This window comes from Geotrypetes seraphini, chromosome 14, assembly GCF_902459505.1.
Source record: "Geotrypetes seraphini chromosome 14, aGeoSer1.1, whole genome shotgun sequence".
NCBI lineage: Eukaryota > Metazoa > Chordata > Amphibia > Gymnophiona > Dermophiidae > Geotrypetes > Geotrypetes seraphini.
The window spans coordinates 53,323,552-53,812,355 of record NC_047097.1 but is presented as its reverse complement, the minus strand read 5'-3'; the positions used below and the strand labels follow the sequence as shown (position 1 = coordinate 53,812,355).

Genomic DNA, 488,804 nt, shown 5'->3' with positions numbered 1-488,804 from the left:
TAGGCCTTTATTAAGATGGCTTGGGGAAATCCACTGCTTATTCCTAGGATAAGCAGCATAAAATCTGTTTTACTACTTGGGATCTAGCTAGGTACTCGGGACCTGGGTTGGCCACTGTTGGAAACAGGACACCTGGCTTGATGGCCCTTTGGTCTGTCCCCAGTATTGCAACTCTTATGTTCTTAACTATAGTACAATCAAGCCATTGTGACATCACTGATGAGTTGGCTCTTAGGCATTGGTGGAATGAGACATTATGACATCACAATCACAGCTCTGGAATGTTACTATTTGGTTTTCTGTCAAGTATTTGGGACCTGGGTTGGTCACTGTTGGAAACAGGACACCTGGCTTGATGGCCCTTTGGTCTGTCCCCAGTATTGCAACTCTTATGTTCTTAACTATAGGACAATCAAGCCATTGTGACATCACTGATGAGTTGGCTCTTAGGCATTGGTGGAATGAGACATTATGACATCACAATCACAGCTTTGGAATGTTACTATTTGGTTTTCTGTCAAGTATTTGGGACCTGGGTTGGTCACTGTTGGAAACAGGACACCTGGCTTGATGGCCCTTTGGTTTGTCCCCAGTATTGCAACTCTTAAGTTCTTAACTATAGGACAATCAAGCCATTGTGACATCACTGATGAGTTGGCTCTTAGGCATTGGTGGAATGAGACATTATGACATCACAATCACAGCTCTGGAATGTTACTATTTGGTTTTCTGTCAAGTATTTGGGACCTGGGTTGGCCACTGTTGGAAACAGGATACTAGGCTTAATGGACCTTGGGTCTGTCCCAGACGGCATCAGCGCATGCACAGACACGACACAATGGCATCACCGCATTGCATCCACGCATGCCCCCCTCCCGACCCGATTTTCTTAGGAAGCCGGATTTTGAATAGCCATCTCACAGAATCGCATCTTGATCTAAATTTCTTCACAAAGTTGTCACTGGATGACAAAGCATCTCTGGAATATATATCTAGAATCCGTTTTAAACACCCTTGCTCTCATACAACCTAACCACACTAGCTATAATCATAGGAAAAAAGAACCCTGGTACATTACTGATCTATTAGACCACAAACAATTTAGATAAACAGAACGCAAGTGGAGGCGTACTCCCAACCTTTCTACTAAAATGACTTTCCTACAGACAGCGTCGTCCTACAAATTGGCCATTACAACTGAAAAAAAATATATACTGTATATATCTATATACTACTCTCATAAGATTGCTAAGGCACCAACAGCATCAACGCTAAGGACCTATTTTACAAAGCCGCGCAGCAACAGCCCCGAAGCCCTTTAAATCTCTATGGGCTTCGGGGCCGTTACCGTGGCTTTGTAAAACAGGCCCTAAATCTCTCACCACACCACCCATTCATCACACCAATGATCTTTCTCTGCCCAGACATTGGCAGATCATTTCAAAAATAAAATCAGCATCATTCAGACTAACCTTCCAGCCTTGTTGGTAATACATAATTCAAGCAACAGCAGTCCTAATATCTTACACTGTAACATCTCAACTACTTTCCAATGCTCTTACTTCCACCACGCACAAAACACTTACTAGTTCTACGACGCTTGCACAGCTCCAAATGATCCTGTTCCTTCAAGTATACTGAAATGAAGCATCTTGCATTTCCTAAAACAGTGTGTGTGATTTTGGAACATGTTTTGTTTAAAGAATATGTGAAGATTTGAATGCTGAAATCTTGGGGCATAGTAACGTATTTAACTCGGTGTGGGGCCCATTGGCATCTTTTATTGCTTCTATACAGTTGTCATTTCTCTTTAATTTTTGTCTGATTTCCTTACACATCCAGGGTGGGAATGTATTACTACTTTAAATAAGAGTGGGTTATTGGAAGGATAATTGCATTTACACTTCTCCCTCGTCATTCACGGGGGATACGGGCAGAGCTGGACCGCGAATGCCGAAAAACCGTGATTGTCCGGCTCTGACCCACCCCCACCTCCCTGCCGCCTTCCCGGCCTTACCTGGTGGTCTAGAGGGCTTTCGGGGCAGGAGCGATCTTCCTACGCTCCTGCCCCGTGCAGATTGCCATCAGGAAATGGTTGTAAGGAGTTCCCGACGTAGTCTCAAGAGACTACGGGAACTCCCAGCAGCCATTTCCTCATGGCGATCTGCACAGGGCAGGAGCATAGGAAGATCGCTCCTGCCCCGAAAGCCCTCTAGACCACCAGGTAAGGCCGGGAAGGCGGCAGGGAGGAAAAAAATAAGGATTTTTTTACATTAAGACTGTTTTTTAAAAATTTTCCCCCTCCTCAGAAAAAATTGCGATTATATGAAACCGCGAGTGCAGAATCGCGAATGGGGAGGGGGAAGTGTATATTATTAAGTAAAGGGGGTGGGGGAAAAGATTACTTTCAAATATTTGTAAGTTCAAAGTGCTTTTCTTGATTTGTTATAAGTTCAGATTCATACGTATTGCACTGTTACTACTTGAAAATCAATAAAGATTTATAAAATAATAATATATGAAGATTTGAGTGAAGGGGTTTTTTTTAATGCCTGTCTGAGGCTTTTTTCCTTCACCTAACTGATGTTTTGGTTGCCAGGTATCTTTAGTATTGCTGGAGAGTATTATATTTTAGAAATCCATTGTGCAACATATCTTTTTTGAGTTCCTTGCAAATGTGCTATGCATCTTTATACATTTTATAAAAACGGGTGCCTTCCTGCCCTATTAACCTAGGCACCCTGTTGTAAAGTTGCCCTCATAATGAATGGCCCTTGCTCCTTCGAGCCAAGCCACAGAAAACGCAGAGGTTTGGAGTTAAGACAGAAAGATCATGACTAAGGAGGTTTTAAGTAGGTGATTTTCGGTGGGGGTTCAATGGAGGATTTTCACGAGGAATCAACACAAAGTACTCTGGGCATGTATCTTGTTATTAATCAACCCATTCTTAACTCCTTGGTGGGTCACATACGAAATTGTCAAGAAAGGGGCATGTTTAGAAAATTAATCAGTCCAAGTCCTTAGGCGACACTCTTATAGTCATTTCTTTTGTTTAAATATGAATAAATAAATAATCAATCTTCTAATATCATTCCAATGCAGCTTCATTTGTCTTTAAATACTTTCATAATCAGAAATCATTTCAGCAACTTCATACATAATGACCTCAGTGGCTACTCAAACCGTCTCTTTCATGTAAGGTTTGAGTAAATGTAGCCAGCCTCCTCATTGGTCAATGAAATAAGTATGAACCAATGAGGAGGCTGGCTACATTTACTCAAACCTTACTAAACTAAACTAAACTAAGCCTTAGGTTTATATACCGCATCATCTCCACGGAAGTGGAGCTCGACAGGGTTTACAAAGCATAAAGATAAAAATTAGGAAGAGAGAGGGGAAGGATATACAAAGCATGTAAAAAGAGGGATGTAAGCAGGGGAAGAGAAGTTATATGCTAGAGAAAGAGACGGTTTGAGTAGCCACTGAGGTCATTATGTATGAAGTTGCTGAAATGATTTCTGATTATGAAAGTATTTAAAGACAAATGAAGCTGCATTGGAATGATATTAGAAGATTGATTATTTATTTATTCATATTTAAACAAAAGAAATGACTATAAGAGTGTCGCCTAAGGACTTGGGCTGATTTACTTAACTGCTTCACTCGTAAGTTGCTATTTACTGATTATTTACTACTGGCCTTTGAATGCGAGATAGAAAATTACTTAAGACGCAGTTATTTGTCGATGCCTTTCTCTAGCCAATAATTTTTCTCTCTGGCAGAGTTGATGAACTACTCACGATCGTTATGATGCAAAGCTATTGTATTATTTTATCCCGTTTTAGTTTTAAAATTATGTATGTAAATTATGTAAACCTTTTAGTTTTTAAATGGTAAAGAAAGTTTTTAAATAAATAAATATTGGATATTTACCTCAGGATCACACCAACAATCATGAGTAACGGATACCTAGCAAACACAAATGGGTTTTCTCAAGTACCGGTATTCTTCCATGGAAACCACCTACTCACCAGTAGGAAGGAACTAAAGTAACAGAGTAATACGCTAAACAATCAACCAGTTTATCTAATTGGTGACTTATCCAAAAGAAACCTTTGTTTCAGCAGCTTATGTAAAAACAATGCTTAATGGGAAAAAAGTCATTGTGAATTGTCTGCACATCTTGTTTCTTTGGCACTTCTCACAATGGTAGAATTAGTTTATAGCTTCTTTATTTTTTGTAACTCTTTACACACAGATCCAACAACCTCTTACAGTTTTAGTTCCTTCTTGAACTTCCTTTATACAATTTTCATCATTACTTGGTTAACCCCAAGTTCTTGCAAAAAAAATACATCCCTTAAAGGCAACTGTATAGAAATCTGAAACCTTTGAACGATATTTTTTCCCCCCAGTTGTAACAGCTTTTATTAACCTGCAATATCCCCCCTGAACTTTCTTTGCTCTCTTTATGGTGAATTTCTCCTGATATAGCTCTATTTAAAACTCCTTCTGGTTGTTATTCAAACAGCGACAGTCAGGGTTTTGTTTTGTTTTTTTACGCTGACCGTTGCAAACAGAATTCACTTCAGATATTCAGGCACCAGCACTGAATATCTGAGGCTAATTCAAATTACACTGGTCACCGGAGTTTATGAAGATTCCAGTCAATATTCAGCCGAGACCTACATAAATAAAAGTAAACAAACGCATAAAAGAAAACTCGGTCAGGCAGGCTCTGTTCCAATTCCCCCCAATCACCCAGCCCCCAGGCAATAAAGGGCTGCTCCAACCCCCCTTCTCCCCCTACATGCCTCCATAGGTAACTCCCAAGTCAACCTGAAGAATTCCCTGGCGATATAGAGGGAATGTCTAAAATGGCTGTTGTGAACTCAAGCAGCAGCCTCGTAGTTCTTCAAGTATTGTGCAGCTGTTGCTAGAGGTCATGGCAGCCATTTTAGACTGCAGCAGGCTTAATGATAAGGGGCTTTTTAGTCTAAGGCAAAGCAAATGTTGGGATGTATCAATAGAAGCTTCGTCAGCCGCAAACCTGAAGTCATAATGCCACTTTACAGAACCATGGCGAGACCTCACCTGGAATACTGTGTGCAATTCTGGAGGCCACAATACCGTAAAGATGTGCTTCGAGCTGAGTCGGTCCAGCGGATGGCCACTAGGATGGTCTCCGGACTCAAGGGTCTCTCATATGAAGAAAGACTGGGCAAATTACAGCTCTACGCTCTAGAGGAGCGCAGGGAAAGGGGAGACATGATTGAGACATTTAAGTACATCACAGGTCGTGTCGAGGTGGAAAACGACATATTCTTTCCCAAGGGACCCTCGATCACAAGGGGGCACCCGCTCAAACTCAGAGGAGGGAAATTTAATGGTGACACCAGGAAGTATTTCTTCACAGAAAGGGTGGTAGATCACTGGAACAAACTTCCGGTGCAGGTGGTCAAGGCCACCAGCGTTCTCGACTTTAAGAATAAATGGGACATCCACGTGGGGTCCCTACGAGGGTCAAGTTAAGATACTAGGTCATTAGCACTCAGACCTAATGGGGTGGGTCAGTAGAGTGGGCAGACTTGATGGGCTGTGGCCCTTTTCTGCCGTCATCTTTCTGTTTCTATTGAGGAGTTGTGCTTCCGCATTAACCCTGCATTATCCAATTAGTGCATGCTAATCAAAACATACATACTTAGAAACATATATGAAGACTAACTAACACTGAATGAAACATTTCAATCCTCTGAAGCAACCCGCTCTACTCTGAAACACCTCTGGACATGTCCAGAAATCCTCTTCTGTAATCCGCCTTGAACCGCAAGGTAATGACGGAATAAAAATCACTAATGTAATATAAAGTAATGTATATATGTATCATTATCTATTATTTTCAATTTTAATTACCCTTGTTCTGCTCCCACATTCTGGGAGCAGGCTGCTTATACTGAAGTGTGTATATGACATTGCTTAAATATGTAAATAGTGTTGGTACCTGTAACACAGGCTCCCAGTGTTCATTGCTGTATGCATACTGGGCTGACCCCCTACCCCCCTCCTTTCTGTTTCTCTCCTGCTCTGTCTGCCTGAGCTCTGGGTACAGACTCCTTATTAGTCAATCACATGGCCATAGGAAAAGTATTTATTATCCATCTGGCTTTATACCTTAGGAGCTGGTAGTCTCAGCTTAGTATTGCTAATTTCTGAAGTACAATATCTTCAACAAGTGGGTTGAATAAATTCCCAGCTTTCCCAATTTCTGGGATGAGCTGGTAGAGTGTGGACTTTGCAGAAGACAAGATTCCTTTAGAGCAGTGGTCTCAAATTTGCGGTCCGGGGGCCACATGCGGCCCAGCAGGTACTATTTTGAGGCCCTCAGTATTATAAAGAATGATTCTTTATGGAAAACTTGTGCCTTAAGTGTCCGGTGGTCACGTTCTGGAACATTGCCCGCTTCACTGCTGTAACCTCACACAAGCGCTTTCCTGCATCTGTACGTGATTGTCCTCTCCTCTCCACCTCACAATCACGTACAGACGCAGGAAAGTGCTTGCGTGAGGTTACAGCAGTGAGGCGGGCAATGTTCCAGAACGTAAGATAACCACTGGAGGCAGTGCAGCTTGTGTGTGTGTCCGGTGCTGGAGAAGGTGAGAGCTGAAGGCGGTTGTGGATGCGACCACCGGACACTTAAGGCACAAGTTTTCCATAAAGAATCATTCTTTCTAATACCGAGGGCCTCAAAATAGTTGGTCCAAAATCTTGTCTCTTGCAGTTGATACTTTGATAGTTTTTCACTTTCTGCATGTTGCACTGCTTTCAGCTGAAATTTTCAGAAGCAATTAAGGAAAGATTTATAAACTATAAAGAGTTTTACCTCATTCAAAGTTGTCATTTCTTTAATAAGACATTATTTTTTTCTGCGGCCCTCCAAGTACCTATAAATCCAAAATGTGGCTCTGCGAAGGGTTTGAGTTTGAGACCACTGCTTTAGAGCAACTGAATTGTAAGGTTTTTTTTCTTTATTACGAGTTTTGTATTAAAGAAATATTTACTTAAGGAATTCAGAGTCCAGTCTGAGATTACAGATCCAATGAGTTTATGTTGACTGGGATCATTTGGGAAAGCCAGAATGATCCTCCTGCACTTGTCATCCTGTCCTCTGATATGCTGAAGCTTTTTCTGCATAATTCCTTACAGTTCTGCCTCAATTTATCGTCTCCCACTCCTCCGAGTTATCACTCCTCGCTATAGCATTGATATTGTTTGATGTGGCCAATAATGCCCTGAGGTATCGGGGGAGAAGCATAAGGTGAAACCAAAAATGTTCCTGGAAATAGGCAGGGAGGTGGAGTTCCAGTACAGCAAATGAAGTTAAAGATACTGGTTTCACGGAGGGGGCCAGCTCTGTGGGTGCTTCAGCATGCCCAACATTGAACAAAAACTCTCTGTGTCCAGGGAGAGGTCATCTCCACTGAGTTTAGCACCCCCAATAATTTCAAAAAGATGGCTTGACACAGCTGCAAGGGTTGGAAATTGGCAAAACAACAGCCAGTTAATTATATTCTCACTTTTGGTGAACTTTCCTGTTAGTAACAAAAAACTAAAAAGTAAATAGTTTTACATAAAAGCCATTTAATGTTGAATAAATAGACACCCTTCTCATTTTCTTCTGTTGGCATTTTGACTATTCCTTCATCTTCAGAAACTGGTTGCTCCCAGCTGTTCAAAAAATGCCAGATATAAGAGGTTCAGTATAGCTTTAATTACACATAGTTACTAGCAGCACTAGACACAAATATATATATATATATACACACACACACACGGTTATATAATGAGAAGAAATAAGATCCAACATACAAGAATCTATGCTTTACTTCAGATGGACCTGCACAGTGCATACACTTATAAGTAAAGGCCTGATTTTATTACAATCCTGAAATACCAGTACAAAGCACAAAAAGTAAGGTATCCTAAAATGAAAGCTTTCTTCCACCAATTCTGCTCCCAGGTGCCAAGTCTCCTAGATTTGCCTCTCCTTATCGGGCAAGAGGACAGCATGCTTACTCGTGTCCATCTCCTCCACCAATTAGCTTCAGTCTGCAGTCTAGACTAGTGCGGGATCAACGGCACCGACTTTAAACAGTAGAGGGAACTGGCTAATGAAGAAGACAGGTGTGGCCGAGTGCAGTCCTCCTGCCGTTCGAAAGGAGGGGGAGAGAGGGGTCACCATTGGGTTTAGAGGAACAGAACCAACAAATAAAAAAAAAAAAACCAACAACAACAAAACAGACCCTTTCTTCATTGAAATTTCCAGAAAGGATCTATGATGGAACTGAATCCCTGACAGCACAGGCTTCAAAAACACTATTCCACATCACAGTGGGGAACCTGGTCATACTAGTTGCCATGGAAAGCTTTTTCAGTAGTATATGAAAATGTACTTGTATTCATTGTTTTCTCTTAATGTTCAGGGGGGGGAAGGGGAGGGAGGTGACCTATTGTTATAAAACTATATTTATAATTTCTTACATTGACAATTGTTTTTATGGAGTTATTGCTCTGCTGCTGTGTTCAATAATCAGCTTTGTACTTCTATCACAAACAGCTTCTTAAACAGCAGAATCCTAGACATATGGGAAGGAACGATTAAGAGAAAATCACTATTTTTTAAGATTTATTTTTCGTATTTCTATCATTCCCCTCTGCATCTCATCCTTCTAGTCCGATGCTCTGTTTTCACAACTCCTAAACTAAACTAAACCTTAAGTTTATATACCGCATCATCTCCACGGATGTGGAGCTCGGCACGGTTTACAAGAACTTAAAATATAGGAAGAGAAGGAAAAAAAAAAAACCAAAAACAAAACTCCTCCACAAGTTTCTCTCTCACTCCCCTCCCGCTTGCCTCCATAAGTGCCTCTTTTTCGAAAGAGCTTTTACTTCCCCCTCCTCTTCTCTCGGAAGTATTTTTAGCTGCTCAGAATTATCCGCACTATGCAACATAAGGCTCCCTAACGAACACTGTGGGTACAGCTGGGGCTTCTATGCAACCTAAAGAGAACTGAGGTACGGGGTGAAATGCTTATGAATCTGCATGACTGCTAATAAAGCTGTTTTGAAATCACATTTTCAAACAGGAGACATTGTGAAAGTATGAGGGTAATTATGCACAATAGTTTTTATTATTATTATTGATATACATTACATACACCACCTCAGGACTATTTATTCAGAGGTGTAAGGGTAATTTAGGTAGCTCCACCGGCAAATATGAGCTCCAGAGCAGCCTGGATGTCCCCTCCAGTGGCTTGCAGTGCTCGTAGGCTCAGCTCATCATCCTGGATGCCCATATCTCGCAGCTGCTGCAGCTGGGGTTGCCACTGGCTCTGAAAGAACAGGAGGCAAGGTTGACTTTCTGTCTGATAGATTGTATGTTTAAATGATTTTTATTGAGCCAAGATAGATATACAAATCAACCAATCTTTCTGATAAACAGAGCTCAAACAATTTTCAAATATACAAACACCCCCCCACCCGTCCAGAGTCCACAAATAAAATAACAAAGAACCAAACAATGTACTTAACAGTAAAACAAAGGGGAAGCACTAATAGGGAGAACCACCCAATCAGCAATTCAAAATTCGACTCCTGGCCACAGGAGTCATAGTGTTTCAGAAGGGTTCCCAGGTAGCCGTAAAGCAAAAACCACAGGCAAAAGAGAGGTCCAGGACACTCCAACGTTCCCAAGCAAGCAAAGTAATCATCTGGATCCTCCACAAGGAAAGCATAGGAGCTTCAGGCTCCAACCATTGTAGTAGAATATATTTGAGAGCAGACAGAATGAACCACAGCAGGAAAGCCCTCGTGCCAGGCTCATAAAGGGTGAAGGGGAGGAAAGACTCCAAAAAGAAGTTCAGGTGAAAGATGGATGGTTCTGATAGATTGTATAAAAGAGATACATGAGAGTTCTGTGCTGCCTCAGGAACCCAAAAACACTCACCTGTAGACTGGGCTGGCTGGATGCTTGTAGGGCATGCTGCAGAGCCTGACTGAAAAGGTCATTGGTGATGGGAGTGCCAGACTGGACACTGGAGGACATTGGAGAGGTGCCTGAGGAGTGGCCCTAATAAAGGCAAAATGATAAAGGTTTACTACAGTGCCCATGTGTCATTTCTGTCTCACCAAAAGACAAAAGTTCACTGCCAGCCTGTGTCACGACCCCATAGAGCAATCTAGCATGCTGAAAAGGGTAGTAGATCCATAGTCACCCAGTGGGGCAAAAATAGTACGAGTTCAAGAGAACATAGGATAAAATCCTTAAGTGTGAACAAGCAGGGTGGATTTGATTTAAATCAAATCAAGTTAAATCACTATTTAAGTCATGATTTAAAATCATGGTTTCCTACAGATTCGTTGTTACTTGTATAATCTTAATATTTACAAAGAGATGTCATCAGAATAGGCCAGTTCTTGATATACTGCTCAAAATACACACACTACAGAGTTCCATCTAATATCTTGCGGGTGTGTTAGCTTGGTTGCACCCATTCTTTTCAGAGCTGCTGCTGCTGCAAAATGATAATGTTATGGAAGTACTGAGCAATTTCAAGAAAAAAAATAGGTTCCTACCGTGGTAATCTTTCTAGTAATCAGACACTTTATTCCTGAACCTTCGGGTAGTCAACCCCTTCTCTTGAGAATTCTTGTAGACAGCCTCATTAGCATGTTTTTGTTCTGCCTCCCATCCCTTTCAGCTGTCCTCCAATTCCTCAGTTTGTATCAAAGCAAATGGTCAGCCCTGGAGAAGAAATAGACTAGGGAGGGGTATGGGGATGCTCCCAGAGAAAAACATATCTGCTTTGCTCATATCATTAACATACAACATATAACAAGTGAATGAAAAACTTTAACTTTTTTGCAATACATAACAAGGTGAAAGCAAACAATCTGAGTCCAATTAGCTCAGTTTCCTGTTTTCAACAGTGGCAGAAACCCAAATAACAATCACATTAAATGCTACCAATCAAGGGCAAACAGTGGCTTTCCCCATGTCTGTCTCAATAACAGACAGACTTTTCCTCCAGGAATTTGTCCAAACCTTTGTAAACCCAGCTATGCTGACTGCTGTTACCCCATCCTCTGGCAACGAGTTCCAGAGCTAATTATTGATTGAATTAAAAAATATTTTGTCCTATTTGTTTGACCCACCTCTCTGATATAATTTCCTGTGGGTAGGTCATGGCAGAGGCAAGGCCCCACTGGACAGAGTGCAGCCTTCAGTGCTGCCTCTAGAGCAGCTGTACAGAAGAAAACAGAGGCTGGACCCACACTGGCAGGGGGGTGGAGTGGAGAGATGCTGGACCTGAACAGAGGAATGAGGGTAGAGGAGAGGAAGGAAAGGTAGATTTTTGGGCAGCCCCTACCATTGGACATTTTGTCAGGCTCACTCAATTTTAGCTATGCCACTGGCCTTCATAGCTGGCATATCTGATACAGTGGCATAGCCACAGATGGGCTGCCCACCCAGTGGTAGTGCACATGGAAGGTGTAGCCTTTGTCCTGCTATACCGCACAACAAATATAAAGTTCAATTCTATCAGGATAAGTTCCAGTTAAACTAACTCAGTACATCACCAGATGTCATTGAACTTTTGACTTGCATTTCAAGGAGAACCTTGCAACTCTAGTGAAGGCTGGCCATTACTTCTGTAACTTCTGGTTTCCAATAACCCAAACAATTCACATAAAACCATGTCCTAAAATAAACTTTCTTCTTGCTATAGTCACACAGAATCATAAAGCATTGTTTAGTTCATAGCAAACATTCCCCACTATAATATTTCCTTGAAACAGCACTCGTGGTACCTGAGTCCCAGGAGTGGGTGTATGGGAGCTGCTCTCAGGTGTGCTGGCTAAGGCAAGTGCAGTTGCCAGTTCACTCTGTGTGATTGGTCGAGGGCCTGCAGCTCCGGTGTAGCCAAGTGATGCAGGGCGAGACCCAGAAGCACTACTAGAAGGGGTGGATCTTGTACTCTAGAAGGAAAAAAAACCTAAATGTAGTTAAGCATAGACCCGAGTTTCTGTAAAGACAGAAGAATGTGAATGTACTTGGATAAGGATTGAGTCACATTAGAACAGAAGGTAATGTTATAACAAGCCTCCTAAGGCAATGTGGCAGATAAGGGCCTATGGTACACTTTTTTTTTTTAAAGGAAAGCAACACATACTTTCCCTTATGAAACAGACTTAAAGAACATAAATCTCCCAAAGCTAAGACATACATATTTCTGCCTCCTTCAATATAAGTGTAAATATGTGCAAATATGCCTGCCAGGTTTTATATTATATACGCTATAAAAATAAAAAAATCCATACTTAAAAATGCATCTTCCAGACTCCACCCCCTGGAACACCTACTTTCAACAATGCATAAAAGTTTGCCTAAGTTCGACTTACGCAAACCTATGCTTTTTTTTTTTTTTAATTCTTTATTCATTTTTGCATATACAACAAGTGTATTAGATAAAATCATTTAAACTTATAAATACACACTTGATTAACTCTCATATACACATTAAATATAACATTTCATTACATATTTATATTCTATAATATCTTGAATATTATGTATTACACTTGATATATAAACAATTCTTATTAAATAGAAACCCTCCCATCCCCTCCCCTCCCGTAACAGAATTTCATACAAATACATTGAGACTATTAACCTATTCATATGCATTATGAGATAAATAAAAATAATACCCACCCTTTCCCCTTCTATCAAATATCTTACCTTGGGAAAATGTTATCATTCATTACAAAGTCTGTTAATGGTCTCCATATTTTCTGAAATTAACCTATGCTTTATGAAACTTGTACACCCATGTGTACAGCCTGGGTAATTTTATAAATGCCTGTTTCTTCCCTTAGAATGTTGTTTTCAGTGCAGAAAGCCATATAATCAGCCTTTTGGAGGGCATTTCTACAAAGGGGTATCTACTTTCCTTTATAAAATACTAATAAACACACGTATAATTTAGCCGTGCCAAGAGAACAGGAGAAATCAACTTCCCAATATTTGGAAAGCGGTAAACAAACGGCGAAGGAAACTTCTTGATGTTCAATGCCTTTTATTATATCACAAGACTTGACACGATCGTGTTTCGGCCCAAGAGGGCCTGCCTCAGGAGTCTAAACAAGCAATCATGTATGAATAATAGTTACAGATAAAAAACATAAGCATGCATATGACATAAAACATGGTCCAATAACTTTTGTTTACACCTTTATCATCGTTTTTAGTATATTCATAACATTAACATTATTGTCCAGTTTTTTATGCTAGGCATGTTTTATTTATGTCATATGTATGCTTATGTTTTTTATCTATAACTATTATTCATACATGATTGTTTGTTTAGACTCCTGAGGCAGGCCCTGTTGGGCCGAAACACGATCGTATCGAGTCTTGTGATATAATAAAAGGCATTGAACACCAAGAAATCTCCTTCACTGTTTGTTTTCCGCTTCATTTAACTGTGACCATATATATCGGCTATAAAGAACACGAGTAAATTATAGTATTCTATCATTTATGTGCAGAATTGTGCGCTCCATGCAGACTATGCCCACCTTCACATTTAGATGCCATGTTATAGAACAGTGTAGTTCTGGTCATTGACAAATATTCTTGGTATTTAAGTGTTTGTGCCTTCTTTAAAGGATTAGCTCATTATTGTCTGTTCACAAGACCTCCAAATAAAAGACAGAAAACTAAAGACTCTTTATCAGGTCACACAGTGGGAAGGCAAAGCCAACAAATAAACTCTGGCTCCAGAGAATCCTTTGAATTTCATTCATTGAAATCCACGTTTAGTGCTCTTCTTCTCTCCATATTTTCTTTCTTACCTATTACAGATAAAATACAACAATGACCTTACCTGATGAAAATCATCCTCTTCATCAGAGAGGCCTTCAAACAGGAACCCACCTGCAGCAGAGTGAGAACAATGGGCTCACCAAATTATAGTAAACTAGTCTTTAAGCCCGTTACATTAACGGGTGCTAGAATATATGTCTGTCTGTCTTTCTTTCTGTCTCTCTCTCTCTCCCGCTGTCTCTCTCTCTCTCTCCTTGGCTCCCTTTTTCTGTCTGTCTTTCTGTCCCTTTCCCTGCCCCTGTGTCTTTCTTCCTTTCTGTCTGTCTCCCTCCCTCCTGCTGTCTGTCTGTCATTCTTTCCCTCCATTTCCCTGTGCAGTAGTATTTCTACCCCACTTCCCTGCAACAGCATTTCCCTCCCCCCCCCCCCGACTTCCCTGTGCAGCAGCAGCGGTATTTGTCTTCCCCTCCAGGTCCCTGTGCAGCAGTTGCAGCATTTCCCCCACCCCTTCCCTTCTCTTACCGCGATCTTGCCTCCTCCGTTCAGCCTCTCCCCCGCGTTCTGGCCTGCTGCGATCTGGCTGCTCCATTCGGCTCCTCGCGGCTGGAGTCCTCTTCTTTGTAGGCCCCCCTTCCCTTCCCTTCCCTTGGTCTTGAACTTCGGTCTGGTCTGGCCTGCTCGCCTTGCCATATTTTTTTTTTTAGTTGAAAGACATGGCGGTGGCTCCTCTCATGATCCCCACCTGCGTCAGAAGTCCAACGCAGGCGGGGATCGTGAGAGGAGCCACTGCTGCGTCTTTCAATTGAAAAATGCAATACGGCAGGGAGCAGGCCAGACTGAAAAACAGAACCGTAAAGCCGCGCATGCGCACTTCCTATGGGTCGCTACAGATCACGGAAAACCGGTGCACGCATAGGAAGTGCGCATGCGTGGCTTACCATTTTATTATATTAGATACACACAGTAGATCTATGGACAGTTAGAAGCCACATGTTGGGGTGGGTTTTTTTTTTTTTTTTAAAGCTTTGGAGGAAAAACCCAGCTAAATGAACTGATGCCATGGCTTGGTGGCTGCAAAGCTGAGGCCTCCCATAGAGTAAAATAGCAAAGTTCAGGCACATTGCACAAAATATGCGTATGGTGGGCTGTAAAGGCTGGGAGGGGGAGGAGAGTGAGGGGGTGAAGGATATGTATATGCCTTATTTTGCCAACCCATGGTGGCGGATGAAGGCACCGAAGCAAAGATGTAAAGATGATTTCCTTCTAATGCTTGCCATCAGGAGGCACTCAATTTATCTAGCATACTCTGCCACAGCTGAAGGCAAGAGAAAAAGGCAAGAACAAATTAACCTTTCCTCTTTTGACAAATTGCTGCTATAGAAAACCTATTTACTAATCAGATTTATTAGTCCCAAAAGTTCAAAGCAGCTTCATTAATAGAATACAAGCAAAATAACAACCAAAATGATATGCCTCTTGACCATGGGAACTCACGGCAGCCATTTTTGTTCATGGATCTGCATGGGGCGAGTCCCGCGAGAACTGATGGAAGCCATTCAGGGAGCGGCACGGGGCCAGGCAAGAGCGCGAAAAGCTCGCTCCTGCCTTGTGCACCGCTGGCCATAAGAGATGAGGAGACAGTCATCTAGTGTAGTGAGGGAGGGGTAGAAGCACGGAAAGCTCCTGCCGAAACAGCGCTGGACCACCAGATTTAAAAAAAGGTACCGGGGGGGGGGGGGGGGGTGTTTAAAAAAATTGTTATATTTGCTCCATGAGACGCACAGACATTTCCACCCACTTTTTTTGGGGGGGGTGTGCGTCTTATGGAGCGAAAAATATGGTAATTGCTTGACATATAATTCTTATACATGTTAAATTGTGAGTCTATTACTTTTCTTTTTTTCTTTATTGAAAAATTTTTCAGAATCAACATAGAAATACAAGTACAGTACATCACAAAATAGTTGTAACATGACTCTCTGAAACAAGGCAACCAGCTCTGCAATATAAAGTACTAGAATCTCACCATACCTTCCCCCTTCCCACCCACCCCCTGAGGTTCTGGTTATATCATGACTAACCTGTAGGTGCCCCTATATACAAAGCCCCCTTCATTCACACCAGGTGATATATGGTTTCCACCGTAGCACAAACCGTCCCATTCTATGATGCTTGAGTCTCATAGTAACATAGTACATGACAGTCCATCCAGTCTGCCCAACCATACATGCTCCATAAATTAATTTAATTGGTCTTTTTTCTTAGATATTTCTGGGCCAGAAACCCCCTGCCCGGTATTGTTCTTAGGTTCTATCTACTGGAGTCTCCATCAAAGCTCACTCAAGCTCATCTTAACCATCCCAATACACCCTTACCATTGTGTACAGAAGGTAGTGAATTAAAAGCAAATAAACACTAATGAACAACAAGATATTGTTCCACTTAAAGGTCAATTAATTTTATTTTTTTGTCTATCCTAATGTTATTGTGGGGCACTTTGAGGTTTTACCGAAAAGCAAGATAGCACATTTTAACAAACTAAGCTAATAAGACCACATCTTAAATCTCAAAATATAAAACAATAAGTAAACTAGAGAGAAAGACTTCCCCTCTCTTTTACGAAACTGCAATAGCAGTTTCTAGCACGGGGAGCTGCACTGAATGGCCTTGTGCTGCTCCCGATGCTCATAGGAACTCAATGCGCGTTGGGAGCAGATCAGGCCATTCAGCGCGGCTCCCCGCACTAGAAACTGCTATCGCAGTTTCATAAAAGGAGGCTTTAGTCGTGACCCAGATAAAGATTGAGCTACCCCCCTGCCTGACATTCTAGTTTTCATCTATGCAAAACTGGACAGATTTCTGACTGAATTCACATCCATGTATACGAGTTTGAGGGCCTCACCTTGTTTCATGAGGCTTTGGAACAGATTCTATACCATACATACCTTCCAGTGCTTATGAAGGCCCCAGAACGTAATATCTGCTTTCCTTTAACTAAGGACTGGGAAGGATTTCTAAACAATAACCTGGATCTCACACTATCAGTTTGAGAATGAAGCTTCACAGCTTCTCTAATTCACAGAACAATGTTGCCATCCTGTGGGCAAAGCTTAAAATAAATATGATCATACTTTAATCAAGACTGACTCATTTCACTTTTTTGTGAAACTAAACTGCTGTTTTCAGCATAATCTTCCACCTACACCTCTAAAGACAAGCCCCCCCCTACCCTCCCGAAACTGGAGTCATCGTAGCCTATAAAACAAACTTTGAGGTCATCAAATATGCAACAGTTTGTTCCAGTCCAAAAAGCTTGTGCATTTGACTTAATCTCTCCCAGTAAGGCCTCTCAATCCTCCTTGGAGTTAACAAAAGGATTTTCAGGTCAAATTTTGTATATTGTTTTGTTGACAGCTTTCATGTTCACTGTGCTCAATGTGTGATATGCGACAGGCAGTCCTTCACCACTACACACTCTAGCAATTGGTCCAGAACACTGCTGCTAAATTGATTTTCGGGAAGCATAAGTTCGATCATGTGACACCATTGCTTCATAATCTCTATTGGCTCTCTGTTTATTTAAGAGTCCAGTTCAAATGTGCTTGTGTCATCTTTAAAATTATTCATGGCATTTTCACTCCCCTAGTCCTTTTATCTTGGAATCTTTATAGATTCTCTTTTGCAAGGGGCGACCAACAACTCAAACTATCCTGTCCTTCTAGTAAAGGTATCAAAGGTGCTAAGATCTTTGGTCACACTTTGTTTTTTAAGTTTCCTCAACTCTGGAATAATCTCCCACTCTTTTTAAGAAGTTCCATCTCCCTTTCTTTTTTTTTTTTGTAAGTCTTTGAAAACTATCCTGTTCACTAAGCATTTTGGTAACTAACTCCTTTTCGATTTCCCTTCTCTTAGTCCTTTTTAGCCTAAACTAATTATTGTAAACCAAGACGAGCTTTCCAGGATTGAAGTCTCGGTATACAAAGCCAAGCATTAGATTAGATTAGATATCAGTGTAGACTAGAGCAGTTTTATAGGGCAGGAAGATCAACTTTAATTTTTAATCTATGTAGTCTTTCACTATCTGGCACTGCTGTTGAATGAACAATGCAGTGACGCTCAGAATACAGGAATATCTCTATTAAAAAAAAATCAAGTAACAGTACACTTGCATACAGGGTGAGAATTTTTTTTTTTTTAAGACCTTTTATCCATGTAAATAGATTTTTGCAAAATCCCTTAGTATTTTACACATGCTCAACATTATAACAAGTAACTCAAAAGTAACCTCAATGAAAACACACGGATCTTTGAGCTTTTAGTTACTGGAGGTGGCAATGCGTCTGAATATGTGCCAGTTGTCTCCATTATTAGAGGTGGTAACATGTCTGAAGATCCTCTGGTTATCTGTTTACTTATTGGGTTATACTAGACGACACATTTCACCAGAGAAGTCCAAAGTGAGTTACAATAAAATCAGTTTCCTATAATAAAAGTGTGACATCTGAACTATCCCCCCAATAAATAATGAGGCCCTAATTTATAATCAAATTCATTTCATATAAAACACTATCATAACTATAGCATCCTCCACCCATTCCATCCACCTGGAAACCCATCTATACACCACTGCAAGAAATCAAATAGATAACTTAAAGGCCCTTTTACTAAAGAATGCTAAGAGGTTAACGAGCAAATTAGTATGCACTGTTACCCTGCTGGCATGACATTAAGGAAGCAATTCTGTAACAGAGAATCTTCAATTAGGCAGCTGGAAGGTGTTTGGTAGCGGCCGGTTCTATAAAAGGAAAATAAATACTTTTAGAATTCTAGATACAAAGTTATTCAGAGTAGTGAAGACACAGGAGGATTGCGAAGACCTGCAATGGGACATAAACACGCTCGAGAAATGGGCCGCGACATGGCAAAAGAGGTTTAACGTGGATAAGTAAGTGTAAGGTGATGCATGTCAGTAACAAAAATCTTATACATGATACAGAATGTCTGGTGCAGTACTTGCAGAAACCCCCTAGGAAAGAGACTTAGGAGTACTGGTTGACAAGTCAATGAAGCTGTCCGCGCAATGTGCGGCAGCGGCAAAAAGGGTGAACAGAATGCTAGGAATGATTAAGAAGGGGATCACGAACAGATCAGAGAACGTTATCATGCTGCTGTACCGGGCCATGGTACGCCCCCACCTGGAATACTGCGTCCAGCACTGGTCGCCATACATGAAGAAGGACACAGTACTACTCGAAAGGGTCCAGAGAAGAGCGACTAAAATGGTTGAGGGGCTGGAGGAATTACCATACAGTGAGAGATTAGAGAAACTGGGCCTCTTCTCCCTTGAAAAGAAGAGACTGAGAGGGGACATGATTGAAACATTCAAGATAATGAAGGGAATAGACTTAATGGATAAAGACAGGTTGCTCACCTTCTCCAAGGTAGAGAGAACGAGAGGGCATTTTCTAAAGTTAAAAGGGGAAAGATTCCGTACAAACGTAAGGAATTTCTTTTTCACCCAGAGAGTGGTAGAAAACTGGAATGCTCTTCCGGAGCCTGTTTTTTTTTTTTTTTTTTTGTTTAAGTTTTATTATTGAATTTTTTTTCCATTTAACAACAAGTGTCATAAATTTTCATACAATTATCTTAACAATACACTTGATATTTTTATAATATATTTTATATATAACATTTCTTGTCTTATTTTTCTTATGGTTTTATATATCATATAATTGTAATTATTTTTCTTATAAAGTTATACAATATATATATTGTAATGATTTTATCAATTATTATTTAAATATGAACCTTTTCCCCCTCCCTTTATTACGTTATTTTCATGTAAGAATATCATCTATTATAATATTTTAGGGGAAAACACCCTCCAGGGATTCAAGACGAAGTTAGACAAGTTCCTGCTGAACCAGAACGTACGTCGGTAAGGCTAGACTGGTCTCTGACCTAAGGGCGGCCACAAGAGCGGACTGCTGGACATGATGGACCTCTGGTCTGACCCAGCAGCGGCAATTCTTATGTTCTTAGTATACCTGGGTGTACACATGCTTAGCATTTAGGCACAAACACTTATGCCATCCATACAGCTAGTGTGTTATTACCTAAGTGCTGCATTTAGCAGGTAACTTACAGTGCCTAGTACAGTAAAATTTCAGCATCCATGGGGATTGGTGGATGCCAGATAACTGTTTTCCCAGTTGATTGAGAGTGCAGTGTTGGAACACAGATCTCAATCCTCCTCTCTCTCCCGCCCCAAAGCACCAGTGGTCATGAGCTGCAAAGCCCTCCTCCTCCCTCAAGCCCAGAAGTGGCAGAAACAGGTGGTGGTCCTAAGCTGCAAATCCCCTCGCTCCCTTCCCTCCCTTACTCGAAGCACAGCTGGTCAGCAGGAGGCAGCTTCAAAACAGGCTGCTCGCTGCAAGCCCCAACAGAGACTTTCCTCCGATACTGTATGGCAGGCCAGAGGGATGTCTACACCATCTAGCCGGCAGGCCCACCTCTTCACAATACACTGGGATGCACCGGGGAGGGGCCTTAGGCGCCTAGGCCAACCGAAGTCTTAGGCCTCCTTCCCAGTGCATTCTGGGATGTCCTAGGAGTGGCCTAAGACTCTGATTAGCTAGGTAACTAAGGCCGCTCCCATGGGAGGGACCTTAGGCCCCTGGGCCAATCAGGTCCTTAGGCCCCTCCCCGGTGCATCCCATGATGCACCAGGAAGGAGAAGGTCTGCCATTGTGAAGAGGCGGGCCTGCTGGCCACAGGGTGTAGGCATCCCTCCGGCTGGCCTTACAGCAAAAGGTACGTGGGGGCTGGGGGAAGTGTTTGGAGCTTGGGGGGTATTGAGAAAATCGGCGATTGGGGAAGTCATGTATTTCAGGGGGGGATTGGGGGTTGTTAGGGGTTCCGGCAGGAGGGAGTGAGCATCCCTCCTGCTGCTGTCAGGAGTCCCCTGCCGTAGCCACTCAGCTGATAGCGGCAGAGTTATTTCCCCTCCAATCATCTGAGCCAGCAGGACTCCCTGAAGCTGCGGCTTCGGGGAGCACTGCCGGCTCAGCTGATCAGGGATATCTTCCCCTGCCGCGATCAGTTTATGGCTACTGCAGCCTGAATTTAGGATCCCATGGTGGCATCGATAACTGAAATGAGGGCCAGGTTTTCCGGGCCAACATTTCAGTCACCTACCTTGCCATGAATTGCAGCTAGGTAGCTGCTTTAGCCTGCCTATCGCCACTTTTGACGTTGGTTGGCATTCCGTAGCCTAAAGCGCCTACCTAGCGATGCCAGCCGCATTTTATTTAGGCGTCGGTAGGCGTTTCAACACTGCTGGTTTTTGCCATTTCTGATTGCATTTTTCAATTAACAGGCATCGGCACTGACGCCTAAGTTTAGGCACTGGTTATAGAATTTCCCTGTTAATGCCTACAAGAGACAGTATTAAATGTACATACACTAATTTTGAATAATCATAGCACATGGTAAATAAATTTTCAGTAAGGTAACTACAAAGGACACACTAGGAACTCACCAGGCATCTGAAGACCAGAAGGCATGCTGCGTGAGGTGGTATCTGTAGGTGGTAGAGCAGTGTTTCCTGCGACAGAATGTAAAACCAATATAATGGCATTTACCAATGCAGGGTGGGCAGGAACTAACCTAAGAGAAGTATACCAAGGAATGTCAGCAGTAGCAACCCAGTACAGATATACTATTTAGTAAAACCTGCAGATTTAAAAACTACACACCCAATTTATCCAGCCTTTCTTCAATACTTGCTTCATCCAACACTGAATCTGTATGTCTAACTCTCTCTGCACTACAATCAATCACCACTCCATAAAGACAATTCCAGCATTCAACTGATTTTAGATGAGAAAATTTCCGAGCGCCAACAAAAAAGAGCTAACAGCTTTGAAGGGCTGTGGAATCGGTAGCCATTTTGGGTGACGTTGGAGTCAATAAAAATGAACCAACTCCAGTTCCAAAATAAAAACTTGTAACATTAAAATATCTGGCAAATTTATCATTTTATACTTATATTTAGCAGTACTTTAGATCCAAATCAGATACAGTATATAAGTATCAGTACTTTAGATTCAGAGTCAAAGGTTTAGTGTACCACCATTACCAGGCAAGACCTTATTAGGTCACTAGGTACAATTTACATTAAATCTGTTCATCATGAGATTGCTAAAATCTTGCTCGCTTTCTCGAGTGACACAGAGTTGCTGAGCTTCTCTTGCACGTAAGCCAGAAGATGAAGCCTCTCAGTCTAGTCCTAGTGACTAACTTTATTCTATTCCTTGCTCAGTCACAGGCCTAATGAAGATCAAATCTATCATTTCTCTACAAAGCAGGCCTTACGTGTCAAGCATGCTGGGGTCAGCAAATACTGTGAAAAGATCTTTGTCCTGGAGGACCCCTGTCAGAGAGACAGAAAAGAGGACATTTAGAAAAGAAGGGTAGGAAAAAAATGTGACTGGATACATCAGCAAGTGAAAGAAAAACATTTTTCCCCCTTTTTGTCAAATCTGTACAGATTTAGATCTCAGAAGCTGATATACTTTACTCCTATATACTCTTACACCTTTTTGTGAGAAAATGTGCCCAGTTTTTAATGTGGTCACACTATTTTTTAGACTCTGCTTCTACACATGCATTCTTTCCTCTGTCCTGATAAAATTCATAATTAAAACTAACTTATTAGGCTCTTCTTTGATCCTTACACAGACTCTGTGGTAATAAAAGTAACCATGTAATAGACATTTCCAAGTTGCTTTATGTGGGACCATTGTACCCCTCCCATGTTTACCTGCTCAACAATGGTTAATCAGTTTAACTAGTTCATTTACTTATATACAGCCTCTCAAAATGATCTAAGTGGCTGCTTGTGGCATTTTCTGTAGTGGGGGCGTTTGCAGGCGGGGGGTGCGATGCCAGTTTGGGTGGGGGGCTGATGGAGCAGCGCTGGTAGCCTCGGGGGAAGGGGGAAGAGGTGGAACGAATCAAAGCGAGTTTCCCTTACTTCCTATGGGGAAACTCGCTTTGATATACGAGTCATTTGGTTTACGAGCATGCTTCTGGAACAAATTATGCTCGTAAACCAAGGTTCCACTGTACTTTGAAAATTATTTAAATAAAGTAAGAAAAATTGATGAATGCTTAAACTTAGCTCTAGTCACCAATTAATGGGTTCCAAGATTAAACTTAAAGGAATAAAGAAAAGTTAATAATGAATACAAAGGCTGACTTGGCTGAGATCAAGTTGACCTATTCACCTCATTACTATTTCAAATATTGGGCTTTTAGATCTTATCTTTTTCCTTCTCCAGTCGCGACAGCGATAGGAAAGTTGTCAATTGAGCAGGTTAAAAAAAAACCCATACTTTTGAGAAGAGTAACGCACCACACATTTGGTTTGGAGAGTCTCAAGGACTGGGTTAAGAACCCCTACACTTACCCAATGCTAAGGGGTCACAGCTAAGGCCCGGCGTGGCCACAATGATCTGGTCTAGTGATTCTTTATTTCCCAGCATCTTGAAGACCTAGCACAGCAATCACAAAAAGCATGTCATGATGTGAGAGTTTCTTGTGCTGATGGATATTCAGGAGTGTTACATCTTCCCTAAGCCCAGAGCCCAAGTCGTAAAGTTAAATTCCTGCAACTCCCCAACAGCAGAAATTACTACACAGGGAGAGAGATTTCCACAAACCTCAATACCATATACTCTCAGATAGGTGACACAAGACTGAGAAAAGAATGTAGCATGGTATGAGGAAAATGAAAATGCAAAATAAAGGAGTACAGAAGATGACTGAATAATTGTGTAAAAATATCTGAAATCAATGATTGTTAGAAATTGCTGAAGAAGTTTTTGCTCATGGTTTTCTTTTTCAGCCATTTTTTTTCTGATCCAGGTATTGCACTGTTATTGTAGTTTATCATGATTGTTCTGTTATTTGTTTTGTTTTTCCTAAAAATTCCTTTAATAAAGAATATTTGAACAACAAAAAAAAGAAATTGCTGAAGAAATCTCATCCCCCACTTTTCATATACAGACTGGCACACGTTGGTTCTTTCAGTTTTAGGTGTGCTGTATTTGAAATCCTGCATTGTGCTATTTCTAAGTAATTGAATGGTTTTAATAGTATGGGTTTATTGGGATAAGAGACATGTTTGTAGAAACCCCTTTTTGGCATATATGAATTAATGATACATTTGACCATATATGACTGTTCTATTTTGTTTTGATAGATTGTAAGGACATTTTATTATAGCAGTGCTAAGGAGTTGGAAGCAATTTTGGGCTGAGTCAGGGTCATTAAAAATGTACTAACTCCAACTTCAAAATTAAAAAAACCCAAAAACGTACATTATAATATATGGTAAATTTACCATTTTATACTTAGATTATTTTTTTGTCTTAGATATAAGTACAGATAAAAATGTTTTATTTTATAGTACTTTAACCCCCACCCCCTCCTTTTACAAAACCGTAGTGCAATTTTTAGCACCGGCTGCGGCAATAACAGCTCGGAACTGTTATCGCCGTGGCTGGCACTACGGTTTGGTTCTAAGACTAATATCAGTAGGAGGAGTCAGAGTTGGAAAGTACAAAAATAGAGGGGCTGGAGTTGAAGGTTTGGTGTTATCGACTCCACGGCCCTGCAATATATCTGTTGGGGGTCGTATTTTCTATTTTTCATTTCCAATCAATTTACTTTTATTCTTATTTTGGATTTTTGCCTTTATTCTATCATTGTGATCTGTGTCTGACCTCTGTTTTTGTTCTCTCTCTATAATAATAATTTATTTCTTGTGTACCGCCCTGCCAGTAGTTCTAGGCGGTTCACAACAGTGTAATTAAAAATATTTCAGTTAATAAATACAATCACATACACACTTCTATGAGCAAATTTATACATCATGGTTAAAATACAATTTCAAACATACAGCTATTATCTCAATTACACCTAGTTAGAGGAAAAGGTTACAAGTACAACCTAATAAAAAATATCTTTAAAAACTTATAATAAAAATCAACATTCTTGTTTATCGAATAAATGAGTTTTTAATAATTTCCTAAATATAGGGTAAGAATGAGCCTGAGCAATCAGCGGGCTTAGCCAGGAATTCACTTTCCCCACCTGATATTCTAGTGTCCAGGTGATTTATTTGTTGGGCCCCAGTTGGTCAGACTGAATCACAGTCATTATTGCTCCTGATGCAGGCTTAACACAAACATGTTGGGTTACATGACGAAAAATTAGGTTCTTACCTTTGCTAATCTTATTTCTTGGAAATCCATACTTTATTCCAGGACCAGTGGGCTATTTCCGTCTAACCGCCAGGACTTTGGAGGAAGCTTCAAATTTCAGAGACTTAAACTCCTCTCCCTCATACCTCATCACTGTGCCAGTGCCTCAGTCAGTCTAAAAGCAGCCAGAAACATCAGTAAAGGACAAAAACAAGAGAGGGGAATGGGGAAAACTTCCTGACAAGTAAATCAATTCTGCTCATATCAACAAATGCCAATTAGCAACAATGAAAAACAAGAGAACAGGTTAGGAAACATTAGAAACCTGAATGACAAAACAGTGCTATAGGGAGACACAGCCTGCACTGTCAGAAGAGGGCCTCTGAAATAGGGACCCTCCCAAACAAAGTGCTAAACCCATTCTGATGGCACTCTTATAAAAGCTGGTCAGAAAACAGAAATCCAGCTTATCGGTACTTGTAAAGGCAGACGATCGGCGAAACAGCAAAGAATAGGGTGGGTTCCCGGAATAAAGTATGCATTTGCAAGAAAGAAGATTAGCAAAGGTAAGAACCTAATTTTTCATTCTTGTACAATCCCACTTTATTCCGGGACCAGTGGGACGTAACAGAGCAATCCCGAAAATTCAGGGTGCGACTGCCCACTGCCAATACAGAGGAACCAAAAGCAGCATCCTGCTTTGCCACCACATCGATCCTGTAGAACTTGGTGAATGTATGCAAGGAGGACCAGGTAGTGGCCCTGCAAATCTCATCCAGAGAAACAGCCGACGATTCCATCCAAGAGGACGAAACACCTCTGGTAGAATAAGCCCCCACCGCAAGGGGGGTCTTCTTTCTGGCTGCCACATAAGCTGCAGAAATGGCCATGTGAATCCAGCCTTAGAAGCCAGCCTACCTATGCGGACAGGACCCACCAAAACAAACAGGTGGCCACAGAGGTGTAACTTACTGGTGATCTCCATATACCATAATGGAAAGTGGAAACCACTTTCAGAAGAAAAGGAGGAACAGAACTCAGCATCACAGCGTAATCCATAATACGCAGAAAAGGATCACTGCAGGAGAGGGCCTGAAGCTCTGAAACCCTGCGCCCCAACGCCATTTTCACGGGAGTTGGGACAGAAGGCGCTAGAAGACCCTCCATGGAGGTCGAAGGCACCAAATCCAGGCAAGAAAATGAGCCACATCTGGATAAACTGCATAGTGGGATCCTCCCCCAAATCAGGGGCTCCACAGTGATTTGGATCCTGGAGAACCGCAAGATCTGCCACAGCTGCAGCCATCACGGTGCCCTCCTGCAAAAGCAGAGGTATGGAAAGCGAATTTGGCGCAACCGCAGGCACTATCTGCATACCTGCTGGCACCCCCTAGAGGAGGCAAGAGAAAAGACCCTGGATCACAGTTGCAGGGGTCCCTGAACCCGGCATGGATGCTGGCGAAAGAGAGACAGGAGAAACTTTTTATTCCAATTATGTCTGACAATGCATGCAAATAAAATCCAGGGAAAATTCATCCTCCGTGGTAGGAGCTGACCCCTAAGCTCCAGTTGGGGACTGTTTGGGGGGATTTACCAGGTTTATCCCCCGAGATGCGCTTGCATTTCACCATAGTATCACCTGTGCATTCCCTAGTGCCCCCCAACACCATTTTCACAGGAGTCAGGACAGAAGGCTCCAGAAGACCCTCTATGGAGGTCAAAGGCACCGAATCAGGGCAAGAAAACGAGCCACATCTGGATGTGTTCGACTCACTACTGGACGAACCTGGGGTGAGCTAGCTCCCAAGGGAACACTCCCTGAGCCCTGATCTGATGTGCAAGCTGTCCAGAGGGCTTACTGACAGGCAGGAAACCCTCCAGAAACAGACTTTTCCCAAAGGCCTGCGATCTCCAGCAGTCGAAGCTGACCCCGCAGGGAACCTCTGCAGCACGAGGGTAAAAACCGCAAATGCAAAGACTGAAATTACATGAAATAAAACATGTGCAAAAAAGACAAGCTCCTACAGCCTGGCTTGTAGGAATAAAGACTAAGGAATTGAGGCACTGGCACAGTGAAGATGTATGAGGGTAGGGGGTTTAAGTCTCTGAAATTTGAGGCTTCTTACAAAGTCCTGGCGGGTAGACGGAAATCACCCACTGGTCCCAGAATAAAGTGGGATTGTACAAGAACCTTGTTATAAGGTTTCTACCAAACAGAAACACCACCTCTGGTACCATTTCATGTTTCTAGGTACATTTATTTAAATAAACTACAACTAACATATTGACAACATGCTTCAGAAGGACAGAGCGCTCTATGTGGCTCAACAGATACCTCCAGTAGATGAGATAACTAAGGACAGCAGATTATAAAAACAGAAGAGGGAAAGAGAACAAATCTGTCAAGCATATCTTAACACAAATCTCTAACAATACAGTTCCTACACTGTGAGCAGTCTGTGTAGGCAGGTATATCTGCAATTGATGAGGTTGCTGGGGTGTAAGAGACTAGGGATAACTGCAGTAGTTGACAAGAAGACCAGGGAACAAATGCAGAGGTAGAAAAGAGGGACAGTCAAGGTCTGAGAGCTAAGATGGAGATGCTACGCTGGCCTGCCAGATTCAATGAGCACTTTTTGTTAGCAATAATTTTTATTTCTGCTCAGATCTTCCTATGTTTGATGCACAAGGCGAATGACACCACTAAAGAAGCACCTGAGATGTACTGGAACAATGTAGATCATGCCCTTCATCCTCTACACTCATATGGGTCACAAGACCATTAGAAGGGATGGACCAGTCACTTCTATGACTATAAAAAACAAACCACTTACTGCATCCCGATAGCTAGCACTGGTGTGAAGTGCTGTATGCAGGACTCGAAATTCTCGTGCTGCTGCAACTCTGTCAACAGGCTCTGGAAGTGCATACAAAACATAGTTGAAGAGTAGCACAATTTGAATTTTCCTTTTTATCCCTATTCACTACATATCACCAGCAAGTGACATCAAATAGATTATCGAGTTTACAGTGCAAACATTTGCGATGCTGCTCAAGTGACTACAGAAACAAAAGTGACATGCCCTTGTAGGCTAGTCTCTCTCAAGCCATTCCTGGCCCATCCTTCTGCCCAGGGACAGGTAATTCCAATCCTGGAATATCACAAGTCCGGCCAGTTTTCATTCTATCTACATATGCCGGGTTTCTAATGTATGCAAACCCTTCTCTCATGCATATTCTGGAACTCTGGCTGGCTTTAGAAACACTGCTCCAGGCCATGGTTCTTCTATCCTTTAAAGAAAAGCCTACTGAAGACCTGGTTATTTCAGCAGACCTAAATTAATCAGCTATATGGCAGCATCACTTCTCATTCTTACTTTATTCCCCTATTACTACTAATCATTTCTGTAGCGCTGCTATAGAAATGATTGTTATTAGTAGTTAGGATTATCATATGGCTCTAGAAAAAGGAGGGTGGATTGAGGCATCTTGGTTTTACTTTACAGTAGTCGTTTCTACTTTTCCATTTCTGACAAATTTACTTTTAGACTTCCTCTTATTTTCTTTGTAGAAAATACTGTGTTCTCTTCTGCCCTGTTTCCCCTACTTTCTTTCAATACTGTATTTCTTCTTGAGGACTAGTGTGTGATTAAGTTAGGATGTATATTTTCTTTATTATTTTGAATTGCTTTCAGGTTTGAGAGTAAATAATATTATTATGTTTTCTTGATCTCACTTTCTGTACAAGATGATATGCTTGATAATAAATGTGTAAATTTTATAAATTTAAAAAAAAATTAAAAAATACTGTATTTCTTTTTTTCCCAACTCAGTTTTATATTGTAAATCGCTAACAGCACTTTGTGCAATGGGTGGTTTATCAAGAAAACGCAAATAAATAAAAATGGAAAAGTATAGTATCTGAAGTGAGAGAGATTAATGCTGCAAACATCATCTATCATTCCAAGATAGCTACTTGCCACTTTTCTCTAGCCTTTGTAATAAGTTTGTCAAAATTATCCAACATGTTGTGACAAAAAAATTAAGAAAATTTACATTATGGGCCCAAATATCCAGTTTCTGAATGACTCGATGAAACAATCCCTGGGTTCTGAGAACTCATTTGTCAGCACTCACCAGGTTTTTGGTCTGGTTCTGGCCAAGATTTACGTAGCACATGGACAGTGGAGCCTGGCTGGATGCCATAGAAATCCAGAGTTTGATCATCCTTCAACTTCCGACCGCAGTATATGAGATCTGAAACACAGCAGAGTCAAATGACAAGATAATTTCTTTATACATATTAAAAGATTTCTATATTACACTTACAAATTTAATCTTTTCAAAGCAGCTCACAACAGCTATCATCTAATATTATACAGTATAACCAAACAATTATAAAATTCATACTCTCCAGGGTAATCAAATCATATCTCTTCTTCCCATCTATCAGAGGCTACCAATGTTATTTGAATCACAGAGAGGTATTGGAATGGAGGAAAACTTGTGCAAGGATGAATAAATCCATTTCATCTGATGGAAATGTTCACTAACTTTTCACCTCTGAGACAGCTATGTATGCTCAAGAGGTCTAGTAAAGCATTAGAAAAATTACGATAAAAGTGGGCCAGTAGAATTTCCACACCAAAAAGAGCAAGGGTAGACAAGTCAGGATAGGAATAAACAGTGTGATACAGTTTTACAAATTACTTTCCCTTCCAAATCAAGCAGATGAAAAACGATCAGATAGGGCCTTCTCACCTATGAGCTCAGGATCCAGGACACACTCTTGCAGTTTCGCAGTGATCAACTGCTTCAGGGCAGAAATACTGTACCCTCCCAGTGGGCATTCTCCTTTTTCTGCTTCTGGAAGTGTAAGGATAGTTTTGGGTGCCAAAGGTTTGTCTGCCAACTTCACTGCAATATGCCATTCTGTTAGAGGCATTTTTCTCTTACACCTGAGGACACAATATTATAATTTGTGATGGTAGAAAAAGATAAAGTAGAGCATCCAGTCTACCAAGCTATCTCTTTGCATACAGCAGGAGGTCTATCCCAGCTGCCAGCAGTATGCAGAAGCACTTGTAAGTTATCTCTACTTATCATATTGACAGTTTCTGTTAAAACCTTTGGAATAATCTAAATAACTACCAATATGTTCCCTAAACTTAAAGCCTCCTAGGTCTCCTGCATGGCCTCCCAGACAGATCAAGCTATGTATGCACATGCCTCTGTTTTTGCTAAGAATTCTAGTTATCACTTTACTTCTATCAGTATACCATAATCTACATAACTACCTATGCTAACATGGATGCTACTGGAAAAACTGGCCTCTGAAGTCTCCTTTTCAAATGATCATAGTGAAGGAAAACTGAAAATGATACCGATCATAAAAGCGGAGAATGATTCTAATGATATTTTCCTATAAGGTTCAGTGTTTTCCCCAGAAAATGTTGCCAGCTGGGTGGCATGAAGTAGTAGCCAGGTGGTAGTGCATAGCTATTATAAAATTTTCTGTTGTTGGCAAGGTGTTCATAGAAATAAGTCATTTGGCACACCAATTCAAAAGGTCTTCAGGAGAACACCAAGATTAAGCATCTTGTCCTCTCACCTTCACAGAGTCAGCATGAGAAGCAGCAGTTTCACTTTTGCCTCACTTTTAGAGTGGTTCATAAGGATCTTTACCTTCTCTGCCTTTTTGGCCTATATCAAGCTACAGAACTGCCCCCCCCCCCCCCCTCTCTCACTGTGTGCTTGAGGGAGGGCAGCACCAAGAACGAATGAACAGATGGTGCCATTTACCATCCTGCTCACCCTACTCCAAAGCTGGCTCCGATATAGACCAAAGTTTTTAAAGATGCCAAGGCACAACAATTCAATACCACTTTTAATAAAAGACTAGATCTACTGTGTTTGCACTACCATCCTGGCATGTGCTAATGCAGTTAAAGTGTATTTTTAATAAACTAATCCATCAAATAAAACTGAACTTACTATAAATATAAATGGTAGTGCCTTTTAAAAAAAATCGAGCTAAATAACAGACCTATTAAACTCTAATGCACAAAAATAAAGGAAATAAAATGGTGCCTTTTAACTAGACCAGTGATTCCCAACCCTGTCCTGGAGGAACACCAGGCCAATCGGGTTTTCAGGCTAGCCCTAATGAATATGCATGAGAGAGATTTGCATATGATGGAAGTGATAGGCATGCAAATTTGCTTCATGCATATTCATTAGGGCTAGCCTGAAAACCCAATTCGCCTGGTGTTCCTCCAGGACAGGGTTGGGAACCACTGAACTAGACTACCTCAATACCTTTCTGGCCTAGATAACAGGAGCTGGCACTGCTTCCCTCAGGTCAAAGAGGTAGTCGATGCTTGTAATGTGCTCCCGAGGGAGGTGGTGGAGAGGAAAACGGTAACAGAATTAAAAAAAATAAAAAAGGTGTGGGATGAACACAGAGGATCTCAAATCAGGAAATAATGGTAAATATTGAAGAACTAAGACCAGTACTGGGCAGACTTGCATGGGGTATGTCTGTATATGACCATTTGGTTGAGGATGGGCTGGGGAGGGCTTCGATGGCTGGGATGGTTTAGATGGGTCGGAGTGAGCTTTGACGGAGACTTCAGTAGATGGAACCTAAGCACAGTACCGGGCAGAGCTTTGGGTTCTGGCCCAGAAAGAGCTAAGAAAGGAAAGTTTAAATTAAATCAGTAATTTAATGAGAGGGTAAGGTTGGGCAGACTTGATGGGCCATTCGGGTCTTTATCTGCCGTCATCTACTATGCTACTATTATAAAGATGCACAAAATTACATGTAGTGGTGGTATGTCAAATTAGACAGGAACCCAAAGTTATTCAGATGGGAAAGACATTCAACACAGGGTGACCCTAGGCATGATTCTCCACTAATGTAGCACGAGGATAAGAAGGGGGGAGAACAGCCGGGTCCTACCCACAAAAACTAAGCAACAGTTATGATACTGCACAGAATACACTGCCGCGTTGATGGGCTGTAGCCCTTTTCTGTCGTCATCTTCTATGTTAATACCTGCTCTTCGGCGCTGAGCTTTCGAGTCTGACTGCCACTGCCGCGTTAACCTGAGAATACAACAGCGTTACCAAAAGAGCGGCAGCCCAACCAAATTAGGCTCCTTTCTTCGTTTTTGGTTTAACTTTGGAGCTGGGAATCCCAATCTGCCACAAAGTAACAGAAGCGGGGAACGTGCAGCTAAGTCCTGAACTCTTCTGCACATGCGCCCCAGCCCAGGTCACTAAAGGTAAACAAACACCTGCTTCCGGTTCCGCAGTCACGCTCCATAGGGGCAGTGCTGCCAAATTAAGCTAATTTTGAAGCCAGCTGCGAGATAGTTTTTGCGGTTGTGGATTATAGGGCTTACTTTTCTTGCAGTGTGAGTGTGTGAGGAGGGGGGGGGGGGAGGTTAAGGGGAAGAGGCGCTTCAGGATTCAGTCTAGTGTTCCCTTCGTCTCGCGGTATATCCAAGCCTCATTCTGGTGCTTCACGAGGTTCTCTGACTGCGTTCCAAAATAGTGCTACGCTCTCAGAAAATTCCAAGCCTCATTCTGGTGATTCAATACCTCTCACCCTAGTGTCATCACCTACTTTTTCCTGAGTCTGACCTGTCTCTTTTCTTTTTATATTTCTCTCCCCACCAGCCTGGCCTATAATGCTATTTTATTATTGGTTTTCTGTATCAGTCTGGAATATGTCTTTTCTTTTTTCTAGAATTTAGTTACTGGAGTTCTCTTTCTGTGATGTGGTTTATGAAATATAGAATACTAGTATTTTAGCCCGTTACATTAACGGGTGCTAGAATATATGTCTATCTGTCTGTCTTTCTTTCTTTCTTTATTTCTTTATTTATTTCTCTCTCTCCCTCCCACTGTCTTTCTTTCTGTCTGTCTCTCTCCCTGGCCCCCTTTGTCTGTCTGTCTGTCTGTCTTTCTGTCTCTCTCCCTGCCCCTGTGTCTTTCTTCTTTTCTTTCTGTCTCCCTTCCTCCCACTGTCTTTCTTTCTTTCTATCTATCTATCTGTTTGTCTGTCTGTCTCTCTCTCTCCCTGCCTCCTATGCAGCAGCAGCATTTATCTCCCCCCACTTCCCTGTGCAGCAGCCACAGCAGCATTCCCTCCCCCTCCATTTCCCTCCCCCCACACTACTTCCCTGTGCAGCAGCAGCGTTTCCCCTACCCCCCCTTTCCCTGCCTGCGGTCTACCTGGCTCCCTTAGTCCCTTTCCGCCCACCCCCCTTCCCATGGTCCCGACAAACCTGTGACTCCAGCAGCGTCTGCAGCACTCTACACACGCTGCTTTGGGGCCTTCTACTGCCTGGATTTCCTCTGCCGCATCTCTGATGATGTCATCAGGGATGTGCCAGAATAAATCAGGGCAGTAGAAGGCCCCGAAGCAGCATGTGTAGAGTGCTGCAGACGCTGCTGGAGTTGCAGGTTTGTCGGGACTGCGGGAAGGGAAGGGGGGGGAGAAGGGACTAAGGGAGCCGGTTGGATCGCGAGAAGGGAAGGGGGGTGGTGCAGGAAGAGACTAAGGGAGCTGGTTGGATCGTGGGAAGGGAGGGGGGTGCAGGAAGGGACTAAGTGAGCCGGTCGGATCGCGGGAAGGGAAAGTGGGGGGGCGGCAAGGGATTAAGTGAGCCTGAAGCCGAGCTGTGAGTGTGGGGCCGTTTCTGCAGCGGCGCGAGGTGGAGAGCAGGGAGGCTTGTCTGGCGCACATGCGCACTCCTATCGCCACAGCCCGACAGATCAGGGAAGCATGTGGTAAGAGTGCGCATGTGCGCTTAGCATTTTATTATTATAGATACAGTACATACTTGTGACGGGTTTTTCCTCCGAGTTGGCAAGCCTAGTGTGGATAGTTGGCTGTAGAGCAGTGGTCTCAAACTCAAAGCCTTTGCAGGGCCACATTTTGGATTTGCAGGTACTTGGAGGGCCGCAGAAATAAATAGTTAATGTCTTATTAAAGAAATGACAATTTTGCATGAGGTAAAACTCTTCATAGGTTCTAAATCTAAGTCTTAATAATAATATTGTCATTTATAGCTAAAGAGACACATGATCAAGAAACTGCTTGATTTTGTTTTTGTGATTATGATAAACATACCGAGGGCCTCAAAATAGTACTTGGTGGGCTGCATGTAGTCCCCAGGCTGCGAATTTAAGACCACTGCTGTAGAGGATCAGGGAAGGCGAAGCGTGGAACAGTAGGTGTGGCAAAGGAAGTGATGGAGCAGGGCACGGAGTACAGCAGCACTATCTACACGAGAAAAGGGAATAGCTAAAAAACAAACAAAAAGGAAACAGAATACGAAGGGAACATAAGAATTGCCGCTGTTAGGTCAGACTAGTGGTCCATCGTGCCCAGCAGTCTGCTCACGAGGCAGCCCCCAGGTCAAAGACCAGTACTCTAACTGAGACTAGCCCTACCAGCGCACTTCTTGTTCAGCAGGAACCTGTCCAACCCTGTCTTGAATCCCTGGAGGGTGCTCTCCCCTACGACAGACTCTGGAAGAGCGTTCCAGCTTTCCACCACTCCCTGGGTGAAGAAGAACTTCCTTACGTTCGTACGGAATCTATTCCCTTTCAACTTTAGAGAGTGCCCTCTCATTCTCCCTACCTTGGAGAGGGTGAACAATCTATCCTTATCTAACTGACAAGGAAAGAAAAAACACCCACCATAATTCTGGGGGACATAGGCAGCAGAGTGCTTTTTTGTTGGGGGGGGGGGGCAAAAGCTCCACCTCAAACCCCACCCCCATAATAGTACTATCGTAATACCATTTTTTCCATACACACGATATAATCTTATTAACAATACAGGGCTAGATGCACTAAGCCCACTGATCAAGTCCTGACCAATTAGCAACCCCTTTGCGATCCAATTTCCCTCCAACCCAATTCACTAACCTCTGTCCCGATCATCCTCCAATCCACGCATGCAAATGAGGGGGGAAGGCATTCAAATGTATGCATGCAGCGATTCCCTAAAAAAAAAAAAAAGAGGGACACCGACTGTGTTGACCAATCAAAAAATAAGCAACTGCTGAGGACCAGTCACTCAGGTCCTTTCCTGACTGCCCTGCCTTCTGCTGCCCTGCTCTCTGCCCCAATCTCCTGCTTCTCTGCCAGCCCCTCCTGCCCTTCCTCGCAGTGCAAGCCCGTGGTTTTAACCCGTAGGTTTAAAGTGGGTTAAAACCACGGGCTTGTGAAGTAAAAAAAAAAAGTAAAGTTCCTCCCGACTCAAAAAAAAAAGTTTAAAGCTAGGTGAGAATGCACAGACCATCTACAGGCAAAGTAGATGGTCTGCGCATGCGTTGGGATCACTGGAGAGCAATCCAGGCGGTCGGTTGGGGGTGTGATTCTGAACACCCTCATTTGCATGAGGACACTTTGTGAATCAGTCCCCTGGCCATGGATTGGATCGCTCACGGATGGAATCCGATCCATGGCTTTAGTGAATCTAGCCCATAATGTTTAACCACAAAATTAAATTACACAAAGCACACTGTATGCTTCTCAATATTCATTCCCACCAGAACACCTGGCCTTGGTCATACATGCAAAACACAGATAACCCCTATGCAAATACAGGACCACAAACTAAAAGTTTTAATATATACAAACTAAACCCTAAGATGTAAGACTGCATGCAGTACAACTCCCCCTGCCCCCATTTTTTTTTTAAAGTTTCAAGTTTATTTATAGCTTGAAGCTTGATATACCAACCATCACAAGTATCTGGTCGGTTTACAATAATAAAAATTAAAATATTTAAAATAGCTTAAAAAATAAATTGAAATAAAAATAAGGGGGATTGAAGCCAGGACAATGACAAAATTAAGACAGGTTAGAGACGAGAGGCGCAGGGGGAGGAGGGAGATTTTAATTACATTGTGTAAATAAAAATAAAAGGAAGGGAAGAGGGAGAGGATAAAACAGGAGGAAAAAGGGGATGTCGCTTTCTGAAAGCATTTCTCTATTTATTAGTTTTTATTTTCCCTTTATTGGGTCCTTAATTGCAATTTTGATGTGCGTCTTTGAATAGAAATGTTTTAAGGTTTGTTCTAAATTTATTTAGAGAATTTTCACTGCGGAGGTGTGGTGGCATTGCATTCCGAAGCGAAGGCGCGATTGCAGGGGACTGTCAGTAAATTCTGATTAGTGGGGAAAAAAATACCACAATAGTGGTTTTTAGTGCAGGCGGTGCTGAATGCTCTGGCACATTTCAATCACTAAACTGATAATAACATTTCCCCTACCTTTGTTGTCTGGTGATTTTATTTTTCTAACCATCTTTTTCCAGTTTCTGGTTACACTTCCTTCTGTCAGTGCTCTTTTGTATCCAGGGCCTTTTATCCATTTGCTGTTTTTCTCTCCTTTACTTTCTGCCCTACATCCATCCTTAGCATTAACTTTAACATTAAACTTTCTTCCATTTTTTATTCTTTCTTCTCAAAATCTACTTTTCCATGTTTTCCCTTCCTATCTATCCATGTGTACATCTCCTCCCTCTTTCCATTTATCCATAACAAGCATTTCTTCTTATCTCTTTCCTGCCACACCCATTGCTGTGCACCATCACCTACCTCTGTCTCCCTTTCCTCTCCATCCCTTGCACCATCTCATCCCTCTCTCTTCCTCTCCTGTGGTTAGACATCTATGTCTTCTCTCCTCCCCATAGCCTGGAATCTCTCTCCTCTCCCCATGGTTTGGCATCTTTCTTCTTCCCTCCCTCCCTTTTCCTGTAGTCTAACATCTCTCTCCTCTCCTTCCTTCAGTTTGGCATCTCTCCTCTCTCCTTCCATTCCCTAGTCTGGCATCTCTCTCCTTCCCATTCTCTTCTCTCCTTCCATCACCCTTCTCCAGAATATGACATATCTTCCTTCTTTAAGTCATCTCTCATCCCTCCCTCCTCCCACCACTATCATGTCCAACAGTTCCCTCTTTCTTCCTTTCCCCATGTATACCATCTCTCTTTCCCTCCCATACCACACATCTATATCCAACAATTATTTTTCTCTTTCCTCACTCACCAACAGCATCTGTTTCCCTCCCTTCACACCAATGCATCTCTCCCTCCCTTCCTAATACCCAGCCTGGGTAGCATCTGTCCTTCCCAACCCCCTCCCAGCCAGTGTAATATCTGTCCTTCCTTGCCTTCCCAAACCCTTTCCAGTCCATGCAATATCTGTCCTTTTTGCTTTTCCAGGGCTTTCTGTTTCTCCTCATATGTCTTATGGTGCAAACCTCCTACCATTTTCGTCGCCTTTCTCTGGACCGCTTCAAGTCTTCTTATGTCCTTAGCCAGATACAGTCTCCAAAACTGAACACAATACTCCAAGTGGGGCCTCACCAATCACCTGTACAGGGGCATCAACACCTTCTTTCTTCTACTGGTTATGCCTCTATATTTCCTAGCATCCTTCTGGCAATAGCCACCGCCTTGTCACACTGTTTCTTTGCCTTTCACCTCCCAGCACATAAGTCTCCTTCCGCTTTCAAATTCCCAAATGCATTACACTTCTCTCTCCATATGTGTGGGGGTTAGGGGCAGAGCCAGCCTGCAAATATGGGAAATCACAGATAACCTTTAGGGCTGACTGACCCACCCCCGCCTCCCTCCAGACCTTCCCAGACCTTAACTGGTGGACCACGGGAACTCACGGCATCCATTTTTGATGACGGCTTTGCATAGGGCAGGAGCGTAGGAAGATTGTTCGTGCCCCGCGTCACTGCTAGACCACCAGGTAAGGTGTGGGGAGGTCTGGGACACAGTGATTCTGCCATAAAAACAAAGGGGAGGTTCTGGGGGGAAAATGCAAATAACCAAATCCGATTCGGAGGGAGAAGTGTACTCTGCACTTCTTTGCATTGAATTATAGTTGCCAGATACCATGTTTCCCTGAAAATAAGACCTACCCCAAAAATAAGTAATAGAATTTGGGAACATACAGGATTGAAATAGATGATTTCTAGGTACAAAGATTATTATTATTATTATTATTAGGATTTTATATACCGCCTATCAAGGTTATCTAAGCGGTTTTACAATCAGATGTGAAGTGAATGCCAAATATCACCTGCTGTTGGCACTAGGAATGAAATTTGGATGACTAGATGTCATCTGTATCATCATCAGCCTTTCTAGAACCAGTCTGAACTTTTATGGACCCTGCAAAATGAACTCGGACAAATGAGTTGATGTTTGCTTATTAATGTAGTTACACTTAAAAGCTTTATTAAATTTGGGGTATTTGCCTGTTCAGTTAAAATAGGTCAATTTATATGACAGAATTGTTTGGTATTTTTTTTAGCCCATCTCCTTTGGGAGCAGGAGTGAATTTGAGCAAGTGCACTAGTGACTACTGGGCTTGATCTGGGTGCCTATGTTGCCTTTATAAAATAGGGACCTTCTTACCTAGGCACCGTTCTGAAAACAAGCCCATGTTGCACCCTAGGGAAGTATGCACAAAATAAATAAAGCTGTGCAAAAATTACCTTTATTTTCTAGTATAATACAATACAGAGACAAGTATTATGGAACACTGCAACAATTTTGATGGTGCTGCAGTGAAGCTATACCAGGGGTAGGCAATTCCGGTCCTCGAGAGCCGGAGCCAGATATGTATGAGATGGATTTCCATGCACTGCCTCCTTGAGATGCAAATCTTATCTCATGCATATTTATTGTGGATATCCTGAAAACCTGAACTAGCTCTGGCTCGCAAGGACTGGAATTGCCTAATGAGGAATTATGATTATGCATACACTCAGTTGTGCAGAAATTGTGTAATCATTTAATGCATTAGCGTGTCCCATACATTTGAAAACATGTAATACAAATCCAAAGTTAGAAAGAGAATGTTTATTGTATTTTTGGATGTTAATGTAATTAAATGTATTTGGGGCCCCCTTTTATCAAGCTGCGTTAGGGGTTTTTTTTTTTTAATTGCCGGCTGCTGCGGTAAAACTCCAATGCTCATAGGAATTTTATGAGTGTCAGGAGCTTTTACCGCAACGGACGGTGCTAAAAAACAAACAAACAAAAAAACTCTAACGCAGCTTGATAAATGGGGACCTTGATTACTTTGTAAACTGCTGTAGGTCAAAATTGGATTCCAGGCAGGAAGTACAGCATTACAAAATAGTGTCTTACACGAAAACATTCTGCAAGAGTTAAAAGAGCAAACTCTGTCTTCATATTTAAATGTTTTATTTTCTTTTAAATCTCAAAATGGTCACAAAATAATCCTGGAGCAGATTCTGCAATAATACATTCAATACACAGATCATAAAACAAAGGGACCGACTGCAGCCGGATACAATTCATAGAATATAGCAATGTTTAGTGAAATTTAAAGTCAGCCCTTCTGCTGAATCAGTGAAATCATTTCCCTTACAGAAGGGGAAAAATGTTAATATACTCAGATACAAGTCAGTAAACTGGATTAAAAAACAAACAAACAAAAAAACACTTCTGGGGAGAAGCAAACACATTTAAGATGCCTCTGTTGTGTGCCTTATATTTAAAATTAGGTCCAAAGTTGATAAAGTCCTGAACAGAGAAAGACACAGGGACAAATTTTTCCCCATCCTTGCAGGGGTTCTTTTCCTGTCCCATTCCTGCAAGTGCCATCCTCATCTGCACAAGCCTCAAACACTTTAAAATCATAAGTGTTTGAGGCTTGTGTGGTTAGGCAGAGCTTACAGGAATGGGGGAGGGACAAGGACAGCAAAAAAAAAAAAAAATTCACGGGGATGGGACGGGGAAATTGAATTCCTGTGGGGACGGGGGACAAATTTGTTCCCGTGTCATTCTCTAGTTCTGAATTCTTCTTGTCTATTATGAAAGCTAACAGCTTCCATGATGGCTCTTTATTAAACTAGCATTTTTCATAAAGTTGCTTACCATTGGTAAAAGTCTTATGAAGTTAAAATATATTTTATGTTGTAATTGTGGTTAGAAAATTATAACTTTTGTGCTATTGTACTTTAGATAGTTTAAAACAGGCCAATTAAGACTATTTCTGCTACATATAACTACTGTTTTCTTAAAAGGCCAAAAAATTATTTTCAGTCCTGTGAATACATAGGACTGAATTGACATCCAAAAGAAGTCACATGTTTGATCTTCTGTAACTTTTTAAATTTTTTTGCACTGGTGAAGATTTAGAGGTACAGGGGGGAATGGAAAGCGTGAGTGTGGGGTGCAGAAGGAGCAGGGACACGACCTCCCTGGGCGTCTCCTACCTTTACTATGCCACTTGTAAGCACCTAATGTGTAGGAACAACCTACTGTGTGACCGCATTAAAGGGTTTTTGGTAGTTGCCTCCTTTTGCGCATTAAACCGCATGGCTTAATGTTTTTGCAAATTTTCTGTCAGGGGCGTGGCATGGGCAGCGAACAGGTACGGAAGCATTAGCCAGAGAGTGCATGCTAACTGCCTAATGGAGAATCAACATGGGACCACTTACCGCCTCTTAACATGATGCGCTAAGTCCATTACCTGGGAGCAGGTACCACGTGTTAAATCTGAAATCTAACACACAACCTGCAGTGATGCAGTGTAATTGCACGAAACAAGAGAATCAAATTGGCTAGATTAGTAAACCAATAATGTGAAAATTAACATCGGCCTCAGTTTAAAATTGTCACCCTGGTGGCTCAGGGGCAGTAGTATATGACGATTTAGATTTTATTCCCACCCTCTAGCATCTGCTTCTTCTATCTCAACTATTGGACAAGGTCAACACTCTGCAGTGCCTGGGCTAAGGAGATGAATCAAAATGGGGGATAATCCCATCTAATTCCAAATGAAGACTCAGGGTGCCCCTAGCCCAGAAGAGACCATTTCCAACTGAGATGGACAATCAAAAGAGCATAATGAAAGCTGCTATGCCAAAATAAGATAAAACTTCAGACAAACGTAAGGCACTCTTACTTTAATAAATTGTACATGTGCACAGAAAAAGGGAGGGGGGACGCCAGGGGTTAGGCCTTATATTAATATAATTCATTTCTGTTTTATTATTTTCTAAATACTTTAAACTTTTGCAGATCCATGTTTTGCATAGATAATACTATACAGCAAAGTAAATTCCATTTAAGCACATTGTTTTAGAGTTTAACATTTAAAGCTCCAGTTTCAAATTTTAAATCCAGCATACTTCAGACTAGCCTGGTGCTAAACTTAGCTCTCTGTAGGATAAAGCACTATCCAGTTGCTTTTAAGTGATTTGCAGGGGAGGAAGAATGTGCATTTTCCTTTCCTCTCCTAACACAACGGTTAGGAAGAGAAGCCCCAACACTGATGTCACAATAGTAAACTAGCAAAAATATACTGATTAGAGGGCAAATGACTAGAATAAAAGATGAGAACTGACCACAGATTCTGGCTTAAGATTGATGAAAAGGCGAATGAACCATTCACAACCAGCCATGTTCTAAGGAGAAACCTGTGTGGCACAATTGTGCACTAATAAGACACAACGGATTATAAATCTAGGACATCATTTGCCTCTCTGGAGAAAGAGCATCTGTTGCAGATTTGCAATGTTGCAGGGATCCCATGCATTCAAAATTCAAAAGCAGAGTTTAAAATTCTACACATACCTCTCCTTGTTTCTACCACGTCTCATGTTCCAATCCAAATTTACCACTTTTCTACCTAATGTCTACTATGGAGAGGTATATCTCATGAAACCAAGAATGCAGAGCAAGTTTAATGTCTTTGTTATCCGTGCCTTTCTGCGTGAAAAGTGCTGATTCCTGACAAAGAAGTTAGTTCCATTCTGTGATGAACACTAGGGGCTCCTTTTACAAAGGTGAGCTAGCGTTTTTAGCGCACGCACCGGATTAGCGCGCTCTATAGCGCACGCTACCCGAAAAACTAATGCCTGCTCAAGAGGCGGTAGTAGTAGCTAGCGCGCACGGCTTTTTAGCGTGCGCTATTCTGCGCGTTAAGGCCCTAACGCACCTCTGTAAAAGGAGCCCTAGGTTTCAATTTCTTATTAGTCACAGAGCAGTACTGTTTGTTAACTGTAGCCATTCTTGATCATTTCACTCATACGTTCATATTCTTTCTGGAATTACTAACTTCATATTAATTTTTTTAAGAGTATGATAAAAAAAAATTTGCATTATAAAAGAAAATAACCATTAAAGAACATTTACAAATATGTATTTACACAATACTGACATTCTGATTTCATCTCAGTATTTTTTTTTTTTTGTGATTTATTTAAAAAGTGCATGGGTGTATCACAAAAATGTCAAAATACAGAGCTGTGTGATGTATGCTTAACTGCTGCTTTCTTTCTTTGTCTTATAACAATTAGTTGAGGGCTTCAGGTTTTGTAAATTATAGCAGTGGTACAAAGCCCATCATTTTAAGTTCTCTCCTATTCAGGATTACATTCATAAATGAGGCTACTTCTGCTTGACGCTCTTGGTTGATACTCTAGAGCAGGCTAGTCCAACCTATAGTCCTGGGGCCAGAACCAGGCTCTCCATGTGCTTTTTTCTGACACTCAGAAGCTTGGTAATTCATGTGGTGCTTACAGCAAGATTCCCTCTTCCTCACCATGACTCAAATCTCTGTTAGTTTGATTTGGGAAATGCCAGAAGTTGGTCTCAGTTTCAAGTCTCATGAGATTTGAAACCATGAGACCAACCTGAACTTCCAGCACCAGGCAGCTCAGATTTACACAGAGCTGAGTCATGGTAGGGAAGCAGGAAGCCCATTGTTTGCTCTGCAACTGAAGCCAGGTAAGGGGAAAGAGAATGGGTAAAATCTGGGGGGGGGGGGGTGTGTGGGGGGTGACATGAGAGAGATCAAGTAGACTGGATGAAGGCTGTAGGTAGATGAGAGACTGGCTGGTAGGGGACAACACACACACTGTTGTATTTTACCACTATTTGACAAAATACAAAGATGTGTGTTTTAGCCCTCCAAATGTTACAAAATATAAAATGTGACCCCCCTGATAGAAAAAGATTGGATAAGCCTGCTCTAGGGCATCTATTCAGACTTGTGAAAACATAAAAAATCTTAAGAGGAAAAACAGCATGTATGCTGAACACTGTGCTTGTTCATGTGGGAGATCAGTGCATTCATTAAAAGAGGGTTATCGTAAACTGCAGGTATGCTCAAAGGATACAACAGCTGCTAGATGGCACCTGATTTTGGCATCTACTGCTATGGCAGAGTACAGGACATCAAGTCTTAACTGGCAACATTTTCAGGTGATATATGTATGTAACAATAATCCTGGTAACACCACAAGTAAAGTGTCATCCCTTAAGGTTCTTGGATCCCTTGGTGATCAGGCCTCAGAATATGGTCATGTGCTAGGGTAGTGAGGTCTGGGAGAGGACACAACAGGTAATTCTACTGTATAGGGTTAAAGTGGCCACCATAGTGTTTGTTTTACTAAAAAGAGATTAGGTTCTTATCTTGATATTATCTTTTCCAGTAGATAGGGGTGGTAGACTGAACTACTGCAGATATCAATCACAGCCTTTCAACTCCTCCTCCTTCTCCCTGTGTTTTGATGTCCCCTTCAGTTTGTACTAAAGCCAGCGACAACCCTATATAAGAAGACAGGAGAAGGAAGAATACAGGAAATTCCATGAAATCAGGCATCTGATCTGCTCTGCTGAATTTTAAAACAGTTACTGAATGAACAGTAATTTAGTTAAAACATTAACAAGCCTCTGAGAGGAACAATGAATGTAAGAAAATACAACATTTCTGGAGCTCAACCATTCTTTCCTTGTAATCTTATACACAGACTCTTCCATAATCCAGTAGTCTGACTGACAGAGAAATCCTAGCTATGGAGCTGACCATTAAGCCTGAGTCAGAAAGCAGGCATATTAGATAAATTGCTGGGTGGTGGTTTCAGCATACAATTCCTATCTTCTGGAGAAGTTATCAAGGTAAGAACCTAATCTCTTTATTCAATGCAATAGGGATGGTATGCTGAACCATAGGGACGTACCTAAGCAGTCCTCGAAGTCTAGGGTGGGAGAGATGAGTTTGCATGTAGAACATAAGAACATCTGCTGCTGGGTCAGACCAGTGGTCCATCGTGCCCAGCAGTCCGCTCATGCGACGGCCCTCAGGTCAAAGACCAGTGCCCTGCACTTCTGGGTTCCTATTTTTGGCTGAAGAACTGATTCACCTTTTTTTCCTTTGCAGTCACCATAAGGTCAAATTTTGGATTACCCCCATCTTCTCACAATTTCCTAGAACACTTTCAGAGACAACGAACACTCTCCCTGGTCTAATGTCTGTCTTCTGAGATAATCTGCTTGAACATTATCCATCTGGGCCATGGGTGCCACCGAGATCGCCTGCAGGTGTGTTTCTGCCCAACAAAACAATGCTTTCACCTCCTGCTGGAGCAAAGCATTTCTGCTGCCTTCCCTGTCTGCTGACATAGGCCACTGCAGTAGCATTATTGGCGAAGACTCTGCTTTACCATTCAGCAAAGACTACAGTCGGAGCAGCGCCAGATGAACTGCTAACAGTTCCAGCCTGTTGATAGATGATTTCTGCTGTGATCGAGTGACCTTGAACTGGGTGACCATTGAAATGAGTCTCCCAGCTGAATAAGCTGGCATCCGCCATCAAGATGACCCATGAATTGATCCAAAGCAGGATTCCCTTTGCTAGAGATTGTGGGCATGCTGTGTTTGGCTGCCACTGTCCAGTTGAGCAGAATTTGTAGGGAGTCTCTCTGAGGCAACCAGTGAGACAACAAAGCATACTGGAGGGGGCATATTTGCCCAAGGCACTACCTCTATCGTGGCCACCACTGACACAAGGTCTTGAAGGTAATGCCACATAGTAGGCTCTGGCTTGGTCAATAGGTCTGTAATCTGACCACAAAGCTTCTGTTTGTATGCTTCTGGAAGAAAGACTGGTTAGAGCTACAGCCACAGCACTCTGAGGTTGTGGATTCAAACCCTTTGCTGCTACTTGTGACCCTGGGCGAGTCACTTAATCCTTCATCCAGGTATATTAGATCCACCATGAGCCCACTGGGACAGATAGGGAAAAATATTTGAGTACCTGATTTGTAACCCATTCTGAGCTCTTCTGGGAAGACACGTAAAAAAATAATAATAATCAAATAAATAAGTAGTGATTCTCCAACACATGGAATTTGAGGAACTTCCTATGTTCCAGGAAGATGGGGATGTGAAGGTAAGCATCTGTCAAATCTAGGGTGGCCAGAAACTCTCCTGGCTCCACCACTGCGACAACGGACCGAACGGTCTCCATCCGGAACCGAGTAACTCTTAGGGCCACATTGACATGTTTGAGATCCAGGATGGGCCTTCAGTTCCATATATGACAAAGTATATGGAGTTTCTGCCGGAGCCCGAGTCTTCTGGAGGGCTGGTTCTATGGCTTGAATATCTAGTAACCTTTGTAATGTTACTTGGACCCTGTTTGACTTCTCTGGTGGCAAATTTTATCTTGTAATGCTCTCTGATAATCTTCAGGACCCAGTGGTCAGATGTTATCCGTTTCCAAGCTTCCAGGTAGTCTGAGAGCCGACCTCCAATCTTCAGAAGAGCAGCTTGAGGGCTGGTGTTATTGTAGCTTTTTGGCTGGGACTGCAGAGCGGGAACCTGAACCTTGGTTCCTCTGATTCCAAGACAATTTCTGTCTGGAACCTTGAAAGGCTCTCTGGGTAGAGGTTCCTGTGGAATACTAGCGATAGCATCAGGACCCATGAAAGTACGCTTTAATTTAGATTACCGAGTGTTGTGTAGTAAGCCAGATTACATCACTCAAAATTGATTTATTCAATAAAGGCTCCTGAGGCAGCCATAGGCCGAAACATGTGTGTGTCAAGCCATCGCACAAGATTTTGTGATTTGTTGAATAAAATTGCACTCCAAAATCTTCTCCTTTGTGTTGGTTTGTTGGATTTGGATTGTGGGTTTTTTCTCTTGGTCTTTGTTTGCTCTACCCATCGCATCACAAACTCAGTGTCACTTTAGAGGTTGAATTACCTGCCTATTGCCTGATTTAAAGCATACAATGGGCAGAGTGAAAATGCTGAGACTTTTCCCATGACTCTGATTATATTATAAAGTACATCTGCTACATAGTCTGTTCCTGTCAACACAAGCTGAAGCTGAGGCAGAGGCTCAGACTCAGAGTCCACCAGGTTCTGATTTTGTAGTGAAGAAGACTGCGGCTGCAGCCTTAGCCCCTAAGGTTAAAGCCTCAAACTGCCTCAATTCAGTCCACTCTGTGGTCCTGTGGACCCTTTAAAACCAAACCTCCCTTGCTTGGCAGGGAAGTGCATTTTGTCACCAGGGCTGCCAGAAATTTCACCTTTGGCATAGCAAACATTTTCTGGAATTCCTTGATCCATGGGATACAGTTTAGCCATCCTCAGGGAGCCTTTCGGGGGTGAGGGGCGTCTCCCTGACTAGGATCCTCATGTCCAGGTGTCGTGAAAAAGATACGAGTTGAGCCCAGATCCTGCTCAGAAGAGAACACCGGAAGGATGGGGTTTGCAGAGGGTCTATCTGCAGCTCTCAGAGGGACTCAGTAATGATCTCCAGTAAAGCAAAGTTGGTGAACCGAGGGATCCTCTCCCTGGTCTATGGCTGACACTGCCTCCAGGTCCTCTAGATGGAAGGCTGCTTCTCCCATTAGAGAAGTTTCCATGTTTTATTAAAATTTGAAATACCGCCTAAAAAAACTGTCAAAGTGGTTATCAATCAATCATATTACAAAATTTTAAAATTTAGGGGGAACATAATTAAGACCGCTTCACTTTGGGACAGTAAATGGATCAAATCAATCCCTCATCCTCAGAGCCCCTGTGTGATGGACCGTTATAGTCCAGAATAGCCTCAACTCTCAGAGAAGAAGCGCTCTGAATCTCCAGAGAGGCCTGTGTTGCTGGTCTGCTTGCCCGTGTACCGGACTGGCAGATTTCTGCCTTGTGAATAAGCATGCCAGAGGAGATTAATGAAGGCCTGAGAGGCCGACTCTCTCTGCCCCTTAGGTTGTAGCAAACACCTTTTCTTGGGCTACAAAGCATCTATGCCTTTACAATGTGAAGGGCTGCTGTCCCAGGGCTCCAGAAGGTGTTTCATTCTCCACAACAGGACCATCTGCTGTTCTCCAGCCCTAGAGGCATGTGTTGGGGCTAAGCCTGAAACTCTTCAGCTGCCCATCCAGTGAAAATAAGGTATGACATAGGGGTACTAGGGTCTGAGGACTCTATCCCTAACAGGTTTGAAGCAAAATGAGGTGCTTTGAAGAAGTTTGAGAACTTAGAAAAAAAATAAATAAATCTGGAAACCCAAGATGGCCACCTCAGCAGTGTTTTGCTTAAAACTCTTCAAGGCTGACCACAAACTTAAAAAAATAGGATTTTAGAGGTGGGGGTGAACCAAAGACCTAACTGCAGAAAGAGTTAAAACACAATTTTCAAGACACTTCTCCCCCTTCTCCCTGATTTTCCCCATAGGCTATCACAGCCTGTACTCACAGACCAAGTGCTGGGGAAATGGTGCTGCAGCCTGCTTCAGCTCCTTTAAAATGTAGCTGGATCTGGAGGGATTCTCTGCCTCAAGCTGCCGGTCAGCTGCCATGCCGAGATCTCCGTGCTGCCAGTCAAACTGAACCTCTATGTCCCTGGACTGCGATGGATGCAGAAAAGAGGAAGGGGAAGGCAAAACTGCAGTTGGCACCCTGAGCACCCGGAGGGATGCTATTGATGCCTAAAAGCCTGTGCTCAAGCTCCTAACCAAGTCAAGGAAGCAAACAAGTGCTGAGGGCCCGGAAACCAGAGCTCCAAAAATCTTCAGCAGTCTGGCTGCACAGATCCATGAAGGATATACTTGCCAGCTGAAGACTAAAGTCTGCTCCTGTCCAAGCAGCACAGCAGTCCCTTGAGCCTCGTAAAAATCACAAACAAAATCAAAATGCAAAATAAAGAAAGAAAGAAATGGAGCAGATCAGAATGACACCTTCATGCTCACCTGCACAAGGAAGAACTGAAAGGGGCAACAGAAACTAGGGAGGAGGAGGAGGAGTTGAAAAGCTGTGACTGACATCTGCAGTATGCTCGTGAGCATGCATGGACAACCCTATGGTTCAGCATACCATTGCTATTGCACTGGAAGTATACATATAGGTTTACTAAAACCACTGTTATTCAGAAGATGAACAAAATCTTATAATTCATATAGGATAAAAGTTTGGTCCAACTGGTTAAAAATGTATCTTCTGTCTGAATTCATAGATAAAATTGTCTTCAGAACCTGTTCACTTAAGAGTCATACTCTATAAATGGTGCCTACAAAAGGGGGCCCTAATTGCAGCTGCCTAACTAAAAAAAAAAAAAATTGGCTTAATCAGCGTGGTAATTGACTGTGCCAGTTTTCAGACAATCAAAAGAAAAATTAATTAAACAATTTAAGAGTTTGGTGCCAAACTCTTAGCATCGCCTAAGTGGAGGTGCCCTGCCTCACCTAACGACACCTATCTCAAACATTAGGCTTAGTTATGGGGTGGAGAATAGATGTGGTCGAGTTAGGTGTCCGACATAGGCGCCGCCAAATTAGATGTGTATAAAGTTGGCCTAATGAAGCGGCGCTTACGTCTAGGATGCCTAAGTCCGCTTAGATGCCTTTAGGCGTGATTCTATAAATGGCGCCTAGCAGCTGATTGACAACTGAGCCGAGTGGAATCTACAATATAGGTGCCACTTATAGAATCTGAGCCTTAAAGTCTGCTTGAACCAAAAATTATCTTCACAGTGGATTTTGAAACAGGGCTAAATGAATATTACTTGCAAATCTATGACAAATTACGCACGGTTGACTTCTGAGATATGGGGCTATAAATGTTTCTATAAATCAAGGGGGGTTGGGTCATTAGAGTGGGCAGACTTGATGGGCTATGGCCCTTTTCTGCCGTCATCTTCTATGTTTCTGTTTCTATAACGGCAAACCAACCTGCCCTTGCCTGGCCCCATCCCCCACATGCATTTTTCTCCACCCTGCCCTTCACACTCCAGTGTGATATTTTCCTCCCCTTCCCTTACAGCAGAGCTGTGTATCTTGTTGGTCTCTTCTGCTGTCTGTGATTTGATGTCTGAACTAGAGGTCTGCATGGGAACAGGGATCGCGGGGGTCCCGCAGGAATCCCTCCCAACCCACAGGACTCCCACGGGGACCCCACTCTGGCCCACGGGACTCCCACGGGGACCCCCCTCTAGCCAACGGGACTCCCACGAGGATGGAAGGCTTTGAAAGCAGGGTTCGTTCATATAATATAATGGACACGTCAGCCTTAGTAAAAGAGGGGGTTTATAAGTTAATTACCTGAACAGAAAACAAAATAAGGGTTCCACCTAATGGATTCCACAAGGAAAACAGCAGCGCAAACACCAAAGAAACTGTGGAATTGATGATCCTGTCAGAAGTAATTGCTGCTTTTTATGGGGGACGGGCGGGGATGGGTAGGGACGGAGAGGATCCTGACGGGGACGGGTGGGGATGGAGAGGATCTGGGCGGGGACAGAGAGGATCCTAGTGGGGACGGGCGGGGACAGAGAGGATCCTGACAGGGACGGGCGGGATTTCTGTCCCCGTGCAACTCTCTAGTCTGAACACACTGTGCAAGTCCCTTATGACTATGGGACCTGCGGGATCAGGATGGATGAAACAGCTGATGCACGGGATCTCATACAATTATTGCCTACCTGCCTCCCCCCCCCCCCCAGATGGCCCTAGCTGTAAGAACATAAAAATAGACTAGACAAGTGAATAGTGAAAAGGCTAATGAGTAACTAAACTGTACTAAGGGCTTAAAGTCACCAGTTTCTTTTCCATTAACTCAGAGAATGGATGAAAAATATTAGTATACTGTCCCTAAGTACGTCAAATGTTGAAATTCTGCAGGTAAGCATGGCCAGGATCATGAAGAAGAAAGCAAGAATGGCCTTTACATGTATGTCAGTGGGAAAATATTAGGGTAGGAGTAGGCAGTTCTGGGGTGGGGAGTTGTTTTCTAATCTGAAGCATAGGGTATATAGTGTCAGGGAACCAAATACCACAGGATTAAGGCAGCACCCTTTCCCTTAATGTTTTAGTCAATCAAATAATCTGCAGAACTCCAAAGAACACAATTTACTCCTTTGCAGTGTTTCACGTGTTTGCAGGATGAGCTCATCCTGGATAAAGCTGATTTTTTTGGTACATTTCATGCATCTGATCATTACATTCTTTGTCCAGGCTTTCAGGGAAGCTGCCATGTTGGAAGTAGCCTTACAAAAGGCACTTTCTAAAACAGCACATTAATGACATTCTTGGTAGCAAGAATGAGTGTAATGCGCTCCACATTTAGTAAAAATTTACTAATAGTACAAATACTTTTTGATTCACTTATAAGCTACTTTGCATGCCAGGGTCTCCACAGCAATCCTGTCATGTGTTTAGGGTCTGCACAGTAAATATGAACTAGAAATTTACGGATTCTAGGGTCCACCTTGAGGGTCTGCGCTTATGAAAAAAGATCTGGGTGTTACGTGCACAATACGCTGAATCCTTCCGCGGCGGCCAAGAAAGCAAACAAGATGCTAGGAATTATTAGAAAAGGGATGGTTAACAAGACCAAGAACGTTAGAATGCCTCTGTATCGCTCCACGGTGCGACCTCACCTTGAGTATTGCATTCAGTTCTGGTCTCCTTATCTCCAAAAAAGTTAATAGTGGCACTAGAAAAGGTTCAAAGAAGAGCGACCAAGATGACAAAGGGGATGCAGCTCCTCTCGTATGAGGAAAGACTAAAACGGTGAGGGCTCTTCAGCTTGGAAAAGAGACGGCCGGGGGGGGGGGGGAGAGATGACTGAAGTCTACAAAATCCTGAGTGGTGTAGAATGGGTACAAGTGGATCGATTTTTTTACTGCATCAAGATTTATAAAGACTAGGGGACACTTAAAGTTACAAAGTAATACTTTTAAAACCAATTTCACTCAGAGAATAGTTAAGCCAGAGGATGTGGTGAGAGCAGTTAATATAGCTGGTTTTAAAAAAGGTTTGGCCAAGTTCCTGGAGGAAAAGTCCATAGTCTGCTGTTGAGACAGAAATGGGGGAAGCCACTGCTTGCCCTGGATCGGTGGCATGGAATCCTGCTACTATTTGGGTTTTTGTCAGGTACTTGTGACTTGGCTTGGCCTGGCCTCCGTGAAGACGGGATACAGGGCTAGATAGACCTTTGGTCTGACCCAGTAAGGCTATTCTTATCCATATTCATAGTGGATACTCTGGTTGTGAAGTCTCCAGGAGAGATCTGGAATGCCCTGATGTGTGCATGTTCTCTGGTATTACACAGCTGCATTTCACAGAGTCAGTGCAAACACCTGCTGCCTTCCTGCAGAAACAAAGCTCTACTATCAGCAGTAAGTGTAATGCATGGACTCTTCCCTGAAAGTAAAATAGTGATGAAATATTAAGCAACCAACCTCTTAATGGTGGGGGCAGCTGTATTATGGCAAAGGATAATAGCTACCACTATGGAATTAATTTTCGTTGCAGCCTGCCACCAAGACAGTCAATTATTTAAAAGCAAAGCCTACATTTGAACATTACTGGTTCAGCATTATATTCACATTAAGGCACTCAGATGGGGACTGCACAATACCACCTCATTTACACTTTATACAGATTTACTTTGCAGTCAGAGGTATGGTTGTGGTGAAACCTCACTGCACACTAATTCAGAGAAAAACAGCAACACCCGTGTTACGGTCCATCAGCTCCCTCTGGGTTTTCCCTTTTCCTTTACAGATATATTCTATACTATAAACTTCTCATAATGCTATCTTCCCGTGAGGCTCCTGAGTAAGCGGCAAATACATTTCAAAAAAATGAAATATATATTTTTTAAAAGGCCATGTCTATCTTCTATCTATCTAGATTTTTAAAATTACTGCACAGTTAACACTATGATATCTATTTGAAGGGAAGGACCTTAGTGTTTATAACACTGTTATGCTGGCGTGTGTTCTGGCTGTTTCAGTGTCTATAGGGGATGACTACGTTTCCTCACATTGCTGGGTCCTGTAAGCATTCACTGCAGATTTAAAACAAAAAAGTGGTGATTTTTCTTTCAATACTCAATGTAAACCTATTTCTCACATGTCTCACAATACAACAAAATATTGAAAATTTTACTGAATGAGCACATGAATCAATGTGCATTTATGTGCCAAACTGGGAGGGGGGGGAAAAAATATCAAGATTTGCAGGCCTAGCTTTAGGTTAAAATATTTCACGTTAACTTTAAACACTATAATAGACATGGGTTTGTTTTTTTTTTTAAATGAATAAAAATACAAAACAACACAAGAATTGCACATATATCCACAAGAGTGAAGGCTCAATGATGAAGGCTGCTGGCGTTCCTGAACACCCAAGTTTCATCTTCTGTCCGTGGATTTAAGAACGATTCAAAGCAGTGCCAAACAAAACAAAGATGCCTTCTTTTTGATTATAAGTCAGTCTCCATGACACATTCCTTTTCCTTCTCCGTCCTGCTTCAACAGCCAATGCATGCTCCCAAAAAAGATGAGGAAAAGGGTACTTGGCGTCTCTCTGAAACGCATTCAAACATGTCAGCAGGGTTGGGAAATATCCAATGGAAACCAAAGTCTCACCCCAATGTTGCTTATTTCTCCAAGGTATGGGCCCAGCTGGATAGGGCTTGTGGAACTTACATAAAGTGAGAGGGTGGGACTAAAAATCTCATCTGCCACATGGGTAAATTATGATGTGAGAGTTGGCAAAAAAAGAGGGCACTGCAAAATTGAGCCCATTCACATCACAACTTTTAACCTGTATTACCACCTTGCACCAAGAAAATGTTTTCTGTACCCATGACAAAAATATTCCCAGAACATAATTACCCCACTAGAATGCCTGCTCTGAAACTGGAATATTTCAGGCACATATCCCAGGTTGCCAATTCAAGGAGACATTTTATTAGTTAAAAAAAAAAAAAAACAAACCCCCTCAAAGAATTAATCTCTTCTTTCATTCTTTTCGGCATTTCTTCTGACAGAACTTTGAAAAGGGGGCAAAGGGAAGACATATGGGGAAAATAAAGTAGCTAGAACTTTGCCAACATGGCTTAACGCTGCTGCATAATTCTCACAATGCGATTGAGCAAGTCTGGAGTGGCAAATGCCAGATACTGCGAGCACAGCCAGTCTTCTAGGCTGATCCCATTCTCCCTGTCCAAGGATCGCTCGGCAAATTTGATCATCAGTAGCGTCCGTTTGATGTCCAACCAGTTCTGGAGCATGGCATCCTTTTGCTCAGGGGTGGACGCTGAAATCAGAGTCTGGAACAAATCCTCACGTGGACCCCAGAGCAAACAGCGCAAGATTCCTTTGGCGTCTGAGATCAAGATGCGTTCTGAGGGATTGGGGTTCAGGAGGCAGTTGGCCAGCAGCTGGAGCCCTTGAGAGTAAAGCGAGCGATTGGGGAGGGGTGGCAGGTCAGCCCAGGTGTATTCTTTCTCTTTCAGATCTGGATTCTCCTCAAATGGGTTGGGTAAGTGCAACATTTCATAAATGAGGATACCTGTCTGGAATTCATCACATTTCTTGTACTGAGTGGCAGTGATGATCTCTGGCGCCAAGCGTGACTGGTCACGTAGGACCTCCGGATCTACCATGTGGCTCTTCTGCTTGGCTTGGGAGAAATTGCTTACTATCAGCCTAGCTGGACAAGGTGTACTGGGGTTGGGTTCTATGGGCTCGAAGTTCAGAAGTCCAGTTCGAAGCTGGCAGTGAACTAACAAAAGGTTCTCTAAGCGCAGGTCACAGTGCGTCACATGATATGGTTTCAAGTGTTCCAATCCCGAGCACAACTGCAGCAGGAGGAGACACACCTGCCTCTCATACAAATCTGGGTTCTTGGTGTGCCGGTTTATCGAGCCTTGCACAAAATCATCCACTGTTTGGTAAGGGACCTCTCTTGTAATGACCACAACACGACTGCGCTGCTTGCTCATGGTCCCCTGGCTGCTGGTAGTGTCTTTGCTTGCAGCCTCCTTGTTGGGTAGTACTGCTTTGCTTTTTTCCTTGTGCGATGCTTCTTTTGCTTCGTCTCCATCTTCTTCTTCTTCCTCCTCCTCCTCCTCCACACTGGGATCCTCCCAAGGAAGCAAGCGAACAGGCACATCAGCTAGGAAGTGCCCGCAGTCCTGCTGGATGTTAAAATTTACTGCCAGACTCTGTCGTACTGCCAGGCTGTGGTAATACTGCCGCTGGGATTCCTTTGCTTTACTTTTACATATCTGAAAAATATAAAAGATTCAAATAAATACATTTAATTTGTAATACATGCTCACTGTAAAATAAGTCTACCATTAATTTTCTGTTATTGTAGGGTAAAGTATTATTTTTTTGATTCTGGAAACCAAGGCTTATTTTCACTATAAGTTCTAAATGAAACTGTGTGAACCTCCTGCTAACTGATCTGGCTTTCAGGAAATCCACAATGAATATATGCACGATAGATTTTTGCATGCATTCCTGACCTGGTGTATGTAAATCTCTCTTATGCACACACTCATTGTGGATTTCTTGTGAACTAGATTGGTTAGGAATGCCCCCAACAATGGGCTTGAATTTAGTGACAGGGGGTAAGAGCTGAATATTAAGAAGATATTATCTATTCTAGGTAATATCAATCACTAACAACTGTGTGGACTAAGAAGTCCAAACGGACAGATGACTTGCCTATATGCCTTTGAGTGTCCGTGGCAAAACAAGTGCTCGGTTGCTGATGCATATTTCTTTAAGAACACAGGTATATATTTATCAAATAAAGAGTGATGATAGTAGTATGCAAAATAAAACCTTTAATTATCAATGGAAACTACTCATCTGCTCCCTGCCACTTCTTTTACAGCAACAGAAGAAATGTTCAGGCTATGCATAGAAAATTAAGGATTTCTATGACACCATTTCTGGACAACAGACGAAAAGCAATTCAAGCTCCAATACCCTAAAGTAAAGATTTAAAAAGTTTGGTGGGGTGGGGGGAGGGATATTCTGAACATAACTTGTGTATGAATTCAAGTGCTAATTGCCACAAACTTCTGCATACTGGAGAGATTAGTACTGAAACTCTCTCTCCCCCCCAAAACCCCCCCCACACAAAAACAAACCTTTTACAGTCATTCATATGCAAGGGGGAATCACAGAAAAGCAGAGGAGCCAAATACTGTAAAGTGGAGCATTTCAGGGACAAACAAACTACATTTTTGTTTTAGTCTTTGCAACATACTGAAAGATTGGAAAAGGGAGGCCACAAGAATAACAAACTTGCATTTTACACAAAGCATCTGAAACATTATTTAGATACTAGCTCTTTAAGCCCGTTACTAGCTCTTTAAGCTTCCTCCCTTTCCCCTTGCATTTCCCTTTGCACGGTCTCCCTCGTGATCAGGACGGGGTGGAGGGGGCTGCCGGCCGGGGCCGGCGGAGAGGAGCTAGGCGGCTGGAGGAGTAGCTGCAGTCGCTGCCGATCGCAGCCTCCGTCCTACCTGTATTTGCTTTTTTTTTCTGCATCGGGAAAGTGGAGAGCGGCCTGCGAGGTTCGCTACGGCGGCTGGCGAACCTCAGCAGGCCGCTTTGAAGAGCAGCGGCAGCGGGAGGGAGGAGTCTCTGGAACACGCGCCTCCAGCTAGCGCAGGCGCCGTGAGGTGTGACACAGAAGCACACCTCACGCCACCAGGAATCACGATCTTTGAAAAGTGCATGTGCGCTTAGCCTTTTATTATTATGGATACTTGGTAAACGGTATGTTGGTATTCAGAGACACCACAAAGGAGTTGGGTGCTTTGGTGATGTCTTCAGCTTTACACCTTTCCTTAACTAACTTTCAGGTACCCCCCCCTCCAAAGATTTAGATCAGTAGTTCCCAACCCTGTCCTGGAAGAGCACGAGCCAGTCAGGTTTTGAGGATAACCCTAATGAATATGCATGGAGCAGATTTGCATGCTTGTCACCTCCATTATATGCAAATCTCTTTTATGTATATTTATTAGGGATATTCCAAAAACCCCAGGACAGGGTTGGGGTTTAGATGATTAAATTCAATAATCATGATGATCACACAAACTCCCAATAAAACTGCAGGATACATAGGTGCTGATGGCTTTTTGTTTTGCCTGCTGCTGCCCTAGTCCTTCCTTATGGTTGGGTCGGTCCTGTTGGCATTTGTGTGCATGTTTTGCTTTCGAAAGGGGAGGGAAAGAGGACACAAAACTCATTCCTCTCAGGATAAGAAGTCACTATTTTATGTACTCAGTTTCTTTCGGCACACTTCCCTCTCCTACAAAGGCAGGCGGGCAAAGCTGCGGGTGGTCTCTTAGCAACGGAGGTTTCAGGGCTTCGACAACCTTTCACTCTTCACCCATCAGATGAGTCAAAAGAGTTCTGCGTTTACAACAGTGTATACAAACTCTAGAGTTAAGGATTTAATAATACTGTACACACCCTGATTTAATAATATTGTACACACCCTGTAAACACCCAACAATATAACTGCTGGTGCCACGGAATAACTGGTCTGACCTGCTGTGCCCACTGAAGCTGAGACAGGCTGCAACAAGACCTGGATTACCCTTGGCCTTTTAATTAGCAGCACCACCACCACTTCATCTCAGTTCTCTTCTGACTGTACCCCCATATCTTGTTCATAGCTCTGCTGTGGTGACACTGCGCTCTTGGGGAGGGGGAGAGAACCCGTGGCGCTACCACCATTGTGACCCCCAAGGAATCACTGCGACCACTGTAATTTAAGTATGCTTTGTACACCATACTTATAAATTCTGGAGTAAAAGCCAGACCAGGATGCCCAGAGAGCCCGGAAGGCACTCCTGTGTTCCACTCTGGGGTTTAATGGCAGATGTGAGGCTGTGCTTCACTGGGGACATACTTTCACTATTTCCCAGATCCTGTCAGGATTTTTGACCTGGAACTTGAATCATCTAGGACAGTGTTCTTCAACCACCGGTCCATGGACCAGTGCCGGTCTACAGAAATTTCCTGCTGGTCCACAGGGCCAGCACGTGCATCAGCCCCAAAACAATGTTCTTCAACCACTGGTCCACGGTGCGATCGATGCGGCGTTATCTTCGAGCCAACTCCCTCTTCCTAACTGATTCAGTGCACAAAGCCACGGGCAGTGGCACCTACGGGCATCCTGCGCCTGAACCGGAAGCCTTCTCTCTGACGTTGCAATGTCAGAGGGAAGGCTTCCAGATGAGGCACGGGACATGCAAGGTGCAATTAGTACTATTATGGGGGCGAGGTCTGGGGTGGAGATTGGGTAGAGATGGGCGGGTCTGGCCCACGACTTCAACCGCCAGTCCACGGACCGATGCTGGTCCACAGAATAATTCTTTTATTTCTGCCGGTCCACAGGTGTAAAAAAGTTGAAAAACACTGATCTAGGACCCCATACCACCAGAGGGAATAAGGAGGCGAAGCCAGTGGCTCCTGCCCCCCCTCCCCCCAATGTGCAGCGTGGCAAGTGGAACACAGACGGTCTTCAGCCAGCCATCCAACACAAATCTGCCATGAATCCTGGGTATCCTGGTCTGAGAAGTCCATCTAAGGTGATTTTGAACCAAATTAAGTTTCTTTGATGCAGATAAATTCAAGATGGCCGCGGCGGCAGCGATTTTAGTGTCAAAAATGTCATGTGGGATTTAAATAAGGGGTCAAAAATTTGGGGGAATAGGATTTTAGAGGTGGGAGACCCTGTCTCTAGCCCAAGAAACTTTTAAAAACCACTAATCAACTGCAGTCCTATAGAAAGGTGACTGGGAATTATAAAGCTACTTTTATTGTTTATTTCAGTCTATTGCATATCTCTTCCCTCCTGGAATGATTGTCAGCCAAAGAAGAATAGCAGGTCGATTATCTGTTCAGCTTACATAATAATCACAAAACATAAATCATTGCAAATGCTACTTTATTGACTAGATAATGGAGTCATGCAATAACACTTCACCGTCCTTCATGCTGTATGATATGTCATTAACATTCCTTTCATTCTTTGCTAAAGGTAACGCTGTCATTCCCTGGGGGGCATAGCATTTTTGAAGAACAGTGGGAGACCTAGGTAGACGCACAGATTTAATTAATATGATATTTGTTTTCTAAATGTCAATCAGAGAATATATTTATTTCCTTCTGCAACTCTATCAGACCCTACACCCTGACTTTGCATGAGACGTGACTTTTCTTAAGAGGACAAAATGGACTCAGTCATGGATGTAGCGATTCAGAGGAACTGCAGAGGGGATGAACCATACTTTATAGGTCTCTTCTCATCATTTCTCCTTAACACCTTCCTCCCCCTCCGTCCCTTCAAGAGAACAGGAGTGGAAAGAGTGATACAGGAGTGGACAAAGCTACACTGCTTGGTAATCTAGCTTCTCCTCTTCAGGCATTCCCCAATAAAGGTGCTGACTAGGAAAGATGCCAACTAATTGAACATTTAAGATAGTAAAGTGACAGATAACAGGATCATGGATTTATTTATTTATTTACATGAAGAGTGCTTCACTACTACAGCTGGCTAACCCCCTCCTTTACAAAGCCACGCTAGCATTTTTAGCGCCGGCTGTGGCGATAAACATAAGAACTGCCGCTACTGGGTCAGACCAGCGGTCCATCATGCCCAGCAGTCCGCTCACGCGGCGGCGCTCTGGTCAAAGACCAGCGCCCTGACTAAGACTATCCCTATCAGCGTACGTCCTTGTTCAGCAGGAACTTGTCTAACTTTGTCTTGAATCCCTGGAGGGTGTTTTCCCCTATGACAGACTCCGGAAGAGCGTTCCAGTTTTCCACCACTCTCTGGGTGAAGAAGAACTTCCTTACGTTTGTACGGAATCTATCCCCTTCTAACTTTAGAGAGTGCCCTCTCGTTCTCCCCACCTTGGAGAGGGTGAACAACCTATCTTTATCTACTAAGTCTATCCCCTTCAGTACCTTGAATGTTTCAATCATGTCCCCTCTCAATCTCCTCTGTTCGAGGGAGAAGAGGCCCAGTTTCTCTAATCTTTCGCTGTATGGCAGCTCCTCCAACCCCTTAACCATCTTAGTCACTCTTCTCTGGACCCTTTTGAGTAGTACCATGTCCTTATTCATGTACAGCGACCAGTGAGGGTGCACCATTGCCTAGTATAGCGGCATGATAACCCTCTCCGATCTGTTTGTGATCCCCTTTTTTATCATTCCTAGCATTCTGTTTGCACTTTTGTGATTATAGTTCTTGAAACGGAGTTTTTCTCAGACTGAGGATGCATTTCTCTGTGGCCACTGAATACTTGCCATAGAAAGTTTCCTGGGTATGCTCCTGGGAAACACTGAGGTCTTTTCTCCATATTAGATTGGAAACGTGCTATATAGAATCTCTGATGTTTATTTATCTTATGAATATTTTTTTTGTGGTTATATATTTATTAGAATATTCAGCTTATTTTTGTCAATGGATAATATCAACCATTTCAGAACCTAATTCTGAAAAGCATCATTAAATAGAAAAGTTTTAAGGACAATTTTAAATTTAGCTAACTGTTTTTCTTCTCTTAAAAAAAAGATGGAAGACGATGCCAAATTTGTGGGGCTGTTATGGAGAAAATCTCCGCTAGTCTTTATTTATAAAAACAAATTCTGGTGCAACCTAAATGCAAATTGTTATAATTAGACAACTCTTATTTACCTTAACAGCGTAGTTGTTAAATGGATCCTTTGCATAGGACGCTGTATAGTAGATGGCGTCACCTGCCTCACAGCATGGCTTGTCACTGGTTAGCCGGAAGTCAGACCAGCTGTCCACTCCAAAACGAAGCTGATCCTTTTGCCCGGCCATGAACACATCTTCACACTTGATGGCCAGCTTCTTCAGAGAGTCCGTGTGGAGCATTCGGATTTTAGCTACTACTTCTTCTCTGTTCTCAATACCTCGGTACAAGGCGTGCCTCTGAGGTTTTTGAATGTTTCTGCTCTGTTTCCCATGGGTAAGGTTCCTCCTCGACAGAGATTCCATGCTATTGGAGACCCTCTCTTTCATAATGTTAGCAGTCAAGCTAGAACTGCTGTTGCCAACAGATGCACTTGCTCGTCCTTTGCCCAGAGGTCTATCCAGAGAATCACTGGACTCGTTGTCTAATACCTTGGCATCTGAACTTACAGAAGAACAGGCACTGCCTGTGTCCCAGTTGGTGTCAATGTCATAGGTGGGATTGGCCACACACAGTTTGTTCTCTGGGGACCTCTTATCACCGTTTGGCAGGAAGTCCTTGGGGGTTGGCTCAGTGTTGGCTCTCACAATGGTTTTCTTTGGCAATGGAGGTGGAGTAGGTTGAGACTCGCACAACACCTCTGCTTCTGCCAGTTCTCCAAAGGCGATGGCATCATCTGAAGCACCTTTTACCTGTCGTGGCTGCTTGGGAGGTATTATGTTTGCTCTGGACTGTCCTGAATCACAAAGAGAGAGAATAAAGTTTTAAAACATCTCCAACCTTAGTGCTCTAGTACCTTCAAAGCTTTATATTACAGATATCCTAAAACCCAAAGTCAAGTTAATCTTGGATGTTCTTTCTTGGTCAAAAGCATGCAAAACAAAACAAACACTTCTTTTAATATAAAGCAGTGATGTAGTACTTAAGTCAGGGGTGGGAAATTTCATGGTGACACCAGAAAATATTTCTTCACCGAAAGGGTGGTTGATCGCTGGAATAATCTTCCACAACAGGTAATTGAGGCAAACAGCGTGCCAGATTTTAAGAAAAGATGGGATTGGCATGTGGGATCTCTTCATGGAGGTAGTTACGGGGTGGGCCATTAGTGTGGGCAGACTGGATGGGCCGTGGCCCTTTTCTGCCGTCATGTTCTATGTTTCTAAGTCAAAGAACTATGGGGTGGTAAGCATAAGAACATAAGAATTGCCATACTGAGACAGATCAAAGGTCCATCAAGCCCAGTATCCTGTTTCTAACAGTGGCCAATCCAGGTCCCAAGTACCTGACAGAAATCCAAATAGTAGAAACATTCCAGAGCTGTGATTGTGATGTCATAATGCCTCATTCCACCAATGCCTAAGAGCCAACTCATCAGTGATGTCACAATGGCTTGAATGTCTTATACTTAAGAACATAAGAGTTGCCATACTGGGGATAGACCGCCCCAGTATCCTGTTTCCAACAATGGCCAATCCAGGTCCCAGGTATATAGCTAGATCTTAAGTAGTAAAACAAATTTTATGCTGCTTATCCTAGGAATAAGCACATGCTTACCACAGGATGCTTCCAGGTATCCTGCAGTAATTTCATAATTGGGGTTTGCTAAAAATTTTATTTATTTATTTTTTGGCAGGAGCCATGTATTGAGGGAAGGGATGAGAGCAGAGAATACGTGTTTTGAACTAACCAGTTAGCAAGTCTGCATTACCGTGCACTAACTGGTCTGCATTACTGGTCAGTGATGGATTACCCCAGAACTAGAAAAAGTTGCCTGGACGCCTGACAGAGCACCGTAAAAAGGACATGTCCGAGGAAACTTGGACCAATGGTAGCCCTAGGAAGAGGCTGCTTGCCATTAAAAAAAAAAAGGGGAAAAAATGAAGACCTGTCGGTAACACAGTTACTAGCTAGGCCTGTTGTTTTTTTTGGGTCGGTAGGAGCGTTTACTATTTTTTATGTGAGGTCTAAGGCAGTGTAGAGGGGTTGGTAGAGAGTAGGGGGTATCTACCAGCACCCGCTTCTCCCCACAACCCATCTACCATGCCCTGGATATCAGCTATCGCCCCCCATCCCCCCCACCAGTAGTATAAGGTCCCTCCTACCTATACTTCCAACATTTCCCAAACCTCAAATAAGGCAGAAGTGAAATCCACTCCTACTGCGAGTGCTGCCGAATGCAAGAATAGAGTTAACTAATTCCCCAGCTTTGGTGCTAGACGCGAGAAAGCTATGTCACAGGAAGACTGCAGATGAACAACTCTACGTGTTGGAACAGCCAAAAGATGCGCAGTCAAATGTGGACCATCTGGTAACAGATGATGTTAATTTGACATAGTTTTTAGAAGATTCTCAAGATGTTATTCAGACTCGGTCCACACTGATTCTAACATGTATGAGTGAGACAGATAAAATGTTGTTAATGAAACTTTACTTTAAAAATAGACTGACCAAGTTCTGTGGGGATTTGGTTAGTATATTTCCAGATGTCTCAAGAGCTACTCAGTTTAGAAGAAAAGAATTTTTGAAATTGAGAACTAGAGTATGGGCACTTGAGGCATCATTTTTCTTGAAGTTTCCTTGTAAATGTCTGGTTAAGATACAAGATACTGAATTTATCTTTTGGGACCCCATTCAATTGCAACAATTTTTGGTAGCTCGTGAACAGAAGTGAGATCTCTTTTCTTTTTCTTTTTATTTATTGATGAGGAATTAGGGTAGGAATGTCAAAATGTCCTAAATTTAGTTGGGAATGATTTGAGTTCATTGGAACTCAACCATTTCTTTGTTTTCCTTTAAAACTTATTTGAAATAAGCAATATGTCTCCCTTTTTTAGTGGGCTTGTAAAGGATTGGTTTTTTTTGTATTATTTCTTGAATTGAAAATTTGTATGGAAACCTTTTTTTCCTTGATATCTTTATGATATTGTAAAAGTATTAAACTAAAAAAAAAAAAAGATGCGCAGTCAAAGAGCAGAGACCCCTAGGTGGGCAATCATATAACTGCGCCAAAATAGTCAATACCATTCCTTGGATGATAAACAGCATGGATTTTACTGTGGTTATGGGACTGAGACCTTACTGGTCTCTACTAATCTCTAGTGCTGCATAAAATAACCTGGCACTCCAGTCATAATGATCTTTCTGAATTTATAATCTGCTTTTGACTCTGACCCAATAGTTATTGTTACATTGCCTGTATAATACAGGGATAACTGGTTTTAGACACATTTGATTACTCTTACTCATCGGGTGTGGAAAGTATCAGCAATCTAGGAGATATCAGATAAAGCAGGGTGTTCGATAAGGCTCTGCCCTTTCCGTTCCATTGTTTAACTTGTATAGTCAATCTCTGTGATATTACAATTTGGGATCCAATACCATGTTTATGCTGGTGACAGCATGACATGATGTATACATCATTTGAAATAGCCAAGATTTGATCATGTAGCATCATATTTGATCCATTTATACTGGCTGCCTGTTAAATGCTATGTCCATGAACAATTTTGTTTTTTTAGTTCAGGCAAAAAAGTGTTAGCTATTTGCTTATTCATCTTGCTACAATGATTTACCACTATCCAATTAGAACATACCGTCAGAAATTGCTTGCGATTCCTCCTTTAAGGATGGGTAGATTTTAAATTACTTGTTCTAGAGCATACTCTCTACAATTATGCAATGTTTTATCAGACGAGTTGAGGGCTGTAGTTGATGTTTATGAATTTTAATAGATGATGGAAGGCTCATTTGCTCAAGAATGCATTTGGGTTATAATAATGTTTTTCTGAACTGAATTCTGTTTTATCTGTATTGCTTGCTATGGTTAATATTATTAAATTTGTTTAACATATTCTACCTTCAACTGTGGTGATTAGGTGGATTAGAAATACAGTCAAACCTCGGTTTACGAGTACCGCGGTTTACGAGTGTTTTGCAAGACGAGCAAAACATTTGTAAAATTTGTGACTCGTAAACCGAGCTTGACTCGCTATACGAGCATGTCCCAAAGTAAAACATCCCGCATCCCCCTCTCCATACCTTGCAATGCACGCTTTCTGATTCTCTTTCACTTCAGTTTTGCCTTTTAGGGTGTCCAACCTGCTGCCCCGTACGGCCCGCTCGAGGGCAATGCGTTTGTTCCATCTGCCGCCCCTGGATGATTGCCTTCTTGCCGGCTCCCTCCCCCTTGCTGTGTTTGCTCTGGGCCGCGGCAGCAGCTCCTGCATGCCTCCTGCGGCTGGCCATGAGACGTTCTCTCTGACGTTGCGACATCAGAGGGAGGGCTTCCGGGTCGGCTGCGGGGGGCACATGGAAACTGCTGCCCGCCGCTTTGAACGAGCACTGCGGCAAGAAGGAGAAAGCCGGCATGAAGGTAGGCACCGCAGCACAGGGAGGGCTTCCGGGTCGGCCGTGGGGGGAACATGGGAACTGTTGCCCACAGCTTGGAATGAGCACTGCGGCATGAAGGTAGGCACCGCAGCACAGGGAGGGCATCCGGGTCGGCTGCGGGGGGCACGTGGAAACTGCTGCCCGCCGCTTTGAACGAGCACTGCGGCAAGAAGGAGAAAGCCGGCATGAAGGTAGGCACCGCAGCACAGGGAGGGCTTCCGGGTCGGCCGTGGGGGGAACATGGGAACTGTTGCCCGCAGCTTGGAATGAGCACTGCGGCATGAAGGTAGGCACCGCAGCAAGGGAGGGCTTCCGGGTCGGCCGTGGGGGGAACATGGGAACTGTTGCCCACAGCTTGGAATGAGCACTGCGGCATGAAGGTAGGCACCGCAGCACAGGGAGGGCATCCGGGTCGGCTGCGGGGGGCACGTGGAAACTGCTGCCCGCCGCTTTGAACGAGCACTGCGGCAAGAAGGAGAAAGCCGGCATGAAGGTAGGCACCGCAGCACAGGGAGGGCTTCCGGGTCGGCCGTGGGGGGAACATGGGAACTGTTGCCCGCAGCTTGGAATGAGCACTGCGGCATGAAGGTAGGCACCGCAGCAAGGGAGGGCTTCCGGGTCGGCCGTGGGGGGAACATGGGAACTGTTGCCCACAGCTTGGAATGAGCACTGCGGCATGAAGGTAGGCACCGCAGCACAGGGAGGGCATCCGGGTCGGCTGCGGGGGGCACGTGGAAACTGCTGCCCGCCGCTTTGAACGAGCACTGCGGCAAGAAGGAGAAAGCCGGCATGAAGGTAGGCACCGCAGCACAGGGAGGGCTTCCGGGTCGGCCGTGGGGGGAACATGGGAACTGTTGCCCGCAGCTTGGAATGAGCACTGCGGCATGAAGGTAGGCACCGCAGCAAGGGAGGGCTTCCGGGTCGGCCGTGGGGGGAACATGGGAACTGTTGCCTACAGCTTGGAATGAGCACTGCGGCATGAAGGTAGGCACCGCAGCACAGGGAGGGCTTCCGGGTCGGCCGTGGGGGGAACATGGGAACTGTTGCCCACAGCTTGGAATGAGCACTGCGGCATGAAGGTAGGCACCGCAGCATTGTGAGGGCTTCCGGGTCGGCCATGGGGGGAACATGGGAACTGTTGCCCGCAGCTTGGAATAAGCACTGCGGCATGAAGGTAGGCACCGCATACATAGGAGGATGGGGAAATACATGGAAGGACAAGAAGCTATATTGCACTGATGGGCTACATATTACTACAGCAGGAAAAAGAAACCTTGCAGAGAAATTTAGACAATATTTTTCTAGGCATTTAAACTAGAAGGTGGGGGTGGTGTATGTATGAAGGACAATTATAGAGACCACCCCCGGCAAAAGAAAAGATGTGATAGTAGTAAAGGCTGCAACATAAGCAATATCAGCAACTCATTTCTTAGTATTGCAACGGAAAGTGAAACGACACAAAAATCCATACAAAAAAAGGAGATTATCGCAGAATGGTCATATCAAAGCCATAGGCACAAGGCATTTGCTTTACCAATACAGTCCGTTCCCGTTATTCGTGGTAGTATGGTTTCAGAAAATGTTTGTGAACTGCAAAATTGTGAATAATGGAAAATATGGGAAAACAGAGATTAGGTTCCAGCGGTATAAGTTGTGCCTCAAAAACCACATAAAGTGAACAATGGATACCATTGGGAAAACAGGGTTAGGTTCATTCATGGGACAGCACTTGGAGTACCAGTAGATGCTTGTAATTCACTGTCTGAATGCCTGAGGGCCATATCTGGAAGCAAAGGCCTGATTGTGAGATGAAAGTGAAAGCAAAGAAAGCTGTTTTTTAAAAAGCCGGTCTGCAAAATATGCAAACACAGTGGCATGAACGGGGAATACACTTCTCCCTCCATATTCGCTGTGATAGGGGATTAACAGAACCGCAAATACAGAAAAACCGCAAATAACTTTTTCATATGTTATTTGCAGTTTTCTATTAAAAACCATTGTTGAATATGGTGAAACCATGAATAACACGGTGGGAGACCTGGCCTATTCCTGAAGGAGAGGCAAAACACAGTGAAGAAAGCGCCGGGATTCGGTGATTTTCTCTGTAAACGCTTGGAATCAGCGATTTCTCTATGCAAGCTGATTTAATTGGGGGGGGGGGGGGGGGGGAAGGAGCCAGCAAGCTAAAAACCATGAATAATCGAAACCACGATTGCTGAAACCGCGAATACGGAGGGAGAAGTGAATTGGTCAAACTGATGCAACCGTGGATACGCAAAACAGTGCATTGGGAATGCGTGATAACGAGAATGTATTGTATTACCACCCTAAAATCTCAATAGCTGATCTTTGGAGAACATACAACTTCAGTTAGGACAGGCCACAAGAAGCAGATACTTTTCTATTAGGGACAAAAAACAGTTGGCAGAGCCAACAATCAAATCATGAAATAATGCAACTGAAGAAAACAGGAAATTTCAAAAGAAACTAACCCCCCTCCTTTACAAAGTTGCAGTAGTGTTTTTAGCGCCGGCCAAGGCATTAAGAACTCCGACGCTCATAGAATTCCTACGAGCGTCGGAGGTCTTACTGCCGCAGCCGGCACTGAAAACGCTAGCGAGGCTTTGTAAAGAATGGCCACAATAAGAGATAATGAGATCATGATATAGAAAATAAAAATAGGAAACTTTTATCAGTAAAAGAAGACACCAACATCAATTAAGGCCATGGCTACATAACAATACTGCCCAACCATCTACAGGAAAGACATGTCATGTCTGTAATTTTAACTCTTCTTTAGACATCACAAATAGAGAATGACACGGTGGCAAAATTCATCACCGTCCCCGTCCCCGCGGATAACCGCGGGAAATAATCCCATGTCATTTTCTAGTGTCTATTTCAACCTCAGTCCTTGTACACCAGCATTCTTCAAAGCAAAGCTTGCGGGTCAGTGGCTGTGCTTATGTGAGCCAAGGATAATGAAGCCATTGTGACATCACTGATGTGATTGGCTCTTAGGCACTTTTGGAATGAGGCATTATGACATCACAATATCTGCTCTGGATACCAGAGACTGTCATTCTCAACCTCAGTCCTTCTACATCAGCATTCTTCAAAGCAAAGCTTGCGGGTCAGTGGTTGTGGTCATTCGTACTCTGATTCTTCCCTCTCTCCTTAAAGAACGACATGAAGATGGTTTCCCACGGTTATCCGTGGGGACGGGAACGGTGATTAATTCTGTCACCGTGTCATTCTCTAATCACAAATTCTAAAAGTTGCTTGGGATCATTAAAGACATACAAATTATTCTGATATGATAGACCTCAAACGCAAAGAAAATGAAGCAAAAAATTCATGCCTACAGCCTGTGTATGAGGGTGCAGGGTCAAACATTTTTGGCGCTGTCAGGTCAAGGAAAAATGCTGATCTTAGAAACCAAGAACTCATGGCCCATAGAGTGGAAATACAATTTTAGAAGAGTGTCTTATCAGGTTCTAATGCAAATGTCGCCTAGCGTGTAGTCCTTGAGTTATAAGGTCCAATGAAGAAGAATCTAAGAAATCTGTTAAATTTGTCTCTCGGAGACCAGTTCTAGATGCAAACTGACCTCATGCATATTCATCGTGTACATCCTAAAATCTTAACTGGCTGGGGTTTCCACAGGACAGGTTTGGAAATCACTGGTCTATAATTTGTTTATAAACGTTCAATTGCTATTAAAATTGTAAGAAATTTTGCTGCAACCAGACTGAATCCTGAAAGTGCAAAAGGCTTCTTCTTGCTTTCAAACCCTGGCTGTATTAAGTGGTATATTAAATTAATAAATCAAATCCGCTTTAGTCATTCGTTACATTTTAGGCACGGTCAAGAATCTTACCTATACAGCAGCAGCACTTACCCAAGTTGCTGTAAGTAGCACTGCAAGGACTGACGTCCGAGGAATTGGAAAGCTCCTCCTTTTCTTCTTGGTTCTTGGCGCCATCCAGAGACGACGCTGGAGTGGGAAGGGTGGGGCTGCCACTACCCACACTGCCCTGCTTCACTGGCTCTGTCCATGCCACTTGAGCAACCCGAGAGGAGGTATTCTCCGTCGTTGCTTCATCTGGCACTTGACTGAAAATAAAAGAGAACAGTAACAAACGGGAACTGTTCTATTGCGATTGTTCACCTGGCCAGTTTCATTCTTATTTCAGTATTCTGGCACTTTTTGACTAAAGTCAATACGTAGAGTCTAGACTCGAAATGTGGTTGTGAAGGAGTCTGGGACGGGTTTTCCTAAGTGTTGAACTAAGTTTTCTCTTTAATAAAATGCTGAATTATGTTTAGCTGCAGACCTAACTTATCTGATGTTCTAGCCTGCCTGCACTGGGTGTTAGCTTGGACATTCAAACTTCTTATGGCTATCTCAGCATAAACGACATGTAACAGAAAGACTGCAGGGCTTAGATAAGTGACCTGCTAATGACCTGCTAGTGTGAGCACCAATGATTGTTAAGAAAAGTAACACGTGAAAAGTTTTTTCTAGAATTCAGTTGTATAGCCAGAAGAATGTATAAATATCTCTGTAACTTCCTGGTTTCGGGACTTCTGAAGCCAGCTTGGCGCTCAGGAGTCGCATAATAATAATAATAATAATAATTTTATTCTTATATACCGCCATGCTCATCGAGTTCTAGGCGGTTCACAATAATTACATTAGGATCCGCATTGACATGCCGATTTACAAACAATGTTTTGGGTTTACAGGCAATGTATTGGGTATACAAACAATGTATTGGATTTAGAACACCTTCTGCCGAACATGGCTGAAGAAGAGGGAGTGGGAAGTAGAGCAGGAGGAAAGCGGTCAATAAAGGGGGGGGGGAAGGGCCGAACGGGCCGATTTACCATGATTTATTGGATTTACAACAACTTTAGTCGAACTTGGCTGATGAAGAAGGAGGAGGGTAAGTGAGCTGGAAGACAGCGATCAATGAAGGGGGAAAGGGATGGTTTATTAGCATACGTATGCTAATAAACCATCTGTGCTTTCTTCAAGTCTCTAGGTTTTTGGCTGCCCAAAGTGACCTTTCAGTTAGAACTTCTAAGTCTTTAGGCAGAAATTACAAATGTGTACCACAAGGGAGGTTAAAACACTGCAAACCTGATCCCACTGAGGAGATTACTTTACCACCATTGTACCAAAGAAAACCATCACATCAGTGCAATTCTTCTTCTCCAATTGTTTTAGTACAAGATGATGTTTTGATTCTATTATACCACATTATCAGTGGCATAGTAAGGGGGTGGGTGAGGGGGGTGGACCACCTCGGGAGCAGTCTCTGCTCCCCCCCCTCCCCCAACGCCACACTCACACCTTCCCTTCTCCCATACCTGTTTAAATCTTCGCCAGAGCAAGCAACTTCTCTGCCCTGCTGTTCGCGCCTGCCTGGCTTCCTTATGAGATCACTTCTTGGTTGCGGGGCCAGGAAGTGACGTCAGAGGGAAAGCCAACCCCGGCATGAACAGCAGGCCGTAGAAGTTGTTTGCACTGGCGAAAATTTAAAGAAGTACAGAAGGGAGGGCGCGAGTGTGGCTGGGGGGTAGGGAAGGAGCAGTGAGCACACCTCTTACCCTCGCTACACCACTGCACATTATATCTTGTAAATCTAGTTATGGGAAGGGCTACGTTAAGGCCATTCCGGCGGGTTAAACAGCATTTTATCTCAGAAATGGACAAAGGTTGAGTCAAGATAAAAAAACAAACAAACCTAGATAGAATGGACTGTGGGAGGCAAAAGCAGGAAAAGAGAACGAAAGAGGAGCAGAGGAACTTGAAGAGGGAGTTTAGGAGGGTTACCTTATGGTTCCAGAAAAAGGAGGATGGATTGATATATCTGGATTTAACTTCCATTGCTTTTAAAGGAAGTAAAACCCGGTGTCTCAATCCATCTTCTCTTTTCTGGAGCTATATGGTAATCCTAAGTTTAAGGGCAAGAGAGAAGAAAGGAAAGGGCAGAGAGGAATAAAGAACTGGGGTCAAGATGATAAGGGAGTAGAGGAGGAAAAGAAGGAAAGGTGAGTGAGAGGGCAGAGAGGGGGAAGTCTGGGGGGGCATGAAGGATAGAGAAATGGGATGGGGCAGACAGCAGTGTGAGATGGGGGTTCAGGATAGGAAGCGAGAGAAATGACAGAGTTGGGCATGGATGAAAGAGTGGGAAGAAACAGCACAGGAGTTGCGAGGGGTGAAGGAGATGATGTTGGGTGTGATGGGAAGGGATAGCAGAAGTGTTTTTGAGGGTAGAAAATGCTAGTTTCTGTAGAGATACGAAGTATTATGCTAGGGCTTCCAAGCTTGCTTTTTGTCCATGTGAAGGTTTAAAGAGTTAAGTAGGGGTTGCAGAACCCTTCCTCTTGTTTCTGTGGAGGGTGAGATGTGCTATATTAAGGCCGCAGAATTCCCTTTTGTTGATCAAATCCCTTACTAGAAATGTCACCACGTGTACTGGCAGAATACACCGTCTCACGATCAGCACAGTTCATAGACAAAACCGCCGAAGACAAAGGCGCGCGCCGACAACTGAGCGCAAGACGGAAGCGCGCGCTGAAGAAAAAGAGTGTTTTTAGGGGCTCTGACGGGGGGTTTTGTTGGGGAACCCCCCCCCCCACTTTACTTAATATAGATTGCGGCGGCGTTGTGAGGAGTTTGGGGGTTGTAACCGCCCTCATTATACTGGAAACTTAACTGTTTCCCTGTTTTTTTAGGGGAAAAGTGAACTTTTCAGTAAAATGTGGGGGGTTACAACCCCCCAAGCCCCCCACAACGCCCCCACAGCGTGGCGCGATCTGTATAAAGTAAAGTGGGGGGATTCCCCACACACACATCCCGTCGGAGCCCTTTAAAAGTTATTTTCTTCGGCGCACGCCTTTGTCCCGGCGCGCTTTTGACCTGACACCGATCAGCACAGCAGCTCCATAGCAGTTTGCACTTGTATTTCTGTGTGTGTGTGTCTGTGTTTTAAAGACAAGAGTATTGTCACTTTGCAATAATGGTCATTTATCTCTCCTTTGATTAGATTTCCTTACACATCCGGGGGGGGGGGGGAGGGGGTGAGAGGGGACGGAAATGTATTTTGAGTATAAAATTACTTTATTATAATTATATTCACATAATAGTTCTTCTTGTATTAATAATTGGGAGGGGGGAATGATTGTTTCATGTATTAATTGTGTATTTCATAGTGCATTTTATGCAGTGTTTATGTTTAATTAATTGTTTTGCACTGTCAAAGTTTGAAATTCAATAAAGATTTATTAAAAAAAAAAAAGAGAGAGATTGAGAGTCTGCAAACATGTTTACCCAAAAGCATACTTCTGCTAGATAAATAAAAAGGTGCACTTTAGCCTTCTTGTCTTGGATTACAAGTGCTTTCTGATCCACAGCAGGGCCAAACTGAAGCATCCTTCAGACAACGAAGTGCTCTCCAGTTGGACCTTGCTGAGAAAAGGCAAGAAACAGAAAACCTAAGGCTTATGTTTATGAAATAACTGTTTAACTAGAAAAACTACAGCCCCACTTAGCTGAGTAAGGTCAAAAGCGCTCACTCAGAGTTTTCATTCAACACAACATACGAGGCATCTTCAAAAGGTTTCTGCACTTTTATTTTTTTAAACACTATTTATTAAATAGCTCAAAAGCCAACTAAATCACTTTGCCACATAATCACCCTGCTTTGCAATACGTTTCCCAGCATCCTACTAACGCGACGCCCTCTTACCACTTCCTGTGAAAATATGAACGTGCAGAAACCTTTTGAAGAACCCTGGTACAAGGATTTCAAGCCTCAGCAAATGAAAACAAGCAAATGGTTCAGCAAACTTAATTTGACAGATACAATTTTGAAAAGCCACTCAGGTTTAGTAAAAGGAAACAAAAATCTAAACTAATACATGCTGACAGATACAGACTTTTACAACATCATATATTACCCCCTATATATCATATTCTAACTAATCGATCCTCAGCTGGCTCTCAATGACTTTCATGTGCTTAACACATCTGCCATTTTCATCATCACTTCTTCACTGAAGAACTTCGGAAAGATCTGGTGGCTCCGCTGGCTGACCTTTTCAATACTTCTCTAGAATCGGGTATGGTACTGGAGGACTGGAGAAGAGCAGATGTGGTCCCAAAGTGGAAATAGGTGTCAGGACAAAGGCGCGCCCAGACAATTGAGCGCAGTGTGGAGGCGCGCGCCACTCTAAATTACTGTTTTTAGGGCTCCGACGGGGAGGGCATGCACATCGTGCCGCATTGTGGGGGGTGTGGGGGGTTGTAACCCCCCACATTTTACTGAAAACTTCACTTTTTCCCTGTTTTTAGGGAAAAAGTTCAGTTTACAGTAAAATGTGGAGGGTTACAACCCCCCAAACCCCCCATAACGCCGGCGCCATGTCTATTAAGTAAACTGGGGGGGTTCCCCAACAAAACCCCCCGTCGGAGCCCCTAAAAACTGTAATTTTGTGCGGCACGCGCCTCCGCGCTGCGCTCAATTGTCGGCGCGCGCTTTTGTCTTTTGTGCCGCTGTTTATGAACCGTGGAAATAAGGAAGAAGTAGGGAACTACAGGCCAGTAAGTCTAACTATTGTGGTAAATAAATTAATGGAAACGCTTTAAAAACAGAGAATAATGATGTTTCTGCAATCCAGTGGATTACAGGACCCAAGGCAACATGGATTCACTAAAGGCAGGTCTTGTCAGACATATCTGATCAATTTCTTTGACTGAGTGACCAGAGAATTGGATAAAGGGAGTGCACTAGATGTGGCATATTTAGATTTTAGCAAAGACTTTGACTATTCCACAAAGGTATCTAATAAATAAACTGAGTGCCCTCAGTATAGGTCCCAAACTGACAGACTGAGTCAGGAACTGGTTGAGTGGAAGGTGACACAGAGTAATGGTCAATGGAGATCTCTCTGAGGAAAGGGATGTTACCAGTGGTGTGCCTCAAGGTTTGGTTCTTCGGCCTGCTTTTTTAAAACATTTTTATAAGCGATATTGCTGAAGGGCTGTCACGTAAAATATGCCTCTTTGCGGATGATACCAAAATCTGCAATAGAGCCGACATCCCTGATAGTGTGAATAATATAAGGAAGGACCTGGCGAAGCTTGAAGAATGCTCTGAAATTTGGCAGTTAAGATATGCAGGGTCATTCATTTGGACTGCAAAAATCTGAGGGAACAGTACAGTTTAGGGGGTGAAGAGCTTTTGTGCACAAAAGAGGAGCGGGACTTAGGTGTGATAGTATGTGATGGTCTTAAGGTGGCCAAACAGGTTGAAAAGGCGACAATGAAAGCTAGAAGGATGCTAGGGTGCATAGGGAAAGGTATGGTCAGTAGGAAAAAGGAGGTATTGATGCCCCTGTATGACTCTGGTGAGACCTCATTTAGAATATTGTGTACAATTCTGGAGACCACACCTTCAAAAAGATATAAACCGGATGGTGTTGGTCCAGGGGAAGGCTACTAAAATGGTCTTTGTCATAAGATGTATGGGGACAGACTTAAAGATCTCAATATGTATACTTTGGAGGAAAGGGGAGATATGATAAGAGATGTTTAAATGCCTATGTGGTGCAAATATGCATGAGGCAAATCTCTTTCATTTGAAAGGAAGCTCTAGAATGAGAGGGCATAAGATGAAGTTAAGAGGTGATAGGCTCAGGAGAAATCTAAGGAAATACAGTGGTACCTTGGATTACGAGCATAATCCGTTCCAGGAGCATGCTCGTAATCCAAAATGCTTGTTTATCAAAGCGAGTTTCCCCATAGGAAATAATGGAAACTCGCTTTGATACGTTCCCCCCCCCCATGAGAACCGGCATTGCTCCCCCACGAAGGCCCCCCCCTGCGATCCGGCACCCTCCCCCCCCGCGATCCGGCACCCCTCCTCGATTCAACTGGGCACCCCCCCGCCGCTTCTTACCGTCATCTGGGCACCGGCATGTCCTGTGCGTTGGTGCCGGTGCTTGCAGATGGGTCTCCTCTTCTGCTGGGCCTTGAGCATCTGCGCATGCTCAAGGCCTGTGAGTTCACGTTCAATCCGAGATAGAACGTGAACTCGCAGGCCTTGAGCATGCGCAGATGCTCAAGGCCCAGCAGAAGAGGAGGCCCATCTTCGGGCACCGGCACCAATGCACAGGACATGCCGGTGACAGGACATGCCCAGATGACGGTAAGAAGAGGCGGGGGTGTGCCACATCACGGCGGGGGGTGCCGGATCGTGGCGAGGGGGGTGCCGGATCGCGGGGGAGAGGGTGCCGGATTGCGCAGGGGGGGGCGCTCGTAAATCGAGCCACGCTCGGTTTCCGAGGCGCAGATTTTGCGAATGTTTTGCTCGTCTTGCAAAACACTCGCAAACCGATGCACTCGTAAACCGAGGTACTATTGTACTTTTTTTTTTACAGAAAAGGTTGTAGATGCGTGGAAGTGTCTCCTGGTAGAAGTGGTGGAAACGTCTCCTGGTAGAAGTGGTGGAGACAAAGTGTGTCTAAATTCAAGAAAGCATGGGACAGGCATGTGGGATCTCTTAGGGAGAGGAGAAGATAGTGGATGCTGCGGATGGGCAGACTGGATGGACCATTTAGCCTTTATCTGCCTTCATATTTCTATATTTAGTGCTAGGCTCAAATTCAAATTAACAAAGGCAAATAAAACTGAACACAACAGGATCACTTTGGCTGGTGATATTTCTTTTATCTCTGTTGAATTGTGATCCTTCTGTTATCTATTCTATCCAGTGGTTCTTAAACCTGTCCTGGGGGACCCCCCAGCCAGTTAGGTTTTCAAGATATCCCTAATGAATATGCATGAAGCAGGTTTGCATATTATAGAGGCAACAGGCATACAAATCTGCCTCATGCATATTCATTAAGGATGTCTTGAAAAACCGACTGACTGAGGGTCTCCTAAGACAGGTTTATGAACCACAGATTATGCTATTTACATATTGTAATGTCTTCTATTAAAATTATGATTGTAAACTGTTTTGCTATTCTTTTTAGCCTTGGGAGCAGTATATCTAGAAAAAAAAATAATTTTAATTGACACATGAATTAAAAATATTATTTGCTAGCACAGCTGCTTTAAACTCTTCCATTTTTTGCCAATGTAGTGAACTAGGAAATAATTCTGAAAATTGACTACAGACCGCGACTCTACATACTGAAAATGAACACAATCTGAAACAGAAACTCCAGAAAGAGAACCATTTAAATTATTTTTGAGTTTCTAGGCACTACTGGTTGCTTATTTAAGAAGCAGAGAAACCCAAACAGACACAAACATTGCATAATACAGAAACAATCACCCCCTGAGGCACAAGCATTTCAAATTATTTGGCTTCCTTTTTCAAGAACATGCAAAAACAGATAAGCAAAGGCCAAGGTCATTCAGATTCCAGAAAAATATTAGGTATTATAAAGCCACACAACTTGGCTCCGTCATCTATCCCCAGAGCAAAGTAGGAGAGGTGTACGGGGGAACATGAGAAAGGGTGTGTTAAATTTAGACATGTAAACAGAGGAAGCATTGCAGAGATTAAACATGGCAGATATATAAAGAAAGAGGTCAGCAGGTCACTAACGTGGTGAATTTTTAAAAAATGTCAGAATCTGAATATTTACCTTGTGTAGTAGTCAAGGGCAACTAGCACCATTTACAGGCAAGACCACTAGATTTGGGCCCAGAAAGGACCTTGCAATTTTGAACAGCAAGTAAATTGGAAATTATGTTTTCTGTTGGCTGGAAGCAGACAGCAGTCAGGCAGTGTTACTAGCATTTTTATGTAGAATGGCATTATTTGCTCACACAAGGCTAGATCCTTCAAATTATATCTGCCATTCAAATTCTTGTTTTGTAATGTGCACACGCTGGTACAGAATTGCAAAGTGCAACAAAGGGAAAAGGAAAACAGGCAAGGTTTCAGCCTCACAGGGACAAAAGCACTGAAGCACAAATGAGGCGTTGAAAATTGTCGACCAGAAAAACTTTAAAGTCAGAACAAAGAAAGCTGCGGTTCGAAAAAGAGCAAGAACTGAAAAGGACTCACCTACTGTACTCACTCACACAGCTCCCCATGAAAGGAAACTCTCTGAGAGCCTTCTTGAGTCTGTTAATCATGGTTCAAAAGTCTGGTAAGCCATTTATCCAAGGTTTGCAAGGAAGTACAGTATGAGCAACCTGTCTGAACTCTGTTCCCTGAGCTCAGCAACTGCACCTTTTCTGTCAACATTTACCTTGGGGGATGGGCTGGGGGATGGATCATGCCCATTTGCAAAAACCTCTGCAAAGACAAGGTCCGTCTTAACTCTCTCAGCGCCGTGGTAAACTCAAACTGCTGTTTATATTCCTTCCTGCCTGAGCTTCCCTTTCCTTTTGCTCTTCTCAAATTACTACTCCGCTGGCAAAGGCTGGAAAAACAGTTATGGAGGAAACAGCATTTGCTCACTTTTTACATGCATGCCAGGTAGCTTTTTGCTTGCATGATTCCATTCAGTCAGAGAGTATATTATAGTAGACAGATATTGAAGCCAGATTCAGGAATCAAATCCAAGAATTTGTTCACAGCAAATAAAAGTACCTGGATTTTAATTCACTAGGTTGGCCTGAAAATGATGTTTCAGATTATGTATGCCGTTGAAAACTATTTTGTTTTCTGACCTTATATGTTTAAGGATTTTTTTTTTTTTTTTTAAATAGTGCAACCAGCACAGAAGTTGTCTCTTGCTGTAAATATTTCCATTGGCTGTAAAATCAGAGGAACTATCAAGGTTGCCTGCTTCTTACTGCTGGTCAATCAACCTTAATTTCTCCCCATACTGCCCTTTGACCCCCTTTCATAGGCTTGCCCTCATCTTTCTTATATTTGCTTTGCTGCTGCTGGAAGCTGCAGTGTTTAATTATCTTCAGATCATCCTCAAAAGACCAATAGTTGCTTATGTCCATTGCCCACTTATGACACTTATGGGTTGATGCAGAAAATCATGCAAAAAAGCTGCTGATTGCAAGATTTCTAAGGTGAGCTTTCCACAAAAATGTACCACGGAGATACAATAATTGATGAGCATGCAAATTACTGCTACAATACAAAGTGTATGCTGTCAGAAAAACAAACAGTGCACACTATAACGGTAGTCTGTAGTTCATTGTAAAATAATCCCTTCCTGTCAATGTGTGAGCTGGCTTGATCGTGCACTGACAGGAAGGAAGATGTTAAACAATGCCCCCCCCCCCAACCATGCTGCTGCATGAGGAGTCACCTCTTCCCCCTAATTCAGAATTTGTGTACTCATCTGCCTGTCTGGGTCTGTAGAGTTCAAGTCTCAAATGTGGGCAGACTGTATGGACTGCTTGGGCCTCTCTTTATCATGTTTATTGTGTTACTATATACCAGTAGTCTCCAACTCAAACCCTTTGCAGGGCCACATTTTGGATTTGGAGGGCCTCAGAAAAACAAACAAACAGTTAATGTCTTATTAAAGAAATGACAATTTTGCATGAGGCAAAAAAAAAAACACAACTCTTTATAGTTTATAAATCTTTCCTTTTGGCTAAGTCTTAATAATAATATTGAAATTTATAGCTAGAGAGACATACGATCAAGAAACTGTTTTATTTTACTTTTGTGATTATTATAAACATACCGAGGGCCTCAAAATAGGACCTGGCGGGCCGCATGTGGCCCCTGGGCCGCAAGTTTGAGACCACTGCTCTATACTGTATTATTTCACTCAGAGTTCGATTTATCAAACTACACATTTAAATTCAGTTTTAAGGCACATATTAGCAACATAGATAACACAGGGATTAACAAGCATAACATATTAGCAATACAGCTAACGAAGAATGTAAAGCTTATTGTTAACCACTTCTGTGTCTTGAAAAATGCCTCATGTTAACTGCACATTCGGGGCAATTTTCACAAACACGTTTATTTACAAAGTCGAAAAAGGTACTTTAACTTGCAGATACTGAACCACTTCTCAAAGGGGAAGTAAAGGAGTACTTTCCCTTTGAAAGCTGCCTAGGAAAAAAGTGGTCACAATGATTTGCAACCTGCTTTTATATAAGTAAGCTTTCCCTTCATTTATTGCTAAGGAGGTCATTGTTGGCCGAACGGAGGAGGAAGCATTCTTATTGAGGTGGGTCCCGGGTCAGCATATAAGAGAGCCAGTCAAGTTGGTTTAGGGTTAGCAGTTCTTAACCCTTTCAGGACCATAAGGATCGTAGGCCAATTTTTGTGGTTTTGCCGACATTTTTATGGTAAAAAGGGCTTGCAAATGCCAAAAAATTGATTTTTTTTTGTGAAATATTATTTTTATTTAAAAAAATCACACTTCTGGCTTATGGACAGTGTGGCAAGTGAATCTTCTCGTCAATCTGGCAACAACGCTAATGAATGAATGTCGGAACCAGTTTGTTTACATAAAGGCAGTATCATATGGAATCCGTACATATCAAATTTAGAACTGTAGACTATCCCAATCAAAATTGATAGGATTTTAAAGTTATGGGACAAATATGTCCCTTGGTCCTGAAAGGGTTAAAGAGACTTGCATGGGTGAATAGGTGGGTTTTTACCGCTTTCCTAACGTTTAATAATCCTGTCAGTGATCTGCTGGTTGACGGAATCTCATTCCATAGTAGAGAATGACACGGAGACAAAATTTTCCCCATCCTTGCGGAAACTCAATTTCTCCGTCCCCACACGTTTTGTCCCTGTTCCTGTCCTATTCCTGTAAGCTCAGCCTTAACCACACGAACCTTGAACACTTATGATTTTAAAGTGTTTGAGACTTGTGCAGATAAAGGACAAAGCTTGCAGGAAGGGGGCAGGGACAGGAAAAAAAAAACTCGCCGGGTCGGGAAAATGAGTTCCTGCGGGAACGGGGAAAAATTTGTCCCCGTGTCATTCTCTATTCCATAGTTTGGGGTAAGAAGTGGGAATAGGTGCATTTGCAGGAGTTTTCACACTCGTAGAAGACTTTAAATAGAGGTGCCTTGTTATACAATTACCTCCAGCATTAATACAGGCATGTAACAAACAAATACACGAAGGCTGTTCACTAAACAGGTTCCTTATAAATATGATAACCTTAACACACAATCAATCACTAGTGCTTAGAATCTTAAGCGAAAACTGAAGATAAGCGCACTTATATGAGATATTTTCTAAAAGTATCCAAATACTTCAGGGCATGTTAAACTAAACTAAACTAAACCTTAAGTTTGTATACCGCATCATCTTCATAGAAGTAGAGCTCGACACGGTTTACAGGAGTTGGTATAGAAAGGAACTACAATGAAAAGTAGAAGGACTTAGAGAGAGAAGTTTAGAGGGACTTCGTATATCGATGAGGGAGGGGTCATTGCATTTTAGAGAAAAGCCAAGTTTTCAAATGTTTTCGGAAGAGTTGGAGGGAGGTCAGGCTTCGAAGCGGGGTAGTAAAGCTGTTCCAGAGTTCGGTGATCCTGAAGGAGAGGGAAGTCCCTAGTTTTCCTGCATGGGATATGCCTTTTAATGAGGGGAAGGATAGTTTGAATTTTTGAGTGGATCTGGTGGTGTTGGGATTAGAGGAGTTCCAGGATAGTGGAAAAAGGGGAGGCAGGATACCGTGTAGAGACTTGAAGGTTAGGCAGGCGCATTTGTAGTGAACCCTAAAGATTACTGGGAGCCAGTGAAGCTTAGACAGAAGTGGGGAGACTTGGTCAAATTTGCTTTTTGCGAAGATTAGTTTAGCCGCAGTGTTCTGGATCCGCTGGAGTCTATGAAGGCTTTTCTTTGTCAGGCTTATGTAGATGGAGTTACATGTTGATTTATTACATCCTTATATAGCAGTGTATCTCAAACTGTGTGCCTCCCCAGTGTGCTGCGGTACATTGGGGAGGAGGAGAGGCGCCAGTGCCAGCTGACTGCCTACAAGACGTGCGTTCGTCTGGTGGCGAGAGGCATGTCCTGTAGGCCATCAGTGGGCGCCAGCACCTATCCTTCTCTCTGGCCCTCTTTAACTTCTAGCACCCCCCGGTGGCGTCTCAGAGCCCGCCTGGAGGGCCTTCACACACGTGCGGACATCGACATGATGATGTCACGCGTGCACGTGATGTCATCACGGCGATATCCGCGCACTTCTAGGTGCCTCGAGCCACGGCCACTACCTTTAGTGTGCCGCAGCTTGAGAAAGTTTGCGGGACACTGTTATATAGGACGACTGAAAAGTGTTCAACCTTTGACCAAACGCCTCCTATCACACCCAAGTTATGACGACAGTCAACATTTTTAGTGTATCCAGCCATGTGTCATTTATGTTCAAATTCATTTCCAGTGCTTTCACCCTTACTTCCACAAGGGGGCTCTGTAAAGTATATATGAAAATAATAAACAGCTAGTCAGATATTTCTGTACTAGACTAGATATTGGATTGCATTGCTGCTGGGTGAGTTTTCTTACATTACACAATCCAGTTCAACTATTTTATTAACCTCCCCTTTTACTTTTTAGCTCAGGGAGCCATGCTGACTGCTCCCGATGCACATAGAGTTCCTACGAGCGTTGGGAGCAGCGTGCAGCATTCAGCCCTAGAGGTTAGGGCAGCCGTCTTGGGCCCTGCTGATCTGGGTTCAAAACTGGATTGAATCAAGCTAAAATACATTTAGGGGAGAGAGTGTGGCGCGGTGGTTAAAGTTACAGCCTCAGCACCCTGGGGTTGTAGGTTCACACCCATCCTGATCCTTGTGACCCTGGGCAAAAGTCACTTAAACCCCCCATTGCCCCAGGTACATTAGCAGCACTATAGAGATAGTGCCAGGGAAGATTAAATCTAGAGCTTGGGCATTTTTCCTAACTCTATAGGTAGCTGCTATCCATACACTATACAAATAAATTTATACCAACATAAAGGCTGATGTAAATTAGTTACAAGGATAACAGCTGAATATCACTGGCTATCCAGCTCCACTATTTTTATAGATAGGAGCACTAAATATACATAAAATATTTAAATGCCACAGCTGGCATTAAAAAAAATGCTGACTGTGGTGTTTGAATATTGACTCATCAAAAGAGATTCCATCCTAGAGAAACATTTTATTATGTCTCTGCTAACCTCATAATAAAAGGACATAATTCAAAGTATAATGCACTTTGTCATAGCTTTACTGTTATACTTTGAAAATTACTGTGGCTGGATTAAAATCAGTTTGTCCCAGGTGGATAATACAGCTGCATCTGTACTCATGTAGCATTACCGATTTACAGCTCAAGTTATGGTTAGAAGCTTATATTATCCAAATTCTATCCAATTTATATTGAACTATTATATTAAAAATACTGCAAGATCTTATTCTAAATTTAGCATGGGCACTAAACTCCAAGGTGGACCGCTAGCATCTGGTAACTGTGATTTGGGTTATTTTTCCCAATGTGTGTCACTTCACATTTGTCCACATTAAATTTCATCTGCCACTTGGATGCGTTTTAAACAACTTTGAACAGTTTAGTGTCATCTGCTAATTTAATCACCTCACTCGTCATTCCAATTTCCAGATCATTTATAAATACCATATATACTCGAATATGACTAGTTTTTGGGCCAAAAACATGGCCCAAAATGGGGGTCTTGTCTTATATTCGGGTTAGTGCCCACCCGCCCCCCTCCTGGACTTGTTGCAGGCCTCCGCTGGCCTTCCGTATGACCTGGTGGGCTGGGACAAAAGGGATCCCTCCCGTCTCCTATCCTTGCAAACTCTGTCAATTTTTTACCTCCCACCTACCTCCCTCGCATACCTTTTGGAATCCCTGGTTGTCCAGCGGTGTATCGAGTAGGAGTGAGCTTTCCGTGCTGAGCTCCTCCCTGAATGGCTGCCTCGAGTTCTCACCTCCCCAGCAGTGTACCAGGCAGGAATGAGCATTTTGCACTCCTGCCCGGCCCTGAGCCGAGCTCTGAATGGCTGCCACCAGTTCTCACAGGACTCATGAGAACTGGTGGCAGGAGCATGCTCGGTACACCGCTGGGCCGCGAGAACTCAAGGCAGCCATTCTGGGAGGGGCTCAGCACGGGGCAGGAGTATGGAAAGATCTCTCCTGCCCATTACACCGATTGACCACCAGGGATTCAAAAAGATACACAGGGGAGATGGGAGGCAGCACCTCTCCCAACAGGTCCAGCACATCTCTACCTTCCTTCCAGCAGCCCCCCTCCACAGGTGCAACTCTCCCCCTTCCCTCCAGCTCCCCCTCCTGCATGTCCTGTAGTTCTCTCCCATACCTTCAGCTCCAGCCCCCCTTTTGTACCTTTCCCTCCAGCCCCAGCTCCCCCTCCTGTGCCCTTTCTTCTGCTCAACCCTTTGCTTGTGACTTTTTCCTCCCTTTCCCAGCATCTGTTTTGCCGATGGCTCTAGCTACTCCCCTCGTGGGTCTGGTGGATCCAGCCCCCTCTCCCTCACAGGTCCAGTGGGTCTGGCTTCCTTCCCTCCCTGCTTCTGGCATATAACTAGAGTGAGTGAGAAGAGTGAGTCGATCGAGGGTGCTCGCAGTCGCAGTCTTCCCTCTGCTGGGCACCTCCTTATTACACAAGTTCCTCTTTTCTCAAAGATTAAACCCGGGAAATGGGCACTGTGTCATTCTCTAATATACACAATGAATATGCATGTGAGAGATCTGTATGTAAATCTCTCTCATGCATATTCATTGTGGATATCCTGAAAACCTAACGGGCTTGGTGTGTCCCAAAGGCTGAAAACTGGTGTAAATCCTAGTGCGTAAGTTGGGCACAAATCCCTAATATTTAGTAATACTGAACACATCTTTAGTGAATACCTGACCCAGTAGGAAGGGCTGTGGCTCACTGGTGGAACTGCAGCCTCTGCACCCAGAGGTTGTGAGATCAAATCCCAGTGCTGCTCCTTGTGATCCTGGGCAAGACACTCAATCCTCCAGTGCCCACCGCTTTAAATACTAAAGCCACAAAAAGGTGATATACAAATCCCCATTCCCTTGTCTTATGCCCCTCCCACGGCCATATTCCCCATGAGTTGCGCACTATAAAATTTGCAGGTTGATCTTTCTAGAAAGATACTTAGCAAGATATCTAATCTAATCTAATCCTTAGGTTTGTATACCGCATCATCTCCACGTTCGTAGAGCTCGACGCGGTTTACAGTAGGAGAAATAGGAAGGAACTACAACAGAGGGTTAGAGGTAACATAGAAACATAGAAATAGACGGCAGATAAGGGCCAAGGCCCATCTAGTCTGCCCACCCTAATGTCCCTCCCCTACATTCGCCCTGTGAATAGATCCCTCCCCTACCTTCGCCCTTTGAATAGATCCCATGTGACAATCCCATCTGGCCTTAAAATCAGGCACGCTGCTGGCCTCGATCACATGCAGTGGAAAACTATTCCAGCGATCAACCACCCTTTCTGTGAAAAAGAATTTCCTAGTGTCAGCTCGTAGTTTCCCTCCCCTAATTTTCCACGGATGCCCTCTTGTTGTCGTGGGACCCTTGAAAAGGAAGATATCTTCCTCCGTCTCTATGCGGCCCGAGAGATATTTGAACGTCTCGATCATGTCCCCCCTCTCTCTGCGCTCCTCGAGTGAGTATAGCTGCAATTTGTTTAGCCGTTCCTCGTATGGGAGATCCTTGAGTCCTGAGACCATCCGGGTGGCCATTCTCTGAACCGACTCCAGTCTCAGCACATCCTAGCGATAATGCGGCCTCCAGAATTGTACACAGTATTCCAGATGGGGCCTCACCATGGATCTATACAATGGCATAATGACTTCTGGCTTTCGGCTGATGAAACCCCTGTGTATGCAACCTATGACTTGTCTTGCTTTGGATGAAGCTTGCTCCACTTGATTGGCAGCCTTCATGTCCTCACTGACGATCACCCCTAGGTCACGTTCTGCTTCAGTTCTTGTTAGGATCTCGCCATTTAGGGTGTAAGTCTTGCATGGATTTTGGCTGCCCAGGTGCATAACTTTGCATTTTTTGGCATTGAAGCTGAGTTGCCAGGACTTAGACCAGCGCTCCAGTAGGAGTAGGTCGTGCATCATGTTGTCGGGCATTGAAACATCATCTATTGTGCATTTGCCCACTACATTACTTAGTTTGGCGTCATCGGCGAATAATGTTATTTTACCCCGAAGCCCTTCTGCCAAGTCCCTTATAAAGATGTTGAATAGGATTGGGCCCAAGACCGAGCCCTGTGGCACTCCACTGATCACCTCCGTCATTTCAGAGGGTGTGCCGTTCACCACCACCCTTTGAAGCCTACCTCCAAGCCAGTTCCCAACCCATTTCGTCAATGTGTCACCTAATCCTATAGAACTCATCTTGCTCAGCAACCTGCGGTGTGGTACGCTATCGAATGCTTTGCTAAAGTCCAGGTACACGATGTCCAGGGACTCCCCAATATCTAGCTTCCCCGTCACCCAGTCAAAGAAGCTGATCAGGTTGGATTGGCACGATCTCCCTTTTGTAAATCCATGTTAACGGGGATCCCGTAGATCGGGGGTCGGCAACCTGCGGCTCTTTTCCACCTTTGCTGCGGCTCCGGTAGTGTGTCACGCAGGCATGCAGTTTACAAGTCCGGCGTCGCGGCGGGAAATAGCCATGCTGAGCAGTGAGCTCAGCACATACACAGATGAAAGCCTTGCTTGCTGATTGGTCCGGCGGCCCCGCCCCGCCGTGCCGCCGGACCAATCAGCAAGCAAGGCTTTCATCTGTGTAGTGCTGAGCTCACTGCTCAGCATGGCTATTTCCCGCCGCGACGCTGGACTTGTAAGGTGCACACCTGAAAAAGAAATCATCCTGGCCGGGGTCGGTGTCATGCTCCGGAGATCTACAGCCTTCCTATCTCCCTCTCCCTTCTACCTGCTTCCGGCCACACCCCCTGCTCCGCGGCTCTCTTCGGCAACTCAGCAGCAGCGATCGACACAAGCTTCTGACATCGGGGCCTACCCTCTGCGAGTCCCGCTTGTTTCAACTTCCTTTTTCCACAAAGGCGGGACTCGTAGAGGGAAGGCCTCGATGTCGGCAGCTTGTCTTGATCACTGCTGCTGACGAGTTGCTGAAGAGAGCCGCGGAGCAGGGGGGTGTTGCCAGGTGCAGGTAGAAGGGAGAGGGCCAGATGCAGGACTCGTGGGTGAGGGAGGAGAAGAGAGAGAGAAAGAGAGAGGGGAGGGAAACAAAAGGAAATATTTCATACTGGGCTGGGCCGGAGTGGAGGGAGGGTGGAAAGATTCTAGCTAGAGGGTGCAGTAACAAAGGAAAAGGGGGGAAAGCTGAAAATGGAGATAGTGACACAAAGAAGAGAAAGGGTAAGCAGGACCTACTGAATAAGGATAGAGATACAGAGGGGACATGAAGAGGAGGTGAAATAGAGACATAGAAGTAATGCTGAAAAAGTGTGGGGGGGGAGATAAAGACATTGAAAGGGCAAATGGTGAACATGGCGTAAAGATAAGGACAGAGACAAATGAAGATTCTGAAAAAGTGGTGAGATAGGGATATAGGTGAGAAGGACATAAAGAAGGGTGATGCTGGAAAATAGGTGGAATGGTAATTCTGACAGACACAGAAGGGAAATGCTGGATCAAGGAGAGATGGGGCTCAGGCTGGATGGAATGAGGAGAAATGCCTTGTTGGCCCGGAACTTCCTCTCCTACGTCAGAATTGACGTCAGGGAGCGGAATGCTGGTCAGCGCAACACTTCTGCAGGGAAAGCTTGGGACGGCGGTGGCTTGGGGGCTGTTCCCCGATTGCGGTGGCAGCAAACCGAGTGGCTTGGGGGACGGCATGGAGACAGAAAGAAGGGGGAACAGGGAGACAGAAAGAAAAAGTTGGGGGAGAGAATGAGGTCTGGAGGAGAGGAAACATACAGGAGGCTGAAAGAAAGGAAGAAAGATTGGATGCACAGTCAGAAGAAGAAAGTGCAACCAGAGACTCATGAAATCACCAAATAGCAAAGGTAGGAAAAATGATTTTATTTTCAATTTAGTGATCCTGTATATAGCATTAAGATAAGAAACAATATATGCAGTGTTAGATTTGTTTTATAATGGTTTTGCGGCTCCAAGTTTTTTTTTCTTTTCGAAAACGGGTCCAAGTGGCTCTTTATGTCTTAAATGGTTGCAGACCCCTGCCGTAGATTCTCCTCATCCAGGATCTTATCCAATTGGTGTTTTATTAGAGTTTCCATTAGTTTGCTCACTATCGATGTTAGACTCACTGGTCTGTAGTTTGCTGTCTCCATCTTGGAGCCTTTCTTGTGGAGTGGAATGACGTTAGCCGTCCTCCAGTCTGACGGGATGCTGCCTTTCCTAAGGGAGAGGTTGAAGAGCTTGGACAGTGGCTCCGTCAGGACATCACACAGCTCCCTTAGCACCTTGGGGTGTAGGTTGTCAGGCCCCATTGCCTTGTTAACCTTGAGCCTTGATAGCTCACTGTAGACACTGCTGGGAGTAAACTCGAAGTTACTGAACGGGTCAACTGAGTCAACCCTTGTCTGTAGCTGAGGGCCAAGCCCTGGCGCTTCTCGGGTGAAGACTGAGCTGAAGTATTCATTTAATAGTTGGGCTTTTTCTGAATCCTTTTCCACATAGTCTCCGTCTGGTTTCCTAAGACGTACAATCCCGCCTGAGTTTTTACTTCTGTCACTGATCTACCTAAAGAAGGATTTATCTCCCTTCTTGATGTTTTTTGCCAGAGACTCCTCCATGTGAAACTTAGCCTCCCTGACTGCCGTTTTGACGGCTTTTGATTTGGTCAAGTAGCCTGCTCTAGAGACCTGTTTCCCTGATTGTTTGTAAGAGATGAATGCTTTTTTCTTCTCCTTGATAAGGGCCGAGATCTCCGCAGTGAACCACTTCGGCTTATTGTTCCTTCGCCGTTTACTTACTAATTTAACATAGCGGTTTGTCGCTTCCTGTATGGTGGTTTTCAAAGTCGACCACATTTCTTCCACGCTATCGGTTTCTGCTTGTCCTTGTAGCGCCTGGTGAACGAAGTCTCCCATTTCTTTGAAGTTTGTGTCCTTGAATTTGAGGACCTTGGTCAGTGTGGTAGATTTAGTGAAACCTTTCCTAAGATTGAACCATACCATGTTGTGGTCACTGGAGGCCAATGTGTCGCCCACCAAGACCTCTGTGACACTTTCTCCATTGGTAAGTAATAGGTCCAGTATTGCCTGATCCCTTGTTGGGTCCAATACCAGTTGCTTGAGACCAGCTCCCTTCATAGAGTTTAATAGCCTCCTGCTGCTGCCGGAAGCAGAGGTAAGTTTATCCCAATCCACATCAGGCATGTTGAAGTCACCTAACACTACTGTGTCCCCACGCAAGGTGATATTTTCTATATCACTGATTATTTCCATATCCAGGTCATCATGTTGTCTTGGGGGTCTGTAAATTACGCCAAGATACAAGCATTTGTCCTTCCCTCTGGCCAAATTAACCCAAAGGGATTCCCCAGTGTACTGGACATCTGAGATTCTTGTGACCATAATGTCATCTTTAGTATATAATGCTACACCTCCCCCTACTCTGCCCTCCCTGTCCCGGCGAAGCAAGTTGTAACCCGGTAAGACCATGTCCCACCCGTGGGAGTCTGTGAGCCAGGTCTCAGATATTGCCACCACATCCAGGTCGGCATTCCTTATTTCCATTTCTAATTCCAGGATCTTGTTTCCCAAACTGTGTGCGTTGACGTACATAGCCCTCCATGTTGTAGAAGTGTGAAGAAAATTTAGAGGACTTAGGATGCCAAGATATAAGAGTTTCCTTGATTCCTAAGTTGGAGGGAGACTTACATTTTATGTGCACAAATCCAAATTATTGTCAATTTTGAAACAGTTGGAACTTGAAGTCTTATCTTGGTTTTTATATGGGCCAGTTAGCGCCAATAATTGGTTGCTAATAATCTACCTTCACACCGGTGAACAGCGAATACAACAACAAAGGTGACCAATTGTTTATTGTAATGGACTCGACACAATCATGTTTCGACTCACAAGGGCCTGCCTCAGGAGTCTATAACATATAAACCAAAATCACTTGGGTACGGATTCTATAAAAAGCGCCGTTGTTGGCAGCTGCCGATCATGTGTCAATTATGCGATGGTACCGTGTATAGAATCATGGCTTCAGGAAATGTAGGCCAAGGCTTCCAAGGCCTACATTTTTAGCACCTAGCTTTTACATGAATCATGCCTACGGAGGTGATTTATGATGCTTAACCCAACTTCCGGTGTTAGCCCAGCCTACAATGGTGCTAGACATTGTAAAGTGCCTCCGTAGGCATGATTCCAGATGCTGATAGGTGCCTTGAAATTTGTTTTAAAAGTGCTTTTAAATAGCATTTGGTACTTAACTTAGGTGCCTACCGGCATGTAAGTTAAGATTCTGTTTATAGAATATGGACCTTAGTATTTAAGTGTGAGGGGGTGCAAACATGGGTGGGTCATGGGCATGTCTCCGATAGACACAAGTAACTTAAAGAATACCGTAAGTTAAGTGAACTTAATGGCACAACTGGACGTCAACTGTTGACCTATGCTAGTATTTTATAATGGAATCTCGGTACCACGATGCCGTTATAGAACTGGTGCCAAGCCCATGTTATTGAGGTGCCAATTTATAGAACTGATATCTTACACCTCTTTATGTAGGCATATAATTGACATTAATTTATTATATATTAATCTATTATACTGCATTATACTATATAAATAAGGCCAAGGGTGGCTTAGCTTGGTGGTGGTGGAGAGTGAGTATATATGTATTTTTATATATATATTTTTGTTATGACCATTGGGATGATTTTGTGACAATCAGGATATTAATTAAATCAAATCTCAGCCTTTAATCATAAAATCTCAATTAAAACAACAAGAAAATCTAACATTAAATCAAGAATATAACTAAAATCAGTGTTCTCTACAAGGCTGTACTCTTTACTATTCCAAAAAAATTTACATTTAGGGCATCTGTATTTCATTAAAGTTGTAAAAAATCTGAAAGATAAATATCCTCAAGGAAAGAATCTGGGGAATCCAGAATTTCCAGTCAGATATTTACTGGTACACAACACAGTTTTCTAAGAGGAATGTGACCCCTGATAAAAGCTTCTCTATTATTTGCCATACCCCTACACAAACAATGCTGGATGAATAGCTAAGAAGCCATGAAAGGCCATCCTGAAGAAAATAAAGTCAAATAATAATAATAAATTTATTCTTTTATACCGCCATTAACCAAGAGTTCTAGGCGGTTTACAGCTTAAGAAACTGAACAATCAGCGAAGTACATACATATCATAAGATTTTTTTTTAAAAAAGCAAGATTAAAAATAGTAAAATAATTACAATGTTAAGAAGGCCTAATTATGTGATCAATTTGTCAAACAAAGCAGACTTTACAAATTTTCGAAAAGAACAGTAAGACAGGGCTTGATGAAGACATTCACCGAGCCAACATTGACGTTTGCCTGCCAGAAAAGGTCTTATATCTAACACCATTTGGCTTGGGATAGGTAAATAAGTTAGAGCTTCTCGTAATCCTTGATGGTCTAAATTCAAAGTGAGGGAACAAATAAATTGGAGACTCTCCTGAAATCATCTTAAAACAAATACAAGAAAACTTAAATAGTATTCTTGCTTCCAACGCTAGCCAATGCAATAATCGATAATATGGACTAATGAGGTTGTTTTTCTTCAGACTGAGAGTGCAGGTTTCTTACTAAGCAGCTTACAGACCATGAAGTAAAGCTTATCCTTTTGTCTAGCAGCCCAGAACAACATTCCAAGACTGAGTGAAAAAGTCTGCACGCTAGCAAACTGAACGGCCCTATACAGATGACCTGCAGAACATCAGTACTACATGAATAAGAAATGCTGATATCCATAACGGAGGTATATTGGTATAAATACATGAATGAGATGCTTTCATAATGCATCCATTCCACCTTCTTAAATTTTGCACGTTCAGTACTTAATGTAACCCAGTGATTATAACATTGGGATCTGCTAAACAAATTCTACAATTCCCATATATAGTACACGCCACTCCCACTCTCTCAAGTCAAATGAAAAACATGTCAGAGAAAACCCCAATGTATCATTGATTTAAAACAGCATTATATATGTTCTCATCGTGTACATTTGTCTATTGCTTGCTTTTTCTACTTCTATCTTAATTACTTTTCTCCCTTTTTGCTTAAAATTAGATGTATACATTTTCAAATGTGGTCATATGGTGTTAGACGCCCAAAGTCAGAAGTGGGAAAATGTCCATTCTCAAAATATATGTCTAATATATATATATATATATATTTTTTGAACATAGTCTATCTGGACATCCAGGCCATTGATTGTCCATACCACCAACACGTCTATCTTTCTATCACATTTTCAATCAAAAATTTGTCTCAAATACCCAGAACAAGACCTTTTGGTTGTAGGAGGGGCCAGCATTGTGATGGACTGGGCAACAGAGCAGTGGGGCACCTTACAGGGCCCTGCTGTGAACTTCACAAAAAGGGTGCCACATAAACATCTCACCAGAACTCCCTTGGTAAGCCCCCCAAACCCACTATACCCACCTATCTACAACCCCAATAGCCCTTATAGCTGCAGGTGCCACCTATATGGCAGTACAGTAGGGTTTGTTTGTTTTTTGGTGGGCTCACATTTTCCCCCATTAATGTAGTGGTTAGAGTGGCTTATGGGTCTGGGTCCTCCTCTCTATGATTCAATAGCACCCCCCCCAGGCTATTTAAGAGACCTATGTGCAGCTCTACTAGGCTTTCCTATACTAGGTGCTGATGTTCTGGAGACAGGTGTGCACGTTTTTATTCCAATCTTTGTGGCGGTGCGAGGGTAGGGGGGTCAATGAACACTGGGGGAGTGTGTGTGGGCCTTTACTTTGTCTCTGCAGTGGTTATCTGGCCACTTCGAATATCTTTTTGGCACTTATACCTGTTTTTACTATACTTCACTATATATTTTACATACTGATGTATTCAGAGTAGTGAATATACGAAGGATTTTGAAGATCTGCAACGCGACAAACACGCTCGAGAAACGGGCCGCGACATGGCAAATGAGGTTTAACGTGGATAAAGTGTAAGGTGATGCATGTCGGTGACAAAAATCTTATACATGAATACAGGATGTCCGGTGCGGTACTCGGAGAGACCCCCCCCAGGAAAGAGACTTGGGAGTACCGGTCGCCAAGTCAATGAAGCCATCTGTGCGATGTGCGGCGGCGGCAAAAAGGGCGAACAGAATGCTAGGAATGATTAAGAAGGGGATGACGAACAGATCGGAGAAGGTTATCATGCGTGCTAGCCATTTTAGAAAGCTAAATATTAGCGTGCGCTAAACACTATCGCGTCCATAGACTATAATGGATGCGTTAGCGTTGAGCGCGTGCTAAAACGGCTAGTGCGCCTTAGGCCCTCTTTTCCTAAGGTGCGCTAATCGATGAGCGCACTGTAAATCGATTTAGCACGCACTAAACCCTAACGCGTGCATGTTAGTCTATGGATGCGTTAGTGTTTAGCGTGCGCTAATCGGTTAGCGCACCTTAGTAAAAGAGGGGTTTAGTAAAAGTAATTTGATTTATATCCCATCCTCCCCAATGAGCCCAGAACGGGTTACATGATAACATACATAATAGTTAGCAAACAAGGCACAGAAGACTAAGGCATTATGGGTACAGTGAGATGCGTCTAGGTCAGGGGTAGGCAATTCCGGTCCTCATGAGCCGGAGCCAGGTCAGGTTTTCAGGATCTCCACAATCAATGAATATGTATGAGATGGATTTGCATGCACTGCCTCCTTGAGATGCAAATCTATCTCATGCATATTTATTGTGGATATCCTGAAAACCTGACCTGGCTCTGGCTCTCGAGGACCGGAGTTGCCTACCCCTGGTCCAGTTAAATTGTTCTGAATTAGCAGACACTTGGAGCCTGACGCATGCATAGGGAGAGAGTCAGTTGAACATCTTTTAAGAGAACGGTGGTTTGGGAATAACAGTCTGAATGCTAGTTTGTCCTGAGGAGTCAGCGGGGCAGAGAGATTTCCTGTGGCTAAACAGCTGTCTACCCACAGGAAAAGCCCTTAAACACTGTCCTTTTTGTTATGGATAGGATTAATCATTTTGTTTCGAACCTACCAAATGATATATTGATGCAAGTTTTAAAAATCCCTTTGCAAAATCAGGAAAGATAAAAACGGCAAAGACAATAAACAAGATCATTAGCAGAGTATTGAAAACCAGAAAACCGACAAAGCGACTTACCTCATCATTTTCTTGGGAGTCAGAGGTGGTGACTGGCTTACGTTCTGTTGCTCCAACTCTTCTTCAGATTTTAGGTTAGTTACTGCTTTTGCCAGCACTTTTTCAACCAGAGCATCACTACCAGCTTTGCTAGAGTCTCCACTTGGTTCGGCCACTGCAGACTCGCATCGGTACATGAACACAATGGACGGTTTCTCGCTGGCTTCTGTTTTGGTTTCACTGAACCAGTGGTGACGTTGTACTGGGGGTGGAGGAAGCATATGGATCACAGTCCCATCTAGCCCTACCAGTTTACCCTTTTCTCGCGCTCTGTCCCTTTCTTCATCATCCTCGGTCTTCCTGCGGCGAAAGAAACTCTTGAAGGATATCCAGCGTTTTGGTTTAGCATCGGTCACCCGCCGGGTTTCCGAATGCAGGACAGACTCTGCCTCGGTTGACCGAGTGAAATTGGTAGGTTTTGCCCAATTGCTAAAATGCTTTTGCAATAGGTTACTGGCATGGTATGGTGAGGATGTAGAACGAGGAGGGGGAAAAGGAGGTGCCTGTTCAGATTTTGGGCTTGTGGTAGAAATGCAGATGCCTGTCTCTGGCTTTGAAGAGTGAATAGTAACTGTTTTTGATGGAAACGGCTCCTGTGCATTAGTAGTACATACTATGGGTTTTTGAGTCTCTGTTCCCCCAACAGACTGTGATGTAAAGAGAGATTTGGGACGTATCAGAGTACTCTTAGTGGTATCTATGTCTGGGGGTAGGGAATACAGTTCCTCTACACTGCAGGATTTGGTACTAGACTTAGGAGTTGTTGGAGGAGACTGTGGAGGTTGGATTGAAGCCACTATTTGAGAAAGCACTGTATGTGCATTTTCCCTATTGCTACTACATGAAGTTGAAGATTCTTTTGCATCGTCTACCTTTGTAGATGATTCTGGAGCAGTTTTGGGGACTCTTGTTGGGGAACTGTGGCTAGAACTCAGACTTCTTTGTGGCGAGGTCTGACTTCTACTCAGACAGCTATTGAATTCTTGAACTTTTTGAGCTACGGATCCTAGTTTGTGCTCTGGGCTGCTGGGGACCCCTCTGGCCTGGGCAAATTCTACAGGTTTGGTAGGGGTACTATTAGACCCTTTGTTTTCAGTCTCTATTTCTTCATAGGTGTGGCTTATAACACTGCTGGTTTTTTCTCTGATAGATAATTCTCCACTGGTCCCTAAGAAACTCTTGTAGATAGCCAGATTATCATAAGCATTTGGATTTATCACAATTGGTACTTTGATCGCATTCTTTGAACTCTTTGCATATGCAGGTTCATCATGAATGATAATTGGGAAAGGTGGCATGCCAGCATTATTGTAGCTGTTGAACTTTATTTCAGACAAGTTTGGCGACTTTACTGGGATGGTTTTCGAGGAAATGCTTGTAGGTGAAGTGGGAGCAGATTTATGGCTGCTCTTTCTTGGAGGAACCACAGGCCCTAAATTGTTAGTGATTAATTCAACCCTAGGCATCTTTTGTCGTGGACTGGTACTAGAGGTCCATACTTCCTGATATCGAATGACACTGGACTTCTTTAGATCAGTATTTACTTGTCCAAATGCAATTGCTTTAACTGGTGTTCCTGGAGTGCTTGGAGTAGACGATGCACTTTTTGTTTTAGAATTCTCTGCTTGATCCTCCCGGCATTCGTTCGTCATGGCTGCTGACACATCTACTACTGTATAGGGCTTGCACACTGGCTGATCTAGATTTACTACTCTATAAGGAATGGGTTGTTCATCGACAGGCACAATGCTTACAGTCACGGTTTGCCCACCCAAATCAGTAGAATATTTGTTCCCATCTTGCTTTTCAGTTTGCACAGCAATCTTTCCATCTTTCTCCTCCAATCTCAGTGCAAGCACTGCTTTATGGGTTTCTAGAGTCTTTGGAGTGCTTCCACAAACCTTCGAAGCATCTTTTTCCTGCTGACCACCACTCAAACTCTCATAATCTGGCTCTATTACCATCTCATCTTTGGGCGTGCCTGGAGAAAGCCCCCCATTGCACAATTTTTGGGATGAGCTGCTGGTTGTACCAGAATGAGATGACTCGGTAACAGAAGAGTCTGGGGATGTAGAATCTGAAGAAACCATACTCTGCGTGCTTTCTTGGCAATAGGGTATAACATTATCCACTCCATAACCATTTAAAATCTCATCGTAACTATCATCATAATCTACTGCACAAATTCTTTGAAGAGATTTGTTCCTTAAAGGCACAGTGTTCCACTTTTTGTCTACACAAAACCTCACAGGAGACAGGGTATTGGCCCTGAAGTTAGCAAAGCGAGGCTGCCCTTTCATACGAATCTCCATAGCCAACAGTTCTTCATCACTTTCATCCCAACTTTCATGCTCCTCCTGCATGCTGCTGAAAGCATCGTCCTCACTTTCATCTCCACTAGAGAACTCTGGGTAACAGAAACGTCCACCTTCATTACTAATAACTTCTGTGCTACCACTCATTACAACATGCTTTTCATGATTATCCTTCATCCCAGCCACCATACAACTTGGAAGAATCTGCCGTTCCAATGACCGCTTGTAGCAATTGTTAATCCTTCCCAAGAAGGATTCTCTAGCATTCATTTCATTCCCTGTTAGCTGTGGTGTGGTATCCAAACCTGCAATTTCTTTCAGTACTTCAGTCAATCCATTATTGTTGTTAGTGGGTATTTTTCCTACATTGTCGTTATTGCCATAAGGCCTGTGTATGTGGCTATATACTTCAATCTCATCATCATTATTATTATTATTAAGTGGTTTCTTATTCAAAATAGTTCTGTTCCGGTTCCATCCAACAATGACCTGTTTGTTTTCAGAGTTCTCAAAAGAAGTGATCTCACCACAGATACCCTGTCCATCTATGACCATCATGGTAGGTTTCACAGCAATGGTTGGTTTCTTTGCCACAGGGGGACGGAAGCTGCTTGTATTCCTGGCACGGTGGTTGACATTGGTTTTTAAACTGCCATGGGAAAGGGCAGCCTTCTCGGAGGCTGGAGGCAGTTCATGTAAGCTTTTGGGTTTAAAGCAATTCTTGCATTCACCAGGTTTCCAGACGTGCTCAGTGAAGGTGTTGCAAGCTGACATTTTTTCAGGGCAATATGCAATACAGTATCCACGATTCAAAGCATTGTAGATGCTTGGTCCATTGTTGTGCCTTCTGTCCTAGTCTTTCATATGGAGAATCAACCTTCAAAGACATAAACAAGATAAAAGATCAGATTGGGCAAGACAAATAATATTCAAGAATAAACGAATGAGTGAATTTCTCTCTTTTTATATCTTTTCTTTGAATGGTTAGAGAAGTCGCAAACAGGGTGTACACCCTGTTTGCGACTTCTCTAAGAGTCCTGTGTACTTCACATTGGCTAATTACAGTTGTGCAGACGCTTCCTTCTACTTTAAAGTGTGTATTTCCAGCATTGGAGTGACACCTAGTGGACTTATAAACTACACCCCTAAAGCAGGCCTCAATTAGGAGGTCGAAACATGGATCGTCTCGGGTCATTGATTCCAGGACTTTTCATACATTTGGACTTTTTATGTGATTTCATATGTATTATAATTGTAAGTTGATTTACACAAATAAGGATTGTCCACCCCAAGATTGATGTGATCTATCCCACTCGTTCTTCTTTTGTTTGACCTTAAGTGGGGTTTCTGTTCTCGCTTTTGTTCTATATTAACAATAATAGTTCCCATATCCCTTTTTCTTTTTAGGTACTAGTAGATCTTACAAAAACTTTTACCATGACTTCTATAACTAACAGCTACTTTCACTCATAGTGCAACTAGAGTAAGAAGTAAACAAGATTTTTAAGCAAGTTTTTTTTTTTTCTTGAATTACTTTTTTTTTTTCCCAGAATAATAAAAACAAGAAAAATCAATATGTTGCTCAGAAGCGCTATAGACAGAGGCAAAGAGTACTAGCTGAAAGCTGTTTCAAGGACCATCACTATAATTTGAATTTAAATAGTCTTCTTAGCAAAAGATTACTAATCTAACCACAAAGAATGCATTTGTATCACTTACAAAATTGCTTTAATTTTCTTCAAAACTATGAAGTTTCAAGTTTCAAGTTTTTTATTTATTCTTGATTAATCGCTTTCTCTAATTCAAAGCGATGTACAATTCCAAATTTAGTTAAAAGAGAGCAAACAAACAGACAAACCAAACATTGGGATTTACAATGCTTACAAAGGTTAAAACTTATTAAACTACATTGGGTAAAAATAGGGTAATGAAATACAATCGTTATATAAAAGATTAAACATAGGAAAACACATTAGGAAAAATAATAAATAAAAAATCAGGAATTAAAAGCATCATTAAAAAGAAATGTTTTTAATAGTGATTTAAATTTTACCAAATCTTGATCGTTCCGAATAAAAATTGGAAGAGCATTCCAGGTTTGAGGGGCTGTTACGGAAAATATAAATTGTCGTCTTGTATTAATCAATTTCAATGAAGGTATTGTTAATAGATTTTGATCAGTAGATCTTAATGTTCTTGTTGGATGGTAAGGTACCCTTTTTATCCATAAATATATGATTCCACATGATTCTCCGAGAACTTTAAGATCTGCATCATAGCATCTTCTTCATGTCCCATCCCTAAAAATTATTAGTCCCCGTAGGGCTTCTTCTTTTGCAACAATAGCCCCAACAATATGGAATTCGTTACCATCTTATTTAAGGTCTGAACAGAATTTAGATAAATTCAAGGGTGGCCTCAAAAGCTTTTTATTTAAAGCCGCATATGACTGTTAATTGATCTATGGGACTTTTTCTAGCTCATTTTCTATACTAAAATTTATTTTTTCCGTTTCCCTATGTTATTATCCTTAATTGTTCTCTCTCTGTCTTTCAAATTGTATTTCTCCCCACTATCCTATTGTCTCATGTAAGTTAACAGTTTGTTAACTGGACCCCTTTTAAAATTTTTTTACTGTAAAGGGCTTAGAATTTATGATTAGCGTTTTATCAAATTTTTAATAAAATTGAAACTTGAATATTGATAGTTGAATGTAGATGACAAATTCTATTGCCATTATTGCTGTTTTGTCCTCTTATTGGATTGGATTTATTACATTTGACATACCACTTGTACGTGAGTATTAAAAGCGGTTTACAACACTAATATATTAGAAATTAGGGTTACAAAAACAATTACATTGAAGATAAAAGTTACATTATTCAATCCATTGGAGAGAAGAAGAGCAGCACGGGAATAACAGAAAACATGATAGAGGAAGACATGAGAAAAGAGTGGGAAATAATGAACATATGAGGATAGAAATATAGAGGTTAAATTAAGAAAGAGAGACGTTGACAGAGGAAGAGATTGCAATTAGCAAGATGTGCTCACTCGCAAACTAAAGAGAGCCATTGCACAGGGATCCATTGTGTTGACGAACCAGAATTGATTTCAATTGCTTCCGAAAAGAGATGTGTTTCCTCATGGACATCAAGTCGTAGGGAGTTCCAGAGGCTAGGACCCACATATATATAACATAAGAACATAAGAACATAAGCGTTGCCTCTGCCGGGTCAGACCAGGGGTCCATCGTGCCCGGCAGTCCGCTCCCGCGGCGGCCCCCCAGGTCCATGACCTGAAAGTGTTCCCTACCTAACCTAAAATATCCATACCCTATTCGCTCAATGTCCTGTAAGGTAAACCTCTATCTGTACCCTGTTATTCCCTTTGCTTCCAGGAAATCATCCAGTCCCTTTTTGAACCCCAGAATTGTACTCTGTCCTATCACCTCTCCGGGAAGCGCGTTCCAGGTGTCCACCACCCTCTGAGTGAAGAAGAACCTCCTTGCATTCGTTATGAATCTGTCTCCTCTCAGTTTTTCTGAATGACCTCTTGTTTTAGTTGTCCCTGCTAGTCTAAAGAATCTGTCCCTCTCCACCTTCTCTATGCCCTTCATGATTTTATAAGTTTCTATCATGTCCCCTCTCAGTCTCCGCTTCTCCAGGGTAAAGAGCCCCAGCCTGTCCAACCGTTCGGCATATGAAAGGTTCTCCATACCCTTTATCATCCTCGTTGCCCTCCTCTGGACCCTCTCGAGTATTGCCATGTCCTTCTTGAGGTATGAGAAGGCTCTTCTTCTAGTTATCTTCATTAATAAGTTATTTTCTCTCTAATCTAACTACTTTCACTTTGATTATTGATTTTTCCGTGAACCGAGTCGAGCTCCTTTTGGGGAGATGGCATGGTATATAAATCCAAGATTTAGATTCAATTAGATTGGGCCAAGGACTAAAGAATGACACGGGGAAAAATTCTGTCCCCGTTACCGTCCCATCCCCGGACCACCATCCTCTGCACCGCCCTGTCCCCGCTGGTCCTTTCACCGCCACATCCCTGTCTCTGCCATACCCTTCACCGCCCCCGCTGTCTCTTTCACCACCCCGTCACCATCTTCAGCGTCTTCTCCTCTCCATCCCCCCATCCCCAGCACCCTTCACGCAGTCCAGCAGCTCCCTCCCGCCGGCCAGCTGTGCATTTCCCTCCCTCCCTCCTTTTCCCTTACCTTTTCTTCTTGAAACTGGTGATTTCTATAAGGCTACGAGCTGTATTACAGCCGGAGCCTTGAAGTTGCGTCAGGTTGCCTGCTAGAAAAGTCTCCTCCGATGCAACTGGAAACAGGAAGTTGCATCAGAGGAGACTTTTTCCAGCAGGCAACGAGACGCGACTTCAAGGCTCCGGCTGTAATACAGCTCGTAGTCTTATAGAAATCACCAGTTTCAAGAAGAAAAGGTAAGGGAAAAGGAGGGAGGGTGATGCATGGACAGCCGGCGGGAGAGAGTGGGCTGCCGGATCAAACCCTCGTTCACCGTGCGTTCACTACTTGTTCACCGCTCCGTGCTACCATTCACTGCTCCACGGGGCGGTGAATGGCCTTGTCCCCAAACTCGCGGTGACCCCTTTTTTTTTGGTCACCGTTTTGATGGGTTACCTGCGGCTAGCCGCGGGTAACAACCACTGTGTCATTCTCTACCAGGGACTTCAATCAGGTCATGTTGTGAAGATTTGAAAGCTCTATTAGATTGATATCTGACCAGATTTTTATACAGACATACTGGAAGCTGGTGATGCCATGCTTTGAAGACCAAACAGAATAGCTTGAAGTCAACCCGCTTGGTTATTGGCAGCCAGTGCGGACCAAACAGAACGGGAGTAATGTGATCATAACTGTGCAAACCTGTTAGGTGCCTGGCCTCTTGAATGACTATCCAAATTCAGTGGCCTCAGTTTAACTCAAAAGCTCTTTCCAAGCTACCATGTGCAAACAGAGAAGACGTGGAGATTACTGTGCAAAAGCAGTCTACAATATTTCTTATGGAAAATCGCTGGCGTAGCAAGGTGACTGGCGCCTCTCTCGTGTCCCTTCCTCGTACCTTTTTAACTTCGGAGGACCACGTCAGCTTCAAAGCTCTCTCCGACATCATTTCCTCCAGAAGCGACGTCAGAGAACGTGCCAAAGCTGGTGCCGAAGTTAAAAAGGTACGGGGGGGGAGGAGTGGGAAGGGGGCAGAGAGAAGGAGGGGTGCCGGCACCCTGAGGAAGACCGCCACCCCCACCCCCTTTACTTGGCCACTGATGAGACTAAAACAAGGGACACCAACAGAGTTATCGCTTAAGGCAGCACTCTTTTAGATGAAAGAGTATTATTTTTTAACTAATAAATGAATACTGCTTGCCTGACAAAACTTATAAGACTCAGGATGGTATGAGAAAACAGGTAGAGCTTCCCTGCTCCAGACCTTTATCTCCATCCCTCCTCACCTTTGTATACTCTTAAGCTCCTTGCAAGTGTTTTGCTTGCTTTTGTGATGTTATGCAGTTTCTGGCAGCCTAGAAACTTTTCTTCGGTGAAGCCTGATAAGAACATAAGAATTGCCGCTGCAGGGTCAGACCAGTGGTCCATCGGGCCCAGCAGTCCGCTCATGCGGCGGCCCTTAGGTCAAAGACCAGTGCCCTAAATGAGACTAGCCTTACCTGCATACGTTCTGGTTCAGCAGGAACTTGTCTAACTTTGCCTTGAATCCCTGGAGGGAGAGCGTTCCAGTTTTCCACCACTCTCTGGGTGAAGAAGAACTTCCTTACGTTTGTACGGAATCTATCCCCTTTTAACTTTAGAGAGTTCCCTCTCGTTCTCTCTACCTTGGAGAGGGTGAACAACCTGTCTTTATCTTCTAAGTCTATTCCCTTCATTATCTTGAATGTTTCGATCATGTCCCCTCTCAGTCTCCTCTTTTCAAGGGAGAAGAGGCCTAGTTTCTCTAACCTCTCACTATACAGCAACTTTTTCAGCCCCTTAACCATTTTAGTCTTCTGCCTTAATTGAACTGCCCGCCCCCTTTAGGACTGGCAAATGTTAAAATGCCATGTTACTGATTAGGAAGGCAGCGCTCTGTGCTATGATTGGCTCTATGAAGCTAGCTCCAAGAGAGATGCAGCTAAAAAGCACCACAAGTCTTCAGTAAAGTCTTGGAAAGGCAATGTGATCATATACATAACCGAAGTCAAATCCTATCAAGCTCTGCACGATATCCTGTAGAGACCAATAATTAAGCTTAATTAAGATTGTGTTACCTATATAAACCTTTTTCCTTTTCCTGCTCCTTATCTTCAAGTTAGATTTTTCCAGTTCAATGGATCGTCTTTCCTGTAGCAAACTATTTAGTTTGGTCCTCCTGCAGCTGATCAGTGACCTGCAGAAGAAAGTTACTGGGTAATCCCATCCTAACCAGCTTTGGTCTGTAGGTGTTTGTAAGAACATAAGAATAGCCAGTAGCCCGTTCCCATGGTGGTCAATCCAGGTCACCAGTACCTGGCCAAAACCCAAGGGGTAGCAACATTCCATGCTACCGATCCAGGGCAAGAACTTATTCCCCCATGTCTTTCTCAATAACAAACTATGAACGTTTCCTCCAGGAACTTGTCCAAACCTTTCTTAAAACCAGCTACATTAACCGCTCTTACCACAACCTCTGGCAATGCATTCCAGAGCTTAACTATTCTCTGAGTGAAAAAAAATTTCCTCCTGGTTTTAAAAATATTTCTCTGTAACTTCGAGTGTCCCCTAGTCTTTGTAATTTTTTGACAGAGTGAAAAATCGATCCACTTGTACCCATTCTACTCCACTCAGGATTTTGTAGACTTCAATCATATCTCCCCCTTAGCCGTCTCTTTTCCAAGCTGAAGAGCCCTTCATATGGTACTAGCAAGTTTTGTGAACACTGCAGTTATCCTTGAAATCTCCAAGATACAGATTGCTAGCCAGGGTATTTGCTCAGAGGCAAACGGGAGGCTGTCATCATAGGGGCAAGAGGAAGGATGTGGGCAAGACCTCAGACTCTCCAAGTGACCAAGGAATTAAACCTTGGCGGGTATTATAACAATTCAGAAGGATGTTTTTTTTCCCCTCTATTTTCAACTGTTCTTTTGAACAGGAAGAACTGCATGAGTTATGATGAAGGGAAGTTGCCATTTTAGTCCATTCTAGCAGAAAAACTGAATTTTCTAAATTAGACAGTTCTGTACTTGGAACACATGAGTTATCCACATAAAACGCAAGAAGTCTTTTCAATGTTTACAGAACGTCCTACTATTTTTCTAGAATTGCACTAACTTTTTTACATGCTATACTGAAGAGAATTTCACAGCCTGATGTACCATTTGCGAAAAGGATTTAAAAAACAAACAAACTTGAGACTTCCTAACACCACCAGATGGAGCTACAACTCCTCAAATGCTTTTACTAAAGTTGCATTTCAGAACTTCATACAATATTAGCGCAAACTTGAAACTTGTTAGCAATAATGACAGGCATTAAGCCAACCTTTTTTTTTTTTTTGTGTGTGTGTGTGTCCAATAAATTGTGCACATTCTTTTCTAGACAATGACAAAAGCCCCTACCTTCCTGTGATTCTGCAGCCACAGCAACTGCTGTAAAATTTGACTTCTGCCATGATATTTTCCACTGCATTGTAAGAAATCAGAGGCTTCCCATTGCTGGACTCGTAGGCAGCACTACAGAGTAGCAAATGCAGCCTTGAAAATGTTAGTTGCCCCCCCCATCCACACACATCTTTTGCCACCTCAGTGAACAGTGGTGTCCCCAGCCCAAAAATTTTAGGGTGGCAATTTCGGGAGCAAATTAGAGATATTGGGGTGGGGGGGGGGGGAGGTGCACAACTTTCACAAATAAAATTTACAATATATAACATGTCATATGGATACGAGAAAATCATCATTAACCATTTAGCATCACCGTGCTACAACTTTAAGAGTAACAAGCGCACCACCATAGTGGCTCACACAGGTCTAGAACTGAAAACAGTCCAACCTGCGTTTGTGACAGCCTTAAAGAGAATTTTGGTTTGCTTTCTATGGCAACAGCACAGCTACCTAAGACAGAGGTGTCAAAGCCCCTCCTCGAGGGCTGCAATCCAGTCGGGTTTTCAGGATTTCCCCCAATGAATATGCATGAGATCTATGTGCATGCACTGCTTTCAATGCATATTCATTGGGGAAATCCTGAAAACCCGACTGGATTGCGGCCCTCGAGGAGGGACTTTGACACCCCTAACCTAAGATGTCCGAGGTCAGGGAACACGCCTCTGATCCATAAGGTGTCACAGTTAGGCTAACCTCTCTGCTCACTGTAGGAACAAACAGGGAATGGCAGAGCCTAATTGTCCTACTGATGTATTGGAAAAGGACAACAGCCAAGTCAAGAACAGACCTACATAAGGACTCCCTTAATCTGGAATTCCCTCCCACTTTTTATTAGAGCAGAACAAAGTTTGGACAAATTCAAGAGTAGTTTAAAATGTTTTCTTTTAAAAAAATATATATATATCAACTGTTTTATTCAAATGGCAAAATATATGCAAAATAGCAGATACATCAATTTTCAATATATAACACAACCAAACAATGAGCAAAGAAAGCGAGCTAATACAAGTAGGGTCCAGGCTTGGACTCTTAGAGCCCAGACCCAGCTAGGCCCCACCTCAATGAACCCCCCCCTTCCCTCCCCGCCATCCCCCACCCACCAGCACCTCCTACCCCCCTAAACCCACTCTCAACCCACTGACAATAGAGGTACCACTGGCTTCCGTAATCGATTGGCAACTTGACTTTTAATTAGAGAGGGTAAGGTATCCAAATAAGATGCCCTAATGGACAAGAAGAGCTTACTCCTATGACAAGAAAACCAAGCTGACATAGATTCCTATACCATTAAAAGATTAAATTGATTGTGCCAATGCCAGATGGTGGGTGGGAGAGTCCTGACGCCAATGATTCAGGATGCACTTCTTCCTTCCAATATAGCCCTTACAGCAGGGGTGTCCAATGTCAGTCCTCGAGGGCCGCAATCCAGTTGGGTTTTCAGGATTTCCCCAATGAATATGCACTGAAAGCAGTGCATGCATATAGATCTCATGCATATTCATTGCGGAAATCCTGAAAACCCGACTGGATTGCGGCCCTCGAGGACCGACATTGGACACCCCTGCCTTACAGAGAAGTAGACTATTGCCTGCAGAGAGCCCTCCCAGATGTCCCGAAGCCAAAAAAATAATCCCTCCAACCCGCGAGGGGAGGGTATAGCCCACCAAGGTCTGCAAATAGCAACGTACCTCCAGCCAAAAGGTAGCAATAGCAGCACACGACCAAAGACCATGTGCCAAGGAGTTATCAACCCGGCGACATTTCAGACAAGTAGGGGTAGGGGGACACCCAAAATGAAAAGCCTATTTCTGGGAGATATAACCCCTATGAAGGACTCGAAAGCTCAGTGCTCTGCACCACCCTAGGGATCTAAAATGTTTTCTTTTTAAAGAGGCCTACGATTGGATTTTCCAGTCCTTCTATCCTTTATTTCTGAAGCCAATCCCTACCTTTTCTTATGCTATTGTGTTATCCTTTTCCATTTACTTTACTTATAAATTGTAGTTTTCCCTTTTATCCTCTTGTTTACAATTGCCCTTTCCCAATCAAGTATGTCTGACTGTACGAAGGTTCTGTCTACTATCTGTTGTCTGTTCCCCCATTTTATATTTTAGCTTTTTAATTGTACAATGCTTTGAATGTTATGATAAGCGTTTAATCAAATTTTTAATAAACTATGAACTCTTGAGCAAGACCCAGCGGTTTGAATCCAGAAATATCCTGGTCGGGGATCTTATGAGTATGAATGGCTATATGGTTAAATCTACAGTCTCAGTACCCTGAGATTGCGGGTTCAAACCCACTCGGCTCCTTGTGACCCTGGGCAAGTCACCTAATTCTCCCCCCCCATTGCCCCAGGTACATTAGATAGATTGTGAGCCCACAGGGAAAAATGCTTGAGTACCTGAATAAATTAATGTAAACCGTTCTGAGCTCCCTTGGGAGAACGGTATAGAAAATTGACTGAATAGTGTGAAAAGTCTCAGCCTCTGATAACTAGACCAGAGCTGGTATTGTGACATCATAATGCCTCATTCCACCATTGGCTAAGAGCCAGTCTCATCAGTGATGTCACAATGGCTTTGATTGTCCTATACTTGGCTCACTTTTGCTACATTTTGATTTCTAGAGTGGCGCAGTGGTTAAAGCTACAGCCTCCGCACCCTGGGGTTGTGGGTTCAAACCCACGCTGCTCCTTGTGACCCTGGGCAAGTCACTTAATCCCCCCATTGCCCCAGGTACATTAGATAGATTGTGATCCCGCCGGGACAGACAGGGAAAAATGCTTGAGTACCTGAATAAATTCATGTAAATTGTTCTGATCTCCCGTGGGAGAATGGTATAGAAAATTGAATGAATAAAATACGTATTTAGGGTTTGTAAGCTGAAGTGGTCAACGCTGTTAAGTTAGTCTCACTCTTTGAGGAAACTACTTTCTGTTATGTTAAAGAGTCACCACACCAGGATCTATTGCTTCTGTGAAATGCTGACAGGAAAGCCAAAGCTGAGCAGTGCAATGAAGTTTTTCCATGTCACCACGCCGTTTTCATGCCCAGAGCTTCGATTATGTAACTTTAGTCCTGAATCACTAAGTGTTGCTTTTTTTTTCCAGTTCCTGCTACTACAGACAAAAAGTACAGACCTTGATGGGCAGCTTTGTCCTATGAGAAGCGCAAAGAAGAGCCAAGGGCTGCCTCCTGCAGTCAGACTCCAGATGATTTTCTGTCCTGTTCCCCTGTTCTTGCAACTATTAAGGGGGCGAGAGACAGACTCGATAGTTGGCTTTCCTAGGAACAGGAAAACACACACACTATTAGGCAGGTGGCCCATTTACAGTACCTTTCTAACTTCTCCCCTAGTCCCACAAGTTGAAATAGTGGAATATGACCTCATTTAAAGGAAGTTTGGAGTCCCTTAGAGCAGTGGTTCCCAAACCCTGTCCTGGAGGACCATCAGGCCAGTCGGGTTTTCAGGAAGGCTCTAATGAATACGCATGAGAGAGATCTGCATAGAATGGAGGTGCCAGGCATGCAAATCTGCTCCATGCATATTCATTAGGGCTATCCTGAAAACCTGACTGGCCTAGTGGTCCTCCAGGACAGGGTTGGGAACCACTGCCTTAGAGGGTTTTGTTAAGCAGTATGAGTGTTGGAACGATTGGCCTGCCAGACAAATAGGAGGTAGGGTGGGACAAAACTGTTCCCTCTAAGCTGAGCAGGTGTCCTCCAGCTGCATTGCTACCACTAGGGGGTGGAATATTTTCAGTCGCTAAGGACAGGTATGTTCCCTGGAGTCCTGCAGAACTTGCCTGTCCCTCACAATTGAAAAATGTGACAGTAAAACAGCACCCTCTATTGGTGAGACTGTGGGTGGAGGACTCCTGCTCAGCTTAGAGGGAACATGGTTTTTCTTGTGTATGTTTACATATGTTTAAAATATATTTGTGTGTCGCATTTCTCTGTAGAATGTAAAAATTTAATAATAATAATAATAATAACTTTATTCTTCTATACCGCCACAATCTTGCGACTTCTAGGCGGTTTACAATCAAGAGAGCTGGACATTCAGTGAGTTACAATGGATAGTCAGAGTGCAGAAACATTTACGAAGCAAAATTATAGATATACAATTTGCTGAGCGAGAGTATAAGGTATACAGATTGGAAGAAATTTCCAAGTGGGCCTGTTAGGAGAAGGCCATGCAATTCAAAAAGTACAGCGAAAATTACGATAATAACAATTTATATATGTCACAGAACCAAGAGTTCTATGAGCAATTCTGGAAGTACAGCGAAAATTACGATATGATAATAATAACAATTTGTATAAATCACAGAACCAAGAGTTCTATGCGGACTTAAGAGGGGAGAGAGGAAAAGGGTAAGAGGTCGGGAGGACCGTTATTGAGGAGAGAGGGAAGAGCAGGTCAGTTGTTTAGGTATTTCAGACTGTTGTTTAGGTAATAAAGACTGAACTAAAAAAAAAAAAAGAAACAGTGGAGATAATCTGAAAAAATAAACTACTCTCGTCCACAAAATCCAAGTGAAAAAAATTCTTCTCCTCCTCCTCACCCTTTATGACAAAGACTTCCCCAATCCAATCCCCTTCAAGCGGATGTTTCAGGTGATATATGACGACTGATAACATCCATTCTAATTCTACCCCCCCACTTTCTCCTCTATCCCCATCGGCCACATTATCCAGGGACAGGGATTCAAATGTGGGACTGCCCCCTCCAAGTCAAAAATAGTTGATATTCCCTTGCTCTAATCCCTTCCCTGAAGAATTACATAATGAAGTCTGATGACAATTATTATTACTGAGCTTGGGAGAAGAACGCTGCTGAAAGACTGACTCTCCCCTTTGCCCTAATGAAGTAGTAGCAATCATGAAACGTTGGCCACCGTTGGGGGGGGGGGGGGGGGTGCTGTGAACTTTGCAAACATAGTTTAAAAGGCAGAGGTGTTAGTTTGCTTAGTCATTTACATTGAAGGTTTTTTAATGTCGGTGATGTTTTGACGGTAGAGCATGAAGAGAGCACTCACCACGTGACTGAGGCTTTTTCCTTTGTTATTTTGGTTTTTGGAGCATCTAGTACTCTGTGTGTATTTAGTGAAGAATAAGAATATATTGATTAATAATACTAAAAATACCAGAATTTTGTTTTTTTTATTTTGACTTTATACTAATGAAAGTGGAAGGCAGGCCAAGGGTTTACCAGATAGCTCCAGGTCATGGAATATTCACGGAATCAGTCCGGGTTTTACTTCTATTGAATGCAATAAAACCCAAACTGGTTCAGTCTGTCCTCCGTGACCTGGAGCCCTCTGTTAACCCTTTCCAGGGCAGAAAAATACTCTATCAGGGTTTTCAACCCAGTTCTCGGGGCAAACCTAAACAGTCAGGATTTTCAGGATATCCCCCATTGAATTCTTGGCCCCTAGCTCCAAAATGTGTGAGACCAGACATCCATGTCGTGCTTGTAGAGGGGCCCGGCAGCAGAGCATGAGGGGCTAGATATACAGAACCGAGAAGGAGAGACTTGCTGACCTTGGCAATGTGACTGCTCTGCCCCTATACTCACTCTTTGCTTGGGGGTAAATGACCGCAAACAGGCTGAGGGGTATGTGTACTGTGTATATAATAACTGATGTGTGGCTCTCTCTACCTGTGCCATAGCTACTCACACTGAGCACAGATAGCCAACATTATATTATCTGGGGTTTACGCTGTACGAAGAGCAAGACAGGGTTGCTAGATGGTGAAAAATTATCTAGCCCAACTGATGCCAAAAAGAAACCAAAAATAGCCCAACCATTCTGACACCAAAGACCCAACAAGGTAAATAGCTTACTATCATAGTAATAATACATTAACTTCCTTATTGTGCTGGTTATATATTATTAGCAAGTTTTGACAAGTAATAGGCAAGTGTTGAAGTGTCCCAGGAGCTGCATATAGAAGGGTTTTGGGCTGTCATCTCCAAGCAGTGTACAATAGTAGAAAGCTGTTCAGAAAGTCTGATGTTAGCAGTCGCTCTCTCGGTGTCAGGTCAAAAGCGCGCCGGGACAAAGGCGCGCCTAGACAATTGAGCGCAGTGCGGAGGCGTGCGCCGCTCAAAATTACTGTTTTTAGACATCGCGGGTCGTTGTGGAGGGTGTGGGGGGTTGTAACCCCCCACATTTTACTGAAAACTTAACTTTTTCCCTGTTTTTAGGGAAAAAGTTAAGTTTACAATAAAATGTGGAGGGTTACAACCCCCCAAGTCCCCCATAACGCCGGCGCGATGTCTATTAAGTAAAGTGGGGGGGGGGATTCCCCAACAAAACCCCCTGTCGGAGCCCCTAAAAACTGTAATTTTCTTTGTCGCGCGCCTCCGCCTTGCCCTCAGTTGTCGGCGCGCGCCTTTGTCTTTCGCGCCGTTGTCTATGAACCGCTCTCTCTCTCTGTCTTTTTTTTTTTTTGCAAGGCTCCACTAATTGGAGAAAGAGAGAGCTGTGATTGGTGTTAAGCTTACATTAGGAAGCTGTACACTAAATGCCGAGTGGCGTGGAAAGGGTAGATGTGAATTGCTTATTCGCTGTTTCCAAAAATACTAGGACTAGGGGGCATGCGATGAAGCTACTAAGTAGTAGATTTAAAACAAACCGGAGAAAATATTTTTTCATACAACGTGTAATTAAACTCTGGAATTCGGTGCCGGAGAATGTGGTGAAATCGTTTAGCTTAGCGGGCTTTAAAAAAGGCTTGGATAATTTCCTAAAAGAGAAGTGCATAGGCCATTGTCGCCTTGAGCCTGTATAGGTATGAGCGACTCACAAATGGAAGAGTAGATTAGACTATTGAGATGGCTTGGGGAAATCCACTGCTTATTCTTAGGATAAGCAACATAAAATCTGTTTTACTAGGTAGGTACTTGAGACCTGGATTGGCCACTGCTGGAAACAGGATACTGGGTTTGATGTACCTTCGGTCTGTACCAGTATGACAATTCTTATGTTCTTAACAAAAATTCTCATTTTATTGTGGTTTTTTTTGTTTGTTTTTTTTCCCTGCCTTTCGTTTTTTACCCTGATTGTCTTACTTTTCTTTAAGAAATTTGTATTTCACCCTCTGTTCTCCTTGTGTTTACTGTTTGTTAAGTATGTCTTTTAGTCCGTTTGGATGTAAAATTGTTAACGTACTGTACTGTTCCCCAAAGATTGTAATTTTTTTTAAAATGTTCATCGCTTAGAAATGTGATTAAGCGATTAATCAAAGATTTTATTAAACTTGAAACTGTAAACTGGGGCAGAAGACACTACAGGGATTCAAAGAAGGTTTGGATAAATTCCTGAAGGAAAAGGGGATTAAGGGATACAGATAGAAGTAAGGATAGGTTTTTTAGGGCAGGGAACACTTGACAGGTCATGGACCTGATGGGCCGCCGCGGGTGCGGACCGCTGGGTGCGATGGACCTCTGGTCTGATCCCGGTGGAGGCAACGTCTTATGTTCTTATGTATGTAAAAAAAAAACGTATATGCTGTATACCACGTTGTGTGAATCCCTTCATAAAGGCAGTTAAACCCAATACATAAATGTCAGTGCACTGCTCTAATGCAAGTTTATTGTATTGGCTCCAATACTGTAAAAAAAACAACAACCCAAAAAACAACAAAAACAAAAGTGACAGTTAAATAACAGACTTCCTGAATATCACACTGGCCACCTGTGATCAGTTAAGGATTCTACTTCTGCTAGCACTTAAGAATTTACAAGATTAAGTTCCCCAGCAGTCCTCCACCATCATCAGCAAAAACGTATCAATTATAAGACTTCCACATTTTTTTTTTGAAATATTAACTGTGTTAATCTTTTCCCACCCTTGTCACATAAAAACAAAATGTGTTCACATGAACTCCGGGACAGATGCACAAAGCATTTCCATTACGGACATAAAACGGGCAAAAAAAAGCATAAATTCCATTTTCACTTCAGAACAAACCGAACACATTCACCGTTTTTCATCCACGCCTGCACCAAAGCCCAGATATCTGCAAATGCCTTTAGAAGCGAGTCCCTGTTTTATAAACAACATTCCTGCCCGGTGAACGGTGACTCCAGTGCAGCCCTGCGGTGAACAATCTGCATTAAACATCACCTTTCTCCTTGCCCGAGGTTAGGAGAAGTCTTTACAAATTAGTCTGCTGCCCAATTTTGCATACAGAAAGGAACAAAAGAACAGATACTGGGGATGGGGAATTGAGAGCAGAGCAGCTAGCAACAGACAAGTCAGCTTATTCTTACCCCTTTTCTTACTTCCAAAAGCTGCTTCTGAGTGGGTGGCTGCCTGCAGTCATCACGCTGTCAAGGGGGAGTGATCACCTACCAGCAGGAAATAGGTGAGCAGCCACAGTGAGGTCTGGAACGCCCAAGCAGAAGCTATTGGAGCACCAGAATGAGGCTTGGAATTCACAAAGACATGCCTGAACAGCTTTTGCCCAATAGTGAACACTGCTTAAAAAGAAAGTAGCCCAAAAAGCCAGAGCAACAGGTCAGACAGCAGCAGCACACACAGCATGGTGCTCTTTCAGCTTAGAGAAAACAGCCCAAAACCCTGCTCTAAAGTGGGATGTGAACCTGGGTCCCTTAGTGTACAGTCCACTAACCACTCGACTACTCAATTTGCATGCTTCAGAAGCTGTCACAGAATCTGGTATTCCTTTCCAGTTTTACTTTCAGAGAAGGAGGAGGGGGCCAGCTACTCAATCATAGCATCACTTTGTACACTAGTTGTCATTGAAACAGGTCTAACTAATGCGCTGATGCCCAGGACATGCATTATACAGCACCTGACAAATACTGTGAGAGAAGCAATACTCCAGATGAGGTCGGAAGCAAAGCACACATCTGTACTGTTATTCTATACCCTTAAAGATGAGCATTTCAAATTTTGTTTCACCTGAAAAGCCTATATTTAAGTGCAGAAAAACAGGGGCCAATGTGTGCTTCATTTTAAGTTTTGCTTTGACTCGCATACATTCATCTGTCACCACTAACGCTTAGGGGCAATGTCTCGCAAACTTTCCAGCTGGCGGACACTAAATCCAGTGCCCTGGCAGGAAGGCACCCGTAAGAGCGCAGACATCGATGCGATGTCACACGCATGAGTGATGTCATCGTGTCGACGTCCGTGCATGCGCGGAGGCCCATCTGGCCACAACCCGCTTTGATGGCGTGATCCGAGAGGTGCGGGGAGAAGAGGATAGACACCAGCCGGGAGGAGAGTCATCTGCACCGGCTGACTTCCTACAGGATGTGCCTCTCGCCACGAGAGGCACGCCCTGTAGGCAGTACGCCAGCATGGACAACTCTCCTCCTTGCCAGTGTGTTGCAGCACACCTGAAATCTCAGGAGGCACACAGTTTGCGATACACTTGCTTAGGGGCTTGCACAGGCTTCCTTCTGGTTCTAATTAAATAAAAACTTGCACATTTTAAAGATTTAAAAAAATAAAAATAAAAAACCAACCCCCAAGGGAAATCCATTCTTCAAACACCCGATTGCTAGCTATGAGCTGGTGCTAGGATTTCAGCAGGGAGGGAACAGGAAATGCTATTTGCAGCCATGTTTGGCACACACATTGTCTCCCGTGCTAGAACCCTCTGTGCATTCTGCACTCAGCAACACCGATGCTAGTGTGGCACTGATCGCCCCTAACACTGGCATTGGGTTGTGACAATTTGGCCCCAAGAACATTCTCCTTTTAGATACGGATGTTTCTTCCCCGTTGGTAATCGCTGTCGGACATTCTAATTTTGGGCCTTCCCTAATCCTGCCCAAAACACACCCACATTAACCATGTTAGTAGCCGCTCTCTGGACCAACTCCCTCCTGTTTATATCTTTTTGCTGGTGCGGTCCTAAGAATTGTACACAATACAGGCAGTCCCTGGATTAAGAACAAATTACGTTTTTAAAGATATTCTTAAGTCGGATTCGTATGTAACTCAGAACTTGTAGATTTTAAGATTCTTACTGCTTACCTCTGCTCCCAGCTGATAATAGGGCCAACTGTCCCTACCAGTGTTCCCTCTAAAGTACACCAATACCTCACACATTAGCACTGAACTCCAAACATTGATAATCACACTTTTTAGGATCCTCAGAACCCCATACGAGCAATCTAGCGCAGAGTGGCAGCACTCCTCATTGATCCTTATAACATAGTATGATATTTCAACTTTCTTTAAATTTTCCCAAAATTTTTCTTTATTCTTCTTTTCATAACATTATTAATAAGATTGCTTAAACTTAGCTTTGAATGTTGCTGCCAACGGGAAACAAAAAAAGGGGAGATCCAGGTCTCCACAGAAAACAAAGGCAGAGTCAAACAAAACAAAAACTGTTCAAAATCTCCATTTTATTTCTTCAAGAATCCTAAAAACACTGTCCACATAGGTATGAAATGGACCCAACACAGGCCATGTTTCTGTAAAACACCTTCCTCAGGGGTCCAAATGTGGAGAGAAAATACCGGAACTGCTGGACATCGACTTGCAATGAAAACAATGTCAGTCAGTCAAAGAAATTAATCAGATTTGTCTGACGAGAGCTGCCTCTAGTAGTGAATTCATGTTGCCTTGGGTCCTATAATCCACTGGATTCCAAAAATGTTCCTATTCTCTGTTTTAAAAGCATTTCCATTAATTACTTACCACCGAAGTCAGTCTTAATGGCCTATAATTCCTAACCTGTTCTGCTTTTGTGGAGAGGGACCACATCTGCTCTTCTTCAGTCTTATGGGACCAGTCCCAACTCTTAAATGCAGGAAACTTTGCAATGTTATTAACTTGGGTGCATTCAAACCCATTCCCCCGCCCTTGAGCATGGTCAAGGCCAGTACTTCATCTATTTTGTGAACATCAAACAAGGAGAGTCTTTTTGGCTCAGAAGTTTCCCATTTTTGTAGGGAAACTTTGCATTTGGTATTCTATTTGGTCAGACTAAGGTAAGTTCCTGACCTTCCTTGACTTGTCTGAAGCAAATTTTAACATTCACATCATGACACCCACAAGTGATATCCGAGACTGTGTGTGCTAGGGAAACATTATCAGTTCAAAGCCCTTCTCTTCAGTTTCATAGCATCTCCTAGAACATTTTCCAAAGTGAAGGTGGTGGCTGCAGTATTCTTCCACAAGGAGAGAATTTGGGTTCTCCTTTACTTGGGCATTTAGCTGGGATCTGAGCAGGATTCTTGGCAGGCTCTGGCCAGGGTAGTCTTCTTGTAATGCCTTGGCTGGGTTCTAAATTTCATCAAGTTGTTTGGTTCTCTCACAAGTTCTTGAGTACCTTGATGTCTACTTTAACACTTCAAGTCAGGGTATATTTCTAATTCAACAAAAGCTAATCAAAATTCTAGAGCAGATTTTCATGCAATGCAAGCCTCAAAAGCTTTGGATTATTCTCAGCTCCTCGGCTCCATGGCAGTGAAAGTACCCCGATTATGAGCTCATATGAAGCCCGTCTGTTATGGACCCATGAACAAAGTTGGATCTATAAATTAAACACACTCTCCCCGGGGGGGATTGAATAATGAAACAGAATAGCAGGTGTTTTTGTAACCCCCGCCTCGGCTAGCTTGCTTTTCCTGATAGCCAATCACTGCTCACGTTGTCAGTTTAAACATGATGACGTCATATTCTCTTTAAACCAGTGAAAGTTTGTTCTCTTGAATGACCACGGCAGGCAAAGGAGGATTAAATTGACCGGTACTGTCCCCTTATCTAAGTATTTATAGATTTACTTTTTATATACAAACCTCTTTCTTACATGAACAATTCAACAAATGTTTCTACTTTACAGCTACTTTGATGGTATTTTTGAATCGGACTTACCATCTTATCTTACATTGAAAACTGTGCTCAACACTATAACTTGGGTTCCTTTAAACAGACAATCGAAACATGGTCCACGTTGGGACCCTCAGGAATCTCTTCAGTTAAGCTGAATTACTTAAAAAATTTTTGTTAATATAGGAATTGCACCAGTTTTGAAAGTTTTATATTATCACCTTTTCACTATGGTACATATGCAATGATTGGGTGGTGGCTCTTGCTATATGGACTTTGTTTCTTTGGCAGGGCTACACATCTCTGAGCACATGTTACAAAACGAATAGCGACTTAGTCATTCAATTATGCTTTGAAGTATTAAGATCATTATTTCACATTTAGCATGTTTCCTTTTGATTCATTCCCTTAATATCTTTTTGGCTTTTTGAAATAGCTATTGCAAAATACGGCTCGCATCAAAGCCAGGTTTCAGATCTGCAAAGCTAAGTGTTTTCAATTTAGCTTTTTTTGAAACTTTGTTGCTTTTGAAGGATTCAATTCTGTGTGACATTGTTGCCATTTATATGTGTTAATAAGTTTGTGTGCTATGATTAAGCTGTGAATTGCACCACTGGTGAAAGTTTGCTTTCACCACATGGCGCTTGTGAATCATTGAGTTATGAGCACACAGAAGTTCTAAAGTTGGGACTTGTTAAGTGATTTGAAGTGATTCTCTGTTCCTGGTGGGTTTTGGAGTGAAAAGATGGATGAAGGGCAGAAAGTGAAGGAGAAAAAACAACAACAAATGGATAAGGCGGCCCTGGAAACAGAATTAAGAGCACAGACAGAAGGAAGTGCAACCAGAGACTGGGAAAAGGTGAGTAGAAAAATAATGTCCTATGAGAGGCTGATATGCACAGAGAGAGGGACCTTGCTGTGATAATGTCCAAGGATCTGAAGGTGATAAAACAGTGTGACAAGGTGGTGGCTATAGCCAGAATGATCCTAGGCTGCAGAGACAGGTGTGACCAGCAGAAGAAAGGAAATGTTGATGGTCCTATGCAAGTCGATGGGGAGGCCCCGTCTGGAAAATTGTGTTCAGTTTTGGAGGCCGTATCTTGCTAAGGGGGTAAAGAGACTTGAAGCGGTGCAGAGGAAGGCAACAACAACAGCAAAAAAAAAGATAGGGGGCTTACACCAAAAGACATATGAGAATGGTTTATTCCATCATTTTCACAGAGCGACTCCCAAAGCTTTGCAGAACACCATCGAGAGAGTAAAAAGAAGAGGTTCTTCATTCAATCCCTTTCTCTTGTACAGCTATGCAGGAAAAATTATTTCAGTGTTAGAGCTGTGAATATTCTTGAAGGGGCCAAGTGATTAATTGAACTGGAGTTTTTTTTTTTTTGCTGTTTTTTTAACCACCATTATAGCAAGATACACCCTAAGAAATAAGTCAGTAGCCCTAAAATCTGACATTTAGATATATTTCAAAAAAAGCCTTCTAGCACTGGGAGACAGATTTTTTTCTTAGGCCTTTCTGTTCCTAATGGGAAGCACACCTGCTCAGGTTTTGCAGGTTTTTTTTTTGTTGTTGTTTTTTTTAAATTCTTTATTGATTGTCAAACTACAAATGCGCAATAAATGATTCACAATTTTGTACATTATATAATAAGCGCAACAAAACTTACAAATATTACTGCACAAAGAAATTTTCCCCCCCATCCCAGCTAATAAACAAATATATCAAAACCTTCATGAAAGTATTCATAAAATCCCCAGATCAATTCCAATTCCACTCCCTTCCATTACTCCCCCACTCCCCCCAGAGTGTATGTTTACTTGTCTATAAAATTAATTATTTCTCTTTACAGTATTTAGTCAATGGCTCCCAAACATCCATAAAATTCTTAAATCGTCCCTGTTGTATGGCCATTCAACGCTCCATTTTATATGTATAACACAGGGATTCCCACCAGAATGTATAGTTTAACCTATCCCAGTTTTTCCAATTTCTTAAAATAAGCTGAAAAAGCATTTTTTTTAACCTGAAAATTAGTTCCAGAGGGAGGGTGCAGGAACAGAGAAGATATTAGATCGCATGGTATTAACATGCTTTAAAGAAGGAATGGTGAGGAGATTATGTGTGACCGAGCGAAGGGATCTGAACGGAGTATAAGAAATGAGAAGCCTGCTCATGAATTCTGGCTGGTTGCTAGAAGAGAGAGTGCATTTGGTACATCAGCAAAGAAGATCAAGGATGAGAAAATGTCTATCAGATAGTGAAAGGGGGGGGGGGTGTCGAAGAGTCATTGGCAGTGGATTTTACATAGCAATGGATGTCCTCAAGAGTTTATGAGATCAGCATTTCTCAGACAGAAAATAGAAAGATAACAACGCTTTCTAAGAGTCTCTGGGGGATTGTGCATGTTGCTGCAACAAATTCTTGCCATGGATTAATTATTGAAAATAAAATGTGTAATGTGTCAGGAAGACTAGCTGTTGTGTAAAGTGTTAATTTGTTGAAATACCAAATCCAATCTGAAAAGCATTCATTAACCCCCCACCAAAAAAAAAAAAAAAAACCAACCCCAAAACAAAACAACCCAAAAACAAATCAAGGATGTACCTCGGAGACCCAAATGGAAGTTTGCCTTATTCAGAATGAATCTCTGAAGTATAGTGAGGAGATATGGACTTAGCAATTCCAGACGTGAAACCCCCTTGCCAAGAAGTATCAGTAATATGAAATATATAAGAAAACTTTAATCAATACTTTTGATTTTGTGCTTAAAGCACTACTATCTTACAGGCTGCACCTACCAACTCACTTTTGATTCCACTTCCACTACTCCCCTTCCTGTTTATTCAGGTGTCCCCTTAGGGCAGTGTTTTGTACATCGCGTAGAATTTGGAATAAGCGATTAATCAAATATTTAATAAACTTGGAAACTTTTCAACCCAGTCCTGGAGTACTCCTTTGCCAGTCAGGTTTTCAGGATATCCACAATGAATATGCATAGAATTTGCAATGAATATGTAATGAATTTGCATAGAATGGAGGCAGTGCACGCAAATGAAATTTATTCATATTCATTGTGGGTAGCTTGAAAACCTGACTGGGAAGGGTTGAGAAACACTGCTTTAGGGTTCTATACTTGCTCCCTCCCTTTTCAATATCTCCCTTGCCCTCTCCTCATAATCACCGAAGGCCAGTCGTGCAAATTGTTCCTTACTATGCAGATGATATTCAGATTTTACATAGTGTCTCTAATCGAACTAGTCTCTTTTCTTAATGACTATCTTGTCTCATGTCTGTCGTTGGCTTAAGAGCCATCTCCTTTCTTAACTCTGCAAAATGTGAATCTATTATTTTTGCCCTGCCCTTCCCTTCCCCTCTCCCCAGGCAACAGCTTTCTTCCTCCTCTCTCCATCAACGGCCGAATCCATCAGTAAAAAGATTCTGTTAACAAAGCAGCAAGGAAAAGATCAGTTAGAATCTATTGACATAGATCTGACAGATTTTTTGGAAGACTCTCAAGATATACCGTAATACAGATGAGAGCTACCTTACTTGTAACTTTTTTGAGTGAGAGCGATAAGGCATTGACGATGAAACTTTATTTTAAAAACAAAATTGCTTTATTTTGTGGCGCTAAGGTTCAGATGTTCCCTGATGTGGCAAGATCAACCCAACTCAGAAGGAAGGGCTTTTTAGCCTTGAAACCTCGCGTTGTGGAACTGGGTGCCACATTTTTTCTGAAGTTTCCTTGCAAGTGTTTGGTGACTTTTCAAAGTATAGATTATATTTTTTGGGATCCGGCTCAGTTAATACAATTTCTTGATCAAAAATAACGGGGAATTATATATTTTATTGGTTGAGATAACTATTTTCAAATTGAAGAGCCTGATTTGAAAAAGATGCTTATATAGAAGGAAGATGTTTTCTTCCTTTAATTATCCTTTGAAAAGATTTCTGTAATAAAATGGTGCACCTCTCCTTTTAATGAGGGCTAGATGGAATTTCTGATTTTGTAATGATAATAATTATGTAAAATGATTTGTTATGTTTCCATATCCTGTTATGTTTCTTTGTAAATATTATCTGAAATTTCAAAATTAAAGAAAAAAAAAACAGACTGTCATATGCAGTTTTTTTGTATCATTCACCGTATCTATGTTTTCCATCCTCTTATTTCACCCACACACCCTACACCAGGGATCTCAAAGTCCCTCCTTGAGGGCCGCAATCCAGTCGAGTTTTCAGGATTTCCCCAATCAATATGCATTGAAAGCAGTGCATGCACATAGATCTCATGCAGAAATCCTGAAAACCCGACTGGATTGCGGCCCTCAAGGAGGGACTTTGAGACTCCTGCCCTACACCTTTTGTTCTTTTGCTTGTTATATCCCGCCTTGACTACTGTAATTCCCTTTACTCTGGTTTTCCTCTCCCACCCCTTGAATGCCTCCAGCTCATCAGTCAACTGCTGAGAAACTACTGCACAGTGCTACTTAATTTGATCATGTCCCTCTTCTCCTCCATTATGAAAATCGATTCCTTGTCATTGCTGATATCAAATACAAAATCTTCCTCCTTGTCTACAAATCCCGTGAGCCATCAGCCCCCTTCTATCTTGCTTCTCTCATCATTCCCTCTATCCCAGTGGTCTCAAACTCGCGGCCCTTAGTACATTTATCATAATCACAAACGTAAAATAAAACAGTCTCTTTAGCTATAAATTGCAATATTATTAGTAAAACTTAGCCAAAAGGAAAGATTTATAAACTATAAAGAGTTTTATCTCATGCAAAATTGTCATTTCTTTAATAAGGCATTAACTATTTTTTTCTGAGGCCCTCCAAGTACCACCAAATCCCAAATGTGGCTCTGCAAAGGGTTTGAGTTTGAGACCACTGCTCTAACCCTTTCTGCTGTCTCCGCTCTGCTGATAAGAATCTATTAACCTTCCCCCCCCCCCTGTCTTTTATCTCAAAGTCTTGAGGAACTCTGAATTTAGATATATAGGTCCCAAACACTGGAACAATTTGCCCCTTCCCATCAGAAACCAACCGACCATCAGCTTTTTCAGGAAACTATTTAAGACTATTTCCTGGAGTCCTTCCCCTCCTCCATCACCTAGGCCTATGCTTGTCTGAACTCTTTCTAGAACCTGGTTTTCTCTCAATTTTTTTTTTTTATTATTGTAAACCACCACGTTGCCTATGCTGACACTAATGTGTACTTATCAAATGCCATAAATAAATACTATATCCATGCTATCTGAATTACATTTATAATTTAGGAAGAAATATAGTTTAAAAGAATTGCTAGGTTAGGTAAATAGACAGTGCCATTAAAAGATTCTCAACTTCTGTAACAGTTAAAAGCAGCTGTTTGTTTAAATTAACACATGCATGTGAAAAAAAAAAAAAGATACAAAAAAATAAAAGAAGAGACCAAGAACAAGATCTACATTTTAAGGGGTGTCAAACCTTTTGGCTTCCCTGGGCCGCATTGGCTGGGAAAAAAAAGTTTCTAGGGCCGCGCAAACGCTGCAGCAAGACAGAGGAGGGAGCCGGCAAGACGGTAAACACCCGGGGGCAGCAGAGGAAAACACTGCATCGCCCTCGACCGGGGCCGCACAAAATACTTTACGAGGCTGCATGCGGCCCTTGGGCCGCAGGTTGGACACCCCTGAACAACATATGGGGCAAAACTAATACCAAGTAATAAGCCTTCCAGCCATGACTGAAGGCCTGAAATTATATATTGCTTCTACAAAGTTGCTTCCTTAAGGAGTCATTTAGGAGCAAATGAGGTAAACATGGAAAAGTTGTCCCCAGTGATATGTATCTTCAAGCAAAAATATATCAGGTTACAAATCATTATAAGTTACTAGTGTTTAAGCCCGTTAGATTAACGGGTGCTAGAATACAGCAGCATTTCCCACCCTTCCCTGTGCAACAGCAGCATTTGCTGGCCTTCCCTGTGCAGAAGCAGCATTCCCCCCCCCACACACTTCCCTGTGCAGAAGCAGCATTCCCCCCCCCCACCCCACACACACACTTCCCTGTGCAGAAGCAGCATTTCCCACCCTTCCCTGTGCAACAGCAGCATTTCCTGGCCTTCCCTGTGCAGAAGCAGCATTCCCCCCCCCCCCACACACACTTCCCTGTGCAGAAGCAGCATTTCCCACCCTTCCCTGTGCAACAGCAGCATTTGCTGGCCTTCCCTGTCCAGAAATAGCATTTCCATCCCCCCCCCCCCACACACACACTTCTCTGTGCAGAAGCAGCATTTCCCGCCGCCCCCTTCCCAGCCGCTGCGTTTAAATTGTGAGAAAAGTGCTGCACCGCGCTACCGCTGGCTTCGGCGTCTTCTCTCCACTGCGGCCAACCCTAGCGGAAACAGGAAGTAGTCAGAGAGGGCGGGCCGCAGTGGAGAGAAGACGGCAAAGCCAGCGTTAGCGCGGCGCGGCGCTTTTCTCAATTTAAACGCGGGTGAGCCGGCGAGAAGGAGGAGGCTTTGGCGGTGGTGGTTTGGGGGGGGGGGGGGGGAGTCGCCGGCTGTGTTTTCCCGATCTGGCCGCCGCATACGCACTCTGACCACGGACCTACGGATCACAGATCAGGGATCACAGATCACGCAGGTCTGAGTGCGCATGCGCGGCTAGCGTTTTATTATATAGGATACGCGGAGCAGTGCTTCATTTTGAATACTACTTCACAGGGCTTAATTCAAGCAACTGCTTGGTTTGACTGTGGCTATTGGACTTCCGCTTAGGAATTGCGAATCTTCTATTAGACCACTTGCTTTCGCTCAAGGAGATACATTAAGACTTTCATACTCCAGGAACAGAACAAGGCAAGACAAATGATGGGCTGTATCCGTAGTGGTTTTGTCAGCAGAAAACCTGAAGTCATAATGCCGCTGTACAGATCCATGGTGAGACCTCATCTCGAGTATTGTGTTCAATTCTGGAGACCACACTACCGAAAAGATGTGTTGAGAATTGAGTCGGTTCAGCGAATGGCTACCAAGATGGTCTTGGGGCTCAAGGATCTCACGTATGAAGAAAGGTTAAAAAAAACTGCGGATGTACTCACTGGAGGAGCGAAGAGAGAGAGGAGACATGATTGAGACCTTTAAGTATATTACTGGGCGTATAGAGGTGAAAGATGATATCTTCAGTCTTACAGGGCCCTCGGAAACCAGAGGACACTCGCTGAAAATCAGGGGAGGGAAATTTCGGGGTGATTCTAGGAAGTACTTCTTCACCGAAAGGGTGGTCGATCATTGGAACGAGCTGCCTCAGCGGGTGATTGAGGCCAGCAGCGTGTTAGAATTCAAGAGAAAATGGGATATTCATGTGGGATCTCTAGGAGAGTAAGAATCAGGGAGTGAATCATTGGTATGGGCAGACTCGATGGGCTATGGCCCTTTTCTGCAGTCAATTTCTATGTTTCTATGTTTCTAAGATAGGTGAAAAGTAGTGAATTCCATGAATTAAAAGCTCTCGGGGTCCTGAAGACGCAGTCTAACCTTTCTGAATGCCAGCTGGAGACGGCTCTTTTTATTTTCCAGGAAGCTCAGATCAAGGTCAGGATGCTGACCCGATACAATGTCATAAGCTTCAAAGTATGCGTAGACTTGAGTATCTGCTTTCACACTACTAGACCTCACAGTCTCGGGATTCTTGTTTTCACAATCCGTTTGCCTGCCAGTCTTGCCTTTTAACCCCCCCCAACAAATCATTTTCCCATAAGGTCATTTCACACATGCAGTAACTGAATACATGAGCTGAGACGAAATGTAAGGAAATCCCATCACTGAGGGTTTCAAATGATGTCACGTCATAAGAACAAAGCATTGTAACTTCAATGGAAATGCTTCTAGCTCTGTGTATGTATGAATTTGAGATGGTCACCGTTGCTTTTTTTTTTATTTTTTTTTTTTGCTTCTGTCAGGCCACAGCTCAGATAGACAGGCAGAGTAGAAGAAGCCTATCTGTTAAGGAGCAGCTTTCACTATTTAACTGCATAAAACCATAACCAAAAATGTCCAATCTCAATTGCCAACTATAAAATATTTATAAATGTAAAAGTTAGCTTCAGATAGGTAGATAGATAATGCCCCAATTTAAGGCAAAGTGGGTTAAAATATGAACACAATTTAAAACAAACCCATACACAAAAAAATTATATATAAAATCATATATGACAACTTTTCACCAGTACAAAAATTACAAAAATACATTCAAATTGGAGAAATTATCTCATAAAAGTTTATGCAAAAAAAATCCTCAAGTCTTTGATAGGTTTCTTTTATGTAATATTTTTTTGTAATCAACAAATTCAACATTACAAAAACTCTTCACCCAATATTATAAGTATCTTAACTATACTATATTTTGCATATTATTAGGTATATTTTGGTATTTGCAGCGTACTGTTTTGTTTTATTCTTATACTTTTGTATTTGTAAAATTTCAATTAAAAAAGAAGCATCTTAAGGTGATTAATAGATTTTCTTTCTTTGGGTACTTCACATGTGGAACGATACCATGCTGTATATTATCAACTGTGCCCAAATCAGTTGTGACTGTGAACTAACTCATACTCTAAACCAGTGTTTTTCAACTTTTTTACATCTATGGACCGGCAGAAATAAAAGAATTATTCTGTGGACCGGCATCGGTCCGTGGACCGGCAGTTGAAGAACACTGGGCTAAGTCGTGGGCCAGACCCCGCCCATCTCTACCCAATCTCCACCCCAGACCCCGCCCCCATAATAGTACTAATTGCACCTTGCACGTCCTGTGCCTCATCTGGAAGCCTTCCCTCTGACGTTGCTCATAGGAGCCACTGCCTGTGGCTTTGTGCACTGAATCAGTTAGGAGGAGGGAGCTGGCTCGAAGATAACGCCGCATTGATCGCACCGTGGACTGGCAGTTGAAGAACACTGTTTTGGGCCTGATGCACGTGCTGGCCCTGTGGACCAGCAGGAAATTTCTGTGGACCGGCACTGGTCCATGGACCGGTGGTTGAAGAACACTGCTCTAAACCACTGTGCTTACAAATGAAATAACACATCTTGTACGTTAACTTATCGAAATAGAAATAGTTGCCAGTGACTGAAGAATGATTGGAGAAGTACACCAATGGTAAGTGCAGTGGGTGAAGAACCTGGGCTTAATGCCCACTGCAGCTCCTTCTGATCCTATACAAGTCACTTAACTCACCACTGCCCCAAATACAAAACTTAGGGGTCCTTTTACTAATGTGCGCTAAAGATTAGCGCGCACTAAATGCTTAACACGTGGCAATGCATCCATAGGACATAATGGTTGCGTTAGCACGCGCTAAGATGCACTAGCGCGCTTTAGTAAAAGGACCCCTTAGATTGTGAGCCCCCTAGGGACAGAGAAAACACCTGCATGCAGTAGGCAAACTGATTTGATTGTACCACCGAAGGGTGGGATTTTGCCAGGTACTTGTGACAAGTTTCAAGTTTAATTTTATTTGATGTATCGCTTATTACAAACTAAGCGATTAACAAAGTATAACAATCATCGTTAAATTATATAATATTGAACACTAAAGGGGTAAAATGACAGTATTATAATATTTCTTTAACTAAAAGGAATTTGACACACAAAACAATATTGACAGACTATGACACATATGGAATGAACATAAGGATTTAAAGTTACAAAAATATTTTCCCTAAAAAGGGAGAAAGAGAGGTCTGAAAGGGGAGGCTGCAGTTGAAATAAGATACTGGGCTTGATGGCCTTTTGTCTGTCCCAATATGACAACTTTTACGAGTGTGTGGCACAGTGGTTAAAGCTACAGCCTCAGCACCCTGGGGTTGTGGGTTCAAACCCACGCTGCTCCTTGTGACCCTGGGCAAGTCACTTAATCCCCCCATTGCCCCAGGTACATTAGATAGATTGTGAGCCCTTCGGGACAGACAGGGAAAAATGCTTGAGTACCTGAATAAATTCATGTAAACCGTTCTGAGCTCCCCCTAGGAGAACGGTATAGAAAATTGAATAAGTAAATAGTGTGAAAAGCTTCAGCTTCTGATAACCAGAGCTGGTATTGTGACATCATAATGCCTCATTCCACCCATGCCTAAGAACCAACCTCATCAGTGATGTCACAATGGCTTGATTGTCCCATTCTTGGCTCTCTTTTACTACATTTTGATTTCTAGAGTGGCGCAGTGGTTAAACAGCCTCAGCTCCCTGAGGTTGCGGGTTCAAACCCTCGCTGCTCCTTATGACCCTGGGCAAGTCACTTAATCCCCCCATTGCCCCAGGTATATTAGACAGATTGTGAGCCCACTGGGACTGACAGGGAAAATGCTTGAGTACCTGAATAAACTCATGTAAACAGTTCTGAGCTCCCCTGGGAGAACGGTATAGTAAATTGAATAAATAAATAAATAAACAATTATTTTAAAAGCGTAACTCTCTTTTAAAAAAGAGGAAGGATGTCATTTGGAAACAAACAGTGTTAAATAAAAAATAACAACAATAATAATAATGTTATTCCAGAGTCATTTTTTTAAAAAAGTAAAGCTATTCCTGAATCATCGCCATCCCTAACAGCCAACTGCTTTTAACATATGCTGAAAAGTTTTGAGCTGCTTTTATTAAATAGCACTTTCATAAAGTAATACTTAACATTTTCATAAATAAAAATGAGTGTACATTCCATCAGTTAACTAGGCAGGAACAGACTAATTAAATTATTGCGCTATGCTGTTATTCATATACAGTAAGCCCTCGTACTTTACTGCTGCCGTCCTGGTCCTGGCAGTTATTTATGGTACTCAATCACTATAATAGGCAAAAAAGTCCTCAAATGAAAATCAAATCCAACCAACACAAAAGAGGACGAAAACAGAAATCAATCTGTGGTCGATCATTGGAACGAGCTGCCTCAGCGGGTGATTGAGGCCAGCAGCGTGGTAGATTTCAAGAGAAAATGGGATATTCATGTGGGATCTCTAGGAGAGTAAGAATCAGGGAGTGAATCATTGGTATGGGCAGACTCGATGGGCTATGGCCCTTTTCTGCCGTCAATTTCTAGGTTTCTATGTTTCTAATCCTTGCTGGTTATAATACCGCTCTCAGAGATCTGTGCTATCCTCACACGACAGTGTTCGGTACCATTCAGCCATATAATGAACAACTTTGAACCACAAGCCAGCTCTTTATAAGATAAGTGCAAAAAGTTTTTTGATATCTATTTAAAAAAAAAAATCATTTATTTATTGCACTCAGCGCTTTATATGAGCTTGCGTGGCTATGGTTTTTGCATAAAAAATACCGACTCAATGAAAGATATCTTTTACCTGTGAGAATGGTTCCGAACACTGTCGTGTGAGGATAGCACAGATCTCTGAGAGCGGTATTATAACCAGCAAGGATTGATTTCTGTTTTAGTCCTCTTTTGTGTTAGTTATTTATGGTGCCATTTCTTTGTGCTTGAATACTGACAAATGCAATCATTTATAAAGTCAAAGAGATAATGCAGGTGTCAGCATAATACCTTAAATAAGATAGCTATAACTCTGATTCACCCCAAGGACATTTCACAGTCCTCACTATCTCCCAGTGCCTACATGTTGGAAGATTCACGAGCCACACAAGAGACTATCAGGACTGTGTGGCGCAGCGGTTGGAGCTACAGCCTCAGCACCCAGGGGTTGTGGGTTCAAATCATGTGCTGCTCCTCGTGACCCTGGGCAAGTCACTCAGTCTTCCATAGCCTTCATAGATTGTGAGCCCACCGGGACAGATAGGAAAAATGCTTGAGTACCTGATTGTAAAACCGCTTAGATAATCTTGATAGGCGGTATATAAAAACCTAATAAACTTGAAACTTGATCTACTGCATACATTCAGTCCATGGTATTTCTATTTTTTTGGTCATGCCACAAAAGTTATATTTGGGCCAATTAGGGATTATGTACCTCTATGCCACCAAGATTTATTTTTCTGCATAAATTTTTTACATACCACTTGATTTTTTTTTCTGTACAGCCCAAAAGCAGATTCAAACGAAAGGAGAGGGGAGTACTGGTCGACAAGTCGATGAAGCCGTCCTTGCAATGCGCGGCAGCGGCGAAAAGGGCGAACAGAATGCTAGGAATGATTAAGAAGGAGATCACGAACAGATTGGAGAAAGTTATCATGCTGCTGTACCGGGCCATGGTATGCCTCCACCTGGAATACTGCATCCAGTACTGGTCGCCGTACATGAAGAAGGACACAGTACTACCCGAAAGGGTCCAGAGAAGAGCAACTAAAATGGTTAAGGGGCTGGAGGAGTTGCCGTACAGTGAGAGATTGGAGAAGCTGGGCCTCTTCTCCCTTGAAAAGAGGAGACTGCGAGGGGACATGATCGAAACATTCAAGATAATGAAGGGAATAGACTTAGTAGATAAAGACAGGTTGCTCACCCTCTTCAAGGTAGAGAGAATGAGAGGGCACTCTCTAAAGTTGAAAGGGGATAGATTCTGTACAAACGTAAAGAAGTTCTTCTTCACCTAGAGAGTGGTAGAAAACTGGAACGCTCTTCCGGAGGCTGTTATAAGGGAAAACACCCTCCAGGGATTCAAGACAAGGTTGGAGAAGTTCCTGCTGAACCAGAATGAACGCAGGTAAGGCTAGTCTCAGTTAGAGCACTGGTCTTTGACCTAATGGCCACCGCGGGAGCGGACTGCTGGGCACGATGGACCACTGGTCTGACCCAGCAGTGGCAATTCTTATGTTCTTACTGGTGAATGCACAAACATCCCCACTACAATTCTAGAGAAGTCCTAGATTTGCAGTCTTGGAAATGCTTCTGGATCCCGAAGAGCAGCATCCATTATTACTCAACCCTAACAAGCTCAGCTCAATTCTGTCCAAGATAACTATTGATGAAAGTGGCCAGGTTTAAGAGATAAGGAAAACTGAATTCATTATTTTGCCTCAGAAATGAAATGAGTCTATCGAACTGTATTCAAAGGCTGAAAATAGAAATAGCTCATAGGCTCTGCTGCTTAACCTACATAGTACAAATGATGACAGATTAACTGGATAATGACTGAAGATGACGTTTATAATTTGGTCAATTGCATCACTCTATTTTCAGTGATGTTGTTTATGATATTAGAAATGCTCTATGAACTGGGACACTGGATCATCTGTTTTATTGTCCTTTGATACTTAGCTTTTGGAGGTCAATATGGGGTAGAATTAATAACATTTTGGAATCGTCAATTCCTTTAACATATGAGGCAGTTATTTGTGGTATAATATTACATGTTAAGCCCCCTATAGATCAATATAGAGGTTGTCTTTTCCTTATAAACATTTTCTACACTATCCAATAAATTTCTTACGTCATTATTAGGTAACTTCCAATCTGTAAACCGTATATACTGATAATCTCCACTATATTCTGTTATCACTTGATTCCCTTGATATGTAATTCTCAAAATTGAATCCTCTACCACACCATGTAATGTACACGAATCACTGTTATGTAATTTATCTAGATAATCTTTATTACGCAATTCTTTTGGTAATTCCTATAATTTGTATTCCGCCTTGAACAATATATAATGTATAATGTATTCAAAATTAATTTTCCTATGAATTGTTTTCCTACCTTCTTCTACTCTATGTTTATAACCTAACTAATTTATTTTTCTCAAGTACTTTAGTAAGAATGTGAGCCTTTGGGACAGTCAGGGAACTCTAAGTACTTTCTCTTCATCTCAATTAATCTTACTTATTGCATTTCTTCTGTTTATACTGTAAACCGCTTAGAACCTCACGGTACAGCGGTATATAAGAAATAAAATTATTATTATTATTATTATAATGACTGGGATAGCCACTAGATGATTCCGGTGGGGTTGATGTGTTTGCAATCGGGAATGGATGGAGGTGGGATGGAGGTGGGGGTGGATGTTTATTTGAAAAACTTGTTTTGTTGTACTTTTGGTGTTCTCAACCTTGTTATAATCTTGTTTTGTTTTGAGTGTTTGCTGATTGTACATCAATAAAACATGATTTACACCAACATGGAGACTCCACTCCTACACAATGCAGCTTATTTATTTACAGGCATAAATGTGATGTCCGTGATATCATGCTCATCCGCAAAACATGAAATAGGCCAGGAAGTAGAAGTGCCCCAGAGCCTTATACTCCAGATGGGCAGAATAGCTACGGGAGACTCAACCCTGATGAAAAGATCGACTTGAAACATGTACATGTCGGTAGAGGCACTCCCAATATTTAAGCTAAGTAATTAATATAACAAGAAAGACTTATTATAAGAAAATTTCTATAAAAAATTAAAATATAACAAAACACACAAACCATTGATCCTATGATGAATGGGTTCATTTAATATATTTCAATGAACTAAAGGGATTTCTTAACCCTCAGAGGATCGTGATAAGTGTATGAGAAAATGTCTTATTAATGAAAATGATAGACTGATGTTATATTTCTAGTGATTACAGTTGAAATCCAATCTAAGAATAGCCTTGAATATTGATACTGATTTGGTGCTGCTATCAAGAACATGCTTAAACTAAAATCTTAAATCCCCTCATGCATTTAAGAATATATGGTGCAAAACTAACAAGCCTTGCTTAGGATTATAATTGCATTCCCTATTAAATGAATATGTGCAAGGGGAGGAGGGGGGGGATTTCCATTTTCTAGGCCTGCAAAAGTATTAGATTTTCATGATAATTCATCCATATGCTTCACTTGATCTAAATGTGAGAAGGAAAGCTTTTTTGCAAAGATACACTGTGTCAGGAGAGAACAGGATCCCAAATAACTTGTACCAGAAATGGAAGAAGAATATAAAAGAATCAAACTGTGTAAACTAAAGGACTTGATAATTGTCCAGCATGTATTGCACAGACGCAAGTCTTTGTATCTGTAATCAAGTGTACTGTGTAGCAAATGACCATACTGTTTGTCTGACAGAAATGGTTCCTAACTTTGGAGAAGGGTTCATAGACAAACGCAAGACGGAAGCGCGCGCCGAAGAAAAAGAGTGTTTTTAGGGGCTCCGACGGGGGGTTCTGTTGGGGAACCCCCCCCACTTTACTTAATACAGATCGCGGTGGCGTTGTGGGGGGTTTGGGGGGTTGTAACCCCCCTCATTATACTGGAAACTTAACTGTTTCCCTGTTTTTTAGGGAAAAAGTTATGTTTTCAGTAAAATGTGGGGGGTTACAACCTCCCAAACCCCCCACAACGCGGCGCGATCTGTATAAAGTAAAGTGGTGGGTTCCCCCCCCACACACCCCATCGGAGCCCTTTAAAACAGTCATTTTCTTCGGCACGCGCCTTTGACCTGGCGCGCTTTTGACCCGACACCTTGGAGAAGCCTTGTTGCATTAGCACAGCCAATATATGCAGCATGAGTCTACTTTTATAAAAGGGCACCTATAAAAACTTATTTAGGTTACACCTATAAACATAGTCAAAAATGCCCCTATTTCATAAAGGTACCTATATTCCTTTATAAAACAGGCTCCTACAATAATCTCTGTGAATGCACAAATCGAAACCTGTTCAAATGCATGAATAAATGTATGCACATGGGGCTATATTTTCATGCCAAAAGGTTACCGCTGACTACAACAGCATAGTGCAAGTCTATGTAAGGTACACGCACCTTACAGACTCGCACTACGTGCCAGTGCGCATCACACCCTTTAGGTGCATCCATTTAGGCCAAGAAAACCAAGCCTAAATCCCTTCGCCCGATTTGAATGCACATAAGATGTATTCTGTAACAGTGCGTATTAATTATAGCCCCCTGTTTTACTAAGGTGCGCTAAGCGTTTTAGTTCGCTGTTAGCACGCGCTAACCGCTAACGCGTCCATAGACTAACATGCTAATATTTAGCGCACAATAAAAAGCATAGCACACCTTAGTAAAAGGAGCCCTAGGAAAGCCCAAAATCCACACATGCTCCTCCCCTGGACACACCCCCTTTCAAGATTTATACACTAGAACTAGCATGCAGCACTTTATAGAATACTAGTCTTTAAGCCCGTTACATTAACGGGTGCTAGAATAGATGTGTGTGTCTGTCTTTCTTTCTTTCTCTCTCTCTCTCTCTCCTTGGCCGCTTTGTCTGTCTGTCTTTCTTTCTGTCTCTCTCTTTCCTCAGCTGTCCACCATCACCCCTTGCCTACTCCCCCTGACCAGCAGTAGCCCTTCTCCCTTCCTTTTACCTCTCCCTGTCCAGGACTCCTTACCTGCTCCCCTGTCCCTCTTCCCTGCTCCCCCTGCCCAGCAGCACTCCTTACCTGCTCCTCCTGTCCAGCAGTAGCCCTTCTTCCCTTCCTTTTACCTCCCCCTGTCCAGCAGCACTCCCTACCTGCTCACCCTGTCCCTCTTCCATGCTCCCCCAGACCAGCAGCACTCCTTACCTGCTCCCCTGTCCCTCTTCCCTGCTCCCCCTGTCCAGCATGCGGCTCCTCTTCTTTAAATCAGTCTACTGAGGATCGCAGCTGGCTCTACCGAACCTCGCAGGCCGCTCTGCACCTCGGTAGCACATTCCTTCTGACACGATCCCAAGCGTCAGAGGAAATGCGCTACTGAGGCCTGCGAGGTTCGTTACAGCCGGCGACCAGAGGCGGAGCAGCAGCGGTTGGTGAGTGAGGGCGGGAGGGGGGGAGTCGCCGGCGTGTTCCCTGCCTCCGTGTTTGAAAATCGAATTCGGCACGGAAGCACACCTCACGGAGGCAGAAAGCACAAAACCCTAAGTGCGCATGCACACTTAGGGTTTTATCATAGCGGACATCTGCCAAGTAGTGCGCATAATCTTTAATTAGTGCCAATTACAGTCCATTTTGAGGTGTTAATTCCCAATTATCAGCACCAATTAGGCTTGTTAAACAATTAAGTTGTGCATGCAAATCGGCTGTGCACAAGGTAAGGTGACATATACAGAATTTGGGGGATACTCTATGCATATATGCAGATGCAAGACAATTCCACTTCTGCTCCATGAAAGCTACACTCCTAGGAACACTTCCATTACTCCCTATCTAATTTACCTTCATTGGTTACCAACTGAGGCTAGAGTTCCATGTAAGTTTTAGGCCCTCTTTTACTAAGCTGTGCTAAGCGTTTTAGCATGCGCTAACTGCTAACACGTCCATAGGATAACATGCACACATTAGCGTTTAGCATGTGATAATATGGTGTCAGGTCAAAAGCGCGCCGGGACAAAGGTGCGAGCGGACAATTGAGCGCAGTGCGGAGGTGCGCGCCGAAGAAAATTACTGTTTTTAGGGCTCCAATGGGGGGGCATTGGGGGGGAACCCCCCACTTTACTTAATACACATTGCGTCGCGTTGTGGGAGGTTTGGGGGGTTGTAACCCCCAAAATTTTACTGACAACTTCACTTTTTCCCTGTTTTTAGGGGAAAAAGTTAAGTTTACAGTAAAATGTGGGGGGTTACAACCCCCCAAGCCCCCCACAACGCCGACGCGATTTGTATTAAGTAAACTGGGGGTGCTCCCCAACAAAAACCCCCGTCGGAGACCCTAAAAACAGCAATTTTCTTCGGCGTGCACCTCCGTCTTGCGCTCAGTTGTCGGCACGCGCCTTTGTCTTCCGCGCTGTCTATGAACCGATAATATTTATCGCGCTCTAAAAAGCATAGCGCACCTTAGTAAAAGAGGCAATGCAGAACACATGGATTCTTTAGTTCTTTTCTTTTAATATCTATTTATAAATTTTTCAATATGTATTACAAAAGAATAAACATAAAAGAAACCTCCGCCAACACAAGTGACTGTATTACTAATTGAGATGAAGGTCAGATTATTCTAAAATTGAGAGCAATATGTATCCAAAATACACCGACCTTTAGTAAATGAAGATAAAGGATTACATTTTACTGCTATAATTTCTTCAGATTTTCTGTAGGCAGTTTCTGTTGATGTCATATAGTTGAGAAAAAGATCAAAATGTTTAATTTTAACTGTAAAGTGCCATGTAAATTCAGAAGAGATTGGTGTAAATTAGAGTTTTACCATAGAGAAATATCTTTAATGTCCATCCATTTTTGATGGATTCTTTAGTTCTAATTGCTCCACCTTTAAAAGCTTTGAAGTTACATTCTCAGTTAACTTTTGATTTTCCTAATTTTAAAGGAAAGAAATACAAGATAATTATTTATGGGCATTGCAAGCTACTAAAAATTGGAAAATGCTTCCTTGTAGTTTACGCCAAATGAATGACTACTTCCCTTTTAGAAAGAGATTTAAATTTTTTAATATATCAGATGCTTCTTTAGGCTTTAGATTGCGATTTTTTAAATATTATAATACTGAATTCATGGATAGTTTCTTTTTATTCTACAGCTTTGAAATGTTTTTTGTTGTGTGCTTTTTGTAAACTGCAATGAATCACTATTGAGGTATTTGTGGTATATACTGTAAGCACGGGATTATTTTATGTTGCATAAAATATATGGTTTTCCCATTGCAGCTAGGGTGAAATTTAAGATGTTGGTTCTTGCTTTTCAGGCTTCCTATACATGTACACTTCTCCCTCCGTATTTGCGGTTTCGATTATTCACGGTTTTTAGCTTGTTGGCTCCTCCCCCTAAATTACATCAGCTTGCATAGAGAAATCGCTGATTCCAAGCGTTTACAAAGAAAATCACTGATTCCCAGCACTTTCTTTACAGTGTTTTGCCTCTCCTTCAGAAACAGGCCAGGTCTCCCACCATGTTATTTGCGGTTTCACCATATTCATGATGGTTTTTAATAGAAAACAGCAAACAACATATAAAAAAGTTATTCGCGGTTTTTCAGTATTTGCGGTTCTGTTAATCCCCTATCACAGCGAATACAGAGGGAGAAGTGTATTTCCATATACACCACTGAGGGCACATTAACTTTATCAGGGGAATTTAATGATAATCTTCATACCATCTAAAATTAGACTGCAGAGTGCAAGACAATATGCATTTGCCAGCTGTGGCAATGGCTGTCCACTGATATCAAGAAAGTGTTTGCCCTGCAAAAATTTTTTTAAAGGAGTTGAAGCCATGATTCTTGAATTAGAGAATGACATATTAACATAATTCATCACCGTTCCCATCCTTGCAGATAACCGCAGAAAACAATCCCAGGCAATTCTTTAGTGTCTATCTCAACCTCAATCCTTCTACGCCAGCGTTCTTCAAAGCACGGCTTGAGGGTCAGTGGCTGGGCCCATTCATACTCTGATTCTTATATGAGCCAAGAATAGGATAATGAACCCATTGTGACATCACTGATGAGGTTGGCTCTTAGGCATTGGTGGAATGAGGCATTATGACATCACAATATCTGGATACCAGAGACTGTCATTCTTTAGGGTCTATCTCAACCTCAGTCTTTCCACACCAGCATTCTTCAATGCAAGGCTTGAGGGTCAGTGGCTGGGCCCATTCATACCCTGATTATTATGTGAGCCAAGTATAGGATAATGAATCCATTGTGACATCACTGATGTGATTGGCTCTTAGGCATTGGTGGAAGCATTATGACATCACAATATCTGCTCTGAATACCAGAGACTGTCATTCTTTAGTGTCTATCTCAACCTCAGTCCTTCCACACCAGCATTCTACAATGCAAGGCTTGAGGATCAGTGGCTGAGCCCATTCATACTCTGATTCTGCCCTCTGTCCTTAAAGAATGACATGGGGATGGTTTTTCGCAGGGATGGGAACGGTGATGAATTCTGTCACCGCGTATACTTAAGGGTGGCTCTTCTGGCAGCTCTGGATGGTTCATATGATACATAAAGCTGTTTAAAAAATTTTTGTCTTTAAGTATCTTTTCTATTCAAGTTGAAACCTTCCCTCCCATATGGAGTGTGATTTTTGTGATTTTAAAAGAAATTTGTTTACTTGTATGCTTTTTTAGACTAAATTAATTGCCTTCATGTCCTAGGATGTTGTGCACATTATGAACTAATACAAACACCTACCTGTGCAATTTCAAGACAACCATTTGCTACATGTGCATCATGTTTTACATGAGACTTTATGAAATTACTGTTTAGATTGTGAAAGAAGTAATACTTTATTACAGATTACATTCTGCCATGCAACTTGTGCTGCTCAGCAACTTTTGTCTATAGAGCAGTTACCAACGGAAGACTCTAAGCTGCTTGGCATGCATACCAAGATAAATTTAACTACACCGGAAAGAAACGGGATGACACCATACCGTAGCAGGACTCGCTCTAGTCTAGAGAAAGCTTCGTTCGTAAGAATGACCTTTACCCATATCTAAACTAGGTCCGATTGTTTTGGTACATCTTGCAATATTAACAAGTCAACTTCTATGGTTTGGAAGTAGCAAAGTGGACGACAGCGAACAGCTTTGCCTTTAAAATTTATAAGCCATGACGCAATATGCATCTAATATGAAAACAGTACTAGTTCAGGTACCCTGGGGCACCTTTGTGAATGTGGCTGAGGACGCCTTGCCTCAACAATACACTCCTCCTTCCTAATGCAAAAATAAGGAGCTGAAGTGCAATCTGGCACAGCGAGGGTGAGAGGCATCCGGGGCAGTGGCGCCCCTTCCCCCCGTACTCTTCTCCGCTCCGTCCCCGAACACTCCCGTACTTCAAAATTCTCAGCGTAAGCAATAACCTCGACCTGCTTCTCGCGCCAGCGTCATCTCTTCCTAGATGCGGGTCCAGAAAGTGACATCAGAAGAAGAGCCAACGCTGGTGCAAGCAGCAGGTTGGGGGGGGGGGGGGGTCCCTGCTCGCGCCATGAACGTTAAAAAGGCGCAGGGGTGTGCGGTAGTGGGGGAGGGGCGGAGGAGGAGGGAGGCGGAGCGGAGGATGTGTGTTGTTGCCCCCACTAGGAGGGCACCTGGGACGGAACACCCTTCCCCCCCCCACGTACAATGCACAGAAAGGAATCTTCATTCCAATACATAAGAGTTTTCACAAGAACTTGAGTAGCCGTAAAAGTGCTATGTTTTAAACTTTACAACTAAGTGTAGGATTCACTACAATTTAGGTCAAATTAAATAAAAAATGAATGAGGTTACCATTCAGGTCTGCAGCGTTTCACCCATTCCAGAGTGAGGAATGGCTACGATAAACCTTCTGTTGCAGCAGCTGGTTCTGAATTCCTTAATATATTAATGGGAGGTGTTGCATTCATCCAAGTTGGTTTTCCTGTCTCCTTAATTATCTCTCTGCTCTTTTTCCTTCTGATCGCAAATCAGGCTGGCCGTGTTTACTGCGATAGGAAGAAAAAAAAAAAAATACTATTAAGGAAATGTGAACTTTGGTGCAGTGTGCAAAAGTTTGAAATGTCATCTGTATCCATTCTTTCTACCAACAATCACCTTCAGCCTATCCAAAATGTACAGAACAGCAGTGAGGAAGAATATTTGATCCTATACGAGTATGTTTACTTCAACTTAACTAATACTTGAAAAGATCAAAGCTGAAACAGGTCGAGTTTTCAAAAAGGCTGCACAGTTCTAAACGGTAACAAGCCCCGGTGTCAAATGGCATACAAGAATATAAATAGATCTCTTGAACAGTTGCTGCTTTCTGGAGATTCTACCTTGCTTCAGATACCCGTTCTAAAATGTTGCTGGGCTACCTGTTAGTTTGCCTAATATGACAGGGCTGCATGTCACCAACAACACAAACCAGCCTCAAAGGCTCAACAAGGGACACACGTCACACCAGTTTTCAATACACACTTTTGCCAACAAGGGAAAAAGCCTAGTGAACTACTGATATAAATTTGTTAAATTGGATGGCTCAAGAGTAACAAATTTCTACGCAGTTCCCTCCTTCTACAGAGGAAACTTCAAACAGAGCTGAGGTTTACTTGTGCCCCGAGGTTGGATCAGTTCTCCTCAGAGGACAGCAGCTGTATATAACCAGCTGTATATACTGTACATCCATAGTAGAGAATGACACGGTGACAAAATTCATCACCGTTCCCGTCCCCGCGGATAACCGCAGGAAACCATCTTCATGTCATTCTTTAAGGAGAGAGAAAAGAATCAGAGTATGAATGGCCACAACCACTGACCCTCAAGCTTTGCTCTGAAGAATGCTGGTGTAGAAGGACTGAGGTTGAGATAGACACTAAAGAATGACAGTCTCTGGTATCCAGAGCAGATATTGTGATGTCATAATGCCTCATTCCACCAGTGCCTAAGAGCCAATCACATCAGTGATGTCACAATGGCTTCATTATCCTTGGCTCCCATGAGAATCAGAGTATGAATGGCCACAACCACTGACCCACAAGCTTTTCTTTGAAGAATGCTGGTGTAGAAGGACCGAGGTTGAAATAGACACTAGAAAATGACATGGGATTATTTCCCGCGGTTATCCGCGGGGACGGGAACGGTGATGAATTTTGTCACCGTGTCATCCATAGATAATTTTATGCATTTATTCTTTGCACTTATAATTTTAATTTTTGTTTAATGTTTGTTTACAGGTTGTTCCGCTTTTACCCCGATGCAACCCGCAAAGTTGAAAATAGAGACAATATGCTTTATGTATTTGTAGTTATCAAATTTTTTTTTCCAAACCAAAATATAAAATAGTATTAATACAATATTAAAAGAAAAAAAAAATTAAGTCACAGGGTGTCGTAATATATTAGCCAAAATAATTACCAACATTTTGATCCCTAAATTTAAGCAAACAATCCCATACTTTCTTAAATTTTCTCAAACAGCATATATTTTCTCATACTTATTGTACAAATATAACATATTCCACTACATGTTATAATCCAATTTGGAAAAATCCTTCCAATTAGATCAAACTGTTGTATAATTGTTATCACTATTAAGTTCTTCAATAGTTTTTTTTGATAAGAGATTAATGCAAACTTTAGACTGAACCCCCCCTAAAATAACTATTGAATAGGTTAATGGTTCTGACATAGGAAGCAAAGTTGACATTGTTGGCCAAACTTTACTCCAATAAGTGGCAACTTATGGACATTTAAATATCATATCCAGCTAGGGAGGAGGTGGGACCGCTGGATGACGGAGACAGGAAGGGGGTGGCGAAGGAGGAGAAAGAAGTGGCGGAAAGACTAAACATGTTCTTTTTGTCTGTATTTACAAAAGAGGACACATCCAACATCCCGGAACCTGAGCTAATCTTCAAAGGAGACCAAGCAGAAAAATTAACATCCATGGAAGTGAGCCTCGAAGACGTACGCAGGCAGATAGAAAAATTAAAAACTGACAAATCGCCAGGCCTGGACGGAATCCACCCAAGGGTTCTGAAAGAACTTAAGGAGAAAATAGCGAAACTACTACAGCAAATTTGCAATATATCCCTGAAAACAGGCGTGATCCCGGAGGATTGGAAAATAGCCAATGTTACACCCATCTTTAAAAAGGGATCGAGAGGTGACCCGGGGAACTACAGCCCAGTGAGTCTGGCCTCGGTTCCGGGGAAAATGGCGGAAGCGCTGATAAAAGACAGCATCGATGAGCATTTTGAAAGAAATAAACTTCTGATCACAAGCCAACAGGGCTTCTGCAAGGGGAGATCGTGCCTAACGAACTTATTGCACTTCTTCGAAGGAATTACCAAACGGATGGACAAAGATGACCCCCATAGACATCGTATACTTAGATTTCCAAAAAGCCTTTGACAAGGTACCCCATGAACGCCTACTTCGGAAACTGAAGAACCATGGGGTGGAAGGAGACGTACATAGATGAATCAGAAATTGGTTGGCAGGTAGGAAACGGAGAGTGGGAGTGAAGGGCCACTACTCAGACTGGAGGAAGGTTACGAGTGGTGTTCCACAGGGATTGGTGCTCAGACCGCTGCTATTCAATATATTTATAAATGATCTAGAAACAGGGACGAAGTGCAAAATAATAAAATTCGCAGACGACAAACTATTTAGTGGTGCTCGGACTAAAGAGGACTGCGAAAAATTACAAAGGGACCTGAACAAACTAGGGGAGTGGGTGACGAGATGGCAGATGAAGTTCAATGTAGAGAAATGTAAAGTATTGCATGTAAGAAGCAGAAACCCGAGGTACAGCTATACGATGGGAGGGATGTTAAAGAGTGAGAGTACCCAAGAAAGGGACTTGGGGGTAATGGTGGACAAGACAATGAAGCTGACGGCACAGTGCGCAGCGGCCGCCAAGAGAGCAAATAGAATGCTAGATATAATCAAGAGGGGTATTACAACCAGAACGAAAGAAGTTATCCTGCCATTGTATCGAGCGATGGTGCGTCTGCATCTGGAGTACTGCGTCCAATATTGGTCGCCGTACCTTAAGAAGGATATGCCGTTACTCGAGAGTGTTCAGAGGAGAGCAACATGTTTGATAAAAGGTATGGAAAACCTTTCATACGCTGAGAGATTGGAGAAACTGGGGCTCTTTTCCCTGGAAAAGAGAAGACTTAGAGGAGATATGATAGAGACTTACAAAATCATGAAGGGCATGGAGAAAGTGGAGAGGGACAGATTCTTCAATCTTTTGAAAACTACAAGATCGAGAGGTCATTCAGAAAAGTTGAAAGGGGACAAATTCAAAACAAATGCTAGGAAATTTTTCTTCACCAATGGGTGGTGGACACCTGAAATGTGTTTCCAGAGGGCGTGATAGGACAGAGTACGGTATTAGGGTTCAAGAAGGGATTGGACAATTTTCTGAAGGTAAAGGGGATAGAGGGGTATAGATAGAGGATTACTACACAGGTCCTGAACCTGTTGGGCTGCCGCATGAGCGGATTGCTGAGCACGATGAACCTCTGGTCTGACCCAGCAGAGGCACTGCTTATGTCCTTATGTTAAGTCCAACAAAATTTTCCTTTGGAGTCATCTATTTTTGATAACATCAAATTTTAATAAATTTATTGTATTTTTATCCATTTATGGTGTATTCTTATATTTGTCCAGCTTTCTATATAGTCCCAGCCTTTCCTTCTGTATTTCCTTTATTATATGTTGAGATGTGCCAACTGAGTAGTATATACTGTTGATGTCACGAAGCCCAACATTCTCAGTATGTGCCATACTGATGCCTGCCACTTTTTTTTTTAAATCAATAAATGAATACATAAAACAAGCGCAATAATAAAGTTACAGATAATAAAAACCAACAAAAACATCATTTTCAGAGTCTACTATATTCATAGCACTAAAGGCAATTTTAAATTTAAAAAGCTTTAGCTCAGAAAGTGCAGCGCTGGATTTTTAGGCTGAAAACACTTGAACCTGATGGTCTCAAAAAAGCTCTGGAATGGCAGCATATCTATTAATTAAAAATTGCCTTTAGTGCCATGAATATAGTAGACTCTGTAGGTTGTTTCGCTTTAATTTCTATCTTTAAAATTCTCTTAAATGATAGATTTTTTTCACTTTATAGATAGGAGGTATTTCTGCCAATTAGATTAGAGTATGTTAATGAGAGAGACGTCATGCAGTCTTTTTAAAATACATAGTGCTATGTTCCCTTGTTGCTCAGAACTGGCAGGAGTGTTTGCATTGCCTACAGAAGGTAAAAAAAAACAACAAACTTTTAAAGAAGGCAATTTTTGTTTGTAAGTAGAATATTTGGTCATTTTTGCTTGTTTTGCTTTTCAGCGTTGCCAAAAACTTTTCCCTGACGCAGCGGAAGTGCTGTTTGCCCCACAAAATGCAGGCCGCGTCAGATGTATTAAAGAAAGAAAAAAAAGAGCAACTGCTTTAGTTATATAGAGCATGTATCAAAGCACTTTAAAGCACCAGTGCACTTTTCAAGATAAATACAAATTATTTTTTTTACTGAATTTTTGCATTAATCTGCTGGTTCTGTTACTTGAAATGAGCTGTTAGGTTAATAGTCTTTAGTAAAGAGTCTATGAAGTCTATAATAGGCTCCAAAATAATACATTAGAGAGACTTTTTAGATTAACTTTATTATATTAATATGATATTTAATAAAGATTTAAAAACAAAAAACAAATTTAGTGCAAGGTTTGTAAGTTGGGTTCAAGCCAGTGACGTAAACAGGAGCAGGTGAAAAAGAATTTCTTCACAAGAAAACCCAAAGTGGGTGAATAGCTCCACAATCTGAGGTTTGTAACCCTTGCAGATAAAACACCTTCAGTGTCATTTCTGTTTTTACCAGTGGTTGTGAGTGTTCTGACAATAGGTGACATACCAAAACAGTCTCCTGAGTCTAGGGTGGGACAGATGAACCTGTCTTGAATACCAAGGACCCAAAAGCATTACCTTCTCTTGTTGCCACATCCACCTTATAAAACATTGTAAATGTATGGAGAACGGACCATGTAGCTTCTCTACAAATCTCTTCAGGAAGAACTGTCCTCATCTCAACTCACGAAAATGCCGTACTTCTAGTGGAGTATGCTCTCAAAGCAACTTGTGGCTGTTTTCCACAGCCAATGTATGTCGAAGAGATAGCCATATAAATCCATCTGGAGATGGTTACCTTAGATGCAGGCCTGCCTAGTCTTGCCACACTGGTTAAGACATAAAGATGATCTGAAAGACTAAAGTCATTGGTTAATTCCAAATATCAAAAAAGACTTCTCCGTACATCCAGCAAGTTCAACACTTTGTCCCTCCTCTTGGAACCTGTAGTTTGAAAAGTTGGTAACCTGACTTCTTGAATGACATGGAAAGATGATACCACCTTCGGCAAGAATGAAGGGACCATAATGAGAGAAATTCCCGCTTCTGTTATCACAGCAGATCAGAATCGTACTTTCTCAACTTGCTTGCAGAAGGAAAAAACTGAAGGGGGCACTACAGAGAGTGGTAGAAATCTGGACCGCTCTTTCGGAGGCTGTTATAGGGGAAAGCACCCTTCAGGGATTCAAGACAAGGTTGGATAAGTTCTTACTGGAACAGAACATACACAAGTAAGGCTAGACTCAAATAGGGCACTGGTCTGCTGGGCACGATGGACTGCTGGGCACGATGGACCGCTGGTCTGACCCAGCAGCGGCAAATCTTATGTTCTAAGTATGGGAATATCACCTATTGTCAGGACTCGTATGTCCTTTGCACCAAAAATTGATTTTTAAATGGCTATTGTCCTCAAAATCACAAGTTCAAATGGTCACTGCATTATTCATTTACAATAAAATTCTTTGAACAAACTATCATTGTAGTTCCCCTTGTGGGACAAACCTGTTTGTTATTACTAACAATCATCACTGCCCCTGAGAAAACACAATTAAGAAATTAAAACCTCAATTTGGAATGGAGGTATAGCCTAGTGGTTAGTGCAGCAGTCAGAGAATCTGGGGAAGTGGGTTTGATTACCGCTGAGCCCCTTTGTGACTCTGGGTAAGCCACTTAAACCCTCCAATTCCCCGGGTGCAAAATAATTACCTGCATATAATATGTAAACTGCTTAGACCACAGAAAAGTGGTACACTTCCCCCTCCCCATTCGCGGTTCCTGCACTCGCGGTTTCATATAATCGTGATCTTTTCTGGGGAGGGGGAAAATAAAAAAAACAGTCTTCATGTAAAAAAAAAAATCCATCTTTTTTTCCTCCCTGCCGCCTTCCCAGCCTTACCTGGTGATCTAGAGGGCTTTCGGGGCAGGAGCGATCTTCCTACGCTCCTGCCCCGTGCAGATCGCCATCAGGAAATGGCTGTAGGGAGTTCCCGTAGTTTCTCAAGACTACGTCGGGAACTCCCTACAGCCATTTCCTCATGGCGATCTGCACGGGGCAGGAGCGTAGGAAGATCACTTCTGCCCCGAAAGCCCTCTAGACCACCAGGTAAGGCCAGGAAGGCAGCAGGGAGGTGGGGGTGGGTCAGAGCTGGATAATTGCGGTTTTTCGGCATTCGCGATCCGGCTCTGCCCATATCCCCCGCGAATGACAAGGGAGAAGTGTATATTAAGTCCCATCCCCTTTCCAAAGATCTGGAAGCACCATTTTAGTAAGAAATGAATGAATGAATAACTGACACACAACCATCTCTATGCTAAGACATTGACCCCCTCTTTTACTAAGGTGCGCTATGCTTTTTAGCGTGCGGTAAATATTAGCGCACGCTAAATGTTAACGCGTGCACGCTATCCTATAGACGTGTTAGCGGTTAGCGCACGTGTTGATTTAGCATGCGCCAAACGTGCAATAAAACGCTTAGTGCACCTTAGTAAAAGAGGGCCTGAAAGTATCTCTGAAAAGTCAATACATTTCTTTCTTCATTAGGCTAATCCTGCATATAGGGGACAAATCTTAATAAAGCCGTAATATTCTGTGTCACTGCACAGCTCTTTCCATCGATATAAAACCTAGTGCAAGGTTATGCTGCTTGGACATGCTCTCACCTCCGCTGGACACCGAATTCTCATAAGCCAAAATAAAAAGATCCACGGCAGGGCCTGTGGTGAAATGCTGCGCCGACAGCTGGACCCCCCCCCCCCTTCAGGAACATGTAAACAAGGCAGCACTGAAGCCATGTCACAAAGCCTCTTTCCTGTCAGGATGGAAAAGGAGGAGGACTACCCAAACTCAGGAAGTGGCACTTCCTTGCTGCTTTCTCAGCTCCCGGGAAGCAGAGAATGCGTTTTCACGAAGCACTAGCAAAGCCATGTTTCTTTCCTGACCCTACTGTGCTGTTATATAGCAAGCAGGCTGGGTTTGGAGCCCCGGGCAGAGCTGCTTGAGCCACATTCCTGTCTTTACTCACTTTACACGCCACACCATTTGCCGAGTTATATCCCGGGCCGAGCTGGTCTCTGGAAGGTTTTCGGCTTCACTAAATTCCAGTTTAAATATGAAAAAGCTCTCCTTTCCTGCCGGATGACTGCCAACATTCCTCATTTTTCTCCTTCCAGGGAATAGCAAAACGAGGCAATGGAGATGGTTAGAGCAGGGCAGAGAAGCAGAAATCCTATTTACTCTGTAAAACACAATTGTTCGTAACTGCTGTTTTTTTTTAATAGGGTCTGACTCACCTTGTTCGAACATTTATTGTGAATTTAAATCCTGATGTTTGTTTGTCTTTTTGTATTGTTTTAAGCATTATGTATGTCTGATCTTATGTATACCACCTAGGTCTAGACGGTATAGAAATTTTAAAAATAAACAGTTTGAGTGAGCAGCTGCGCTGCCTTTGGGTTTTGTCTTGTGTATGGTGGAAGTGAAAATGCTCTAAGTTACACGGTGCTTCTGAACTGTTCCTCTAAGTCTGTCACTGGTCATTACATGCTGGAAACCTAAGGAAGTTCTCACGTCTGTCCTTTATCGGAAGAGTACGAAAAAAGCTTTTAGGTGACCGACCTAACTCCTCCCCTTGGCCTGCGTACTTCTTCAGCAGATCAGCATGTTAGTACAGAAAAGGGGACATGAGGTTAAATACTGGGGTTTCACATTACCACAGGAAAAACACATTTTACCATTCCTGCGGGGTGGTAAGAATTTTTCCTCCACACCCATGGGAATGTCAGCAAGCTGTTTACCGTTATAAGAACATAAGAATTGCCATACTGGGATAGACTGAACATAAGAATATAAGAATTGCCGCTGTTGGGTCAGACCAGTGGTCCATCATGCCCAGCAGTCCGTTCAAGCGGCGGCCTTCTGGTCAAAGACCACCACCCTAACCTAGACTAGCCCTACCAGCGCACGTTCTTGTTCAGCAGGAACTTGTCTAACTCTGTCTTGAATCCCTGGAGGGTGTTTTCCCCTATGGCAGACTCTGGAAGAGCATTCCAGTTTTCCACCACTCTCTGGGTGAAGAAGAACTTCCTTACGTTTGTACGGAATCTATCCCCTTTCAACTTTAGAGTGTGCCCTCTCGTTCTCCCTACCTTGGAGAGGGTGAACAACCTGTCTTTATCTACTTTGTCTTGAGTCCCTGGAGGGTGTTTTCCCCTATGACAGACTCCAGAAGAGCGTTCCAGTTTTCCACCACTCTCTGGGTGAAGAAGAACTTCCTTACGTTTGTACGGAATCTATCCCCTTTCAACTTTAGAAAGTGCCCTCTCGTTCTCCCTACCTTGAAGAGGGTGAACAACCTGTCTTTATCTATTTTGTCTTGAATCCCTGGAGGGTGTTTTCCCCTATGACAGACTCCAGAAGAGCGTTCCAGTTTTCTACCACTCTCTGGGTGAAGAAGAACTTCCTTACGTTTGTACGGAATCTATCCCCTTTCAACTTTAGAGAGTGCCCTCTCGTTCTTCCTACCTTGGAGAGGGTGAACAACCTGCCCGTATCTACTAAGTCTACCCCCTTCAGTACCTTGAATGTTTCGATCATGTCCCCTCTCAATCTCATCTGTTCGATGGAGAAGAGGCCCAGATTCTCTAATCTTTCGCTGTACAGGAGCTCCTCCAACCCCTTAACCATCTTAGTCGTTCTTCTCTGGATCCTCTCGAGTAGTACCGTGTTCTTCTTCATATACGGCGACCAGTGCTGTAAGGTCCATCAAGCCTAGTATCCTTGTTTTCAACATTGGCCAACCCAGGTCCCAAGTACCTAATTAGATCACATTTTATGCTGCTTATCCTAGGAATAAGCAACGGATTTTCCCCAAACCATCTCAATATTGGCCTATGGACTTCTCTTTTAGGAAATTATTCAAACATTTTTTAAACAGTGCTAATCTGATTTCACCACATTCTCCAGCAATGAATTCCAGAGTTTAATTACATGTTATGTGAAGAAATATTTTCTCCAGTTTGTTTTAAATCTACTACTTAGTAGATTCATCGCATGCCCCCTAGTCCTAGTATTTTTGGAAAGAGTGAACAAGTGATTAACATCTACCCTTTCCACTCCACTCTATCATAACATCCCCGAGTCGTCTCTTCTCCAAACTGAAGAGCCCTAACCGCTCTAGCCTTTCCTCATAGGGAAGTTGTTCCATCCCTTTCATCGCCTTTTTCTGTGCCTGTTCTTTTTCCGTTATATATTTTTGGAGATTCAACGACCAGAATTGCACACAGTATTCGAGGTGCGGCCGTACCATAGAGTAATATAAAGGCATGAAAACATTTTCATCTTTGTTTTCCATTCCTTTCCTGCTAATTCCTAATATTCTATTTGCTTTCTTAGTCACCACACATTGGGCTGAGGGTTTCAACGTATCCTCAATGATGACACCTAGATCCTTTTCCTGGGCAGTGGCTCCTAACGTGGACCTCTGCATCACATAGCTATATAAGACCTAGTACCTTTTTTGGGCCCCAAATGAATATAAGACACGGTCTTATTTTCAGGGAAACGCGGTAGTAGCATGAAGGAAAATGCAACATGGATTTTAGTCCTAGCACATGTAGGTGTTGCTGAAAGACACCAGAGGATTTCCTGGCAGGTGTAAGAAATGTTTATGCTTTCTAAGTCTCATAACTAATGGGGGCACAGGAGACTTGCCTTTGTAAGAGACATTTGCGAAAAAAATGTTCATTTTTATTGGAAAATAAAGAACTGTACCTTCTCTAATCAGCAGTAACAAAATTTAGTACTTAAAAAAACCAAACTTTTGAACCGTTTGGATATTATTGCTGAATCATACGGCTCCTTTTACGAAGGTGCGCTAGCGGTTTTAGAGCATTCACCGGATTAGTGTGCGCTAGCCAAAAATCTACCGCCTGCTCAAAAGGAGGCGGTAGCGGCTAGCGCGCGCGGCTATTCTGTGCCTTAAGGCCCTAGCGCGGCTTTGTAAAAGGAGCCCATAGTGTAAGTAGTGAACATCTATGTTTCTACCTTGAACATGAGGCATTTGAATATATAGCTGCAGTGATTAGATGGCATTTCCAGTTCTGAGCTCTCTGGGGAGGATGGGATGTACTGTAAAGCAAATTAAATACATAAATAATTGGAGAACTTCGTTACGTTTGTACGGAATCTATCCCCTTTTAACTTTAGAGAGTGCCCTCTTGTCCTCTCTACCTTGGAGAGGATGAACAACCTGTCTCTATCTACTAAGTCTATTCCCTTCAAACATTCAAAATAATGAAGGAAATAGCAGATAGAGACAGGTTGTTCACCCTCTCCAGGGTAGAGAGAACGAGAGGGCACTCTCTAAAATTGAAAGGGGATAGATTCCGTACAAACATAAAGAAGTTCTTCTTCACCCAGAGAATGGTAGAAAACTGGAACGCTCTTCCGGAGGCTGTTATAGGGGAAAACACCATCCAGGGATTCAAGACAAAGTTAGACAAGCTCCTGCTGAACCAGGATGTACATAGGTAAGGCTAGTCTCAGTTAGGGCACTGGTCTTTGACCGCCACGGGAGCAAACTGCTGGGCACGATGGACCACTGGTCTGATTCAGCAGCAGCAATTCCTAGGTTCTTAGTGCTGGGAAGACTTGTACAGTCTGTATCTTGAAAATGTCAAGGATAAATCGGAATCAAGTATGCACATGTAGTATCGCATCATACCTTATGCTATGGAGTTCATCTTGTTCGATGGACTGTACAGGTCTTTTATCTTATGTAAACTACTATGTATGTTACTATTGGCTAGCTCCAGGAGGAAGAGGGAGCTGCTACAGTCGATTGGCTGGCTGTGTCTGATTGATGGACTGCAGATGGAGGAAGAGTTGTTGTAGCCTAGGATAGAGGAAGGGGAAGATCAGCAGACAGTCTTATTTCCTTTCCTCAGTGTTTACGTCACATAACTTCGGCAATACATGTATAACCTGCAACCCGTTCTGAGCTCGTTGGGGCGAACAGGATAGAAAACGAATTAATTAAACAAATAATAAATAGATAAGGTGAAAAAGAGAGAGAGAGAGGGGATTACTGGGAAAGGAAGAGAAAGGCTACAAAAGGGTAGTGCTGCCCAATTTGCCGATTCAAGAAGGGCGCAAGGGGGGACCCGGGAAACTACAGGCCGGTGAGCCTGACTTCAGTTCCAGGAAAGATGATGGAGGCACTGATTAAAGACGGCATCTGTGAGCACATCGAAAAAAATGGGCAGCTAAAACCAAGTCAACATGGCTTCTGTAAGGGTAGGTCATGCCTCACAAGCTTATTGTACTTCTTTGAGGGAGTGAACAGCCAGGTGGATAAAGGGGAATCTATAGACATCATTTACCTTGACTTCCAAAAAGCCTTCCACAAGGTGCCACACGAGAGACTGCTTAAAAAGATATGGAACCACGGGGTACAAGGGGAGGTCCACCGATGGATCAAAAACTGGCTGGCAAACAGGAAGCAGAGGGTTGGCGTAAAGGGCCACTACTCAGACTGGAAAGGGGTCACGAGCGGAGTTCCGCAGGGGTCGGTGCTGGGACCGCTCTTGTTCAATATCTACATAAATGACCTAGAGGAGGGAACAAAGTGTGAAGTCATTAAATTTGCAGATGACACCAAACTATACAGCAGGGCTCAAACCAAGGAAGACTGCGAGGAGCTCCAAAAAGATCTAACATAGCTGGAAAAGTGGGCCGAAAAATGGCAGATGAGCTTCAACGTGGGAAAATGCAAGGTCATGCACGTGGGGAAAAAGAACCAGATGTTCACATACAAAATGGGGGGAACACCACTAGGGGTTAGTAACCTGGAGAGAGACCTGGGAGTGATGGTAGACGCAACACTGAAGGCATCGGCGCAATGCGCCACAGCCTCTAGGAAAGCAAACAGAATGCTGGGTATCATTAAGAGGGGTATTACGACCAGGACGAAGGAAGTTATCATGCCGCTGTATCGTACAATGGTACGGCCGCATCTGGAGTACTGTGTCCAGTACTGGTCGCCATACCTCAAGAAGGACATGGCGGTACTTGAGGGAGTACAAAGAAGAGCAACCAAACTGATAAAGGGAATGGAAAATCTCCCATATACCGACAGGCTGAAGCAGTTGGGACTTTTCTCCCTGGAGAAGCGAAGACTTAGAGGAGACATGATAGAAACCTTCAAGATCCTGAAGGGCATAGAAAAAGTAGACAGAGACAGATTTTTCAAATTAAGGGGCACCACAAGTACAAGGGGGCATTGGGGGAAATTGAAAGGGGACAGGTTTAGAACAAACGCTAGGAAGTACTTTTTCACTCAGAGGGTGGTAGATACATGGAACGCGCTTCCAAAGGCTGTTGTGGACAAGAAAACACTAAATGGATTCAAAGAAGGTTTGGATAGATTCCTAGAAGAAAAAGGGATTGGGGGGTACAGATAGGTATAGACCATTGCTCAGGCAATGAGCCTGATGGGCCGCCGCGGGAGCGGACCGCTGAGCAGGATGGACCTATGGTCTGCCTCAGCGGAGGCAACTTCTTATGTTCTTATGATTCACTATAGAACTTTATAATGCGGGAGACACGGAATCAGCAGATTAAAGGGGGGATTCCTTGAAACAGCCTGTGGCAAAACATAGTCCTATGTCAGAGTATGTACCCCTAGCCGCGTTTGCAAAACAAAGTAACAAGCATTAAGATGAGTACTTGCTAAGATAGTTCCGCCCTCGCTCTGGAATGCAATGCCACTCTACCTCCGTAACGAAAATTCCCTCAATAAATTTAAAACCAATCTCAAAACATTTCTCTTTAAAGATGCCTACTGAAAAGTGGGGGAGGGGGGAAAAAGCTTTTAAGAAACGACATCCCCGTTTCCCTCTCGTTACTCCCCATCCTCTACCCTCCCTTTTATTTAGCATTGTAATTAAAACTTCCCTATCCCCCAAAACCTCTCATTTCTAATCAGTCTTAATTCGCCCTAGTTTTAGGCTTACCCTCTTTTTATTTTATCTTACCTAAATCAAAAATTGTATCAGACCTTCCTAATTTTTAATATTGTAAACCGCCCAGATGCATGTGATGGTTGATATATCAAGCCATGAATAAACTTGAAATGGTTATTAAGCATTTTAGAAAACAATATATAAATCAAAAAGACCGATGACGAGTGGTGCTAGTTGTCTGTGTGTATGAAATTTATATTACACGCAGCTGCACCGTCGAGGTCTATGAGATAAATATTTACGGTTGCTGTCGATTTACTCTTTGATACAGTACTGACCTTAATAAATCTATAAGAAAGTTTGAAGCTATTGAATATATGTATTGTTTTGGGAATAGCCTTCTGTATTTCTCCTGCAGGCAGTTTCTTCAAATGTAGCAGGAGATTATTGCTTTAGGTCTAGTGTTCATATATATATATATATATATATATTTTTAATCTTATACAATTAAGAGATCTTCTGAAATAAGATTACTATCGGAAGTTAGTGCATATTGGCAAAGTTTGGTATTTTTTTTTTTTTTTCTAGATGCCTTTTCTTAGCATTAATTTATCCTTTTCTTGATCTCTCTCTGTACAGTATCGCTCTCCTTTGTTCGTGGGCCATGAGAGGTGGCACTTAGGGCTCCTTTTACGAAGCCGCATTAGCGGTTTAATGCGCATAATAGCGCGCGCTAATTTGCCGGCTGCGCTAGCTGCTACCGCCTCCTCTTGAACAGGTGGTAGTTTTTCGCGGGGGTTAGCGCGCGCTAAAAAGTTGATGCGATAAAGCCGCTGATGTGGCTTCGCAAAAGGAGCCCTTAGTTTATTTCTTATTGGAACTTTGATTTGATGTATTACTGACGAAATCTCAAAGCACTTACTTCTTGACTGCAAGTTGCATCCTGCTTGCATGTTTTTTTTTTTTTTTTTTTAAAGCTTACAAAATATATTATTTATAAAATTACAATACAGTAGTCGGAGTCAAGGAGTCAGAGTCGGAGGAAATTTTGGGTACCTGGAGTCGGAGTCAGAAGTACAAAAAACTGAGGAGTCGGAGTCGGAACATTTATCTACCGACTCCATTTTTGAACTTGGCATACCAATCACGAGCGATTCTTTCAGCTATAGCACCCACTATATACACAGCACAAATGTTGCGAGCAGCTTCTGCGGCCTTAGAACCTTGATTAAAAGCAAAAAGAAGGTGGTGTCGAAAATGCTCATTTCTCTCAACTTGACATTCCATTTTAACGATCTGAAAATTAACCAGTGCTGTGGAGTCGGAGTCGGAGGAAATTTCGGGTACCTGGAGTCGGAGTCTGAAGTACAAAAAACGGAGGAGTCGGAGTCGGAACATTTATCTACCGACTCCACAGCCCTGATTAGAACACATATTGCCTGTCATTTGCAAAACTACACTACGGCAACGAGCAGCTTTCTAGGTTTCGAACGGATAAATTATTCATAAACTTCAAAAAGCTTAGTCTAACTCACTGAACATTAGCAGATAACAGAGAGAGACCCCAAAGGAGAGATATCGGGTTCCTAATGGAGGATGTTCTTCGTTATCTCTCTACCCCCCATCCACTGGCATCCTGGATGCTGTCTGGTCAAAACTCTAGAGACGGCAATAATGTAGAAGCTTCTGACTTTAAAAGGTTGTATCACTGTGGTGTTTGATCCCACAATGCACTCTTTTTTTCCAATATATTCTGTGCAAATCATTTTAAGAATGCTGCTAATGTGCCAAAGTTTTTAGTAGACTGTAGTAGCTGGGGGTCAAGAGGTCCTGTGATGAAACACTTCTCCTTTTCAGTGTCTCAGTTGTAGCTTGTATGCGATGTCTCTTGCTGTGCACTACAAGATCGTTTTCAAATGTAATAAAGACAGGACAAAGCAACCCAATCCATGAACCGCCAAGTGAGATCACAAGAGAAAAAAAAAGATCAATCATGTTCAAGGAATGGCTGAAATGCTGCTCTGAAATAATACACTCATTTTGTCTAACCTTTGATTTTTCACATAGCTATATAGTATTCCCCCAAAATTCACGGGGGTTACGTTCCTGGTGTGTGAAGGAGAGCTGGCTGATTGTGTCTGGCGGTCTGGGAAGGAGACCAGGAAGCGATGGTGGACCACGGGGAGGGGAGAGCGATCCCTGAATCATTGTGCTCGAGTGAGGGCAGCCTAACACGTGTGACTTCATATCTTTGTCTCCGGGATGGTAACGCTAGCATGGAAAAATCCACGAATTACTGAGTCCGTGAAGCGCAAACCGTGAATTGGCGGGGGTGTACTGTATATTAAATAAATCTAAAAGATGATCCAGGTTATAAAACAACTACACAGACATCATAAACACACGAGGGTGGCTTGAAAAGCTTGGTAAAAAAAAAAAAAAGCAAGTTAAACAACATAGTCTCCATCAAGGGATACATACCTAGGGACGGATTCTGCAAATAGCACCATTATTGGCGGTCGCCTACAAAAGCAGTGCCATTCGCGTGTCATTCATCGTTAGCAGAATCACAGCCACGTCAAAAATAGGCGCCAAAAATGTAGACCAGAGTTTTACAGGCCTACGTTTACGGCGCCCACCTGTTACAAGAATCACTTTTACAACTACGTTCACTTCCAAAGCAAACCATGCCCATTTTTGACGCAAGTGCCTACAGACGCCTACATTTTTTTTTAATTACTTTTTAATTGGTTTTAAATGATGCAGTCAATTACTGTGCCATTTATCACCAATTAAACCAATTAAGTTAGGCAGCAGTAAGGTGTCTACCACTCCTAACTTATGGCACAGTTTTGAGAATCGGGCCTTTAGTCCAGCGAGTTTTGTTTTTTTGTATCGTAGGAAAAATAGCTTACGAAAAAAAACTGGAAACTCACTGGACCCTTGATGGAGGCTACATTCTTTAACTTGCTTTTTTACCAAACTTCAAACCATATACCATTATATATCTGTCTATCTATCTATATACACACACACTTGAGGGGCCGCTGAAAAGTTCTTAGTCCAACCACAAGAAGAGAATGATGTGGAGCCATGAAACTTACAAGTTATTCCACACGTTTGCCACGTTATATTAGCCACACTTGTGATACTATGTTTGTCACGCTATGTTTTGTCATACAATGTGTGTCATACTATGTCTCGCCATACCACGTCTGTCATGCTATTTGGTACTTGCGCGCTCTTAACTACACAAGACCACAAGTCCCAGAATGCACTGGGCTCTGACAAACCAGCAGTGTCCCCAATTGTCCTATTGCACACGCATAGATGACATTATATCAAGAATGAAAATATAAGTCAAAGATATGCACTTCTCCTTCGGTATTCACGGGGGTTAGGTGCAGAGCCAGACCGTGAAGTGTGAAAAATTGCGAATAACTTCTCGGCCGGCTCTGACCCACCCCCGCCTCCTTCCTGCGTCCCCGGAACCTTACCTGGTGGGTAGGAGCGATCTTCCTATGCTCCTGCCCCATGCAGAGCCGTCATCAGAATGGCTGCCGTGAGTTCCCGTTGTCGTCTCGAGACTACAAATCACGGCAGCCATTCCGATGACGGCTCTGCACGGGGCAGGAGCATAGGAAGATCGCTCCTGCCCCGCTTCACCGCTAGACCACCAGGTAAGGTTCCAGGGAGGCTTGGACGGCTTAAAAATAGCCCAAAAATGAAAATAGGGGTTTTTTTTGCTAAAAAATCACGAATAACCGAATCCGCGGATACTGAAACCGCGGATTCAGAGGGAGAAGTGTATGTTTCAAATACAGAAATTGCAAAACATACTCAGAATCGGTAAAATAAACACATGCAAAGGGAGTTTGTATAGTGGGTTATCTTGGATTTCTCTGTCTTAACTGCCAGAATGTTACTTGTTTTGTGCTGGAACTTTTTGTTCCACAAGGAAGAAAAGGATCCTGGAAGGAAATCTTCCGTCACAGACCACAGATTCTTTCAGTAAAAAAATGTGCTTGAGTTCTGGCTTTGCAGTTTAAAGAAAAAATGAACAACTAGAACGAAAGGGTTTCTGCATAAAATTCTGCTGCTACTAAGGAAGGAAAAACAAAGTGTTCAAGCGCAGTAAAACCAACTCTTACTTCTACAATAAGCTTCCAACTGTTATCTTTTGTTATGGGTTCTGCTCTGTCAAGTGCCAGCAAGAATTTAAAAAAAGTCACATGTGCTTGTGAATAGTTATTTATAGGCAAACAGCTGATGATTCACAACCCTCAGAAATGTTTCATGTTTCAAAACTTTAGGCCGTACTGAATCGAGAGGTAGCACAATCCATTTGTTTTCATACCCCATGAACTACCGTATTTTCACAAAGATAACGCGCACCCGTGTAAACGCGCTCACGGGTATAGCGCGCGGGAAACCAACATATATGGAAAAAAAAATTTATATACCGCGCGCACCCGTATACCGCGCATGCTGCCCCGACTTTCCCGTCGCCGCCCGACTCTCCTTTCGCCCGCCCCGACTCTCCTCTGGCCACCCCGACTCTCTTTTCCCCCGCCCCGACTCTCCTCTCCCCCTTGAAGTCCTGTCCCCACCCTGAAAGCATAATGCCCCCCCCTCGACGTCCGATTCAAGTTTCAAGTTTTAAGTTTATTTAAGCATTTGATGAATCGCCTATTAAAATTGCTAGGCGATGTACATAGTCTAATTAAAGAAAACAGAGAAACTATTATATAACAAATATCTAGCTTATAACAATATAACTTTCATTAAAGACATACATAAGGGGTAAGGAAAAAATTAAAAAATTACAATGTTGGGTTAAATAAAAAGGGAAGAACAAAAGGTAAGGTTTAAAATTGCCAATGCACAATTTAAGGGGTATCCTTAAAGCAGATAAAAATTTCAGGAGTAAAAGCATCTTTGAATGAATAAGTTATTAAAAGATTTTAAATGTTACAATGTAGTAAAAAGGGAAAAAACAGGAGGCAAGGTTTAGAGTTACCAAAGCACAGTTTAAGAGGGTATTTCTAAAGCAGATAAAAATTTCAAGAATTAAAAGCATCTTTAAATAAGTAAGTTTTTAGAAGTTTTTTAAATGTTGTAATGTCATGTTCGATTCTAATATACTGAGGAAGGGTGTTCCACCATTGTGGTCCCATTACTGTGAACATGTCGGATCGTCGTGTCCCTATGACTTTCAGAGACGGTACTGTAAGTAAGTTTTGATCAGATGATCATAGTAACCGTTGAGTTTTATATGGGATTAGTGATCTAGAAATAAATTGTGGTTCGCTGGATGCTAAGGTCTTGAAAATGAGAAGCATTATTTTAAACAAAATCCTGTGACCAATTGGTAACCAGTGAGCGTCAATAAGTAATGGGGAGACGTGGTCAAATTTTTTTGAATTGTAAATTAATTTGATAGCCGTATTCTGTATTATCTGTAATCTCCTTTTTTCTTTTTGTGTAATGTTAATAAATAAGGCATTACAATAGTCAATTTTTGATATTACAAAGGAGTGAATTAGGATCTTTAATGAGGATAAACTTAGAAATTTGGCGATTGATCTAATCTGTCGTAATTTGAAGAAACAATTTTTAACGATGAGAGAGATATGTTCGTGATAAGTCAATTTATCATCTAAAATTACCCCGAGAATTTTGACCGTGGATACTAAGTTGAGTGAGATGTTGTTGAGAATAAACAGTTTTGAAAGCGTAATGTCTTTTTTCCAATTAAATAGCATAGTTTTGGTCTTAAGTACATAAGTACATAAGTAGATAAGTAGTCGCCTCCGCCAGGGCAGACCAGAGGTCCATCCAGCCCAGCGGTCCGCTCACGCGGCGGCCCATCAGGCATATTGCCTGGTCAGCGGTCCCTGACTAATTTTATTGCCTACCTCTACAGTTATCTCTAAACCTTCCACTGCTCTTATCTGTACCCCTCAATCCCTTTGTCTTCCAGGAACCTATCCAGGTCATCCTTGAAACCCTGTACTGTGCTATTTCTTATCACGGCCTCCGGAAGGGTGTTCCATGTGTCCACCACCCTCTGTGTGAAAAAGTACTTCCTTGCGTTTGTTTTAAACCTGTCCCCCTTCAATTTCATCGAGTGACCCCTTGTTCTTGTGGTTTCTTTCAAATTGAAAAATCTGTCTTTGTCAACCTTTTCGATGCCCCTCAGGATCTTGAAGGTCTCTATCATATCTCCTCTGAGTCTCCGCTTTTCCAGGGAGAACAGCCCCAGCTTCTTCAGTCTGTCAGTGTATGTAAGGTTTTCCATACCCTTAATCAGTTTAGTTGCTCTTCTCTGGACTCCCTCAAGCATTGCCATGTCCTTTTTGAGGTACGGTGACCAGTACTGTACACAGTATTCCAGATGCGGGCGCACCATAGCCCGGTACAGTGGCAGGATGACTTCCTTCCTTCGTTTATTAATGTTTAAAGCTAATTTGTTTGAGGTAAGCCAGTATTGTATTTGTTCTAATTTGTGGTTAATAGAAGAAATTTCAGTGTTATTTTCCGGATCCAGAGGATGTATTAATTGTCTGCGTACGAAAATGGAATAAAGCCTATGGACTGACAGATTTCTAAGAGTGGTGAGAGGAAAATGTTAAACAGTAGAAGAGACAAGATGGATCCTTGAGGAATACCGAATGTTGAAGTATGAGAGGTGGAATCTTCATTATTAAATCTAACAGAAGAAGTACGGTTAGAAAGATATGAGTTAAACCATGTTAACACTTTCTCATTAATACCTTTTTCTTCGAGCCTGTTTAAGAGCAAATCATGGTCTATAGTATCAAATGCGGCAGAAATATCTAAAGAGAATAGAATTACAGATTTATGATGGTCTAGGAAGTATTGTATATTTGAGGTTAAGCCAATTAAAGAATATTCAGTGTAATGAAATTTTCTAAATCCAGTTTGGTTAGGATGTAGTGCATTTGTATTCTCAATGAAGTCGGAAAGTTGATTAAAGATCAGTGTTTCTGTTAATTTAGCTATAAATGGTATGTTTGCTATCGGACGGTAGTTGGATGGATAGTTAATACTAATTTTATGGTTTTTGAGGATGGGAGTGATGGAAGAAGTCTTCCATTGAGATGGAACTGTAGAAGTAAGAAGGCTGTTCTGAATAAGTGACAATATGAAGGGACCAAAATGTGAAATGTATTTTTTCAGATAGAAAGGTGGAATGATTTCAAGTCGGGAGTTTTTTATGTTTACTTGTTGGAGTAAGGATTCGATATCTTGAAGTGAAGGGATTTTGAAATTTGAACATTTAGCTATCATAAGAACATAAGAAATGCCTCTGCTGGGTCAGACCCGAGGTCCATCGTGCCCAGCAGTCCGCTCACGCAGCGGCCCAACAGGTCCAAGACCTGTGCAGTAATCTTCTATCTATACCCCTCTATCCCCATTTCCAGTAGGAATTTGTCCAATCCTTTCTTGAACCCCAGTACCGTACTCTGCCTTATAACTTCCTCTGGAAGCGCATTCCAGGTGTCCACCACACGTTGGGTAAAGAAGAACTTCCTAGCATTTGTTTACTGTATGATGCAATGCCCAACTAAAAATTAAAACTATATAATAAAAACAAAACTAGGAAGGAAATGCCAATCCAAATAAATTGGTTTTTAAAGAAGCTCTAAATTTAGGGCTCCTTTTACTAAGGTGTGCTAGGGCTTTAACGCGCGCTAGATTCCCCGCGCGCTAGACCTTAACGCCAGCAATGAGCTGGCGTTAGTTCTAGAAGTGTAGCGTGCGGTAATTTCCTGCATGCGCTAAAAACGCTAGCACACCTTAGTAAAAGGAGCCCTTAGTAGAGGTAGGCTCATGGCAAAGTTCACGAGGAAGAGAATTCCATAAATATGGCACCAATGCAAAAAAAAAATAAAAAAAAGGCAGAGTTTCGAGTAGATTTTAACCTAACCAAATGAACAGACGAAAGTGTCAATCTATTTAACGTCGACATCCGCAATGAACGAGAAGGTTTATATGGAACAAGTAATTTTGCGAGATAATCAGGCTGCCCGCTGGTCAACACCTTGAAAGCTAAAGTTAGTGCTTTATGCATCGGTCTAAATTTAATCGGAAGCCAATAATATTCCCTAAATAGAGTGGCATGATCATACCTCTTAGCGTTTCTAATAACTCTAATGGCAGTGTTTTGAACCGTCTGCAATTTCTTAAGAGAAGCCTGTGGAAGTCCTGTATAGATAGTATCACAATAGTTCAATTTTGATGTAACCAGCGCATAAATGAGAGATTTGCAGCAGGAAGTATCTATATACGGTCGTATAGAACGTATCATACGCAGAGAATAGAAACAAGATCTAACTACTGAGACCAACTGAGGATGAAAAGTCAAAGCTGTTTCTAAATTGATTTCTAAATACTTTATAGAATTTTGAAGTGGGATTGCAGGAGTGGAGACTCCACCGGAGACTGTGAAGAACCATTAATCCATAAGCCACTAGTTTGCATGATACTGCATCCCAGCGATTAATTCAGAAACATTTGGTCTGATATAAATAACACGAATCCAAGTAGCAGCACATGCTTCTCCAATAAGTGCTTCTGAGCAGGGCCAGTCATCAATTATAACCAGCATTATCTGGTTAATGACAAGGCAATACAAAGTTGGAGACAGTACTGTCAACAGTTATCTGATTTCTTTTACCGCTTAATCCAAAATTCAAAACGGTGTACAATAAAATCCATTTTCAGCATACAATTGCACAAAACAGAACATTAAAAACAAAACATATCATAATTTGGGATTGGTTAGTAAAAACAAAAACACATACACCAGACAAACAGAAGTAAAACGAGAGAGAAAAGGGAGGGACTACAATAAGTAAAGAAAAGAACAAATAAGGAAAAAACAATAAGGCGAGGGTTGACCTGGAGAACAAAATGAGATTACTGCCCTTACGAGGGCAGTTATATATCAAAAGCGTCTAAGAATAGGAAAGTCTTCAACTTTATCTTAAAAAGGCCTACGGAAGTTTCTTCCCTTATGTAATTGGGAATGGAATTCCAAAGGGAAGGTGCTGCCACTGAAAAATGATTGGATCTTAAAGTGTTACAGCTCCCGGGTTAGGCTAATATAAAGATAAGTGTCAAAACTTATACAAAATGAAGCGGTGTCAGGTCAAAAGCTAGCCGGGACAAAGGCGCGCCCAGACAATTGAGCGCAGCGCGCGCCGCCGTGCCACTCTAAATTACTGTTTTTAGTGCTCTGATGGGGGTGGGGGGGGTGGGGAAGGAAACCCCCCACTTTACTTAATAGACATCGCGCCGCGTTGTGGGGGGGTTGTAACCCCCCACATTTTACTGAAAAACTTCACTTTTTCCCTATTTTTAGGGAAAAAGTTCAGTTTACAGTAAAATGTGGAGGGTTACAACCCCCCAAACCCCCCATAACGCCGGCACGATGTCTATTAAGTAAACTGGGGAGGGTTCCCCAACAAAAACCCCCCGTCGGAGCACCTAAAAACTGTAATTTAGAGCGGTGCGGCGGCGCACGCTGCGCTCAATTGTCGGCGCACGCTTTTGTCTTTCGCGCCGTTGTCTATGAACCAAATGAAACATTAGAGATGTATATATAAAATATTTAAAAATATTTAATAACTTATTGATTCAAGATAAAAATGAATGATAATGGGTAAGCCGGTGATGAGAACCACAATAATTCTTCCCGCTGTTAGAAACTACTGTAGCGGTGAAGTGGTGGGGCTGAGGATTTCTCATACACTCAAGTAAGAATTTAACATACAATTCTAAATCCAGGACATTATTTTTTTATTGGTTCAAATACGGTTCTGGAGTGAAATATACCATTGAGAATATTGCCATATAATTTGAGTGTACGAACATATTGGAGACATCTGATTCTTCTATTGCTTCTCCGGCTACATTATTACTGACAGTAGCTCTTCTAACCAAATAAAGATTGTATTTTAAAGATGTTCTTCAAGAAAAGATCCAAAGAATTTTTGGGACATAAAATCCAAATATTTCCAGATGTCTCGAGAGAGATGCAAAAAAGGAGACATCAATTTTTAATTTTGAAACCAACAGTAACAGAGATAGGAGGTGTTTTTTATTTGAGGTTTCCTTGCAAGTGTGTGATTAGATACCAGTCGCTAAAATGTGTTTTCCTAGAACTTTCACAGCTGACCAGTTTTATATTTCTTAAACTGTAATTTCCTGATAGGATTGATTAATCTTTAATGTTTTAGTAATCACTCTGATATAATCTTGGACCACCGAATTTGAGGACTTGAGATAGATTAACATAATGTATAGTTTCTTTGCTTAATTTGATATACCGTATTTTCACGTAGATAACGTGCACCCGTGTAAAACGCACACACGGGTATAGCGTGCGGGGAACACAAATTTATGTTAAAAAAATTTAATATAGCGCGCACCACGTATATCACGCATGCTAAAACCTCCTCCCGCCTACTCCGAACCGGCATCCTCCCCCCCCCGCTCGCATACCCGCGTTTTACAACTTTTTTTTTCAATTCGATCCGGCATCCCCCCTGCGAACCGGCATCCTCCCCCCCCCCGCGATCCTACATCCCCCCAGCACCAAACATCTCTTACCCGATTGGGCATCAGCACCAATGCACAGGACGTGCCAGTGCCGGTGCCCGAAGATCCTCCCTCGTTGGTTTGGGCTGGGCTGGGCTGGGCGGTGCAGGAGAGATCCTCCTTCTTCCTGCGCTGGGCTGGACTAGGCTTTGAGCATTTGCGCATGCTCAAAGCCTTCTGGTCTCGCTCTCTCCGAGATAATCCCGGCGCAGGAAGAAGGAGGATCTCTCCTGCACCGCACCACCCAGCCCAGCCCAGCCCAAACCAACGAGGGAGGATCTTCGGGCACTGGCACGTCCTGTGCATTGGTGCTGGTGCCGGTGCCCAATCGGGTAAGAGATGTTTTGCGGTGCTGGGGGGGGGGGAGGATGCCGGTTCGCAGGGGGGATGCCGATCGGATTGAGAAAAAAAAGTTGTAAAACGCGCTCACGCGTATAACGCGCAAGGTTATGCACGGTTTGTAAAATCGTGTATAACGCGCGCGTTATATGCGTGAAAATACGGTGGAATTGTATTTACTTTGTTTAATCTATCTTTCTGTACAAGTGTTGTTAACTTGGAAATTAATTTTGAAAATCATAAAGAAATAAAGAAATTTTTTAAAAAAAAGAAATTAGACTTCAGCTAGTGGCAAGCAGTAACTAATGGCAGGGCAGTTTTACAATGTTTGAAGACATCACAATGTGCTCTGAGCTCCTTAAGATTTCAACTGAACTGGTTCAACTGGTTTATCTAGGAAATTTTTTTTTAAAAAAAGGGGATTCTGTTGTCTTTGAGCATCGAGAGCATGTGAAGTTTGAGCCAGGAAGTCATGGGATACTCTACCATATTAAACTGGAAGAAGGGTTCTCTGCATCGAGGCAGAATAGCTAACAGCCTCCAATTAACTGTGATGTGCACTTTGTTTTATGCAAGATTCTGCTTTTGCGCAAAACCTTTTTCTATAATTGGGTGCCCAGAAAAGTCGAGAATAGAAGTTACGACAATTGTCTACCTCTGTCTGTGCTAGCTTCCTATCGGCATTAAATAAAAGAGTGTGTGGGTGATGTTAGAGCAGGGGTCTCAAAATCCCTCCTTGAGGGCCGCAATCCAGTCGGGTTTTCAGGATTTCCCCAATGAATGTACATTGAAAGCAGTGCATGCACATAGATCTCATGCATATTCATTGGGGAAATCCTGAAAACCCGACTGGATTGCGGCCCTCAAGGAGGGACTTTGAGACCTTCTGCAGAGAGTGCAACGTCCTAAACTAGTGCATTCTGAATTTTTTTTTTTCATCTCATCCCCGCTCATTTTCTTAAGCCCATTCTACATAGATCTACAGTTCAAAGGACCCTCTAAAACCCGAAAAGAAGCTCAAACTAACATCCTTATTAATAGCATAAATCCCCCAATCCCTCTCACTATTTTCATACAATAATCAAACTATTCCTTTAAATTAAGACCCTTAGCAACAGATATGCCTTTCAAAAACAGCAGTGTCCTTTTAAAACAAGTACTTCTTAAAAGATTTGCCTCCTCCTCTGCTCCCATTTGTACTTGCAGAAATGGCTTTTAAAATTGTTGTCCATTAAAATCATAACTGATTTTTTTTTTTTGTTTTAAAAAGTGGCACAAAGGCTTATTTTTTGCCTGTGTTCTCAGTATCAAGCATTAATCCAGCTTTCTAGTATAACCAGCTTTAAGTGACTAACTGGGTGTTTCCATTTCTGCTAGATTTCTATTAGTAATTAATCTGTCAGTGCTCTAGGCTTTGCAGTTAACTCCCCGCTGAGATGAATGAAAGGTGTGGGGTATTCCACTTTTTTGTGCTATCATTCAAGTCAGGCAGCAAATTCCACAAAAGAGTATGGCAGACATTTACTCACTGAAGGTTATCTCCACAAACCAGAAGAGCTATCAACGTCAGTTCAAGAAATTAGGAAAGCTCAGAATTTGGAAAATGCAGACGACGGTCTATCCATGGAAATATCCAGCCAAGCAAAGCAAATTAGATTTGAGTATAATCTAAAAAGCAAGCGTAAAAAGCAAATTAGCAGAGCAAGTTCCGTACGTTTCACTTATCTGAAGGACCCAAAGATTTGTTTCAGCCAACAAGAGTAATAATCACTTCTGTAAAAGATTTTTAAATCCATTATGGCTGTTGTCATTTATAGTAGGAGCATAATATTTATTAGGTCTCGATACTCGAGAGGGTACAAAGAAGGACAACAAAAATGATAAAAGGCATGGAAAACCTTTCATATGCGGAGAGGCTTAGAGGGGACATGATAGAAACTTACAAGATCATGAAGGGTATAGACAAGGTAGAGAGGGACAGATTCTTCAGACTTGCGGGGGTAACAATAACAAGAGGGCACTCGAGGAAATTGAAGGGAGCCAGATTCAGAGCAAATGCTAGGAAGTTCTTCTTCACTCAGAGGGTGGTGGACACCTGGAACGCGCTTCCAGAAGAGGTGGTAGAGCAGAGTACGATTTTGGGGTTCAGAAAGGGACTGGACGAATTCCTAAAGGAAAAGGGAATTGAGGGGTATGGTTAGAGGGATACTATACAGGGCAAAATGTTGTATGTATAAGATCACTAACAGGTCTTTGACCTAGAAGGCTGCCGCGGGAGCGGGCTGCTGGGCACGATGGACTTATGGTCTGACTCAGCAGAGGCGATTCTTATGTTCTTATGACTCTTTTTACTGCCTTTTTGAAGGAGTTCGCTGAAGGTGGCGTTCAGCAACAGTAAGTCAAACATAAGCAATAGACAATTACATCAGTAGACAATTACAGCGGTTAAAAAAAAAAAATCAGATTATAATAGAGTATGGAATACAATGCGAGATAAAACATTTTAATACACAGCATAAGTGTGAGCAAAGAAGGAGTAATTAGATAGAAGAGACAGAGTAACAAAGTTAGAAAATAAGGGACAAATTTGAAGAAAAGTTGCACATGAGGTCAGACCGGTGCTTGAAAATGATCTCATTTAGGTTAGGAATGGACAAATATGTCCTGCTATAGTTTCCAAGTTTCATTTAAAATTTGATATACCACTTAAAAAGTTGTCTAAGCGGTGTACAGAATCATAAAGAGTTAAAATATTTGGGGAGACATAATTAAGACAATAACAGTTATAAATGACGCATTGAAACAAGAGGGATAAGGGAGAAATACAATTTGCAATAGGAGAGAAGAGCGATAAAGGTCAACACAGTAGGTAGGGAGTATGCTCTTCCTTCTTTTGGGAGGTCTGAAGTTTACTTATCGTAAGCGTCCTTAAATAGGAAGGTTTTTAAATTTACTTTGAATTTGTCAATGTGTGTCTCTTCCCGAAGGTGAGGAGGTAGAAAGTTCCAGAGTGTAGGGGCAGTAACTGAGAAGATCTTCTTTCTGGTGGCATCAAAGAAGAGAAGGCGTAGAGAAAGGATATTAAAGGAGATGTTGGTTACTGTGCAGCCAACTGTCGCTCCTTGAGTGTGTGACTGGCAGGTTAGTTACTTCTTCCATTAAAGACCTGGGTGAAGAACCAAGCTTCCATCTGCTTCCTGAAATAGAGATAACCTTGCATTAAGTGAAGCCTTTCAGGGAGTGCATTCCAGACTCTGGGAGCTACTCCAGAGAAGGCTCGCTGGCGGGTATCACATTGTGAGATTTCCTTCGGAGAGGGTGTGTTTAGGAATACTCCTTGGGAAGACCTTAGTGACCTTGAAAGTATGTAGAGGGAAATCCTGTTCTTCAAATACTCTGCCATTTCCTTTGAGGGCCTTAAAGATCAGAGAGAGTTTTAAAAGTATTTTATTGTACGGGTAGCCAGTGAAGTTTTTGCAAAAATGTGGTCACGTTACTTATAGCAATACAATCAATAGTGTTACTCTGAACCTCATCTTATAGCACTTACTCAAATGTTATTATCGAGGTACAAAAAAAGTCTATTTTGGGACGTCAAAGAACTTTTGCAGCATAAAGGAACTGGCCTGAGGTCCTTTGCATGGCTTGCATGCTTCTGATTTATTTTAATAGAATAAGGGCTCCAGTTTTGTGTCTGCTGAGACACAAAATCTGCTGCTGCCAATGGAATTATCCAATCCCAACTAAATCATTACAGGAGACTTGAAGGCTGGAGCATTAGCTACCCTATAATTCTTCTGTTCCTTTCAACTTCTCACCTAGTGTAATCCTGTCTTTTTCGGAGCACAGTGGAAGAACTGAACTTCAGACCAGGTCCTCCTCCTTTGTTTCTAGCCTGGAAGAATCACACCATGAGCCATGCCTATAAAGGGGGGGAGGGGAGGGTGTTTCAGAGCGAGAATGACTGATGCTCTAAGGTCCACGTTAAAATCCTGTGCACCATTGTAATGCCTGTAAATTGTCCGATTTCAAAATGATGAGTGCTGCTCAAAGAACTTCACATGCAAATGAGGTCCACGGAAATCCCACCCGATTAGTCATTGGAGAAAGCGACCGACACATGCGCAGAATAGTCCACAGAAAGAGGCACAAATGTGCACATGCATCAGGAAAAGCTACGTTGTAGGCACACATGAGCGTCAATCATAGGCATGCCTTATTGCAGCATGTCCGTCAATCCCATTAGGGGGAGGGAGAGGAGGGAGTGAAGAACTACTTACAAGCAAGCCCGTACAAATGTGAGAATGCAAGATATATGTGCTTTCTTTTCTACACTGCTTCAGCTGGACATATATGGTGCCCTTGTCCATCATTCTTCGTACCTTTAACACACATATTATATGGTTGTCAACCCTATAAAAGTATGAGGATAAAGGTATGTTTTGGAACCCACATGCAATCCACAGACCAGACTTGCCAGTATACGCTTCTAACAAACGTGTATTAGATGTACCTTTGACAATCACGTATCAACACTACTGGCACCTCCAGAGCTGCCGATAAATCTGGAGCATTAAAGGCCACAGTGTTGAGTGCTCTTTTGCAGTTGTATCAGCTGTCTTGAGTGTTACGCTCTGAAAATAAAATTTTGTTGAGAGGTACTGTCACTGAAACTTATGAGGCTGTCCTACTATCATCATACTATTAGGATGACTGTACAGGGTGTTAAATTCTGGAACACTTTGCCTGTTGAAATAAAAAAGTTTGACCAGCTGGCTTCAATTAGGAAGATGATTTAATCCAGGGATCTCAAAGTCCCTCCTTGAGGGCCGCAATCCAGTCGGGTTTTCAGGATTTCCCCAATGAATATGCATGAGATCTATTAGCATACAATGAAAGCAGTGCATGCACATAGATCTCATGCATATTCATTGGGGAAATCCTGAAAACCCAACTGGATTGCGGCCCTCAAGGAGGGACTTTGAGACCCCCTGATTTAAACCATGTTATGTCAGAGATGTTTCTCTTGAAAGATTGAATTTTGAGATATATAATTCAGGTAATTTTGTTTTTTAATTTGATGAGTTAATTGTACATTTTTATTTTTTATGTATTATGGTTGTTTTATTCCCCTATTTTACAAAACCAGAGAATGAATTTTAGCACCGGCCGTGGTGCCAACAGCTCCGATGCTTGTAGGAATTCTATGAGCGTCAGAGCTGTTACTGCCATGGCTGGTGCAAAAAAACGCACTATGGTTTTGTAAAAGGGGAGTTTAGTTTGTTGATTTTTTAATTATGTATGTTTTATATTGCAACTCACACAGAATTGTTGGATGTTTGCAAGTACAGTGTCCTTCGCGGACTCAGTTATACACGGTATTTTCTGACTGCCTCTTCCAGTCAGAAAATACAGGGAATGAGTCCGTGAACCAGCCTTCTGCACAGCCGATTCCTCCTCCTCTCCCCCCTGGTCAGCCAATCAGCCTTCTGCACAGCTGATTCCTCCTCCTACACCCCCCCCCCCGGAGCATACTGGGTATGATTTACTGCACCCGCCGGTGCCCCAGCTGCCCCCTCCTGCCTTTTCACAGACTCAAAACCGCATTTGCGGTTTTTCAAAATTTGCAGGTGTTCCTGGAATGAACCCCCATGAATTTCAGGGGAGTACTGTAATACATTTTTTAAATAAATTAATTAATCAGGCAATGTCTCAGCATCACCTGGCGTGCTCATTTTAATATTGATGAGCTCATTGTAATACATTTCCATATGACAACACTGGACAACAAATTTTTCCAAACGTTTTGCTTCCTTAAAACAAACTAGTGAATATGATAAACTCCTTCAAAATAAACAAATATAATTTCCCACTGACTGAATCACGTAGGAATTTTGAGAAACACAATATCTTTAAATGACTATAACATGTTTTAATGTACAAAGTTTCTGATACGCTGTGATAGTTTGCTGTGGCTAAGTGATTTCCTGCTGATTTTTGTTTGTTCTCGGTGTCTGGTGCATCTTGTTGCAGTATCCAACCGTAGTCAGCTAGCACTGATGGATTCCAGTTGCATTGATATCGTTTTTATCCATAGTAGCAATATCCTGATGAAATCTTACGCCATGTTCATCGCTGACTACACCAAGATTTGCAGGGAAGAAGTCCAAGTGTGAATGTAGAAAGTGCATCTTCAGTGACATTTTGTACTTCATGGTTTTGTATACTGTAAGAAGTTTGTCAACCAGTTGATTATAGTTTGGTGCTCTGTAACTGCCCCCAAAATTCTCAACGACATCCTTGAATGCTTTCCAGGTGATTTTCAGTTAGGGCACGGGTCTTTGACCTAAGGGCCGCTGCGTGAGCGGACTGCTGGGCACGATGGACCTCTGGTCTGACCCAGCAGCGACAATTCTTATGTTCTCTAGCCCCCACTAACACATCTTCAAATCTCTCGTCATTGATGACGTGTCTGATTTGTGGACCAACAAAAATACCTTCCTTAATCTTGGCGGCAGTTATTAATTATTAATTGCATTAGCCTGAAAGTATAACAAGAAACTGGTAAAAATGTACTCTTTGTTAAAACAGTACGACACATAATTTTAAACATGATTTTTGTGATCAGCAGCCAAAAATCTGTACAATACACCCAAAAGTGTTGAAGAAGCTGTTACAAACCATGGAAAAGACCATGAGTAGCCATTTTGTGCATAAGTAGCTGAAATACTTCAACGCTAAACTGGTTAGATCTGGTTTATTGACTATCATCAAAGGCATAGAAGGTTTAGCATTGGGGCCTGAGAAGATTGGAGTAGCTGTAGGGAGAGACCAAGGTGATCCAATAAGCTGTACTCAAGGTCCCTTCTCTATTCTCCTCTTCTGAGATCTAGTCTTCCTTTGCTGAAATATCCCCCTCTTTCCTCATATTTTTCCCTGTTCCCCACTCCCTTTCCTTTCTTTCCAGCATTGATCACCAATATCCAAAAGAGGACCAAATTAGAGAATGACACGGTGACAAAATTCATCACCGTCCCCGCGGATAATCGCGTGAAATAATCCCATGTCATTTTTTAGTGTCTATTTCAACCTCAGGTTGTTCTACACCAGCATTCTTCAAAGCAAAGCTTACGGGTCAGTAGCTGTGCTTATGTGAGCCAATGATAATGAAGCCATTGTGACATCACTGATGTGATTGGCTCTTAGGCACTGGTGGAATGAGGCATTATGACATCACAATATCTGCTCTGGATACCAGAGACTGTCATTCTGCAGTGCCTATTTCAACCTCAGTCCTTCAACACCAGCATTCTTCAAAGCAAAGCTTGAGGGTCAGTGGTTGTGGCCATTCATACTCTGATTCTTATGTGAGCCAAGGATAATGAAGCCATTGTGACATCACTGATGTGATTGGCTCTTAGGCACTGGTGGAATGAGGCATTATGACATCACAATATCTGCTCTGGACACCAGAGACTGTCATTCTGCAGTGTCTATTTCAACCTCAGTCCTTCAACACCAGCATTCTTCAAAGCAAAGCTTGCGGGTCAGTGGTTGTGGCCATTTATACTCTGATTCTTATGTGAGCCAAGGATAATGAAGCCATTGTGACATCACTGATGTGATTGGTTCTTAGGCACTGGTGGAATGAGGCATTATGACATCACAATATCTGCTCTGGATACCAGAGACTGACATTCTGTAGTGTCTGTTTCAACCTCAGTCCTTCTACACCAGCATTCTTCAAAGCAAAGCTTGCGGGTCAGTGGTTGTGGCCATTCATACTCTGATTCTTCCCTCTCTCCTTAAAGAATGAAGATGGTTTCCCGCGGTTATCCGCGGGGACGGGAACGGTGATGAATTTTGTCACCGTGTCATTCTCTAGACCAAATTTAACCAGGCAAATAGGGTATATGAGAAAACAACTTTTTAATACAATAAAATATAATGCGCCAGTTTATGAAAACATGCCACATAACTGCGACACGATTTTGACAGCTATGCAGCAGAATTTGAAAACTCTTGCCACAGGATTTTGAAAAATCAGAAACTAGGAACCGTTAGCTGTAAGAACTGTCCCAAATCAATCCCTCTGGTTCAGCTCTCTGAGTCAGGAACTCAGCAACCCCTTCCATTTTCCACAGATGAGACAGGGCACTTGTGTACTACTTAAATTCTTTATATACATTTAAAGTGTGTGCTTCACTATAGGCTTTTAATTAGAGACCTGAACAGGCAGCGTGCAGCCCTCTGGTACAACTTAATCCAAAGTACAATTACAAACCACTAATAAAGTCCCCTAATTACTACTTTTCAGCCTCTAAGAGTAGACTACAGCCTAATGTGCTCTCTAACTTTCCCTGGCAGCTTCTCAATCGCCGACTGTTGCACTTGGCTTGTCAGCCTCTATGTAACACAGACCTTTAGCATCTTGATGTATTATATGTTTCCTGAATACCAGCTAACATAGAAATTCTCTAACACTTACCTCAAGTCCTTTGTATACACGTGTCTGGTACAGTCCTCCCTTTTGCTCTTTCATTTTGTTAGCACTAATTAATCGTGCACATCGTTTGCATCGGATATTTTTGGGGGCATTCACTATTTCTATGTGTTCCTTTCTGCAAACGGTTTGCTAGTACCACAGAAAGGCAGTACACTTCCCCCTCCGTATTTGCAAATTCCGTATCTACGGATTCGCTTAATCGCAGTTTTAAACCAAAAAATGCATTTTCATTTTTAAGGCTATTTTAAGCCCTGTAAACCCCCCCCCCCTTAAGCCTTACCTGGTGGTCTAGCGGGTTTTTAGGCAGGAGCGATCTTTCCATGCTCCTGCCCCGTGCAGATCGCTCACAGGAAATGGCTCGAGAGACTACGGGAGCTCAAGGCAGCCATTTCCTGTGAGCGATCGGCACAGGGCAGGAGCGTGGGAAGATCGCTCCTGCCTGAAAACCTGCTAGACCACCAGGTAACATTACATTAGAGATTTCTATTCTGCCATTACCTTGCGGTTCAAGGCGGATTACAAAAGATTTAAGGTTGGTCTGTTACAAGAAGAGATCAGTGGTCATGACTAGTGAAGGTAGAGAATAGGGCAGGTATTTTAGGGAGTTAAGAAGATAGGAGGAATGAGGTAATCGTGATGTTAAGACTTAATCAGGGATTTCTTGAAGAGTATGGTTTTTATTTCTTTTCTGAATAACCTGTAAGGCCTAAGGGGGGGCTTTCAGGGCTTAAAATAGCCAGGGGAAGCGGGAGTTAGGGACAGAACCGGCCTGAATATTATTTGCGTTTTTTTAATATTCGTGGGCCGGCTTTGCTCCTAACCACTGCGAATACGGATGGGGAAGTGTATATGAAGTCCATGACCCTTTATCCTTTGCATTATGTTCTTCTGTGCCTTTGAGCATCGGCCCCCATCGTTGTTTTAAATTTGATCATGTTACACCCCTCTTGAAAGCTGAGCATATTCTCCCTGTTTCTTATCATATTCCTTTTAAATATAACATTCTCTCTTATCGAATATTATCAAGTGGTCTTCCTCCTTTTTTGTTTAGTTTTTTAGTTCAAAATTCTCCACAAAGAACTCTTCGATCATCACAACCGGTGTTAATTGTTCCTTCATTCAGACAATCATTTCTTGATGTTCATAGGAATTCTTCGTTTTCTGTTACGGATCCTACTCTTTGAAATTCTCTACTTTATTATCTTCGCACTGAAAGCTCATTTTTGACATTCAAGGCTCAACTAAAGGCATATTATTTTTCTCAGGCCATTTGCTCATAGTTTAAAGTACGGGCAAAAAAAACGAAAACCAGTATGATCATATTCTTATCCCACACCTTATATGTTTTTATCCCTTTCCTTTTTCTTATACCGTAGATTTTCCTGTAACCAACCCATATATTCTTTCCCTCATGTTTTCTGGAGATTGTATTTGTTGATTCGTTTGTGTTTGTTCCCTTCCCTTTTTATATTTTTTATATATTGTAAACTGATTAGATTTTAACTCCGGTTTTATATTTGCGGTATAACAAATAAATTGAACTTGAACTTATTAGCCTTCCTAATTTCTGTAAGCATTTCTTTATCTGCTTTCATCCCGTCCAGGTGGATGGTAATAAAACCCACAACCATTTTCTATTTAATTGCTTTACTTCAATCCTGATTTTATAAACTCCTATCAAATCCTCCTTCTCACTCATCTTTTCTGCAAGCTGAATAGCTCAAACTTGTTTAACTTTTTTTTTTTTTTTTCCTTATAAGGGAGGTTTTCAATCCCCATCATTTGTCACCCTCCTCTGAACCATTTTTAGTTTAGCTATATCTTTTTTGGGGGGGGATGTGGCAAACAAAACTGCACAATATTTAAGGTGTAGTCAGATAGAAACTTGACCTATTTTGGACATGTGATGAGGGCGAATTCACTAGAAAAGGAGGTGCTACTCAGAATGGTCAGTAGTAAAAGAAAGCAGGGGGAGACCAAAGTCCCGTGGGAATGATCATCAAGCAATTGAAAGAAGCTGTGGCAAACAGGGAAGCATGGCGAGGACTGACCTATAAATAATCCAAGAGTCGGACACGACTGAATGGATAGTAGCAGTAGTAGTCACACAATGGACTTATAAAGAGGCATATTAATATTCTCAGTTTTTAAATTTCATTCGTTATTTACAGTAAATGCCCTAGTGTCTTAGTGTTACAATATTCTTCTGAAAAAAAAAACAAAAACAAAGAACTTGTGGAGAGATGATGTCCAAGTAGACAGCTTTATTGAAGTAAATAAATTATCCACATAAATACATCTAGGGCCGGAACCTCTATATGGACCCTACACGGTCCATGTTTCGACACAATTGTCTTCTTCAAGTCCAGGAATGGACTTGAGGATTAAAACAAAGGACTCTGCACAGAACTGACGCACTCAAGCAGCATAGAATCGTGCTCCAAGCTCAAAAATTCTTGTAATCAAGCCTCTGCTGTTTTAATAAACTTTGAAAATAATTTTGTGTCATCCCTAAATTATCACTTAACTCATCAATCCTATTTCCAGATCATTTTTTGAATTTGTTCTGCAGCATAGGGCCCAGTACAGACCTTTGGAAAACTGTACTATTGATTCTTTTCCATACGGATAACTGATGTGTCCTTCCTTTTACCCAATTTCCAAATAAAACAACATTAAGCAAAAGTTATACTGTTTCTGAGATTAAAAATATCTGAGACAAGAAAGCAACAACCCCCCCCCCCCCCCCCCACAAATCAGTCAACCTCTGAACTTGGAAAAAGTAAAATATTCTAGTTTACAGGGCACTTCATCAGAACTGTAGCTTCGAAGAACCACCAATAAATGATTCCAGATGTACTAAGGCAGAGGGAATCCAATTCATCAAATTCTTAAAAGATGCCTAAGTTATGATGCCAGAGAATGACTGCTTATTTCCAACTTGCTGATTTGGCCTTCTTCCTATGCATGGAAGCTTTGGTTTCTACAATCAATTACCAGAACACACAGCAAAGGTGGGAATTTGCTCTGTGGCTTTTCAATTACTAGTATTCTTCTTACCACAATGATGTGCAACATTTAAAAAAAAGAGTGTAAAAAGCAGTTTATACTAGACTTGAGTTGTCCATAAAACACAGGAAGGGTTTAATTCCAAAATCACTGGACCTTGAGGGAATATGATGCCCTCACTCTTCTATTTGGCAGAACAATCTCCTATAGACCTCAGAAAATTGAAGTTGTAGAACCAGTGCCTTATCAATATTCTTCAAAGTGAAGCCTGTGAGCGAGTGGCAGCTTCCATGAACATTTCTGGTTTGTTCTGCTTTTTCCCTGCAGATCCTTGTTTGCAAATGTATCAGTGCTTTAATTCAGGACGATTCATAGACAACGGCGCGAAAGACAAAGGCGCGCGCCGACAACTGAGCGCAAGACGGAAGTGCGCGCCGCTCAAAATTACAGTTTTTAGGGGCTCCGACGGGGGTTTTTGTTGGGGAAAAAGTTACGTTTTCAGTAAAATGTGGGGGGTTACAACCTCCCACACCCCCCACAACGCGGCGCGATGTCTATTAAGTAAAGTGGGGGGGGTTCCCCCCATCCCCCCATCGGAGCACTAAAAACAGTAATTTAGAGTGGCGCGCGCCTCCGCGCTGCGCTCAATTGTCTGGGCGCGCCTTTGGGTTCATAGACAACGGCGGCGCCCCCCCCATCGGAGCCCTAAAAACAGTAATTTAGAGTGGTGCGCGCCTCCGCGCTGCGCTCAATTGTCTGGGCGCGCCTTTGTCCCGGCGCACTTTTGACCTGACACCATTCAGGACAATACTAAGGTACAGGCAAATTAGGTTAAGTGTCCTCTTAAGATGTGCTAATGCAGTGGCCCTAAAGAGTAAGACTTTTTATCCTTGTACTATACCCATTGTATCATTTCCTCAACCATAATCTCCCCAACCCTGAAATGTCCTGTCTAAATTAGATTGTAAGCTCTTCTGAGCAGGGACTGTCTATTGTATGTTAAAATTACAGCGCTGCGCACACCTTTCAGTTCAGTAGAAATAATAAATAGTAGTAGAGGCGATGCCAGATAGAAATGGGGAGGAGGAAAAGCTGCCTGCTGAAATCTGTCTATATTATTTGTAGCCTAATGGTTAGTGAAGCAGACAGATTCTAGGGAACTGGGTTCGATTCCCTTTGCAGCTCCTTGTGACCCTGGACAAGTCATTTAACATTCCAGCCATTCAGACAACAGCGGGGGCCCAAGAGGGAGCGTGGAAAGCTTTGGTCCTGACTGCCGCGCTCTTCTGACCTCCACGCCGCTGGCTGGGATATAAGAAGAGGAGACAGCTAGTGAGCGAGGAAGGGATTTTGAAAGGTACCAGGGGTGGGGGAACGTTTAAAATACTGTACCTAAAAAGCTCTCTAGGGAGGAATCTTAAAAGGTACCGGGGGTGGGGGGATGTTTAAAATACCGTACATAAAAAGCTCTCTAGGGAGGGATCTTAAAAGGTACCAGGGGGTGGGGGGGGGGGATGTTTAAAATAGCAAGACAGCCATTTAGGGAGGGAAGGATTTTAAAAGGTACCAGGGGTGGGGGTGGGGATGTTTAAAATAAAAAAAGCTGTCTAGGGAGGGATTTTAAAAGGTACCAACGGGGGGTGGGGAGGGGAGGTATGATTTAAAAAAAGGTACGTGGGGGCATGGGGGGATGATTTAAGGTATATGGGGGGTATGGGGCCAGCCTGCCTGTCACTAGGCCACTAGGTATGCCTGCTTGCCACTAGGCCTGCCTTCCCTGTGCCCTGTCTCTGCCCTAGCCTACCACTAGACCACCAGAGGGAATACAGGGTACAGAGCCTGGCAGGAAGGGGGGACAGGATGCAGAGCCTGACAAGGAGTATGGGGTTGGGTACCAAGCCTGGTAGGGAGAATTTGGTTCAGAAAGTTCTTTTTCTTGTTTTCTTCCTCTAAATCTAGGGTGCATCTTATGGTCAGGTGCGTCTTATGGAGCGAAAAATATGTTAACTGGGTAAGGGGGAAGATGAATGGTGGGAGGATATGTCATCATTGGTCCATACCTTTTGTAGTCTCATATGCCTGTGGCCCAGTATAAGATGGCGTTTGACACCTCAGCTCCAGCCCCTTCGGATCCAAACTGGATACACATTCAAAATTAGTGAAGACTTCTTAAAGAAGCGTATCGCAGACTGTGTGTCGTGGCACACTAGTATGCCGCAGCAAGGTTCAGGGCGTGCTATGAGACACCGGTTCTGGCTGACTACCTATAGGACGTGTCTCTTGCAGCGATAAGCGCGTCCTGTAGGCAGTCAGCCAGTGCTAGAACCTCTCCTCCTCTCCTCCCAGGGTTAGAAAACTCAGGGCCGTGGCTGAGAGCCTCTGCACATGCGTGGAGGTCGATGTGATGACATCATATAATGGCATCATGTCAATGTCTGCGCATGTCTGGACGCCCCCCAGCCGTGGTCCAGAGTTTAGTGTGCTGTGGCTTCAAAACGTTTGCGACACACTGACAAACTTCTAACTATGTATTTGTAACTAGGACCTAACTGTATTAATAACTGTACTGAGATCTACCAATCCTAGCAACTCTATTGAATGTCCATGTCAAACTGTCCATTGTAACTTCCTGGGTAACTGACCCAACCACTTGTAATGTAATCCGACCTTGAACTGAATAGGTAAAGGCAGAATAGATAAGCGATTGGGAATTATATACAGTAGTACCTTGGATTACGAGTATAATCCGTTCCAGGAGCATGCTCGTAATCCAAAATGCTTGTTTATTAAAGCGAGTTTCCCCATAGGAAATAATGGAAACTTGCTTTGATGCGTTCCCCCCCCCCCCGAGAACCGGCATTGCTCCCCTCGAAGGCCCCCGCTTGCGATCAGGCACCCCCCCTGCGATCCGGCACCCCCCCTGCCTCGAACCGGCACCCCCCCGACACGATTGGGCACCCCCCCGACACGATCCGACCCCCCCCAACACGATCCGACATCCCTCCGACACAATTGGGCACCCCCCCGCCGCTTCTTACCCTCATCTGGGCACTCTAGAAGATCGGACTCCTCGTCTGCTGGGCCTTGAACATCTGAGCATGCTCAAGGCCTGCGAATTCACGTTCACGTTCAGAACGTGAACTTGCAGGCTCAGATGCTCAAGGCCCAGCAGACGAGGGCCGATCTTCAAGAGTGCCCAGATGAGGGTAAGAAGCGGCGGGGGGGGGGTGCTCAATTGTGCTAGGGGGGTCGGATCGTGTCTGGGGGAAGCCCAATCGTCTCGGGGGGTCGGATCGTGTCAGGGGGGGTGCCCAATCGTCTCGGGGGGTCGGATCGTGTCAGGGGGGGTATCCAATCGTGTCGGGAGGGAGGTCGGATCGTGGCGGGGGGGGTGCCAGTTCGAGGCAGGAGGGGGTGCCAGATCGCAGGGGGGGTGCCGGATTGCGGTGGGGGGTGCTCGTAAATCGAGCCATGCTCGGTTTCCGAGGCACTGATTTTGCAAATGTTTTGCTCGTCTTGCAAAACACTCGCAAACTGGTGCACTCGTAAACCGAGGTACCACTACTTCAAGCATTTCCCTAACCTGATTAAAATAACATTAACATATATGACTCCCACCAAATATTCAAGACATAGATATACTGGAACTAATTCTTAAAAGAACAGAAAAAAAAAAAAAAAATCCAGGCTGTCAGTTACCCTTTGCTTTGTGATTCCATAAATCTGATACGAGTTAGGCTCCTGACTCAGATCCCTACATCCAGATCTACTGAGGTGTAAATTGTGTGACAAGTAGACAAACAAAGCTGCTGTCTCATGTTTCCATCAAAGTAGAAAAGCTTTTGGAAAATTAATCTGCTCCCTTTGACTAGAAAAAGTTACTGCAGTTCCCAACATGATGTAAACGAGGAATGGGAACCACTGGAGAGGGACCACAAAGAATTCAAATAGGAGAACTCCATGGGTCATTTTTCAGACACGATCTTTAAAACTGCTATTCATACTAGTAGCATTTGTATAAAGTACAAATCTCTGCGAGGAAAAACTTCAGAGAAAAGCTTTCAGTGGAGAACAAAAAGAAAATAGCTCCCAATGTAATAAAATATAGAATTCTATATAATTTCACAGTATGAATGCTTGGCAGCAATGTTGAGTTTGCCAAACTCAGTGTACAATGGCTATAGAACGTCTACATCCCCTTGAATGACTCACTGACATAACAATGTGAAAAGCAGGCTTGCTTTTAAATAAATTTCCACCCCCACCCAGCAAAATACCACACTCCACATCTTTTGAAGGAAAAATGTTTTATTAGGGAACAAAGAAAAAGAAAAAAAAAAACCAAACCAAAAATTAAACTAAAATCCAACAACTGCATCCCTTGCATTCATTCCCAATCAGTGACTTGGTGGAAGCACCTTTGGTAGCACTTACAGCCACGTCTGCTGAGCTCTATCACACCAAATTTAAACACCTAGATATGTCAGTATTAGACCACTCTTCTAAAACTGTTCATGCTCTGTCAAATTTCTTGAGAAGCACTGATGGACAGACACCCAGCAAACTTCTAATCATACCACAGATTTTCAAACTTCAGCTCAGCAACCCTTGGCTTACAAGACTGGAGGCTATCAACTAACTCAATCTAAAAGCACCCAACACTCACATATCCTGTTTGGACAGCCGCTGGCTGTCATGGACCTCAATGATGGCTAAGGTCCATGACAGCTGACAGCCATCCAAAAGGTTACATGAGTGTTATGAGTTATTAGGTTGAGTTGAAAGATTTTCAATCCAAGTCAAATCTGATTTGACTAATCAAGGACAGCTACCTTCCTTCCTTAGCCATTCCTTTGTAACTTTGTGTGTGTGTACTTCAGATCATTATGGCAAAAGATGAACTTCTGACCTACTAGAGAATGACATAGGATCAAAGTTTGTCCCCATGGGCTCTATCTTGATTGCAGTCCCATCCCTCCAGATTCTGTCCTCAAGTGCACAAGCCTTCAACATGTATGATTTTATATTTAAATCTTTCTATTAAATTATAAAAAGGAACAATATTCTGTACAACTGTTTATAAATCACAAATAGAGCCTTCTCTTTTGATCTGGTTTTGGTACATAGAAACATAGAAGATGACGGCAGAAAAGGGCTACAGCCCATCAAGTCTGCCCACTCTGCTTACCCACCCCCTGTCTATGCCCTAATGACCCAATTTCCTTATCTTGACCCTCGTAGGGATCCCACATGGGTATCCCATTTATTCTTAAAGTCTGGCACGCTGTCTGCCTCGATCACCTGCACTGGAAGCTTGTTCCAATGATCAACCACTCTCTCTGTGAAGAAATACTTTCTGGTGTCGCCATGAAATTTTCCGCCCCTGAGTTTGAGCGGGTGCCCTCTTGTGGCCGAGGGTCCCTTGAGAAAGAAAATATCATCTTCCACTTCGACACGTCCCTTGAGGTACTTAAATGTTTCGATCATGTCTCCCCTCTCCCTACGTTCCTCGAGAGTGTAGAGCTGCAATTTGTTCAGTCTCTCTTCGTACGAGAGACCCTTGAGCCCCAAGATCATCCTGGTGGCCATCCGTTGAACCGATTCAATTCTGCGCACATCTTTACTGTAATGTGGCCTCCAGAATTGCACATAGTACTCCAGATGAGGTCTCACCATGGCCCTGTACAACGGCATTATGACTTCAGGCTTTCGGCTGACGAAACTTCTATTGATACAACCCAATATCTGCCTTGCCTTAGATGAAGCCTTCTCCACTTGATTGGCAGTTTTCATGTCTGCACTGATGATTACTCCTAAATCTCGTTCTGCTGAAGTCCTAGTTAAAGTTTCTCCATTCAAGAAGTACGTCCTGCATGGATTTCCGCTTCCGAGGTGCATGACCTTACATTTCTTAGCATTGAAGCCTAGCTGCCAGGTTGAGGACCAACTTTCCAATGTAAGCAGGTCCTGCGCCATATAATTCTGTAAACTGCATTCACTTACTATATTACATAGTTTGGCGTCATCGGCGAATAGTGTTATTTTACCTTGAAGCCCTTGAGTCAGATCCCCTATGAATATGTTGAAAAGGAGTGGACCCAGGACCGAGCCCTGCGGCACTCCACTGGTCACCTCCGATGTTTTAGAGAGGGTACCATTAACCACCACCCTCTGAAGTTTGCCACTCAGCCAATCATTGACCCATGCAGTTAGTGTCTCTCCTAACCCCATCGATTCCATCTTGCTTAGCAGCCTGCGGTGTGGGACACTGTCAAAAGCTTTACTGAAGTCCAGGTACACGATGTCCAAAGACTCTCCCAAGTCCAACTTTCTTGTTACCCAGTCAAAGAAGCTGATGAGATTGGATTGGCAGGACCTACTCTTGGTGAATCCATGTTGACTGGGATCCCGAAGATTCCCTTCATTCAAGATCGTGTCCAATTTGCTTTTAATTAGTGTTTCCATGAGTTTGCACACTATTGATGTGAGACTCACCGGTCTATAATTCGCAGCCTCTGCCCTGCAACCCATTTAATGCAGAGGAACGACATTAGCTAATTTCCAGTCCAGGGGAACTTTCCCCTTAATTAGGGAGAGATTGAATAGCTCAGCCAACAGTTTCGCCAGGACATTGCTCAATTCTCTGAGCACTCTTGGGTGCAAATTGTCTGGTCCCATGGCTTTGTTCACCTTGAGTCTTGCCAGTTCACTGTAAACTTCACCTGGTGTGAACTCAAAATTCTGAAACGGGTCTTCTGTGCTTTGTGTTGCCTTCAACTGCGGACCATGTCCCGGTGCCTCACAGGTGAAGACTGAGCAGAAGTATTCATTCAGTAGTTCGGCTTTATCGGAATCTGCTTCCACGTAACTTCCGTCCGGTCTTCTAAGGCGTACTATCCCGCCTGTGTTCCTTTTTCTGTCACTAATATACCTGAAGAAGGATTTGTCCCCCTTTTTAATGTTTTTTGCCAGAATTTCTTCCACTCGAAGTTTTGCCTCCCTAACTGCCATTTTGACCGCTGTAGACCTGGTCCTATATTCTACTTTTGCCTCTCTTTTCTCCGTGCGCTTGTAGGAGAGAAACGCTTTTTTCTTCTCCTTAATGAGGTGCGAGATCTCCGCGGTGAACCATTGGGGTTTATTGTTTCTTTGTCGTTTATTTACTGATTTATTTACTGGTACAACCTTCTCAATTCAGATGCCAGTGTTTTTACATCATATGGGAGGATAATTGGCCTGTCTTTCTGACATGGTTGCAGAAGAAAACCTAAACGGTATAGTGGATGAACAGGAAAATAAGTGTCTATTAAATGTTGGAAATGCCCCTTGATGCCATCAACAATTCATGAATCTGTTGCAGCATATGATGGAAGGACATTGAAGGTTGTCTGATCAGCAGGCAAGACTCTTGTTGCCACAACAAAGGCAGACAAAACACAAATTATGTCATTTAAAAGAAATGAATTTCAATCTAAAGGCAGCTACTGCAGTTTTATTTATTAAATCATCATATTCAGTTGTCAGTTGTTTAAGATGTGTTAAGTTTTTATATATTGATACTAGCATTTTACAGATGCTGTTCCATCTACTTGGAACAGCATGTTTAAGGCTTGTCTCCCACACCCATGAGTTCTCTCCCTAAACCCATCTCGTCCCTGCCCCCAAAGGTTATCCATGGATCCCTATTCCCATGTCATTCTCTATCAGTTTCAACCTGTTTGCAGAGAGCAGGTGATTATCCTCTAGAACAGGGGTAGGCAATTCCGGTCCTCGATAACCACAACCCAATTGGGATTTTAAGATTTCCACAACGAATACGCACAAGATTAATTTGCACGGACTGCTTCCATTAAACCAATAAAACCCAGCATCACAGAGCCATGCGCCCACCACCCCCCTCCCCCCGTGCCTCTTCTTCATTACATTCAATTTTGCAATGCATTTCTGAAGTACTTCCAAAATATTTTGGTTATTTAGAAGAGGAAACAGTAAGAGTGTGCTACAAAACCACATAAACCAAGGTGGTCTACTCATTAGCAGTTGTATGGGTTCAAGATATTTCATCATGATCAACGTAATAGAGTACAGTACTCCCCCGATATTCAAGGGGGTTCCGTTCCAGGAACCCCCGCGAATCTTGAAAAACTGCGAATACGGTTTTTCGTGGGGGAGACTGGAGAGGGCAGCGGGAGAGGGCTGCATGTCAAAGCAGCTCCTGATTGAATAAGGCCTGACTTAGTGCAGGAAGAGGCGGTCGGAGCATACAGAGAGTGATTTCCTGCACTCGCCGGCACTCCGGCTGCCCTCTCCTGCCTCTCCAGCTGTCCTCTCCTCGTCAGCGGTTCGCGGTCGGAAAATACCGCAAATGACCAGGACTACAAACCGCCGACCGTGAAAGACCGGGGGAACACTATATACCATGGTTTAAAATTCAAGGAACTACAATATAGACTCTTTCCATATAAACATCTACTGGATCTGATGAACATCTAAGGTAACATCACATTCTCCTTTTAAGCCTATTTCACGCATTCCTGCAACACAAACAAAGAACTAGGATATGGAATGACGTTTCTTTCTTTATAGGTATGCAAGTTGGATGCATACCTTCTTGCTAATCATATTGAGGGATACGGGAAATCCGGGTCTCCATAAAGGAGTACCTAAACGGGCCTCCGCGTGTGCGGATTGCCGGACTAGATGGACCTAGGTCTGATCTGGCGAAGGTGTTTCTTATGTTGCTTATGTTAGATCATATTCAGAACTGGTGAAGCCATGAAAAATTCAACTGGGGAAATGAGAGTTAGGTGGAGAACAGTTGCCAAAGGTTCAGCACATTGTTCCAGCATTCTACTTACATCGATCATTCTTCTGCATGGTCTTTTCTCAGCCTGAATGTATAATCTGTGGATCAATAGAGAGATGGATTACTCAAGACACTTCATATTTATACTTTTATACTGAAGCCAGTTTATACAAAGCATTTTGGGTGCATCTATTTTTCAATGTATAGCTATTATAACTATGCAGAATTTTATTTCAGCAAGTATATAAATAATACAGTATTATATATATAACTAAATGCAGACACACTGCTTGAAGGAAAAAAAATTACACCACATGACTCAGGATTTTAGTATTAAACTTCACACTTTATTGTCATTCCCCATTCATTTTCTCAGCAAAGACGGCTACTTTATGATAAGTTGCTAACTTAGAGTGAGACATACTTTGATGCACTACCACATTAATGCATTTTATTAATAGGTACCACTACAACAAATGAGACCTACAGTAAATAATGTCCATTAATGCACGTTAGCATGCATGGACGTTTGTGCACATTAGTAAGTCTAGCCTTTAGTTTTCTAATGGGTATGCAAATATAACAGCAGTGTAATTTAGATAATGCAGTGTATTCAAACAGAACAATATTTATAAATGTAATACTTTAGCACTATAAATGAAGCCATAGATAAAACTGTGTACATGTTCAGCATGCAAGTTGCACAGGTACATCACCAATTTTCCAGCAATGGATGGTCCGGCACTTCTTTTAGGCCGGTGGCAAGCAGCATCTGCAACCTGCTGCTCGCGCCAGCCTGGGCTCTCCCCCCTCCCACTGACGTGACCTCCTGGTACTGCGACCAGGAAGTGACATTAAAGGAACAACCAAAGCCGGCATGAGCAGCAGGTTGCAACATTCTATGTCCAGTACTAAAGTAAATGCTTTTCTCCCCAGAACACAAGTTTTCATAACCCAGGAACGCTGGCCCTTCCCCTGTACCCCCAATGCAACACCTCCCTGGAGTCAAATTAATAGTTTGCTGTATGATGCGTTCTACGTACTGTCTACAAATAGACCGAATTCTTGAGCACACCCACAAAGCATGAAGAAAGGAGTCAGAAGCAACCCAACACTTCAAACCCATTTGAAACAATCTAGAAGAAGAAATTATCTTCGCCTTTCTTGTGTAGAGTTCGTTACATCTGGATATATCCATATTTTCCAACAACAATGGGAAAGGCACCTGTCGTTGGATGGGGCCGAGTGTCACATCAGTGTCTCCCATAGCTGCTGCTTCAAGAGGCTCAGCAGGAGCATCCGGCATCGATATTCGGGAGAATGCTTCCACGATGGACACTTGGCTCTAGAAAAGACTAATTTGAGGAGGGAAAGTCTTTCTACTTTCTTTTTCGTTTCTTGCCCATTTCCACAATGAAAGAAAATGGAGGCTTGTGTGGTTAAGGCAGAGCTTACAGCAGGGGTGTCAAAGTCCCTCCTCGAGGGCCGCAATCCAGTGGGGGTTTTCAGGATTTCCCCAATGAATAGGGGTGAGACCTATTAGCCTACAATGAAAGCAATGCATGCAAATAGATCTCATGCATATTCATTGGGGAAATCCTGAAAACCTGACTGGATTGTGGCCCTCGAGGAGGGACTTTGACATCCTTGGTTTACAGGAATAGGGCAGGGATAGGGACAGCAGCAAAACTCACGGGGACGGGATGGGGGAAATTGAGTTCCTGCGGGGATGGGGATGAATTTACACGGTGCCAAGCCTGAGATTTTAATATACCCGTCTAATTCTTTCCTAGTCGATTTGTGGTTCTTTGTCTGATACTATATTACATCATTTGTAAACTGCTTTAAAATTCTACTTTTAGTATTTAAAACTTTATCCACAAACGAACCCCAATTTATAAACAGGATTCTTATTCCATATACCGTATTTTCACGCATATAACGCGCGCGTTATACGCGTTTTTACCTACCGCGCATACCCCTCGCGCGTTATACGCGTAAGCGCGGTATACAAAATTTTTTTTACATATTTCCCACCCCGCCCGACGCCCGATTCACCCCCCCCAGCAGGACCGCTCGCACCCCCACCCCGAACGACCGCTCGCACGCGCTCCCACCCGCACCCGCATCCACGATCGGAGCAAGAGGGAGCCCAAGCCCTCTTGCCCGGCCGACTCCCCAACTCCCCGACAATATCGGGCCAGGAGGGAGCCCAAACCCTCCTGGCCACGGCGACCCCCTACCCCTACCCCGCACTACATTACGGGCAGGAGGGATCCCAGGCCCTCCTGCCCTCGACGCAAACCTCCCTCCCTCCAACGACCGCCCCCCTCCAAGAACCTCCGACTGCCCCCCCCAGCCGACCCGCGACCCCCCTGGCCGACCCCCACGACACCCCCACCCCCCTTCCCCGTACCTTTGGTAGTTGGCCGGACAGACGGGTGCCAAACCCGCCTGTCCGGCAGGCAGCCAACGACGGAATGAGGCCGGATTGGCCCATCCGTCCCAAAGCTCCGCCTACTGGTGGGGCCTACGGCGCGTGGGCCAATCAGAATAGGCCCTGGAGCCTTAGGTCCCACCTGGGGGCGCGGCCTGAGGCACATGGGCCCAACCCGACCATGTGCCTCAGGCCGCGCCCCCAGGTGGGACCTAAGGCTCCAGGGCCTATTCTGATTGGCCCACGCGCCTTAGGCCCCACCAGTAGGCGGAGCTTTGGGATGGATGGGCGGGGCAGTGCACGGAAAGTCAGGGAGGGTGAACGGATAGTCGGGACAGCGCACGGAGAGTCGGGGAGGGCGAAAGGAGAGTCGGGGTGGCCAGAGGAGAGTCGGGGCGGGCGAAAGGACAGTCGGGCAGCATGCACGGTATACCCGTGAGCGCGGTATACAAAAGTTTTTGTACATAAAATCGTGGTTTCTGCGCGCTATACCCGTGTGCGCGTTTTACACGGGTGCGCGTTATCTGCATGAAAATACGGTAACTCTTCTCGCCCCCTTCGTTCATCGACCCAAGGTCTCCTGGTAGTCCCTTCTTTAAAAGTGATCGGCACTAGACGACATGATATATTTTCAATAGTAGCCCCCCAAGTCTGGAATTCTCTTCCTCAATATATAAGAGACGAAAAAGATATTAGCCGTTTTAAAATTAATCTAAAAACTTTCCTGTTTAAAGATGCTTTTACCCTCTGAATGGAATAGTCACAGTGCAGTAGACCCTTTATCAAAAATAAAAAAATAAAAAAAGATACCCTTCCTAATGTTTTTTTCCCTCTATTGTTTCCCTGTTTTTAAAATTATTAATATTGTAACCTTATCCCCTCTTCCCTCCACATCCGGTTATGTCCTGTTGGTCTGTAGGTCTAACCCCTTTTTCGATTTGTCATTATCATTCTTTTGTATTTTAATGTATGCATACATTTGGATTTTAATGTAATTCGCTTAGTATTTCACGTATAAGCGATTCATCAAATTTCTAATAAACTTGAAACTTAATTTCTAATAAACTTGCTTTGTTTGTGAAAAGCAATATATCAATAAACATAAGCTCAGTTTTTATTCAAAGCCTCTCACATTTACATTCAATAGGTCATAAAGTTAAGCTTATATTGAGAGCTATTGGATTGGGTGGAAAGGAGTCGAATTGGTTTTCAGGTTTTAGGGGTTTTTTTTTATGCCACTGACTGTATATTTATTAGTCATTTTCATAAACATATTAAGTATACACTTGTACAGAAAGACGGAGCTAATCGAAGAATATAAATTTCCTATGTAGATTAACCACAATCAAAATAAAATAAACATTAAACTCCACCTCAAGTCCTCAAATCATAAATCCAAGAAGTAGAGCAGCGAGCCTACTGAAATAGATCATAGAAATATAAAGAAAGGGAAACAGGGATACAATCAACTGAAGGAAGTGACCAAATTAAACACTGAGCACACATGTCGTTGTCCCAACTTTCAGGTGTGCAGCTGACAAAAAGGTTGTCAGTTGTGTAGGATCAAAGAAAACATATTTTTGCTTTTGATACAATATCACACATTTACATGGGTGACGTAGAAAGAAGGAAGCTCCAAGAGCAATAACTCCCGGTTTCAAAATAAAAAATTCACGTCGACGTTTCTGGGTATCTCGTGCCAGATCCGGGAACATTTGTATTCTAAATCCCAAGAATTCTTTTAACTTATTTTTAAAAAGTCTTAACAACCAGTTTTTATCTGGTGCCAAGGCAACAGTAAGAAGTAAAGTTGCAGGTGTCGCTATTTCCTTATCTGACTGTTCCAACATCAACGAAACATTTAAGTCCTGTTGAACCTCTTGTGGTGTCTGTGGTTTTTGATATTGTCCTTCGTCTCTTCGTATGGGCAAATAGTAGACCTGAGTAAACGGTGGAAGCAAATCTTCTGATATGCCCAATATTTCAATCATATACCATTTTATCATATCTCTCGGAAGTACATAAGAACATAGAACATAAGTATTGCTCCTGTCGGGTCAGACCAGAGGTCCATCGTGCCCGGCAGTCCGCTCACGCGGCGGCCCCTCAGGTCCATGATCTGATAGTGCTCATAACCTAAAACTCTCTTACCCTTTTCGCTTAATGTCTTGTAAAGTAACCCTCTATCTGTACCCTGCAATCCCCTTCGCTTCCAGGAAGTCATCCAGTCCCTTTTTGAACCCCAGTATTGTACTCTGTCCTATCACCTCACTTGGAAGTGCGTTCCAGGTGTCCACCACCCTCTGAGTGAAGAAGAACTTCCTTGCATTCGTTTTGAATCTGTCTCCTCTCAGTTTTTCTGAATGACCTCTTGTTTTTGTTGTCCCCGCTAGTCTAAAGAATCTGCCCCTCTCCACCTTCTCTGTGCCTTTCATGATTTTATAAGTCTGTATCATGTCTCCTCTCAGTCTCCGCTTTTCCAGGGTAAAGAGCCCTAGTTTGTCTAACCTTTCGGCATATGAAAGGTTCTCCATTCCCTTTATCATCCTTGTTGCTCTCCTCTGGACCCTCTCAAGTATCGCCATGTCTTTCTTAAGGTACGGTGACCAGTATTGGACGCAGTATTCCAGATGTCGGCGCCATATTGTTGCCACTCTAGGAAAATTAATTAGTCTGAGATTATTATTACGAGAGAGGTTATCCAAAGCTTCCAATTTTCTTCTCATATATATATTATCTCTCATTAGTATTTCAGTAATTTGTTTAGTGGCATCTTTTGAGTCTTTGAGGTCCTGCATGTCAGTTTGTAAACTTTTAATATATGTTTCATGGGTTGAGGGGTGGTAGACTCAAGAGCAATGTAAGGGAATTCTTCTTTACGGAGAGGGTGGTGGTTGCCTGGAATGCACTCCCGAGAGAGGTGGTGGAAAGGAAAACGGTGACGGAGTTCAAAAATGCATGGGATGAACACAGAGGATCTAGAATCAGAAAATAATACTAAATATTGAAGAACTAAGGCCAGTAATGGGCAGACTTGCATGGTCTGTATCTGTATATGGCCGTTTGGTGGAGGATGGGCTGGGGAGGGCTTCAATGTCTGGGAAGGTGTAGATGGACTGGAGTGAGCTTTGACGGAGACTTCAGTAGTTGGAACCTAAGAACAGTACCGGGCAGGGCTTTAGATTCTTGCTCAGAAATAGCTAAGGAGAAGAAGAAGAAAAAAAAAAAAAACCAACAAATTTTTAGATTGAATCAAGTTTGGCAGACTAGATGGATCATTCGGGTCTTTATCTGCCGTCATCTACTATGTTACTAAGTATATTAGATTGGTAAAGAGAGGGGTTTTTTTTCTCTTTGTGCCAATTATGGGCAATACATTCTATTTTATCTTTAGAGAGTTTTCAAATGGTGGTAACAGCTATTGTACTGCCTCAGTTGGATTACTGTTATTCTTTATATTGTGGTGTTACATCAAATTTAAAAAATAAGCCTCAATTGCTTCAAAATGCAGATGTGAATTTGATTTTTTGAGCAAAAAATATGACCGAGTACTCCTCTTCTGAATCAATTACATTGGTTGAAGATTGAGAATAAATTTTAAATTGGTTATACTTATATATAAATTGTTGCAGGGAATGGGACCAGAAAGTTTAATGAAGTATATAACTTTCCCAATAGATAGAGCTACCTCCCGGTATAAAGAGTCATTGAGGCCTGGCTATTCTATAAGTTGATATGGTCATTTGAAATCGCTGGTGAACAAATCTTTTCAGTTTATAGGAACAAAGCTTTGGAATGATCTTCCAGTTCCACTAAGAAAAGTTTCTTATTATATCTTTAGAAAATTGTTTAAAACTTTTTATTTTTAATGATTGTTAAATGAATAATTTTGTATGGACACAATATTTTTTTAGTTGTTATTATCTACCTAGAATCTACTGTGAGAATAGTGTGGAATATAAATAAGAATAGAATAAAATCTTTTTTTTTTTTATCATACAAAAAGCTAAACTTGAACCTGTGTACTTCAAGTTGAAAGTTAGCTTCCAACTAGAGCCATTTTGGTTTACCATCTGCACCTTCAATACTAAGCATAATTGAAACTGGGGATTTGTAAGGAGAAGTATAACTTAGCCTGAGAGGCTATGAGACTAAAAAAAAAAAAAAAGATATCCTAGCTTAATGTCTGGGAAATATTCCTATAAAGCTCAGAATACTGAGGCAGAAGCAATATGAGAGGACATAGAAACATTCTCCAGTCATGAACTGCATATACAACCAAGTTGATATAGACCCTCTAACCCAGTGGTCTCCAACTCAAACCCTTTGCAGGGCCACATTTTGGATTTGTAGGTACTTGGAGGGCCTCAGAAAAAAATAATTAATGTCTTAATAAAGAAATGACAATTTTGCATGACGTAAAAACTCTTTATAGTCTATAAATCTTTCCTTTTAGCTAAGCCTTAATAATAATATTGTCATTTATAGCTAAAGAGACATATGACCAAGAAACTTTTATTTTACTTTTGTGATTATGATAAACATACTGAGGGCCTCAAAATAGGACCTGGCGGGCCGCGAGTTTGAGACCACTGCTATAGGCTAAGGCTCTTTACACCTGCATTGTGATGTCATAGAACTTTATGGTTATAAAAACATAGTAACACGATGGCCATCCACAGCATCCACTATCTCCTCCTCTCCCTATTGGCTAAGGCTCTTAACATTTGCATCTCCTCTTCCTATAGGCCAGTGGTCTCCAACTCAAACCCTTTGCAGGGCCACATTTTGGATTTGTAGGTACTTGGAGGGCCTCAGAAAAAAATAATTAATGTCTTAATAAAGAAATGACAATTTTGCATGATGTAAAAACTCTTTATAGTCTATAAATCTTTCCTTTTAGCTAAGCCTTAATAATAATATTGTCATTTATAGCTAAAGAGACATATGATCAAGAAACTGTTTTATTTTACTTTTGCGATTATGATAAACATACCAAGGGCCTCAAAATGGAACCTGGTGGGCCGGATGTGGCCCCTGGGCCACGAGTTTGAGACCACTGCTCTAACCATCGAAACAACAAAGCTGATGTAGATCCTCTAACATTGAACGAATAGATCATTGCTGATGCAGCAAAGCTACAGGGCTTAAGCCTACAAGATGAAAAACCAGTAGTTACAGATGCGGAAAATTAGACACAAAAGAATATAACCTGAAAGTAATACTGACATCAGCAAGAGCTTTAAGAAAGATAGAGTTCCATTCACCCACCCTCTAGCACGCTATCTAACCCAAAAGTTAAGGACTTTAACTGACGACATAGTTTTGAACGTTAGAGACTCTACCCATTTCATTGAGATAATCACACCTGCAACTAAGTAACACATTCTTGTCAGTTTCAATGTACGAGTTTCACTCTTCACCAAAATCCCAGTGGACAAAGCAATTCAGGGCATAAACCAGAAGCTACAGACACGTGGTCTACCAATGGAATGGGCAAACTTAGCAGCTTTCTGTTGAAAGACAACGTTCTTTGAGTACTGGGAACAGTACTATGCCCAAACAGAAGGCACAGAGATGCCCCCTCCACCCCTCTCACCGATGGTAGCCAACATATTCATGGAGTCTCTTGAAACCACCTTACTGGAGATTGCCAAGCTCAAACCTAAATTGTAGGTCCGCTATGTAGACGACACTTTCGTCATTTGGCCCCCATGTACAGGAAATCCTTTGTGAATTTCTAAACCATCTGAACAATGGCCACTCTAACATGGATCCAAAAACAAGAATCAAAAAATTAACAACCAAAAGTTACAAAAATAAAAATAAAACCCATAAAACTGCAGATGTAAGACTGGAAAAATATATCAATTATCTTTTATGGAAGGAGGAAAGCCTTAGATCAGGTGTTCATTTTCACATGCCAGCCCACTGGCCATTCAGCCGATTTGGACAACAATTTCAATCACTGGCCAACCAAATCATGCTGTGCAAACTTGCTTTAATAACATATGAATATCAAAAGTGTAAAAACCACTTATCTTGATACTGTCAGGCAACTTGTTTTAAGAACATGGAGACAGAGACAATGGATGCCTCCCCTTTCTGGATGTAATGACCAGAAAGTGGTCAGATACAAGCATGGGACACACGGTTTACACACGGTTTATAAGAAATCTACCCATACCAACCATTATCTACATGCAGAGTCCCATCACCACCTATCCACAAAAAAGGGGTTCTATGCACACTACTTAACAGAGCATTAAGAATCTGTGACCCAGGCAACATTCAGAAAGAAAAAGACACCCTCCAAGACACATTTTTTGCTAATGGCTATAGCAGAAAGGCTACCTCTCTAGCCCTAAAACTGATGGACAGCCCAACCCAGAAAATCAGCAACGGACAAGAATCATTAGAGGATAGCGCTGCGACAGAACTAAAAAAAATGCTAGTGCTTCCCTATGTCCAAGAAGTAACAGATCGCATAGGGAAACTACTAAAGAAAAATAACATCAAAACAGACAACAGTGCACCAAAGAAACTCATATCTACACTCACACATGTGAAAGACTGGTTACCTCTGCTCCAAACCCCTGGGGTGTACAAAATCCCTTGTAGCTGCGTCCAATCCTACATTGGTGAAACTGGACGCACTATAGAAGCAAGGCAGAAAGAACACAAAGACACAGAAAAATCAACTGAATCCCTTCATGGCGGGAAACTAGTCATATGATTAATAATAATAATTTTTTTGTAACCGCTATACCAAATGTTCGAAGCGATTCACAACAAAGGAAAAAAAATACTTACAGTTAGTATAAACAGAATACATATTAAAACAATCAATAAAATGGAATACATCAGTTAAAAAGCAAGGAGAAGTTAAACTGTACCATAACTAAGATATAAACATGTCAAACAGGCGTGTCTTTAGTGATTTTCTAAAATCAGAATAAGAAGTAGCCTCTAATATAGGTTTTCCAAACCATGTATTCAATTTAGGGCCTGGAATGAGAAAATTCTATCAAAAAACTTCTTATATTGACATGATTTTAGAGAAGGATAATTAAATAGACTTATTCTACGTGTACTCTTATTAGAATAGTTCAAAGAAAAATGAGAAGCAAGATAATCTGATAGCATCCCAAAAACTGCTTTGTAACAAATACAGGAAAACTTGAACAGAACTCTGGACTCTACTGGCAACCAGTGAAGTTTTTGATAAAAGGGGGTAATATGCTCCCATTTTTTTAGTCCAAAAATGAGGCGAACAAAGATCGCTGGTGGCAGAGAAGAATCAAAGAGGCAATAGAGATAACAAGACAACCCAATAATTTGAATGGAAATAAAGGCTCTCCATAAACAAAGCATAGCAACTGCTCATCAGAAAGAAATTAACGCAAAAAGTTCTGGGGCCGAGGACACACGTCTTTTCCCTTCATCTAAAAGTTTCCATCCCTTTTTCTCTGACAGAATTTAAAAAATGTGACCACAGACTTCCCCACTAGAATTTAAAATTGCTCCCATGGACGATCCTGCCAAAATTCAAATTTGTCTTACCAACAAACGTTTCCGCCAAAATTCAAATTCATGATCAACTGATCTCCCTGTTCTCAATCAGGTCTATGAACCCACTTTATATAAAGACAACCTGCAAACTTTATAGCATGCCCTGAAGAAAGCCACCTCTCACCAATATATATCTCAAACTCCTCACCTCTAATGTATAGAAGCCTATTTCCCTCAAAAGAAGACCACAATTAGAAGCTAAGTACCCTTGAAATATGCTAGAAGGGTTGCTAAATAAAAATTTAAAAATAAAGTTTGTGAGTAAAAATTGATAGCGGCTCCCGTGAGGAGGTAGTACATAAAGCCTAGGGCTGTGAAAGCCCAGGTGGTACTTCTGAGGAGCTAGGGATTATACATTAGTGGTGAGGAGTTTGAGGTAGAGAATGACAAGGTGACAAAATTCATCACCGTTCCCGTCCCTGCGGATAACCGCGGGAAATAATCCCATGTCATTTTCTAGAGTCTATTTCAACCTCAGTCCTTCTACACCAGCATTCTTCAAAGCAAAGCTTGTGGGTCAGTGGTTGTGGCCATTCATACTCTGATTCTTATGGGAGCCAAGGATAATGAAGCCATTGTGACATCACTGATGTGATTGGCTCTTAGGCACTAGTGGAATGAGGCATTATGACATCACAATATCTGCTCTGGATACCAGAGACTGTCATTCTGTAGTGTCTGTTTCAACCTCGGTCCTTCTATACCAGCATTCTTCAAAGCAAAGCTTGCGGGTCAGTGGTTGTGGCCATTCATACTCTGATACTTATGGGAGCCAAGGATAATGAAGCCATTGTGACATCACTGATGTGATTGGCTCTTAGGCACTGGTGGAATGAGGCATTATGACATCACAATATCTGCTCTGGATACCAGAGACTGTCATTCTGTAGTGTCTGTTTCAACCTCGGTCCTTCTATACCAGCATTCTTCACAGCAAAGCTTGAGGGTCAGTGGTTGTGGCCATTCATACTCTGATACTTATGGGAGCCAAGGATAATGAAGCCATTGTGACATCACTGATGTGATTGGCTCTTAGGCACTAGTGGAATGAGGCATTATGACATCACAATATCTGCTCTGGATACCAGAGACTGTCATTCTGTAGTGTCTGTTTCAACCTCGGTCCTTCTATACCAGCATTCTTCAAAGCAAAGCTTGAGGGTCAGTGGTTGTGGCCATTCATACTCTGATTCTTCCCTCTCTCTTTAAAGAATGACACGAAGATGGTTATCCGCGGGGACGGGAACGGTGATGAATTTTGTCACCGTGTCATTCTCTAGTTTGAGGTATAGATTGAGCTTGATATATATCTTGGTGAGAGTTTGATTGGTGATCCTCACAAGGACATTTATATATAAAAATTGAATGCCGTTTGGATAAACTGAAGAAAGCCACAGCATAAAGCAGTGAGACCTGGAAAACAGCAACAATCAGAGCTCTTTTTCATGTTGAATTCAAGTTGAAAGCTCTAGGAGATAAATGTTCAAGAGGCATCATAAAAGCAGGAAGATAAGTGAAAAGCTCCTATGATCAAGCAACATATGCAAAGGCAGTAGCAAGCAATAAATGCCTCATTACTTCAGTCTCTTGATATCTTCAGTTAGAAAAACGAGACTGTAATTCTAAAGTACGCTTTGGAGTAGAAAATATAAAAATTCAGATAGAAGTTTCCAGTCAGTTCATTCCAAATTTTGATATATATATTATTTTAAGAGATTGATAGATGTATATTCCACACAGCCTCTAAACTGATTTAATACTTTTCTTAATCTATATATATATATATATAAAATCGGAGGTATGTATGTGTGTATGTATGTGTGTGTGTATGTGCTGCGATCACGCAAAAACGGCTTGACCGATTTGAACGAAACTTGGTATGCAGATCCCTCATTACTTGGGATGATATGTTCTGGGGGTCTCGCGGCCCACCTGCACACGTGGGCGGAGCTACAAACAGAAAATCAGATTTCACCCATTCATGTCAATGGAAAAAATGTAAAAAGCTGCCATTCTCACAGTAATTCAAAAACGGCTTGACCGATTTGAATGAAACTTGGTATGCTGATCCCTCACTACCTGGGGTGATAAGTTCTGGGGGTCTCGCGGCCCACTTGCACACGTGGGCGGAGCTACAAACAGAAAATCAGATTTCACCCATTCATGTCAATGGAAAAAATGTAAAAAGCTGCCATTCTCACAGTAATTCAAAAACGGCTTGACCGATTTGAACGAAACTTGGTATGCTGATCCCTCACTACCTGGGGTGATATGTTCTGGGTGTCTCGCGGCCCCCCTGCACACATGGGCGGAGCTACAAACAGAAAATCAGATTTCACCCATTCATGTCAATGGAAAAAATGTAAAAAGCTGCCATTCTCACAGTAATTCACAAACGGCTTGACCGATTTGGACGAAACTTGGTATGCAGATCCCTCACTACCTGGGGTGATATGTTCTGGGGGTCTCGTGGCCCACAACTCTATGTTGCTTGCTCAAGGGTGGGTTCACCCAAGAATTTATATGTTCTTGCTCCAGGAGGTGAAACTAAAATTGTTGTTTATAATCACGTTTTGCGTTAGTTGTATTGTATTCATTTTGTCAAATATTTCACATTATTATTTGAATATTGTACTTTTTATTAAGCTGTAAAAAAATACTTTCATTCACCACTATAAAGTATCTTTATTTGAATCCATTTACAGTGTTATTGCTATAATTAAATACCCGTGCAACGCCGGGGCATCAGCTAGTGGAATGATAAACCTCCCCTTTTACTAAGCCTTGGTGAAGGTTTCTACCGTGGTTCAGAGCACTAAATGCTCCGAAGCTCATAGAATTCCTACCCGGGCCGCAGTAGAAAGCTCTACTGTGGATTAGCCAAAGTGATGATTAAACTATTCTATTAGGTCTGAAATAACAATGTGTGCAGTGTTCAGTTGTCTGCTGGAAATGGTTTTCATTCTTTAAACAAATCCACAGGATTTCAGAAAACAATTAAAGACTCTAACCAAACACAGGAGCAGCAAGGTCCCAGGGCTGTAAGTCATGTCGACCAGCTGAGTACTTTTTTCTCTCTCTCCATTGTTCAAGAAATTTTTCTTGCTAATGCAAACACCACCCTCAGCAGAGAACTCCCTCAACTCCATCGGGAGTGTTTGGAAGAGCTTGTTAATGGGATGATTCACAGTGTTCAGAATGGAATTTGGCGGCTTGAATTGTTACACACACTGGCAATATTCACTGATGAGTCTGTTATCGAAAGGCTAGAAAACAGTATGAGCGTGAACTGTTATTTCAGGGCATGCTTTGGGCAGCATTCTTTGCAGGACTAAAGTGTGCAGAACACAGTGGTACCTTGGTTTACGAGCATAATTCGTTCCAGAAGCATGCTCGTAATTCAAAGCACTCGAATATCAAAGCACATGTCCCCATAGGTCACAATGTCAACTGAAACAATTCGTTCCACAACCAAGGTTTACTATGGTGGCCCAGGGGTGGGTACCTGCCTGTGGGTGCTGCAGCCCTTGTAGCTTGGTGGCTTCCTTTCCCTGGGGTCCCCGTGCGGCTCTCCTCCCTCTACGGCCGATGCCTTTTCCGTTCACCAGCGCCTCCCGGCTTCTGATTCAAGCCGACCGCCATCCCTCTGACGCATGCGCAGGACCTCTGAACTCCCCCTTCAAGCTGGCGCCTGCGTGCTTGTACGTGGTGCGCGTGTTGTGGAGCGGCGCCGGCTTGAAGGGGGAGTGCAGAGGTCCTGCGCATGCATCTGGAGGATGGCCGGCTTGAATCGGAAGCCGGGAGGCGCTGGTGAACGGCGGAGGCATCGGCCGAAGAGGGAGGAGAACCGCACGGGGACCCCGGGGAAAGGAAGCCACCACGCTACAAGGGCTGCAGCACGCACAGACAGCTACCCACCCATGGGCCACCATAGTGAGAGCTCGTGTAGCAAATCAACACTCGTTTTGCGAGACGAAGGTTTGCTGAGTGTTTTGCTCGTCTTGCAAAACACTCGCAAACCGGGTTACTCGCAAACCGAGGTTCCACTGTAATTTAAATATCAAGGGCATTCATGAAGTTTAGGGCTCCTTTTACAAAGGCGCGTTAGGGTCTTAACACACGGAACGGCGCACGCTAAAATGCCGCCTCCTGAGCAGGTGGTAGTTTTTCGGGTTTGCGCGCGCTATAGCGTGCGCTAAAAACGCTAGCGCACCATCGTAAATTCGTTTTCTGTCCCGTTGTCCACAAACAGCTCAGAACTGGTTACAGGTTAAACATACCTAATATCCAGTTAACAGTTCCAAGTTTCCAAGTTTATTAAAAAGTTTGTTATACCGCTTATATAAATTTCTAGGCGGTGTACAATAATAGTAAAAAATGGGGAAATCGTTAAAAATTACACCAAACGAAAGACCACTGAAGACAAAAAATAAACTCCATACAAAAGGGGAAAAGGGAAGAACTACAATATTTAAAATAAGATAAAGTACATTTAAAAGGGAAAAAACAATAGGAAGGGAAAAACTGACGATTGTTTAGTCCTAAAAAGGACAGTTTTATTCAAAAGCATCCTCAAACAAAAAAGTTTTGAGTTTAGCTTTAAATTGTCTAATAGAAGGTTCCGTCCGCAAATAGGGAAGCAATGAGTTCCAAAGGGTAGGAGCAGTAACAGCAAAATTATTGGATCTCAAAGTGTTGATCGATTTGAGTGATGGGACAACTAAAAGATTCTGCGATGTGGAACGGAGAGATCTAGTTGGGTGATAGGGAGTAAGAAGTTGGTCGATAAAGGCTGGTTGATTGAATGATTTGGTAGTAAAAGTTAATAGCAAGATTTGATAGTTAATTCGATGTTCAACCGGTAACCAGTGAGCATCAATTAGAAGAGGTGAAACATGGTCATATTTTCTAGCACCATAAATAATTTTAATAGCAGTGTTTTGTATTATCTGTAAGCGTCTTATTTCCTTTCTGGTGATACCCTTATAGAGGGAGTTACAGTAATCTATACAAGCGATGACTAAAGAATGGATTAGTGAATTTAAGGGGGAAAGGTCTAAGAGTTTGGAAAGAGAGCGAATCATTCTGAGGCGGTGGAAACATTTCTGAACCACCGTACTGATGTGATCATGGAAAGAAAATTTAGAGTCAAAGGTTACTCCTAAAAGTTTCAGGGTGGGAACCATGTTAATTGGAAAGGATTTGAATTTCAAAGGGGCCTGGAGAGTTAGCTCTTCTTTAAGAGGGAAAATCATTAGTTTGCACTGGATTTTGCCATAATTTCAGTACAAATTTACGATGTATGTTTTTATCACAACTTGACACATACAGGGCTCCTTTTACTAAGCCGCGTTAGGGCTTTAACGCGCGGAATAGCGCGCTACATTGCCCCAGCATTGAGCTGGCATTAGTTCTAGAAGCGTAGCATGTGATAATTTCCTCCATGCGCTAAAAATGTGAGCGCTCCTTAGTAAAAGGAGCCCACAGTTCACATTTTGCCATAGTTATCCTTACGGTGCAAGTTTTCCAGTATTATGTGCCGTAGTAGAATTATCAAGTAGCCATGTATCTGAGAGATAGTCTACAACCAAAATAGACACTTTCTTACAAGGGTGGAATGCACTAAGATAATTTTTTTAAAATTTATTTCCAACCCAAAAGAAATTTGAAACAATTATACAAAAGGGGTAGGTAGTGAGTATCTGTCTATCTTGTACAGACTACTGGTACAATCACTGACTCTATCCACCCTGGACTACTGCAACATCATTTATCTGGGTATACCTAAAAAAAACCGTGAGAAAATTAAGAATAGTTCAAAACACTGCCGTCCGTCTAATTTTCGGACTAAAGAAAAGTGACCACGTTAGTCTCTCCTATAGACTGCTGCACTGGTTGCCAATAGAGGCACGTATCTTATTCAAGTTCTCTTGCTTCTGCTATAAACTAGTGTGGGGATTGGCCCCCAACTACTTACTGTCTCATTTTGAATTCTACTCCCCCGCAAGGATAACCAGAAACCACAGCCTCTTTGCCTTCCCGAAAATCGCAGGTTGCAGATACCAAACCTTTCTGGATAGAACATTCAAGTTTCAAGCTGGTAAGCAGCAAACTTGGCTAGGCTACCTCATTGATGGCGCCAGGTTGACATACGGCGCTTTCCAGAAAGAAATAAAGACCACACTATTCAATAAATTAATTTCCTAGCCAGACTTCCCCCCCCCCCCCTTTTTTTTTTTTGCAAAGCAACCGCTTATCATTAGTGAATCCACTTTTCCTCATTTATGACACCCTGTACTCACTATATGTTCAATTTTCTCCTCTTAAATTACATCCAGCTATACGCTGGCTTTTTTATAACCATTTCAATGTAAGTTGTAATAAAAAAATAAAAAAAATAAAAATATATATATATATATATATATATAGTAGCCTAAGTATTTCTTTCCTCTTGCCAATTTGCATTATACAATCACTGACCGCCCAGTGATCTCTCCCTAATTGCACACTGTAATTGCTGTAATCTCATCTTTATCTGTATACTGTAATTCGCTGTCTGTTCAGCTAATCTTCTCTGTGAACCGTCTAGAAGTCGCAAGATTATGGCGGTATAGAAAAATAAAGTTATTATTATTATTATTATCTTGGGGTAATATAAGCTCTCTGAAAATTTAACAGAATGTGATGAAAACAGGGCATATGGAAAAAGACACATGAAGTTTAAAAATGGGCCATATTGAACTGTGGGTTCCAGACAAATAAGGTCCCCCCCCCCCAAAAAAAAATAAAATGTCCCAGTGCTTTTCATGGAAGATGGAGTTCCAGCTTCTGGGAAAAGAGTCAAAGAATAACACAGGGGGAAAAAAAACCACAAATACAAATGCACAAAAACAGAGTGGGATTGTCCTAATCAAAATGATGCGCAAAAAACATAAGACTTGCCATCTCCGGATCAGACCCTGGGTCCATCAAGTCCGGCGATCCGCACACGCGGAGGCCCCGCCAGGTGTACCCTAGCCTAGTTTTAGTCCCCATATCACTGTATGCTTCTCAAGGGAGATGTGCATCTAATTTACCCTTACCCTTACAAAGTGTCCTTCAACTCATCTGATGGTTCAAATGCCTTTATTCTTCCAAAAGCTCATTAATTCATCCAATGACTCAACATGTACATGTACATGTCTGGTTGCGGTGTTGTGGATGAGGCGGTTATTCAGGCAGTTTGGACTGTCTCTGTATAAAGTCTTAAATAGTAGGCAGTAGAATTTAAATTGTATTATTGCTGGGATCGGAAGCCAGTGCGATTGGAGATATGCTTCTGTAATGTGATCATGGTTCTTTAATGAGTAGATGAGTCTTAGTGCTGTGTTTTGGATAGTTTGTAGTTGTTTTGTTATGGTTGTAAGGCATGGGAGGTAGAGGATATTACAGTAGTCAAGTAGGCCTGGTATTAAGGACTGAACTATGAGCTGGAATTGAGTTTTCTCGAAGAATTTCCGAACTTGTCTTAAGTTTCTCATGACTAAGAATGATTTTTGTATTGTTTTATTGATTTGCGGTTGCATGGTGCAGCATCTGTCGATAGTTATTCCTAGCAGTTTTAGGGTGGTTTGTATGGAGTAGCTGATTGCGTTGATTTCAATGTTGGTTATGGTTGGTATTTTGTTGTTTTCTAGGAGGATGAATTTCGTTTTATCTGGGTTCAATTTCAGTTTGTGATCTTTCATCTTCATTGCTATTGATTTTAGTGTTTGGTATATTGTGTTCGTCATGGAGAGTTCAGGTTGATCGAAGGGTATGAGAATGGTAATGTCATCGGCATAGCTGTAGGAGGTTATGCCTTGTTTGTCCAGGTGAGAGCTGAGGGAGGCTGTATAGAGATTGAAGAGAGTCGGGGATAGAGGGGATCCTTGGGGAACTCTGCAGGGGTTTGACCAAGGTTCAGATTTTTGTTTGTCTGATTTTACTCTATAGGTGTGAATAAAATAACATAAAATTAAACAGTCAAATAATTACTATAAATGCAAAATACATCAGTTGGGAAGCCTAAAAAAGTAAAATAGGAACACAATTAAGATGAAAACCTGTCAAACAGACGTGTCTTAAGTAATTTTCTAAAATCAGAGTAGGAAGAAGCCTCTATCACTAATTTTCCAAGCCATGTATTCAATTTAGCGACCTGGAATGAAAACATTCTGTCAAAGAATTTCTTATGACAGGATTTTATAGAGGGATACTTGAAAAAATTTATCCTACATGTACTCTTGGTGGAATGATTCAAGGAAAAATGATAGGTAAGGTAGTCTGGTAGCATACCTGCTGCTATGGCAAATCAGGAACAAGGCAGTGTGATGTGTAGTGGTAACGCAGCGGTACAGTATTTTGATTTCATATGTGGCGTTTTGATGCCGCTGATAGGTTCTGCTGTGTCATATGTTTGTAGTAGGATAGGGATCTCCTGTAAGGCTTTGAGATAAGATGTTTGTTATTGATGATCATGTATGTTTTATTGTTACCCGCTTTGGTTCAAGTGGGGTATAAATGTTTTGAATAAATAAGGTTCAGAGGAGTCCTGCGAGATGTGCTCGAGACTCAGATTAGGACCGACAACCGTCTGACTTTTTAAATGATTCTACTGATTTTGTACATTCATGTTCCAGAAAGATGAAGAATGGTTAACATGTCTGGACATTTTTCCGTGTGGAAACCATCTGCTGATCTTCGGTCCACCCTATGAGAGCCTGTCCTGCCTGTTTCCAGGGTAACTTCAGCTGTTGCCGCATACAAACACAACTGCAGCTTTCAGAGGCCTTTCATTTTGGCTCCTCTCCCGATCAGAGAGGCACAGAGAACCAACACAAATATAAAACCACACACAAACAAGCCACTAGACGTACCAACACATGCATACGAACACCAGCCCACAAAGACACAAACACAAGTTTGGTAAAGAATTCCATAAGCAATGTTTTTCCTACTGATGTCAAGAAATATTCCAATTGGATTCAGCAAACTAATTTGAAGGCATGCAGATATATCTATGTCTAGCAAATGTGCCCCAAAATTAAACATGGCCAATACTTTAAAAATAAATCTGAAACTTACTAACAGCTACTAGCTTCTCCTCCTTACTAAGCTTTTTTTTTTTTTCCTGTTCCATTAGTGAAAGTATATAGTGAAACAACGGTCACATGCATTTTATCCCCTTTGTTTCACATGGGGGGGGGTAATACATCAGTACGCCTATGTGAGACGTAGGCACATGATGTCATCGTGTTGACATCTGCGCTTATGCCCTCCAGACTCAGCCCAGAGCTCGGGGAAGGAGACGCGAGGTTTGTGTGGGGGCGGGGATGGGGTAGAATAGGATGGGACTGGGGTGAGGTTGTGTCCTTTTTTATTTTTTTAAAGAGGAAATCTGGCAACCTGACTCATAGGTCTTCTGAGGAACCTGCTATATAGGCTTGTCTAAGTAAGATAGAACTATCAAGTTTCAAGTTTCTTTATTTTTGATATAGGTAGTCAGGTATCCAAACGGTTTACAATAAAAAAAATTTAGATATGATATAGTTTATATTTTTTATGTTAAAATAAATAAAGTAAACGGGAGAATGAACTAGTGCTGCCCGATTTGAATCGGTTCACCAATTCACTTCAGGTGAATCGATTCAAATCGATTTAAAACAAACAAAAATCGGCCTCCCAATTCAGGCCAGAGGGGAAGTCAGACACCATTAAAAGGCCAGGGGGGAAGCCAGACACCAGCACTTCCTGACTGACCCTCCCCCTCGCCCTCTAAAGCAGGAACAGTAGCGCTGCCTCTTGCTGGCCAGCCGCTGCCACACCTGCATTAGAGGGCGAGGGGGAAGGGTCAATCAGGAAGTGCTGGTGTCCGGCTTCCCCACTGGCCTTTTAATGGTGTCTGACTTCCCCTCTGGCCTCCCACTGGTGTCTGGCTTCCCCTTGGTCTCCTGCACATCATTTACCTACTAGCAGCAGCCTGCAAAGAAGATCGCTGGGGCTAGCGAGCTCTGCAAGCTGCTATAGGTCTTCGGAGCTGTTTCCTCTGCTGCTGTCCCACTCCTCCTCTGATGTCAGAGGCAGGATCGCGGCAGAAGAAACAGCTCCAAAGACCTATAGCAACTTGCAGAGATCGTAACCCCAGCGATCTTCTCTGCAGGCTGCTGCTAATAGGTAAATGGTGTGGGGTAGGCCATAGGGAACACGCAGACCTTGGGGGGGGGGTGCGCAGTCCTTTAGGGGGAAGTGCAGGTCTTCAGGGGTGGGATGCAGGCCTTCTGGGAGGGGACAGACCTTCAGGGGAGGGAGGCCCTGATGTAGAAGTACACGGATGGAGGGAGGGAAGGGGGATCAAAGAGATGTACATATGCTGGATTTGGGGGGGGGGAAGAAATAATGGTCTAAAAACAGAGGAGAGGGAGAGAAATGGTGGGCAATGGGATTAAGGAAGGGAAGGAACAGAAAGGGAGAGAAGTTGGACACAAGGGATGATGTAGAGGGGGGAGGATAGAGATTCTGGATAGGAGGGTAGTTGGGAAAAGAAAGGGAGATATGGTGGACCCTGGGATGGTAAGGAAGGAGGGAGAGATGCTGGATGAAAGGCTAGTTGAGAAAAGGTGGATCTGTGGATGGAGACGAAAAAAAGGAAAGATGCCAGACCTCCGGGGGAGGGAAGAGAAACAGAAGGGGAGGACAGAGATGGCAGATGGATGGTTAGCACGGAGAAAGAAGAAAGAAGGAGACCCTGGCAAGCAAGTTATCAGAAGACAACAAGAGCTGGGGCCCAACAAGATTTGAATAATGACCAGATAACAAAAGGTAGAAAAAAAAATTTTATTTTCCATTTTGTGATTACAATATGTAAGATTTGAAATGTGTATCCTACCAGAGCTGGTGTTAGACCACAAACGTGAGCTAGGATTTAACAGAGAGAGGAAAAGTCTTTTTGTTTGTTTATTTTGTTTACACCACAGCGCCAGTGTGGGTAGGAGAGAGCAAAGGGGATGAAGAGGCTATAAAATTAACCCACCAGGATGTTTGAAAAAAAAACACCCAATTGGGCAGGAAAATCGAAATCGAAAAATCGATTCAATAGGCTGAATCGAATCAAATTTTTTTTGCCTGAATCAGGTAGAACTAGTATGAACAGACTGATGTACATGAAACTAGGGGGAGGAGAGAAAGGTAAGTTAGTAAATACATCGAGAAAAATAAAAAAGGGAGGTAAGTGGAAGGGGAGGGGGAGATATACATTAGAGTAGGGCTCGCTTCAAAAGAAGCATTTTGTTTGTTCCAAAATACTTCAATGAATTAAAGGATAATTATTAGAGAGAGACTGGGATTAGAGGTGTAGGCATCCTTGAAAAGAAAGGTCGTGAGTTTAGATTTAATTTTTTCTAGAGAGTTTTCTAGTCGGAGATCCAATGGGAGGGCATTCTACAGAGAACATAAGAATAGCCTTACTGGGTCAGACCAATGGTCCATCAAGCCCAGTAGCCCTTTCTCATGGTGGCCAATCCAGGTCACTAGTACCTGGCCAAAACCCAAGGTGTAGCAATATTCCATGCTACCGATACAGGGCAAGCAGAGGCTTCCCCCATGTCTTTCTCAATACCAGACTATGGACTTTTCCTCCAGGAACTTGTCCAAACTTTTCTTAAAACCAGCTACGCTATCTGCTCTTACCACATCCTCTAGCAAATGCGTTCCAGAGCTCAACTATTCTCCGAGAGAAAAAAAAAATTTCCTCCAATTGGTTTTAAAAGTATTTCCGTGTAACTTCATCGAGTGTCCCCTAGTCTTTGTAATTTTTGACGGAGTGAAAAATCGATCCACTTTTGCCCGTTCTACTCCACTCAGGATTTTGTAGACTCCAATCATATCTCCCCTTAGCTGTCTCTTTTCCAAGCTGAAGAGCCCTAACCGTTTTAGTCTTTCCTCATACGAGAGGAGTTCTATCTCCTTTACCATCTTGGTCGCTCTTCTTTGAACTTTTACTAGCGCCACTGTATCTTCCTTGAGATAAGGAGACCAGAATTGAACACAATACTTCAGATGGAGCGATACAGGGGCAGTGACCGAAAAAATGGATTTGCGAATAGTATCCTAGAAAACTAGGCCTGCAGCTGGGTCACAATATGATCTAAATAACTACTAACAGTAGAGAGCTTCCCAAACAGGCCTAGGTATTTTTATTTTTATATTTTATTATTTATATACCACTTATTTCCTAAGTGGTTTACATTCAGGTGCTTTATCATAGTTCCCTATCTGTCCCGGCAGGCTCAAACTCTATCTAGGGTACCTAGGGCAATGAGGGGATTAAGTGACTTGCCCAGGGTCACAAGGAGCAGTGAGGGATTTGAACCCACAACCTCAGGGTGCCGAGGCTGTAGCTCTAACCCCTGCGCCACTTCCATTAAGACTTCTATCAATGAAGAACATGCAGTAACAAAGCAACTAACTGTGCAAAACTGGGGGCTAAAATTTCCTCCCTCCCTCTGTGGGCAAAGCACCGTGCCAAAAGAAACAGAGTAGAAGGGGCCAGCGTAGAAGATTCAGGGATTTTGTAATCGCTACGTGCATTTTATGCTGCTGACTTTGCTACAAAGCAGATATAGTCTGTGGGTAGAAAAGTACTCATGATACTTCTTGCTCTAGATTTTCAAAGGAAAATGCCTTCTTGGTATTTCCCTTTGAAAATTTGCTTGCAGGCTAAGGAGTAGAAAAGTTTATGTTTATTAAAATCTTTAAACAGTATACCGCATATACAGCCAAAAAGGATCAAAGTGGTTCACATTATAACTCAATCAAAATTATGAAAAGAATTCCATTTAAATAGAAAAGGAAAAGAAGAAAAAGAATAACATTTCTAATACATTTGGAATACTGCGTTCAGTTCTGGTCTCCTGATCTCAAGAAAGATATAGCTGCACTAGAAAAGGTTCAAAGAAGAGCAACCAAGATGGTAAAGAGGATGGAACTCCTCTCGTATGAGGAAAGACTAAAACGGTTAGGGCTCTTCAGCTTGCAAAAGAGGTGGCTGAGGGGAGATAGGATTGGAGTCTACAAAATCCTGAGTGGAGTGGATCGATTTTTCACTCCGTCAAAAATTACAAAAGACTAGGGGACATACGAAGATAAAGGGAAATAATTTTTAAAACCAATAGAAGGAAATTTTTTTTTCACTCAGAGAATAGTTAAGCTCTGGAACGCATTGCCAGAGGATGTGGTAAGAGCGGATAGCATAGCTGGTTTTAAGAAAGGTTTGGACAAGTTCCTGGAGGAAAAATCCATAGTCTGTTATTGAGAAAGACATAGGGGAAGCCACTGCTTGCCGTGGATTGGTAGCATGGAATATTGTTACTCCTTGGATTTTGGCCAGGTACTAGTGACCTAGATTGGCCACCGTGAGAACGGGCTACTGGGCTTGATGGACCATTGGTCTGACCCAGTAAGGCCATTCTTATGTTCTTATCCTATAACATCCAAAGTAATAAATAAAATTAAAAATCTAAATAATTGCCGCCGTAAAACAGAATATCTGAAGTCATTTTGAAAATGCCACTTTTAATTTCCTAAACCCGTCTGTTTTAAAGAGGATACCTCAGACAATCTCTGGAAAAAAAAAAAAATCTACCCACACACGTCTCCTAACTGGAAGTCTCAGAAAAAAATTAAGAGGGTGACCCTTACAATTAGATACTCATTTCTGAAATGCAAACACTCCAAACACCATCAATAATAGATTGCTTCTGGATATCATCTTACTTCTAATGAGCAGCTATTAGAGCTCATCTCCTCGGCAAGGAAAGGGGTCACCACTGGGAAGTGACTAGCGTGCTCATCAATAATTCATTAGACTCTCATTATACAATAATACGCTGAATCCGACTAGATTCAATACGTTCCGTTGAGCAGGGACTGACTCACGCGTTTGTGTACAATGTTGTGTCCATCTCGCACTACTATGGAAATGAGTAGTAGTAATTCTCATTACACAAAGGTTGAGAGGACAATGCTTTGAGTAAACAATGGTAAATCGTAGATTTTTTTTTTTAAAGTCTTTATTCATTTTTCATTCAAAAACAATGCATTAAAATGTACATTGACATATAATTAATTTCCAAAATTGCATTTACATCAGTCATAGAAATACTTCAAAAACTTTTCCCCCTCCCTCCCACCCACCCCAAAACGAAGCCGTGTTAAGTGGTTTAACGCGCGTAATAGCGCGCGCTAATTTGCCGGCCGCGCTAGCCGCTACCACCTCCTCTTGAGCAGGCGGTAGTTTTTCGGCTAGCGTGGGGGTTAGCGCGCGCTAAAAATGTGCGTGCGATAAAGCCGCTAACATGGCTTCGTAAAATGAGCCCATAGTGAAAATTATATTGAACTTATTGATCAATGAAAACGTCCAAATATAATATACATCCACCCACCCACCCTCCCTGGATGTGTAAATCAAATAAGAAATCAGGAGAATAAACCAGCTAATCATCATTAACAAAATTTGTCAATGGACTCCATGCTAACTTAAATAACTTCTTATTACACATTTCTGAATTCATTTTCTCATATTTGTAGCATAAACATAAAGGGCTCCTTTTACTAAGCCGCGTTAGGGCATTAACGCGTGGAATAGCACGCGCTAGACGCTAACGCCAGCATTGAGCTGGCGTTAGTTCTAGCCGCATAGCGCAGGTTTAACGTGCGTTAAAATGCTGCGTGCGCTAAGAACGCTAACGCAGCTTAGTAAAAGGAGGCCAAAGAGTCCCACCAAAAGGAGAAATGAAGTCGCTCCCAATTTTTCCAGTTTTTGGCAACCATTTGCATGGCTATCCCAGTCATGATGGAAAATAATCTACTTTTATACGTACTTGCCTAAAGGAGTTTTTTTTTAATGCACGAGGGCTGAATAAACTCTTCTAAAACCGAATTGCCTTTTCAAAACATGCAGATTCCGGCAATTTTATCTCTCAAACTACATACACGGATCAGTTTATAAATTATCCAAGCAAGAAGGTCCACAAACGTGGAAGGCAAGTGGCACAACAGCAACATTGTCCCCCGAAGAAGGCTATTCATTACATTACATTAATGACTTCTATTCCGCCCGTACCTTGCAGTTCTAGGCGGATTACAAAAGAGACTAACTGGACATTTCCAGGAAAAATACAATTTAGGAATTTTGGATTACAAAAAAAGATAACTGGACATTTCCAGGGGAATTAAATATAGGGAGTTGGTTACATTTCCAGGAGATTTGCAATTTAAGGAGTTGTTTACATGGTTGAGTCTTTGAAGATGAAGAAATTGTGGAATAGGAAGAGACTTTGGGGAGGGGGGGAATTACAAGGGAGGGGAGGAGTTAAGAGAGCTGTATAAATTTTTTGAAGAGCAGGGTTTCGATTTCTTTTCGGAATGATTTAAAGTCGTTCGTTATTGTCAGTAAGTTGGAGATGGTGTGGTCAAGTTTCGCTGCTTACGTTGCTAGTAGGTTGTCATACATCTTCTTGCGCTGAGTACCTTTGAATGGGGGAAGGTAAATGGGGACTGAGTTCTCCTTTGTCTGGTAGTAAGGTTTTGATTTAGGCTGTTGTTTAGGTAAGTAGGGGCGGTGCCATTTATTGCTTTGAATAATAGACAGTATAATTTGAATTGAATTCGTGCTGAAACGCTCTAAATTCAGTGAGAGCGTCGGGTAGCTCATGGTCCCCCAACGTTGGCTCTGGCTGGAAAGCCACTAAGATAAGTGTTGTTGCTCTTGCATAAAGTAGACATTTAGAACAACACATAATCGATGAAGTTAAATAATTTTTTAAAAAACTGTACTCCTCAGTTTAGCTGGTATATCCCTACTTAACCCTTTAATTGGCACTGTTGCTCTCATTCAATATCAAGTTAGGCCAGGGGTAGGCAATTCCGGTCCTCGAGAGCCGGAGCCAGGTCAGATTTTCAGGATCTCCACAATGAATATGCATGAGATGGATTTGCCTGCACTGCCTCCTTGAGATGCAAATCTATCTCATGCATATTCATTGGGGAAATCCTGAAAACCTGAATGGATTGCGGCCCTCAAGGAGGGACTTTGAGATCCCTGTATTAGACCAAGGGTAGGCAACTCCGGTCCTTGAGAGCCGGAGCCAGGTCAGGTTTTCAGGATCTCCACAATGAATATGCATGAGATGGATTTGCATGCACTGCCTCCTTGAGATGCAAATCTATCTCATGCATATTCATTGGGGAAATCCTGAAAACCTGAATGGATTGCGGCCCTCAAGGAGGGACTTTGAGATCCCTGTATTAGACCAAGGGTAGGCAACTCCGGTCCTTGAGAGCCGGAGCCAGGTCAGGTTTTCAGGATCTCCACAATGAATATGCATGAGATGGATTTGCATGCACTGCCTCCTTGAGATGCAAATCTAGCTCATGCATATTTATTGTGGATATCCTGAAAACCTGACTTGGCTCCGGCTCTCGAGGACCGGAACTGCCTACCCTTGAGTTAGGTAAAGCAGCCGTTTCACGATCTGCCAATTAAAGGGTTAAGGATAGATTTTTTTTTAACAGCGGAATCTGGATAGGCCCGCTCTCTATATACCTTTTAACCCACACCCCACCACTATTTCCCACAAAAACACAACACTAATTATGGTGAAAAATAGCCGCAGCCCTGTTTATTGGTAATAATAGATTGATAAATAACATATAAACATATAAACAGCATATTACATTATAACACAAAATTCCCGAGCTACTGTAAACCAAGTTATGGCCCCCGACCTCGCCGTGGAAGCAAGGATCTGAGGGGTGGCATGTCCCCCACATGCCCCATTATCCCGGGTCACCTGACCCACCAGGCACGGCTCCCAGCCGGCCCACCGCTCATCTCCTGATGAGTCCAGCCAGTAGCTCGGGGGAGGGCGGACGGGAAAGCCGCTTCGGAGGACCAGGTACGCCCTAAGTCCTCCCAAGCTCGGCTTATAAACTCTCCCCCCTCCTGACGCCCACCACAGCCGCGACTATCCAATGGCGGGTCTTCCCCATGGCTGGAAAGACCCGCCGACCAATCACCTGCCTCCTGCTTCCCCCAACGTCCCCGCATCTCCGACGGGCTAGCAGGCGGGCCGCCCAGCTCCGCGTTAGGTTTGCCCGTCGAGATGGGCTCTCGGGCTGCCTAATCTGTCAAAAAAGGCCAAACTAAAACATCAAACTTGTTAAAGCTAAGATAGATGTCAGCGAGATACTCCACCCAATAGAGACTTCAAGGCATGCACAACATCCTGTCACCATCACCCAGCTCTGTATAGTTGAAAATGTACTGTACAAAGTCATTTAATATGGGCCATATTTCATTTACTTTAGTGGATACAATGTACTGCAAATGTTCTACTAATGCAAGGACAAACAGAAATATAGAAACATGATGAACAATACTAAAGTCTTGTCTGCCTTGAAAAATGACGAGATCAGGGAATTTGTCATTACAGAGGAAAACAAGTTTCCTGCCTAAAATATATCAAAGTACGGGAATGAGTTCCTCCCAATGACTTACAACCATAATTCCCTCCAAGCATAACATGAAAGAAAGAATGAGGTAATCGCACAAATGTTTTGTCGGGCAATTTATTTTAATAACTTTCCACTATTCCAACCTATTTGGTACTTAAAGTAGCGAATTCGGCATATGCTTTTTCTCTTGTATTTAACAGTATATTAAAGAAAGGAAGAAAACTTAATGGACAATCAGTCTTGGTCCAGAGAATGCAACAGAAGAGTACGTTATGGCCAATAATTCTACATATGAGAATTTCTCTACCGATTACAAGAGACAGTATTACAAACTTATGAAAGAGCACAGTCAGTATTAAGATACAAATTGTTTATGCTTGCACTTCTCCCTCCATATTTGCTGTGATTGGGGATTAACAGAACCGCAAATACAGAAAAACCGCGCATAACTTTTTCATATGTGATTCGCTGTTTTCTATTAAAAACCATCGTGAATATGGTGAAACTGCAAATAACATGGTGGGAGACCTGGCCTGTTCCTGAAGGAGAGGCAAAACACGGTGAAGAAAGTGCTGGGAATCAGTGATTTTCTCTGTAAATGCTTGGAATTGGCGATTTCTCTATGCAAGCTGATGTCATTTGGGGGGGGGGGGGGAGGAGCCAGCAAGCTAAAAACCGTGAATCATCGAAACCGCAAATACGGAGGGAGAAGTGTATTACTATTTATAGACTGCGGTTTATATCATCATAGCGGTTTACATTGTACTAAACAAAAACAAAAAAAAAAAAGAGCTCCATCATCAACAGGAAGGTAAAAATACAAAGAAAATAACAAAATTACAGAGTAAATTCTAATTAAAAAGAAAACAGAAAAAAAAATTATAAAACTTAAAATACAATGATAAAAGCAGCAACTGCAAATCTCTCCCCCAACATTGCTATCTATACAAGAATACATGCATAGTGTGAAGAATCATTGTTCCCTCTAAGCCAGTAGTCTCCACCTCAAACCATTTGCAGGGCCACCTTTTGAATTTGTAGGTACTGTACTTGGAGGGCCTCAGAAAAAAATAGTTAATGTCTTATTAAAGAAATGACAATTTTGCATGAGGTAAAACTCATAAAGCACACAGAAACAGCTCACATTCAAGCAAAATTTAAGCTACCGAGTTGCTCCAGACTTTGCAAGGTGAGCATTTCCTGTTGTGTATTACAAGGAGTGCTCATTTTAATACCAATGAGCTCCTTTTAATGCATTTGTATAGGATTCTTGTGGCTGCTACCACAGTTGATAAAAGCCCCACCCCCTCCTCCTCCTCCCGAGAACTCTTTTGTGCATCCGAGGCTGAACTGCCTTGTAAGTAAGACTGGCTACAACCAGTCTTACTTCCTCAGTAAGCTTCTGAGCGTCAGGCCCTAAAATGCCTACAACAGAACCTGTGGGCAGTAGTGAGGGAGGGAGGCGCTTGGGGTAGTGGCAGCCCCCAGCACCACCACACTGTGTGCCACTACTCTTCCCTGTCACATGTGTGCCCCCCCCACGTACCTCTTGATATGTTCGCCGGCGTGAGCTGAATCTTCCACCTGCCTTGGCTCCCTTCTGTCACATCCTATCCTGGTCCCGCAATTTCAGAAGGGAGCCATAACTCAGCGCCAGGTGGTGGAAGATGCTGCTCACGCCAGCTAACGTGTCAAGAGGTTCGCGGTGGGCAGAGAGGAGGAGAGGCACCCAGGGTGGTCTGCCCCCTCCTCCCCCACACACCTTTACTGTGCCACTGCTTGTGGGTTAATACTTCCTTGGGGAATGTGAGGAGACCAATAGCTTTCAGAATGAAAGTTGTCATAGAAACATAAACCAGCCGTAGGAAAAAAAAAGACCATTTGGTTCACCCATTCTGCCTATTAATGGTAATGTATTCATTACCTAATCCCTTCAAGTTCTTGCTTTTCCCCCTTCACTCTCTCCTTTTACTTAGTGTGAAAAATAAATAAAAGCATTTCTACTCTTCTATGGTCCTCCCTCTTCCCTAAACCAGTCTATTAAGATCTTATTAATTCCATTTTGGGCTTCCTATTTTCACTTGTCTGTCAGTCAAGCATGCCATTATGGCATTTCCTGTCCTGCTGCTGTTACCTTCCCCGCAGACATTAGTACTTTCAGCTCAGTTTGAGCACCATCAAATGCTGTGCAAAGGTGTTGGTAGCTAAAACAATGTACAAGTAAAACCTTGGATTGCAAGTAGCTTGATTTGCAAGTGTTTTTTTGCAAGACAAGCAAAACATTTTATTAAATTTTAACTTGATATACAAGCAATGTCTTGCAATACGAGTACATACAGTATACACACATCACAACTGAGCTGATGGTTCGTCTCTCTCTGATGCTGCGGGACTATAGTGTATTCTAAATGAGCGAGGTCTTGCAATACAAGTATGTATAGTATTTTGTATTAAAGTTTTTGGGTTGTGGAACGAATCATCTCAGTTTCTATTATTTCTTATGGGGACATTCGCTTTGATATACGAGTGCTTTTGATTACAAGCATGCTTCTGGAACGAATTATGCTCGCAAACCAAGGTTTTACTATATTTACTTCATGAGAATTAAATGGACCTAAGTAAGAAGTGCAAATATTGTCTGGTGAGCAAATAAAATCCCAAGATTTACAGAAAATTACTACAAGATAAGAAGAGCAAGTTTGGCAAATGGGTCAGTTATTTTAGCATGCATGTGGCACCCTACAATTTGTTATTCTATTAGATCCTTGATATAAAATAGCTTTTATTTTCAGGGCTAGAAAGTTTTTCTAAAAAACAGGGCAGCCAATATATCTATTTGACTAGGGATCAATATGAAAAGACTTTTCACATGACTATATCTAATCTATCTTATCTATCCTTGAGAAGTAATGGAAAAAAAATCATTTGACTCACTTTTCTCTTTGTTGATTCTACTATTGATTAGTGCGATAGCTAGGTCATTTTAAAACCATAACAGGCTGTAATATCTTTATATGCATCTTATTTGCATAGCAGATGGGTCAAATGATAGTTTGGTCAGCAATTCTTTTAGCGGGAAGGAGAAAATTTACTGGCACTATCATTTAGTGAGCTGAGGTCCCCCTGCAATGTCTTGAAGGATGTCTGTGGAGATATCTGCAAAGCTCCGGTGCCAATTGCCATCAGACACCAAGGTGGGTAGATCCCTGATGTTATCTGGGACCTTCTTCCTTGCTATTTCAGGTCAGCATTTTTATGGTAAGAGGCTACAGGGCATGGACAAAGGGGCACACCCTGCCCCTTGGGAGCTCCTCGAAGCACCCTGTATTAAAAGATGGCTTTTGTGTTGTAATAATGGGGAAGTGCAAAAGTGTAGTGAATCTGAAGATATCCACTCTGGTTACCTCTAACCTGATGGACAAACATATGGAACCAGCTGTACCCAAAGAAGTTTATCTGCTCTCCTGAAAGCATGCCTCCCCTTTCACCAAGTCCTCCAATAGTAGAAGTATTCCAAGAGGTTTTCCCATCTTTACAGGGGCTTTAAGAGAGATCTGCAGCTGGTGGTCAATCTGTTTCCTTTATTAAGTTACTATCAATAATTGTTATTGCAGACCCTCAGATAGAAGCCCCCAAGGTGGATGCTGCAAAGGAAGTAATTTTAAAGATTCTTTTGGCTTTTAAACTCTCATATGGAGGGAATGCTTTAAGTCAGTCATATCTCAGGCTATGTCTTTCTCAGAAGAAGTGTTGGACAAATTGACTAAGGTAAAATTATGTCCTTACCTGTTAATTTTCTTTCCTTTAGTTACAGCAGATGAATCCAGAGACTAGTGAGATTACATCCATCAATCTGCAGGTGGGGATAGAGAGCACTTGATTTATTCTTGGGTATATCTTGGATGCATAGCCTCCTGGCCAACCAGTATAGGTCTTCTCAAAGCAGTTGAATTAAAACACAAATTAAAGAACATAAAAGGAATGAGATATGAAACATAAGCCATATAGGCAACTTCATTCCCTCACATGTACAACCCACACCATTGATGCTTCAAATTCGAGAATGCAATTTCAGCCGAAAGCATGCTGAAACCGTGCCTGAGAGTGACAAAACCCTGCCATAGGGTGGGGCTCTGGATTCATCTGCTGTGACTAAAGGAAAGAAAATTAACAGGTAAGGACATAATTTTACCTTCCTTGTCATCAACAGCAGATAAATCCAGAGACAAGTGGGATGTACCAAAGCAGTCCAAACGAAGGGAGGCTGCATCTTCAAAAAGATATAAAAAGGATAGAGTTGGTCCAGAGGAAGGCTACTAAAATAGTGTGTGGTCTTCGCGACATAAGGCGTATGGGGACAGACTTAAAGATATCAATCTGTATACTTTGGAAGAAAGGCGGGAGAGGGGAGATATGATAGAGTTGTTTAAAAACCTACATAATATAAATGTGCATGAGTCAAGTCTCTTTCATTTGAAAGGAAACTCTGCAATGAGAGGGCATAGGATGAAGTTAAGAGGTGATAGGCTCCGGAGAAATCTGAGGAAATACTTTTTTACGGAAAGGGTGGTAGATGCATGGAACAGTCTCCCAGAAGAGGTGGTGGAGACAGAGACTGGGTCTGAATTCAAGAGGGCCAGGGATAGGCACGTGGGATCTCTCGGAGAGAGAGAGAGATAATGGTTACTGTGGATGGGTGGAATAGATGGGCCATTTGGCCTTTATCTGCCGTCATGTTTCTATGTTTCTATTGTGGCATTCAGTTATAGAATTTTTCTCACATATACAGTATAATGTATATTATATGTAAGCGTTTAAAAGAGGGAAAGGGGTATGGGTGAAATGCAGATGGAAAAGTGGCCTGTTTACATTAGAGACCAAAATACAATAAATCTACATCCATTGTTAAGTACATGTTAATGGAAGTTCAAAAAGCATGAACCCTTTTATTAGACAATGATAGAGGAATCCGAGGAATCCCTAGCTGTCTACAGCTAGCATCAGCTAGATTGCTTCATTAGAAAGATTGCTTTTAAGAGTCATTAACACAACTCAAGGGACACTACAAATTATCTTAAATTTATGAACATTTATCATTGTGAAAATGCAACCCAGTTTAAAGGAGGAGGAGGAGGAGGAGAAACCCATTCTGACCTATCTTTTCAATGAGATAAAGTGTCTCTTTCACTGTTGCTATGCCTGAAATATCTTTTTCATGAAAAGTTCAAAGCCTGCATGCTCATTTAGATGCAGACTCCATCCACACTATCTGATGGAATATAAGATTCACGTTACGCTTGAAATAAATACAAGGGTTCCAATTCAGGCAGTGAGGTTGATGGTTTCCAGGTCCACAAAATTGCATTAAAACTGAAGACATATTAATCTCTTACCCTAAGTCATGCTGATTCTCATGGAATATTCATATCCAAAACACAAACTATAGAAATTAAAGATGCAAACCAATACACTGGACTTCTGATTATTACCCTCTCATGTCAACAACAAATGAGCTTGTATTCTCTTTAGGAGCTTAAAATGTGAATTTTTAAAAAGGTACGGCCTGGAAGCTTTAGTGCAGCACTGCCCAATACTCCTTAAAATTAGCCAGAACTTGCTATATTTAAAAAAAATAGAAGTCAATCAACTGTCATGAAGCTCAGCCTGCTGTTAGTCACAGCCATGACCCACTCCAATTTCTAGAACAGACATCTACTTCCTCACTTTTCCCATGATAATATGATGTTGGAAAGTAGACATGTCGGAACCATCACTACTGGCTAATGCGCATCCATGCCCTGGCATTCAGTGAAAGGGTGTGGTTTGTTTTTTTTTTAAACAAAACTGACAAATAAAATTGACTTATTATATATAACATCTTGAGAGTGCAACGAGCACTATTCTAAAATTGACACTTGATGTCTATTTAAATGATTACACACACACATAATGCATACATACATATATATACAGATACATATAGATACAAACATACATACAAAGATCAGGGTGGGATACACTCACACCATCACCTTGGAGAAGATGGGCAAGATTATCATCAACTTGAATGGAAGGGCACTGAACTGAAAATTTTTGACCAAGAACATGGAAGCACCTGTAGGCCACAGGAATGGGAATGCTGTAGAGGGCATCTGTCAGGAAAACAGCCCCAGACTCAAAACATGTCACCTCCAGGAAATCAGGGAGCTGCTACAGCCAATGCAGCATGGCTGGGGCCACACAGGTGCCACAAATGCCAGCCTTAGCATCCACCATCGTTAAAGAGAAAGCCTGCTTGAGAAGTTGCTCAACCTTCCTCTCATGTGCCTCGAGGACTGGCCATCCTTTGTCAGGGATTGCGGTCTTCTTAATCATATGTTGATTTCCTCCAGTAGTTGCAGATATGGCTTCTTGAGGGTCTTCCACTCCAAGAAAATAAGCATGAGTGCTTTGAAGAGAGAAAAGATTTTGGAGGCCTCACCTGACTCTCCAGAAGTGGGGCCACTTCATCCAGCTTTGTTATGGAGACAAAATACAGCTGTAGTACTTTCTCAACAGCATCAATCAGGATTGGAAGCTGTTCCATCCTAAAGAGCTAAACAAACAGGAAGTGTGTCTCTCCACCCACTCAGGGACATTCGGGGTCTGAACCCATGTCTGATGCCGAATCCTCTATATGACAGCAGCATTCCGACTGTTCAATGCCCCAAGGGATCCCCCCCTTGGGCTCCATCCAACCCACCTGAGCTTGACCCCTGAAGGCCCTTTATTGCCTCTGTCTTCAAGGGGGACTGGACTCCCCTGATAGCCCAAAAATGACAATGTAATGCGTGAGGCTTCCTTCATAAGAAGAAATATGCCCTGGAGCTATTCTGGAGGAAAGCCCTTCCCCACCAATCCCAATGTGGGATAGCAGCCCCCACCATAGCATCCTCCTTTCTTTAGGGACTAAAGCACTATCTCATGTAACAAAACAAATAGAGAAGGAGAAGCTAAACTAGCTGCCATTCTCTCCACGCTTCTTAGGAATCACAAGACCCAAATATTTGTCAGAGACAGGACCAGCAGACTTTAAATTTGTCTCCTTCATGTCCCTGGTGTCATTACTAACAAGGGAAATTGCCTATCACAATCTGGGCAAAGGGAATTGTAGCTGTGATAAGAATCAATGAGGGACCCAAGGAAAACAAAGCAGTCACCCACTTCTATTTCTTCATTGTTGATCTTTATGTGGACTTTCTTGTTGGCAGAAGTCTTTATGTTCAGGTAAAGTCCCATCTTCTCGCTTTCTTCTTCCAACTTCTTCCACTTCTTGAGGTCCTTCTCACTCTCTGCCAGCAGGTTAGTATCGTCTGCGTATCTCAAGATTGCTGATGGTTCTTCTACCTATTTTCACCCCAACACTAAGTCCAGCTTCCTCATGATTACTTCTGCATAGAGGCTGAAAAGGAGAGAGGATGCATCCTTGTCTTTTGTACCCTTTTTGATTTTGAACCATTCTGTAACTCCATCCTACTTGCATACTGAGATTAAAAAAAAAAAAAAAAAAAAAGGCAGGAGAAACATTCTACCTAGCCTTAGTTCAACCCTCAAAGTATATCCTACAGCAAATATCCCAAATTTTTTCTGTTGTATCCCCCTCTGCTACAGCACTCTCCAAGTTTGAAAGCTAAAATACCTAGAGCCTGAGTCTGTATAGGACACTGGTATCAGTGATTGCCTTAGAAGTAGCTGCCAATCACGTGTCAATCATGCAGCGGCATCCTATGCAGAATCGTGTCTACACTCCCAGACAGATGCCTTAAATATAGGCCTTAATATAATAACTTAGAATATCTCATAGACCTCGGCGGTGTCAATGCATGAAAATCAAGTTTTAAAACATGCAGTCTATACACACCAGATTTGTCATCGGTCTAATTATCTTTAAAGTGCTTTATAGTGCAATTTTTATAATAAATATATTACATCTTAGAAGTATAGATACTCATCTTAATTTTATTGCAAAAACGCAGCTTGGGGGTGCATATTCCGACATAGGACTATGTTTTGCCACCAGGCTGTATCAAGGAATCCCCCTTTCAGTCTGCTGGAGCAACATCTCCCACATTTCAGCCTGGTGGCGAAACATAGTCCTATGTCGGAATATGCACCCCCGAGCCGCGTTTTTGCAATAAAATTAAGATGAGACTTCTAAAATGTAATATATTTATTATAAAAATTGCACTATAAAGCACTTTAAAAATAATTAGACTGATGACAAGTCTGGTGTGTATAGACTGTGTGTGTTAAAACTTGATTTTCACGCAGAGAAACCACCAAGGTCTATGAGATGTTCCAAGTTGTTCTAAGTTATCCTATTAAGGTATCTTGAAGAAAACAGCTGCGTTTGTATATACCTTATATAAAAAAAAAATTTCAAGCCCATCTATTACATAGAGGCCAGCATTTTGCAGGCCTACATTTAAAGTGTCTGTCTCCCATCCACGGAGACGCGTACCGACGCTTAAGCCCGCCCAAGACCACTTCTGGGCAAAGCCATGCCCACACCCCACCTTGGGCGTGCTTAAGTGTACCTGCGCTTCTCCATATACGCACCACAGATGTCTTTCTCGCAGGCATCCTTCCTTGGCTGCATTTTTTCTAAAAATGTGCGTCCCAATTGCCTACCAGATGGCGGTAGGACGCCTACCGCCACTTAAAATTGGGACGCACGGTTTGAGAATTAGCTCCCTAATTAGCTCCGCACAATTTGGCTGAGCTATGTGCAACTGTTCAAAGTTAAAGGAGGGACACAGACACAAAGAAATCGCAACAAAACACAGACATCAATATCTGATCTGAAACAATTCTCGAACGATGGCTAAAAATAACCTATAAATCCAGCAATTTTAGCTAAGTTTTCATAAATGTAAGAAATTTCATAAGGGAAGCTGAATTTCCAAAGCTATGTTTGCAAGGACAGCCAGCTGTACTGCTGGCAGACTTCCATTTATAGAAAGTATCTGTTCAAAAGAAAACACTTTGAATATAAATCTTTGCACAGCTACTACAATAGCTATATGATCTTTCAAGTGAAAAGCATAAGAACATAAGAATAGCCTTACTGGGTCCATCAAGCCCAGTAGCTGGTTCTCACGGTGGCCAATGCAGGTCACTAGTACCTGGCAAAACCAAAGTAGCAGCAACATTCCAGCATCTCAAAGAATAGCAAGATTCTGGAACCCCAAAGAGAGCAACATTCCAGAGCTGAGATTGTGATGTCATAATGCCTTATTCCACTGTGCCTCAGAGCCAACCTCATCAGTGATGTCACAATGGCTTAATTGTCCTATTCTTGGTTCACCTAAGAACATAAGAATAGCCTTACTGGGTCAGACCAATGGTCCATCCAGACCAGTAGCCGGTTCTCACGGTGGCCAATCCAGGTCACTAGTACCTGGCAAAACCCAAGTAGCAGCAACATTCCAGCATCTCAAAGAATAGCAAGATTCTGGAACCCCAAAGAGAGCAACATTCCAGAGCTGAGATTGTGATGTCAGAATGCCTCAGAGCCAACCTCATCAGTGATGTTACAATGGTTTAATTGTCCTCTACTTGGCTCACATAAGAACATAAGAATAGCCTTACTGGGTCAGACCAATGGTCCATCAAGCCCAGTAGCCAGTTCTCACGGTGGCCAATCCAGATCACTAGTACCTGGCCAAAACCCAAGGAGTAGCAATCTGGGGCAAGAAGTGGCTTCCCCCAAGTCTTTCTCAATAACAGACTTATGGACTTTTCCTTCAGGAAATTGTCCAAACCTTTTTAAAACCAGCTATCCGCTCTTACCACAACCTCTGGCAATAAATTCTAGAGCTTACCTATTCTTTGAGTGAAAATTTTTTTCCTCCTATTTGTTTTAAAATTATTTCCCTCTAACTTCATCGAGTGTCCCCTAGTCTTTGTAATTTTTGACGGAGTGCTTCTATCAACAGTTTTTGCTTGGGTAGGCTTCTCAACAGTCCACTTTATCGTAAGTGCCCTAAACTGGCTTCATTCTCACATAGGAGGGAGGTTTGGCAATTTGTGGGGATAGCAGTACTTAGCCCCAAAAAGCAAGGAGTACTTGCTTCTCCATGGTTCAAACGTGCAGCAAAATCTCTGGGATGTGACTACTCCTTGAGCTGCAGGAAATCATAGATGCAAGGTACTACAAGGTAAAGATATTAAGGGACAGCTGCTTCTACTTTCTTGCCAGAGATCTGGATGTCAACCTTCCCACCCACCCACCTTTTTCAGTTGTGATATCATTGTAATTGCGTTATTGCCATAGATAGAGATGAGCAAGGTGAGCTAGGGTGGTGCTGAAAATGGTTCATAGACAACTTGGCGAAAGACAAAGGCGTGCGCCGACAACTGAGCGCAAGACGGAGGCGCGCGCCGAAGAAAATTACAGTTTTTAGGGGCTCCGACGGGGGGTTTTGTTGGGAGCCCCCCCCCCCAGTTTACTTAATAGATATGGCGCCGGCGTTGTGGGGGGTTTGGGGGGTTGTAACCCTCCACATTTTACTGTAAACTTTACTTTTTCCTAAAAACAGGGAAAAAGTGAAGTTTTCAATAAAATGTGAGGGGTTACAACCCCCCACACCCCCCACAACGCCCCCACAATGCGGCTCGATCTCTATTAAGTAAAGTGGGGGGGTTCCCCCCCCACACACCCCCCGTCGGAGCCGTAAAAACAGTAATTTTCTGCGGCGCGTGCCTCCACACTGCGCTCAATTGTCTGCGCGCGCCTTTGTCCCGGCACGCTTTTGACCTGACACCGCTGAAAATAGCCAGGCAGGCTGGATAGGCAATGGGGAAGAAGGAGCAGGATCTGGGGATGGCCTGGAGATAGGAAATCCTGCTGAAGGTGTGGCAGTTTATTTAGAGCTCAGATATACTTTCTTGTTCTCAAAGTTGTAGTCTTATTTCTTGCAAATGTAATGCCTATCTCTTGGGCAGAGGAGTTTGTTTTGTGAAGGGGATTGCTGCAGCGGTGGTCCATATTTTCTGGGCTACCCATATTACTGTTTAGGAATGACTTTCGAGCATTACTAAAAATTGGAAGACCTCCAACGAAATCATCTAAAAGTCAAAATCATGTGGCTTTTTTGTATCTTTAATATTCTAAACTGATGTTAGACATTAATCCTCCACTGCCCCAAGTACATTAGATAAATTGTGAGCCCACCGGGACAGATAGGGAAAATGCTTGAAGTACCTGTCTGTAAACTGCTTTGAGTGTTGTTGTAAAACTACAAAAAGCCTGTATACAAGTCCCGGTCTCTGATGTCATAATGCCCCATTCCACCAATAAGAGCCAACCTCATCAGTGACATCACAATGGCTTCATTGTTCTGTACTTGGCTCCCTTCTGATATTGTATTGGAGGAGAGTGTGGTGCAGTGGTTAGAGCTAGAGCCTTAGCACCCTGAGGTTGTGGGCTCAAACCCCACACTGCTCCTTGTGGCCCTGGGAAATTCACTTAATCCTCCACTGCCCCAGGTACATCAGAGAGATTGTGAGTCCACTGGGACAGATAGGGAAAATGCTTGAAGTACCTGTGTGTAAACTGCTTTGAGTGTGGTTGGAAAATTATAAAAAGGCTGTATACAAGTCCCAATCCCTTCCTCGTTTCCCCCACTTGATTTCCTGGTTGAGGCCCCAGAGTTAAGGCTTACAGATTTTTAAAAGGATAAGGCCTGTCAAATCTAGCATGCAGTTTAGAAGTCTCTAACGTACAAGTTCCTGGCATCTATAACCTAAAAATGGTAACCTGGTCCTGACTGAAACACTGCTTTCTCCGAGTTAATCAACAACAGAGTTATAAAACACATCTCGCAGACCTTCAAGATAGATAATGATGCTTAAATCTTGCAGATGCAGCAGACAGCTGGGAAGGGGCTGGATAGTTTCAGCATAAAGTACATCAGCATTTCCTTTACCTTGTAACATTACAAGAAAACGTATTTACTTTATTCAAATTTATCTGGGATCTGTGCAAATCCTTACACATTCAACAAGCCAATGTTGTCAAGATCCCTTGGAACCCCTGAATAAAAATGTGTGATAAGGACACTAAACACACATGAAGGGCGAATATCAATAGTTCTAAACACCATAAAGCCGCAAAGTGATAGTGTCTGGAGAGCATAAAGTTAGCAATTCTACTGGCTCCTGCTCAGAATCAGTCAGAGATAGCAAAGACCCTACAGGACCAGGACAGGGCAGGATTAACCAATAGGCCCAGTAGGCACGTGCCTAGGGCCCGAAATGGTCAGGGGGGCCCGATGAAGGAGGGCATCAACATTGTTTTTCCAAACGGCGATGGGCCCCTCCAGCATCGATCGGCAATGCGGGCCCCCCCCCCCCCAATCGACGGAAAGTAAGACAAGCAAGCAACGCGGGTAAGAAAGGCAACGGGAACTGTAATTTTGCAAGCGGTGCTGCTTGCCCAAAGCTTCCCTCTGACGCAGCTTCCTGTTTCTGCCTGGGCGCATGTTGGGGTGGGGCGGGGCAGGGGGGCCCTGTGTACTTGTGTGAATGGGGCCCTCGACGAATTAATCCTGCCCTGGACCAGGAGATGTTTATGTTTATTGATGATTTGATATACTGCCTTTCAAGACTAGAGTCAAAGTGGCTATCCGCTCTGTACAGGGGCAACTTCCTCCAAATGGCCAGGTACCTCTGAAACAGTGGTCTCAAACTCGCGGCCCGCCAGGTACTATTTTGAGGCTGAGTGCTTAGGTCTTTACAAGACAGTATATTAGTTCTGCCGTCATCCAAAAGAACAAGTTGGGAATGTACCAGACGTAAAGCTTTTTTTTTTTTTTTAATCTGGCTACGAGTTCTTGGAATCAACTTCCTAATAATATTCGTCTTGATCTGAACTTTAAGGGCTCCTTTTACAAAGGTGTGCTAGCGTTTTTAGCGCACGCACGGGATTAGCGTGCGCTACCCAAAAAACTACCGCCTGCTCAAGAGGAGGCGGTAGCGGCTAGCAGGCCTTTGTAAAAGGAGCCCTACAACTTTCGAGACATTATTAAAGACTTACTTTTTTTCACTCTGCTTTTGGGTCTGACATTTCTCAAAATGAAAATATCTATTAAGAAGGTGTCAATGTATTTCTTATGGAGCATTTTTTTTTTATTTTTTTTTTTTAGAAGGCATGCCACTTTTTTTTTCTCTCTTGTATTATTGCATAGGTCTTTCCTATATGTTATGGAGTTCCTTTCTTTTTCATTGAATATATGTTTTAATTGCTAGCCGCAGAGAAATGTTGTAAGCTTCTGTGGGATATCAAATTTTAATAAACATAACTTTCTAAAATAAAGCCAAAAAACTAATTCTTTTCAATAATAATAATAACTTTATTCTTGTATACCGCCATACCCAGGGAGTTCTAGGCGGTTCACATCAATTAAACAAAGTTTAATAAGAAATTACAATAAACTAGAATTACAAGTAATGTAGATATTCAGGTGAGTACCGTACTCTGCCCTATAACATCCCCCGGAATTGCATTCCAGGTGTCCACTTTACACGTGTGGTGGACACCTGGAATGCAATTCCAGAGGACGCCATAGGGCAGAGCACGGTACTAGGGTTTAAGAAAGGATTGGACAAATTCCTGCTGGAAAAGGGGATAGAGGGGTATCGATAGAAATTTACTGCACAGGTCCTGGACCTGTTGGGCCGCCGCGTGAGCGGACTGCTGGGCGCGATGGACCTCAGGTCTGACCCAGCGGAGGCATTTCTTATGTTCTTAGGTGAGCATGAGGAGGGGAGTTTTCACAACAGAAAAAACATTATATAGTAGAGGGGAAAAGTATAAGAGAAGAGATCCTATAGATTGGGATTTTAGATTTTATTACTTGGCTTTTTAAATCTAAGCTCAGGGTCTGTTATAAGGCAGGTTTAGCAAATATAACCCTGCCCCGAAGGGGTTCTGGAAATTACAAGTTAATGATTACTCGTATAATGTGTCTACCCTAAATAGCTTATAAAATAGGAGGGGGGAGGGTAAGTGAGCAAGGTTGTTCTCCAAGTAACCAAACCAAATAGCACAAACAATGGCCCAGATTCACTAAGGGCACAGATCCGATCCGTGAGAGATCCAATCTGTGTCCAGAGGGCTGATTCATGCCCCCAATCGACCGCCAGATCACTCTATAGCGATTCCCCACGCATGTGCAGACCATTTAACATTTTAGTGAGCCCGTGGTTTTAACCCGCGGGTTAAAACTACGGGCTCGCACTGCAGGGGAAGGCCAGGGCAGGGCAGCGCTCGGGGCAGAGAACAGGAGAGTCAGGGGCAGAGAACAGGAGAGTCAGGGGCAGAGCGAGCAGGAAAGTCAGGGGCAGAGCGAGCAGGAAAGTCAGGGGCAGAGCGAGCTGGAAAGTCAGGGGCAGAGCGAGCAGGAAAGTCGGGGGCAGAGAAAGCTGGAAAGTCGGGGGCAGAGAGAGCAGGAGAGTTGAGGCAAACAGCAGGAAAGTCGGGGCAGACAGCAGGAGATGCAGTCAGAAACGACATAAACGACTGGTCCCCAGCAGTCGCTTGTTTGTTGATCGGCCAGCCAAGTTGGTGTTGCAGTTTTTTGTGGGTTTTTTTTTTTTTTTGTGAATCGCTGCCTGCCTACATTTGAATGCCGTTCCCCCTCATTTGCATGTGCGGATCTGAGGATGATAGGGACAGAGATTAATGAATCGGGTCAGAGGAAAATCGGGTCACAAAGGGGTCGCAAACCAATCGGTTTGCTTAGTGAATTTAGTCCAATGTCCATTTCCAAGCAACAAAAGAAAGTTAATGATTACTTGTATAATGTGTCTACCCTAAATAGCTTATAAATGAGTTTGGGGGGGGGGGTGAGCAAGGTTATTCCACCAGCTCTGAAAAAGATAGATAACAATAGAAAGTGGACATACATATTATTGTATCTAATTTCTACACTTATGCTTTTATTGCGGTACACTAGTTAGCTGTAGGTAGCCTAGATCAGTGGTTCCCAACCCTGTTCTGGAGGACCACCATGCCAATCGGGTTTTCAGGCTAGCCCTAATGAATATGCATGAGAGAGATTGGCATATAATGGACGTGACAGGCATGCAAAGCTGCACCATGCATATTCATTAGAGCTAGCCTGAAAACCCGAGTGGCCTGGTGGTCCTCCAGGACAGGGATTGGAACCACTGGCCTAGATTCCTTTAAAACAAACTTGAGATTAGATCTAATGTATTCACAATGTATGTGGAAAAATGCATGCATTTCAATGAGCTCTCAATCAAAAGGATAGGGGACAAAAGCAAATCAGCCTCTCTCGATGTTACAGAAAAGAGATTAAAGAGCTATTTTTATTCTAATTATATACAGGTTAAAGGATTTGCATAATATGAACAGCTGTGCCAATGGTAAATAAACTGAATATTTAAAATCAATTAGTCTATTATTCAAACACTATTTAAAATGGCAAGGGTGTGTTGTGTTCCAGTCTCCCTTGCTTGTGTTCCTCCTATAGCAGTGGTCTCAAACTCGCGGCCACATGCGGCCCGCCAGGTACTATTTTGAGGCCCTTAGTATGTTTATCATAATCACAAAAGTAAAATAAAATAGTTTCATGATCATATGTCTCTTTAGCTATAAATTACAATATTTATTGTTTATTGTTTAATTAGTTTCTTGATTAAACGCTTTATCGATTCTGCAAAGCGTTGTACAAAGTATTAAATAAAATAACATTTCAACCAACAAAATTACAATTAAAACATACTTTCAAAAAAGAACTGTAAGACAAACTACAACACATACTAGGTTAATTAAGGACGAACGAACAGAAGACACACGAAGGAAAAAGGGAAGAAATACAATAGCTATAGTAAATGAGAGAAACATTAAGGGTAAGTACAAAAGGGCAGGAATTAATAGAAAAAAAAAAAGGAGACTAAAATAACTTTATTATTATTAAGACTTAGCCAAAAGGAAAGATTTATAAACTATAAAGAGTTTTACCTCATGCAAAATTTCTTTAATAAGACAATAACTATTTTTTCTGAGGCCCTCCAAGTACCAATAAATCCAAAATGTGGCCCTGCAAAGGGTTTGAGTTGGAGACCACTGGCCTATAGTAACAGTATTGTGTATAGGGCAAAAGTTGCAGGGCTTTTTTAAAATTTATAATCATTTTTAATCTACAGCAATTTTCTCCTTACAGTAAAATCAGCTTTACTGTCTTACATGAGAAAAGACAAAGGAGAGCAACGAAGCTTGTAAGAGGGCTGGAAAACTGCCCATACGCCGAGAGGCTGGATAAGCTGGGTCTCTTCTCTCTGGAAAAAAGGAGGCTCAGGGGAGATATGATAGAGACCTTCAAGATCCTGAGAGGCATAGAGAGGGTGGATAGGGACAGGTTCTTCAGACTGAGAGGGACAACAGGTACGAGGGGGCACTCGGAGAAACTGAAGGGGGATAGGTTCAAGACAAATGCAAGGAAGTTTTTCTTCACCCAAAGGGTCGTGAACACATGGAATGCGCTCCCGGAGGAAGTGATCAGGCAGAATACAGTACAGGGATTCAAACAGGGATTGGACGGATTCCTGAGGGACAAAGGGATCGTAGGGTACTGATGAAACCAAGGGGTGATTCAGACAGGTCGTGACCTGTTGGGCCGCCGCGGGAGCGGACTGCTGGGCGGGATGGACCTGTGGTCTGACCCAGCGGTGGCACTGCTTATGTTCTTATGTTCTTATTTCAGAGAAACACATTGTTCTGTTGTGGATCTACAAAGTGGCGTTGTGATCAGAGATGCCAGAGCTGGCATGAACAACCGATTTGATTTTAAAAAGGGAAGAAAGCAGGAAAATCATAATTTGAATTGGCAATTTATTTATTTATTTTTAGCATTTATATATAAGTTATAGCCTAAATGGTTTACATTCAGGTACTCAAAAATTTTTTCCCAACTGTCTCAGTGGGCTCACACTCTATCTAATGTACCTGGGGCAATGGGGGGATTAGGTGACTTCAAAAACAAAAAAAAAACCCACTACCTACTACTAAGTTAGTTCATGCAGAATTACTCACTTAATCAGGTGAAAAACCCGCAGAACCCTGTCTGCAGCAGTAAATTTATACTCGCAGACTAGATAGGGTAGTTAACTTCATTGGTTAAAAAAGAAAAGAAAAAAAAACGGTGTTTTATCGGTGTCAGGTCAAAAGCGCGCCGGGACAAAGGCGCGCCCAGACAATTGAGCGCAGCGCGGAGGCGCGCGCCGCTCAAAATTACTGTTTTTAGGGCTCCGACGGGGGGGTGGGGGAACCCCCACACTTTACTTAATAGATATCACGCCACGTTGTGGGGGCGTTGGGGGGGGTTTGGGGGTGTTGTAACCCCCCCCCATTTTAATGAAAACTTCATTTTTTCCCTGTTTTTAGGGAAAAAGTTAAGTTTACAGTAAAATGTGGAGGGTTACAACCCCTTCAAACCCCCCATAACGCCGGCGCGATGTCTATTAAGTAAAGTGGGAGGGTTCCCCAACAAAAACCCCTGTCAGAGCCCCTAAAAACTGTAATTTTCTTCGGCGCGCGCCTCTGTCTTGCGCTCAGTTGTCGGCGCACGCCTTTGTCTTTCGCGCCGTTGTCTATGAACCGTTTTATCAATCACTGTGAAAACAGTTTTTTCCCCTGATTCAGTGAGTAATTCTTATTTATTTATTTTTGCATTTATATACCACGTATAGCCTAAGTACTCAAGCATTTTTCCCTATCTGTCCTGGTAGTCTCAACACTCCAATGTACCTGGGGCAATGGGAGATTAAGGGACTTGCCCAAGGTCATAAGGAGCAGCATGGGATTTGAACCCACAACCTCAGGGTGCTGAGGTTGCAGCTCTAACCGCTGCACCATACACTCCCCACTGCATGAACTTACTTAGCAGTGGGTCGTGGTTTTTTGTGTTTTTATTATATTAGCACTGCCTTGTTTTTTTGGGGTTGGATTAGCTGACTTGCCCAGGGTCACAAGGAGCAGCGTGGGATTTGAACCCACAACCTCAGGTGCTGAGGCTTTGGTTCTAAGCACTGCGCCATACACTCTCCAAACTTAAAAAAAAAAATTCCTACAGTACTTGAATCTAACTCGCTTTGAGCTACCTACCAAAGGAAAGACGTGAGCTATATTCGAAAAATAAAAGCAAGAATAGTTGGATATATTTACTCTAAAGACTAAATAATAATCGAAAGCTACTTATTAAGCAGCCAAATATTGCTGTACTCATCTGTTAACACAGATGTAAGAGAACTCAAGCTAATTTTTATTTGGCTGCATGGAATCATAAAATAACTGTTTTTATGAAACCTCACTTATATATGTGCAAGCCTTTCCTTCTGCTTTATATGCAGTCATACAAATGCCCAGACTATGACAAATCATTAAGTAAAAGAAACAGCTGAGGATGAAAACACTTCCAAAAAGTCTGTCAGTGATGCAAAAACAAGCTGTGGCTTTAGCATTACAACTCTTTTGAATGAATAGTTGGGTAAGGCTCTGCAAAAAAACCCAACAAAAAACACAAAACAGTATTTCTGCATATTACTATTACAACCTTATGATAAATAGCGCCTAGCTTAGCACTAACAAATTAAAGGCCTATTTTACAAAGCCACTGTGGCAATTCTTCTGTGAGAAATGCATTTTAACCCCTTAGGAATTAAATGGGCTTCGGTGTATTTGCCTCAAGGGAATCGCTACTGTGGTTTTGTAAAAATAGCCCTAAATGTTCTCAGCAAAATGAAGAATGGCTCGAAAGGTTCGTAGACAAAACCGCGGAAGACAAAGGCGCGCGCCGACAACTGAGCGCAAGACGGAGGCGCGCGCCGAAGAAAATGACAGTTTTTAGGGGCTCCGACGGGGGTTTTTGTTGGGGAGCCCCCCCACTTTACTTAATACAGATCGCGGCGGCGTTGTGGGTGGTTTGGGGGGTTGTAACCCCCCTCATTATACTGTAAACTTAACTTTTTCCCTGTTTTTAGGGAAAAAGTGAAGTTTTCAGTAAAATGTGGGGGGTTACAACCCCCCAAACCCCCCACAACGCCCCCACAACGCGGCGTGATCTGTATAAAGTAAAGTGGGGGGGGGCTCCCCAACAAAACCTCACACCCCCCCGTTGGAGCCCCTAAAAACAGTTATTTTCTTCGGCGCGCACCTCCGCGCTGCACTCAGTTGTCGGCGCGCGCCTTTGTCTTCCGCGGTTTTGACCCGACACCGGCTTGACATGCTTCATGACGTAACAGAGCCTTCTTAGACACATCTAAGTGAAAGAGAACGGCATATAAAAATCACTAAACTTAAGCACTGTGAAAGTTTGCCTTTTCTGGTATGAGTTTAACTGTAAAGCCCGATATTTTATTTTTTTTTATGGTTCTGATCCAGAGCATCCGCTGAGCAGAGATCACACAGGCTGACGCCTTACTCATAACTCTGATGAGATCATACAGAGCATCCGCTATATAATTTACCCCAGCTGGAAGCATCTGAGGATCCTCATCGTCCCCCCAAGACGGATGCTCGAGACAGACGTGTGTGGCAAGCACGTGCTACAAAGGAAGTCACAGCTGCCGCCTTAATCCTTAAGGCTAAAGCTTCAACTTGCCATCTGCGGAGGAAGTCCATTTTATGGCCCTTTAACATCACACCATCCCCACTAGGCAGGGAGGTGCGTTTGGTGACCTGCTCCACCAGTGAATCCACCTTCGACTGAACAAATAGCTGCTGGAAATAAGAAGCCATTGGACAAAGTTTGGTGATCATCTTAGTCACCCGCAGGGACCCCTCTGAAGACTCCCAGTGGTCCGTGACACAGTAAATGAGACCCTAGGTTGTTATATAAGGTAGAGAGAGAAGCATCTGGCCCAAGATCCCATCTCACACAAAGGTATTTCACAACAAACACAGAGCTGAATATTCAATTGGCCTCCATAATGTAACACAAGTGACTTACGCTGGTGACGCTTGCAGAACAAACCTTTAGTTAAAAAATTTTTTTTTTTAAATTCTCTTTACATTCTTCTATGAATCATTTACACCAAAACTTTGGTAAATGAGTTTTAACACTGAGAAATGCAAAGTCATGCATGTAGGGAAAAAGAACCCGATGTTCAACTATAAAATGGGGGGATCGTTGCTGGGGGTGAGCAAACTTGAAAGAGACCTGGGGGTGATGGTGGACACAACATTGAAAGCATCAGCACAGTGTGCGACAGCCTCAAAGAAAGCGAACAGAATGTTGGGTATCATCAAAAAGGGTATCACGACCAGAACGAAGGAAGTCATTTTGCCGCTATATCGGGTGATGGTGCACCGACATCTGGAGTACTGTGTCCAGTACTGGTCGCCATACCTCAAAAAGGACATGGCGGTACTTGAGGGAGTCCAGAGAAGAGTGACAAAGTTGATAAAGGGTATGGAAAACTTCTCATATGCTGACAGATTGGAAATGCTGGGGCTATTCTCCCTGGAAAAGCGGAGACTTAGGGGAGACATGATAGAAACCTTCAAAATCATGAAGAGTATAGAGAAAGTAGACAGGGACAAATTCTTCAGGCTGTGGGGAGCCACAAGCACAAGGGGGCACTCTGAGAAATTGAAAAAGGACAGGTTTAGAACAAATGCTAGGAGGTTCTTTTTCACTCAGAGGGTGGTGGACACATGGAACGCGCTCCCGGAGGCTGTAATAGGCCAGAGCACGCTACAGGGGTTCAAGGAGGGTCTAGATAGGTTCCTAAAAGAAAAGGGGATTGAGGAGTACAGATAGAAGTATAGGTAGGTTATAGGATTAGACAGAAACCACTTCACAGGTCATTGACCTGATGGGCCGCCGCAGGAGCGGGCCGCTGGGTGCGATGGACCTCTGGTCTGACCCAGTGGAGGCAACTTCTTATGTTCTTATAACAGTTGCATTGCTGTCCCTTAGCAAGGCAAAGGAAGTCCCACCTTAACAACTGTGGAAATATATCACAAGTTCCTTAGCTTGAAAAACAGCAGCGGGTTTTTCTTTGATTTAAAAAGGGGGCATGCCCCACCCATTACTACCCACTAAGAAAATAAAATTAGCCCAAGCTACTTAAGACAGACATCCGAGTGTGTGAGGTTATCGGTATGATAAAGAAAGTATGAATTTTTATTTTTAATTCCAAATATATTTAGAAGGCTATTCCATATTACAAAATTACTAGCACTAAGATTAAATAACCTTTACAAAGTTATCTTTTCAAAGGCAATTGCCAGAACTGTACGAGCGGATCTGAAATCTGCAGGTTATTTTACCCCTTTAGATTTCACACTACATTTCTCCCTCCGTATTCGCTGTGATAGGGGATTGACAGAACTGCAAATACAGAAAAAACGTGAATAACTTTTTCATATGTTATTCGCTGTTTTCTATGAAAAACCATCGTGAATATGGTGAAACCGCGCATAACATGGTGGGAGAGACCTGGCCTGTTCCTGAAGGAGAGGCAAAACACGCCGGGAATCTGCGATTTTTCTCTGTAAACGCTTGGAATCATTTGAGCATCACTTGAGCTTCGAGAGATATAGATGGATTGATCTCTTCCAGAATCACTTTGTTAGTTCTTCTGGCGGTCCACGGCACGCCTAAAATCCTTCTCTAGCACCAAAACTCAAATTTATTTATTTATTCATTCAATTTTCTAGACCGTTCTCCCAGGAGAGCTCAGAATGGTTTACATGAGTTTATTCAAGTACTCTAGCATTTTTCCCTGTCTGTCCCAGTGGGCTCCCAATCTATCTAATGTACCTGGGGCAATGGGGGGACTTGCCCAGGGTCTCAAGGAGCAGCGTGGGTTTGAACCCACAACTTCAGGGTGTCGAGGCTGTAAATTTAACCACTGCGCCACACTCCCCCCAAATGAGCCAATCTTCTTTCTGTCTTGTTTCCGTAGTGTCCAGTTTTCGCATCCGTAACTGACCACTGAGAAAATATGTGGACAAGTCTGATCTTTGTTTGGAGTGTTACCTCCTTGTCTTGAATACTTTAGGTTTTTGTTATTTTATTTATTTTTTATGTCAATAAACCTGGGACTTGCTGGTTCAGCTACTCCACTGTTCCCGTTTTCTTTGCATTCCGGATTTTGTTTGTCGTTCCCCTTTTGTCCAGCAGAGTTTCGATATCCAAACTTGCAGCCAACTGAGACACCGTTATCCATTGGTCTTCTCTAATCAAGGCATCTGCCTGTCAATGTGCTCTTGTGTGTGAAAAATTGATGGGTGACAAGAACGACCTTCATTGGTTACAGCTGTTCTTTCCACTTTAAACCTTTCTAGTCTCTCATAAACCTTTTGTTGATTCATGCACAATATTTGTCTAGAGTCTCAAAATCAGATTTTTAAGCTAAGTTTTTTTAAACTATTATCTTGGTTGTTTAGCACAATTTTTTATGAACTTTGAGACTCTTTGGACTAATATCGGGCATGGACTCTTTCTTGGTTATCTTATTTATATTGGTAGCAATTCTTTTCTTGATATTTTTTTTTTGATTCATTTATTTTTTTCGGTGACAGGTCATAAGCACGCCAGACAAATGGGCGCCGACAAATTGGAGCGGACAATTCAGCGCAAGACACCAGCGCGCCGCACAAAAACCTTATTTTAAAGGGCTCCGACGGGGGGGTGTGGGGGGAACCCCCCCACTTTACTGAATACTGTTCACGCTATGTTCGCGCTGCCGTGTTGGGGGGCAGTGGGGGGTGTAACCCCTCACATTATACAAAAAAATTAACTTTTCCCGTAAAAATAGGGAAAAAGTTAAGTTTCCTCTATAATGGGGGGGTTACAAACCCCCCCAAACCACCCCCAACGGCAGCGCGAACAATATTTAGTAAACTGGGGGTGTTCCCCACCATACCTCCCCGTCAGAGCCCTTTAAAATAAGGTTTTTGTGCGGCGTGCTGCTGTCTTGCGCTCAATTGTCCGCTCCAATTTGTCGGCGCCCGTTTTTCTGGCGTGCTTATGCCTGTGAACCATTTTTTCATAGTACACTAAACACCTCCCCCTCTTTTACAAAACCGTTGATTGGTTTTTAGCTTCAGCCGTTTCAGTAACAGCTCCGACACATATAGGAATTCTATACGCGTCGGAGCTGTTACTGTCGCGGCCAGCACTAAAAAGAGTGCTATGCTTTTATAAATGAAAGACACAAAAGTAAAAAATAAAACAGAGGCAAAATGATGCACTGAGCAGACCCGCAAGATACACACTAGTGGGAATCCATTATATGAGCAACCGCTGGGATGCTCTTGATTATGAGGAAGTCCCCAATACTAAAACCCTCTCTTCATAATAATTAAAATTATTATTTTCTGGATGATTACATATCCTATCCAGCATTCATATGCTTTGCAGGGACAGGTTTTGATTATTTTACTGTGATTGCTATTGTGGCATTTCAAGCAAGAGAGAATTTTTTTTTGTTTTTGTGTTACCACCTGTCTGGACTTTTCTCATGCCTTCTATCAAAGCAACCTATCAGGCTCAAGATAAATTCCTTTTCGCTGTTCAATTTTTACAGTGCTTTCAGAAAACAGTTTATACAAACTAGTTTCAGTATCAAAAGACAAATGTGTAGCTGCTGTATATGCTTCAGAAATGGAGTGGGCCACACAGGTCCTGATCCCACCAAAATTCTCCTGCCAGATGAACCCTGGACCCTTCTCTTATCTAAAGAGTGACAGAAGCTGTCTTTCCGCTATCGTCACTTTGACTGCCAGTACTGCGTGGACATTAACATCAGAGAGCAACTATTTCCTGTTTCTTGTGAAATAGGAAGTAATTTGCTCTCTGATAATGACTGTGCGGTGCAGTCAGCCAAAACAGACCAAGGACAGACAAGGTGACATGGCGAAAATACAAACGCCAGTTGCTCTGCTGATGGTTTAAAAGGAGTATGGCTGTTGATCCCACTCATTTAGAGACACTTCTATTGAACAAGCCTGCTCTTCATGGAAATACAGTACCCCCTCCAAATCCGTGGTTTCAGTACCCACGGATTCGGTTATTTGCTATTTTTTTTTTTTTTTAAATTAAAGAAATGCTGCATCCTGGAACTTCCCCAGACCTTACCTGGTGGTCTAGCGGTGACGTGGGGCAGGATCGATCGTCATACACTCCTGTGCAGAGCTGTCATCAAAATGGCTGCCGTGAGTTCCCATTGATGGCAGCCATTTTGATGACTGCTCTGCACAGGGCAGGAGCATAGGATGATCGATCCTGCCCCACGTTGCAGCTAGACCACCAGGTAAGGTCTGGGGAAGGTCCAGAGCCGGCCCTGAAAGTTATCCGCAATATTTCAATATTTGTGGGCCAGCTCTGTCCCTAACCCCCACGAATATTGAGGGTCTGCTGTACTGCATATATATATTTTTTTCACTTGTAATGAGATATAAGTCAATCTATTTACTTAGATTTTATTATCCACTTTTTCATGAAAAGATTCACCCAATAGTAATCAAGTACTCTTAAATATTTTCCCTATCTGTCTTGGAAGGATCACAATTTAACTGTGGTATCTAGGGCAATGGAGGGTTAACTTACTTGCCTAGTCACACGGAGCAGGCTGGGATTGAACTCACAGCCTCAAGGTAGAGGCAGCAGCTCTAATCATGAGGCCACGCCTCCATTTACAATTTGATTTGTTGTTTCTTTTTTTCCCCCCCGAGAGGTAACTGTGATAATCCCAACCTGTGGACAATATGATGATAATTTCCTTTTCTTCCATCTTCCTGTACATTTCTATGTAAAATAAATAAATAAATAAAAAATAATATTGGTAGGTGAGAGAAGGGAGCTAATGGTGACGACAGGTATGGGATCCGAGAGTTGGGGGGGGGGGGGCTTGGAAATTGGTCTGATGTTGAGGCTGGGAGAAAAGAACTGGGATTTGGAAATGGGTCTGAAGTAGGGACTTAGCCCGAGGGCTGATGCCAAGGCTGGAAAATGGCAAAAGGCGGCTGAGACTGTCAGATGCTGGAGGCACCAGTAGGGGGCCTATGCAAGGGCTGGGAAAAAAGGTCTCAGAGATAACAAGGGGACTGAGGAAAGGGTTTGGAAAAGGTCCAAAGGGAATGGGGCTGGGGGCAGAGAAGTACAGATACTTGGCGTGGGGGAGAACCACATAGCTAAAGAGGTTAGAGCTCTTCTGTTTGGAGAACAGACGACTGAGGGAAGATATAGCAGCGGTACATAAAAAGTACTGAGCACAGCAGAATGGAAACCAAAAAGCTATTATTTACTCTCAAAAATTACAAAAACTAGGGAACACACCCTAGAGTTATACAGGTGTACATTTAAAGCAAACACGATAATTTAAAAAAAAAAATTTACTTGATGCATATTTAAGCTTTGAAACTTGTTGCTGGAGGATGTGATTTGATTAAAGCAGTTAATGTAGTTCTTTAACGCTATTTTTTTAATGCAGTTGGAAAATGACCAATTCCATCCCAGATGCTCATTTACATCTTTTTTTCCTAAGTAGCAAAACTGAAGGAAATAATAAATAATAACTTTATTTTTGTATACCGCAGTACCACAACAGTTCAGAGCGGTTTACAGAGGAAGAGACTGTACACAGACAGCGATGTTACATACAAGACATTCAGATTGGCTTAGCAGTTGGGATTAGTCAGGTATATCCAGAAGCATATCAGGGATACAAGGCAGGGATGGATATAAGCAAGCAAACCTGGCTTCAAGGAAGAATAAAAATGAAAATGAATAAAGTTACAAGCATTCTGTTTAGGGATAATCATAAAGGAAGAGGTTAATCATTGTTACCCACAGGTCAAAAAAAAAAACTACAGAAGAGCAAATTAAGAAAGCGTGTGTGTGAGTGAGGAGTATGTGTGTAAGTGTGTGCGCGGGTGTGTGTGTAAATGACTGTGTGTGTGAGTGCGTGTGTAGTGTGTGTGTAAATGTGTGTGTACTGTGTATAAATGGGTGTGTGTGTAAATGACTGTGTGTGAGTGCGTGTGTAAGTGTATGTGTAAATGACTGTGTGTGAGTGCGTGTGTAAGTGTGTGTGTAAATGTGTGTGTGTGTACTGTAAGTGTGTGTGTGAGTGAGTGTGTAAGTGTGTGTGTGTACTGTGTGTAAATGACTGTGTGTGTGAGTGCGTGTGTGTAAATGACTGTGTGTAAGTGTGTGTGTAAGTGTGTGTGTAAGTGTGTGTGTAAATGTGTGTGTAAGTGTGTGTGTAAAGTGTGTATAAGTGTGTGTGTAAGTGTCTGTGTGTACCCAGGAAGCCCTGGTGCATAGCACACCCAAGTCACGAACTTCTGAATGAGAGTTTAAGATGGGACCCGTCCATCACCATAAACCTTATAGAAGAACAAACTCTTCTGTGAAAATCTTGTAAACCAATTGGTGCTTTTCTCAGGGTTGTACAGCTTTGAGAACCATCCGTCATTTTGCTCTTACTTTTTGATTTACTGAGGTGAGGCTATCCCAAATTGAATTATCCAAGCATAAGCAGTCACAGCCATAAAGAGGAACCCATAGGAAGAATTTGTTGCTATCAAGGACTAGATATATGAAGTCATAAAAGACAAGTTCCAGAAGAATCTTTAAATACACAGTAGATAAGGTTTTCTTTGTATTGTGCGGTACGGACGGTAATTGCCAAGAGTATCAAATACAAGTACTTAACATGCATAAATCTTAGAATGTTACTTCTAATCTTTGCAGCAGGGGTCCCAAAACTAAGGTCTATGGAACAAATTTTGGCTCAATATCTGTGTTTTTCCTGTCCCCAGATTAAATACAGCCACAGGGTCGTTTGTTTTACTTGTTTGTGACAGCACATCCTCTATCCCTTCGGCAGCTGTGGGATTTCAGCCAGTCGACTGAGCAGCTCAGCCTCAATCTCCATGGTTCTTCCCTCTTTAACTCTCTCTGTCGAGCTCTCCGACTGCTCAGATCGTCCTCTTCTAGGAAAGTGGCCACAATATCAGGAATAAGAGACAGCAACAGGGCTGGGGTGGAATAAGCCACATCCTCTGGGGCTTAGAACGAGTAATTCTGCCGTTATAATTATGCTTTATTATTTTAAATCTATTAACCGCCTTGTCACGAAGAGATTCACCTAAAGCAGTTTACAATTCATTAAATAGTAATCAGGTACACTTAAATATTTTCCCTATCTTTCCCAGCTAATCAGGTACACTTAAATATTTTCCCTATCTTTCCCGGCAGGCTCACAATTTACCGTACATACTCGAATATAAGTCTAGACCCCCCCATTCACCCCCAAAAGGAAAATAAAAAATAATTTTTAAAAAATGGTTGACTCGAATATAAGTCGGGAACTTAATATTCAAGTGCCATGCCCTGCCAGGATCTGCACCCAGTTTCCCCTCCGTCACGCCCTCCCCTGCAACGTTCTGTACTCAGTCCCCCTCCCTGCCAAGTTCTGCACCCAGCCCCCTTCCCTCCCTGCCCTGCACTCAGTCCCATTCCCTACCAGGCTGTGAACCAAGCCCCCTTCCCTGCCAGGCTCTGAACACTGTCCCTCTTTCCTTCCCTGTACCCTCTTCCCCCTAAAAAGAGCCAACCTCATCAGTGATGTCATAATGGCTTGATTGTCCCATACTCCCCTCTGCCCTCTAACCCAGCCAGCAGATTACCGGTAAACCTTCCCCTTAACTTAAACCACCTAGTGGTAGGCTGGGACAGGAGAGATCCCTCCTGTCTCCTGCCCCGGCCGACACTAACAATTACCACCTCGCGTACCTGTTTGTTTCCTGGTGGTCCAGCGTGTATCCCCCGCTGAAATCATCCAGAAGATTGTAAAGATAAGTATCCAGCGGCGCACCCGGGCTGGCACGCAGGAGCAAGCTTTTCGTGCTCCCGGCCAGCCCTGCACCGCTCCTTGATAGGCTGCCGAGAGAACCACGAATTCCGTGAGAACTTGCGGCAGCCTATCAAGGAGCGGTGCAGGGCCGGCCGGGAGCACAAAAAGCTCGCTCCTGCAAGCCGACCCGGGTGAGCCGCTGACTACTTACCTTTACAATCCTCTGGAGGATTTCAACGGGGGAATACACACTGGACCACCAGGGAACAAACAGGTACGTGAGGGAGGGAAGGAAGGAGGGTTGTAATTGTTAGTGACAGCCGGGGCAGGAGACGGGAGAGATCCCTCCTGTCTCGGCCTAAGGCAGGCCTGCAGGAAGTCCAGGAGGGTTTTGGGTGGTCACTGGGATCCCCATTTTTGGGCCAATTTTTTGGCCCAAAAATCCCAGTTTATATTCAAGTATATACGGTAACTGTGATACTTGGAGCAACAGAGTGTTAAGTGACTTTCAGAGTAGAGAGCTGCACAGGAACGAGGCCAACGGGAATCGACAAACTTCTCAGAAGAGCGTATAGCATTACAATTTGCATGGAGATGCAACTTACATATAGCGAACTTTTCAATTATCTGCGTAGAATTAGTTACTGTAAATGATCTCCAAGTAGCATAAATATCTATTTTACAACTAGAGAACTTGACTCCAAGCTCTGCATTCTCCACCATGAAACTATAGAAAATAAGAGCCACGTTTCAGTGGCTTCACTGTACTTTCTTGTGTGCGCCAAGCCCTTCTTTACAAATAAATCAGAATGAAGTCCCTGGTGAACTCCCATCAGGATAGTTAACTTTATATAAGACACGTGGTCTCTGCAAAGCTACATCAATATTTCTGCTAACTTCTCCAAGTGTTCAGCTGTAGTCTTCCAGCTATGATGGACCCTTTTCTGTTCACAGCTGCCTTTTGTTCCTCTCCACCAGATCCAGACTTAAGCTTCTTCTTTGCTTCTTAGACAGCTCTCTCAGCACACATGGCCTTATCATTAGGACCGTAGCAAACTTTCAAGATCTGGTGAGGCAACTTTGCAGCAGCATTAAGTTACATACAAACAGAGCACATAAACAAGGAAGTCACAGGAATATAAGTTTTCTTTTTGGTTTTCTAAAAGCTTGAATTACTGACACTCATATGGTTTTGATACAAATTCCTCTTGTTAGGGAACAGTAAGCATGAGCAGATAAGGAGACACAAAATAAGAAGGATAATCCTAGAGCTCTTTTTGCCTGAAGACTGGCCAATTTCTCTTGGAAATGTTGCAGCTTCTGAAAAGCCATGACGGAGAAAAAGAGCACGTCGTATACAGTAAGTAGCAAAACCGAGCACAGGAAGTCAGATCAAAAGGAATATGGAGTCATGGATTCGTTCTAAAGAATATCATCAGCATTTATTCAGTAACAAGCATGATTTGCAGCTTTTTTTTTTTTTTTTGCAGATAAAAAACATTTCTGAAGGGTTTTGAAACGCAAAGAGATTTAATAGGTCAAAATCAAGGCAACCTTTGAAATGTGGTGAGCTGTTCCAGCTCAAAAATCAGAAGCTGAGCTGTCTGTTCTATTTAAACTGTTTATCCACAATCAGAAGACAGCGGAACTTACATATTGCATTCTCTCAAGTTGCCTAGCAATAAAGCACAGTTACTTACCGTAACAGGTGTTATCCAGGGACAGCAGGCAGATATTCTTAACGCATGGGTGACGTCACCGACGGAGCCCCGGTACGGACATTTTAACTAGAAAGTTCTAGTTGGCCGCACCGCGCATGCGCGAGTGCCTTCCCGCCCGACGGAGGAGTGTGTGGTCCCCAGTTAAGATAAGCCAGCTAAGAAGCCAACCCGGGGAGGTGCGTGGGTCGTAAGAATATCTGCCTGCTGTCCCTGGATAACACCTGTTACGGTAAGTAACTGTGCTTTATCCCAGGACAAGCAGGCAGCATATTCTTAACGCATGGGTGACCTCCAAGCTAACAGAGAGGGAGGAGGGATGGTTGGCCATTAGGAAAATAAATTGTGTAACACAGATTGGCCGAAGTGCCCATCCCGTCTGGAGAAGGTATCCAGACAGTAGTGAGTAGTGAATGTGTGAACTGAGGACCAAGTGGCAGCCTTGCAGATTTCCTCGATGGGCGTGGAACGGAGGAAAGCCACAGAAGCAGCCATAGCTCTGACCCTATGGGCCGTGACAGCACCTTCCAGTGAGAGACCGGCCCGAGCATAACAGAACGCAATGGAGGCAGCAAGCCAGTTGGAAAGCATCCGTTAAGAGACAGGACGACCTAGGCGGTTAGGGTCGAAGGACAAAAAGAGCTGAGGGAACGAGCGGTGGGCCCTGGTACGGTCAAGGTAGTATGCAAGGGCATGCTTACAGTCCAGCGTGTGTAACGCCTGTTCCCCAGGATGAGAATGGGGCTTAGGGAAAAAGACAGGCAACACAATGGACTGGTTGAGGTGAAATTCGGAGACCACCTTGGGAAGGAATTTAGGGTGGGTACGCAGAACCACCTTGTCATGGTGAAAAACAGTGAAAGGTGGGTCGGCAACCAGTGCATGTAGCTCACTAACCCTCCTGGCAGAGGTGATGGCAATGAGGAAAAGCACCTTCCATGTAAGAAATTTGAGCGAAGTTGTGGCAAGAGGCTCAAAAGGAGGTTTCATGAGGGCAGATAAAACCACATTCAGATCCCAGACGACTGGAGGAGGCTTCAGAGGTGGTTTGACATTGAAGAGGCCCCTCATGAACCGGGGAACCAGGGGGTGAGCCGTGAGAGGTTTTCCGAGGATAGGCTCATGAAATGCAGTGATGGCACTGAGGTGGACTCTGATTGAGGTAGACTTGAGGCCAGCTTCGGATAGAGAGAGCAAATAGTCCAGTACAGTTTCCACCGCCAATGAGGTGGGATCGTGGTGATGTAGAAGACACCAAGAGGAGAACTGGGTCCACTTCTGATGGTAACATTGGAAGGTGGCCGGTTTCCTGGAGGCTTCCAAAATACCAGCTGAGACAGATTCTCTGGAGAGGTCAGCCCGAGAGAAACCAAGCTGTCAGGTGGAGCGAGGACAGATTGAGATGCAGTAGAGACTAATGCTGCTGTGTAAGTAGAGTAGGAAACACAGGAAGAGGAATGGGTTCTTTGGAGCTGAGCTGGAGCAGGAGGGAGAACCAGTGTTGGCGAGGCCACCGAGGGGCGATGAGAATCATGGTGGCTCTGTCCCTGCGGAGTTTGAATAACGTCCGCAACATCAGAGGCAGTGGAGGAAAGGCATAGAGGAACCGATCCGTCCAGTTGAGCAGGAATGCATCCGGGGCCAGACGATGAGGAGAGAAGAGTCTGGAACAGAAGAGGGGCAGCTGATGGTTGTGAGGAGCTGCAAAGAGGTCCACCTGAGGAGTGCCCCAGCGAGCAAAGATGGAGCGGAGTGTGGGAGGATCCAGAGTCCACTCGTGAGGTTGAAGGATGCGGCTGAGATTGTCGGCCAGGGAGTTCTGTTCGCCCTGGATATAGACAGCCTTGAGGAAGAGACTGTGGGTCGTGGCCCAGGTCCAGATGCGGATGGCCTCCTGACAGAGGAGGGGAGATCCGGTGCCGCCTTGCTTGTTTATGTAGTACATGGCGACTTGGTTGTCTGTGCACAGGAGAAGAACCTGAGGGTAGAGAAGGTGCTGGAAGGCCTTGAGAGCATAGAACATGGCCCTGAGTTCCAGGAAGTTGATGTGATGCTGACGCTCCTGATGGGTCCAGAGTCCCTGGGTGCGAAGCTCTCCCAGGTGAGCTCCCCATGCATAGGGGGAGGCATCTGTGGTTATGATCATGGAGTGAGGGGGTAGATGAAAGAGTAGACCCCTGGAAAGATTGGAGGAGTTCAACCACCAGTGAAGAGATTGCTGAAGAGACGATGTCACAGAGATGGGATGAGAAAGAGGATCCGTGGTCTGGGACCATTGGTTGGCTAAAGTCCACTGAGGTGTCCTGAGGTGGAGTCGCGCCAGAGGAAGCACATGGACCGTCGAGGCCATATGGCCCAGGAGGACCATCATTTGCCGAGCTGGAATGGAGCGACGAAGTAGCACCTGATGGCAGAGGTGGAGCAGGGTCTGTTGGCGGTCTGAGGGGAGAAATGCCCTCATCAGAGTGGTGTCGAGGACGGCTCCAATAAACTGAAGTCGCTGTGTGGGAAGCAGATGCGACTTGGGGTAGTTGATCTCGAACCCCAGGAGATGGAGGAAGGAGATGGTTTGCTGAGTGGCTTGCAGCACAAGAGGAGACGTAGGTGCTTTCACTAACCAATCGTCCAAGTAGGGGAACACCTGGAGGTTGTGGGACCTGAGAAAGGCCGCCACCACAATGAGGCACTTGGTGAACACCCTGGGCGATGATGCGAGGCCAAAGGGTAGCACTTTGTACTGATAGTGACGGTGCTGTACCTGAAATCGAAGGTAGCGACGTGAAGTCAGATGGATTGGAATGTGAGTGTAGGCCTCTTTGAGGTCTAGGGAACATAGCCAGTCGTGTTGAGAGAGAAGAGGGTAAAGCGTGGCAAGGGAGAGCATTCTGAATTTTTCCTTGGCCAGACACTTGTTGAGGTCCCGGAGATCGAGGATGGGACGGAGGTCTCCTGTCTTCTTGGGGACCAGGAAGTAGCGGGAGTAGAATCCCTGACCCCTTTGGTCTGAGGGTACCTCTTCGATGGCATTGAGAAGAAGGAGGGATTGAACCTCCCTCAGGAGGAGGAGGGATTGGGAGGAGTGAGAAGCAGACTCTATGGGAGGATTGTCTGGTGGAAGAGTCTGGAAGTTTAGAGAGTAGCCGTGGCGAATGATGTTGAGGACCCATTGGTCGGATGTGATGACCTCCCAACGGCTGAGGAAGAGTTGAAGGCGTCCTCCGATGGGCTGAGGAAGAGGCACTGAAGGTGGGAGACTGGCTATGCCCTGGAGAAAGGAGTCAAAAGGGTTGAGATGGTTTTGACGGAGGGAGAGGCTTGGTAGGCTGATGAGACTGGGAACGAGCCTGAGGTTGATGCTGGTGACGAGGACGGCGAGGTTGTTGCTGAGGCGGGTTGAGAGGTCTGGCTGAGAACCTGCGTTGGTAGGAGGACTGCTGTCTGTAGGGGCGAGCAGGTGGAGTCTTCTTTTTGGGTTTGACCAGAGTGTCCCACCTAGTCTCGTGTGCTGAGAGTTTCTAGGTGGTTGAGTCCAGGGATTCCCCGAAGAGTTCATCACCGAGACAAGGTGCGTTAGCCAGGCGGTCTTGGTGGTTAATGTCGAGGTCAGAAACTCTTAGCCAGGCTAGACGCCACATGGCAACAGCCATGGCAGCTGCTCTAGAGGTTAGCTCAAATGAGTCATAAATGGAGCGTACCATGAATTTTCGAAGTTGTAGGAGACTGGAAATTTGCTGTTGGAAAATAGGGACCTTACGTTCAGGAATGTATTTTTGCAAGGAGGAGAGTTGTTGCACCAGATGCTTCATATAGAAGGAGAAGTGAAAAGTGTAATTATTTGCCCTGTTGGCCAGCATTGCATTCTGGTAAAGGCGCTTGCCAAATTTATCCATCGTTTTGCCCTCTCTGCCAGGAGGGGTGGAGGCATAGACACTGGAGCCCTGAGTTTTCTCTAAGGTGGACTCCACCAGGAGAGATTCATGGGGCAATTGAGGCTTGTCAAACCCTGGGTTTGGAATGACCCGGTACAAGCTATCCAGTTTGCGAGGGGCCCCGGGGACAGTGAAGGGGTTCTCCCAATTTTTGTAAAAAGTTTCCCGTAGGATGTCGTGGACGGGTAACTTAAGGAATTCCTTGGGAGGTTGCTCAAAGTCTAGGGCATCGAGAAAAGCCTGAGACTTTTTAGAGTCGGACTCTAAAGGAATGGAAAGAGCAGCCGACATTTCCCTGAGGAACTTGATAAAAGAGGACTGTTCGGGCTTGGAACCGGTGTCAATCGTGGAGGGTTCCTCGTCCGTCGAGGAAGCGTCTTCCTCGGTACCGTGCGGGGATTCTTCCCATAAGTCAGGGTCCCGGATGTCGGGGTGTGCACGGCGGGTCATCGGTGTGAAGGGCTCGGCATGGCGGGTCTTGGAGAGAGACTTGCCGGAGCGGACTGAGGCGGTACCGGGAGAGGAAGACCGGTGCTGTTCCTGGTACCGGGAAGGGTCGGCATCGGAACGGGCCTGTACCGCAGGTTGGGAACGGTGCGGTTCAGCCGAGAGCACCGGCATGGAGGTGTTAAGCGGTACCGAGGGGGTCGACACCGATGGGATCGTGCGAGGCTCGGACCATTCTTGCACCGGAAGGTGTGAGGCCAGCAGTGCCGGCAACAGTTGTTGGAGTTGTTGCTGCAGCTGCTCCTGTAATTGGGTCTGGAGTATGGCCACGATGCGGTCGTCCAGGGGAGGCACCGGTACCACTTTTTTCTTTTTCGGTACCATAGGTGCCGCTCTACACTCCGGCGAAGAGGAGGCCGATGACGAGGCACTCACCGATATCGGAGCGAAGCGTTTGCGGGGTCGGTGCGGTGCCGGAAGGACCGGCGTCGCAACTGTGGCAGGAGGGCGCTTCAGGGAAGTGGAAGGCTTCTTAGCCGGCTTACCTGGGGCCAGCAACCCCGAAGAAGGGTCTGGCGGTGTCGAAGTAGTCGGTGCCGACTTTTGAGATGCTGTCGACGTCGCGGCAGGTTCCATGGCAGATCCGGTGCCGAAGAGAATATTTTGCTGGATCTGCCTATTTTTTAATGTGCGCTTTTTAAGAGTCGCACAGCGGGTGCAGGTATCAGCCCGATGCTCCGGACCCAGGCACTGCAGGCACCAATTGTGCGGGTCGGTGAGAGAGATCGGGCGTGCACACCACTGGCACTTCTTAAAGCCCGGTTGAGGGGGCATGAAGGGAAACACGGCCTCCGCAAAATCGAAGCCGGAGGCCTGAATGGTGGCAGTAGGCCCCGCCGGGGCCGGGCCGAAAAAATAAGAAAACTGGACGAGTTTTTTTTTTTTTTTTGTAAAAGCAAAATAATCCGAAAGGAAAAAAAGAATCAAAGAATCAAAGAAAAAATACGCGAGCGGGAAGGCAAAAAATAGTTTTTCAACGGCTGTTGAAAACACATGCGTCTTCTTCGCTCCGCGGAAACGAAGAAACTGGGGACCACGCACTCCTCCGTCGAGCGGGAAGGCACTCGCGCATGCGCGGTGCGGCCAACTAGAACTTTCTAGTTAAAATGTCCGTACCGGGGCTCCGTCGGTGACGTCACCCATGCGTTAAGAATATGCTGCCTGCTTGTCCTGGGATAATAAAAGAATCCTAAAACATAAATTGCTGATAGCTTCATAAGTACTATTATTCAACAAATTAAGCTAAAGGAAACAAAAGCGGGGGCTATGTACAATATCCATAAAGCCATCTAGAACAGTGTTCTTCAATCGCCTGTCCAAGGTGCGATCGATGCGGCGTTATCTTCGAGCCAGCTCCCTCTTCCTAAATGATTCGGTGCACAAAGCCACGGGCAGCGGCTCCTACGGGCATCCTGCGCCTGAACCGGAAGCCTTCTCTCTGACGTTGCAACGTCAGAGGGAAGGCTTCCAGATGAGGCACGGGACGTGCAATGTGCAATTAGTACTATTATGGGGGCGGGGTCTGGGGTGGACATTGGGTAGAGATGGGCAGGGTCTGGCCCATGACTTAGCCCAGTGTTCTTCAACCATCGGTCCACGGACCGATGCCGGTCCACAGAATAATTTTTTTATTTCTGCCGGTCCATAGGTGTAAAAAGGTTGAAAAACACTGATCTAGAACCCTATACTGGAGGACCACTAGCCAGTCGGGTTTTCGGGATAGCCCTAATGAATACGCATGGGGCAGATCTGTACTCCTATCATCTTCATTACATGCAAATCTCTTTCAAGTATAATAATTAGGGCTATCCTGAAAACCTGACTGGCTGGTGGTCCTCCAGGACAGAGTTGGGAACCACTGATCTAGAACAGTGGTCCCCAACCCTGCCCTGGAGGACCACCAGGCCAATCGGGTTTTCAGGATAGCCCTAATGAATATGCATGGAGCAGATTTGCATGCCTGTCACTTCCATTATATGCAAATCTCTCGTGCATATTCATTAGGGCTAGCCTGAAAACCCGATTGGCCTGGTGGTCCTCCAGGACAGGGTTGGGGACAACTGGTCTAGAATAAGCGCCACAAAAGAAAATTACAGAGGGCAAATTAATGAGAAGTAATTGACAATTAAAGCCAAATTAACATGTACTGAGAAGGAGGAGCACAGAAAAATGAGTGAGTAATGCATGTGGAGCATGGCTCATGTAATTCTTTCCAACTTTTTGTTTCTGAGGGGAAAGGGACAGTGACTCGCAAACTGGATTAGGACCCCCAGACAGAGTCACATCATCAGTGGAGTCACAGAAACAGGGCTGATTCTACTCTACTGTGACTTACATCTGGCAGAGGCAGTTCGCTTGAGTCCTAAGAACCAGTTAACGTTCACTGGCCCTGCCCCCTTACTCACAGAGTACACACTGGCACAGAGCTAGGAGGCCGACTGAATTTTTTGGTTGTGGTTAAGGTGCTGAAAATAGCACAAAATAATTTTTTCTGCACGTTTTGGTTATTTGGCCAAAAGGCTACAACCATGAAACAGAATGTATGTTTTCAGAAACCGCCAAAAATATGTGTTTTGTCCTGTTTTTCTCCCTCCCCCTTTCTCTTCCTTTCAAACAAGGGTTACCCCTCCACCCCTGTTCACCTATAAGTGCCCTCCCTTTTGTCTACCTTATAATCTCTAGCAGTATAGGGGTATAGTCAGGACATACGTCTGCCATTACCCTCACTTCAAATATTTAATGGGGCTGCTTGACCCACTCCGAAGGAAAGCAATCCCCAAATTCTGCCGTTCATGCCCTCCCCTCCATGCAGTATACAGAAATAGCTTAAGCTGCTTTGTTGGCGCCTGAAGTGCTGGATGAGAATTTTCAAGATTAAAATTCATAGTCACCGGGCAGAGCCACAGTGCAGATTTACCACAAATCCACTAGACTTATAAACCACTTTAATTGTAGGAAGTGGGTAAGGGACAGAAACAACTTTAGGGACAATCAATTTATTTGAACACTGTAAATCAATGATACACATATAACATTAAAAAAACTAACAAAAAATCAAATGGTAATCTATTAGCAAAATAAATATATATTAGAGACCATTTAAATAAAATAAAAAAATGAACATCGACTCTAGATTTACTCATTCAATCACAGTACTTATTTGAATTAATTAATTTATTTATTTAGCTATAATTAATTTAGATTTTGTGGGGACAAGCCTCAGACTTAGGAGTACATCTTCCCATACTGGGAGGTTTTTTAAAAATTAAATTATTTAAATAGTGGAAATAACATTTGTAAGTATTTATATAAGATTGATGCAGTTTAGAAAGTGTTAGCTGATTAAAGATTTATGAATTAATTTGGTAGGGAGATGGGGAACAAGCTGGTGATGTTATAAGGAGACAAGAGAATAAGTTGCTTCCCTTGAAGAAGTCCCAGTATGGGAAGATGTACTCCTAAGTCTGAAGCTTGTCCCCACAAAATCTAAATTACTTATAGCTAAATTAATTAATTAATTCAAATAAGTTCTATGATTGAATGAGTAAATCTAGAGTCGATGTTCATTTTTTATTTTCTTTAAATGGTCTCTAGCACATATAGCATATACCGTATTTTCACGTAGATAACGTGCACCCGTGTAAAACGCGCACACAGGTATAGTGCGCGGAAAACACAAATTTATGTACAGAAATTTTTATATACCGCGCACACCCGTATACCGCGCATGCTGCCCGACTCTCCTTTCGCCCGCCCCGACTCTCCTCTGGAGACCCCGACTCTCTTTTCGCCCGCCCCGACTCTCCTTTCCCCCTTGAAGTCCTGTCCCTACCCTGAAAGCCTTATGCCCCCCCCGACGTCCGCTCGCACCCCCACCCCGAAGGACCGCTCGCACGCACCCGCACCCCCACCCTGAAGGACCGCTCGCACCCCAACCCCGAAGGAGCGCTCGCACTCCCACCCCGAAGGACTGCTCGAACCTCCACCCGAAGAACCGCTCGCACCCCCACAGCCTCCCCCATGGAGAAGCTGTCTACCTTGTTTCCGGATGCCAGCGAGCCCAGCTGTTTCCTCTGCCGGCGGTCCCGCCCCTTCTCTGAGCCCTGCTGCGCTGCTTCCTCTGACGTCAGAGAAAGGGCAGGACCGCCTGAAGAGGAAGCAGCGCAGCAAGGCTCAGAGAAGGGGCAGGACCACCGGCAGAGGAAGCAGCTGGGATGGCATCTGGAAACAAGGTAGACAGCTTCTCCATGGGGGAGGGGGGAGGCTGTGGGGGTGCGAGCGGTCCTTCGGGTGGGGGTGCGAGCGCTCCTTCGGGGTGATGAATCAAGCGTCAGGGGGGAAACTATGTAAAAAAAATTTTGTACAACGCGCTCACGCGTATAACGCGCAAGGTTATGCGCGGTTTGTAAAAACCACGTATAACGCGCGCGTTATCTACGTGAAAATACGGTACATAAAATGAACCAGGCATAAAAACAAATCTTTCAATCCTTTTTTATACTGGACCAGTAAAAAAAAGGATTGAAAGATTTTTAAGTTGAACGAGTTGGACGAACGAGTTTAAATTGAAACTCAATACAGATAAAATGAAACTCTTCTTTGCTACTCCAAGCAAAAAGTTTATTGAAAAGAATCTGAAACTGAATTGAATTCTATACCCGGTTAACCCTACAATCAAAATTTTAGGGGTTAAACTGGATAAAGATTTGTCAATGAGAGCTCAGACTGATGCTTTAGTCAGATAAAGCTTCTTCATGTTGTGGAAGCTGCAAACAATTAGATCATAATTCGATACTTCATCTTTTAGATTATTGGTGCACTCTTTAGTTCTGAGCAACTTGGATTATTACAATATAATTCACCTTGCAGGCTATCAAAAAAATCTTCATTGATCACATCCTACATTTCTCCCTCCGTATTCGCGGTTTCAGCATTCGCGGTTTTGATTATTCATGGTTTTCAGCTTGCTGGCTCCTCTCTTCCCCCCCCCCCCCCAATTACATCAGCTTGCATAGAGAAATCACCAATTCCAAGCGTTTACAGAGAAAATCGACAATTCCCAGCACTTTCTTCACCGTGTTTTGCCTCTCCTTCAGGAACAGGCCAGGTCTCCTACCATGTTATTCGCGGTTTCACTATATTCACGATGGTTTTTAATAGAAAACAGCAAATAATGTATGAAAAAGTTATTTGCGGTTTTTCTGTATTTGCAGTTCTGTTAATCCCCTATCACAGCGAATACGGAGGGAGAAGTGTATTCAAAATACAGCTGTCCAACTGATCTTCAATCTGATGAAGACAGGCCATGTGACATCTTATTATCCTAAACTACACTGTCTATCAGTTGAGAAAAGAGTGATATTTAAATTTGGATGTACATGTTATAAGGTGTTGCATGGACTAGCACCTCCTGTCTCAGCCTAAGGCAGACAGGAGGGATCTTGTGGATCATTTTATATTTGTGAATTCCAAAAACAACATACTCGTGCTTTATTTGTCTTTCCATCTGCTCTTCCGGAGGCTATTATAGGGGAAAACACCTTCCAGGGATTCAAGGCAACCAGAACGTACGCAGGTAAGGCTAGTCTCATTTAGGGCACTGGTCTTTGACCTAAGGGTTGCCGTGTGAGCACGATGGACCACTGGTCTGACCCAGCAGTGGCAATTCTTATGTTCTTAAAGGTTGGTTATATAAAAGATATTTTCAGTGACAATTGTTGTTTCAGGCTGCTACTTAGGATAAAGATTTTAATTGTTTGGTAGCCAGTTCTGCTTCTTATTGGGACTTCAGGAAATTGTTAAAAACCTATTTATGTGTGATTTTCAGTCCCCTTTTATCCTGAAAAGTGCATAGAACGTCAAGGTTTTGCTGTATAGAAATATATTTTTATGTTACAAAAGAAATTTCGGTTTTTGAAGCTTTTTGGTTTTTTGAATTTGGGATATAGGATCTTGTACCTTTCCTTCAATTTATTTCCTTTCATTTGACAATTGGCATTCTTTCAGATTTAGATTTATTGTCCACTAGTCTTATAGCCCGTTACATTAACGGGTGCTAGAATATATGTGTGTGTGTCTGTCTTTATTTTTTTTTCTCTCTCCTTAGCCACTTTCTGTATTTCTGTCTGTCATTTTTTTTTTTTTTTGTTCCTTGGCTGTCCACTACCACCCCTTGCCTGCTCCCCCTGTCCATTCACCCTTCCTTTTAGCTCTCCTGTGTCCTCCACCACCCCATCACAGCTCACCTTATCCAGCAGAAGCCCTTCTCCCTTTGTTTTACCTCCCCCTGTCCATCATCACCTCCTTCCTGCTCCCCCTGTCCAGCGGTAGGCCTGTCTTCATTTTTCTGCCCCCCTCCCTGTTCATCAGCACCTCTTCCCCTGTCCATCAACCCCTTTTCTGCCCCTCTATTTCCTTGTGTTGCACCATTTCCCTCCCACCCCACTTCCCTGTGCAGTATTTTCCTCCCCCCATACCTTCCTCCTGAACTCCATGCCCTACTTATGTTAAAATGCTTTCCGGGTTTGGCTGCCGCGGCCTGCAGCCGCCGACAGCCACTGCGGCCGACATCCGACTCGGGTCGCCGCAGTCGACATCCGCCTCGGTGGGGGGGGAGGGGAGGAAGAGAGAGAGCGGAGAGAGAACTGTAGGGGCATGAGCACTCCTACCTGCATGTCCCTACATCGCGGCGACGGCAAAGTTACTGTAAGGGAGACCAAGAGCAATAATGGAGCACTGTTGCGCAAGGGACCGACGGCGGTGGGGACGGACAACTTACAGGAAGGGAGGGAACGCAGGCGGGAATCATGAGAGTAGCCACCGCTGCGTCTTTCAACAGGGAGCAGGCCAGACCGTAAGCCGCGCATGCGCACTTCCTATGGGTCGCTACAGCTCACGGAAAACCGGTGCACGCATAGGAAGTGTGCATGCGCGGCCTAGCATTTTATTATATTAGATTGTTCACTGCTTTATCATCTCCTCAGATAAGATGATTTATTAATTTATAATAAACAATAAACCACAAGATATTAGTACAGTGGTACCTCGGAATCCGAACGCCCCAGAACTCGAACGACTTGGAATCCGAACTTTTTTTTGTAGTAAATTTTGTCTTGGAATCCGAACTCTGCTTTGGAACATTTGTTAATATTTTACCTTAAAATCCAGTGTATTTCCTGTTAAAATATAAGTTTGTGGGACCCAGGAACGGATTAATCCAGTTTCTATTATTTTCAATGGGAAAAAACTGTCTTTGAACTCAAACGGAGTTCTGGAACGGATTAAGTTCGGATTCCAAGGTATCACTGCAATACATTACTTGCCCAACTCTGGCTGAGACATACAAATGTCCTTTCTGTAGGACAGAAACTCAAATGGCCATGTTAATGATTTCATTGCTACTGTAGCCATCAGTAGATCACCAAACCTATCAATGCTATTAGAAAGCAAATGCTCATCTGTACATATGCCCTGCAACATATGCCATGTTCTCTAGATAGGGGAAATCATCTGCATACATCTTTTTCCTCTTCATATTTCCTACCTCCTTTCTTCCTTCCTCCCAACACCCAATCTCACTCCTATGGAAACTGAGGTTTCCTGTATTTGTGACCAAAACCAGATGGGACAGATTTATTTTCCTACACACAGCAAGTACTTTCATCATATCCCACTGTGTGGTAAGCAATTCCAAATACAGGCAGCATTAGCTAAAATTGTTTAGCAGATTGGGCTCACCCCCATAGTTCAGCTGCAGCTTGATGAGGTGCCAATATATACAAATTTTAATAGCGGCCAACAAGCTAGAAACATGACAGCAGCTAAAGGCCAAATGGCCCTTCCCGGTCTGCCCATCCACTATCCCCCTTCTCTTCCTAAGAGATCCAACATGCCTGTCCCATGCTTTCTTGAATTCAGACACAGTATTTGTCTCCACCACCTCTACTGGAAAACTATTCCATCCATTTACCACCCTTTCAGTAAAAAAGTAGTTCCTTAGATTACCCTGAGCCTATCACCTCTTAACCCCATTCTATGCCCTCTCACTTTAGAGTTTCCTTTCAACTGAGACATACCTCATGCGCATTTATGCCACATAGGTATTTAAATGTCTCTATCATATCTCCCCTCTCCCGCCTTTCCTCCAAAGTGTATCTTGAACATAAGAACATAAGAATCAGCTCATCTTGATAAAAATAACCTCAAAGAACTCTTAATATAATTTTTTTTTAATAATCATCTTTATTACCCCTTTGCTCCGAGAAGAATCAAAGGCAATAGAGAGAGCAAAACACCCCAATAACTTCAATGGAGATAAAGGGTTCTCCATAAACAAAGTATGGCAACCACTCATCCAAAAGAAATTGAGCACAAAAAGAATTGGGGCCAAGGACAAACGCTTTCCCCCAGCAGGAAAGGCCGCGATGCATCCTGTTCAGTGCTGTTGCTGCCGCCGCTGTTTGCAACGGAGGTATGTCGGCCTCTCGGTGGGAGGATTGGCAGGGTTCTGCTGCGCAGGATGGGAAGGAGTGATGGAAAGATCCTGCGCAAGGGGAGGGAGAGAAAGCACTGACGCCGGCAAATTGGGGGAGTGTCAGGGACATTCGGAAGGGGCTTCGGGGTTTGATCCAACTAGGGCTTATTTTGGGGGTACAGCTTATATTAGGACCTCCATGAAAAAAGGGAATAAGCTTGAGTGCTCCTTTCACCCTTGATAACATTCATCTTGACTTAGTAACATCTTGAAAAATACTGGGTGTCATCATTGATGATAAATTGTCTTACCACGAACAATACCGTCAAATTTTGTTTCTACAGACTACGAATGATTCGCTTGATTTCTAAGTTTCTTGAGCCAAACTCTCTAAATATATTAATTCACTCTTTAATTATTGCTAAACTTGATTACTGTAATTCTTTATTAATAAATATCACACAAAAAGAAAAGAGGCGCTTTCAGATAATCCAGAATATGGCCGTTAAACTCATTCATAACGGGAAAAAATATGATCGGGTCACTCCTTTTCTGATCAAATCACACTGGCTCCCAATTAACCACCGTATCACTTTAAAAATTTCACTCTTAGTATTTAAAACTCTTTCCACTTATGAACCACAATTTATTAATAAATTTCTCATCCCTTATAGTACGTCGCGCTCTCTCCGGTCCACTAATCAAAAGTTATTGGAACTCGACAACATAACATGTTTTCAGTGATGGTTCCGCAACTTTGGAACATTTTGCCTCAGCATATAAGAGAGGAAAATGATCTTAGCCGTTTTAAAAGTAACTTAAAGAGTTTCCTTTTTAAAGATGCTTTTAATCTTTAAATTATGTTCAAATTTTATATTAGTTTTCCTCCAGGTATCTACTTTTCCCTCCCTAATGTTCTTTCCATTTAAGGTTCTTTTCTGTACTTTAAAGTAGAGAATGACACGGTGACAAAATTCATCACCGTTCCCGTCTCCGCGGATAACCGCGGGAAATAATCCCATGTCATTTTCTAGTGTCTATTTCAACCCCATTTTCTGCCTTACTTTCCAAGCTACGTCGGAGGAATCACCAGTCTTACTACAGTCCAGTTGTTCCTGAAGAAGGGGGTGTACACCCCCGAAACGGAGTCCCGTTGGACGGATGATGTCACACATCGGCTGGCTGTTCTATTGTCCAGAGAAGCTAAGTACTTCCATTCATTGACTGGCTTGGTTCAGATTCGGACAGATTTGGACACTTTCCTTCCTTGTTTGGCCCCCCTGACAAGGAGTAGAGACAAGAGCTTCCTTAACTGTTTCTAGTGTGTTTTTTTGATTTATTCAAATCTTTTTTCACACGCAGCACTTTTTGGGGGTGCACTTGATTTATTCTCACGAACAGGAAGAACCCGGGGATGTTTCACAGTTCACACTCTTTCTGAGTGTCAGCCGGTGACAGCCTTCCCCAAGCGAGTGGCTGTGTTACTGAGGGTTCTCCTGTTTCACATTATATGTAATTTGTTGGTTAATTCAGGTTGAGGTTTCCTCAGGTTCAGGTTGTCTCTCCCCCTTGTCGGTTTGTTTTCTTGGGGTTGGGGAGGTTTTGTTGTAGTTACATATTTTTCCTCCCTATATTTTTTGGGTTTTATTTTGCATTCTCTACTTTAAAGCATTGAATTATAGTTCTGTCCTTCCTTACCTGGTGTATTGATTAGTCTGGAAATTTGTTGGTATAACCCATCATTTTTAAATTTTAAATGGTGTGTCTAAATATATGTTTATATTTTTATTACTGTTGTAACTCGCTTAGTAAATCTAAATAAGCGACTCATCAAATTAAAATAAAACTTGAACTTGAAACTCCCCCGAAAATCATGCTAGGGCTTATTTTCGGGGTGGGTCTTATTTTCGGGGAAATACGATAGAATGATCAGTTTTAAGATCTTATCTCAGTTTTATCTTAAAGAGAGGTTCAATGTGGATCGCTTTTCTGAGAAACGGGATTTTGCCTCTTTTTAAAACACCCTTAGAATCTATTTACACTATTAAAAAAAATATATATCTGGTTTCTAAGGATGACAGATAAGCAAGTGATTGATTTTTCTAAATATGTATGCAGCTTTAAGCTGAGAGAAAGTATTATTGTCATCCTAAAAGACATTACACCACTGAAAATGACTTGAAATCATTTGTGTAGCTGAAAAGCAGAATTTTCTTTGCCATACGGTAGTAACAAAGGCATCATTTCCTTTCTCACCAAAGCTCTCCATTTCAGTTTTCAGTGTGGGCTTCATTTATTCCTTCCTGCAGTGCCCCCTTTCCAGATCCATGCTGTGACTCAACCGAACAGAAGCTGCCGAACTGTGCCAGATTGTCACTGACCTTTTTATCTGGCTAAACATCTATGTCTATGTGTATTAATAGCTTGTTCAATCACCAATCTTGGCCAAAGACAAATCAAGGCGACTACATGATAAAATATCAACAACATGAAAGAAATAGAAACTGAACTCCATTTTAAAAAACTAGGAACTAAAACAGAAATCAAGTATTGACTGGTCCCAGGGCTGGAATGATAAAATTAGCCTGGTAATACAGCACTCTACCGACATCCGTGAACAATTTTTGTCATGTGTCTGTGTCTAAAAAGGACACATTTTCCCCCTGCAAAGAAGCCATCAGACTCTTCACTAATGTTGAAACCATTTCCAAGGCAACCGTCTGTGATGTTGCACCAAACGAAATGAGGCGCTGAAAGCAATTATTTTTATTCCAACAAAACTATCGGTGATTACAAGTAGGGAAAGAATTTTCCTCTCAGAATTTGGCTTCCTCGATTGCTGCTCTATGAAACGTTTTCAAAAAAAATAAAAAACTCTCTACTTCTAAAGCAACTGTTTATTTTATTCACTGAAAAAAGGGCCCTGCTTTTAGACTGCACTTCAAAGCTCTTTATTGACTGATTGATTTTAAAAATATTTATAGACCGCTTAAAACTAAGTGGTTTACAAAAAAACATACACAATGTAAAACAAGACAGCATATTAATCAAGGCCAATGTCCAAGGCAAGACAAATCATGGGCTGCATACGACGGGGTTTCGTCAGTCGTAAGGCGGAAGTCATTATGCCATTGTATAGATCCATGGTGAGGCCCCACCCTGGAATACTGTGTGCAATTCTGGAGGCCGCATGATCGCAAGGATGTGCTGAGACTGGAGTCGGTGCAAAGAATGGCCACCCGGATGGTCTCGGGACTCAAGGATCTACCATACGAAAAACGGCTTGACAAATTACAGCTATACTCGCTCGAGGAGCGCAGAGAGAGGGGGGACATGATCGAGACGTTCAAGTATCTTACGGGCCGCATCGAGGCGGAGGAAGATATCTTCTTTTTCAAGGGTCCCACGACAACAAGAGGGCATCCGTTGAAAATCAGGGGCGGGAAACTACGAGGTGACACCAGGAAATTCTTTTTCACTGAAAGAGTGGTTGATCGCTGGAATAGTCTTCCACTACAGGTGATTGAGGCCAGCAGCGTGCCTGATTTTAAGGCCAAATGGGATCGGCACATGGGATCTATTCACAGGGCAAAGGTAGGGGAGGGACATTAAGGTGGGCAGACTAGATGGGCCGTGGGCCCTTATCTGCCGTCTATTTCTATGTTTCTATGTTTCTATGTAATGTCTATCATACTTTCCTAGCTATCTGTTTGTCATACATTACATAACCATAACCATATAGCTATCCCTTTACTCCCACTCAAATGAGCATAAAAGAGGCTCAGCTGAAATGATCCTTTCCCAGCCATCCCCACATCCAGTGGTTGTATACCCAAGAGAGGCGATCCACAGGACATATGGGCATATTATCAACCTCCATACCAATGTTACCGTATTTCCCAGTGTATAGGTCGCAGCCTATACAGGGGTTTTATAATCCAAACAATGGGTGCGGCTTCCTTATATGGGACGGCCTATCTAACGACATCCTAGACAAGCAGCCCCATTAGTAGATTCCCCCCTCTCCCCGGACCTTTTAAAATAATGTAGCTCTCTCGCTGGCCTCCTGCCATGTTGCGGCCGCGGTGCAAGGCAGGAGCAATCTTTTCAGCGTCCAGCCGGCCCGGTGCTGCTTCCTCAATGCCTGCGTCAGTTCTTACCGGTCCAATGAAAATCCCCACTTAACGCACGAAACACCATTTCACGACCAGAAAATTTGCGTTTGATGCGCAGTGTCAGGAACACGAATAGCAGGTCCAATTTTCCTCAAATCAACTGTGAATAACGTGGTATACCTGGACATTTTTGAACAATTTTATGACCAACTAACACCAGAAGAAAAAAATGTACTGCTTTCTCCAACAAGATGGGGGCAACATGCCACACCTCTTGCGACTCACTGGCACGGGTTCATGAACTGTTTTACAGAAGATCAAACGCTCCCCGGACTTGTCCATATGCAATTTTTATCTGTGGGGGAAATTTAAAGCGGAAAGTGTACGCCAACATTCCACATACCCTGGATGAACTCAAGGAAAACACTGCGAACACTATCCGCAGCCTCGCTGTTGAAGAGATGCAAGCAGTATCAGCCAACATGATCTGACGGGCCTAAGGCGCATCGACGTGAACGGGGACCACTTTCACCATCTGCTGTAAAAACAATCCACTTGCTCGTTCATCTTGTCGTGCTATCGCCGGAGGCGGGCTACTTTTCCGTGGCCCACCGTGACAGCAATGCTGATGTCATTGTCACATAAAAGACTTCATGCAATTCAGTTAGGAGGAAGAGTAACCCTTGAAAAGTAAGAGGAAAGATATGAAAAAAAAAAAAGGCAGCCGTTTATACAAATGCTAAAGGTCAGAAAAAAGGAGCACCTAAAAAAAAAAATTTCTTTATATATGTATATCTATATATGTGGTGTATGGGGTGTGTGGTGTTGCGTTTATAGTGTGTGAGGTGTGCAGCTTCAAAATCTTCTTACCGGGGAGCTCGCATGTTGGCAAGTGTGGCACAGGACAGCACATACGTTGGTCCTTAAAAAGCACAATGCCATTGGAGAACCTACATCTGGAACTCACCAAAAGAAAAGAAATGGTTTTAAGAAAGTAAAAACTCTCTCCAATAAAATCTGTAAAAGTTGCACAAACCATGACTATATAAATGTGAATTCCCTCTGTAAGCAGTTAAGATTTGTGTCTTTCATAAAGGCAGGTTCCTGGTGAAACTCATGTTCTGTGAATGGAAAGTATTAATGGCAATGGCTGGCATGGGAGGAAGGGGGTTTCACTGGGCGGGATGAGTCACATGATTACCAAAACATACAAGGATGAGTACGCTGGGCCACTGACTAGAAAGGAGGATGTGGAGTGCAGTGGACATGCCAGAGGGACTGAATCACTTTAGAGTTTAGGATCAAATATGAAAAGCAGTTCATCTTGACCTCAAACTGAAAATTTAAGGAGGTCTTTAATCCAACGTACCAAAGAGAAGAGAAAAGGGGGCAAAGAGGAACACGTACAAGAAAAATCTACAAGTTTCCCACACTGCCGAGAGTGGAGTTCAGGCACTATTTGTTTAAAGCATGAATCACACCCCAGTTGCTTCATTCTTGGGTGGGGGGGGGGGGGGGGTTCTCATGCTCAGATCTCAGTAAGGTCCACGATGTATATTATCTAAAAAAAATTCCCTAAAGCATTGTCTAGAAAGGCTAAGGAGACTAAACCTTCAAGAGCTGGCAAGAGAAAGCTTTCCTGATGCTAACTAGACTGGCTCTGGAAGACAGCCATGCTGTTCCAACTAAACAAACTGAGCGAGTGACTTTACAGCACAGCTACCAAACCACTCTTCCCACAGCACCTCCTCATGTGGAAACTAAAAGAAGTTGTGAATTCTACTCAATGCGCTCTCCTGCACCATTCCTGCAGAGGAGAAAAATGGCCGACTTTTTTTTTTTTTTTTTTCAACTTCTAACTGAAGAGAGTGAAGGAGACTGGTGGAAAATCCCTTCGGTGTTTATATAAACTAGTGTCATCCTGCACCAGGGAACATAACCCAGCGTTCTACAGTATTTTCAAAATACAGTCACCTGCAGTAAGAGATCGTCATTTTCAGAATTTTAACAAATATGTCAAGCGTGGTCCTTCCCAAAGCAGAAGACTGAAGGCCAATAAGAACATAAGAACATAAGAAGTTGCCTCCGCTGAGGCAGACCATAGGTCCATCCTGCTCAGCGGTCTGCTCCCGCGGCGGCCCATCAGGCCCATTGCCTGAGCAATGGTCTATACCTATCTATACCCCCCAATCCCTTTTTCTTCTAGGAATCTATCCAAACCTTCTTTGAAACCATTTAGTGTTTTCTTGTCTACAACAGCCTCTGGAAGCGCGTTCCATGTATCTACCACCCTCTGAGTGAAAAAGTACTTCCTAGCGTTTGTTCTAAACCTGTTCCCTTTCAATTTCCCCCAATGCCCCCTTGTGCTTGTGGTGCCCCTTAATTTGAAAAATCTGTCCCTGTCTACTTTTTCTATGCCCTTCAGGATCTTGAAGGTTTCTATCATGTCTCCTCTAAGTCTTCGCTTCTCCAGGGAGAAAAGTCCCAACTGCTTCAATCTGTCGGTATATGGGAGATTTTCCATTCCCTTTATCAGTTTGGTTGCTCTTCTTTGTACTCCCTCAAGTACCGCCATGTCTTTCTTGAGGTACGGCGACCAGTACTGGACACAGAGTTTTTCTTGGGGAGGGGGAGGGGAGCAGCCACTTCTAAAACTAGTTCTGGCACATGTATGTTCCAAAAACCGAAATATTATAAACTACAAATATAAAATTCCTTTTTTTTTCTTTGTTGTCTGGTCTTTTTATTTTTCTAACCATGTTAGTCCTAGTCTTTGGCTTCTGCTTTCCTCTCCGCCAACCTCATTTACATGAGCATTTTTTTTGGAGAATGGTTTGCTTTTTAAAAATTTCTGCAAAAATGGCTGCAACAGTGGCCTGTCGGTTTTTTAAATCGGATACATTTTTGAGAATCTAGCTCTCAGTGATATTTCTCTCAGCAGCCAGCTTCACAAAATATCTTCATTACCTTAATCTAGAGTGAGAGCCAAGGTGGCAATTTAATTTGTTAATCTGTTCTCTTTGTTTATTACTATTTTTTTGCAAGGCATTACACTGTTCTCTGTGTTTGTCGACAAACATCGCTCCTGACAAGCAAAGAAAAAGTGTAACCTCGCAAGAACTGATAAGTGATAAGTTAATAGCTATTTGTAAAGTAATTGCAAATGGTTTCTATAATATACATTAGAACCCTAAAGCAGGCTGTCTGGCACAATTCACTCAAACCACGTGTCCTAAAATACAAGCCTCTTCCCCATTCAGATTTTCAGTACTTTTGCTGGCAATTATGCTCAAACACTTCTGTTTCCAATCATGGCATTTCACAGTTAATCTGGCAGAAGCAACCAAGGGCTATATTCACTAAGCCCACTGATCGTGTTTGCAATCGTGTACCAACCCGATTCAGTAACCTCTGTGCCTATCATCCTCCGATCCGATCCGCGCATGCAAATGAGGGGGAACAGCATGCAAAGTAGGAAGGAAGCGATTAAGAACATAAGAAGTTGCCTCCGCTGAGGCAGGGCAGAGGTCCATCTCGCCCAGCGGTCCGCTCCCGCCGCGGCCCATCAGGCCTATTGTCTGAGCAGTGGTCCCTGGCTATTTCTATAACCTACCTCTGCTCCTATCCCTATAACCTACCTCTACTCCTATCTGTACCCCTCACAAAACAATTTCAGCAACACCGGACTGGGCTGCCTGATCCAAAACCAAGCGACTGCTGAGGACCAGTCGCTTGCGCAAAAACCTCGCTCTCTGCCCAGATTCTGCTTCTCCTGCTCTATGCCCCGATTCTCCTGCTCTTGCCACCTTGCTCTCTGCCTCGACTCCGTGGTTTTAACCCGCAGGGAAGCCCCACTTTCAACCCGTAGATTAAAACCATGGGCTCCTGAAAATTTTCAGCTGTAAAAAAAAAAAAAAAAAAGTTACCAGCTCTTCCTTCGCGGTGAGCATGCGCAGACCATCTACAGGCAAAGAAGATGGTCTGCGCATGCTCAAGGATCGCTCTCCAGCGATCCTTGCGGTTGGTGGGAGGCGTGCCTCCGATCACCCCCATTTGCATGAGGACGCATTGAGAATTCGTCAACCTGCCACGGATCGCACATAGATCGGACACGATCGGGCAGGTTAGTGAATCTAGCCCCAAGTAACACAGCAACCAATAGTGATAAAGGTAATGCAATAATACATTAAAAGCAGCAAAACCTGAAGACAATATCGAAACTAAACTAAACTTAAATTTGTATACCGCATCATCTCCTGAAAGGAGCTCAATTCGGTTAACAAATAAGCAGCTAACAAAATTAATGGTAATTGACTTGAGTATAAAGATATAATTTATTAATCCAAGAATTTCTGCCATCTCATAAAAGTTCACTATCGACGATACGGAGAAGCTATTTAAATACCCTAATACCGTTGTCTAAATATCGCTGGACTAAAAGAGTTAACCTAGCAAGCAAGTGCATGAATTACCCACAGCACAGACACCACTTTTACCCCAAATCCCTGTGACAGGAAACAAAATCCAATTTAAGTAAAGAGAATGGGACTTCTATGCTGTTTTTTTGTGGTTACACATTCTTTAAATCCATAAATGGTGACAGCCCAGCCTACTTGAACAACCTCCTAATCCAAACTACCACAACCAGACACGGGAGAACCTAGACACCATTTACATACCCTCCAATCAGAGACATCAAACGGAAAAAAACTGTACGATGGCCTTCTAGCCACACAGGCAGCAAAACTAGAACACCAACTCTCCAATCGACTAATCGCGACCCCCAGACTACAAAACTTTCAGAAATGAAATAAAAACCTTGCTATTCAAGAAATCCATGAAGACTAACTAACACAGTTTGAAACATTTTGTTCCTCTGAAGCAACCCGCTCTACTCTGTAACACCTCTGGACATGTCCAGAAATCCTCTTCTGTAATCCGCCTTGAACCGCAAGGTAATGGCGGAATAAAAATCACTAATGGAATGTATATATATTTTGTACCTGGAGCAATGGAGGATTGAGTGACTTGCCCAAAGTCACAAAGAGCAGTGATGGGATTGATCCCACAACCTCAGGGTTCTACCACTAGACCACTACTCACCTGAAAAAACAGAAAATAACTAAAAAAACAAAAAACCCACAAAACTTTTTTTTCGGTCGGCTTCATCTGTATATCCTACCAGAGCATGCAGATAAAGTAGTGGCAAAAATTTGCCTAATAATAAACACATTCACTGGGACATCTGTGCAATTGGCACTTTAGCAAACTGTTTTGACTTGATCCAAGTTTTCTAAAGGAATCCCTTTTTGAAAATGTTAACCCTTCCCCCCTCCCCCAGTATTGTCCGACATTCCCACTGCTCCCAAGATGGCTTTGCCCAGGTAGGTTTATGTTTAATGTACATTGGATATCCCGCTTAATGCAAACGGTCAAAGCGGCTTTCAAAATTTTAAAAAATATATATGGAAAAGAACACCAATATTAAAAGAAAAGATATTACAAATCAACCAAGAAAACCACTCAATTCAATTAAAACAAACAATAAATAAGAACATAAGAAGTTGCCCCCGCTAAGTCAGACCAGAGGTCCATCTTGCTCAGCGGTCCGCTCCCGCGGCGGCCCATCAGGCCTAGTGCCTGAACAGTGATCCCTGATTAATTTTATAATTTACCTCTAATCCCATCCCTATAATCTACCTCTACTCTTATCTGTACCCCTCAATCCCTTTGTCTTCCAAGTACCTATCCAAAGCTTCTTTGAACCCCTGTAGCGTGCTCCTGTTTATCACATCCTCCGGTAGCGCATTCCATGTATCCACCACCCTCTGTGTGAAAAAGAACTGCCTAGCGTTTGTTCTAAATAGTTTTAAAAAAAACCCAACTAAAATTAACATACTATTGCCTGGTATTCTAGATCAATGGTTCCCAACCCTATCCTGGAGGACCATCAGCCAGTGAGGTTTTCAGGACAGCCCTAATAAATATGCATGAAAGAGATTTGCATGTAATGAAGATGATAGAAGTGCATAGGAATGTTTGTATCTGTTGAGTTAATTTGTCTAGATTCATGTTTGTGAGATTTGTTTCCCATATTTTGTATTTTTATCTAGTGTACATCGCCTAGAATCTGGAATAGACGATTAATCAAATTTTATAATAAACTTGAAACTTGATCTGCCCCATGCATATTCATTAGGGCTATGCCAAAAACCCAACTGGTTAGTGGTCGTTCAGGATATGGTTGGGAACCACTGTTGTACTTAATCTACCCCATAATGGGAAATGCTTTCTGAAAATAAAAAAAAAAGCTTTCAAAAGTGATTTAAACTTGAAAAAAAGATTGCTGAGCCCGAATAAAAGGTGGAAGATTATTCCAAAATAAAGGAGCAATAAAAAAATATGCTGACGATCATGTAGATTCATAGTGAGCTAATTTTGGAGATGGAAGAACAAGGGTGGATAGTCAGTGGCGCGCAAGACGCCAGCGCGCCCACAATTCGGCGCAAGACAGAAGCGCACGGGGGAAAAAGTAATTTTTAAAGAGCTCTGACGGGGAGTTTGGGGTGGCAACCCCCCCACTTTATTGGTTAGTGTTCGCGCTGCTGTTGGAGAGGGGTTCGGGGGGTTGGAACCCTCCATTATAGAGAAAACGGAACTTTTTCTGATTTTTTTCGGGAAAAGTTCCGTTTTTTTCTATAATGTGGGGGGTTTCACCCACCAACCCCCCCCCCCGCAACGGCAGCGCGAACACTAACTAATAACTAATAAAGCCCCAGTCGGAGCTCTTTAAAAATTATTTTTCCCCCACGTGCTTCTGTCTTGCGCCGAATTGTCGGCGCGCTGGTGTGCGATTATCCCATCACCAAGAACAAGTCTGTTAGAATCAAGAGACCTCAATGCACGGGAAGGGGTACAGGGCACAGTTACGGGAGCTAAATAGGACGGTTGTAAAAAAAAAAAAAAAAATGAAGCACTTTAAGGGCTCTTTTTACAAAGGTGCGCTAGCGGTTTAACACGCGTAATGGCGCGCGCTAAACCGCCAGCCGCGCTAGCCGCTACTGCCTCCTCTTGAGCAGGCAGTAGTTTTTCAGCCAGCGCAGGGGTTAGCGCGCGATTAAAAGTCACGGGCGCTAAACCCGCTAGCGCGGCTTTGTAAAAGGAGCCCTAAATGTCAAAAGCAAAACTCTAAATTGGCCTCTGCAACTGCACAGGAAGCCAGTACAGACGTACCAAAAGTGGAGTACCACGCTCATATACTCCCTCTTTTATTAACGCACAGCATAGGTTGTAGCGCCGGCAGCGGCAGTAACTGCTCCGACGCTCATAGGAATTCTATGAGCGTCGGAGCTGCCAAAACCCGTGCTATGCGTTAGTAAAAAGAGGGGGATAGTTTCGCTTTGCATAGGAATCGGGCTGCTGAATTCTGAAGAGTTTGAAGACAAGGTAGATTAGACGAAGAAATTCCACGGTTCATAGACAACTCGGCGAAAGACAAAGGCGCGCGCCGACAACTGAGCGCAAGACGGAGGCGCGCGCCAAAGAAAATTACAGTTTTTAGGGGCTCCGATGGGGGGTTTTGTTGGGGAGCCCCCCCAGTTTACTTAATAGAGATCGCGCCGGCGTTGTGGGGGGTTTGGGGGGTTGTAACCCTCCACATTTTACTGTAAACTTAACTTTTTCCCTAAAAACAGGGAAAAAGTGAAGTTTTCAGTAAAATGTGGGGGGGTTACAACCACCCAAACCCCCCACAACGCCCCCACAATGTGGCGCAATCTCTATTAAGTAAAGTGGGGGGGTTCCCCCCCCAAGCACCCCCCATCGGAGCTGTAAAAACTGTAATTTTCTGCGGCGCACGCCTCCACGCGGCGCTCAATTGTCTGCGCGCGCCTTTGTCCTGGCGCGCTTTTGACCTGACACCAATTCCACAGTACATTGAATTGCAATAATCTATTCTAGATATTACAATTGCATGGATGAACTTATGTTGTGCTTCAAAATCTAGAATAGAACCTGTAGATCTAATTCTACGTAACCAATAACTTCTTTTTTTTAGTACTTGAGAGATATGAAATTCAAAAGAAAGTTTACTCAGCTTGAGTTTCTGTAGTTGGAGAAAACTGACCTACTGCTTTCTCTCTTCCCCAACCTATCATGGAGCGATACAGGAGCATTATGACATTCTTAGTCTTGTTAACCATCGCTTTTTTTTAATAATTCCCAAAAAAGCAAGCAGGATGCTGGGAATTATTAAAAAAGGGATGGTTAACAAGACTGAGAATGTCATAATGCCCCTGTATCGCTCCATGGTGCAACCTCATCTGGAGTACTGCGTTCAATTTTGGTCTCCTTATCTCAAGAAAGATATAGTAGCGCTAGAAAAGGTTCACAGAAGAGCGACCATGATGGTAAAGGGGATGGAACTCCTTTCGTATGAGGAAAGACTAAAACGGTTAGGGCTCTTCAGCTTGGAAAAGAGACGGTTGAGGGGAGTCATGATTGAAGTCTACAAAATCCTGTGTGGAGTAGAACGGGTACAAGTGGATCGATTTTTCACTCTGTCAAAAATTACAAAGACTAGGGGACACTCGATGAAGTTGCAGGGAAATACTTTTAAAACCAATTGGAGGAAAATTTTTTTCACTCAGAGAATAGTTAAGTTGCCAGAGAATGTGGTAAGAGCAGATAGCGTAGCTGGTTTTAAGAAAGGTTTGGACAAGTTCCTGGAGGAAAAGTCCATAGTCTGTTATTGAGAAAGACACGGGAGAAGCCACTGCTTGCCCTGGATCGGTAGCATGGACTATTGCTACTCCTTGGGTTTTGGCCAGGTACTAGTGACCTGGATTGGCTACCGTGAGAACGGGTTACTGGGCTTGATGGACCATTGTAAGGCTATTGTTATGTTCTTATATTACCCTTTAATGTCGTCTTTCTCTAAAACTATTATAGTTGCACCCCTTCTCCTCTTGTTTCTTATCTGTGCTTGTCTTCAGAATTTGTCCTTGCCAATATAATTATGAGTTTTTGTTACTCCTGATTTTTAATATATGTAATTTGCTTTGAAATATTAATATAAGTGTTTGTATCAAATTTTAAATAAACTTGAAATGTGCTGCTTTTGGAGTGCAGAAGCAGTTTATATGTGAATTATCTACAAAGCCACAATTTCCATGAGCAATCCAAAATGATCATTTTTTGATGGCTTCACGTTGTCAGTGCGGTGAAGGAATCTGCATACAGTTCACTGACAGAATTACTTTTGGCGGATGATTTGTAGCACATATTTCAGACTCATTTTAATGGGAACTGCAGACGGTACGCATGTTTTAGGTTTAAAGAGCTTAGAGCTGTACTGTAATCGTCTTTGTGCCTAGCTATGTACAAAAAAGGCAAAAAAAAAAGTGAGTTCACTAAAGCACTGCAGCTGACCCTATTATCTTAGACTGTAAAGCAGACGGGCTTATTCAGCTAGTTCTTTTGTGCAACATTCCTGTCCTGCGTGAATGAGCAATTATTTAGAAATATTCTGCTTGCAACTTTTTTTTTTTTTTTTTGCAAACGTTTTCTATTTAGGCCAGCTTAGGTTGCGGTTAAGTTCAGCTCTCTTTTATTTATGAAGTTTTATTACAGTATGGTAAAATTATGTTCTTACCTGTTAATTTTCTTTCCTTTAGAAGCAGCAGATGAATCCAGAGCCCAATGGGATAGCTCACTTCTACCATTGGTCTCTGGATTCATCTGCTGCTTTGCTAAGGAAGGTAAAATTATGTTCTTACCTGTTAATTTTCTTTCCTTTAGAAGCAGCAGATGAATCCAGAGACCAATGGTAGAAGTGAGCTATCCCATTGGGCTCTAGATTCATCTGCTGCTTTGCTAAGGAAAACTACTTTTAATACGAGTGTAGACCTCTAGTTTATTAACTTGGTGTCTGGTCAGTGAAGCCATCCATCCACCCACACGAGGCAGATAAAATGAGAGCGCCAGTTGTATTTGGGCAGTAATTGCTTGGTAATTTTTGTCCAAAATATTTCACAGACATTAAGTATGCAAGTTGTTAGTAAACTCAGAACCCAGCTGTTGAGACAACTCTGCACCTATCATCAATAATAACAAAAGTGCTAAGGCTTAGATTTACTAAACTCACTGATCCGATCCGATCCGATCCGATTCGTGGCTGGGCGAACGATTCACAAAGAGTCCCCACGCAAATTATCTGATCAGATGCACGCCCGCGGATTGCTGCTGAGCGATCGCCGTGCACACACAGACCGCCCTGGTTGGCTCTAGATGCGATCCACGCATGCGTTTGGTCTTCAAGATCAAAACAAAGGGGGAGGGGGTGGCTGCATTTCTACGGAGCATCGATACTGAAAGCGTAAGGGAAAGCATAATAGAGCATCGAGCAGGGAAAGCGGCCAGACTGGAACAGAACAAACCTTAGTGCAGCCCCGCTTTAAAACCACAGGTTTAAACCATGGGCTCGCAGAAACATAGAAGATGACGGCAGAAAAGGGCTACAGCCCAACAAGTCTGCCCACTCTGCTTACCCACCCCCTGTCTATGCCCTAATGACCCAATTTCCTTATCTTGACCCTCGTAGGGATCCCACATGGGTATCCCATTTATTCTTAAAGTCTGGCACGCTGTCTGCCTCGATCACCTGCACTGGAAGCTTGTTCCAATGATCAACCACTCTCTCTGTGAAGAAATACTTTCTGGTGTCGCCATGAAATTTTCCGCCCCTGAGTTTGAGCGGGTGCCCTCTTGTGGCCGAGGGTCCCTTGAGAAAGAAAATATCATCTTCCACTTCGACACGTCCCGTGAGGTACTTAAATGTTTCGATCATGTCTCCCCTCTCCCTACGTTCCTCAAGAGTGTAGAGCTGCAATTTGTTCAGTCTCTCTTCGTACGAGAGACCCTTGAGCCCCGAGATCATCCTGGTGGCCGTCCGTTGAACCGATTCAATTCTGTTCAACGGACGGCCACCAGGATGATCTCGGGGCTCAAGGGTCTCTCGTACGAAGAGAGACTGAACAAATTGCAGCAGAGAGGCAGGGCGGCAGAGAGCAGGGTTTTGCACAAGGGAGTGCAACTCCTGCTTGCTATCACACTTTCAATGGCACCCAATACGGTCAGGTGAGAAAGCACATGACCAGTCAGATGGACGAAAGGCCAGCCAATCGGGGCAGAGGGAAAAACACATTCACAAAAAAACTACGAACAAATGTCAGATGCAATCAGCTGATAAAAATCATGGGCAACCCAGAGAAGTAAAGCAAAAGAAAAACTAGTAAAAATAAAACCAGTCAATGTTATGGTTCAATTCGTGGGGTTGCACAGCACGTAGATTAAAAATCCCAAACTGTTCTATTCTTTGGAGCAGAAGTCTTCTGTTGTCGGCCTGAGGGTTATTAGGAATATGATCCAGCACAAGACATTGTAGCTGAAAAAAAAAATCATGATTGTGTGCACCGCAGTGCACCATGGGGGGCAGAAACAACTCTCTTCAATGCGCTTTTGTGTTTGTTTAAGCGCAATCAAAGTGAACGTGAGGTTTGCCCTACATATATAAGTTTGCAAGGGCACACAATGCCATAAACAACGTAATCAGACTCGCAAGTGGTATGAGATTTCAACTGATAATTACATTACATTAGAGATTTCTATTCCGCCATTACCTTGCGGTTCAAGGCGGATTACAAAAGATTTATAAATGGGGGTTACAATGGAAGAACAATTGTCATTTCTAGAGTAGTAAAGAACATAAGAACATAAGAAATGCCTTCACCGAATCAGACCTTTGGTCCATCTAGACCGGTGACCCGCACACGCGGAGGGCAATCTAGGTGTTCCCCGATGAAGACCTTATTTTCCCGTATCCCTCAATGTGATTTGCAAGGAGGTGTGCATCCAACTTGCACTTGAATCCCATAATGGAGGTTTCCGTCACTACCTCCTCCGGGAGAACATTCCAAGCGTCCACCACTCGCTGTGTAAAACAGAACTTTCTGACATTTGTCCCGGGCCTGTCGCCCCTCAATTTCAGTCCATGACCTCTCGTCCGAGTTACATTTGACAACGTCAATAATGATGCTTCTTGCTCTATTTTGTCGAAACCTTTTAGTCTTTTAAAAGTCTCTATCGTATCCCCTCTCAGTCTTCTCTTCTCAAGGGTGAACAAGCTTAGTTTTCCGAGGCGTTCTTTTGTCATTTCTAGAGCTGATAATGTTGACCATCCCCTGGATTCACAAACTCACTGCAGTTCATCGTGATGTCACAATGTCTACATTTGCCGCAGGGGCCATGTGACCCCACAACCCCACGGTTCCCGACGTTAGAATGACACTTGTTTTAGATTCTGAGTTCTTTTGCAAGCAAATTGTACAGTGTGTTGAGAAAATGACGTTGAAAGTGTGGTAGCCAGCAGGAGTTGCACTCTGCGAATTGTGAGTAAAGGGAGGTTATTTATGTATTATTGCAGGATAGTCTGGAGCGCCGGTGTCAGGGACCTTGAAGCAGTGGCTTTCAGTCATGAAACGATCGTCGGCCTGGCTTTTCGATAACTAGTGGTTTTTTTACTCTAGTTATTTTTGACTATGTCCATGCTCCCACCTGCCAATAATTATTATTTATTCAATTTTCTATACCGTTCTCCCAGGGGAGCTCAGAACGGTTTACATGACTATATTCAGGCACTAGCATGTTTCCCTGTTTGTCCCGGTGGGCTCACAATCTTATTCACTTTCTCTAAATCCTAAAGGGCATAGAGAAAGTGAATAAGGACAGATTCTTCAAACTGTGAGGACCCACAACCACTAGGGGTCACTCGGAGAAATTGAAAGGGGACAGGTTTAGAACAAATGCTAGGAAGTTCTTTTTTACCCAGAGGGTGGTGGACACATGGAACGCGCTTCCGGAGGATGTGATAGGCCAGAGCACTATACAGGGGTTCAAGGAAGGTTTGGATAGGTTCCTGGAGGATAAGGGGATTGAGGGGTACAGATAGAACTAGAGGTAGGGTATAGAAGTGGTCAGAAACCACTTCACAGGTCACAGACCTGATGGGCCGCCGCGGGAGCGGACCGCTGGGCGAGATGGACCTCTGGTCTGACCCAGTGGAGGCAACTTCTTATGTTCTTATCTAATGTACCTGGGGCAATGGGGGGATTAAGTGAGTTGCCCAGGGTCACAAGGAGCAGCGAGGGTTTGAACCCCCAACCCCAGGGTGCTGAGGCTGTAGCTTTAACCACTGCGCCACACTCTCCCTCCTTAGCTTATGCGGAAGTTTTTTTTACCAACGATACCAACGATGCTTGGGTGGAAGAGTGTGGGTACACCTCTTCATTAGTCTGAGGCTTTTCTTTCACTTTAAAATGATTTTCTCTGGCATTGGTGTGTGTTATCTTCCATGGAGTGACTTTTTTTTCTATGATGTGACTGATTTCCCTACATTCCTCCTTTTGTGTGTGTGTGTGCGTTGGTTGTACCCCGCATAGATTTTGGGATGCGAGAGAGATAAATGTTTTAAATAAATTAAATAAATACCCCCTTTTTATAAAACTGTAGCGCAGTTTTTAGCTCCGGCCGTGGAGATAGCAGCTCAGACGCTCACGAGCGGCAGAGCGGTTGCTGCCACGGCCAGCGCTAAAAACTGCGCTACAGTTTTGTAAAAAGGGGGAGGGGGGGAAGTAAAATGAAGGTCATTTCCAAGAAAAATAATCTATAATAAACTTCCCCTTTTGGCAGTTTGGAAGGTGAAAATGAACAGAAGAGCTTCAGCATTATTGCTTTTCTTGAACCTGGCTAAAATCCTAAATATAATGCTGGCACTGCAGACTCCGTGGTTTGTAATGGTGCTGCTCCTCTAATCCTCCTCCTTCTCCTCTTTTTCCTCTCGCTCGGTGTCCATGGGTACCTTTGCTATTGAATACTGTAGTTCCTTTGTTTCTTTTCATTTTTGTCTGAGGCTGAGCACCACTTAGCACTGCTTGGTCAGATTTTGCAATAGAGTAAAACAGAATGTGGCCTGAATTAGGATGCACAGAAATATGTTTTGTTTTGACTAAATAGTTCCCATAAATTATTCCAGAAACCTAACCCCCCCCCACCACCATCCTACCTCAAACCCAGAACAAAATAAGTTAAAGATGCTATGGATAAAAAGATGCAAGATTATGGGCTCCTTTTACTAAGGTGCGCTAACATTTTTAGCACACGTTAAACCCGCGCTACGCTTCTAGAACTAACGCCAGATCAATGCCGGCGTTAAGGTCTAGCGCACGCAATTTAGCGCGTGCTATTCTGCGCGTTAAGGCCCTAACGCACCTTTGTAAAAGGAACCCTAAGTGCAGGAATCCTCTATAATAAAATCCTAAGCGCGCATGTGCACTTAGGATGGCGTGTTCCCTGACAGCATGCTGATTCCCTCCGTGATGAATTCCATTTTCAAACACAAAGGCAGGGAACACGCCGGTGTCTCCCCCCCTCCCACCCTCACTCACCAACCGCCGCTGCCGCCACCAGTGCTCCTCTTCAAAGCAGCCTGCTGAGGTTCATGGCTGGCTGTAGCAAACCTCGCAGGTCACTCTGCACCTCTGTAGCACATTCCCTCTGACACATGGGATCGCATCAGAGGGAACGTGCAGAGTGGCCTGCGAGGCTCGCTACAGCCGGCCGCAAAGCTCAGCAGGCTGCTTTGAAGAGGGCAGAGGCGAACGGAACAGGAAGTGGGATGCTGGACAGGGGGAGCAGGGAAGGGGTGGTGGAGAGAGAAAGAAAGAAAGAAAGACATCTATTCTAGCACTCGTTATTGTAAAGGGCTTAAAGACTAGTATATAATAAAATGCCAAGTTCCCTGTAATTTTATGCCATTAAAAGGTGTGCTATACTTCAACCAACAAACTCTTGCTCCGACCGAGACTGGACAGATTATGAAATGCACTTATAAGAAAATAAGAATCGAGGGTCCATCAAGCCCAGTATCCTGTTTCCAACAGTGGCCAACCCAGGACCCAAGTACCTGGCAGAAACCCAAATAGTAGCAACATTCCAGAGCTGAGATTGTGATGTCATAATGCCTCATTCCACCAATGCCTAAGAGCCAACATTCACTTTACAAATGGACTGTAATATTTTCATTTTTTCACGTTCCATCAGTTATGTTTGTCATTTAAAAAAAAAATTGTTTGCATTAAAACCATAGAATCAATACATAATCTATAATGGGTCCCTTCAAGGTTGCCATTTCCAAATGGCTACTAGAACTAATGGCACAGCAACAGCCCCGAAGCCCTTTAAATCTCTATGGGCTTCGGGGCCATTAGAGTGGCTTTGTAAAACAGGCCGTGATAGTGGATTTTGTACCAAAGGCTGAACAGAAGGAATGCACTCATACTGTCATGCTAATTTCTATAAAGATGATAGATTAGAAAGAAAAATCTAGAATTAAATCACTCGTGATATGTCAGATTACTGCAGTTTTTCTACTTCTGTAATTTACTTCAGCTACTTGCCTAAAAATATAATCAAGAAATAACATTTTTTACAATTCACTTCTAGTCATGACACTTACGGTTTCCTTTCTAGAAAACACATTGTTTTGTTTTTTTATGTGTGTAACTCTTGGTTATACAGTTAAGTATGCAAAGGATTTTAGGCATCCCTGTCACTTCAATTGTTTGCGGTGTTTATTCTGTCCAATTCAATGGAAATTGGAAAACATTATACGAGTACATAAGTGGTTGAGAATATGTGTCCATCTGTCTAATAAGATACTCTGAAAATTTTAACAGAGATCAAATTCTGGTATGAGGAAAAACAGTGAATATAACCCACAAGTTTGAAAAGTTTTAGCCAACTTCACATGCTCCATCATTTGAAATCGATGATTTTGCCCTCTGATTTTCAAATTGTTGGGCAGGGGATGGTTTTGTCTAGGTTAGACTACTGCAACGCCTTCTATCTTGGAATTTCTAAAACAAGAGGGAGAGCATTATTTATTTGATTTGATTTATATCCCATCTTTCCAAGGAGCCCAGAACGGGTTACAGTTGGTACAAAATGCCTCAGCTAGGTTAGTATTGGAAGTTGATAGGATGGAACACAATGTTCTTGCCTTTCCTTTATTTCTTCATTCAATCTTAAGAAATGTCCACATCAACCGTATTAAAAACTAATGGCCGTGTTTCAGCTAACAAAGCCTTTCTCAAGGGTCCAGTTGTTAAATAATACGCTAGTATTGTGGCGTGGTTTCCAAATCACAAATACCAATGTGGAGAACAAAGCAAAACCTTGCATGCGGAAAGGTTTAAAAATGCGTAAATAAAAAGTCTCTGCTGCTGAGCGTGGAAAAAGTGTAGCTGTCCCGCACTAACAAACGTCACAAGTGTGGCAATAGAAAACATAAAAACCATCAGCTAATATTTTATGGGAATTTAAGATAACTTAAAATAACTATGTGCACGTTAAAAATAAAAAGAATGAAATAAAGCCATGGTGACTCTTACCTAGTAGAAACAATCTGTAGCGCTCCGAGCTGAGCAAACCGAAAGTAAAACCGGCTCGAAAAACGCTGGCAATTTAAAAAGGGGGGGTCACATGGCAAGTGCCTTAGTCACAACCATAATCATAAGCAAAAAGTGGAACAAAAAAACTGCCCAAAGATCTGAATAAAAAGATTGGACGCTAAAGAAATTGATGGTCACATGATGAATTAAAACCCGACTGACAATCTAGTAGACATTTGGTATTTTCTCGTGGGCCAGAGTCAGATTTGGCCCAAAGGGCCAGAGTTTGACGCCCCTGGTCTAGATGGTTGGTACAATTTCATCACTTGCGTCAAATACCAGGAGATTCTATAGTGAATCACTCTGAAAACCAATACGAGGGTTTTGGAAGATAATGTGACAGTTCTCAGGCAACCAGTGAAGTTTTTTCAGCAATAGATACTCACCTTGACCTTCTGGGTAGTTTGAGCCCATAGTGTTTAAGACTACGGTAGTTGAAGAATGATTATCCATACACATGAGTTTATAGCTTCGGCGGTTTTGTGTGAAGGTTTGTTCTTCTCTTAGATGAAATGGTAAGAAAGACAGGGGAAAAGGTCTATTAAAAGATAAGAAAAAGTGCTTGGCATTTTTACAGGTGCTGTGAGCTGCACTGAAAATATTGACCTAGCTGCAGAAAAGTGATTTGGTAAAAGAATGGGAAACAAACTAGGAGCAGCTGAATCATTGGATAATTATATTTCACGCCCTTTGTTACTGTAAAAGTAATTGTGATGAATGAACGCTACAGCTGCTTCTTATCAAGTGTATTTTTCCTGTTTATCTACTAGTCCCGACTAATGGATTATGGCACCCTACCAGCAAATGAAGGTAGACAACCTTACCTGTTTTGGAAGCTGTTTGTATTTTTCTGCCTCCAGCAGATGATATAGGTTGGACTGATGTGGCAGTTTCTTCCGAGTAGGCATATTTTTGTACTCAGAAGTTAATATTTCTAGATGCATTTTCTTGGGATAATTTTCAAAGAGAAAGTAAACACTTACTTTCAATTTGATGGATTTTCAAATGCAGTGGACTAAAAGGTACATGTACACATCTGAGACAGGGGTAAGGAAGCACAGTCTTTGAGAGCTGCAGTCCAGTCAGGTTTTCAAGATTTCCACAATGAACATAAGCAGTGCCTCTGCTGGGTCAGACCAGGGGCTCCATCTTGCCCAGCCCATCAGGTCCAGGACCTGTATATTAATCCTCTATCTATACCCTTCTATCCCCTTTTCCTTTAGGAAATTATCCAATCCCCTTCTTGAACCCCAATACCGTACTCTGTTCTATCACACCCTCTGGAAGCGCGTTCCAGGTGTCTACCACTCTTTGGGTGAAGAAGAACTTCCTAGCATTGGTTCTGAATCTGTCCCCTCTTAATTTTTCCGAATGCTCTCTCGTTCTTGTAGTTTTTGAAAGTTCGAAGAATCTGTTCCTCTCCACTTTCTCTATGCCCTTCATGATCTTGTACGTCTCTATCATGTCCCCTCTAAGTCTCCACTTTTCCAGGGAAAAGAGCCCAGTTTCTCTAATCTTTCAGCATATGAAAGGTTTTCCATACCTTTTATCAATCGTGTCGCTCTTTTCTGAACCCTCTCGAGTAACGAGATATCCTTCTTAAGGTACGGATAACTTCTTTCGTTCTGGTTGCAATACCTTTCTTGCACGTACTGCTTTCTTGCATATACTGCTTTTAATTGTATGCAAATAGATCTCATGCATAAACATTTATGTAAATCTTGAAAACCTGACTGGGTTGTTGGCCCTTGAAGACCATGGCGTAAGAGAATAGCTCCGATTTGTGCTGTGGATTTAGGGTCTTCTTTAGGAAAAACAAAAACACAAAAAAAACTAACTTCTGGAGTGCTGAACATTCAGTGCAAGTATATGTTAAATATTTTTTCTTATATTTGATGTTAGATGTTTTTATTGTAGCACAGATAATCCTAAATATCCCCAAGCTTTCAATCTTCTTAATTTATGTAATCTTGCCCCAATATGTCTGAACTTAAGCCACAGGAATCTTGTGGTTTTAATTACATTAACTAGAATATTTCACTTGTATATTTTAATGTTTTGTCACTTAACAATTTTAAAGTTCTTTGGAGCCTGAACACAACATTTAATCTTCAAGAATAAAAACTGGTTTTAGAGTTAACATCTGGTTTGATGAAAACTATCAAACTTGTTTGCATCCCTATCAAAAATGAATGAAATATATCCCCAGCATATTTCACACCATTGAATGTAAGTGGGGGAGGGGGAGAGTCAGTACACTTCCCTCCCCCCCTCCTATTTGCGATTTCAATGTTCACGGTTTCGATTTTTCGTGATTTTTTTTTCCCCAGGCCCCTTCCCCCAAGAATCACTCGTTGGCAGCCCGCATCGGAAAAAAAATGGCCCCGGGATTTGGATCAGGACAAGGAGGAAGGTGATCGGAGGAGGAGGCGGGTGATTGGAGGCGGAGGAGGTGAGCAGCCGCCCCAGGAGCACGGACCTTACTTAGTGGTCTAGATGTGATGCGGGGCAGGAGCGATCTTCTGCCCTGTGCAGAGCCGTGCTGCGAGTTCCCGTGTCTCACGAGACTACAACAGGGAGTTCCTGTTGTAGTCTCGTGAGACCACGGGAACTCAGCAGCACGGCTCTGCATGGGGTAGGAGTGTAGGAAGATCGCTCCTACCCTGCGTCACCACCGTTAGACCACTAGGTAAGATCCGGGGTGGGTCAGAGCCGGTCAAAAGTTATTCGCAAATTTTCCCCTATTCGCGGGCCGGCTCTGCCCCTAACCCCTGCGAATAGGGAGGGAGAAGTGTGCATAAATCTGTACTACTGACTATATTTAGAAAGTCTCATAGAAACATGATGGCAGATGAAGGCCAAATGACCCATCCAGTCTGCCCATCTGCAACATCCACTATTTCTAAGAGATCCCACGTGCCTGTCCCCCCACGTTTTCTTGAATTCAGACAAACAGTCTTTGTCTCCACTACATCTACCGGGAGACTATTCTACACATCTACCACCCTTTCTGTAAAAACGTATTTCCTTAGATTACTTCTGAGGCTATCACCTCTTAACTCCATCCCATGCTCTCTCACTTTGGAGTTTTCTTTCAATTGAAAGAGACTCGCCTCATGCGTATTTATGCCACGTAGGTGTTTAAACATCTCTTTCATATCTTCCCTCTCCCGCCTTTCCTCCAATATACATATTGAGATCTTTAAGTCCGTCCCCATAAACCTTATGACATAGACCACCAACCATTTTAGTCCCTTCTTCTGGACTGACTACATCCTGTTCATATCTTTTTGAAGGTGTGGTCTCCAGAATTGTACACAATATTCTAAATCAGGACTCACCAGAGTCTTATACAGGGGGCATCGATACCTCCTTTTTTCCTACTGGACATTCCTCTCCCTACACACCCAAGCATCCTTCTAGCTTTCTCCTTTATTTTGATGTCTGTCTTAATTGCTTATGGTTAGGTTTTCAGTCTTTCTGTATTGAAAAGAGACTATATGCTGGCAATCTTAAACTTTAGAAGATCGATAATCTTCTTGTATTTTCATATCTTACGATATGCTTCTGCTAGAAGGCTGGTTATGCTTCTGCCAAAAGCATATGCTTTTTTTTGTGATTCTTAAGCCACAAAATTGTAAGTTTTTGCAGGGGCTGATGCAGCAGTCAAGCCCCCCAATAGGTAAGATGGCGGCTTTACAATCCGCCAGGTCCCAGGTTCAATGCCCTCATAGAAGGTTCAGTAGAAAGTAAAATTAATGACAATGACAACCAAGAGTGTTGCATAAAGAATATATTGTGCAGAAATAGGCTTAATATTATAGAAAAGCAATGTTTATAAGAAAGATAAATAAAGATATTCTATTATGTAGCTGCTTCTGTGCTCTTGTGAATGAGAGAAAAATGCTTTTATAGGTTGGAATCTTATTCTAAAAAGAGAATCTATTGTATTTCCCAGTATCTTTCTGTTTATAATTTGTAAACTGCTTGAAACAATGGTTAACTTAATTGATAAGGAAGGTGCGACACTTACAGGAATGGTAGCTGGAATTAGTGTGTCTGGCTTCTTTGTCCCATTCAAGTAGCAGATCTTCTTGATAAACAATCCAGTCTGGCTGGATGCTTAAAGCAGTGTTTTTCAACCTTTTTTGGGCAAAGGCACACTTGTTTCATGAAAAAAATCACGAGGCACACCACCATTAGAAAATGTTAAAAAATTTAACTCTGTGCCTATATTGACTATATATAAAGTAATTCTCTTGAATAGGAATCAAATAAACACAAAGAAAGTATTTTATAATGCTGCCACCGCCAACAACACCGTTGGCGGCGGTGGCACTCAAGTGGCTAAAGAGCCGCAGTTTGCCGGCCTAGGGACAACACTGGAGGGTGGCCAGCTGTGCACCCCCTTGGGACGTAAACCCGGGGTGGGGCAGACCGCCCCCCCCCCCACCCTGGTATGCCACTATCTGTACCTCACTCCCTCCCTATGACCAAAAATTCTCCTTTCTTCTATTCCCCGTGTACACAACCATCTCTTTCCCTCCCTTCCTCTCTCCCAAGTCCATGCCTTCTGTGTCCAAACACTCATTCCCTCCCCCACCTCAGCATCTCTTTCCCTCCCTTCCTCTCTCCCAAGTCCATTTCTTCTGTGTCCAAAAACGCATTCCCTCCCCCACCTCAGCATCTCTTTCACTCCCTTCCTCTCTCCCAAGTTCATGCCTTGTGTCCAAAACGCACTCCCTTCCCCCTTTTGTGTTCCGTGTTTGCCTACCAGCCCATCTTTGCAACTTTCTCAGCAAAACGAAGCTCAAGCCGCGAGGCTTGTCTTCTGCTTCCTGTCAGCCCTGCCGCACACAAATAGCCGAACGGAAGTATTCTCCAACGTCAGCGCTGACGTCGGAGGGCAGGCTTTGCTTAAGCCCTCCCTCCGACGTCAGCGCTGACATCGGGGAACGCTTGCGATCGGCTATATGTTAGCTGCAGGGCAGGCAGGAACAGAAGACGAGCCTCGCGGCTCGAGATGTATTGAACTCCGCAGGTCCCCCGTCCAGCTCTCTCCTGTCCACGTGGGGCGGACCGCCCCTCTCCCTAGACTGGTGGTACTGCCCTGATGGCGGCCCTGACCGTACGGCACACCAGGCAACATCTCGCGGCACACTAGTGTGCCGCGGAACAGCGGTTGAAAAACACTGGCTTAAAGTATGTGAATTCTGTGCAGGAGCATTTTAGGGTCTATCTGCATCAACATTCCAGAGTCAGCTTGATATAATGTCCCATAGGCCTCTGCTGACATTGATTAATAATAATAACAGTTTATATACCGCAATACCGTGAAGTTCTATGCGGTTTACAAAAGATTAAGAGAAGGTACAAAATGATTGAGCATAGGAGAGGAGAGCGAGAGAGGGTATTAAAGTCTAGCGCACGCGGCAATTTAGCGCTCGCTATTCCGCGCGTTAAGGCCCTAACACACCTTTGTAAAAGGAGCCCCTAGGCCCCTTTCCTAGATGGTAAGTCATAACGTGGAACTTAACATTACAATTCACCTAGTTATAATTTGAATTTTCTCTCTTGGGCGCATTACATTTAAATCTGCCATTTGGATGTTCAAAGTGCCTAGTCTTGCAAGGTCTTCCTGCAGTTTCTCACAATCTGCATGAGATTTAACAACTTCTGGATAATTTTCTATTACTGCATATTTTATCATCTCATTTGGTAATTTTCTAGATCATCCTCTATAATAAAACCCTAAGCACGCATGCGCACTTAGGAGACTGTGATCCCTGACAGCGTGCTGTGTCCTTCCATGGCAGTATTCTATTTGCAGCGTGCGGCGGCTTAAGGCGTGTGCGCCAGCCAGAGGCGCATGCAGTCATTTGAGCAGTGGTGGCAGTTTCACTCCTGATAGCTGGCGCCTAGAGGAATGGCTGGGGGTGTCATGCGGGTGCTGCGAGGTGTCCCATGCTGGTAAAAATTCCCTGCTGGAAGGGGTGCTGCTGGACACAGGAGAGGTACAAGGAAGGGAGAAGGCCTACTGCAGGACAGGAGGAGCAGGGAAGAGGTGCTGCTGGACAGGGGGGGAGGTAAAACGAAGGGAGAAGGGCTGCTGCTGGCCAGGGGGAGCAGTGAAGGGGTGCTGCTGGACAGGGGGGGGGAGATAAAACGAAGGGAGAAGGGCTGCTGCTGCTGGCCAGGGGAAGCAGTGAAGGGGTGCTGCTGGACAGGGGGGAGATAAAACAAAGAGAGAAGGGCTGCTGCTGGACAGGGGGAAACAGAGAAGGGGTGGTGGTGGACAGCTGACGAAAGAGGACAGAAAGAAAGACAGACAGACAGAAAGCAGCCAAGGAGAGAGAGAGAAAGACAGACACACACACACACACATCTATTCTAGTACCCGTTAATGTAACGGGCTTAAAGACTAGATTATAAATATATGAAAAAGCTTAAAAGTGGTGAGGAGCACTGATACTATTCACCCCCTCTTTATTACTGAGAACAATTATCATTTTTTCCTTCTGTTTGTCTTCTATTTTTAACTAGCTCCTAATCCACAATACATCTGTCTCTATCCCATGATTGTTTTCAGTTACCTTGAGTCTATTAAGAGGCTCTGTCTAGCACTTTCTGAGAATATAGACAGACTCAAATGAAGACAAATTCTGCAAATATAGTATAGCATTACATTACATTATGTTAGAACAAGAAAGCTAGTGGTACCTTTATCAGTACCAGAGCCATCAGGCTACAGAATGACATGGGGATACATTTTTACCCGTCCCCACAGGAACTCAATTTCCCTGTCCCCGCAAGTTTTGTCGCTGTCCTTGCCCCATTCCTGTAAGCTCTGACTTAACTGCACACAAGCCTCGAACACTTACGATTTTAAAGTGTTTAAGGCTTGTGCAGATGAGGACGGAGCTTAGATATCGGTGGAATGAGGCATTATGACATCACAATCTGAGCTCTAGAATGTTCCTACTTACGATTTTAAAGTGTTTGAGGCTTGTGCAGATGAGGACGGAGCTTAGGCATTGGTGGAATGAGGCATTAAGACATCACAATCTGAGCTCTAGAATGTTGCTGCTTATGATTTTAAAGTGTTTGTTCAGATGAGGACAGAGCTTGCAGGAATGGGGCAGGGACAGGAAAAGAGCTTGTTGGGACAGGACGGGAAAATGAGTTCCTGCGGGGACAGGGAAAAATTTGTCCCCGTGTCATTTTCACCTTCAGAGTAACAATTTGCCTGCCGAGGCACCCTTTTTAACTGTCCAGCATCCCCCCTTTCTTACCCGTTTTTGCCACAGCTGACTTATCTTGTCCCAGGCCTGTGCCAAAGTTGCAGTCAGTCCTGTCTCATTAGGATCTCCTGTGTCTGACAGAAGGTAGGACATAGCAACGCTTGTGCATGGGCCTCTGTTTTAAAAAGCTGTGCACTGCCACAGAGTCCGATTTTAACTCCAGCCTGAGTCCTAGAAGAAGTAGGGTAGCAATGGAAGGGAAAGAGAAGGAAGAGGAGAGGAGATGCTAGACATGGAATGGGGGTAGGGAGTGCGAGAAAAGATTATGAATGGTAGGGGGTAGGAAATGGAAAGGAGAATGCTAACCAGCTGGGAGAGGAGAGGGTGAAGGGTGTGCTGTCTATCTGGGGGGAAGAAATGGAAGTAGAGATGTTATACTGGGAGGGAGGGATTAGGGAAGGGAAAAGGAGAAAGTGGATTATTGGAGATAAGGAAAGGAGAGATGCTGGACTCTCTAGGGATGTAGGGACTTGAGCTGCCTCCAGAAGATGCATAGCTGAAGATTTGCCCAGGGCATTAGATAATCTGATCAGCACATCTTTCTATTATGAAGAATGTGGCTTTCTTCATGGTGAGCCCTCAGATAGGGAGCTTATTTCCTAATGCATTGGGATGGAATCTGGATTTGTTAACTTTTAGAAAGCATTGTTTGTTCAATCTTTGGCCGAGGAATTTTAGATAGGATGTGTTAAGAACATAAGAATAGTCATACTGGGTCAGACCTATGGTCCATTTAGCTCAGTAACCTGTTTCAAACAGTGGCCAATCCAGGCACAAACCCAAACAGTAGCAACATTTCATGCTACCGATCCAGGGCAAGCAGTAGCTTCCCATGTGTCTGTCTCAACAGCCGTCTATGGACTTTTCCTCCAGGAACTTGTTCAAACTTTTTTTTAAACCCAGCTACGCTAACCGCTGTTATCACATCCTCTGGCAACGAGTTCCAGAGTTTAACTATTCTTTTGAGTGAAACAATATTTCCTCCTATTTTCTTTCGGATTTCTACGTAATTTCACTGCATGTCCCCCTTGTTTTTGTACTTTCTAAAAGGGTGAAAATTTGGTTCACCCCCTCTCCCCCCTCCACCTCGGTCATCTCTTTTCCAAACTGAAGAGCCCCAACCTCTTTAGTATTATCATTCTGTTTGCCGTTCTTTGAACTTTTTCTAATTCCGCTATATCTTTTTTGAGATACAGCGACAAGAACTGTGTGCAATACTCAAGATGAGACCACGCCATGGAGCGTTGTTTGTGTGATGTGTTTTTGTGCTTTTATTATATATATATTATTATTATATGTACTCTGTATAAGAACATGCTTTTTGGGTAGCCAGAATATAAATTTTAGTAAACAAAACACACCTATAATAGACATACGTCAAAACATAGCACAAATAAATGCTAACACGTCCAATATATTCTAGGGGCGCATTAGCTTTTAGCGTGCGCTAAACTGGCTAGCACACCTTAGTAAAAGAACCTCTTTATTTCACGTTGAACTAAAAGGCATGTTTCGGAAGCTTCATATTTCCATTGCTAGTTTAAATTTACAGTATTTTTGTGTGACTCACATTTACAGCGTAATGTTTTAGGCCTAGGATATACTTCTTGAAAGGACAGTTAGCCAATTCCATTCATGAAATTCCTTCCAAATGACATTTTACTGGATTGGTTTTATATTCAATATACACGGTCATCTTACATAAGAACATAAGCAATGCCTCCGCTGGGTCAGACCTGAGGTCCATCGTGCCCAGCAGTCTGCTCACGCGGTGGCCCAACAGGTAATCCTCTATCTATACCTCTCTATCCCCTTTTCCAGCAGGAAATTGTCCAATCCTTTCTTGAACCCCAGTACCGTACTCTGCCCTATTACGCTCTCTGGAAGCGCATTCCAGGTGTCCACCACACGCTGGGTAAAGAAGAACTTTCTAGCATTCATTTTGAATCTGTCCCCTTTCAACTTTTCTGAATGCCCTCTTGTTCTTTTATTATTCGAAAGTTTGAAGAATCTGTCCCTCTCTGCCCTTCATGATCTTGTAAGTCTCTTATCATATCCCCTCTAAGTCTCCTCTTCTCCAGCTAATCTTGCTTACTTTGTATGCAAGACTCTATCCTTCACGTAGAATGGTCTTTAGAAGAGACATTAACTTATGCAGTACAATAAATTTATTGCCTGATCTCAGAAAGGTTGTCTGCATTGTTCCTATGGCCCGGTCATTTCTTTGTTGTTACGATGCAACTCTTTAAAAGGCAAAGTAATTATAGCACATGAAACATCATCTTTAGGCGAGTTCTTAAACATCAAGAAAGGATGTGCAAGTTCCCATATGGCAAGGACATAAGTAATGTTCCACAACAAAAAGAAAAACAGAACCTCACGTGTAACAATGCGGAAACCAAAAGAAAGTGGGGAAGGGACAAAACACGCCTGCCTCGAGAACTATCAATTTATTAAAAGCATATGAACCATTAAAACACGTAAACAAAAATGTAAGCCAATCAGAGAGTCTCTAATCCTTTTTTACTGGACCCCAACATGGGGTCCAGTAAAATTTCTTATACCGCCCAATCAAGCCTTCTAGGCGGTATACAAAAATGCCAAAACAATGCACCAATTAACATACAATTTAAACAAGAACAAACCAGGGGATGTGACATTTTATTTAAAAGACATTGACGAACGGGAACAAAAGAGAGGAGTATAAGGAGAGATAAGAGATCTAGAGGAGCTGCAGAGTGAATGCACTTGTAAGTCAATAGGAGTTTGAACTGTATGTGGAAATGGATAAGAAGCCAATGAAGCGACTTGAGGAAAAGAGCGAGTGGCAGAAGACAAATCATCCTCTGGAAAATAAATTTTTTATTAGTTTTGGTATGGTTTTTCTTGTCCTTTAAAAATGACTTTTAGAATAGTAAAAGTACTTTTATTTTTACTTATTTTATACCGTTCTCCCGGGGGAGCTCAGAATGGTTTTACATGAATTTATTTAGGTACTTAAGCATTTTTCCCCCCGTCTGTCCCAGTGGGCTCACAATCTATCTAATGTACCTGGGGCAATGGGAGGATTAAGTGACTTGCCCAGGGTCACAGGGAGCAGTGTGGATTTGAACCCACAACCTCAGGGTGCTGAAGCTGTAGCTTTAGGTGTCAGGTCAAAAGCGCGCCGGGACAAAGGCGCGCCCAGACAATTGAGCGCAGCGCGCGCCGCCGCGCCGCTCTAAATTACTGTTTTTAGCGCTCCGACGGGGGGGCGTGGGGGGAACCCCCCCACTTTACTTAATAGACATCGCGCCACATTGTGGGGGGTTGTAACCCCCCCCACATTTTACTGAAAACTTCACTTTTTCCCTGTTTTTAGGGAAAAAGTTCAGTTTACAGTAAAATGTGGAGGGTTACAACCCCCCAAACCCCCCATAACGCCAGCGCAATGTCTATTAAGTAAACTGGGGGGGTTCCCCAACAAAACTCCCCATCGGAGCCCCTAAAAACTGTAATTTAGAGCGGCACGGCGGCGCGCACTGCGCTCAATTGTCGGCGCACGCTTTTGTCTTTCGCGCCGTTGTCTATGAACCGTAGCTTTAACCGCTGCGCCACACTCTCCCCAAACATCTGAGGAACAATTTCTATGGTGCTTACTTCTTAACCTGTATTACATTATACACCTCTTGACAGAGGGATAGCAAGGTGATGTTAGTGTGAACCCGAGGTCACTCCAGTATTTAAGTAATAAGCATCAACCTTTGTAATGCATTATGTGCATTAATTGGCTTGCAGGGGTACTGTTTGCCACAATTCATAGGGAATTTTGAAGATGGTTTCTAAATTGGAAACCCAGGGGAGAAATTGGTTGATAAATGGATGAGACTTGGAGGGAGACTCGACTTACCTTTTTGCTGTACCGTCTGTGTGATGTGCTAAGCTCCTAAGTTAGTGTGGTCCAGGTACTGACTTAACCCCAGAACAAAGTTGAGGATTTGGGGGGGGAGGGGGTTGGAGCGGCGGGTAGGTTGATATTCAAGTGCCTTGCACTGCTCTGCATCCAGACCCCTCCTTCACTCCCTCCCCTACTAGGCTCTGTTTCCAGTCCCCCTTCATCCCTGCCCGATACTGCTCCTTGCCATGCCAGGCTCTGCACTAACTCCTCCCTCACTTCCTCCCCTGCCAGCCTCTGCACCCAGCCTCCCCTTCCTCCCTGCCAATTTGCACTAAGCCCCTGTCCTCACTCTTTAATCCTGCCCTGACAGGCTCTGCACACTGCTTCCCTCTCCCAATACCTTACTGTCCTTGCCCACCGCTGGATCACCAGGGATTTTAAGGTATTGTTTCAGGGAGGTGAGAATTGCTTGAGTCAGCCAGAACAGGAGGGTTCCCTCCTGACCCGATCCACAGCTGGACTACCAGGTCTTACAGCAGGCTCAATGGAGGCCTGCAACAAGTCCGGGAGTGGGGTGAGTGGGCGCTGACTTGAATATAAACTTGGGCCCAAAACTCTTGGTTTATATTCAACTATATACAGTATATGTTTACCCTAAAGATGCATTTCTCAACTCTATAATGGAGTACCCTCTTGCCAGTCAAGGTTTCAGGACATCCACAATGAATATGCATAAACTTAATTTGTATACACAGCCTCCATTATATGCAAATTTCTTTCATACATATTCATTGTGGATATCCTGAAAACCTGTCTGGCAAGAGGGTACTCAAGGACAGAGTTGAGAAACACTGCCCTAAAGCAGGGGCTCTCAATCCAGTCCTTGGGGCACACCCAGCCAGAAGCAGTTTGCTGACAAGCTTACAACCAGTAAAGGTATTCGAAAAGTGAACATCTAGCAAAGATCCATGGCCAGGGTGCTTTGACCATTTTTACTTTGGAGATTGCCTCATATGAGCTCCCGTGGGTTTGGGGAGCCCACCAATTGTGAGGGTGTTTCAGATTTCAGAGAGAGAATGAGAAAAGAAATGCCAAAAAGTCCTACTAAAGAATATCTAAGACAATTATTCAGAGGAATAGACCCTTGAACTGTGAAAAAAAAGAGAACTGAGAAGACACAGTAACATACGATGGCACAAAGATCCTCATGATCCATCTAGTCTCCTCAACTAGGTGTCCTGAGCTGTACCTGCCACTCCACACAGGTTACACTCATCACAGGTAGGGAGCCAGCAATTTACCACAATACCAACCAATTATGTTTGACACAATCATGGAAGACCGGTTATCATTTTTGTTGTCCAAATACAGCTGCCCAAAATTCAGAGCTCCAGGGCAGGGTGCCACATGCCAAAGAAACCCCAGGAGGCGAGCCCAAGCACACAAACAAGATGATTTTGAATGAATACAAGGCTAGAATTCAGCAGGGACTTGACACAAAGTCAAGGATGCTTCTATGAAGGAGAATTGGACATGCAGTAATGGAGCTGGGCAATACAGATGAAGTGTGGACCAAACTCTAGCAAAGCAACCAGGCAATGGCCAAGTTTATGAGCATCCACTTTGTCTTTTGCGATCATGTTTCTATGTTCCGCAAGTCCACTACAGCTAGCGAGTCACAGCTAGGATTGCTAGGACACACGACTTCCACAGTGCACATTACTCCCATGGCTCACCTCCATTTGAGAAGGGCCCAGTAGACTCTGGCTTCTAAGTGTTTCAAAATATTTGTTTTGAATTTTCTTAAGTCCTACTTTCTACTTTGTAGCAGAAAATTCTAGATCGAGAACCCATCACCTATACAATATGTACATCAGCGAGACCTTTATTCTCCTCAGCCTTAAGAAATGAGTTTTTATGCAGGTTTGGCTGTTCTAGTCGGGGTGAGAAAAAAAATCCTATAGAATAAAAGGGTCACATAAAGAGCAATAGCCCTCATTTCCTCAGCAATACAGGTGCTAGTCAAGAGCATATATACACATGTATGGCTCAGGAAATGGAGTGAAAGTGCCACAGTCAATACAGATGGCTTTCTTTAAGTCTCTCATGAGATGAAAAGTAGGAAGAAAATAAGAAAGAAAATACCTTAGACTTCTCTAAGACAATTTTTTCATTGCTCCTAAACTTAAGTGTGGAATACTTGCACGAGCCAAGTAACTCTTCAAGCAGTGATAAACCTCCATATAAATAAGACACTGTACTTTAAAAAAAAAAATCCAATATAAACTAAAACTAAACATTTTGTCTCATTTGAAGATGAGCTTGGAATGTAAAGTCCTGCAATATCTTAAATACATAGATGCATAATTACTGGTATTTGCAAGGCATGGCTCCAATTTTTTTTTATTTCAATATATGTAAAATGATTATTTTTTATTTTTACAACTTTCTCCCCTTTCCCTTCATTCATGGATACAAAATAAGAAAAAGAACTGGTTTTTAGAATCACATAATATTGAATATGCATGAGAAGACTTGAATGAATAGGCATGTTTATGTGTATATGTGGCCACATGGTCATAAATAGCTTGTTATAAAATCCCAGCTGGTATGAAAAGTTTATTGACATGACTGTGCATACTTTGGAGGTAGGCATGTACACAGGAAAGCAAAGGCAGAGTTAGCAAGTAACAGAATAGATGATAAAATGCACTAATTTACACACACATGTAATCTAGACATGACCAAAGACAGTAGCAAAATAGGGGAGGGGGAGGGATCTGGCACCACCAGATGTAACCCAAAAACAGTATCCAGTGAGCCCGATCCCCCAAGCTCAACTGAATTAGAAACTCAAGACAGGAGCTGAGCAGCAAACCAAGCCAGGAGCCTGAGAGAGGCCATCCATCCGTCCACTCTAGAGAGAGAATACTGAATAGCCAAGGAGGCATCCTATATCACAGAATGAAGTTCAGTGCTCTATATCACCACCTACTGGTGGATGGACATAACCCACACATCTGGATTTGTCTGCTGCTGATTACAGTGAAGCTAGTATCTTATAAAAGGACATGTAAGATGCCTGTATATCTTTATTAAATATTGGCTTGGTTGAATTTCTTCAAGAAGGTGATAAATTCCCCCCCCCTCCAAGATGCCCTCATAATGGGTCTCTGCCATATGCATATTTACAGTATCTTAAGCATATAACTGAGCCACTAAAATAGAGTTAAGCATTGCTCTAACTTATCCCCTCGCCTTTAATTTTTATTTTTTTTTTTACTTAGAAGGTTCAAATAGGTTAGTGGTACAGAATAATTTTTCCACAGAATTCCTATTGTTGATAATATACTTGGAAACCAGGAGACTAGCTGTTTGCTGAACTTACAGAAGGCTTCCCTGCACATTGTTCTGTAGTGGTTGAAGAACAATTTCTATTTAGATTGGCAATAATACCCAACATGCTTCAGGTTGTTTGAGTATATAATAGTATTGAAGAAAAAAAGGTATTTTCCTATTTTACTTGATGGCTTGTTCATTATGAGGCAACTGAGCAAGTGACAGCATAATAAATATAATTTAAGAAGCTAAATATTAATCAAAGAACAGTTTTGCTTGAATTCATCACAGATTCTAGGATACCTAAGAACCAAAATTTACCATCCAGGAAGACAAATGTTTATACTTCTAGATGAAAAATGAGGAATATTAGAGAAATTTTATTATCCACTTACAATCTAAGCAGAATACAATTAAAAAAAACATTTATCCCCTCTTCTACGAAACCGTGCTAGCGGTTTTTAGCGCAGAGAGCCGCACTGAATGGCCCGCACTGATCCTGATGCTCACTGAGTTCCTATGAGCGTCGGGAGCAGCGCAGGCCATTCAGCGCAGCTCTCTGCGCTAAAAACTACTAGCGCGGTTTCGTAGAAGAGGGGGTTAGATTCATAAAACAAATACAACAAACATAAAACAAAGATTTTAAAATCCTTATATTCTCACTCTCATCACCAGGTAAAACAAAATGTTTTTTAAAAAACCAAAACACTGATGTTTAATAACTGAGGAAACAACTTTCTCAAACAACTGTATAGTCCCAAACCGTTTTTAAAACAATTCCATTCTATACCTTATAAAAAAACATAGCATAGTCTCTGATGTATATATTTGGCTAAACATATTTCTAAAAAGAGTCATAGTTTTCAGGATCAGATGTTTTGAACGGTCAGACTATGAATTCCATCACCACTTGTATGTGTCTGTCATACCCACTCACATAAAAGTATTGCCATAACCACTGCACAGACAGCCAACACTACATCCACTGTCAGTCAAGGACCACTTCCCACACTGCCATCCTGGGTTTCACTCTGTACAGAGTGGAGAACAGGGTTGCCAGATAGTGAACATTTTTTTAAATCCCAATTGATGCCAAAAAGTAGCCCAACATTTTTGACACCAAAAACCCCAAGAAGATAAATAACTTACTATCATAATGATAATAAATCAACTTCCTTGTTGTGCACTATTTTGCCTACATATTATTAGCAAGTTTTGGCAGGTAACAAGCATATGTCAGAGAGCCCCAGGAGCTGCATGCAGCAGGATTTTGGGCTGTTGTCTCCAAACACTGTACAGCGGTAGAAAACTGCTCAGGAACAGTCTGCTGATGGTTGCAGCTTCTCTCTCTCTTTTTTTATTGTTCGCAAGGCACCGCTAACGGGAGATGGAGAAAGCTGTGATCGGTGTTAGTGCACTGCTTCCCAATACAAGCCCAACAAAACTGTAAGCTGTATTTCAAGTTGTATATGCTGATATACAGAACAGGAGTGGATCCCAAATAAAATGTAGAAATATTTCTTTTTTTCAAGCAATCCAACTTAAACACCTGCCATGGGCCACGTTTTGCCCTAAACATGGGCTGCATCAGGGGCATAATTCAAGAAAAGTGCTAATGATATGCACTCTTTACCAGGTATGCTATGACTCAACACAACAGCTCACTATGTTCTCTTAGACAACTTGTACTTAAGAACGCAGTGGTGGCTTCATTTGATTTCATTAAGCAGTATTTCCAGTGGCACAGACTCTTACAGTTTTCCTGTAACAGATTCAGAAATAATGCAAAGCCACATCAAGAACCTTCTGTGGTTGTTCATGCTGTACCTTAGATGGAACATTTGTATCTTAGATGGAACATTTGCCCTTTTGTCAGCTGGGAGCAGAGGAAAGCAGCAAGAATCTTAAAATCTACAAGTTCTGAGTTACATATAAACTCGACATAAGAACAGCTTTAAAAACATAACTCGTTCTTAACCCGGAGACTGCCTGCACACAGGAATTCTTCAGAACAGTAGTGTTCTATTGCAAGCTTAGTGCATTGGCCCCGATATTGCAAAAAGTAAAAGAAAAAGAAAAAATAAATAAATGTCATTAAATAGACTAAAGGAATGTCACACTTGGTATCCCGTGATCAGTTAAGCAATTTTTTAAATTGAAATTTCAAACAAAGTACAAAGAAGCACTCAAGCAAGCAGTCTAGTCCAGGTCTTGGAAGAAGAAGGGATATTTAATTAAAATTAAACATTTGTAAATTAGCAATCAAGAACAAAAAGTCGCTTTTTTACCTGGGTGAAAATAAAAGGCAATCTCTAATATTTAACCTCCTATGATCTTATTATTTAACTTCCCTTTCAAATAACAGAATTTCCAACTGGTCTGGTTCAAAGACAACACATGAAAAAAAAGCACCAAGAGCCTCCGTGAATTAGGACCAGTCTTTATTGACCCACCATGGGCTGTATTTCGGTGCACACAGGAGTTGTCAAATATGATTTATTTTTTTTAAAACCTATGAAATAACGGATACAAAAGTGGCAGCACTGCACTAGAAACTAGCAACAAACCACAGTCAGTCTTTAGTGGAACACTGATAGTGTGTGACTTTAAGCAGGATTCATGTTTAGGCATCTTTATGCTGGTCCCACTTTTGTATCTAGTTTTGTTTCATAGTTTTTCATCATATTTAACAGCCCATGTTGGGTCAATAAGGACTGGTCCCAATTCCTGGAGGATCTTGGTGTGCTTTTCTTTGCATTTACATTTTGTATTTTGAAATGGCAAGGAGAGGGTCAAAGAATAATAATAATAACTTTATTTTGTATACCGCCATACCCAGAGAGTTCTAGGCGGTTCACAGCAATTAATAATGTTACAAAAAAAGACACGGCTCACGTCAGGAAAAGTAACCAAACAGAGGGGAATATGAAGAAAAAAAATATCAGTTAAGCATTCTAGTTCTGCTAGCACTTAAGGGTGTAAAGTTAGGTTAGCCAGCAGTTCTCCAGCACTATGAGCAGAATCTTTCATCAATTATAAGACTAACCATATTTTTTAAAAAATATTAAACAACTGTATTAATCTTTTCCCACCTTGTCACATTAAAACAAAATGTGTTCAAATGGAACTCCGGGACAGATGCACAAAGCATTTCCATTACGGACATAAAATGGGCAACAAAACCCATAAATTCCATTTTCACTTCAGAACAAACCGAACACCGACACCGTTTTTCATCCACGCCTGCACCAGCACCAAAGCCCAGATATCTGTAAATGCCTTTAGAAGCGAGTCCCTGTTTTATAAACAACATTCCTGCCCGGTGAACGGTGACTCCAGTGCAGCCCTGCGGTGAACAATCTGCATTAAACATCACCTTTCTCCTTGCCCGAGGTTAGGAGAAGTCTTTACAAATTAGTCTGCTGCCCAATTTTGCATACAGAAAGGAACAAAAGAACAGATACTGGGGATGGGGAATTGAGAGCAGAGCAGCTAGCAACAGACAAGTCAGCTTATTCTTACTTCCAAACGCCGCTTCGGAGTGTGTGCCTGTCTGCAGTCATCACGCTGCCAAGGGGGGGGCGATCCATCTACCAGCATGAAGTAAGTGAGCAGCCGGAGTGAAGCCTGGACCGCCCTGACAGGAGCTATTGGAGCACCAGAACGAGGCTCGGACTACAACGAGGACGCTATTGGCAACCCAGAATGAGGTTTGGAGGTCACAGAGAGGCGGCCGGAACAGCTGCGAATTCCAAGCCTCATTCTGGAGCTCCAATAGCTTCTCTCACAATCCAAGCCTCATTCTGAAGATCCAATAGCTCCCCCCGTTCTTTTCAAGCCTCGTTTCAGCGCTCCAATAGCTTCTGTCAGGGCGTTCCAGACTTCACTCTGGCTGCTTACCTACTTCCTTCTTGTGGATGATCGCTGCCCCTTGACAACGTGATGATTGCAGCCTCCCACCCGCCCAGAAGCGGCTTTTGTAAGTAAGGAAACAAGGGGGTAAGATTAAACTGACCTATCTGTTGCTAGCTGCTGTGTTTTCAGTCCAATGTCCCCAGTATCTGTTCTTTTGTTCCCTTCCGCATGCAAGATTGGGAAGCAGACTGATTTGCAAAAGTTTCTCCTTGCCTCAGGCAGGAGAAAGGTGTGGGGGTGATGTTAAATGCTGATTGTTTACCTCAGGGCTGCACTGTAGTCAGGCAGGAATGTTGTTTATAACAGAGAGACTCGCTTTTAAAGACGCTTACACAAATATCTGTGCTCTGGTGCAGGTGCAGATGTGGGTGAAATAAGGCATCAGTGTGTTTGGTTCTGAAGTAATAACTGGATTTATTGTTTTTGGTTGCCCATTTACGTAAGTTGTAAAAATGCTTTGTGTATCTGTCCCGGAGTGCATTTGAATGCGTTTTGTTTGAATGTGACAAGGTGGGAAAATATTACACACAGGCAATATTTCAAAAATGTGAAAGTCTTGATGAGTTTCTATTGATGGTGGGGGACCTAACTTTTAAATCCTTCAAGTGCTAGTAGAAATAGAATGCTTAACTGATCACATAAGCAGTGCCTCCGCTGGGTCAGACCAGAGGTCCATCATGCCCAGCAGTCCGCATACGCAGAGGCCCATCAGGTCCAGGACCAGTGTAGTAGTCCTCTATCCGTACTCTTCTATCCCCTTTTCTTCAGAAAGTTGCCCAATCCCTTCTTGAACCCCAATACTGTACTAGAAACGCCTTCACCGGATCAGACTTTAGGTCCGTCTATTCTGGCGACCCGCACACGCGGAGGCCAAGCCAGGTGCTCCCAGATGGAGACCCTGATTACCCATATCCCTCAATGTGATTTGCAAGGAGGTGTGCATCCAACTTACGCTTGAAACCCAGAATGGTAGTCTCCGTCACCACCTCCTCTGGGAGAGCATTCCAAGCGTCCACCACTCGCTGTGTGAAATAGAACTTCCTGACATTTGTCCTGAGCCTGCTGCCCTTCAGCCTCAGTCCATGACCTCTTGTCTGTGTCACTTTTGACAATGTGAACAACGATGTTTCTTGCTCAATTTTATCGAATCCATTCAGTTATTAATAAATCACACTTACTGTAATTTCCGGCTATAATATATGACATTCATACAGCATATTATGGTGCACACCTTGAGGTAGTCAATCGATCTTCAGGAATCGTCAGAGTACTAGCCAGGTAGTATAACCTTTGCTGGGGCACGCATCATTGATTCCACTTCTTTTTTGTGAATTTTTTAACTATATACTGGGCTCCTTTTACGAAGCCGCGTTAGCGGCTTTATCGCACGCACCTTTTTAGCGCGCGCTAACCCCTGTGCTAGCCGAAAAACTACTGCCTGCTCAAGAGGAGGCGGTAGCGGCTAGCGCGGCCGACAAATTAGCGTGCGCCATTATGCGTGTTAAACTGCTAACGCTGCTTCGTAAAAGGAGCCCACTATTTTTCTAAGCAGCTAAATAAATACGTGTTCAACAGTTTTTCTTCTTAATATTAAGGATTACTTATATTTGCAGTTACACCTCCTCTGACGTGTATCAAGCTTCACATACTTTCTTCAGGGAATGAGGTGAAAAAAAGCACAATTTTTCTTTCTTTAAAGTTGTCCAGTTCTAAGTTAGTAAAGACACGGCTTAGAACTGGACCTCTCACTCTCTCTCCAGAAAAGTCCGGAATTTGACTGCAGTAGGCTGTTCAAGTGTAGTGCATCATCTTCTTCGCACACTGTTTAAATATAGTGAATCTTCTTTGCACTTCTCATAGGACAAAGCTGCCTACCACAGTTTATCTGCTTCAGCGCATGAGGTAATCTAACTTTTCAACCCCCACAATGTTTTCTAAGCATAAATTTGCAGCAGCAAGGGCATTAGATTTTTGTTTCAAAAACCAGGAGAAATTGAGAAAAACATGTGGCAATACAGTTTGTTAGGATCAGGATTACAGAAAATGCAGTGTTCTGTTTTATTTGATGCATGTTTTGATGGAAGAAGTAGTGGTGAGCATGTATTTATAGAGAGGTTGTGGTAAAAGCGGATAGCTTAGCTGTTTTAAGAAAGGTTTGGACAAGTTCCTGGAGGAAAAGTCCATAGTCTGTTATTGAGAAAGACATGGGGGAAGCCACTGCTTGCCCTGGATCGGTTGATACTCTTTGAGGTTCCAGAATCTTTTGTTACTCTTTGGGATTCCAGAATCTTGCTATTCTTTAGGATTCTGAATGGAATGTTGCTACTCCTTGGGGTTTGGCCAGGTACTAGGGACCTGGATTGGCCACCGTGAGAACGGGCTACTGGGCTTGAAGGACCATTGGTCAGACCCAGTAAGGCCATTCTTATGTTCATATGGTACAATAACTAGAAAAAAGCAACTCTTAGTGATTCAGGACTCAAGTTACATAATCGAAGCTCTAGGTACGAAAACTGCATAGTGACATGGGAAAACGTCATTGCAATGCTCAGCTCCAGAACCTCACGTGGGTTTTGCTGTCAGCATTTCACAGAAACAATAGATGCTGGTGTGGTGACTCTTAACATACAGAAAAGAGCATCAGTTACCTAGTTTCCTCAAAGAATGAGACTAACTTAACAGCGCTGACCACTACAATTTACAAACCCTAAATACTTACACACACACACCCCCCTTTTACAAAACTATAACACGGTTTAACAGCTTTGATGCTCTTAGAAAAAGGGGGGGGTACTTAGTTACTTTTTCTATACTGTTCTCCCAGGGGAGCTCAGAACGGTTCAAATGGATTTATTCAGGTACTTGAGCATTTTTCCCTATCTGTCCTGGTGGGCTCACAATCTATCTAATGTACCCGGGGCAATGGGGGGATTAGGTGACTTACCCAGGGTCACAAGGAGCAGCTTGGGTTTGAACCTGCAACCTCAGGGTGCCGAGGCTGCAGTTTTAACCACACTCCCATATAACCATTCATAATCATAAGATCCCAGACCAGGATATTTCTGAATTCAAACTGTTGGGTCTTACTCCTTGTGTAGCTCTGTTCTTGGCTATCATCCTTTTCCAATACATCAGTAGGACAGTTAGGCTCTGCCATTCCCTGTTTTTTTCCTACAGCAACGAACAGAGAGGTTAGCTGAGTGTATCACAAACTGTGTGCTCCAGCAAATTCCAGATGCCGGCAAGGAGGAGAGACACCAGTGCCGGCTGACTGCTTACAGGGTGTGTCTCTTGAGGCGAGAGGCACATGCTGTAGTCAGTCAGCCAGCGCCTCTGTTCCTCCTCACCTCTCCTTCTGCAGCCACCTCCCCCCCCCCCCCCCCCCCACTGACGATAATAGGAGACACAGGGTCGTGGCTGGAGGACATCTGCACATGCGCAGACATCGGCATTATGATGTCACGCATTGTATTGATGTCCATTCATTTCCGGGTACCCTACAGCCACAGCCCTGAGATTAGTGCGTCGTCGCTGGGTTGACCTAACTGTGACACCTTATGGATCAGAGACACGTTCCCTGCCCTTTGACATCCTGGGCAGTTGTGCTGCGTAAATCAAAATTTTCTTTAACGCTGTCACATACACTGTTCGGACTGTTTTCCATTCTAGACCTGTGTGAGCCACTGTGGTTGTGTGTTTGGTGTTACTCTTAAAGTTGTAACACAGTTAGATTGTGAACTGCTCAGGTGGCTGTGTCAATGGGGTGGTATATCGAACACAACAGTGTATTGCAAACTGTGTGCCGCCCGAGATTCCAGGTGTGCTGAGGAGGAGGCGGCGAGGCACCGGCTGACTGCCTACAGGACATGCCCCTTGCGGCAAGGGGTACATTCAATAGGGTCATTCCGCGTGCGGCCCCCTTGAAATCCAACCAAATTTTACAGGGGTGTTGTCTAGGGTCTCAAATGAAACTCTGTAAAAAAAAAATTTTTGGCTCTACCTCAATTTGGTCAGGAGCTAGGGGTGGTTGAACAAAAGCAAACGATCCACTCCCACGCCTCGTGTGACCTAAAACGCCAACGTTTCTTAAGCGCTGCGGCAGAAGGAAACTACCTAGGAGTCTGAAATATTGCCGTTTGGTACAACACCTCGGGGCAAGTTTCTGTGCCAAGTTTGAAATCTTTTGCGAACGTGCTTCCATTTCTACAGGTCAGCAAAGTAGGCAAAAAAATTCACGAACGAAAATTTTTGGCAAAGTTTGACTCCATACTGCTGCTGGTAGGTTAAGTCAGCTGAGGGCACAGCTTTACCAGCAGACATGTACCATGAGGTACTTCCAAGATTTGCAATATGAGCTTTTACAGTCAAGTGTAGCTGAAGATATGACCATCCAAAAAATATGGCTTTATGCGTAAATGCAATTTTTCACTGGTTTTCAGATTCAAATATCTCTAATGTGTAGGGTTTTTTTTGTTTTGTTTTTTATATCATTTGAAAGAGCATGTTTTTTGCTACAGAAGCTATCCTGTTTCATGTTGAACCCGAGCTTTCTAGGCAGCGCCTTTCCTTTCTGCTCGTCTTTCCTTCCAGCACCCCCCACTAGCAGCTCAGGGCCCCATTAGAGGGCCTTCACACATGAATGTGACATCATCACGTTGATGTCCACGCATTTCCACATGCCTTGAGTCGTGGCCACCACGTTTAGTGTGCAGTTTGCGAGGCACTGAATACACGATGAACTCTCTAAAGTTGAAAGGGGATAGATTCCGTACAAATGTAAGGAAGTTCTTCTTCACCTAGAGAGTGGTAGAAAACTGGAATGCTCTTCCCGAGGCTGTTATAGGGGAAAACACCCTCCAGGGATTCAACACAAAGTTAGACAAGTTCCTGCTGAACCAGAACGTACGCAGGTAAGGCTAGACTGAATTAGGGCACTGGTCTTTGACCTAAGGGCTGCCGTGAGAGCGGACTGCTGGGCATGATGGACCACTGGTCTGACCCAGCTGCAGAAATTTTTATATTCTTATGAACACAGTGATGCTAAATGGTTAACTATGATTTTTCTCATATCTATATATTTTCTATATTGCAAATTTTATTTGTGAAACTCCCTCCACCCATCTCATCTCTTTGCCCCTGTATTGCTACCCTAAAATTTGGGGTATGGAGACATCACTGTTTGTGACATTATTGCTTTGGAGAATGTACCGTATTTGCCGGCGTATAAGACGACTTTTCAGTACCTTAAAATCCTCCCCAAAGTCGGGGGTCGTCTTATACGCCAGGTACTGTTTACATGCCCTTACTTTACATGCCCTAACATCTCCTTCCTTACCTCCTTACGGTGCTTACGGTACTAGTAAACCTGCCGGGACATCAGCGGGGCCATGGCGGGACATCAGTGTGACAAGGGTGCCATCTCCTTCATCCTGCGCAGCGGGAAGCAGCAGCGCTCTGGCCCCACCCCTTTTCTCTTGACTACGTCTCTCGCACATGCGGCCGTGTGTGGAGTCTAGCCCTTAAGGAAGTTGCGGGGGCGAACAGGAGGCTTTTGAAGGCTTTTAAAGGGAAACTGTCAGGCCAGCAAACTTGCTAGGGACTTGCCCGGCACTTGCTCTCTCCCTCTATGTGTTATCTTCCTTCTATCATTGACAGTTTCAGTTTGGTTAACAGTTTAGAAAACAAATAGCATGGCAGCTCCCATGGGTTTATTGTTCTATTCAGCTTTAGTGAATTAATTAAAATTGTTGAAATAAATTCTGATGTTCTTTTAAGTTTTATTTGTTGTGCAGAAGGTGTGCGGAAGAAGGGGTAGTCTTATATGGCGAGTATATAACAAACTCTATATTTTAACTGTAAAAGTTGGGGGGTCGTCTTATACGCCCAGTCGTCTTATACGCCGGTAAATACGGTATATTGGTAACCTAGGAATCGACAGTCTCCTGAAGGTTTAGTTTCCTTGGCAGTTGATCCATCGGTATAATTTCTATATGACACTATATAAAATTGCTCTCAATTTATTTTTATGTTATCAAGGGTGATTATATTCTTGATCCTTGGCATCACTGCGCTACCAATTAAAGTGGTCTATAATGCTCCCAATTCAGAGCTCAGTGATCACTTTCATTTATTATTCAGAGCCTACTTAAATCCCATTGTTTTGTTACACAGCATCTGTCAGAATATAACATGCCTCTACAGTCTAGGACATTTTCTTTTCACTCCCGTAGCACTGTATTTATAATGCTATGATTATATGGTTAGAACCAGTGCTTTTTGTCTAGTAAAGTAAGTGCCAGTACTCACATGCAGGGCCAAAAAGTCTATGAAAAGGTAGCCCTGCAAATGTCCCTAGAACACAACTCTTGCCAGGAAAATGGAACAAGCAGGGTCCTACAAACCGGAGAAAATATTTCTTTACTCAGCGTGTAATTAAACTCTGGAATTTGTTGCCAGAGAATGTGGTGAAATCAATTAGCTTAACAGGGTTTTAAAAAGGTTTGAATCATTTCCTAAAAGAGAAATCCGTGGGCCGTTATTGAGATGGCTTGCGGAAATACACTTCTTATTCCAAGGATAAGCAGCATAAAATCTGTTTTACTCCTTGGGATCCTGCCAGGTACCTGTGACCTCGGTTGGCCACTGTTGGAAACAGGATACTGAGATTGATGGACCTTCCGTCTATCCCAGTGTGGCAAATATTATGTTTTTATGTACAGATCCTTTCACAGAACATACATGCTCACAAAGTACCTTATCTCGATCACATATGAAAAATATGGTAAAACCTCGCCAAATACAGAACAAATGATCACGAAATAGAAATGTATAGACATAAACTGAACTAGAAACTCCAAGAAGCTGGACTCTGCAGTATAACACAGAAAATAGAAACAGAAATGCATTTTCTCTAGCACTGTACAAAATACTAAGGAACTCATTTTTAAAGCACTTTGACACACAAAGTATCATAGAAATTATTGAGCCTCTAAGATACTAGAGATCCTACACAGTCGGGTTCCTAAACCTGGTACGTTCAACTCACTGAACTAAAAAATTTTTGGCATATTGTACTCAACTCCTTCCATCTGTCTGTCTGTCTCTCCATTTGTACACAAATGCACTTGTTATATACAGTATACAATTGAAACAGAAGTGCAGGTCTCTTCATTAAATTGATCTGTTACTAGATTGCATATGGCTTTATATTTTTCTTATTTTATTTTTGTCTTGCGCTTCAGTTTTGCTAGTTTAGTTTGCCAACAGAAGTGCCAGTGTCCTAGTAACACAAGCTTTTTTTCATAGTTCTATAAGTACACTGCAGGGAGAAGGCTGCCTTTAAAATGTAATATCTACTTGTAATTTACAGGGGAGGGTCTGCAACTAGTTTGTTGGCTGCTGTAATGGGTGCCTAAGTGTGATTGCATGAAATAGGTGCCTTACTGTAGGCGCCTATCTTTTTAGGCCCCCAATTACAGAATCTGTTTTTCTGTGCTTAACGTACCTCATCCCAGCACCTAACTTTAGGCGATCTGCAGAGAATTACCCTCAGAGACCCTGATTCTATAAACGGCGCCTAAAAAATAGACTCCGAGGGTCGTGGCGCATTGCGGCTGTCAATCTTTAGTTAGGCACCGTTTATAGAATCATGCCTAGCAGCATCTAAATTGGACTTAGGGACCACTAGGCATCAAAATCTTGGGCGCCCCCCTATTTATGCAAGGACAAAGGAAGTCATCATGCCACTGTATCGTGCATTGGTACGCCCGCATCTGTAGTACTGTGTCCAGTATTGGTCGCCGTACCTCAAGAAGGACATGGCAATGCTTGAGGGGGTCCAGAGAAGAGCGACGAAAATGATAAGAGGTATGGAAAACTTTTCATATGCCGACAGGCTAGAAAAGTTGGGGCTGTTTTCCCTGGAAAAGCGGAGACTTAGAGGAGACATGATAGAAACTTTCAAGATCCTGAAAGGCATAGATAAGGTAGACAGGGACAGATTCTTCAGACTGTGGGGAACAACAAGTACAAGGGGGCACTCGGAGAAACTGAAAGGGGACAGGTTTAGAACCAATGCCAGGAAGTTCTTCTTCACCCAGAGAGTGGTGGACACGTGGAACGCACTCCCGGAGGTTGTGATAGGGCAGAAGACATTACAGGGATTCAAAGAAGAGTTTGATAAATTCAACGAAGGTTTGGATAAATTCCTGAAGGATAAGGGGATTGAGGGGTATGGACAGAAGTAGTGATAGGTTATAGGATGAGGCAGGGACCACTTTGACAGGTCATGGACCTGATGGGCCGCCGCGGGTGTGGACTGCTGGGCGTGATGGACCTCTGGTCTGACCCAGTGGAGGCAACTTCTTATGGTATACTTGACCCTTCCAAAAACTGTATTCCACTATGTCTTATTAGGCTAATAAATTGCATTAGAGAATTTGTCCCCATCCCCGCAGGAACTCTTATTTCCCCATCCCATCCCCGTGAGTTTTGTCCCTGTCCTGCCCCATTCCTGAAAGCTCTGCCTTAATCACACAAGCCTCAAACACTTATGATTTTAAAGTGTTTGAGGCTTGTGCAGATGAGGATAGAGCTTAGGCAGTGGTGGAATGAGGCATTATGACATCACAATCTGAGCTCTAGAACGTTGCTACTTATGATGTTAAAGTGTTTGAGGCTTGTGCAATTGAGGACGGAGCTCAGGCATTGGTGGAATGAGGCATTATGACATCACAATCTGAGCTCTAGAACGTTGCTACTTATGATTTTTAAGTGTTTGAGGCTTGTGCAGATGAGGACGGAGCTCAGGCATTGGTGGAATGAGGCATTATGACATCACAATCTGAGCTCTAAAACATTGCTACTTATGATGTTTAAGTGTTTGAGGCTTGTGCAGATGAGGACGGAGCTCAAGCATTGGTGGAATGAGGCATTATGACATCACAATCTGAGCTCTAGAATGTTGCTACTTATGATTTTAAAATGTTTGAGGCTTGTGTAGATGAGGACAGAGCTTGCAGGAATAGGGCAGGGACATGAAAAGAACTAGCCGGGATGGGACAGGAAAATGAGTTCCCATGGGGACAGGGAAAAATTTGCCCCGTGTCATTTTCTAAATTGCATCTTAATATCAGCATCACTGGCAAATTTAAAATTTGCATAGCCATAAAGAATACGTTTAGGCTCTAATCCAATTTATGTTCTAATCTGTGCAAGCCCAGTTTCTAAGTGCTCCAAGCTAATTGAGTTTGTAGGATATCCACACTGGATATATATGAGTTGCATTTGGATATGGTAGCGATAGTACCTGCAAATGCATCTTATGCCTATTCAGTGTGGATTATCTTAGAAACCTGAATGGCTTGCAACCCTTAAGGACTGGAGTTGCTTCTCTGCTCTTATCACTGTATTTGTGGAAACTGCTATAGCTTTATTTGCTCTGGGTGAGTGATAGACTTCAATGTACAAGACAGTGCAGTTTAAAGTTAACATTTCCTTCAGGGAGGGAGAGGGTTTCCAATGGTGAGAGAGTAGGGGGGGGGTTGTTAATTCAGATTTGGTACCCGAGTGCCTTTGTGGTTATGCAACTACTGTATGCTATCTGTTTCGCACTCTTATGCAAGTCTCCTTGTAAAATCAGTAAGCAATTCTGGGGAAAAAAAGTTAACCAAATTCTTGTCTTTGCTTCTTGATAGAGAGATGGACAACTCAGCAGCTACATCAATCTTGCCCCAACAGTTTGGTGATGATGATGGTTCCAAGGAGAGCAGTGATATAGGGACAACTGGGTAAGTAGTAGCTTTTGTACACTTTGGGGTGACTTCTAGATAGGGGAGGGTGTGGCGCCGTGGTTAAAGCTACAGCCTCTGCACTCTGAAGTTGTGGGTTCAAACCCACGCTGCTACTTGTGACCCAGGGCAAGTCGCTTAATCCCCTCCCCCCATTGTCCCAGGTACGTTGCGAGCCCGCTGGGATAGACAGGGAAAAAAAATTGAGTACCTGAATAAATTCATGTCAGCCCTTCTGAGCTTCCCTGGGAGAACAGTATAGAAGACTGAATGAATAAATATACGTCGCCTCAAAAAATTGGCGCTTAGTACGATTCTGTAAACTTCCTGAGTTAGGTGCAGTTTATCGAACCATATGTAGCGCTCATCAGCGTGACTGGTATTTAGGCGTAGGCATTTATTTCTGTGAAAACTAGGTCTAAGTGCCTGTGCCAGATTTCTGTGCAGATCGGGCCTATTCTATAACAGTATGCCTAAGTTTTAAGACCAGTGATAGGTCACATTTGGCTATCTGGGCAAGATTATTCTAAAAGCCCAGTTAGCTATGAACACTTGAGGTCCTTTTGCCTTAAGAAAACGCAAACCTTCAAATCATATTTATATAATTGGTGGGTTTTATGTTAAAGAACTCGATATTTATCACTTTTTAAGGGATATTTGTCAGACTGTTTATATAAAAAGAGGATTAGTAACTTTTAAGAATGCCTAGGACTCATCTGTTGATGGGCGAAACTGGTTGAACCTTAAGGTCCTTCCCGAGGTTTAAAAAAAAAGAATGAAGAAATAGCTAAAGCTAAGCACAAAAGTTTTAAAGTTGTATAAGAAAAGTTCATCGATTTGCACAAAACATAGAATATAGAGCACAAGCACTTTAAAAAAAAAACCTCTCTGGTATCTTAGAGGCTCCTCATTTAGCCACACCCCCTTTGAGATCCATGCGCTGGAATTTATGTGCACAACCTAATAGTATAAACTTAAAAAAAACTGTGTGTGTAAATTCTAATTGGTGCCAATAACTGCTTGTTTATTGGCATTGATTTGCTTGTTAAACAGTTAAGTTGCGTGTGCAAATCATCAATATGCACAGATTTGCTCGTGCAACTTTGGCCGCAGTATACAGAATCCGGCCCTTTGTTCACTGGCTTTCCAAGCTTCCAGCCTTTTGCTTTTGGTTTTCTGCATTTTAGTCTCTATTTGTTTCATTTTGCCAGAATGTCACTCTAGCCCAGGGGTGGGCAAACGTTTTGACTCATGGGCCACAATGGGTTCTTAAATTTGACAGAGGGGCTGTACCAAGAGCAGGGGGGGTCTTCAAAGAAAATGAAAGGGGAAAAAAGGTGGAGGAGAGGGGGCTCTTCTAAATTGAGAGGGGGAGGGATATTCAAAGAAAATGAAAAAGAAAAAAAGGTGGAGGAGAGGGGGCTCTTCTAAAACCCAGCCACAACCACCAAGCTCGTACAGCTTTCACTAGCTTAGAACACTAGCAATTAAAAAAAACAAAACACAGGGAAGGTGAAGGAGCAGCTGTGATGGCAGAGGATGCAGGGAGCTGGGCCAACAGGCAGTTTTCCGGTACTCACGCAGACAAACAGCACCTCCATCTCGGCTCCAGCCTCCTCCAAAGCCCACTACCACAGCACCTAGCAGGATTAACCCAACCCAGAATTTCCCCCAAAAAAATCACACTCCAACCTGACAGCCACTCTGCCTGATTTCCCATGTGATTGGGGCTGCCGCCACTTCCTGTGCAGGCACGCTGGGAATTGTAGTTCGAAGTGGTGGGGCTCAGCCAATCAGAGCACGCCTTGCACTGCACGTTGCGCCACACACCACGCCCCCCAGCGTTGCCCTCCTCCCTCCCGGTGGATCAGCCCAGCCACGCACCGCTTCCGGCGTCTTTCCTCTCGGCGGCGGGTCCCCTTATTCTCAGCGAGAAGGTCCATCAGCATGGCAACCTGCAGGAGCATGCCAGGCGCGAGCTGCTCCGGCTCGTGACCCTGTATCCACTGTGTCAGCCTGACAAATTTGGTGGGCCGGATATGGCCCATGGGCCATAGTTTGCCTATGTCTGCTCTAGCCTGTTGAATGTAATTTTGGCATATGTGAATCTCTAGCAAAATCAACAGGCCTGTAGCAATATGTTTGTGGTACTTGGTCTTCAAGACTATACAAGGAATAGTTTAAGGAAGAGTGGTTTTATTATTTGTACTTATCGGTTCTTTCTTTTCATCACATTGTTGGGTTTTTTTTTCATTTTCTCTTTATAAATTAAGATAATTGATAAGCATGATATACTTCAAAGAAAATACATTTATTAAAAAAAAGAAAATACATTCATCAAAATACTAGTAGCCCACAGTAGAAGAGATCTCATCAGGAAATAAACAGAGCATTAATTAAGGGGGGAAAAACACAAGGAAATAAGACAGTCTACTCTAGCTAACAAACAAACAAATGTGTGTAATCTAATCTAATCCTTAGGTTTGTATACCGCATCATCTCCACGTTCGTAGAGCTCGACGCGGTTTACAGTAGGAGAAATAGGAAGGAATTACAACAGAGGGTTAGAGGTAGAAGTGTGAAGAAAATTTAGAGGACTTGGAATGCCAAGATATAAGAGTTTCCTTGATTCCTAAGTTGGAGGGAGACTTACATTTTTTGAGAAAAGCCAGGTTTTCAGATGTTTGTGGAAAACTTGGAGAGAGCTCAAGTTCTGAAGAGGGGAGGTAATACAGTCAACCCTTGGACTTTAACCCCTATCCTGCCTTACAATGCTGTTGTGTTCCAAAAACTTCTAAGCTATTTAGAATCTCACTAGTTAGTCCTAATCACTAGATCAGTGATAAATATGTTAAAAAACAGCGGTCCCATCACAGGCACCTGGGGAACCCCACTATCTACCTTTCTCCATTGAGAATGCATTTAACCCTACTTTCTGTTTTCTATCTTTTAACCAGTTCTTAATTCACAGTAGGACATTATCAACCAAACCATGTCTTTCTAATTTTCTCAAGAGTCGTTCATGAAGTACTTTGTCAAATGCCTTTTGAAAATCCAGATACACAATACCCATTATCCAGAGGTTTATTGACCCCTCCATGAAATGTAGTAGATTGATGAGTCATGGTTTCCCTTGACTAAAATCCATGCTGGATTTCTCTCATTAATCCATGCGTATTTGTTCTTTATAGTAGTCTCTACCATTTTGCCCCACACCGACATGAGGCTCACGAGTCTATAATTTCCCAGATAACCTCTGGAGCCCTTTTTTAATGGGCAATACATTGGCCACCCTCCAAACTTCTGGTACTATGCTTGATTTTAAAGTTAAATTGCATATTACTAACAATAGCTCTGCCAGGCTAAGAACATAAGAATTGCCGCTGCTGGGTCAGACCAGTGGTCCATCGTGCCCAGCAAGTCCACTCACACAGCGGCCCTTAGGTCAAAGACCAGTGCCATAACTGAGACTAGCCTTACCTGCATACGTTCTGGTTCAGCAGGAACTTGTCTAACTTTGTTTTGAATCCCTGGAGGGTGTTTTCCCCTATAACAGCCTCCGGAAGAGCGTTCCAGTTTTCTACCACTCTCTGGGTGAAGAACTTCAATACGTTTTTATAGAATCTATTCCCTTTTAACTTTAGAGTGCCCTCTCGTTCTCTCTACCTTGGAGAGGGTGAACAACCTGTCTTTATCTACTAAGTCTATTCCCTTCATTATCTTAAATGTTTTGATCATGTCCCCTCTCAGTCTCCTCTTTTCAAGGGAGAAGAGGCCCAGTTTCTCTAATCTCTTACTGTACGGCAACTCTTTCAGCCCCTTAACCATTTTAGTCGCTCTTCTCTGGACCCTTTCGAGTAGTACTGTGTCCTTCATGTACGGCGACCAGTGCTGGACGCAGTATTCCAGGTGAGGGCGTACGGTGGCCCAGTACAGCAGCATGATAACCTTCTCTGTTTGTGATTCCCTTCTTAATCATTCCTAGCATTCTATATGCCCTTTTCGCCGCCGCTGCACGTTGCACAGATGGCTTCATTGACTTGTCGACCAGTACTCCCAAGTCTCTTTCCTGGGAGAGTCTCTCCAAGTACTGTACCAGACATCCTGTATTTGTGTATAAGATTTTTGTAACTGACATGCATCACCTTACACTTATCCACGTTAAACCTCATTTGCCATGTTGCAGCCCATTTCTCGAACGTGTTTATGTCCCATTGCAAGTCTTCGCAATCCTTTTGCGTCTTCATTACTCTAAATAACTTTATATCGTCTGTAAATTTAATCACCTCACTCGTCGTACCAATTTCCAGGTTGTTTATAAATATGTTGAAGAGCATGGGTCCAAGCACCGAACCCTGCAGCACTCCGTGCGTGATGCTTTTCCAGTCCAAGTATTGTCCATTTACCCCCACTCTCCGTTTCCTATCCGCCAGCCAGTTTTTAATCCACGTGAGTATTTCACCCTTGATTCCATGGCTTGCAATTTTTCGAAGTAGTTGTTTAGGTAGAACCTTGTCGAATGCCTTCTGAAAATCCAGATATACAATGTAGACTGGGTCACCCTTGTCTGTCTGTCTGTTTACTCCCTCGAAGAAGTGCAGCAAGTTCGTCAAGCAAGATCTTCCTTTGCTGAAGCTGTGCTGGCTGGTTCTCATCAGATTGTGTCTGTCAAGGTGATCAATGATGCGGTCCTTTATCAGCACCTCTACCATCTTCCCCGGTACCGAGGTAAGACTCACCGGTCTGTAGTTTCCAGGATCTCCCCTCAAACCTTTCTTGAAGATCGGCATAACATTCGCCACTTTCCAGTCTTCCGGAATCCTTCCTGATTTGATCGACAGATTGGCTATTAGTTGAAGCAGTTCAGCTATAGCCCCATGATTACCCTCGGATGGATGCCATCCGGTCCCGGGGATTTATCGTTTGTAAGCCTATCAATCTGCCTGCATACCTCTTCTAGACTGACCGTCAACTCTGTCAGTTTCCCATGTTCGTTTCCTGCGTATAGCCTTTCAGCTTCCGGTATGTTGTGTATATCCTCTTCGGTAAATACAGACACAAAAAATGTGTTCAGTATGTCGGCAATGGTTTTGTCCTCTTTTAGCACTCCCTTTATTCCATGGTCATCCAACGGCCCCACCACTTCTTTCGCGGGTCGTTTCCCCTTAATATGTCAAAAGAACGGCTTTGAAGTTTTTTGCCTCCTTGGTTATTTTTTCCTTGTAGTCTCTTTTGGCCCCTGCTTTGATGTTGTTTGTGCTTTTTCCAGTTTTCGTCCGTTTTTGACCTTTTCCATTCCTTAAACAAAGTCTTCTTGTCTCTGATCGCTTCCTTCACTGCTACAGTGAGCCACGCCAGTTCCTTGTTCTTTTTCCTCTTGGATCCCTTGTTGATACGAGGTATATATAGATTTTGCGCCTCGGTGACTGTGTCCATAAAAAGGGACCATGCATGCTCTAGTGTTTTTACAGTGCGTATCCTCTTCTTTTTTTTTTGTTTGAAATAATTTTTCTTGAGCAGTGAGTCATGCACCTTGGCGGCAAAAATCCATGCAGGACTTACACCCTAAATGGTGAGATCCTAGGAAGGACTGTAGCAGAACGTGACTTAGGGGTGATCATTAGCGAAGACATGAAGACTGCCAATCAAGTGGAGAAAGCTTCATCCAGGGCTAGACAAATCATGGGCTGTATCCTTAGAAGTTTCGTCAGTCGTAAGCCCGAGGTCATAATGCCGTTGTACACAGATCCTTGGTGAGACCCCACCTGGAATACTGTGTACAATTCTGGAGGCCGCATTATCAAAAAGATGTGCGGAGAGTTGAGTCGGTTCAGCGAATGGCCACCAGGATGGTCTCAGGTCTCAAGGATCTCCCGTATGAGGAACAACTGGGTAAGTTGCAGCTGTACTCGCTCGAGGAACACAGAGAGAGGGGAGACATGATCGAGACGTTCAAATATGTCACGGGCCGTATCGAGGTGGAAGAGGATCTTTTTTTCCTTAAAGGACTCACGGCAACAAGAGGGCATCCTTTGAAAATCAGGGGGGGGGGAAATTTCATGGCGACACCAGAAAGTATTTCTTCACCGAAAGGGTGGTTGATCGCTGGAATAATCTTCCACAAGAGGTAATTGAGGCCAGCAGCGTGCCAGATTTTAAGAAAAGATGGGATTGGCATGTGGGATCTCTTCATGGAGGTAGTTAGGGGGTGGGCCATTAGTGTGGGCAGACTAGATGGGCCGTGGCCCTTTTCTGCCGTCAATTTCTATGTTTCTATGTAGTGAACATACATAATAAGCAACAATGTACAGGCAGTATATGGAGACAAAGGTATCAAGTACAAATTACACATCGTACAAGTGAGAGAGAGGAAGGCCGAGGCCCCCGCGTACCCACTCCAGGACCAGTCCCCAACAACCACAAGAGAAGAAAACCGGTGGCAAAGAACAGACAGAAAACGGATTGTTCAGTACCTTCCATATTTAGGGGGGAAAAGAAACAGAAGTTAAAAAAAAAAACCTCCAGAACAGAATATTCATCCATCCCATCCACACACATTCACACCCACACATACAATTCCATGGAACCAAACCCCCCCCCATCCCCACTTATCCTCTTCTTAATCTTCTTCCCCACCATGAGTCTCATCCCTTCATAATTCCCTTTTCAGAAGTTCAGTGCCGTGGCCATCGTTCTGGATCGATGTTTTGCCCCTGTGTCCAGGTTGAAGCAGATCATATTGTGATCACTGCTTCCCAGCGTCCCTTCTACATCTCAGCACTCTGAGTTTGTGAGTTCGATCCCAGCCTGCTCCTTGTGACTCTGGGCAAGTCACTTAACACTTCATTGCCCAAGCTACCACAATTACTAAGCAAAAAAAGGAGTATAAAATGACATTTAATAAATATGCTCGTCAAAATTTGATTATCAAAATGCCAGCATATATCTTCAAATATTCAATAATGTCCATAAATGTAACATTAAAATTTTTTTTTTTTAAATATAATGTGAAAAGTGCTCAGTGTCCTTTGTCTCCTGCACAAATGGTGCCGCTAAGAGAACAAGTTTGTGACCATCATAGCACTCTTCCGTCCCAACACAAACAAGTTATTACAGTAGCTACTTATGAAAATGGAAAAGGTAGCACTTTTCTTATATTAGAGGTAACTGATCTTGTTCCATCATCATTATCAAATAGCGGCCCGGCAGGAATTTTTCTTTGCTATTGTGCTTTTAAAGTGACTGGTGCTTGCTCATAAGGTTGTGCATAAAACAAGCACAATTACTAAGCCTAAGAGTATCTGATTACTATTCAATGAATTAAAATCTGCTTTGGGTGAATTTCTTCATGGAAAGGTGGTGAACAGAATTATTATTATATTTTCTATCAGTACTCTGGGATGTATGCCATCTGGTCTAGGCAATTTGCTACTCTTCAGTTTGTCAGATTGCCCCATTACATCTTCCAGGTTTACACAGATTTGTTTCAACGTCTCTGACTCATCAGCACTGTTTCTGGCACTGGCATCTCTCCTGCGTCTTTCTCAATGAAGACTGAAGCAAAGAATTCACTTAGGGCTGAGTTCTCTAAATGGCGCTGTTGACGGCAGCCGCCATACAAGGGGGTGCCGAAAAGTTCTCGGCCCAACCAATTTTCTAAAGCGTTATTTTGCCATTGCAGCTGAAAAAAGTATTATTTTATTTTGTAAAGTGCCGATTTGCAGAATCGTAGTTCTGTGTTTTTGTCAGTTTCAGATTATTGATTGAACCGTGTCAATGAAAAGTATTGAATTTTCAAGTGTGGAGCTCCGAGCCATCCTGAAGTTCCTATTTCTGCAGAAGAAATCTCCAAAGGAAATCGATGAATGTATGATGCAAACATTGAGTGACAAAATGTTCATCATACTTCACAACAAAGAATTGGTGTGCAAACTTTCAGCATGGAGATTTCAAGACTGAGATGCAGCAAGGTCTGGGAGGCCTCACTCCTGAAATTGTTGGCCATGTCCATGACCTGATTTTGGCAGATTGGTGGATATCGGCTAAAACAATTGCTGAGACACCACAGATATCCAGGGAATGTGTTGGGTGTATAATCCGTGAGTAGCTGGGTATGCAGAAGCTGTCAAGTGGGGTGCCCAAATGTTTAAATGCTGACGAGAAACAACATCAAATGAACACTTCCAAGTTGATTTTCCAGCATTTTCAGTGATCTTGTGCCAACGTTTTGGAATGTTACTGTTAATGAAACATGGTTACACCACTATGATCATGAGACAAAACAACAGTCCATGCAATGGTGGCACTCAGGTTCTCCAAGGCCAAGGACATTCAAGACCCAAAAGTCAGCAGGAAAGGCCACATTGATTTGTGATCAGAAGGTATTGTAATGACTGACTATCTTCCAAGGGGTCAAATAGTTAATGCAGAATACCACTGTAACTTGCTAAGCCGTAAAAGCAGCTGTTGATCGCATGTCAGTCACAGGTCAGCTCAATTATATAAATAACCAATCCCCTCCCTATATCATTTTAACTTAAACACAGGAAATGCAGAACAGGAAATGCAGCACTGAAGAACGGAAGGAGAAGCAATATTCCTCTTGGTTGTCACAAGAAGTGGTGGGTTCTCTGAGGCAGCCCGCGAGGACAAACCGCGTCAGAGCCTGATAGTACCATTACAGTCAGCTTCATTGACTTCACCAGGCTATGGACTTTTTTAGCGTTCATATGAAATGATTGAAATCTTAAGCATGAATTTCAAGCACTAAGCATTTTATATGAAAGAAGAAAATCAGAATAAAATAATATAATAAGATTAATTAAACAGATTTTCAGTGTAGGAGGAAGTGCAGTGATAGACCAAGGGGGTTTGCATTTTAGGGCGTGTCCCCGTTTGCGGCTTCTCTACCTGCGGGTTCTGAGCACTTCCAAAGTTAGTTTACGTATAATGTATTAAGTTTAAAAATGATACAGGGAGGGGATCAGTTATTTATATAATTGAATTGTTCATCATGTGGATCCACCAAATTTTAGATTTATATTCCCTGAGTTTGATTTTGAGTCACAGGACAGCGCCATTTAGAGAATCGCGCCTCCAGCAAAGGTCGATGCTGGAAATGTAGGCCAGGGTTTTCCAGTCCTACCTGTCTGGCGCCTAATGCCACTTTTGGTGTTAGTCATGTCTACGCTTTAGGCACTGATAGGCGCCTTGAAAATTGGTTTAAAATGTTGTTTAAAAAGCATTTTTCATTTATCTTAAGCCTACCAATGCCTTAAAAAAAACGGCGCCATGTATAGAATATGGGCCTTAATCTCTCTGCTATGGCATTTTCTTCTCTGAGTGCCCTTTTAACCCCCCGGTCATCTAGCAGTCCAACTGATTCTTTTACCAGCTTATTGCTTTCAGTATACCTAAAAAAAAAAAGTTTTTACTTAGGCTATAGCAGTTTCTAGCACGGGGAGCTGCGCTGAATGGCCCGCGCTGCTCCCGACGCTCATTGAGTTCCTATGAGCATCGGTAGCAGCGCAGGCCATTCAGCACGGCTCCCTGTGCTAGAAGCTGCTATCGCAGTTTCGTAAAAGAAGGCCTTAGTGTTTTTGCCTCCAGCACAATCTACTTTTCAAAGTCTTTCTTTGCCTTCTTTATCAGCACGTTGTGTTTGACTTGCTATTTTTTATGTGGTTCCTATTATTTTTAGTCAGATTCTTCCATTTTCTGAGAGATTTTTTTTCGTTCTAACAGCTTCCTTCACTTCACTATGATGGCTGTTATTTGGTCTGTCTTCTTCCTTTTTTTAATACATAGAATATACTGTATTTGTCTGGTATTTTTAGCATCCATGCCTGATGTAAATTTTTGACCTTTGCAACTGCTCCAGGTGTTGGTTTTTTTCTTTGTTTGTTTGGTTTTATTTTTTCATTCTTTCCATTTAATCATAGTCTACTTTTTCAAAGTTAGATGATAATTTATGATCGCTGGCCTCAAGTGGCCCCATTACCTTTACAAATACTGATGCCAGTGTAGCTTAAAATTGAAGAGTAAAGAAATGAACGTGTCTAAACTCTTCACAAAATGAAGAAAATGCAAGGTGATTATAACTAACAGAATGTATACAAATATTATTAATCACACAAGTATGAAAAATATCATAAGAACCACTAATATATCTCAAACACCAGAAAATTCAAAGAAAGCTTGAAACTATATGAGGGTTAGATTTGCCAGTGAAGAATATTATATATATTATACTATTTATACAAGTTTGAAAACTATTTGAATGTAACACAAAAATGCCATAGAAAACATTAATATGTCTCAACCTAAAGCAACTTCAAAATAAACTTGAAATTGATGCAGGGGTTAAACTTACTGACACAGAAAAAATTACCGTAGACATGTAGCAAAAAAAGCAGTAGGGCAGCATAGAAATAGCATTAGTGCTACAGGATCAAAGATGTATGATGTCAGTTTTTAAAACATCATCTAATTAAAAACCCACACCTCAGTTTGGTAAAAAGGAAATTGCAAGCTCTCTGCTGAAAACTAAGGGCTCCTTTTACTAAGGTGCGTTAGGGCCTTAGCACGCGGAATAGCGCACGCGCTAGACCTTAACGCCAGCATTGAGCTGGCATTATTCTAGAAGCATACCGCGCGGTTTAGCGCACAGTAATTTTGTGCGTGCGCTAAAAACGCTAGCTCACCTTAGTAAAAGGAGCCCTAAACCTCCCAGTCTCTTATCAGCAAGCCTCATTTTGAAAACCAAGCCTCAGTTTGGTTAGTAAATAGCACAAACTATAGATGGAAAACACCCAAACCTTGTACCCATGAGAAACCAAGCCTCATCTTGAAAAAAATGTATACCATATAGACAAATGAGTAAAATTACCAAAATTTTCCAGCTTTCTTTGAAAGAGCAATCTATCCTGATTAAAGAAGTTTGAGATTTGTTTCATATGTACAGATTGCTGAGAAAGACCTTCTATTTTTTTATATATATACTAGTACTTAAGCCCGTTACATTAACGGGTGCTAGAATAGATGTGTAGACTTTTAGCACAATGGGTTGCTGAGGCGTTTCTTTCTTTCTTACTTTATGTTTTTTATCTCTCTCCCTGCCCCCCTTTCTTTCTGTCTCTGTCCCCCTAAGTGTCTCTGTCTCTTCCCTGGCCCCCTGTCTTACTGTCTCTCTCCCTGGCTGGCTGTCAGTCTTTCATTGTTTCTGTATCTTCTCCCTTCGCGAGTATGGGGCAGTTGTAGGCGCGCATGCGCACTCCTTCCGGCCACGGACATACGGAACACGCAGGTAGGAGTGCGCATGCGCCGCTTAGGGTTTTATTATCTAGTCATTAAGCCCGTTACATTAACGGATGCTATAATATATGTCTGTCTGTCTCTCTCCCGCTGACTCTCTCTCCCTGGCCCCCTTTCTCTGTCTGTCTTTCTGTCCCTCTCCCTGCCCCTGTGTCTTTCTTTCTGTCTCCCTCCCTCCCGCTGTCTGTCTGTCATTTTTCCCCATTTCCCTGTGCAGCAGCATTTCCATCCCACTTCCCTATGCAGCAGCAACAGCATTTTCCTCCTATTCCCCCCCCCCTTTCCTGTGCAGAAGCAGCAGCGGTATTTCCCTTCTCCTCCAAGTCCCTGTGTAGCAGTAGCAGCATTTCCCCCACCCCCCTTTCCCTTCTCTTACCGCGATCTGGCCTGCTTCATTCGGCCCTTCCCCCTTCTTTTACTGCCGTTGTTCTGCTCGATCTGGCCTGCTCCTGACCCTCCCACCGCCGACAAACCTCCGGGCTCCAGCCGTGTAGGCAGCACTTTAAACACGCTGCTTTGCGGCCTTCTACTGCCGATTTCCTCTCTCGCGTCTGTCTCCGATGATGTCATCAGAGACGCGGCAGAGGAAATCGGCAGTAGAAGGCCGCAAAGCAGCGTGTTTAAAGTGCTGCCTACGCTGCTGGAGCCGGGAGGTTTGTGAAGGGTCAACGGGTGGAGCGGGGCTGCTCTCCACCACTCAGTTGCTACCACTGGAATGCAAAAAGGACCGCGAGTGTGGGGCAGTTGTAGTCACGCATGCGCACTTCTTGAGGCCACGGACATACGCAACAAGCAAGTGGAAGTGCGCATGCGCGGCTTAGGGTTTTATTATAGAGATATATTTTGCTCAGAAATTAGTTCTAGCTTTTGAGCCTTGATAATATTTTGTTGCACCTTGGGAGACGGTCCGGCGCATGACTTCAGGCGCAGAGGGGAGACAAAGCCATTTCCAGTTCTTGAAATTCTGCTGTCGCTCCCAGTACTGAAGAGGCTCACCCGACCTCAATTCAGGATGCCTCCATACTGCTGGGAATCCAGCAACTGGGCATTGTCCATAGTATCACATTCTTCTCCACCTCGTCTTACTGCTTTACAGATTGCTAAGTTCTTGGTGGTCCTTCCAGGCTGGACAAAGGCTCCCAAAGACTGGACTCGCCCTCACACCCCGAGCAGCAGCTTGCAAATAACTAGTAATATCCATCTGGCGAAGCGGAGCTGTTGAATGCAGACAGACAGGCATCTGTTGTTTTCCTCACTGTTTAGGCATTTTAAAGATGGAAAAGGTACAAAAATATGCAAAGTTCACCCAGGATATAGCAGAGGGAAATTCACAGCGTCTTACTTGGCAGCCAGCTCTTGAATTTTTCAATATCTGATTTCTCAACTATTTAATCTCTGGTTAAGTGATACTTTTAGCCCAGATAATGCTCATTTGTCCTTTGGGAGCTTTAGCATTTTCCCTATTTTATTTAGATTGGTGGTTCTCAACACTGTCCTGGGGGTGCACCTAAAGGGTCTGGTTTTCAAACTATCAAATGAAAATGCATGAGAGAGCATTTGCTACTTGCAAATATATGTCATGAATACTAATTCACACCATCAATCCACAACGGCATATAATAAACTTCAAAGTGCCTAATTTCTAAGTGATCTTTTTTCCAGATAATACATTTCTAAGTACCTCTATGGTCTTCAGTTCCAGCCAACCACCAGCAAAATTATTTGAAGGCTTGTTTCTCTTTCTGGCTTTTATTCATCATCAGACCTTAGGGGGTTTTTTTTAAGTGCTTGTGCTCTATATTCTATGTTTTGTACAAATCGATAAACTTTTCTTATACAACTTTAAAACTTTTGTACTTAGCTTTAGCTATTTCTTCATTCTTTTTTTAAACCTCGGGAAGGACCTTAAGGTTCAACCAGTTTCGCCCGAAGGCTTTTTCAAGAAGAACACACGTCGGGATGCTGTGGAGCAAAACAAAAGGGAGGACCCGTTCTTGAAAAAGCCTTCGGGCGAAACTGGTTGAACCTTAAGGTCCTTCCCGAGGTTTAAAAAAAAAGAATGAAGAAATAGCTAAAGCTAAGCACAAAAGTTTTAAAGTTGTATAAGAAAAGTTCATCGATTTGCACAAAACATAGAATATAGAGCACAAGCACTTTAAAAAAAACCTAAGGTCTGATGATGAATAAAAGCCAGAAAGAGAAACAAGCCTTCAAATAATTTGGCTGGTGGTTGGCTGGAACTGAAGACCATAGAGGTACTTAGAAAGGTATTATCTGAAAAAATTATCACTTAGAAATTAGGCACTTTGAAGTTTGTTATATGCCGTTGTGGATTGATGGTGTATATTACATAGACCAGTGTTCTTCAACCTTTTTACACCTATGGACCGGCAGAAATAAAAGAATTATTTTGTGGACCGGCATCGGTCTGCAGACTGGCGGTTGAAGAACACTGACATAGACAAAGTCATAAACAATATTGGGCTATTTTAATACATCAGATGAATACTAATTCTGCATCTCCCCCAAATCAGATCAATTATGTGTGCCTCTGTAACAGTATGGATGATGACTTATTTAGTTCGCATTGTGAACACAACCTGACTCAGTGCTTGTAAAGGATGCAGCCTCAAATTGTAGTGCTAATTTGATCTTCAGGCTTCACCTTGTTAAAGACTGTTTGAATGAAGAGTGCAATGGAACCAGAAGAGATTCTGAGTATGAGAGAGAAACGTTTATTTTTCATATCACAATCAGGTTCAGTCATTCTCTAGGCTCTACTTGGGCGGTCCTGTAAAAAAAAAGGGCTTCTGTCTGAACATAGCCATAGCATGGTTAATACTGCAAAAGCAGATCAAATAAGCATGCATGAGTTTCAGTGGAGATGAAAATTGAGGGGTCAAAAAGCTGTTAGTAGAGCCAAGAAACTCATATCCTTGCAGCCTGTTCTCTTAACCCAGAGGTGAGCAGCCAGTGGCTTTTGAGGTAGATATGGTCCGCTATTGCACTTCATGCAGCCTGAGAGACCGTGGAAAGTATACACAGAAAATGTTATTAACCAGAGTTTGGCAATTTTAAGTACTGTGTTTTACAAATATTTTCAGAGTACCGTATTTTCACGCATATAACGCGCACACGGGTATAGTGCGCAGGAACAAGGAATTTATGTAAGAAAATTTTGGTATACCGCGCCTGCTGCTTGCCGCCCCAACTCTCCTCTCGCCGCCCTGCCCTTGAAGTCCCGTCCCCCCCCTTGAAGGCCCGCCCCACCCTGAAAGCCTGTTGCCCCACCCCGAAGGACCGCTGGCCCCCCACCCTGAAAGACCGCTCGCACCCCCCCCCCGCGTCTGATTCATCCCCCAGCCCACCTGCACCGTTTGTGGTGGAGAAGCAGCCTACCGTGGGTTCGCGACGCCAGTGAGCCCTGCTGCTTCCTCTGCCGTGGTCCCGCCCTTTCTCTGACGTCAGAGAAAGGGCGGGACCGCGGCAGAGGAAGCAGCGCAGGGCTCAAAGAAGGGGTGGGACCGCCGGCAGAGGAAGCAGCAGGGCTCACTGGCATCGCGAACCCACGGTAGGCTGCTTCTCCACCGCAAACGGTGCGGGGGGGCTGGGGGATGAATCGGATGTCGGGGTAGGGTGCGAGCGGTCCTTCAGGGTGGGGGAGCCAACGGTCCTTCGGGGTGGGGCATCAGGCTTTCAGGGCTGGGGGATGAATCGGACGTCGGGTGGAGGGGGAGGGGAACCAGCAATGTAAAAAAAAAATTGTAAAATGCGCTCACGCATATAACGCACATGTTATGCTCGGTTTGTAAAATCGTGTATAACGCGCGCGTTATATGCGTGAAAATACGGTATTCACTCCAGCTGTTTGCTTATTCATTTATTACAGAAGGTATGTGGAACTCTCACTAAGCGTGTTTCTTTTTGACATCAAATAATGTTGTAGCCCGTGCTGACATTCGTGAAGCCCTCTGTGTGTAAAGGTTCATAGATAGTAACGCAGAAGACAAAGGCGCGCGCCGACAACTGAGCGCAAGATGGAGGTGCGCGCCGAAGAAAAAGACTGTTTTTAGGGGCTGCGACGAGGGGTTTTGTTGGAGAGCCCCCCCCCCACTTTACTTAATACAGATCGCGGCGGCGTTGCGGGGGGTTTGGGGGTTGAAACCCCCCACATTTTAGTGAAAACGTAACTTTTTCCCTAAAAACAGGGAAAAAGTTAGGTTTTCAGTAAAATGTGGGGGGTTACAACCCCCCACAACGCCCCCACAACGCGGCGCGATCTGTATAAAGTAAAGTGGGGGGTTCCCCCCCACATCCCCCGTCGTAGCCCCTAAAAACAGTCTTTTTCTTCAGCGCGCACCTCCGCGCTGCGCTCAGTTGTCTGCTCGCGCCTTTGTCCCGGCGCGCTTTTGACCTGACACCGTGTGTAAAAGGTTGCCCATCCCTGTCTTAGCTCCTGGCAGTTTTCTGTACTGGAACAAAATGTGTATATGTTGAACCTGTGTTTTATTTAGGGGTCCTTTTACAAAGGCGTGCTAAGCGTTTTAGCGCGTGTTTAGCGTGCGCTAAAACCTAACGCATCCATGGGATCACATGCATTTAGCGCATGGTTAGCGTGCGATAAAACCCATAACGCACCTTTGTAAAAGGACCCCTTGATGTAGTTAAACGAAATTAGCAGTTTGAAAAATGAAGAGTCCCGATTCTTTTTACCCAAAGTACTAAAAATAAAAAATATACATGCTTAGAGGCGCTATTAACTCATACGTGGAAACAACATAACTGAGAGAAAGAATAAGCATACTATTTTTGGGTGTCAGGTCAAAAGCGCGCCGGGACAAAGGCGCGCCCAGACAATTGAGCGCAGCGCGCGCCGCCGCACCGCTCTAAATTACTGTTTTTAGTGCTTCGAAGTGGGGGGGTGGGGGGGGAAACCCCCCCCACACTTTACTTAATAGACAAATTTTACGTTGCGCTGGTTCCAATCGTAATTATTTTAGCAAAATTTTGTATTATTCACCGTTATCATTTACGGCTATTGTAAACATAGGGGTTCTTTTTGAAAGGCGCCTTAGCGGTTTAACGCGCAGAATACCACGCGTTAAACCGCCTGCCGCGCTAGTACCTAACTCCTCCGTTGACGAGGCGTTAGGATTTTAGGCTGCCGCGGGGGTTAGCCCGTGATGAAATGTCCAAAGCGCTAACCCCCGTAGCGTGCCTTGATAAAAGGAGCCCATAATGTAAATAAGTCATAAGTCTGTAAATTCAGATATTTTGTGTTCCTGGCTCTATATTTGTCCATACAGACTGTTTATCCATGAAGGCATTTTTGGAATGTCCCATCATCCGGGACACACGATAGGAAAAGGTTAAGTTTGCCTATTGGAAACAGCTGCAGGACTCCTAGTTTTCCAGCGAAGGGCGTGGCTGCTGGCAATTCTCTTTTTCAAGGAATAAAGCAGGGGCTGAAAGAAAGTTTCCTGTTTATCTCTCAGGCTAGACTGAGTATTTCTGGCATCTTTAATACTCTGCGTTTGGTTATCTGCTTCCACTACCAACTTTCATGTACTGATAACAGCAAACTGATCCTACAGGGCAGCCCACTCTGATGGCTCATACGGTGCTGTAGCCACGCAGTCTTGCAACAAGACAGAGTTTGCAGAAGACCTTTCTCAGGCCCAGCTTCTGCAAAATGAGTCATCCAATACAGCGGAGAGCAGTGAGCAGAAGCAAGAGAATGAGGTAGGGCCGCAAACGATTTCTCCACATTCATAAACGGTATGGATGTAGTTTTGGAATTTTCTGATGACATATATCTTTAAATTTTTCTCATATGGCTACTATGGCTTTTCTTTGTGTGCTAAAGTAAAATTGATTTTAGTGTGGAGAATACTTACTACACTTCCCCCTCCCCATTCGCAGTTTCTGCACTCGCAATTTCACATAATCGCGATTTTTTTTCTGGGGAGGGGGAAAATTAAAAAAAAACATTTTTGACCTCCCTGCCACCTTCCTGGCCTTACCTGGTGGTCTAGAGGGCTTTCGGGGCAGGAGCGATCTTCCTACGCTCCTGCCCCGTGCAGATCGCCATGAGGAAATGGCTGTAGGGAGTTTCCGACGTAGTCTCGAGAGACTACGGGAACTCACAGCAGCCATTTCCTCATGGCGATCTGCACGGGGCAGGAGCGTAGGAAGATCGCTCCTGCCCCGAAAGCCCTCTAGACCACCAGGTAAGGCCGGGAAGGCGGCAGGGAGGTGGGGGTTGGATCAGAGCCGGATAATTGAGGTTTTTCGCCATTCGCGGTCCAGCTCTGCCCGTATCCCCCGCGAATAACGAGGGAGAAGTGTATGTTATGTGCAGTTCACATTACTGTGTATCATCTCTCGTTAGGGTTACCAGATTTCCTCTTAAAAAAAAAAGAGGACATGTGGCCCCACCCCCACACAAACCTCATGTTTTCTTCCCTGAGCTCCGGCCTACGTCTAGAGGGCCTCTGTGCGTGCGTGGGCATCGCATCACATTGACATCCATACATGTGCAGAGGCGCTCCAGACGCAGCCCCGAGCTCGGGGCATTCCAAACCCTGGACATATTGCCGCCAAATATCTTCCTACTTGGGACCATGACACCAAAAACGCTTTGCGACATTCAGAAGTGTTCCCTCTAAGCTGAGCAGGTGTCCTCCAGCTGCATTGCTACCACTAGGGGGTGGAATATTTTCAGTCGCTAAGGACAGGTATGTTCCCTGGAGTCCTGCAGAACTTGCCTGTCCCTCACAATTGAAAAATGTGACAGTAAAACAGCACCCTCTATTGGTGAGACTGTGGGTGGAGGACTCCTGCTCAGCTTAGAGGGAACAGAACACCTGGCCTTGGTCACACGTGCAGAGCTTAGATAAACCCTATGCAAATACAGGACCACAAGCTAAAAGTCTTAATATGTACAAATGAAACCCTAAGATGCCAGATTCTGCATGCAGTACAACAGAGAAACAGAAATGCATTTCTTCCTGAACAGTGAAAAATAAAGAATTAGCAGATGTAAATTCTGAAAATGGACACATTTCGATCACTAAATTGAAACTAAAATCACTTTTCCTACCTCTGTTGTCTGGTGATTTTATTTTTCTACTCATCTTTTCCCGGAGCTCGCAAGCAGTTTATTAAAGTGTTTTTTTGTTTGTTTGTATGTTTGTTCTAACATCCGATATGGACGCAGCTGTTGTGCTTCTGTTTTGTGAGTGTGTGTCCACTCCTAACAGCTGCATTTGGACTAAAGGTGTGGGACTTACACTCACACCGCAGACACACAGTTACTGACAGCTCCAGACCTGCTAGAAAATTTGACCCAGTATGGTGGGCGTTCCCTTCTGTGCATTACAAGGAGTTCTCAATTTTTATTTTTTTTTTTAGATTTTTTTTATTGAAAAATTGAAAACATACAAAGTATATAACATACCCAAAACTCCAGTACAAACCAAACTGTTGTGACATAACTTTGTGACAATGGCAACATATTGCAATAATTAAAACAGTACCAGAAGCTCACCCGCCCCCCCCCCCTCCCACTACCCTCCCCCCAGGTCCTGGATACTAAATAAAGATGGTATACAAAAAGAGAAAGAAAAGTTTTTCAAAACCTAGAAACCAGAAAAGAAAATAGAGATAAAGTATTCAACTCTCCCTCCGGGCCTTCCAATCAATATACGGCTTCCACCGATGCAGGAACATACCCAAATTATGACGTTTCATTGCAGTTAATTTGGACATACGAAATACATAATCCAATTTATTGACCACTTGTACTAGGAGTTCTCATTATAATACTAATGAGCTCCTTTTAATGCATTTGCATAGGGTTCTTGGTGGTTGCTATTGTGATAGCCTCTGAGAACTCTTTTGAGCATCGGAGGCTGAGTTGCCTTGCAAGTAAGACTGGCTAGTTAGTTGTTTATTTTAGTACAGTTCAAGCTAGAGATCTATTTTTGTACCACATTCTGAAGTCAATGATTATTCTAAAGGGTTGTGTCTTGCAAGGATTTAGATGAGACCAGGATCAATTAGTTCAAATATTTTCTTTTCCTTCTCACTTTATAGCAAAGACGTAGGCGCAGTGGCTGGTCCAAAGGGAGGAAGAGGAAGAAGCCTCTGCGGGACAGTAACGCCCCAAAAGCTCCTCTCACAGGTTATGTGCGCTTCATGAATGAGCGACGGGAGCAGCTGCGAGCAGAGAGGCCTGAGGCCCCTTTCCCAGAAATCACCAGGATGCTGGGCAGTGAGTGGAGTAAATTGCCTTCTGAGGAGAAGCAGGTGCCGTTTTTCTTACCAGATTCCACTTGAATTTTATATATAATAATAATAATAATAACTTTATTCTTGTATACCGCAATACCATGGAAGTTCAGTGCGGTTAACAATAGAAGAGACTGTACATTTACAGCGATGATACATATTACAGTGCTGTTACATTTACAGAGATGTTACATAAATGGCAGTAATAAAAAGGCATATACTAAAGAAGAGACTGTACGTATACAGCGATGTTACATGTTATAGCGGTGATACATTTACAGAGATGAGTAGGCGTCATTAGCTTCCAGTACGTGCACACTGATTTTGAAAAGTCTTAAGAGGAGGGAGCAAAGGAAACCGAGAGTGCCTTCCATGAGAGGCTTAAGAAGCAAAAGCGAAAATGTATTTTTTTCCAATAACTATTTCGCTCTTGGAGAGAGTGCGTAAGAGAACTGCACAGTGGATAGCCGACCTTCCTTGGGCCAGCCACTATTTGCACACCAGAAGGTGTGTCTGAAAGCCTCGGTAGCAATGATTGTACAGTGAACCATGCAACACATTGAATGGTTCTAGAGCAGGGGTGTCAAAGTCCCTCCTTGAGGGCCACAATCCAGTCGGGTTTTCGGTTCATAGACAAAACCGCGGAAGACAAAGGCGCGCGCCGACAACTGAGCGCAAGACGGAGGCGCGCGCCGAAGAAAATGACAGTTTTTAGGGGCTCCGACGGGGGGTTTTGTTGGGGAGCCCCCCCCCCACTTTACTTAATAAAGATCGCGGCGGCGTTGTGGGTGGTTTGGGGGGTTGTAACCCCCCTCACTATACTGTAAACTTAACTTTTTCCCTGTTTTTAGGGAAAAAGTGAAGTTTTCAGTAAAATGTGGGGGGTTACAATCCCCAAAACCCCCCACAAAGCGGCGTGATCTGTATAAAGTAAAGTGGGGGGGTTCCCCCCCACACACCCCGTTGGAGCCCCTAAAAACATTTTCTTCGGCGCGCGCCTCCGCACTGCGCTCAGTTGTCGGCGCGCGCCTTTGTCTTCTGCGGTTTTGACCTGACACCGGGTTTTCAGGATTTCCCCAATGAATATGCACGAGATCTATGAACACACAATGAAAGCAATGCATACAAATAGATCTCGTGCATATTCATTGGGGAATTCCTGAAAACCTGACTAGATTGCAGTCCTCGAGGAGGGACTTTGACACCCCTGTTTTAGAGCAAGGCTGCTCAATTCTGGTCCTTGAGGTCCACAAGCAGGCCAGATTTTCAAGATATCCACAATGAATATACATGAGAGAGATTTGGGTACCAAGGAAGCAGTGCATGCAAATCTCTCTCATACATATTCTACTACTACTATTAATTATTTCTGTAGCACTACCAGACGCACGCAGCACTGTACAGAGTCACAAAAACAGTCCCTGCTCAGAAGAGCTTACAATCTAAACAATATTGTGGATATCCTAAAAATCTGGCCTGTCTGTGGACCTTAAGGACCAGAATTGAGTAACCTTGTTCTAGAGAATTGTTGCACACTAGAGAATGACACGGTGGCAAAATTCATCACCGTTCCCATCCCCGCGGATAACCGCAGGAAATAATCCCATGACATTTTCTAGTGTCTATTTCAACCTCAGTCCTTCTACACCAGCATTCTTCACAGCAAAGCTTGAGGGTCAGTGGTTGTGGCCATTCGTACTCCGATTCTTCCCTCTCTCCTTATAGAATGACATGAAGATGGCTTCCCGCGGTTATCCGCGGGGACGGGAACGGTGATGAATTTTGTCACCGTGTCATTCTCTATTGCACACTCTCTGTTGACTGCCCCACAGATTTTCAATTTATAATATATAAATTAGATACATATTGTGGAACATCTGACTGTTTTGTCATCTTCACTTCCAGGAATTATAAAAGACAATTCCACAGCCAAGAGGGCTGACTGCAGGACTAGCAACAAACAGCAAACCAATAAATTCTTTCTTGTTGTGGAGCCTTCATATTTGATAGTAGAGTTTGGAATAGTTATTTTTCAGCTGTGGGTTATTAAAAAAAAAAAAAAGTATATCCCAAGACAAATTTTCTCTAAGTGAAGTTAGAATGAAAAGTTGGGTTGCTTTTTCAAAATAACATCTGAAAATCTGTGGTGGTTCACTTTTATGATATTCACAGTGTAAAGTTATGGGGGGAAAAGCCTGTTTGAAATTTTAACCTGGAATATCATGAATCTGTGGTCAGACTGCAAAATCTTTCCAAGCTCTCTTGTGGGCCCAGAGCAAGAAAAGAGTTGAAAGTTAGATCCCGAGAGAAACAAGCAGATGTAATTGTGCCAAACATATGCATAAACCTCAAAATATCATTCATCACAACTTCTCACATATTCTATAGCTGGAGACATTGCCACTGAAAAATTGGAAGAACAAATGTGATTAGTTCATTCCATGTTTTACTGTTTAGTTTTCTGTCTCCTTGCGGAATATCGAAGAAGTGTGAAGACAGACAGCAGTAACTCTGCAAGGGGGTAGATGATCATAATAATTTAAAGGAAATGATGCATGTTTTCCTAGTTTAGTAGAATATTCAAAGTCAGGATTTACTTTATTGTAGGGATTAGAGCTGTCCTGCTTTCCTTTGTATTTTATTTATAGAATGACACATTTTTAAAAGTAATATACACTTCCCCCTCCGTATTCGCGGGGGTTAGGGGCAGAAACAGCCCGCGAATATGGAAAAACAGCGAATAATATTCGGGCTGGTTCTGCCCTTATCCCCGGCTTCCCCCGGCTATTTTTAGCCCTGTAAGCCCCCCCCATCCTTAAGCCTTACCTGGTGGTCTAGCGGGTTTTCAGGCAGGAGTGATCTTCCCATGCTCCTGCCACGTGCAGATTGCTCACAGGAAATGGCTGCCTTGAGCTCCCATAGTCTCTCAAGCCATTTCCTGTGAGCGATCTGCATGGAGCAGGAGCGTGGGAAGATCGCTCCTGCCTGAAAACTCACCAGGTAAGGCTTAAGGGGGGCTTTTCCAGGGCTAAAAAAGCCCCAAAAATTAAAATGTATTTTTTTGGTCAAAAATCGCGAATAACCGAATCCGTAGATATGGAATTCGCGAATACGGAGGGGGGAAGTGTACTGTAAATGCCTGGTGAGCATCATAATCTGGGAAACCTGTGGTTCCAAGTATACTTAGGGCTCTCTGAAACAATGAAAGATCATACTTGAAGCCATAAATATTATGTTCATTTTTATTCAGTGCTGGACAAGTGAGGGCTTGAGTCTAGTTTCTGGTTATGATTCGGTTAATTATTCTTAAGGACTGACTAGGTTACACATACTCATTAGTTGCAAGGGCTCTCTTAAGCCAGGAGTTTCTTTCTGCTTCTTTGTACTTCGTGCTCAACTAAAACTAGGGTAGTACTCTGGCACAATATGCCTTCATTTGCAACCACAATAAGTGCATTTTTCGTTTGTAGCTGCTGCAATATAACTAGTTTGATCATTGTACTAAAGGTGCAGGGCTAGAGCCATGTAGCAGTATGCTTTCCAGAACTCTGAAGTTACATAGAAATATGATGGCAGATAAAGGACAAATGGCCTATCCAATCCGCCCATCCGCAGTATCCATTATCTCTTCCTCTCTCTAAAAGATCCCACGCTTTCATGAATTCAGACAGTCTCTGTCTCCACCACCTCTTCCAAGACTTGAATCCACTGCCTCCACCACCTCTTCCAATCCATGAGCAATGACCACAAATGTCCACCCCACCCCCAACCGTGTTCCCCACATATGTATCATTCCCAATAAATCCAAGATGTAGAAAATCCAACTCTGGGATTGAATCAAGGACATTCTGAATGTCAATGCTAGTATTTGGCCATGTGAGAACACAGAGGTATGCCATAGAACAAAGAGAGATTCTGGTTCATTGGCCTCTTTCCCTCCAATTGGGCCAGTGTCTCTCTCTCCCAGTCCAACATCTACACACTCTCTTTCTCTTCCCCTTTTCTCCTTTGATCCAGGCTCCCTCCACCTTTGCATTTGCTTACCTCCATTTCTCTCCCCTCCCTCTAAGTTCTCCAAATGCTGGCAGGTCATGGCAGAGGCAGCACAGATGGCTGTTCTCTGTCCAGAGGGGCCTTTACTCTGCCACCTCTCTGATGCAACTTCTTATGGGTGGGATTTGGCAGAGGAATTGCCCTGTTGGACAGACAACAGCTTTCAGCAATGCATCTATCACAACCCGCTAGTGTTTGGAGGATGAGAGAATTGGAGGTAGGCAGATGCCGGACCTATGCGGATGCACAGGGAGGGGAGATACTGGACCAGGCACAGAGTGGGTGGGGGGGGCCACTCCAATTTCAGGCAACTTCTACTATTATGTGGCCCTGAGCATTTCTATAGCAAGAGTTGTTCTTGTAAATAATTTCAAAATCTTACTTAATGGTAGCTACACTCCTGAGTCGGTTCATTTATGCACTGAATGGTAAAAGTGAGGTGTGACTTATAGAAAAAGGTGAGAGAGAGCACAGGCCAAAATAAATGGTAGCCCAAAATATTTGACGTGATGCTGAGTTGTAAATTCTGTTTCTATATTTCAGGTTTTATCTTAAGGCTTTCTATTATTTTTTTTTAAAAAACCCTGTACATGTGATTTTAATTATCAGTAAGGTTATTTTACATTTGACCTGTAACTGCTACTCGTGCAAATCAAATCAAATGACATACAGTAATGCAAAGATACACTTTTTTATTTATTTATAAGATTTTGAAATTATTTACAAGAACAACTCTTGTTATAGAAATACAGAAATAAATTATAAGAAGAATAATATCCACATAAAAACAAATTACATCCTTCTTATACCTCAACAAATAAGCATGGGGGGATCTCAGGAAAATAACAAGGAGATTATCAATTCCAAAATATAATTAAACAGAAATAGCTTAACAGGATATCCCGCTTCATATAATACCTGTTCTGTAACAATAAACACTTAAAGTTACCAGTCTCTTCATATCTACAAATGCTTTAAGCTGTTCTGGGGCAAAGAATATATATTTTGCACCTGAATATTTTACCAGGCACTTACAAGGATAGGAAAATAGGAACAAAGCTCCCAAAGAAATTACATCTGATTTCCTACGATCTTGAGTTTGTTTAGTCACATCTGGAAATATCCAAATTTTTTTTACCATAATATAACTTTTGAAAATTACGAAAAAACAACCTGAAAATGTTATTGACATCCTGTTCATACACAAAGGACACTAGTAAGGTCGCTCTTTCAGAGTTTGATTCCAATATGTCTGTGATGTTTAAAGGCGATTCATCTAAATTCTTTTGCAAATTTTCTGCGGTGGCTCCCATTTTCACCGGTAAATAATATGATTTATAGGAGGTATATTTTCAGAAGAAAAACCCAAAATTTCAATCAAATATTTTCTAAGTAACTCAATAGGGGTCACACTCGGAGATTTAGGAAAATTTAATAGTCTCAAGTTTAATCTACAATTGTAGTTTTCAAGTTGTTCAATCTTACGATTAAGTATAATTTTTTTTCTTTTACAATTTCAGTTGTTAGTTCTTGGAGTTTATCAGTTTTATCTGTAACATTCTTCATCTGTAAGGAAAATTCATCCCTAGTCCCATCTAATTTCTTCCCCAGAGCAGTCACAGTACTTACTAAAGTTGAAACTTCATTTGAAGTTCTGACAACTGAGGTGTTCAATGTCTGGAGAGCTTCCCAAATGTTCTCCAGTGTTATCCAAGCCGGGTAGCAGTATCAACTACCACTCCCAGCTCACTCTGCTCCTTCTCAATTCTCGCGGCCACTGCCCCGTGGATTGGGGTTTCCCCAGCCGAGACTCCATCACCGGGTTCCCCCATCAGAGTCGCGATAGGAGCAGGACAAGGCGGAGCCACAGAACCTGGAGGAGATAGGGAGATGTTAAAGTCCAAGTCCTCGGCGTCTCCTTCCACCAAGGGCACTGCAGACTGGCCTCCGGTTTGCTTGCGGGGTTAAAGGGAAGCCAAACTCTTTCATGGAACGCTGAGAGGGTGAGGAGGTTCTAGCTGCCAAGGGCTCAGGCCGAACACTTCCCTTCCTTTTTGAATGTGGCATTTTGTATAAGGAAACAAAAATGCCCAGAGTCCAAGTCGAGAGCATTTCACTACACTGCCGCCATCTTGGACCGCCTAAAGATACACATTTTACAAAGTAAACAGATTAAAAAATATATATATTAATAGTCTCATTATTCATGACAAACACAGAATCTGAGTCTGTGCCACATATTCATGTGGGGAGATCAGTGGAGCCAGACAAGTAAGAGACTGATATCACCTTCATCACAGAAATAAAAAAAATAAAACAGCCTGAAAATACAATCTCATGAATAATGCTTTTTTAAGAGTAGCATTAGTGTTATTTTTTGATCCATATGCATGATCTGAGCCAAGCCACAGTTTTGGCTATAGACAGTTTAGACCAGGGGTGCTCAATAGGTCGATCGCGATCGACGGGTAGCTCGCCAAGGCAAAGTGAGTCGATCACCCAGGACTCACTTTGCCTTGGCAATCTATCGGGCCGATCAGTCTTCCTCTCCCCAACGTCAATTCTGCCGTCGGAGAGGAAGTTCGGGCCAGCCAATTGCTGCCTGGCTGGGCGGAACTTTCTCTCCGACGGCAGAATTGACGTCGGGGAGAGGAATGCTGGTCGGCCCGAAGCAGGGAGAGCATGGGGCGGCATTGGCGTCGGCTTTGGGGCCTGCTATCCATTGGTGGCGGTTTGGGTCTTGTTCCCCGATGACAGTGGCAGTGGCTTGGGGCAGGGCAGGGAGAAAGAAAGAAAGAAAGGGGGCAGGCAGGGAGACAGAAGGAAAGAAGAGAAACAGAAAAAAAGAAAGGGGGCATGAAGAGAGAAAGAAAGAAAGGTCAGGGAGAGAGGAAGAAAAAGTTGGGGGAGGGAATGAGGTGTGGAGGAGAGGAAGCATACAGGCTGAAAAAAGGGAAGAAAGATTGGATGCACAGTCAGAAGAAGAAAGTGCAAACAGAGACTCATGAAATCACCAGACAAGGTAGGAAAAATGATTTTATTTTAAATTTAGTGATCAAAATGTGTCTGAATTTATATCTGCTGACTATATTTTACAATATGGTCCCCTTTTACTAAACTGCAATAGTGGTTTTTAGCGCAGGGAGCCTATTAGCGTCGAGAGCCTCCTTGCGCTAAAAACTGCTATTGTGGTTTAGTAAAAAGGGAGGGGGTGGGTATTTGTCTATTTTTGTATGGTTGTTACTGAGGTGACAGTGCATAGAGTCATCTGTTTTGACCTCTTTGAAAAAACCCCGGAATAGGAATGATAATTAACAATTCTATGCGTACAGTGTGCGTTGTGTTTTTTTAAAATTTTATTGTTGGTAGATCATTTTGACTTGGTCATTTTAAAAGTAGCTCGCGAGTCAAAAAAGTGTGGGCACCCCTGGTTTAGACCCTCCAGGTTAGTAGCTTTCTGTTTTTTTCTGGGCTTCCTCACCTTTCCAAATATCTTTTCTGACATGGCCGCTTGTATTGTTACAGTAGATACAAAATATATCAAATAAGCTTTCATTGCTCAAAGAAACAAAGCAAAATATTTGCAATTATTCTGCTCATAGGTTTAGAGAGCACAAAGGGGATAATGAAGCTTAGTGCATGAAATGCTGAGTAGTATACTAGAACCTTTTAGCTCTCAAGTGTGGTGATTTAGGTGGGCCTGGTCATATGAGGTGTTGTAACTGAGACAGCGGTCAGTACCATACCGAAACAGCCAAACTAAGGCCCCCTTTTACCAAGCCAGGTTAGTCAGTCTCTCAATTTAGATTCCTAGGGATCAATATTGACTCAGCCCTTTCTTTTGTAGACCAAATATCCTCGGTGACAAAAAGAGGTTTTTGATTACTGAGACAGATTAGATCTGTCAAGAATTAGTTTGATGAAAAAGCATTACAAACATTGTTATATGCCCTCCAGACTGGACAATGGTTACATAGTCTACTCTGAATTACCCAAATCACAGATTAAGTGGTTGCAAACACTTCAGAATACAGCTGGTGTCTGTTTGATCATGTTACCCCTCTGTTGATAAGATATCATTGGTTGCCTGGTGACCATAAGGGAGTAGATTTAAGACTATCTGTGTGGTACGCTAATCATTATGGGAACAACAACCTTCATATGTACATAAGTGAACAGTTTTGAATACGCCTGCTAGGTGGCTTAGATCATTGCAGGACAATAAGCTGATAATGCCACACCATTTCTAAAGTGCCTTAGGCAGCCACAAGGGAAAGGGCATTCTTCTGGTTTGCCCCTACGCCAGGGGTGTCAAAGTACCTCCTCGAGGGCCGCAATTCATTCTGGTTTTCAGGGTTTCCCCAATGAATATGTATGAGATCTATTTGCATGCACTGCTTTCATTGTATGCTAATAGATCTCATGCATATTCATTAGGGAAATCCTGAAAACCCGACGGGATTGTGGCCCTCAAGGAGGGACTTTGACACCCCTGCCCTACGCTGTGGAACGATTTACTGCATGAAATCTATAGTGAAGTTATTTATAAGAAGTTGAAAGCATATCTCTTTAAGCGAACAATTAAGTTGTAGTTACCATATATACTCGAATATAAACCTTTCAGTGTATAAACCGAGATACCATTTTGCCCCCCTTTTTAGGGGAAATATAGTAACTCGAATATAAACAGGAGGGTTTATATTCTGCCATTCCTCCCCGCCACTGCCACAGTCAATCCCCCCCCTCTGTAACCAGCAGACCTCAGCACATACCTGCCCTACCTCCACCCCACCAGCCAACAGCTAGTATTCCCCCCCTCCCAAACAAGAGTAACCTCCTCTCCCCAAAGCCTATCGTGACTTCTTGGTGGTCTAGCAGCATGTTGGGGCAGGAGCGATTCCCATTCAATCCTGCCCATTCTTTCTCCATAGTAAAAATGGCCACTGAGACCTCCAGTAGCAGTCTAGTGAGGCTTCAGCGGTGTGGCCACATTAAGAACAGTGTGTGGTTGTACATGCTGTACCTTAGAGGGATAATTCTGAATATTCACAAAGATGTAAAGGTGCACAAAACAAAATGATCCCACTAATAATTCTTTAGTCGCCACTTCTTAGGGGAATGAGGCAGTGATGTTTTAAGCTAAGTAGCACTTTAAAACTTCTAAATTATCAATGAATTATAGTTCATGAATAAGCCCTGGCACTTTATAATGAAATAGCATGTTCAAGAAAAGATTTTTTTTAAATTACTTGAAATGAATAATCACCGATTATAAGTTCCTATGAGGATGGCTACCACACCAAGATTTCAACAAATCAGCAAGTTTAATGTTGCATACTGAGGAACTTCAGTGTTAAAAGTGAATGAATGATTATAATGACTATAAAGAATGTGTGAAAGATAATGAGTGAATATTTCAACTAAGGACATAAGAAGTGGTGACTAAAGAATGTGGTACCTTAGAGCAGTGATCTTCAATCTTTTTACACCTATGGACTGGCAGAAATAAAAGAATTATTTTGTGGACCGGCATCGGTCCGTGGACCGGCAGTTGAAGAACACTGGGCTAAGTCGTGGGCCAGACCCCGCCCATCTCTACCCAATCTTAACCCCCAGACCCCGCCCCCATAATAGTACTAATTGTAACACTATTATTTCCATTCATTTTTTACAGATACACAATATAGTCTTATTAACAACACAAATTGGTTAACCACAAAATTAAATGGTTAACCACAAAATTAAACTACACAAAGCACACTGACAGCAGATGTAAATTCTCAAAATTGACATAATTCAATCACTAAATTCAAAAATAAAATCATTCCCCCCTACCTTTGTTGTCTCCCTCCCTCCATGCTATGCCTTACCTTCTGGCCTGCTGTCGCCTGGCCATTTTATGCCACCCCCGGTGTTATCTTCAGGCCGGCTCCCTCTTCCTCACTGATGCAGTACACAAATCTGAGGGCAGCGGCTCCTTGCAACGTCAGAGAGAAGGCTTCCGATTCAGGCGCAGGACGCGCGTAGGAGCCACTGCCCATGGCTTTGTGCACTGAATCAGTGTATTTGTGAATTGTACCTGTACTTGTCAACTTGTGTACTAATTTGCCTGTTAACTACTTAACACTCTTTACTAAAAAGGTCCCTTAAATTGTAAGCCCACTGAGGGACTAGTAAATAGCTACAGTACCTGAATGTAACCTTCCTTAAACTGCAGCTGAAAAGGTGTAAGCAGAGTGAGAAGAGTAGCCTAATGATTAGAGCAGAGAACAGAGAACTAAGGGATAGATTCACTAAAGTCAGCGATCGTTGCTAAACTTGTTTTCACAGGTTTAGCGACGATCGCTGTTACAGGCCCGATTCACTAAATGGCACACTGCGTATTTTTCCCCTCGATCGCCCATTTTCCAATCTGGCCATGCAAATGAGTAAAACCCCATGCAAACTAGCCAAGCGATTGATTCGCTTACATTACTTGGCTATTTAGCGTCGGGTTTTACCGATCCTAAAACCCGAATGTTGGTAACTGTGCTCAGTGAGAGATTGACACAATGCAGAGCCCTAACAGTAGTGACAGGGGAAGCAGCCTCTTGTCACTACTGTCAGGGCTCTGCGTTGTGTCAATCGCTCACTGAGCGATTGAGTTGGTGGGTTTGCATGCAAATGATTTGCACCTCCCTGCAAATCATTTGCAAGCAAACGTGATAGTGAATCAATCGCTGTTGGAAAATCGGCCAGAGAATTGGCCAACAGCGATTGAGTCGCTATCTTTAGTGAATCTAGCCCTAAGAGAGCCCCGTTCAAATCTTTGTGATCTTTGATAGGTCACGTAACTCTCCATCGCTTCAGGGTGAAACTCAGATTGTGAATCCTCTAGAGCAGTGGTTCCCAACCCTGTCCTGGAGGAACACCAGGCCAATTGGGTTTTCAGGCTAGCCCTAATGAATATGCATGAAGCAAATTTGCATGCCTATCACTTCCATCATATGCAAATCTCTCTCATGCATATTCATTAGGGCTAGCCTGAAAACCCGATTGGCCTGGTGTTCCTCCAGGACAGGGTTGGGAATCACTGCTCTAGAGACAGAAAAATACCTACCATGATATCATTTTGATAGCTTTCAGGCTTGCAGGCAGAATGTAGGCCTTTTCATTATGTAGTTTCCTTGAGAAAGAGTACAATGTACAGCCGTGGCAGGTCTGTAAACTCCTGCTCCTCCAGATTAATTAAACAGTTTTATAAGCAATTTCTCTTCTGGTTGCAGCGCTACCTTGATGAAGCAGAGCAAGACAAAGAACGCTACATGAAGGAACTTGAGCAGTATCAAAAAACAGAGGCTTACAAGCTCTTCAGCAGAAAAGCACAGAGCCGACAGAAGGGCAAACAGCACAGGCCAAGTAAAGAACAATACTATATTGATCTACTCATTCACTTGCCTACCTATGATTCTGAAATAAAAGTGTATTAGGATTGCTGTCATCACTTTGTAGAGCACACCAAGGGTAATTCTATAAGGAGCATGTGCAGAAAATACAAAATTCAGCTGTCTGATTAATCAGACAGAATTACACCTTCATATATAGCTTTACACTGGTTGCCGGTTGAGGCTAGAGTGTTTGAAATATTATATGGATTGACCCCACAATATATGAGCAATTTAATTTGCTGGCCATTGATAGGACAATACAGTGGAACCTTGGTTTCCGAGCATAATTCGTTCCAGAAGCATGATCGTAAACCAAAATACTCGTATATCAAAGCGAGTTTCCCCATAGGAAATAATGGAAACTCGCTTGATACGTTCCCCCTCCCCCCCCCCCGAATAACTTGAAACTTGCCCCCCCCCCCCCGGTCTGGCACCGGCACGCAGCCCACAGGACGTGCCGGTGCCGCTTGAAGAACTTCCTGCCTCTGCTGGGCCTTGAGTATGCATCTGCGCATGCTCAAGGCCTTCTAATTCTCCCTCTCGCTGAGATTCTCAGAGATCTTCAAGAATCTCGGCAAGAGGGAGATGCACGCACATCCTGTGGTCAGCGTGCCGGTGCCAGACGGGGGGTAAATTTCAAGTTGTTCAGGCGGAGTGTGCCGGTTCGCGCAGGGGGAGCCTTTGCGAGCGGGGGGGGAGCGATGCCGGTTCTTGGGGGGAGGGTGCTCGCAAATTGAGTCAACACTCGGTTTGCGAGACAAGTTTTGCGAGTCTTGCAAAACACTCGTAAACTGAGGTTTGACTGTATAAGATAACTTTACAATATATTAAAATGTTTGAAACTGGAATCGGAATTGGTACTTTTTTTTACCGACTCCACAGTCCTGAAGAAAAGGAGGCAGTTTCTTTATATAATTGACTTAATATAATTGCCACAACTAGCACCTGTAGTGGGTATTCTGTTGTAGAATTAATGAGTTAACTGTATAGTAGGCTCCCATTTATAAAATTACTCTAACAGTATAACTATATGGTGGGCACTCTGTTACAGAATTACCGTCTAAAGGGCTCCTTTTACTAAGCTGCGACAGCGGGTTTAGCATGCGCTAGACGCTAATGCCAGCATTGAGCTGGCGTTAGTTCTAGCCACATAACACGGGTTTAGCGTACGCTAAAATTCTGTGCGCGCTAAAAACGCTATCTCAGCTTAATAAGTGGAGCCCTAAGAGTGTTAATTATATGCTCTTTTTCTGTATATCTGATGTATTTATATACCCAACAACAACAAGACACTCCTGATTTGCCAAACAAATCCTAAACTAGAAAAAACAAGGAAGGCAACCAAGTCACATCAAGGTCTGCGTAGGGGAAGCCCACAGTGCCAAACTTGTCTCACAACTTATAAGCCAAATACAGTGTAACAAGTCAAAAAAGCATGTCACACTGTATAATGTTATAGGGCGCTCTCAGTGTGAACCCTCAATGATAGGAGCACAGCTCCGACACTTCACTTCTGGGTCAAGGCAATAAGCCTCCACCCCGCCCTCCAGCCGTCCTCTCTGCTCGTGTTCTGTTGGAGGCCAGGTTCCTGAAGAAGGGCTCCTCCCGAAACCAGCGCGGTTGAACCTTTCCTCCTGGCGCGGTTTTTCCGTCGGTGTGACAGTTTTGGATAAGTATTGTTTATTTTTGGATATGTTCTTCACTTTTTGGTATGGTTTTTGATTTCGTTGTGATTTTGTGCGTGCTTTTTGAGGGGGTTTGGCTGGCAGGGTTTGTGTGGGGGTCGCTCAGGTTGCTTGCTTGTGTTGTGTTGAGTTTTATTTACTCACTTTGATTGCTTTGATTCTTGCACACACAGGGCGCTCGATGATGGTGTGTGGGTGGAGGCTTATTGCCTTGACCCAGAAGTGAAGTGTCGGAGCTGTGCTCCTATCACTGAGGGTTCACACTGAGAGCGCCCTATAACATTATACAGTGTGACATGCTTTTTTGACTTGTTACACTGTATTTGGCTTATAAGTTGTGAGACAAGTTTGGCACTGTGGGCTTCCCCTACGCAGACCTTGATGTGACTTGGTTGCCTTCCTTGTATTTATATACCCAGCATAAAATGGACAGAATTCTATGAATGTCACCTAAAAAATATCAGTGCTGAAAAGAATAGTGCTTAATGTTATTCTATAAATGGCATGTAAAGTTTGGCGCGGTTTATAGAACAGCATTAAGCGTTGGGAACCACACCTAACTTTAGGCGTGACCATTATAGCAGCTGAAATGTGGTTTAAATCCTCACACTTAGGGCTTCTTTTACGATACTGCATTAGGAATTCCTATGAGCGTCGTAGCTAATACCACCATGGCCGGTGATTTAAAAAAACCCTTATTCTTTTTTTTTAATCTTTATTCATTTTCATATCTTACAACAAGTGTATAATATTCAATCAAAAATTTTTATAAATCACTTGACATTCTTATTTATAATCATTAAAGTATAAAAGAATCCCTCCCCACCCACCCCATCCATTAATAATAAACCAATTAGCAAATATCATATTTCCAAATCCTATCCTACCTATATCTTATATAATAACAAGGTGTTTAAGGTGTCTGATCATTAGAATATATGATCAATGGCCCCTAAATCTTTTTAAAATTATGATAATTTCCTTGCTGAATAGTAAGCACTCTCTCCATTTTATAAATATGACAAACTGAATTCCACCAAAAGGTATAATTAAATTTAGTATAATCCTTCCAATTTCCAGTAATATGTTGAATGGCAACCCCCGTCAGTATTAATAAAAATTTATTATTATTTGCTGAAATTGGACTCTTAAATCTCATAGAAGTACCAAATAATATAGTATCATAGGAAAGGGCAACATGATTTTCTAACAATGAATTAATTTGAGACCAAATTAACTTCCAAAAGGCATTTATATAGGGACAGAAAAAAATTAAATGATCTAAAGTCCCCGCTTCTAAACTACAATGCCAGCATCTATTAGACCTAGAGCTATCCAACTTCTGTAAACGAACTGGGGTCCAAAAAGCTCTATGCAACAAAAAGAACCAAGTCTGCCTCATGGATGCTGACCTTGTAGTTCTTATTCTCCAAGACCAAAATCGTGGCCATTGAGAGGCAGAAATTTGGTGCCCAATTTCAATGCTCCAAATATCCCTAAGACCAGTTTTGTGTTTTTTATTTAAATACCCATACAACAATTTATACCACTTTGCGGCTTGGTGACCCAAGAAATCCGCCTGAAAGCATAGGAATTCCAAACTATACTGAGAGTTAAGAACTTTCCATTCAGGGAACCCCTCCTGAATAGCCTGCTACAATTGCAACCACTTAAAATTTTGTGATTTATTTAAACCATATTTATGTTGCAATTATGAAAAACTAAGCAGTGACCCATTTAAAACAACATCATTTAAAGTCCGTATACCTGCAATAATCCAATGCTTCCAAACGATTTTAAATCTGCCAATTTTAATCTTGGAGTTTAGCCAAATGGATTGATTTAATGATTTAGAAATTGGATTAGGTGATAAATTACTAACATAATGTAAAGTGCTCCAGGTATCAAGCAAAATTCTATTTTCTTTATATTTCCTGGGCAAATTTATACTAATAAGATGAGACAAATGCAAAGGAAATAGGAGCCGCCATTCTAAATATAACCAGTCTGGGACATTTTCCATAAGATCTGGGAGGATCCAATACATACCCTGTCTTAAAATATAGGCTTGATGGTACCTATAAAAATTTGGAAAATTTACCCCTCCCTCCACAATTGTCTTTTGTAGAGATACTAAAGCAATTCTAGGTCTTTTACCCAACCAAACAAATTTAGTAAGAATACCATTTAACTTTTTGTAAAATAACCCCTGGAAAAAAATTGGTATCATACTCATTTGATAACAAACCACAGGCAATATCATCATTTTAATCGTTTGAACTCTCCCCCACCAAGAAAGATGTAAAGGATTCCATTGCTCACACATCTCTGTTATTTTCTTTAATAAAACTTTTTCATTCTCCTTCACTGTGTCCTCTATTGAGTTTTTAATAATAATACCTAAGTATTTTAATCCATCTTCTTTCCAAACAAATGAGAATGAGTCGAATAATCCTTTGGTACAGTGAACATTGAGCGGAAGAACTTCAGACTTACTCCAATTGATCTTATATCCAGAAAATTTTCCAAACTTCTCTATTAATTCAAGTAAACATGGAATGGTAATTTCTGGTTCCCTCAAATAAAGCAGTATATCATCCGCATAAGCAGAAAGTTTATATTCCCAATTCGAATAAGGAATGCCTCGTACCCCCTTTGCCTGATTGATGGCTATTAACAAGGGTTCAAAAACAATATCAAAGACCCTTATTCTTGCTGTGGGGCATGATGAAAATCCAAAAAGAAAATTTGCTCAGTAGGAAAATGGTAAGGCAAGACATAAGAACATAAGCAGTGCCTCCGCCGGGTCAGACCATAGGTCCATCCTGCCCAGCAGTCCGCTCCCGCGGCGGCCCAAACAGGTCACGACCTGTCTGAATCACCAGAAGGGGCCCCCTTGCCACCTTGGTTTACCATTGAGTCCTATCTTCCCATCGAAGTCCTAACCCTCGGGTCTTGCACATGCACGACCTGGTTGGGTTTCTATACTTATTACCTGGTTAGCTTTCTATACCTGTGTTACATCCCAGCACCTCTCTCAGTATCCCACGATCCCTTTATCCCTCAGGAATCCATCCAATCCCTGTACCGTACTCTGCCTGATCACTTCCTCCGGTAGCGCATTCCAGGTGTCCACGACCCTTTGGGTGAAAAAAAACTTCCTTGCATTTGTTTTGAACCTATCTCCCTTCAGTTTCTCCGAATGCCCCCTCGTACCTGTTGTCCCCTTCAGCCTGAAGAATCTGTCCCTATCCACCCTCTCTATGCCCCTCATGATCCTGAAGGTCTCTATCATATCTCCCCTGAGCCTCCTTTTTCCCAGAGAGAAGAGCCCCAGCCTATCCAACCTCTCGGCGTATGGGCAGTGTTCCAGACAGAGCGCTAACACTGGCTGCCAACATGCCGCCATCATGGCCCCTCCAAGTCATTTTTAAAACATATATTTCTCCACAGTTTGTCTGAATTTCAAGAAGGTATCTTGGAGGTGTGGTTTGGGCTAGACTATGGCTAGAGCTTATGATTTTGATGTTTTTCTGTAATAATGGAAAATTGTAAAAACATCCAGGGCTAAAAACAGGATGTTTCGGTTAGACCTATTTCAGTAACAACTAAATGCCAAAAAGGTACCCAAGCCGATCAGATGAAAATAGGCACGAACCACCACCATCACCACTATCCATAATACCCAAGTGTTCACCGACTCCCTCCTATCCCCTAAGAACTGAAAGTGATAGTACAAAGCAAGCTCTATGACAGCCACAGTTACTGTACAATGGCCATTCCTCTTACAGCAGCAAGCAGATCCCTGGCATAGCCTAGAGATCAGTACAAAAGACTGTAGAGAAGTAGACTCGGGTGCATATCTCGCTCTAACTGGTACACTCTAACTCAGGGATCTCAAAGTCCCTCCTTGAGGGCCGCAATCCAGTCGGGTTTTCAGGATTTCCCCAATGAATATGCATTGAAAGCAGTGCATGCACATAGATCTCATGCATATTCATTGGGGAAATCCTGAAAACCCAACTGGATTGCGGCCCTCAAGGAGGGACTTTGAGACCCCTGCTCTAACTGGTTTTGGTGAGAGCCCCAAAACCACAAAATACTTACTGAACCCACATAATAGGTGGCACCTGCAGGCATAAAGGCTAGTTGGGTCCAGTATATCTTGCTATTCTTAGAGGCCTCTTCAAAATGGTGGGCCTTCCCTGTGCATCCTGGGAGGGGCCTAAGATTCTGATTGGTAACACACGCACAAACATCTGTTCCCATTTTAAAAAAAAGAAAGTCTTCCTGCCCCAAAAGGCTGAGCGGCAGGATGCTGCTTCGGGGTTTCCCCTGCTGCTCAGCTGTTTGGGCTTCCCCTGCCGGCTTTGCGCATGTGTCAGTCGCTTTTCCAGCTAATGATCAGATTAGATTATGGTGGATCTCCGTGATACTCATTTGCATGCAAAATTGTTTCAACATCGATCACCATTTTTGAAATCGGACAATTTGCCATCACTATAGCAATCTGACAGATTTTACCGACAATATTAGAGAATCTAGACCTTAAACAATTGGTGATATTTCCTTAGTGTGTGCTTGTACATAATAGCTTGCTAAGTCTTGTTTTGTTTGTCATTGAAATATATCAATATTTTTCCTTCTTTTCTCTGGGTTTTAGATGGAGCACGACAGGCTGTTGGTGACCATGAGGTAAATGACTTTTTTTTTTTTTTTTTTAATTCTGCACATCCAAAATTGCAGTACTTATTAGCACATTCTTCTAACAATACTTTTGAGTCGCATGTAAATTTCACATTTCTACGAATTTGGTTATGAAGAATATGACTGTTATAGGCCTTTTGTAACCTGTTCAGGCCTCTTTTCTGATGGGGTAAAACTAAGGTGACCATACGTCCCGTTTTCAATGGGACAGTTCCGTTTTCGGACTGACCGTCCCGTTGTCCCGACCCACTGCTTTGAGACACCGAAATGTCCCGTTTTCAGGGACAGCGTCCCGAAGCTGTGTGCGGGGACACCAGGATGAGCGATCACTTTCCCTCCCTGCCGCACTGATTCTAACCCTGGGCCGCCGCTGCTGCTTCTTCCTTTCTTCCCGACGTCACAAAGCCACGGGCAGCGGTTCCAACTTGTGCGTATGTATTTGCCAGTGACTGATTTCACCCCTAAGCATTGTTGGGGCCATTATTAGTATGGATCTCTTCCCCCTCCCCTGACTTTCAAACTCTGCAGTCGTGCCATGTCCCCACAAAATCCCAGGAGCCCCTCTCCAATGATGTATCCTTCAATTGCAATGAGTGTGGCAGGTACAATATCAGCCTAGACACATAAGACCCGTCTTCCACATACAGGAATGAAGGGGATGGGACCACTGAAAAGGCCTATAAGCACAATAAAACTTGATCCCCACATGCAGTCATTGGAGTAGAACACCTGAGGTTTGGGGGACACAGAAGAAATAGAGAGTTTCAAAATCCACAGCAGGATCAGGACCTCCCTCCAAAATTTGGCCACCTTCAGCATGGGCCTATAGGCTTGTTTATCTTTTTATTTTTCCATGCCAGGAACACATAAGCAGCACACACAGTGCAAATTGGATCATTCAGAAATCCAGGTGACTAGTTAGCACAGACAGAATTTGTGATATCTTAGTCAATTTAGCCAATGGGGGCAGACACGTTTCACAAAGAGGGTGCACTCTCTCGGAAAGAGTCTGTACTCTTTCCCGATAGTGCACGTATGAATGCACTATTTATACATAAACAATGCAATCTGTGCATGCACACACTTCGTGAAAAGTGTGCTCTTTTTCTGAAAGTATACGACATCTTAACAATATTATCCCATAACTTAAAAAGAAGTGTGAGTTAAAAAAAACCTTGAACAAAACCAAACCCTTACTGAGGACTGCTAGAAGTAGTCTCATGGTACTACCGCTAGGAGTCGAGCTGCTCTACAAAGGCTCCTTATGAAGCAGCTGGGAGCATCAGGCTTAAGTTTAGTGGCTCAGTACACCCAGGTACTGTGAATAACAGTGCTTGCAAGGTTGATCACAAGCAGTAATAGTCTTATAGCATGGTAGTGACTGACCTGTGTTTCAGAGCTACTAAAGGTTAGCCATTCCAGTGAAAATATGGTACCAGTAAAAGTCTGATTTTTACCTCACCTTAATAAATACCCCCCCCCCCCCTTTAGTGGTACAAATGAGGTCTCCTTGATTTCATGTTACAGGATTTGTTATTTTCTTTGGCGATATTGTTTGTGGTAAAGGTTCACGACCTGCCCAATTTATTATTTTTTTTACAATTATTATACTCAGCCGCTATGTGGTTTATATTTGTGTTCGGGGACATTGTTTGTTGGCTTCGTAAGTGGTTTGCCATGATCTAATTAGCCAGCCTTTGCTATTCACAGAAAGAAGCAGATGTAAAAGAGAGGTCTGTGTTTGATATCCCCATCTTCACTGAGGAGTTCCTGAACCACAGCAAAGGTAACAGAAAGTTTGTGTCTCCTTACAGTGTACATCTTCAAAAATGGATTGACAATTTCAGCCTGTCTGTGTGTTAGGCTAGGCAAAGGAATTTGAACTCATAGCTCATTGCTGTGCTCACACAGAATCAGTGAAATTACTTTCAAGACCATAAGTACGAGAATTTGCAGACTCTTGAGCAGGTAGTGACTTTCTAGGCCCTTTTGCCATCCTGTAATTGAACCTGATCAGTGAGGATTGCGGCTGTTGTGGTTGTTTCTAGTTTGGCCTCACTTTTTCATCTTCTACATCTTTTCAGGTAGCGACAATCCCAGCATATATAAGCCCTCTCAGACAGTACATCACTCCCAATTCTTCCCTAAAGATGACACCAAAACTTGGGATGACTGTGGTAATTTTGCAGTTCACAATGGTTATAGGGTACAGCAGGTTATCCACAAGGATAGTTTCCTTCCATCCCTCTTAATAGCTGATTGTTAATGAAGGGATAAACCTGGGTAGTAAGACTGTGAGGCTGTCACTAGGAGTTGTGGCAGCCATTTTGATGGGACAGCCACAAGTGACAGGAGCGAGTGGGATTCACTCGTGCCCCCACCAGAAATGTGAGGTAGTCCCAGGGAGGGTCTATGGTGATGGCAAAGGGGTCGGGGTTGTTGCTTTTGTGGGGGAAGACAGGTTAAATGGGGGCTGTTTCGGGGTGTAGGGGATAGGAGGGCCTGGGAAATCTCTACAAATTATGTGATTGCTGGCCAGTATTCAGTGCCAAAAACAAAAGGAATTGACCCCAAAATATCCACAAAGAAGAAAATCCAGAGAAAACCAAAAAAAACTCTGTGGAGTGACGATGTTCCCAAATGGACTTTATTTGAAAGTATCAAAGTTCCAAAGGTACACTAAAATCATCCACATAAAATAATTCCATCCACATAAAAATAAATCATCCACATAAGAGCCTTAAAGGACCTAGTCCACTAGGGATACAGGACCCAACACGGTCCGCGTTTCGACAAAAAGTCTTCTTCAGGGGTCCTATAAAGGTGAGTATGTGGGAAATAATTGTGTGGTGAACTGGAAGTGAGACACTGCTTGCATTTGGAATTATTTTATGTGGATGATTTTAGTGTACCTTTGGAATTTTGATACTTTCAAATAAAGTCCATTTGGGAACATCGTCACTCCACAGAGTTTTTTTGGTTTTCTCATTATTCAGTGCCAGCACCTGGATAGCTAAGCAGTTGAATTTAGGACAGATTTTTGAATATTCTTGGCACCCTTGTAACTGATGGTTCCTCCCCACCACTGTCTCCTGTTCCATCATTGACCTGCTAACTTTTTTTTATAGACAAAGCCAGTATTCAGTGTCACTTAGCTAGACAGTGCCCCTGAATATCAGTGGATGAGCAGCCCTTAGCAATTTAAACAGGCAGGAGCAGCAGTGCTACTTTGGAGAGGACTTACAGAAATTTAGAATATGACACAAAATAGTGACTACGAGGCCCATCTAGTTTTTCTCATTTTCCCATTTTATTTTATCGCTGCAGACTCTGTATTTGGCGTTGCCTTCACTTGTATCTTTTCTAATTGCAGTAAGTAAAGAGTCAGACTTGGAAGCAGTATTGAGGAGAACCCCAATGGTTTGTGCAGTGGATTTAAACTCCTTGTGACTCAGGGCAAGCCATGTAACCCTCCATCGCCCCAGATACAAAAACAGATTGTGAGCCTAGTAGAGATAAAGAAAGTACCTGCATAGAATATGTAAACCACTTTGGTTCTATGACAGAAAGTCAGTATATTAAGTTCATGACCCTTTACCTTTACCCTTTCACAAACTCTGTAGTCCAGCTTCTAGAAAATGATATGGAACACTGGCGATTGGGGAGCACAGATTCCTCCATTATTGTGAATCAGATGTGTACTATGTAAGGTTAAAGGTTTTATTGGTTCGTTGTTTTTTTTTTTTAATTTATTAGATTTGACCTCTTGTGTTTGCAGCTCGAGAGGCTGAACTGAGGCAGCTAAGGAAATCTAACATGGAGTATGAAGAAAGAAATGCAGCACTGCAGAAACATGTGGAGAGCATGCGCACTGCTGTGGAGAAACTGGAGGTGGATGTGATCCAAGAACGCAGCCGAAATGTAGTGCTGCAGCAACACTTGGAGACCCTTCGAGAGGCACTCACGAATAGCTTTGTTGGCGTGCCTTTACCAGGTAAGAAAAACAAGTTCTCAGTGTCCCACGTCTTGGTCCTGAGGTTTCTGTTTTCTTGTCTCCTGACACACTGTTACAGGATCCAGCCAATAATCACCTTCATTGTACCAGAAAATTCATCTTAGCAGAGTGCATAGTAACATAGTAGATGACGGCAGATGAAGACCTGAATGGTCCATCCAGTCTGCCCAACCTGATTCAATTTAAATTTTTTTTAAAATTTTTTCTTCTTAGCTATTTCTGGGCAAGAATCCAAAGCTCTACCCGGTACTGTGCTTGGGTTCCAACTGCTGAAATCTCTGTTAAAACCTACTCCAGCCCATCTACACCCTCCCAGCCATTGAAGCCTTCCCCAGCCCATTCTCCACCAAACAGCCATATACAGACACAGACTGTGCAAGTCTGAGCAGTACTGGCCTTAGTTCAATTTTTAATATTATTTTCTGATTCTAGATCCTCTGTATTCATCCCACGGTTCTTTGAACTCAGTCACAGTTTTACTCTCCACCACCTCTCTCGGGAGCGCATTCCTGGCATCCAACACCCTCTCCGTAAAGTAGAATTTCCTAACATTGCCTTTGAATCTACCACCCCTCAACCTCAAATTATGTCCTCTGGTTTTATCATTTTCCTTTCTCTGGAAAAGATTTTGTTCTACGTTAATACCCTTCAAGTATTTGAACGTCTGAATCTTATCTCCCCTGTCTCTCCTTTCCTCTAGGGTATACATATTCAGGGCTTCCAGTTTCTCCTGATACGTCTTCTGGCGCAAGCCTCCTATCATTTTTTCGTCGCCCTCCTCTGGACCACTTCAAGTCTTCTTACGTCCTTCACCATATAATCTGAAAGTTCGGTATCGGGGTTCAAGAAGAGATTAGATGATTTCCTGAAGGAAAAAAGGATAGAAGGGTATAGATAGAGGATTACTATACAAGTCATGGACCTGATGGACCACCACGTGAGCGGACTGCTGGGCATGATGGACCTCTGGTCTGACCCAGCAGAGGCACTGCTTATGTTCACCATTTTAATCTGAAAGTATTCAGTTAAGTTGACGATATTAGTATCGTTGTTCCTATTAGTTCTGGTCTTTCAGCATCTTTAAATTCAGTTAACGAGATTTTTCTTACTGGATGAGGGAACACAAATTAAAACTTAACCCAGATAAAACTAAATTTTTCTATGCTTCTCCTTCTAACAAAACTACAGAAAAAGTTTTGACATTAAATGGAATTACTTATAGGATTAACTCAGAAATTAAAATCCTGGGTGTGTATCTGGATAAGAATTTATCAATGAAAACATTTACTACTGCCTTGGTTAGGAAATGCTTCTTTACTTTATGGAAGCTGCGTATGATTATGTTTTACTTCAGTCCCTCTGCATTTAGAATGTTGGTTCATTCTTTGGTTCTCAGTACATTAGATTATTGCAGTGATCTCAAACTCGCAGCCCGGGACCCACATGCGGCCCGCCAGGTACTATTTTGTGGCCTGTACTAGTGCTGCCCGCTCTTTGCATCGTCCTTCAGCTTCCCCCTCTTACCTTCAGGTAATTACTACAGCCTTAAGAGAGGATTGCCAGTGCTGTAGCGATCCTTGCAGGTTGCCGTCGTCCACAGCAGCATGTTCCCTCTGCTGCGATCCTGCCCCTGACGTCAGAGGAGGGGGTGGGACCGCGGCAGAGGGAACATGCTGCAGAGGCCGATGGCAGCCTGCAAGGAACACTACAGCACCAGTGATCCTCTCTGCAGGCTGCGGTAATTAGCAAAAACTAAGACTGGGAAGCCAGGGGGGAAGCTGGCGGACGCTGCAAAGAAGGGGAATATGCAGGCCTTCATTGTGAGGGAAAGATTTATAAACTTTTAAGAGTTTTACCTCATGCAAAATTGTTATTTCTTTAATAAGACATGAACTATTTTTTCTGCGGCCCTCCAAGTACCTACAAATCCAAAATGTGGCCCTGCAAAGGATTTGAGTTTGAGACCACTGGATTATTTTAACTTGGTTCATCTTGCAGGTCTATGTTCAAATCTAGATAGATTACACAAGATTCAAAACGTAGCTGCATATCTGATCTTTAATTTGAGAAAGTCAGATCACGTAACTCCCCATTATAGAGAGCTTCATTGGTAGCCTTTTGGGACTTCATGTTATAAAGGCTTACACGGTCGAGCTCCCAGTTATTTGCTGGATCAATTTGCGCTCTTTAAAGTAGAAAGTCTGCTGTGGATTCCCTCAATGTTTGTATTTCTTTCAGTGCGTGGCTGCCTGTACAAGAAATCTTTACATCGAACGATTGCATTCCAGGCAGCCAGTCAGGACTCCGAGTTAATTACCTCGTTTACTTCCTCAGGCTCCTATCTGTACTTCCGAAAACTATTGAAAACATCTTTGTTTGTAAGATTTGGGGGAAATTAATGATTAAGTCACAAGTTCTGTAATTCGCTTTTTTGTACAGCTTATGTAATCCTCATCGAACTGGAAGGTTTTGCGTTCTATAAATTTTCCGTGCGAGTTATTTGTTTGTTGTATTTTGTAAATTGCCTGAGGTCGATTTGAAAGACGATTCGTAAATCTGATTAAATAAATAAAAGAAAGAAAGGAAAGATGTGCCATAAATGGGGCCAAAAGAATCAGAAGACAGATGAGATTTTTGAGGGAAGTATGCAATACTTCTACCCATGGCTGCCATCGGAGACAGCTGTTTCAGCAGGCAGATGCGCAGGATGGGAATGAATTTGAAGATATATGGAGATACCCAGGGAGATTCCTGGCCTTCAGTCCAAGAGTGTTGCTATGCAGTCTGTTGCATATTCATTCATCCATTATTGAGCTGTGTGAAAGAATAAGGTATATATCTCATTAACAGCAAAGGTCTTGAACCCAGTTCTCACCAACTCTCCACCACAGCTGTCTCCCATGGTCTGAATATCAGCCCCATCCTATATAATAAAACCCTAGAGCGCGCATGCACTCTTGAAAAATCGTGATCCCTGGCGCCGTGTTTTCTGATCCGTGGCCGCGTTCCATTTTAGAACGCGGCCAGGGATCACTCTGGCCACTCCCCTCCTCACTCACCAACCCGAAGCAAGCTCCTCACCAACCGGAAGCAAGCACCTCCTTCCCGCCCTCGCTCACCGCTGCCGCTGCTCCTTCTCTTCAGGGCAGCCTGCGATCGTGGCCGGCTTTGGCGGGCCTCGCGGGCCGCTTTCCGGCCTCGGTGGCACGTTCCCTCTGACGCATGGGATCGCGTCGGGAAGGAGCGTGCTTCCGGGTTGGGGAGCGGCCTGTGAGGTTCGCTGGGGCCGGCCACCACGATCGCGGCCTGGAGCAGGCCAGAAGACGCTGGGATGCAGGGAGGGTAAGCAGGGGAATCAATACAGGGGGCCAGAGGGAGAGGGAAAGGGGGCTGCTTTGGGGGGAGGGGTGTGCTAAGGGGAGACAGAAGGGGCCATGGAGAGACGGGGAGAGGGAAAGGGGACTGCTATGGGGGAGGGGTGTGCTGGGGGGAGACAGAAGGGGCCATGGAGAGATAGGGAAAGGGGGCTGCTTTGGGGGGGAGGTGTGCTGGGGACAGACAGTTTTGAACTGGGGGGAAGACAGAAGGGGCCATGGAGAGACAGTTAGGGAGAGGGAAAGGGGGCTGCTTTGGGGGGAGGGGTGTGCTGGAGACAGACAGCTTTGCTCGGGGGGGGGGGGGAGACAGAAGGACACAAACAGCGGCCAAGGAGAGAGAGATAAAGAAACACAGACAGACAGACAGACACACATATATTCTAGCACCCGTTAATGTAACGGGCTTAACGACTAGTAGACAATAAGGAGATGATTTTCAAGATTCTGCAGGAAGGTGCAAAATCCACAGGTTTTGAAAATCGCCCAGGGAAAACATCCCATATTAGCGCTTGCTTTTTCTGTGGGTCCTTTTGCTTTTAAAATAACATGCATGGTTTTGAAAATGCAAAACAATTTGTTATTGCCTCTGAGGCCATCTATTTTTCTATCAGTAAAAAATACAAGTGCTTTTGATCTTTACATGTGTCAGTACCCGTGGAAAGGGTGGGCAGTTTTCCAGTAATCAGTTTACTGATAAAAAAGCTATTTATCCAGGTAACTAGTGTTTGAAAATTGCCTTCTGAAGCTTTTGATTGCAGCAGTTAGAGACAGCTCTGAGCCATAAACAAAAGCAGTCAGTCGCACAGCCCGAGCAAGATCCTCAGTATAGTAGACTTTTTATTCTAGGTGCTTTGTTTGATAGATTACACCATTCTACTCCGCTTTATTTTCCTTCACATGTATATATTTCCAGGTCAATTGATTTTCATTATTGATTTCTGTTATTAGAGAAGAGCCGTGTGAGAAATGGGAAGGCTATTTAGTCACACACTTGACACACCGGCACTTCTCAAGCAGCTTATTCTCTGGTCCATAATCAATACTGGTCTTAAAGCAAAGCCCCCTGCTGCAAAGATAGAATAATTTATAAGCAGAGGTTTTTGGGGTTTTTTTTTAATGTCTTTCCAGTGTCAAATAGCTGTCCTGCAGCAGAACATGGGGGTTTGTGAATGGGAGATTTCTTTAGAACGACACTACCGTACAAATTTTAAAAATCCATACTACTCAGGGATTAGGTCAGTCCGGATTTTAGGGTTATCCAGATTCTTAGGTACTATTTTTAAAATTCAAACTGAAGAAATGAAGAGAAGATGAACAAGCCACGTTGTTGATTTATTCACTGACAAATACAGAATGCTTCATTTATCAAAATGGGCATATTTACAGTAAAACATACAAAGAAACTTAAATATTATGTCTCATTGAATTAGACCATATTAGGAGAGTCATAGGAAACACAGGTATTTTACCGTAAAATTTTTTTTTTTTTGAATGTTCATATTTTCCTGTTTGTAATATTTACTTTAAAAGCTCCAGCATCTCTTTCTCTCGCTCTCTCTCTCTCTCTCTCTCTCTCTCTTTGTTTCTCGAAGAGTACAAATTCTTGGGTGGTCCAGATGCCATTTTAAAGGATCTGGAATTCTGACATCTGGATTTTTGGACGTGTACTGTACTAGGCATGTTGAAAAGAGGAGGAGAGTGTTCTCTGGATTAGAAACAGCTTTTTGTAGCATAGTGCCAAATCCTAAAATATGTACAGCTTTCTCAAATTTTAACATTACAAAACAGCTTCTCTTAAAATACTGCAGCTTCAATACCTGCCCCCTACCTTACCTGATCAAAGCAGCAACCCCAACAACCATAGGAAAAATAATCCAATGGCGTGGTTTTGTAAAAGGGGAGGGATTTATTAGTAACTGTACTGATCTACTCTATTGAATGCTCTTGTCAAACTGTCCATTATAACCTCCTGGATAACTGATTTAACTCTCTTATAATGTAATCTGACCTTGAACCGAATAGATAAAGGTGGAATAGAAAACCTGATGACATAACATCCTATTTCTTTTTTTTTTTTTAATAATATTTTTAATGACATTTTTTTTTTTTTTTTTCACAGCAGGACTTTTAGATTTTATTATATAGTTTGATTCACACAAATTCACCACCATTGCATGGTGCATATAGGAGCAATACATTAGCCCAGACTTTTGTAGCAACACATATCAGTTGAAGTCTTGAGTATCAGCCTTCTTTCTTTCTTTCTTTCCTCAATCATCCTGTGTTTCTGCTTCATGAGACATTTCCTGGCATCTCCATACGCACCAAGTTCTCCATATCTGGACTGGTAGGCCTTACAAATCTGTTTAAATTGCTCCAGTTCATTAGCATAGTTCTGGACATAGCTGTATCCTTCTCTTTGTTGACAAGCTCTCATTCGTTCCTGAAACAATCTTTACAATCTCCTGATCCACTTTGAAGTCCCTCCGACACTGTATCTCAGCTTTAAACTGGCACAAGTTGTCGTCTACCTCACATTCCGTCAGATCTGGCACACGACGAAATCTCCGATGATAGTAATAAAACTTGTGCCTTGAACGCTGGCGCTCAATCCGCTCGTGGAGGAGGGTGACGGGCAGGTCAACGGAGTAGCGCAGGAGGATGGTGGTGATAGTGGCCGGGTTGGGGAGGCTGGTCTCCTTCTGCACGTCGGGGATGCGCAGCAGAGGCTCCGGGTACACCGAGCGGTCCGAGTCCCGCAACATGACGGCGGCCCGAAGGTCACTGGCCGGAGCGCGCACCAAAGCCAACAGTCTGACATATTAACAGCAGGAAATAGGGTAGCATACAATAATTGGCACCAATAGTACATACTGAGGCATGAAGCCACATCGAATGTGTAGTGTGAGGCGCTATAGCCTCAGCACCCTGGGGTTGTGGGTTCAAACCCACGCTGTCCTTGTGACCCTGGGCAAGTCACTTAATCCCCCCATTGCCCCAGGTACATTAGGTAGATTGTGAGCGCACCGGGACAGATAGGGAAAAATGCTTGAGTACCTGAATAAATTAATGTAAACCGTTCTGAGCTCCCTTGGGATAACGGTATAGAAAATTGACTGAATAGTGTGAAAAGTTTCAGCCTCTGATAACTAGACCAGAGCTGGCATTGTGACCTCATAATGCCTCATTCCACCATTGGCTAAGAGCCAGTCTCATCAGTGATGTCACAATGGCTTTGATTGTCCTATACTTGGCTCACTTTTGCTACATTTTGATTTCTAGAGTGGCGCAGTGGTTAAAGCTACAGCCTCCGCACCCTGGGGTTGTGGGTTCAAACCCACGCTGCTCCTTGTGACCCTGGGCAAGTCACTTAATCCCCCCATTGCCCCAGGTACATTAGATAGATTGTGAGCCCACAGGGAAAAATGCTTGAGTACCTGAATAAATTAATGTAAACCGTTCTGAGCTCCCTTGGGAGAATGGTACCAAGATGATACCAAGATTTGTAACAGAGTAGACACCAAAGAGGGAGTGGAAAATATGAAAAAGGATCTGCAAAAGTTAGAGGAATGGTCTAATGCCTGGCAACTAAAATTCAATGCAAAGAAATGCAGAGTAATGCATTTGGGGATTAATAATAGGAAGGAACCGTATATGCTGGGAGGAGAGAAGCTGATATGCACGGACGGGGAGAGGGACCTTGGGGTGATAGTGTCCGAAGATCTAAAGGCGAAAAAACAGTGTGACAAGGCAGTGGCTGCTGCCAGAAGGATTCTGGGCTGTATAAAGAGAGGCGTAGTCAGTAGAAGGAAGAAGGTGTTGATGCCCCTGTACAGGTCATTGGTGAGGCCCCACTTGGAGTATTGTGTTCAGTTTTGGAGACCGTATCTGGCGAAAGACGTAAGAAGACTTGAGGCGGTCCAGAGGAGGGCGACGAAAATGATAGGAGGCTTGCGCCAGAAGACGTATGAGGAGAGACTGGAAGCCCTGATATGTATACCCTAGAGGAAAGGAGAGACAGGGGAGATATGATTCAGACGTTCAAATACTTGAAGGGTATTAACGTAGAACAAAATCTTTTCCAGAGAAAGGAAAATGGTAAAACCAGAGGACATAATTTGAGGTTGAGGGGTGGTAGATTCAGGGGCAATGTTAGGAAATTCTACTTTACGGAGAGGGTGGTGGATGCCTGGAATGCGCTCTCGAGAGAGGTGGTGGAGAGTAAAACTGTGACTGAGTTCAAAGAAGCGTGGGATGAACACAGAAGATTTAGAATCAGAAAATAATATTAAAGATTGAACTAGGCCAGTTACTGGGCAGACTTGTACGGTCTGTGTCTGTGCATGGCCGTTTGGAGGAGGATGGGCAGGGGAGGGCTTCAATGGCTGGGAGGGTGTAGATGGGCTGGAGTAGGTTTTGACGGAGATTTTGGCAGTTGGAACCCAAGCACAGTACCGGGTAAAGCTTTGGATTCTCGCCCAGAAATAGCTAAGAAGAAAAAAAAAAATTTAAATTGAATCAGGTTGGGCAGACTGGATGGACCATTCGGGTCTTTATCTGCCGTCATCTACTATGTTACTATGTTGCTATGTTAAAATAAATAAATAGACAACAGAGAAGCTGACAAAAGGGTAAAGTCCGCACAAAACTCCCCAGGCTGGCGCCAAAGTAAAGGACCGAAGCGGCAAAGGCACTTAAAGAATTTGTGTGTCCCCAGATGGTGATTAAAAAAAAAAAAAAGCAGACTCCCACTTTTCTCACCTCTCTCATCCACTTCTTTCCGTCTCCATATAGTCAAAGCATGAAGGCAGCAGAGTCGTTCAGAATCAGAATTCTGTATGAGTTTCCGTTCGAACAGGAACCCCATACAGGAAAAGCAAGCAGAGCCTATGAACATTCACTGACTTACATGCCCCGTGCTGACTGCCACTCCTGGGCGTAAGTCACAGTGGATGTTCAAGTTTCAAGTTTATTTATTATTTGATTAATCGCCTATTCCAAATTCTAAGCGATGGTCCAAATTGGTAAAATAAATTGTGAGAGGGAGCAGCTCTGTATCTGTGGCTCTGGTCCTGACCCACAGTATGGTAACTACTCAGCTATAATATGCTAAAGTGTAGTTTTGCAACTTCAGAACCCTAAATAGATTTACATCATCACAGAAAGCCTCTGATTATATAAGAAGACTATGTAATGTTCTTCCACAGACACCAGCTTGAAAGATCTGTCTAGGCTAATGAGACATGTTATTGTGACAAGCAGGCTTGGAGACAACAGTTGTGACTGAATGAGGAATTGCAAGGACAGAAACATGTCAGTCAGATTGCTGGTTGGAGTGTGTGGATCAGAAATTTTTGATTAGTTCCATATGTCATTTACAGGATTTTTATGTTTATATAAATTAATATACAGTGTTCCCCCGGTCATTCGCGGTATTTTCCGACCACGAACCGCCGACAAGGAGAGGGAGAGAGCAGCCGGAGCACCGGCGAGTGCAGGAAATCGCTCGCTGTATGCTCTGACCGCCTCTTCTTGCACTAAGTCGGGCCTTATCCAATCAGGAGCTGCTTTGACACGCAGCTCCTGATTGGTAAGGCCCGACTTAGTGCAGGAAGAGGCGGTCGGAGCATTCAGCGAGTGATTTCCTGCACTCGACGGCGCTCTGGTTGCTCTCTCCAGTCTCCCCCATGAAAAACCGTATTCGCGGGGGTTCCTAGAACAGAACCCCTGTGAATATTGGAAGAGTACTGTACTGCTATTTCTATGAACAGGTCTCAACGGTTTACCTTTAAAAATTTCTATTTTGTTTGGGTTTATTAATATTTTTTTTTGTTTCAGGGGCAATTTTGTCAATAGTATGCACTATTCTTCAGTTGATAAATAGTACACTGGAATTTTGGGAGGGTTCTTGTTATTTTGAGTTAAAAATGACATGAAACAGTATAGTACCATTGTTTGCCTTGTAGATCTCCAGCTTCCCGGAGTAGCTGCTTGTTTCAAGGGAGTGTATAAACTTTATTTTCTGGTTGAAATTTAGGAGTTCAGTCATCCTTGGTCATTAGTTCTATTAAATTAGTGATTTAGATCATATTAAATATTTTGAATTTTACCATTAAATAACTTCATTGAAGAAACCATTTATTTCATTCTGTATTTGTTGCTCATATATTCCTTTGTTGATTATGCTTTTCACCCCATAGCTCATTTGGGATATGTGTATAATTGCATGATAAAATAAATTATTCCTTTCATTTGTAGGTAGACTCCTATCTGCAATTTTGCAAGCACTACTGTGTATATGTTTATTAAAACTCTTGCTATGCCACTTAAACTACAAACAAGAACAAAGTGGTTTACAAAATTAATATAGTAATAAAAGAATTTCATTAAAATAGGAAAGATCATTCAGAAATATCAGTAAAGTTCACATGCAAACAATACACAAGAATTCAGACCGTCAAGTCTAAAGGGAAGGCTAATCTAAAGTAATGCGATTTTAAACTATTTTTAAACCTTACTTAAGGATTCTTCTTTCCTTAATTCTAACGGCAAGCTATTCCATAGAACCTGTACTAGAAAGAAAAAAGCACAATTTCTAGTAGATGCCAAATGTGCTTTATTTGATTTTTCACTGTGATAAAGCAGACTAGGGGCTAGATTCACTAAGGCCACGGATCGGATCGGATCCGATCCATGGCCAGGGGGGCTGATTCATAAAGCACCCTCATGCAAATGAGGGTGTTTGGAATCACACCCCCAACCGACCACCCGGATCACTCTCCAGCGATCCCGACGCATGCGCAGACCATCCGTGCCCGGCAGAGAAAGAAAACTTTTTGTTTGTTTGTTTTTTAATTTTCGCGAGCCCGTGGTTTAAACCCACGGGTTAAAATGACAGGCTCGCACTGTGGGGAAGGCAAGGAGAGTTAGGGCAGAAGCAGGGCAGTGCTCGGGGCAGACAGAGAGCTGGAAAGTTGTGGGGAGAGAGCAGGAGAGTTGGGGCAGAAGCAGAGCAGCAATCGGGGTTGACAGAGAACTGGAAAGTTGGGGGGAGAGAGCAGGAGAATTGGGGAAGAAGCAGAGCAGCGATCAGGGCAGACAGAGAGCTGGAAAGTCTTGGAGGGGGGGGAGAGCCAGGGCAGAAGCAGAGCAGCAATTGGGGCAGACAGAGAGCTGGAAAGTCGGGGGGGAGAGAGCAGGAGAGTAGGGGTAGAAGCAGAGTGGCGATCGGGGCAGACAGAGGGCTGGAAAGTCAGGGCAGAGAGCAGGAGATGCAGTTGGAAAGACGTGAGTGACTGGTCCCTAGCAGTCACTTGTTTTGAGATCGGCCAGCCAAGTCGGTGTACTTCATTTTGGGTGGGGAATTGCTGCCTGCCTATATTTGCATGCGTGGATCGGATCGGAGGATGATCGGAACAAAGGTTAGTGAATCGGGTTGGAGGAAAATCGGGTCGCAGAGGGGTCGCTAAGTGGTTGGGACTTGATCGGTGGGCTTAGTGAATCTAGCCCTAGGTTGGACCATTCAAAAGTGACTAATTGGTATTTGCTGTACCACCTATCAGTGTTGCCACTACAAAGCAGTGTAATTTGATAGGATAAGAGAAACATTAAAGATGGTTCAAAGAGAGAGAAATTTATGGTCGGCATGCAGTCATCTCCAAGCCCCCCCACTTTAGTTGCTCTTACAATAGTCACTGACTTTCAGAGCTATTGGACAATTGCTACCCGAGATGTAACTGATTATGCTTGTATGCCAGAACATTTGAATAAATATTTATTTTTTAAAAGCCATGTAAAGGACAGCAGGTTCACTATGCTGCAAGGTTGCGCTTGCTGCCATCAGATCATTATTTCAGAGCTTTCTGGGAAAGACTGTGGGCTCCTGACATGATGTTCAACAGTGCTTAACTGGATTGTGCCACTGACTGTCATGTGTGATTGCCACGGTTCTATCCAGTTAGTGCCAGGTTGGTCTGGGAGCAGCCATACACATAGATGAACTTATCCTGGTGCCGTAATAATAATAATAATAATTTATTTTTGTATACCACTATACCAAAAAAGGTACAAAGCGGTTCACAACAAAAAATGAATACATACAGTGTGAATAAAATAACGTAAAATTAAACAGTCAAATAATTACTATAAATGTAAAATACATCAGTTGGGAAGCCTAAAAAAGTAAAATTGGAACACAATTAAGATGAAAACCTGTCAAACAGACGTGTCTTAAGTAATTTTCTAAAATCAGAGTAGGAATCATTAATTTTCTAAGCCACGTATTCAATTTAGCGACCTGGAATGAAAACATTCTGTCAAAGAATTTCTTATATTGACAGGATTTTATAGAGGGATACTTGAAAAAATTTATCCTACATGGATAAATTTGGATTTTGGTGGAATGATTCAAGGAAAAATGATAGGTAAGGTAGTCTGGTAGCATACCAAAAACTGCTTTATACAGATACAGGAGAACTTAAACAGGACTCTGGACTCTACTGGCAAATAATGAAGTTTTTGGTAGAAAGGAGTAATGTGCTTCCATTTTTTTAATCCAAAAATAAGATGAACAGCAGTATTCTGGATCAGTCTTAATTTTTTGAGTTGAGGATTTTTTTTTTAGTACCAAGGGACGTGATGCTTATCGCATGTCAATCTTAAGTTAAGCACTGCTTATAAAATTGTGCCTAATGTGGATTTAAGTGCCGGTAGGCATCCTAACCTTAGGTCTGTCCTATTTATGCCAGGGTTTTCTTGGCCTAAATACCGGCACCCAAGTCCAAAACAGGCACCTACTATGCTAAACACATCCACAGTCCGCCCCTAAACAATGCCTACTTTCTGGCAGGCGCCTTGGACTACCATCCAATTAATTTTAATGTTTACCAATTATGAGGTGCTAATTACTCATAGGCACCAATTAAGTTTTAAAATAATTAAGTTAGGCACCTAGATCGGCTAAGCTCGCCGATTTAGATGCCTAATTGTAGACATCTTTTATAGAATCTGGGCCTCAGCGCTGGGTAACTATCTGAGCAAAGATGGTGGGATGCCTGGAATGCGCTCCCCGAGAGAGGTGGCGACGAGGAAAATGGTGACGGAGTTCAAAAAAGCGTGGGATGAACACAGAGGATCTAGAATCAGGAAATAGTAGTAAATATTGAAGAACTAAGGCCAATACTGGGCAGACTTGCACGGTCTGTGTCTGTATATGACCGTTTGGTGGAGGATGGGCTGGGGAGGGCTTCAATGGCTGGGAGGGTATAGATGGACTGGAGTGAGTTTTGACAGAGATCTCAGTAGTTGGAACCTAAGCACAGTACCGGGCAGAGCTTTGGATTCTTGCCCAGAAATTGCTAAGAAGAAGAAGAAAAAATTAAATTGAATCAGGTTGGGCAGACTGGATGGACCATTCGGGTCTTTATCTGCCGTCATCTACTATATTACAAGTAGGACTACATAAATGGCAGTACTAACAACTGTATTAGTAATAAGTGCACTCTACTTAAATCTCACGAAAGGATATGTTCAAAACTCCTCAAATCATAAACCTCAATACATATCCTATATTAATCCTCATTATTTTCTTAGAACCATTGGAGGTGAGATTCACCAAGAACTCTTCACCAGTCCGATTTTGCAATTTACATCAATTATTTCTCATTCATTTTGCAACTTTATATTATGAAATAATGTCATTTACTGATGCTTAGAAGCAAAAAAAAAAAACAACCCATTCACTTATCTTAATTGCGTCGGGGAAGGGGGGTGTATCCAAGCTGACACAACTGGGTGTATTTAAGCCTATCGACAGGACATCTATCTGAGTGCCAGCTCTGAATATCAGCAGTAGCCAGATACGGCTTAACACTGTGTATCTGAGTCTAAATCAGCCTGCACTACCAATTATTTAAGAAAAAAAATGCTGACCTCTGTGGGCTTAATATTGACCCTTGAAGTTTTTCTGTACAGTTGTGAGATTTCCCATATGGTGACAGTTCTACAGCTTCTCTCATTTAACTTCTGCACATTTTCCAGCAGATTCCAGTTTTCTTTCTGACATTTGTGCTTTCCTTGCAGGTCTCGGTCAGAAATTTGTTTATTTTATCCTTTTTGTGCCATAGATTGGCAGCTCTTTTCTGGTTTTATTTTTTTTTTTTTTTCATGTTTTGCCTCACTCACCTACTTTGACCTATTCAACAGGAAGCGGGGCACTTGACAGGCTTTTAATCATGCCACATAAAACTGTATATTTTTATTTCACTTCATATTTTTTATCAACATATCAGAGAAGCAAGCCTACAGATTCTAGTTCTGTTCCAAGTGCACATAGAAGTTTTCCATCACAAAGTATGCTGTGTTTGTCTTGGAAAGACGACGATACAAATGGCTCCAGTATGTCGTCCAGAGAGATTTGGTCCCATAATAGAGAGCTGCACGGGAACGGGGATGACGGGAATCCCGCGGGACCCGCGGGGATCCCGCGGGTTCCCCCTTTGGGTCATGGGGATCCCATGGGGACGCCCCTTAGGGTCGCGGGGATCCTGTGGGGACGCCCCCTAGGGTCGCAGGGATCCCGTGGGGACGCCTCCGAGGGTCGCGGGGTTCCTGCGGGGTTGAATCGCAGTGCACTCGAGCCGCGAGGGTAGTCTCCTCCTCCTTACCTGCCCTGTCGCAGCACACAGCCGAACGGAAGTCTTCCCGATGTCAGCGCTGACGTCGGAGGGAGGGCTTAAGCAAAGCCCTTCCTTCCTCCGACGTCAGCGCTGACATCAGGAAGACTTCCGGTCGGCTGTGTGCGGCAGGGCAGGTAGAGAGAAGGCAATGGCGTATGAAAGAGGGGGGAGGAGGCGGTCCGCCCCGGAGAATGTGCACAGCCGGTCAGATCCCCCGATCGACCGACAACAGGCCCGGCCGACAAATCTCCCTGCCCTGTAGCCGCGAATCTAAATTACCTCTTACAGCAGCTTCACTACTCCAGATGCTGTAAGAAGGTAATTTAGATTCGCGGCTACAGGACAGGGAGATTTGTCCGACCGGGCTTGTTCTGTTGTCGGTCGGGTGCGAAAGCGCCACAAAGGGAGGGAGGAAAGGTGGAGTGGAGAAGAAAAGACGCTTAAGGGGGGAGAAGGCCGCTGAAAGTACTGGGGAAGACAAAGGGGTGGAGAAGAACGCTGAAAGGACATGGGGTAAACAGGAGGAGGGGGGGAAGGATGCTGAAAGCACATGGGGAAGACAGAGGGGGGAGAAGGACCCTGAAAGCACTGGGGAAGACAAAGGGGTGGAGAATGCCACTGAAAGGACATGGGGAAAACAGGGGTGGAGAAGGCCGCTGAAAGGACATGGGGAAAACAGGGGGGGGGGGAGAAGGCCGCTGAAAGGACATGGGGAAGACAGAGGGGGGAGAAGGATGCTGAAAGGACATGGGGAAGGCAGAGGGGGGAGAAGGATGCTGCCTGACAGGACATGGGGAAGATGGTGGGGGAGAAGGACACTGAAAGGAAATGGGGAAGAGGGAATGGGGAGAAGACGCTGGCAGGGAAGAAGACAGAGGTGCCAGACTATGGGGGGAGCGGAGGGAAAAAGATGGGTGCCAGACCAATTTGGGAGGGGGGAGAATGGGAGAGGCACAGTAACAGAGCAAATGGAAGACACAGAGAGAAGAGAGGCAGTGGATGGAAAGAATTGAATGAGAACATGAAGAAAGCAGAAACCAGGCAACAAAGGTAGGAAAAAAATTATTATTATTTTTTTTTTTTTTTGCTTAAGGATAAAGTAGTATATTAGTTGTGTTGATAAAAATTTATAAACATTAGAGGCTCTGGTAGAAACCCGTTTACAAAGTATGTATTCTTCCCAATTAATATTTCCAAATTAATAAAGTCTTTTTGCTTATTTTTAAATGGGTTTCTACCAGAGCCTTTAATTCAGTAGCATAATTAAATGAAATAACTATTTCTGTAGTTTATAGGGACGGGTGGGGATGTAGGGGATTCCTCGCGGGGACGGGTGGGGACGGAGGGGATTCCTCGCGGGGACGGGTGGGGACGGAGGGATTCCTCGCTGGGACGGGTGGGAGTCCTCACTGGGACGGGTGGGACTTTGGCGGGGACGGGTGGGATTTCTGTCCCCGCGCAACTCTCTATCCCATAAGGACAAGCTGTGTGCCTATCTGTATTGGTGAACTTAAGCATATCTGAAAGATACTAGCTTTGAAAGTTCAACACATTGTCTGGAAAATTAGCCATAGTCCAGTTTAAGACTAGATCACATTCATGCACGCCTTGCTTCAGGAATAGACTCAAGAATCCAGACAGGCTTCGCTGTCTCTGCCCTAGTCTGTGTAAGGGTTTGAAAGATTTGTGGCAGAAGCCAAAGGCTGGAAGTGCTGAGTAGAGAGTTGCGCGGGGACAGAAATCCCATCCCTGCCAGGATCCTCTCCATCCCGTCAGGATCCTCTCCATCCCCGCCAGGATCCTCTCTGTACCCACCCATCCCCGCCAGGATCCTCTCTGTCCCCACCCATCCCCGCCAGGATTCTCTCCGTCCCTGCCAGGATCCTCTCCATCCCCACCCGTCCCCGTCAGGATCCTCTCCGTCCCCACCCGTCCCCGCCAGGATCCTCTCCGTCCCCACCCATCCCCGCAAGGAATTACCTCCATCCCCGCCCGTCCCCATAAAAAGCAGCAATTACTTCTGACAGGATCATCAATTCCACAGTTTCTTTTGTGTTTGCGCTGCTGTTTTCCTTGTGGAATCTCTTTGGTGGAACCCTTTTTTTGTTTTCTGTTCAGGTAATTAACTTATAAACCCCCTCTTTTACTAAGGCTGACGTGTCCATTATATTATATGGACGAACCCTGCTTCCAAAACCTTCCATCCCCGTGGGAGTCCCGTGGGCCAGAGGGGGTCCCCGTGGGAGTCCCATGGGTTAGGGGGGTTTCCCGTGGGACCCCCGCGGGATTCCCGCAATCCCCGTTCCCGTGCAGAGCTCTAGTGCGGAGCCTCAAACAAAGGTTTTGACTCGTCAACACATAGCTTTTAAGAGCTTGAATGTCAGATGTTTCGTACAGTCCAAAGCAGGCTTGAATGGAGGTAAAATTGGATTTATTCAATGCCGTTTCATCATGGGCCATTCTCATGCCTCTGGGTTGTCCATGAATTGGGCCTTTCAAATATACAGTCTCCTACAAGGCTTACTCCATTGGTACCTTCAGCATTGTTTAATGTGAAGTTGTAAATTTGAATTTTGCTCATATTAGTTCAGTACCCCACTGGTGCCAGGGTTCTTAGATTGAGGGCTCCTTTCACAAAGCCGCGTTAGCGGCTTTATCGCACACAACTTTTTAGTGCGCGCTAACCCCTGTGCTAGCCGAAAAACTACCTCCTGCTCAAAAGGAGGCGGGAGCGGCTAGCGCGGCTGGCAAATCAGCGCGAGCTATTATGCACATTAAACCGCTAATGCGGCTTCGGAAAAGGAGCCCTGAGTACCTCAACACTGATATGTTTTGTTTTGGGTTTTGTTTTGTTTTTTAAATAATGAGTACTGATTATTTCTAGCACTGACAATGATTCAACTACCTGATTTGTGTAAGCGTTATGCATTGAGGTCTGAGGTAGTATTGTAGTTTTTGGAAGCCAAGTCAATTTCTCTTCTGACCTTAATCCTTAGAAAAACTGATCCAGGATCAGCATCATTGTCTTTTTGAACTGGTGCTATATTAATACTCCTTAGCTACTCAGTACTTACTTTATTTATTTGGCTTTTGCTCATACCTCTTCAGTAGTAGCGAAAGGTGAGTTACATTCTGGTGCCCAATATAATACAAATGGATAATTGAATAAATTGAATATTGTTCCAAAGGAAATGTAGTACAAACAGCAAACAAGGAACAATAATAGTTATTAATACAGTTTTAAAAATGGCGTTTAGAATCCAAAAGTAGAGTAAAATAACTCAGCATAGGGAAAAACCCTTTTTTTAAACTTTCATAGAATCAATCATTGCACCATCTTGTTAGAATAAATGATTTTTAAATAACTTCATAGATTCATAAGTAATTCTTAAATCTCCATAATGTGAAAATAAAGTCCAAAGTTTTGTGAAAAGCTAATATAAGTAAACAGATTATAGTTTCAATGACTCTGCAGCGGTGACCCAGCGGGGTTCTGACGCGTTTCGCCGTCCTGGCTTCCTCAGAGAACCCGCTAATGCTGTGTGTGACCTTAAAAAATAAATCCTTCTTTAATAAGAAACAACAAGAAAGATACATAGTAACATTTTACAAAGAGAACTTGTTGTTTCTTATTAAAGAAGGATTTATTTTTTAAGGTCACACACAGCATTAGCGGGTTCTCTGAGGAAGCCAGGACGGCGAAACGCGTCAGAACCCCGCTGGGTCACCGCTGCAGAGACATTGAAACTATAATCTATTTACTTATATTAGCTTTTCACAAAACTTTGGACTTTGGACTTTATTTTCACATTATGGAGATTTAAGAATTACTTATGAATCTATGAAGTTATTTAAAAATCATTTATTCTAACAAGATGGTGCAATGATTGATTCTATGAAAGTTTAAAAAAAAGGGTTTTTCCCTATGCTGAGTTATTTTACTCTACTTTTGGATTCTAAACGCCATTTTTAAAACTGTATTAATAACTATTATTGTTCCTTGTTTGCTGTTTGAGTTACATTCTGGTACACTAGGTATTTCACTTTCCCTGGAGGGCTCATAGTCTAATTTTGTACCTGAGACTATGGAAAATTAAGTGACTTGCCCAAGATCAGAAGGAGCAGCAGTGAGATTTGAATTGGGCAACCCTGAATGTTGAGGCCAGTGTTCTAACCACAAGGCTACTACTCCAAAAACTCCTAATGTTCCCAAACATTTCTTTGTTCATTGTATTTCTATATTATTATTATTATTACTGTATATACTCGACTATAAACTGAAATTTTGGGGCCAAAAAAATGGTCCAAAAATGGGGGTCTCAGTTTATATTTGGGTCAGCGCTGACCTACCCCCTCCCGAACCTGTTGCAGGCCTCTGGTGGTCCAGTGGTGGTCCGGGATAGGAAGGATTTCTTCCATCTCCTATCCTGGCCGACTCTAATCTTTTCCTCCTTCCCCCACCCCCTGTGTACCTTTTAAATCCCTGGTGGTCCAGTGGTGGGCCGGGACAGCAGGCATCCCTCCAGCCTCCTGTCCTAGCCAATTCTAAGAATTTTTACCTGCCTTCCTTACCAAGTTCTCGCAGCAGCCAATCAGCTAGAGGATCTGCACAGGCGGGAGCGAAGGAAGGTCGCTCCTGCCACAGTTCACTGCTTGACCACCAAAGATTCTAAGGGTACATGGGGGAGGCAGGGAGGTAAAAATTATTAGAATCGGCTGGGACAGGAAGCGGGGGGGATCCCTGCTGTCCCGGCCCACCAGGACTTAAGGCAGGCCCAGTGGAGGCCTGCAAGGCATCAGGAGAGATGGGGGGGGACAGGGTACAAAACCTGGAAGGATAGGGAAGGGGGCTGGGTACAGAGACTGACAGAGCAGGGAGGGAGAGGAAACAGGGTACAGAGCCGGGCAAGACACTGCACTTGAATATTAACAACCCCCCCAGGTTTATATTCGAGTCAACCTTTTTCCTCATTTTGGGGGGTAAAAAAGTTACCTTGGGTTATATTCGGGTCAGTTTATATTTGAGTATATACAGTAACCGCTTTTTCATGAAGAGATTCACCCAAAACAGTTTACAGTACATTGAATAGTAGTCAGATACTCTTAAATATCTTCCCTCTGTCCCACCAAGCTTGCAATCTAACTGTGGTACTTGGGGGCAATGGACTGTTAAGTGACTTGCCCAGATTTGCAGGCTGGGATCAATCTTACAACTTCAGGGTGCTGAGGCAGCTGCTCTAACCACTAGACCACTCCTCCTGTCCATTCCCTATACAGTGGTACCTCGGAATCCAAATTCCCCAGAACTCAAACAACTTGGAATCCGAACTAAAAATTCAAGCAAATTTTGTCCCAGAATCCGAACTCTGCTTTGGAATCTGAACGCCCTGCACCGACCCCGGGAACCGGCAGTATTGCTCCCCCCCCCCCCCCGAGGCCACCGGCGCTGCTCCCTCCCTTCGAGACCGAGACTCTTGGAGAGGGTGAGATCCAGAAGGCCTTGAGCATGCGCAGATGCTCAAGGCCCAGTAGCAGCCCAGCAGAAAACCGGCGGCAGGCACTTTCTAACACCAGCGGCACACGGGTAAGGACAGGGCCGGTCGGGGGGGGGGGGGGCAATCGTGAAGGGAGGGAGCAGCGCCGGTGGCTTCGGGGGAAGCATGGGAGTTGGGGTGAGTCCGTCGGGAGTGGGGTAGTGGAATCCAGGGGGGGGGCAGCGTCTGGGAGCAGCAGGGCCAACGGTGCCTATCCGGGCTTAGTGGTGGTGGCGGCAGTTTGATTTACAGCCAGCACCCTGGAGCCAGGGCGCACCATCACCACCCTCACAACCCGCAGTGACATGAGCACCCTGCAGTACAGCCCCCACCAAGGTACCACTGTATTTGTTAATATTGTACCTTAAAATCCAATGTGTATTTACTGTCACAATTTCCGTTTGTGGGACCCAGGAACGGATTAATCCAGTTTCTATTATTTTCAATGGGAAAAATTGTCTTCGAACTCCGCTTTAGAACTCGAACAGGGTTCTGGAACAGATTAAGTTCAGATTCCAAGGAGGTCTCATTCATCAAGTTATAAGGGAGATGCTCATTTTATCCCAAGAAGTCTGTGACGGTGCCTGTTCACAGAATCTTAAAGGATTTCACACCTAGCTCTCACTAGCAGGGGTCAAGGAATTGCAAACAGGAATTCTTCCTAATTGCATCTTTCTTGTCTTTTGGCTTCACTTAGAAGTCTGGTCTGCCTAGGCCCCTAAAGTCTCACAGGACCTTCTAGCTCCACTTAATGAGACTGAAGACTGAAGGTGTTTGGTCTTTGAATTTCTGCATTTTGCAATAAATGTTTGGTTTTGCTTTTTAGTTTTAGATTAAAGCACAGTTGTAATGAAAACTAAACTTTAATACAAAAAAATGAAAGGTCATGATCTGGTTGACCTCAATAAACATGATATATAAAAAAAAAAAGATATACTAATCAGAAGAAGTAAAGTAAAAAATAATAACACGGAGCCACGATACAAACATTCAGATAGCTAGCAGATTTCAAGAAAGTAATCCCAGATGGAAGCATTCTCTGTAGGATAAAAGTTAAGTGGAGAACAGCTCGGAAGGAGCGTGAGAAAATACATTTTCAGTGAGGGAGTAGAGACCAAAGAACCAGTTACAGAATGCAGTCACTCATGGGATTAGATACAAAGGAATTCGTTTTCAAAATGTTTATCAGACTGATTTTAAATGTGCCCCCCCCAACCCAACAGTTATATGGCAGCCAACTTTAGCTGGTCAGAAAAGAAGTGATAAGAAATGGAGCAGAGTTGACCAAACAAAATACCCCTACAAAGGGATCAATGTGTTAATTTATTGCTGGGGGCTGTGTTGTTTGGAATCTCTGTTCTTGTTGCATATTTTTTAATGTTTGTCACTTTTTATCTGATTGGCTTTTTGATCGTACATCTACATTCAGTTGACAGTGAACCCCTGATGCAGGTAGACACTGAAACACGACCCATGTCGGGTCCTTTCCTTACGAATCTCAGGTACATGTTGAATTTTAATAAATAATATTCATTTGCATTGATCTCTTTGTAGGGATATTTTGTTTTGGTCATCTGTGCTTCATTCTTATGTGTTGTTTTGTGCAGAGATTTTTTTTTTCTTCTCTTTTTGTGAGTATTAATGCCAGGGGTGTTCTGGAGCTGGCGACTAAAGGCTAGATTCACTAAACTGCCCGATCCGTGGCAGGCCGACGAATTCTCAACACGTCCTCATGCAAATGGGGGCGATCGGAGGCACGCCTCCCACTGACTGCACGGATCGCTGGAGAGCAATCCTGATGCATGCGCAGACCATCTTCTTTTGCCTGTATATGGTCTGCGCATGCCCACTGCAAAGGAAGAGCTGGAAACTTTATTTTTTAATACAGAGCTGTTTGCGAGCTCAGGGCTGCACCGTGGGTTAAAACCATGGAGTCAGGACAGAGAGCAGGGCGGCAAGAGGAGAAGAATCAGGGCAGGGAGCAGGGCGACAAGAGCAGGAGAATCGGGGCAGAGAGCAGGGCGGCAAGAGCAGGAGAATCGGGGCAGAGAACAGTGGTTTTTTTTCACAAGTAACTGGTCCTCAGCAGTTGCTTGTTTTTGAATTGGCCAGCCCAGTCGGTGTGCCTGCATTTATTTAATGAATCGCGTCCTTCCTACTTTGCATGCCATTCCCCCTCATTTGCATGTGCGGATTGGAGGATGATCGGCACGGAGGTTAGTGAATCGGGTCAGAGGAAAATCGGGTTGGTACACGATCGCAAACACGATCGGTGGGCTTAGTGAATCTAGCCCTTAGGGCTGATTTCTAGCAACCCCATCCATGGAATAATCGTATTATCTCTGTTATTTGAATTTCAGTGCTGTTAAATATATTTTTTTGATACTGTTTCATGAAGTCCTGTTGTTAAGTTTCAATTTGCTGATTTCATGTTTATTTCATTTATTGTATTTATGTTTATATTTGGTCATTTTACTATTATGCTGTTGAAATTATAAGTTTTATGTTGAACTGTACCTGCTGTACACAGCCTTGGGTGAATCTCTAAATAAAGTCTAATACAGTGTATTAAAAACTGTGTGCCACCTGAGATTTCAGGTGGCCAACGTCTCTCCTCCTCTCCCCGCACCTCCCGGATCCCTCCACTGAAGCAGGTTGCAGCCAGACGGGCCTCTGTGCATGCGTGGATGTCGATGCGACGATAACCGCGCACTTCCAGGTGCCCTCCGGCTGGGGCCCTGGATTTAGTGTGCCGCTGGCTGGAAAGTTTGCGAGACCCTGGTCTAATAGATAAATAAATACCAGTAGGCCATTTTTCAAAGGGAAAAAGTAACTGATAAGTACGAAGTAATGCTTGCTGAAAATGAAACACTTTGAACTTGCTATTTGTGATGTCTGTGGGAAAACATTTACATGAGCAACTGCGGGAAGAAGGGTGCATACATGTTTGCCGTTTCACCTTCTCTTTCCCCATCCTGAAGGGCAAGTTTTATGAAAGACCATGGGTACTTTCAGCTGGACATTTTTTTAGCCAAGTCATACTACTGGAGTAAATCACTATACACTTCTCCCTCGTCATTCGCGGGGGATACGGGCAGAGCCGGACCGCGAATGGCGAAAAACCGCGATTATCCGGCTCTGACCCACCCCCACCTCCCTGCCGCCTTCCCGGCCTTACCTGGTGGTCTAGAGGGCTTTCGGGGCAGGAGCGATCTTCCTATGCTCCTGCCCCGTGCAGATCGCCATGAGGAAATGGCTGTAGGCACATAGGTTAAGTGCACAGCTCGAGACTCCATTCCTACAGTTCATGACACTTCGTCTGAAACAAACACCAATTTTAGTGCATTTGCACAGCTGTTATTGACGCTTATTGTAGGTCAAAGCGGTTTACATACCATAATTCAGAAAACAATAAAATTACTCCATTTTAAAAATAGGACATGCCAAATAATAGAGAAACAATCCAGAGATTTAGTCAGGCAGAATAAAAAAAAAAAAAAAATAGAAGGAAGGAGACTGTTCTGTCCATCAGGTGGTCAGGAACTTCCTTGACTGATCAGGTGGGAATTATTGACATAGTCCTCTGACCAAGGCTACTAAAATGGTCAGTAGTCTATGTCATAAGGTGTAAAGATCTCAATACGTATACTTTAGAGAAAAGGCGGGAGAGAGGAGATATGATAGAGACGTCTAAATACCTATGTGGCATAAATATGCATGAGGCGTGTCTCAATTGAAAGGAAACTCCAAGGTGAGAGGGCATGGAATGAAGTTAAGAGGTGACAGGCTCAGGAGTAATCTAAGGAAATACTTTTTTACAGAAAGGGTGGTAGATGCATGGAATAGTCTCCTGGAAGAGACAAAGAAAGCATGCCTCAGACACATGGGCTCTCTTAAGGAGAGGAGACGATAGTGGATGCTGCGGATGGGCCAACTGGATGGGCCCATTTGGCCTTTGTCTGCTGTCATGTTGCTATGTCATAAGCCAATTTTTTTTTTTAATGTTTAAGATAGGTTTTAAAACTTGGGGAACACTCTTTCTGACCAAATATAGGCCAGGATGGCATGTTTAATTTCTGTATGCCATTAACATGATTTCTTGCTGTGGGTGTGAGCAACTCTTTCTCTTTCCCTTGTGTAATTTTTTTTTTTTTGTAAATCTCTCACATCTTGCAGGTGGCAGTGAGATCCCCACAATGGAGACCATCGACTCATACATGAGCCGGCTGCACAGCATAATTTTGGCCAGTCCACATGAGCATGAGAACCTTATTGCCACAGTCCGTGAAGTTGTCAACCACCTTGATCACTAGATTAAACAGGTAAACTATCTCCTGGGAACAGAAATGTGGAATAGCAGCTAAATAAGTAAATAGTCCATAAAACTGTTTAAATAACAATTTACGTAGGAAATGGTTCAAACAATAAAATGAAAATGAGAATTGTCAGTACATTTTTTTCATGAGGGAACCCTATGCAGCATGGTGATGTGACATCACAGGTATCCAGACCAAGGGGCAGAATGTGCAGCAGGAATCACCAAAGCCAGCCCAGCCTGATCTGACTCACTCCTGTCTCCATAGTAGAGATCAAATTAAACTGTTCATCAACTTACTTCTCTAATAGTTCATCTTTGTCTACTAACATTGGTCATTCAACATAAGACATGTACATATATGACTTAAAGCGAGAAATAAAAGGAGTTCAGATTGCTGCCTGATTTCTAATCCTCTAACAAGTTTACTGATGGGCAGCTTCCTTGAATGTTTTTTTACTGAAGTAATAATTTCAACAAAGTTCACTTTTACCTAGTTACATCTGATGCTTGCAGTTAAAAGTAAAAGCAGAAACAAGATGTACTTTTACTTAAGTATTAAAATGTACATGTACCATATTTTTCGCACTATAAGACGCACCTGACCATAAGACGCACCTAGGTTTAGTGGAGGAAAACAAGAAAAAAAATATTCTGAACCAAATGGTAGTACCTTTGCTTAATCTTTGTAAACCGCATAGAACTTCACGGTATTGCGGTATATAAGCTGTTATTATTATTATTATTACTAATATATTTAATAAAATATAGCAGAATAATATTTCAACAACGGTATTATGACCATCATTACTGTCATTAACAAATGAAGAGAGACTTTAAGGTTCAAGCACTCTTCTAGTTTCCTGTACCCTGTTGCACCTCTGCTGGTCTAGTGGTAGGCCAGGACAGAAGGGATTCGTCCCAGCTGACTAACAATTTTTTACCTTCCCGCGTACCTTTTTTTCACATTTCTAAATCCAGCGGTGTATCAGCAGGAGTGAGCTTTCTGTGCTCGTGTCCCGCACTGAGCCCCTTCCTCGCTGGACAGCTGCCTCAGATCCAGCAGCGCAGAAGGCAGAAGTGAACATCATTAATGCCTATAATAACATCAATATTTAAAACATCAAAATTTAAAATGAATATGTTAGTAAAAAGAATCAATACTTGAAATGAATGTAATAAAATCATGTAAAAAGAAATTAAATTAAAGCAAGGCATGGAAATGTATCTTAAAAAAAGCACTAGATATTTGAAGACTACAAACATGAGATGAGATCTGTGTTGCTCAAAAAAATTTGATACTGTTACAAAAGCAAATAAAAGTACTGTTATAAATCATCATCATTGTCTTATCCTAATTGCAGCTCGCTTCCTCTCTCCTAATTGCTCTATAATTTACCCCTACAGATATACTGTACAGTACATCCCTCTCTGCTTGGACCAGAGATTTTTGACTTAAGTAATCCCAAGGCCTTAATTGGCTTCTAACTCATCCCTACACTGAAATGTCTCCTTAAAATTCAGGAACTTTAAAATATAGGGGTCCTTTTATTATGGCGCGCAAACCGATTTAGCACACACTACAGTAGCTTCCACTAATGTCTTTCTTCCTCACATCTGATATGATAGCTAAGCTATAATCTTGTCAGGTATTTTCACCTTCACATGGCTAGGATAACTAAGCTCTCATGGTAGGAACCCCCATGATTGAAAGAAAGCAGCTGTAGCTCACCAGGTAAAAGCCCTGTGCTCATCTTCCAGAGGTCATGGGTTCAAATCCCAGCACATATTTTAATTGTGGCATTCTACCTTGCAGGTGCACCTTGATGATCTCACAATGAGGTCAGCATTGTGCATCTGCACACTTCCATTTGCAATGAAGTAGAAGCCATGCTAAGGTCTGTATCTGGGGTTTTTTTTCAGTTTTTAAGATTTTGCAAATGAAGTTATGTATGCAATCTATATTTTTTTCATGTGCTTTCAGTAATGAGCTGATTGGAGCACTGTTTAGTCAGAAAAAAAGGGTAGATTTTTAGCAAGAAATCTAAAGTTGTGTTTTTTTCATATGCTCTGCTTCAGTTAATGGATGTTTTCCTCTTAATTAGCAAATAACATTGCTATTTGTTCACAAAAATAGAAGGTTTTGCATGCAATATATCTGTTTTGATGTGCCCTGTTCATGTGGTGCCTTATTAAATGTATTTTCAGCTTAATAAAGCAAAAATTAAAACCACAGAGATCTATTTAGCAGATTGCATTAAGGATGTCCAAATTGTGCCTAAGTTCCGTCCATAGAACTCAGATCTATCTGAAGCCCAAACTATGCTAAAAAGTAGACCTGGTTTTCATTCGCCTACAATGTAGGCTTAAGATGGACACCCTAGATTGCTCAGCATTATGCAGATAAATCGAAGGATGCCCATATTGAAGCCTTGCCCAGACCATGCCCATTCCAAGCCCATGCCTACTCCGTTAGGCGTGAGTTTTCCCAATAGGCGTCCATGAAATTGTGGAGGCGCCTACAAAGTGCCAATTAGCGCTTGTTAAGATCCTTAAATTGCTAGTTAACCACTTTATTTGGATGCCTAATTCGCACCTAATGTTAGGTGTGATTTAGGCGCCCTTTATATAATATGGGCCTAAGTGTCACTGCTGAAGCCTTTAACACGGGTGAAAGCTTTAAAGAATGCTTTATTGTACCCTGTGAAAATTAAGTCTACAATTTACTAGATATCGTGGGATGAAAATTTATTAGTGCCTATAGTGGTTAAATACTTGCGTGGCCTAAATGTACAGATGGTGATTCTCTCAGTTGAAGCTCTGGAATGAGGGGCCATAGGAGGAAGGTGAAAGGGCAATAGACTCGGGAGTAACCTGAGGAAATACTTCTTCATGGAAAAGGGTAGTGAATTCGTGGAATGGCCTCCTGGTGGAAATGAAAACTATCTGAATTCAAGAAAGCATGGGACGAGTACATAGGATTTCTAAGGTAGGGGAAATAAATGACACGCCCAGGCAGACTAGATAAAGAAAAATGAAGGCAGATAAAGACCATATGGCCTGTTTCTGATGCTCTTGACACCTGTGTCCATCACTGACACCAGAGCCATTTTTGAGCCCTTGCTATGTGAAAAAAGGCACCACTGGACACTGATTGAAGTTCAGATACGATCACCTTCTGTGCAATGATGGCTCAGCAGTAATACATGAAGTGGAATGGTTGGAAAAGGTCAGGTCCTTGCTTGGCCCTGAGAAGTTGCCTGAATCAACAAATTAGTTTTTTATGTTTGCCTGTCCTTTAAGCATATCCTGCCACTAGAGAAATATGACGGGGGTGGAGGTTAATTTAAACAAATGTTTTTCCATCTGGCCAGCAGATGAAATTGACTTGAATTTTCTTTTTGACTTTGTTCTCAGGTCCCACAGCCCTTGGATGTTGGATGGAAAAGGGCATTGTTTATTTTCTGATGGGAGTGAGCTGACAAGAACAAGGAGCAGTTCCAGCAGAAGAAAACAGGAGGCATATAAGAGTCCTCGGGGCATTTCCTTAACAGCATGGCAGAGGACAGATAGTGTGACGGTGGGACAAGCCGTTTCACATGGCCCCTCAGCCACCTCGTCATTTCACTTTCCTTTTTATTTTAAATAAAACTGAATTATGCAACACGGAACTTTAAACACATCAACTGGTGTTACAATTCTCCCAACTAGATACATATTGAAGATGAACTAGCCCGTTCTCAGAGTGGAACTAACCTGTGTGTGAGAAATAGCATTCTTTAGGCTTTCTATGTTTGCATTTATACTGTAAGAAAATCTTTGTATGTGAGAAAATGGCTTTCGTTTTACTTTTGGAAACTAGGTGTTTGCAGTCGCAGATTAGTTTTCATTGTGAATATCAAATGCTACAACCCTGCAAAGTCAAAAGATGTGTAGAGCTGTCCTTTGAAAACTTACTTTCTTTGTCTTCTTGATGTGTTTTTTGAGGCTTTGCTTTTTGTAACTATGCTCTTAAATTAACTGAAGCCCTGGATCACCTGGGCTAGATTAAGGGCTCTTTTTATCAGGTGCGCTACGGGGGTTAGCGCGTCGGACATTTCATCACGCGCTAACCCCCGCGGCAACCCAAAATACTAACGCCTCGGCAATGGAGGCGTTAGCGACTAGCGCGGCAGGCGGTAATCCGCGTGTTAAACCCCCCTACCGCGCCTTGATAAAAGGACCCCTAAGTCTATTTTGAGCAACTATTTTTCTTCTGGGAATTTTAGTCCTGGTTTCTTAAGTCATTGCTTGAACTGTAGTGTGGTATAAAAGATGGCAGGCACGGTAGAGCCTGTCTTGGATCCCCAACAATCTACAGTACCTTTGCCTGTATTTGGTTATGTATTTAACACATAGATCAAATGAGACACATAATTTTTATATTATTTTCTCTGGGAGCTTTTTGCCTGAACTCTTTGTTGAGCCTGCCAATGAGAAGGTAAAAATGTCTGTTAAGTGGTACTCTTTTTCATGTTTTTAGTGTTTATACTTAGCCATTTGATGTATTTGACTTATTTTGTTGTATAAAATTATTTTTTCTTGACTCTGTTCTCATGAAGCCTTACCTCCAGGTTCTACCCAAGGATATCTAACATCCTAGATCAGAAGTGGGCAGCCTTGGTCCTCTAGGACCACAACTCAGTCAGGTTTTCAAAGGTGCAAAGAAGACAGTGTATAAGCGAGACCTCCCCACCCATCCCAGTCTGCTGTAGTCCATCCATAAATCTAAAGAAATTAGTGTCAACGTTGCAACTGTGAAAGATGGTGTACTGCTTCCATTCCATGGAAGGAAAAAAGATAGCTGGTACTGGGTGCAGAGAAATGTGTGGAGTTAGTTTTGGCACATACATAAACTAATGAATCTTTATTTGAGAAATTTCCACAGAATAATCAGATATTGAAAAATTTATAGCTGGAGCGTCTGGAAGATATTTTTATTAGTGTGCTAAGAGAGGAAGGTATGAAGAGATACCACCAAGGCCAAGAGAACTTCACAGATAGGGCAAGCAGTAGAATGTGTAAAGAATACCCCTGGCCTTAGCCAGTTCCAATAGCAGCAGTAGTCATCTCCAAGGAAGCAGAGAGGAAGTCTCATAATACATAGGTACAGAAACTTTTTTTTTTTTGTTTAATTCTTCATTTATCATTTTAAGATTTTTAACAAAATCAAACATTTTGTACAGAAAGATTGTCAGATCATACACAAAATGATAAGAAATAATTTCCATAATACTGAAAATCACTAATCATACAATCTCAAGTCCTCAATGAAATGATCCAAGAAATATTATGAGTGAACTTTAAGGAAATCAATTAATAAATTCTATACAAGAAAAAGGTATCTAATGACTGGATTAAGGAGCTTATTCTATTAATCAAGTCCATTTGTTGTTACTATTATGTTGTTCCTTCTTTTTCCAAACGTTTAATGCGTCAAGAAAGCTGTAAGTTGAGCCGGTTCAAAAAACACATATTTATTATCTCGATACCTTATTATACATTTACATGGGAAACGTAAAAAGAAAATACCACCCAGCTGTGTAACTCCTGCTTTCATCAGAAGAAATTGACACCTACGGTTCTGAGTTTCTCTACTGACATCTGGAAACATTTGAATTTTCAAACCCAGAAATTCTTTATTCTTGTTCTTAAAAAACATTTTTAATATCCAGTCCTTATCTGGCAACAACGCCACAGATAGTAAAAGAGTTGCTGGTATACAGAAACATTTTTAAGTGCTTCAGGATCCGCTGTATGTTGAAAGGCCATTAGTAGAGGAAAGTTATTCGGTCATTTTTCCAACAGTAGCATGCAGCATCATTTGCAGTAACAATACCCTATACCGCTAAGTTCAAGGGAAGGCCTTTTGTAGCAAACTCTTTGGAACGTGTGGTTTGGAGACAATTACATGGAAAACCATGTACCATTGGATTTCATATGGGTTACAAAGTTGAATCGTTGACATCTATGTTTGATGCAATATTGAGTAGCTTGGAATAAAAAGGTTGATAACAACATATCTGCTGATTTTGATGAATATAACCTTGATGTTTGATTGTGTGTATACTATCAACTTGTTTAGCTATATAATAGAGTGGGAAAGACTTGCTTTAGAATGGCTTTGCCCTTAGTTAATGGAGCTTGTACAACAAATAAGGGTAGAGAAAACCAAAGAAACCCTAATTTCTGCTGAATATCTTAAAAAGTCACTAACTGAGCAGCACTTGCCAATAAAGTGTGGGAAGAAATTCCACTGCAACGCTAACCCTAAAATACTATCATCATAATAATAATAATAGTGAAGTAAGTCCTCAGTGTGAGGTTGAAATCTTGAGGCGGCCAAAAGTTCAAAAAGAACCACAGCCACCACACTTAAGCTTCCTGGTCTTTTTCCAGAGTGAAATAAAATCACGGCTTAGCCCCCCCCCCCCCCCCCCCCCCCACACACACACCATCATAGGAACATACGATGAATAAATGTAGTGAAAAAACTTATATAGTGCAAATTACTCTTAGTATAATTCACAAAATAATAATGAAAATCCTGCCCCACACCTCCAGCAGAGAAAAATTAAGTAAACAAGCTGAAAAAGTAAAAAAACAGCAGTATTTATTTAGCTTAATGAGTCAGATAATCCCATTCTTCAGGAACTGATAATAAAAAAGCTTATAAAACGCTCCTTTAGGGTTCAACCAGGCTTGGTTTCAGGGACAAAAGCCCCTTCCTCAGGAACCAAACATAAGGCGGACTGATGACACGTTGCCTAGCAATCAAAAACTTGACTGCATTGCTGTAGATTTAAACTATCCTTCCCCTCTATGCGGGAAGATTAGGGAAATCTCTCTTCTTCAGAGTCACAGGGGCTTTGGAACAACCTTTCTGCCCCCACTAAGGAATCTGGGCTCCTTCCAACTATTCCGAAAGCATCTAAAAACTAGGCTATTCACAAAAATGTAAGGCTCTCTTTCCCCCCTATACTCAACCTCCAACCCCATTATGCTATTCCTTCCTTATATTAAGCTTTTGTAAACCGTGCCGAGCTCTATAATTATGGAGAGGATGCGGTATATAAACTTAAGGTTTAGTTTAGTTAGTTTAGTTTAGATTATGCTAACGCATAGTAAAGCAAACAAGACTTGGGAGGTAATTGTCAAGTTGTAAGTCCTGTCTTTTGAGGGTATCGTTCATTTTAATGACTCACTTTATTTCTATGTTGGTTTGCTCCAAAACGGATATAAAAACAAGGTGTCGGGTCAAAAGCGCGCCGGGACAAAGGTGCGCGCAGACAATTGAGCGCAGCGCAGAGGCGCGCGCCACAGAAAATTACTGTTTTTACGGCTCCAAAGGGGGGGGCGTGGGGGGGACCCCCCACTTTACTTAATAGAGATCGCGCCACATTGTGGGAGCGTTGTAGGGGGCGTGGGGGGTTGTAACCCCCCACATTTTACTGAAAACTTCACTTTTTCCCTGTTTTTAGGGAAAAAGTGAAGTTTACAGTAAAATGTGGAGGGTTACAACCCCCCAAACCCCCCCCCCAACGCCGGCGCGATCTCTATTAAGTAAACTGGGGGGGGCTCCCCAACAAAACCCCCCGTCGGAGCCCCTAAAAACTGTAATTTTCTTCGGTGCGCGCCTCCATCTTGTGCTCAGTTGTCAGTGCGCGCCTTTGTCTTTCGCGGGGTTGTCTATGAACCAAAAACAACAACAAAAAGTTCACTAGGGAAGGAAGAGACTTAGGTTCCCGACTCTTTTCAGTACAATTCTTTACATTGAACTGGAGCAGATCTGGTACTGAAGTAAGTTGAGGAACTGTCAAAGAGAGGGAAGGACCTGATATTGCAGAATACCAAGGAGATAACCCACACTTCTAGACAAGCTGTCATTGCAACGTCTACAAAGCCAGACTGCTGCTGATTTGGAAAGGAAATGTATCTTATTATTATTAGATTAAATATAGCTCACACTTTTTCAGTAATAGCTCAGATCTGAGTTACAACTAGGTACAGTAGGAATTTCCCTTCCCTGGAGGCTTACAGACTAAGGGTTCCATGTACAAAGCCCATTCAATTTCTAAGGGCTGCGTTGCATTTCCCAAGCAGGTACTCGCTACTGCGGCTTTGTAAAAGGAGCCCTCATTTTATACCTGAGGTAACAGAGGGTTAAGTGACTTACCCAAGATCACAAGGAGCAACACTTGAATTTGAACTTGTTCAGCCTGGATGTCAGGCCTACACTCTACTACTGTGCTACACCACAATAACAGAGAGCTTCTCAACCCAGTCCTTGGGGTCCACCCAGCTAATCAGGTTTTTAGGATATCCACAATGAATCTGCATGCAATAGATTTGCGTACCGAGAGGGCCGTGCCTGCAAAATCCATCTCAACAACTGGGTTGAGAGCTACTGCAACACACCGGCCATTGTGTTGCCTCAAATATTAGACCTGTTTCTGGGTATATTTGGCCTCTGATTCAAAAAAATGGCACCAGTTTTCTCCTATCAGCTCTAGTTTTTGAGATACAGAACATGTGCCATATACTCTGCTCACCCATTAAAAAAATCAGGATATTTTAATATAGTGTTTAAATTAATACCTTTTAAGCATGAAGGAAACATTAAAAATGAAAAGAAAAGTGTACAAAATGAAAATCTGCTTATTTCATACCAAAAGCACAAGTTTATGATACAAACTTTCCAGTTATTCGACACACAAGAAGCTCCTTTTGTAAGACTTCCGAGAGTGGGAACTGCCAGGCCAATCCAACATAAGATTCCAACAATAGTCTGTCATCATGTATTTATCCCATTTTCCTTGATATTTGGCTTCCATTATTTTTATGTTTTTTGGTGAAATCTTTCACCTTGTTCTTTGCTTAAGTCACCAAGGTTCTCTGGAAAGCAATCTAAGTTCTTCTTCACCCAGAGAGTGGTAGAAAGCTGGAACACCCTTCCAGAGGCTGTTATAGGGGGAAACACCCTCCAAGGATTCAAGACAAAGTTAGACAAGTTTCTGTTGAACAAGAACGTGCGCTGGTAGGGCTAGTCTCAGGGTGCTGGTCTTAGACCAGAGGGCCGCCGCGTGAGCGGATTGCTGAGCATGATGGACCACTGGTCTGACCCAGCAGCGGCAACTCTTATGTTCTTAAGTGACTGTGCAGATAAAGGACTTTAACACTCATGTTACAGCCAAGCCTATTGAAATGAAAGAGCATATACTACTACTACTACTACTAATAATAATTATTATTATTATTTCTATAGCGCTACCAGACGCACACAGCGCTGTACAGAGTCAAATAGTAAGATTCTCGACTAATTTTGTCTAATTGTCTGCCTTCTGGTTGCCAAGAAAGTTTTTCACAAAGAACAAATGAAGACCAGGTACATGATTTGATTTCATTCATTGATGCTATGAAATGTGCGTCATTTATAAGTTGTCTGATCTGTGGACCATCAAAAAATTCCTGCCTTCTGTTTTTCATGATAAGTCCAGGTAACATATGCGTTAGGGGGCTCATAATCAAAACTTAAACATGTCTAAAAACCTGCCCAAGTCGGCACTTGGTCATCCTAAAAGACAGGTCGTCCAAGTGTTGATAATCAAAACAGCTTTTTGGATGTATCCATGAACTTTTTAGGCCTCTGAATCCCACTGTGCACCCAGAGCTGAAAGGGGCATTTCTGAAGGAGTGTTTAGGGCTAGACTTAGTCATCCTGCAGGGATAATCAAATGTTTGACAAGGCTTCCTTGGTGAAACTTATACATTGTGAGTTAGATGATGTAAAAGCAGGTATAAGTGCCAGAAAGGTATCCAAAGTGACCAGATAAAGACACACATTCTTGTGTTCGCTGACCCCATCGCACCCCCATAAAGTTCAGAACAAAAACATACATACCTGCCTCTGGAACATCAGGAAAGCCTAGTAGATCTGCACAGAGGTGGCTTAAGTAGTCTGGGGGGTGGGCTAGTGAGCCATAGAGAGGAGGACCTAGCCCATAAGCCTCTGTAACCACTACACTAATGGTGGAAAATGTGAGTCCCCCCACCCCCAAACCCTATTGCACTGCCATATAGGTGGCACCTGCAGCCATAAGGGCTATTGGGGTTGTAGACAGGTGGGTATAGTGGGTTTTGGGGACTCATCATAACTTATAAGGGAGTTCTGGTGAGATGTTTACATGGCACCCTTTTTTGTGAAGTTCACAGCAGTGCCCTGTAAGGTGCCCTTCTGCTCTGTTGCCATGTCTGGATGGCCAGTCCAGCACAATGCTGGCTCCTCCTATGTCCAAAAGGTCTTGTTCTGGGCGTTTGGGACCTGGACAAATTTTTGGTTGAGAATGTGGTATAAAGATAGATGTAGTGGCGGTCTGGACGTACAGCGAGATGATTTTTTAAAAAAAACATTTTAGGTGTACTTTTTGAGAATGGACATTTTGCCACTACTGATTTTGGGCAACTAGCGTGGTGGTGGCACTATGATTCAACCTCGTGCTACCAAAGGTTCATTGATTACATTTTGTCCTCCAACTACCATATTATCTCTCGGAGGCCAATCTTTTTTTGCCCAGTGTTCATGTTTGGCTCTACTATCCCAAAGGCATATCTAAAAAACTAGAGCTGATGCAGTTTATCCAATGCAATTTTCGGAATCAGTGCCCCAAATAACCCCAGGAACCGTTAGGGTGCTGGTCTTAGACCAGAGGGCCGCCGCGTAAGCGGACTGCTGTGCATGATGGACCACTGGTCTGACTCAGCAGTGGCAATTCTTATGTTCAAAAACCCAAAGTACCAAGAAAAAAAAATTATTTTTGTTGGTCTATGTTATCAAGGTCAGGTGGGAGGAGGGTAGGTAAAAAACTGAGGGGCCAGAAACGGGTGCCCTACTAGCACCTAAGTGAAACGCAACTTAAGGGGCAAATTCAAAGCACCTGCCAGTGCCTAAACAAATGGCGCTAGAATCGTGCCTAATGCCACTATAGGCGTGGATAATGCCAGAAGTGGCATTAGGTGCAATAAAGCGCCTAAGCCGATTCACGTCAAAAATAGGCATTGAAAGTCCTGGCCTACGTTTCTGGCACCTACCTTTGCTAAATGGTACTGTCATGCGATTGGCATAAGAACATAAGAATAGCCTTACTGGGTCACACCCATGGTCCATCAAGCCCACTAGCCCATTCTCACGGTAGCCAATCCAGGTCGATAGTACCTGGCCAAAACCCAAGTAGCAGCAATATTCCAACATGTCAAAGAATAGCAAGGTTCCGGAACCCCAATGAGAGCAACATTCCAGAGCTGAGACTGTGATGTCATAATGCCTCATTCCACAGTGCCTCAGAGCCAACCTCATCAGTGATGTCACAATGGCTTGTTTGACTGTCTTCACATAAGAATAGCCTTACTGAGTCAGACCAAAGGTCCATCAAGCCCAGTAGCACGTTCTCATGGTGGCCAATCCAGGTCACTAGTACCTGGCCAAAACCCAAGGTGTAGCAATATTCCATGCTACTGATACAGGGCAAGCGGTGGCTGCCCCCATGTCTTTCTCAATAACAATGGACTTTTCCTCCAGGAACTTGTCCAAACCTTTCTTAAAACCAGTTACGCTATCCGCTCTTACCACATCCTCTGGCAAAGCTTTCCAGAGCTTAACTATTCTCTGAGTGAAAAAAAATTTCCTCCAATTGGTTTTAAAAGTATTTCCCTGTAACGTCATCGAGTGTCCCCTAGTCTTTGTAATTTTTGATGGAGTGAAAAATCAATCCACTTGTACCCGTTCTATTCCACTCAGGATTTTGTAGACTTCAATCATATCTCCCCTCAGCCGTCTCTTTACCAAGCTGAAGAGCCCTGACCGTTTTAGTCTTTCCTCATACGAGAGGAGTTCCATCCCCTTTACCATCTTGGTCGCTCTTCTTTGAACCTTTTCTAGCACCTCTATGAGCTCCTTTTACAAAGCCGCGTTAGAGGCTTTATCGCACGCACATTTTTAGCGCGCGCTAACCCCCCCACTAGCCGAAAAACTACCACCTGCTCAAGACGAGGTGGTAGTGGCTAGCGTGGCCAGCAAATTAGCACACGCTATTACACGCGTCAAACCACTAATGCGACTTCGTATAAGAAGCCCTATATCTTTCTTGAGATAAGGAGACCAGAATTGAACGCAATACTCCAGATGAGGTCGCACCATGGAGCGATACGGGGGCATTATAACATTCTTAGTCTTGTTAACCATCCCTTTTTTAAATAATTCCTAGCATCCTATTTGCTTTTTTGGCCGCCGCCACACATTAGGTGGAAGGTTTCATTGTACTGTCTACGATGACACCCAGATCTTTTTCTTGGGCGCTAATCTCTAATTAGAGAATCCAGGCCTTTGGGGCAAATTCTATAAATGGCAACTTAAGAGGGAAACGCCATTTGAAATGCAACTTGGGCAGATTCAAAACACCTACTGGCACCTATACAAACAGCATAAGAATATGCCTCCAAAGGTGCCTACTAAGGGGTTTGGCTACACATATGCACGAGACAGGTTTGTATGTACTGCCTTTAAATCTATCTGAAGCATATTTATTGCTTCACTTTTTACACCAGTTTTAAACATTTTTTGGCAAAAGGCTTCAGCCTTCACAAGGCGAGACAGAGGTACTAAAAGGGTTTCTTGATCAATGCCACTTGGAGTGGAGGAACAATAATAAAGCCTTCGGAAGATTTTTTTTTTTTTTTTTTAAGTGAAATATTTCTGTTTATCTTTTACTTGCAAATTTCATCTTTAGTTGTGCCATCGAGAACATGATTAACGACCCCCCCCCCCTCTTTTATCGGGGAGTTTTGTTTCCGTTCAGAAGAATAGCAGTAGTTACTTCCTCTCGCTCAGCATGAGTTTCCTGTGGATGATAATACCTTGGACGAGAAGGTTTTTTCCTCAGTTGGCATGTGACCAACTTTTGCAGGGTCTGTAAAAAACACAAGATTGGGAGTATCCATACAATACACATTTACCAAACGGGTTAAAAAATATATATATATATATATTTTCCTCGTTGACTGATAAGGCCCAGGAAATCCATGGGGCTGTTCTACTCTTGGGCTGCCTGCTCTTTGGTTGGGTCTCCATTACCCTCCATGCAGCATTTCTCCTTTTCTCCCCTTCATTATCATGTGCAACATTTCTTTCTCTCTTCCCATGCACCATCTCTCCCTGCCCTCCACCCTTTGTCCAACATTTCTCCCTTTCTCTTCTCCATGCATGTCTCCCTCCCCTCCACCATATGAAGTATTTATCCCTCTCACCCCTTTCTACCTCTTTGTTTCATCTCTCCCTTCTTCTCCACCTCAATTGTTCCTCTTTCCTTTCAACTCCCCCCCTCCCCCATATTCAGCATCTTTCCTCCCCAATGATCCTCCCACGATGAAACTTGACATATCTCCAAGGCCTCCTAAAACAGCAGTGGTGGCAGTGCTCTGAATGGGCTGCTTTGCGGCATTCCCTCTGCCACATCACCGATGATGTCATCACCGACATGACAGGGGGAAGGCCCTGAAGCAGCCCGTTCAGAGTACTGCCATCGCTGCTGTTTTAGGAGGCCTCGGAGGTAAGTCAAGTCTCACCAGGGTGGGGGGGGGGTCACTGAATCAGTGACTCCGATTTTCTCGGACAATAAATCGATTCAAATTGTTTTTCTGGTGTACTGTGGGATTTGCAGCATTTTAATGGGCAGAGATCAAGCGCTACAAACCCCAAAGTACTTTGGGATGTAAGTCCATACCAGGACTCCCAAAGCATCTGGAACTGGGTAACTTGGCACCTTTGAATCTTACTTACAGTTCTTGGGCAAGCCATTTATCCCTCTACACCAGGGATCTCAAAGCCCCTCCTTGAGGGCCTCAATCCAGTTGGGTTTTCAGGATTTCCCCAATTAATATGCATTGAAAGCAGTGCATGCAAATAGATCTCATGCATATTCATTGGGGAAATCCTGCAAACCCGACTGGATTGCGGCCCTCAAGGAGGGACTTTGAGACTCCTGCTCTACACCCTGATGCTCAAACTTAGATTGCAAGCCTTCTGGGGACAGGAAATACCTTCTGTACCTGAATATAAATTGCCTTGAGCTACTACTGATAAAAAGATGTGTGTTTGCTTTTAAAAAAATTTATCTTACAAGTGGGGAAAGCATGGCCCCTGGAATTCTTTCCAACCCCTCTGCATTTAAATGCATGTGTTTGTGTGTGTTCATGCTTATGTAAGAAGAGTCCAAAATCGTCCCAATGAATGCCCAGATAGTGATGGATCTCCTACACAAACGGTATTTATTTGGTTGGGACTAGCGCCGAGGGGGTAACCACTGGGAGCAGCTTTCCACGCTCTCACTCTTTCAAAGAATTAGTCAGCACCAAAGCTGTTCTGTAACCAACTGTTTACTGAACTAGTTCCTTGGAAAGCCAATATAATGTGCAGAGGCAGACACAAGACAATGGCCATAATTGCAACTTGCTTATTTTTAAAATACATCTGGTGCTTTATTTATACTGCTACTATTTATCATTTCTATAGCGCTGAAAGGCATATAAAGCACAGTACATTCAACATGGAACAGAAGGTCCCTGCGCAGAAGAGCTGCTTTAAACTCTAAACTCCTAGGGAAATTCCAGATCCTTCTCTCTTTAAGCCAACTACTCTTGGTAACAGGTCAGTATAGCTCCTTTGAATATCCATTTACAGGTCCAGTTGTTGCTGAGAAGAGGCCCAATGAGTGCAATTCAAATGTGCGTGAGACAAACAGGGCTATATCGCAATATTTAATTCTACGCAGCATTCTGACTTTATTCTTCAGCACATGGTTCTTATACAGATCGTTTGTTTCACTTCTTGTGCCAAGAACTCTGGCAAGCTGCTTGGGAAGATGAGAAAAATATGCCGTTCTCAAAGCTCTCTGACCTTCACAATCTGCTGAAGAAGCGGAGAGACAATCAGACCCCCCCCCCTTGGCTTGATACCTCGTACTTTCTTCCTCCTGATAATGAGAGGACATCTTTATCGTTTGTCATAAGGAGGCATGCCAAGGCCACTTGTTTCCAGAGAGAGGAGCTCTCTCTAGGACATCAAGTTTCAAGTTTCAAGTTTATTAATTGGCTTGTTCAATCGCCTAATCGGATTTCTAAGCGATGTACAATAAAATTTACATAAGGAAACAAAAACATTACATACACTTAATTAATTATAATATAAACAAAAGGTAAGAGGGGATGAAATACATTTTTTATAGTAAAGAAAGAACATACAGGGAAAATACAAAAGGAAGTTGTAAAAACAAAAAAAAAAAAAAAGCAGAATAATTCACTAAAATAACACTTTATAATAAAATTTATTTAATTTACAAATGCATCTTTAAACAGAAAGGTTTTTAATTCGCTTTTAAATTTCCCAAACACCTTCTCCTCCCGTAAAAACATGGGAAGCGCATTCCAAATCTGGGGAGCTGTACATGAGAAGATAAATTGTCTTCTTGTACTAATAATTTTTAACGAAGGAATTGATAAAAGGTTCCGTTCACTAGTCCTATGCAAGAAACAGCACCCCCTACAATCACAATGTAATGCAGTCTGTAGACAGACTAAAGGCTTGAGTTCCACCAGTTTTAAAGCTTAAAAGATAAAGAAAAAAATGGCGCAGAAGAGAAGAGGATACGATTTTGCAACATAAAGCATAGGAGAACATTTTAATTCCCTTCTGGGGATCTTAACTAGAGAATGAGATGGGGAAAAAATGTGTCCCCATCACCACCCCGTCCCTGCAACCACTGTCCCTGTCACTGCCCCGTCCCCTTGACCACTGTCCCCGCCCCATTCCAGTCCCTGCTACCACTGTCCCCGCATCATCCATACAAGCCTCAGTACTGCAAATTTTAGTTTATTACTTCCTTATAAATCAAAGTTCTGGCTGCTGAACTAGTGAAAGAGAGGTTCAGCTGGCAGAGCTTTGTTTATAAATTTTTATCCTAAAGCAAAAAAAAGAAAAGAAATAGAATTTTTTTTTTCTACCCTTGTTGTCTGGTTTTTACTTTCTTCATCTCATTCAATTCCTTCCATCCACTGTCTGCCTTCTCTCTGCATCTTCCATTTGCTCTGTTACTGTGCCTCTCCCTTCCATCTCTCCCCCCCCCCCCCCAATTGGTCTGGCACCCATCTTCTTCCCTCTGCTCCCCCCATAGTCTGGCTTCTTTGTCTTCTTCCCTTCTAGCATCTTCTCTCCACTTTCTGTTCCCCATTTCCCTTCAGCGTCTTCTCCCCATTCTTTCTTCCCTATTTCCTTTCAGCGTCTGTTCCTCTCCACCCCCCCCCCCCTTTCCAGTTGTTTCAGAGGAGAAGCTTCCGCCTGAAGACAAACACAATTTCAGGCAGGCTCCGGCGGCTTGAACACTGTAAAGTAAAACGCGCCAGAAGGTAAGGGGGAGGGAGATAGATAGACGCGGCTGGTAGGTAGGAAGGAAGGAGGGGGCCGCTCGCGATCTGTGACCGCGCGCGTTCCCTCCCTTAATTGCGGAGACAAGGCCATTCATCGCTCCACGGGGTGAATAATCAAAACCATGATTGCTGAAACCACGAATACGGAGGGAGAAATGTACATCTCTTTCACAGCTCCACAAACTTGGAACTCTCTTCCTAGTCATTTAAGAGAAGATCACTTTTCTGGATAGATTTAAAAAGTAACCTAAAATGCTTTCTCTTTAGGGATGCCTTGGACCTTTAAGCTTTTAAGTCAGGATCTCAGCTGCTTATTCGAGTTTCACTTCTCCGCAGAGCTGCTTCCCCTTTTGTGTTTCCTGCTGGTTTTTATGTTTTATCTATTTCGTTATTCTCCCTCTCTTATTTCCAGCTATCTCCCTCTTTACTTTCACTTTTTCTCTACACACCCCTCTGAATGTTTTTTCCCTTTTCCATTCTTCTTTCCTATCCATTATTGTACTGTCTACCCTCCTCTCCCTTTGAGCCCAGTAAGTCCTGTACGTCCTTTGTAAGTCTTTCATTTGGTTCCCCTTGAATGATGTACATTTTTTTAAAAATTATGTTAATCGCTTAGAATTTTGATTAAGCGATCTATCAAATTTTAAATAAAACTTGGAAACTTGCATGCTCCTTGCCAGCTGCTTTAAAAAAAAAAATTTCTACAGTTAACACTGTCTTCCTTTAAATAGAAAGATTTTAGCCAGTCAGTTGTCAGAACATGCATGTTACCTGAGCACTGTGGACTTTATGCATCTTTCAGGCAAGCAGATTTTATTTGTCAGTTGCAGCCAAACAGGAAACAAAATCCACTGCTTTTTCCTAGGATAAGCAGCATAAAATCTGCTCTATTCTTTGGGATCTTGCCAGGTACTTGTGACCTGGGTTGGCCACTGTTGGAAACAGGATACTGGGCTTGATGGAGCTTCGGTCGGTCCCACTTTGGCAACTCTTATGATTAAGCCGTAGGGACATGGTTGTTTGCCAAAAGCAAATCAAGGGAAAAAGAGACGATTACTGCTAGACCATCCGAGTTCTGCTGCTCCTGGATGGCATTGCAGCAGACAAGTTTTATTCACTGGTCTTATTCCGGATTCTATGTTTATACCGAAATGCAGAAACCTGAAAAACATGTCCAGACCAAATCAGTAACTTTATTGTAAACAACAAGTCTTTATGCCACATTTGGAGTCACAGCTGATGTCATATCTCCAGAGAGAGACTAATTCCTAAGGAGCTTATGATCCCAAATTTTCAGATTAAAATTCCTGTTCAACTTTATTTATTTATTCCATTTTCTATAGTGTTCTCCCAAGGGAGCTCAGAATGGTTTACATTAGAGAATGACACGGTGACAAAATTCATCACCGTTCCCGTCCCCGCGGATAACCGCGGGAAACCATCTTCATGTCATTCTTTAAGGAGAGAGGGAAGAATCAGAGTATGAATGGCCACAACCACTGACCCGAAAGCTTTGCTTTGAAGATTGCTGGTGTAGAAGGACCGAGGTTGAAACAGACACTACAGAATGACAGTCTCTGGTATCCAGAGCAGATATTGTGATGTCATAATGCCTCATTCCACCAGTGCCTAAGAGCCAATCACATCAGTGATGTCACAATGGCTTCATTATCCTTGGCTCCCATAAGAATCAGAGTATGAATGGCCACAACCACTGACCCGCAAGCTTTGCTTTGAAGAATGCTGGTGTAGGATGGAGGTTGAAATAGACACTAGAAAATGACATGGGATTATTTCCCGCGGTTATCCGCGGGGACGGGAACGGTGATGAATTTTGTCACCGTGTCATTCTCTAGTTTACATGAGTTTATTCAGGTGCACAAGCATTTTTTTGCTGTCTGTCCTGGTGTACCACATCTCTTGTGGTCTAAGCTGTAGTCAGGGAAGGAGTGATCCCCAATCGCTCTTGCCATATGAGCCAACTTTTCAAAATGATTGGGGGTGCCCAAGCTCTGTCCAAGTTCCGCCCCAGACCCTTGCCTCATAATAATTGTAACGCCATTTCTTCCATTCATTTTTCATATATACACACAATGTGAACTTATTAACAATATATAATGGTTAACTATGAAATTAAACTTCACAAAGCACACTTTATGGTGCTTCTCAACATTCATTCCTACCAGAACACCTGACCTTGGTCACACCTGCAGAACACAGATAAATGCTATGCAAATACAGGAGCACAAACTAAAAGTCGTAATATACACAAAGATGCCAGACTCTCCATGCAGTACACCACCAGAGAAATAGAAACAATGCATTTCTTCCTGAACAGTGTAAAATATAGTATGGAGATATAACTGTATTAGCTGTATTTATTTGGTATGAATTTGGCACAAATTTGGCACTATTTATTGCTTTAAAGTATGAAAGATTTAGCAATGATTGGGTGGTGAGGTGGCAAAATAGGGGGGTTTTACCTTCTGAAAAAGTCCCTCCATGTCTCTGAGCTGATCTTTACATACGTGTAGCATGATTTAAGCTTTATTTAGGTAATTTTGGGCAGTGCTCTAATACTATTATATACAAAGTTTTTTCACTGCCTGTTTTCTTTTTGAGGTATCTTTACACCTTTACCCTGAATTTTTTTTGACTGAAGTCTATATCTATCTTCGGCATTACTTTTTAATATTCAACTTTCTTCAATTTTTCTGCTTCCTTCTCAGATTTATCTACTGTTCCATGTCTTCCCTTCCCATCTATGCATGTGCACCATCTCCTCCCTCTCTCTTCTCCCTTATTTCCAACTTTTCTTAAACAGCATTTCTTGCATCTTTCTACCCATCCCTGTGCACCATCTCCTCCCTCTCTCTCCCCCTCTGGTGGGCCAACATCCTTCTCCTCTCCTTCACACAATCTGGCATCTCTCTCCCCTCCTTCCTTTCCCTCCTGCCCCTTTGCAGTCTCACATCTCCATGTCCTGTATTCATGCTTCTTTTTTTACTGGTATACTAATACCTTTCCAATAGTTAAATACGTCATATTCCCTGTCTCTCCTTTCCTGTAGGACAGCGGTTCTTAACCCAATCTTCAAGACACACCCAATCAGGTTTTCAGGATTCCACTATGAATACATGCAAGATAAAATTTGCATGCACTGTCTCCCTTGCATGCAAATCTATCTCATGCATATTCACTGTGGATAAAGACATTGGAACAGGCGTGGCGATAAGAAAATTAATTTGAAAAGTGTGTCCGACGTGGCCATGTTTCACCCAGCAGGGTCTGCTTCAGCACCTAGACATTACTATCACTATGTCTCCAATGTCTTCATGGGTTGGGGTGGGCATCAATGGGAACTCCATTAACTTGGAACATGAGGACGTTACTAGCCAGACTTTACAGTAGATATCCTGCAAACAACAGAATGGTTGCATAGGCTGGAGTGAACTTGGATGGCAACTTCAGCATTTGGAACCTAGGACAATACCAGGTAGACTTTAGTCTATGGCCAGAAATATCAAAGAAGAGACAAGTTAATTTAATCATGTATTTTTAATGGGTATAACTAATAGGCAGACTGGATGGACCATTCAGGTCTTTATCTACTGTCATTTATTATGCTACCTGGCAGAAACCCAAAGAGTAGCAACATTCCAGAGCTGAGATTGTGATGTCATAATGCCTCATTCCACCAATGCTGAAGAGCCAACCTCAGCAGTGATGTCACAATGGCTTGATTAGTTGGCAACTTCAGCATTTGGAACCTAGGACAATACCAGGTGGAATTTACAGTGTCTGACCCAGAAATATCAAAGAAGACACAAGTTAGTTTAATCATGTATTTTTAATGGGTATAACTAATAGGCAGACTGGATGGACCATTCAGGTCTTTATCTACCGTCATTTACTAGGTTACAATTCCTTTTGGACATTACGGATCACTTGCCAGTCTGTTTTCTGGGATATTCACTGTAGATATCCTGAAAACCTGACCTGTTTGATTTGTCCCAAGGCCTGGGATGAGAACCTTGCTCTAGGAAATACATAGACCTTTAGGGTTCCTCTCATGTATCGTTTGGCACCGCTTCATGGAGTCCTAATGAGGATGGATACAGCTTTGCCCTGTTTTAATTAGATCCATATGTAAAGAGATCCATAAAGCTGAGATTAGTTAAGAGGTTTCAAAAACCCTTGAATACCTAAAACTCTGAAAGGGAAAGGGGAATTTAAACAATTCAATTTTTCCTTCCCCTCACTGTCACTTGAAGGGTCGGCATTCTTCTCTTGTGATATCACAACCTGTTGCCATGGAAATGACTAGCATGTCACAAAAGAGATAAGAACATAAGCATTTAGCCAATGGACAGCAGATGCCTTGAAAGAATGCAAAGAAGTTGAAGAAATAGAACAGGAAACATGAAAATGAAAAAATGTTGATGGAAAGTCAGGAAGAGTGATGTGGCAAGGGTTTGGGATAGAGGAAGCTTCCCAAACCCCCTTCTTGCATTATTTTATGCAAATAGCTTCTCACAAAGAACAGAGCTGGCAAGAACTTCATGGTAAGGGATTTATAGCACATTAGGGGCCCAGAGAGAAAAAAAGGAGCTAGGCCAGCCCATTGGTTTTAATGCTGAAGAAGCAGTTTTGCCAGCACATTATTCAGAGACCTTCCTGCCATCATGCCCTTTCCGCATGGGTCACACATCCTGTTGCACTCACCTTTGGTACTGCAAACCCTGTGACACATTCTGCAGCTGCTTCCTCCCTGTTCTCAGCAAAATAAAAGGAAGAAACCACATAGGACTTACCACAGATTATTTTTATATATTGTTATAAACAGCAACTGTTATCCATTTCTACAGAAGCATGTGACTTAGAGAAGAACATCTGGTGGGGGGAAGGGATTTGGCCCAACACTTTCTAATGAGCTTCCAGCTCAGTCAGAACCAAGATATAATTTTTCTTCTTTGAGATCCCCTACTATGCATTAGGGCTCCCCCTTGAACCCTGCAGTCAAGAGTTCCATGTCTGGCCACTGGGTGTCACCATTGTGCAATGACCGACATCTCCAGGGTTTATAAACAGCATCCATGCCTGAACCTGCGACATGAATCAAGTTCTAGACTTCAGTCAGTCTATTTAAAGCAGGGGTGTCCAATGTCGGTCCTCGAGGGCCGCAATCCAGTCGGGTTTTCAGGATTTCCCCAATGAATATGCATTGAAAGCAGTGCATGCACACAGATCTCATGCATATTCATTGGGGAAATCCTGAAAACCCGACTGGATTGCGGCCCTCGAGGACCGACATTGGACACCCCTGATTTAAAGGTTTTAAATAGGTTGTTTTGTTTTTAAATGTGGTAGAAGTGAAAATGACTTTTTCAGACATGCTAAATGGCTCTTACAGAGATATCTGTAACATTGGAATCAATTATAAGCTCTACGGTATAAATACAAAGAAAGAAAGGGCAAGCACAGGGGTGGGCAACTCCGGTCCTCGAGGGCCGGAATCCAGTTGGGTTTTCGGGATTTCCCCAATGAATATGCATTGAAAGCAGTGCATGCAAATAGATCTCATGCATATTTATTGGGGAAATCACATAAACCGGACTGGATTACGGCCCTCGAGGACCCGGAGTTGCCCACCCCTGGGCTAGCAGCAAGGCTCAGACCATAGGTGCCACCTCTGTGGGTGCTTGAACATCCTCAATACTGAGAAAACTGTTTGACTATATCCAAGGAGGGGTAATTTTTGTTGGATGTAGCACCCTGAATCCTTTTGAAAAATTGGTTCCTGTGACTCAGACTGTATCATCGTGTAAAATTTGCAGTCTTGGTGGGGGCACCGGCACCCATCCTCCTCTCTACCCCCCCCCCCTTCCCTGCACGCGCATCCCTTCCCTTCTATCGTACCTCTTTAACGTTTGCGGTGCATGCAGCAACCCCAACCTCTGATGTCACTTCCTGGACACGTGCCTAGGAAGTGATGTCAGAGGAAGAGCTGAAGCTGGGGTGAACAGCAGGTTGATATTGCTGCTTGAGCCGCCAATGTTAAAGAGGTACAGGGGAGAGGTGTGGGAGGGGGGGGGAGGAGTGTATGTGGCGGGAGGTGGGGGAGGGGGACAATACCCCAAGGGGTTCTCTTGCCCTCGCTATGCTACTGGTTCAGACCTCGTGCCTGCTGGAGTCTGGAGGTGCTGCATTTAGGCCTGCGAAGGGAGAAGAAAGGATTGCTGCCACAACAGTGGCATTCTCTGCCAACCAAAGGGGGCCACTGAGGGCACTGGTGTCATGGTGGTCTTCATTGGCATGGCTCCTGGTCCTGCTTCTTTGGTGGCGGCCGGTTGACCTGGTTCTGCAGACTGAACTTACTATCAAGCCGCCTCAGAGACTTTTCTATCTCTTAAATATGTTTTATTTTATTTTTTTAATTATTTCTCTTCTTTCATTCTTTCTATTTCTCTGATTTTTGATCTTGAAAATGTATTATATATTTTTATTTCAATCAGGTACTTTGGCTAGATTGTGAGCCTTCGGGACAGATAGGGTCGTTTTTCTCAAGTACCTAATTTCATTTTAGTTTGATACTTTGTAAACCGCTTAGGTCAGTAAAATGCAGAAGCGGTAGATCAAATCTTAAATAAACATAAACATATACTGGAAAATAGGCCTTCAGGATTTGGGCAGGCTGTGTGATGTCAGAGCAGTGTCTCTGAAACTTTTTTATTAGCTCCGGCACACTAAATGGAGCAAATGTTTTCCGCAGCACATCATAACACTATAAGAGGAAGGAGTAGCATAGTGGTTAGAGCTACAGCCTCAGCTCCCTGAGGTTGTGGTTTCAAATCCCGCGCTGCTCCTTGTGACCCTGGGCAAGGCACTCAATCCTCCATTGCAGATAGATTGTGAGCCCACCAGGAGAGATAGGGGAAAACGCTTGAATACCTGACTGTAAATTACTTATATAACTTTGATAGGTGGTATATAAATACCTAAAATAAATAAACTGAAATTACAAATCGCAAAACCAACAAATACTTTCGAATATTTGTAAGTTTAAAGTGCTTTTCTTGATTTGTTATACGTTCAGATTCATATGAATTGCACTGTTACTGCTTGAAAATCAATAAAGATTTATAAAAATAAAATTAAAAAATTGAGAGTTATTTATTTAAAGTTCTTTAAGCCACATATGGGTAATTGGGTGTCAGGTCAAAAGCGCACTGGGACAAAGGCGTGCGCAGACAACTGAGCGCAACGCGGAGGCGCGCGCCAAAGAAAATGACTGTTTTAAAGGGCTCCGATAGGGGGTGTGGGGGGGGGGAACCCCCCACTTTACTTTATACAGATCGCACCGCATTCTGGGGGCATTGGGGGGGGTTTGGGGGGTTGTAACTCCCCACATTTTACTGAAACAGGGAAACAGTTAAGTTTCCAGTATAATGAGGGGGGTTACAACCTCCCAAACCCCCCACAACTCCGCCGCAATCTGTATTAAGTAAAGTGGGGGGATTCCCCAACAAAACCCCCTGTCGGAGCCCCTCAAAACAATCTTTTTCTTCGGCGCGCTTCCATCTTGCGCTCAGTTGTCGGCGCGCGCCTGTGTCTTCGGCGGTTTTGTCTATGAACCGGGTAATTGTAACAAAGGTGAAACTAAAGTAGATAGAATAGAATCGCTAATCAATGCAATGGATGAGCTTGTTTTTGAATGCACAACTATATTTATATCAAAAAAATATAAAACAATGTAATATTAAATAATTATAAATGTGCGCACTCGTGACACACCTATCCCACACCGGCAGCGATATGATTATTAGAATATCATAGCACCCTCCTTCCTGCCGATATGTAGATCTAAGGGTTGGCTCATAATAACCACAAAAGTCAAATCGGTGTAAGAGCTGTAGGACTTGCCTTTGTAATAATCAGTTGGCATAATTCCGGGAAGGTGATTGTTTCAATATGCTATCCTGATATGCAATATTGATTCCCCTCAGGGGTTGAATGATTGTATCGAATGGAACACTATTACATTACATTACATTAGTGATTTCTATTCCGCCTGTGCCTTGCGGTTCTAGGCGGATTACAAATTATAAGAGATCTGGACATTACCGAGAGAATTGCGTAACAACGATTATCTAGAGAAATTACATAACAGTGATTCATGTACTTTACATGGTGTGGTAGAGGATTCAATTGTAAGAATTACATAGCAGAGAATCAAGTGATAACAGGATACAGTAGAGAATATCAGTATATACGGGTTACAGACTAGAAGTTACCTAATAATGACGTAAGAAGTTTGTTGGATGGTGAGGTAAATGCTTATATAGGAGTCAGAATATGTTTGGAAGGACAGGTTCTAGGAGAAGACTAATGTGTTATTCAATAGAGGGAGAGCTTGTGCGAAAGGGGAGGATATTAGTTGGTAAGGACGTGTTTTTTGAATAGAAATGTTTTGATTTCTCTTCGAAACACTTTGATGTCTGTTGTGTTGATCATTAGTTTGGTGATGGTGGGGTCAATTTTCGCTGCCTGTGTCGCTAGAAGGCTGTCGTATAGTTTCTTACGTCGGGTTCCATTATGAGGGGGGAAGGTGAATAGGTTTTGAGTTCTTCTTGATCTGGATGAGTGGTAGCGGTATAGGCGGTTGTTTAGGTAACAGGGGGCAGTTCCATGGGTTACTTTAAATAATAGACAATAGAACTTGAATTGAGTTCTTGCTTTTATCGGAAGCCTATTGTTTAGGTTGGGGCTCCTCCCCTATTTTCCCTCATTGGTTCTTATTGCTCTGACGTTGCTTTTGCTCGGCTTTTTAGCGCGCTTGCGCATCTCTTCGTGCTCTCCCTCCCCTCCTCCGGCCGGCTCCAACTCATCTCAGCGTTCCCGATGAAGGGATATTACTCTCCCGAATCCGGGCTCGGTTGAACCTGACATTGCGTCTTGTCATCTGCATTTCCCAGGCTTATTCAAGCTGTGGCCTTTTTCTTTCCTTGGGAGTAGGCTGGGGAGGTTTCTTTGAGTGTGTTTGTGCTGCTTTTTCACTCTCAGTGTCACTTATCCTTTATTATGGTTTAGCACTGATTTGCGTTTTGATTTTGCACACGTGGGGTAATCCATGATGGTGTGCAGGCAGAGGTGAATCACCTTTGTCTCTTGCGTGTAAGCGCTGGAGTTTTTCTCCCTTCGCTGACCCTCCACACTGAGATTGCCCCTTTTTCTAAATTTATCTTATCAAGTTTCAAGTTTATTAGTTTTTAATATCCCGATCATAAAACGAATATCTGACCGGTTAACAATAAAATTTAAAATAGGTAGAAGGGAGAATAGTTAGGTGTATTGAATATTTAGAGTAAACATATATTACATATACAGACAAACTAGAAAGTGAGGATGAGTGGGGAGGTGAGGAAAAGTTACATAATATTAGAAGAAATGAGATAGAGGGAAGGGGTAGAACAATAGGGATGAGGGTATATGGTAAAAGTGATATGCGCTGAAGAAAAGTTAGATTTATGAATTACAGGTAAACTGACCATAAAAGAAAGAAAAAGAGAAAAAAAAGAATTAATAATTGGTGATTAAAATTTGTCAAAAGCATCTTGAAATAGGAAGGTTTTGAGATTGGTCTTGAATTTTGGTAAATGAAGTTCATCGCAAAGAAATTGAGGGAGAGAATTCCATAAGGTGGGGGCAGTTATAGCGAAATTAGTTTTCCTAGTATAGTAGGATTCTTTTAAGGATGGAATGAAAAGAAGTTTTTGGTCAGTAGATCTTAAGGAACGGGGAGAACTTTGAGGTATTAATAATTTATCAATAAATTTATTTATTACTCTAGGGGTGACTGGTTAGCATTTCACATTCTCTGAATCCTCAGACTTTTTTGCCTTTGTTGTGTATCCTGATTTTCCCGGCAGGGATGGGCTGACACCACAGTGCTAGCGTGGGATTGGAGAGGGCAAAAGGGGGGGGGGGAATATTACAACATAAACCTGGCAGGATGTTTGAAAAAAAAAATAAAAATGCCCAATTGGGCAGGAAAAGTAAATCAAATCGCAAAATTGATTCAATAGGCTAAATCAAATAAAATTTTTTCCTTGAATCGGGCAGCACTAGTTGTTAGTACTGCTAGATTTCTCAGCAGCTTTTGACACTGTAGATCATGATATAATACTAGCAAGACTGGCAGAAACAGTCCTTGCTTGGTTCAGATCCTATCTATCAGACAGACAACAGTCCATACTGTTTGGGAGCACCTCATCTGTTCAATATCTACCTCAATGTAATCCACAAAAACAGGAAAAACAACCCCACATAAGGTAAACCTGAACAAAGCAACAAGTGCGGAAGGGACTGTTACACATTAGCCTTGGGAACATCTAAAGTTTATTAATGTAATTATATGTTATCACATATATAAATATCAGTACAATAAAAAGTCTGTTTCCTTCGCTGCTGGACCCAACATGGTCGGTGTTTCGGCTTCAGAAAAAAAGCCTTCCTCAGGGGAAACGGTGTCAATCCAGTAGATGGCGCTGAAGTACTGAAATGTCTAAAAGAAATGCTCCAGGATCGTTTTATGGCACTCAAGGGCTTAGGAAAAGCGCTCACCAATGCAAAATACTCGCTTCTAAATGCTGCATGGGTGTGCAGGTACAAGCAGCGTTATTGTACTGATATTTATATGTTTTAATAAATAATTACATTTAAGAAACTTTAATTGTTCCCAAGGCTGATGTGTACAGTCCTTTCCCCACTTATTGCATTTATCAATATCTACCTCAAGCCACTAGTCATCTGATTCGGTCAAGGGACCCTCAGTTCTACATCTATGTGGATGATGTGCAGCTACTCATATCCATTGAACCTGCCACAGCCCTGCATAAACTGACCACCTGTCTAACATCAGTTCAAGAATGGGCTAAAAACAACAACCTTTGCCTGAACCCAAATGAAAACCGAACTTCTATAGGTCCCTAACACAAGTGGGCAAATACCTGACATCACAATCTTTTTGAAAAAATACAAACTCCCCCTCATATCACAAGTTAAGACCCTTGGAATACAGATAGATTCAATGAATGAATGATCTGCCAAACCCAAGCAACCTTCAAGAACTGCTTCTGTCATTTATGACAGCTATGCTGCTGCGTGAGCGGACTGCTGGACACGATGGACCATTGGTCTGACCCAGCAGCGGCAAATCTTATGTTCTCTCCTTACATTGGGAAGGCAAGTCTTGCTTCATGCCATGATAACATCAAGACCGGATTACTGTAACGCATTCTACAATGGACTGACTACAAAGGGTCTACCAGGAACAAGAGTCGACTCAAAATAAGGCAACTTGTAAAACTCTCAATATAATTGTACACAAATATTCATATTTGGCTTTATTTAAAAACAGTTATTATAAGCAAAGGTGAAGGGCCTGGAATCAGAATGTGAGCATGTAGAAGGGGGTAGGGAGAATGTTGGAAGAATGCTAAAAATGTGTGGGATGAATTCTTGTCTGCAGTTTGATGTAAATATAAAATGTGCACGTGAGAGTGGAAGAATGTGTGCAAAGAACAGATTGTGTGGGAAATCCAGAACAAGGGGGGGGGGACTAACTGAAGAATAAATGAATGGGGAGCTGGTGCCCTCCACTGGCAACTTTATGCATTGCGTCCACAAAATAAAAATAGTGAATATACAGTAGATTATGCAGAAACATGCTGGAATTAGCTTACCTCAAAAATCTCTGAGCAGCAGCACATTAATCAAAGCTTCCAGTTTTGTGACTGTCCATTTTTAATATATCATTCAGTGTTTCATAGGGCTCAAATATAGGCTTTCCCATGTCAGGGTGCTGCAAATAGAGAACCTAAAGGTTTTCCTACTTAGAAACATGAGAACATAAGACTAGCCTTACTGGGTCAGACCAATGGTCCATCAAGCCCAGTAGCCTGTTCTAACGGTGGCCAATCCAGGTCACTAGTACCTGGCCAAAACCCAAGGTGTAGCAACCACATCATGGCCCATCCAGTCATCCCATCTACAGTATCCACTATCTCCTCCTCTCCCTAAGAGATCCAATGTGCCTGTCCCATTCTTTCTTGAATTCAGACAAAGTCTTTGTCTCCACTACCTCTACTGGGAGACTATGCCACATATCTACCACCCTTTCTATAAAAAAGTATTTCCTTAGATCGCTCCTGAGCTTTCACCTTTTAACCTCATTCTATGCCCTCTCACTCTGGAGTTTTCTTTCAATTGAAGGAGACTTGCCTCATGTGTACCCTATTTATGCCACATAGGTATTTAAATGTCTCTATCATATCTCCCCTCTCCCGCCTTTTCTCCAAAGTATACATATTGAGATCTTTAAGTCTGTCCTCGTACACCTTATGTTGTAGACCACCAACCATTTTAGTAGCCTTCCTCTGGACCGACTCCATTCTGTTTATATCTTTTGAAAGTGCGGTCTCCAGAATTATACACAATATTCTCATTGAGGTCTCACCAGAATTTTATATAGGGGCATCAATACCTGTCACTATAGCATCCTTATAGAGTTCTCACTTCCAGCTTTCAAAATGAGACTTGGGTGGATATGGGAGATGTTGGGGGATGTGGGGAGATGCTGGGGATGTCTAGGGGAAGGGTGTAGGGCAGAGTTTCTCAACATGCAGTATGCGTACCCTTAGGGGTACACGAGCCGCTTATTGGGGGTATGCAGCACTATGTGGGTCTCCCGCCCCCATTCCTCCTTAATCACCGGCGGGAATCTCATGCCTTCTCCTTCCTGCCCATCCCCCTCCATTGAAGCAATGTTGCCGCCGTGGATCCCATGCTCTTCTTCCTGAATTCCCCTGTCCATTGAAGCTGACTTGAAAAGGCTTCCCTCTGATGTCAGAGATGACATCAGAGGGAAGCCTTCTAGGTCAGTGGACGGTCCCTGTTACCTACTTCAGGGCTGCTTCCTCTTACCTTTAGCCACACAGGGACACATTGCAGGCAGCAGCTTTTGCAAGCTGCATGTGACTGACCCAGAAGCCTTCTCTCCAATGTCAGAGATGACATTAGAGGAAAGGCTTGTGGGTCAGCCACATGCAGTGTATAAAAACCTCTGCCCGCGATGTGTCCCTGTGTGGCTGAAGGCAGGAAGAAGCAGCCGAGCTGGATGGCCCTGAAGGGAACGAGCACACTGTAGCAAGTAAAGGAGAGAGGGGAACATGATCATGGGCCAAAGGCTGGAAGGCAGGGAGGGGGCACAAACTCAGGACACGGAAGGGGAGAGGATATGAACATGGGACACAGAAGGGAGGGAGGAAGGAAGCACCAACTTGGGAGAAATGTTGGGTATGAGTGAGAGGGAAAAATGTTGGCACATGGGGAAAGGAAGAAAGGAAAATTGGTCTTAGAGAGAGAAAGGGAGATGTATGGGGGAGAGAAGGATGAGAGGGAGAAATGTTGGATATGGTGGTGGAGAGGGAACAGAGGGACATATTGAAGAGGATTGTAAGGCGGACATAGTGATAAAGGGAGAGATGTGGCATTGTGTTGGAGAGGGGTGATAGAAGGAGAAATGGGCATGGGGCTGGTGGGCAGTGGTGAAAAATGCTGCACCTGATCTGGGGGTTGAAAGAGTGAAAAATGTTGGACGTGGCAGTAGAAGGGCTGGGAGAGATGCACCCTGGATCTCTTTCTCTCTTTCCCCACTCCCTTTGCAGCAAAGTAGGGAATGAGAGAAAGACAGATGGACAGTGAGAGAGCGAGGGAGACATGTTGCCAATAGGGGTGGAGGAGAGAGGAAGAAAAGTTGGACTCATGAAAGGACAGAGAGACAAGTTGGTTGGGGAAGGGAATGAGGTCCAGAGGAGATAACAGAATGTTGCTACTCCTTGGGTTTTGGCCAGGTCTAGTGACCTAGATTGGCCACTGTGAGAATGGGCTACTGGGCTTGATGGACCATTGGTCTGACCCAGTAAGGCTATTCTTATTTTCTTATGTAGGATCAAAGCAAATGATGAGTCTTACAGCATCCTAAGATTCCTAACCTGTGATTTTAAAGGGAGTTCCAAAGGGGATTTTGAAGTCTCTGCTTGAGTTAGGAACCCAAAGAATCTCTGTTTCACTTGGTTTCGGGGTTTTGTTTTTTTTTTTTTGCCCATTCCTGACTTGCTGTTAGGTAGTCAATTTCTTCAACGCAGTGGGTGGATCTGGTTCAGTGAGTATGAGCAGTTGCACATCTTTTGACACAGATATAGAATTTTGTGTCTGCCAACTGAAGCAGCTCAGTTAGAGGCCTGAGATAGATATGAAATAAATATGAAATAAAAGAGGCAATCATATGGATCACCATTGTCCCCCACAGTTCAGTGCCCAAGGTGATGATGCGCTGTTGCTGAACAGAACCGATTGTTTTCTGCTCGACAGATAGGATTTGAACCATGCAAATGCTGTGCTACTGACACCTGTTTCTGCCAGCTGAGCAAGTATGATATTTTGGTCCACAGTGTTGAAGTATCAGACGGACAACAGAGGCAGGGCTTCGCAACAAGACTAAATAATCAACCGGAGTTTATTAACAGACTTTTAATTCCATATAATTCTTTAAAATCGCTTCGTTCAATGCCACCAAATCTTCTCGTCATACCTTCTTCAAAATTAATCAACACGTTGCATTCCAATAACTTTGCTCCCACTCTCTGGAATTCACTGCCCAATCATCTGCGCAGTGAATCTGAAATAAAACAATTCAAATCAAAATTAAAAACATTTTTGTTCCAGGATGCCTTTGGACAATAACTGTCCTTTTAAGGACAAACACAAACAAATTTTACCTCCTTTTACCCTAACCTATTGTATTTTCCTTTTTCGTTTTGCTTTTTCTTTCACGATTGTAGTTCTTCCCTTTTTTCCGTAACGTTTGAAGTAAGTTCATATGTCTTATTATGTGTTTTATTAAGTCACTTTGGTTCTGTCTAGTATCCCTGACTTTTAAACTGTTTTTATGTAAATTTGATATTGTACACCACTTAGAAATCTGATTAAGGGGCTAAAAATTTTTTTCTAATAAACTTGAAAACTCTAGGACAAATGGTAAATTCAAGCACATTTTAGATCACCAGGATTTGCATGTGTTGGAGCTAATGCACTATAACCTCCCCAACCCTGAACTGTCCTGTCTAAATTAGATTGTAAGTAGAGAATGACACGGTGACAAAATTTGTCACTGTTCCCGTCCTTGCGGATAACCGCGGGAAATAATCCCATGTCATTTTCTAGTGTCTATTTCAACCTCGGTCCTTCTACACCAGCATTCTTCAAAGCAAAGCTTGCGGGTCAGTGGTTGTGGCCATTCATACTCTAATTCTTATGGGAGCCAAGTATAGGACAATCAAGCCATTGTGACATTACTGATGAGTTTGGCTCTTAGGCATTGGTGGAATGAGGCATTATGACATCACAATATCTGGATACCAGAGACTGTCATTCTGTAGTGTCTATTTCAACCTCAGTCCTTCTACACCAGCATTCAGTGGTTGTGGCCATTCATACTCTGATTCTTCCCTCTCTCCTTAAAGAATGACATGAAGATGGTTTCCCGCGGTTATGCGCGGGGACGGGAACGGTGATGAATTTTGTCACCGTGTCATTCTCTAATTGTAAGCTCTTCTGTCTATTGTATGTTAAAATGTACAACGCTGTATACGCCTCTCAGCACTATAGAAATAATAAATAGTAGTAGTAGTAGTAAGTCTTGTAGGCAGATAGATGGATAGGAAGGTGTAGAGAGAGTTGTGGGGTGAATGAGATGTTGGGGAGAAAATAATGTGTGCAGTGGCATAGCGAGGGTGAGCGGCCCCCGGGGCGGTGGTGCCCCTCTCCCACCCTCATCTCCGCTCCCCCCTCAATCCAACCTGCCGTATGCTCCTCCCCTTCCTTTGTACCTCTAGTTGAAGTCGTCGCTCGCGGCGGTCAACAACGTGCTCCTTGCGACTCTGTTGGCTCTCCCTCTGACATCACTTCCTGTGCATGGCGCCAGGAAGTGATGTCAGCGGGAGAGCCATCAGGGGTCACGAAGAGTACGTTGGTAACCACCGCAAACAACAACTTCAACTACAGGTATGGAGGATGGGAAGAGCGGCACGCATGTGGAGGGGAGGAATGGGAAGAGGTGGAGGGGCGGAGAGGAAGAGGGATGCCGGCATCCCCACCAACATGACGTCCAGGGTGGACCACCTCCCTCACCCCCCCTTACTACGCCACTGAATATGTGTGTAAAAAAAAAATATATATATATATATATATATTCATATATTACACACACACAGTTTCCCCGAAAATAAGACCTATCATTCAGAAATCCCCCCACCCCTGCTGCTTAAGGAGGCTTCGGAACGGAGGTATGCCAGTCTCATAGTGGGAGGTTTGGTGGGGTTCTGCTGCAGACGGGGATGGGAGGGAGGGATAGAAAGATGCTGCACAAAGGGATGGGTGAGAGGGGAGGAAAGATGCTGCACATGGGGGGGGGTGGGGGGGGAGGAGAAAGATAAGGGGAAGAAATGGGGTGGAGGAGAGGATGGAAGAAACGATTGTTGTAAATGAAAAAAGTAACACATCTCCCAAAAATAAGCCCTAATGCGTTTTTTGGATCCAAAAATTAATATGACACTGTCTTATTTTTGGGGAAACACGGTATAAATGTATGAGGTCTGTTCAAAAATTTCCAGGACAGTTTGAATTGTGCACCAATGGAAAGTTCTTTTAAGATGTGCTAGGTGGAATTGTGTAGCTTGAAATCTCACTAGTAACCTCCTTTTTTCCGTTTGCTGATATCCGTTTCATCTCCGAGCTACAGCAGATTTTGTGAAATTGTGTTTTCATAATGGCAATTTTTCATGTGCGACCTCAGTATGAAATTCTGTTTTAAATTGGGTGAGACCACTAGAGGAACTTATGAAATGTTGAAAGTGGCGGTTCCCCAGCTACCTTACTCTCCTGACTTGGCCCCTGCTGACTTCTTGTTTCCTAAACTTAAATCCACACTGAAAGGAAAACGATTTGACACCATTGAAGACAAAGCAAAATTCAATGCAGTTAGAAAATGACATGGGGACAAGTTTTTCCCTGTCCCCACGGGAACTCATTTTCCCATCCCGTCCTGTCCCCGCAAGTTCTTTTCCTGTCCCTGCCCCCTTCCTGCAAACTCCATCCTCATCTGCACAAGCCTTCAGACACTTTAAAATCATAAGTGTCCAAGACTTGAGCGGTTAAGAAAACTCACGGGGATGGGGGAATTGAATTCCTGTGGGGACGGGGGACAAATGCAGCAACTTTTGGCGATTCCTGAAGATGCGTTTAAGGACTGTTTCCCGAAGCGGAAGCAATGTTGGGAAAAGTGTCTACATAGGGAAGGAAAGTACTTTGGAAGGGGACCCAATGGAATAAGTTGTAAGATTGTTTAACAAACTTTTATAAAATCAGTCCTGGAACCTTTTGAACAGATCTCGTATGCAGTATATGTGCGTGTATGTGGAAGGGAGATACTGGGAAGAAAGAGGAGGATACTGGGGGAAGAGGAGGATACCGGGAGTCGTCTACCTGTCGCCATACCCTTTCTCCTCAGCCCCACTCTCTTCCCCATCTCCTCTACATCTGGTAACCCTAATAGTCCCCATGGTCACTCACAAACAATACCCACGGTTAGGCCCTGCAGTTTTCCCTGCTACTTCTGGAGAGGTGAAATAATGGTAGGGGATGGAGGGGGGGGGCACAAATATATGTTTGCCTAGGCTAGGGCCCAGTGTTCATCTGGTCACACCTGTTGGTAGCCCAAGAGTTTTGAAAAAAGACTGGTAACAGACGACTCTTTACAGAAAGTAGCATTTGCCCCATTTTCACAGAGCCAGGGCTAGGGGCAGCCAGCCTTTTCTCCTCCCTTCCCATGTGCTCTGACAAGCAGAAAAGGGAAAGGATTCAAGCAGGACTCGCATGATGGATAGGCCCCACTTACTGTGTTTTTAATGAATCCACAACTATTTGTTAAGGGGCACAATTTATGAACTCATAAACGCCACAGATGGCAGTGTGATCATCACTAGGAAGCATTTAATTTCATTAGTGCTATAATTTACGATGCTGTCTTAGGCCATTTCTTCTGTATGAGTGTATCTCCAGTTATCTTATAGTATCAGAGAGATGTAGGACTGGGACTGGTCCAAGCCATCTTGAAGTTTATGTTTATCTTTATTAAAACATTTTATATACAGTACTCCCCCGAAATTCACGGGGGAGTTATGTTCCTGGAGCACCAGCAAGTTTCGAAAAACTGCGAATATTGGATGCAGTACAAAATAACGTTATCCTTTAAGTGTGGACTTAGCAGGGAGAGCTGGGGGCTGTTATTCTTCTCCTTGGCAAACTGCAACACGAGGAGAAGGCTCTCCTACAGCCCCAGAGCCAAGGGCAATTACCAGGGAGGGACCTCCAGTCACACTTACCAGGGCTCCGGTACCATGGTGATGCCTGCTCTCAGAGCCCAGCCGTAGAACAAGTCCTGATTCTGATCGCATGACTAAGGAAAGCCGGCCAGCTCAAACCTGATGCCACCGCGGAAAGAGGCATGAGTTGGAGAACGTGCATTGGTGGAGGAAAAACCACAAATGACTGAGTCGCGAAAATAAGATAGGGTCTTATAGTAATTTGTGCTCCAAAAAACGCACTAAGGATTATTTTCAGGGAATGTCTTATTTTTTTTTTCATGTACAACAATTATCGCTCCCTTCTTCTCCTCTACCCCAATTCTTCCTCATTCCTTTCTCTCCCCCTCCTCCCATGTGCAGCATCTTTCCTTGCCTCTCACCCATCCCTTTGTGTAACAGCTTCTGAGGCCTTCAAAAAACAGCGGCAGCACTCTGAACGGGCTGCTTTGCAGCCTTCTCCACCAGGGCCGAGCCTTCCCTCTGCAGCGTCTTTCTATCCCTCCCTCCCATCCCTCTGTGCAGCAGAATCCCACCAACACTCCCACAGAGAGCCTGACATGCCTCCACTCCAAAGCCTTCAAAACAGCGGCGATGGCAGTGCTCTGAGTGGACTGCTTCGCGGCCTTCCCCGCCGGGGCCTTCCATCTGCTGTGTCACTGATGACATCATCAGTGACGCAGCAGAGAGAAGTCATGCGGCAGAGGAAAGGCCCCGGCAGGGAAGGCTGCTGTTTTGGAGGCTTTGGATTGGAGGTATGTCAGGCTCACGGTAGGAGGATCGGTGGGGTTCCACTGCACAGAGAGATGGGAGGGAGGGATAGAAAGACGCTGCAAAGGGAAGGCCCAGAAGGCTTCCTTCAGTGTGCTGATGCTGTTTTGGAGGCCTCAGAGTTGCTGCACAAGGGGATGGGTGAGAAGTGAGGAAAGATGCTGCACATGGGGCGGGGGGGGGGAGGGAGAGAAAGGAAAGAGGAAGAATTTGAGTGGAGGAGAGGAAGGGAGAGATGAATGGCAAATCGGGCAGCACTAGTGTCAGGGAGTGTCGGGGTGGTTTCGGGGGGGTCGATCTTAACTAGGTCTTATTTTGGGGATAGGGCTTATTTTCGGGGAAACATGGTAAAATAAAATAAACTTATTATCAGGAGTTCAAAATATTCAATACCAGTGTATAAATCAAAACTAATCACTGGTTTATTTTACTTCCCCCCCCCCCCACACACACACTGGATCTGGCAGGGGAAGCTGCAAATCAGCTGAGCTGGCAGCCGCCACTCTCCCCTTTGCTGGCTCTGCTGATCGTGGCTCTGGAGCTGCCCATCAGCTGGGCAGAGGAAGAGAATGGTGGCTGCAGGCAGGAGGAGGAGCTATGCCTAGCAATTGCTCTTCTGAGCAGGCACCAGGTGCAGTTCCTCCCTTCTTTTACGCGGCTCTTTCAAACAAATAGTATGCATAAGATTTGTATGTTATTTGTGTAAATCCCTGTAAAAGAAAATTGCTCCCACCATGGTATTTTTTACCTTGGTGTCGGAGCGCTGTGCATCGGCCCCTGAAGACGGGAGACTCGGCAGGCCTGCTGCCTCCAGCACCCATTCTTCGAGCCTTCTGACTGTGCACTTCCCATCTCTTCTGCAGCAAATCCGCCCGCCTTATCATTACTGTCGATTCATTCAGAGTAGCCTAATAAAAACTCTCCAGCTTGGAAGCTTAAAGAAAAACCTGTCTTGGCAAATTGGAATTCAATTGGTTTAACTCAGTGAGTATTTTACTGCAGTCAAAACTGAAGGGTCTGATACAATCTGATAGAATTTCCAAACAGGGAGCAGGCCTGCCTTGGTGGGGGCCAGTCGCTCCCGTCCGCACACACGCACATTACCTCTGACATTTTTATGACTCCAATAAAGTCTTCCATCTGGTATATTTTAAAAGAAAATTGAAAATTTATCCTTTTCCCATAGTCGGCGTGTTGTATGCACAAAAAGAGTCTAAGATTATTGCATCGCTCAGGCTGTCAGTTGAGGTTAGGCCAAGCTGTGAGTTAAATTTCAATACGTTACACATTAACGCTATTTTAGATGGAGAAAGTGACAGGGAGAGAAGAGGTGTTTTATTCTCTTTTTCTATAAGAATGGGCTTTCGGTTTAGCTGCGTCTTTGATTTTGTCATTCATTGAAAAGTATTGCTTAAGCATACGGTTGCATTGACCCGAATGCCTGCCATGTTATAGCCTGTGCAGTTCAGCACTATTGACGATAATTCGCTTTTATATATTGCGGTATGTTTCATTCCAGAGGGATCCTAAAATGCAGAGTCATTTATATTCAGAGCCCATTGGAAACGTGCCTGCAGCCACCTCTGAAGTGAAATGCTTGGCTGCCCAAGCTAGTACACGAGCCACAGAGCAACTTGCGCAGAGCCAGGGAAGAGAGAATTATTGTTTTATCTTTGTATAGCTCTGTTATTGTATTCAGGGGCCGATACAGAAAGCCATGTAGTTGAGCTGCATGCTGATGGCTTTCTTAGTGCATTCTTCCACCATGAAATTAGTTAAAAAAAAAAAAAAATACTAGGTCAATGCATTAATCGTTAAGCATGCAGATTGCAATTGCTGCCTCGTTAAAAATGTGGGAGTAGTCTGCAGCTCATTGTCAAAATGTTTCCCTTCCTGAAAGTGGTGACTGGTTCATGCACTGACAAGAAGGGGGATGTTAAAAGAAATAAAATCTCTGGACCTATATCCTCCCCCTAAATCTACAAATCCCTCCCTCCCTCCCCCTGGCCCAACCCAACCCTCCTGCCCCTCGACATAGAAACAGTCCCTGGCAGCCTGGTGTATCCCTCCCCTTCCCACACACACAGACCTGCCCATGCACCTCAAAAGTGAAAAGGCACCCCCTGGCACTGCCATTAATAAGTATTGCCTTGGTTGGGCTATCAGATGTCCGGATTTACCCGAACATGTCCTCTTTTTAGAGAGCATGTCTGGGCATCCGGATGGCTTTTCAAAACCTGGCACTTTATCTGGGTTTTGAAAAGCAAATCACGTTGGGAGGGGCATCCGTACATGCACGGATGCCCTCCCAATCGAGAAGAGCAGGCTGAGGGGGCGGGGCTAGGGTGATGCTGGGGCGTGGGTTGGACATAATGGGGCAGGGATGGGTGGAACTGGGCGGGCCTGGGGGATGGGTCTAGGGCAGGGGTGGGCAACAAGGGCCGCAATCCAGTCAAGTTTTTAGGATTTCTCCAATGAATATGCATGAAATCCATTTGCATACAATAGAGGCAATGCATGCAATAGATCTCATGCATATTCATTGGGGAAATCCTGAAAACCCGACTGGATTGCTGCCCTTGTTGCCCATCCCTGGTCTAAGGGGATTCTGGATTTTACATACGTAAAATTTGGTATCCCTATCCCTTGGATTGCCCTACTAGTGGTAAATCTACTACCACAAAATACATTTTCTTCTTTCTCCATGCTCACCATCCATCTTCCATCTCTATACCTTCCCTTCCACTGTCATATCCAACATTTCTGTTTCTTTCCCACTGTCTACCGTCTCTCCCTCCCTCTCTCCACGTGGGTCTCTCTCTCTCTTTCTCTCCATAGGTCTTTGTCTCTTCCTCTTTCCCTGGTTCGGTCTCTCTCTCTCTCTCTTTCCCTCTGCCTCCCTCCCTCTCTCCCCCCTCCTTTGTGGCATCTTTTTCTCTCTCAGAAGTTAATTCTGTATCTGAATGGAGTAATTCAGTTATCACTTTACCTAAGCAAGAAGCAGCTAGAAATTCACTAGACCCTTACAACAAGGCAACGAGGTTTTCTGTATTTTGTTCTTCATAATACTCTGGGTCTCGTTTTTAAGAAAGAAAGACATCCAGAAAGTGACATACTCGTAAAGGGGCAGATGGACGTTTTTCTTGACATTCCATCCCAATTTGCTATTTCTGCTATTTCTAGAATAATTTATATTCTATTTGTCTGCAAAATGTCTAAATCTCAAGGGGGTAGGTAAGAGGTATGGGGTGGGTGGGACTAGGGCAGGCTTATGACTTGGATGTTTTCCTATTTAGTATTACTACTAATCCATTGAAATCAAAGCATTATAAAACCTACCCTTAAACCATCTTATCTACAAGTGAGCAGGATACAGAGGTAGGGCATAAGAGATCTAGGGAAACAATTTGGTTAGTTTTGAAGAGATAAGGCTTAAGAGGTCTTAGGTTACAAATCGGTTAAACAAGTTTGTTTTTACTAATTTTCTGAAACTTAGGTAGGATGAGGAGTGTGTAATAGGACTGGCTCCATGTCTTATGTTTGCAAAACACTGTGAACTAAGTAATGATATTGGCGGTATGTAAATAAAGATTGTCTTGTCTTGTATTGTTTTGAGAGGCTCTGATGTTTTAAGAATTGATTTGATTTTCCTGGTACTATATATAAATTTCCTGGTACTATATATAAATTTTGTCTTTTTCCCTTCTGTGATACGTGGGATTTTTTGTTGCACGCCAGGAGTTCTAGGACAACTGAGACTAAGTGCACGTGTGTTACAGATCTGTTCTTCTAGATTTTCAAGGGTAAGGACCCCACAGTGACATGACTCATATAGGGAGACATTGCCCCCAAAAGGACAGTTTGGAATTACTACAGAGGATGCAAATAGACCAGGAGCAGTGCTAACTTATGTTCTCAATGACCTTGTTTCGTTTTTGAGCCATCAACGCTCTCTGAGTCCCACTGTGCAGATAAAAAGTTTCTAGGATTCTCAATGCCTGGAATACAGAGCAGAAAGGCTCCGAAGGACACCACCGTGCTAAGAGAAAAGTCATTCCTTATAAGAACATAAGAACATAAGAAGTTGCCTCCACTGGGTCAGACCGAGGTCCATCTCGCCCAGCGGTCCGCTCCCGCGGCGGCCCTTCAGGTCTGCGACCTGTGAAGTGGTTTCTGACCTCTTTTATAACCTACCTCAAGTTCTATCTGTACCCCTCTATCCCTTTATCCTCCAGGAACCTATCCAAACCCTTCTTGAACCCCTGTACAGAGTTCTGGCCTATCACTTCCTCCGGAAGCGCGTTCCATGTGTCCACCACCCTCTGTGTAAAAAAGAATTTTCTAGCATTTGTTCTAAACCTATCCCCTTTCAATTTCTCTGAGTGACCCCTAGTGCTTGTGGCTCCCCTCAGTTTGAAGAATCTGTCCTTATTTACTCTCTCTATGCCCTTAAGGATTTTGAAGGTTTCTATCATGTCCCCTCTAAGTCTCCTCTTCTCCAGGGAGAACAGCCCCAGCATTTTTAACCTGTCAGTGTATGGAAAATTTTCCATACCTTTTATCAGCTTAGTCGCCCTCCTCTGCACTCCCTCGAGTACCGCCATGTCCTTCTTGAGGTACGGCGACCAGTATTGAACACAGTACTCCAGGTGCGGGCGCACCATTGCGCGATACAGCGGCATGATGACTTCCTTCGTCCGGGTTGTGATACCCTTTTTGATGATGCCCAGCATTCTGTTTGCTTTCTTTGAGGCTGTTGCACATTGCGCCGATGGTTTCAGTGATGAGTCGACCATCACCCCCAAGTCCCTTTCCAGGTTACTCACCCCTAGCAGTGTTCCCCCCATTTTGTAGTTGAACATCGGGTTCTTTTTCCCTACATGCATGACCTTGCATTTCTCCACGTTAAAACTCATTTGCCACTTTTTTGCCCAGTCTTCCAGTCTCGTTAGGTCCTTTTGTAGGTCTTCACAGTCTTCCGTGTTTCTAACCCTGCTGCAGAGTTTGGTGTCATCAGCAAATTTGATAACCTCACATTTTGTCCCCGTTTCCAGATCGTTAATAAATATATTGAATAGTAGAGGTCCCAGCACCGACCCCTGCGGAACTCCGCTCGTGACCCATTGCCAATCTGAGTATTGGCCCTTGACTCCAACCCTCTGTTTCCTGCCCGCTAGCCAGTGTTTGATCCATCGGTAGATATCCCCTTGCACCCCGTGGTTCCACAGTTTTTTTAAGTAGCCGTTCATGTGGTACCTTGTCGAAGGCTTTTTGAAAGTCAAGGTAAATGATGTCTATGGATTCACCCTTATCCATCTGACTGTTTATTCCCTCAAAGAAGTACAGCAAGTTCGTGAGGCACGACCTTCCCTTGCAGAAGCCATGCTGGCTCGCCTTCAGTTGTCCATTGTTTTCTATGTGTTCGCAGATTGTGTCCTTTACCATTGCTTCCATCATCTTTCCAGGAACCGAGGTCAAGCTCACAGGCCTGTAGTTTCCCGGGTCACCCCTTGATCCCTTCTTAAAGATGGGCGTGGCATTTGCTATTTTCCAGTCCTCTGGGATCTCCCCAGTTTTTAGGGAGAGGTTACATATTTGGCGAAGTGTCTCTGCTATTTCGTTTCTCAGTTCTTTTAGTACCCTTGGGTGGATGCCGTCCGGGCCTGGTGATTTGTCGCTCTTTAGTCTGTCTATCTGTCTGAGGACATCCTCTTTGCTTACCTCTAGTTGTACCAGCCTTTCGTCGTGCTCTCCGTTTATAATCACCTCGGGTTCTGGGATATTGGATGTGTCCTCTCTGGTGAAGACTTGTATTGTGCTTCGGAACTGAAAGTGTAGTCAGAGTCATAGCGCCTAAAAGTTAATTCTTCCCATTTCCAACTCTCAGCTTACGTTTTCCAGGGAACAGGATTGTGCAAATAAAAAAATTCTACTAGGCCTTCTCCTGCAGCCTTAATATCTCACCCCGGCTCTAAGTACTAGAATGTGTTAGTCAGACAATGTTATAACTGTGTATTATTGAAGGGTTGTGACTGAATTCCCATGAGGGTCCTGAGAGTGCTCAGCAGAGAAGGAATGAGAGGGGGACATGCCAATATAATTATATTGGAAAGGACTCTGGGAAAAGGTCAGCATTCAGTGCTTGGAATGAGGAGGTCACATATCTGTTTGGTTGAGGGAACCCTGCTGCCACAATAATACAGACAGATCTCCAAGGTTGTTCTCTGCAAAGAAGCACACAACTGGTGGAGAGAGAGTGTACACATAATGGGTATTTCAGGGCCTTGTGCACCAGGACAAGTTCTTGGAGGAAAATTCCATAGTCTCCTGTTGAGACAGACATAGGGGAAGCCACTGCTTGCCTTAGATTGGTCGCATGGAATGTTGCTACTCTTTGGGCTTCTGCCAGGTACTTGTGACTTGGATTGGCCACTGTTGGAAACAGTCTATAGGGTTAGATGGACCATTGGTGTGACACAGTATAGCTATTCTTATGTTCTTATTGGTGATATGGCTGCTGTCTTTAAGAACATACGAATTGTCATAGTGGGAGCCTTCTTTTAGATTGATCTGACGCGCTGGTCACCAGAAGACAGAAAACAGAAGTTATTAATCAAAGCCCACTGGTTACCAGTGGAGCATGGCGTCACTTATCAAACCCTTCAATTAATTCAAAACACGATCCAATAATCAAATAGAATTTACCAACAGACTCCTTATTCCGTACTCTCCACTCAGGTCCCTCCGCTCAGTCGCGCAAAATCTTTTCACCATTCCTCCCCTAAAACGCATCAATACTACGCGATCCAACATCTTCTCAGTTGGCGCTCCCTCCCTCTGGAACGCTACACCAACTCCTAAACCATTCAAAATCGAAAAGAAAACCATTCCTGTTTATTGACGCTTGTGGACTTTCACTGCTCTTATAAGAACGATACGATGGGCATCCCCTCCCTCTCATCTTCCCCTTCTATGTTCATCTTCTCTCAATATTGTAGTTCACTCCCACCTTCCCTCCTGTGGACGTACGTCCTGTCAGTCTGTTTGATGTGTTAATCCACCCTAGTTATGTTCTATCTACTAATTTAGTTATTTTATCATAGTTTTAATGTACCGCGCAGGCTACTTTTTTTTTAATGTACACCGCCAAGGCGGTCTAAAATTTTTTAAAAATAAACTTGAAACTTAGGGCTCCTGTTACGGAGGTGCATTAGGGCCTTAACACGCAGAATAGCGTGCACTAAATTGCCACGCGTGCTAGCTGTTACCGCCTCCTTTTAAGCAGGCGGTAGATTTTCGGCTAGCGTACTTCGTAAAAGGAGCCCTTAAACTTGATACTCTTTTATTTCTTTATTCAATTTCCTATACTGTTCTCCCAGGGGGGGGGGAGCGCTTCCTGCAGTTTGCTTTTAAGACTAATGTGCCAGTTGAGGTTTTGATTTCCCCTGAAGCAGTCGGTTGTTCCAACGTAACAGGAATTTCTGTCGGGTTTTGAATAAGGACTGCCTTTTTTGCTTCCAAAGTATGAGTGGCTTCTAAATGCCAGATAAGTCATATTTGATTTCAGTGCATGTGGAAGAAATGGAAGATTAACCCCCCTCTTTTACGAAACTGCGATAGCAGTTTGTAGTGCGGGGAGCCGCGCCGAATGGCCCGCCCTGCTCCCGACGCTCATCGGAACTCAATGAGCGTCGGGAGCAGCACGGGCCATTCAGAGCTGCTCCCCGCGCTAGAAACTGCTGTCGCAGTTTCGTAAAAGGAGGCCTAAATGTTGGCCGGTTCAACTCTAAAATGTGATATATGGCAGGGAGCTGAAAGCTTGTTTTGCCCTACAAAATGTACTTATTTAATTGTTATGGTAGAGTTATTTTTTTAATGGCAATGATTGTGCTAATAGCGGCATTCTTTTTCTCCACCATTTAGGGCTCCTTTACTAAGGTGCGCTAGCGTTTTTAGCACGCTAAATGAAAAATACTACATAGTAACATAACATAGTAGATGACGGCAGATAAAGACCCGAATGGTCCATCCAGTCTGCCCAACCTGATTCAATTTAAATTTTTTTTTTTTTTTCTTCTTAGCTATTTCTGGACAAGAATCCAAAGCTTTACCCGGTACTATGCTTGGGTTCCAACTGCCAAAATCTCTGTTAAGACTTACTCCAGCCCATCTACACCCTCCCAGCCATTGAAGCCCTCCCCTGCCCATCCTCCACCAAACGGCCATACACAGACACAGACCGTGCAAGTCTGCCCAGTAACTGGCCTTAGTTCAATATTTAATATTATTTTCTGATTCTAAATCTTCTGTGTTCATCCCACGCTTCTTTGAACTCAGTCACAGTTTTACTCTCCACCACCTCTCTCGGGAGCGCATTCCAGGCATCCACCACCCTCTCCGTAAAATAGAATTTCCTAACATTGCCCCTGAATCTACCACCCCTCAACCTCAAATTATGTCTAGTTTTACCATTTTCCTTTCTCTGGAAAATATTTTGTTCTACGTTAATACCCTTTAAATATTTGAACGTCTGAATCATATCTCCCCTGTCTCTCCTTTCCTCTAGGGTATACATATTCAGGGCTTCCAGTCTCTCCTCATACGTCTTCTGGCGCAAGCCTCCTATCATTTTCGTCGCCCTCCTCTGGACCGCCTCAAGTCTTCTTACGTCTTTCGCCAGATACGGTCTCCAAAACTGAACACAATACTCCAAGTGGGGCCTCACCAATGACCTGTACAGGGGCATCAACACCTTCTTCCTTCTACTGACTACGCCTCTCTTTATACAGCCCAGAATCCTTCTGGCAGCAGCCACTGCCTTGTCACACTGTTTTTTCGCCTTTAGATCTTCGGACACTATCACCCCAAGGTTATTTTTGGTGTAACGTTAAGCACCATTTATAGAATAGCGCTCAGTGTTGTTGGGGGGAGAGGGGGGTTTGGGGGGGCACCAATTATTTTTCGGCTCCATATAAAGCAGGGGTGTCCAACCGCATGCGGCCCTGTGAAGTATTTTGTGCGGCTCCGGTTGAGGGCGATGCAGTATTTTCCTCTGCTGCCCCCGAATATTTACCATCTTGCCGGCCCCCTCCTCTGTCTCGCTGCAGCGTTTGCGCTTTTGTGCGGCCCCAGAAACATTTTTTTCGGCCAATGCGGCCTAGGGAAGCCAAAAGGTTGGACACCCCCTGATATAAAGAATCTAGTGACTAGATTCTAGTCCTCTATAATGGGATTTGATATCTCTTAATATGATCATATCACTCCTTTTCTGATTAAATCTCACTGGTTCCCAATTAACCACCGTATTACTTTTAAAATTTTACTCTTAGTATTTAAAACCCTTTCCACTAATGAACCTCAATTCATTAATAAATTACTTATCCCTTATAGTACGTCGCGCTCTCTCTGGTCCACTAATCAAAAGCTCATAGTGGTCCTCTTTTTGAAAGTTATCGGAACTCAACAACATGATATGTTTTCAGTGATGGCTCCACAACTTTGGAACACTTTGCCTCAGCATGTAAGAGAGGAAAATGACCTTAGTCGTTTTAAAAGTAACTTAAAGAGTTTCCTTTTTAAAGATGCTTTTAATCTTTAGATTATGTTCAAATTTTATATCAGTTTCCTTCCAGGTTTCTACTTTTCCCTCCCTAATGTTCTTTTCATTTATGGTTCTCTTCTGTACTTTAAAGCAGTGGTTCCCAACCTTGTCCTGGAGGACCACCAGGCCAATCGGGTCTTCAAGCTTGCCCTAATAAATATGCTTGAGAGAGATTTGCATATAATGGAAGAGACAGGCATGCAAATCTGTTAGAGTTAGAGCAGGGGGTTCTTAACCTAGTCCTCGAGACACAAGCAGCCAGGCAGGGTTTCAGGATATCCACAATGAATATGCACAAGATAGATTTGCATACAACAGAAGTAGTGTATTCAAATCTCTCTCATGCATATTCATTGTGGGTATACTGAAAACCTGACTGGCATGGGTGTGTTCTGAGGACAGGGCTGAGAGCCAGTGAGTTAGAGCATGCATTGCTGAGGATGTGGGTGACAGGGTGAGGCAGGTCCTTGTAACTGTCAATCATGGAGGGCAGAGAGGGAGTGCCATGGTGAACTGGATTTTTTTTTTTTTTCTAGACTGATTAATCAAATGCTTTAAATAATTGTCAGAGCCAAGACTGATGTTTGCTGAAAAACTAATTACACCAGGGATTACAATTACTCTTTCTGTTAAAAAAAGACTGCAAATTAGTTAATTATTTACTTGGCTCACCTTCCTAACCTCGTTATGCTTCTAAATGAATAGAAATATTGATCTTTCAACTTATTTGGGTTTTACAGAGTCTGAGCTAGTTTAATTAGGGTTTGAAAAGTTATTTGTTCCCTCCTGCTGGGTAAATTAGCTTTCTACTGATCTGATCAGAAAAACAAAGAATTCCTACAAGGTAAATCAATGATTTAACAGAGACAGAGATGGAATTCTTCTCTCACTCAAGGAGATGGATGTCCCTCTGGGCCAGATGAGAGTCTGGTAGAGCTGCAATCAGTAGGGGATACCCATGCAGAGGAAAACACAGACTGGCTTTGTCTCTCATCAAAGGAGGTGCTGATGCCTTTTTAGAGCACTAGTTCAGTGGTCCCCAACCGTGTCCTGGAGGACCAACATCTAGTCGGGTTTTCGGGAAAGTCCTAATGAAAATGCATGGGGCAGATCTGCATTCCTATCATCTTCATTACATGCAAATCTCTTTCATGCATATTCATTAGGGCTATCCTGAAAATCTGACAGGCTGGTGGTCTTCCAGGACAGGGTTGGGAACCACTGCACTAGTTTACTGGTGTGGCAGTGGAAACATAGGACTAAATGAGAATGGAGGCTGACGTCCTCCCCAAGAGAGCTGCCAAATTGCTCAGTTCTAGGAAGAGATGTTTGACCAGTCATGGGTTTGAACTCACAGCCCAAAGTAGTGTGGTAATTGTAGTCCATGATTTTACCCATTGGCATCCATACTGCATGCTCCATAATGCATTAGGATAGGGTTGCCCAAAATCCAGGACTAGCCTGAAATATGTAATCTTATATGTAATACTAGTGTTTAAGCCCGTTATATTAACGGGTGCTAGAATAGATGTGTAGACTTTTAGCACAATGGGTCGCTGAGGCGTTTCTTTCTTCCTTCCTTTATGTTTTTTATTTCTCTCCCTGCCCCCCTTTCTTTCTGTCTCTGTCCCCCTGTGTGTCTCTGTCTCATCCCTGGCCCCCTGTCTTACTGTCTCTCTCCCTGGCTGTCTGTCAGTCTTTCTTTGTTTCTGTATCTTCTCCCTTTGCAAGTGTAGGGCAGTTGTAGGCGCGCAAGCGCACTCCTTCCGGCCACAGACATACGGAACACGCAGGTAGGAGTGCGCATGCACCGCTTAGGGTTTTATTATGTAGTCATTAAGCCCGTTACATTAACGGGTGCTAGAATATATGTCTGTCTGTCTCCCTCCCGCTGACTCTCTCTCTCTCCCTAGTCCCCTGTCTCTGTCTGTCTTTCTGTCCCTCTCCCTGCCCCTGTGTCTTTCTTTCTTTCTGTCTCCCTCCCTCCCTGTCTGTCTGTCATTTTTCCCCATTTCCCTGTGCAGCAGCATTTCCATCCCACTTCCCTATGCAGCATTTCCATCCCACTTCCCTCCTATCCCCCCCTTTCCTGTGCAGAAGCAGCAGTGGTGTTTCCCTTCCCCTCCAAGTCCCTGTATAGCAGTAGCAGCATTTCCCCCACCCCTCTTTCCCTTCTCTTACCGCGATCTTGTCTTCTCTTACCTGCTCCGTTCGGCCCCTCCCCCTTATTTTACTGCCGTTGTTCTGCTGTTCTGGCCTGCTCCTGACCCTCCCACCGCCGACAAACCTCTGGGCCCCAGCCGCGTAAGCAGCACTTTAAACACGCTGCTTCGCGACCTTCTACTGCCGATTTCCTCTCCCGCGTCTGTCTCCAATGAGGTCATCAGAGACACGGCAGTAGAAGGGCGCGAAGCAGTGTGTTTATAGTGCTGCCTACGCCGCTGGAGCCGGGAGGTTTGTGGAGGGTCAACGGGTGGAGCGGGGCTGCTCTCTACCACTCGGTTGCTGCCACTGCCCCACAGGGCCACGAGTGTGTTGTAGTCGCGTTTGTGGAGGGTCAACGGGCGGAGCGGGGCTGCTCTCCACCACTCGGTTGCTGCCCTTCCCCCACAGGGCCGCGAGTGTGTTGTAGTCACGCATGCGCACTTCTTCAGGCCATGGACATACGGAACACGCAAGTGGAAGTGCGCATGCGCGGCTTAGGGTTTTATTATAGAGATTATATCCCACCAAATCCTTACCAAACGGAGTTCAAGACAGGTTAAGATCAGCATTATTGCTACACAAAAGTAAACATACAGTGCAAAATTAAAAATGAATTCATAACATTCATTACAAACAGCATTTTTGGTACACAAAGGTAAACGTACAGTGCAAAAGTCAAAGCCAGGCTAAAACATATCCAACAAATGACCCTTTTAATGAGTAGGGCCTGAAACCGTATATAAAAAGGAAAAGTTGTGGTGGAATTGTCTAAGATCATCTAAAATATTTTCTAGAGGTAGATTAAAGTCACCTAATAACATCAGAGAGGAACTCATACACCTTTGGAACACATTTTGACCAAAATCTAGGAAGTCTATAACAGTGTTTGGCAACTCGGTCCTGGAGTACCCCCCTTGTCAGTCAGGTTTTCAGGATATCCACAATGAATATGCATAAAAGGAATTTGCATATAATGGAAGCAGTGTATGCAAATTTCTTTCATGCATATTCATTGTGGATATCTTGAAAACCTGACTGGCAAGGGGGTACTCCAGGACCGAGTTGTGAAACACTGGTCTATAACACAGTATGAGGCATGTGCAGGATGTCTTTCAAATTGACAGAAAAAGTACTCTATATCTGGTTCATATAAGGAACTAACTTTTTCAATTTCCAGAAGGTTCTTAAATATAATAGCTACCGTTTCCTCCCTTTTTTCTCTGTCTACTGATGAAGAAAGACATGGTACTGCTCGAGAGGGTCTAGAGAAGAGCAACTAAAATGGTTAAGGGACTGGAGGAGTTGCCGTACAGTGAGAGATTAGAGAAACTGGGCCTCTTCTCCCTTGAAAAGAGGAGACTGAGAGGGGACATGATCGAAACATTCAAGATAATGAAAGGAATAGACTTAGTAGATAGAGACAGGTTGTTCACCCTCTCCAAGTTGAGAGAACGAGAGGGCACTCTCTAAAGTTAAAAGGGGATAGATTCCGTACAAACGTAAAGGAAGTTCTTCTTCCCCCAGAGAGTGTAGAAAACTGGAATGCTCTTCCGGAGACTGTTATAGGGGAAAACACCCTCCAGGGATTCAAGGGGTGAACACTGTGAATGTTTGAAGGGGTTCTTTAAGCAGGTCTTTAAGCAGACCTTAGATTTTTAAATTTACTGGGGCTGCAGGAAACCGGTTTAAAGGATTCGTTTTAGAGCCGCTCCAGCACTAGTCTCTGGCTCTGACAGACCTCGTTGACATTTTAGCGCTGACGGATCCTAATACTTTTCCCTCCCTATGCAGAGACGGATCCGTCAGCGCTAAATTGTCATCGAGGTCTATCAGAGCCAGAAACTAACTACAAGTGGCATGGACCTCAGATTTTTAAGGACGTGCGGGTTTAGATCCGCGAGGTCCGTCAGGTCCGTGTTTTACCCCTTCCCCAAAGGAGAAAATACTATGTCATTCAGTCCAGACAGAACACTAATGAACCCTGACAGCTCTTGCTCAATTAAAAAGGGAGGATTCATTAATGCTCGATCCTTTGAGCTTTTAACCCTATGGTGAGGTCCAGAAATCGCCCTTCCCACTCCCCTCCTCCACACACACAATTAACATCCCTTATTACTAATTGATTTTTCTTGTGCTCACAGGACAATTAGAATTTAAATTGCTCTTTACCTTGGTCATAAAAGCAGGATAGGAGAGGGATGCCAGCAGAGCCCGTCTCGCTGCCTGCTCCTTTTCTGCCTGTTGTCATCTCTCCTTTCTTGTAATTGTCTTTTAATTATTCTGCTCAGCTTGTAAGCTCATAAAAAGGAAGTTCTTGTTCTCATAATATTTGCACTCCCATTGTTTTGAGTAGAAACGCAGCACATGGGGGCAAAGCAATCCATGGGAGTGCGGCCTCCTGCGGCCCTCATACGTTGGTCTCACCGACAAAGCCCAGTTCAAGTAGGAAAGGAAAATGTGTCTCTTGGACTGAAAAAGAAATTGGTACCTGTATTTGCAGTGCATAAAGGTTTGGCCATGCATGCGATATGTTTGTGAAAGCAGACAGATCTGTGGGCATGTGCACGTCAACATGATGCTTCTGCTTGAGTCAGAGTAAGTCAGTGTGCAGGTTGTATCGGGTCGAAAGTGTGACTGTATATATGTATATATGTAGAGTTATCAGATGTCCTCCTTTTAAAGATGCGTTCAATGACTAAATGAATTGCTTATGACTCTTATTTTTCCGTTATATCTTTTGCCAGTTTTCTCTTTCCCTTTCCTATTGTTTTTAATCCTAATTGTTTTTCTTTATAATCAGATTGTATTTCCTTCCTAGTCTTTCCTTGTGTTTTACTTTGTTTGTATAAGTTGGTTTTTTATTATGTTTAGTAGATTTAGTCTTTTTTGTTAGCTATGTTTGTTTCCCCTAACTCTAATTTTTATCGATCTGCACATCGCTTAGAATTTGGAATGGGCGATTAATCAAATTTTATAATAAACTCGAAACTTGACATGTCTGGGGGTCCAGATGGCTTTTCAAAACCCGGCACTTTATCCGGATTTTGAAAAGAAATTGCGTCGGGAGGGGGAGGGGGGCCATCCACGCATGTGCGGATGTCTTCCCGTCTGACGAACGGGCATTGGGGGGCGGGGCTGGGGGGCAGAGCTGGGGCGTAACAGGGCAGGATTGGGTGGAACTGGGCAGGCTTGGGGGGCGGGTCTAGGGGGGTCCAGATTCTATTGACGTACAATCTGGTAACCCTATATATATGTGTTACTGCAAACACACCCACTTGTCAAGAGGAGGGACCCACTAGTTAGCTTTCAGAGGCAGGCTCATAGAGCAGACTATTGAATGCTTATACAAATACTTTTAGTTACAATTGCTAAGCTCTCTTTTGGGTGTCCTTCAATCAGGATTACACGGTATTCGCTATGCAGGCAAACTGGGAAAATCCCTTCTCTTCAGAATCGCAGGTCTTTGGAACGACCTTACTACCCCGCTGCGGAACCTGGGCTCCCTCCAATTATTCCGCAAACAACTGAAAACCTGGCTTTTCACTAAAATGTAATTCTTTCCCCCCTTACTCTTCTCTTCTATATATAAGTTCATGTAAACCTTTTTTTTCCTTCTCTTCCTATATTTTAAGTTCTTGTAAACCTTGCCGAGCTCCACAACATCCGTGGAGATGATGCGGTATATAAACTTAAGGTTTAGTTAGTTTAGTTTAGGAGTTGATCTGGTAGGAGTCCTTCTTGGGCAGGCTCTGTTGCCGTGGCATAGTAAGGGGGGCAGGAGAGACAAATTTCCTCCAGCACTGTTTTCGTGGGGGGCACCGGCGCCTCTCCTCCTCCCGCATACCTCTTTAAATGTTCACCGGCTCAAGCAGCATCTTCTACTTGCTGCTTGCACCGGCATCAGCTCCCTTATGACTAAGATTTTTGTAGACTTAAATCATATCTTCCCCCCCCCCCTCAAAGCTGAAGAGCCCTAACCTCTTTAGTCTCTCCTCATAAGAGAGGAGTTCCATCCCCTTTATCATCTTGGTCTCTCTTCTTAGAACCTTTTCTGTTTCCGCTATATCTCTTTTGAGATACGGCAACAAGAACTGAACGTAATACTCAGGTGAAGTTGCACCACGGAGCGACGCAGGGTCATTATAACATTCTTAGGCCATCTTTTACTAAGGTACACCAACCGATTAGCACGCGCTAATCAATTTAGTGCACGCTACACGCTAACGCATGCATGTTAATCTTTGGACACGTTAGCTTTCATCATGCGCTAATTCAATTAGGGCGCGCTAATCAGTTAGCACACCTTAGTAAAAGAGGGGGTTAGTCTAGTTTACCATCCCTTTTCTAATAATTCCTAGCATCTTGTTTGATTTTAGCTGCCGCCACACACTGAGAGGAAGGTTTCAGTGCATTGTCTACATTGACACCCAGATCTTTTTCTTGGGCTCTGATCCCCCTCTGGTAACTATGATTTGGGTCATTCTTCCCAACGTGCATCACTTTGCCTTTATTCCCCTCTCTCTTTCTCCTGCTTTACTAGTCTCTCTCACTCTCTCTGTTCAGCCCATTTTTTTCCTTCTTTCTTCCCTTCTTCCTCATCCTGTCTAAAGTGGATTTCCAACCTTGGTCAAAGGCTGCAGCATTAATTTACTGCACCTGTCTCTAAGTTTGCCCAGGATGCCTTCGAAATCTGAACAAAAACCTCAGCCAAGAGATGAAGATAATGTGGATTATCTAGGTAATCTCTCTCTCTGTCTGCTATTTCTCCACTTATACATAATAAAATAGCCTTTTATTTATGAATTTTCCAAGTACCTATCAGAAATACAGATTCCAGTAAACACAACCAATAAAAGTTATCTCTTATCTCTATCGTTAGGCACCAATTGCAAAAACAATCAAACTCCCACTAATAATAGGGGGGAGGGTTGAGAAGAAGATCATGAAAATCATGCCCAGAAACTTCTAGCTTGAGAATGCTTTTTTAATATTTATGCAGTATCTAATATAATAAAACCCTTATCCGTGCATGCGCAGTTGAAACAGTGTGATCCCTGCTGCCGTGATTTGTGCCTCCATGGCCGTGTTCCATTTGCGGTGCGTGCAGTGGCGTGTGGCGCATTAGCCGGCTTGGGGCACGTGCAGTGGTTTCAGCGACGGCGAGAGCAACAGCAGGAGGCTTCACCGCCGAGAAAAACGGCAGGAAGGTGTCCTTCAGCCTGGACGAGGCCGACAGGGTGTGGATGCTGCAAGGTGTCAGGCTGCTACTGCTGCACAGGGAAGTAGAGGGCGAGAGGGAAAGGGGGGAGGGGTGTGCTGGGGGGCAGGCAGCAATCTCGGTTTGCTCTGGGGGGGGGAGACAGAAGGGGGCCATGGAGAGACAGGCAGGCATGGCACAACAGAGAGAGACAGGCAGGCAGGGGGCCAGGGAGAGAAACAGACAGAAAGAATGAGAAACAGACAGGGGGCCAGAGAGACAGACAGACAGTCAGCGGCGAAAGAGAGAGAGAGAGAGACAAAGAAAAAAAGACAGACAGCGGCCAAGGAGAGAGAGAGAGAGAGAGAGAGTGAGAGAGAGAGAGAGAGAGAGAGAAAGAAAGAAAGAAAGACAGACAGACAGGAGGCCAGGGAGAGACACAGACAGAAAGAATGACAGACAGGGGGCCAGAGAGACAGTCAGAAAGACAGACAGACAGCAGCCAAAGAGAGAGAGAGAGAGAGAGACAAAGAAAGAAGACAGACAGACAGCAGCCAAGGAAAGAGAGAGAAAGAAAGAATGACAGACAGACAGGGGGGCCAGGGAGAGACACAGACAGAAAGAATGACAGACAGACAGGGGACCAGAGAGACAGACAGAAAGAAAGACAGATAGACAGCCAGCGGCCAAGGAGAGAGAGCGAGACAAAAAGAAAGACAGACAGACACATCTATTCTAGCATCTGTTAATGTAACGGGTTTAAAGACTAGTTTATTTAATATTTATTTATGGAGAGTAGATATCAGTGAAACCTAGTGCCGTCCTGGCACTTTAAAGTATGACAAATCCATGCCGAAATCTGGCCTCACTTTCACCACTAGATCACATCATTCTGCTCCACCGTCCTATGTGAACTATCTCCGTGAACAAATTGTCTAATAAAATTACTCCACAATTCCTCAAGACCACCACCTGCCTGGAGTGACTCAAATATGTAGTTCATAGCAAAATTATATTGTTCATAATACAACTAGGACACTTATCTGAATCTACCATAATAGAGACCTGCCTTACCGGGATTTCCTCCATGATGAATGCTGATGTTTCCAACGAGGTCCCCATTTCAAACTCTTCTTCAGGGAATGTAGCGCATCTGTTGTCTCCCTCTCAATTGTGTCATCTTTTTATATAATTAAATGCCATAAAGTTTGTATGAGTGCAAGAAAATACAACAAATTGTGGGATACCCAGGATAACTTTGGGAAATTACGAGTTAGGTTGTAATGTGCAAAATGTCCACACGGAGGAGATACTGCTACGGTAGAGAAAGAAAGGGAACAGTCTTTTGTGCTACAGTGGGAGAAAGTCTGAGTATGCTACATAGTTACAATAGGACCCTTCTAGCTCAGCTCTCTGGGACAGGAACTCAGCACTATTCTCCTTTATCATGAATGGGAATGACACTAGTACACTGTTTACAAGCATTGTTTAAGTATAAATGGTTTCTCCATAGACTTCTTGCAACTTTCTACATTTGCTGGAAGTGATTTTCTTCTGCCTTCATATTTACAAGACCCTACTTTGCCTAAGGGCTGTGGCTCACTGGTAGAGCTGCTGCCTCTGTGTGAGATATAATCCCAGTGCTGCTCCTTGTGACCCTGGACAAGTCACTTAATCCTCCAGTGCCCACCGCTTTGAAGTGTCAAAGCAATAAAAAGGCAATATACAAGTCCCCCATTCTCGCCCCACTTTAACAAAAATCTTCCAGATTGTGGCTCTAATCAGCAAACTTACAGGATGTAGTTTGAAACATCCCACTCCCAGTTAATCTTTACCTTTTTAAAGTATTATGTTCCAGATAGGCTATAACATTTGCATTATGGGTTTTCCTTTGGCTTATCTTAGCTCACATGAACTTTTTGCTTGCTCATTTCTGAGTTAGCTTACCTTAATGGAAAATGCATTCCCTCAAATTAAATACTTTCCTACTTACAGAGCCCCAAACTAAAATAATTCCACCTCTCAAATTAGCTAACCCATGGTATTTGGCCGAACTCACCCTTATCAAGAAACAGCTCAGGTCATCAGAATATAAGCGGCGAAGAGAGAAAACCATAACCAACTTGGAAGAATTTAAAGAGCAATCCAACTGTTACAAAACTAAAATAAATCAGGCAAAAATGAAATACTACTCAACCAAAATCGAAAAAGCCAAAAACTCATCTACCCTCTATTCGATATTAAAAAAACATAAATTCTCCAAAAAGAAAAGACGCGCACCAGTAACCTCCCCACAGCCCAGGAACTTGCAAACTACTTTCTCAATAAAGTAAAAAATATTAGGGAAAATTTCAATCTTACAAAACCACCAGGGGATGCTAAATCATTTTCTTCAAAATGCGCTCAATTCAACCTCCTATCTCTCAAAGAACTTGAACGTCTTATTCATAATATCAATACGAAGGGGTCTCAAACAGATTCTATTCCCCCCCTCTATACTCGAGCATTACGTTTCTGTTTTTGGTCCATTCATTCTTACCCTAGTTAATGAGTCTTCAACAAAGTAGTATGCCCAAAGCTTGGAAAGAAACATCTATTCGTCCAATTATTAAGACCAGAAAACGAGTCCAGAGGAAAAAGCAAATTACAGGCCCATTGCCAACATCTCGTTGCTCGCAAAACTAACAGAGAAAGCCGTTTTTAATCGGATCTTGGAATACATTGAAAAAACAAATATTCTTCACCCGAATCAAACGGGCTTTAGGCAGCATCATTCCACCGAACACTCCCTAATAGGCATGACAACTTCCATCTTGTACCATCTAGATCACCTTAAATCTTTCCTTCTCATTTCTCTGGAATTGCCCTCAGCATTTGACCCCGTTGATCATACTCTTCTTCTTGAGAGACTTAGCTCTATAGGAATATCACAACAGGTTATTTTGTGGTTCCACTCCTACTTTTATTTCCAATACTCGCAGGTCTTATTCAATAATTCTTCCACAGAAAAATTCACCACTGACTATGGAATTACGCACGGGTCCATCCTTTCACTACTTCTGTTTAACATCTTTCTGGCTCCCCTAATGACCCTCTGCCAATCGACAGGATTCAATGCATTCGCAAATGCCAATGACATTCAACTGTTACATCCTATAGATTCCGATAATCCCCAAGGCATCCAACTGATCATTAGTAAACTTGAACAGATACATCAGTGGCTTAATAACAGCAGGCTTGCCCTCTTGAAACTTGAAGATTCATGTTTATTCTAATTAGATGATTCTAAGTGGGCCCCCTGGTCTGCATTACTCAATTTTCACAAAGCTCTCTAGCAATATTTTAAACCAAGGTATTTTGGGCTTCTAGTCAGAACACTTCACACAGCAAACACATTGCTTCTCTATCCCTTCCCCAAACATTGGCAGTTTTTGTATTCCTTTCCACAAAGCATGCTTCTTGCTCCTCTGTCTCTGCCCCAAACAGTAGCAGTTTCAATTCCATAAATACAAACCAATAAGAGCATTTAAATCCTATCTTTATGACAAATAATTCTCGTGTATTTTCCCCTAACTTTTCTTGATAAAAGAGGGCCTTAGTCCAGTGATTTTCCACTTTTTTCATTCCGTATTTTTCCAACACAATGAAAAAAGTTGAAAATCACTGTACTAAGGGGCGCAATATGGAGATCGAGCAGCATAAGCATCCAAATAAATTGGATAATAGGTCCAGTTAATGACTTTAACAAGCAATAATTGAAAGTTAGACGCCCAAAGGCTGTGCGCCATTCACAAATTAGGTGTCCACAATTTCATAGATGCCCATTGGAAAAAAGTTGCGCCTAACAGGATTGGCATGGGCGTGGCTTTCATTTACATCCATTTACATTCATTTCATTTACATCCATTTACATCCATTCATTTCATTTACATCCATTTACAAAATCACATGTGCTCAGTGTCCTAATGCATCTACATTCTCGCCTAAAATATAGGCGTTGCAAAACCAGGTCTATTTTGGGGGCGCTTGTTGAGCGTGAATTAGGTGGATGCAACTTAGGCATCACTTAGGTGTGCCATAGACATCCACATATAGGTGTACGGAGCTTCTATTTTGGGGGGGGTATAGAGGACTCCTCTTTGATAATATTGGAAACTGAAATTTACTAAAACATTACTCAAGCAAAGCACATGATAAAATGTATCGCATACTAAACCTCATTCCCATAGTTTAAGAAAATAAGAAGCCTACTCACAATGGCTGTGGCTCAGAGCAAGTAGACATGTCTGATGCACAATCTTGACATCATTGTGACTTTAGTGCATCTAGCCCTCCATCTTTTGCCCCTTAGACTTTTGTAATCCACCTTCAGCTATTTTGGTGGACTTTCAGTTCCCTCTTTCCAGATTAACCCAAGATGCCTCCTTACCCATAAGCCCTACAATTCTGTCACTTTTATATTATCTTTAACATATAGCACCACTTCTCCCTTTCTTCCCATCCTGTCCTTCCTGAATAGATTATAACTCAGTATAACTATGTCCCAATCAAAGCTCTCTCTGAACTCTGTCTCCATGATCAGTACAAACAAGAATATAGCTTTCTGTGAATTTCATGCTCATTCGGGATGGGATGGGAGGGAGGGTGGGAGGTTGGGTGGGGAGGGGGGAAAGATATTTTTAATCTTACTTGTCAGTAATTAGTGCTGTTTAACTGTATCATTTGTTATATTTTCTGTTGCACTGTATGTATGTTTAAAAATGAATAAAGAATTATATATATAAAAAAGATATATGCAGCACTGAAGACATAGAATTAGACAAATATTTCCTCTTCTGCGGAGCAAAATTTTTTTATTTATTCAATTTTCTATACTGTTCTCCCAGGGGCGCTCAGAACAGTTTACATGAATTTATTCAGGTAGTCAAGCATTTTTCCTTGTCTGCCTGGCAGGCTCACAATCTAGCTAATGTACCTGGGGCAATGGGGGGATTCAGTGACTTGCCCAGGGTCACAAGGAGCAGCATGGGTTTGAACCCACAACCTCAAGGTGCTGAGGCTGTAGCTTTCACCACTGCGCCACTCTGGAAATCAAAATGTTTTAGAAGTGAGCCGAGTAAAGGACAATCAAGCCATTGTGACATCACTGATGAGGTTGGCTCTTATTGGAGGAATGAGGCATTGTGACATCACAGTATCAGCTCTGGTTACCAGAAACTTTTCATACTATTTATTCAGTTTTCTATACTGATCTCCCAGGGGAGCTCAGAATGGTTTACATGAGTTTTTTCAGGTACTCAAGCATTTTTCCCTATCTGTCCTGGAGGGCTCCCACTATATCTAATGTACCTGGGGCAATGGGGGGGATTAAGTGACTTGCCCAGGGTCAGAAGGAGCAGCGTGGCTTTGAACCCATAGTCTCAAGGTGCTGAGGCTGCAGTTTTAACCACTGCGCCACACTCATTTTTTTTTTTTTTTTACTAAACCATGCTTACTGTGGGGGAGAAACGCTTGCCACAAAATGCATTAAAAACTCTCCATTTGGGCCATAGGGTGAACAGAATTTCTGGCCATGAATACGGTGCAGGAGGAGTAGCCATTTCAAACACATGCCTGGCAGGGGCATGAGGGTGAAGAGATTGGCAGGAGAAGGCAGCTTTTTTACTTTCTGGTTATATTTACTCCTGTTATATTTGATGGTGTTTTTTTTTTTGGGGGGGGGGTTTAGGGTTGTGCTGCAATGGCCCCCCCAAACCACAGCCATGCTAGCGCGCAGTTATTGAAAAGTCCATCTCTGCAATTAAAGCCCTGTTTTACCCATGGAGATTTTTTTTTTTTTTTTTAAAAAGCTTCCTAGTTAGATGCTGCGCAAAAGCTTTTGAGATCATGTCAGTCTGTTTCCCTGATGTGAAGAAAACTAGAATAAATTATTCCTGCACCACTAAGTTCAGACCTACCATTTGTGGTTATACATTCCTTGGTACTGAGGATAAATCATGAGTCAGCGATCTGTGCTCATTACTCAAGTTCCGTCATATCTCAGGTTCACTGCTCATTACTATTTATATGTACGGATGACATGTGGAGGGCCTCAAGGATGGTGCTAATTGGCAGGAAAATTCAGAAGCTCTACTTATATTTACACTAGAAGCTTAACACTGCAGTTTCAGGCAAGACAGATGTTACTGATCTCTATGTAGGCTTTTGTTTTCTTTTACATAAGACCCAGGGGAAAGCCCATGGCCAAAGCCTGCCTTCCAGTTTCCACTGGATATTTTTAGCAACTACTTGGATAGATACCTTTGGGGGATTTTTTATTCTGTCTCCAAAATATATTGCTGACACAGCATCGGTTTTCTGTCATTTTGGGGGAAATTTTTAGCATTTTATTTGGCAACCTAGTCTTCCAGCAGAGGGAGCTTTTGGGCATTGTTAAGAAGAAAAGGTCACTACAAGCTGTAAATTGCTTCCCACCTGCTCTGTTCTGTTTTTCACTGTCCTCTCTTAGATTTTTCTTCCTTTTCTCGATTATTAATCTGTTTCTAACTCTTTTTATCCTCCTTTGCATTTCACTTTGTTAGAAAATGAGAACATAAGCGGTACCATATTGGGACAGACTGAAGGTCCATCAAGCCCGTTATAACACTTCCAGCAGTGGACAATCCAGTTTGCAAATAATGGCAAGATCCCAAAGAGTAAAACAGATTTTATGTTGTATATCTTAGAAATAAGCAGTGGATTTTCCCAAGTCCACCTTAATAATGCCTTATGGACTTTTCTTTTAGGAAATTAGCCAAACCTTTTTAAAACCCTGCTAAGCTAACTGCTTTTATCCAATTTAACGGCAACGAATTCCAGAGTTTCATTACATATTGAGTGGAAAAATATTGTCTTCAGTTTGTTTTAAATTTGCTATTTATTAGATTCATTTCATGCCTCCTAGTCCTTGTATTTTTGGAAAGAGTAGCCAATAGATTCGCATCTACCTGTTTCACTCCACACAGTATTTTATAGACCTGCATCGTTTCTCTCCTAAGCCATCTCTTCTCTAAGCTGATGAAGCCTAGCCACTTGAGCCTTTTGTCATACAGAAGTTGTTCCACCCCTTTTAGCATTGTCATTACCTTTCTCTTTACCTTTCTAATTCAGCTATATCTCTTTTTGAGATGTGATGACCAGAATTTCACACAGTATTCAAAGTGTGGTTGCACCATGGAGCAATAGAAAGGCATTATAATATTCTCTGCAATATTCTCTTTCATTCATGCTGTTCTCCCCTCTAAAATGTTTTATATCTCTTCTTTTATTCATTTTCTTATTCTTTCCTTCTTCCTCTTTTCTGATCTCTTCATTGCTTTCTTCTTCTTTGCTACTGTAGAGAATTTCACAGGGATAAATTTGTCCCTGTCCCCATGGTATCTCACTATCCCTCTTCCGTCTCCACATGTTCTGTCCCATTCCTGCAAGCTCTGCTTTAACCGCACAAGGCTCGAATACATATGATTTTAGTGTTCGAGGCTTGTGCAGATGAGAGCAGAGCTTAGGCATTGGTGGAATGAGGCATTATGACATCACAATCTGAGCTCTAGTATGTTGCTACTTATGATTTTAAAGTGTTTGAGGCTTGTGCAGATGAGGACGGAGCTCAGGCATTGGTGGAATGAGGCATTATGACATCACAATCTGAGCTCTAGAATGTTGCTACTTATGATTTTAAAGTGTTTGAGGCTTGTGCAGATGAGGACGGAGCTCAGGCATTGGTGGAATGAGGCATTATGACATCACAATCTGAGCTCTAGAATGTTGCTACTTAGGATGTTAAAGTGTTTGAGGCTTGTGCAGATGAGGACGGAGCTTGCAGCAATAGGGCAGGGACAGAGACAAAGCTTGTTGGGATGGGATGGGGGACAGAGAGATCCCACGGGGACAGGGAAAATTTGTCCCCTTGTCATTCTCTAATTCCATGCTACTAATTCCAGGGCAAGTAGCAGCATCCCTCATGCCTATTTCAATAGCAGACTTGAACCTTTCCTCTAGGAATTTGTCCAAATCTTTTTTAAACCCAGCTAAACTAACCACTGTTACCACATCCTCTTATTGGTTTTAAAGGTGTTTCCTTGTAACTTCATTGAATGTCCCCTAGTCTTTGTAATTTTTGATAGAGTAAAAAATAATCAATCCACTTTTACAGTTTCCTCAGATTTTGGAACCTTTTATATTAAGTCTCAGCAGGACTCTGTTATTTGAACAGACCATGCCATTAAATTATGTACTGCTCTCCTTCTCTAAAACTGCTTTTTGCTTGTGGAAAGTGCTGGCGCATGCAACATTAGTTTATCAAGAGCCATCACAATTTATTTGTGTATGGATGGAGGTGTTAAACCTGGCTTTATGTTGGTCAATATTTAGCCTTTGGGTCAATTAATCTAGATGCTCAATCCAAGAGTAGTCAGCATGGGAATAATTTGATGCGGATGTCAACAATTAGGCACCAAGAATAAATAAATGACCAGAATACGAGGGCTGTTCAAAACGTATCAGACCTTAATTTTTCTTGCGTAAACAAATAAAACTAGGGAGGCGTGGGTTGGTGCACGTATATATGCGACCCTGATGCACATGCTTGAATTTTTTCCCACCTACAGAAGCTGTCGGTCGCCGGCAGACCGCCGATGAGTGAGGAAATGTAAGTGAGCGCCATCCAATTTATGTTTTTGACAAAATGACGTAAAAAGTTGAACAACGCTGCTGTATTAATTTTTGTGTAAAGCTTGGCGATTCACAAGTGTAAATGATCCGCAAGATTCAACAAGTCTTCGGGGGACAAAGCAATGGGCACCACACAGATAAAGGAGTGGTACAACCGCTTCAGAGATGGTCGCACATCATTGGAGAGTGAAGCACGTTCTGGTAGGCCCTCGATATCCAGAAATGAGATTGTCATTGACAAAGTGAGGCGTGGTTCATCACGAGTACGCACCACGTGGCACAACTATCACCAAGGGGTATTACCAAGAGGTTCTGCGTCACCTTCGTAACGCTGTGAGACGCAAACGGGCAGACCTGTGGGCAGCGGGCAATTGGCAGCTCCATCACGATAATGCACCTGCCCTTTCTTCACAATTGATACGGAGTTTCCTGGCCAAACGCAACACACCTGTGATTCCTCAGGCTCCCTACTCTCCCGACATGGCTCCGTGTGACTTCTGGCTTTTCCCCAAGCTGAAAATGCCCCTGAAAGGGACCAGATTTCAGTCAAGAGAAGACATCATGCAGAATGCAACGGACCAGTTGCGAGCAATCTCAAAAGAGGCGTTCCATACGCTGCTTCCGACAATGGCAGAATCATTGGAAGAAGAGTGTGGCAACCCAAGGGGACTACTTTGAAGGCAATGGGATTTGATAGTCCGGCTTTCTGTGGTTACAATCAAAGTGGTTTATATACAGGTACTTATTTTGTACCTGGGGCAATGGAGGGTTACGAAACTTAGCCAGAGTCACAGGGAGCTGCTGTGGAAATTACATTAGCTACTAGGCTACTCCTCCAGTAGACATCCGGGAAAACACAGACCATTTTCTCTTTTTAGAGGAATGTTTGGGTGCCCGGACAGATTTTCAGAGTCTGGTGGTTTGTCCGGGCCGCATCTAGAGGGTCTCCAAGCATGCGCAAATGTGATGCAATGGCGTGTCACATCATCGTGTCACATCTAGGCATGCTCAAATGCCCTCCAGACACAGCCTCAAGCTTTGGAAAAGAGATGAGGGGGTGGGGCCAGAGATAGAATGGGGCAGGGCTGGAGGTGGAATGTGGCGAGGTCAGGGCTGAGGCAGAACTGGGCGGGGCCATATGGCCTTTTTTCATGGAGAAGAAATCTGGTAACCCTAAGTAGAATGTATACATATATATGTGAAACTTTTTTCAAGGTATATTTGTCACATATACTAACACCAGTAACTTGCTATATCTGACAAAATTCCACACACTGTGTTGAGTAGGGCTACTGGTAGCATACAACCATTTAATGAAAACGAGCCTCAGAAACACAGGCAAGGCATATCCAGCCTTAGCCAAGCCTATTTCAGCCACATAGGCTGAGGCACATCAATCATAGGCCCTTGATTTTCTGTTTTGAACCCTTATCTCCTGAAGCAGCATGATGAAATGAAACAAGACTCTTGTTGAGGAAGGGTTTACTGCAGTGGTCTCAAACTCAAACCCTTTTCAGGGCCACATTTTGGAGTTGTAGGTACTTGGAGGGCCTCAGAAAAAAATAGTTAATGTCTTATTAAAGAAATGACAATTTTGCATGAGGTAAAACTCTTTATAGTTTATAAATATTTCCTTTTGGCTAAGTCTTAATAATAATATTATAATTTATAGCTATAGGGACATATGAACAAGAAACTTTTATTTTACTTTTGTGATTATGATAAGCATACCGAGGGCCTCAAATGGCCACATATGGCCCCCGAGCCGCGAGTTTGAGACCACTGGTTTACTGTTTATTGTTTCTTACCATGGGCCGAGAGTACTGAAAGAAGCTGTGGAGTGAACAGTTGGATTGGCGGTTGGAAGCTGTGAGAGGTGTGGCCAGAAGCTGATGTGGGTGGTAACCCTGCTTCCTTGAAGTTATGCTGGAAGAAGAAAGTACGCAGGATTTATAGCCAGAGCCATTGGAGGATTAATGAGAGTGGATTGCTGGGTTTTGAACTGTGAAACCCACTAGGATAACTGAGTCCACTGACAGTCTTCTTGGGAAGGGCGCCCCAACTTTATGCAGCTAAGTACAAGAGCTTCAGTAAAGGTGTTATAATACATTAGATTTGGTAAAGGTGTTACAATACACGCGCTTCAGTAACGGTGTGGTTAATCAGTCCATGTGAAAAATTTCAACAATGTTGAGAGCATTGGCTTAACTGTATTTTTGTTTTTTGTGTGTGCTGATTTTTGTACGACCACGTTTTCACACACTGCTTTGTGTTTGTGCACTGTGATATCTTTGCTCTACAACCGAGAACAGCACAGGTTTTTCTCACATTTTGAGTTTTTTTACTGTGGCAATTCCCGGTTGTAAGAAGAGCCTATGATTGATGCGCCTCAGCCTATGTGGCTGAAATAGGCTTGGCTAAGGCTGGATATGCCTTGACTGTGTTTCTGAGGCTCGTTTTCATTAAATGGTTGTATGCTATCGGTAGCCAGATGTAGTATGTTACATATACATGTATACATGCCCATATTCTGGTACTGTGCCATTCTATAACATGGCATGTTTGAAGGTGGGTATACACATGTGTGGAATAAGGACGGAACATGGGTTGGGTACACTGTTAACTGCATAAATTATACCAAATTATAATGAATGCACTATTTTTTATTTTTTTTTGGGGGGGGGAACAATCTATGGAGCCCTTCTACTAAAGGGCAGTAAAATTTTGGCACAGCATGTCCTAAGGTGGGCCTTTCCTGCGTGCTAAACCCAGATTTTACATAACCTTTCTAAAAAGTTTTCCATTTATCTTTGCAGGTTGTGAACTAATATTGCCATTAGTGAACAGTACAGTGGTACCTTGGATTACGAGCATAATCCATTCCAGGAGCATGCTCGTAATCCAAAATGCTCGTTTATCAAAGCGAGTTTCCCCATAGGAAATAATGGAAATTCGCTTTGATGCGTTCCCCCCCCCCGAGAACCGGCATTGCTCCCCTTGAAGGCCCCCCTGCGATCAGGCACCCCCCCTGCGATCCGGCACCGCCCCTGCCTCGAACCGGCACCCCCCCCCCCCGCCATGATCCGACCCCCCCACACAATTGGGCACCCCTCCGCCATGATCCGACCCCCCCCGACACGATTGGGCACCCCCCCCCCCCAGCCGTTTCTTACCCTCATCTGAGCACTCTTGAAGATCGGCCTTCTCGCCTGCTGGACCTTGAGCATCTGAGCATGCTCAAGGCCTGCGAGTTCACGTTCACATTCAGAACGTGAACTCACAGGGCTTGAGCATGCTCAGATGCTCAAGGCCCAGCAGACGAATAGGCCGATCTTCAAGAGCCCAGATGAGGGTAAGAAGCGGCGGGGGGGGGTGCTCAATTGCGTCGGGGGGATGTCGGATCGTGTCGGGGGGTGCCCAATCATGTCGGGGGGGGGGTCGGATCGTGGCGGGGGTGCCCAATAGTGGCGGGGGGGGGGTCAGATCATGGCGGGGGGGTGCCAGTTCGAGGCAGGGGGGGTGCCAGATCGCAGGGGGGGTGCCGGATTGCGGGGGGGGATGCTCGTAAATCGAGCCATGCTCAGTTTCCGAGGCACCGATTTTGCAAATGTTTTGCTCGTCTTGCAAAACACTCCGCAAACCGGTACACTCGTAAACCGAGGTACCACTTGTACTTGCAAAAGGTTACTGCAGAAGCACATAGGACTTGATTCTGTATAGTACGAGTATAAGTTGCACCCACAAATCTGTGTGCATTGCTGATTTGTGTAGCATTCCGCGTGGCTCCCTGCACTAATAACCGCTATTATGGTTTAGTAAAAAAAAGGGGGGAGAGAATAAATAGGTGCCTATAAATAAATGTTCATATATTATTAACCTCTATGGGCTAGATTCACTAAGCAAACCAATTGGTTTGTGACTCCTTTGCGACCCGATTTTACTCCAGCCCGATTCACTTACCTCTGTGCCAATCCAATTCCGATCGATCTGTGCATGCAAATGAGGGGAACGGCATGCAAAGTAGGCAGGGACGCGATTCACTAAAGACATTTTTGAAACCGACTGGGCTGGCCGATCAACACAAGAAGCGACTGCCGGGGACCAGTCGCAGACGCCCTTGCCGGCTGTCCTCAGGCCTGAAAACCCAGCTCTGCAGCCCATCTCTGCTGCTCTGCTCTCTGCCCTTTCCAGCCGAGCCTTGCTCTTGCTGCCCTGACTCTCCTGCTCTCTGCCGCCCTTCCCCGCAATGCGGCAGAGAGCAGGAGAGTCAAAAATTGCCTGCTTTTAAACGCTGGGGATTGGCCTTCCGGAGCAGGACAGTCGGGGCCAGTAACCCCCCCTGCCCCAGCAAAAATGAACACCAAATGCATGTGCAGACCATCTACAGGGAAAGCAGATGGTCTGCGCATGCATCAGGATCGCACACTAGCGATCTGTGTGGTTGGAGGGGGGCGTTCCTCTGATTGCCCTCATTTTAATTTTATTGTTTTGTGAATTGGTTGGACCTGCACGGATCGGCCACGGAAAGTCAGGTAAGTGAATCCAGTCCTATCTTTCTACTTGTATTTATATTTGTTTATTGGAAGCTTTTATACTGCTACTAATGACTGGGGAGTCAATTCAGAACGGTTTGCATGAGCTTCGGTAAAGGTGTTACAATACACGAGCTACAGTAAAGGTGTTATAATGCATTAGCTTTGGTAAAGGTGTTACAGTACACGAGCTTCAGTAACGGTGTGGTTAATTAGTTCATGTGAGAAAGAAAACAGGTTATGCTGTGACATGGAGGTTTCTAACTCAAAAATTTAAACAATGTTGAGAGCATAACCATTTGCATTATTGAGTAAAAACTATTTATATGGTACATCTACTATTGTTTGATTCTCTTGTACAGTTCAAACAATATTCTATGACATGCATATTTAAGTACCTCTTTGAATGTACTTGCTGTACTGAAGTGCGACTAATATTGTCTCAATAGACACATTAGGATTGCATAATAAATAACAGCTTACATCACCATTGTCCTACTTAATTAAACAGGGTGCTCAAGCTGAGATCCTAACCTCTGCTGTAAAATAGACTGCTTAGTAATCAAGGCTTAAATATTACATGCCTTCAAGATAATAAAAATGCCTTATCATCTGATCTCAATTTCCAATGTTCTATCCTTTTTGTCTTTTCGAATAGTGGGTTTTGGTCTTCAAGACTACTCTTCCTGAAATTTCCTAATAATGACCTTTTTTTTTTAATTGAAGGGGGGTAGGTATCTACATGGGCTACTGCTAAGTTTGGTTATTTTACCACAAATTGGGTTATTTTATGTGATGAGACTCTGTGCTAAAATAACCCAACTCAACAGTAGCTTATGTTGATGACCTCCCCACTCCCTTGTCTTACAATTTTCTTTGGTAGAGTTCTTACTATATTAATACAATGAAGGTAATCTGTGAAACGTAAGGGACATTGGAGTTTTTGTGTAGCAGTCATTGTAAGTTTCTGAGAAGCACCAGATCCTTGGACTCTAGATGGTCCTCGTGATCTCAAAAGATATTTTTTAATCTATGTTTGAAGGACGTCTATGACCACTTCTTCGTAACTTTACTTTAGCCAAGGTTGTTTTTAGAGATGTATTTTGCAAATGAAAATCCTCAGATTCAAGCAACAGTCTTCTCACGTGTTAAAGTGCACCTATACTGACAATAGGTTACCCGGTTTGAATGTCACCACTGGGTACCAAATCCCATGAGATGAGGACTCGTAGCACGTGGTCTGTTGTGAATCTGTTTGGTGTTATCCACTCTGGATGATTCCTTACTTCTATTGAATTCCAAAGGGTGTCAGCCAGCCTTCTCCAAAAGAACACAATGTTGAAACTCACTGGACATCAATTGTAATTCTTGTTATTTACTTAAAGTAAGGGGTCCTTGACTAAGCTATAATAAAAGGTGGCCTTAGCATGCCCTTAAGAGGGTTTTTCTCATGCACTAAGGCCATTTTTACTGCAGCCATAAAATGACTGATTTTCTATTTTGGAGGGCATTAAAGGCCATACACTAATGCAGTGTGAGAACATACAAAGCCATGCCATACAATTTCTTGTTCGAGTCCTAGCGACTTGATCAATCTCGTCAAGTTTTCATGACAGAATACAGAAGTAGATTGCTGGGCCTTTCTTCTGCGCAGTATAAATTTGATGCTGTGGTCGCATCAGATGCGATCCTCCGCCTCCAATACTGCTCATCTGCCACTGCTGTTAGTCTGTCATCTCCGCCGAAACCTGTTCGCCTTTGGAGGCCCTGCTGATAGCAAAACTACTGACGGCATAGCTTTCAGCTTTTCAGATGCGCACAAGCCACAGTGGCACAACAAGCCCATGTACCAAGACTGGAGATACAATTTCTTACACCCTGCAAATTTCAGCAAGGATTCATCGCGGCTTTCAATAAGATTCCTAGACGTACATTGTAGTTACAGTAGGAGACCTAAACTATAAATGAATGATTTCCCCGGACATGTCATCCATTTGAGGACATATCTTGGGGTCACTAAATACCCCGGAGCGGATTGTAACTTTTGTAATAGTCCGCAAAGGTGGAACTTCCAAAAGATGCTGAGACATGGATCACAAACAACGAAATGGAACATATGATCTAATCAAAGAGCTCAGGGCCTTCGACAACATATCTTGGGGAGCTTTAATAATCTAATCTAATCTAATCCTTAGGTTTGTAGAGCTCGACGCGGTTTACAGTAGGAGAAATAGGAAGGAACTACAACAGAGGGTTAGAGGTAGAAGTGTGAAGAAAATTTAGAGGACTTGGGATGCCAAGATATAAGAGTTTCCTTGATTCCTAAGTTGGAGGGAGACTTACATTTTTTTTGAGAAAAGCCAGGTTTTCAGATATTTGCGGAAAACTTGGAGGGAGCTCAAGTTCCGAAGAGGGGAGGTAAGGTTGTTCCAGAACTCAGTGATTTTGAAGTGGAGGGAGGTCCCTAGCTTTCCTGTGTGGGAAATGCCTTTTAGCGAGGGGAAGGATAGTTTTAATTTGTGGGAGGATCTGGTGGGATTAGGGTTTGAGGAATTCCAAGAAAGAGGGATAAAGGGAGGGAGGATACCATATAGGATTTTGAAAATTAAACAGGCGCACTAACACTAATACCAACACTAAGATTTTAAACTTAACTCTCCATAACACTGGAAGCCAATGCGGCTTAATTAACAATGGAATTATATGCTCGGTGCGAGGAAGACCACCAGTTACCCTTGCTGCTGCATTTTGTGCAACCTGCAAGGCACACAACACTTTTGGGGGCAAACCACAAAAAAAGTGCATTACAATAATCCAAGTGGAGCAGCACAAAACACTGCATTACTTGCCAAAAATTTTCTGGAGAAAGTAGCTTATGCAATCTCAGTACCAGGCAGATCTTAAAAAAGACTGCCCTGACTACTGAAGCAATCTGTCCCTGAAGGATAAAGAGGAATCCAACAGAACCCCCAAACTTTTGATTTTCTGTTGTGGTGGAATTGTGACTCCATCATAGATAACATTCACTGGAGTATCGAGTATTCCAGTAGATGATAACCACAAGATTTTTGGTTTTGCTATATTTAATCAAAGCCCATTCTTCAACATAGAATCTGTTTTACTACTTGGGATCTAGTTAGGTACTTGGGACCTGGGTTGGCCAGTGTTGGAAACAGGATACTGGGCTTGATGGACCTTCAGTCTGTCCTAGTATGGCAACTCTTATACTCTTAAGTATAGGATAATTAAGCCATTGTGACATCACTGATGAGGTTGTCTCTTAGGCATTGGTGGAATGAGGCATTATGACATCACAATCTCAGCTCTGGAATGTTGCTACTCTTTGGGTTTCCACCAGTTACTTGGGACCTGGGTTGGCTACTATTGGAAACAGGATTCTTGGAGAGAGGCGGGAGCCAGAAGGCTTTGAGCATGCGCAGATGCTCAAGGCCCAGTCGGAGGAGAGGCATAATCTTCGGGCACCGACACCTCCTGTGGCTTGGTGCTGTGTACTGATGCCGCACTGGAGGGTAAGCTTTCAGTTTGGGCGGGCGGGGGATGCCAGTTCACGTGGGGGGGGGGCAGGCATTCACGAGGGGGGGCTATGCTGGTTCACGGGGGGACAGCGTTTGCGGGTGGGGGGGCCATGCCGGTTTGCGGGGGTGGGGGGGAGATGTAGAAGTGCACCAGTGGCCTCAGGGGTGGGGTGGAGCAGCTCTGGTGGCCGGGGGGGGGGGGGGAGGGGTGATGGGAGGTGGAACGAATCAAGCGAGTTTCCCTTACTTTCTATGGGGAAACTCGCTTTGATATATGAGGAAATTGGTTTACAAGCATGCTTCTGTAACGAAGTATTCTCGTAAACCAAGGTTCCACTGTACTTATGCAAGCAATCAGTTTTACAGTGAGCACCCAGCATTTCAAAGCTCTTAGCGGAGACTGAGAGGGGACATGATAGAGACTTATAAAATCATGAAAGGCATAGAGAAGGTGGAGAGGGACAGATTCTTTAGACCAGCAGGGACAACTAAAACAAGAGGTCATTCAGAAAAACTGAGAGGAGACAGATTCATAACGAATGCAAGGAAGTTCTTCTTCACTCAGAGGGTGGTGGACACCTGGAACGCGCTTTCCGGAGAGGTGATAAGACAGAGTACAATTCTGGGGTTCAAAAAGGGACTGGATGACTTCCTGGAAGCGAAGGGGATTACAGGGTACAGATAGAGTTACCTTACAGGACATTGAGCGAATAGGGTATGGATATTTTAGGTTAGGTAGGGAACACTTCCAGGTCATGGACCTGGGGGGCCGCCGCGGGAGCGGACTGCCGGGCACGATGGACCCCTGGTCTGACCCAGCAGAGGCAATGCTTATGTTCTTATGTTCTTAATTGGAAAGCTTCTGAAACGATGGGCTTGTCTTTTTCTACTGAAATGTAGAGCAGTCAGTCGTTGTGAGAGATTACAATACCCATTAAAAAATAAATCATCCATTTAAAGAGATGGTAGTGACACAGAAGTAAAACAAACATAGTAACATAGTAACATAGTAGATGACGGCAGATAAAGACCCGAATGGTCCATCCAGTCTGCCCAACCTGATTCAATTTAAATTTTTTTTTTTTCTTTTTAGCTATTTCTGGGCAAGAATCCAAAGCTTAACCCAGTACTGTGCTTGGGTTCCAACTGCCGAAATCTCTGTTAAGACTTACTCCAGCCCATCTACACCCTCCCAGCCATTGAAGCCCTCCCCCAAACGGCCATACACAGACGCAGACCGTACAAGTCTGCCGAGTAACTGGCCTAGTTCAATATTTAATATTATTTTCTGATTCTAAATCTTCTGTGTTCATCCCACGCTTCTTTGAACTCAGTCACAGTTTTACTCTCCACCACCTCTCTCGGGAGCGGTGGTGGAGAGTAAAACAAATTCCCCGCCCCCCCCCCCCCCGGCAACAAAAACAGCTTAGTACAGAGAGTAGCAAATGATATCAGATCATCACACTCATGCAGAACATACGAATAGCCATTGCTGGGTCAGACTGATGGTCCATCTAGCCAGAATTCCTGCATCCCAATGTATTACACTTCCTTTATTTGGAAGGTATTAAATGCTTTTCATCAGGACACGTCCTATTTTCTGAAGATATTTTGAAAATGTGGACCCTTGGATGTGTCTAAAGAGAGGGAGAGTGTGGCGCAGTGGTTAAAACTACAGCCTCAGCACCCTGGGGTTGTGGGTTCAAACACACACTGCTCCTTATGACCCTGGGCAAGTCACTTAACCCTTCATTGCTCCAGATACATTGCGTAGATTGTGAGCATGCCGGGACAGACAGGGAAAAATGCTTGTGTACCTGAATAAATTTGTGTAAACCATTCTGAGCTCCTCTGGGAGAATGGTATAGACAATTGAATAAATAGTGTGACAAGCTTCAGCCTCTGATAGCCAGAGCTGGTATTGTGACATCATAATGCCTCATTCCACCAATGCCTAAGAGCCAACCTCATCAGTGATGTCACAATGCCTTGACTGTCCTATTCTTGGCTCACTTTTACAACATTTTGATTTCTAGAGTGGTGCAGTAGTTATAGCTTCAGCCTCAGCACCCTGTGGTTGTGGGTTCAAACCCACGCTGCTCCTTGGGACCCTGGGCAAGTCACTTAATCCCCCCCCCATTGCCCCAGGTACATTAGATAGATTGTGAGCCCACTGGGACTGACAGGGAAAATGCTTGAGTATCTGTATAAACTCATGTAAACCATTTGGAGCTCCTTTGGCTTTTGAACTGTCATCCTCCCATTTTGTTTTCTGTGGAGAAATGGTGAAATTAGAGGTTGAAATTAGAGGTATGGAGTAGCAGTGCAAAAGAAAAAGATAAACACAACCCATGTGATATCTGAAGCAATGTTTCAAAATAAACTCTTCATTTTGTTATGCCATATTCAAAATCCTTTTGATTCTTTAAGAGAAAAAGTAATACGGTCTAAGTTTACAATGCATATTGCCACTTGAATTGCCCATTTAAGCTGTAAATGAATCTACCGTATTTTCACGCATATAACGCGCGCGTTATACGCGTTTTTACCTACCGCGCATACCCCTCGCGCGTTATATGCGTGAGCGCGGTATACCAAAGTTTTAAAACATAGTTCCCACCCCGCCCGACGCCCGATTCACCCCCCCAGCAGGACCGCTCGCACCCCCACCCCGAACGACCGCTCGCACGCGCTCCCATCCGCACCCGCATCCACGATCGGAGCAAGAGGGAGCCCAAGCCCTCTTGCCCGGCCGACTCCCCGACGTCCGATACATCCCCCCCCCCCGGCAGGACCACTCGCACCCCCACCCCCGAACGACCGCTCGCACGCGCTCCCACCCACACCCGCATCCACGATCGGAGCAAGAGGGAGCCCAAGCCCTCTTGCCCGGCCGACTCCCCGACGTCCGATACATCCCCCCCCCCCGGCAGGACCACTCGCACCCCCACCCCGAACGACCGCCGACTTCCCGACAATATCGGGCCAGAAGGGAGCCCAAACCCTCCTGGCCACGGCGACCCCCTAACCCCACACCGCACTACATTACGGGCAGGAGGGATCCCAGGCCCTCCTGCCCTCGACGCAAACCCCCCTCCCCCCCAAGAACCTCCGACCGCCTCCCAGCCGACCCGCGATCCCCCTGGCGACCCCCACGACCCCCCCACCCCCCTTCCCCGTACCTTTGGTAGTTGGGCCAGAAGGGAGCCCAAACCCTCCTGGCCACGGCGACCCCCTAACCCCACCCCGCACTACATTACGGGCAGGAGGGATCCCAGGCCCTCCTGCCCTCGACGCAAACCCCCCTCCCCCCCAAGAACCTCCGACCGCCCCCCAGCCGACCCGCGATCCCCCTGGCGACCCCCACGACCCCCCCACCCCCCTTCCCCGTACCTTTAGTAGTTGGCCGGACAGACGGGAGCCAAACCCGCCTGTCCGGCAGGCAGCCAACGAAGGAATGAGGCCGGATTGGCCCATCCATCCTAAAGCTCCGCCTACTGGTGGGGCCTAAGGCGCGTGGGCCAATCAGAATAGGCCCTGGAGCCTTAGGTCCCACCTGGGGGCGCGGCCTGAGGCACATGGGCCCAACCCGACCATGTGCCTCAGGCCGCGCCCCCAGGTGGGACCTAAGGCTCCAGGGCCTATTCTGATTGGCCCACGCGCCTTAGGCCCCACCAGTAGGCGGAGCTTTAGGATGGATGGGCCAATCCGGCCTCATTCCTTCGTTGGCTGCCTGCCGGACAGGCGGGTTTGGCTCCCGTCTGTCCGGCCAACTACTAAAGGTACGGGGAAGGGGGGTGGGGGGGGTCGTGGGGGTCGCCAGGGGGATCGCGGGTCGGCTGGGGGGCGGTCGGAGGTTCTTGGGGGGGGGGGGGGGTTGCGTCGAGGGCAGGAGGGCCGGGGATCCCTCCTGCCCGTAATGTAGTGCGGGGTGGGGTTAGGGGGTCGCCGTGGCCAGGAGGGTTTGGGCTCCCTTCTGGCCCAACTACCAAAGGTACGGGGAAGGGGGGGGGGGGGGGGTCGTGGGGGTCGCCAGGGGGATCGCGGGTCGGCTGGGAGGCGGTCGGAGGTTCTTGGGGGGGAGGGGGGTTTGCGTCGAGGGCAGGAGGGCCTGGGATCCCTCCTGCCCGTAATGTAGTGCGGTGTGGGGTTAGGGGGTCGCCGTGGCCAGGAGGGTTTGGGCTCCCTTCTGGCCCGATATTGTCGGGAAGTCGGCGGTGTTGTCGGGAAGTCGGGAAGTCGGCGGTGTAAGGGGGGTGGGGGGGTCGTGGGGGTCGCCAGGGGGATCGCGGGTCGGCTGGGGGGCGGTCGGAGGTTCTTGGGAGGGAGGGGGGTTTGCGTCGAGGGCAGGAGGGCCTGGGATCCCTCCTGCCCGTAATGTAGTGCGGGGTGGGGTTAGGGGGTCGCCGTGGCCAGGAGGATTTGGGCTCCCTCCTGGCCCGATATTGTTGGGGAGTCGGCGGTCCTTCGGGGGGGGGGGAGGGATGTATCGGACGTCGGGGGGGGGCATCAGGCTTTCAGGATGGGGACAGACCTTCAAGGGGGGACAGTGCACGGAAGTCAGGGGGGGTGAACGGAGAGTCGGGACAGCGCACGGAAAGTCAGGGCGGGCGAAAGGAGCGTCGGGCAGCATGCGCGGTATACCCGTGAGCGCGGTATATCAAAGTTTTTGTGCAAATCATCGTGATTTCTGCGCGCTATATTCGTGTGCCCGTTTTATACGGGTGCGTGTTATTTGCGTGAAAATACGGTAAATTATGTTTCTAACTTTGCCACTGATCTTGGTTTCACTCAGGGACATCTTTGGACTTTATAGATAATAAAGGTGAAATGTTTAATGAATATTCCATTCTAAAGTTAATATATAACGCAAAGAAATACGATCATGTTTCTCCGCTGTTAATAGATTCCCATTGGCTACCTATTGGTCATAGAATCACATTTAAAATAATGCTACTCATCTTTAAAACTTTAGCCTGCGGCGAACCCCAATTCATATCCAGACTCTTGATACCTTATAATTCACAACGCTCACTACGCTCTACCAACCAAAATCTTCTTTCAGTTCCTTCCCTGAAAATTATTGATACAAGAAGGGCTGATATTTTTTCTGTGACAGGTCCCCAATGGTGGAACGCCCTTCCCCAATATATTCGTCAAGAAAAAGATATTTTAGTATTTAAAAAATCTATAAAATCCTATTTATTTAGAGATGCTTTTAACATTTAATACACTGCTTGTTAATAATTGCTGAGTCATTACGTCCCTTTACCTACTGTTATTTCCATTATTCTACCCCAAATGATAATTGTAACTTTTATCCTTTCCTTCCTAGCTATATGTTTGTTTAAGTTAATTGTTTATTACTAAATTGTGAACTTCTCTTTAATTTTATTATATTTCTGTTATGTACATCGCTTAGTGATTATAATAGGCGATTAATCAAATTCTGTTAATAAACTTGATAATAAACTTGATAATGCCTTTTAAGGAGCAATCAAAACAAGCTAAGAATGAAAATTTAATATGTAAGTGTAGTCCTTCTGAATCATAGTTACAAGGGCCGAGGGTGTGTGGATTAGAGGTCTGCACGGGAACGGGGATCATGGGAATCCCGCGGGTCCCGCGGGAATCCCCCCCTAACCCACGGGACTCCCACAGGGACACCCCACTGGCCCACGGGACTCCCATGGGGACCCCCCTCTAGCCAACGGGACTCCCACGGGGATGGAAGGCTTCGGAAGCAGGGTTCGTCCATATAATATAATGGACACGTCAGCCTTAGTAAAAGAGGGGGTTTATAAGTTAATTACCTGAACAGAAAACAAAACAAGGGTTCCACCAAAGAGATTCCACAAGGAAAACAGCAGCGCAAACACAAAAGAAACTGTGGAATTGATGATCCTGTCAGAAGTAATTGCTGCTTTTTATGGGGATGGGCGGGGATGGAGGTAATTCCTTGCGGGGATGGGTGGGGATGGAGAGGATCCGTGCGGAGACGGGTGGAGACGGAAAGGATCCTAGCGGGGATGGGTGGGGATGGGTGGGATTTCTGTCCCCATGCAACTCTCTAGTGTGGATCTCTAGAGCAGTGTATCGCAAATTGTGTGCCACGGCACGTTAGTGTGCCTCATGAGATTATTGGTGTGCCGCCGGATGCACGGGAGGAGAAGAGGTGCTAGCTGCCTACAAGACGTGCCTCTCGTGGCGAGAGACACGAACTGTAGGCAGTCAGCCAACGCCTCTCCTCCTACCTGGGATTTATCCTCTGTGCCTTTCCTTTTTCAGCACCCCCCCCCCCCCACACACACACACACACACTGGTATCTTGGCGCCCCTTCTGGAGGGCCTCCGTGCATACACGGATGTCGATGTGATGATATCACGCATATGCACGACATCATTGCGTCAACGTCCATGCACTTCCGGATGCCCTCGAGCTGTGCCCCCCTCAATTTTGTGTGGCCCCAGCTCGCAAGACACTACTCTAGATGTTGAAATGGATCCCTTATGACAAGATATGGAGCTGCTGTGCCAGGGAAACTGCTGTGCAAGTCATGATGTGTTCTGAGCAGCAGCTGTTTTGGGCTGGACTGGTGCATTTATTTATTTATTTAATTCTTTTTTCTACACTTCTAATCTAATCTAATCTAAACCTTAGGTTTGTATACCTCATCATCTCTACATTCGTAAAGCTCCCTCGTCATTCGCGGGGGATACGGGCAGAGCCGGACCGCGAATGCCAAAAAACCGCGATTATCCGGCTCTGACCCACCCCCATCTCCCTGCCGCCTTCCCGGCCTTACCTGGTGATCTAGAGGGCTTTCGGGGCAGGAACGATCTTCCTACGCTCCTGCCCCGTGCAGATCGCCATCAGGAAATGGCTGTAGGGAGTTCCCGTCGTAGTCTCGAGAGACTACGGGAACTCCCAGCAGCCATTTCCTCATGGCGATCTGCACGAGGGATGTGCAGAGCTCTCCCATATGAGCGGCAATCAGCAACTGGTGCCCTGTAGAATGAAGGAAGGTGCACGGCCGCGCAGCTGCGCAGTTTAGAGGGAACATTGCTGCACACACTGGACTCTATACACGTTCCACAGTGGTTTGAGTTTGTTGAGGTCACAGTAGAACAGAATTGACTTCATTTATAACAAAACACAATCTTTATACTGAGCATACAAAGAAACATTGAAAAAATTGTTTCTATGTACACTCAGTCACAGAAATACGGTGTTTGCCTGCTAGTAAGAGTTTTGGATTCAGCTTTCCAAGGCCACAATGGAAATCCATTTGTTTAGGGCAGAAAAGACTGTCCGTGCTCAGCCCACATGTCTTCGTTATGTATCTCTAAATATCTTTAGCTGTGCATTACTCAAAAAAAACCCCCACAAAGAATCAAAGCTTTGCTCTGGTGCAGTTTGATTCCCTGTGTTTCTTTATGAGTAAAGCAGGGCTAAAGATATAAGATTATAGATACATAATGAACACATTAATTACTTTTTAGAGGATCTTAAGCCCTGAAGCGGTGGCAATATGGCCACAAAACGATGACCACCATCAGGGGATCTTGAGCTTTCTCAAGATAAGCAATTTCATTTCAAATAATATCAGCAGCTTTATGTAGCATAACAGTTTAAATCATATGAGTACTGGTTTTGATTGCTCTTTTTCGCTGTTATTTTTGTCTGCTGGTTTGAATAAGCATGGTAAAGGTTTTTTTTTTTTTGCCTATGATTAGTGGTATGAAGTAGAGTTAGAGGTTGTCCTCTCCCTTCATCAGGCACATTTGAAATGGTTCTGTGAACCTTCTGAAGCTTTTTTCCTTCACCAGGGTTATTGTGCTTTATGCCTACTACTTATGGGGAATTTAGGAAAAACCTAAAAACATATCTGTTCCTGAAGTATTTAGGTAACTGACCTGTACAATCTTAGTCCACAATATCTGATCTCTAGAGCTGTTTATCACTAGCTCTTAACTTTGTTAATTCTACTCAATCTGTGTCATCTTTTAATCATTGTAAACCGCATAGAACTTCACGGTCCTGCGGTATATAAACTGTTATTATTATTATTAATGTGTCATTATATAAACTGGGACCTGTGTTACAATAATGCAGTGGTTCCCAACCCTGTCCTGGAGGACCTCCAGGCCAGTCGGGTCTTTGGGATAGCCCTAATGAATATGCATGGGACAGATTTGCATGACTGTCACCTCCATTATATGCAAATCTCTCTCATGCATATTCATTAGGATTATGCCAAAAACCCGATTGGCCAGGTGGTTGGGAACCACTGCAATAATGTGCATTAATGACATTAGCATGTGCTAACACAGTAGCACTTTTTAGTAAATCCAGCCCAGAGTTTGTCCATATAGCAATTTGTACAGGCAAAATACCACATAGTCATTGTCCGGGGCCAGAAAATTTCTCAAAAAAGTTCTCAATGCCCTTAATGCTGACTGGCTTTTGAATATTAGCCTCTTTCTCTCTATGGGCTCCTTTTACTTAGGAAATTAACGCGTGGAATAGCATGTGCTAAATTGCCACACACGCTAGACACTAACGCCAGTACTGAGCTGGCATTAGTTCTAGCTGTGTAGCACGGGTTTAGCAGGCGCTAAAATCCTACGTGTGCTAAAAACGCTAACGCAGCTTAGTAAAAGGAGCCCTATATATGTATTGTTAAAGTTTAAGCTTTGATGCAGTGTTTTAGCAATTACAGGTAAAACCAAATCACACCAAACTCCGAATTCCGACACTGGCAGCTTCTTCCCCTACTGTGATGATGAAGCCAGATGTTTCAATTCACTCATATCCACAAAGCTAAAGGCACTGAATAAAAGCAGCTTTTTAATAGTAGAAATGTTTCCCGACCAGCAGCCTGGCGGGCTCTTTCAAAGCACACGTGTCCTTTTGCAGTGCTTTTGTTCATGACTTCTGGATTTCGAAATTGCTTCGTACACACTGATGTGCACACAAACATAGAAACATGATGGCAGATAAAGGCCAAATGGCCCATCTAGTCTGCCCATCTGCAGTAACCATTATCTCCTCCTCGATCTATTGGCTAAAGTTCTTAACATTTGCATCTCCTCTTCCTATAAGCTAAGGCTCTTTGCACCTGTATTGTGAGGTCCATCCACAGTAACCATTCTCTTTTTCTCTCTCTGACAGATCCCACGTGCCTATCCCAGGCCCTCATGAATTCAGACATAGTCTCCATTTCCACCACCTTTTCCAGGAGACTATTCCACGCATCTACCACCCTTTCTGTACAAAAGTATTTCCTTAGATTTCTCCGGAGCCTATCACCTCTCAACTTCATCGTATGCCCTCTCATTGCAGAATTTCCTTTCAAATGAAAGAGACTCGACTCATGCACATTTATATTACGTAGGTATTAAAATGTCTCTAACATGCACTCTCTCCTTTACTGGTGGGAAGGAATCTTTCTGTAGGTCTGTGTTTGCCAGAGCCAGCTTTGCCCCTAACCCCCGCAAATATGGAGGGAGAAGTATAGTGTATAGTGTAGGTAGATTGTAACCAAACATACACAACTAACAAATAACAAAACAAACATATCAAAAAAACATCAAAATTGCCAATTCATATATAAAGCATCGCCCATCATACTTCAGGCTTGTTAGACTAATGATGTCCAGCGGAGATGTTAGAGTAGCGATCTTCTGGGCAGCAGAAGATGGGTAGTGTTGGTGTCGGAGGCAGAGTAGCACATTAAATGCGTCAATGGTGACAACATTGAATTTATACTACGCTGAAGAAAGACCCGGTAATCTACTTCTATATTGTGCCACAAAAACCTGATGATTTTCTTCAAGTCGCTGGGACTCAAACACTAGTCAAAAGCACCTAATAACAACAACAACAAACTGATTTGACCTGCTAGCCAGATGAAGTGATATAAACATAAACTAGGGTTACCATGGCTCCAGAAAAAGGCCTAAGAGCCATTTCTGAGGGCCTTGAATCCCTTCATATATGCAAATCTTTCTCATGCCTATTCATTGTGGGTATCCAGAAAACCTGGTTGGCTTGGTGTATCCTGAGAACTTGGTTGAGAACCCATGCTTAGGGACAGTTTTCAAAAATCTCTCGGTGCTTCATTGAGAACCAAAAACCAACCCCACCTGGACTTATTAAAATCTCTGAGTAGCTTCACTAAATTGAATTAAATATCATACAAAAAAAAGCTAATCAGGTAACTTTTAACAAATTATTAACATAAGAACATAAGCAATGCCTCTGCTGGGTCAGACCTGAGGTCCATCATGCCCAGCAGTCCGCTCACGCGGCGGCCCAACAGGTCCAGGACCTGTGCAGTAATCCTCTATTTATACCCTTCTATCCCCTTTTCCAGCAGGAAATTGTCCAATCCTTTCTTGAGAGCCAGGTTTAAATGGTCAATATTTTCAATTGAGAAGGCTAAATAGTGAGGATCCCCAGGGGTCTGTGGTGGGACTGCTGCTTTTTAACATTATTTTTTAATGATCTAGAGATGGGAATAAATAAGGACATAAGAATTGCCATACTGGGACAGACCGAAGGTCCATCAAACCCACAAAGTTGTTCAGAGTTGTTAAATCACAAGTGTGTAAAAATTTGCAAGAAGACCTTTTGAGACTGGTCATCAAAATGGCAGATGATGTTTAATGTGAGCAAGTGCAAAGTGATGCATGTGAGAAAGAGGAACCTGAACTATAGCTGGGTTCTTTAGGAGTCATTCCTTTTTTTATTATTAAATCTTTCAAATAAATACTATTCAGAAATCACATCACATCTCATACAATTACCACATACACAGAGCCCCCCCCCAGTACATTTAACCCAACTAAAATGGTCATTTCTAAACTTCCATTCAATGATCACCCATATAATCAGGTGTATCAGCAACCAATATAGCTTGTGTTTTTAGCGATTCTTCATTACATCAACTGTTAAATCATTTGAATTTCCAACTGTCACATTATTCTCAACTTGTTCCACAGCACCAGGAAGATTTTAAATCATCCACATAAATCAAGCTCGACACGATTTTGTGTTTCTCCAATAGGCGTCTTCAGGAGCTTAATCTGGTCACGGCTCCGTTTCATCTAAACATACTTGTTAGTCATTATACAAAATATCTGAAAAGCAGCTGAGCCGGATGAGACATTCAAACCAAGATCAAACAACAGCCTATTCAATATATTCATTAACGACCTGGAGCCAGGAACAAAATGTGAGGTTATTAAATTTGCGGATGACACCAAACTATATCGCAAGGTCAATAACATGGAGGACTGCGAAGATCTCCAAAAAGATCTGACAACACTGGAAAAATGGGCCAAAAAGTGGCAAATGAGTTTCAACATAGGGAAATGCAAGGTCATGCATATAGGGAAAAAACCCCCGATGTTCACTTACAAAATGGGGGGATCAGCGCTAGGGGTGAGCGACCTTGAAAGAGACCTGGGAGTGATGGTAGACAGAACATTGAAGGCGTCGGCGCAGTGTGCCAAGGCCTCAAGGAAAGCAAACAGAATGCTGGGTATCATTAAGAAGGGTATCACGATCAGGACAAAGGAAGTCATCCTGCCACTGTATCGTGCTATGGTGCGCCCGCACCTGGAGTACTGTGTTCAGTTCTGATCGCCGTACCTCAAGAAGGACATGGAGGTACTTGAGAGGGTCCAGAGAAGAGCAACTAAGCTAATAAAGGACATGGAGGACCTCTCATATACTGACAGACTGAAAAAGCTAGGGCTTTTCTCCCTGGAAAAGCGGAGACTTAGAGGAGACATGATAGAAACCTTCAAGATCATGAAGGGCATAGAAAAAATAGACAGGGACAGATTTTTCAAATTAAGGGGATCAATAAGTACAAGGGGGCACTCACAGAAATTGAAAGGGGAGAGGTTTAGAACAAACGCCAGGAAGTTCTTTTTCACACAGAGGGTGGTGGATACATGGAACGTGCTACCAGAGGATGTGATAAACAGGAGCACGCTACAGGGGTTCAAAGAAGCTTTGGATAGGTACTTGGAAGACAAAGGGATTGAGGGGTACAGATAAGAGTATTGGTAGATTATAGGGATGGGATTAGAGGTAAGTTACAAAATTAATCAAGGACCACTGTTTAGGCACTAGGCCTGATGGGCCACCGCGGGAGCGGACCGCTGGGCAGGATGGACCTCTGGTCTGACTCAGCGGGGGCAACTTCTTATGTTCTTATAACCTGAAGAGCAAATATCTGGCTATTTTAGTTCGGTTAAATGTACTGGGGGGGATGGGCTCTGTGTATGTGGTAATTGTATGATATGTGGTGATTTATAAATAGTATTTATTTGAAATATTTAATAATTAAAAAAGTAATAATTTGTTAAAAGTTACGTGATTCGCTTTTTTGTATGATATTTAGTGCTGCATTGAGGAGGCTTTCAGTCAAATGTAGACACCTAAGTTTTTTGACTGAAAGTTAACCTAAATTTAGAAACTTAAAACTCTCTTTTCCACCTCTCCTTGTCCCTAGCCTGGCCCATTTTATTCCACATATGAGCAATTTTCCTTCTCTCTTGTGCCCTTGGTTCCTTCATGCTTGTTTTGAAGCGAAAATAATTAGTTAATTATGCAAATAAATGGCTTTTGTAAAAGCATTCACAGCTCAGCTTCTGGGACTCCTGTCGCAGAGGCGAGACAGCGTGAACCTGACAGGTTGTTTACAATTGTTTTCAGGTCCCGGTTAAGCCTTTTTTTCCCATTCCTCAAGATGCTTCCTGCATTTTCATATCATTAGCAAAGTGCCACCATGGAAGGGGAGGGAAAGATTAAAGGGTACAGGTGAAAATTTGCCTTATCCCTTTCCAGATAAATCAGGAATATCCAAACCATGCTCACTACATGCATCACAAGATTCTAATTAAACATGCTCTATTCCACAAGCTACAGAAATGAAGCCCAGAAAGAGCAAATAATACATCTCGTGGTCTGTAAATAAAATATGTAGCCAGAATATTGAGACCAAACTGAATTTTGGTTTTAGTTTTGGTCTTGGTTACGGCCTCAAAACTGGCCTAAAATCACTTTTCTGACCTGACCTGTTTTTCTTTTGGCTGAAAGGTTATTTTTAATTTTCAGCCCAAAATAGCCATGTTTTTTCTGTGGAAGCCAAAGCTTTGTCCCATCTGTCTCCCCTTTCAAGACCTCTCTCCAAGTTACCAGTGTGCTCCCCTGGGCCTATCTTACAATCCCTGGTGGTCTAGTTGGGGCAGGAGCAATCCCCAGTTACTCAGGTCCATTCTGGCTCTGCTTTCAAAATGGCTGTGGGATTGTTCACAGCATAAAAATTGCCACAATAACGTCAAAAGAGAGAGTCCATGCAGTAGACCATGCAAGAGCACATTGTTTTCAAAAACCAAACGAAGTTACAAAGTCAAGATTAACAGTTCAATGATTTAGCTGATTAGTTGTGAGTCTGAAAACTGCCTGATAGAGCACCCCATTTCAATCCTTCCTCAGGGGCAGAAATGGCGTCACAACTTTAATTGAAGAAACCCCAGGGCACCTGCACTCTCAAAGATGTCCTGGAACACATTCCATTTTGTAAATGTGACACAAAAAATTCCATCAAAAGGTATCATTTAGACCAGTGTTCTTCAGCCACCGGTCCATGGACCAGTGCCGGTCCACAGAAATTTCCTGCCGGTCCACAGGGCCAGCACGTGCATCAGGCCCAAAACAGTGTTCTTCAACCACCGGTCCACGGTGTGATCGATGCGGCGTTATCTTCGAGCCAGCTCCCTCTCTTTAACTGATTCAGTGCACAAAGCCAAGGGCAGTGGCTCCTACGGGCATCCTGCGCCTGAACCGGAAGCCTTCTCTCTGACGTTGCAAACACGTGGGAGTACTACGGAGTTATGCTCAATCGATAGATACTCCAGGGAAGAAGGGTCCTTGAGCAGGTAGACTAGTTGGAGGGAGGGTTCTTGAGTGGGCAGACTTGATGGGCCATCGGCCCTTTTCTGCCGTCATGTTCTATGTTTCTATGTTTCTAAGGCTTCCAGATGAGGCACGTGACGTGCAAGGTGCAATTAGTACTATTATGGGGGCGGTGTCTGGGGTGGAAATTGGGTAGAGATGGGAAGGGTCTGGCTCACGACTTAGACCCGTGTTCTTCAACCGCCGGTCCATGGACCGATGCTGGTCCACAGAATAATTATTTTATTTCTGCCGGTCCATAGGTGTAAAAAGGTTGAAAAACACTGATTTAGACGATTTCAGTTTTTCCAATTTTTTGTAATATGTTGTGTGGCAACCCTTGTCATGATGAGTATGAGTATGGCCATACAGCAGGGGCATTTAAAGAAATTTAGGAAGGTTTGGGAACCGTTAGAAAAATATTGTAAAGATTGATACTATTTTTTCTTTTCCTTTGTTGATTGTACACATCCAGGGAGGGGGGAGGGGAGGAGGGGATACTTAAGGTCTATTGAGTGGGAAACTGATGGGAGGGGAGGGGGATTATTTGTTTTGAAGGAGTATTGTAAGAGCTTTAAGTGATGTTAAATGTAAATTGATTGTATACTGTATCACACTTATTGAAAGTTTTAAAATAAATAAAGAAAAATATTAAACCTGCAAAAAAAAAAAAAGAGATGTCCTGGAAACTGGCACGAACAACGTCTCTCCCTTAAAAAAGAACATAATGATGTCACACTTTTTTTATTTTTTAAGTTGAATAAATTTTATTATATAATACTTCTAGATACAACCAAGTCATAACAGATTTACATTATACATAGGAACCAACAATTGTCCTATACAATAACAGTTATATAACACATCAGAAAAAAAGTATTAATTAACACAATTAATACAGAGCACAAATAAAGGTAGCTCCCTAGCAACTACCAATAGATCATAACAATAATCAACATATAATTAACAGCATGGATGTGCATTAATAAATTTTTTAAATCTTTATTCATTTTTAAACTTATAATAAGTGTGATAACATATCCATACAAATAACCAAAAATTTATCACTTAATAATCAACAATGATACATATAATATTCTCTTATCTCCCCCCCTCCCCACACTTATCTATCATATAATCAATACTTATACAACATGTAACAATAAAAATACCCTCCCTCCCACCCCATAATTGAACTTGTAAATTTAAGGGAAAAAAGATTTTTCTAATCATTACAATACTTTGTTAATGGCTCCCAAATATCTTGAAATTTCCTGAAACAACCCTGTTGTATTGCAATAAGTCTCTCCATTTTATAAATATGACATAAGGAGTTCCACCAAAAATTATAATTTAATCTATTCCAATTTTTCCAATTATATGTAATTTGTTGAATGGCAACCCCAGTCATTATAAGTAATAATTTATTATTATTTGTAGATATCTGACTTTTTGCTCTCATTGCCATACCAAACAGCACAGTATCATATGATGGTTGCAACTGAAGCATGCCATTCAGGCGGGGTTCCCTGACTGGAAAAACCTTAATAATCAATATAGTCTGGAGTTCCTATGTTTTCAAACAGATTTCTTGGGTCACCAGGCCGCTCAGTGGTATAAATTATTAACTGGACTTATTAAGAAAAAAACAAATACAGGTCTGAGAGACATTTGAAGCATTGAGATTAAGCATCAAATTAATGCGTCTCAATAGCCACGAATTTGGTCTTGGAGGATGAGATGTACAGTGTTGGCATCCATGAGACAAACTTGGTTTTTTCTGTTACATAGAGCTTTATGGACCCCTGTTCGTTTACAAAAATTGGATAGCTCTAATTCTTTTTTTTTTTTAATATATATTCTTTATTCATTTTCAAAATTACATTAAGTGTAAAATATATTCATTCACAGTAGCAATAAATATATCACTTATAAACAATCATTGGTACATTATATAAATTTTTTATCCCTTCCCCTTTCCCATCCCTCCCATCCATATCTTCCATTATTATATAATATATGTAATAATAAAAATACCCCCCTCCCTATATCCTGAACTGATAATTAAAAGGGAAATAATTGTACTTAATCATTACAATATTTTGTTAATGGTTTCCACACATCCTGAAATTTCTTAAAGTATCCCCTTTGTAAAACAATAAATCTTTCCATTTTATAGATATGGCATAAAGAATTCCACCAAAAGTTATAATTTAATCTCTTCCAATCCTTCCAATTATATGTAATTTGCTGAATGGCAACCCCAGTCATTATTAGTAATAATTTATTGTTGTTAGCAGAAATCTGACTTTTTGCTCTCATTTCCATACCAAATATCACAGTATCATAAGATAATGCCACTGGGTTATCTAATAAATTATTAATTTGGTCCCAAATTGATTTCCAAAAATTCATAATATATGGGCAATGAAACAATAAATGATCTAAAGTTCCTACTTCTAGATGACAATGCCAGCATCTATTAGACAAAGAACTATCTAATTTTTGCAACCTAACAGGGGTCCATAACGCTCTATGTAACAGAAAAAAACCAAGTTTGTCTCATAGATGCAGACACCGTACATTTCATCCTCCAAGACCAAATTCGTGGCCATTGAGATGCAGTAATTTCATGCTTAATCTCAATGCTCCAAATATCTCTTAAACCAGTTTTTAATTTCTTTTTAGTAAATCCACTTAATATTTTATACCACTGGGCGGCCTGGTGACCCAAGAAGTCTGTCTGAAAACAAAGAAACTCCATACTATAATGATTATTAAGGTTTTTCCAGTCAGGGAACCCCGCCTGAATGGCATGCTTCAGTTGCAACCATCTAAAATTTTCTGATTTATTAAGTCCAAACTTATGCTGCAACTGTGAAAATTCAAGCATAGCACCATTAGAAATAACATCATCCAATATACGTATTCCTGCTATCATCCAATGCTTCCAGACTAGCCTTTCTCCGCCAATTTGAATCTTGGAGTTTACCCATATAGATTGACTTGTAGATTTGTAAATTGGAATAGTTGTTAAATTGCTTACATACCGTAAAGTTTTCCATGTATCGGCTAGTATTCTGTTGTCCTTACTGTAACTAGGCATTTTGATACTGAGCACATGGCACAGACGCAATGGAGACATGAGTTGCCATTCTATCCATAACCAGTCTGGGAGTTTTCCTATGAGTTCTGGGAGGATCCAATACATACCATGGCGCAAAATATAGGCTTGATGGTACCTATAAAAATTTGGAAAATTTACCCCTCCCTCTGAAATTGATCTTTGTAAGGATACCAAAGCCACTCTAGGAGTTTTACCCAGCCAAATAAATTTTAACAGAATGCTATTTAATTTTTTATAAAAGGACCCTTGAAAATATACCAGTAACATACCCATCTGGTAACAAACCACAGGCAAGATCATCATCTTAATAGTTTGGACTCTCCCCCACCAAGAAAGGTGTAAAGGATTCGACCTTGAAAGATAGCTCCAAGTCTAATGAATGTTGGCACTGTCATCTCGAAGCAGGGACTTTAGATCATTTATTATTCTATTGTCCATCCATTATGAATTTTTGGAAATCAATTTGGGACCAAATTAACTGTTTATTAGATAACCCTGTGGCATTATCATATGATACTGTGCTGAGTCTAAACATTTTTAAAAAAGAGGTTTTATCCTGAATAAAAGATGGGACCGAAGGTATCATAGGGCTCAAAAAAGTATCAACGTATTTACAGACCCTTTCCAACATAGAACCTCTAGCCGATACAATCGGACGCATGGGAGGGTTCTTCATATCTTTGTGTACCTTTGGCAAAAAGTAAATTATAGATCTTTAAACCACGGAAAAGTCATAAATTTGTATTCATGTTATATAAGAAACCCAGCAGCCTGGCCCTCATTCAACATATTCAAAAGCACAGAAAAAAATCTCATCTGAAGGATCTGAGGTAAGTTGTGAATACACCTCAGAATTTTGAAGGTGAGTATAAGCCTTATGAAAATAATGATCCCTATTCATAATCGCAATGCCTCCCCCCTTGACTCTACGAATCACTATCCTTGAATCTTCTTGTAATGTGAAAAGCATCTTTCTTTCATTATTGGATAGATTATGTCTCATTTTACCTTAGCTGGTTTCGGCTTTATTCATCAGTAAATTAGCCCAGTGCTGTAATCCAGTACAGAAAGCACTCCTGTATCTTGTTCCATGATTTGTAACAGAGTAGACACCAAGGAGGGAGTGGAAAACATGAAAAAAGATATACAAAAGTTAGAGGAATGGTCTAATATCTGGCAACTAAAATGCAGAGTAATGCATTTGGGGATTAATAATCGGAAGGAACCGTATATACTGGGAGGTTAGAAGCTGGTATGCACGGATAGGGAGAGGGACCTTAGGGTGATAGTGTCTGAAGATCTAAAGGTGAAAAAACAGTGCAACAAGGTGGTGGCTGATGCCAGAAGGATTCTGGGCTCTATAAAGGAGGTGTAACCAGTAGAAGAAAGAAGGTGTTGATGCCCCTGTACAGGTCATTGGTGAGGCCCCACTTGGAGTACTGTGTTCAGTTTTGGAGACCGTATCTGGCAAAGGACATAAGAAGACTTGAAGCGGTCCAGAGGAGGGCAATGAAAATGATAGGAGATTTGCCCCAAAAGACATATGAGGAGAGACTGGAAGCCCTGAATATGTATAGAATAGAGGAAAGAAGAGACAGGGGAGATATGTTCAAATACTTGAAAGATATTAATGTAGAACAAAATCTTTTCCTGAGAAAGGTAAAACCAGAGGACATAATTTGAGGTTGAAGGGTGGTAGACTCAAGAGCAATGTAAGAAAATTCTTCTTATCCCGAGAGAGGTGGTGGAGAGGAAAACGGTGACAGAGTTCAAAAAAAGCGTGGTATGAACACAGAGGATTTAGAATCTGAAAATAATAGTAAATATTGAAGAACTAAGGCCAATACTGGGCAGACTTGCACGGTCTGTGTCTGTATATGGCCGTTTGGTGGAGGATGGGCTGGGGAGGACTTCAATTGCTGGGATGGTGTAGATGGGCTGTAGTGAGATTTGACGGAGACTTCAGTAGTTGGAACCTAAGCACAGTACCGGGCAGCGCTTTGGATTCTTGCCCAGAAATAGCTAAGAAGAAGAAAAAAATTAAATTGAATCAGGTTGGGCAGACTGGATGGACCATTCGGGTCTTTATCTGCCGTCATCTACTATGCTACTATGTAAGTCCTCACTTGAATGCTTTGTTAAGTCTTATTTCACCAAATAAATCTGAAACAGCAGGGTTAATGCTCAGCTTCAGGCTTCCTGCAGTTCCCGCTCCAGCACTATCAGCTCCATTCAGCCCGTGCTGCACTGGAGAGCGCATACAGAAAACAAAACATGCCCGATTCCATTAAAGCCCACAAAAGAACTGACAAAAGCATTTATATTGGTTCATTTAAGTATTCAAAATGTATTCGTTCCATTCCATTTCGATGGGACTTTAACTGTTTTTATATTTCACTTCTCACTAGGTACTTGGCCTTTAGGATCATTGCTTGTTTCAGGTAAACAAGGGGGTAATTCTATTCGTGCTATGTTTTGATGATCTGTTCTTTGCCGGTAGGCGTGCACAGGGATAGAGTTTGGACAGTATGCAAGAATATAAACATAAATTATAGAACATTATCGTTCCAGTGCGTTTTAACAGGGAAGGGGTAAAACACGGACCTCGTAGACCTCACGGATCTTAACTGCTGGTCCTTAAAAATCTGAGGTCCGTGCCACTTGTAGTCTCAGCATAGGTTATGGCTCTGACAGGCCTCTATGACAATTTAGCGCTGACGGATCCTAATGCTTGTCCCTCCCTATGCTGAGACTAAAGGGCTCCTTTTGCTATGGTGCGCTAGCGTTTTTTGCGCGCGCAGGAAATTACCGCACGCTACGCTTCTAGACCTAATGCCAGCTCCATGCTGGCGTTATGGTCTAGCGTGCGCGCTATTCCACGCGTTAAAGCCCTAGCGCACCTTAGTAAAAGGAGCCCTAAAAGTGGCACAGACCTCAGGGAAAACGTTTTGCCACTTATAGTCTCAGCATAGGGAGGGAAAAGCATTAGGATCCGTTAGAGCTAAAGTGTAATAGAGGTCTGTCAGATCTGCGAAGTCCGCATTTTGCCCCTTCCCGGCACACAACTAGGCAAGGGCTTACCACAGCCACACCTTATTCGTACGTGCACTTTCACTCACTTGCACTAGCTTTCTATGACCATTAATAGCTGTCTGCTTTTTCTTTATAGAATAGATTTGAAGTACATGCCGTAACCAATGCCTTTGGTAGGCACCCTGTGATTGAATTACCCTCCATCTGTGGACTTTTGACATTCATAATGGGCAGAACTTTCTCGAAATCTGTTTCTTCACAAAATCTGAGAAACTACTATTGACTAATGTCAAGACCGAGAGAAAAAGACTCTTGAACAATCCATTTTCAATAAGCAGGAGTAGAAAAGATGGAATGTGATGTTTGACTAAAGAAAAAAAAAACCAAAAAAACACCCAGATGTGGCAGGTTTCCAAAGTATGCTTTCTTACCCGGTTGCAAGAAGAACATTCTGGGTCTGGGTAGTCTATTTAGAGAAAGTGGCCCAATAGAATTTAAGTATTAGCTTTTGGAGGGAAGTATAACCAGTCTGAGTTTAGGGCGGAGCCTTTTCTTCCTCCCTTAGAGGGGTCCACAATAAGAAGAAATGTGAACAGCAGTAGATGGGTTACCTCACTTTGGGGACCGTCTTAAGGAAGGATAAGGATGGGAGTCGGTCAGCTCCACCCTTGCAAGGTAATGGAGATTTTTGTTGTTGGTTTTGTTTTGTTTTTTTACTGGGGAGGGGAAAGGGACTGGCTCACAAGGAGCTTCAGGTGCTTGAGGATCTCTGTTGGGTTGGAGTGCTTGCATACATTTGAACAGCTCTCTACTAAAGATTCAGTGGGATCTATTTGATTTCCATATATCCTGGTCTGACATTCCTCGGATGATTAATATGGTAACTATACTTTTCTATATACTAACATTCCTCAAACTGAAGCTGTCAAAATAGTGGAACGATCTCTGCCTCATTATCAGTTCACTCCAGCTAACATTTTTTAACTACTTTGACACAGATGGCATTTGAAAAGAGCTATTTTTTGCTTTTAAAATCAATTATATGTACAAGCAATCATGACTCCATCTCTATAGAGCTTGTCTGCATGATAACAAGTATGGCTACACTTCAAGATATTAGTGATTTATATAAGCTTGAAAGTATTATATAGATGACATTTTTATTACTTGGCTCGACAAATCTACACAGTTCCTTGAATCTGCTGATTGGCTTAATGCTTGGGAAAGCAATTTACAGTTTGCAGGTCAAACTTGTTATCAGCCTATAAAAGTTTTGGATATAATGATCTCTGCAACCTCAACAGATTTTCTGCTTTTAATCTATAGAAAAAAATATTGGCTGCAAGAACTAGGGTTGCGCATTTTTAAGTTAAAAAATGTGACAGATGAGGCTATTTTTGGTTCTTTCTAAATCAGGGGTGTCAAAGTCTCTCCTCGAGGTGCTGCAATCCAGTCGGGTTTTCAGGATTTCCCCAATGAATATGCATGAGATCTATTAGCATACAATGAAAGCAGTGCATTCAAATAGATCTCATGCATATTCATTGGGGAAATCCTGAAAACCCGACTGGATTGCGGCCCTCAAGAAGAGACTTTGATACCCCTGTTCTAAATGAACCAAATGGTCAAGGACCACGAATAAACCAATCATCAATCAGCTTCCAGTTCTGTTAGGATCTGGAGGGGGGAGGCAGGAGAACACTAGTTTTTAGTTGCTTGCACAGTGTGAGGCTCAGGAAAGGCTAGAGCAGTGTATTCTAATGCATTAAAGGAGAGTTGCCAAGTTTCTTCCCATGTGGGGCTGTGATCCTACTGACCAGTGTGTGTCAATGGCATCCATCTTCACTAGCCCATCTTTAAACTTTTTTGGGGGTATCCTCAAGGTTGTGAACATTTTTGAATGCATTCTCTTTTGTCTCTTGAGAAATGCCTTGTCCTTCAAGCATGTGGTTCTTCTCTTCGTCTATTTTCCCCTTTCTGTCCTGAGGCAGGGTGGAGAGGCAGAGTACTAAAAAAAAAAAAAGAAGACAAGGGGGGCCACCACAGAAGTCTCCAGGGGCCACACACTGAAAAACACTCGGCTAGGGACCTGCAGCGGAAGTCATGGGATCTAAGTATATACTCTCTATATATTAACCCCCAGATTCTACATATGGTGCTTTGATTCTATATACAGTAGCCAATTTGTGCATGCATCTTACCGTATTTTTCAGTCTATAAGACGCACCTGACCATAAGACTCACCTATGTGTAGAGGAGGAAAAACCAAGAAAAAAAATTTGGTTCAGAATTTTTTTTCTTGGTTTATCCTCCTCTACACGTAGGTGCATCTGGTGTAGGGAAGCCCACATCCCGAAGCAGCCCGCAGCCCCCTGGTACCTTTTTTTAAACTGGCAGTGGTCCAGCGCGGTCTCGCGCTGGACAGCAGCTTTCTCATTGCAGAATGGTGCATAATGCAGGAGAACTTGCTGCCTGGTCCCGTGCTCCTCTGTAACGCCCTCCACCCCCCCATTCTGTTATCCTAGAACAGTGGTCTCAAACTCGTGGCCCGGGGGCCACATGTGGCCCACCAGGTACTATTTTGAGGCCCTTGGTTTGTTTATCATAATCACAAAAGTAAAATAAAACAATTTCTTGATCATATGTCTCTTTAGATATATATTACAATATTATTATTAAGACTTAGCTAAAAGGAAAGATTTATAAACTATAAAGAGTTTACCTCATGCAAAATTGTCATTTCTTTAATAAAACATTAACTATTTTTTTCTGAGGCCCTCCAAGTACTTACAAATCCAAAATGTGGCCCTGCAAAGGGCTTGAGTTTGAGACCATGCCCTAGAACATGTCTCTTTAAATCTACCCATGAAAGGAAGAAATAAATAAATATGCATTTTAATATATTTTCCAATTAAAATTGCCCCACAAGAAAGTGAGAGCCTTAAAATCCATTAGCCTTAATAATTATACAGATGTTAGAGGGAGTCGCTTGGCCGCCATCACAAATAATTAATCCTTGTGGTTCTGTGCGGTAAGATTGTTTCTTGCCACACTGTGTTTTAAATTTCTGACTGGCTTTGTATTAGGGAGTAAAGTACTGTGTTTAATCTGCATATTAATGCAAGATAATCAGCTATGCAAGAATTTAAAATGGAGGAGGTTGCTTTGGACTATAGATTGTACAGTCCTGAGGAAAAGAGAGAAGGATGTTTGGTTTAATACACAATAGCATATTTCATATGTTTAATGTTATTATCATATGTTTAATATGAAAATATTATTATATGTTTAATGTTATTATCGTATGTTATTATGCAAAATAACATATTTCATATCTTGTTTCTCCAAGCTCTTTTTAAGCTTTCAGACTCACATAAAGGACTTAAGAGATGGGTGGAGGACAGAAAGATTGCAAGAACAAATGGAGAACCAGATGAAGAGAGACAGAGGAGAAATGTTGAAAACGGGGATATGAGGAAAGAAGCTTCCAGTCAGGAAAAATGGGCAGCAAACCAATCTGTCTCTGAGTCTAGGAAACCAGAAACAATATTAATTAAAAAAAAAAAATATATATATATATATATATTTAAAAACTGTACAGTATGCCCATCCCATGAGTTGTTATGTCTTGCCAATTTCCATTTTCTGACCCTTTGTGGATATTTTCTAGAGCCTGTATTGAAAATCATGCTAATAAGTTTATTTACCAAAAGGATTTATTAGAGATCATAGATCAGATTATTAAGATGCTTTGAAAAAACATGGCTGTCTTGAAGAATGGATTTAATTCCCCCCCCCCCCCCAACGTCTTAAAATTATTTTTAAATTTTGGAGTGTGCATAGTTCGGCTGCCTTTGCTACAAGACACTATTCAGCACCTCGCCCACCTACCTCCTGAATCACTTCGTCCTACATGACAAACCCCGCCCCTCCCACAAAACGTTGATATTCTCATTCCCAACTTCCAAGAGTTGCCACTACAAAAGATTCCTTGATAGAACATTATCCTTCCAGGCAGGCATTTGGAACAACACTCTAAGTGACCTCCTCTAATTCCCCAACATATCAAGCTCTCACTTATTCGACAAGTTTGTCTGATCCTCTAAGCCCCTGACCCATTCTTAATACCCCTCCGCCCCTCACTTCCCGCTTCTCTCCCCCTTTCCTCCCCCCTTCTGCATCCACCTCTCTCTCCTTTCCCTCTACTTTCTACTCCCCTTACCTATTTTGATACCTGTTCCCACAATCCCACTTTGTAACCATCCACTACTGTATACCATCTTGAACTGAAAAGGATTGATGGAATATAAATAAAGCTATTATTATTATAGTGAAAAGGTAAACAAGCGCTAAGAATATTGTAAAGAGTTTGTAAAGTGCTCCCAGTTGTGAGCTGAACCAAGTCCAGATATGTCTCCCTAGCTAAGATCATTTATATGAGTTTCCTGATCTTATGTACAACTTTCTTTAAATTAGTCCCCTTACTTCCTTACTCCTGTTATCCTATCTTATCTATCTATATGTTTCATCTTTCTTACACCCTATACGCTATTAAAATGTTTTATTGCGTATTCTGTTGACCTTGTAACATAGTAAACTATACCATGCTGCTGTAATTGTCTATTGCTTATGTTCGACTTATTCTTGCTGAACACTGCCTTGAGTGAACTCCTTCTAAAGGTCAGTAAATGAATCCTAATAAATAAATAAATAGCTAACCCCCCCTTTTATGAAGCCATGTTAGGCTTATCGCTGGCGGCGGCGGTATTTGTTTATTTATTTAAAAAATTTCTATACTGTTTAAAACTAAACGGTTTACATAATTTACATACATAATTTAAAACAAAAACATCATATATAATAAAACCCTAGCCGCGCATGCGCACTCTTACCTGCGTGATCTGTGATCCGTAGGTCCATGGCCGGCAGGAGTGCACATAGATAGAAACATAGAAAGGTGACGGCAGAAAAGGGCTACAGCCCATCAAGTCTGCCTATTCTACTGACCCACCCCATTAAGTCTGAGTGCTGCTCGACCCACGTAGGGATCCCACGTGGATGACCCATTTATTCTTAAAGTCGAGCACGCTTGTGGCCTTGATTACCTGCGCCGGAAGTTTGTTCCAGTGATCTACCACTCTTTCTGTGAAGAAATACTTCCTGGTGTCACCACTAAATTTCCCTCCTCTGAGTTTGAGCGGGTGCCCCCTTGTGACTGAGGGTCCCTTGGGAAGGAATATATTGTTTTCCACCTCGACACGACCTGTGATGTACTTAAAAGTCTCAATCATGTCACCCCTTTCCCTGCGCTCCTCTAGAGAGTAGAGCTGCAATTTGCCCAGTCTTTCCTCGTATGAGAGACCCTTGAGTCCGGAGACCTTCCTAGTGGCCATTCGCTGGACCGACTCAGCTCGAAGCACATCTTTACGGTAATGTGGCCTCCAGAATTGCACACAGTACTCCAGATGAGGTCTCACCATGGTTCTATACAGTGGCATTATGACTTCAGGTTTGCGGCTGACGAAGCTTCTATTGATACATCCCATCATTTGCCTTGCCTTGGATGAGGCCTTCTCCACTTGTTTGGCAGCCTTCATGTCTGCACTGATGATCACTCCCAAGTCCCGTTCTTCTGAAGTCCTAGCTAGTGTTTCTCCATTCAAAGTGTATGTTCTGCATGGATTTCTGCTGCCGAGATGCATGACCTTACACTTCTTAGCGTTGAAGCCCAGCTGCCATGTCGAGGACCAGTTTTCCAACTTGATCAGATCCTGCATCATACCATCCGTGAGATTGCTTCCACCCACTATATTACACAGTTTGGCGTCGTCGGCGAACAGCGCTACTTTACCCTGAAGCCCTCGGGTCAAGTCCCTTATGAATATGTTAAAAAGGGATGATCCCAGGACTGAGCCCTGCGGCACTCCGCTAGTCACCTCCGATGTCTCAGAGAGGGTGCCATTGACCACCACTTTCTGAAGTCTTCCACTCAGCCAATCGTTGACCCATGCCATTAGTTTCTCACCTAACCCCATCAATTTCATCTTGTTTAATAGTCTACAGTGTGGGACACTGTCAAAAGCTTTACTGAAATCCAAGTATACTATGTCCAGAGACTCTCCCGAGTCTAGCTTTCCTGTCACCCAATCAAAGAAGCTGATGAGATTGGACTGGCATGACCTGCCCCTAGTGAATCCATGTTGACAGGGATCCCTCAGATTCCCCTCATCCAATATCGTGTCTAATTTCCCTTTAAGTAGAGTTTCCATGAGTTTACACACTATTGATTTGAGACTTACTGGTCTGTAATTCGCGGCCTCCGCTCTGCAACCCTTTTTGTGCAGAGGAACCACGTTGGCAGTTTTCCAGTCCAGGGGGACTCTCCCCGTACTTAGGGAGAGATTGAAGAGCATGGCTAACGGTTCCGCCAAAACATCACATACATCGCTCCCTCTCTCCGTGAACGCCAGGACTGGCCGGCAGCGCTGGACTCCCTGCTCTCCACCTCTCAAGCTGCGGTGTCGGCTCCTCTCACGAGCCTGCACCAGCGTCAGAGAAGGCTTCCGACGCTGGCGGAGATCGTGAGAGGAGCCGCCGGCAGCACTTTTAAACTTTAAAAAACCCTTCGGCTGCAGTAGGCCAGCCCGCGGGAAGGGAAGGAGGGTTGAAAAAGAACAGGACTCCAGCTACAGGAACGCAGGCTAGACCGCGGGAAGGGAAGGGGGAGGGGCCGAACGGAGCAGACAAGATCGCGTTAAGAGAAGGGAGGGGCCGAACGGAGCAGGACAGCTCGCGGTAAGAGAAGGGAATGGGGGGTGGGGGGAAATGCTGCTACTGCTTCACAGGGACCTGGAGGGGAAGGGAAATCAGCATATTTGTGCTGACCTGGAATTTAACTGGGCACCGGCCGATATTCAGACTGGAGCCAGGTAAACTCGGCACATACAGATGGGGCAGCCCCCCCTCCCCTTTTACGAAGCTGCATTAGTTCTGACGCTCCTAGAATTCCTTTGAGTTTCGGAGCTAATACCTCCACGGCTGGGCAATAAAAAAGCCTAATGAGGCATTGTAAAAATGGGAGGGAGGGGAAGAGATAAGTACTTCTTAACCAGTTAGTAGACTGAATATTGCCACTAACTGGCTAAGTCCTGGTTCTGCTCCAAGCTCTGCTCCTAAACTGTCTCTAATGCCAATGCTAAAGTCCGCGCAAACCACATTTAAATGCATCTAAATGTGGTAATTAAATATCTGTGGCATACTAAAAAATAATTGCTGTCAGGCACACTTAGCGTTGTCAAAAATAATGCCAGGCCTGAGGCAGCGTTAGAAGGATTGTACAATGGCATCCCTTCTTTCCAACCAACCTGACCACCCTGCACTGAACTGGCTTTCCTAAAAGCCCGAGCTCTGATGGTCCAGGGCGGCTCGGACCCAGACCTCCTCACCACCACCACTACAACTCGGAGGCAGGCCCAGAAACACCCTTCCCCGAGACAGACCTAACACTGATGCCCACCAAAGCAGGCCCAGAGACCCCTCTGGTGATCTAGAGGCCCATTCCATGGCCGTGAAGTACCTTAACAAAACCAGAGGCAGGGAGGAGGAAGGACACATCCTTCCTTCCTCCTTCTGCTTATGTTTATTGAGTTTTTTGATACACCGCATAATCCAACACATGGGCCTAATTGGTGTACAATACTAAAAAAGAAATTTAGGAAATGAACTCCAAACAAAGATAGGAAAGAATGCATTCATTCAATAAAGAAACATGAGCAAAAATTAATAAAAACATGACTTAAATTAGCCATATTTTCATTATCAAATTGTAAATCCGGGTTTCCCAGGAAGTGCACCAGATCCAGGAAAGGCAAAGACATCAAAATGGAGTGAGGTTAAATGCTTATTCTTTAAAAAGACTTTAAACTTTGGAAAACTTTTTTCCAGGCAGATGTATGGAAGGAGGTCATTCCATAGTTTTGGCACGGAAGAAAAAAAGCAGCTTTATTGTGATCTCATGATGGGCATGGCGGGGAGCTGGAAGGAGCAGACGGTTTGCATCGATGAACCACAAATGACGTGAAGGGGTAAAAGGAATTACTGATTTGGAGAGATACTGAGGATGGCCAGACTGCAATATTTTATGAGTTTGACATAAAATATTAAAGATGGGACGAAACTGTACGGTAACCAATATAAGTGCAAGAATATCGGAGTTAACTTATCGAAGTGACAAGCATGACAAAGAAAGTATAAAGCAGTATTTTGGAGGATCTGTAGACATTTCAATCAGACACTTGATACACCTGTGCAGACAGAGTTGCAGTAATCGAGTTTGGATATAATTACAGCATGAACAAGAGTATATAATAATTTAAAGTCGAGAAAAGAACGCATTGAATGAAGTTGATATACGGAATAAAAACCTGAGCAGATGGTGGAGGAGATATGTTCCTGAAAAGACAGCTGTGAGCCTATGATGATGCCCAGATAATGGAAGGAGGAAACTGTTTGAATGTGTTGATCAAATAGAAGCGGAATTATGGAAGGAGTGGGTAGTAGCCCAGTGATCCAGCAGGCTACTTTTTTATCAGGATTAAGCACAAGGCGATGGTTGGTTAACCATCTTGATAGAGCATAGAGACTGGACTGAAGGGGGGAATGGGTCTAGATCCAGGTGAAAAGGAAAGCAAGGGTAAACTAATCAAATTTTGTCAGAATAGATGAAAAATTTGATATTGTAGATTTGGATGAGAGTTGCTAGAGGAGTAAAGAAGTTGAAAAGTAGCAGAGAAAGAAGTGAACCTTGTGAAACCCCACAGACAAGACTATGGCTTTTTGAAAGTTTGTGATGGTGAGAAAATGTATATGAGCGTCTAGATAGAAATGACGAGAACCAGGCCCAAACTTTGCAGGAAATTCTTATTTCTGCAAGCCAGGCAAGGAGTAAATGATGGTCCACCAAGTCAAAAGCAGTCAACAAGTCTAGCAAAACAAGTAAAGAGAATTTGCTGGCAGCAAGAGTAGCATGTAAGTCTTCTCAGTGTGGTAATGACAGTCTCAGTACTGTATGATAAATGGAATTCTGTTTGATTTGGGTGCAGAATTAATGAATGTTCGATATGAGACGTGAGTTTTTGAAAAACAAATTTTTCCAGAAATTTTAGAAATGAAATTGAGATGAGAAACCAGTCGCTAGTTGGTAGAGTAGCATCCAATGATGTTCTTTTGAGAAGCAGAGTTATGATTACCTTTTCCTACTCGGAAGGGACTATTCCTGAAGATAGAATAAACAGGAGAAGGCCTTAAGGAGAAGATTTTAATCAAGAAATTGATAGCTGATCAAGCAAACAAAAGATTGGTTTCATGTGCTTGATATTAAGAGAGAGGGTAGATAAAGTTGGAAGGTCAAAGTTAGACCAGGTGTAAGAGCCTGTAAGATTTTGGGTGTTAGTGATTGTATTGGGTTCAGTGATGGATTGTTGAGGATAGCTGAGAATAGTGGAAGGTAGAGCATCTCATAAAGTAAGAATTTTCTGAGAAAAGGCTTCAGCTAACCTATCTGCCGATGGTGAAGGGCAGAAATCTAAGGGTTTTCTAGGATGCTTAGTAGCCAATGAAACAAAGCGAAAAAGGCAGCGAGCTGAATTGTTAGAAGAATCCATCAATTTAGAGAAATAAGAGGCTTTGCTTTGTTTAAGTAGGAAATTGTAATGTTGGTTTGCAATCTTACAGTGCTCACACAAACATTACATTACATTTGTGATTTCTATTCCGCCTGTGCCTTGCGGTTCTAAGCGGATTACAGTTAAAAGAGATCAGGACATTACCGAGAGAATTACATTACAACGATTTAAGTAAATTACATGTTGTGGTAAAGAAATACAAGTATAAGATATCTGGATTTATCGATAGAATAACTTGACAGGGTTCAAGTAGTTACAAGGTTCAGTGGGGAAAACAATATAGGCAACTGAAGAAAGATACCTAACTTTGAAGGAATCAGTTAAGTGGATACCTAAGGGAGATGCTTTTTTAGGAGAAGGTTAAATGGATACCTAAGGGAGATGCTTATTTAGGAGTTTGGATATTTTTCGTAAATGAGGTTCAAGGGGATGACTAGTGTGTTATTTGCTGGGGAGAGTGCATGTGCGATTGGGGAGGGGAATATTAAGTAAGGACGTGTTTTTTGAAAAGAAATGTTTTGATTTCTTTCCGAAATTAATAGCACAAAAACTCGGATATGGTGAATATCACAATGAATACAAAAAACACTTTCACCAAAAGGAAAAAAATGAAGGTATATAATGAACACAAGCAAAGACCAGTCTATTCGGAGGAAAAAGCCTCAGACAGGGGCCCACCCACCTCCACAATGGTGGAATAACGGTGTTCAGGCGATCACTTCACTGGCATAAAACCTCCTTCTATAGTGGTCATAGCAATGTGTTTAAAAATTATTTTCACTTATATTTTTTTGCTTTCAAATTTGAATGGTAAAGAGAAGATAGTGACTTAACTTTCTCCTTAGGGATCGGGACACCAACGATGGCCAGCGTTTCACTGTCAAGCTGCCTCAGGGTGTAAACAAGTCCGATCACATTTTCACTTTCATGTGGACGCTCGCTTACGTCTCAAATGATCCTAAGGATCTTAGGATCATTTGAGACGTAAGCGAGCGTCCACATGAAAGTGAAAATGTGATCGGACTTGTTTACACCCTGAGGCAGCTTGACAGTGAAACGCTGGCCATCGTTGGTGTCCCGATCCCTAAGGAGAAAGTTAAGTCACTATCTTCTCTTTACCATTCAAATTTGAAAGCAAAAAAATATAAGTGAAAATAATTTTTAAACACATTGCTATGACCACTATAGAAGGAGGTTTTATGCCAGTGAAGTGATCGCCTGAACACCGTTATTCCACCATTGTGGAGGTGGGTGGGCCCCTGTCTGAGGCTTTTTCCTCCGAATAGACTGGTCTTTGCTTGTGTTCATTATATACCTTCATTTTTTCATTTTGGTGAAAGTGTTTTTTGTATTGATTTCTTTCCGAAACACTTTGATGTCTGTTGTTTTGATCATCAGTTTGGTGATGGTGGGGTCAATTTTCGCTGCCTGAGTTGCTAGAAGGCTGTCGTAAAGTTTCTTATGTCAGGTACCATTATGAGGGGGGAAGGTGAAAAGATTCTGAGTTCTTCTTGATCTGGGTAGTCGGTAGCGGCAAAGACGGTTGTTCAGGTAATTGGAGGCCATACCATGGGTTACTTTGAAAAGTAAGCAGTAGAGTTTGAATTGAGTTCTTGCTTTTATCGGAAGCCAGTGAGAGTCTACATAGGCGGGTGTGACGTGGTCGAATTTGCTGAGCGAGTAGATGAGTCTGATAGCTGTGTTCTGAACGGTCTGTAGTTGTTTTATCATAGTATTTGGGCAAGGTAGGTAGAGGCTGTTGCAGTAATCTAAGGAGCTGAGTATGAGGGATTGTACAATGATCTTGAAGTGTTCTTTGGAAAATAATTTTCTTATTTTTCTTAGGTTTCGCAAGGTGAAGAATGCTTTTTTTATGGTTTTGTGTATTTGTGTTTGCATTGTGCAGCCTCTGTCTAGGTGTGTTCCCAGAATTTTGAGAGTATTCTGTATTGGATATTTGATTGTGTTTACATCTAGTTCTGTTAGGGATGGTTTTTGTTCCTTCTCTAGTAGTAGGAATTTGGTTTTCTCCGCATTCAGTTTTAACTTGTGGTTCGTCATCCATTTTTCTACAGTTTCTAATGTTGTTTTCAGGCGTCCGTTGGAGGTGGGGTCTTGGATGTCGAAGGGGAGGAGGATGGTTATATCATCCGCGTAGCTGAAGAATGTAATGTTTAGGGCGTCTAGGGCCGTGCCTAGGGATGCTATGAAGAGATTGAAAAGTATGGGCGATAGAGGGGATCCTTGTGGAACTCCGCAGGGGTTTGACCATGAGTCGGATAGAAGATCATTTGACTTGACTCTGTATGATCTTGTTTTGAGGAATCCTTGGAACCAGTTGAGAACATTACCTGATATTCCTATGGCATCTAGTATCTGGAGTAGTATGGAATGGTCAACTAAGTTGAATGCTGCTGAAAGATCGAGTTGGATGATTAGTAACTTATTTCCTTTGCTGAGGTGCTGACGGGCTATGTCTAGTAGGGAAACCAGAAGTGTTTCAGTACTGTGATTGGTTCTGAATCCGGATTGAGTAGGGTGTAGGATGTGGTGGTCTTCTAGGTAATTGGCGAGATATTGTGCTACTAGACCCTCTATGAGTTTGACGTATATAGGTATAGAAGCGATTGGTCTATAATTTGTTGGGCTGTCTATTGGGCCTTTGGGGTCTTTTAGTATGGGAGTAATTATGATTTTGCCAAGTTCCGGGGGAACTGACCTTCCCTTAGGGTAGTTTGCAGCCATAGCGTGAGACCAGCTGTGAATTTAGTGGACGCTGTAGCTAGTAGATAAGGAGGACAATTGTTCAAATCACATGAAGATTTGCTGTATTTTTTATACAGCCGGTCTAGGTCTGACCATTGTGTCGTTGGGAAGTCGGTCCAGATCCTATCTGCTGAGGTGACTTCGTCTTTTGTGGGTTTTGTTAGTATCTCTTCTAAGATGTTTCGAGAGTTGTTAAATGTGGATCTGATTGTGATGATTTTGTGTTTGAAATGGTCCGCTAGTTGAGAGGCTGTTGGAGTTTGGTTTCCTAGGGTGGCGAGGTGGGGTTTGGTATCAGTGAGATTTCTGACAAGATTGAAAAGTTTTTTTGTGTCCGGTTTATCGGTGCCAATGAGTTTGGAGTAGTAGTCTGTTCTTTTTTCCTTCAGTTTGATTTTGTATTGTTTGACTTGGGGAACAACGTTTATAGCAAAAGCATTCCAAGTGGTGAAGTTCACGCTTGAGTTGACATAATTAGTTATTATAACACAAGGACCTAGGCATGGCTTTTGTGCAGACTGGAAATGCAGGGGCGATGATATCCAAACCTTTCTGAATAAGAGTTCTCCCAATGGTGAAATTTATCTTCCAAAGTAAGAGTCTGGAGGTCTGGACTGAAAGAGTTAGCAAGTGCTGGAGAAGTAGTTGGTCTTAGAGTAGAACATAAGAATTGCCGCTGCTGGGTCAGACCAGTGGTCCATCATGCCCAGCAGTCCGCTCACGTGGCGGCCCTCTGGTCAAAGACCAGCGCCCTAACTGAGACTAGCCCTATCAGTGTACGTCCTTGTTCAGCAGGAACTAATATAACTTTGCCTTGAATCCCTGGAGGGTGTTTTTCCCTATGACAGACTCTGGAAGAGCGTTCCAGTTTTCTACCACTCTCTGGGTGAAGAAGAACTTTCTTACGTTTGTACGGAATCTATCTCCTTTCAACTTTAGAGAGTGTCCTCTCGTTCTCCCTACCTTGGAGAGGGTGAACAACCTGTCCTTATCTACTAAGTCTATCCCCTTCAGTACCTTGAATGTTTCGATCATGTCCCCTCTCAATTTCTTACTAATGTTGGTTGATGCGGGCAGGGGGCTAAGAGTTTTATTAGACTGCATCATAACCTTGAGTGAGACAAACATTGTTTATGTGTCGAAACACTGTGTCGAGCTGAGCTGTGTTGTATGGATTACAGCTCAGCTCGACACAGTGTTTCGACACATAAACAATGTTTGTCTCACTCAAGGTTATGATGCAGTCTAATAAAACTCTTAGCCCCCTGCCCGCATCAACCAACATTAGTAAGAAATTGAGAGGGGACATGATCGAAACATTCAAGGTACTGAAGGGGATAGACTTAGTTTCATGTGTTTCTCCAATAAAGATTGTGTGTTCCTACAGAAGAACTATCCTTTCGTCCTCACTTTTTTCTGCTCATGCATTTACTACGTAGGTACGACTTTCCTGTTTCCTTTTGGCTCCTATTTGCACAAATAATCCATTTTAGACATTACTTGTAAGCGCACTAGGTATTTTCTCTTGCTCCTGTGCTCTCTTTTCTGCATGGCTGCTAGTGCCACTGCTGCAGTGGCATTGCAGATTTTTTTTTTGTGGGGTTATGGATTTGATATACCACCTTTCTGTGGGTACGACCAAAGCAGCTTACATATATTATGTGCAAGTACTTTTTCTGTCCCTAATGGGCTCACAATCTAAGGCCCTCTTTTACTAAGGTGCGCTAATCGATTTAGTGTGTGCTAAACGCTAACAGGTGCACATTAGTCTATGGATGCGTTAGCGTTTAGTGCGTGCTAATTTGATTAGCGCACCTTAGTAAAACAGGGGGAAAGTGATAGCTATCACAAAATAGCAAATAAAAAGAGTTTGTGACCATTTCAAGATATTTTATTGTCTGTCTCTTTTATTCTACATCAGGGGTCCCCAAAGTCCCTCCTTGAGGGCCGAATCCAGTCGGGTTTTCAGGATTTCCCCAATGAATATGCATTGAAAGCAGTGCATGCACATGGATCTCATGCATATTCATTGGGGAAATCCTGAAAACCCGACTGGATTGCGGCCCTCAAGGAGGGACATTGAGATCCCTATATTAGACCAAGGGTAGGCAACTCCGGTCCCTGAGAGCCGGAGCCAGGTCAGGTTTTCAGGATCTCCACAATGAATATGCATGAGATGGATTTGCCTGCACTGCATCCTTGAGATGCAAATCTATCTCATGCATATTCATTGGGGAAATCCTGAAAACCCGACTGGATTGCGGCCCTCAAGGAGGGACTTTGAGACCCTTGTTCTACATATTCAGTAACATCTTTCTGTCAAAAAAAAAAAAAAAAGTTTTGAAATCTAAAGTTTAGCTGACTTGAATCCTTAAGGCAGTGGTTCTCAACCCTGTCCTAGGGGACCCCCCAGCCAGTCGGGTTTTCAAGATATCCCTAATGAATATGCATGAGAGAGATTTGCATATAATGGAAGTGACAGGTATGCAAATCTCTCTCATGCATATTCATTAGGGATATCTTGAAAACCCGACTGGCTGGAGGATGAGAACCACTGCCTTAAAGCATAGTGTATTAACCTTGAAATATAATACATCTTGTATTTGGGGCAATGGAGGCTTAAGTGACTTGCTCAGGATCACAAAGAGTTGCAGTGGGAATGGAATCCAGTTCCCCGGGGTTATGCACTAACCATTAGGCTACTTGTCCTCTGTTGCGAAGAGAGGAAAGGAGAGTCCAGCCGAGCGGTGAGATCTCTTGCTGCTGTTTCAAGCACTGATGTGAGTGGGCAGGAGGAGAGCACTGCAAAGGAAAAGTTGGGTAGGGGGTGGGGGTGCTGTAAACAAAAGTTGTCACAGGGTGCAACAGCCTCTTGAACCTTCGCAGATTATGCATGCTTTCTTGTTATCCAGCTATATTGTGAGCCACCAGGACAGACAGGAAAAGTGCTTGAGTACCCACACTGCTCCTTGTGACCCTGGGCAAGTCACTTAATCCCCCCATTGCCCCAGGTACGCTAGATAGATTGTGAGCCTGGCGGGACAGAGAGGGAAAACTGCTTGAGTACCTGAATAAATTAATGTAAACCGTTCTGAGCTCCCCTGGGAGAACGGTATAGAAAATTGAATAAAACCCCCCCCAAAAACCTGTTAAACTAAACTAAACCTTTGGTTTGTATACCGCACCATCTCCACAAGCGTAGAGCTCAGCACGGATTACAGGGTTAGGTTGAAAAGAAGCTACAATGAAGGGTTATAGGAAAGGAGCTAGGAAGATAAAGAACCAAAGAGCGGGAGGTGTTAGGTTTTTGAAAAGAGCCAAGTTTTCAGGGGTTTGCGGAAGGATTGGAGGGAGCTTGAAATTCTGAGCGGGGATGTGAGGTTGTTCCAGAGTTCTGTGGTTCTAAAGGGGAGGGATGTTCCTAGTTTTCCTACGCGGGATATACCTTTTGCAGAGGGGAATGATAGTTTCAGTTTTTGGGAGGATCTAGTGGAATTAGGGTTAGAGGAGTTCCAGAAGAGTGGGCTAACGGGAGGGAGGATGCCACGTAGGATCTTGAAAGCTAAACAGGCACATTTAAAGAGGACTCTCCCTTGGGAGAACGGTATAGAAAATTAAATAAATGGAAAAATAAGTGGATTATTAAGAAGTAAAACAAAATGACATGGATATATCTTTGAAGTGTAAACAGCAATAGCTGTGCAGGCTGGATGGGGCCAGCTGGTGTTTTTTCTGTCATCACTGACTATCTCCCCCCCCCCCCTTTTATAAAACCGCAAAGTGGTTTTTAGCGCAGACTGGTGTCCTGAATGCTCTGCGCTCCTCCCGACGCTCAAAGGAACTCTATGAGTGTCGGGAGCAGTGCAGAACATTCAGTGTGCCGGCCTGCGCTAAAATCCGCTTCCGCGGTTTTGTAAAGGTGTGGGTGGGTGTTACCTCAACTACAGTTTCTTATGAAAAAATTGGTGACGCAGAGTTGGGTTTTTAAAAAAAAATATCACAGAGCCATCCGGTACCCCCTTTCTTTCCCGTTACTGATAATAATAATATGCCCCAGCTAGAGACCAGCATGATGGCTGAAATTCACATCTGCACAACTTCCCCTTGGCCTGCAGCTTTTATAACAGGATCAGTCAGATTATAGTCAGCCTCTAGTCAGCTCATCCCTTTTTTTTGGTATTGTTTTTATTAATTTTACACTTCCTGTGATGCCAGAGTCAGAAAAGGAGAGACAAGCAAAACAGTAAGTGCATTCACGGCATCCTTTTGACGCTCTCTTCCCCTCCCCAACACACGCTGGTGATCGCCAAAGGCACAGAATAAATCCCACATCCAAGCTATGGGCTCTTGCTGCCACGCTTTTCAAAGCCTTCAGATTACCACTTTGATTAAGACATCTAACTAAACAGAAAATAAATACGTACGTGTTAAAAATACATTTTCCAAGTTTGTACCACCTGAAAGTTGAGAGAAAAACCACAACCACACAAGAAGTTTTAAATGGAAGCATGAATTATTAAAGGTGAAGAAAACATAATTTTATGTTGTAAGTAAAAATGCAAAAGCATATTGTTGAAATATGGGAATGGAAATTCTTAGTGAGCAAGTGCAGTAATGTGATAAATATTCCTGCATTTTCACCTGCAGTGACTGTCTCACACAGTTACTAATAAAGTCAGATGGAATGCCTTTACGAGCCCTGCATTAATGCTGTTAAACCAAAACGGATAAACATGACGTGGAGGGCCATTTTTGAAAAGGAGGCCTAAGAACAACTTGGGTGTTTCCTGCAAGACGTTAAAAGTTAGAAGCACAAAAGTGTCCATTTTCGAAAGCCCAACCTCTAGACATCCCCCACCAATTCTGTTTTTGGGAGCATGGGTGGTGACCGAGAATAGAGAGAGAAAGGTCTACTTGGATGTCTAGGCCGCCAGAACGGCCAAGTTGGAAACGTCCAAATGGACACCACTTAGATGTGGGAGGGCCGGCATTCTAATGCACTGGCCACATAGACATCCGCACGGAACAGTAGGGCATCTTAGAAGGCACTGCTGTGAACTTCATAAAAAAGGGTGTCACAAGTACATCTCGCCATAACCCACTTATAATTTAGGGTTATGGCGTTCACAAGGTTCACTTGGTTCACAAGGTTCACTTCTTTCTCTGCTACTTTTCAACTTCTTCTTTACTCCTCTAGCAACTCTCATCCAAAACTCCTCTAATACATACAATACTCACCTATCACCCCAATAGCGCTTTTGGCTGCAGGTGGCACCTATGGTAGAGTATGGTTTTAGGGTTCTCACACTCTACCATAAATGTAGTGGTTGAAGGTGTTATGGGCCCTGGGTTCCTCCCCTCTTTGGTTCACTAGCCCACCTACTAGACTACTTAAGACACTTGTGTGCTAGGCTTTCCCACAGAAGATGCTGCTGTTCTAGAGACAGGTATGTCCTGTTTCTTGCACTTTTTTCAGAAATTTGGGGGGTAGGAGGGGGGTCAGTGAGAACTTGGGGAGTGTTGAGGGGTAATGCTTACCTCCAGTGGTCATCTGGTCAGTTTGGGGACCTTTGTGGCACTTAGACACTTCTAAAACAGGTCTTGGTGAAAAAGTCTAAGCTCCGTTTAATGCCTAAGTTTAAGCCACCTCTAAGCTTGCCCTTAGTCTACCCATAGTACATCACCTAACATGCCCTTTTAAACTCTGCATGCACAGTCGCAAAGAAGTCCTGCTAGACGTCCAGAAAAATGGTTTTGAAAATTGGCACTTGGATGTCCTGGAGATTAGGATTAGAGAATGACACGGGGACAAATTTTTCCCCGTCTCCGTGCAAACTTATTATCCCATCCCGTCCCCGCAAGTTCTTTTCCTGTCCCTACCCCATTCCTGCAAGCTCTGTTCTCATCGGCACAAGCCTCAAACACTTTAAAATCATGAATGTTCAAGGCTTGTATGGTTAAGGTAGGGTCTCTCTCACTCTATCTGCAACTCTCATTGTCCAGCATCTGCCTCCTGTCCTTCCCCTTTGGTCCTTTCTTTCTTCTGCTTACAATCCCGCCCCCCCCAGCATTTGTTCTCCTTTCTTCCAGGTCTTTCTCCTTCCTTCCTCCCTCCCTGGTCCAGAATCTTTCCACCTTTCTGCAGGCTCTCTCTCTCTCTCTTCCCTCTATACACCCCCAAGTCCAATATCTGCCCCCCCTCTCTTCTGCCTCCCCCTTGTTTCAGGTTTCTCCCTCTCTCTATCTTCCTTCTGCTAACATTTTGAGTCCTCCCACCTTTGATCCAGGTCTTTCTGTCTCTCTCATTCTCTTTGTCTTCCCCCTCCCCAGGGCCTGGCATTTCTCTCTCTCCTTGGTTCAGGGTGTTTCCCCTCTCTACCTCCTCTGGTCCAGCATCTGCCCTGCCTTTCCCTGTCTTCAAGTCTATTTTCCTGCTCCTCAAGGTCCTTTTCTGTCTCTCTCTCCAGATCCAGCGTCCCGCCGGGGCCCTCGCGATGGGCACACCCAGCGAGAGAGGTCGTCTTCCACGGTTTGCCACTAAGCTAATTATGACAGTCTGCAGAGTGAACCTAGCAGGCTGCCGTTGGCCTCCGAAGCACTTTCCCTCTGCCGCTGTCCCGCCTCTCCTCTGACGTCAGGGGCAAGACCGCGGCAGAGGTGTGACTCATGTTTGGGTAACCGGGCTACAGCTGTTACAGTCAGTAAGAGAAGATTGACCTACATGTGGAAACAGGTAGGAGGCCAAGGAAGTAACCTGAGAAGAGGTGTTGTGTGAGTATAGAGACACTGGTAGAAAATAAGTCATGCAGAATTTTGACAAGACTGAAGGGGAGAGAGATGATTCACTAGGAGACCTGTGAGGGGCAGGTTGCAGTAGTCTAAGCAGGTGGTGATGAGAGCATGAATAAGGGTTTTTATAGTGTGTTCAGAAAAGAAAGGAGCAAAAATGACAGGTTTTAGCAGTTTGTTAGATGTGTGTAGAAAAGGATAGAGAGGAGTCAAAGACATCTCTGAGGTTATGAGTTGAGGAGACAGAAAGGATGATAGTGTTATTCACAGAAATAGAGACCAAAGTTTCATGATGGCAAGTGCAGTAACAGACTGGAAGGAGGCCAGCAAGAATTTGAAATGTATTAAGTTAGCATGGGCATGCAGCGTGTTCACCAGAACATAGGTAGTGAATTCTGCAGATCAGCCAAAGATAGAGTTTGCTGTGATTTACCTCACCTGCCCCTGTGAAGCTTGTAGTGGCAACTGGGAGGAAACTTGTGCAGTCTCTATTGATATAATTGCTAATATGCTTAGCCTGTTTACTGGTTATACTCTATATATTTTTTAGACTTTGCTAGTTAGGTTATATAGTTTATTCCTCTGGGAGGAAAGCCATACCTATCCAGATTCTCTTTACTCCATTCCTCTCTCAGCAGGCCACCTCACTGGGACTCTCAGTGTCTCAGAGAAGCTTGGCTGGTCACTATTGGACTTAATGTCCCCCTCCACAGCGGCAGATATCTCAGGGCTGAAAAGCTGATGTTCTTTGCTCCACAGTGTTTGCTTCAGGATCACCTCAGCCCTCCCCTTCTGGTTCCTGCAGACAAGGAGGGAAGAGAAGAAATTTAGGAGAAAAGGAGTTGGATTAGGAAGTTGAGTGACTATTCACTACTCTGCTCCAGGTTCCCTCCCTTCCCGCCTCTTCTTGGCTGCCTGAAGGAAGAGGCTGAAACAAAAGACCCTTCCTGTTCGGGCACTGTAGTCTAAAAAATAAATAGCACAACTGAGTTTCAGATTGTTCTCCTCAGAAATTAAACAAATTCCTACTTATGTGAAATATGTACAAGAGTGTGAAGACTTTTGCAAGGTATTGCATTTAGACCTATTGCCGAGACTTGGAGTAGTCTGTATCTTGAGTTTGTTAGTAATGAAAGCTTTCACCCATCTACAGAAAACATTCACGCATCAGCAGCTTATCATTTTCATTGTGTAGCTTATTACTAGACAATTGTTTGACACGGGGACAAATTTTCCCCCGCCCCCCCCTGCGGGATCTCTCTAGCCCCCATCCCGTCACTGTGAGCACAGTCTCGTTTCTGCAAGCTCTGTCCTCGTCTGCGCAAGCCTCAAACGCTTTAAAAAAAAAAAATCATAAGCATTCGAGGCTTGTGCACTTAAAGGCAGAGCTTGCGGGGACGGGACAGGGATATTGAGATGACATATTTGTCCCCATGTCATTCTCTAGCATTTGGCAAGGAAACCTAGGGCAATACCTACTGACCCCACTCCACTCTCATTAAAGTCCTCCAACCGGCAATAGCATTGTAATGAAGGTAATGATTAGAAAAATAATTCCATTGCTTTCTAATGTAGTTTGATTCAATATCAAGTAGCTTTGTGCAGGCAAAGGCCTCTCCTTCCCTTTCTGTTGACTTTAACATATGCTTAAATGCTCTTCACTGGACCACAGATAATTTCAAGCAATATTCAGCAGCAGAAATAAGTGCCGACCCACAGTTTGTTTGATGTTGCTGCTGGCTGCTTGCAATCACTGAGTCGCAGTAATTATAATGGCCCCATAACACACTGCCTGCAACACCACATGTGTGGTAATAAATACTGCCCACTTAGTGACTGCATTAAGCATCACAACACCTTTCTCTCTCTATTCTCGGTCACCACCCATGAATGAATCCAGCCCATCAGCTGAAAGGAATTTGATGGTACAGAAAACACTAGCACTGCCAATTTTCTTGCCAGCGATATATATATATATATATATATATATATATATATATATATATATGGAGTACTTCTGAAAGGAAAACAAATCGGGATCCAGTGATGCTAGAGGGCGAGTGAATGGAAAGGTCGGATGACCAGAAGTCCCCGTCAGGTTCTTTTATTCTAAGCTACTGAAGTAGCAAAGTCACTCTCAGCCATATCCATTCTAAGGCCTCATGAAAATTTAGCATGGATTCTTTTCTAGGCCTTCCCTGGAGACCGTTCCTAATAGCAGCAAAAGCACAAGTTATGTTGTTTCAGGAATGCTCCCAAGACTCCGTCCCAGATAGACAAAAGAATCCAGTTGAGATTTTTCTCATGATAACCCAAGAGAAACTGTTTCTTCTACGAAAGTATTGCAGAGCTGATGAGTTAACTGTTGGGAAGGGGTAAAACGCGGACCTGACGGACCTCGCGGATTTAAACCCGCACGCCCTTAAAAATCTGAGGTCCGTGCCGCTTGTAGTTCAGTTTCTGGCTCTGACAGACCGTGGTGACAATTTAGCACTGACGGATCCGTCTCAGCATAGGAAGGGGAAAGTATTAGGATCCGTCAGCGCTAAAATGTCACCAAGGTCTGTCGGAGCCAGAGACTAGTGCTGGAGCGGCTCTAAAACGAATCCTTTAAACTGGTTTCCTGCAGCTCCAGTATATCGGCTCTGACAGACCTCGATGACATTGTAGCGCTGACGGATCCTAATACTTTTCCCTCCCTATGCTGAGACGGATCCGTCAGCGCTAAATTGTCACCGAGGTCTGTCAGAGCCAGAAACTGAACTACAAGCGGCACGGACCTCAGATTTTTAAGGACGTGTGGGTTTAGATCCGCAAGGTCCGTCAGGTCCGTGAGGTCCGCATTTTACCCCTCCCCTTAACTATTAGCTAACCCTTGAATTTTAAACATAGAAAGATGACGGCAGAAAAGGGCTATAGCCCACCAAGTCTGCCCACTCTACTGACCCTCCCTATCAAGACTGAGTGTCTTATTAGGCCTCTGTAGGGATCCCACGTAGATGTCCCATTTATTCTTAAAGTCAAGCACGCTGCTGGCCTTGGCCACCTGCTCCGGAAGCTTATTCCAGTGCTCCACCACTCTTTCCGTGAAGAAATACTTCCTAATGTCACCCCTAAATTTCCCTCCTCTGAGTTTAAGCGGATGCCCTCTTGTGGCCGAGGGTCCCCTGAGTAGGAAGATGTCATCTTCTACCTCGACACGACCCGTGATGTATTTAAACGTTTCAATCATGTCTCCCCTCTCCCTGCGCTCCTCCAGAGTGTAGAGCTGCAGTTTGTTCAGTCTCTCTTCGTACGAGAGACCCTTGAGCCCCAAGATATTCCTAGTGGCTATCCGCTGAACCGACTCGACTCTAAGCATATCTTTGCGGTAATGTGGCCTCCAGAACTGCACACAGTACTCCAGGTGAGGTCTCACCATGGTTCTATACAGTGGCATTATGACCTCAGGTTTCCTGCTTACGAAACTTCTATTGATACATCCCATCATTTGTCTCGCCTTGGATGATGCTTTTTCCACCTGGTTTGCAACCTTCATGTCTGCACTGATGATCACTCCCAAGTCTCGCCCTACTGTCATCCTAGCCAAAGTTTCTCCATTTAAGGTGTAGGTTTTGCACGGATTCCTGCTACCGAGGTGCATGACCTTACATTTCTTGGCGTTGAAGCCCAGCTGCCATGTTGCGGACCAGCTCTCCAAAGTAAGCAGGTCCTGCGTCATACAATCCTGCAAATTATTTTCCCTTACTATATTGCATATTTTGGCGTCCCTCCCATCCGACCCACCCTTCCCGCGGTGTGGCCGGCTCCCTTAGTCCCTTGCCGCCCCCTTCCCGCAGTCCTGACAAACGTCCTGAATCCAGCAATGGCTGGATTCAGGACCCTCCCCGAAGGGGAGGGTCAGATGGGAAGCTGAACATGGGTTCAGGTGTACCGGAGAGAGGGGCGAAGATAACGCCGACGACCTTTACAATTGGGGCCTTGACTCCCTTTAGTTCTGACCGAAGTTAATTTAAGTTCTAAGCCACGGCAGCAGCTGCTCTCACGATCCCTGCCTGCATCGGAAGCCTTCTCCGACGCAGGTGCGGCTTGTGAGAAGAGCCGCCGCCACGGCTTAGAACTTAAAACTAACTTCGGTCAGAACATTACCTTGGGTTCCGCGATCGGGTCCTGTTTGCAGAGTTCGGCCATGCAGTGTAAAAGAGTCGGCTACAGCGCTCAAGTGCGGGCTGTTGTAAGCTTGCATGTGCACTCTTGCTGGCCACAGACATACGGATCATGGAACACGTTGGCAAGAGTGCGCATGTGCGGCTAGAGTTTTATTATATAGGATAGGAGTCAACTTTTCGAAACCATTGTAGGTTCCAAATTGGACACAAATGACTGGGTCAGAAACTGGTTGAATGGAAGGGACAGTGGAGATCGCTCTGAGGAAAGGGATGTTTCCAGTGGTGTGCCTCAAGAAAAGAGGAGACTGAGAGGGCCATGATCAAAACATTCAAGATAATGAAGGGAAAAGACTTAGTAGATAAAGACAGGTTGTTCACCCTCTCCATGGTAGGGAGAACAAGAGGGCACTCTCTAAAGTTGAAAGGGGATAGATTCCGTACAAACGTAAGGAAGTTCTTCTTCACCCAGAGAGTGGTAGAAAACTTGAACGCTCTTCCAGAGTCTGTCATAGGGGAAAACACCCTCCAGGGATTCAAGACAAAGTTAGACAAGTTCCTGCTGAACCATTTAAGGCTAGTCTCAGTTAGGGCACTGGTCTTTGACCTAAGGGCCGCCGCGTGAGTGGACTGCTGGGCACGATGGACCACTGGTCTGACCCAGCAGCGGCAGTTCTTATGTTCAGTTCTTTGGCCTGTTCTTTTACATATTTTTGTAAGCGATATTGATGAAGGTCTGTCAGGTAAGATTTGCCTCTTTGCGGATGATACCAAAATCTAGTAGACACTCCTGATGGTGTTAATAACATGAGGAAGGACCTAGCAAAATTGAACAATGGTCTGAAATTTGGCAACTAAGATTTAATGCTACAAAGTGCAATGCCATGCATTTAAACTGCAAAAATTGAAAGGAAAACTATAATTTAGGGGGTGAAATCTTTTGTGCATAAAAGAGAAGAGGAACTTTGGTGTGATAATATGTGATGATCTTAAGGTGGCCATCAGGTTGAAAAGACAACGGCAAAAGCTAGAAGGATGCTAGGATGCATAGGGAGAGGTATGGCCAGTAGGAAAAAGGAGGTATCGATGCCCTTATATAAGATTTTTGTGAGACCTCATTTAGAATATTGTTTACAATTCTGGACACCACACTTTCAACAAGATATAAATAGGATGGAGAACAGCTACTTAAATGGTCAGTGATCTTTGTCATAAGACATATGGGGATAGACTTAAAGATCTCAATATGTATACTTTGGAGGGAAGGCAGGAGAGGGGAGATATGATAGAGATGTTAGCAATCTGTTGCAGTGAAAACACTGTGGATAGTAACATTGTCCATGAAGAAAGTTTCTGAAATGCATCGGAAGGGGGTGGAGATACATGCGACTGCAACAGTAATCTCAACAAAGATAAGTGATTTGGTTTGAATTATTCCATTCATGTCAAGTCAAAGTCAAAGTCAAGTCAAAGTCAAAGTCAAGTCAAATTTAAATTAGGTTAATAAATATTTGATTAGAATTGGTAAAAGAAATTATAAGAGACCTATGAAAATGTGCACCAGTGTGAGTTAAGTTACCGCACGGCTTCTCTGAGGTCCGAAGAAAATCAAATCATCATGCTCTTAGAGAAAGTCTAATTTATGAAGTACAGCGAGTGGTTGTGTGATATAGTGGGCAGCAATTACCAATGTAGGTATTTAAACATGATCACCATCAAATCCCGCTCAGATCCCCAAATCCTCCCAAACCTGCTAGGCAGCAATCCTTACCTAGTTATGTTACATTGTAGCTTAGATTTAACTCAAACAACCAGCATGCGGCATTTCAGTACAGCTAATTTGTTTGGAAATCCCCTGACATCATTCTCTAACTCTCTACATTATAGGTCCATTCTCTGCATTCAACAGTTAGAAAACAGAAGCCACCTCCCCTAAGGAAACCTACAAGTCCGTCAGCGCCATCCAATCAGCACTCTCATTCAATCCAATCCATTTGGCATCACTGTGTTCAATGTATAAATCCAATGAAGCTTTACGAATTCCAAATTCTTTCAAAATTTCCTCCCTCCCATCCCACTTCCACAGAATTGATCACCCACCGTCTAAGATCTTGAAGGCTGTGGTTCAGTAAAAATCCAATGCCTCATCAGTGGGGCCGTTTCATTTCCAGTGTGGACTCGAGACTTGTGTTCATTTAACCTAAGTCTGGCAGGTTGAATGGTTCGCCCTACGTATAACTTCTTACAAGGACATTGGATCATATAGACAGCGCAAGACGAATTACTGCCCTTGAATGTGCTTGGTATACTTTCTCCATCTGCGGATCTACCCATTGTTTACCTATCAATGTGAATGGGCACTACTGGCAATTGCCACAACTTGTATGGTACCCATAACGCCTTTCAAATTCTTTAGGCTCTTCACTGAACGAGTGGTTCTTCACTGAACGAGTGGTTGACCATTGGAATGGGCTCCCAGTGCCAGTGATCGAGGCCAGCAGCGTGCAAGATTTCAAGAAAAACTGGGATGCCCAAGTCGGATCTCTACGAGAGTAGTGTAAAGGGATGCCATCAGAGTGTGACCCCTAGGAAGGTGGTTAGGGGGAGGGTTAATAGAGTGGGCAGACTTGATGGGCTATAGCCCTTCTCTGCCATCATTTTCTATGTTTCTATGTAATGCTTGTATTGACCAGTTCCCTTATAGTTCTTGTTCTACGATAAGAGAACACAGGTTTGTCCCCTATTGCTTCACATGCCAGTAAGCTAATATTTGATTTATTTTGAATGCAAGGGGGGACATTTTTGTGCAAAAGTTACATATTCTTCTGTTGTCGTATTCTGCTTGTATGTTAATAACAGATCTCTATGAGCAAATTTTGCTCTCAAATAGGCTGATTGAACAACCTTACCAGGGTACCCTCGTGAAACAAACCTTTGCTTCATCAATCGTGCGTGTTTCCTAAATTCTTCCAATGAGTGACAAATTCATTGTAGCCTTATAAATTGGCTAATAGGAAGACTTTGCTTTAGCAGGTCCGGGTGAGATCTGGGTGGAAGCTACGGTATCTCAAAAGACTGTTTCTGTCAATTTGTTTACAAAACAGAATGGTCTTTATCAATTCATGATCCTTCATGATGTTTATATCCAAAAACGCTATCTCTGTCAACTGTATATTAGCAGTAAATTGGATATTAGGGTCAAGTTGGTTTAACCATTCCACAAATAAATTGAGATTATCCTTTGTGGATGTCCAAATGCAAAAAAAATGCCATCTAAAAATCTCTTCCAGATGCCATTTTGATACTTCTCAGAACCATAGAGATATTGCTCTTCCAGATTAGCCATACTGTATATAAAGTGGCTAATGAGGCCCCCATGGCTATGCCATGGGTCTGTTGGTAATAAACTCTATCAAACCAGAAAAAACTTTGCTTCAGTACTAAAGAGGCTAATTGCATCAAGAAAGATGATGGTGGTAGATGTATGGATTAGTCTCATGAAGGAGGTGGTGGAGACAAAGACTGTGTCTGAATTAAAGAAAGCATGGGACAGGCACATGGGATCTCTTAGGGAGAGGAGGAGACAGTGGATGCTATGGATGGGCAGACTGGATAGGCCTTTATCTGCCATCATGTTTCTATGTTTTTTCCTGGACACAGTGGAATAGTGGACCCACTACTGCAGGGAGTTGTAACCACTTATGATAAATGTCAAATTGACCAGCTGGTGGTGGTCTCCATCTTTCTATACTGTCACTATTTGTTGAATCTCCAAAGAGGTTCCAAGTCACGCTGCATCATGAACTCATAAAGCCCCACTTCTCAAAATTTCAATTATGGACCCATGCACATTGCTTTTGATGGTGTAACTCAGAATTGTACTCTACTTTGAGGCTAGATAGGTGCTTGCTGCAGAAGACAAATAGTTATGTCTAGAAATCCAGAGATGCCTCTTTAAATTTCAGACTTTTCCAGTACGGGAGGCCTTGAAACTTAAGCCGCAGACGGATGGATGCTGCATAGCTTGTTGCTGAGGTAAGCAGGTTTGCGAAGCTGTCATTGTATACATTTACATATCATTTCTAGTGGCCCATTCCAATTTTAATAGAATAAAAAAAATCATCTTGTCTGTTGAATTTAGTTTTTTTCCTATTATTATCTACTAACTAACATAAATCACCTGAGGGCCTTCGAGCTTCCTGCTTCAAGTTTTCTTCATAGTTTGTTCTCAGATTTTTCCGTGGCCTGCTCCCTGCTTTCCCTTCCTTCTAGCGTCACCTGCCGCAGGTTCTCAGGTTGTCAGGTGACAGTCATCTTCTGTATTTTTATACCTGGTTGCCATGATGCAGGCATCTTTTCTACATTTGCTGCCCAGTACATAAAATAGATATTGACTGAACTTTGTCAGGGTATAGCAGAAAACTATTACATTCAATCTGCAGACCGTAATAGTGCACTTAGCCCCTTGGCTTTGGATATTAAAAATACTCTATCAGTCATGTTGTCATCTCTTGGGGAAATCATTTTTCAATACAATCTTTCAGCTCAGTCAAGCTGACGGAGAGTGACTGCAAGGGGTAATGGTATCAGCATTATTATATATGCCAGCATAGGCAGTGACAGTGAAAATAAATGTTCATTATCAATGCACAGTATAGCCATGCGTCCATTCCTCTTCTGGGTTTTTCATGAATTTTGGATACTCATTGCACTATTTTAGTAACAGATGTACCAAAGGTGTATTCCTACTTGTTGTAGCCCATCAGACATCACTTTGTAGAAGTGTGATAAATTAGGTAGGTTGCAGCACTGCTGAGTAAGGACTCAAAGGTTGATGTAAGCTGACTCCGAGGATCGACTATCAGAGAAGGAAAAAAGATATCCTTGCAGTGACTGTTCTAGAAGAGGAAGAGAGCAAGGCTGTCTTCTGAGTAGGAGGGTTAGGAACAGAAGCAGAAGGATGATGGAGAAGGTGGCATAAAAATTATGGATGCTCTGGGGTGGAGGGAGGGTTTTCCAAGATGGCCACCTGGCTTGGAGGTTGTTACCCTTAATTTAGCTTATTGCGTTGCTTTATCATTTTCTGGCTTCCAAGATGAAAAGTTTCTCTGACCATCTGTGAAACCACGGAGTCCTTAATTATCCAACCCTCTTTCTGAGTAATGGAGGAGTAGTATTATCGGTGGCACAGATTTGGACCGAGTTTTGTCCATAGAGCTGAGTGTAATTCCTAGCCACCAAAGAGGTATTTTACTACGATACATTAAGTTTTTGAACTTAACATGCTCTAACAGCATATTAGGCACAAAGGCCTTACAGTAATTGCTGGGGGCATACCCAATATGCCCTCTGTTCTTATCACATAGACATCTGCATTAGCACGTCTAGAACTTGGTCACTATTAGGTCAACGGCACTTATTCTTTCATTCTATAATCTTGTATGCACATTTTCAGGCATAGCAATGCAAAATTACATGTGCAGGTCATAGAATAGTCACTAGCAAAAAAGGGAATAACATATACAAATATAATGGAAGGGAAAAATATATGCATATATTAATTCAGATGATGAACCCTTCTCACAGCTTTAATACAAGCTATAGTAGTCACTTGAAATTTTAATATTGCATCTGGATTCAATAGCTGTCATCTTGGTGCATATTGATGATGTCACAATGATGTCAGGATTGTGCATCAGACTTGCTCTGAACCACAGCTGTTGTGAGTCTGGATTCTCTTCTTATTTTCTTAGCCTTTTGGGAATGAAGTTTAGTATGCTATATATGTGCTTTGCTTGAGTAATGCATTATTAAACATCTTTTGACCTTAAAATCAAACTGGAGTCCTCTATACCCCCCAAACTAGAAGGTTTAGTATGCAATATATATATATCTTTTTCATGTGCTTTGCTTAAGTAATGCATTATTAAACATCTTTTGACCTTAATATCACACTGGAGTCCTCTATACCCCTCCCCCCAAATAAAAGCCTTGTTCACCTATATGCGGCCTCCTCCTGCACACCTAGGAGATGCCTATGTCCTGTCCACCTAACTCAAGCTTATCTAGCGCCCAACTCATGCTCAAAAGTAGACCTGCTTTTGCAAGAAGTCCTCTTTACACCACAAAATAGAAGATTTAGTATGCTATATATATTTTATGTGTTTTAATGGCTGAATGTGTGGCGCCGAGGTTAGAGCTACAACCTTAGCACCCTGATGTTGTTGGTTCAAATCCCCCACTGCTCCTTGTGACCCTGGGCAACCGGAACAGCAGAGAAATATGATAAAGGAGCCAAATTTAACTACCACATAGGATATAAGTGGTATATAAATAATTAAGAGATAAATAAATATAATAGTGATGCCAGCATTTTACTGTATATAATTTTAATGTAAAAAAAACAGCATAAAATCACTGTTCTAATGACATCGTAACGCTAACATACGATAATGTTAATAGGACATCTATGCGATGCCTAAATGGCAATTCTGCAAAGGACGTGCTTAGATTCGCTCAGCACCGCCGAACGCGATTCTCTATAGTGTGTCCGTACATAACAGAATTGCGCTTAGCATTTTACTTTTGGACGTCTAAATGACACCTAACTTTTAAGACGTCCTTTACAGAATCTGGCCTATATAGCTTAAGGCAATGAAATGCCATTTTCCTGTGGAAGATTTTTTGAAGCAGTTGCTCTCTTTCTAAAGATATTCCCCTGACGCAGCCACTTGGCGAAACAGGGCCTGTCGGGAATACTGAGTTCATTCTTTGAAAAGTGTGTCTGGTTCCGTATTGGAGCAACGGATATTTATTTCCACTGCTTGTGGGAGATGAATGGAAGTTAAGTGCAAGTTTTTACAGTTTTTTGCTGTTTTTTGCAGTTTAATTTGTGTATTTTAAACTGTATCTTTATGAATCTTTTCCATGGAGTTTTTTGACCTGGGATGTGTTTTGTAAGGCAGTTTATAACTGAACATATAGTTTCTTGGTTGTTTCCTTGAAACACTGAGGTCTTTTTCTCCATGTTAGTTACTTGTTTCCTTCCACTATTAGCAGCTTTATTCTGAATATTTGTTGGTTATTTTTTTGATTTTAATGAAATGCTTGAGCCATTTTAGAAATCTGCATGTATGTATACCACCTATTAAGTAGTGAGGTCACAATTTAAATTGGGTTTTATGTTGAAGGTGGAAATAAATAATAGGGTTTTAAGAAAAAGGACTGCCTTAATCCCTTATGTAAAGTCCTGGTCAAAATGAGGACTTTTTTTTATAAAAAAAAAATCTGTGATTCCAAATAGAATTCCAAAATTTCAGTATAATAACCTTTTAGAGAATCCAGTGGCGTTATCGTATGTTACAATTTTATTTGGTACATTTATGAGGAAAAAAGTCAAATATCTATGAGAAATAATATATTTCTTTTTATAATGACAGGGGTTGCCATACAGCTTATTTTAAGAAATTGGAAAAATTGGGATAGATTAAATTATTCATTTTGGTGGGAGTTCCTGTGTTATGTTTTTAAGATGGAGAGGTTTATGGCTATTTAGAAGGGTAGTTACAAAAAATTAATGGATGTTTGGGAACCATTAACTAAGTACTGTAAAGATTGATCTTGGTAAATGGGAAATCATACACATTCTGGGAGGGGGTAGGGGGGGAGGGTTTTTTTTGGAATTGTTCAATGGATATATTTTTATGTTCTTATCAGAATTTTATTTATTGATTAACTAATGGAAGGGAGGGGGAAATAATTTTTTGTTAATAATCTTGGTAAGTTTACTGTGCTTCAATTTTAATATTATATGTAAATGATTTATTATGCACAATTGTAGTTTTAAAAATGAATAAAGATTTAAAAAAAAAAAAAAAAAATTTCTGTGCATGGGTGTGAAACTTGACAGGGATATTTTGCCCATAGATATCTATCCCCTTTGAAATGGAGACTACACGGATAGATCTTTGCTCCACCTAAGCCCTGCCTAAACTCCTGTACACTCCACCATGCCCACCTTGAAAATTCTGTGCACCGATGCTGGTAGGGGGAGGGAGGGGTGTTATTAGGGAAGGTGCCAATGGCAGCAGGGCTGCAGGGTATGGAAGGGAGGTGCAATGCAGTTGGGGGAGGGGGGGACTAGAGCAAAAGTCACCTCAGAATTCCATAACCCCTAGAGCCAGCGTTGGATTTATATTTTCGCAGATATTCTACTAGATTCTGAATATTATTTAAAAAGGTTTTCCATTGGGCTCTAAAGTTTTTATTTTATTTATTTTAATAATTTCTTCTCTGCCTACAATTTGGGCGGATTACAGTAAAACAAGCACAGAATATTTCACATAGGGCTCATTTTACATTTTAAGGGAGTAAATTCAGGGGGGCGGATATTTGGAATGGGCAGACTTGATGGGCTATGGCCCTTTTCTGCCACCATTTTCTATGTTTCTATGTTTCTAGATTGCTACGCACGCTAGCCGCTACCGCCTCCTTTTGATCAGTCGGTAGATTTTCGGATGGCGCGCGCTAATCCGGTGTGTAAAAAGAGCCCATAATCTTCACAACAAAACCAACTCTAGAAAAAAGCTCCAACAAATAAGTAAGCTTTCAGTTCCTCTTAAAAGATTTTAACTCCCCAAATAATCTCAACTGACCTGAACTGTGGACTGCTTGGATTGTTTGTGAAGCAAGAAATTGGTGTTCCAGTATTGTTTATAGGAAAATGACAGAGATCCTGAAATGGATGATTTACGGCTAGGGATGGGACTGAGACCCGGACACGGATTGCTAGCCCCTGGAATTAGGGTGGTGTGCCTGAGATGGATTATCAGAGAAAGTGATAAAGTAGGGACCAGGATGAAGCAGTGAATTTGCCCGGGGTAATCCTTCTTTTGCACTCTTCTCACTGCAACCAAAGGACGGTTCATTGAAAAGTGATACCGGCAGTGCAGTGCCAATTGCTCTCAGCACTCTGCCTTCTTCAGCCCACCCAAGACTGGTAATAGCTATTAAGTGAGGGTGTGACCTTAACTACATGCCATTACATTAAATTTCAAGTTGATATATGGCTGAGGCAAATTGAATTCCTGCTTCTCTACTATCCTGACATTTTGCTACATTACGCCTGGTCTTTTGTTTTGCAGCCAGTAGCAATTGCTTTCGAGAAATATAGATTATTAGAATTTATAGCACCTCTCTGGTGTCTTTTCCAGCGCTCACTGCCTTTTATCATTTTTTTTTTTCCGTGTTGTTTTTGACGACCACCGTGCTGTGCAGCACCTGTAACACTTGCTCATGTGGTAAATCAATATTGCTTGTCCTCTGTGCTATAATATACGCAACCATTTTCTTGATGCATGAATTGTGACGGGGCTCCCCCCCCCTTTTCTTCTTTCTGCTCTTTCCTGCCATTGCGATTTATTTCTGTTTTCAATGGATGACTTTACTTCCACTGTGGCCCTAGCTCTTCATTTTCATTTTCCGTTGTCGATGGTGCAGAGAAAATGGCAGCTGGGTTATAGATGTGGATTTACTGCTGGAAGAAAGTGGAGGTGGAAGGGCTGATTTTTTTTTTTTTGGTAGGGGGAGGGAAGGCATCTTTTGGTTACCTTGTCTACCCCCTTCAAAGCAGTATACACTTCTCCCTCCGTATTCGCGGTTTCAGCAATCGCGGTTTCAATTATTTGGGGTTTTTAGCTTGCGTAGAGAAATCGCCGATTCCAAACGTTTACAGAGAAAATCGCTGATTCCCGGCACTTTCGTCACCGTGTTTTGCCTCTCCTTCAGGAACGGGCCAGGTCTCCCACCATGTTATTCGCAGTTTCACCATATTCACGATGTTTTTTAAAATAGAAAACAGCGAATAACGTATGAAAAAGTTATTCGCGGTTTTTTCTGTGTTCGCGGGTCTGTTAATCCCCTATCACAGCAAATAGGGAGGGAGAAGTGTACTTCTCAACTCCCTTGTGGAAACAGTGGTGCAGTGAGGGTGACCAGTGCCCAGGGTGACGCCCCTGTCCCACCCTCTTCTCAGCCCCACACCATGCGTGTATGCGCCTCTTCCCCATACCTTTTTAACTTTGGTGCGAGCAGCAATGAACTTGCTTCTAGCATCGGCTTCAGAGCTCCCTCTTGACTTCACTTCCTCCCGTTGGGGATACCATGATCCTCGGCGTCTGCGTCTCTATTGGCTGCTTTAGTCAGCTCATCGACTCAGGAACTCTGGAGCACCTACTATGCTGACTATAAACAAATCAATAAAGATCTAAAAACAAACAGGGGACTTGGAAGAGAGAGGAAAGGCTAACTAAATGAAAAAAAACAAACCATTAAGAGAAAGGGGGATGGGGAGGGGAAGGGTTCCTAACTAGCTCACCCAACAGCAGTCCAGTATCTGCTATGTCCCTTTCATTTGGCTGTTCCCACCCTTCCTGCATTGACTACAACCACTGGCTAACTAGCACTAACCCCAGAGGCAGACTCTAAGTAGAGTTCTTGGGGGTGGGGGGCAGTCTTAAAGCACAGTTCTCATAGGAATGAGGTGTGGCTGCTTGGGGATCTCACATTCAGCTCTCCTCCCTGCTCGCTCTCTCACCGCATGGCTCCTCACTGCCCTGCTTCCTGCTTCTTCCCAGTTTCCCTTGGGGTTCTTCTCCTCCCTGGTAAATGATTGGTGCAGGCTGTTGTTGCTAGCAGGGGCTCTTCTTTTTCTTCAATTTGCTCAAATTTCACACTGGTGTGAGTGATTGGCTGTTTGCTGTCTCCTCTCCCATTGGCCCCCTCTTCTGGCAGGCCCACCTTCTCCCCTG

At 43.1% G+C, this 488,804-nt stretch overlaps 3 protein-coding genes across 13 annotated transcripts; 1 reads left to right on the top strand and 2 right to left on the bottom strand.

Moving 5' to 3' along the window:
* Positions 1-7,585: 7,585 nt before the first annotated feature.
* Positions 7,586-32,515, bottom strand: UBL7 (ubiquitin like 7). Of its 4 annotated transcripts, none has more exons than XM_033920605.1 (12): positions 32,219-32,514; positions 29,923-30,119; positions 29,299-29,418; positions 27,996-28,078; positions 23,364-23,448; positions 22,268-22,325; positions 21,432-21,559; positions 13,953-14,002; positions 11,875-12,042; positions 10,010-10,132; positions 9,224-9,395; positions 7,586-7,725 (listed from the first exon to the last, which is right to left on the bottom strand). In XM_033920605.1, the coding sequence occupies exons 2-11, from the start codon at positions 30,104-30,106 to the stop codon at positions 9,258-9,260; spliced, it is 1,137 nt and encodes a 378-aa protein (XP_033776496.1). In that variant the 5' UTR covers positions 30,107-30,119; positions 32,219-32,514; the 3' UTR covers positions 7,586-7,725; positions 9,224-9,257. The 4 variants fall into 4 exon arrangements, with proteins under 4 accessions (XP_033776496.1, XP_033776497.1, XP_033776498.1 ...); XM_033920606.1 differs by lacking the exon at positions 7,586-7,725 and adding an exon at positions 7,743-8,202 and having other exon boundaries at positions 32,219-32,515; XM_033920607.1 differs by lacking the exons at positions 7,586-7,725; positions 32,219-32,514 and adding an exon at positions 31,480-31,598 and having other exon boundaries at positions 8,869-9,395.
* Positions 32,516-51,370: 18,855 nt separating this feature from the next.
* On the bottom strand, positions 51,371-289,414 carry PEAK1 (pseudopodium enriched atypical kinase 1). 5 transcript variants are annotated; one of them, XM_033920741.1, is made up of 8 exons: positions 289,338-289,406; positions 180,624-180,669; positions 135,712-135,905; positions 105,916-106,060; positions 92,761-95,991; positions 68,311-68,525; positions 59,999-60,756; positions 51,371-54,551 (listed from the first exon to the last, which is right to left on the bottom strand). In XM_033920741.1, the coding sequence occupies exons 5-8, from the start codon at positions 95,886-95,888 to the stop codon at positions 53,379-53,381; spliced, it is 5,274 nt and encodes a 1,757-aa protein (XP_033776632.1). In that variant the 5' UTR covers positions 95,889-95,991; positions 105,916-106,060; positions 135,712-135,905; positions 180,624-180,669; positions 289,338-289,406; the 3' UTR covers positions 51,371-53,378. The 5 variants fall into 5 exon arrangements, with proteins under 5 accessions (XP_033776632.1, XP_033776633.1, XP_033776631.1 ...); XM_033920742.1 differs by lacking the exon at positions 105,916-106,060 and adding an exon at positions 101,406-101,524; XM_033920740.1 differs by lacking the exon at positions 105,916-106,060.
* Positions 289,415-289,675: 261 nt separating this feature from the next.
* On the top strand, positions 289,676-369,497 carry HMG20A (high mobility group 20A). Of its 4 annotated transcripts, none has more exons than XM_033920862.1 (10): positions 289,676-289,794; positions 299,426-299,518; positions 316,426-316,573; positions 318,929-319,141; positions 330,442-330,574; positions 336,952-336,983; positions 338,706-338,781; positions 340,774-340,989; positions 364,774-364,919; positions 368,330-369,497. In XM_033920862.1, the coding sequence occupies exons 2-9, from the start codon at positions 299,430-299,432 to the stop codon at positions 364,908-364,910; spliced, it is 1,044 nt and encodes a 347-aa protein (XP_033776753.1). In that variant the 5' UTR covers positions 289,676-289,794; positions 299,426-299,429; the 3' UTR covers positions 364,911-364,919; positions 368,330-369,497. The 4 variants fall into 4 exon arrangements, with proteins under 4 accessions (XP_033776753.1, XP_033776752.1, XP_033776754.1 ...); XM_033920861.1 differs by having other exon boundaries at positions 289,740-289,798; XM_033920863.1 differs by having other exon boundaries at positions 289,770-289,814.
* The last annotated feature ends 119,307 nt before the right edge of the window (positions 369,498-488,804 follow it).

Bases quoted from the DNA above. Each gene is read 5' to 3' on its own strand.
- PEAK1 (XM_033920743.1), bottom strand. From the start codon at position 95,888: ATGTCAGCTTGCAACACCTTCACTGAGCACGTCTGGAAACCTGGTGAA. The intron at 68,526-92,760 runs GTAAGTCGCTTT...TTTTATTTTCAG, and splicing joins ACTCCCAAGAAAATGATGAG to TCAAGTGCCAGATGAAGCAA. The intron at 54,552-59,998 runs GTAAATAAGAGT...TATATTTTTCAG, and splicing joins TTAACAACTACGCTGTTAAG to ATATGTAAAAGTAAAGCAAA.
- HMG20A (XM_033920861.1), top strand. From the start codon at position 289,758: ATGATTGCAGCCTCCCACCCGCCCAGAAGCGGCTTTTGTAA. The intron at 316,574-318,928 runs GTAGGGCCGCAA...CTCACTTTATAG, and splicing joins AGCAGAAGCAAGAGAATGAG to CAAAGACGTAGGCGCAGTGG. The intron at 338,782-340,773 runs GTAACAGAAAGT...TTGTGTTTGCAG, and splicing joins GTTCCTGAACCACAGCAAAG to CTCGAGAGGCTGAACTGAGG.
- UBL7 (XM_033920606.1), bottom strand. From the start codon at position 30,106: ATGCCTCTAACAGAATGGCATATTGCAGTGAAGTTGGCAGACAAACCT. The intron at 29,419-29,922 runs GTGAGAAGGCCC...GCTGTGTTTCAG, and splicing joins CCTGGATCCTGAGCTCATAG to ATCTCATATACTGCGGTCGG. The intron at 28,079-29,298 runs GTGAGTGCTGAC...ATGCACTTCCAG, and splicing joins AGAACCAGACCAAAAACCTG to AGCCTGTTGACAGAGTTGCA.